The 576716-nt window shown below is 36.5% G+C and overlaps 1 protein-coding gene and 1 pseudogene across 9 annotated transcripts; both read right to left on the bottom strand.

Moving 5' to 3' along the window:
* Positions 1-111685: 111685 nt before the first annotated feature.
* C2H8orf34 (chromosome 2 C8orf34 homolog) lies at positions 111686-531801 on the bottom strand. 9 transcript variants are annotated; one of them, XR_012128242.1, is made up of 15 exons: positions 531196-531801; positions 448698-448845; positions 444548-444679; positions 421329-421457; positions 410527-410555; positions 374483-374655; positions 369017-369183; positions 264118-264253; positions 221727-221812; positions 214375-214451; positions 174382-174441; positions 164411-164504; positions 115282-115376; positions 114705-114756; positions 111686-112648 (listed from the first exon to the last, which is right to left on the bottom strand). XR_012128242.1 is itself a non-coding variant. In XM_073229640.1 (14 exons), the coding sequence occupies exons 1-13, from the start codon at positions 531262-531264 to the stop codon at positions 115294-115296; spliced, it is 1374 nt and encodes a 457-aa protein (XP_073085741.1). In that variant the 5' UTR covers positions 531265-531801; the 3' UTR covers positions 111686-112648; positions 115282-115293. The 9 variants fall into 9 exon arrangements, 8 of the variants coding, with proteins under 8 accessions (XP_073085741.1, XP_073085743.1, XP_073085740.1 ...); XM_073229640.1 differs by lacking the exon at positions 114705-114756 and having other exon boundaries at positions 264127-264253; XM_073229642.1 differs by lacking the exon at positions 114705-114756 and having other exon boundaries at positions 174394-174441; positions 264127-264253.
* Positions 531802-548242: 16441 nt separating this feature from the next.
* LOC108385106 (tRNA (guanine(6)-N(2))-methyltransferase THUMP3 pseudogene) lies at positions 548243-549599 on the bottom strand (annotated as a pseudogene).
* Positions 549600-576716: the final 27117 nt, after the last annotated feature.

The raw sequence follows: 576716 nt of genomic DNA, 5'->3' as shown, positions 1-576716 counted from the left end.
TGCACAGCAGTCATTTTCCTTTTCAGACCACTTTAATGACTTCTTGCTACATTTATAATAAAAAAGCAAATCCATTGGTATGGCTCATTGGCCCTACATAAATTGCCCTATCTCTCTGATTTCACCTCTCCCCACTCTCTCCGTATCTTATACTTGTCACACTGATCTGTGTTTTCAAGCAAATGCCATCCTTGTATGCTTGCCCTGACTCATCTAACAGCTGGTTTGTTCTGTGGATCTTGAATATTCCTATCTCCTTCATAAAATTCATTATAATTTATACAGATCTTATGGTTTGATTTTTCATTTGCTCCCTATATCACTTGCTTCCAAGAATGAGGGTTCTCTAAAGTCAGTAAGTAACCTTGTTAATATGTCCAACTCTTGCACCCTACCAAGAATTCCCTGGAATATAGTATGATATAAATATCTAGTTGACCATTACAATCTAAATTTATTCATCAGCTAAGAAGAAGGAATGCCTACCTCCTATAGTGTCCTTGGATATGTTAAGTAAGATAATGTAGGTATTATCACATGATCTGAAATATGGCAAATACTCCAGGAATATTATAAACAAATAAACAAAAACCCAAAGCTAGTAGCCAATATCAATGCCAATGCTAGTAGCCAATATCTCTGGTATCCATAGATCCTAACATTGTTGCACTATGTTATGGGTCGCAGCTTGGAAAACTGAGGTTAAAAAAGTTTGACTGAAACTTTTAAATGAAAGTTTTAAATGACTGAAAAGGAAAGGAAAATAGTATTTCATGACACATGAAAATTACATGAAATACAAATTTTAATGCTCATAAGGTTTTCGTGGAATGTAGGTATTGAGATAAATTTGTTTTATTTATATAGTCTGTGCTGCTTTCTTGCTATAATAACAGGGCTAAATAGTTGTGACAGATACTTCATGGTCAAGACCAGGTTGTGAAATGAGAATGGATTATATCAACTCATACTTATTTATCTATAATATGTGTTCCTTACCTTCATTTTGTTGATATGGAAACTGAACTTAGCAAATGAAATCTGAGCTTTACTGTGATTCTGCTGCCCAATCTCTCTCTCCATGCCATTTAATTTTAATTTTGCAGCAGCCATATGATATAAAAGGTCACAAAGCTCATAAAACACAGAGACAGAATTCAAGTTCTGATCTCTTTGAGAAAAAAGGCCTCTTTTTTTTTCATTATGTTATTACTGACTCTTTCATGATTGCCTGTTAAGTATGTGCTATCCAGTATTTTTTTCCCCATTCCTACAAGATGGTTATTAACACTTCTAACATTCTTGACAACTTAACTCAATATACTAAGAAAATTATTAAAGATCTTGAGGTGGTATAGAGGAGCCAATAATTGCAGGTTATGCTTCTGATAAATATAGGGAAAGCCCTAAAAAGCATCCTTAGGGTGCAATTTAATGATCCCATGACTCAGACTGCCAGCCTGGATTCTGAAGCCTGATCATCTCTACATTTCACTGGTTTAAAAGATAAAAACTGCCACTTGTGTTTGCTTCTGGGCAGCATGACTTCCAGAGGTTTGTGTAATAAAGGAATACCACATAATTTTAAGGAATATTAAAATTAAGGGAATATTACATACATTAAAAAATATCAGTGTATCTTCTGGAAGCTAAGGAACTTGAATACCCATCCTTTGCTCTTTCTCCTTCTAACCCAGTTTCAATCATTTTGGTGAAGCTTTTCTGGTCTCCCCTCTGGGGTCCATAGGCCCTACATTATGTGCTCCTAAGGCCCCATACACTGGCATGTAGCTACCAAAACATACCACGTGCATGTGTTTGCTTGTACATCCATTTCCCCATGTCAGCTCCTAGAAGGTTAATCCATCTTTATGCATCTCTATAATTTGTACATACACGACAATGTCTAACATTTAATGCTTTATCAGTGTATTTTAGTTTCTTCAGTGAGACCACCTCAGTAGTGACCTAAAGTGATGGTGACTTTTCAGCATTAAAATACATCTTATAACTACTTAACGTTTTATCAGGTTATGATAAACAATCAGAACAAACTGAAACAGACTGAATACAAGCAGAGATGAGCTGAGCAGTGATGTAAAAGCAGATTGAAAGACAACTTCAAATGATGCTAAATAGGTGATGTGGGTTGAATTATGCCCCCTCAAAAAAGATCTGTCTAATTCCTAACCCCCACTATCTCAAAATGTAATCCTATTTAGAAATAGGGTCAATACAGATTATAATTGTTAAAATGAGGCCATAATGGAGAAGGGTGGGAGACAGAGACACACTTGGAGAATGCCACGTGATGATGGCAAAGATGGGAGTTACATAGCTGAAAGCAAGGAAATGCCAAAATTTGCCTGCAAAACCACCAAAACTGAAGAAGAGGAAAGTTTCCTCTACAAGCTTCAGAAGGAGCATGCTGACACTGCCTACACCTTTGACTTCCAACTTCTAGCTTCCGTAACTATGAAACAATAAATTTATGTCATTTTTAAACTCCCAGTTTGTGATACTTTGTTTTGGTAGCCATGGGAAACTAATGCAGGGAGAATGAGTAACCAGGTAAACAAAAAAAAACTAGGAAAACAAAAGTCAGTAATGTAGCTAATGTTGAATAGTAATGTTAATACTAATAAAATGACTCATTGTTGGAGATCTGCCTGTGCTTAGACACTGCTTTAGATACATTATCTTATTCAATTCTCACAGCAGTCCCACAGGATTGATATTACCAGTGGTCTACAGGTAAACTTTAACAACTCACTCTATTAGGGGAAGGAGGGAAGCCCTGAACTGAGCATCACCAGTTTCTATGATATAACTCTTCCCATCATGGCCCATTGAGAGCTGCCAGAGTGACATCAACCAGCTCACAAAATTCCTGAAAATTTTACACTCACTTTCACGAGTGAGCATGAATTGGCTTCATCCATCAGGATATTGTTAATTCTGTTTAATCTGATGAGTAAACTACATTTGGCATGATCAAATAACTTGCCTAAGAGCATCAGAATGTTCAAGGAAGGTGAGAGCCAATGTTAAACTAGACATAACTGACTGTAGAGGTAGGTTCTGCTAAATCACAGATTGAGCCATGGACTGCGACAGTCGTAACATTTTATGCTAGGGACTTACAGGTGTTATTCTCAACAGCATCATTTTCATCACAAACACAGTTGTATGCTCATGATATACTTGGTAAAGTACATCTGCTTTACTAAATACAGGAAACTCAGGATAACTCATCTAAAAAAGAAAATAAAGATCTGTGGCTGAACAATAGCAATATAGTCAGGGTCTGGCAAAGTCAAGGAAAATCAGCTTCAATGATTCTGGCAAGACTTCAGCTCTGTCCCAGTTTCCTTACTCTATAGCTTCACAAGCATCCTTGAGTTGGCAGCATTTTTTTCACATAACCCTGATGCTACTAAAGCAGATGTCACCCCAGACTCTCAGCATCAGAGAGAGGGATGCGACTACATCCTTTGCAACCTCTCATTTATGGTTTCTCCCACACATTGGACCTTTGAGAATTTATAGAATCAGAAACTGATTTGGGCTGGACAGTGACTTCAGTCATCATAATCTCCATTATCCCATCTACCCTGACAAACATTTACTTAAAACTGGTGTGATTATTAACACAGCTTCAAAGAAAGTCCCAAGATCCCCTGCCATCCAATTGCAGGCTCTAAGCAACCCCTTTCAACTGTTACAGAATTTCTGGAACAACCATTGATGATTGGTTTGGCTTTGAGCCTGTATCTTAGGGAGTATACTATTCTGGTACATAATAAAATTGGATCTTCTACTGGATACTGATAATTCAAAATTTATTACTACAGCATCAGATCAACTTGTTTCAACTCAATGAGGGATATTTGGAAATAAAACAAAGTTACAAACAACTAACTGCAGTAATTTTTCAGAAGCCACTATTTTCCTTTCAGTAGTAAGTCTGGTGCAGGAATTTGACATGTTATTTGCTACATTTATTAGAACCTGTGAATCATCTGTTACTACATTTCATTTCTAAGTTAAATGAGAAACATAATATAAGTGCCTAGAAGATCAGTGTATATGTTCATAGTTGTGGTTAATATTTCAGTCCAGGCAAGATTCATCTGAAGACCTAAAAGAAACCCTCCACAAATCATCAGGAGAACAAATGGATTCAAAACTTCTAAATTTTAATGGAAAACCAAATAAACCTTTGTCTTCAAAATGCAAATTTCCAACTTCCGTTAGAGAGGAAGGTCTTTGAGCTGTCAGTGACAGTTGGGGAGGGCACGGGAGGGAGGAAGAACCTAAACTGTATGAATGTCAGAAGAATGTTAAGCAGGATTCACAGGTTTATTCGAGTTTGTACAGAAAGATCAAATGACAAGGTCCCTAACCACATTAAGTCACATGGAAAATATAATAACACGCTGTCCTTTGTTGTAATCACTCTTTCATGCAGCATGCACATGCAGGGAGCCCCATGAATATAACGGGAGCTGTACAGGGTGTCTCATGCTCCAAGGAAGAGGGCACTGCATCTCTCCCAGGAGCACTGGAAGGTTGACCTCAGCCGATTCTTGTCTTCCCTAGCACTTTGCAATTTGTGATTAAATACACACTTTTATTTCTTCTCCTTTCTCTGTCCTCCTCCTTAAAGTATGTCTATTCCATTCATCTCTGCACAGCTAATACTCTCTATGCAGCCATGCATCTTTGAATAAGTGAAGAATCAAAGCTTTCCAATAACTATAATCTAGGCGAGAATGTCACTCTTACTCTTTGTGAGGAAGTGCTTATTTCTTCTAAAATGCTGATAGCTACTCTTTACTAAGCCAGGAACAGTACTTTATCTTATTTTATTCTCACAATGAACTTATGTATCAGATATACTCTTCTCTCCGATTTTAAGAATAAGCTAAAGCTTGTACTTATAGAACACCCTAAATGAGTTGCTTTATCACAACCAGATTGGGCATGATTTTTAAGAACTTGGATTCTATAATCAAATCATGGCTCTGTATCTCCTTAACATATCACATAGGGCAAGTTAACTCTCTTAGACCTCATGTTTTCACCTGTAAAATATGGCAAATAAGTATCTATCTCATTGATATTTTAGTCACTAAAATAAATAAAGCATATAAAACACTTAAGATAATGTGCCCACCACTGGCACAAAGTATGTGCCAATATATGGAATTATTCTCTATTTAATATCTACATTTTCCCAACCAAAAACAATTTTCCATTTTTCTTTATAGTAGTTTTCCTCTGCTTATTTAGCAGGGAGGTGATTTCTGACTCATCAACACTTCGTATTGTTGGAAGAACTTAACACTGTAATTGTGAAAAGCCATGAAATATTAGACTCAACAACACAACAGTCTGAAAAGGAGAATCAGGAAGACATATTCACCTTGAGACCTTTACAGAGGACTTCACCCAATTCTTCCTCAGTCTTGGAGCTGGAGTGGGCATCTGAGACAATGCAACTCTCCTCATTTTTGGAAATAAGCTTTTCCAGGGTATAGAGAAAGAAAACAGATAGCTGTCAAATAATATCACCAGAGCAAATAGCAAGATGAACAATGATCCCAAAGGAAGAACAATTAGCCTTTTCTGAGAGGTACTAGGCTTTGCCACGGCCAACTGAGCTGGCTCCAGCTGTTCATGGTTTCAGAAGGATTAGTTCATTGTTTAGGTCCTTGTTCTGTAAAAGCACCTGGTAATGTATGCCTTTTCCTTTAAATGTTATGAAATACTTGAGGGTTGGCTTCTTTGTATATTAGGGAGTAGTCTGGCCTGTCCAGGAAAAGCATCTTTTCAAGCTGAGTAAGTGCACCATGGATCAGGTTTGGCGTGACTTTCCACTTAAATCCAACCACCTCTGAAAAAAAAAATCCCAAGTTTTATTCTTGCACAAAAGCAGATGTCTGTGGCAAAGAAAAGGTTGTCATGAGAAGACAGAAAAGGAAGGAATGTTTGGGAAAAAGACGGCTATCAGTTTCACATATGACCACGGTGCCATAGTCTGCTTTCTTTTTAGATCTCCTGCCCAGACATCCCGTGACCTATGTTCATTCTTTTATGTTGATGTCATCATAACCAAAAGTCAGATCTTGATTTGCTCTATAAAATGTATCCACCTGAGTCATCCCTGCCAGGAACCAGAGTTTCCATTTTGTTTTTGAACTCAGTGGATTTCTTACTGTATTTTCTTTTCTAGAAATATCCTAATTTGACAAATCGTGAATTCTCATTTGAAGTTTTGACCAAAGAGAGAGTGTTTGAACAGCTCAGTTCAGCTGTCTACAAAGTTATCATCAATCCACTTTAAAGCCTGCCAGCAATTTATATGCTTTTAAAAATCATGTATAGCCTAGAACCATATGGAAAAAGCAATATGTGTATATGGGAATATTTTTTCTTCTGCCTTTGTTTAAGGTACTTAAAATGCTCACTGCAAACCCACATTTGAGAAAATAAACAGTATTGATGCCGTCTCTGACATAGCACTCTCACACTAAAAATATAGTTTAAAGGACACAAGGTTTATGTTCACTTGGCATTTCCAGAACGGTGATCATAGCTTGTGAGATTCTCTTGGCATTCCGAGTCAATTAATCTTAATTAACTTTGCCATTTAAGGAGGTCATCCATAAGAATACCTGGTTTAAATGAGTCATGGTTCATCCAATGTTCCTTTTTCATTAGGCAGAAGATGTAGATACTGCTTCTTGATCAAACACATTGTTTCTGTGACTTACAGTTAAGCTGATAGTTTCTCTTTGGCTTCCTTGCTTAGCAGAAAGCAGAATGGATGCAGTTTCATCACTCCGTAACTGAGAGAAGAGCGAAGGTAGTCCTTTAGCACCCAGTCATAAGCTGTCTAGTTTGGAGTGCTCTCGGGGCTCAGAATTTTTAAAAACTTTATCAACAGTGGTTGGAACATTGACAGTTGGAAGAGGGGCTAAATGTTGCAAGCAATTGGCTCTCCCTAAAAGTGACTGTTTATTTGTTTTAAGGAAGCTACCCAAACCAGCATATTAAATATTAAAAAAACTTCTTTAAGATCACCTTGGTAATGGAGGGGAAGGAGCACTGTCACTAACCTGAGTGTAGAGGTTTTAGAAGGAGTTCAGTGTTCTATTTGGTAATGAAAATGATTGTATGTAGTTGAGAGGGAACCATTACATAGAGGTGAGAGTTTGCTTTCTAGGTGTAGGAGGGGTACGGTATCAAGGGTGGAGGTAAGCAAGTGTGACTACAGATTAGAATCTCCTGGGAGCTTATAAAACCCCTCAAAGCCCAGGCCCCATCCCTGGAGGCTGTGAGCCCTTGGATCTAAGTGAGTAAGAACATCCAGAAGCCTAGATGCCAAAAGACTGGAGAAATGGCCAGCCTGAGAGGCAGTGCTGGGACAAAGGAACTGTAGTCTTGAGTTTGCCACATGAATTGCAGTGCACCCATGAGAATGGGAGAACGGCCATGAGGTAAGAGCCAGCACCCTTCCCTTCAGCTAAGCCCTCACACACACACCCAACTCCAAACCATTACAGCCGCTGGCAGCAGAGGGCAAGGCCAGGAGGACAGCGGATGCCAGCTGCTGATCACCTCCTCAGGGGTGGGGTGCTGTCATCCCTCACTCACCTCAGGCTTTCACCTCAAGCTGGGAAGCGACAAGCTTTCCATTAGCTCAAAACTGAACTGCTAATATCACGATGAGACTTGATCACTGAAATGAGACTGTTCTTGGTGGTAAAGAACCTGAAAATCCCAGGACCTATCTGAAATTTTATCTATGGAAAAGTCTGATCACTAGGATAGTAGTGACATTAAACCAGAGTTATTTATTCACTTCTTTTCCATTAAACACAGAGAAAAAAAGTGTCTTTCCTCATTTCAGGATTCAACAGGACTTCTTTAAGAACCAACTAGACATCTGCTGAATCTGTGAAATGGTGCTATTGTCTCACCAAAGCAGGCAAAACCTGACAGTATTATCACCTGATGTCTGGCTGCTTCAAAATAAGCAGATTATAAGAAACAGTTAACAAGGATCAAAAAAATGAAGAAACAAATAACCAACTAACTGAATAAATGTGATCTCTGGTCAAAGAAAATGCCCAGGTTCTGCTTCTCCTTTTCTTGTCAGGGGATTCTGACTTGGGGTGGGGGTGGAGGTAGAAGGGGAGTGGGGTCAGGGTTATTTCCCCACAGATGCATGTTTACTTCAATGGAATTATCATTTTGCTTTAAAATTATTCAACTATTGCATTCTACAATTTTGAAATAAACAGAAGTTCACTTCCAGTTTTTCTTTTTAAAACAAACATTTTGCATTTGATTTGAAACATTAGAAACATTTGAACTTAGGGTAGTTTATTTTGATTTTCATTTTAGCCCTCATGTGGCTACTTAGAAGGTCTTTGAAATGTTTAGAATGGGAAAAAAGTAACCTTTGCAGAATGGGATCAAATCAGTAGTAATGTTATAGACAATTTCAAATGCTGGGTTAATTTTTTTTAAGGTTGATTTATAATCAAAGGCTGAAATCTGGAGAAGCCCAGGAGATAGGGTCATCACATCACTCAAAAATTTTCCATTTCCTTGAGGGTGGAGGAAGGTGACACAGGTCTATAAATGACAGACGTAAGAGTTCCAGAAAAAAGATGAGTGTTTTTCCTGTGCCACTCTGCAAGCCTCTCCCAGTTCTTTATAATGACACAGTGAATTATAATTTCAGGGGAGCAGTAAGTGGTAGTAAGTAAAATACTGGAAAGATGTAGTGATAGCTTTAGAACAAGAAAATTGAACTGCAGAGGACAGTTTGGTTAAATAACACCCCCTCCATGCCCCTCACTCTAGAGAGAAATGTATGTTTCAAAACCTTTTTAGTTTAGTGGAATTTCAAATATTTCCTCCTAATCTCCAGGGTATCCACATTATTATTACAGTATTAACATTATTTACATTTAGGGTTACATTTAAGTTTCTTGGGGGTTTCTTTTTTTTTTTTTTTTTGCCCTCCTTGAAGCTCAAGGTGATTTAGTAACTTTAAATGAGCCAAAGTGAATAATCCAAAATGCCAACATGAAGACACGGTAACTCTGCTGTTCCTAGTTCCCAAGGGAATATGTATGCACAGGTCATTTAAATTTTCTTTACTCTTGAAGTCTGAAGGTGCTACGGAAAATTGCAAGGATCTTTCAGTCCTTTGTGGCTCTGGTTCTAGCAATATCTGTAAGACCCCATCCTGCAGCTCTTATCAGCATTGAGACTTTGTATAGAAACCTACCTTCACTTGTAGAATCTAGGTGAATTGTCAAAGTAGTGGAGCCAATAATTCTCTGATTTCTGGTGAAACAGGGTAGTGTCCTTACTTCTTCCAGCCAGATAGCTGGTAGGAAAGGTTGAGGTGGCAGGAAGGGTGGCATCTGGGTGTGAGTCCCTAAGTGGGGACAGTCACACTGCAGGTATACAGCTCCAATTTTATCATTGTTATTTTTATGATGGGTGAAAGTGACCCAATTGGATAAATATATATTCAATTTTCCAGTGATTCTGATCATTGCTCAAAACAACTGAAATATTCCTAGGATGTGCTATCTCCCCTTGTTCTCACCCCAGCCTCATGCTTAGCCTTGTCTCATAAAATTTTTCGAGTTAGAAAATTCTTATTATATCGGGTATGCCTACTCAGGGCTGTAAAGTATAAAATCCTACCAACATTTTAATCTACTCAGGGAAGTGCTAGGGAAAGTCTTTTGTCAAGGAAAGTAGTAGCAAGCTCGATTCAGTCTTGGGAATAAACCATGCTCTCCAATTCCAAACTATTCAGAGCTGGTAGGGAATAAGCACTCCCCAAAACCAAAAATGATAAGAGTTTATACTGGCCTCTTTCCTTTAGGTCTGCTCCACTCCCTTGTCAAGGATGGGATTCAAATCCCTGAATAGTCATTTTACAAATATATAACATGAATCCAAAAGGGACCTGGATTGAATTGTCATTGACTCAATAGAGCAAATTTACTATCTTCCTAGAATTGCATTAAAAGATGTGTATCTCCTCACTGGTGATTCAGCACTACTGTCTCCATATATAAAGGAAAAGCTTGCTATACATTCATAGAAGCCTAAGAAATGTTCAGAGAATTAGAGACTCTATTGGGTTCTGATAATATCTAATAAGATCTCCAATCTTGATTTTTTAAAATTAAATGAAGAGATTCAGTTGACTAATACACAAGGTTAATGTAATATATGTTACTTGCATGCCCTAAAATTTCTCTGAAACACAGAGCCAAAAATAATTTTGAAAATCTAGTTTGCATTACTAATTGGTAGTTCATATATGTGTGTGTGTGTGTGTGTGCATACACACACACACACACACACACACATACAATTTTCCTTATGTACACTTTTTGCAAACACTACCAGCAATGAAAATGTTTCACAGATTATCTAAAAGAGCATTCAAGAAAAGTTCAGACTCCTAGAAAGAAATGGGTTCACCGTATAAATCAAATGTATGCATAAGATCTTTTTGTAAAGGCATTTATTAGTTTTTTAAAATGTTAACAGTACATATTATTCCCAGACACCTTTCATGATTTTCAACTAATGGCTACATCTTCGTTTCTTCTGTTTCCTATCTGTGAAAAATGTGGAAAGAACAGATAAAACCAAGAGGAAGAAATGTCAAATGCAACAGAGAAACGGTATAGGAGATCTTTTGGGTATAATTTCGTTTTTAACTGTTAATAAGTACCGTGCCACCCAGATCAAACAATCTTTCACAGTAACAGCATCTGTTACTTGGAAATTTTTGTGCTTGGAAACTTCAAGGAAAAAAAAGCTTTTTATTCTTGGAGTTGAGCATTTCAACAGGAAATGAGAGGTCAGCCACTAGAAAAGCACTTTTTTTGGGACACAAAATTTGCCATTGTGCTTTGATTGACAGCCATCCCACCGTCTATAAACAATCTACCCATTGCCTCAAATCACCATTCGGTTTTCCTAACCAACATTTAAACATTGAGTGGTTTTTCGCTCAATAAAATTCCTTTTCATTTCACCCTAGGTTGCCATGTCTCTTCAAACAGAGACAGAAAAGCCATGGTCTGTGTCAGACAGATTTTAATTTTCAGTCTTCATCCATTCGGGGGAACTAGACACAGCAAACAGGCTCTACCCCAAAACCTAGCAACGTGGAGTTTAAACAGCCAATGCATCTGAATCTCCGGATGGGGGCCTGGACCTGTTCACACATGAATAAAGAAGATTAAGATTTCCTTTCAAAGACGTGAGGTCTTTTTGACAGCCAGTGTCAACAGCGCTGTCTGCCTTCAGTGTGAACCAGTCTCCTAGCACAGATTCCCACAGGGAGGTCCTGCTATTAGCATGCTCCACACTGCCGCTCCATGTCAGTATTTAATTGAAGAATAAGGGTGTAAAGTTTTGCAAACTCTTACTTATTCACAAAGAAAGGATAACTTACAGGAATTGTTGAAAGCAAATACCAGTGAACATGAACACCCACAGGGAGCATTTAAATAGTGAAGAACAGAGCAAGGAAATGAGGAACTGCAATGATTTCTATCATTTATCTAATTACAGAGGCCTTAACAAAAACTGTCATCAAAATAAAGGGGTGGAAGTCAGAAAAATCAGCTCTATTCTTATTGGGAAAAAAGGGCATAAGTTTTCTTTCCAAATAGGGTTGTAAAATTGTATTAGACAATAAACATTCATTCGGAAGACATTTGACAAATTCTGTTGTCTTTAATAAATAGTTCAGGGAAAAAGTCCTACAACCGATATTACTAAAATTTTAAATATGACTTCTTTGCACATAGCACTTGGTAATGTTAAATGTAGTAAGTTAAGGCTTTATTAAATAGTGGGTTTCATATCACATTGCATATTCTTAATAAGAGCAAAAAAGGAAAAAAAATAGGTAATGTCTATAAATGCCAGTTTCACCAATTTAATTATCCCTTTTCAAGGATAAGTTCAAACACTTTAACAATGTTAAAATATAGACAATTTCTGCTTTGAATATATATACTCCTATTAATGTACATGTACTAAATTATTCTGAGATAAGTTAGAAGAGTTCAGTTATACCTACTTACAAGAACATAGCTGTTTTTGCTTATGGGACTAAGTTTATGTAATTTGCTACCAGCTGTTTATATCTTAAGGCTGCATAAGAATGTTGAACCAGAGATGTGCTACCCACATATGTAGATGCCATATTTCCTCAACAATGGCACATGCATACCACTGACTTTTCCAGTGGTGGTGAAAGGGTCACACTGATCTGTCCATTTTCACTTGCTTATTAAATATTTATTTATTGAGCATCTACTGTTAACTGGGGATCCTGGTAGGAACAGGGAATAGAGGCTGTGGTGTCCTGGAGTCAGCTCCTACAGATGTGTGAGATCCAGCTGTGCTCATCTCTTCCCAGCTCTATGTTTAGTAAGTCAAAATTGGCTATGGTGGGATATTTATACCACAGTAGTCAGCAGCACTACAATCAGGGTTCGTCTTTTTCAGAGTCAGCTATTATAAAGATTTACTAGCAAAGCACTGGATAGAGAGGTGGACACAACTGATAAGCTTCCTGCCTTCCTAGATTCCCCCAGCCAGATGTGGCTTAATTACCCTTACAAGCTGTGTGTTCCAAGATAATGGAACTTTTGCAGTGACAGACCAGGGAGAAACTGCAAAGAAATGGAATCTAAAGTTTTGCTTACTGGGATTTCAGCAGAGCTGGTACAAGGCAAGACTCTTTAAGCCAGGATCAGAGATAGACAAAATGGCAGGAACTGGGGGCTAAATCAAGGCTTGGATTTTCAAGGTGAAGATGATGCTTAAGCTACGGTAAATTCTCAACCCACCAAGCAACCATGAAGAGAATGAATGAACAGAAGGTCTGAGCCATAAGAAGTGAGTTGAGTTTCAAGCTGAAGTCTAAACCTGCATTAGGTCAATGCTGTCCAATCACCTTCACTCCTAACACATACTTTGGCTGCCAATTAACTGCCTCATACTCTTTTCCTGATGGAAAGGGGAGCTCTAGGGCAGTAGTTTTCAAACTTTGACAGATACTAGCATCATCAGGAAGCCTGTCAGGACCCAGGTGGCAGGGTCTCAACCCCAGAGATTTGATTTAGTAGGTCTGGGGTGGGGCCTAGGGAATTTCTAACAAGATGCTCCATCATGATAGTACTACTGGTTTGGAGAATGACACTTTGAGAACCACTGCCCCACTGCTCTAAAATTGAATCAGACATCCCCTGCCTCAGAAGAGCAACTATCTATGTACCACATGGGGGGCATGAACAGCTTCTCATTCATGCAGGGGACTCATTAATGGCTGAAAAGTCATCCCAGCTACTTGAGAATATAAGAAATAGATAATTGTTGTTCTTTCTTTGGCACTGCTTGCTGTTCATGGGGAGATATTCTTTCGGTGATATCTGCAGAGCCTCTAAGACTTGACATCTCATGATTATTTAGAACAAATAAATACCTACTGTATAAAATATAGCAATTCACACAAAAACACTTCATGACAAGAGGAGGGACCACAGCATATATTCTTGTGCACATGCATCCAGATCACTGTCTGGAGCAAGGGACCACATATGAATTCAACCAACCATATCTCAGCACTGCTCTTTCTCCTGTCAGTCTCCCAGAGCTGTACTTTAATACCAGCCATCAGAACAAAATGACTCTGATCTTAGTCATTGCAACAAAAATCATTTTAAACATGTGCTGATGACCAATAAAAAAATAATTTAGAAAGACTCATTTCATGACCTTTCAGAAAAGAGCCATTTCCCAAGATTCTACAAAAGGACAAAGAGTCCAACCTCTGTTAATATGCTCTTGCATCTTTCCCCTACATCACCCCTCACTGTGTTCTAGCCAGTTCAGTTCAGTGGTCACAGAATTGGGTTCAGGCAAGGGTGATCTTATTTGTGGAAGTAGGTGACTATCAATGTTATTTTGCTTGAGCGATTATCACCAAGGCCCAGCTACTAAAATAGAAGCCTCACTGCCTATCGCTCTACCATTATAGCTGGCTCTTTTGGACCTTCAAGACCCATTCACCTTTAGGAGTAGTGCCCACTTTCAAATGGGAATGCCCATAGCTTTAAATGGTATACTAGCTCAGATGCGAATATAAGCTGCCTCACTACACTAGCACTTTCTGCACAGAAACAGTCTTTGTATGCTTTTTGATTTGTGTCAAAGAATCACTTGTTATTAACCAAATTTTTTTCAAAAGTAAACACACCTTTGCTGAAATTAATTGCAAAAAATATCGCAAATGATATCTGAAAAACTGACTTTTATTTTGTGATATTAAAACAAATCTCTGAATATATCTTGCATGGAAAAGTCAGCATGTAAACTGAAGGAAAATGAGGAGAGAGAAGAACCCAACTCTGCTAACTAGAAATAAACAAAAGCAGAAAGGTGTAACTGGGATTACAAGAATCAACAATAAGAGCATCAAAGAACTTCCTCTTCAGTTATACTGTACACAGTATTGATGCAGAACTTCTATAAATATCTGTGCAACAGATGCTGTCTGAGAAATATTTAGACTCAAAATTCTACTTTTATTTGAGGGCATCCACTACTAACATAAAATATAGGGCAAAATATTTTACAAACTTCAGTTTTACTGGGATTCATTTGAATTCAGGTAAACTTGAACAAATTATAACAAGCACTTATTTATGTCATGAACATGTATAGAATTTCATGAATGAAATTTTAATGGATAACACATTTTTTGTCCAGTTCACATCATTTCATTATGTTTCACCAATAGAAGTCAACTTATATTTTAATTTACTGAAATAAATATGTCTAGACACTGAAAGATTATAGGGAAATGCACCAAGTTAAGTAGAGCAGATACACAAACACTCTGAAATTGATTTTATTCTCTCATATTTCAGTTATTTATAGGAGTTCATTTTCAGACTGAAGAGCAGGCAGGATCTGGTAGCTGTCAGGGACTTGTCATTTTAAAACATAATTTCTACCACACACACAAAAATGCTTTTTATTCGTTTTGATAATTTGTTCAACTGAACTGAAACCAATTTGGAGAACCATATGTATTTTTCCCACAATTCACAGAACTCTGTAAAACATTACTTCTTCAGTGGGGTTCATATGAATGGCCTCCTGCATATGGTTCTAGAAGTCCTAACATCAGAAACAATGAAGGTAAGTTGGTTCCCCCTCAAAACTGAGGCTCACAAGGCTGAACATCCCAGTTCCCACTTTGGCAGTTTTCTTTTCCTCCAGACAGGCACTAGGTTCTTTCCACACCTTCTCAGAGCTTGACCTGTCAGACTCCACTGCCTCAGCATTGTGCTGGAGCTGGTGCTGAGTGGCTTCCCTGTGCTGCTGGCTCAACCTTCAGGAATTTTGCAAGCTATTCTTCAACACAGCCATTGCAAAAATGAAACTATGAAAAGAATTTAAAATTTTTTAAAAGGGTAGCTCTTATGTTAGGTGTTCTTACCACAGAATAATAATAATAATAATTATTATTATTATAAAATAAGGAGGGAGGACAATTTGGAGGTGATGGATAAGTTTATGGCATAAATTGTGGTGATGGTTTCATGGACATACACTTATCTCCAAATGCATCAAATTTTTTGTTGTATATTATGTGCAGCTTTTTTGCATATCAAAGAAAACTAATGAGTAAATTATACACCAAAAACAAAAGTAATAAACACAAAATTCATCACTTTCTGCATTTTACTATTGCCTATTCATTAGGCTTTAGGGCACCATTCCAGCTTCTTTAGAATAAGACTATTTTCCCTAAGTTCAGTGATCATCAATGATTTCTATGCAGCATTTATTCTTTCTCCATCTGATTTTTTAAGGGTGCCATCCCTTATTGTCCATCACATAATATGTATTTAATAAAATTTTTCTTAGCTTTAAATGAGTTGGCTAGAGGAACTGCAAAAAAGCCAAGGATTTCATTTTCAGGAACAAAAATGGTTCTTTTCCTTCTGTTCCAAGTCCCAGCAATAGAGTCTGCATTTGAATTCTTCAGAAGAGATGAAATGGGTCAAGTGTGGGCAGTCAGGACACTCAGCCCACCTCGTCTCACACTCCTAAAGTGCTAATCTCATTGTGATAGGGAGGTGAAAAACTCAAGAGCTGAAGTCTCCAGGAATTCTCAAGACTTAAATGTACTTTTGTTTGACATCCATCTATTAAAGTATATAGCTTCATCTCCATCAGTACACACATACACAAGCCTGCAGGTTGTGTTTATCTTCATATGCAATTAGATTCATGCATTTTGCACTCTAAATTCGTACAAGATAATGGTATTAATATCTCTCAAAACAAATTCATTGCAAACATTTAATTCATTCTATAAAAATTGATAATTCTTCAAACACCTTTAGATGTAATTCTAAAATCATATCCAATAGGAAAAAGTTTAGATTTCAACTTTAGATTGCAGTTCTTCCTAACCAACGGTATCAACCTTGAAAACTTAAGTAGATTCCTCATACATTTGTACGTTTGTTATCATCACCATGTCAACCTTCACTTATGCTTCCTGAGCCCCAACAAGACCCCTCAGAGAAGCATTGTATATTTGTCAATATCCTAGAGTTTTGAAACTCCCAAGTGCTTCTACCATTTGACCTGATACTTCCTCTCTTCTCAGATTCCTTTCTCTAAACACATACAAAAAAAAAAAAGCAACCTTTGATTAAATCAGTCCATGTGTGAATTTTTAGGGTCATTTGTTCAGATCCACAAAGATCTCAAGCCTCTGTTAAAGTCTGATCTGTCTTTATCCAAATTCCAGTAGCCTGAAATCCTAACTTTAGCAGTCCCTGGGCTCAGTATCAAATGTCCCATAGGTTCAGTATTTGGACATTTGTGTTCCATTCATTTCTCCTTTCAGAACAGAGCAGAAATACAGAAATACAACTTTAGTTGGTATAGCCTCTAAAACAGATGTTAATTTGTGGCACTTACAAGAATCTGAAACTATTCATCATTCAAACAACATTTTTTGGAGTTGATTGTACTATTCACATTTGTCTGATATTACTCCTTGGTGTTCAGATTTCATTTTGATGGATAAACTTTGGTATCATTTATTAAATAATAAACAATAAAAAAATAATTAAAATTATTCTTATTGGGCATGTTGAATTAAAAAAAGACAGTACGGTATGTTAGATGTGGTAATTCCTCAGTATCTCTGTATTGCCTTTGGAGAAAAGCAACACTTAGATAATAGAATATTATTAAATTTCTCTCATTTTCTTTAGTGTTGAGGCAGTCATTGTCATTCTCACAACTGTTTAATGACTTGTCAGAAACAATGAAGCCCAAAATATATTCTTTAAAATTCCAATTGAGTACATAGAGCATTAAATTAATCACACTTAAAAAATAAAGTTCTAAGTTTTACCTCCTATCACACTTAAATAACAATAATTTCATTATTGAAGTAAGTATTAACATTTCATTCATTCAACAAACATAACTAGAGCCAACATGTGACAGATATTGAGAAATACACCAAGTAAGTTCTGAACCTATACAAGGAATTTATGTTCATTGTCACCTATTTAAATATTTCAAATAGACCTCTCTCTTCTAATATGATGTCATTAGAAAGCTATGTAAATGAAATTCTGAAACTTTGGTGAACTTGAAGTTTAAATTACTAAGATCTTCATAATGTTGATAACTATTTTTCTTAGGAAAATGACAGGTGAAATGAATTAAAGAATGGTCTAAAAGTAGAAATCTGGTGGAGAAAGGGAGGCAGTTGAGAGATTCAAAATAAGAGGAACTGTACTTCAGTTGGGAGAGTAGAGCCAACTTCTGAGTCTGAGTGTTTCACTATCCAGCAGTCAATATGGCCTCAGAGCACTTTTAGAGGGGCCTGAAATGCTCCAGCCTGCTGGCTTGGTTATAGGGGACTCCACAAGAATTCAGAAAATCATATTGGCTGCTTAGAAAGTAGAAGCTTTATCCTACCTACCTGAGCTTTATGGAGATGCTGTTAAAAAAAACTTCAATAGCCAGAGTAATTCATTTCCAGAGCTGGCCGAGTTTCTAGGAATTTTCTAAGAATCCTCATGCTCAGTTCTTCCCTAAACTAACACAAGAGAAAAGTCCAGGGCATCCAGAGTGGACATTCCAGAGTGTAACTGAAAATTAGTGTCATCAGGAGGTAAAACTTAGCAATTTTAAGAGTATATATCAAACCCATATTTTATAAAGGCCATAGTGAAACACTCAGACTCAGATGTAGATACAGTAATTACAAATGAATGATATTTATGGTACAGGGCCAGGATAAACTAAGAATCTCCAATCTAAAATATACAAATATTTAAACACAAATACCCATTAATAATAATAATAATAAATAATCCTTTATAGATAAGTGCACAAACATCAAGTAGAGAAAATGAGAGTACTATAGCAATCTTTTAAAAAATTAATGGCACACTTCTGAAGTTACTCAATATTATCCAGTTCAAAATAGCCTATTTTTAAAAAGCTAATGTATGGAAGCAATTTAAGTGTCCACTGACAGACAAATGGGTAAAGAAGATACATATCTATCTATATCATTTATCATCTCTATCCATTTATCATCTATCTTTTATCTATCTAACTTGGAATATTATTCAGCCATGAGAAAGAAGGAAATCCTGCCATTTGTTACAACATTGGTGAAACTGGAGGGCATTGTGCTAAGCAAAATAATCCAGACAGAGAAACACAAACACTCTATGATCTCACTTATAGGTGAAATCTAACAATAACAAAAAAATTGAAGTCTAACTCATAGAAACAGAGTAGAGTGGTGGTTACTAGGAGTTGGGGGAGTTGAGGAAATGGGGAGATGCTGGTCAAAAGGTACTGCCTTCAGTTATAAGATGAAATAAGTTCTGAGAATCTGATGTACAGCATGGTGACTGTAGTTGATAATATGTATTTTATAATTGAAATTTGCTCAACGAGTAGCATTCTCACCAAAAAAAAAAAAAAAATTATATGAGGCAATAGATGTGTTGGTTAACTTGATTGTGGTAATCATTTCACAATGTACACATATATCAAATCATCATGTATACTTCAAACATACGTATTTTATTTGTCAATTATACTTCAGTAAGTCTGGCAGGGAAAAAATTGTCACCTTGTGTAGTTTTTACAAAAGATGATTTAGAATGTATATTCAAAAATAGTCTGTTCTGCTTGAATAAGACAATTGGGATGATTTTCAATTCCTATGTTCTAAAACACTAAAATTACAAGCATTATATTTCAGTTATAAAAAGTTACTGTGTTATTATTACTTTATTAGTAACACAGATCCACTATTAAACTTGAAACTTCTTCTGCAATTGGCAAAGACATCATTAATACATGGACTGAACATTCAGTGTTTCACGATTTAAACCATAGCATTCTTATGTTTTTGGTAAAATAAAATACCTAAAGTCACTCTCTGTTAGTTGATGTATATCACACTAACTGACTGCTTCACACCTCATTTGACAGAAATATTATGAGGTCTGAGTTGGTATTTGTGGACAACTCTGTATATTTTTCTCATGGCAAAGAGCCAACAATAATTTTACTTGTCTACCACTTTTTATATAGAGCTGTCTTTGAAAAACACTCGCCCAAATTACCTCAATGGAGGTCTAATCTTAGATGATGGCCAATGAACAGATATTATAGATAAATGTGAAGGAGCTGGAGAGATTGAAAAAACCAGGAGAACAAAAGTAATTGAATTTTAGCAAAATTCAGGACCAAAATCAGTAAATGGTATATTAATAAAATACAAAGTACAAGGCGAAGCCAGCAGGAAAATAGATGGAGAAACTTTGATAAGAAAGGATTTTATAAGTGAGACATTTCATGTGTTCACTGGGGAACTTTCATGGTATTCCTAAAAGACAGAATCCAAATATCAATCTCAATAGGAATAAATTCTTACTAGGTCCTCAAGAAGAGTTTTGCCTTCAGTTCCCTATATAGGCAGACCTTAATAAGGCATTTTTCTGAAACACCTTAGATCCTTTGATCTAGTCTCTGAGCTTGACTAATTTACTGGACACATTTCTGCTACCTCTTCATTGCGTCCATTTTTACTTGCTTAAATCCTATCTTTAGTGAGCTGATCCTCTCAAAATCAACCTATTCTGACTATCAAGCTAAGAAGTCCTGGTTTTTATGTTTTGCCATTTAAGAATCTCACAATAAATGCTAGGATAGAATTTCATAAACACATTGAAAGACAGTAACTCATTGAAGCAGGCACATGAAGTGATTACTTCACTGTCAATTTGACTCAGGAGAATTCAAATTTTCTTAAGTGAGAATTCAGTCATGTGGATTCTGTTGTTTTATTAAATGGGCTTCCTTTATAGTTAACTCAACATAACCAGATCATGTTCTCCCAAGATCTAAGACAAGTACATTTTTCTCTTTCTCTTCCAAATCAAGCTAAAACAAGCCACAAAAATTTTTCCAGATTTCTCATTGGAATTGAAAGATTACTTATTTAGATTTACTCTGCTTTATATAAAGTCTACATTCCTGTAAAAGAATCAGTTCCCCATCAGTCCTGGTTATTTTTTCTCCTAGTTCCATGCTTTTCCAGTTCCTTATTCTCAGGTTCTTTTTCTGCCTGTCTTTTTGATGTTGTCATTTTAAAGGAATGCATTGTCTGCTGATGTTCTTCTCAGTTGACCTCTCTGTAGGCAAATATTAATCTTGGCCGTGGCTTTACTTAACACCTAATCACTTGTGACTCTAATGTTTGCACTGAACCAAGATCTCTTGCCAGAGCCCCAGAACCATGTATGGTTCTTACTATCTGGTAAGAGATGTCTCTGTGTAGCTATCTTACTGGTATCTCAAACTTGAAATGTACTAAAATAAATTCATTATCTCCTCCAAACCTGCTTCTATATTCCTTTCTGGAAGGATGTTTTTGTTTAGGCCATCATTATCTCACACAAATATACTATCTCTGAACTCAGGCTTTGGCTTTTTTGTCTGTAACTCTGGGGAGGAGAAATCCCAGGGCAAAGTACCTTTGAAACCAAAATCAGTCAAAGGGAGAAATAAAGTTTAAGACCGTTTATTGCTTACAAGCGGTCATCCCATGTCTCTCCTTCTGCAGCAGAAGTGAGCAAATACTACCCCCAACTTGTCTGGTCCAGATAAGCCCTTGCTTGCCCATGTATTTGCCCATTGACATAGAGATGAACTACTTCTCTCCACCTCCTGGAAACACCTGTTGATATGGAGATGCCCTAGAGCCAGGCGAGAGATTCCACAGTGTATTTTCTTTCCTTTTGTTAAAAAAATATACTTCCTAAAGTAACAGTGGTAAATTGGGGTGTTCTTCTATCCCAATGTTCTACAACTACTGTGAGGATATATGGATAATTGACCTCAGATTTCCTTCCAATATTGACCTATCAGCCAGAAAATGAGTTCTTTACATTTTTCTTCACTAGCAATGATAACAGATTGATGTTGCAACAGGTATTAGTCATGTACTTTCTGAGATAATCATAAACTTTCAAGTACTGCATTGTCCCAGAAAAGAAAATATTTCAGAGAATCAGTATTACATCCATTTTCAGTCTATTGAAGACATAGTGTGTTCTTAGCATCCAAGTTATATCTTGTAGACTACCTCTTATGCATATAGACATGACACAAAAATCATCCTTTATACCAAACACTCTAACAACCAGGGTGAAAAATATAGTAACTGTAGTTAGTATTAAAATAATCCATACTGTCAACACCTTGACCTGTTGTGACCATATTTTGGCACTCAGAGTAGGCGTGTGGCTGTGGAGCAATAACTTCCTATTGGCAGTGTTCAATGGCCCATAATAGGAATATGATGTGATATTTAATAGACAGATACAACCAAGATAGGATAATTATTTTGTTTGTTGTAATTTGGTTTGGTTTTAAGGATAAAAACCTGGACACAAGTCACCATCTCTAACATAATTACAATAATTTATAATCTACAAGAGTTATCTGTGCAAAGCAAGATGTTCAAGAGCCTTCTCATGCCATCAGACCTATTTCAGAAAATTTAATGAAATTATTAAGGCAAACCAATCTCTTTGAGAATTGCTTTCTTCTCTTCAATTAGAAATCAAAATAACTCCTGATGACATAACCAACTGCAAATCGTACATACCACAGGGGACTTTTCAATTCATGACAATGTTTCTTTTTCCAATAAACAGAACTAGTTGATGAAATTGAAGATGTAGAAAGTAAAATTGATTGTCTCTAAGATGTGATTGATTAGGTTTCCCACAAGTCATTCCTTGAATATCATTGATCATACTGTTCAAGTCCTTAGTGCTACTCATCACTTCTGGCTGTCTTTTGGGGGGCCAAAGGGTAAAACTGTGCTTCCCTAACTTCCTTGGAGTTGGACTTGGACAAGTAATCTGCCTTGTCCAGTGAATCCAAGCAGACACTTTTAAGAACCACGCTGAGGTTTGTCACATCCTTCTTCCCACTGTCGCAGTGTAGTTATGCCAGGTGAAGCTTTTGTCATTCTAGATACTTGAGTGATCGAGATGGTGGAACTTACTTCCTCCCTGTGGTCCAACATTAGATGGGAAATGCACATGAGAAGCAAACTTCCGTGTGCTAATTTTTTTTTATTACTGAAGCATAATCTAGTCCAGCCTGACTGATACAACATCTAAATAAAACAAACACCCTCCTTTCATTTCTAACACTTACCTCTCCCATCCCTTCATTTTACATCAAATTCCTTTTTAGTAACAACATCTGCCTATGTTACAACTGAGTAGACAGTTTCCTTCATGAATTTATGAGTTGGAAACATCACCTGGACATAGACAACTAATTTTATTTTCTAGGAGAATGATGATGATAGATTGCATATCATATTAACATGTATTGCAAAACATATTAACAATTGTTCACTAGATGAAGCATTGTACCCTGAAGAAAACACCCCTACATACTTTCATTTTATTCTCTCCTAAAATATAAACACTGTTCTATCATCCCATCTCTTTCAATTTATGCTCACAAATACATTCCTGGAAAAATTACAACTCTAATAATTCTTAAAAAGTCTACTATGGGTAAAATACATAATCAGAAAGAATAAAACCTAGACTTTAAAAATGTCATCTCTAGCTTTAACATTTGCAAAGCAATTACCAACTTCTCTTAGACTTAAGACCATTAGAGTTTAATGTTGTATAAACTGCCAAAATGTCTTTCTGTTGGCTTAAAGAAAGTAATAAACCATTGAAGAACATCCAGTGTGGACAGTTAGCTCTATATAGGTTAATATTTTAGAAAGCAAAGAGAAAGCTTAGATGGGGCCAGAAAACTGTGTGATATTCTATATTACCTTGTCATTTTCCTCTCACCAATTAACTTTCCAACTGCTGAGGAGTAAAGTTCAGTTTTGAAATTTTCAGAGTTCTTTCTGTGTTTCAGGTGAGAAAATGCTTATTGTTCACAAGCCAGCTTTAAAAATGTGATTAATTCTACTATAGAATATGTAGTTTGATCCTAATTATTGCATCTTCACTGAATAAATCAAAAAATCTTCTATCATGCACAATAGTTGTTTTTGAAAATAAAGAACAGTATTTTCCTAGAAATAAATTTCAGGAAACTCTGTTCCTACTTCCTTGAGTCTTCCCTTCTCTTATTCTGATATCATGAACCCTGATCACTGACAGATTCTGATTTCTAAGACTGGAAAACACATTTCAATCTAATAACAAATGTTTGGGAGCAGTTTTGGCAGGAATTAAATGTTTTTTATTAACACTACTTAAAATTGCTTCTGCACAACACGGACTAACCTACTTCTAATTCTGAACTTTTTAATGTGCCAGCAAATAAGCAGTATGTTCTTTTGCAGGAAGATTTCTAAGAACCAAGTGATAGGAGAAGAAAACTCAAAACACATGGATTAATTTAATTTATGAATACCAGGTAGAATTTTTCTCAGCTTTTATGCTACATGTAATTCCTCATATGTTACGATGGTAAAAGTCAATTCATGTGATTTAGCAGAAAATGTAGAAGGGAGGCATCGATTAGCTTTCAAAATTTGGGAACTCTTAGGTTCATGCTCTGTGCTTTTTAGCTACATGAGAAATTAGGATGTAGAAAACTCGCTTTAGAAAGGTCTGGAAGAAATGTAGAATTTAAATGGCCAAATGATTATTAACTGTTAATAGATTTAACTACTCAATAAGTTTATCTGAGACACACATTTTTTATGGCATGATAATGATATAATTGCAATGGCAACTTCAACAACAAGCTCTATCCCAATACAAGGTTGAATCAGAATCCAAGGACCTGAACCTCAGTGAAAGTCCTTATTTTCCACAGTCTCCAAATATCACTTCTATTTAGAATAAAGCTTTGAAATGTACACATTCCCTACCTTGAATCTTAACCATAGACTTTGGAACCAATGTTTCCTTACTTTGTTCCTCCGATCTCTGTAATTTCCATCAGCTTGTATCTCAAACCTGAACATTTTCATAGGAAAGTTATTTTATTTTTTTCTTATGGATTCTATACTGGCTAAATCTTTCCTGATATTAGATCCCTTTTTATTAGCCAGAGCAACATCTGTGTTAAACATAGAGTAACACACACTGCTTTCTCCTGTCAAACACTGAATCTCCACCAACACTGAGTTGAACTGCATTTCAACAGACCTTGGCTAGTTAAAACCAAATAAAAAATAGTTAAAGGTTCATTTGATTATGGGTATGACAAAACCATTGTCTAATATTAGAAAATGGATATAGTTTGTTTTACTGAATTAAGACAACTAAATAAAACAACAAAGGAATTAGTAATGAAAGATACTAAAATAAGTTGCATTACTTATTGTTGAAGGTTATCCAAAATGTACCCCACCCCATGCCCCTCCTTTTCTCCTTCCCTTCTTCACATCTGCTTTCATAGTTCTTCCACTGGATTGAGACACAAAGAGAATGTGAATCTGAGGAGGAAAAAAAATGATTTCTCTCTGTGCTTAATCATTATTAAGATTTTTTCTTATTTATTTTATTTTATTTCTAAATCAGGGATTTCTGATGCTTAGTCCTTTCTAGTCTTTATTCAGGATTATTCAGTGATTGATGTGCAGGTAATCTGTATGTAACACTTCAATAACTGTTTTTCACAAATACAAATAATCCTTGGTACATGATACTAAGAACAAACTCATTAATCTTTTAAATTGTTGGATTTACTATGTATTTACAGAGAAACCAAGGTAAAGACAATGCTCCTTGAATTTAATTTATGTGACACTGAAGCTCATTTGCCATCTGTTAGGAAACAATGACAACCTTAGACTTTGAAGTAATTTTTACAGGCACAAGTAAATCACTTTCCTTTTCTGTAAATATACTCAGAATAGGCTTAATGTTTGCTTGCTTTTATAAGTATAAAACAATAGTTATGCTACTAGAGATTTGCCTTCTACATAATTTAAAACATTTTTAATACTTTTATTAAGGTATAACTTATGCACCGTAAATTTCACTAATTGTAGCTATCACAGTGATTTTTATTGAATTTATACAAATAGGCAGCCACCACCATGATATAATATGGAACATTTCCACCACCCCAAAGGGTTGCAAAGTGATTTGCAGTCACTAGTGCTCCCACTACCGTTTCCAGGCAACTACCTCCCTTCTGTCTACAAATTTACCTTTTCTAGAAAATACACAGAAACTAAAGTATATAATATGTTTTCTTCTGTGTCTGGCTTCTTTCACTTAGCATAATGTGTTTGATGTTCATCCATGTTGCTGTATGAATAAGTAGTCCATTCCTTTTTATTGGTAATAATATTCCATTATATGATATGCCATGTTTTGTATATTCATTCAAGTGTTGATAGACATATCAAAATTGGTTTCAGGTTTGGGTTATTATAAATATTATTGCTAGGAACACCCATGTACATGCCTTTGTGTGGACCTATGTTCTCATTTCTCTCAGGTAGATAATAGGTGAGGAATGGTTGAGTTGTATGGTAAGAACCTGTTAAGCTTTTAAGAAACTGCAAAAGTGCTTTCAAAAATGGTTATACCATTTTGCATTCCAACCAGAGGGAATGTATAAGGTTTCTAGTTTCTCTACATTCTCATGAACACTTGGCATTTTCGGTGTTATGGATGACAGTCATTCTAGTGGCTATAAAGTTGTATCTTATTCTAGTTTAAATTTTCATCTTCCCTGGTGACTAATGATATTAAGCATTTCCTCAGGTAATTATCTTTCCTGTCTTCTTTGGTGAAATGTCCATTAAAATATTTTGATTATTTTTAAATTATCTTTATTATTGAGTTGTAAGAATTCTTTTACATTAATGGATACAAGTCTTTTAGCAATTACGTGACTTACAAATATCTTATCCAAGCACGCCTTGTATTTTCATTTTCCTAATTATATTTTTTTGAAGAACAAAATATCTAATTTAGATAAAGTCTAGTTTATCCATTTTTTTCCTTTTATGGAATTTGCTTTGGTTTCATAACTGAAATCTTTGCCAAATGTAAAGTCACCATATTTCACATGTTTTTTTCCAGAAATGTTACAGTTTTAGCTTTTACATTTAGGTTTATAATCCATTTTGGATTAATATTTATGTATGTTGTAAGGTAAGAATCTATGTGAATTTTTGTTTTTGTGTATGGATATTCAATTGTCTCAGTAGCATTTGTTGAAAAGATTATAATTTTTTATTGGATCATCTTAGCACCCTTGTCAAAAAAAATCAATAAATGTAAGGGCTTAATTTTGACTCACTTCTCTATTCCCATACTTTTAATTAGAAAAATTAGATTTTTTTTCAAAGTGTTAGGAATAGATTGGACACAGAAACATGGTGAATTGATCATGGGTGCCTAGTTATAAGTTGTTTTGAAATTGTCATTTTATGACTGTTCTTTTTTTTCTGCTTAAGATGCCATTTTTTTCCTTTCTCATCTACCTACTTTGTTTAATCCCAATTCTCCATCACTGGAAAACATACAAGTTAAGAAAGAGTGAACTGGAAAACTGTGAGTTTTGGAAGTAGGGAAGGGTGTGAGCCAGAAAAGCTAAGACTCTTTGGCTATCAAGAGCCCCAGGTCATCTGGCCCGTGTGGTAGAAGACATTGCCCCAGAGTCCTTGCCCTTGTCAGCAACAGCTCACCAACAAGGAACACTTTTATGTGATCTATTTATATTATTAAGGTAGTATGCATGCACACTCTTATGAAGGTTTCACATAAAACAATGCATGTACTACATTTACCAATATTATCAAGTGCCCCCCATAACCCATTGCAGTCACTGTCCTTCAGTGTAGTAAGCTGCCACAGATTCACTATTTGCCTTCTCTGTGCTACACTGTCATCCCCATGAACCCCCACACCATGTGTACTAGACATAATAACCCTCAATCCCCTTCACCCTCCCTCCCACCCACCCTCCAACACCCCTCCCCTTTGATAACCTCTAGTCCCTTCTTGGAGTCTGTGAATTTGCTGCTATTTTGTTCCTACAGTTTTGCCTTGATGTTTTACTCCACAAATGAGGGAAATCATTTGGTGCTTGCCTTTCTCCGCCTGGCTTATTTCACTGAGCATAATATCCTACAACTCCATCCACGTTGTTGCAAATGGTAGGATCTGTTTCTTTCTTATGGCTGAATAGTATTCCATTGTGTATATGTACCACCTCTTTATCCATTCATCGACTGATGGACACTTAGGTTGCTTCCATTTTCTGGCTATTGTAAATAGTGCTGCAATAAACATAGGGGTGAATATGTTTTTTGAATCTGAGAACTTGTATTCTTTCTGTAAATTCCAAACAGTGGGATTCCCAGGTCAAATGGTATTTCTATTTTTAGTTTTTTGAGGAACCTCCATACTGCTTTCCACAATGATTGAACTAGCTTACCTTCCCACCAGCAGTGTAGGAGGGTTCCCCTTTCTCCACATCCTCACCAGCATTTATGGTTCTTTGTCTTTTCAATGCTGGCCATCCTTACTGGTGTGAGATGATATCTCTTTGTGGTTTTTATTTGCATTTCCCTAATAATTAGTGCCTGTTGACCATCTGAATTTCTTCTTTGGAGAATTGTCTCTTCATATCCTTCACCCATTTTTTAATTGGGTTATTTGCTTTTCCTGTGTTGAGGATGTTAACCCCTTGTCAGATATGTTATTTACAAATATATTCTCCCATACTGCAGGATGCCTTTTTGTTCTGTTGATGGTGTCCTTTGTCATACAGAAGCTTTTTAGTTTGATGTAGTCCCATGTGCTCATTTTTGCCTTTGTTTCCCTTGGTCAAGGAGATGCGTTTAGGAAGAAGTTGCTCATGTTTATGTTCAGGAGATTTTTGCCTATGTTGTCTTCTAAGAGTTTTATGGTTTCATGACTTACATACAGGTCTTTGATCCATTTCTAGTTTACTTTTGTGTATGGGGTTAAAAAATAATCCAGTTTCATTCTCTTGCATGTAGCTGTACAGTTTCGCCAACACAAGTTGTTGAAGAGGCTGTCATTTCCCCACTGTATGTCCATGGCTCCTTTATCATATACTAATTGACCATATATGGTTGGGTTTATATCATGGCTAGCTAGTCTGTTCCCTCAGTCTATGGTTCTATTCTTGTGCCAGTACCAAATTGTCTTGATTACTGTGGCTTTGTATTAGAGCTTGAAGTTGGGGAGCATAATCCCCCTAGCTTCATTCTTCCTTCTCAGGATAGTTTGGCTATTCAGGGACTTTTGTGGTTCCATATGGATTTTAGAATGATTTGCTCTAGTTCATTGAAGGAATCTGCTGCTGGTATTTTGATAGGAATTGCACTGAGTCTGTAGATTGCTTTACACAGGATGGCCATTTTGACAAATTAAGTCTTCATATCCATGAGCACAGGATGTGTTTCCATTTATTGGTATCTTCTTTAATTTCTCTCATGAACATCTTGTAGTTTTCAGAGTATAGGTGTTTCACTTCCTTGGTTAGGTTTTTCTGTGTATTAATTTTGTTTCCTACAACTTTGCTGAATGCAGATCTTAGATATAGTAGTTTGGGAGTGGATTCTTTAGGGATTTTTATGTACAATATCGTGTCATCCACAAACAGTGACAGTTTAACTTCTTCCTTGCCAATCTGGATGCCTTTTATTTCTTTGTGTTGTCTGGTTGCCATGGCTAAGACCTCCAGAACTCTGCTGAATAAAAGTGGAGAGAGTGGGCATCCTTGTTCGCAATTTTAAAGGAAAAGCTTTCAGCTTCTTGCTGTTAAGTATGATGTTGGCTGTGGGTTTGTCATATACAGCCTTTATTATGTTGAGGTGCTTACCCTCTATACCCATTTTGTTGAGAGTTTTTATCATGAATGGATGTTGAATTTTTTCAAATGCTTTTGCAGCATCTATGGAGGTGATCATGTGGTTTTTGTCCTTCATTTTGTTGATGTGGTGGATGATGTTGATGGATTTTCAAATATTGTACCATCCTTGTATCCCTGCAATAAATCCTACTTGATCATAGTGGATTATTTTTTTTATATATTTTTGAATTTGGTTTGCTAATATGTTGTTGAGTAGTTTTACATTTTTGTTCATTAGGTATATTAGGCTGTAGTTTTCTTTTTCTGTGCTGTCTTTGCCTGGTTTTGGTATTAGAGTGATGCTGGCCTCATAGAATGAGTTTGAAAGTATTCCCTCTTCTACTTTTTGTAAAAGTTTAAGGAGGATGGGTATTAGATCTTCACTAAATGTTTGATGAAATTCATTGGTGAAGCCATCTGATCCAGAGATTTTGTTCTTAGGTCATTTTTTGATTACCAATTCAATTTCATTGCTGTTAATTGGTCTTTTTAGATTTTCTGTTTCTTCCTTGGTCAGCCTTGGAAGATTGTATTTTTCCAGAAAGTTGTCTATTTCTTCTAGGTTATCCAGTGTGTTAGCATATAATTTTTCATAGTATTCTCTAATAATTCTTTCTATTTCTGTGGTGTCTGTAGTGATTTTTCCTTTCTCATTTCTGATTGTGTTTATGTGTGTCAACTCTCTTTTTTTCTTGAAAAGTCTGGCTAGGGATTTATCTATTTTGTTTATTTTCTCGAAAAACCAGCTCCTGCTTTCATTGATTCTTTCTATTGTTTTATTCTTCTCAATTTTATTTATTTCTGCTGTAATCTAAACTATGTCCCTCCTTCTCCTGACTTTGGGCCTCATTTGTACTTCTTTTTCTAGTTTCATTAATTGTGAGTTTAGGCTGGTCATAAAGGATTGTTCTTCTTTCCTGAGCTGGGTCTGTATTGTAATATACTTCTCTCTTAGCACGGCCTTCACTGCATCCCACAGACTGTGTGGCATTGAATTATTGTTGTCATTTGTCTCCATATATTGCTTGAGCTCTGTTTTTATTTGGTCATTGACCCATTGGTTATATAGGAGCATGTTGGGAAGCCTCCATGTGTTTGTGGGATTTTTCATTTTCTTTGTGTAGTTTATTTCTAGTTTCATACATTTGTGGTCTGAGAAACTGGTTGGTCCAATTTCAATCTTTTTGAATTTACTGAGGCTCTTTTTGTGGCCTAATATATTATCTATCCTGGAAAATGCTCCATGTGCACTTGAGAAGAATGTGTGTTCTGTTGCTTTTGGGTTTAGAGTTCTGTAGATGTCTCTTACGAAGATCTGTTCTAATGCGTTGTTCAGTGCCTCTGTCTCTTTACTCATTTTCTGTCTGGTTAATCTGTCCTTTGGAGTGAGTGAAGTGTTGAAGTTTCCTAGAATGAATGCACTGCATTCTATTTCCCCTTTAATTCTGTTAGTATTTGTTTCATATATGTAAGTGATCCTGTATTGGGTGCATAGATATTTATAATGGTTATATCTTCTTGTTGCATTGACCCCTTTATCATTATGTAATGTCCTTCTTTGTCTCTTGTTACTTTCTTTGTTTTGAAGTCTATTTTGTCTGATACTAGTACTGCAACCCCTGCTCTCTTCTCTCTGTTGTTTGCATGAAATATCTTTTTCCATCCCTTCACTTTTAGTCTGTGTATGTCTTCGGGTTTGAAGTGAGTCTCTTGTAGGCAGCATATAGATGGGTCTAGCTTTTTTATCCATTCAGTGATTCTATGTCTTTTGATTGGTGCATTCAAAGCATTTACATTTAGGGTGATTATCGATAGGTATGTACTTATTGCCATTGCAGGCTTTAGATTCATAGTTACCAAAGGTTCAAGGGTAATTCTCTTACTATCTAACAGTCTAATTTATCTGAGTATGACTTTACAAACACAACCTGAAGGTTCTTTTTCTCCCCTCCTTTTTCTTCCTCCTCCACTCTTTATATGTTAGGTATCATACTCTGTACTCTTTGTCTATCCTTTCATTGATTTTGGGGGTAGTTGATTTGATTTTGCATCTGCTTAGTAATTAATTATACTACTTTGCTCTGCTTTTATTTCCCCTGGTGACAGCTATTTAGCCTTAGGAATACTTCCATCTATAGCAGTCCCTCCAAAATGCACTGTAGAGGTGGTTTGTAGGAAGTGAATTCTCTCAGCTTTTGCCTATCTGAAAATTGTTTAATCCCTCCTTCAAATTTAAATGATAACCTTGGCACATAGGGTATTCTTGGTTTGAGGCCCTTCTTTTTTATTGCATTAAATATATCATGCCACTCCCTTCTGGCCTGTAAGGTTTCTGTTGAGAAATCTGATGATACCTGATGGTTTTCCTTTGTATGTGATTTTTTTCACTCTCTAGCTGCTTTTAAAGTCACCATCCTTGATCTTTGCCATTTTAATTATTATATGCCTTGATGTTGACTTCCTTGGGTCCCTTGTTTTGGAAGATCTGTGGCTCTCCATGTCCTAAGAGACTATCTCCTTCCCCAGATTGGGGAATTTTTCAGTAATTACCTCCTCAAAGACACTTTCTATCCCTTTTTCTCTCTCTTCTTCTTCTGGTACCCCTATAATACAAATATTGTTCCATTTGGATCGGTCACACAGTTCTCTCAATATTCTTTCATTCTCAGAGATCTCTTTTTCTCTGTGCCTCAGCTTCTTTGTATTTCTCTTTTTTGTCTCCTCCATCATATATAATCTGCTTTTAAAACCCTCCATTGTATTCCTTAATGATTGGATCTCTGACCAGAATTCATTCCTGAGTTCTCGAATATTTTTCTGTACCTCCATGAGCATGTATATGACTTTTATTTTAAAATCTCTTTCCAGAAGATTAATGAGATCAGTTTCATTTGACTCTTTTTCTGGTGTTTGTATGATTTTGGTTTGAACCAGGTTCCTTTGACATTTCACATTTGTATGTGGTGCTCTCTATTGCCCAGAAGCTCTACTCTCTGGAGGTGCTCAGCCCCTAGAGTGTTGTTGGGGGTCACTGGTGGAAAGAGCTGTTTCCTGCTTCCTGGCTGCTATGCCTGTCTCCATGGCTAGAACCAGTGGGCTGAACACAGAGGTGTAAGCTTCTATGCTTTGCAACTGTATTTGCTGTAGGTGGGGCTTCCCTCTTGCAGGCCAGATGCCAGGGCAGGGGCTGCCAGTTTGTGAGGCAGGGGCAGGCAGGCCAGGAGGAAGGTGCAGCAGGCTGCGTGTCATGTCAGGGGTCCTTGGAGTTATGTATCCAGCCTGGGGGTTGGAGCGCCTGAAGCACCTGAAAGTTCCCAACCTGCTGGGCAGAGTGTGCCCAGACAATTTTGTCTACCTGTCCTTTCTCCTGAGCAGTAAGCTCTGTGATATCCTTGCCCCTTTATCAGCCCTCTTGCTTTTATGAAGTCTCCCAGACTGCCTGCCTTTCTTTTGTTCCAGAGCAGCTGTATATGGATCCCTGTTTTCCACAAGCAGCTGGAATCTCAGTCTCTCCAGGTATTCCACCTGTCTTGGCTTTCCAACCCCACTAATCACCATGCAATGTAGGTTTGTGCTCCCACAGCAGATCTCCAGAGCTGGTGTTCAACAGTCCCAGGCCTCCACTCCCTCTCTGCTCCATTTCTCTTCCTCCCATCAGTGAGCTGAGGTGGAGGAAGGGCTTGGGTCCCGCCTTGTCACAGCTTTGGTACGTTACTCTGTTCTGTGAGGTCTGCTCTTTTCTCCAGGTGTATGCAGTCTGGTGCAGCCTTCTTTCCTGTTGCTCTTTCAGGATTAGTTGTATTAATTATATTTTCGTATTATATGTTGTTTTAGGAGGAGGCCTCTTTCTCACCTCTCATGTTGCCATCTTTAATCCTCTGTCTATTTATGTATTCTTAAGTGACTAATAATGTTGATAGGAGACATGTGGCTTTTCTGTCAGCAGGAACAGGAATAAGATTTTATTACTTTCATCCTCATGTTTTTCATTGTTTTCTTATAGTATTGTTTCAAAGATGGATTATCTTCATGGTATTTCACCTGCAGCAATCACAAAACACAAAATCCCAGGAGGCTGTTCAGACTTTTTTAACCAAGCACTGGAATAAATAGCAATGGCTTTTCTTGCTAAAGAACCAAGGATGCCTAATACACTAAGTCTGTTTACTGTTGTAACCTATGAATTACTGTGCCTTATACATATGTTTTGTTAACTGATTAATGAAATCTTAAAATTGCAAATTATAATTTAGATTGAGGCAAATGGATAAACTAATGTATTTCAAATGTACTTCCTATTGTATTAAACCATGCCTTATTTTTGGTTTGGGTAATAATACATTTTGAAGTAATTTGGGGATGATTTTCTGCCCTGAGCACTGGTCACGCTCTCAGTCAGCTTTCATGATTGAAATGTGCATTGTTCTCCACCCTTACCCTCAACAGATTAACTCAAAATTGACTTTTTAACATACTTTCTTTCCAGAGTGGTGCACTCAGCAAGTGATCACTTCAGGAAGAAAAACAATGTCTTCATTCCAGTTCTTTTTAATTTTTCCCAGGCTCCTAAGAATGATGTCTTGTGGTCATATATGGCCCATGAACACTGTGGATGGTGGCTGGAATTCATCACTGCTATTCCCTTTGCACCTATTTTCTTTCTCTGCCACTCTTTTTTTTGTGTGTGTGTGTGTGTGATTCATATTTTTAGAACAATTTTTTTTCTTAAGATCCTTAGTACCTATAAATCTTTATTATTTAATTCTTAATTTTAAGATCCATTTTGTTTTTCCTTCCAGCAATTTAAAATTTCTACATGAAAATATTTACTTTAGACCATATTGTTATTACTCTTTTTATATTTCTATAACCGTTCTGAAGGATTTTAAAATGTGACACTGGAATTTATTTACTTTTATGGTTTTGTGTGTTTTCTGTAGGCTAAGTTGAACTTTTAACCAGCACAGCATTCACTTATGTTAAAAGTGTCAGGAAATTGGCAATGTCTGGTCAGATTTTGCATGCTTTCAGTAAAGCAGCAGTTAGAGAAAGCAAATGAAAGCTGGAGAGTAGGAAGGTGAAACTGCATCAGTTTAACTCACTTTACCATATCACGACACTTTTCTAACTGATAAAATGCCAACAGCGTTTACAGCATCCAGTTGCAAAAAAAAAAAAAACCAACCAAAGAAAACCCGAAAACCTAATGAGTTCCTGATGGCCTTTTTTATTCTTAGTACACAAACCAGATGGAACAATTGAATTGGTGGTCATAAATAATTTTCCAGAGAATGGAGATACACGAAGTTGGATTTCAGGATATTTTAAAGTCAATAGGTCAGAACCAAATAATAAGTATAAAGGAGACATTGGCCAGAGCTGGAATGCTGAAACATTGGCAATGAACCCTTGCTTGGAAACATGCAAAAGTGGTCATGCCTTGACCTTGGTGTTGGAGTGAGGATGATGCAACATCTAAACAGCATCCTATGCAGGTCTTATTTTGACACAATAGCTTCTAGAGCATTTTCTAATAAAGCACTTATGTTCCTGGGATCTCTGGTAATATTTGTTTCCCCTTCAAAGTTTAAAACTCCAAACCACCTCTAGATTATACTTCAGTTTGAGCAATGAGCAGAGGGGAATCCATAGCCATACTCAGGGTAAGGATGACTGTTTCTGGCTGGCCTTGGAAGTCAAAGGGGTCTCTTGATTTTGAACGGCATTCTTCACGGTCTTATTGGTAAAGCAATTTAGTGTCAGGCACTGTAGGCAACACGAGGGACATTACCATGTTTGTTTCATTCACCATATGTCCTGTGCCTGGTATAGAGCCTGTCCTATATAGTAAGTGCACAAGAAATGTTTTCAAATGAAAGATTGAGCATACTGCTGGATTCCTCCTCCATTCAAATTAACTTTCACCATTTATACAACATATAGCTTCCTGAGTGCATAAAAATTGAAAACTTTGTGATACTTTGGTGACAATGATATGAAGACAGAGTTCCTGCCATGATACAGTTCCCAGTATAGGTGGAGGTAAGAGTTATGTTATCATTCAAATGATATCCCCATTTTCAAAATGTTCCTCAAAACAATATCATACACTGGACAGGATTTTGAGGCAGGAATCAATCCCAAATATAGCCATATGGACATACAGGATAATTGGGCCTCTCCTTCTTATTAGGAACACACTCTGGCTGGAAGTTAAGGACTGATCAGGCAAAAAAAAAATGTTATGATACAGACTTAGTCTCACATACATCCTGAGATTTACCCTAGCTGGGAACCAGACAAACATTCTCAATTTTCCTATGATTACTACACTTTTTTATTTGGCAAATCTTAGGATAATGTCACAATTGAGCAAAAGCAGCCCAGTGAGAATGCTGGTTTATGTTTCCAACACTTCAGTCCTAATACTCACAAAGAGCAAAGTCTGTATTCCACAAGGAAAGAGTGACTGCTCTATTAAACTACATTGATATATAATATAGACTAAGTAGAAACAGAAACATTTAATGGGATTTTTATATTCCAAATCTATTTGAGACTGCAGATAATCCTCTTCAAGTGAACTGTCAAATTAACTTTTTATATTTTTTTATAAGAGAGGCCATTCAGAGATCATTGGGATCTTGCCTAGAGTCCATTGCTGACAAAAGCAGACTTGGACATTATTTCTAGAGATAATGGAAAATATTTATAAATGCCAAGACTAAAAAGGTGACTGCATAATCATTTATTTTATTATAATATGTGAGCAATATAGCCTAATGGAAAGAAGTATTAATAACCATTAACAAAGTTCTGTGTTAAATATCAAACCTTTAGTTTCTAATATATTAGGTCAAGTGTCATTTGTAGTTAGACCACATCCCATAACAAAAGAGAATAAAAACTAATGTCCGACATTTTAACACAGCTCAATAAAGATTGTGGGGTTTTATTTCCTTGCTGAGTTGACTACGGGTAGAGTTTTGATCCCCTGTGTGTGTGAAGACTAAAGGGCGTGGACAGCTAAGGAGCCTGTGAGTCACCCTCTGTGACTTCAAATGCAACAACGGATGCAAACACTGTGATGTTATGCTGACTTAAGTGCCCCATAGTCCATGTGGCTGAACTTTAGGAAACTCATATAAAACTAAGATATCTAAGTATTAAAAAAGATAAACAGCAGTGTGCATTACTTGACCAGAAAGTAGATATCAAAGAAAAAGAATTAAGCAAGTCCTCCCTGGATGTCAGCATTCCATCTGGCCCAAAGGTAGTTAGAGAAAGTTTTCTAAGGAGAGATGTCACACATCAATGTCATCACAAGAGTTCCTGGTCCAGTTCTTGGGGGGATGCTTTTAGCCCACTTCGGACAAGGACTGGCTGGAAAGAACCTATTATTTAGGATGTTATCTATGTTCTCCCTCAGTCTCCCATCCAATCCAATGGGTTGGGAGTGACAGTTTAAGGCAAAACAAAATTTTCAGCAGAAACTAAAGTGTCTTGGAAGTTTCCACTTCAGAAAGTTTAAAAAACTCATATTTCAAGGGTGACACCTGCTCTCTTCATCTGGTAGGTACATTGTACACCAACCACCATTAGTTTCTTTTCATAACAAAATCATAAAGAGTTGAGGAAGTCTGCATTAGGCAGTCAGCTTAGAGATTCATATCAAAGGCATTAACAGGTAGGAAGAACGTGTTAATACCAACAAAACTTTCAGTTTTCAGGTCAGATAGTCAAGAGTGAAAGTACTGTTGCATTATTTCCCATCCACTACACAAAAGAATAGTGTGAGATAGCAAAACATGAAGGGACGGATGTGAGTCTTAGGGGCAAAAAACAGCCTGGGATTTAAATTCTAGTTTCACTAGTTACGTGACCTTGAATAAGTTACCTAACCATTCTGAGCCTCAGCATTTCTCACTTATTTAGAAAAAAATTTTAAATAAATTCAAGATAAAAGTAAAAAATAAAAAATAGTAATACTGAGTAATATGTGTCTGAAGATTAAATTAACAAATATATACATGGATATCATAGGCACTTCTTAAAGGGCAACTATTATTACATTTACTTTGATTTTTATTGAAATTGTCATTTCTTCCAAGCTTATAATTAGCACTACATCATATTTTTGAAGTATGCAATATTTTAAATGATAACAAAGCTATTCTGATATCCATATGTCTACATTATTTTTATATTTTATATGTAAAATTGTATAAAATATATAATTTATATATAAATATTACATAAACTATTTAAAAATATATAAGCACGAATTATTTTTTATAGAAATCTTTGAAATGACATCAGAGACAAGTGAAATATTCAAGTGACATACAAAAACTTTTCCAAGTATGTTGTATTCAACATGGCCAGTCAACTAAATTATCTGTAACCTCTCAAATCACTATAGCTTCTGTGAAAGGTTTTCAGTGGCAGATTGCAAGTACATTCTTGCAGGTAGACTATGTGGAATAAATGTAATATATATAGTATGTGAAAGTAGATGACCCATCCAAGAGAGGTGTGTGCTCCTCAGAGTGATATCCTCAGGAACAGCTTTATGGAATGAGGCTATTAAACCATTTTGAAAAAAAATAAATTAAGGAATTCTATGTCATGCACGGGCATATTTTCATACACATTAAGATTTTCTGCCTACAATTTCTTCAAACTGTTCATGAGTTCAAGGTGCCATTTAAAGAAACATTAATTAAATTTATTCTTACTTTTGTTATACCATGAAATCTTTGCAACATTGTGAGTTTCACATTTTGTCTTAGCTTGCAAGAAGTTTACAAATAAGTTTTATATATAATTGCAATAGGTTTCTTAACTTTTTTCTATTAAGGGAAAGAAAGAAAAATTAAGTTTGTTCTTTTAAAGCTTTTTTTTTACAGATTAGAGTTTATTATTTCTGTAAGTTTAGTAGTATAAACTGCTTAAAGTAATGTTTGAATAGCAAATGTGTATATCAATAGCAAATGTGCAAGCTGTATCAGCCTATTTGTGAGCAGAAGTTATTCACTGACCTGTCAATGGATGCATGCACCAATTATTTTTTCTACTAGTGATAACACTACCCATCTGCCAAATAATTTGCCTGAGTTAAGGGACAGTTTGAGACCACAGAACACAATGAAGGTATCATAAAGGTGTATGAGTGATCATACTTTAAACACAATGCCTGCTGTCCAGTGTTCTGACTGATCTGAACAGATCAATGCAATAGGGCTCTGGGAGGGTTTGATGGGCAATAAGGACTGTGGCTGTATTTCATGTCAGAGAGTTTAAGCTTTGGATGCTTCATTTCCTCCCAATAAAACTAAAATGGCATGGATAACATAGTTCATAGACATTTACAAAGTTCTTATAAAATGTTTCAACCTTGACTTCAAGAAACTGGAAGAATTTGACATTTCTTTTTTAGTTATAGAGCAGTTGAAACTTCATACTTCCAGGTTCTTAAGAGTTCATATAAAAGATGATTTATGAGAAAAATCATTCAGTAGGTCCTCTTACCTGTTCATGATTTGTATTTATTTTAGAACTGGAAGCATGATTATCTATTAAAAAAATCAGTAGAGAGTGCCACTGTCCTCCAACAAAAATTGCAGCCTGAGTTAGTCCATTTATCCTTCATGCAAAGAAAGCCATTATTCATATGGTGATCCAAAAAAAGAAAGTTAGTGGAGTTGAATGTCTTCATGAAAAATACTAATTGGTATAGTTATATACAAAATTAAATGAGAAGAAATTGTTGTCAATAACTCCAAATGAGGATATATATCTATTAAACAAACAAAAAAATACCCCTTCTTGTCAGCAGCCAAGTTTCATCGACAGCAGCCGTTAGCTAACTCCATCTGTGCCTAGACATTCATGTAACAGAAACCCATATCCGAGTGCTCAAACCTACTCAGATATTGGAAGGTAAAAGAAAATGAGCAAATTGCTGAATGTGCCAAGTTTCCACAAAAATAAAGCTTACTCCATGCCAGCTTACTTGTTGAAAAAGAAGAAACACACCAAATTATGTCACTAGGGATTTAATTTACATATTGCAGCATTCACCACCACAAGCTATTTTTCTAGTTTCATTTCTGTTTTTCCACTCTGCAAAACCCAGCCCAGATACTTTTGCATGTACCATGTTTTCAAAGAAAAACAAATACCATAAGTAAAATAGACAGGCATTTCTGCCACTAACAGTTAAGATTTATAGAATTCGTAGATGACTATAAATTAAAATTGCATGATGTTTCCTCTCTTTGTATTCTAGAAAACATTTTTAATGCCCTTTACAATAATTACATTAATTGAAAACATACTACATTTGATTTCCATTTGTACCCAGTACATACATATCTTTTTCTTTGTAATGTTTCATCCACTTTCAGAAAGAAACAAACCACTCAATAATGGCATATCTGTTCTAATGCTCAAAGTTGTATTGCAGAACTGAGAGATACTGAATGCAGAACATTCAACAAAGCCAAATCTATTTTAATGCTCTAAATTGTATTGCATAGCATAGGAAGTTCTAGAGGCTGGAACTGAGAGGCTATGTGTTATGCTGCTCTGAATCCATCCAAAATAATCTACAAGAAATGCCTCTAACACTGAAGCCAAAACCAACAAGACTTTCATGCATTGTCTATAGCTTTCATTACCCTCTAACTGGAAGGCTTTCTAAAGAAGACACATTAACCTGTGACAGGAAAATAAGCAGTTTGATTTTCTAAGTTGTGAACTGCCATCAGGCTATTAAGCTTAGATGATGCCTTCCCTTGCAGAAGGGTATTATTAAGGCACAGAGCTCTTACTAAATTATAAAACCTGTTTTGATAAAAAAATGATGACTTAACCTACATCTACAAATTTGTTCTTTTTTTCCTATTGTTGAACCTGTCATTTAACCAGTAACTAATATAGAACAAGTTCTATAAACAAAAAATTACTTGTTGCTCTATCTCTTATTTACATCACATTCTTCTTGATCAGGTCTGTGCTGGCAATAGCAAAGTTTGTCTACTTGTCTCGGTAGTGGAGGGAATAGGCAAGAGAAATGGCTGTAACTATGAGTATTATTCTATTAGGGTTGGTAAGAAAGGTTATTTAATAATGGAGTAGAAGCAGATAGGACAAGGTAAGGGGCTGGCAACTTTTTTTTTCTTTTACTAAAGGCAAGTATTGCACAGGAAAGAGTTTGGATTTGAAGACCCAGGAATGCTGTTTGGTGTCCTGTGATCAAAAGAGAGCGACTGTTGATAATTCATCCCATGAAAGCAATATCTGTTATGTAGAAATTAAATGTTTATGCACTCTGTCTTTGAAGCGCTTACAAACGACTTCAGCATTACATGGTATCTCCTTTCAGAAGATAAAACGTCGGAAGCATTTTCATATGGCAGAACATCTTGGAATCAAGCAATTGTACGTAACCATCAGATTTCAATGAAAATAAATATCCAGACTTTGAAATATTCCTTTTTTCCCCCTTGAGGGAGAAGTACTTTACCTGTTTGCCAATGAGCTGAATAATTTCTTAGCTTGGGTTTACTTCAAAAATCTTTTTATGAGCTAAAAGATTAGCTAAAAGGTTCTCTGGATAGTCTCCAGTTATTTGAAATACCATAACCATGTTTTAACACAATTTTGAAATAGTCTTTTATGAGAAATATACATGCAAGCACATACTTTACTTTTTTAGTTCATTTCTTGGGTATTGAAAATATAACTGTCATTTGAGAACCAGTTTACAAATCCTTGTGATTATAATGGTAGGGGCTTTTGTAGTCCAGTGTTCATCCACACTCTTTTAATTTATATTATTTTCAAGCTCTTGATTAATGATATGTCTAGATTGAATCAAATGAAATTGAATTTTATTCTGTATCTCATAAGGCTATTTGCTTACTAGTTTTCTTCTTATTAATAAGTTTCATTATTAGGTTTCTGACATTTAACAAACATTTGTCAAGCTGTTACTAAGTTCCAGGGGTGTGGTCATTGTCCAAAACACAGAGCATATTAATTCCAAATGACAATTTTATAAGCATAAGATATATCTGGGCTACCCACAAGTCTTCCAGTGCTGATTTCTGAATTCCTTACAGAGTATGTCAGCAGGATCTGTACCCCTTTCGCCACTCACTTACCATATGTTTTCTATTCGGAAAAAAATGTAGATTAAGTTCTCAACACAGATACAGTAAACCATGTGACCATTAGTTAGCTGATTTTGCAGACCTGCTCTCCTTATCCCTTAATTTCTGAGCTTTGGGCATTATGATCTGACACAGATTTGAAGGGCCAAACTTACATAACTTACTGGGTACAGCTGTGGCCCTTAACCTAAGCCCAAGACGTTTGTAAGTTGGGGGAGCCAAAAGTCTATGGAGAAGATTAAAAGCTTTCACGAATTTAAATGTAGGCAACAAACCACCACACTACTACCAATGGCTTGTTGTTGTGTCAATACAGTGTTGCAGATGTTTTGAAATATCTTAGGAATTACCTGACCTATCATTACCTCTCATTATTTAATGTGTTAATAAGAAGCCTATAGATGGCCATATCAGAAATGTGTTTTTTGATGTTTTGATAACTATATTTCAGTACTTTTTTTCTTTTGTAGCCTTAGATATTTTATTTTGAGCCATTAAGAACTTTTTCTGAGAAAAGGCTTGTATTTCCCACCAGCCTATCAAAGCAACCCATGGCAGGAAAGTGTATGATTTCCTGTTAGAGGGTCACTTAAAAGCAAATAAGAAGGACAGACCCATGAGGATATCTCTCTGCTGATGATGGCCATTCCATTCAATAAACGTATAATGAGCAAAGCACTATGGGAATATTAAAATATTCTCAAACAGTACCACTACTGCTATCCAGGATAGGACATGAAAAAATCACTGAGTCATTGTGCTACTCACACTGGGATACATCCAGGTTGTGCATCAAAATCTAAGATCATGTATCAGTTTAGAGAAACTTAAGCACAGCTAAAAATTTTAATAGAAAACAGATGCCCCAAGTTGTTATTATATTGATGGCAAATTGGTCTTCCTGCATGATCATCTCAGGAATTTCCGACCTTTCAATGGTTCCTCAAAGCCATAGTCTGCCACAACTTCTCTTTTGCCCTGTATGCTTCGGTGCCCCATTCCCTGAAAACACTCTATTCCTCCCAAAACAACAGCAAACAAAGCAAAAACCCCACAGTAGCATGTAAAGTGCCACAAGGGATTCTTGGTCTGTAACTCCATTTCTGAAGGTAGGTGAACCATGACCTTAAATTATACAATTTCAGAGTCTTTAAACAGGTATTAAGTGACATCCTTTACATCAAAGTACTTACTGAAAAAATGTCCTAGTGACAACTAACAAAGGCTAAGATTTTATACTTACATTACAGATACATTGTAGACCTACTGAGTATAAACATACAATACATACTTATAAATATATTTCTGTCAAATGAAAAAATGGGCTTCATCTGCTTATACTGCATTTCTGGACATGAACAAACTTGTTGCTTCATAATAAAATTGAATGCTTACCAGGTCAACTACTATACTATAAGCAGAGAAAAATTATCTGAGTCTGCACACAACCTTATGAGAATGGCTCAAAGTCTTCCTCTCAATGCCTAGTCATGCATTAAATTAACTGCTTTAGAGATGGTAGATTTTAGACCTTCAGAGTTTGTATGCTGCCCCTTAGTCATTTTTCACTTAATGGATTCAGACACCATCTCTTTTAAGGTTGTATGCAAGCAGAACGCAAAGATGGAAGTAGGCAGTGATAATTAGTGTTATCACCCATCAACATCCCTAATGCTCACAGCCAGGGGAAGGAAAAAGCTGGGAAAGGTATGTAGTCACAGCTCAGTGGTAACAAGGATGAGGAAGCCTTCCCTGAGACTGGCTGAACTGGCCAGGAAACAGAGAGCAGAGTCCTAGACTTCCTTTGGGAACCACACCTGTGATGACTGTCACAGGCCTGTTCTGGATACACATTCCACTTTCGGGCCATTATTTTAAGCTTTTAGAGTTGAGCTGAGCTAATGAGATCCTCACAGCCAACAATTAGCCCCAGGCTCCAAGCACTTGCCTCAGAGTTAAAGTTTTATCAGCTCATGCAGTGACAATGGGATAATCTTAGGTTCTGACACACAGATTGTCAGTGCTTGTACAGAAAGCTCTTGCCAATTTAAGAGGATTTTCTATGCATTAATTAAATATTAATAACTTCTAAATTTTATTTTCAATGCACCCACAATTTTTTCATGTAATACTCCTCAGACATAAATAATATTTCCATAACTCCAGTAAATCAAAAATGGAAATATTGTATGATTTCATCAGTCTAATATTGGAAGCACATGACAAGTAGCAATTTCCCTCAACAGCTCCTGCCCTGTGCAGGTGTCCCTCATCCTTCACATCTAAGCTCAAATGTCATTTTCCCATAGAACCCTCTCTGATAAGAGTTGTCTGCATGTTTTATACCCTCCTAGCAATGTTGACTTTTCTTTCATATTATATAAATTTATTTTGGGGATTACTTGATAAACATTCATCTTTCCCATTAGATTGCAAGCTTCATAGAAGCAGGCAGGCAGGATAAGTGTCTGGTTTTATTCATTATTCAATTGTCACCATTCAACAAAGTACTTATGACATAGTATACTCTAAATAAATATTCGTTGAACAAATAAATGAATGGGGCATCCATTTGCATGTTTAAGCTCAGTGGTACCTTTCAGTAATGATCTATATAGTTCAGCAACTGTAGTCTACCAAGAGGGTAACTGAAACAGTATAATACCTGTTTTTTGCATCAATAAGTAGAATAGTGTCAAAAAATTTATACTGAAGTTTTATCAACCAGTGATTTCCCTCATGCACAGCAGACAGAAATTAAAAAGTTATACTCACAAAAATCCAAATTTAAACTAAACTTGAGTGACCACTAGCCTAAAGCCCAAGGAAATCAGAATATTGAAAACAGTTTGCTGAAATGATGGACAATGGGTTCTTTTCTGGAAAAGGAAGTGGAGAAATGAGAGGGATAATGGATTTGAGGAAATGAGGGCTTTTTAGATGAAAGGTAAATATCCTCATAGAAAGTTAGTCAAGGAGGCAGATAAACAAAGATACTATAAGGAAGGTTTTGCTATGCAGCAGATACAGGCCCAGGAGTGACTGTGGGGATGTTCAGCTAAGGTGATGAGGTGGAGTGGACTAAGACTGGGGGGTCCTGCAAGGTCACCCCTGTGGAGACAGTCACACAGGCTGACCAAAGCATTTGACTGGAGAGAAAAGCATGGCAAGTGCCTTTGGAAATGGGAGGATGAGGGAGAAGATAACAGTCAAATGACATGGGCTTCAGAGGGGAAGTGTTTTTAGAAGACAAAAGGGTAATAAAAGTTTTATTGTTTGAGGAAATATATCTGGATATGAAAATTCATTGCACATAGGGGATGAGGATGAAAGCAGCCAATAGAAGCATTGTGGGTGGTGTTGGGAAGCCCTTAAAAGACCAGCTGAGGAGGTTTTTCTTTCATAAGAATGGCCACATGGGCTCAGGAGTGGGTGGTGGGGAGAACCGGTATGAGCTCTACCTGCAGCGCGGCACTCGGACAGTCCCGACCTACAAGGACTACAAGGTGTACTGGGGCTTCTGAGGAAGAAATGCTCCTCACATTTCCAAAAATCTAGATTTTCTTGTATAACCAAGGGAAACATGATGGCAAGAATATTGAGGAAAATATTAGCATATAAGTCCTGAAATTTCCAAATTCCATGTGTATCGTGAGTCAAAAATATTTACAAATGACATGAACACTTCTAACAAATCCACCAACTTCCCATTGTTTTCCTTCCTGAAAGATCAGCTTGATACTATGTCTACACATGCAAAGTATTCTATACTGTACTTTCTTAGTTGAAGGAACAACCAGTTCTGAGAACATTTTCATAACTCACCAGGGAGCATTTATGGCTTGAAGATAAACATGCTGTATAGGTCTGGAGAGACCTTTTTGTCTAAAGGAGACACAATGAAATAAATACCTCCTAGTGGTTCCCTAAACCTCTGGTAGAGTCAGATCAATTGTATTCCTATCTTAGGAAGAATATCTAAATATTTGCAACCCTCATTCAGCTTTTAAAACACTTTAACAAACTCTTAACACTCACTGGGAATTTATAAAGGCTCTTGTAGTTATGGTTTAAATATGTTTGTATTTTTCTCATATTATTCCATTCACATAAGTTCATTAATAGCAATAACCATACCATAAATTCCTTTGTAATCTATATCAGCATCTAACTCAATGTTTCAAACATACTCAGAATTCATTAAACTGATGACTGATTAAAAGTTATAAAGTGCCAGGTTAGAAAAGCAATGGTCACACCTGCTTTGTATGGCCAGGATTTTCAGGCTCTCTTAGCTGACATTGGATCTCCTGTTCTCTTGCAAGGGGCACCTATCAAAGCTATCCAAATGCACACAGGAACCCCATTATATCCAGCCAGGGTTTCCATTGCCTAATTAATTCAAACCTACTCTTTCAAGATCACCCAGTGAGTAGAACTATTGAGTCCAAATGACTTAAAAGGTTGGCTCCCACACCAAGTGGTTTTATGACCTGAGTGTGAACTAGAAGCAATAATAAAATATTACCTGTTCCTATTGCTCTATTTGTACTAATGCTATCATTTTGAAATTGGCTATTCCTGTCTAAATATCATTCCCATAGAACTATGTTTTAAACCAGGCAGATTTTCAAAGAAGCCAAACACGTTAGGTGGGAGAAGGGCAGTGAAATGATGAAGCAGAAACTGATGCTAAAGTATGCACAGTGCTTTCCCTTCGTATGTACACACACACACACACACACACACACTCTCAGGTTTAAAAACTGATTCTGTTCAAAATGCTCAATTCTTGTGGTGTTTGGTATGAGTTGAATGCTTGAGAGGCAAACCAATGTTTTCTCATGTAATAAAGAAACAAGACTTCTTTTTGCTCATGGTCTATGTCTGGATCATTTCCAAATTCCAGCTTCCAATGCTCTGCTTGGCCAAAATGAGTACTGTATACTTAACTGATCCAGTTCTCTGGGGAAGTGTCAAAAAACTTCCTCTCTAAGATAATACTAATATCTTGTTTCTCTTACTCTCTCCTTTATAATATGTTGGCTATTTATCTTCCTTGTCTCAAACACAAAGATCATAGGTACCTGGAAAATCACTTGCCTTTCCTGGTGGCTTTATTATTCTCTCACTGTTAATATTGCAAATAGTAAGTCCAAGACTACAAACAGTTGCAGATCTGGAACAGTCTGATCTCTTTCAGCAGTAGGCTCTTATGTAGAAAGTAAATCAGTGAACAAAGTAGAATAACTATCCTCAATTTGCCTTGTTTAGGTGTGGGAACAGGGCCTGTGGAATACAATTACATAGAAAGACATTTGAGAGGTAAAGAAAACCTCTGTCTTACATCTGGAAGTTGAATAGCATTTTCCAAATCTCAAAACCAAATCCATTTCAGTATTACTGCCTGTTAAACAAGATCTTTCATTTGAAATCCCACTCAACCACTACATTTTCTGCTTATGTTTTGCCCCTTGTGTCCTGACTCTAGGTTATTTTTTAGTGAACTTTATTGACATATAATTTACATGCAATATATGATTGCCATTTAAAATGTATAATTCAACAAGCTTTGTCAGATACTCATGCTACAATTAGATTACAAAATATAAGCATCACCCAAAAAGTTTTCTCATATTTCTTTGCCGTCCATCCCTTTTGCTGTCTCTGGCCATAGGCAACCATTGACTTGCTGTTTATCACTTTACATTAGTTTGCATTTTCAGTATTCCATATTAATGGAATCATGTAATTTGTTCATTTTTCTTTCTGACTTGTTTCACTCAAAGATTTTAGATTCATCTAATTGTTTGTATGTCCAAACTTTTTACTTCTTTTCTTATGGCAGAGTGGTATTCTATTCTGTGGATATATCACTTCTGTGTATCCATTCACTGGTTGATGGGCTTTTGAATTGTTTATAGCTTTGGAAATACAGATTCATATAGGCATGATTTTATTTTCCTGGCTAAATATCTAGAAACAGGACTGCTGGGCCATCAGATGAATGGATGTTTTTCTTTTTGAAAATTTGCCAAAGAGATTCCCAAAGTGGCTATATATAGTTTTACATTCCCGTCATCAGTGTGTGAGTTTCAGATGCTTTAAATATTCATCATCACTTGGTATATTTTTAGTCTTTTTAGATCTAGACACTCTAATGAGTGTGAAATGGCATTTCATATGGCTGTAATGTGTTTCCCCAATGATTACATGTTATTAAGCATCTTTCCATTTGCTTATTTGCCATTAGTGTATTTTCTTGTGAGACGTGTTCAAATCTTTTATTAATCTTGTCATTGGGTTTAGTCTTTTTATGAATGATTTTTAAGAGCTCTCCATATATTCTGGCTATCAGTCCTTTATCAGAAATATGTATTGTGAATATTATGTCCCATTCTATAGCTTACTTTTTCTCTTCTGAGTAGTCTTTCAAAGACCAAATATTTTTGTATTTTAGTAGCCCATTTTATCAGTTTTTTGTTTGTCTTATGATTTGTGCTTCTTATGTACTACTTTTTAAGTATTCATGCTGTCTAAGCATTCTTGTCTCTTTCTTGCTAGAAGTAACCCCCTTTCTAGAGTGATCTGGTTTTGGTCATCTAATATCTCATGTATACAACTTAGGGATGTGGATACTTGTATCTGGTAATTCCAGGAAGGCCTCAGAATTCCCAAGGATAATAAGTGGCCCATAGGGAAATGCTGTTTTTCCTTTCTTTTGGTGATTCTGAAAGCAGCTAAAATTCAACAACAGAATTTAAACCTGTAAGAAGACTTGGCAATCTTCTAGTCTGATTGCCTCATTTTGTTATGTAAGAAAACTGAACTTTCTAAAAGGTTCAGCAATTTTTCCATTATCACTATTAGTTTTTGTTTCTCTACAAATTTTATCTTCCTTTATGAGCAATAATCCAAACTCTCACATTTACTTCTAAAGCAACAGTCTTATTTCAAATAATCTTGATAAGGTCGCTGAAAATATGCCTTAGTTTAGATACTGTAAGTGTACAAACCAGCCAGCTGCAGGGTATGCCTTAGTTTAAATGCCAGTTTCAAATATGCCTCAGAAGAGCTATCTGAAATTTCCTAATCTGAATCAAGAACTTAGCTACCCCACCAAGTAGCATCTTTCTAAATGACAGGATGTCAGAAAAGCTCCACTGATCTAAGTATTTTCTATATGCCCACTGTATTAGTTATCTATTGTTGTATGACAAATTGCCCTGAAACTAAGCAGCGACATGCATTTACTACGTCACAATTTCTTAGGTCAGGAATCCAGGCATGGCTTATCTGAGTCCTCTGCTTGGGGGCCCCTCAAGAGGCTGCAATCAAGGCAATGGACATATCTGTAGTTGATCTCAAGGCTTGATAGGGAAAGGATTCAGTTTCCAAGTTCCTCATGAAGTGTTGGTTGGGTTCAGTTTCTTGTAGGATGTTGGACTGTGGATTTCAGTGCCTCCTGACTGTTGGCCAGAGGCAGCCCTCAGCTTCTTGCCAGGTGGTCCTTTCCTTCAGGAGAAATACACAAGCGAGCAGAGAGAAATGCCAGAGTCTTTTATATGCTAACTCAGAAGTGAAAGCCCATCACTTTATCTATTAGAAGCAAAGCACTTACAGGGAGATAACACAGTGGTGAAAGTACGAGAATAGGGATCACTGGGAGTTATTTTAGATGGGTCCTTAACTACATCCACATGCAATGCCTTTATTTCCAGCATCAGAGATTTGTTTTCTGAGGTTAAGTCCTAACTTTTAGGAATTGGCACTTGAAAATTGGCACTATCCAAAAGGATTCAATCATGGGAACGTAAACATCTTACTTGATTATTATCTGCCAGATCTTCAACATGGATTTATTTGTTAGATGATTAGTAATTTAGGACAGCATCCTCATACATAAGGCAAATAGACTTTGACTTACCAGGAAGGGAGTGAAAAGTCCATATTAAGTACTCTTAACCAGCTGGAAAACTCAAATAGCTGTCAGGCTGGATAAGAAAAGACAGGGCACTATGGAGCGATGGGATAGCCTTTGTCCGGGAACCTTTGTCTAGAAGCAGCTTCAGCTTGAAGAGATACTAGAAAATACCTGTACTTAAGAAACAAATGCATTGACTTTGTTCCATTGAGTTCAATTAGTGGAATGATTACAACATTGACTGAAATTGACAGATGCTATGTTTCATCTTTACCCTCTACCCTCTACCCACCCTCAAAGTTCTCATTTGGGTGGGACTACTTTATAGAGTTCTAACTAGGGTTTATTCTAGCCTATGCTGCCCCTTTAATGAGAAAAAAAATACACCACCTTTGGAAAAAGAAGGCGCATTTTGAGAAGAAATAGTCACCCTTTTCTTGGGTAGGTAGTCTTCTGTGCCAGTCTAAGGCACAAGGTTTAGATAGCAGAGCATGGAGTACGATTCCAAATGGACTCATCTCCTCAATGAGGGTCTGTGGGTAAAACTGCAGTATTTCCAGAATCTCTCACCTGGCCTAGGTTCATCTCCATATCAATAGGTGTTTCCAAGGGGTGGAGAGAAGTAGTCCATCTCCATATCAGTAGGTGATTGCATGGCATATGTGCACCAGAGAGATTGGGTGGGGTCCCTTTTTGCAGCCACGTCATGAGAGACACAGGTGAGCGGAAGTGGATGACTGCTTGTAAGCAATAAATGGGTTTCTCCCTTTGACTGATTTCTGCTTTAAAGGTGATTTGCCCTGGGCTGGGAACATATTTCCGTCTCTCAGAAAAACTCAAGTTTTTGAAGAACTAGTAGAAAAACAGAAAGATTGCAAATGTAAGTTAGAAGCTTTTGAAAATCATAGACATTTGAACTGTATCTAAGAAATCTATAACCCCCAAAACCAGCAACTATAACAATAAAATTGCTCTATTTATTTCTTAAATCCCCCCAGAGGGTAGAAGGTTTTTGAGTGTATTAAATGACAGGACTCTTTCCAGTCTCAGTTTTCTCATATGAAAATCCACCCCCTCAGTTATCTTAGTTATTTCCTTTTAAATAGAAATAGAGCATCCCCCAATCTTATATATCTTTATGGCTTAAAAAAGGGAGGGTGGGAGGCAAGCTATTGCAATAATGGCAACAACATGGAAAGGAAACCACACACAGAAAGAAAGACTATAAAGAAAAAATTTTAGTTCAGATACAAGATTAGATTACATACTTAAGAATCAACAAATTTGGCCTTGTCTGTGGGTCTCGAGAAATGTATTTGCTGGCTCTTAGTGAGAAAGGGTGAGGAGACCAAGGATTGAACTTCCTGCAGGGCAAGAAATCAGCTGCTTGCTGACAGGGGAGGCAGGAAAGGCTCTGGGGTGCCTCCTGGGTTCCCCACACCCCTGGAGTGGGATGGCTCCCCCAGCACAGGACCTTCCTGAGCATTTCTGTAAACTAGCCGGCTGGTCATTGGGGACACTGATCTCCCTTCCAAACCAGAAAGAGATGTGAGAAAATCCATTTCAACCTATGGCAACACTGACAATATTGGAATTCAAAAAAGAAAAATTATCTGGAAAAACAAAACAAAGAGCCCATAAAAGTTTGTCAAGCTGACCTCATCTTGGAACAAGTATGAGAGGCAGTGGGGTCTCTAAAATTTGAATGAAGCACAGAAGCATTTTAAGGGAAAATTTCTCTCCAATCCCTGAGAGCATCTGAAGACATTGTCTCTTATAGTCAGGGCTTCTCCGATCCCAGTTACAGAAACACTGACTTAAGAAAAGATGTATTCTGTGCAAATGGCTTTCAATTTTTATTGTAGTTGGTATTTATAATATATACACTGTTAGATTCTCAGACTATGTCTGCTAACTCCCAGACTTGCGAATAAACATTAAAATGAAAAAAGTGAACTTTAATTATACCTAGTGTTGAATCTCAGTACAGATACTTATGGGCCATGATATTTATCAAGTTATTTAAATATTCTCAGCCTAGTGGGATTAAAACAGGGCCTAGCACACAGTAGGTGCTAAATAAATTTTCCCAGCTTACATTCACAAATGATTTCATATTTTACTTTGCACTATAATCAAGGCAAGAAGTCATTGGCTGTTTCAGTTCTACTCTCTTTATTTTTTTTTAATGGTTATGTGATTAAAAATTACATTTCAGGAAAACAAATGGAAGTTTCTGCCTTAGGAAAGATTGGATGATATCACTTTCAGATCTTGAAAGAACTTTGTCTCTTTGTTTCCAAGCACTGTGGAAGGTAGAAATAATACTATTGGTACCCCTTCCAAACACACAAAAGCACCACATAAAGTATAATAAGAAAATAATTTTAAATACAGAGTCAAGTTCAAAAGAAGAAAAAGAAATCTCTTCAATACAGAAATGAAGAGTGAATGCAAACCAAAGGCTGTAACTTCAGAGGAGCCAGTTCTGGATAAAGGTCTTTGAGGAGCGGAATTTTAGGACCCAAGTTGGGATAGGAGAAGAGGTCTCAGGGTGTTGGAGGGGATAGAATAAATCACAGAGTGCAGGTTTAAGAGGACATACCTTCCACAAAGCTGGGGCTAGAAAGTTCTGCCTGCCTACTGTCTAAGGAATTTGATATTTTCAGGAACTTCTAAGAGGCATAGAAAGAAATTGAAACTCATAGTCAATGATACATGCAGTAGCGAGGTGTGAACTTATGATACTATGACTTTGGAGACTAAAACAGTATTAGTAACTGGACTGGGTCTTAAGGCCAGGAAGAATGCAAAAATGTGTAGAAATATTTCAACAACTCAGAGTTCATCAGTTTCACAAAAAGCAAGCTCTACCAAAGATGAGCTCATACACACACACATACACACACATGCCTTAGAAAGAAATGCACCATCATCAGAGGGGAAAAAACAGCAACAAACTGGAAAATTTGAACTCAAAGTTGGGGAAAATAATGGAACAATTGGTATGCTCTAACTGTTAAAAAAGTACTTTTGACAAAATATCAGCAAATTGAGGCCCTAAAAAATCATAAACAAAGAACTACTACCTGGAGAGAGAGAGAGAGAGTGTGTGTGTGTGTGTGTGTGTGTGGTGTGTGTGTGTGTGTGTGTGTGTGTGTGTGTGTGTGTGTGTGTGTGTATGCCCGGGAGATTCTGATACAATCTAGAGCAGTATTGGAAGGAAATATATTTTGTGGCCTGGGATTAGATTTTTATCACAGCTGACAGACCAATCTCAGAAGAGGAATTGATGCAGAGAACCCTGCGTATGGCTGGGGCCTCAAATGATTTTCTTGGTTTTGTTTCAAAAGGAACCAGAAAAAAATCCATACATCACTTCAGTACAGCTACAAATGAATCTTGCCATGCATGTGGGGCCATGAGTGACAAAGGAAAAATATACCAGCAAGAAACTGAAACCCAGCCAGTTCTATGTTCGATAAAGTGGTACAAATGACCTCGGCCTGTGCGGTGCTAGGTCAACTTTGTCAACATAGAATCTGTCTCCGTCAAGTGAAATCAAGAAAAACCAGCAGAATCCAAAGCCAAACTGCCTTATGAGAGCGCCGTCACAGCCCAGGGCGCAAGGCAGATCCTGCAGAAGATTAGTTCACGATCTAGATTCACAGCCACAGGAGAAAACATGAGGTTGAATCAGCATATTCAACAAAGGATAATTAGTGCCTCGTGAAATGGCAGTGGCAGCGATCTGATTTATATCATAGTATGTTTAAAATTGCAACAGCCCAAAAGGAAGAAGGGGAACTCATAATAACTGCTGTTGTGTACTCTCAAATACTTGTATTTTGGGGCAGGGTAGAGGTCATCTTAGACAGATTGCTATTTTAAGAAAAAAAAAGGATGGAAGAGAAAATAGGTAACTTTCAAAGTTATGGTGTAGGGGAAGTAATAAAGAAAATCAGATTAACCTAATAGAGAAAAGGAAAACAAAAAAGGAGCAAGGGAAAGGTGTGTAAAACAGATGGGTACACACACAAAAAAACACTTATAGAAATAACTCCTAAAATATCAGTGATTGTAACTTCTTAAAACCAAAAAAATATTCCATAGTATGTATTATTTAACCAGTCTCATACTTAAGGATTTTTGAATGACTCCAAAATGTTTTTATCATGTTAACAAGTTAATATTCTTGTGTATGTAAGTGAGCAGGTATATAATTACATATGCACATGTACATATGCTTTCAGACATTTTCTGCTAAACGTATAGATAAACTCATAGAAACAGAAATGCAGAATCAAAATATTGGTGCATAGTTTAATTTTGATAGTTGCTGTCAAACCAATTTAACATGAGCCAGGAAAAAGAATGCCTTTCTCTACAACTTGACCATTGCCATTTATTATTAAAAAAATAAAGGTCTTTACCAATCTGATGAATAACAACAGTTGATTGCTATGTTTAAATTTATGTCTCTTAATTTGACTTTCAGAGTCATTTGTATTTTCTGCACTTGTTCTTTAGCATTTTTCTTGATTCAATTGTTAATTTCTAAAATATTATTTTACAGAGCATTTTCATATAATGAAAAGTGGTCATTTTACTGGGTTTTTTTTAGCTATCATTAATGTACAATTGCATGAGCAGCATTATGGTTACTAGACTCCCCCTATTATCAAGTCCCCACCACATACCCCATTACAGTCACTGTCCATCAGCGTAGTAAGATGCTATAGAATCACTACTTGTCTTTTCTGTGTTATACTGCATTCCCTGTATCCCTCCACACACACATTATATGTGCTAACTGTGATGCCCGTTTTTCCCCTTATCCCTCCCTTCCCACTCATCCTCCCCAGTCCCTTTCCCTTTGGTAACCGTTAGTCCATTCTTGGCTTCTGTGAGTCTGCTGCTGTTTTGTTCCTTCAGTTAGTTTATTCTTTGTTCTTATACTCCATAGTTGAGTGAAATCATTTGATACTTGTCTTTCTCCACCTGGTCTATTTCACTGAGCATAATACCCTCTAACTCCATCCATGTTGTTGCGAATGGTAGGATTTGTTTTCTTCTTATGGCTGAATAGTATTCCATTGTGTATATGTACCACCTCTTCTTTATCCATTCATCTACTGATGGACACTTAGGTTGCTTCCATTTCTTGGCTATTGTAAATAATGCTGTGATAAACATAGGGGTGCATATGTGTTTTTCAAACTGGGCTGCTACATTCTTAGGGTAAATTTCTAGGAGTGGAATTCCTGGGTCAAATGGTATTTCTATTTTGAGTTTTTTGAGGAACCTCCATACTGCTTTCCACAATGGTTGAACTAGTTTACATTCCCACCAGCAGTGTAGGAGGGTTCCCCTTTCTCCACAACCCTGCCAACATTTGTTGTTGTTTGTCTTTTAGATGGTGGCGATCCTTACTGGTGAGAGGTGATATTTCATTGTGGTTTTAATTTGCATTTCTCTGATGATTAGGGACATGGAGCATCTTTTCATGTACCTATTGGCCATCTGAATTTCTTCTTTGTGGAAGTGTCATTTCAGCTCCACTACTCATTTTTTAATTGGCTTATTTGCTTTTTGTTTGTTGAGGTGTATGAGCTCTTTATATAATTTCGATGTCAACCCCTTATCGGATATGTCATTTATGAAGATATTCTCCCATAATGTTGGATGTCTTTTTGTTCTACTGATGGTGTCCTTTGCTGTACAGAAGCTTTTTAGTTTGATATAGTTCCACTTGTTAATTTTTGCTTTTGTTTCCCTTACCGGGGGAGATATGTTCATGAAGAAGGTGCTCATGTTTATATCCAAGAAATTTTTGCCTATGTTTTTTTCTAAGAGTTTTATGGTTTCATGACTTACATTCAGGTCTTTGATCCATTTTGAGTTTACTTTTGTGTATGGGGTTAGACAATGATCCAGTTTCATTCTCTTACATGTAGCTGTCCAGTTTTGCCAACACCCACTGTTGAAGAGGCTGTCATTTCACTATTGTATATCCATGGCTCCTTTATCATATATTAATTGACCATATATGCTTGGGTTTATAAATGGGCTCTCTATTCTGTTCCACTGGTCTATGGGTCTGTTCTTGTTCCAGTACCAAATTGTCTTGATTACTGCCACTTTGTAGTAGAGCTTGAAGTCAGGGAGCGTAACTCCCCCTGCTTTGTTCTTCCTTCTCAGGATTGCTTTGGCTATTCGGGGTCTTTTGTGGTTCCATATGAATTTAGAACTATTTGCTCTAGTTCTTTGAAGAATGCTGTGGTATTTTGACAGGAATTGCATTGAATCTGTATATTGCTTTAGGCAGAATGGCTATTTTGACAATATTAATTTTTCATACCCATGAGCACAGGATGCCTTTCCATTTATTAGTATCTTCTTTAATTTCTCTCATGAGTGTCTTGTAGTTTCCGGAGTATAGATCTTTCACTTCTTTGGTTAGGTTTATTCCTAGGTATTTTAGTGTTTTTGATGCAATTGTGAATAGAATTGTTTTCCTGATTTCTTTGTTTGCCTGTTCATCATTAGTGCATTGGAATGCAACAGATTTCTGTGTATTAATTTTATATCCCACAAGTTTGCTGAATTCAGATATTAGATCTAGTAGTTTGGGAGTAGATTCATTAGGTTTTTTTATATACAATATCATGTCATCTACAAACAGGGACAGTTTGACTTCTTCCTTACTAATCTGGATGCCTCTTATTTCTTTGTGTTGTCTAGCTAGGACCTCCAGAACTAGGTTGAATATAAGTCAGAGAGTGGGCATCCTTGTCTTGTCCCCAATCTTAAAGGAAAAGCTTTCGGCTTCTGCTGTTAAGTATAATGTTGGCTGTGGGTTTGTCATAGATGGCCTTTGTTATGTTGAGGTACTTGCACTCTCTGCCCATTTTGTTGAGAGTTCTTATCATGAATAGATGTTGAATTTTGTCAAATGCTTTTTCAACATTTATGGAGATAATCATGGGGTTTTTGTCCTTGTCTTTGTTGTTGTGCTGGATGTTGATGTATTTTTTAATGTTGTACCATCCTTGCATCCCAACCCACTTGATCATGATGGATGATCTTTTTGATGTTTTTTTGAATTCAATTTGCTAATATGTTGTTGAGTATTTTTGCATCTATGTTCATCAGGGATATTGGTCTGTAATTTTCTTTGTGGTGTTTTTGCCTGGTTTGGGTATTAGAGTGATGTTGACCTCATAGAATGAGTTTGGGAGTATTCCCTACTCTTTTATTTTTGGAAAACTTTAAGGAGGATGTGTGTTAGGTCTTCACTAGATGTTTGATAAAATTCAGCAGTGAAACCATCTGGTACACTTGTTTGTTCTTAGGTAATTTCTTGATTACCAAGTAAATTTCCTTGCTGGTAATTGGTCTATTCAGATTTTCTGTTTCTTCCTGGCTCAAACTTAGAAGGTTGTATTTTTCTAGAAAGTTGTCCATTTCTTCTAGGTTATCTAGTTTGTTACCATAGAATTTTTCATAGTATTCTCTCATAATTCTTTGTATTTCTGTGGTGTCCATAGTGATTTTTCCTTTCTCATTTCTGATTCTATTTATGTGCGTAGAACATCTTTTTTTCTTGATAAGTCTGGCTAGGGATTTATCTATTTTGTTTATTTTCTCAAAGAACCAGCTTCTGCTTCCATTGATTCTTTCTATTGTTTTATTCTTCTCAATTTTATTTATTTCTGCTCTAATCTTTTTTATGTCCCTCCTTCTACTCACTTTGAGCCTCATGTGTTTTTCTTTTTCTAGTTTCATTAATTGTGAGTTTAGCCTGCTTATATGGGATTGTTCTTTCTTGGGGTAGACCTGTATTGCAATCTCCTTTCCTCTTAGCATGGCCTTGGCTGCATCCCACAGATTTTGCGGTGTTGAATTATTGTTGTCATTTGTCTCCATATATTGCCTGATCTCTGTTTTTATTTGGTCATTGATCCATTGATTATTTAGGAGCATGTTATTAAGCCTCCATGTGTTTGTGGGCTTTTTCATTTTCTTTGTGTAATTTATTTCTAGTTTCATACCTTTGTGATCTGGAGGCTGGTTGGTACAATTTCAATTTTTTTTTAATTTAGTGAGGCCCATTTTGTGGCCTAGTATATGATGTATTCTTGAAAATGTTCCATGTGCACTTAAGAAGAATGTATATTCTGTTGCTTTTGGATGAAGTGTTCTGTAGATGTCTCTTATGAAGATCTGTTCTAATGCATTGTGCAGTGCCTCTGTCTCTTTACTCATTTTCTGTCTGGTTGTTCTGTCCTTTGGAGTGAGTGGTGTGTTCAAGTCTCCTAAAATGAATGCATTGCATTCTATTTCCCCCTTTAATTCTGTTAGTATTTGTTTCACTTATGTAGGTGCTCCTGTATTGGGTGCATAGATATTTATAATGGTTATATCTTCTTGTTGGACTGACCCCTTTATCATTATGCAATGCCCTTCTTTGTCTCTTGTTACCTTCTCTGTTTTGAGGTCTATTTTGTCTGATACAAGTACTACAATTCCTGCTTTTTTCTCTCTATGAATTGCATGAAATATCTTTTTTCATTCCTTTACTTTCAGATTGTATATGTCCTTGAGTTTGAAGTGAGTCTCTTTTAGGCAGCATATAGATGGGTCTTGCTTTTTTATCCATTCAGTGACTCTATGTCTTTTGATTGGTGCATTCATACTGTTTACACTTAGGGTGATTATCAATAAGTATGTACTTATTGCCATTGCAGGCTTTAGATGAGTGGTTACCAAAGGTTCAAAGGTAATTCCCTTACTGTCTAACAGTATAATTTAACTTACTTCATATGCTATTACAAACACAACCTAAAGGTTTCTTTTTTTCCTCCTTTTTCTTCATCCTCCATTCTTTATATGTTAGGAATCTTATTCTGTACTCTGTCTATCCCTTGGGCAACATCTATTTAGCCTTAGGAATACTTCCATCTGTAGAAGTCCCTCCAAAAAGGCACTGTAGAGGTGGTTTGTGGGAGGCAAATTCTCTCAGCTTTTGCTTATCTGGAAATTGTTTAATCCCTCCTTCAAATTTAAATGATAATCTTGCTATGTAGGGTTATTCTTGGTTCAAGGCCCTTCTGCTTCATTGCATTAAATATATTATGCCACTCCCTTCGGGCTTATAAGGTTTCTGCTGAGAAGTCTCATGATAGCCTGATGGTCTTCCCTTTTTACGTGATCTTATTTCTCTCTCTGGCTGCTTTTAATAGTCTGTCCTTATCCTTGATCTTTGCCATTTTAATTATTATATGCCTTGATGTTGTCTTCCTTGCATTCCTTTTGTTGGGAGATTTGTGCACCTTCATGGCTTGAGAGACGATCTTCCCCTGATTGGGGAAATTTTCAGCAATTACCCTCTCAATAACACTTTCTATCCCTTTTCTCTCTCTTCTTCTTCTGGTACCCCTATAATGTGGATATTCTGTTTGGATTGGTCATGCATTTCTCTCAGTATTCTTTCATTCTTAGAGATTCTTTTTTCTCTCTGTGCCTCAGCTTCTTTGTATTCCTCTTCTCTAATTTCTATTCCATTTACCATCTCTTCTACTACATCTAATCTGCTTTTAAATCTCTCCATTGTATGTTTCATTTCAGATATGGAATTTCTTAATGATTGAATCTCCATCTTAAATTCATCCCTGAGTTCCTGAATATTTTTCTGTACCTCCATAAGCATGTTTATAATTTTTATTTTAAACTCTCTTTCAGGAAGATTGGTGAGTTCAGTTTCATTTGGTCCTTTTCCTGGGTTTGTGAGATTTTGGTCTGAACCAGGTTCTTTTGAGATTTCATAATTCTATGTGGTGCTCTCTAGTGCCCAGAAGCTCTAGTCTCTGGAGCTGCTCATCCCCTAGAGTGAGGTTGGGGATGGTAGGGGAATGGCGCTGGTGCCTGGGTGGAGGAAAGAGCTGTTTCCCGATTGCTGGCTGTAGTGCCTGTGTCCAGTATCAGAGACAGTGGGCTGAGCACACAGGTGTAAGCCTCTGTGCTTGGCATCTCTGGCTGTTGTATGCGGGGCCTCCTTCTGTCTGGCCTGATGCTAGAGTAGAGACTGCCGGTTTGCAAGCAGGTCCCAGCAGGCCAGGAGGAAGGTGCAGCAGGCTATGTGCCACAGTGGGGGTCCTCGGAGCTGAATAGGCAGCCAGGGGGATGGAGCACCTCAAGCTCCTCAAAGTTCCCAACCTGCTGGGCAAAGTGCACCTAGACAACCTTATCCATCCATCACTTCTTCCGTGCAGCAAGCTCCATGCAAACCCTGCCTCCTCAGCAGTCCTCTTGCTGCTAGGAAGCCTCTCAGACCACCCATCTTTCCTTTATCGCAGAGTGGCCAGAATGGACCCCTGTCCTCCACAGATAGCCAGAATCTCTATCTCTCAAGAACTCTGACTGTCCCAGCTCCCCAACCCCATCAACCTCCAGAGCACCACACAATGTAGCTTTGTGCTCCAAAGCAGACCTCCAGGGCTGGGTGTTCAGCAGTCCCAGGCTTCCACCCCTCCCCACTCCATTTTTCTTCCTCCAGCTGGTTAGCTGAGGTGGAGGAAGGGCTTGGGTCCCGTCAGATCAAGGCTTTCATACATTACCCTATTTCACGAGGTCTGCTGTGTTCATGAGGTCTGTATGCAGTCTGGTGCAGCCTTTTTTCCTGTTGCTATTTTAGGGCTAGTGTATTAACTATATTTTCACACTGTATGTGGTTTTGGGAGGAATTCTCTGTCTCACCTCTCACGCTGCCATCTTGAATCTCCATTTTACTGTTTTATGGGTAGCAGATTTTTTTTCTGAGCTAGTCGTTTGTGTTCTGGTGTTGCATTTTAGGACAAAAATCTATTGATTTAATGCCTTCTGCTTTTTAAGTCATAGGGGGTCTTTTCACTCTATAAAAAATATATATACATAAACTCATATACACATACATACTGAACGTTAGCATCACCTTGTAGGGTTTAAAACATACACAACAAACCCCTTTATTTTCATTAATATTTTACAGATTACATTTAAAATTTACAGATTGATTTTGAAAGAGTTTACTACTCTGAATTTTTGTTCTTCTTGTCTGAAAACTTCTTTCATATACTTTTTTACATATTTAATATTCTTTTGTATAAATTGGATGCATTTAAAAGGTTTGGGCAGTTGGAGGTGTTTCTTATTTCTTCTTAAGCTTATTTCCAGGCATTTTATTCATTGGATTGCTATTAAAAATAAGTTTTTCTTGCATTATCTTTTCTACTTTGTACTATTCACACATACAACTATTGATTTATATGTCAATTTTGTACCCAGAAACTTTATGGATTTCTTTGATTTTAATAATGTTTCAGATTTATTATTTTTCAGGTATCACCAGCATTATTTGCAAACAATGGTAGTTCTTATCTTCTCCTTTCCAGTTTTTCCTCTCTTTTCTCCTCTTGTCCATTATATCAAATACTACATTTAAAACAATGTTCAATAATAGTGGTGATAGTGAAATCCTTGTCTTATTCAATTTCCTTGGGTTCAGATAAAGTATATAGTAATTATACCATTATATTAAAAATAGTTTGTCCTATTCTTGTTTTATTTGAAGACTTTTTGTCAAGTATAAATATGAAAATGGAGAAAATGTTTTTGCTAATATTTCAGATTATTAAATTAATATCCATAAATCTTTTCCATGTGCTACTTTCCTGAATGTGAAAATCAACATTATGCTGGTTTCATGAAAAGGATTGGAAGCTGTCCTTGTCTGTCTTCTGAAAGTTTAAATAGCTATTTCTCTTCTGTTCTTTAAAGGTTTTATATAATCTTCTTAAACAAATTCTGTCATTCTGATGCATTTTAGGGGAGATGAGTGAGTGCCTTGTTGCTAACATTTTTTCTTCTGTGGAAAATTGACCTATTTGTCAGTTTCAATCCATTACACTTTCCTAGAAAATCATCTATTTTATCAAGATTTTCAAATTTGTTTTTTTAGAGTTGAGGAAAGTTTTCATTCATAATTCCTTCAATTCTGCATCCATGGCTATCTTCCCATTCTTACATTTTATTTTTATACTTGTCCTCTTTTTCCTTAATTAGATTAGCTACGAATTTTTGTCACTATATGGATAATTATTTTCAAAGAAATTATTTGGTTTTATTAGTCTTACCATTTTCTACTTACCTGTTTTCTTATTCATAAATGTCTTTTACTTTTCTAATGTCTTCTTTATGCTCCCTTGTTTCTATTTTTCATCATGTTTCAAACCACTTTAATTGAATGTTTGATCTATTAATTTTTAATCCTTCTTATTAATTGCTGCAAATAGTTAAGGCTTTTCCTTACAGTTCTGATTTGTTTTCATTATGGTTATTTTCTCTATATTTTTTATTTCAACTTTTATCTTTGATATGAGTTGTTTAATAGACAGGTTTTTTTGTTTCTATTTTTTATTAGTATAAGTCCTCCAGTCAATTTAAATATACTCAGAGAATATGCCTGTGCCATAAGTCTGGAATTTGCTGAGATCTCCTTCATGGTCTAATATTTGGTCAATGTGTGTTACTCCTTAAAAACTTGAAAAGAAGTTACATTCTCTGTTTTTAGTTTATAAAATTATATATACATGTATATATATACATGTATATATATGTAATTTTTATTATATTACTTACATTTTCTCTCTTTTCTTCACTTGACTTGTCATAAAATAAGAAACAAACATGTTCTGCTTTTAATAACTTAATATGTTCTCTCTGTTGCTCTGTATGTGTATGTGTGTATATATGCTTCATGAATTTAGACTTTAAGTAACCAGTGCTTAGATACTAATGAAAGTCAGATAGTCTTTGTAGACTGTGCTCATTATCATTATAAAAGTGTTCCTTACTTGTTCATTATTTTCACTCTGAATTCTGTTTGTCTGATTTGAAATTATGGTCACCATTTTTTTCTCCCTCTTAATTTCTTGAAATGCTTTTTCCATCTTTTCAATTTTCCACTCTTCTTAGTCACTTTGTTGTAGGTGTGCCCCTTATTTACGCTTTATAAGTTTATTAGATGACTTTGTTAAAATTTGGGAGGTTTGCTTTCTGTTTTTAGAACATTTTAAGTTACTTCTGAAACTATAACCAAATATAATATATTTAATCTTCTATTTCTTTGGATAGTACCAACCAAATTTCTACTCTGAGATCACAAGAAATTAACATCTTACTTCTTTAAATCTCCTACTTTCCTTTCTTCTTACTGCTGCCAACATAACAGTTGATACTATTCTCTTGGTTTTTGTAGTATTTAACTTTATGCTGTTAAAAAAACACACTTTAATTATCTGATTAATCAGATTTTAAATTAATGGACTGATTCTTGGCTATAAAGTAAGGAATCAATTTTATTTATATTACCTCTCTAATCTCTACAAACTTCTTTACCTTTGTCTATGTTGTGTGTATGTGTGTTTCTCATTCTCTTGCTTTTAGGAGTAATCTTGTAAGAGATATTCACTTGGTAGAACTGTCTGTATATTAGATTCTCAAAATTAAAAATCCAACAAGAATTTCATGTTTCTTTGAAAACAAATATATTTCAAAAGGTGAGGAGATTTTCTCATACTCAGTAAAGAGTTAACCAAGGATTTTAAGAAGAAATTTAGACAGAATAAAGGCCTATACAACACAGAAAATAAATTAACTAGTACAAAAGTAACATAACTCAGTTCTTATAGAATATGTTCAATACATAAATTTAAATTATATCATTAGTGTTATATATATATAAAACAATGTTGCAAGAAAGTATTGTAAGACAAAGATATTTGTGAAGTGAAATAAAAATGGTTTGTTTTAGCTTCACCTGCCTAGTGCTATATATACACATTTGTTTGCTCACTAGAAATAATTAATTAAATACACATTCTCGGGACAGCTTGACATACAGTCGAGAGGTACAATCTATACTACTTGTCTAACTGCAAACTTTTCATTTTGAGTTACATAGAACGGCAGTTTCTAATGGGTTTGTCTTTTCCTCGAGGACCTCTTCACATCTCCTGTAACCCTGGGAAAAAATGCCTTTGGGTTAACTTGGATTGGAATTCGGACCACCAAAATTGGATGTGAGTTTTACTTTCTGCGTCAAGGAAACCTAAATGTCTGCTGGGTGACTGTGGCTGTCTCAGAAGGAGTTGAGTCTCAGTTGCTTGAAAAGTCACATGTGGTCAGTCCTAGCTTGGACTTTGAGAGGCAAAGGTTATCTTCTGCTGTCTGAGTGTGCCGATCACAAGTGTGTCTTCACTTCACTACTCTATTACATTCATACACGTATAACCATTAACAGGACTGCCAAGTGAGTTGATTATGAAGTAGACATGCCATATCCCACTGGTTCTCTAACACTGCTCAAAAAGAATTTTAGATAATTCATTAGACTGACCCAACATGCTCCTAACCAGAGAGATAGAAATAGTTGGAATAACTTGCCCAGCAATTCATAAGCTTCAGCTACCTTGCTTGAAATATTTACCTTGCTTGAATATTGCTAATAATATTTACCACATCAGCATGCTAAGAAAACCAGTCTCCTTCCTACGAGCTCTAACGGAACTCAGTGCTTCTAAAGCAGAGATAGTTTTCAATCAATATATTCATTGTGTTAGAGTTCCAGAGACTTGGCCTTTAGCCAAGGCTATGCCCAAGACATTAGTCCTGTGTTCCCTAAATGAATTCAGCCTTTCTTATAGGATGCAGGTATTTAATGACTTCATGTCTACACAATATCACTGTGAGCCCTGGGAAGCATTACTGCATTTCTGTTTTTATTTTGTCACTCACTCTCCTGACGGGTTTGTTTTTAGAGGTTTAACTGAGCCTTTAGCCTAAAGGCTGTTTCCTTTACATGTGCTATACAGAAGTATGTAGGAATTTTGCCAAGAGGCAATATAATGAATGTTGGAAATGGGACAGGTTTTAGGGTCAGACGGACCTGAATTTGAAAGCTGGCTCTGCTTTCACTTATTGAGCAACCTAGGAAAATTTACTCAACTTCCCCAAATCTTATTTTTGCATTTATAATTGCACATGCCATACTCTAAATTAAATAACTATTTTGAAAATTAGAAATAAACTCATGTATCTAGCCTATTTTTAAAAGTAACTAGCTCTTTTGTTTATGGGTATATATGCATTTAAAGCAAGAGATTCTCAGAAAAATTTCTGACTTATTACCAGCGTGGTAAGCATCTGCTGGTTGGCTGTGGCTACCCCAGAAGGAGTTCAGTCTCAGTTGCTTAAGGGCAATCACATATGGGCAGTCCAAGGGCAGAAAAAAAAAGAATGAAAGAAAAGGAGGAACTATTAAGGAAAAAAAGGAAAAATACTTGTTACTGGAAGAGAATAAGATATTCCTGGATTTTTTTATTCTAACACTTAAATTAATATAATTTCATATGAAAAGACTTTCAGAAATTTTGCTTTACAGATGACTTAATCCAACAATGACCAAGTGTGAGGATGGTGCCAAATACCATGAGAAACTCAATACACGTTGGAAGGGACTTGACCTCAATGGCCGTATGACCCAATGATGTGAGAGAAAAGGGTAAGGACATCATAATATGAAGACTTACAAACAAAACATCATAACAGCTACCTGAGAGGAACTGAGTGTGCTTTGGAATTTGAAAGAAAAAAGTTCACATCTGGCTGTAGGGGAAATCAGGAGACTTCAGAAAGGAGGAGATCTTTAAATTGGATCTAGAAAGATATAGGGAGAGAGAAAAGGAAATTCCATGTGGGGATGGAGAAAAAGCCTTCTAGGAGAAAAAAATTTGTATAAAAATAGCTGCCAGTTGTTGACATTTTACTATATGCCAGACATTCCAATAAATATTTTATATCATTTAATACTAACACAGTCCTGTGCAGTAAGCATTTTACCCATTTGTAAAGTAGAGAAACAAGGCATGGGCAGGGAACATTAGTTAAGTAAGGTGAAACAGCTAGTAAATAAATTCAATCTTTCCTATTGAATCAAGATATGTTTGATTCTAGTCACTCGAATAAACACTATACTGTGTTACCCTATGAGTCTCTTCATTTTGGCTGGTCCTGATTTGTATCACTTAAAATAAAATCATGATTGTAAGTACAGTACTTTCATGAGTTCTCTGAGACATTCTAGCAAATACTGAACAGGAGGGTGCCTGAGTTTGTATCCAGTTGGATAGAAGTGTGAGTCACCTGGGACCCCTAGAGTGTGGCTGATGTTTGAAGTAAGGGTAGTTTTACTGGAGGCAGTACTTTAATGGGTGGAGTCTGAAACATGTTAAACCAGGTGGTTAGTGCCAGAACTATATTGCAGGATACCAACTGGTGTCAGAATAGTTGCTTAGGAATTTCAGTCCTATTTAAGAAGATAATGATAAAGACAAAACCAAAAATATAGAAATAATCTGGAATTGCACTCAAAGGTATTGAAAATACTCAGAAGATTCCTTTAGTAGAAAGTTACAGCTTATTACTTATATTAATTTTCTAGAGTTGTTAAAACAAAATACCACAGATGGGGTGGCTTACAAACAACAGGAATTTATTTCTTACAGTCCTGGAGGCTGGAAGTCTAACATTAGGGTGCCAGCATAGCTGCGTGCTGAGGACTGCTGACTTCTTGCTGGGTCCTGACAGAGGACAGGTGGCTGAAGAGGTAGGCAAGTTGTCTGGGGTCTGTTTTTGGGGGAGCCAGTCCCTTTCATAAGGGTTCTGCTTTCACAACCTAACTACCCACTACCAACTTAACACACCCAAAAGCCCCACCTCATCATCACCTCAGGGATTAGGATTTCCACATATGAGTTTTGGGGGGACGCATTCAGATCATAGCAGAGCATTGATTTCCTCTCACGCCTCCTTCCTCAGCTTGCAGAGAGGGGCCTTCTTGCTATGTCTGCCTACGGACCTTTTACTGTGTACCACACACCTGATGTTTCTTCCTCTTCTAATAAGAATCAGTCTCATTGGGTGAGCGCCCCAACCTAACAGTGTCATTTTAATTTATTTGTCTCTTTAAACACCTTACCTCAGGTTATATTCTCAGGTTCTGGGAATTTGTTCTTCAGCACAGAAGTGTGGGAGGGACACAATTCAGTCCATAACACTGTAGTTTTGAGAACCAACTCAACATAAGGTATCAGTTGAAAATATGAAGTAGGAGGAAAATGCTAAGGGAATAAGTATAAAAGGAAACATAGATAAGAGGTAATAATAAAATACATGGAACCCCACATAACAAAATTATATGAAACCAGAAATTAGAAATCTAAGAAGACTAGAATTCCATACCACAGTAAATGCAGCTAGTGGATTGGTCACTCAACTAACAACATACCACTGTGGCTACTGCAACAATTACCTGAGCGCTGAGGGAAGTGGCTCACCTGGCGGGCAGTTTCTGAACAAGTGGATGAGGGCGGGAAAAAGGAATGATGGGTAAAGGCAGACCAAGGAATGAATGACCATGAGCATTTCTGTTTTAGGAGCACTTTTATTAAAAACTGACCTCTGAACCACACTTGAAGGACCAGCAGTTGCTTATCTGATTATCTCTGGTATCCCAGGCATCTAACAAACAAACAAACATAGAACACCCAACTCCCTCCTCACCCTTCTCCAAGGCTGAGAAAAATCTTTCACTTATTTTGCCTGAACTCAGCACTTGGGAGAGAGGGGGAATAAGAATGAAACTTCAAATAAACTGGCCAATTATGTATATGAATAGATGTACTACTAACATTTTTACATTTCAGTAGTAAACATTTAGCAAAAGATCCAGGAAGGAAGGATCCTTTCATTGACTCTCTAGGTATTAGAAGGCACTGAGAAATGAATAGTCTCTAATTATATATTCTGTCATTGAATATAGTCAATGAAATGACCATAGCAAATTAAATCATAATTCAATAAGTGATCTGATGGATTCAAACTCGATTAAGAAAAATGCATCAAAATCTGAAAGTAGGCTTTACTAACCTACATGATTTAATAAGCCCTGTAGTTACAGATTTTGCTAAAGAGACCTATAATTGAGTCATAACAGTGAGGACATGAAGTTAGTTTCAATGGACTATATTAATTCTAAAAAGATGTTTTTTTCCTGGGCATAATTTTCCCCATTCAGAGCTGTTGCATTTTTCTACCCTTGAATTGTTTCTCGTCAGCTCTACAGCTCAAGGTTATTTAAGAATAGAAAATGATGCCATAGTGCCATGCTCAGGATGAAGTTCAATATATATTTATACATTTTATTTTAATCAAAGGAAATAAAAGGTAACATGATAGATGAAATTTATGGAGTTAACAGTATAGGAACTGTTTGTTTCCAACAAAAAGGAACGGGTGTTGTCTGTTCCACTAAACCAAAAGACCTAGCATCCTCTGGAAATGAGGAGCTTGAGTCAGGCTGCAGTTACTGTTCAGTTGTATTGGTTAAGACTCCCCCTAGGATGTTGCATATTCATCTTTATTATAAACAAGAATAGCATGTTGAGGTAATGATAGTGAGCAGAGCCTGTATTGTAAGTTATAGACTACTCTTTTATTTTCTTAATAGAGAATATAATTTCCCACAACAGCATACATAAAATCCCTGACATGGTTCTTACAAAAATAAGACATCTTGAAGAGGCAAATGTCCCCCAGTCCCTTCTAACTGGGGCAGATTGCTTTCCAAAATATAGCTATTTGTATCCTTTTATGACATCCATATTGTGCCTGTATCATGTTTACCCATGTACTTGAATGATATTTACTCACTTGGCTTTAGCAATTGTGAAGCAAGTGGCCACGAACAGGAATATTTTAAGGTTTTACTGCTAGAAACTAAAGAAAAATGTTTGTTGTCATGACTATTTTGATACAATGATTTTTTAATGGGATTTTTTAATGCTCTTGTTTTTGCTGAAAGGTTTGTAAGAGATAAAACTGAGAATGAGGGGTTAAAAATGTACCTTACTTTTCAGAGCTATCAAAACTCACAGCACATAAAGCAGTTTTTAACAAGAGATTGGAGGTGGGACCTGAACGGACATGGAAGTACCATTACACCACTGAAACGGCATGCATTGTCCTGTGTTTATCTACACATATGTGCACTTTTCTGGTAAGAGGTTTCACACTTTCAACAGATTCTCAAGAGAAGTCTGTACTTGAAAAAACGTGGCCAACTGAATTACTGATTTTCTTTATTTCAGGTCATTTCCAAAAGCATGAAGACAGGACATTTATTCTTTGTATTTATTTAACATTTATTGAGTACTTATGTCATCCTTCCCTCAGGAAATTGTGATTTAATGGAAGACATGGTAATTATAATACTTAGGTTATATGCGTGAAAGAAGGATAATGCTTTTTAAAAAATGAAATCATAGTTCTCAAAAAATACAAAATGAATACATGTAAAAGAGTTTATTACATTCATTAATTAATGAGGGAATCAGTAAGATGTTACGACCAGTTCAGAGCAGAACTTTTTAAAAACTACACAAACATGGACAGTAAGGAATGATAAAACAAATTTATAAATCAATGCAAAATGGGGCTGTCCACAGGGCAGTAGTTAATTGCATTCCACAAGGACCCAGTTTTTTTGCATTTCCTGAAAAGAATTGTTAGCATTATTGCAAGTCTTAAATAGCTCAAAGACAGTAGAAAGCACAGATAACCCAGGAAGTGTGCTCTATGCAAGACACGGCTGATCCCCCACCTCAATTTGCCCCATTCCAGGTCTGTCACAGTTTTTCCTGACATGAATTTGCAGAATAGTTGTGATAAAGTTTCTCCTGTGAGGCAAAAACAAGCAACTAATTTGATTGAAATAATTAAAATGAGCTCCCATGGAAATGATATATAAGTGAATGTTGAAGAATGAAAGTGGCTTAGATAGGAAAAGGAAGGTCAAGGACATTTAAAGCAGATATCACAGATATCACGTCTATAGGGATTCATGTTGTGAAGGGATCTCTTTGACATCTGTGAAACAGTGTAAAGTTGTTATATGACAATGCACGTGTCATTACAAGTCTCATTTTGAAGAACTCTATGGTCCCAGTGAAGGAATTCGAGTTTTTATAATTTTCTGAAGTGCTCCTAATACTCCATAAGTAGAGGACGTGTAATTCAATGCTTGTGGGAATCTGAGAGAGTAGCCTACCTTTTCTCAATGAAGAAGTCAGATTTATCTGAGATCATCTGTTTTATCTTAAAATTTTATGTTATGGTTTTTAATTTGATAACATGAAGTTACCATGCATTGAGTAAAGCTGATGCACAAGAGGCAGGCAATATATTGGATCTGAGTTTTGGTGTAACTGACATTCCAGGACAGTGTCCCAGGCTCTGGGTTGCAGACCCTCTGGGCACATCTGCTCTGTCTCTGGATACACCCATGCTGCCTCTGATTGAGATGCACAATAGGCATTGACAACACGTTGCTAAGAGTGTTTCTCACAGAAGTAACATGGTGAGTTGTGTTTGTTTGTTTGAGGGAAGTTACTGACAACTCCATGAAAGAAGATGTGGATTAGCACTGATAGGGAGGAGGCTGTGAAAAAGACCTAGAAGAGAAATGGTAAGGTGTGAACTAAGGTGGTGGCAGTTTGGTTGGAAAGGGAAAAGATACATTAAAGAGTTAACTAGAGGAGATCATGGGAAGATGGTGGCATGAGTAGTTCAGAGGAAATCTCCTCCCCAAAACATAAGTATTTATGAAAATACAATAAATAGAACTATTCCTAAAAGTGACACCAGTGGATGCAGTACAACAGCCAGGATACATCTACATCTGTGAGAACTCAGCATCACACAAAGGGGGTAAGATACAAGCCGTGGCCAGGCAGGACCCGAACACTCCCCCACCCCAAAACCCGGCAGGGAGAAAGGAGTCAGAACGGGGAGGGAGTGAAAGCCCAGGACTGCTAAACAACCAGCTCTAGAAATCCGCACCCAGAATGCAGACACAAGGTGCATGGGGTGCTGGATATTAGAGAAACAGAAAAGCAAAACCTATGGGCAGGTCCCCGCAACCGGCACCCCTGAGACAAAAGAAAAGCAAGTACTTTCTGCAAGTCTTAAAGAGACAGGGACCCCATAGCTGGACGAAGTTGTCGCCGCACACATAGCCAGCAGCTGGGAATCTCAGGGAAACTTAGGCGCCCTAAACCCCGGGGAGGCAGTGCAGCTCTGAAGACACTCATGGCACTAAGCAGCCTGCCAGTTGTTCCTCCAACTGGCATGGACCCCGACACACCAGCCCGGTAGGAGGAAACTGGCAGTGTGTGCCAGGGACAGCGGTGCTGGAAGGGACCGAGAGCAGATCTGTGCACCAACGGTACCAGAGGAGACCAGAAGAGGCTTGTGCAAGCCCGCAGCAGTGCAACTGAACAGCGCCGGTGTGGCTCGCGCGCACAGGTGGCAGGGAAGCCAGAGGAGCCCGGTAGAAGCCTGTGCGCACCTGCAGTGGATCCAGAGGGAGCAGGGGCGCACCCAGCAGCTGATTGGAATCCCAGCCCAAGGCACAGCTGCCCGGGCCAGACCCAAAGGCCGCTGCTGGCACAGAGCTGCTCGGCAGGGTCCCTGCTAGCAAGGAGGAGGGCATTTGGCATGCCTGCCACTCCCTGTAGGGCTCCACGCTGCTTTGACATACACCTCGCCCACAGCAGCTTAGGGGACTAACCTGATGGCTGCTCCAGGAGTGCAGGTAACCGTCACAGCAGCGGAGAAGGGCAAGGCATCCAGCAAGCAGGAAAGGACTTTCTTCTCCCAGCTGACACACCTGCAACCTGCCTACAGCCACTGCTATCACCATGAAAAGGCAAAAAATTTGGTCCAGTCCAAGATACTTCAAACAACACCTGAGAAAGGATCTGCAGAGGGAGACCTAAGTAGTCTCCCTGAAAAAGATTTCAAAATAAAAATCATAAACATGGTGACAGAGCTGCAGAGAAATATGCAAGAGCTAAGGGATAAAGTCCAGAGAGAGATTACAGACATCTGGAGGGAGATTACAGGCATCTGAAGGGAGATAACACAAGTGAAACAAACTCTGGAAGGACTTAGAAGCAGAATGGATAAGATGCAAGAGGCCATTGATGGAATACAAACCAGAAAACAGGAATGCATAGAAGCTGATGCAGAGAGAGATAAAAGGATCTTCAGGAATGAAACAATATTAAGAGAACTGTGTGACCAATCCAAAAGGAACAATATCCACATTATAAGGGTACCAGAGGAAGAAGAGAGAGAAAAAGGGATAGAAATTGTCTTTGAAGGAATAATTGCTGAGAACTTCCCCAAACTGAGGGAGGAAATAGTTGCTCAGACTACGAAGACACACAGAGCTCCCGAGAGATGGGATCCAAAGAGGACAACACCAAGACACAAAATAATTAAAATTTCAAAGATCAAGGACAGGGACAGAGTATTAAAGGCAGCCAGAGAGAGAAAAACCCATCCTACAAAGGAAAACCCATCAGGCTATCATCAGACTTCTCAACAGAAACCTTACAGGCCAGAAGAGAATGGCATGATATATTTAATGCAATGAAACAGAAGGGCCTTGAACCAAGCATACTGTATTCAGCATGATTATCATTTAAACATGAAGCAGGGATTAAACAATTCCTAGACAAGCAAAACTTGAGGGAATTTGCCTCCCACAAACCACCTCTACAGGGTATGTTAGAGGGACTGCTCTAGATGGGAGCACTCCTAAAAAGAGCACAGAACAAAACACCCAACATATGAAGAATGGAGGAGGAGGAAAAAGAAGGGAAAGAAATAATCATCAGACTGTGTTTATAACAGCTCAATAAGTGAGTGAGGTCAGACAGTAAGGTAGTAAACAAGCTAAACTTGAAGCTTTGGTAACCATGAATCTAAAGCCTGCAATGGCAATAAGTACATATCTTTCAATAATCACCCTAAATGTAAATGGACTGAATGCACCAATCAAAAGACACAGAGTAATAGAATGGATAAAAAAGCAAGACCCATCCATATGCTGCTTACAAGAGACTCATCTCAAACCCAAAGACATGCACAGATTAAAAGTCAAGGGATAGAGAAAGATATTTCATGTAAACAACAGAGATAAAAAAGCAGGTGTTGCAATACTAGTATCACACAAAATAGACTTCAAAATAAAGAAAGTAACAAGAGATAAAGAAGGACATTACATAATGATAAAGGGCTCAGTCCAACAAGAGGATATAACCATTATAAACATACATGCACCCAATACAGGAGCACCAATATATGTGAAACAAATACTAACAGAATTAAAGGAGGAAATAGAATAGAATACATTCATTTTGGGAGACTTTAACACAGCACCCACTCCAAAGGACAGATCCACCAGACAGAAAATAAGTAAGAACACAGAGGCACCGAACAACACACTAGAACAGATGGACCTAATAGACATCTATTGAACTCTACATCCAAAAGCAACAGGATACACAGTCTTCTCAAGTGCACATGGAACATTCTCCAGAATAGACCACATACTAGGCCACAAAAAGAACCTCAGTAAATTCCAAAAGATTGAAATCCTACCAACCAACTTTTCAGACCACAAAGGTATAAAACTAGAAAAAAATTGTACCAAGAGAGCAAAAAGGCTCACAAACACATGGAGGCTTAACAACATGCTCCTAAATAATCAATGGATCAATGACCAAATTAAAATGGAGATCCAGCAATATATGGAAACAAATGACAACAACAACACAAAGCCTCAATTTCTGTGGATGCAGCAAAAGCAGTCTTAAGAGGAAAGTATATAGCAATCCAGGCATATTTAAAGAAGGAAGAACAATCCCAAATGAATAGTCTAATGTCACAATTATCGAAATTGGAAAAAGAAGAACAAATGAGGCCTAAGGTCAGCAGAAGGAGGGACATAATAAAGATCAGAGAAGAAATAAATAAAATTGAGAAGAATAAAACAATAGAAAAAAACAATGAAACCAAGAGCTGGTTCTTTGAGAAAATAAACAAAATAGATAAGCCTCTAGCCAGACTTATTAAAAGAAAAAGAGAGTCAACACACATCAACAGAATCAGAAATGATAAAGGATAAATCATGACAGACCCCACAGAAATACAAAGAATTATTGGAGAATACTATGAAAACCTATACGCTAAGAAGCTGGAAAACCTAGGAGAAATGGACAACTTCCTAGAAAAATACAACCTTCCAAGACTGACCCAGAAAGAAACAGAAAAATCTAAACAGACCAATTACCAGCAAAGAAATTGAAGCGGTAATCAAAAAACTACCCAAGAACAAAACCCCTGGGCCAGAAGGATTTCCCTCGGAATTTTATAGACATACAGAGAAGACATAACACCCATTCTCCTTAAAGTTCTCCAAAAAATAGAAGAGGAGGGACTACTCCCAAACTCATTTTATGAAGCCAACATCACCCTAATACCAAAACCAGGCAGACTCCACCAAAAAAGAAAACTACAGACCAATATCCCTGATGAACGTAGATGCAAAAATACTCAACAAAATATTAGCAAACCGAATTCAAAAATTCATCAAGAGGATCATATACCATGACCAAGTGGGATTCATCCCAGGGTGGTACAACATTCAAAAACCCATCAACATCATCCACCACATCAACAAAAAGAAAGACAAAAACTACATGATCATCTCCATAGATGCTGAAAAAGCATTCAACAAAATTCAACATCCATTCATGATAAAAACTCTCAACAAAATGGGCATAGAGGGCAAGAGGGCAAGTACCTCAACTTAATAAAGGCCATATATGATAAACCCACAGCTAACATTATACTGAACAGCGAGAGGCTGAAACCTTTTCCTCTGAGATTGGGAACAAGACAGGTGTGCCCACTCTCCCCACTGTTATTCAACGTGGTACTGGAGGTCCTAGCCATAGCAATCAGACAAAACAAAGAAATACAAGGAATCCAGATTGGTAAAGAAGAAGTCAAACTGTCAGTATTTGCAGATGACATGACATTGTACATAAAAAACCCTAAAGACCCCATTGCAAAACTACTAGAACTAATATCAGAATTCAGCAAAGTTGCAGGATACAAAATTAACACAAAGAAATCTGAAGCTTTCCTATACATTAACAATGAACTAATAGAATGATAAATTAGGAAAAGAATTCCATTCACAATAGCATCAAAAAGAATAAAATACCTAGGAATAAACCTTACCAAGGAAGTGAAAGACCTATACCCTGAAAACTACAAGACACTCTTAAGTGAAATTAAAGAGGACACTAACAAATGGAAACTCATCCCATGCTCCTGGCTAGGAAGAACTAATATCGTCAAAATGGCAATCCGGCCCAAAGCAATATACAGATTCGATGCAATCCCTATCAAATTACCAACAGCATTCTTCAATGAACTGGAACAAATAGTTCAAAAATTCATATGGAACCATCAAAGACCCCGAATAGCCAAAGCAATCTTTAGAAGGAAGAATAAAGTGGGGGGATCTCGCTCCCCAACTTCAAGCTCTACTACAAAGCCACAGTAATCAAGACAATTTGGTACTGGCACAAGAACAGAGCCACAGACCAGTGGAACAGAACAGAGACTCCAGACATTAACCCAAACATATATGGTCAATTAATATATGATAAAGGAGCCATGGACATACAATGGGGAAATGACAGTCTCTTCAACAGATGGTGCTGGCAAAACTGGACAGCTACATGTAAGAGAATGAAACTGGATCACTGTCTATCCCCGTACACAAAAGTAAATTCAAAATGGATCAAAGACATGAATCTAAGTCATGAAACCATAAAACTCAGAGAAAAACATAGGCAAAAATCTCATGGACATAAACATGAGTGACTTCTTCATGAACATATCTTCCTGGGCAAGTGAAACAAAGGCAAAAATGAACAAGTGGGATTGTTTCAAGCTAAAAATCTTCTGTACAGCAAAGGACACAATCAATAGAACAAAAAGGTACCCTACAGTATGGGAGAACATATTCATAAATGACAGACCTGATAAAGGATTGATATCCAAAATATATATAGAGCTCACACACCTCAACAAACAAAATGCAAATAATCCAATTAAAAAATGGGCAGAGGATCTGAATAGACAGTTCTCTAAAGAAGAAATCCAGATGGCCAACAGGCACATGAAAAGATGCTCCACATCGCTAATCATCAGAGAAATGCAAATTAAAAGCACAATGAGATATCACTTCATACCAGTAAGGATCGCCATCATCCAAAAGACAGATAACAGCAAATGTTGGCAAGGTTATGGAGAAAGGGGAACCCTCCTACATTGCTGGTGGGAATGTAAATTAGTTCAACCATTGTGGAAGCAGTATGGAGGTTCCTTGGAATGCTCAAAATAGAAATACCATTTGACCCAGGAATTCCACTTCTAGGAATTTACCCTAAGAATGCAGCACTGCAGTTTGAAAAAGACAGATGCACCCCTATGTTTATCGCTGCACTATTTACATTAGCCAAGATATGGAAGCAACCTAAATGTCCATCAGTAGATGAATGGGTAAAGAAGATGTGGTACATATATACAATGGAATATTACTCAGCCATAAGAAAAAAACAGATCCTACCATTTGCAACAACATGGATGGAGCTAGAGGGTATTATGCTCAGTGAAATAAGCCAGGCAGAGAAAGACAAGTACTCATATGTGGAGTATAAGAACAAAGGAAAACTGAAGGAACAAAACAGCAGCAGGATCACAGAACTCAAGAATGGACTATTAGTTACCAAAGGGAAAGGGTCTGGGGAGGATGGGAGGGAAGGGAGGGATAAGGGTGTGGAAAAAGAAAGGGGGCATTACGATTAGCATGTGTAGTGTGTGGTGGGTACAGGGAGGGCTGTGCAACACAGAGAAGACAAATTGTGATTTTACAGCATCTTACTACACAGATGGACAGTGACTGTGAAGGGGTATGTGGGGGGTACTTGGTGAAGGGGGAGCCTAGTAAACATAATGTTCTTCATGTAATTGTGGATTAATGATACCAAAATAAAAAAAATATTAAAAAACTTAACTAGAATTTTCTGACCAATTGACTGCAAAGGATAAGGGAGATGGGTCATGTATACAGTTGTTTTGTTAGTGGAATCAGAGCTGGCTGTTAAGCCACAAGAGGTGGTGAAAAGTTCATAGAATTTCAGAAACACAACAAAGGCTCTTTTAGGGATAAGCTATATAATTACAAACAAAAGTTTATATATATACATATATATACATATATATATGTGTATATATGTATATATATATGTGTATATATATATATACACACATATATGTATGGTATGTATGTATGTAAAGTTTCACTGGATGACAGTAGGTAGAAACTAAGAAGAGAGGTTCTGTGCTGGTAATTTTACTTCTGAAGTACCTTAAACACACACATATGCCTTGTGTTTCTGGAATTAGAATTATAGACCCAACTATGAGAGGGTTAGGACACAAATATAATTCCTCTTGTATTCTAGAAGACTGGCCTTATTTAAAGGGCATCTGAGGAAAACTATCATAATTTTTTAGTTTCATCTGGTCTTGAACTTTCCCACAAGTCTGGTCATAAGAGATTTCCCAAGGAGCTCTGCTTTGAGTATTTATATCCATCTGACTTCTAGGAAAAAGCTAGGAAATTGACAAAGAAACAAAGAATACTCTAAAGACACTTAGAGATGTACCAGATTGTAATGCTGCACATTTCTTATGACAACATAATATATGAGAACAGACTGGGTTTGCTTGGATAAGAATCAGAAATTTGGGGAAACAATGGCTTCGTTAGCATGTGCAGCCTTCATCTTACCAGAGAGCCTTGTTTTTCTTAGCACACTGTGGATTTAAAGTAATGGCCTGAGTGGATATTCCCAGCTTGGTTGATTTCTCATGAGCACATATATTCACATGCCCCAGACAAGATCATTTCCAGTTTTCAGCACTTGTAGTTCTGGGAAGGGAGAGCTAAATTATGTGAGAGCACTCCCAGTGGGCAAACACGTAGAGATAGTTGTTCTAGAAGCAATAAAGCTGAAGCAATAAAGGGAATTGAAGGTTAGGCAAGTCTGAAGCCTCAGACATTGTGTTCAATTAATTATAACAGGAGGAACTTATCATGGATTCCAGCTGAAATCATAAATACACAGTGGTGGATTAGGCTCATCAGAGAAAACAATAGTAGTCTACTCTTGAACAACACAAGTTTGAACTATGTTGGTCCACTTACATGCAGATTTTTTTTCAATAAATACTCTACAGTACTGTAAATGTATTTTCTCTTCCTTATGATTCTCTAAATAACATTTCTTTCTTCTAGAATACTTTATTGCAAGAATACAGGATATAATACATAAGATATACAAAATATGGGTTAATCAACTTTTTATTGGTAAGGCTTCCAGTCAGCAGTAGTCTATAAGTAGTTAAGTTTGTGGTGAGTCAAAAGTTATATGCATATTTTTGACTATGCAGGGGTCAGGTCCCTAACTTGCATGTTGTTTGAGGGTCAGCTATATTTCTGGGGCTACCTATGAAGATAAACTCCATAAGAAGCTCTTATTTTCTTAGAAAGTATGTACACTTCAAAAAAGCATTAGTAAGTATGTTCTGGACACTGGGAACACCAAAGTAAGGACAGAGACCCTTCTCTCACAGGGCCCCCAGTCTTTTCATAAATTACTCAAAGGTTTAACAACAGGAACAACACTAGAGAATATTTACACTGTAACTAATCAGTCAAATCCTTTTATGGAGAAGAAAAGTAAAAGAATATCTAAAAGCAGTAAGATATTCTCAATAAAATAAAAGCTTATGCTACTATGATTCAAAACACTAATATGATTCAAAAAATTTGAATCAGATTTTAAATAGAAAACTTTTATCAACTAGGAAGGATGGCCAACATAGAAAAGACTAGGAACAACAAAAGCTGGTGAGGATGTGGAGAAAGGGGAACCCTCCTACACTGCTGGTTGGAAGGTAAACTAGTTTAAGCATTGTGGAAAGCAGTATGGAGGTTCCTCAAAAAACTAAAAATAGAAATATCAATTGACCCAGGAATTCCACTCTTATGAATTTACCCAAAGAATGCAGGATCTCAGTTTCAGAAAGACATATGCACCCCCTATGTTTATGTTTATTGCAGCACTATTTACAATAGCCAAGAAATGGAAGCAACCTAAGTGTCCATCAGTAGATGAATGGATAAAGAAGATGTGGTACATATACACAGTGGAATATTATTCAGCCATAAGAAGAAAACAAATCCTTCCATGTGCAACAACATAGATGGAGCTAGAGGGTATTATGCTCAGTGAAATAAGCCAGGTGGAGAAAGACATATGCCAAATGATTTCACTCATCTGTGGAGCATAAGAACAAAGCAAAAACTGAAGGAACAAAACAGTAGCAGACTCACAGAACCCAAGAATGGACTAACAGTTACCAAAGGGAAAGGGACTGGGGAGGATGGGTGGGAAGGGAGGGAGAAGGGGAATAAGGGGCATTATGATTAGCACACATAACATAGGGGGCAGGCATGGGGAAGGCAGTATAGCACCTAGAAGACAAGTAGTGACTCTATAACATCTTACTAGGCTGATGGACAGTGACTGTAATGGGGTTTGTGGTGGGGACTTGATAATGGGGGGAATCTAGTAACCACAATGTTGCTAATGTGATTTGTATTAATGATACCAAAAAGAAAAGTAGGACACACACACCAAAAAACTTTAATCAGATTTCTCAAAATACTATTTGCCCTTAATAATAAACTCTTATTTTGTTCATTTGGTTACCATGATTTATGTGAGTGAACATTCAATTTGCTGTAAAAGCAGAATCCACTGTATTCTCTTCCATAGCTGCACTTCCAAACCCAGGCAGAAGCTATTTGTAACTTCCTAGCACCAGTCTCTCCTTTTACAAAATGGACTTAACCATACATTCACCTATGGGTTTATAAAAATAGTATCAAAAAGGTAAATATATATAAACCACAAAGAAAAGTAGCTTACCCAGAATAAGCTATCTGTAAATGTCACTAATTATTTTATTGCTTTCCAGGCTATATTAGTTTCCACAAGGTGGATGTTCCCTAAACACTCTGGGATCTTTGCCCCACTGTTCAGGCCTGTTCCTGGTGTGAATACTGTTTTTCTAGGAAGTGAGCAATAGTCACTGTTTACATTTCTCACATGAAAGCAGCTGGTCTAGCAATAATCCCCAGCAGGGGCATTGGGTCTCTTTTCTCCTTCCTCATCTGAACGAGGGGGAGGCAAAGAGCTGAGTGAGTGGACCTGTTCTGTGTATGGGAACTTCCGCTTGGATGGGCAGATCCCAGGTCTGCTTGTGAGGGGAAGGTATGAACAAGCACTTATGTGCTTACACTAGGAAAGACCTCTGAAAGTTGATTTTGGTTTCCATCTGCTCATGTTTCCTTGCATATTATCAAATCACACAGAACCTGGCAGCAGGAAGCAGGAAGCAGTCAGAGGAAGAAGGGTGATTTTTTTTTAGTCAGTCCCTTCAAAATCCCAGTATTGTTAATGGCATGTGCAGCATATGAAGAGTGTAGGTGAGAGAGGAATAAAAGCTCTCATTTGTGTTTAGTCATTATATGTGAGCCAGACCAGCTTTTAGTCCCATTATGAAGTCTTTTCTAGCTATCCTTTCTTTTGGTTTGAGCAGGACATCTTCCGGCTGGCAGTCAAGTGGGTATCACTCAAGGTTCAGCAGAAGCCATTCCATATCTGTGTGTGTGTGTGTGTGTGTGTGTGTGTGTGTGTGCGCACATATCCATGCATCTCTGTGTGTTAGGAAGAATAGGAAGAGATCTGGAGGAATATATTAGAAATTAATTCCCCAGAAGAATGGACTCCAATTTTAGCTTAGATCAGAGTAACTGGAGGACTTGTTGGAATACAAGATCACTGGGCTCCAACCTCAGAATCCCTTACTGCATAGGTCTAGGGTGGGGCCTGAAATGTGAATATCTACCAAGTCCTCAGTGACTATCTCTGTCGGCCTGGTATCACATTTGGAAAACCACCATGTCAGATTATTTACAGTACTGTGTGTGAGTGTGCAATGAGAATATGTGTAACCTCTCAATACTTTCAGAATCAAACAAATGGAAATTTTGGAATTGGAAAATACAATAACCAAAATAAAAAGTTCAGTGAATGGGCTCAAAAGCAGGATGGAGAGAGCAAAGAAAAGAATCAGTGAACTGAAAAATGGAATTGAAATTAGCCAATCTGAACAAGGAGAGAAAAAAGAAATAAAAATGATTGAACAGTGCCTCCAGGACCTATGATACTGTTACAAAAGATCTAACCTTCATTCCAGAAGTTCCAGAGGGAGAGGAAAAAGTGGGCAGGGCTGAAAAAGTAGTAAAAGAAATATTGGATGAAAACTTCTCACTTTTTTTCTTTATGTATTTTGAAGCTCTGTTATTAAGTCCATAAACATTTAAAATTGTTAGTCCTCTTGATGAATTGATCCCTTTGTCATTAGGCAATATTCCTCATTATGACTGGTAACTTTCTTGCCCCTAGAAATGACTTTGTCTGATATTAATGCAACCACTCTACCATTATTAAAACTGCTGTCAACATATATCTTTTTCTAACTTTTAGCCTATTATCTTTATATTTTAAATACAACCTTATAAGACCGTATATTTGGAGCTTGCTTTTTGTCTAATCTGTAATCTAATACTTTTAAATCAGTTTTGACATTTACATCTAATGTGATTTGGGTATGATGTATTTCAAATCTACTAGTTTGCTATTTGTGGCTTTATTGTGTCCATGTATTATTTGTTCCATTTTCCTTTCTTTCTTCTTCTGTATTGACTTTAAAAAAAAGATTCCATTTTATCTCTTTTGTTGGCTTATTAGTTGTAAGTCTTTATGTTATTTTAGTGAATCCTTTTGGGTTTAACGAATTCATCTTTAGCTTACTACAGCATATGTTTAACTGATTTTACATCACACGCAGTATAAGAACCTTACAACTGTGTACATTCTTCTTCTCATGGGCTTTGTGTCATTGATTGTTTTTACTTTTAAATAGACTTTATTGTTTAGAACAGTTTTGGATTTACAGAAAAATTAAGAGAGTACAGAGAGTTCTCATATACCCTATACAATTTCCCCTACTAATGATGATACATTTTTTATTAAGGTATTATTGATATAGACTCTTAGGAAGATTTAACATGAAAAAATAATGTGGTTACTACTTTTACCAGTATTATGAAGTCCCCACCCATACCCCAATACAGTCACTGTCCATCAGTATAATAAGATGCCTCAGATTCACTGTTTGCCTTCTCTATGCTACACTGTTTTCCCCGTAACCCCCAACACCATATGTACAAGACATAATGCCTCTTAATCCCCTTCTTCCTCCCTCCTGACCTGCCCTCCCAAACCCCTCCCCTTTGGTAACCACTAGTCCCTTCTCGGAGTCAGTGAGTCTGCTGCTATTTTGTTCCTTCAGTTTTGCTTCGTTGTTATACTCTACAAATGAGGGAAATGATTTGGCACTTGTCTTTCTCCGCCTGGCTTATTTCAATGCGCATAATATCCTCCAACTCCATCTATGTTGTTGCAAATGGTAGAATTTGTTTGTTTCTTATGGCTGAATACTATTCCATTGTGTATATGTACCACATCTTCTTTATCCATTCATCTACAGATGGACACTTAGGTTGTTTCCATATCTTGGCTTTTGTAAATAGTGCTGCAATAAACATTGGGGTGCATGTGTCTTTTTGACTCTGAGAAGTTGTATTCTTTGAGTAAATTCCAAGGAGTGGAATTCCCGGGTCAAATGGTATTTCTATTTTTAGTTTTTTGAGGAACCTCCATATTACTTTCCACAATGGTTGAAACTAGCTTACATTCTCACCAGCAGTGTAGGAGTGTTCCCCTTTCTCCACATCCTCACCAGCACTTGTTCTTCTTAGTCTTTTCAATGCTGGCCATCCTTACTGGTGTGAGGTGATGTCTCATTATGGTTTTATTTTGCATTGCCCTGATGATTAGTGAAGTGGAGTATCTTTTCATGTGTTTGTTGGGTATCTGAATTTCTTCTTTGGAGAATTGTCTCTTCATATACTCTGCCCATTTTTTAATCAGGTTATTTGCTTTTTGGGTATTGAGGTGTATGAGTTCTTTATATATTTTGGATGTTAGCCCCTTGTCAGATATGTCATTTATGAATATATTGTCCCATACTGCAAGGTGCCTTTTTGTTCTATTGATGGTGACTTTGCTGTACAGAAACTTTTTAGTTTGATGTAGCCCCATGTGTTCATTTTGCTTTTGTTTCCCTTGCTTGAGGAGATGCGTTCAGGAAGAAGTTGCTCATGCTTATATTCAGGAGATTTTTGCTATGTTGTTTTTGTATGTTTATGCTTTCATGACTTACATTCAGGTCTTTGATCCATTTCAAGTTAACTTTTGTGTATGGGGTTAAACAGTAATCCAGTTTCATTTTCTTATATGTAGCTGTCCAGTTTTGCCAACACCAGTTGTTGAAGAGGCTGTCATTTCCCAATTGTATGTCCATGGCTTCCTTATTGTAGATTAATTGACCATATATGGTTGGGTTTATATCAGTGCTCCCTAGTCTGTTCCATTGGTCTGTGGCTCTGTTCTTGTACCAGTACCAAATTGTCTTGATTACTGTGGCTTTGTAGTAGAGCTTGAAGTTGGGGAGCATTATCCCCACAGCTTTATTCTTCCTTCTCAGGATTGCTTTGGCTATTCGGGGTCTTTTGTGGTTCCATATGAATTTTAGAATGATTTGCTCTAGTTCATTGAAGATTGCTGTTGGTATTTTGATAGGAATTGTATTGAATCTGTAGATTGCTTTAGGCAGGATGGCCATTTTGACAATATTAAATCTTCCTATTCATGAGAGAGTGGTCATCCTTGTCTTGTTCCCAATCTTAAAGGAAAAGCTTTCAGCTTCTTGCTGTTAAATATAATGTTGGCTGTGGGTTTCTCATATATAGCCTTTATTATGTTGAGGTACTTCCCCTCTATAACCATTTTGTTGACAGTTTTTATCATGAATGGATGTTGAATTTTGTCAAATGCTTTTTCAGCATCTATGGAGATGATCATGTGGTTTTTGTACTTCTTTTTATTGATGTGGTGGATGATGTTGATGGATTTTTGAATTTTGTACCATCCTTGCATCCCTTGAATAAATCCTACTTGATCATGATGGGTGATCTTTTAGATGTTTTTTTGAATTTAGTTTGCTATTATTTTGTTGAATATTTTTGAGTCTATGTTTATGAGGAATATTGGTCTGTAATCTTCTTTTTCTGTGGTGTCTTTGCCTTGGTTTGGTATTAGAGTGATGCTGGCCTCATAGAATGAGTTTGGAAGTATTCCCTCTTCTATTACTCTTTGGAAAACTTTAAGGAGGATGGTTATTAGGTCTTCACTAAATGTTTGATAAAATTCAGCAGTGAAACCATCTGGTCCAGGTGTTTTGTTCTTAGGTAGTTGTTTGATTACTAATTCAATTTCTTTGCTGGTAATTGGTTATTCAGTTTTTCTGTTTCTTCCAGTGTCAGCCTTGGAAGGTTGTACTTTTCTAGAAAGTTGTCAATTTCTTGTAAGTTATCTAGTTTGTTACCATATAATTTTTCATAGTAATATCTTACAATTCTTTATATTTCTGTCATATCCATAGTGATTTTTCCTTTCTCATTTCTGATTCTGTTTATGTGAGTAGACTCTCTTTATTTCTTGAGAAGTCTGGCTAGAGGTTTATCTATTTTGTTTATTTTCTCGAAGAACCAGCTCCTGCTTTCATTGATTCTTCCATTGTTTTATTCTTCTCAATTATATTTATTTCTACTTTAATGTTTATTATGTCCCTCCCACTGACTCTGGGCCTCATTTGTTCTTCCTCTTCTAGTTTCATTAATTGTGAGTTTACACTGTTCATATAGGATTGTTCTTCTTTCCTAAGGTAGGCCTGTATTGCAGTATATTTCCCTCTTAGCACAGCCTTCTCTACATCCCACAGATTTTGTGGTGTTGAGTTATTGTTGTCATTTGTCTCCATATATTGCTTGATCTCTGTTTTTATTTGGTCATTGATTCATTGATTATTTTGGGGCATGTTATTGAGCCTACATGTGTTTGTGGGCTTTTTCATTTGCTTTGTGAAGTTTATTTCTAGTTTCATACCTTTGTGATCTGAAAGCTAGTTGGTACAATTTCAATCATTTTAAATTTACTGAGGTTCTTTTTGTGATCTAGTATATGATCTATTATTGAAAATGTTCCATGTGCACTTGAGAAGAATGTGTATCCTGTTGCTTCTGGATGAAGTGTTCTGTAGAGGTCTGTTAGGTCCATCTGTTCTAATATGTTGTTCAGTGCCTCTGTCTGTTTACTTGTTTTCTGTCTGGTTGATCTGTACTTCAGTGTGAGTGGTGTGTTGAAGTCTCCTAAAGTGAATGCATTGCATTCTATTTCCCCCTTTAATTCTGTTAGTATTTGTTTCACATATGTAGGTGATCTGGTATTGGGTGTATAGATATTTATAATAGTTATATTTTCTTGTTGGACTGACCCTTTTATTATTATATAATGTCCTTCTTTGTATTTTGTTAGTTATTTGTTTTGAAGTCTATTTTGTCTGATACAAGTACTGCAACTGCTGCCTCTTTCTCCCTATTAGTTGCATGAAATATCTTTTCCATCCCTTTACTTTCAGTTTGTGTATGTCTTTGGTTTTGAAGTTAGTCTCTTGTAGGCAGCATATAGATGGGTCTTGTTTTTTTATCCATTCAGTGACTCTTTGTGATTGGTGCATTCAGGCCATTTACATTTAGGGTGATTATCAACAGGTATGTACTTTTTGCCATTGCAAGCTTTAGATTCATGGTTACCAAAGGCTATTATCTAATAGCCTAATTTAACTCACTTTGTATGCTATTCCAAACACAACCTAAGATTCTTTTCTTTTTTTCCTGCTTTTTCTTCCTCCTCCATTCTTTGTATGTTATGAATCATATTTTGTACTCTTTGTCTATCCCTTGAGTGACATCTATTTAGCCTTAGGAATACTTCCATCTATAACAGTCCCTCCAAAATGCACTGTAGAAGTAGTTTGTGGGTGGTAATTCTCTCAGCTGTTGCTTATCTGAAAATTGTTTAATCCCTCCTTCAAATTTAAATGTTAACCTTGCCACGTGGGGTATTCTTGGCTTAACGCCCTTCTGCTTCATTGCATTAAATATATCATGCCACTCCCTTCTGGCCTATAAGGTTTCTGTTGAGAAATCTGATGATAGCCTGATGGATTTTCCTTTGTATGTGATCTTTTTTCTCTCTCTAGCTGCTTTTAAAAGTCTGTCTTTATCCTTGATCTTTGCCATTTTAATTATTATATGTCCTGATGTTGTCTTCCTTGCATCCCTTGTGTTGGAAGATCTGTGCACCTCCATGGCCTGAGAGACTATCTCTTTCTCCAGATTGGGAAAGTTTTCAGCAATTACCTCTTAAAAGACACTTTCTATCCCTTTTTCACTCTCTTCTTCTTCTGGCACCCCTATAATACGAATATTGTTCCTTTTGGATTGGTCACACAATTCTCTCAATATTCTTTCTTGCTTAGAGATTCTTTTTTCTCTCTATGCCTCAACTTCTTTGTATTCCTGTTCTCTAATTTGTTTCATTTACTATCTCTTCTTCTACATCTAATCTGCTTTTAAATCCCTACATTGTATGTTTCATTTCAGATTTGGAATTTCTCAATGATTGAATCTCCATCTTAAATTCATTCCTGAGTTCTTGAATATTTTTCTGAACCTCCATAAGCATGTTTATGATTTTTATTTTGAACTCTCTTTTGGGAACATTGTTGAGTTCAGTTTCATTTGGCTCTTTTTCTGGGGTTTGTGAGATTTTGGTGTGAACCAGGTTCTTTTGACATTTCATAATTCTATGTGGTGCCCTCTAGTGCCCAGAAGCTCTAGTCTCTGGAGCTGCTCATCCCCTAGAGTGAGGTTGGGCATCACTGGGGAGCAGAACTGGTGCCTGGGTGGAGGAAACATCTGTTTCCTGATTCCCAGCTGAGGTGCCTGTGTACAGTATCAGAGACAGTGGGCTGAGCCCACAGTTGTTTGCCTCTGTGCTTGGGGTCTCTAGCTGTTGTAGGCAGGACCTCCCTCTTGTTGTCCTGATGAGCACAGTGACTGCTGGTTTGCGAGCTGGTGCTGTCAGGCCAGGAGGAAGTCTCGGCAGACTGCGTATCACAGTGGGGGGCCTCAGAGCTGAGCAGCCAGCCAGGGGGATGGAGTGCCTGATGCTCCTCAAAGTTCCCAAACCACTGGGCAGAGCATCTTCAGGCAACCTTGTCCAGCTCTTCCTTCTCCTGTGCAGTAAGCTCAATGCAAAACCTGCCCCTTCAGCAACCCTCTTGCTGCTAGGAAGCCTCTCAGACTGCCTACCTGTCCTCTGTCACAAAGCGGCCGGATGTGGATTCTGTCCTCCACAAGTGGCTGGAATCTCAGTCTCTCAGGCAGTCTGCCTGTCCCAGCTCCCCAACCTCCAGAGCACCACACCGTGTAGGTTTCTTCTTGCAAAGCAGATCTCCAGGGCAAGGTGTTCAGTATTCCCAGGCTTCCACCCCCTCCCCACTCTGTTTCTCTTTCTGCTGCCAGTGAGCTGGGTTGGAGGAATGGCTTGAGTCCATGGGATCAAGGCTTTGGTACATTACCCTGTTTCATGAGGTCTGCTCTATTCGTGATGTCTGTATGCAGTCTGGTTCAGCCTTCTTTCCTGTTGCTGTTTTAGGTTTAGTTGTATTAATTAACTATATTTTCATACTATTTGTGATTTGGGGAGGAGTTCTCTCTCTCACCTCTCATGCTGTCATCTTGAATCTGTTCTACTTTCTTAACTATGGTTTTATTACCACTGGCGACAGCTATTAAACCTTAGGAACACTTGCATCTATAACAGTCCTTTCAAGTAGAGATGGTTTGTGGGAGGTAAATTCTCTCAGATTTTGCTTATCTGGAAATTGCTTAATCCCTCCTTCAAATTTAAATGATAATCTTGCTGGATAAAGTATTCTTGGTTCAAGGCCCTTCTGCTTCATTGCATGAAATATATCATGCCACTCCCTTCTGGCCTGTAAGGTTTCTGCTGAGAAGTCTGATGTTAGCCTGATGGGCTTTCCTTTGTATGTGATCTTATTTTTCTCTCTGGCTGCTTTTAGTAGTCTGTCCTTATCCTTGATCTTTGCCATTTTAATTATTATATGTTTTGGTTTTGTCTTCCTTGAGTCCCTTGTGTTGGGAGATCTGTGCACCTCCATGGCCTAAGAGACTATCTCCTACCCCAGATTGGGGAAGTTTTCAGCAATATCCTCCTCAAAGACACTTTCTATCCATTTCTTTCTCTCTCTTCTTCTTGTACCCATATAATGTGAATATTGTTCTGTTTGGATTGGTCACACAGCTCTCTCAATATTCTTTCATTCCTAGAGAATCTTTTTTCTCTCTGTGGCTCAGCTTCTTTGTATTCCTCTTCTCTAACTTCTATTTCATTTATCGTCACCTCCACCATATCTAATCTGCTTTTAATACCTTCCACTGTGCTCTTGAATGATTGGATCTATGACCAGAATTCAGTCCTGAGTTCTTGAATATTTTTCTGTACCTCCATGACCATATTAATGATTTTTATTTTGAAATCCCTTTCAGAAAGATTCCTGAGGTTGATTTCATTTGAATCTTTCTCAGGTGTTGTATTCATAATTTTACTTTGAACCAGGTTTCTTTGGTATTTCATATTTGTATATGGCACCCTCCAGTGCCCAGGAGCTCTACTATCTGGAGCTGCTCAGTCTCTGAAGTAATGTTGGGGATTGCAGGGGAGTGGTATTGATGCCTTGGGGGAGGAAAGAGCTGTTTCCTGCTTCCTGGCTTCTATGCCTGCCTCCACTGCCAGAATCAATGGGCCAAGCACACAGGTATAAGCCTCTCTGTTTGGCATTTGTAGTTGCTGTAGATGGGGTTTCCCTCTGGCTGGCCAACACTAGGGTAGGGTTTGCCCATTTGACAGCCAGGTGGGACTGGCTGGGAGAAAGGTGCAGTAGTCTGCATATCATGGAGGGGGTCCTTCAAGCTGTGTAGCCAGCCAGGGAGCTAGAGCACCTGAAGATCGAGAAAGTTCCAAACGTGCTGGGCAGATTGCACCCAGACAACTTTGTCTACCTGTCCTTTCTCCTGAGCAGTAAGCTCTGTGCAATCCTTGCCCCCTTTAGCAGCCCTCTTGCTGTTAGGAAGTCTCTCAGACTGCCTGCCTTTCTTTTGTCTCAGAGCTGCCAGAAATGGATCCCTGCTTTCCACAAGTGGCTGGAATCTCAGTCTGTCCAGGTATTCTGCCTGTCTTAGCTTTCCAATCCCCTAATCACAAGAATACCATGAAAGCACCATGAAATGTAGGTTTGTGCTCCCAGAGCAGATCTCCAGAGTTAAGTATTCAGCAGTCCCAGGCCTCTACTCACTCCCCACTTCGTTTCTCTTCCTCCCGCCTGTGAACTGAGGTGGGGGAAGGGCTTGGGTCCCACCTGGCCATGGCGTGGTATGTTACCCTGTTCTGTGAGGTTTATTCTTTTCTCCAGGTGTATGCAGTTTGGTACAGCCCTGTTTCCTGTTGCTCTTTCAGGATTGGTCATCTTAATTATATTTTCATATTATATGTGGTTTTAGGAGGAAGTCTCCATCTCACCTCTCATGCTGCCAACTTTCTGGTACATTTTTATAATTAATGTATTAATGTTGAAGCATTATTATTAAATAAATCCATAGTTTATTTATGTTTCCTTAGTTTTTAACTAATGAACTTTTTCTGTTCTGGGATCCTGTCCAGGATTTTATCTTACATGCAGTAGTTATGTCTTTTCATGGTTCTTTTGGCTGTGACAGTTTCACAGATTTTCCCTGATTTGGATGACCTTGACAGTTTTGAGCTGTATTGGTGAGATGTTTTGTAGAATGTTCCACCTCTGTGATTTGTCTAATGATTTTCTCACGATGAGACTGGAGTTATGAGTTATTGGGAGGAAGACCACAGAAGTAAAGTACCATTTTCATTGTATCATATCAAGTGTACATACCATCAACATGATGACTATATTGCATCGGCCTTTGTGATCTGGGAGAGAGATGGTTGTCAGGTTTATTTTTGTAGTCACTTCAATTTTCCCCCTTCCCATACTGCAAACTTTGGATGGAAGTCACTATGTACATATGCTCCACCTCCTTTAGGACAATTCCAAATAATAAACTATTTGGAATTTTTATGTATGGGAGATTTGTCTCTTCTCCCCCATTTGCCATTTTATGCAATTATTTACATGTATTAGTATATGTATATTTATTTTATACTTTAGGCTATACTCCAACACTGCTTTATTTTGTTGCTCAACTTGTTCCAGTTTTGCCATTGAGGGCTCTTTCAAATGTCTCCTTGGATCTTTTGAAATAACCTATCAGTTGTGTGGGTTTTTCAGTATTTCTTTACTCCCTGGCACTGCAAGATGTTCTATGTTCATCATGAATATATGCTGCCCAGTCCTAGAATCAGTCATTTCATCATGAAGTATTGGTTCCTTTTATTAGAAGTTAGTATTAGAAACCAATATCTTAGTGTTAGATGTCCTTGTTGCTATTAGGGTGTCATTTCTTTCAGGCCCTCCCAGGTGACAGCAAAAAATGTGTGTTTATATTAATCTGTGTATATGCACATATCTATAAATATTTCTGTATGTAACTATATATATCTGTAGTAAGCTAAACATGAGTTTATATTTATGTCTCCAAATCTAATCCATTGCTATGTGGCTCATTCAGACTTTTTCTTTGCTAATCTGTAATGTCCCCCTCCAACTGTGAGAAATATGGACCCCACCATCTGTCATCCACTTATTGTCTCATTTCAGAATACATGTATGACAGTATCAGATGGTTAACCCATAATCCTATGGGAAATAACTTTATTAACTATAATACAGTAATTATTTGTAATTCCTTTTGCCTTTAGTTTCATAGACTATACTTATTTCCAGAGATATTTAGATCAGCACATTTCCCCCTCATCCATGTCAGTGAGGGTTTTTTATATACTTGCAAAACAGATACAATTTGCACAGTCTGCATTTCTTCTTGGAATCCTCCAAACTCCTACAAGATACTTTTAAATTTGCAGACATTAAGTCCTACTACAGATCTATGAAAAATACATAAAGGTTTGTATGCACAATTACAGTATCATATAAAATAATTTTACTGACTAAAAATATCTTGAGCATTACCTATTTTTCCCTCCATCTTCTCCCCAAACTCCTAGCAGCCAATGATGATTTTATTGTTTTCATAGTTTCTATTTTCCTTTTTTCTTTTGGTATCATTAATATAATCACATGAGCAACATTGTGGTTACTAGATTCCCCTCATTATCAAGTCCCCACCACATACCCCATTACAGTCACTCTCCATCAGTGTAGTAAGATGCTATAGAGTCTCTACTTGTCTTCTATGTGCTATACTGTCTTCTCCATGACCCCCTGCCCCACATTATGTGTGCTAATCATAATGCCTTTTATTTCCCTTCTCCCTCCCTTCCCACCTGCCCTCCCTAATCCCTTTCCCTTTGGCAACTGTTAGTCCATTCTTGGGTTCTGTAAGTCTGCTACTGTTTTGTTTGTTCAGTTTTTGCTTTGTTCTTATGCTCCACAGATGAGTGAAATCATTTGGTACTTGTCTTTCTCCACCTGGCTTATTTCACTGAGCATAATACCCTCTAGCTCCATCCATGTTGTTGCACATGGTAGGATTTGTTTTCTTCTTATGACTGAATCATATTCCATTGTGTATATGTACCACATCTTCTTTATCTATTCATCTCTTCATGGACACCTAGGTTCTTCCATTTCTTGGCTATTGTAAATAGTGCTGTGATAAACATAAGGGTACATATGTCTTTTTGAAACTGGGATCCTGCATTCTTTGGGTAAATTCCTAGGAGTGGAATTCCTGGATCAATTGGTATTTCTCTTTTGAGTTTTTTGAGGTACCTCCATACTGCTTTCCACAAGGTTGAACTATTTTGCATTCCTACTAGCAGTGAAGGAGGGTTCCCCTTTCTCCACATCCTCACCAGCATTTGTTGTTCCTTTCATTATTTCTGTTTTCAAAAAAATAAACATGTAATGGGAATTGTATGATCTGTAGCCTTTTCATACTGTCTTCTTTCACTTAGCAATATGCATTTAATTTTCCTTCATATCTTTTTGTGACTTGATAGCTCATTTCTTTTTGTCACTGAATAATATTTCACTATATAGAAGTACCACAGTTTGTTTATCCATTCACCAATTGAAGAAAAACTTGATTGCTTCTGATTTTTGGTGATTAGGAGTAAAGCTACTATGAACATTAATGTTCATATTTTTATGTGGAAATAGGTTTTCAAGTTAATTAAAAATATCTGGGACCCCAGTTGCTAGATGGTATGGTAAGACTATGTTTAGCTTTTTAATGTACTGCCAAACTGTCTTTCCAAGTGGTGGTACCAGTTTGCATTCCCTCCAGCAATGAGTTGAGTTCCTGTTGCTCTGCATCCTCATCACTCTTTGTTATTGTCAATTTTTTATATTGTATTTTAGCTATTTTAATAGGTTTGTAGTGGCATCTTGTGTTTTAATTTGGAATTTGTGTTTTTATTTTCATAAATTTACTTCTACATATATGTTGGGACCTTTTGCCTCTTTTAGGCCTGTGATGGCCGCAGACTGGAGGTTTCCATCCTCCCTTGTTACTTCTGTGTTCGTGGCCTAACTAGCTTCCCGCAGCGTGCACTCTTAGCCCTAACTCCGCCTCTCCACCTGAGCAGAAACCTGCCTAAGACCCTAGTGACAGATGAGATAATCAAATCCCATTGGCTTTTGCTACTTCCTTATCTTCCCCTATATAGCTGGGCTTCTGATGAAATAAAGCTGAGTTTTGCTGTGCTTCCAAGGCTGACACATCTCCTGGCTTGGTGTGGTTCGTGTTCCCCCTGCCTCAGAAGGAGGGGGAGGATCAAGTCGTCGACACTTGCCCTCTTGCTCAGCCCCAGGGAGCAACAGGCTAGTCCTGTTCATCTTTTTCACGCCATTGTTGCAAAGAGCAACAACTGGTGCCCTGTGTGAAGATCTCTCGCTTCACTGATGAGCTAATCGGGCCACGGGTAAGTGTAATCCCATAAACTATGGGACATTCCTCTTCCAAGTCTGGTCCCTCCCTTGAATCCCTTAGGGTCCTCCTCCGAAGTAGGGTCCTAGAGCTCTCCTACAGCCAAGCTATCAAGACCTGGGAGACCTTAATTAAGGTCGCCCCATGGCTGCCCACGAGTAATTTGTTTGACTGGGATACCTGGGACAGGGTGGAGCAACTTGTATGCAAAACCCAGGTTAATCAAGGGGATATCCCCCCTCTGGGGACCTTCCCCACTTTAGCAGCCCTTAAGAGTTGCTTTCCTCCTTGACCATTGAAGCCGACTGCCAAGAACCTAGTAGATGGGGAGGCCACCGGGTCGGGAGCCCCTTCCCGGGGAAATTCTGATCCCCTTCCTCAGTCTGAGTCCACACCAGTAGGACAGGAAAGACATAAAGAGCCAGAGGAGAATCGTGGCAGTGGTGTCCTCGACCCTTTCGATGCTGCCCCCTGGCCTCCCAAATCCACAGCCCCCTTGTACCCACCACTTCCTAGTGCTAGTTCCCCTTCTAACCCTTTCAAATCACCATCAGCTCCTCCTCCCCCATACCAACGGGCAGGGGTTTCAGCTCCTCTCCCATATAAGGACTTGTGCTCTCCTATTGGTTGTCCACCTCAAGAGAATTCAGGGCTCCACCCTCATCCCGTCCCAGGGCCATGTCAGCTACTTCCTGTCAATGTTAATCCTGGAGGTAAGGGCCCTGCCCCCTGGTACCCTTGGGAGCCAGGTGACCTTAAGGAGTTAAAGAAGGTCGTTCTTGAGGATGGCCCCAACACTCCTTGGACTGAGACCATCCTCCAGGGACTTGCTCACCATCCATGCACCGCCGCAGATTGGAGGGCTCTTGCCCGGGAAGTTCTCCCTGGCCCCCTCTATATTAAGTGATGTGCTTTGTATAAAGAGGAATGCTAGCAACAAGCTGAGAGGAATCAAGGCACCAACCCTGTAATCCCTATCACCATGGGAATGCTTGCGGGAACCTCCGAACAATTTTTCTTGGGACTCCAACAGGCCGCCATCCCCCCTCCCTATCACATATATTATAAATCCCCAAGTACATTGTTTTTATTTTGGCCTTAACAACTGATTATCTTTTAAAGAGATATAAATAAGAAAAAGTATGGTTACCTAAGCAATTACTCTTTCTGGTGTACTTTTTCATTTGTGTAAACCTAGATTTCTACCTGGAATCATTTTCCTTCTGCCTAAAAAACTTCCATTGATATTTATTTTGTGCAATTTTTCCTGAAATTAGTTGTTTCAGCTTTTATATGTCTGAAAATGTCTTTGCTAAGTCTTTATTTTATAGAGAGATTTTTGTTGGTTATATAATTATTGGTTGACAGGTTTTGTTTTGTTTTGAATTCAGTAAATTATGTTATTCCACAGTCTTATAACTTACATTGTTCGTGACTAGAACTATGCTATCATCCTATTGTTATTCCTCTATGCAATGTATCTTTTTACCCTTATGGCTTCTTTTAAGATTTTTCCTTTGTCATTGGTTTTCAGCAAGTTGATCCTGATGTGTCTGCATGTTAACTTCATGTTTCTGGGCTTTGGGTTCACTGAGCTTCTTGGATCTGTGGGTTTATCAAACTTAGAAAATGTTCAAATATTTTTAACTGTTGTTTTTTTTTATCTAGGTTTTCCTCTCTCTCCCCCTTCAGGGACTCTGACTGCACATATATTAAACTGTTGAAGTTATCCCACAGCTTAGCAACTCATTGTTTTTTCCTTTCTTCCTGTTCTTCCTCTTTCTCCTCCTCTTTTTCTCCCATTTCAACATTTTTACTAATCTTTTAGTAAACTTTTCCTCTGCAATGTTGAAACTGCTGTTAAACTGCTCAGCGTATTTTTTACCATTCATTGTCAATTTTTGTCATCTATTATATCTTCCAAGTCTCTCTTTAACATTTTCAACCTCTCTCTAGATCCTAGGATATATGAAATAGTTATAATAGCTGTTTAAATGTCCTTCCTACTAATTCTATAATTGGGTTACTTCTTAGTTCTCTTGATTGATTTTACTCTTCTTTGTGGGTCACATTTTCCTGCTTCTCTGAAAATCTGATAATATTTAATTGGATGATAGACTGAATTTTACCTTACTAGGACTGAATATTTATGTTCTTCAACTTTGTTCTGGGACATAATTAAGTTACTGGAAAATAATTTGATCCTTTCAAGTCCTGCTTTTAAACTTTAATAACAAAACCACAGCAGTGGTCAGTTTTCTTCAATTTTGCCCACTATAGAGGAAAAATCCTTCTGAGTGCTCTACCTAATGCAGTTTGGGATTCTGTTCATAATAGGAAATGTTCTAATCCATGTGGGAGCTCCAAGAATGGTTCCCTCTAATCCTTTGGGACTATTCTTTTCCTGGTCTGGGGTAGTTTCTTCACGTGCTTGTGTTGATTGGTACTCAGCTGATGACCTGAAGGAAATGCTCTGGAAATCTCTGGAGTTTTCACTCTTGCCGGTTCTCTCCTCTCTCCTCTTTCCTGTGAACTCAAACTTCATCATCTTCCCTAGACTCCTGGTTCTGACTCCTCAGTTCAGAGAAACGAGCAGCCTCTGCCTGGGTTCTTCCCCGATGTGCCACTGTCTAGAAACTGGAAACGTTCTCCAGGCAGTAAACTGGGACAATCGTAGGGTTTCTCTTGCTTGTTTCCTGGCTCAAAGTGATCTTTACCTTTCATTGCCTGACGTCTAACAGCTCGAAACCCCTTATATCACATATTTTGCCCTGTTTTATTTTTTCAGGTGGGAGGTTAAATCTGGTCCTTGTTAACCTACATGGGCCAGAAATGGCAGTCTTATTACTCATTTTGGAATGACTATTATTCTATTTTCATTATTTGTTCAAGAATAGTTTACAGAATAGTAGGAGAAATAATCTGGGGCTGCCAGCAATTTCAAATGAGATGTGTTTATTTCAACCACATCACCACCATCATATCATTTTTATCCTATGCCTGTGGGTACATTTGTCCTGAAGTGAGCAGATCCTCCAGACAGGTTAGCATAGCTCAAAATTAAGCATCCTATTTATCTTCTGCCAGATTGTTGAATTTAACTTATGTTCCATTAACTCTGATTAGAAGCTAGTATTATCTATTTCTTCTTAACTTTACTACACATCCAGATGATCTCTCCCATTTAGGAGCTCATATTTCAAAGAAACCTATATTCACAGGATATGTACTACTTTACTCCCTATTACACACTCCTGTAGGATTCTCATCTACTTTTAAATAATTCTATACCTCATTCAAGATAGGAAGGCATTCATATATTTTGGCTTTCAGCAACCTTCCTCAATTCATCTGCATTTCAGAATGTTTGGCAGGTATACTTCATAGACTGTGGTTTAGGGAAGTAGCTGTTTTCCATCTTCACTGCAAATAGAATTTACACACACACACACACACACACACACACACACATATATATATTTCTTACATAAACAAAAGTACAGTTTGTTCTTTTGAATTGATTTCAGCAAAGATCATAGATTTAACAAGTACATTACTATCATTCACTGAAAATCCTACATCTATAAATGAAGTTGTAAGTCTCAGTTATCCAAGTCTGAAACCTCAGCCACCTTCCCAAATGTGGAGAGTGTGAGTTAGTAATTTGGCAGCCAATTATTTTTAACAATTTCCCTTACATCGATCTTTTTCAGTATCACTAAACACTAATCTAGGCCTTTATCGCTGCATGCATGACTGCTGAAATTTTTTTTGTCTGTATTATTTTAAAACCTCCTTCTTTGAAAAAACATTCATCTTGACTTGCAATATGAAACATAGGTACAAATCTTTGCTTAGATGTCACCTTCTCAGTAAGGCTGACCCTGACCACCCTTTTTAAAATTGCCATTCACAGGCACACCTGGTTTACTGCCCTTCACTTTATTGTGCTTCATAGATACTGCATTTATTTTTACACTGAAAGTTTGTGGCAACCCTGCATCGAGCAAGTCTATGAGTACCATTTTTCCAACAGCATTTACTCAGTTTGTGCCTCTGTGTTACATACTGGTGATTCCTACAGTATTTCACACTTGTTCATTCCTGTTAAATGTGTTCTGGTGAATCTGTGATCAGTGATTTCGACCTGCTGATGGCTCAGATGATGGTCAGCATGTTTTAGCCACACTGTGTTTTTAAATTAAGGTCATATAATGTTTTTATAAACATAATGTTATTGCACACTTAATTAACTATAGTAGAGTATAAACAAAATTTATATATGTACTGAGGAAGCCAAAAAATTCATTTGACTTGCTTTTTTGTGTTATCTGCTCTATTGTGGTGGTCTGGGACTGAACCGGTGATATCTATGAGGTACACGTGCACTCTCCCCTGACACTACCTGATCTTCTTTATCTTGCTCTAATTTTTCTTTTTTTCTATATAAGATATGGAAAAGCTGTCTAGTATATATTAGAGGGATAAAATAGCAGTATATGCTATATATTACATATACTCTGTACTGTAAATCGCTAATATGTGACAAAACATTTTTTTATTATGTTTATCAATGTCTGTCTCTCTTAGAATGTAAACTCACAGGAGCGGGGAATCTTTGTTTTCTATTGCTGTTTTGTTCACTGAATACAGAGTTTGACATTTAGCAGGCTTTAATACATGCTTGTTGAATAATAAATAAAACTATTAAAAAACAGATAAGCCATGTAATGGAGTGAAAGAAACATATAAATGAGAAAATGGAACTAATTGCTGCATTTTCTTGGCAGAAATGCAGGAATGTGATGTGTCACAAAGCTCACTTTTGATAGAGATTGAAAAATGATCTTTTATCTAGTATTGAACTCTAAAAGAATTGCTCCAGTAACCTTCTACCTTGTCTCTCTGCTCTTTAAAATTCATCCTTTCACTCCTACAGGATCATTCTTGCTAAAATGCTGCTTTATTATTGAACATTGTCTCTTATTCAAAAACTTAAGATGCATTCACATTTGTTACAGGATAAAGAAGACTGCTCAGTGGCATCAAAGTCATTTCCAGGGCTGACTCTGATTTGTCCTCTGTCCCTTTCACTCTCTAGTTTTCTAAATATTTCTCCAAGATTATTTACTTACTGGTCAAAATGTGAATCAAAAAAATCTTTTGAGGAGTATGCACATCCCTTCCTCCTCTCATTTATTTACGTGGCTCCTGGTGCCTTGGCTCAGGCTGCCATACCACAGCATCACAGACTGCCTGACTTAGACAACAGACATTTATTCATTTATTTTCTCACAGTTCTGGAAGCTGAAAAGCCCAAGACTAAGGTTCTGGTGGGGTTCAGTATCTGATAAGAGCTCTGTTCCAGACTTGCTTACGCAGCTTTTTCACTGTGTCCTCTATGACAGAGAAATCTTTGGTACATCTTTCTTTTAACACCAGTCCTGTTGGATGAAACCCTCACCTTTATGATCTCACTCAACTTTAATCACCTTTAAGACTCCATCTCTAATTCAGTCACATGAGGAATGAAGGCTTCATGGATGAGTTTTGGGGAATGCAGTTCAGTCTCACAGTACCTGTGGATCTATTCTGGGTTGCCTTTGACTTATCAATGTCTTTCTCTCTCTTTCTCTCACCTGTCAAATTATATATTGTTCCTCCAAAGCAGCTCACATATCACTCATTAATTTTTTTTTTGCCTTTCTCTGGGCTCCTAGGATGATGTCAGAGGCATTTCATCTGGAAATTAAACATAAAGTGTTGCACTGACTTTCTAGTGTTTGGATGTTATTTGTCACTTTTGCTGTTTAACCTTTTAAGTATTTGTACCATTTCTTTGTAACTAAATTGTAAGGCCCTTGCTGTCAGGGACTATGACATATCTCTCCATATTCTATAAGCACCTAGCATGTAGTCAATACATATATGTTAATCTTCATTGTATCGTAGCTATCAATAATTTTTAAAGCATTTTCATGTACAATAACTAATTTGAGTCTCATTAGTTTACCTTGATAGGTAACATTAATCTTATTTTAAAGTTGAAATGAGACCTTGGAGAAGTTTATGTCCAAAATAATACTAGTTAGTGAAAGCACTAAGCTTAAGCTCTAAGGTTGACTCCTCAAATCTCTTTTCAACTACATTTACTATATTATGTTCAGTAGAACAAGCATTTTCTAGCTACCCTTCAAATGATGCAACCACAAAAATAAGCCTGTGCTGCCACCCCAGACAGAAAGATTTCTAATAAAGGTAACTGAACACTGATGTGGCAAAAAACATACTCACCTGGCTTTATATGATGCCATTGAGTCATCATCAAAGCAACGTTAGTATTTGAAGAGTTTGTGTAAGTCAGAGCCACTCCAAGAGTTAAGTGCTGCCCCTGAAGCTAAGGACTCATGGTCTCCTCTCCCCTCAGTGTAAATGATCATTGTCTCTGAGGCCTGCATTACTGTACTTTTCAGACACAGACCTGACCCTGGATCCATTGTGCAGTATCCTTCTCATATCCTGAACTGTAACAGTAAGTCTCAGGCCAGGGAGAATGTCAGAAGCAGGAGCTGCCCCCCAGGCTCCCCAGAGGAGAGGCTCTGGGTGCTCAGAGCATCAGTGGGCCTGAACCCTTTAACAGGCAGCCTCTGCTGACTCTGAATTCCTTTTAATTCTTCTCCCTTGGACTTGATTATTTGCAAAAGGCTGCCAGATACACTCCGTATTTATTTCTGGCCTAGAATTTGGCTTAAAGGAGCACTTTATACACATAAATACACACAAGAGACAACAGGTTCTTAGAAAGAGACTGAAAGACTTTGACTTCAGAGAGAACTGGCTCTGAATCCCAGCCATGGTTTAATTAGCAATATAAATGTTGGCAACTTAATTTCTCTGGGTTCAGTTTCATGTATAGAACTCAGATGATCTTTGCCTTACATGGATGAAAGAGACTTAGAGATAATGGACACTAAGAGATTGGGACATTACCTGGCATAGGAAGTCAGTAAAGCAGAACTATTACCGGGAGATGGGTTATGAAATGCAATTTCCCACATTGAGTAGCCTCAGATGTTAAGGGGAAAGACTGTAGGTTCGTGACTAAAAGGACTCAAATATCAGGTCAAAGTTTATTAAGTTTATCTTGTTTACTACAGACAAATGCCTCTGAGTGCCTGTATCACACACATGTGACCATGTAAGAGCTGCCATCTGCCCTGCCCTCAGGACTGGGGAGCACTTCAGAAGTCAGTCCCACTTTACCTTCAAATGGTCAACTTCTCCTGCCCCAAATTGGAAACCTTTCCTTAGCTTTTTAATAATTCTGCAAAGAGAGAAGTAGAGATACATCTTGATTCTGCTTTCATTTTTCATAAGCTACATGTTAACCACAGTGTTTGTATATGGTGTCATAGACAATTCATACATAGGTTGCATAGAGTCATCAAGCCTCCCTTCCATCCCTAGTTCTCTCAATTTGACTGGCAAGAGAGCCACAGAACTCAGTGTCTCCTGGCATCAGCTATAGAGACAATGCCAGGTGCGATGTGTGAGTGGTATGCTTGAGCCAGCTATGGCGCCTGGCGGGGGCCTACTATGCACATCTCTTCCCTACTGTGTGGCCAGTGATGACTCTCTGGTAGCCTGGAATCAGCCATCATGGAAGTGCACTACATGGAGGGCATACCCTACAAATTGGGGCCTTTTATTAGGAGAGATCAGGTTACTACATGTTTACCTGCACACCACCGAATATGACCTTACCATATCCTTATCCCCTGGACTTACACCAGCCTAAGAATCTGTAACAAATGCAGACTGGTTACGACTGGCCTTTGATATCTGCTTGAGGGAAAAGAATTAGTATGATATTTCACACCCTGTAAAGTTATATCTTTTGGATTATTGGAAATGTGTTTACTTACTGACTCTGAAAAAAAGAAAAGCTCACCCAAAAAATTGCTGACAGATGAGTGAAATAACCACAAACTTACAAAGGTTTAAATCAAGGAGGCCCACAAATCACTCCAAACTTGTTTGGTCTGGCTATCAGGCTGGAAATCTTGCAAATTCGGGCTGGCAATGGGTATTTCCAACGTTTCTTGGGCTTGGCTCAGTCAGGGACACAAAAAGCTCAGCCCGCTTTCGTCGGCAGCACTGCTTTGCTTCCAATTTCATGAGAGCCATGAAGTCAAAGGATTAGGCAAACAAAACACAGAGCGTGAGAAAGAAAACAGGAAGGGAATTTAATGAATGACTTCAACCCTCAGCAAGGGTCTGGTTTGATTTTCACGTCAAATGTCCTCGTGTACTTTAGACGGACTCAAGCTCCCCATTCCTTTTCATCTCCTCACATTCCACTCCTCAGGATCACAGTGCAGAGATACAGAGTGGATGCCATAGATCTGTTGCTTTGGCTTCTGTCAGCTCATACGAGGAACCCTGGCAGGCAACAGTGAACCTGCTTTGGGAACCAGCCAGCTTGGCAGATGAAGACCTCCAGCTTGTGGTGAAAGCTGAGCTGGTGCATTTCCCATGTATCTGTGATCTGAACACACAAGGCTTTTTTTTTCTTTCTTTCTTTTCTTCTTAAAGTTTATCTGCTCTGTTGAAATGCAACTTAAAAACAATCAAGGAATAACCTTACGAGCCCATTGTACCTCTGGCAAAGATGCTCCCCCCAGAGCAGGGCATACACAACAGAGGAGAATGGCAGAAGTGGACTCAGAAACTCATTGCTCCACCTTCCCAATTAAAGGTCCTTTCTAATGCTGCATTAACTTCTACATGGAAACAAAAAAAAGCCTAAGTAATTTACCACAATTGTCAAGAAAAAAAAAAGGGGGTTTAACTGGAGAGAGGCAGGCAGCCCAGAATGTCAGGGAATGAGGTACCAAGTTGGGAGATTTTTCAGGATTAGCCATAATGTCTTTCTTCAGACTGATCAAAGTTCAAAGAAGCCTGGCTGAGGTTCCACATGGGAAATCCTTTGCTTTTACTGCACAGCAAAGAGTTTGGCCTGCTTGCCCGCAGGGAGGCATTTACCACACCTTTCCTCCATGGCCTGCCTTTGAATACTTGTACAATTTTGACTTGCCTCGAATTGTACATTCATCCAAAGTCTGTCAAAAAGTCTGAATTAAAGAAATGGAGAGAATCTAGAATTCTCTCTCTAGAGACCAGAGAAGTGATTGGAAACATTTACTTTGAATTCCATGCTACACAGCCTCCTCAAAGGGAAAAGTAGGACAGTAGGCTCTTACAGGAAGAGAGAGGAAAACTGGGGCCGTATCTTGGATTGTTGTACATCTGATCCCCCACTCTTTGCAGCCAAGCCAAGGTACTTACATGCACTAATGAAGGGGGGCAGAGAACAGTGCTCACCCTTGGCTTCACACATCAGACACCTAGGGATCAAATCCCGGCTCCACCTTTCTTGGCATGAGCGAATACTAAAAGAGTCAACTCTCAGTTTCCTCATTCATCAAATGAGGAATAACTGATTTATTTGCTGTGAGGAAATAACTGAGTTATGCCTGTAAAACACTCAGCGCAAGGTTTGTCTCATAGTAAGTGCTAAATATGGGGAGTTATTCTTATTGCTAAATGTATCAAATTAAGCCTTTCCCAAGATGATTTTATGAAATAAAATTCCTGCAGGTTGCAAGGCTTACTCACTGGGGGCCCAGGTTTCAGGGTGCCTGACTTGACTCATTTGCTTCTGGACATGGAGTGTCATTCTTAACATCACAACCTGCTTCTTTTCCTGGGTCTGTGCTAGGGGGCAAACCCCACTGACAATAGGAGTATCCCTCACAACTCCAGCTCTTTGGTTTACTGTTATTTGTTTTTAATTACTATTCAGACTATTAATATTGTTAGTAGTATCCTTTTGCTTGTTCTTGTCCTTAGCCCTTTCAACATAAGAAGTTAGCATATTGCCTGGAGTCTAGTTGCTGTATTTTTAAAGGAGAAGATGAGGTAACCCTCACTTCCCTTCCAGGGACAAGAAACTCTGGATTGCTTTCCAAAGAAAGAGCCAAGCGTAGGAAAATCCTCAAGGCAATTGGTTCTTTTTATTGTACATTTTTTTTTGAGTTCCTACTATGAGCCAACCCAAGGCTACCTCTAGGGATATAAACATGAGTGAGACACCATCACCAGAGAAGTTTCTCAGAGCCAAGTGGCTGAGACTGTCTGCTTATCACTGTATGGAAGTCAAGGCAAGGGTCAGTGTGTTGGAAACACAACCTGCACAAATGGCAGCATGACACAGCCTCAGGTTGTTTGTTAGAATTGTCAAGCCATCAACCTTTCCATAACTAAACTTCATGAAGTTATAATAAAGTCTGGGAAGTTTACACCCCCAACCTTGTGCAGTACAATGGACCTGGCCTCTGGAGTCTCGAGGTTTACAGGCCTGTCCAAAAACCTACCAAAAACCTAGTTAACTACGTTTCCTTTTGTCTCCGTCTCCTCTATAAAATAGGAATCATCACAGTGCTACCTCTTAGGCTGCTGTGAAGACTGGACGAGCTAATGCATGTAGAGGGCTTAGGGACGTAGCTGATATGCAAGAAACCCTCGATACTTACTACTAACAAAAAGTAGTGATCATATGTATTTTTCAAACTGGGCTGCTGCATTCTTAGGGTAAATTCCTAGGAGTGGGGGGGACTTGGTGATGGGGGGAGTCTAGTAAATATAATGTTCCTCATGTAATTATAGATGAATGATACCAAAAAAGAAAAGTAGTGATCATAAAAAGATGTTAAATGTGTAACTACAAATCTTTCATGAAGAAAATTGTAGGTATGCTTATGTTTTGCTTAAAGAGCACATGAAAGCTTCATATCTCTTTAATAGGCTGCTGCCCTGTTCACAGTACTTTTGGCTATGGTGTATCTCTGCCTTGGCTACATATAGGAATTATCTGAGGAGATTCACAGTCATGCCTCGGCTCCTTCACCTACTATTACAATTAATTGTCCTTGGATTGGATCCCAGCTCTGAATATTAAAAAAAGAAAAATCTCTCCAAGCAATTAATTGGTCCAATTAGTTTGAGAACAACTTGGGTTAGAAGAATGACAAGATGATCCTTATCGAGTTCATCTGGACCTACATGTTCCAATCTTTTGTTGTTTTCTGTAGTTTAGCTGCTATGGATGACCATGGAAAGTCATAGTCAAGAGGTTATTTTGAAAAACATGGCTCTGAAACTGGATTCCAATTTTCTGATGTAAGAAATGTTAAAATGGTCATGTCTAATTTCTAAATCCTCAGAGACTGTTGAACATCCAGGTTTCTATTTCTGACACCTATATTTCTACAGTCATTTCTTAAGAAAATGAGAAACAGTAATACTATTTCTCCCCCAAGAGGTAATAACTACCATTTATTCATCACTTACTTTATCTGCTACCGACTGAATGTTTGTGTCCACCCCCCAAAGTCCAATGTTGAAGCCTTACCCTCCAATGTGATAGTATTTGAAGGTGGGCCTTATAAGAGTGGTTAGGTTGATGATGTCACTAGGAAAGGACCCTAATGATTGGCTTAATGTTCTTATCAGAAGAGGAGGAGCAACCAGAGCCCTTTCCTTCTTCCTTCCATAGGGCTTAGTGAAAAATTGGTCATCTGCAAACCAGGAAAAAAGCCTTCACCAGAACCGGATCATGCTGGCACCCTGACCTTGAATTTTCAGCCTCATCTAAGTGTGGCTATTACTATTATACAGGTAAATATGCCCTCTGGTGAAGTGATTGGTAGCCCTGGACTAAGACGCACTAGGGCTGAGCCCTGTTCCACACTGAGTGCAATGGCAGGGGTGTGGCCTTCAGCTCCCCTAAGTCTCCTGAACTGTGCCGAAGACTACATGAGAAAATGCATTCACAGTACAGCACGAGGCTCTGTGAAGCATCTTAACTACAGTGGTAGCAACATTATTATTGTACTGATCCTCAGACAGATTAGTTACAGTACCTAAGTTTACACATATTTTGAGGAATACAGCAGGTGTTCAAACATATATTTCTGAACAACTAACCGAATGGTCTCATCACTATAATACACTATCCTTCACTTTCCCCTTCAACAGATATCTGTTTGGCACAGTAATATTTCTTTTAGTAGCAAGGCTATGTTTAAAACTGGCTGCCATTGGCAAAGATCCACTATGTGAACTTAATTTTTCAATGATTTTTATAACTTCATGGACCAAAAGTGTTTTCCAAAGCATACAACTCTGTTTTTGGAACATAATAAATCAAAAATAGAAAGTAAGGTATTAAAGACATATCAGTAATGCATATGAAATTATATAATCAGTTCCATTAAACATGGTGTTCTATGGCTTTGATCTATGTATGCAAATGTAATATCTCATTTATTCTACTTGATAACATTTCATAGCCTTGGGAGGCCAACTCCCTTATTTTCCATCTGAAACTTGATTCTATCTTGATGTTCTAGAGTCATTTAATTCCAAAATCACAGAAAGATATATGAATATAATCCTAAATGAAATAACAAGAGTGTCTTGCATATATGTCTAAATATGTGTTAAATTCTGTAATATCTTAAGCAAACAAAATGTAGACTAAGTCAAGGTAGGATGTATTACAGATAGACATTTTAATCTAGTTTATGAATGCATCTACTTGCTATCTACTTTTCTCGAAGTACAGCTGGTAGTTTCTTGAGAAGAATCATGATCAGTCATACCTACTCAAAGCTCAGGATTATCTCCAAAATCTAGGGTAACGTGGCCTAGCACTGCATAGTGTGGAGCCATATCTTCAGCAAGGAGAGAATTTGATCTAATGTTATTCAAAATAAGTCATACTTTGCTACAATAAAAAATACACCTCTTAACTCAGTGGCTGAATAAAGATTTATTTTTCATTTATATTACCTTTCAAATATAGGTCAGCAGGAACTCTACTCCACAGAGTAAGAACCCCAAAATCTTTAGACACTGCTGTCTCAATTTATAATATCCAGGATCACTGCAAAAGGAAAGAAAGTATAGAAAACTCTCACACCTCCCAAATGCCCTGGACTGGAAGTCCTACATATCACTTCTACCACTGGCCCATTGGTCAGATTTAGTCACGTAACCCTGCCCAACTGCTCAGGGCTAGGAAATCTTTCCAGAGGCCCAGAAAAAAGAGAACTAGACAAGGTGACCAATACTAACCTCTATCATAGACCCGAAGAAAGATATTTCACAGTGAATTCAAACAAGTATATAAAAGATGCTAAAACCTTAGTTTGTAATCTACTTAGCTATTACACATTTGTTTTCCACAATGAAACACAAATTTCCATAGCTCAAATTAAGCCACTGTTACTATGATCTTGACTATAAAGAATTTTCCATGTATTCTCATTATCTTTACCTAAAATGTTTTGTAAAATATAGTAATAAAAATGACCACAAGCACAGTGGTTCCCTTTTCTCTCAGAATCCAGGTGGTAAACCTTGGACTGTCATTCAGACGAACGCCTGTGGTTTACAAGGGGCCCCTCAGATACAGCTGCAAGGTGCTACATTGGAAACTGCAAGTATACTACGTTAGTTGCAAGCTCTTTCCAACCCTTCATTTTTAAACCATGCATTGGCCATTTCCCCCAGAAGCCATGTCCACTGTATAACCACAAAGCCATTCACTTCCTTTGCAATTAGCTAGACAATTTCTAAGAGAAACTTGCTGTGTGACTGCTGTACTTTTTAGACACTGGGTCGTATTACTATTGTCTTTATGCACAGAGCACTCAGGGAACTTCAGGCACATCTGAAAAGATTACAATAGTGAGAAGAGTTGCCAAATCACGGCTTCTGCTCATATCCAAATCCACTTTCACCGGCTTTGCAGAGATGGGTTCTGTAAACATCAGACCAGAGATAAGGCACCAGACAAAAGATACAAAAAGGCACCATAAATATTTAAAAAAACAAACAGAATAGTAGTAAGACAGCCAAATGTAAGCTGAAAACCAGCAAATATTTATAGTGCAGACAAGCCATGATGGGCAGCAGGGGAACGGCGCTGTCCTCTAACCAAGGAGAATGATTGACGCTCTCTTCTCTCATTCAAAGCAGTGCCTTATAAGACTGAATTCGGCAGCTGGCAAAAGTTACTTTCCTTATAACCACCCAAAACTTGTTTCGTTAGTTTGAAGGGGGAAAAATAAAAGAAGACAAAATATCACAGCAGGACTAATTCTTAAGCTTTCTCCTAAAGATTTTGTCTCTTCATTGCTATTAACCAAAGAAAAAGGAATTTTCAAGGTAGATGTCTCTGCACACTGACTAAAGGGATTCCAAATGGGTAATGCTTTAGTTTTTCTTCCTAAATAAGAGTAAGTCTGTGTTCCTTATATTCCACCTCCCACTCCCAGAGAGCTGCCTTTTAGCCTGTCCATCCACAGGAAGTTTTTCCAGTCTCATTAAACTAGACTATGAAAGGTCGTTCAACAAATAAGCCCATGGTTGGCCCTCCCCTGAAATCCAGCTGTGCTTACAGGAACCGGGGACCTTTAAGTGCATTGGTTTTGACCTTCTGCTTCCTAGAAACAGTCTGTGGGCCACCCACTCTGCCCAGTGTACATACAATCTTTACTCTTGGAACTATTTTTCCAGCCTTTTAAGTACTGTGTGTTTCTGAGGCTCTGTCCTCTTTTTGCTGCAAACACTGTCATTGGGTAACGCCATCTACTGCCTTGGTTTCCATTATGCTCTGACCATTTTTATGCCGATGATCTCATATCTTGGCTATGTCACCAGTCTCTTTAAATTCAACATTTCCCCAAGTAAACTAAACATCTCATTCCAAACATATTCTACCAGGTGTCTTGGCCAGATATCTGACCTTTATCTGTAACACTTCCCATCTATTTCCAATCATCAGTTGTCTAGATTCCTCTTCTCTCCATGCATGTCCCTGTCCCTAATGTTGACTGCTGCAACAGTGTCCTAACCATTCTCCTGGCCCCATTTTGTCCTTTTATGATCCATCTTCCACACTGAAGCCAAATGCTGTTTCTCTAAAATGCACATCTTACTATTCACCTGCTCAAAACTTTCCTTTGTGTCTCACCTTCCCTCTGAAGGTATTATATCTTATAATACCCTCTACAGTTTAGCAGCTCCTAACCTCTCATCTGCCTCACTTGTCAATACTGCACACACCTTATGGTCCAGCCAAACTCAACTGTTTATTTCACCTGGTAGGCCATGTTCTTCCTTGTCTGTGGATCTTTACACATGCTGTTCTCTCCAAGTATTCTTTAGCTCCTTCATTACTATCCTTAATTCCCCTAAGCCTTTCCAAGTTCACCTGAACACACCACCTCATCCTCTATATTGCAGGTTAACTAAACCTAGTCTGCAGTGTAGATCAGATGTTCCTCAGCTATGATCCCTTAGCATCTTGTACTTCTCTCTTAGAGCTCTGTTGCAAATGATTATTAGTGTTACACCCATGCTAGTCACCTAGTTTTATGAATGCAAAGACCATGTCTGTCTTGCTGTTGCTGAGTCCCCAGAGCCTAATACGTTCTTAGATACCTAGTGGGTGTTTGACAAATACTTGTTGAATAAGTATTGGATGAAGCAGACTGGGTGCTTGACATTCTCAGAGGCCTGTGGAGGAGATACCCCCTTTTTCTAAAGAAAGAAGGCAGAGCCATAGTCGGCCCATGCTTCTGAGTGTACCCTGTGGTGACATTACATGAGGAGAGTCATAGTCCCTGACTGTCTCATCCCTGGAGGCTCCACCTGAGGTGAACATTTTCCTGGCCTTTCAGTGAAGGGAAGAATAACTCATTGCTTAAGCACATCTTAGGAAGTGTATGTGTCTAGTCTCTGATGAAAGATTTAAACCTAATGGGGGAAAAACTACCATGAAAACAGCATAAAAATCATGGTTGCCTCTTCTCTTGGTAGCTGTTCCCCTCTCTGTTTTATCTCTTATCTTTCTCAACAGTGTTTTTTGTCTCTTTCCTTCCATCTCTTTGGCCTGACCCTTATGCTTAGGTATTCCCTAGAGAGACATATGTAGGTCCCCCTCAGGCAATGATCCATATTTATAATTTCATAAACTATGCCCATGAATGACAAATTTGTATCTTTAGTTGTGCACTTTGGCCCCAGTACCTGCTGGACATTTTAGATCAAATGTCCTATAAGCAGCTCCACATAGCTACACTGCAGTTATCTCTAGCAGCTGATTTGCCCTGTTGTCCCTTTTATTGTTCTACAGTCACCCGTAGTCCCAAGCCATAAACCTGTGAGGCACTCTTGACAGTACCTACAGTCCCCAACTATATGCAATAATTCCATAAAAGCTGAAAATTCTAGCCCTTAAATAGGTTTTGATTTTATCTACTTCCCTGCCTCCAAAATATCCTAACCACAGTTACATTCTTAATATCTTATGCCTTAATAAATCTAAATAAGCCTTCGTTTTGTTTTAGCTCCCGCAATTGTATCTTGTCTTCCCATTTCCAGGTTTGCCAGTTCCCTGGGTTCCCACTTCTGCCATTATTCTCACAGCTGCCAGAGTAGCTATCCTCACTATCTATTTGATGGTGTCTCTTTTCTTTCCACTGCTGAAACTCCCTAGTAGCTCTCTTTAGCAATGGTTCTCATCCTTGCCTATTCATTAGAATCAAGTAAAATCTCTTTAATAAATATTGATGACTGGGGTCCACTTCAAATCAACTGAATCTTCATCCCAGAGAGTAAGGTTTAAGCATTTGTGATTCTGATGAGCAGCCACAGTTGAAGACCATTGGATGGCATATGGGATCTTTCCCAGCCCCATGACCACTTCTCTGCCCTATCAACTGCCATGGCAAATCACACTGTACATGTTCTATTAATAAATACCACTCATCCATTGTTCTCATACTCACACACACTCCTGTCCACCTGGGCTTCTCTGTTGCTCCAAGACCTACTTACTGGCTTTTGTTGCTCAATTGACTTCACTTCATCTTTTATGAACCAGTCAAGACATTAGCACTCCATGGAAACTTCTTTTACTTCCTACCCACCCCACAATTCCTCCTTTTTCAAGTCCACATCCAAGATAGGTTCACAACTACTCTTCTGTGCTCCCATAGTAGCCTAGCTTGTAAATATTTTCTTCATTGCACATTATCCCATTTTATCTAAATTATGTGTTCATATGCATGTTTCTCCCACTAGACTGTGATGCCTTTGAAAGCAAGTGTCTGGGCTCTTTGTCCAGAAGGTCAGAGGCTACCAGCCAGGGATACCTGGGGATTGTGGCATGACTTAAGGCACCCAACTATCTGCCTATAGGGTTGATGTTGGAATGGCGAATCTAAGGAGCACTTCTAAAAGCCCTTTTGCATGGGGTTTTCAGCCTAATACTGTAATAATTTTGGAGCTGTGTTAAGAAACACAAATGAGGCAGAATGTGTAATGGGGGCCAGAGGTTCAGAGTTCATGGGTGAAATTTGACAGAGGAGATAAGGGAGAAGCCTGGAGAAATTTCCTGATTTTGGCTGTAGCTGTTTACTCGCCTTGGTCTCTATCTGTGGCCTCAAAGTGGCTATAGGAGCTGTCAAAGAGAAGGAGAGATTGTGTGTGTGATCCCTGCTGAGTTGGCATGGATGAAGATTCTCTCCTTGACCAAATCTAGCCTGGCCCCTGTGAGGTCTCTTCTTGATCTGGCCTCAACCATGGCCTATAAAGAATGCAGAATCTGAGTATAAATGACTTCATCTACCCCACTTCCACATTAACAGACTTGAACCAACACAAACATAGTTCGTATCAGTCAGGGCAGCATCCCCAGGATGATGATTCCAGCCCATCAAGTTCTTGTATGGGAAAACTCAAGGCTGCCGGAAGAATCTACTGTTTGTTTCAGCCAACACCTGAAGATGGATCCCCTGTCTCCCAGTCTCTGTGGATGACAGAAATCAAACTCCCATCAGTGTAAGCCAGCAAACTCAGCTGAGTTTCATACCGAGCAACCCCCTTCCTGCCCTCATAAATTTCCACTTCCTTGACTGCTCAAGCCCTGGCGATTTCCCATCCTGCCTCCTTCTCTCTCCCTATAGAACATTTAGTCACCTCTGCACAAATCAAAGTTGAGTTCAGTTCTGCTGGACATGTTCTATTGCCAATAGTTTTAACAGTGATTAAAATCTATCCTTACCACTTTAATTAGTTTCTGGCTTTGTGTGTCTTGGATGGCATTTTCAGCAATAGATGCTCTGATATCCTGGTGGTTTGGATTCCTGAAGTTGATGCAGTGCTCAGTAGGGTGAGTATCTCCAGGACAAACAAACCCTGACAAAGTGATGACTGGAGGAAAACATGGCTCAGATGAGGGCATTAGATGTGACGTATTTTAAAGACTATTCTGAATAGGGAAAACATTTGGATCTTTAGTTGAATATTTTCAAAGATATTTTCCATGGTAAGCATTTTTAAATAGAGGTGTGTTCTGGTCCCATAAACTTACTCTCTTGCCTTCTCTTTTCTTCTCAAAAACATACTTGTTTTCTAAGCCTTTAATTTGTTTCTACCTGTAAAAAGCAGTGAGTTTTGTGAAAATTAGTCTCAGAGTTTCCATGCACATGAAAATGTTAATGTAAGAAAATTTATTATATTATTTGATTTAGGAATACGACTTTATTCATATAATCAGAATTTTTTTGTTTATTCTTTAGCCATGTTCTGGTCTGTAACATTTGTTTCTTTGACAGTTATCCAGGCAGTTTTATAATTTAGCTGCATGCCTTAAAGGTCCAGAAAGCAAACTTAGATTAAGACAAAGATAAAAAAGACAGTAGAGCTAGTCAATAGATTTACTTAGATCCATTCACTTAGTATCAATGCATAACACATTTCAAAAGCGAGCATATATAAAATTTTAAATGGATAATCTTAATTGGGCTCAATAACTGGATAAATGGTCAAACAATTTTCATGGCATAGGCTTTGGGCATGCATTTCATTCCTTACGGATCTGCTTTACTGAATTAACATACCAATTATTTGTTTTGATAGGAACTGGGAAGGTCATCATAAGAAGGAGCAGTGGTGGAGAATATGTCTCTTGCTGCTGCACAAAACACATATACAGGTGATGATACCAAAGAGCTATAATTCCCAGAGAGACCTAAATGGCACATCTTGGCACATGTTGGTAAATATAATGTTGATTAATCTAAAAAAATGAGAAAATATTATAAAAATATAAGAAGTAGAAAACCCTACACAAGTTAAAATACAGAAAAATTTTAAGCAAAATTATTTGAATTCAAGCAATCTTTAAATATCAAAGAGTAATCTTAATAGTTAGGTATAAAGTAGTCTAAACCCAGGACACTAACCAGGCCAAAAGGCAGCAAGCATCCTGATCAGCCCAGAATCTTTTGCCAGGGTTAGTATTTTCTGATTACACACTGATTAGGCACCCCCTGGTTGCAACAGTACTTGTTTGTTATTGATATTATAAAAATAATCATTCTCTAAATGATTACATGTAGTAAATAAAATTAGAACTATACATAATGATTTGAATAATTGCAATTTCTTTAAGGACCACTTGCAATTTCTTCTGCCTGCTTCACAGACCTGTAGGGGAGAAACAGAACAAAAGAAAATTGTGCTTAATGATATATCTATAGAGCAGTATTTTAAAAAGAAAGAGGGATTATAGTGCTTTCCCTTACTCTGTATGAACTTTTACAGTGGCCTTCACCTTAGACTACTACTTCTATTATCCATTCTTTGCAGCCAACATGTCAATTTCTGGTTATCTCTATAAAATGTTTTCTTGTATATGTAAGTAGAAGTATATATTCTAAAAACATCTTGGACTATTAAAATAGATCGGCTTCTCTCCAAATATGGACAGTGAGAAATCATTAGGACACTTCCAAGATGTGTACACAATTACTATCCTGAAAGGAATTATGAAACTGAATTTAGAAAACTAGAGTGGCATAAGGTAGGTCAGGCTTCACAATTCCTACTTTAGCTTACAAACTATTTGTCCACACTGCTAGATTGGAAATAATTCTTTAATTATTTTCTTAGAAGAATATGATTAGGATGGCAAGGGGACATATCCATGCTTCTAGGATATTTTGTATTATATTTATGTGTTTTTCCTGCTTGATATGTTCTATTTAATATTTCTGATTCACCTATAAACACTTTGAAAGCAGAATGTCAATCTCCCAATTACTCACAGGACCTGAAAGAATACTTCGCACATGGTGTTTGCTCAAGAAATATTTGTTTGATGGAAGAGAGGGAGAGGAGGGAAGAAGGGAGTCACGTCATTTCTGCACGTACCTTTCCCCCATTTGGAATGCTTTACACATCTCAACCAACCCCAGCCAGCCCCTAATCTGACTCCTATACTCCTTTAAGTTGCAGCTTTAAATACCACTTTGTTTGGGCCTTCTGACTACTAGGTCATACAAAGAACATTTGAAGGACTAAAGAAGAGAACGCGATCTTTGTACTCCTACACTGATAGTTATTATGTGGAAGAGAAGTACAATTTTTGTCTGTGACAATAGAAAGACAAAACCAGAAAAAAACAATATCAAATCTGAGGATTCAGATTTTGAAGCAAAATAAGAGAATAATTTCTTTTAAATTAGATTTTGAATATTTCTCACAACTTAAGAAATACACGGGTTTGGTTTGGTTTTGTTAGTTTCTTTCTTTCTTTTTTTGTCACCATGCTGTACATTATATCCCCATGACTTATTTATTTTATAACTGGAAGTTTGTACCTTTTGATTCCCTTCACCTATTTTGTCTATCCCTTGCCTCTGGCAACCACCAATCTCTTCTCTGTGTCTACAAGCTTAATTTTTTTTAGATTCCACAAATAAGTGAGATTGTACAGTATTTGTCACTCTGTCTAGTTTATTTTCCCTAGCATAATTACCTCAAGGTCCATCCATGTTGTTGTAAATAGCAAAATTTCACTCTTTTTTATGGCTGATAATATTCCACTGTATACATATATCATATTTTCTTTATCTATTCACCCATCAATGGATACTTGTTTCTATATCTAGGTTATTGTAAATGGTGCTGCAGTGAACATGGGGTCGCATCTACCTTTTCAAGACATTTTTGTTTGTAATCATCCAGACAGCATTCTACACATGTATATATATGATTGTATATATGTCTATGCATTATATATAACAAAAAAATGAATCATACTTAATGTAATGTCTTGTGACTCATTCTTTACTATTTGCAATAACAATATTGCAAAAATGTTTCCACATCAGAATAGATATAGATATGTGGATCCAGTTAATATCAGTAATAATAAATACATGTATATATCCAGTTAATATATATCTCATCCTTCATAATAAGATACACAGTCTTCCATTATATAGATTATAGTTTTTAAATCAATCCTCCTTTTTTGGTCATTAGGTCATTTTCATATTTTATATGTTTTCTGTTTTAATATAAAATAGTTTCCATGTCATTATAAAACATGTTCAATGGGCATAATAATACTCTGATAACTACACAGTGGTGCAATGCAGTTATTATTTTTAAGGTGGTTTCTTAATATGGAACTATTAGGTCAACAAGAAGTTAGGGCAGAACAAAACTGAATGAGCAGCCACAGGAAGTAGCATACCTCCCACACTCAAGGTGTCTGTGTAGAGGCTGTTGGCCCTTTGGCAGAGGCACTGCAGAGAACAGAACAGTATTAGATTGGAAGACAAGCAGATGGTCCTAAAATTCTAATTTTGATATTCTGTGATTCTATGAATGTTAAGAAGAAACTCAAATTTTTGCTTCTGTCTGTGACATACTTAGAGAAGATACTGTGAATTTTTCATCTTTATATGTCCAGTTCATGTAGTAGCCTCATGTCTATGGATGTGAAGTTGTTCTGAGATATCATATCTCCCAGGTGTATGTAGTGCTATTATAGAGTCCATGGTCTGCACATGGGGAAATATGTTTTCTTCTCACATATATCCAACACTAATTTTCCTGCCAAGGAGAAGGGGCTTTAAATTCCCACCCCACTTCCCCAGGATAGGAGAATATAGAATCTGTAAGGAGCCTGAGATCCACAGAACACCATGAAAAGAAAATGGAAACATTCGCAGGGTACTTGGACTAAAATCTCTATCATTATAGGTCATGAGGCCTATGTATAGTAAAAGTCTAAATTCTGAGCAAGTTGCAGATAATCCCCACATTACCTGACGCTGCTGTTAGGTGCCCTGAGCAAGCATACCAGAGTAGATCAGAGTAGGACAAGAAGAGCATGGGACACAGAGAAGAAGATCAGCAGAACCTGCACAAGGGAAAAAAAAGAGATATTATGCTGGCAGGAAAAAAAATGTTAAACACAATCCCCTAGAGGTGTAACCAACTTCTAGTGCAGATTAATACATTTTTAGTACAGATTGAGCTGCAATTACCAGTAAGTTAACTGTTTAATAGTGTGCATATTCTCATTCTAAAATTCAGTCAATTTCAGTTTAGACTTTTGCTGATTTTTCAATAAAACTGGGGCAAAACATCCCCCAGATAGCATCACAAATATATATGTGGACTGCAGGAAGATCCCACATAAATCACATTCATAATTCTTCCGTCCCACACGGCTGAGGCAGGAAAGTGATGTTCTACAGATGGTACCCTAACACAGCTTTTTCATCATTGGCTCTACACACTTCACAGTATTGTGATGCAGTAACACTTGTAGTTTAATGTCATCATCACAAAGTCATTATGAGATCTACACAAAGTAGTGCATATACATATACATATACATATATACTATATTTATAATGGCTGGCACATAACATTATGTGCTACCTAATCCCTCTGAATGCATCCCTGGGGCAGAAGAGCAGTGTCTAAAGGAAAAGGACAGGGGACATGAGTATTTTAATTTAAAAGAGTGGGGAAGTAAAACAAAGGATTAGAGCAGATGAAATAAAGGAATCAAATGAGGTAAGCAATTTATTGGAGAAGAAATAGATTAAGTCCGAGTTTCTTAAAGCAGATCTTGGAATGGAAGTCCTACAGGGTGTTAATATAGACGAGCCACAACAACTGGTCCTTTGGTCAAAGAACTTTTGACAATGATGTACTATTCTGCTTTTCAGAGGATCAAAACACACACCAGCATATTAAACATTTTTAGAAGCTCTACACTAAAGGTAAGTATTCAACCTGATATGTATCAAAGTTATTGATAATAGATTTTCATGTATGACTCATTTTTTTATTCTAATTTTAAAAATTAAAAGAGCCATTGGTAAGTACTGCTTCAACTAGAGTGACAGAAGCATATCAATGCAATTGCTGCTGCCTGTATAATTCAGCAGCAAAATAGAAAAAGCCTGGGTTTTGTATTCAGATAGACCTCAGTTCAAATTCTAACTCCACTCCTTCCTATAGATATACCTTGAGCAAGTTAGCATTTGCTCAGCACCCTCCAGAGAGGGTGGTTATAAGGGAAACACCATCAGAAGTGTCATTAAGCAGTGAGCATTTGACAGTTTTACAGTACTCAAATTTAAGTGAATGAACTACAGAAAGCCTTTGAACTGAAGGCAGTGATTGCATATGGAAAGTAGAAGCTGAATAAAGCTGGAGAACTTGGGAAATGTTTAAAATCTTACACATGGAAGGGTTTTGAATAAAATATGACATGATATATGAGTATTCTTTACCACCTAAAGATATTAAAGGAGAGGAAAGCTACATTAATGCTTTATATGAATGGTTCTCAATTTCTCAACTCAGGATGCCAGGCTCCACTATTAGAGTATCTGACTTACTAGATGTGGGGTGGGACCCATGGAAATTGCATTTCTTACAAATTCCCAAGAGATGGTGCTGCTCTGGTTTGTGGACAGGTGGAGAATCACTGCTGTATATAGTATGGACTTCAGAGTAAGGGATGAAGTCAGCTGTGGTCTGACATACTTGGAGAAAAAGAGTATTGAAGTGTGTAGGTACCAAAACAAGACTGAAGCATAGATTTATCAGGAAATAGAGACCCTTAAGGGTAGGAGGCTTGGGACAGAGCATAGCTTATAGTAATCTAAGACTTTAGAGTTGGATGCTATTTCACATTTGACAAAAATAATCATACATTTCCTTAGAATATCACTAGATTTGAGAGGCCAAGGAATTAGGATGAAAGAACATTAGATAAGTCACAAGTAGGAATTAAAATTTCCTAATGATAAGAGCTGTGGTGGACAGGAAAACAATGACCCAAATATAAGCACCCACATGAAGTAACAGAAGTGATTGTTAAGATTATAGTGACAAGGAAAGAAACAGGACAGCAGGATAAATGGCATGGACGTAAACAGAAGAATTTCATATAGAATGTTAATGCTATGTCAGGGTGTTGAATACACAGCGACTGAAGAAAGGAGCAGCTACCCTGGTGAAGGCGAAAAGAGAAGCAATTTCTCCTAGGACCCACTTCAAATTAAGGCAAAAAAGGCATGGACAGTGTTCTCAGACTGAAAGGCAGTCAGTGTGCAAACGAAATTCCATTTCCATCAGGTACAGCAGAAAGATCCTGGAAATACATCAACAGTGGTGAAGAACACAAATATATGAGAATAATTTATTTCGATAGAAGCTGGGTAGCCAAGGATAACAGGAATAAAAGATAGAATCAACTGATCTCAAGCTTCTGAACAGAACTTTTGCATAATGTTGTTCTTGCATGGCAATTGACTTAGGTGTCCAGCCTTACTCTGCTTCCCTCTGCCAAGTAGGACTACATACACAGGGGACAGACCATTATTTCCCATACTTGTAGGAATATCAGAAATAAAGCAGCTTTAGAAGAGTTAAAAACAAGCAAGTGAGAGAGTAGCTGTGAGGTTTAGAAATGAAGATAATGTTTTTGCTTACAGGTTAAAATCCTCTTCTTTTATTCTAGAGTGCTATAGGTTCAGGTTGATTAAGTGAAAAAAAAAAAAAAGACACAAACTACTTGAGTCAATGCATCCTAAATGCATCTGTAGGGACTAATGTCAATACCCTGTTAATAATGTACCACAGATTGAGGCTCTGACTGAACAATCATTACTACAAAGGAACACCGCATTGAACATAGGAAATGTCACTGAACATATCATGGTTTCTTCTGTATACAGTAAACCATTTATAACATATACTTGTCTGCTTATCTATTATGACTGCCCTGAATAATAAGAAAATGAGGCTTCCAGCATGATCACTTCTTGAATGATCTTTAAAAGTCACTTAACCAATTTGAACTAAGTTTATTCATTCATTTATTCAATTCATTCAGTAGTTACTTATTAAGTAAATAGTAAATGTAAAAAATTACATTAAATAGATATGTGTTGAACACTTATGATGTGAAGTAGGAATATTAAGGCAATTTTTCTTAATAGCTTACTTTTTGGAATTAAGTATGTGGAAGCAATTTATAAATTATAAAACTATGTATAGCTAGTAGAAACTATCTGAAAATTATTTTAAATGTTAACAAATGGATAATCCTTTGTGTCCTAATATGAAAGAAAAAGTCATGTATGATTTATGTTTAAGAGTATTTAAAAAAGCTATGTTTTTGGTCTGAAGAATGTTTTATTATACTAAAATTGATATACAGTTTTGGGATATTTACCCAACATTTCAAAACAAGCCATTTTGAAGAAATTTGACAGCATGCTTTGAACAGTTCAGTTCTATTTTTAATACTTTACTATGGGATTGAAACATGCTTAATGTAATTACTAAATGTTATTTGTTTTATACTGTCAAAGATTTAATTTTTATGTTTATCATATATGCCTCCCTTAATTTTCTGGATGACTTTGCCTGTAGACAATAATTTGGAACACAGTGTAAATATAACTAAATCAAGTTGAAGTTTATATTAAAAGCAGATTTCCTACCCCAAATTACTCTTGTTTCCTTATATGTCACTTTTCCTTATTTTCATGTTTTATAGTGTTTTCTTTAAGATACAAACTCTTTCAGTGCTCAGTGAAATAATTCCTCTCTTGATATTATCTATACACACAATCTTTCCCCCTCATTCCTTTTTTTAGCTAGTAGAGATGGAATGACATTTCAGAATAGAACATATGGCTTTGGATTAAGTTACTAAATTGCACTTATTAATTGTATATATCCTTGGTAAAGGATATTTAACAAATCTGATTTATAAAATCAGAGTAAGATCACCTACATGTTAAGTTGTCACAGGGATAAATGGAGATACCACATAACACATAACAATAAAAATTTAATAAATGTCATCCCTCTTCCATTTCCTGCTCTTTTAGAGATGCATCATTTCTATAAGCCTTAAAAGGACAATTACTCATAACAGGCATTAAGGAGAAATGGAATGCTATAATTCTAAATATACCCCCAAATAGACTTTGTAGTCTTATTTTAAATTTGGCCATGTAAAAATTGTCCCAAGTCATTATTAAATTATAAATATATTAGAACACAGGCTAACACTCTCAGCGTAAAAGATTTAGTATGCCATATTTTTTAAGTTCTCTACTTAGAACTCCTTTTCTGTCTTCATATACCCTCTGTTTCATGCCTACACCAGTAGCTTTTTCAGCCACAATGTCTATTACCAGGCTAGGATTTCTTGCCAGAGCTTCACAATAAATAATCTACTACCTTCTAAGAGTCTATGCCAGTCACCTTTTACAGACAATGGAAACATAGTGTCTTCTGAATGGAATAAATTGTTCTTTGATTGTTTTTTTTCTTTATTTGAGAAAAATCAATGCTTGAGCCTGAAGAAGGAGAAATGAAATAATCTGGCAGGTTGATATCAATGATGGTATGGCTTTAGGTACCCCAAATAATAGATTATGGTATGAACTCTTACAGCCTAGAAGAATACACACAAGAACTGCACCAGATGACGGTACCACCCACATAAGCCCACCCAATGGAGAGGGCACTCTTTTGCCCCCAATTAGAACTATAAAATCCTTCTCTCCTCTGCAGTGCCACGGCATAGCAAACTAAATGCACAACCCATAGAATAAATGAGAAAAACAGGAAAATGATCTGTAACCTCACAAATGAAAATATAAATCATTCCTGGTTAGTAGGTAAAAGATAGAAAATATTTGATAGAGAATCTTAGAGGAGAGTACTTTACTTCCATGTAGTTAATGTGTCTCTGATAGCTAAACTCTGAGAATTGAGCAACTGTAAATGAACTTGAGTGTGAGCCTCTTCTCTACAATTTACTAGCCTGGGGACCACAGAGAAGAAGCAGGACCTTAGACTGAGTCTCCTGACTCCTAGTATTTTCTTACTCCATCACAGCTTTTAAAAGAAGGAAATTAGCCTCCCATTGAGATAATAAAATGACACATATGGACGCTCACAATAAAAAAGTGAGCTCATTAGTAAACTGCAGTGAGAACCTAGCAAGTGTCTGGGAACAAATTTCATGCAGGACTAAGAATACAATCTCATTAATAATAACATCAGTAATGGTAAATAGAAATCTAATAATAAGTAAGAGACAGAAGTCCTTGTGGAATAGAAGATAAATTAATACTGACTTAGAATTGACTAACACCAAGCACATACTCTGTATCTGGCACTATGTTTGAAAAAATTAAAGTAGTGAAAAAGTATATCTTTTCTTACTCTATGCAAACAAAATGCAATAATCTGAAAATGTGCAAGTTTTACCCAAACTTATTGAAATATATGAGTGATAAATCTACCATCTATTAATGGTTGGGCGAATTATTCAGATAAAGCATCCCACTAAAAACATGTACAAAAGCTGGATAAATATTTTTAAAAGCTTGTGTTAGGGCATCAGAGACCTAGCAAAACAATAAGGCATTAAATGGCCAATATCCAGGAGAATAGGGAAATAAAAATAGAACTGAGCATGGAATTTGGGGGCATACTTTTTTCAAAGGTATCTAACCATTATAGAAGAAACCCCTGAGAAGCTGACAATGTAAAAAAGGATTACAAACGTTTCGTAAGCTGGCAGGACAAAAATTGGAACTCCAGTCACTGAGGAAAGTGACCTGAATAAATCCCCTAAGTTTTGGGTTGCTAATGTGAAGGGCCACACTATAGGAATAAAGACAAATGGAATTAAGCGAGCCTTCTCATTGAATAAAGCCCAACTTAAAACATTCTCATTTTTGTTGTTGTTGAATTCAAATAATCTAGGATTTCTAATGCCTTAGTACTTCTTCTAGAAGCAAACTAAAATCCTTCATGGAAGAAGATATCATCATCCTAAAGCTCAAATTATCTTTGAAATTTTTCACATACAATTTCAACACTCAATCAAAAATAAGCAGACTTAGTGCTACTTCTATAGCTTTTCTTCTTCCTTCATAATTACAACCCCTAAGTAGAATTCGTGCCTCATATCGAAATTACCGAGTATCATAATTCTTCCAAGTGGTAAAGATACCTCAAGACAAGTGCTGGGCATAGAAGCCACAGGGCATAAATCTGCAATAAAGTAAAAAGCTAACCTTTTCAAACAATATTGCTTCTCTCTCACTTACCAACTTTTCATTTCCCTGTATGGCCCCGGAAGATGACTGGTTAGCCAGAGACGGGTAAGATTCCTCAAGGGAGGAACAACCTAAGACAGGCACAGTCGCAGGGGGGCCATCAGGTGAGAAATTGGGGATCAACAGAGGTGAGACTTAGAACCTCACCCTCCCCTGTTTTGAGAGAAATATTCTGCATCCGTGGATGTTTTGTTGCCCTTGTCTAGCTTGGATTAATACTTAGTCTATAGGCACACACCTGATCATCTATTTTTGCCCTCTTACAGCACTAAACTATGTTTTCTACCTTTATCTTGCATCTCCCTACCACTTCAGCATTTTATTAAAAATAATAATAATAATAATAATAATAATAATAAGGGAGAAATGTGGGATTCACATATAAATCAAGAATAAAAATCAAACGAATAATCATAATTGACCTGATTGTTTATAGTTCATGATGCGTGATCAAAACTGAAAGTTTCTGTGATGACTGCCCTTGCACTGTTCACCATGTAAGAACTTATTCACTGTGTAAGAACTTGTTCACCATGTAAAAACTTGTTCATATGCTTCAGAAGATTGGAGACTGTGGAGAATTAGACTTGGGGTGGATTAATGATTGTGCATTGAGTCCCCTATACAGAATTTTATTGTTGTTAACAACCATAGGATCAATAAATATGAGAGATGCCCTCTCAAAAAAAATAAATAAATAAAATAAACAACTATGGTAAAATAAAAATTAAAAAAGTATACTTTTTGCAATATCCCTGAAGTCATATCTGGTGAAACTGTTAATAATTCTGATTACAACAATTTCAAATCTAAAAAAAAATAATAAGCAGAGTTACATGATGACAAGACTGTGTGATTAAAGTAAGAGAAAATAACTAACAATAGAAACAGACCCACAAGGATTTATTAAACATGGACTTTAAAATAACTATGTTTTATAATGAAATGAAAGACACTAGCTAGAATTTTTGGAAAGAACTGGAAATTAAAAATAAACCAGTGAAAATGCTAAAATAAAAGAAGTAACAACTGAAATTTGGGAATCAATGTGTGTGTTAAATAGCATATTTGATAGCATTAAAAGAATAATAAGCTTGAACATAAATTAGGATAAAATATCCAGAGTAATGCACAGAAACAAATAGAAAATAGGGGTATGCGTACATTTTGCATAGTTAGAATATCTAACATATATTGTCTGGTGGCTATGGAAATTTCAAAACACAACTCCTGAGTTCTTTTATATTTTCCCATCACTGGGTAAAACCATGTCCAATGATTGGGTCTATAACCTGTGGCTGCTTAGCCTCAAAAATGATAGAACTGATCTTGTGAGTTGCTAGGCTCAGAGAACTACTTTCTGTGTTTTGAGATACACTTAAAAGCCAGCTACAATAATATGAGAATGCCTAATTATTCTATAGAAGATGCATGAGGAAACGTGGAGAGAAATTGAGGTCCTTGACCTTGAGCCCTGAATGAACTCTTAGGCAATAGCCACCACCAACAGGCTAGTCATGTGAGTTACCATCTTGTAAGTACACCCTCCAACCCCAATTAAACCACTCCAGCTGATGCTTCACAGAAAAGATATAAGCATTCCTTGGTGAGCTGGGTCCAAATTGCAGATATGTGAATTAAACAAGTGATTATTGTTTCAAGCCACTAAAGTTTTCACTGATATGTCATGCAGCAGTAGGTGACTAGAAAAGAAGGCATAAAAGGCTGGAGAAAGGGAGAGAAAATGGCACAATCCAAAGCTGCCAGAATATAAAACCTATAGATTTAGAAGCATTCTTATCACCCAAGTTTATTACAAAGAACCCATGGTTAAGCTGAGAACAGCAACATCTAGGTATATCATGCTAAAGCTGCAAAAATAAAAGACAAAGTGGAAATCTTAAAAACATTTGGAGAAGTAACAATAAACTGAAAGGTGGCTTCTGAATGTGATGGAATGACACCTTCAAAGTGCTGAAAGAAAAAAAAAATGTCTTGATTTTTATAACGAGTTGAAATATCCTTCAAGAATAAAGGAGAAATTAAGAAATTTCACACAAAGATAATTCATCACCAACAATCACAAACTAAAATAAAAATTAATTAGTGTTCTTTAGGCTGAAAAAAGGTTATTCAAGATGCAATCCCAGATAGGTAGGAGGAAAAGAATACCAACAAATAGAGTAAAGCTGTGGGAAAATGTAAATGGGTAATGGCTATATATGACAACAATAAAAACACCTTTTTGTGTTTAAAATATATAGGGAATTTAAATACATGGCAACAGTAGTGAACAACTTAGGATGGAATTCTAAATAAAAAGTATGAGAAGATCAATTGACGTTAGGCTTTGATAAGTAAATAATACATGCTGCAATCTCAAGAAAAACCACTGAAAGAATATTAAAAGAGTATGTAATCTTCAAGATAATAGAGAATAAAAGAACAATAAAAAATCCAAATGAAGACAAGAATGGGAGAAATGAGAATATAGCATAGTGGAGAAACCGAAATATAAAGTAAGATGGTATATTTAAACCTAACTATAGCAATAATTATATTACAACTAAATTAACTAAATGAGTTAAATAAAAAAGAGTGTTGAAATTATTTTTTAAAAACCATAATATCATTATCTATTTTTTAAGAAAATTATATGTATGAATCCAGAAATCTTGAAAAATTAGAGAATAGAAAACATATACCACCCAAACACCAACCAAAAGAAAACCACCATAGCATTATTAATATCACATAATGTGACTTTAAAGCAAAATGAATTCATAAGGATAAGGAGGAATATTTCCTGATTATAGAAGGTTAAATTCTCCAGGAAGACACATTTCTACATTTACATATATCTAAACTTGTATACACCTAATAGCATCAAAATTTATAAAGCAAGAATTAACATGGATAAGTGGCCAAATCATAATCACAATAGGAAGTTTTAACATACCTCTTGGTAACTCATAGAATAACACCAATAATAATAATTCAGGAAGGATATAGAAAATTTGAACAACACAATTAACCAATTCTATCTAATGGACACATAAAGAAAATTCCACTTAACCACAAGCATCCATCTCTGTCATATATCTTCTATTCTCCTGCCAGAAATACTCTTTGTATTCAGTATTTACCTTATTGTTCCAGGAAGCTGAGGTACATGGTATGTACCAACAGAGCTCCCAAGTCCACTGCTCATGTTTTGATTGCCAACATGGAGCCCCAGCTAGGACTGGACGAATGGAAGAGAGTAAATTTAGGATATTTATTCTGCTTGGTTCCTTCCCTCATCTTAATCTGGTTTTGTCCCTCAATTAAAAGTTAGTGTTCTTCATGAGGCAGCGTACTCTGTATGACTTCATTTCCCTCTACTTTGGTTTTGATAACTGCTTTCTCATTTTGTCTATTTAGGTGTGTCTCTTCAGCTGATATTGGATTCAAATTATTTCATTATTCCTTGTGATTCCCCTTCACTTACATGTTTGTTATTAGTCCCTTTGAAAACCCTTCTTGAATTACTCTGAGTATGCTTTTTGTTTATTGTTGCATTACTGATGAATACATATCTATAATGTAAGAAGAAAAAGAATGGAAAATAAAGCCCAGAGAAAGAAGGGAAAAATATATAATCAATAAAATAGAAAACAAACATACAATGGAGAGGATTAACAAGCTAAATTTTGGCTTGTTTTGGCTATTTGACATATTAACATAATAAAACTGATAAACCTCTGACTGAAAGAGAAAAGGAAAGAAGGCATTAATAAGCAATATCAAGAACAAAAAGGTGACATCCCTACAGAATTTGAATGCATTTTTCTAAAAGCTGTAAGTGAATATTATAAACAACTTGTGACAATGCATTAGAAAATTTAAATGAAATGAGCAAATATTGAATAATACAACTTACCAAAACTGACATATGAAGAAATAGAAAATCTGAGTAGTCAAGTAACTATTAAGAAATTAAGTACACAATTAAAAATTCTTCACATGAAGATATTTTTAGACCCATACGGTGTCACCACTGAATTCTTCCAAACATTTAAGAAATCATTCAATATTACACAAACACTTCCAGAGAATCCATAAGGAAATATTCCCCACCATATTTTATGAAGCTAACTAATTTTGATTCCAATACATAACAGAAGAATAACAATAAAAGAAAACATTTTTGCCCAAATAAGCCACTTGAGTTAGGAATATAGATATAGGAATCCTAAACAAACTTTTACCAATATCCCTACCAGGTTGGGTTTATTGCAGAATGCAATACCAGATTAACTTTTGAAAATCAATCCATGGAATTAACCACATTAACATAAATGAGGGAAATAATATCAAAAAATGCATTAAAATGTTTGGTAGATTTGACATCTATTTATGATTTAAAAAAACTCAGTGGATTCAGAATGTAATAAGATTTTCTTAATCTAAAAAAGTGTACAGTTGACCCTTGAGCAGCATAGTTTTGAATTGTATGAGCCCACTTATACATGGGTATTTTTCAATAAAAATACTGGAAAATACTTTGGAAATTTGCAAAAATTTGAAAAGCCATTTTCTTTTCTCTAGTTTACTTTATTGTAAGAATACAGTATATAATACATATACTATACAAAATATGTGCTAATGAAAATTTATGTCATTGGTAAGAACTCCAGTATATAATAAGCTATTAGAGTTAGGTTTTCAGAGAGTCAAAAGTTATACATGGATTTCTGATTGGGTGGGGGTGGCTTCTCTAACCCTCTGCATTGTTTGAGGGTAAACTGTACAAACAAAAAAATAAAAAGCAAACTACAGCAAATATCAGACATGCTGTAAAATTGAAACCTTTCCTTCTAATGTCAGGAATGAGATCAGAATTTCCATCATAACTAAGAAAACCTAAAATATTTTGTTTAAAATGTATTAACATGCTGTTAAAATATGTAAAAAATCAAGGGAATGATTACCTATAAGATAATGGCTATCTTTTCACAGATTGTGATAAACGAATGACAGTTTCTAGGGCTAGCAGTAGTCTATCTCTTAAACTGAATGGTTATTAATAGGTGTTTACTTTGTCATTTTTTTACTTAATTATAGAGTATTCTTACAATTTTCTGCACATGTATTATATTTCATAATTGAAATATAGGCAGAGTTGAAAATGTTCTTGATATTCTAATAGTTCACAGTGTTTTTTGTGTTACTTATAAAAATTTATTAAAAACATTTCTCTATAGAGAATTTCATTTTTGCAGTTCATGAATGGTTCATTCTATCAAGTGGCAATTGTTTTCTTGAAAATCATCAATAACATCTTCAATGTATCTGCAGTGGTACTGAATCTAGTTTCAGAAATAACTGCAATTTAATCACCCCTGCCAAAAAATCCTCTTTGACTGTACTGCAACTCAATTTCCTCAGCTTTGTTAAATCATTTTATCATTTAATACCCCATGTACTGAGACTTCACAATTAAGAACTGAATTTTCATCTTCAAACTTTTGCAGTTTTATCATACATGTTCATATTTCCCCTAGTTAAAATAAAGTGTCTTTGAGGACAGTGACCAGATCTTTCTCAATCTGTTTTTACATATTATCCTGGTTAGAGATGTAATAGCTAAATACTAAATGATATAATTTATGAATCAAGTCAGATGCAAAAATTTTAGAAATAACTTTTGAAAAGTATACTATTTTCACCAATTAATATATTAAAGTTAAAAATTACCCATCATTAATTGAACATAGAACTTAAGAAAACATTAGGTTGAAATTTAGCAGTTTACCTAGTAAACTTTAAAATGTGTCATGAATGTCCAAAGATATTCTTTACAGTATACTTCAGCATGATAAAAAAATTGGATATTACTGTAAGTCCAACTGTACAAGAGTGATTAAATAAATTATGGTACATCCCAATAAAAAATACTATGCATTTATTTTTAAAATATTATAAAGGAGTATTTAACAATGCAGAAAATATTGAAAATATAATGTTAAAGTCACATTATGAAACTATATATAGGATGTATATCATCATATATAACTGTATAGATGATCTCAGGTGTGTATGTGTGTGCATACATGCCTGTATGTGAGAGAAAGTGCACATGAGAAATATTTTTTATTTTTTGAATAAAAATTACCAAAATATTTAACAACATTTTTAAGTGGTGAGATTATGGATCATTTTTCTTTTGTACTTTATTATTTTTTCACTTTTAAAGACATTCCTTTTCTAAATCAAAGCATCACAACTTCTCATTCCATTAGATAGATTCAAGTCTAGTATCAAGTAAATGCCATCAGATAACCCTAATTTACATAAAATTCTGAATGTGAACTTTGTGGACTTAATTCTACCAACACTGTAAGACATTATGTGAATATTCTAACCAATATAGCCTGCCAGCTAGCAGAAAGGATTCAGGAACTGGTAACTTTGGGCGGTATGACAATGTAAACAGAAAAAAACCTTGGGCAGCTAGAAGGGTATAATTTTGGCTAACAGAGAAATCCCATGACCCTATCAGAGAGCAGAACTGGCAACCTAAAATTCTGACCAGAGCAAAAATGGAATGTAAACAAGTGAAGCAAGCTGAGCCAGGGGACATTAGGAAGTGGTAAAGGGTGTGGCAACCGAAGGGGATGTTCCCAGTCTAATGGTGCTATCCAGCTCAAGCTGATTGTTGCTATGGGAGAATGCAAGCCTAATATTGCTGTCATTTGCTTTTCCAGAAGAACATCTAGATTTTTTTTACTTGAGATCTCCTAATTTTTAAATGTTAGCTTAAATTATTTTTATGTTAAAATGCTCTCTTAGCTAAACAAATCATGGCTGCAGGTAGATCCAGCCAGTAGGCTCTAGTTCATAGTCTCTTGCCCTTAAATATTACTATGTAGGGATAAACAATCCCTTAGTGTCCTTTGAAAACACGGCCTTAGATACAAAGTTGAGCTCAGATACAGGCTCTTAACAAAGGCAGTAAACCATTAAAAAATAGCACAGTTTTTTTGAGAGTGTTACAAGAACTCCCTGGGAGACATAAAAGGAACACCATCCCCCAAAATGTGAGGGAACCCAACAGGCCAAAGAATGACTCAGACACGCCCAGCTTGGCGAGTCAATGAGTTCTATCACGGGGTTACTTACTGCGCGGTGCACAGCACTCAGCGCAGATGCTCAACTGAAGTCGCCACTCCCTTGTGGCTGGGCTTGCTTTTAACAGAGAACTGGGAGAAGGGAGCTACCTGCAGAAAAGCAAATCATTGTGTGTAGACAAGCAGGCAAGTCCTGGAGTTCCTCCTTATCTTGGAGTTTCTCCTCAGACACAAAGCACTTCTGCATTCACTGCGTTACAGGAACAGGGAGGAGTTCCTGAAACTGTAGTGTGAGGATGCAGCCTGGCAACTGGCTCTAAAATGGTGTCTTTGAACAAAATGACTTTGCTCAGGCCAAGTATAGGAGGCTTATCTGTACTATGCTCCACCTTGTCCTCCAACTCTTATAATCTTTCTGCCTTCTCTTCTTCAATGGTCCCTGAGTCCTTGGAGGGAGCTTATACTCTTACTCTTTCATGCAGAGCACTGGGCTGCTATTCCACAACAGCAATACATTCCCCATCAGTGTCTGTTTATTCCCAGAAGGACACACACACTGATTGTAGTACATGGATCCTGTACTTTGGAGCAAAGACCCCAACCAATGTGCAAAAGAGTCACATATATTTGACTGATCAATTTTTTTCACTATCTTGGGACAAATGATTTGTAGTTATATTGGCTTCATTATCAGGAATGTATACACAATAGGTAGTACCAATAAGAGGCACAAGTACCCCTTTGAGCAGAAAGCAAATATCTGGTGCCATCCTCTATAAAACTACCTTACTCATTTGAGTTATTTCTTGATTCAAGAGAAAAATACTTCTAAGCAATCAGGTAAGGTGGACTCCCGAAGTTAGGTCTATACTGTGTAAGCAATCAAGTAATTAATAAGAGGTATTTCTACAGAGACAAAAGAAAGACAAAGTTAATGTTGGAGAAATCAGAAACCCATTATCTGAGTCTTGAGTGCTGACAGTGAGATGATTTCAAGATGTCAGGTTCCAAGTATCTTTAGACAGAGCAAGTGTAAGCAGTGGCAATCTGACAGATTTTCCTGGCTAGCCATCTGAATGTCTTTGGTGATATTTGTGAGTGGCCCACACAGCGACAGGCATAAAATTTCCTAAACATGGGCTGTTGTGGTGATTCCTTTTAAGTCTGTATCAGGTCACCTAGTTTAAGCTTTTTTGCTTGTGGGGCTTCAGGGAATAGAGCAGCTTTATCCTTCCACAACAGAAATGTTACTTTGGAGAGCTGTAGTCAGATATTTGAGGAAACCAGAATTCAGGATCCAGTCCAGTTTACAGGCAAACAGTAAACCCTCAGAGACAATCAGAGTTTGAATCTAATATCCAAAAAGGTGTGTTAATGAAACATGATTTTTCTAAGATCATCCTAATTTTCATCAAGAGATAACCATCTGTTTGCAAATTAAATCCAACAAACTTGGCCAAATTATTTACATATGTGCAGCAAGAATAGTGATCAACCATACAGATGCTTTTACAACCTGCTTTGCTGGAAATTTTTCATAAGGAACCTCAGATTGAACTTTTAAAAGGCCTCTTAAAACTAGAAAAACCAAACCAAGAAATTTGCCATCAGTGTTTGCCTGCAATACCTATTTGGTTTGGGTGACTTCTTCCTTTCTTGAGGTCTCCAAAATAGCCTGAGGTTCTTGCACCTGCCAGGAAGTGACCTTCCTTACTCACCTGGTGAGGCTGCTAAGAATGCTATATGCAAGGTACCAGGCTAAATACTTCCAAGGGCTCCATAAAGTCACCCTTAGTTCCTTAGAGCTGTCTGGTCATATCTGAGTTTATCTCTCTCTCAAATATGACATTCCAGTCAAAGCCTTGCTAATATAACCAATATTTCTGATTGTGTCCTGTAATAAGAACAGAGTCTCATTGAACTTACACAAATAAATACATATATATATAGTACCATAAAAGTTTTCAAATTCTGGAGGGATCAGTATGTAAAAAATGGTAAATGTCTCAGTTCTTATAATCTTAAGGTTACCAGAAAGCTGTGTTTGTCAGACATCCCTTCCATAAATATTCTTGAAGATGAGGCTCTTTAGCAGGGACACTTTTATAGGATCTGACAATACCTATCGATAAATGACAAAAGACTTAAAAATGGCCATGATTAAAGATCTGATGAGAGTTCATCATAATGAATTGTCAAGGAAATTTGGCTATTTCTGTAACAGAACATTTCAATAACTACAATTACAAGTGATGTCATACCAGGACATACCAGATTTCTAGGACTTTCATATGACTTCTAGAACACTTATGTTAATAACACATTTCTAGACAAATAGAATCTAAGGATTACCATCACTTATTTGACAATGCCTCCCAGGTAATTTAACATATCAAATAAATAAGTCTAATTTGTTCAATATCTCCCTTTTATGAGAAAATCTGACATGTTCCAGGGGAACTTTGTCAAAAATATCAAATGGTGTGAACATTTTACAATCTCAGTATTAAGAATAGACCAATAGGTCAAGAGAACTTTGTCCTTTTAACAAAGAGAAAACAACATTCTAATCTTGTGGTTAGAATGTTATTAAACCTTATTTACTTCAATCTCGTCAGCATGACCACACGTTAAATACCTTTTCCACAAGCCTTCTAAATCAAAGCATCACAACTTCTCATTCCATTACATAGATTCAAGTTTAGTATCAAGTAAATGCCATCAGATAACCCTAATTTACATAAAATTCTGAATGTGAACTTTGTGGACTTAATTCTACCAACACTGTAAGACATTATGTGCTAAGGCAGAGGATACTATTCACATGTCTTTTTCTAACTGTAATTCCTCCTACAAGTGGGTGATTTCCCTCCTGGGAGATTGCTTAGCTTCTGTGACATATCTTAGTGCCCACAGCAGGGGCCACCCAACGTTTGCCATAGTTCTTTTGCAATCCTGTCCTATATTCCCTACTTTCATGCAGTGCAAAAGATTTTCTATTCCCACTGGCATTTTTGGGGGCAACCCCTTGCTCACTCAGCAATCTAGCAGGTGAGCCACCCCATACCACATGGCAGGGAATGGCCACCAGTGATTTTCCCCACAATGCTGATGAATCTTTGGTTCTGTTGGTTCCCTGTTCCAGCAGAAATTGTTACCAGAATTTCCCAGAGTGACATAAAAGAAACGCCATCCAATTTGGGGGTGTCCTTTCTTTTACATAACTCTGGGAAATTCTTGTACCAGAGTTATGAGAGGGCCTCATTTTCCTCACTTATATAATTAAGAGCTTGGATGGATGATATTCAAGATGTTTCCCATCTTTGAAATTTTATGTATCTTTGAGTCTACTGATACAGTGAGAAGACAGTTACCCATGTAACATCTATAATTTCTTTATAGAAAATGATCATGAATGCTTTATTTTATCTTATTTTATTTTTAACATAAAATGTATATATTTAAAGTATAGAACATTATTATACAATACATTGTATACACAGTGAAATGATTACTACAAACTAATTAACATCTTTTTACAGTTACTGTGTGTGTGTGTGTGTGTGTGTGTGTGTGTGTGTGTGTGTGTGTGTGCATCCTATATAACTAGATACCCTTTGACAAACACCTCCCCATTCCTCCCACCTCCTGCCCCGGTAACTGCCATTCTACCCTTCGTCTCTATGTATTTGACTTTCTTAGATTCCACATATAAGTGAGATCATGCAAGTTTTTTCTTTTGGTGTCTGGCTCTTTTCACTTAGTATAATATCTTCCCAGGTCTACCCATGTTGTTCAAAGCAGGATCTCCTTTTCTAAGGCTTGTTAATATTCCATTGTGTACATATGCCACAGTTTTTTAAATGCATTCATCTACTGACAGTTGCTTAGGTTTTTTCCATATCCTGGCTATTGCAAATACTGCTGCAAAGAACATAGGAACATAGATACCTCTTTAAGATACTAATTTCATTTCCGTTGGGTATATACCCAGAAAAGGGATTGCAGGATCATAAGGAAATTCCATTTTTAGTTTTCTGAGGATTATCCATACTGTTTTCCTTAGTAGCTATAGCAATTTACACTCCTATCAATGAGATACCAGATTTTCTTTTTTCCATACCCTTATAACCACTTGTTATCTTTTATCTTTTTGATAATAGGTGTCTTAAAAGGTGTGATATATCTCATTGTGGTTTTGATTGCATTTCCCTGCTTATTAATGATACTAAGCACCTTTTATGTTGGCCATCTGTGTTTCTTCTTTGGAAAAGTGTCTATTAATGTCATTTGCCCATTTTTAATTCTCTTATTTGAGGTCATCTATTATTGAGTTGTATGACTTCCTTATATATCTCAGATACTAATCTCTTATCAGATATGTCTTAATTAAAGTTCTCAATAAAATAGGTATAAAAGGAAATTTCTTCATTATAACTATGGCCATTTATGAAAAATCCCATAGATAACATCATAATCAATGGGAAAAAAATGAAAGCTTTGACTTTAATATATAGTACAAGGCAAGAATGCCCACTATCACCACTTCTATTCAACACAGTATGAGAAGTACTAGGAAGAACAATCAGAAAACAAAGAGAAATAAAAGACATCTAAATCAGAAAGAAAGTAAAATCATCACCATTTGTAGATGACATAATCCTAAACATAGAAAAATCCTAACACACATACACACACACAAACACACACATAAACACACACACACATACACAAGACCTCTTAGGACTAATCAAGTCAATAAAGCGGCAGGATACAAAAGCAATATAGAAAACTCATTTGCATTTCTTTATATCAACAATGATGCATGTGAACAGAAAATCAGAAAACAATTAGATTTACAATAGCACCAAGAATAAAAGACTTAGGAATAAATTTAACCAAGGAGGTGAAACATTTGTACACTGAAAGCTATAAAGCATTGGTGAAGAAATTGAAGAAGATACAGATAAATCGAAAAATAACCCATACTCATAGAATAGAGGAACTAATATTGCTAAAATGTTATACAAAGTGATATACAGATTCAACACAATCCTTATCAAAATTCTAATGGCATTTTTACAGAAAAAGAAAACAATTCTAAAATTCTTAAGGAACCACAGAAGACTGAATAGCCAAAGCCACCTTGAGGAAGAACAAAGTTAGAGGTAAAAACACATACATTGATAACTAAGGATGCCAAGAACAAACAATGGGAAAGGATCCCCTCTTCAAAAATCTGTGTTTTAAAAACTATATCCAAATGCAAAATAATGAAATTGGACCTTATCTTCCAACACATAAAAATCAACTCAAAATGTTTTAAAGACTTAAGTGTAAGGCCTAACATTGTAAAACTCTTAAAATAAAGTGTAGGGAAAAGCTTTTTGACATTAGCTTGGCAATGGTTTTTTGGATATGAAATCAAAAGCTCAGGCTTCTTGAAAACAAAAGCAAAAATAAACAAGTGGGACTACATCAAACTAAAAAGATGCTGCACAGTAAAGGAAAAAAATCCACAAAATGAAAAGGCAACCTATGATTGGAGACAATATTTACAAACCACATTTCTGATAAAACAGTTAATGTCCAAAATACATAAATTATGTGCGCTTGGGACTTCAGGTAAGAAATTACTCTAAAATTATGTTTTATGGAAAGCAGAACTACATATATTTACTAACATTTGATAGATTAATAACTACCCAATAACAACAAATTTATAAGAAGCAATTACACTAGATAGCAACACAATCATATTAGGGGATTTTAACACCTTACATCAATGGACAGATCATTCAGACAGAAAATAAACAAGGAGACAGAGGCACTAAAAACACATTAGAGAAGATGGACTTAACAGAACATTCAACCCAAAAGCATAAGATACACATTTTTCTCAAGTGTACATAGAATGTTCCCCAGAATAGATCACATATTAGGACGCAAAAAGAGCCTCAGTGAATTAAAAAAGATTGAAATTGTATCAAGCAACTTCTCAGACCATAATCATATGAAATGAGATATATTATATGAAAAAAAAATTTTTTAAAGAGGCTGAACAATGATTATATGCTTCCAAATAATCAATGGGTCAATGAACAAATCAAAGAGGAAACAAACAATAAGTCGAGACAAATGAAAACAGAAACACAATGGTACAAAATATGTAGGAGGCAGAAAAAGTGGTTCTAGGAGACAAGTACTTAACAATACAGGCCTACCACAAGAAATAAGAGCAATCCCAAATAAATAATGTAAACTAATAACTAAAGCAACTCAAAAAAGTAAAAACAAAGCCCAGAGTTAGTATGAGGGCCATAACAAAGATCAAAGCAGACATAAATAAAATAGAGAATTTTTAAAAAATAGAAAAAAATCAATGAAACAAAGAGCTGGTTTTTTGAAATGATAAACAAAATAGACAAATTCCTAGTCAGACTTTACAAGAAAAGAGGATACAAACAAAATCAGAAAACAAAGAAGTTACAATTGACACCACAGAAATTCAAAGACTTAGAATTCTATGAAAACTTATATGACAATAAGTTGGACTACCTATAAGAAATGAAAACATTCCTAGAAAAGTACATTCCTAAAAAAAATCTTTCAAGACTGACCCAGAAAGAAACAGAAAGTCTGAACAGACTAACTGCCAGTAGCAAAATTGACCTGCTAATCAAAAAACTCCCAACAAACAAAATTCCAAGATGAGATGCTTCACAGCTGAATTCTACCAAACATTTAAAGAAAAGCTAGTACCCATATTTCTTTAGGTATTCAAAAAATAGAAGAGGAGGGAGTACATCCAAACTCATTCTATGTGGCCAACATCCCTCTAATATTAAAACCAGACAAAGATACTATAAAAAGAAAATTATAGACCAATATCCCTCATGAACATAGATGCAAAAATCCTCAACAAAATATTAGCAAACCAAATTAAAAAATACATCAAAAGGCTCATCCATTATGACCAAGTGGGATTTATTCCTGGGATGCAAGGATGGTACAATATTTATAAATTTATAAATAAACCAACATGACACACATTAACAAAAAGAAGGATAAAAACCACATGATTGTCTCAATAGATGCAGAAAAACATTTGACAAAATTCAACATCCATTCATGATAAAAACTCTCAGCAAAATAGGTATAGAGGGCAAGTACCTCAACATAATAAAGGCCATGTATGACAAACCCACAGCTAACATTATACTCAATGGAGAAAAGCTGAAACCTTTTCTTCTAAGATCAGGAACAAGACAAGGATGTCCACTCTCACCAATTTTATTAAACATAGTGCTGGAAGTCCTAGCTATGGCAATCAGACAAAACAAAGAGATAAAAGACATCCAAAATTTGTAAGGAAGAAATAAAACTCACTATTTGCAGATGACATGATATTATACATAGAAAAACCCTAAAGACTCCACCAAAAAACTATTAGGACTAATAAGTGGATTCAAGAAAGTCACAGAATACAAAAGCAATATATAGAAGTCAGTTGCATTCCTATATACTAACAATGAACCAGCAGAAAGAAAGATCATGAAAACAACTCCATTTACAATTTCATCAAAAAGAATAAATACCTAGGAATAAATCTAACCAAGGAGGTGAAAGAACTGTACTCTGAAAAACAATAACACTGATGAAAGAGATTAAAGAAGACACAAATAAATGGAAATCTATCCCATGCTCATGGATAGGAAGAACTAATATTGTCAAAATTGTCATCATGCCCAAAGCAATTTACAGATTCAATTCAATCCCTATCAAAATTCCAGCAGCATTCTTCAATGAACTAGAACAAATTCTAAAATTCATATGTTCCCTGACTTCAAGCTATATTACAAAGCTATGGTAATCAAAACAGTATGGAATTGGCACAAGAACTGACCCATAGATCAATGGAACAGAATAGGGAGCCCAGATATAAACCTATGCATATACAGTCAATTAATATATGATAAAGGAGCCATGAATATACAAGGGGGGAAAGATAGCCTCTTCAACAACTGGTGTTGGGAAAACTGGACAGCTACATGTAACAGAATAAAACTTGATTATTGTCTAACTCCATACACAAAAGTTAACTCTAAATGGATCAAAGACATAAATGTAAGTCATGAAACCATAAAACTCTTAGGACAAAACATAGGCAAAAATCTGTTGAATATAAGCATGAGCAATTTTTTCCTGGACACAGCTCATTGGGCAAGGGAAATAAAATAAAAAATGAACAAGTGGAACTACATCAAAATAAAAAGCTTCTGTACAGCAAGGGACAAAAGGCAACCTACAGCATAGGAAAATATATTCATAAATGATTCATACAATAGGGTTAACATAAAAAAATATATAAAGAACTCATACACCTTAACATCAAAAATCAAGTAACTCAATTAAAAAATGGGTGGAGGACCTGAACAGACATTTCTCCAAAAAAACATAGATGGCCAACAGATGAAAAGATGCTCCACACTACTAATCATCAGAGAAATGAAAATCAAAACTACAATGAGATATAACCTCACACCAGTTAGAATGGCCACTATCTGAAAGAGAAGTGAGGATGTTGAGAAATGGGAACCCTCCTACACTGCTGGTAGGAATGTCAACTAGTACAACCACTGTGGAAAGTAGTATGGAGGTTCCTCAGAGGACTAAAAATAGAAACACCATACAACCCTGTAATTCCATTTCTAGGAATTTACCTGATGAAAGCAAAATTCCTGATTCAAAATGATACATGCACCCCTATGTTTATCACTGCATTATTTACAGTAGCCAAAATATGTAAGCAACCAAAGTGTCTGTCAACAGATGAATAAAGAAGATGGGTCCATATACACAATGGAATAGTATTAAACCATAAAAATATAATTCTGCCACTGTGACAACATGAATAGACTTAGAGGGTATTATGCTAAGTGAAATAAGCCAGTTGGAGACAAATAACTTATGATTTCATTTATATGTGGATTGTAGAAACAAAACAAAACAAAATAAATAAAACAACAATAAACTCATAAACACTGAGAAATGACTGGTGGTTACCACAGGGGAGGGTTTGGAGTGGTTGGGTGAAATAGGTGAAGGGGATAAAAAGGCACAAAATCTCAGTCATAATATAAATTAGTCACAGGCATGAAAGTACAGCACAGAGAATTTAGTCAATAGCTTTGTAACAGCTTTCTATGTTGACAGATGGTAACTACATTAGTTGGGGTGAGCATTTAATAATGTGTGTAACTGACAAATCACTCTGTTGTATACTTGAAACCAATATAACACTGTATATCAACTATATGTCAATAAAAATATACAAAAATAATAATAAAAAGGAATTTCACAATGATTTATTTTTCCTCCTATAATTTATTAGTCTGCACTATTGCTCCATCTTTACCTTTTTGCCTAGTCATTTTTTAAAAATCATTTATTTTATCAGTATTTTATAAATGGCATATCTGAGGTAGATTAAGATCTGTTTGATATTGCACTAGTGAACAGTTAGTTTTCTTCTCATCAAGTTAAGAAATATGTAAAGGGACAAACTCTGAGGCTTCCTCATCACTTGAATTAATGTTATCCAAAGCTATGGATATGAATGTTTTCAGCAGAGTGCTTCCCTATGTAAAGATTTCGCCACTGTCAATACTCTATCAATTCACATTTCTTATCCTTACAATCTGGACCCTATCTTTTATTTCCATGACTTACTTTTCCAGACTTACTTCTCTTTAATCCCTTGTAAGTGTTCAGTATCTTCTCCAAACAGTATTAATTGCTATGTTCTCTAGGGCACCAAACATAACTAATGTTCTTCTTGTCCTTCTGTCTTTGTCCATGGGGTTGTTCCTGCTTGTATGACATTCTCACCCTGCTCTTCCAAATCCTCATCTCTCATTCCAAACACCACTTCCTTCATGAAGATCTCTCTGATCCCATGTACCAACTCAATGTGCTATTTCCCTCCTTCAGCTTCCTTAACATTGTATTTCTTAAGAAATAGTATGCTTCATGCTACAGATGCTCATGCACCTCTCTGTAACTTACTAGAGAAAATATATTTGAAATTTGTTTTATGTCTCCCTTACCATGAAATCTATAGAGAACAAACAAATAGGCCTTATTTGTGGCCAGCCAATACATCCTTCTGATTTGTGAAAGATGTCCCATCTCACATAAGGCTGCTCTCTAAGCTAAATCCAACAAAGTTAAAGATTGAACTAGATTTTCCTTTTGTTTTCATTATTTTATTTTGTAGTTTTAGGTCACACTTAGAGCAAATATCAGACTATTCCAAGACAAACAAAAAGTGTTTGGTAAAAGGATTAAAAACATGTGCTACTCACATAAAACTTTGATTTTTTACAATTACAGAAAATTGGACTGTGTATCTCCTATTTTTAATTTTAAAGCACTGAACTCCTTACAACTCTAATCCAAAGAGTTTGCATTGCAAAAGAACAGTTCAGCTGTCTTGTTGAAATAAGCCTTCTCTGATACTTGTTAGGCAATTTTCTGACTATTATTGCACTTGACAAGGAAGTTTTAATAAACAAAGCAGGTAGTCTGAAGCATGTAATCTTATATATTGCTGAGCAACTGAACACATTTTTCCATTACACTTAGTAACAGTTTATTTGGTGGATTAAACTTTATGTTATTAAATGTTATCCTTTAAATTTTTTCCTAGGAGCTTAGAAATCAATTGAACCATTCATAATATGAGAGTTTTACCACAGACATGGGAAACATTTCCAAATAAGAATACATGAGTAATTCAGAGGCACTTGGCTTTTAGATATTGCAAAAATTTATTTGTAACCAAAATAATTCTCTATAATCAGTGTTATAATAAAAATTGCGGAGAGAACCAAGATGGCGGCATGAGTAGAGCAGCAGAAATCTCCTCCCAAAACCATATATATTTTTGAAAATACAACAAATACAACTAATTCTAAAAGAGAGACCAGAAGACACAGGACAACAGCCAGGCTACATCCACACCTGCGAGAACCCAGTGCCTTGCGAAGGGGGTAAGATACAAGCCACAGCCCGGCGGGATCCGAGCACCCCTCACCCCAGCTCCTGGCGGGAGGAGAGGAGTCAGAGAGGGGAGGAAGAGGGAGGCCAGGACTGCTAAACACCCAGCCATCCACACCAGAGCGCAGACACACAGTGTGTGGTGTGCTGGATACTAAGGAAAAGGAACAGTAAGACCTGTGAGCAGGTCCCTGCAAACTGGTGCACCTGGGACAAAGAAAATGAGTGCTTTTTGAAAGTCTTAAATGGACAGGGACCCCACAGCTGGATGGAAGCACCCTGGGGCACTTAACCCAGCAGCTGAGAATCGGGGAACCTCTGGGCACTGAACCCCCGCAGTACAGCTTGGAGGCCTCTCACTGCACTAAACAGCCTCCCACCTGTTCCACCTCCAATGCAGCTCTGCCATATTGGAGCAGCAGCCTGAGGTAGGCCATGCCCACAGCAGCTGCAGAGGTAAATAAACTCCACAGTGGCCGGGCAAGATCAGAAACCCCATCTGCATGCAGCTTCCCAGCACAAGCTGCTAGAGGCTGCTGTTCTCCCAGGAGAGGAAGGCCATAAACTGGCAAGAAGGGACTTTCTCTTACCCAACACATGCACCAGCTCCCCACAAATATATCTATCATCATGAAAAGGCAGAAGAAATTGATACAGACCAAGATCACAGAGGCAAACCCTGAGAAGGAGATAGACCTAACCAGTCTTCCTGAAAAAGAATTAAAAATAAAGCTTATAACCATGCTGATGGAGCTGCAGAGAAATAATCAAGAGCTAAGGGATGAAGTCCGGAGGGAGATTACAGACATCCGGAGGGAGATTACAGAAATGCAACAAACTCTGGAAGGATTTATAAACAGAATGGATAAGATGCAAGAGGCCATTGATGGAATAGAAACCAGAGAACAGGAACACATAGAAGCTGACGCAGAGAGAGATGAAAGGATCTGCAGAATTAAAACAATATTAAGAGAACTGTGACTAATCCAAAAGGAATAATATCCACATTATAGGGGTACCAGAAGATGAAAACAGAGAAAAAGGAATAGAAAGAGTATTTGAAGAAATAATTGCTGAAAACTTCCCCAAACTGGGGAGGAAATAATCAAACAGACCATGGAAGTGTACAGAACTCCCAACAGAAGGGACCCAGGGAGGACAACACCAAGACACATAATAATTAAAATGGCAAAGATCAAGGACAAGGACAGAGTTTTAAAGGCAGCCAAAGAGAGGAAAAAGGTCACCTACAAAGGAAAACCCATCAGGCTATCATCAGACTTCTCAACAGAAACCTTACATGCCAGAAGAGAATGGCATGATATATTTAATACAATGAAACAGAAGGGCCTTGAACCAATAATACTGTATCCAGCATGACTATCATTTAAATATGAAGGAGGGATTAAATAATTCCCAGACAAGCAGAAGTTGAGGGAATTTGCTTCCCACAAACCACCTCCACAGGGTATTTTAGAGGGACTGCTCTAGAAGGAGCACTTCTAAGACTAAACAGATTGTCACCAGAGAAAATAAAATCACAGCAAAGAAAGCAGACCAACCAAATACTAAAGGCAAAAAATAAAATCAACTACCCACAAAAGCAGTTAAAGGAAGCACAAAAGAGCACAGAATAAAACAACCAACATATAAAGAATGGAGGAGGAGGAATAAGAAGGGAGAAAAATAAAGAATGACCAGACAGTGTTTAAAATGGCTCAATAAGTGAGTTAAGCTAGACAGTAAGATACTAAAGAAGTTAACCTTGAACCTTTGGCAACCACAAATCTAAAATCTCCAATGGCAATAAGTACATATCTTTCAATAATCACCGTAAATGTAAATGGACTGAATGCACCAATCAAAAGAAACAGAATAATAGAATGGATAAAAAAGCAAGGCCCATCTCTATGCTGCTTACAAGAGATTCACCTCAAACCCAAAGACTATAGGAACAAAGAAAGACTGAAGGAACAAAACAGCAGCAGAATCATAGAACCTAAGAATGGACTAACAGTTACCAAAGGGAAAGGGACTGGGGAGAAAGGAAGGGAGAAAGGGAGGGAAATAATTAATTTTTAAAAAATTGCAATTTGACATTAGAATGTTTTGCTTCTAACAGAGAATTAATAGTAATTATTAAGTTTTATATTTATTGGTCAAAATTAATCCTTAATTATTTATAATAGCAGATGCCAAATATTGCCTAATATGAGTTCAGATAGCCTGAATTTTTTAGGAGAAGCTTTAGAATTTTCTGAGCACTTACAGAAGATTGCACAAGGAAAATGAGATAAAAAATTATCAAGATTTCCTTTGGTCCTCAAAAATAACCTAATACAAGGTGGAGCCAGGATGGTGGCATGAGTAGAGCAGTGGAAATCTCCTCCCAAAACCACATATATCTATGAAAATATAACAAAGACAACTCTTCCTAGAATAAAGACCAGAGGACACAGGACAACATCCAGACCACATCAACACCTGCGAGAACCCAGCGCCTTGCAAAGGGGGTAAGATACAAACCCAGCCCAGCGGATCCCAAGCACCCCTCCCCCCAGCTCCTGGCGGGAGGAGAGAGGTCTGAGCGGGAGGGAGAAGGAGCCCAGGACTGCTGAACACCCAGCCCCAGCCATCCGGACCAGAGTGCAGACACAGTGCATGCATGGGGCCCTGGATACTAGGGAAACAGGGCAGCAAGAATGTGAGCGGGTACCGGAGGCCAGCGCTGGAGGACAAAAGAAAAGTGAGCGGCCATCTTTTTGTTGTTGTTGTTGTTTTGTTTTGTTGTGGTGAGTGCTTTTTGGAAGTCTTAAAGGGGCAGGGACTCCAATACTACGGAAACAGGGCAGCAAGACCGGCAAGCGGGTATCAGAGACTGACACCAGAGAAAAGAAATGCGAGCGGCCACCTTTTTTTCTTTTCTTTTCTTTTTTTTTTTTTGTTTTGGCAAGTGCTTTTTGGAAGTCTTAAAGGGATAGGGACCCCAATACTAGGGAAACAGGGCAGCAAGTCCGGTGAGCGGGTGCCCAAGGCTGGTGCTGGAGAATAAAGAAAAACAAGTGGCCATTTTTTTTTTTTGTGGTCATTGTTTTGTTTTGGCAGGTGCTTTTTGGAAGTTTTAAAGGGGTAGGGTGGGACACTTAGTCCAGAGGTATGGAATCACAGGATCTCTGGGCACTCTAATCCCCTGGGCTGCAGGGAGCATGGAGGCCCCTTATGGAGATAAATAGCCTCCCAGCTGCTCCCCCTCCAATGCAACTCCACCACTTTGGAGCAGCAGCCCAAGCCAGGTCACACCCACAGCAACAGCAGAGATAAATTCCATAGCAGCAGGGCAGGAAGCAGAAGCCCTCTCTGCGCACAGCTGACAACCATAAGCCACTAAAGGTCGCTATTCTCCCAGGAGAGGAAGGCCACAAACCAACAAGAAGGGAAGTTCTTCCAGCCGTCACTAGTCCCAGCTCTGCAAACTATTCCTATCACCATGAAAAGACAAAATTACAGGCAAACCAAGATCACAGAGACACCAGAGAAGGAGACAGACCTAACCAGTCTTCCTGACAAAGAATTCAAAATAAAAATCATAAACATGCTGACAGAGATGGAGATAAATATGCAAGAGAAATTGGATGAAGTCCGGAGGGAGATCACAGATGACAGAAAGAAGATCACAGAAATGAAACAAACTCTGGAAGGATTTATAAGCAGAATGGATAAGATGCAAGAGGCCATTGATGGAATTGAAACCAGAGAACAGGAACACATAGAAGCTGACATAGAGAAAGATAAAAGGATCTCCAGGAATGAAACAATATTAAGAGAACTGTGTGACCAATCCAAAAGGAACAATATCCGTACTATAGGGGTACCAGAAGAAGAAGAGAGAGGAAAAGGGATGGAAAGTATCTTGGAAGAAATAATTGCTGAAAACTTCCCCAATCTGGGGGAGGAAATAATCAAACAGCCCATGGAAATACACAGAACCCCCAACAGAAAGGATCCAAGGAGGACAACACCAAGACACATAATAATTAAAATGGCAAAGATCAAGGACAAGGAAAGAGTTTAAAGGCAGCTAGAGAGAAAAAGGTCACCTATAAAGGAAAACCCATCAGGCTAACATCAGACTTCTCGAAAGACACCCTACAGGCCAGAAGAGAATGGCATGATATATTTAATGCAATGAAACAGAAGGGCCTTGAACCAAGGATACTGTATCCAGCACAATTATCATTTAAATATGATGGCGGATTAAACAATTCCCAGACAAGCAAAAGCTGAGGGAATTTGCTTCCCACAAACCACCTCTACTGGGCATCTTACAGGGACTGCTCTAGATGGGAGCACTCCTAGAAAGAGCACAGAACAAAACACCCAACATATGAAGAATGGAGGAAGAGGAATAAGAAGGGAGAGAAGAAAAGAATCTCCAGTATATACAAGAGCTCAATAAGCGAGCTAAGTTAGGTGGTAAGATACAAAAGAGGCTAACCTTGAACCTTTGGTAATCACGAATTTAAAGCCTGCAATGGCAATAAGTACATATCTTTCAATACTCACCCTAAATGTAAATGGACTGAATGCACCAATCAAAAGACACAGAGTAATAGAATGGATAAAAAGGCAAGATCCATCTATATGCTGCTTACAAGAAACTCACCTCAAACCCAAAGACATGTACAAACTAAAAGTCAAGGGATGGAAAACATATTTCAGGCAAACAACAGCAAGAAGAAAGCAGGGGTTGCAGTACTATTATCAGACAAAATAGACTTCAAAATAAAGAAAGTAACAAGAGATAAAGAAGGACACAACATAATAATAAAGGGCACAGTCCAACAAGAGGATATAACCATTATAAATATATATGCACCCAACACAGGAGCACCAGCATATGTGAAACAAATACTAACAGAACTGAAGGGGGAAATAGACTGCAATGCATTCATTTTAGGAGACTTCAACACACCATTCACTCCAAAGGACAGATCCATCAGACAGAAAATAAGTAAGGACACAGAGGCACTGAACAACACACTAGAACAGATGGACCTAATAGACATCTATAAGAACTCTACATCTAAAAGCAACAGAATATACATTCTTCTCAAGTGCACATGGAACATTCTCCAGAATAGACTGCATACTAGCCCACAAAAAGAGCCTCAGCAAAATCCAAAATATTGAAATTCTACCAACCAATTTTTCAGACCACAAAGGTATAAAAGTAGAAATAAATTCTACAAAGAAAACAAAAAGGCTCACAAACACATGGAGGCTTAACAACATGCTCCTAAATAATCAATGGATCAACAAACAAATTAAAGTAGAGTTCAGGGAATATATAGAAACAAATGACAACAACAACACAAAGCCCCAACTTGTGTGGGATGCAGCGAAAGCATGCCTAAGAGGAAACTATATAGCGATCCAGGCACACTTGAAGAAGGAAGAACAATCCCAAAAGAATAGTCTGACATCACAAATATCTAAATTGGGAAAAGAAGAACAGATGAGGCCTCAAGTCAGCAGAAGGAAGGACATAATAAAGATCAGAGAAGAAATAAACAAAATTGAGAAAAATAAAACAATAGAAAAAACAAGGAAACCAAGAGCTGGTTCTTTGAGAAAATAAACAAAAGAGATAAGCCTCTAGCCAGACTTATTAAGAGAAAAAGAGAATCAACACAAATCAACAGAATCAGAAATGAGAATGGAAAAATCACGACAGACTCCACAGAAATACAAACAATTATTAAAGACTACTATGAAAACCTATATGCCAACAAGCTGGAAAACCTAGAAGAAATGGACAACTTCCTAGAAAAATACAACGTTGCAGGACTGACCAAGGAAGAAACACAAAAGTTAAACAAACCAATTACAAGCAAAGAAATTGAAATGGTAATCAAAAAACTAACCAAGAACAAAGCACTCGGGCTGGATGGATTTACCTCGGAATTTTATCAGACACACAGAGAAGACATAATACCCATTCTCCTTAAAGTTTTCCAAAAAATAGAAGAGGAAGGAATACTCCCAAACTCATTCTATGAAGCCAACATCACCCTAATACCAAAACCAGACAAAGACCCCACCAAAAAAGAAAACTACAGACCAATATCCCTGATGAACGTAGATGCAAAAATACTCAATAAAATGTTAGCAAACTGAATTCAAAAATACATCAAAAGGATCGTACACCATGACCAAGTAGGATTCATCCCAGGGATGCAAGGATGTTACAACATTCAAAATTCCATCAACATCATCCACCACATCAACAAAAAGAAAGACAAAAACCACATGATCATCTCCATAGATGCTGAAAAGCATTTGACAAAATTCATCATCCATTCATGATTAAAAACTCTCAGCAAAATGGGTATAGAGGGCAAGTACCTCAACATAATAAAGTCCATATATCATAAACCCACAGCCAACATTATATTGAACAGCGAGAAGCTGAAAGCTTTTCCTCTGAGATCAGGAACTAGACAGGAATGCCGACTCTCCCCACACTATTTAACAGAGTACTGGAGGTCCTAGCCACGGCAATCAGACAAAACAAAGAAATACAAGGAATCCACATTGGTAAACAAGAAGTTAAACTGTCACTATATGCAGATGACATGATATTGTACATAAAAAACCCTAAAGACTCCACCCTAAAACTACTAGAACTGATATCAGAATACAGCAAAGTTGCAGGATACAAAATTAACACACAGAAATCTGTAGCTTTCCTATACACTAACAATGAACCAATAGAAAGAGAAATCAGGAAAACAATTCCATTCACAATTGCATCAAAAAGAATAAAATACCTAGGAATAAATCTAACCAAACAAGTGAATGACCTATACTCTGAAAACTACAAGTCACTCTTAAGAGAAATTAAAGGGGACACTAACAAATGGAAACTCATCCCATGCTCGTGGCTAGGAAGAATCAATATCATCAAATGGCCATCCTGCCCAAAGCAATATACAGATCTGATGCAATCCCTATCAAATTACCAACAACATTCTTCAATGAACTGGAACAAATAATGCAAAAATTCAAATGGAAACACCAAAGACCCTGAATAGCCAAAGCAATCCTGAGAAAGAAGAATAAAGTGGCAGGGATCTCACTCCCCAACTTCAAGCTCTACTACAAAGCCACAGTAATCAAGACAATTTGGTACTGGCACAAGAACAGAGCCACAGACCAGTGGAACAGACTAGCGTCTCCAGACATTAACCCAAACATATATGGTCAATTAATATTTGATAAAGGAGCCATGGACATACAATGAGGAAATAACAGTCTCTTCAACAGATGGTGCTGGCAAAACTGGACAGCTATATGTAGGATAATGAAACTAGACCATTGTCTAACCCCATATACAAAGGTAAACTCAAAATGGATCAAAGACCTGAATGTAAGTCATGAAACCATTAAACTCTTGGAAAAAAACATAGGCAAAAACTTCTTAGACATAAACATGAGTGACCTCTTCTTGAACATATCTCCCGGGGCAAGGAAAACAACAGCAAAAATGAGCAAGTGGAACTACATTACGCTGAAAAGCTTCTGTACAGCAAAAGACACCATCAATAGAACAAAAAGGAACCCTACAGTATGGGAGAATATATTTGTAAATGACAGATCCAATAAAGGCTTGACGCCCAAAATATATAAAGAGCTCACACGCCTCAACAAACAAAAATCAAATAATCCAATTAAAAAATGGGCAGAGGAACTGAACAGACAGTTCTCCAAAGAAGAAATTCAGATGGCCAACAGACACATGAAAAGATGCTCCACATCACTAATTATCAGAGAAATGCAAATTAAAACTACAATGAGGTATCACCTCACACCAGTAAGGATGGCTGCCATCCAAAAGTCAAACAACAACAAATGTTAGCGAGGCTGTGGAGAAAGGGGAACCCTCCTACACTGCTGGTGGGAATGTAAATTAGTTCAACCATTGTGGAAAGCAGTATGGAGGTTCATCAAAATACTCAAAACAGACTTACCATTTGACCCAGGAATTCCACTCCTAGGAATTTACCCTAAGAATGCAGCAATCAAGTTTGAGAAAGACAGATGCACCCCTATGTTTATCACAGCACTATTTACAGTAGCCAAGAATTGGAAGCAACCTAAACGTCCATCGGTAGATGAATGGATAAAGAAGATGTGGTACATATACACAATGGAATACTACTCAGCCATAAGAAGAGGGCAAATCCTACCATTTGCAACAACATGGATGGACCTGGAGGGTATTATGCTCAGTGAAATAAGCCAAGTGGAGAAAGAGAAATACCAAATGATTTCACTCATCTGTGGAGTATAAGAACAAAGGAAAAACTGAAGGAACAAAACAGCAGTGGTATCACAGAACCCAAGAATGGACTAATAGGTACCAAAGGGAAAGGGACTGGGGAGGATGGGTGGGTAGGGAGGGATAAGGGGGGAGGGAAGAAGAAGAGGGGTATTAAGATTAGCATACATGCGGGGTGTGGGAGAAAGAGGAGGGCTGTACAAGACAGAGAAGACAAGTAGTGATTCTACAACATTTTGCTATGCTGATGGACAGTGATTGTAAAGGGGTTTATAGGGGGGACCTGGTATAGGGGAGAGCCTAGTAAACATATTATTCTTCATGTAAGTGTAGATTAAAGATAACAAAAAAAAGAAAGAAAGAGAAGGGGGATTACTCCCTGATAGGATAAAACTAACTGTAAATCATCCATTAATGCATGCTTTAAATATCCTTAATTTTGATCACTTAAAGGGTGTCAGATGATCGGCTATGGATGTACACTTTTCTGATAATATTCCTTTCTCTTAAAAAAAAGCAGTTCCTGTGTGGTGACCTCCAATGAGTTCTACACAATGGGATAAAGGGCATATCAAAGTGTGGGCAAAGGGTCTGTTTGTGTTTATACAGAGGATCAAAGCCTAATTTGGCTACCCAGAAAATGAACTAAGATATGATATGAAAAAGAACTTCCAACATCAGCACTCTCTGGAAGAGACATACCAGAAGATGATCATCAGAAAACCTCAACAAAGATCCAGGCGATGCTGCAGTTGTAGCTGCATTCATCCCACTGGTTCCTGGACTTGCCATTGGAATGAAGAAGGAGGTATCTAAGCTGGCCTGTGCATACAGTAAAACAAATTTGACTGGATCTATACTGTTGGAACTCAACCAAGAATTAGGAGAAGTGCAAGTTGTAGCGCTCCAAAATCTTACATCTACAGACTATCTACTGTTAAAAGAACATATGGGATGTGAACTGTTCCCAGGAATGGGTTGTTTTAATTTGTCTGATTTCTCTAGGACTGTTCAAGTACAGTTGGACAATATCCATTATATCATAGGCAAATTTTCACAAATGCCTAGGGTGCATAACTGGTTTTCTTGGCTTCACTGGAGATGGCTGGTAATTATAGATCTGCTTTGGTTATGTAACTGTACTCCTATTATGTTAAGGTGTGTGTGCAATTTAATTAGTAGTTTAAAACCTATACATGCTTAAGTTACTCTACAAGAAGATATGTCAAAGAAATAATCAACCTTCCAATATTTTCTTCCATCTGCTACCTCTATAGCTTTTCTTCTTCCTTCCTAATTACAACCCTTAAATAGAATTCGTGCCTCATATCGAATTCACCGACTATCATAACTCCTCCAAGTGGTAAAAATACCTCAAGACAAATGCTGGGCATAGAAGCCACAGGGCATAAATCTGCAAAGAAGTAAAAAGCTAACCTTTTCAAACAATATGGCTTCTCTCTCACTTACCAACTTTACATTTCCCTGTATGGCCCCAGAAGATGACTGGTTAGCCAGAGATGGGTAAGATTCCTCAAGGGAGGAACAACCTAAGACAGGCACAGTCGTAGGGGAGCCATCAGGTGGGAAATTGGGGATCAATGGAGGTGAGGCTGAGAACCTCACCCCCCCCCTGTTTTGAGAGAAACCTTCTGCATCCATGGATGTATTATTGCCCTTGTCTAGCCTGGATTAATACTTAGTCCATAGGCACACACCTGATCATCTACATTTGCTCTCTTACAACACTAAACTATGTTCTCTACCTTTATCTTGCATCTACCTACCACTTCAGTATTTTATTTAAAATAATAATAATAATAATAATAATAATAATAATAAAGGGAGAAATGTGGGATTCACATATAAATCAAGTATAAAAATAAAACAAATATTCATATTTGACCTGATTGTTTATAGCTCATAATGAGTGATCAAAACCAAAAGTTTCTGTGATGACTGCCCTTGTACTGTTCACCATGTAAGAACTTACTCACTATGTAAGAATTTGTTCACCATGTAAGAACTTGTTCATTATGCTTCAGAAGATTGGAGACTGACGAGAATTAGGCTGGGGGTGGATTAATGATTGTGCATTGAGCATTGACTCCTCTATACAGAATTTTATTGTTGTTAACAACCATTTGATCAATAAATGAGAGATGCCCTCTCAAAAAAAAAAATAACCTAATACAATTTTGCCAGAAGTTTTATTTATTTTTTTTAATTTTAAGATTTCATCTTTCTAATTATCCTCAGGTTATTTTTATTGTACTACTATTATTGTTTTATTCTTTATTGTTTCCAGTATTTGTATGTCTTTTCTACAAATATGTGTGCTATGTTGATAATCTAGTTGATCTTTAAATAAAAACAAAATATCTAAATCCTTTCTCACTTATCTCCTGAGATATGTATAGACTCATTCCGAATCCCTATTTCTGATGCCACAACCCTAAGGGTCAAGAAGCCCTGACACCTTTCTGATCTATTTGGCTATTAATTTTTTTAATCTTTATATTATCTATACTCCACTGACCCCACACACACCCATTTTTGATAGTGTTAGTATCTTATCTTGGGCCTGGTATGATAATCAGCAGTGGTATCCTAACATAACTGCCTTCAAGCATTACTCAAATATAAATCTTGGGAGACTAACCTGGAAAGAAATCACCCAAGGTTAGGCTAAGGAGACCTAAAACTACAAAATAAAATTTATTTTTCTTCAAGGTGAAAAACCTGGCCTCCTCCCAGGTGGACAATAGAATCCCATAGCCCCACTTACTGCCTTAAGGCACTTTGGCTCTCAAAAGTCACAGCATAAACTGTGTCATTTTCTGGTAAAGAGACTGAAGAGAAGTCATGAGTGAAGGATGAACAGTGGATAAATGTTACTGGGGCGAAACAATAGCCCTTGGTTCCTGCTATTGACTCTGCTACTAACTGTGTGACATGAACAATCCTATTATTTCTTTAAGCATCAATTTCCTCTTCACTGAATTGAGAAGATAGATTAGATTAGCACTTCCTAAAATCCCAGAACACTTGTTCTTCCAGCAGTTAATAGGAATTTGCAATTTGGGACATTCTGAAATAAGGAGTTAATAGGCATTCTGTAAAATGAACTCAATATGCAAAAGACCTAGGTTAAACACAGGTGAGCAGATCTTGTGCAGCAGGACTACCTAGTGGCTTTAATATGTAAATATTTTAGAAGAAACACTATAGCATTTCTTCAGGTCAACAGGTAAAAATATATTCCCCTATTTTAAGACAGGGTCTCTGTTAAACTGACATGCTTATTTAAAATTGTACACCTCCTTTGCTCCTCTTAAAAAGTCATTATGTCAATGGTATGTCTTACAATTGTTATATGTAGAATTCCCAAAAACGTAATTTGCCACAGAATTATTTTTTTTTATTTTCTTTTTGTTATCATTAATCTACAATCACATGAAGAACATTATGTTTACTAGGCTCTCCCCTACCCCAAGTCTCCCCCACAAACCCCATTACAGTGACTGTCCATCAGCATAGTAAGATGTTGTAGAGTCACTACTTGTCTTCTCTGTGTTGCAAAGCCCTCCCCTTTTCCCCACCCCCCACATTATACATGCTAATCATAATACCCCCTTTCTTCTTCCCCACCCTTATTCTTCCCTACCCTCCCATTCTCCCCAGTCTCTTTCCCTTTGGTAACTGTTAGTCCATTCTTGGGTTCTGTGATTCTGCTGTTGTTTTGTTCCTTCAGTTTTCCTTTGTTCTTATACTCCACAGATGAGTGAAATCATTTGGTATTTGTCCTTTTCTGCTTGACTTATTTCACTGAGCATAATACCCTCTAGCTCCATCCATGTTGTTGCAAATGGCAGGATTTGTTTTCTTCTTATGGCTGAATAATAGTCCATTGTGTATATGTACCACATCTTCTTCATCCATTCATCTACTGATGGACACTTAGGTTGCTTCCATTTCTTGGCTATTGTAAATAGTGCTGCAATAAACATAGAGGTGCATCTGTCTTTTTCAAACTGGAGTGCTTCATCCTTAGGGTAAATTCCTAGAAGTGGAATTCCTGGGTCAAATGGTAAGTCTATTTTGAGCATTTTGAGGAACCTCCATATTGTTTTCCACAATGGTTGAACTAATTTACATTCCCACCAGCAGTGTAGGAGGGTTCCCCTTTCTCCACAACCTCACCAACATTTGTTGTTGTTTGTCTTCTGGATGGTAGCCATCCTTACTGGTGTGAGGTGATATCTCATTGTGGTTTTAATTTGCATTTCTCTGATAACTAGCGATGTGGAGCATCTTTTCATGTGTCTGTTGGCCATCTGAATTTCTTCTTTGGAGAACTGTCTGTTCAGCTCCTCTGCCCATTTTTTAATTGGATTATTTGCTTTTTGTTTGTTGAGGTGCATGAGCTCTTTATATATATTGGATATCAAACCTTTATCGAATCTATCATTTATGAATATATTCTCCCATACTGTAGGGTAACCTTTTGTTCTATTGATGGTGTACTTTGCTGTACAGAAGCTTTTCAGCTTGATATAGTCCCACTTGTTCATTTTTGCTTTTGTTTTCCTTGACCACGGAGATATATTCATGAAGAAGTCTCTCATGTTTATGTCCAAGAGATTTTTGCCTATGTTTTTTTCTAAGAGTTTTATGGTTTCATGACTTACATTCATGTCTTTGAATTTACTTTTGTGTATGGGGTTAGACAGTGATCCAGTTTCATTCTCTTACATGTAGCTGTCCAGTTTTGCCAGCACCATCTGTTGAAGAGACAGACTGTCATTTCCCCATTGTATGTCCATGGCTCCTTTATCAAATATTAATTGACCATATATGTTTGGGTTAATGTCTGGAGTTTCTAATCTGTTCCACTGGTCTATGGCTCTGTTCTTGGGACAGTATCAAATTGTCTTGATTACTGTGGCTTTGTAGTAGAGCTTGAAGTTGGGGAGTGAGATCCCTGCCACTTTATTCTTCTTTCTCAGGATTGCTTTGGCTATTCGGGGTCTTTGGTGTTTCCATATGAATTTTTAAACTATTTTTTCTGGTTCATTGAAGAATGTTGTTGGTAATTTGATAGGGATTGCATCAAATCTGTATATTACTTTGGGCAGGATGGCCATTTTGACTATATTAATTCTTCCTAGCCACGAGCATGGGATGAGTTTCCATTTGTTAGTGTCCCCTTTAATTTCTCTTAAGAGTGTCTTATAGTTTTCAGGGTATAGGTCTTCCAATTCTTTGGTTAGGTTTATTCCTAGGTATTTTATTCTTTTTGATGCAATTGTGAATGGAATTGTTTTCCTGATTTCTCTTTCTATTGGCTCATTGTTAGTGTATAGAAAGCAACAGATTTCTGTGTGTTAATTTTGTATCCTGCAACTTTACTGTATTCCCATATCAGTTCTAGTAGTTTTGGAGTGGTGTCTTTAGGGTTTTTTATGTACAATATCATGTCATCTGCAAATAGTGACAGTTTAACTTCTTTACCAATCTGGATTCCTTGTATTTCTTTGTTTTGTCTGATTGCCATGGCTAGGACCTCCAGTACTATGTTAAATAACATTGGGGAGAGTGGGCATCCCTGTCTTGTCCCTGAACTCAGAGGGAAAAGCTTTCAGCTTCTCGCTGTTCAGTATGATATTGGCTGTGGGTTTATCATATATGGCCTTTATTATGTTGAGGTACTTGCCCTCTATACCCATTTTGCTGAGAGTTTTTATCATGAATGGATGTTGAATGTTGTCGAATGTTTTTTCACCATCTATGGAGATGATCATGTGGTTTTTGTCTTTCTTTTTGTTTATGTTGTGGATGACATTGATGGATTTTTCAATGTTGTAACATCCTTGCCTCCCTGGGGTGAATCCCACTTGGTCGTGGTGTATGATCCTTTTGATATATTTTTGAATTTGGTTTGCTAATATTTTATTGAGTATTTTTGCATCTACATTCATCAGAGATATTGGTCTGTAATTTTCTTTTTTGGTGGGGTCTTTGCCTGGTTTTGGTATTAGGGTGATGTTGGCTTCATAGAATTTGGGAGTATTCCCTCCTCTTCTATTTTTTGGAAAACTTTAAGGAGAATGGGTATTATGTCTTCTCTGTGTGTCTGATAAAATTCCAAGGTAAATCCATCTGGCCCGAGTCTTTTTTTCTTGTGTAGTTTTTTGATTACCACTTCAATTTCTTTGCTGGTAATTGGTTTGTTTAGATTTTGTGTTTCTTCCTTGGTCAGTTTTGGAAGGTTGTGTTTTTCTAGGAAGTTGTCCATTTCTTCTAGGTTTTCCAGCTTGTTGGCATATAGGTTTTCGTAGTAGTCTTCAGTAATTCCTTGTATTTCTGTTGGGTCCGTCGTGATGTTTCCTTTGTTTCCTTTCTCATTTCTGATTCTGTTGATATGTGTTGATTCTCTTTTTCTCTTAATAAGTCTGGCTAGAGGCTTATCTCTTTTGTTTATTTTCTCAAAGAACCAGCTCTTGGTTTCATTGATTTTTTCTATTGTTTTATTCTTCTCAATTTTGTTTATTTCTTCTCTGATCTTTATTATGTCCCTCCTTCTGCTGAGTTTAGGCCTCACTTGTTCTTCTTTTTCCAATTTTGATAATTGTGACATTAGACTATTCATTTGGATTTGTTCTTCCTTCTTTAAATATGCCTGGATTGCTATATACCTTCCTCTTAAGACTGCTTTCGCTGCGTCCCACAGAAGTTGGGGTTTTGTGTTGTTGTTGTCATTTATTTCCATGTATTGGTCGTTGATCCATTGACTATTTAGAAGCGTGTTGTTAAGCCTCCATGTGTTTGTGAGCCTTTTTGATTTTCTGGTACAATTTATTTCTAGTTTTATGCCTTTGTGGTCTGAAAAGTTGGTTGGTAGGATTTCAATCTTTTGGAATTTACTGAGGCTCTTTTTGTGGCCTAGTATGTGGTCTATTCTGGAGAATGTTCCATGTGCACTTGAGAAGAATGTGTATCCTGTTGCTTTTGGGTGTAGAGTTCTATAGATGTCTATTAGGTCCATCTGTTCTAGTGTGTTGTTCAGTGCCTCTGTGTCCTTACTTATTTTCTGTCTGGTGGATCTGTCCTTTGGAGTGAATGGTGTGTTGAAGTCTCCTAAAATGAATGCATTGCAGTCTATTTCCCCCTTCAGTTCTGTTAGTATTTGTTTCACATATGCTGGTGCTCCTGTGTTGGGTGCATATATATTTATAATGGTTATATCCTCTTGTTGAACTGAGCCCTTTATCATTATGTAATGTCCTTCTTTATCTCTTATTACTTTCTTTGTTTTGAAGTCTAGTTTGTCTGGTACTAGTACTGCAACGCCCGCTTCTGTCTCCCTATTGTTTGCATGAAATATCTGTTTCCATCCCTTGACTTGTAGTCTGTGCATGTCTTTAGGTTTCAGGTGAGTCTCTTGTAAGCAGCATATAGATGGGTCTTGTTTTTTTTCCATTCAGTGACTCTATGTCTTTTGATTGGTGCATTTACTCCATTTACATTTAGGGTGATTATCGATAGGTGTGTACTTATTGCCATTTCAGGCTTTAGATTCATGGTTACCAAAGGTTCCACATTACTTTCCTTACTATCTAAGAGTCTAACTTAACTCACTTAGTATGCTGTTACAAAGACAATCTAATGGTTCTTTTCTATTTCTCCTCCTTTTTCTTCCTCCTTCATTCTTTATATATTAGATATCAAATTCTGTACTTTTTCTCTATCCCTTGATTGGCTTTGGGGATAGTCAATTTAATTTTGCATTTGCCTCACAATCAGCTGCTCCACCCTCCCTACCATGGTTTTACTACCTCTGCTGACAGCTATCCAACCCTAGAAACACTTCCATCTATAGCAGTCCCTCCAAAATAGACTTCAGAGATGGTTTGTGGGAGGTAAACTCTCTCAGCTTTTGCTTATCTGGAAATTGTTTAATCCCTCCTTCAAATTTAAATGATAATCTTGCTGGATAAAGTAATCATGGTTCCAGGCCCTTCTGCTTCATGGCATTAAGTACATCATGCCACTCCCTTCTGGCCTATAAGGTTTCTGCTGAGAAGTCTGATGTTTGTCTGATGGGTTTTCCTTTGTATGTGATCTTATTTCTGCCTCTGGCTGCTTTTAACAGTCTGTCCTTATCCTTGATCTTTCCCATTTTAATTACTATGTGTTTTGGTGTTTTGTCTTCCTTGGGTCCCTTGTGTTGGGAGAATCTGTGGATCTCCATGGCCTGAGAGACTATGTCCTTCCCCAGATTGGAGAAGTTTTCAGCAACTACCTCCTCAAAGACATTTTCTATCCCTTTCTCTCTCTCTTCTTCTTCTGGTATCCCTATAATGCGAATATTGTTCCTCTTGGATTGGTCTCACAGTTCTCTCAATAGTCTTTCATTTTTAGAGATCCTTTTTTCTCTCTGTGCCTCAGCTTCTTTGTATTCCTCTTCTCTAGTTTCTATTTCATTTATTGTCTCCTCCACCATATACAACCTGCTTTTAACACCCTCCGTCATGTTCTTTAACGATTGGATCTCTGACCTGAATTCATTCCTGAGTTCTTGGATGTCTTTCCATACTTCCATTAGGATGTTGATGATTTTATTTTGAACTACCTTTCAGGAAGAGTCATGAGGTCCATATCATTCAATCTTTCTCAGGAGTTGTATTAACAATTTTACTCTGGACAAGGTTCCTTGGCGTTTCATGTTTGTATATGGTGCCCTCTAGTGTCCAGAAGCTCTATTCTGGAGCTGCTGAGACCCTGAAGCAATGTTGGGGGTTGCAGGGGAGCAGTACTGGTGCCTGGGGGTAGGAAAGAGCTGTTCTCTGCCTCCTGGCTGCTGTGCCTGTCTCCACTGCCTGAGCCAGTGGGCCAGTCACACAGGTATAAGTTTTTGTACCAGAGGAGCCAGATATGGATCTCTGCTTTCCACAAGCAGCCGGAATCCCAGTCTCCCAGGAACTCTGCCTGTATTAACTTTCCAACCCAGTAGTCATGCGAGTCTCATGAAAGCACCATGAAATGTAGGTTTGTGCTCCCAGCGCAGATCTCCGGAGCTAGGTATTCAGCAGTCCCAAGCCTTCCACTCCCTCCCAGCTCCATTTGTCTTCCTCCCACCGGTGAGCTGGGGTGGGGGAGGGGCACAGGTCCCATGAAGCCACAGCTCTGGTACGTTACCCCATTCAGTGAGGTCTGCTCTTTTCTCCAGGTGTGTGCAGTCTGATGCCGCCCTCTTTCCTGTTGCTCTCTCAGGATTAGTTGTGCCAATTAAATTTTCTAATTGTATCCAGTTTTAGGAGGAAGCCTCTGTCTCTCCTCTCATGCTGCTATCTTTCCACAGTATTATTTTTAATAGCTTCTCATGATACCAGGATTTAAAGCAGCATATATCATGTTACTTTATAACCCATTATAAAGATATCATATTCCCACTTCTCAAACAAAGAGAAAACTAGGCTGATGAAATCAAGAAAAATAGGAGAGGAGAAGCACTTCTGGAATGGGGGTGTAGGAATCACCAAAAATCTGCTCCTCAATAAATGCAGTGAGAACATTAGCAAAAATCACCAAAGTCAAATTTTTCAGAACTCCAGAAATTAAAGGCTTGGAAAAACAGAATATTTATTTAAGAAAAACAGAATCTTTTCTTAAGATCTAAAGAATATATAAATAACAACAGTGAGCTGTGTGGGGTTTTAGCTTATCCAATATCAATATCCTTCTTTCCAGTTCTGCAGTAGCTTTGAGAATCAGCAGCCTCACAATGATAGTAACTATAAAAAAAAACAGCCTGTGATCCCCTAGAGGGGGCAGACAGGTTTGGAGTCTTCTCAAATGTCCCAAGTCTAGAGAATTGTCACTATTTGACCTAAATGGAAGCTGCCTGGAAAATCCCCACTTGAATGTTTTTTTCTTTATTTGACCTGAATTAGAGCTCATTCAGTGAGAAACCTGTCCCTATGATGTTTGTCAAAATTAATCAAGGGCAATATATTTACATATCAGCAGCCTGCCTGAGGCACTGATATCAGTTGGGGCAAAAAGGGGGCTTACCAAAACAATTAAAAGGAAAATCTGGTGAATGAGATGTCCACAGCAGGCTTTAAAAAGGTCTCACATGTTCCCAGAAATCTAGAAGGCCACACAGGTTTGTGGTGCTGTGTACCTACCTAAGAAAGACCTGATTAGGTGCCATCTCTCACTGCTGGTTGACCTAGAGGTGCTGCTTATGCAGGGCTGTAAACTGTAGGCATGTTCATGGCATAGCTTAATACCTTGCCCCATAATTTGCTGACTACTAAGCTATTGAGCAGAGACTTCTATAGTAGCTGAATACAACAAATACTACAAATTTTACAGAATTAATTCAACAAAGTAACTAAACAAAAAGCAACAACAGCAATACAAGAAAAACATCAGAAACAACAAACCCGTATATGTGGGGGGGTGGGAGGTGGTGTCATCTGATTTCCAGAGTGACCACATTATATAAATGTCCAGTTTTTGGCAAATGACAACAAAATAAGTGAAATGCTTTATAAATGATGGTATCACACATGTCAATAAGCATGAAAGTGTGGTCCATAAACAAGAAAAAAAGCAATCAATAGATACCTTCTTTGAGGAAGGCCAGATGAAGGACTTACTAGACAAAGACTTTTCATCAACTACTAATATATTCAACAACTAAAGGAAATCATGCCCAATAAATTAAAGCATAGAATGAACTCTCAACAAATGCAGACTATCAATAGAGATACAAGTTAAAAGGGGAACAAATAAAGAATTCTGTAATTAAAATGAAAAAAAAAACTTTCTTTGCCTTTTCCCCTTTGCTATTTTCTATTAGAAATTAATCTTTTTAAAATTTTAATAAGTAATTCTTAAGGACTTCCAACATGTTTGAAAAATTTTTGTTCATCTTTGTTTCTTGACCATTTGCTCATACTTGACCATTCTCCTGGACTCACTCATGAATGGCAGTTTATCTGGGCACAGGATATTCTCTTAGCCTGTGGAAGATATATAATCTTAATTACTGAAAATTCTCTTTTAATTCTACCTTTATTATTTTATATGACCTGTATATTTTTCTAGTGTATAGTCTATTTTTAAGGTTTTCTCTCTTTGTGATATTCTCTGTTTATATAATGTGGATGTTATATAGGGTTTGATATGTTTCCTAATTTGAGGGTTAAAAATTCCCATCAATTTGGGAAACTTTTAGGTTGTTATATCTTTCACCATTGCCCATTTTTGTCTTTTTTTTTCCTCCTTCTGGAGCTTATTTTATATATATATATATTATATTCATATATAAGCCTTTTATATACCTTTTACACATATTTCACATTTCTTAATTTGTAAGTTCAAATTGTCCATATTTCTATTACTTTCTGTCTTTCTCAGACCTGTCTTTCATTTCTCTAATTTTCTCTTCAGATTTTTTAAATGTAGTATTTAACACACTAATTGAAATTTTAGCTTATTACTATCTTTTTCCTTGTAGAATTCTTTGATAATCTGTTAATATATGTTCATCTTTTTTCTTACTTTCCTGTTTTATCAGTATGGTTTCTTTTCATTCTTTTATATTACTAAACATTTGAATATATTTTTATTGTAATCTCTTTCTGATTATCCTATTGCTTTCAATATTGATCATGTTAAGTCTCCTGTTTATGGCATCTCCTGACTCTCTCTTGCGTCGCTGTATTTTTTTCATGTAGTCTATAACTTTTCTTTGGGAGTTCATCTTCAGCAGGAGTTAATTTTTAAATCTTTGGCAGTGTAAGTGCCCCAGTTCTTGCATTTACCTATGAGAAGATCCTGTGAATTCTGATGATGCTGCCCAAGTTTTATTATAATTTTGGATTCCTAATAATGTATGTGTTTAAGTTTGGACCCAACCACCAAAGTACAGACCTGACAGTATGGTTTCTGATGAATAAATGTCTATTTTTCATCCAAACCCTACAACAGCTCGTAAATGTCTTTGCTATTTTCCACAGCTGGAAAATATAGGTATTTTGTTTCCCTTTTCATACCTGAGGCAACTCCTCCAGGGGCCAGGCTTTATACAGTACCACCATACTAGCTCCTCTGCCTTATGCAGATGCAGAGCCAAATCACCAATTATTATACATATTAAGACCTTAGACCCCAGGGTGTCTAAGACCTAAATCCAAATCTGAAATCTCAATGAGTCACCATAGCATATGACCTCCCACTTGCTCTGGGTCTTATATCTTTATTTGGGGCATTTCTATTGTTTCATTTGTTTGGTTTGGTTTTTGTTTGCTTGTTTCTTTCTAGCTTGGTTATTCATGTTTTAAAATCCAAAATACAGTTAGAGAGTGCTGGCTTGACTACAGCTGTTTTATGTTTGTAGATACTGAACCTACTGACTGGAGGGCCTGTCCCTCAATTTTATTACATATTTATTCCTTCAAATTTTGGCCTTTTTTCTTCTCCACTCTCACATTTTATATACAAAATCAATTTACAGATGAGAAAAGCAGCCTAGAGAAACAAGGTCCGAAGTTAACACTATGAAGATAGTTCTGAAATACAACCTTCTGAGAGACTGGACTTTTCATTCTGAGGAGTTTATTAGAAATGCAGAATTCAGAGTTCTATGCCCAAAAATTCTGATTCAATAGGTCTGAAGTGAAGTGCAGGAATATAAGTATTAAACAAGTACCCCAGTAGATTCAAATATCTGTGATTTGAGTTATTTAGGGACTTTGGACCATAATCTGAGGTATTAAAAACAAACCCACACCTGAGTTTTTTAAGCCTGTGATTTATATTTTTATACAAAAAAACAGAGTAAAGAAAAGAACTTAAAGATTTCTGCTTATCTTATTTATAATAAAATATTTTAAAGGTTCCCATTTAATTATCCAAAGACATCTTTTCCTCTAAAGCACTCTTTTTTTTGCTTCTTTCTTTTTTTATTAAAGTATCATTGATACACAATCTTTTTTTTATTGTATATATATATATGTATATATATTGTTGTTGTTGTTATTATTACCTACTATTACCTGCAGAACATTATGTTTACTAGGCTCTCCTCTTCACCAAGTCCCCCCCACAATCCCCATTACAGTCACTGTCCATCAGCGCAGTAAGATGCTGTAGAATCACTACTTGTCTTCTCTTTACTGTACAGCCCTCCCCATGCTCCCCACCCACATTATACATGCTAATCATAATGCCACTCTTATAAAACCTATTTGAGCAAAGTCTTACTTTTAAATGATGAAATAAGATATATGCACCACTACAAAGATCTTGATGTTATTTTGAAACTTTCTGCCACAATAATTTTATCTCAGGAGAAATCAGAAAATTCCATAAAAATACCTAGGTAAAATTTATAGAAAGCTGAGTCAAGAAACAGGTGTTACTGTTGGAATGATGAATCTTATCCTTTTCCTCACTCATAAATTTCTAACATATGAACCTACAGACTCTAAATCAGATGCTGGATTCACATAGATTTATGTCATTTACTTCCTTTCACTGAGAAAATAAAGAGGTAGATGATGTATCCAAACCTTACCAGCTGTTCCACAAACCACATGCAATGAGTAAGGTATCAGTGGAGATACTGCTGCCTCAGTGGCTCCATCTTACACTTGTTCTAGCACTTGAATATTGGATGCTGGTCTTGAAAAGTATTGCATCTCTGTAGGTATGAGCTTGGCTACAATGTTAGGTAGCATTCCATTTCCAGATGGCTCCTATTACTACCTAATTATTTTAAACCCTGATTTTTTTTTCAAACAATTTACTATTGTCAAGGGTCACCTCCAAGCACAACATTGCTGAAATCAAGTATTTTGGGTTCTAGGTCTCTGGCTAGGAAAATTTAAGAATGGCTTCTTTGGGGTAATTGATAGACCATCTGGTGAAATCCATGATTAAACTATAAATGCAATTTTAAATTTTAATAAAACTATAAATAATTTTTATGACAATTGTTCAATCATAATTATTATTTGTTTAAATGTCCAACTGTTCTGTTAAACAAATTAGCAAGTACCAATGAAATGTATTCATTTATTCATTCATTTATTAATTCTTCTGTTATTTACTTATTATATACCTCAACAAGATGAGAAAAACAGATTCCTTTTTTCAATCACCTTGGATCCTAGTCAAGAGAAGATGATTGCAACTTATCAAAATCTTGCAAAAGTATATGCAGATAGGGATTACAGTTAGATGACAATGGCTGAAGAAACTTCTGGGGATTTTTATCTCCTTTGCATTATTAAGCTATTTTTCAGACTTAATACTGATTGAAGACATGTGGATGTGACAGAAATGTCTGAATTTGGACCTGGATTAAATACACTGTTTTGATGGATTCTTTTCTTGCTTTTAAGTTTTAGTTCATTTTAGGTTAAAGTATTCTCATAGAATTAACCTACTGTGCATCCTATAAGGATATTGTTTATTTCAACTTGTGTTGATTCAACAACATTGGGTTGAAACTAACCGTCAGAGCAAAACTAGCACAATTACATATACTGTCCTTTACAAAACACATACATATCAGCTTGGAGGCTGTTTTGTTAATACAAATTTTATGAAGGCCTCAGAACATTTGGTGAAAATCATTAAATCATAACTCTAGAATGAGAGCTTATGTATATTTAAAAGTATAGGGAGTGGGGGAGTATAAGTGTGTTTGCATTTGTTTTCATAAAAGTCCTGGGCCACTACTAATTCTTTCAGATTTGTGGGATTCTTTCATTTGTATCCCACGCTACTCTTTCCCTAGACCAAATGGATCCCTTGCATTAAAGATCTTCAAAAATACCCTTTCTGTACTTGCTTAAGGTACAGCTTGCATTGTGAGTCTTCATCGATTGTTTTCTATAGGTGTTGCTTCCCTCCACTAAAATCTGTAAAATACCACCATGTGCTTCGGAATGAGACGTAGGCTCCATGCCTCGACCTTTCACCTGGGCACTCTGACTCTTACGTCCCCTTCCTGGTAGGCTCCCTCTGGCCGTATAAGCCTGCAGCTATAGAAGCGGGATAAGAATATTTTTAAATGCTTTTTAACCTGGAAGTGTAATTTACTGGATTCTGCTGGGTACAGAATCATAGTGCTACCTGTATAATATATTAAGTATCTCCAGTGGTTATGGCTCAGGGGAAAGTTTAATTAATCACTCCACATCAATTACTTACAGCTTTTATTTCTCTCTGTCAGCTACGATTTAAAATACCATAAACTTTGATATGTTATTATTTTTTTTAAATGACCTTATTTCTATATAATCTAGACTTTTTCTCATCCAAATTGTTGAACCCATATGTCAATAAAGCCGGAAAGAAGGCCCTGAATTATGACTGTGGGTAAAACTGCAATATTTTCAGAATCTATCGCCTGGCCTCAGTGCATATCAGTAGGTGTTTCCAAGGGGTGGAGAGAAGTAGTCCATCTCCGACCTTTATCAATAGGTAAGTACAAGGGCAAGCATTTCTGCACCAGAGAGGTTGGGTGGGGAGGTCTCTTCTTCTGCAGCTGGGTCGCAAGAGACAGGGGAGAGCAGAAGTGGGTGACTGCTTGTAAGAAATAAATGGATTTCTCCCACTTTATTTCTTCCTTTGACTGATGTTGGTTTCAAAGGTATTTTGCCTCGGAATTTCCCTCTCCCCCACTCCCACCCCGTGGAGTTACAATGATTAAGTATAGTAATCCATTCTTGTTATGATCATAATGGAGCAACTTAAATCAAGAGTGATATAGTCTATTTATCTTGAGTACCATTATAATATTTTGTGAACCTAGAGCAGCTACTACATACATAAATGTATTCACTTACCAATAATGAAGATTTCATATATAAAAATGAGCTGATTCTAACAATTTGAAATTTTTTAATAATCACAAGTTATCATTGATAAAATTCCATGAAATTTATAGAAGATTCTACATTCTGAAGAAACATTCCATGTTTGTCTTCAGAAAGAATAATTCCTTCTTTTAAGGTGCTGCATACACTTCTTTTCATAAAGTTCTTTTATAGACCTCTGCACAATTAAGACATCACTGTATCAGGATTTATAGGCCTAAAGTATAGTTTATCTTTACATATTCTCCTTAAACCCTGCATTTTTGGAGACATTGTTTAATGTTATGAACAGGAAATACCTTGATTATGGATTTCCTTTGCTAAAAGCAACCTGTCAATGAACAGCTGTGCCTACTCACATTTCTCTTGTTCAGCTTCCACTCCTTCACTTTCTGTGTCACTTGGCAAGATCCAGGGCTGATGAACTACCTGTAATTGCTTTAAAGATTCATCCTGCCAAAGAAAAGAAAAAAAATCATTTTGGATTAAGCTCTGGATTAATAGCAGGAATACCAATACTGTGAGCACTTTAGTCTCCATGAATTACAAGTCCAAAGAAAGACAGTAAGAATTTCCTTACAACACAGAGAAGTTATAAATTTAGATTCATTTTCATGTCATAGACACACCACAGACTCTAAACTCATTTTTTACATTCTCCTTTTACTAAAATTTAATGTCTTAATAAGAAGAACTATCTAGACTATGTTCCTTACTGAATTAATATTTTTATGGAAGTCCTGACACTTATTTCTGGAAATACAGTAATGAAATATTCAATATAAAATGGCACAAGATGTGCCTCTTTGCCGTCAAGGTTTCAAATTTCATATAATGAGAATAAAGATTAATAGGATTTCAAGAACATTCTCAATTTTACCATTCAGTACTACTTCACTGTCTCTTTCATCTTCTTACTTATTTTATTTCTCATGCCTTCTTTGGTGTTCTCTGCCTTCTGTCACTGACCTAAAGCAGACTTCATCATCTCCCATTCTGACTTTGTAGTAGTAGCCATCTATGAAGTTGTCTCATATCAAGTTTACACCCTCATTAATTCTGCCCACCAGGTCCTTGCCAGAGTGTGCTTTTTAAGATGCCATATGACATATTAATTACATTGCTCAGAATTCTTCAGTGGCATCTTAATTCACAGGATAAAATCTAAAGTCAAAGTCCTTCATAATCCATGCTTGTCAGCCTGAACTACCACTGTTTTTATCTCCTTCCTGCCTCGACTGACACTTCCACAGCAGCTTCTGTTAGCTCCTCAATTTTGTCATTCTGTCTGATCTGCCAAGACATTTTCATTTGTTATACTTCCTGACTAAAGTACACTACATTTATTTGTATCATATATTAACTTCCTCCCAAGGCTCAGATATCATTCCTACTGGAAGCCTTCCCTGATCCTCCAAGACAGAATTAATCTTCTATTCCTTTATGTGCCTATTGCACCAGTATAACAATTACTGTTTAGTGACAATTACTGTATAATAATTGTCATATCATACCTTCCTGACTGAAAAGTAATGAATAGAAAGCCCTTGAGGACATGGATAACTTTTTTTCACCTTTAAATTTCAAATTTATTGAGCCATGATTCAAGAAAACTTTTTCAAATATATTTTGAAAATTAAAAACAAATCAGTATGACACACTAGTTTACTTTTTGACCTATAAGATTAATTCATCATCTTCCCCCTCTTTTAATCATCTTTTCCTCTAACTTGAGATATTTTACTTTGTTCAGACAAATACTAACAAGATAAAAATAAAGATCTGCAATCTCTGATCTCTAAGTTATATGACATCACTAAATATTAAATGTCCACTTTGTTTAAAGCAATTCCTGTACTAGAAAAACATTCTACTTGCCATCGCTTGATTGTAATTGTTATCACTGGAGATGTTTGCTCCCATACTAGAATTTAAAAAGGCACATTTTTCCAAGAGTTTGGATGGGGATTAAAGGGTGAATAGGTGAAGCACAGGGGATATTTGATACTATTTTGTGTGGTTTTATAGTGGGAAATACAAGACAGCAGCATTTGTCAAAACCCATAGAACTTTGCCCCGCAGAATAAACCTTAAAATATGCAAATAAAAGTATCAATTAGGAGGTTGAGGAAATCCCAGGATGGAAGACAAATACTTAAAAAGAATCTAAGTACATTACAGATGGACGAAACATCCTCACTGAAGGAGTTGAGGGAATAATGTGATAAGCTAAGTAACTTTGAAAATGAGTGGAGTTTGTAAGACCAAAAGCACAAGGAACTGTACATAAATACTGTACACCAGTTGATACAGTTGTTTCTCGTGGACATACAGGTGAACAACTCAGAAAGCACTATACATATAGTTTAGAATTGAACAATGAAATAAATGGATGGCAGATGGTGGGAGTCAAGTTTCTCACTATAAAGTGGGAGTTTACAGATAAGCAAGGATAGAATGATCCTTGTGTAATGTATTGGAGTTGGAGATATCAGTATGAACTCATGTTTAGCTTATTATATATACAGATAGCTTTATGTAGAAATATTTATAGATATTCATTCATCCTTGAGTTACCATATACATATACATGTCCCAGCTCTGGCAGCTGAGAGGATTTAGAATCAATGACATCCCAGTAGTAGTGAACACAACTACCAGCCTGATCTTGGTTTCTACTACAATTCTCCAGTGAAAACACCAAGACTCATGGAGAAATTACTTATTATAGGACTGACACGGAAATATATCAGACGAGCCTGGTGCATCTTGTAGTGACAAAAAGCAAGAAAGTGCTACGTCTCCCCCACACATTATGATGGGGATACATACACTAAAGGGATAAAGAAACCAACCAAAATATCTCTCAGTGGAAAAAGCTAGAACAATTTAAGCAACAAAATAAATAAGGTAACATTGGGTTATCGGGCAATATAAAATAAATAACTACAATTCCATTCTGATAAAAATACATTATTGAGTAAACAAACAAATGGATAAAAAGAGACAGACACATCATGCAGAAGGATTTCAAATAATTTATGTAGATATTCCACCCTTAAGGAGGTTGAGAATAACTTCCCACTCTTTAAGTGTGCGCTGTGTAGTGACTTTTAGCAAAGACTGCAGTATGGAAAGGGAGAGCAGAAAGTCTCACTTCACAGTGAGAAAGCTGACAAACACTACTGAAAGCTAGATGATCAAGGTCAACAACAACATCAACAATCCATATTGACAGGATGAACCCATGACAGGAAATGGAATTTTACTTTTATGGTTTTCTCTGAAAAACACGTTATCCCAGTCTAATCAGGAGAAAAATATCACATGAATCTCAGTTGAGGGACATACTGCAACTGAGTGAATATACAACCAATACTTTTCAAAACTGCTATAGCCATTAAACACAAAGAGAGTCTAAGACATGGTCACAACCAAAAGGAGCCTAACGAGATATAACTGCTCAATGTAATGTGATATCCTGGATGGGATCTTGGGACACGAAAAGGACATTAGCAAAAAACTGAGAACATTTGAATAAAGTATGGATTTAGTTATAAATAATGTACCAATATTAGTTCATTGTGACAAGTGTATCATATTAATATAAGGTATTAATGATAATTGAAACTGGGTGAGAGGAATATAATCTCTGTATTAATTAACAATAGTTCTGTAAATCTAGAACTATTTAAAATAAAAAGTTTTCTTAAAAAATTCAAATAAGCAAAGTTTTTTATTTTCAATTTTATATTTAAAATTATCTTTTTTTAGCACTGACTCTTCAAAATAATCTGTGAATTGGATTAAAACTTAAAGTCCAGTGAGTAGATCCTGAGGTATCATCACAAGATTTTTTTTTCTTTGCATTGTACCTATCCAAGATGATAAATGCTAACTACAACTACAGTGATAATCATTTCACAATATATGTAAATCAAACCATCATGCTGTACACCTTAAACTTAAACAATGATGTATGTCAGTTATTTCTCAATAAAACTACAAAACAAAAAGCAAGAATTTGAATTCCTATCATATGAGAGGTGGGCTTCACAGTAAACAGTCTTTACCCCAAGGGTCAAGGGTCACAGCTTTTTATCCTGGTCAATCTAAGGCATGTCACTTCCTCTCAGAACATGCAATGAAGTTGGTGAAAGTACTGATGATCTCTCATATGGCACAGGTGTCAAATTTATAGGTGTACATTACTTTAGGAATGTGAGAGGCACTAAATGGACTATTGCAGAGAAAGTTAACAAAATAATCAAGATAGTCAATCTTGGAATGTATGAGTTAGGTATAAATCAATGTTTATTCTTAGGGTTTAACTTTTTTTTTCAAATGTATCAATTATTGGATTTGGCTTTATAGGGCTATACTAAAGAAGCAGAATAAATGTGAAATATCTTAGATTTAAAATTCCCTGACAGCATAGAGGACAGCAGAAGTGAAATTTCAAAAGTGTTCATGTAACAAAAAGGGAAATCATATTCTTGCAGCTTATCAAAAATAAAACACAGGTCTCTGATTATTTAAAGAAGAAATACTACATGGTCTTTTTGGTTTCATAAGGTAAAGTCAAATAGCTAAAGCTCTTCATTTAAAACAGAATAATTTAAAGTATATATGAAAAAAAGTTTAATTAAGTAAGTATTTTGGTTATTTAGCTTTTTGGTCCAGATACTAAAATCTGTTCTCATAAGAAAAGATATGAGTAATAAATCAGTTGTGTTACTTTTTACCACAATAGTACAGAATTTTAAGCAATCATACTGATTGATTTCATGTTTTGATGGCTTTATTCTTGAACAGATAAGTAGCATTCAACTAATTGCAAATTATATAAAGTATGAATGGAACATTAGCTCTGTAAAATATGTAGTTTGGGAATAACAAAATGTTGAGACAATACAGAAATGACTATTAATAGATCGCTTAAACATTTTACTTTGATTTTTCCTTGAACACAGCTAGTAATAACTTAATGCACCTGTTTTGCTTTATCAATGCCAACAGTCAGTACTATGTATGTTCAAACCTCAGCCCATCAGAACACTTATAATTCTTTTTTGATAGGGTCAAGGAGGTAAAATCTTGAACATTTTTAAAAAGCAAGAACAAACATATTCCTCTTTGCCAACTTATTCAAAAAATTTTCTATAGGAATATTAAGCTGTGTCTGAGCATAGTACAAACTCGTTCATATTCCCAAGAGAAAGTTCTTAAAGTTGCTTTTAGAAGAAATGTCATTCATTCTTTTTCCAAAACACTTTCACCATAAGTATTTAAATATCCAGGGACTAGGAGTGGTGAGAAATAGTGACATGTATCATAAGGAAAACAGTTGCTAGGTCTGTATCAACATATCATTTCATCTGCTAACAGAGTAAGTGCTTTATAAACTTCAGCAGTATTGTTATTCCACATGGATAGCTTATTTTTGGATTCTCTAAATGTAATCAATCAGTGATTTATGTCATGTGTGGCCATGGAAGTTCAGTGCACTTAGAGAAAAAAAAACATCCTCCTTTGCTCAAACTTTCACCATTGGATACTTTAATTCTAAGACAATTAAATATGTCTCTCCTTTTGGTAAAGTATGAAAATAACACACAAAATATCAACTTCCATCTTTCAAAAAGGATTAATTACTTTCACTTTACTTCTATACCATAGGATCCCTATAAAATAAAGATCCCTGAGGCATTTTGCTCATAAAGAGGAACCCAATTACATTCCACAACAGCTACAATTATTAGAGTGCTTCTGCTGACAAAGAATTAACCCTATATTTCCATTAAAATGAATTTCTCTATATATAATTTACATACTCAAATTAGTGAACTTTGGAAATACCTTTTTTTTTTTTGCTTGTATTTGTTAATGCAATGCTTGTATTATTAGGCTGAAATCCGTAATTAGCTATATGGTAACAGAAGTTAGTATACTTCAATGTACTTCAATATACTTCTTTTAGTATACTGTATTTCCGTAGACAGTTCTTTTGGGACTTGTTAAAGCATAGTTAAAACATAGAGGAGGGAATAAGCAATAAGTTTGGGAAGGTACAGTTTGAACTAATAGGATTTTGGAAAAGAAGAGGGAGCAATAATGAAGTTAGAAAAATATAGTAGATTGTGAAAAAACATTACAAAATAAATGCAAGTTGCTACGTAAATTTATATGACAAATTTGTTACACTGCACTATGCATTGAGACTGCATTCTATTTTATCTCCTAATTCATTCCTTTTGGTGGCTAAACTCCAATGATATTTTAGGATAAAATTATAAAAGACTGAAATGGATGAAATATTGGATACAGTCAATGAAAAACAAGTCATTTCACTAGCATGCCCTCTCGCTGTCTGATTCTGTGGAGGCTCTGGGTCTTCCATTGACTTTGAGCTTTTAACAACTGTGTAATTTATAGAAACTGATAGTCGTACAAATGATTCTTGCCCATAAATTTAAATCCACCTGAATGCAATTGATTATTATCATATGGCATTGATCGGTTCTGCCAATTTTTGCATCTACTTATAAGCTCATTTCTGCATTCTTTATGTGACTATATATGTGAGGGTCTGAATTCTCCTTTGAATTGTCTGTAATATCTTACTGAGTTCCCTGTTAATGAATGAATTAAATAAATCTTTGATGTGTTCATTTTATATCTGTACAGGAGCCACAATTACAACTTTTTAAAAAATTGTTATCTGTTAACAACATTTATCAATTCCTAATGAATCAGTCAAAATGGGGTTTTCTTGAAAAAAATCCCTAATTCCTAGTTTCTTAAGTAGAATAAGACTGTAAGACTATATAATATTTACCTCAATTTTTAAAAAGTATATCCTGGTGCATGATAAAAAGTAAATTATATCTTATTTGTTATTTGGAAATACTGTCAGGCACTTTCCACCAGGGGTATAGGTGAAACTTCATTATACCAGCGATCACAGAATACAACACAGGAGAAACAAGATAGGTCAAAATTGCTATGAGAAGTGAGTCAGGTATTTTGGTGCATAAAACTGATCCCGTCTCTAGTTCAGATGGTAGAGTTGGCAAAACCAACCTCAACAGATTTGAAAAAGGCCTGCCTGCTAACATGCTTCTTTTCTTGTCTGACACTCTTAGAGATTGTGAAGCCTCAACTTGACACCCTGAGTTAGTTCACACTCCTATGAATTGTTGCCTCCAGCCTTCAACAACCAATTTCCTGGAGTTGTGAGGAACTGCTCTAAACTGCTCTTTAAAAAGTTTTAAAAATAGTTAACTTCAGTGTTTAGTTCTTTATAGTTTTTCAGCCATTTAAGCTGAGAATACTTATCTGATGAATGTACATTTAAATTAATTAATACATTTCTCTAATGATTCAGGAATTTTTAACCAGCACAGTATACTGCTTCCCAATTATTCACCTTTGAAACATGATATTTTAAATGGATTGACATCTCTATAAAAGATGTAAAAATCAAGCTTTGGAAGTACTTGATTTTCATAAGTTGTTTTAAATTACATATACATTTTGAATGAATGTTAATAGTGTGATCCTAAAAGCTGAAATTGCTGCAATTTGAAATTAATCTTTCTGCCTAAATTATCTAGTGCCTTATATATAAAGAACACATAATTTTTAAAATTTAACTAACAGAGACACTTTGAGGATTAGGAAACATAGACATAAAATTTCTCATTTTTTTATTTGATGACAAATACAAATCCTATTCTGGAAAAATAATAGATTAAAAAATAGAAAATGTGGAATAGAAGTTCCATTTTAGCTTTACTTTTAGAGGTGACTGTATTATTTCTTTAGTTGGTACAGTTCTAAACAGAATTGTCTAATGTCATGTGGTTATGATTCCATCTAATTAAAAGTCTAAATAAAAAATAAAACCAGAGACTTTGATCTGCAGAGTTATTCAAACTTTAGCAAGAAATGTTAAATATATTAAAAATGTGAACACTATGGTTTATTTGAATTTTAGTGTATACTAAATAGAAGCAAATGTTTGTGAGCTCAGTTTTAACTTCAGTGCTTCTCCATTTATAAATACTGTTTCTTATTGTTTGCTGATTCTACTAACATGAAGAAAGAGGGCAAAAGTGAAATAAGAGCAGTGAAAAAAAAAACAATCATTTTATAGTTCACATTCTTGATATGCTCTCAATGGAGAGAAGTTTGAATATATATATATTTCCTAAAGACCAAATGAATTAATGTCTGCAAACAAACTATTAATAAGTTAATAATTTACTCATTAAGATTATACTTACAGTTTTACTGTGAAGGATGATCACTTGTTGATTTAAAAGAGAGCTAAAATCTAAATATCAACCAGCATTAGATAGAAACACTATGTGATACCAAACTCCTAGAAAAGGCAAGGCTTTTGGGCAGTTCGCACATACTTGAAAATTCAGACTGAAAGTCAGTTAATGAATCTCATAAGCTAGAGAGATTTTGCATCCTCAATCGATGAAAACTATTATCCTTGTAAGTAAATGAATAAACAAAACTCATAAATGTATTAGTAAAGGTTTCCTCTTCTATTATACAAAACTGGGAATTTTTCCATGATGTATGCGGTTTCTAGATATAACACTGGGCAGTGCTTTGCAAATGTTAGGTGTTTATGAACCATAGGGGAACCTGTTAGAATGAAGATTTGACTCTTTACATCTGGTGCAATTTTGTATTCTCAGAAACCCCCCATGATGCCAATGTTACTAGTCAGAGGACTACACTGAGAAGCAAAGCCCTGCCAGCACCTTTAGAGAAAAGGTACAAATTCTCAACCTTCATACTACATTAGGCATTTACAATTGTGTAAAATACGTACATTTAGACTACACATTTGTAATGATGGAGAAAATAAGGATCTTTTACTTGGATAAGAACCACAAAATTAGAATAAAACTTATCTTAAAAGTTCTTTCATCTATGTGCAGCCCGTATCCTATACCAGCATCTCATTGCTCTCATTCCTCCACAATGCTAGACCTCCACAGGACACCTTACAAGCAGCATCAGGTACCCTTCTTGTGGAGGTGGCCCATTACCCACATTCTCACCATCAAGTAGGGAACGCTGAGCCAAGACTTGAGCAACCACAGAATCCCAAAGGGAACTTCTATTGGTGTACATGTTGAAAACAGTGTCTGTCTCTCCTTGGCAACATTGGTTGCTTTAATGTATTCTACTCAATTTCTGCATCAAATTCATTAAATTGAAATTTAAAGTTGGTACTTTAACTCTCCAATTTTTTGTCCCATGTGTTTTGATTTTTCTAACCTGAGCTCAGAAAATCTACCTGGTTATTTCTTTTCTTTTGTTTCCTCTTCTCCACATGCCTTTGGCAAAATTTCAACCAAGCCCAAACAAGTGTGCAAGCCAGAAATGTTAGAAACTTAAAGGGCACTATGCACTCTGATTTTCCTCTTCAAATAATATTTGGAAGCAAGTGTAAGTGTGCATAATAAATAAATGTATGGACCCATAGCACATTCAGTAGACCACTTAAAATGGTTTTTGAATGAATTCATGCATGCAAGAATAAAATATTTACAGAAACAGATTCTGTCTTGATAAGAAGCAACATTCAAACCAAATATTTGGTACTTTGTGACATCACTTTGAAGAAAACTGTTTCCCTGTTTTCTTCACCTTCAGCAGAGTCACATGGCTAATTTAGTGACAACTGTGGTTTTGCTTCAGATCAGGTTTTATGGATTCTATCCACTGGTTTATTGGAAGTCCCCACATATCATTTGCACACAGCCTAAAGGCACATCCTGTGACACAGAGCACCCTTGGATACCTCCAGAATAAATCCAGAAGTCCAAAGGGATTTTCAACAAAGATCTAATGTACATTCTAATTGCGAAGACACCACTTTGCTTAACAGCTTGCAGCACTGACAGCCTTGATGAACATTTGTCTCATGAATGAACGCCCATTTGGTTTTGATTGTCCTTTGCATAAGAGCAACGATCATGTCTTATTATTTTGTTCAATGGCCCATACAAAACATGCACTTCTCATTTATTAGGATATCAACAAATTATGTGAGTGAAAATATAAGATAGCACTAGGCTTATGCAGTTTGATCTCCATTCTCAGGATAACTGAATTGGTACAGAGTATTTATCTATGAGGAACAAAAACAATTTTGATAACATATCATTTATTATCTTGCTTTGGTGGGCATGACTAGTGAACAGGTACAGCCTGAAAACCCTCTGGGAAGACAGATGGAAGAAGCCCAAGTGTTTCAACCTGTATGACAGACTGATTTCAGACTGTGTTATGAGGCTACCTTAAAACTCACTTCTTCTATGTAGTTTTTCAATGACTGTCCTCCACTGGAGGCTTCTCCCTGGAGGTAAAGAGGAAGAGAGGTTGAAAAAGTCAGGAGAAAGGGAGAGAAAGAATTATAGAAGCGGGAGCAACACCAGTCTTCACTATCCCTTCCCCACCATCTCAGTTAACCCTTGTGAGGTTATCAGTTTGTCAGCTTCTTACTCTGAAGAGGATAATCATTATTCAAGGCAACTATATACCTTTTAAATGGATTTTTTTGATATGCCTTTTAAGTAGATTTTAGGTCACATAAATGATAACCACCTAGACTAGCTAACTAAATCTTAGGATGGAATGCTAAATGAATATTATAAAATTTTGTTACTAATTTCACAAATGTGTTCTTAAAATTAGATTCAGAAAAAAGGTACTAAGTCTATATTCTATAAGTGTATGTGCAGATTTAAAATATTTAATGGAAAGAGTTGAGATCATTAACTTGTCCTTTTCCAAATGTTGCTATCCAGTCTTTCTTACCTCATATGTTATTAGTCACCTCCCATTATTTGTGCCTTTTAGTACTAGCACTTCATTGGGCACTAGTAATCCCTGAGATTGAAGTTACTGGAATTTAAAACATTAAATGAAACATATATCCCAAACCCGCCTAAACATTGGAGGTTGAAATTGTCAAACAGCTTGTTAGTTTGGATAAGCTGTATTTTTATATTCCATGGCCAGAGACATTTGGAAATAAATTGTGAGATACCATGAAATGATAAATCCTAGGAGAACATATGTGTTTAAAAGATAACCAAATAAGTATGAATAAAGCTTACATTTGTTTTTAACTTTTCAAGGACCCTCTTTTTTAACTTTTCAAAGACCCTCACATATATTACCTCATTTGATTGGTTTTTCACTACAGTTTGAGGCCAATCTGACACATAAAGAAACTGGAGCCAGGAGGGGCTCAGTGAAATGGTCAAGGTCAAGGAGCTAGGCAAAGTATTGCTGGGACTGGATTCAACTCTGACACTCTTCTACCTTGCTGAAATAAACATTTTAAAACATAATAATTTTTACTTTACTTTTTAAAAATGCTTATTTCAAAGCAAACATTAAGCTAGGAATTAAGTGCTGGTATTCCCAAAACTTAGAAATCACAGATGTGGTAATATTTTTTTACCAAATGATTTCCACTAGCAAAAAATTAATGTGCTATAGTTTAAATGTGTCCAAATGCTTCCAAGTTTTCAATGGATAAGATAGTGAAAGAGATAGGGTAGTTACATTTACTTAAGCTAAAACATTAACTATTAGGAAAACGTGACTTCACATAAAATCCTCGAAACTGTGAGGGATTTAACTCAGAGCATACAGAGAAGGCTGGAAATGTTCTTTAGATAAACTCCTTTTTAATAGTTGAACTTGATATACTATCTCCCCTCATTTGGACAAGTCTAGAAGAAATGCTGAGGACTCTTTAAATGTGGTTCTTCGGAGGGACAGAGCTAGTCCTTATGTGCTAATAATCCCTTCCCCTTTGCCTGGGTTGCTAAGGGTAAGAGGATAAGGTGGCAAACTGATTGTTGTTACAGATCTGCTTTCAAGAGAGGCCAACATATGCAGTTTGCCTGACTGGCCTCTGGACCTCTGAGGATAGCCCTGAGACACTGTGGAGCAGTCCCTGGGTGTTCACTGGAGGGTTTTCTGTTTCCTTGGTGCTAGAGTACGGTAGTTTGCCTAGTCCGTCTGGACACTTGCAGCTTATGCTAAGACCTGATGATGACTGAAGGTTTTCTGGATGCTCAGATATAACTGAAGCATTGTGTGCACTAGAGGGCTTCCTGACAGTCCTGCTTCTTCCCACAAAGCTAAGTCATTTTCAGTATCTACACCACAGAAAAAGGAGAAACCCACACACCACCATGTATTTCAAAGGCCACACAGACTGGAGTTTGGCTGTAACTGCCATTCATAAATCACTTGAGTGGTTGTCACTAACGAATGAGGAGCATGAAGTAAAAGACTCTAGGAGGAACAAACAGAGGAAACACTTTGCAGAGAGGATTACAAAGGTGACACAAGGCCAGGTGGTCAAGGCAAAGCATAACACTTGAGGACCTCTGCTTCTTAGAGTCAGCAGAAATGGCCCCAGTGAAGAGGTTTGATTCAATATGGCTGTCTCAGGTTCCCCATTTCCAACCTGGGACTGCTGCAATGATGGCCTTCCCTCCTTCCCCCACTGGGGGCACCAATGAAATAAAATCCCTTGCAAAGCACAAAGCTTAGTCATCTTTCTCTGAGTTTTAAAGAATTGGTATTTTAAATAAAAAGTCATTCTAACAACATAATATTTTGGTAATCACATGGAAATGAATCAAGAATACCCATATGCAATTTCCCTTGAAAAATAAAAAAAGAAAGATTATTCAAGGGACACAGAGAGGAGCATGTGAAGGAGGGAAAGGGCAGAAAGTTTAGAAACTGTGCCTTAAAAGAAAAGGAAGACAAGGTATTTCCTGAAATGTGGTTTCACTTATGAATCTTAGTATAACTACACTTGAGATAAAACTGTTTTAAATGTGAATTGGCAAATATAAACTCAGAGAGAGAAAAAAAGGAGCTGATATGATTACTGCTTAACATATAACATGGGATCATGGCTGTTTAGAGATGAAGGCTCTTGTCACTACCCTAGTTATTTTCCAGTTAAGAAAACAGTCTCAGTGAGATGGAACAGTCTGTAAACTAGACGCACACTCTCCTGAATCTATCGCCATTTCTCACTATACTGCCCTCATGTTTCAATCAGCAAGTATTTTCTGTTCATCTCTTACTAATCCTTAGACAAACTGCATACAAACTTGCACTTGTATGCCCATTTATGCACAAATATTTTATGTCTAAGATCTCTGGTGTTAATTTCCTCCAAAGAAAGTTCCATGAAAACCCTACTTCTACCAGAATGCTCATTCTTCCTGTCTTTCTTCAAATGGGAACTTAATCTGAAGCCAAGGGACCCATAAAACATCATCCATTATTTATTACACAAGAATTTATTAAGTACCTATTTGTCCCACATACTGAGCTAGGTATGGGAACAAAGAGCTGAACAAGAACTAATCCCTACCATAAAAAGTTCATCTTGAGAAAACAGACATACAAGTGAATAGAATTTAGAGCATGATTGACATAGGTAAGGCCAAGGTGCTATGGGAAAAAAACAGGAGGAAAAGGCATCTAGCCTTTCATTTAATTAACAAGCTTGTGTTGAGAGAACTCCCATGGGCCAGAAACTGTTGTAGTCACAGCATATATGTGGTAAATAAGACAAAAGGGGAGTATCAAAACTTGAGGAAACTATTTTTAGGCTTAATCCTAAAGACTTAGTCAATTAGCCAGAAGAAGGAACTGAATTAGGAGGATTCATATCAGGCAGAAGGAAAATTCTGTACAAGGGTCCAGACACAATAGAGCAAATATATGAAACCACAAGCATCAATGAAGAGTCCTGAAATGTGCATATTTTTAGATATAGAAATACTAAAATTCTGTTATTTCCGAAGTTTATACTATAATTTCCTATAATATGGCTGCTGATATCATGGTTATATGTTGTGTTTTCTAACTGCATTATTACACAGGATTACTGAATTTGTGACAGATGATACAGAGACTAAAGTTCAGCTTTCCAAACTCTAGCAAACTCTATATGCAGCAACTATTACTGATGTCTGAGAGAATAGGCAGCAGTCTACTTCCATTTAGCAAAAAACTGGGTGCAATAGTTTAGAAACTCAGAAAATTTTGGAAAGCCCAAAAGTGTTTCAAATCCTTTATTGATGTACTCAATAAATTAATAGTCATGCTTGTTTGGGGACTTATATACATAAACAGATGCTGTTTCTAATTGGCCCCAATGTCTATACAAACTAAGTTAAATACTTTTTCTGAAAACTTTGCCCACGATCTTATGAACAAACATAGCACCACTACAGACCAGCTTTCTCTGAAAATGACACCTTTATATCCAGTAGAGAAGACACTTGATTGCTTTAGTATTGTTAAGGGCTAAAAACAGTGGCATCTGAAGATAAGATGTTATGATTCATTCTGCCTTTAAGTTCAGCTGATGCTGCAGGTTACGTCTATACCAGGAATAAGCAACCTGAGGCATGGTCAGAAGCCAAATTTGTCCCCTCAGAGAGACAAACAATACTCAATCCTTGAGCACATAACCAACTTTTATATTAAAATGGAAACAATTTACATTTTTCTTCTTCTAATTTTTTATGTTAAACTAAATAGTTCCTGGAGTGGAATGCCCTTGCCTTAGAGACTTACTTTAAAAAAATGGAAAAAGGCAGGAGCAGTTACAGAATTAATGATTATTACCAATAATGTTAAATTTAAATCATTTAAGGCATTTAATGTTCTTTGTTACCTTCTGAAAAGTGACTCTTCAGAAAAAAAAAATTATTCTTTCCTTTCCTTCAATCCAATGTAAAAAAAAGAAAATCAGAGTACACAGCCAGTAATGAGAAGCTCAGTTTTGTCCGCAAAGTTCTGTTTCTTGACCCAGGTAATGTACTCATTATAATACAGTTAGACCATATGTTTGATTTGGGTGATTTTCTACAGTTGTGTTTTATTTTGTAATAAAACATATTTAAAGATAAATAGCCATTTCTAATATTAAACTATATTGTTACAGACATAATTGTAAGATCCAAAGGAAACTTTTAAAAAATAAGACTGAAATGTAATTATGCTCTATTTATTGTTGGCTACACCCCCATGGTCACATATCTACTCCCTCATTGATTCAAGTCTGGTTTACGTAAAGAGGTAATTATTGGTTATATATCTTGAAAAGTAGTTAAAGGACGCTCATACCGTTCTGATTTAATCTTAAGCTAATCTAATTATAACACTGACCTCATAAAAATCAGCCGGCAATTTTGAATTTTACCATTTGAAATAATTAAGCCTTTAAACTCTCTTCCATTAGGCTCTTAAAAAAATCAATAGATGTCACTTTGGAATCTGTAAAGTACTTGTATAAATTCTCCAAGGTCAGTGAGATATGAATGTCAGCCTCATAATTTAAACCAAACATACAATGTGTTCTTTTAAAATTAAATTAACCAGTGTCTTTGCAAAATGGCTAAATGGATAAGGTGACCAAGTTCCTGAACTGTGCCTCAGATGGCAGCGTGCAGGAAAAGTGATACCCAGTGCTCATGAAATACCAAGACTTTTACGTCTCTTTTGCTCTCAGTTCATGTTGCCTCAATTAAAAAAATAAAAAATGATTGATTTTTTTAGATAAGTAAAAATACTAGGCATTTCTCTCTATATAGGAAAATATATTTGACAGATGCATGGAACACAAATAATTTTTTGTTTCTTTTAACATACATCTCCGAATTTTTTATTCAACAACAAAAAGACCAGTTTCGCATTTCAGACACCTTTGCATTATTTAATACACATTAGAGGACTATAGTGTATGAACTTTGTAAGAAAAACTTGTTTTCACTCGTTTATAAATAAATGCAGTCAGTATAATGCAGAAGTACATTTACATTCAAAGTGTATTTTTAATCCTTAACACATTTACTTGAAAGGGGCTAATTTTTTTATTTTCTAATTGATTCCTCAAGTGGTCCAGGAAGAAAGGTGTCTGAAGAATTAAGGTTCAAACCAGATAAACAAAATACATGAATTAGCATTATCTGGCCTGTTACAAACTTGGCATCTGAGGCCATAAACAGTGTCAGGGGGAAAGTTGTGACTTGCTTGGTGGAAATATGTAGAAGCATAATCAAAAGAAAGTGACCTCCAGATAAATAAGAGAAGTAACTTGGAGGGGAAGATACAGCAGGTGTTTATCTTATTTAAGAGATCAGAATTACTAACTGTGAAGTTTTATCTATAATCTTTGGGATAATTTAGACAGGCAATTCCTACTAGTGGATCCAAACTTACCACCTGTGTTTATGCACACTTTTTCTTCTGCTTAATATGGGCTGGTCACTGGACTAACACTTGGCCTTTATTCCATGTACTATCAGGAGGCAGCAAAAGGTGGTGATGTCTTCGAGAGGCAACAGTACAGGCCTTAGAGTCGAGCATATATGGGTTCATACCCCAGACCTGACCCTAACGCTCATGTGCACTGAGGCAAGTTACATAACTTCCCTGGGTGTCAATCTCTTCATTTGTGAATGGTGATAACACATATGTGCCTTGCAGGTTATTGTGATGATTAGTTGAAATCATCTCTGTAAAGCATAGAAGACAAGAATGAAACACTGGCTGTCAACATTATTATCAGGATACTGAGTATTAGTACTAGTATTAGGAGGTTTCTAGAGAGTGAAAGACAGAGAAAACCAACCTTATGCTATGTAATGTAGCAAAATGAGAGATATGCTTAATTATTCAAGAATACAGCTGGAAAGGGGACTAGACTGCAAGGAAATCAGATGCTACTTTCTAATTTATCTATTCCTATTTTTGTCACTTTAATTAAAAGAATCTTGCATTTTAAATGATAGGTAATTATTGAATGTCTGGTTGCACACATAAATGTTTTCAGCAGTAAAGTTAAGGGTAAATGGAAGTGGACTGATGGTGAGGTAAAAGGGATTTTTAAAAGCCTGGGAAATCAGAAAGAGAAAGAAGCAAATAACACCAGTCAAGGAAAATTAATTGCTGAAAAAAGAGAACAAGGCCTTTAAGTTTTGCACTGTAACTTGGCAGAAAAGGGAGAGCAGGAAGACAGTGCTGCCTTCAATACCATATCCTTGCCACCCTCTTTCCCCTCCCCACACTGTATGACAAGGGGCTTTGTGAGCACACAGGTGGCCATCCCTGCCTGCATCTCATTTACACATTCCCCCCATTGCCTTTTGCCCACTCCTCAGACCTAGACTTGGAGCTCTTGGGAAGGACAAAGGAAAGAGCCCCATGCAGGTCCAGGAAGCAGGCTTGGGATCATTTGGGCAGGAGATTCCAGTATCCTGGTACCTAGCACATGGTCAAGCTCCAGGTGAATATCCCCTTGACCCCAGGGACTCCTCATCCCGTCCAGAAGGCACAACCTTGGGCTGGTCTAAGGATCTCACTGAAGCTCTCCAACAGTAGACAGATCTATTCCTCTTTCCTGTCTATAGCACTTAGCATAGGGTTTGGTATCTGAGAGTCAGTCCAAAATATTTATCAAATGAATGAGGATTATTATGAGGGTACAAATTTCTAATTTAAGGTGCTGAATAATCAAAAGATATTAGAAGGTGTGGTTAGAAACACAGAAAACAAAGAATGGAAAGTTTTGACTATTTCAGAAGTGACAGAATCAGGGACACTCTTGCAGAAAGAAATAGGGAAAAGGGTCCTATTTTAGATCCACTTAGAATCCACAGCAAATATAGTCCAAATATGAACTGAAGAAAGACACTTAACAAATTGATTATGTTTGCTTTGAGCTGGATATTGGCCACCAAACACAGATGAACAAAAATAAACAAGGTAGAATATAGAATCACAATAAAGGAGTAAGATCCAGTGAAACTATCAAAAAGAGGCCTTCAGTCGCACACCAGCTGAATTGGTCTGAGGAGAGATCAAAGGCAAAGCTTCTCGCTAGGACAGGCAGAGTAACTTGCAGTGTAATTATCAGGGAAGCTAGATAAAACTTAGAAAGGAAACAAAGTAGGAAAGGATGTGAAGGGACCTGTTTACTGAGGTTATCTTTGCAATCATGCACTGTTAACTACAGAGTATATACTATAGGGTATCCCTTTAGCCTCGTCTCACATTTTTGTAAACTATCAAGTGATACCAGGGTTGACATGGATCACCCCACACCCAATGACCTTACGAACCACAATTCAAATGCTTTATTAAATCTAAAGCAGAGCACACAGTGTGCGGAACTCATGATAATGTTCCACGGCTCTTTGATGGAGTACAGATTTTCCTTTGTGGTCAAAAGCCTTTGCCACCTTGGGGACTAGAGGCCCAAGATGTTCTATAGGAAGGAATTTCTATGCTAATTCTGAGCCCAGAAAGTGAATTTACTGTGTCTTACAGAATAAAACTTACTTTGGGGTCCCAAAAAGGGCCAAACCACATCATAGAGAGTCAGAAGATATCTTCCATTCTCATGAAGGTATGCCCATCTTTAGAACCAAGTTCAAAGCAAACATCTTTTGAAGTCTTACTGAACATGACTGAATGCTGAGGTTTATTACAATGTTTTTGCATGTGTTTGCATTTTGTGAAAACAGCTCAATCAGAAGCAGAGGAGTCAAAAAGATTTCCTGCCAGGTCTGGGAATCTAAAAGTCAGAAATTTCAAGAGTAAAAAAACCTTTTAACAACATGTGTAGCCTAATTCTACATAATCTCAATGGTAAATGAGATAAACACTTGAAATCCTGGATACTTTTAGACAAAGAACTTCCTAGTCAAACTATTTAGCCCTATCTCAAACCCACAGCACTACTGCAGGTTGGTTAATATAATTCATACTATGGTCACTTTCAGTTATTTAAACACATCAATTTAATAAAACTGAGTCATGAGGAAGCAGCCTAAATATTTTTAAAGAACCCAAGTCTCTTGAGAAAGTGTTCACTTTACTCTTACAGAATGCCCTTTGCAGCCTAGAGACAAAACAAATTAAAATAATCAAGACACCTGCCACACAGGATTTTTATTGGGAGACTCTTTGATCACTCATTTGGCTGACCACCATATACAGTTATGCAGAGTGTGTCCCAGCGAAGGAGGTGAGTAGAGGCAAATGTTGGCCATTATTTGTAGAAGAGAACAACCTTCAGCAGCAAGTGAGATTTAAAAAAATGCACAAAAGTAAGTTCTCAAAATTTTTAAGAAGCAGAAATTAATCCAATGAAATTAACTATAAAAAACCCAACTATGCTTTAAAAAAGTCACATAAATATAGAATTACAGAAACATAGTCCAAAAACAGTTCATATAACGAAGAGGGGAACTCTAGGTACACAACTTTAGTGTATGCCAGTAAAGTAGAAGCTACTAAAAAAGCTATTTCAATAGTTGGCTTCATTAATCATAGCACAATAAATTCCTCTAGGGTTAATAGTTGAATTGTACATTGCTCATTGGGTTAGAGTATTGCGCTTAGGTTGGTATGTTGGAAGAAGTGATTATAATGGAGAGAGGACTAGAAAGGCCTAGAAAGTTTACCTTAAGGGATGATTGAAGTTCTTTTTTGATCAGAAGCACAGAAGACTTAAGGGAGAATGAGATGTTTAACAGAAGATTTAAAAGATGGAGAGGAAATTCGAGTTCTTTCTTGATTCGGAGAGCAAAATTAGGACATATGATGAACATTTCATGAAGACTGATATTCTCTCAAAACAAGGAGGCATTGTTCTAGAGCAGTAACAAAATATAGGTGGGAGCTGGAATCTTGGAAATCTTGGGGGCAAGACTGGGCAGTAGCTATCAAAGTTCCTCACTGAGGAAGAAATTGCCTGGTACTCTTCTTACACTAAACATCTGCTAAATTCCTTCTCTTAGGAAACTTGATCTCTTCCTAAATTTCTAAAGTTGGGCATCTAAACTGAAGCAGATTGGAACTGAGGGGATAGAATTAGACTGACTTTTGCTTCTCACAGTTATAGCCTTGTTGCATTTAATTCAGGACAATGTGGTGGGAAAGTCTTCAGTAGTTAGCCTTACTTTCGACTGTGTTGTCTGAATAAAGGAAAGGAAAATAGCCTTTATCTAGTAGCTGCTATTGACCAAGCACATGTAACTTGTACTCAGTCCTCACACTTTTCTTGTGAAGCAATCATCTCTATTTTACAGATGAAGAAACTGAGACTAAGAAAATTCCAAAGTAGAGCTGGGTCTTGAATCCTATAATCTTTCTAGAAGATGGAGAATAAAATGAACTGTTGCATTAGTCAAACTGAATGCTTACACTGTGACAGAGGTTGACTTAAGCCCCAATCTGGAATCTTAATCCAGTTATCTGTCAATAATGTCGCTCTATTTTCTACTTCTTGGATTTGCTAGTCCAGGGCCAGCCCCACAAATTATTTACACTAAACCTAAATGTAAAATTATTATTGTGGACAATTAACCCATTCAAGTATAAGTATACTAACTTAAAAAAAAAACACTGTGATTCATCAAAGCTTGTGTTAGGTTCTTAGAAGAAGTCAATAAATAATATTGCAAAACACCCAGATAAATTAGTTCCTTTCTGTCAGGAGGAAATGAGGGCAAGGATTGGAATCATTTCATGTCTCCTCAAAGCTTTTAGGATATAAACATATTCAACAGCTCTGAGAAACTAAGCCCCCAAATCAATAGAAAGAGTACTGCCTTTGGAAACAAGATTGGTTCTGAATCTTTTTTTGTGTGTCATTCATTAGGCACATGGCCTCCAGGTCAAGTCACTCAGATTCCCCAAGTCTCTCTTCTTCAGTTGTGAAGAGAGAACAAAAAGAGTAAGAATACTCTCAATGGAAAGATTAGGGGCAATATCATAAAGTACAGTTCTTGACACTCAATACATTGTTCTCATTTTTACTATAACCCAGCACCCTGACATCATAGCCTTCCCTCTGCACACCCCCTTCTCCAGCTGTGCCAAACTGCATATGGGCTCCCAAGCAGGCTGTTCTCTCCCTTTGTGGTAGGGAACCTTCACAGTGACTCATTTAGCCATCAACCCAGAGGCCACCTTCTCCTGGAAGCTGTCTATGATCACTCTTCACCCTGTAGGCTACATTTGATGCCTCCCCTCATATGTGCATGCTGTGTAGACACCTGTCAAAGCATTTCTGTGATCCTTCATGTTTGTCCATTCAACTGCCCTTCCTATCATACTGTAAGCTCTCTAATGCGTAAAGCATATATTTCACTTCCAGATTACTAGTATCTCACAGAAGGTGCTAGTAGAAGGTAACAGAAGATGCTCCATAAAGGTTTGTTGCATGAATGAGGGTATTAAGCCTAGAAAATCAGTATAGCATATTGTTTCAATGCTATATTAAATCATTTTCTAAGAATAGTTTTATCTATCAGTCCTCTCCAAATCTTATTTAAGAGTTCAACAGATTTAAAACAAGCATGCATTTATTAGTATCTTATCTCATTCAGGCTGCTATAACAAAATGCCACAGACTGAGCAGCTTATAAACAGATATTGATTTCTTACAGTTTTGGAGGCTGGAAGTTCAAGATCAGGTGCTGACATGGTCAATTGAGAGCCCTTTTCAGGGTCACAGACCTCTTGTTGTATCCTTTCATGATGACAGTGGCAAGGGAGCTCTCTTGGTTGCCTTTCACAAGGGAACTAATCCCACCATGAGGGCTTTACCCTCATAACCTAATTACATCCCAAGGCCCCACCTCCTAGTACTGTCACATTGGGTATAGGATTCAACATGAACTTTGGAGGAACACATTCAGACCACAGCAACAAGACAACCTGAAAGGCATTCAGAAAAATCAAAATTTCTCTGCATTTTCCAGTAATAATGAAATGAAGATACCACTTATTCACTTCCATATACATATGCATATTTAATAGACACAACACATAGGCACAAGGTACTTGTCCACACTGTAATTATTTCACAGCCAGGGAGTCTTTTAAGAGTTTCAAGTTAAGTTGGGAAGGCTCTCATTTCTAACAGACTGGTTATTGAAGTCCTACACTGGGGCAAACTAAATAAATAGGGGTAATAGGGCATGTCTGGAGGAACAAGGAAATTCAGAATGACATTTTTCTTATTGTCACTGCTTCTACACAAAGGAAGGCTGATCGTCCCTAGCTGTTTTCATCTGAAAGAAGGTGAACTATTGTCTTGTAACCTTAGTAGATGTTAACTTTAAGTTGCGCTGATAAATTAATGTTTTTCCTCCCTTAAGCAAAATGGATGTGTATATAATGAGTAAAAAAAAAAAAGAATTTGGTTGGACATATGCAAATATTTAGTTAAAATGGCTTAGAGGAGTACAGGCTGTTATATACGTATGTGCATAAGTGCATGCACGTCTAATTGGATTTTTTAAACAGTGCTTTCTTCTAAAGCTCTGATGTTCCCCTTGGAAATATAAAGCTAAAATAATTAGTTTTATGTTTACCATTATTGTTCATGGAATGACAACAAGATCACAGCTTTGCCAATGTTGCTAACAGTCACAGGAAAAATAAATCCAATAGACTCTACATTTGAAGAAAGTCATGACCATTTGGGAAGGAAGTCTACCTATTAAATATAATTTACTATTTAAATGGGTGACTCTATAAGAACAGTACAAGAAAATAAGTCTAAGAATAATTTGCATGCCCTATATTATCTTTGTTTGGGGTGAAAAGAAGTGCAGTTCTGAACAGCCCCCCATCCCTGGCAGACAGCAAACCACCACAATCCCTAATAGCTCCTTCTATCTGAATTCAGAATAAAGTTAGCAGACTTGAAAAGCTTAATTAAAGATAGATAGCTATAAATAATCATACTATACTCCCTGATTTCTGTGAACTAAAGTAAATATGCTCATATATCACTTGTTTCGGGAGAGGCTATCCTGGCCAGACAGTCCCAGCCATGTCAACTGCTGATGAAGGAGTATGGCTTGAATTCAACTTCATAAAAGAGCCATCCTGTGTTTCTGATTCTAGTTTAGCTTGAGAATTTGCTGTTATAATACAAAGAGGGTGTTCCAAAAATCACTGAGCCAGGAAACAAAACAAACCAAGTCTATATGGGCAGGGGAGCAAGTCAGTTTTATTGTTCGTATGAAAAAGAGAGAATTTAAAGACAAAAACAAAAATAACTGAGCAGCCTTGCCTTGTGACTCTCCCGGCTGCTGGCCCAGCATGCACCCTACACCGGCCAAAGTGTGCACCAGTTCACAGTCTCTGCAGACAGACAGGAAGCCACCGCAGGATGAAGGCTGAGCGTCATCACAATTGTGTTTCCAGTGCTATCAGAATGCTTGGCACCCAGCAGCCATGCTATATGTACTTAGTGACTGACTGATGCTCTGTGGGACTATTTCTATCCAAGAATGAAGGACAATCTGGAACAACTGTGAACAAGTTCAATAGGTACAGTTTGTAGCACTTTACATATCCTTCCTGCAACTGTATAAAGTTGGTTCTGTGAGTGAAAATACTGAGTTGACAGACATCACATTTCTTGCCTAATATTTTAGATCTAAAACCAGTAAAACCAAATTTGACCTTGGGTATGTACAACTCCAGAGTCCATGTTCTATCTATTGTGCATTGTCTTTACTTCTCAAAACAAACATAAGATTTGGCTTGGCCTTAAATTTTGAAAAAACTGCTCAGACTAAGTATAATATTCAATGAAAACAACATTTTTATTTTTAACATTGCAAACAAACCTGCTGAAGTAACAGCAGATGGTAGATAACAGTAGATCACATGGAGGGACACAGAACTTTCCTACTGACACTAAAGGGTTTAACTTTAAGCTCGCTTGAAGGATCCTGATTGAAAAAAAATTCAAAAATTCAAAAATAAATAAATAATGACCAACTTTTGTCTTTTGAATGGCATAGCAAGACTTTAAAATGCAATCAAGTTTGCTTCCACTCTAACAATCTCATTTGGACTATGAAATGCAAGTATGCTGATAATATGCTTCTTTTATGTTACAGAGGAGGAACTATTTCAATCTGTGTAAAGGATATTTGGTATGCATCTGATCACCCTATGTGTAAATCTTCTATTAAGCCTTCTGTCAACTGTGTTTAAATAAGAGTTCTCTTTCATCTATAGAAAGAAATATCCATCTCTGAAGACTCCAGATTTTCAGAGAGAAACAAAGTAGTTCTGTTCAAAATCATATCAATCAACACCATTTAAGTTATTCAAGATTTTGATCAGGATATTTATTTACAGACAGGATTTTTGGAGTGTTGTGGTGTGCAGATTCACTCCCATACTCATCTGTTTAAGTTAGCTTTTCTTAACATCCTTCCAATTAAGACATTGGTGAACATAAAAAATAAATATAAAACAAAAAAATACAGGGTACTTACTAAGATGTTATTTAACTTTTTTTAAAACGATTATTTTTCCTTAAGCATAGAGAACTCCTCTCCTTCCTTAAAGATTCAACTTAGAATCAGAATTGTCCACCTACCCATAGCCCTCACCTCTCCCATGCATACCCCACTTAGGACAATGCCCAGCATAGGTGCTTAGCATATACTTAGGATGTGAATATGTCAGTGACATAAATGATAATAAATGAATGACTTAGTGTCAATGATAATTTTTCAAAAAACTAACAGCACATTTTCTACATTTATTATGAATATGAAGCCAGTAATTAGGAAGAATTATGCTTTTCAAAATAGAATAAATTAGATCCTAATTGAAATAATTCTGTGTAAGTGGTCTATAGCATAGAAGTACTTCTGTCTCTTTCAGGCCACAAAGGTATGAAAAATAAAGTCCCCCAGCTAGCCTCATTACTCCAACCAAGAACACACTCGGTGTCAGGGAATGTATGTGATGCTGGGGTTATCTAATGGTTTAATGGTCAATGCGGGGCTGCTGGCAGTTCTCACGTGCATTCTGTCTACACTGGGGACAGTCACTATTCATTTTAAGTCACAAATGTACTTGTGTGTGCAGGGACTTTTTACAAGGCCAAAGGTGTATTTCCGCTAGGGTACCCGGGTGGCTTGGGCAATCGTGGTAGCTGGCCACCTAGAGAGAAGCAGCAGTTTTCTAGAATCAGGAGTGCAGGCTGTGTAGCCCAGTGGTCCTGTGTCGAAGCTGACTGCTACCTCCTAGCTTTGTAATGATTACAGCCTCCCGGCAGCAGTTTCTACAGCTGTGAAAATGGCATGATAATACCTATGGCATATGAAGATTTTTCAAAGCTACTATCTGTGAAAAACACAGCACAGTCACTAGCAAATAATATATTTTCAGTATGTAAAGGCAACTCTCATTATGATGCTGTCTTTTTATTCTATTACTGTTATTTCTGACACTGCCATTTTGCTAGTTTCTCCTGTCAGAGTCCACAGGGAGTTATAGAAGATACACTATTTTTCACATCTGGCAGACTTTCAATAGGAGACCTCAATAACCTGGATACAATTGTCCTTTGAGAATAAAACTGTTAACAGTTCTTCCAGGGTAGAACTTGGGCTCTCTTTTGAAGTCACTGACCCTGAGTATTACTGTTATCTTCTAGAAATAATTTTATACAAGCCCAGTAAGAAATATTTGCTGCAAGTTGGAAGACATTCAAAATGATGTGACTATTTATAATGACATAGCACACATTATTACATCAGAAGCAACTCAAAAGCACATTTTAACTGTTCTATAGAATTTTCAGTTTTATAGATTCAGGAATTTCCTATGAGGTTAAATATTTCCAAGAAGATTCTTAATACAGAAAAATATACCAACATACTATCTATTAACTAAAGGTCAAGTAACCAATAAAACACTGTTTTAATGTGTTTATGCTGTGGCTAGCTGAATTACATAGATAAATACAGTGTAGTTGTCCTGAAAAATCTGTTCTACCTTGTCTTTCGTGTAAAAGTAAACAAATGTAAACATTTGTAAGTTTACTTTTTCTATTGCTGGTAGATAGACTATGATGTTCGTATCCCCTTAAAAGTTCCAAAAGTAGACTCTTAGAGGTAAAGCCTATTAGGGTTGTCTTTGCATTTCTGTTTTCTTAAAAATCCCAGAAGTTCTCCATGTAAATAGCACAGCTTCAATGAACTCAGACATATAATTCCCTGTGACCAGGAGAGGCTTCTGTATTCTTTACCAGGACCTAGATTATTCAAGTTCCAGGTAATTTTCATGGGTTAAGTTTACTTAAAGTCTTCATTGGCCTCAAGGTTCCAACTTCACCTGCTATTTAACATTCCTTTCCAGATTCTTAAAAGCCCTGTTTACATCAAAAAGGAATTTTATGCTTTAACACAAAGTAATCATGAAAAAACATACTTGTCAACTTGACTCCCAGAAGCAGGTTTTGGCTTCTTTGCCCCACTTTGAACTAAGGTAGCAATTTAATATAGCTTTAGAAAAAAATGTAAAAGTAACACTTTCAGGATATACTTTTCCATTTCTAAGGCCAATGGTGTATGTTATTAGTTTACAGTATGATTTATTAGTTTGGTTTTTCCCATAGCATAATATGGCCCTTGTAGCTCTGTATTTTTTAATCAGCTTGTTTAACCAAATTACCCCTGGCATTTTTTTAAGTGATTTTTTTCTTAGTTAATACTTGCACAGAATTGCTGGAAAGAACATGGTAACCAAATGCTAGACAGCAACCAGAGATAGGAACTTCCACAGAATGTGGGAGGTGCATTCACAGTTTCCAGCTCCTGATTTGACCCATCCCTCAGCCACAGAAAGGTCTTGGCATCACTGACCATGATCGTTCCTTGCCAGGAACAGAACACACACCAAGAAATTTGTGTAGGGACCATGCATGACAGATCAAACTTATTAGTCAATTTCAACAATATGGAGCATGTTGTTCACACATCAGAATACTCATTATCATGTTAGAAACCACATTCCCCCACCCCCCAAAAAAAAGAAAGAAAAAGGTTTTGAAAGTATGATTTGTAGGACAGGGTCTATCTGAATCATAAGTAAACTATATCCTCACATTTCTAACTTGAGGCAGTTTCCTGTCTTCTTTATGCTTTCACTTTGCACAGACAGAAAGAGATAAAATGTCAAGTAGTGAAACAAATATTCAAAAATCATTTCTGTGGCAGAAAGATAAACCTTAGTTTTCCCTTGAAATCTTATTTAACTCTTCCAACCTATAGAAAGCTCTCCTGTTTCTAAACTGACATTATGTATACAGTCTGTATCATATAATTGACTTAATGGTTTTCATCTTAGTGCATTTAGATAATCTTCCTGAGAGAGCCAGAATGTCTTTAGGGCTAAAACCACTTCATTTTCCACTTTTCTTCCATGAGATTTTATGCAATCAGTGTGGTGGAAAGGGCTATATAATTAACTTAATAAGTACCTCTCAGTTGATTAACAAAGCAGGGTATATGATCTAATAATGCATTAAATTTTATATTCAGTATTCACAAGCACATCTACGTGATCCAATGGAGCTCACTTTTTACAAAATAAAGATCATTTGCTCTAAGAGAACATGTTTTCAATATTCCAGTGCTATGCTCATAAAATGTTAGTTGCCATTTTGTTTTAAAAATCCCTTCAAAAACAAAATAATATACAGCAGTATAGAGCTTCACAAGATACTGTCTATTATTTTCAAATATCAACATTCTCTGGTGGATTGATGGGAAATTGGATCCATAGTATTCTCAAAAAGAACTACATACAAATATACGGAGAGTTTCCTGATATTAAAAACTACAATTTTTTAAGAACTAACTAAAGAGAAATGGTCTAAACATAACCATTTAGTGTTAAAATTAAGAAATGTTTTCCAACTCAACCAGTCTGTCTCTGATCCATAAAGTAGGGCATCTCACTGATATTTTATGTAAGAATGGGAGAAAATTTCCCCACTTTAATTAAATTTGGAAAATCCTAATCACACATTATAAACACAAGTCTGTGGAAGTTTCTATAAAGATACAAGTTTTTAAGAGGCAGGCTCTAGAGCTGTGCATCCACAATAAAGTTTGCCAGCAATACCCAAAATAAGTGATCTCTCAATTTTTACAGCATCATGCTCTCTATTTCTCACCTGAATCCTTTTATCAGTGATGTGCTGGCAAAAGTTTAACAACCAGTTCTGTAGGGGAAAAATTACAGGTCTTATTATGCAGCATTTGCTGACTTCTATGGTGTAAATATTCCCACAAGGCTGATTTCAAGCTACCAATGTGATGTCATTGAACACAGAGTTGGAAAAAAAGGCACTGTCAGCTCCAGGAGCCATTGTGAGCCAGCTCCAGCACCCCGCTCAAAATGCTACTTCTAACAGTCTGCTCAAAGGTACAGAATGTCCTAGGTGATAAGGAGTGAACTTAGAATTATAAATCTTGCCAGGCAAATAATTAAAAAGGTTTCAAGGAGTTGCTCATTCATAGAATTCAAAGGGAGGGAAACTGAATTTAATAAGACATCAACACCATCTGTGGATGGTAAAAGGGACCAAACTGTGATCACTCTAAGGAAGAACTCTAACAAGTTTAAAAGAGGTATGTTCTTTATCTTGAGGTCTTAGTTTCCTTTAACCTGGAAAAGTTGAGGAAAGGTTGAAAGCAGTCAGAGATGTTTGAGAACTGCTGTTAAGGTTTGAGCCTATGAAGCTGGCACTGCATTTAAACTAAAACATAAAGAGCCTTAACCTTAACCTTGTGATTTGAAGGAAGTTCATGGCATTGTGGGTATGTACATACTTGTTTTATAAAAGAAATTTTGAGAAGTTACTTGTAATAAAATTTTCAAAAGTCCCATATATATTTATATTTAAAATTTGTCAATCCAATATGTTTTACTAATACTTTCAGGAAACAATGTCAAAATAAAAATTCATGTCTATCTTCTAACTGTTATATTCAGTCTATTCAAGCTTGGAGATTTTGTTTGTTTTAGTATAGCCAAATAATTTCTGAAGTAATTTCATGTTTTTCTGGCAACTATTGGTAAATTTTTATGTCAAATAAATCCTAACTCACAGTTACAGAGGCTGATTGTAACCCAAGCTTCTAACCCCTAATACAATGTGGAGGGCGAGAATTTGAACTTTCTATTAAGACCTTTATACAAACACTTCACACAACCTATATTTTTCTATTAAGGCTCACCAAGTATTAAGTACTTTAGTTTTTGCAATGTTTTCAAGCACAGGGGTAAGCTGGTCCACATGGTACTTAAAGTAATCTAAAAATCATAATCCTTTTTCTGAACCTTACTGTTGTCCTGGCAGTCAACTCTAATCCCTCTGTCCAATATTAGGACATGGTTCTACTTGAAATGCCATGTAATTGAAATTACAAGCTCTGTGTTCGTCCTGGAAGGAAGCCAGAATATTTGAAATCAGCTTATAGTAAGCACATATTGAGCTATGGACTGTCATGTTACAATGTGGGATAAATTATGGTCATTGTTCCAGTTTATGCAGGGGTTGACTAGCCCTAAACATAACGTGAATTTCCTAAAACACTGGGGTTTCCAATAATAGAGTCCCTTTCCAGGTTCCTCTGCCTTCTCCAATAATGCTTTGGTTTACTATTCTCTTGTGCATCGTGCCTTCCAGCTAGTACTTGCTCAAATAATTTCAGTAGAACAAAACACCATATAAAATACATAGGCTTTACAGTAAAACAGAATGTCTCATGACTTTCAGTTCCAGCATTTACTAACTCTGTAACTATGGATATATTAAGCTTCTAGAGCTTCTATTTCCTAATCTGGAAAATCAGTGATAATAATATGCCTAGTTGGAATACTATGAATATTACATATAATGTCTGTAAAGCTCTTAGACCAAGGTAGGGGACACAATGGATAATGAATTAGTGAGTTATGGAGATGAGAATGATTAATTGAGTGTAAGAAAAAAACTTCCTTAGCCATTCTGACTCTGCAAAAGCAGTGTACCAAAGTAATTTATCTATTCTATTCATGGGTGTTTTAGAATTTTTAGTTTGTGGATCATACAAAGCTTTATTTTTTTTATTGTGGTAAAGTACATATAACATTTACTATTTTAACCATTTTAAAGTATACAACTCCATATTAAATACATGACATTCAAAATGTCATATAACCATTACTACTGTACAATGACAGAAATATTTCATCTTCCCAAGAGAAAACCCATTAAGAAATGACTCCCCTTTCTCCCCTCCCCTCAGCCCCCTGCAACTCCTAATCTGATTTCTGTCTCTATGAATTTGCTTATTCTGGATATTTCATATAAATACAATCATTCAATATGATTTTTGTGTGTGTGTTTGGCTCTTTAACTTAGCATAATATTGTCAGTGGTCTTCCAAGTTGTAGCATGTATCAGGACTTTGCTTTTCTATGGCTGAACAATACTCCACTTATCAGTGTAATACATTTTGTTTATCCATTCATTAGGTTAATGGACATTATGTTTCCATCTGTTGGCTACTGTGAATAGTGCGGCTATGAACAGTCATAAAGTTTTTCTTTGAACATCTGTTTTCAATTATTTTGGGTACATACCTAGTAGTGGAATTGCTGGGACATATGGTAATTCTTCACAGCTTTAATTTTGTCACTTAAAAATTGCAAAGGAGAAATTTTTAAAAAATAAGTATAAACTGCCCATATGACTCAGAAATTAAATTCTACTCCTAGGAATCTCCCATGAGAGATGAAAACATATATCCAGAGAATGATTTGCATGTGAATCTTCATAGCAACATTATTCATGATAGTCCAATATTGGAAACAACCCAGATGTCCATCAATTCATGAACTGATAAACAAAATGTGGTGTATCCAGCAATGGAATACTATGATTTATCAATAAAAAAGAATAAACTACCAATCATATTATGACATGGATGAACCTCAAAAATATTATCTTAAGCGAAAGGCCAGACACAAAAGACCATATACTTCATGATTCCATTTATATGTAATGTCCACAATAGGCAGATCTATACAGACAGAAAGTAGATTAGTGGTTTTCTGGGACTGGGCATGAAATGGCGATTAACTATAAACGGGGCATGAGGAATCCTACTGGGGTGATGATAATGTCCCAAAACTGGATTATGATGATGTCTGCACAACTCATGATAGTTACCAAAAATCATTAAATTATATACTTGAAATGGGCAAATTTTACAATATATAAATTACCTCAGTAAAGTGAAAAACAGTAGAAATGTAGAAAAACATGCTATTACTCCTTGCTATCCATTTCTATTCTGTGTTCAGAAATTCAACATCATAGTCAAGGATTACAAACTGGTGTCCTTGTCATGTCATAATTGTTCTCCATCCAAATTTAACCACATCAAGTAGCCAGCCAGGTTATGCCTTCTAGTATTCCAAAATTAATATAACATGCTCAGAGGTGACCAGAGATCTCTACTACCTTCAACTTAGCATTCAGAATCCATAATCTACCAGTATTTCTACAACTCAATAACAAATCATCTGCTCCAACATTGAAGGCTTCTATGGCCCTTGCAGTAAAACCACTTATTATAAACTCTAAAACTTCATCAAATGTCACTTTCTCATCTAAGGTATTTTATCCCTTCTCATTGTATATAGAAAACCATTTCAACATTTAAGATTTCCTCAAGTTCTGTGTCCTTAGTAATATTTGTCTTAACCTTCATTTTTACCCTTAGACATATATAGTATTTGGCTATGAAGAGCTTGGGAACCAGATTCTTGGATTATCACTAGACCATTAGTATATTGTGTCACTGAGAAAGTCTAATTAACCTTTAATTAATTTACTCATTAATAAAATGAGATAACATCACTGATTTGTTGTGAAAATTATATATCGTGCATGAGAACACTTAACACAACAGGCACATTGAAAGAAATCAGCAAATATCAATACCTATTACAAATTTTATTATTTTTCCTAGATTAAGTTTTAGTCTGATTTCTAGTGAATGCAGAATTCCTAACTAGATGATAGATTTTGAAAATAGAAATTATACCCAATATATCTTTGTGTTCTCTACTACACTAGACATAATATTGAATTCTTAATTATTTACCAAATCATTTAAAAAAAACCCTGAAGGACCAACAGAGTTTCTGCACCTATGCTGGGTGTTACAGAATTATTTTTTTTCCAGTTCTGCCTGAATGTCTATTTTCTTGAGATTGTTTGTGCATGGACACAACAGTCAGAGAGCAACTGCAACATGAAGCAACACAGTGTTCTCCATCAGAAAACAGAAAAATAATACATTTTTATTTTCAGAGACCCATTTAGTCCTTACTATGCTGTGGGGTAAAATTAAATAAAACCAGTTTCTAATCTCAGGGGTTAGGCTCTTATAGACTGAGATAGACAGATTCATAACCTTCCTTAAAGAAGCACAGCACGTGAGACTAAGATGGGCATTAGAATGCAGCAGCTTTTGGAGCACAAAGAGACACAAGGGGAGTCAGGAAAGGATCTGGAAAGTATAACAGTAGTAAAAGATAGAGGTTTTTCCAGTGATTAAGAAGTGAAAAGGAGGCTAAGACATTTTTCCATGAAGCATAAATATAGACTGTTGAACTATGAAAGCTTGAAACTAGTATCTGTGGTTCCAAGGGTGGCAAGTCATTCACAGTGGCTGGAGGGGCAGGATACAAGGTGGAGAGATGATTATTGAGGCTCATAAATGCCAAACTAACAATTGTTTGAATGTTATCCTACTAGAAACAGTAATATCATCAGATTTTTATTTTAGAAAAATTTCTTTAGGTTTTGAGTAGATGGATTAATGGAGTATAAGACTGAAGGATAGCTTTCAAAATAGATGATGTTGAAAATTTTGAATTGAGGTAAAAAGGAAGGTAAGTTTAAGGATTTCAGCCTTAGCTTTTTAAGACTGAAACACAATAGGGCATCCAGTGGATAGGTTCTCTGCTGGTGTTTTTATTCTTCTTCTTCTTCCTGGTAGTGGTGGCATTTTGGTTCCAAAAGGCAGAACTGGACTTCAAGCCAGCAGAAGTCATGGGTGTTAATTACATCTGAGAGAATATTCAAGAAAAGAAGAGAAAACAGAGAGATACAACTTAGGGATAGCAGGGGAGGACTGAGAGAGATGGTCAGAAGCAAGATAATCAGAAAGAATAGTGTCTCAGAAAACAAAAGAAGCAGGAGCTTCAACAATAAAGAAGTGGAAGTCAACTACATCAATTTCCATTAAAAGATTAAATTTCAAATAGACTGAGAGTAGTTCATTGGATTTGGATATGAAGAAATAAATATTCACTTTATAGTGGATTAAAGAACTCATGATTGGGAAGGAAGCTGGGTCTCTCCAGGGTTTTGAGGTAAAGGGCATGAGAGGGACAGGGGCTAACTGAACCAAGAAATAATTAAAATATTTGTTTGCTAATGGGAGCTGTTTGAGAATGTCCACAGACTGCAGGAAAGCAGGAGAGGATAGTTCAAGGAACCAAAGAACGAGAAGGGATGTTTTTAGGAAAGAAAGAAAAGATTTTCTCAAGAGCAACCCTGAATAGGAAACTCAAGCCTTTTCCCCTCTGAGACTGGATGAAAATATAGGAAACCTATACATGAGTAAAGGTTTACGTGATGTTAAGAGGCTTTACATTTCGCGGAACTAAGGTTTGTTTGTTTGGTTTTGCTGCTGGTTTTGCTGTCTTGAGAAGGAGGGAGTTAGGAAGGTACTCTGTGATTGTCAACATTAAGATATTTTTACCAATAATTTAATAAAGTAGAAAATAGAATTTCTGTCATGAGTCATATTCATCTCAGGATATTCACAGTACCCAGCACAGCGCCAGGAGAAGGAGATGCTCAATTAATGCTTGTTGGATTGAACTGAAGGAGGAGAAATCACTCCAAGAATATTTGGGTGTTTTTTATTCATTAGCCACCTTTTCCAAAGGCCTATCATCCTAAATAGAACATAAGGGTACACTTCAAACATAGTCACTATTTTAACTTCACTTAAAGCCACAGCTTTTCTCCTGGAGGACCTCTTAGATTGTTGGAGCCTGTTGCTCAGGCTGAAATGAAGATTATAAAGGAAGGTTTGGGAAAAACAGAATGGAAGCTGATTAAGGACAGATGAATGGACTGCCACAGTGAATGGAGGAATAAAATTGGAGGGCATTACTCTTGCATTGCAACAATCTCCATAATTAGGCGATTTCTTTTTGTAGTGCCCGTCAACCTGTGGATAGAAATGTAGCATAAACAGGTTGTAAGGATCCAAGGCTGGACATTAGGGCAAAAAAAGGCTAAATGGGCAAGGCATTTGTGTGGTGCACCCCTGAGGTCTCAGCTAGATAGGGAAGCAATAAGGAGGTGATGTTAAGTTCTTAGGGAAGTCAAAGAAAGGGACTAAAGCTATGAGAAAATGGAAAGGAGGGTATTTTTAGTAGACACTGGAGTTTGAGTCCAGAGATAAAGCAGAACAAGGTCTGAAAAGGTCCAGGGTGTGGCCATAGGTGTCAGACATTGGTTGGAAGCTATTGAAGAATAGGATGTAAAGAAATTTTGAGGCTAGCATGTTGAATAGGTGGGCTATGCCAAGTGTCCTGAGGAATGTGAGAGTTAAATTAACATTGTGCTAGATGATAGGAACCACAGAGGAAGAAGAATTTTATTTCAGAGTTGAAAATGAATAGTCACTAACTTGCAATGGGGAACTAGGATAAACACAATATTGCCTCTTATAACTGGTATGAGAAAACAATAAGTATTTGCATAAAAGGGCAAGCGAAGAAATTTCTGAGTAAAGATCTTTCTCAACTTACAATGGAGTTATGTCTTGACAAACCCATCATAAATTGAAAATATCATTAAGTCAAAAATACATTTAATACACCTAATCTACCAAACATCATAGTTTTAACCTGGCCTAATTTAAAAGTTCTCAAAACACTTACATTAGCCTTCAATTGGGCCACATTATTTGACACAGAGCCTATTTCACAAAAAAGTCTCAAATATCTCAAGTGATTTATTGAATGGGTACAGGACAGGTCTATCAGTGGTTCAGCCTCCTGACTGCATGGTTGACTGGGAGCTGGCTTCCCCTGTCCAGCACCACAAGACAGCATCATACCATGTATCACTAGCCCAGGAGAAGATCACAGTTTGAAATTCAAAGTATGGTTTCTACTGAATGCATATCACTTTTGCACCATAGTAAAGTCGATAAATCTTAAATTGAACCATCCTAAGCAGGGAACCATCTGTATTAGCTCTCCACTAAGGACAGAAAATGCAGGCAACAAAGAGGTTGAAAACATGAGGTATTTTATTTTTCATAGGATAAGAGTTCAAAAGAAGACTTTTAAGGGGACTCTAATTTAAGAACTTTGCAAGCCTCTTTTAACAGGAAGGATATGTCTTAGAGGTCCTAAGACAACTGGTTCTAGTGTCAATCTGAACACAACTCCATTACCTGTAATTATACTGACATAATAACCACCATGATAATATCACATCATAATCAAACATCTGATTAGGAGGTACTGTTATTTAGATAAGAGGAGAAATGTCAAAGAAATTAAAGGCCACAAAATGGAAATTATTCAGTACATCATTTTACAACCTTCATTTCAGCCTGAGCAACAGGCTCCAACAATCTGAGAGGTCCTCCAGACAGAAAAGCTGTGGCTTTAAGTGAAGTTAAAATAGTTACTATGTTTGAAGTGTACCCTTATATTCTATTTAGGATGATAGGCCTTTGGAAAAGGTGGCTAATGAATAAAAAACACCCAAATATTCTTGGAGTGATTTCTCCTCTTTCTTTATTCAATCCAACAAGCATTAATTGAGCATCTCCTTCTCCTGGCGCTGTGCTGGGTACTGTGAATATCCTGAGATGAATATGACTCATGATAGAAATTTTATTTTCTACTTTATTATATTATTGGTAAAAATATCTTAATGTTGACAAACAAAGAGTACATATCATGGACAACTCCGGACTCCTATCAAACTCCAGTAAAATAATTTGGTTGATTATTTTGCAAGCTACACTGCCATCTATTTGCTAAAATTTTAAAGGACATTCAGAACAAGCCTAAAGCAATTCTAGTTCTTTGCGGTTTGGGGCAACTTATTCTCTTAGTTTCCTTAAACATCTTTAAAATGAGGATAACAGCAGTACCTATTTCCAGGATAGTTAGAAAAATGTAAGAACATTTTTAAACTGAAATGTACATATAAATGTTATTGATTTCTGAAACTCAGCTACAACCATGTGCAAAAAGTTTGCCTTGCTGGTTTCTTTTACTGTGTGAAAACACATCAAAAGTTGACTATTTGACATTTGCGCAACATGACTGAGAAAAGACTGAAAACGACAGATAAAATGAGTATTATGCTTGAATTTGTAATATACAAAAGATTATTTAGTAAGTTTCTTTGCTTTCCTTTTATGTCAATAGCTTTATGAAAAAGTCACTAGTTTAAGAAATGGAGACCATTTGTCTTCTGATGTCTGACAGAAAAGCAGTCGAGAGTGGAATAAGGTTTTCCCAAATGTTACAGAGGTGCTGTTGAGTTGATGGTCATGAGCTAACTCCATTCTCCAGAATCAGCCTCCCAGGACAGATTTAAATAATTAAGTAGTCTCACAAAAAGAGAAGTGGAAATTTGGTATTTGGCAAATTTGGATGAGGAGTAATATAGTTAAAATTTAATGTCCATTACAAGTGAAAGTGATATGCTTGGCTAGGGTCAGTCCCAGATTATAAAATATTTCCTTAGAAATTTCTAACAATTTTCATTTATTCATGACTTACTGCATTTATGGGATTTTATTTCTTTTCTCGCCCTCAAGTTGAGGAGTGATTAAAAAATGCAGTCAAATACTTATTAAATCTATAAGGTCTGAATTATATTGGACATACTTGCAAACAATTTTAAGAATAAGAAATTTTAACTGTAGCCTCCTGTATCTAATTGTATCAGTCTGAAAAAAGTTTAATATTCTTTTGTTTAATGTAATTATTTTTATTTGTTACTTGACCAAACCAAATATGATTTCTAGGACCTTAAAGGCATGCAAGATCTCTAACGTAAATTTTCTTGTGAAGATATAGTTTTTGTAATTCTCTCAATCCTGGGCCCTAAATGTGTTCAGTGAAAAAGACAAAACATTTACATGATGCAAAAGGAACAGAGTGCTATATGTTAATGTAAGTGGTCTTTAAGAAAATAGAAGACATACTCAAATTTATGAATAATCTGAACAGTAATTCTCAATCTTTGTCTATAGCAGGACAATTTTTATTTTCGAACCAATCTTACACCTGAAGACAGGTAACACAGAACTGCTCCAGTTGAAGGGGAGCAGGACCTAAAGTGGCGCCCCCCCTGAGGTGGAAGTGCACGTTCCGCGCCCTCCAATCTCAGGAGGAAAAGCGATGACTTGAATCCCCAGCAGCGCCACAGAGTGAGCAACTGCGGCTCTGACGTATGACAAACCTGGGTTCTCTCTTATTTTGTTCAGGCTTCTTAAATAAAATATCATAGATTGGGTGACTTAAGAACACAGAAATTTCTCACAGTTCTAGAGGCTGTGGCAAGTCAATGATCCTGGCGCCTGCACATTCTGTGTGTTGTCCCGTTTGGCCCCCTTCCTGGTTCGCTGCGGGCTGTCTTCTTGTGTCCTCGGTTGGCAAAAGGGGCAAGGGAACTCTGGACTCTCTTTTATAAGGTCCTTAATCGCTTTATGAAGGCTCTACCTTTGTGACCTAATCACCTCCCAAAGGCTCTGCCTCCAAACACCAACATATGAGGAATTAGAGGAATAGGTCTCAACCTATGAATTCTGAGGGGACACAAACATTCAATCTTTATCAGTTCCAACTGCACCTCCAGTTGTGTACTTAACTTCCTTAGACTTAGTTTCTTAATCTAAAAGTAAAGATAAACAAATTACTTTACAGTGTGCTCATACAATTTTGAATAAGTTCACTCTTGTAGGTAAACTTAAAGCATTTCACAGGGTTACAGGCAGGGTCCCTGCTCTCCAGGGGAATCTAGTCTGAGAGTTGCCAGTCATTCTCAGCACATTTCCCCTTGCACACATCTATCAATAGCAACAGCAGTGAATCTCAAGCAGGAAGGCCTGGCACCCTAAATGGCTTGTCCTCCACTTTTGTGACAAGCCGACTCTCTTGCTATTGAAATGCAAATACTTTCCCGATAAAAAGCATCAGTGAAACCTAAAAAGGAAACGACAAAGTTCCAGAAATTCAAATTTAAGCAAAATAAACACCGGCATCTGATTCATGGTTCTTAAGAAATACGAATAATTTTTATAGTTGTGACATCCCAGAGAGATATTACTTAAATATTATTCAGCTTCTCTTTTTCTCAAGAAGCTTGTATTTATTTCTTAACCAAGATGTCACAATACACTTAACAAAATAACTAAAAGTTAAGATAACAATTCTGTTTCTAATTTATAAGATTCTTGTGAATATTGAAGCTTTGTTCAGAAACTCTGTAAAAATCACTAGGTGAAATGCTTTTTATATAAGCAAACTAAATCACTTGTGAAACTGATGAGTAGGTTCCTATATTCTGGCAAATGATGATATACCAAGCTTCTTTCAAAAGATCAAAATGTTAAACTTATATTTAAACAAAATCATACCAGAAGTCAGTTTTCAGGGTGTGATAAAGAGCAGCTAGTTATTGTATGAAAGTTAAATTCTTTGATTTTGTAAATGAAGAATAAAAGGGAGGATTTTACTTGTATTAAAACATTTAAAGCTACAATAACTAAAACAAAAATAATACACAAATCAATGGAGGTGAACTCTCCAGTGCCCAAATAGTAGGTTGGTTTTGTGAGCTGACCCTGGATTTGAGCCACTTGGGGTAAGTGCATTCCTGGCTCCTTGGCTTAGAATTTGAGGGACCCAATGCAAGTTATCCTATCTCCCTAAATCTCAGTGCCCTCATCTATAAGTTAGGTAATGATTGAGAACTGTTGGCAAAGAATAAGAGATAATGTCTGTAAAGTACCTGACAAAAATTAATATTAAATAAACATTAGTTTTGACATTATTATACCTAATAAATTAAGATGGAAAGAAAAATTCACACTAAAAGAATGTTCTCAAAATTCTCAAAACAATGGGTTCTCAAAAACAAATGACAGTGACAAAATTTATTTGAGAATATATTAAGTTAATTCCTTGACTCAAATAACCACAAAATAAACTCAAAATTAGTGAATAATTTAAAGGGAAAATGTAAAGAACTTTAAGGTAAATACTTATCTAAATATTGGGAAGGTAAAGCTCTACCTAAAAGGAATGAAAGAGTTTAGAAAAAGAAATGTATAGTTTCAAAAAAATTTTTAAAAATCATAAGCCACATTAAAAGGTCAAAGAAAATTACTAAAAGTATTTACCACAAATAGAAAATGGAACAAGTAATTGTTTTTGATGCATAATGAATACTAACAAGTCAATAGAAAAAAAATACCCCAAAAGAAATATGGCTGATGACAAAGAAAGAACTCATAAAAAAACAGAAATACATGAGTCTAATAAATACACATAAAAATTGTTCATTAATTTAATTAATTCTTTGTTCACAATCAAAGAAATTTACTTGTAAATAAAGGAACTCAACTTGAAGGAGAAAAGTATTCCATTTTACATTTATCAGTATGATCCATTAATTTTGTGAATTTTTTGTTCATTTATGCATTTTGAGAATACTTAATGCTGGAAAGGATTTGGGAAATTCCTGGTCAAAGTGGCACCTGGACTTTTTTGAGCATGTATCAAGAACTTTAAAATGGTTTGTACTCTTTGACCCTTAGGAATCCAGCCTGAGGAAAACACTGAGACACTAATGATGATTTTGTGCATGGTTTGTCTCCAAAGTAGTACTTCTAAGGCCAAAATCTCAGAAGCAACCTACACCAGGTTTCCCAGGCCTTTTCATATCAAAACAAACATAGAAAAAAATATTTGTACAACATGCAGCAGGGCCTGGAATAGACTGTTTACACCAGAACAGGACCCCAGTTTCCGGGAGGCTTGGAATGCCTGATCCCAACACATCTGTAATCAATTTATGACCATCATTAGTCTGGGACAAGCTAGTTGTGAACACACAACTTAAAATCTAACTAATTCAAATATAACAACTCTGTATTATGGTTTGACACTACAAGTTTTTAAAAACTTTAAAAAGTTAGGAGGATATTTGGTTTAACAGATACTAAAACAGGTAAGGCTATAATAATATGCAAGCATTAAAATTAGGTTTACAGATGATTTTATGTGAGGCTACAGTTATTATGTTATGTAAAGTGAAGCAGAATATAAAGTTGCTTATGGACTATAGTCCACAATTTGATTTAGGATATGACATATTTACAGAAACACATGCATAAAAACACTGGAAAAATAAAACAAAATGTGGAAATTCATCTTTCTGTGTTATGATTTTTGGTTTTTAAGTTATATTTTTCACTGAATTTTCCAAAAATTTTACAATAAATACTATTATATTTATAACAAAAATATTTTTAATTGAAATTTTAAAAACTGTAACAGAAATAATAGGAAGTTATACCAAACTAGATTTTTAAATGTCTTACAAGTCTAACATTGATAATGAAATATATATTTTATTAACATTTGGAAATCTCTTTTAAAATCTATGATGCATGGAAAAGAGGAAAAGAGAATTCAGTATCTTAAAAAGGGATGGTTATTCAATATAGCAACTTTGCTAACATAGTTCCTACAAAAAATTTTTTCCCAATGTTCTTTTAATATACAACATGTTAGTCGACATAATAGCAGAAACATAATATTTTTCCAGTTGGAGTCAGTACATATCTGAGACTCAAACTTTATATGTGACCACTTCTTATAATAGGCAAAAAAAGCTATCATGGTTAAATGAATATGGTTGAGGGAGAAAGGAAGCCCAAAGTGATTAAGTTTCAGTAGGAAAGCACATTGTGTCCAATCATTTTTATGTAATCTATAGTTTTCATAGCTGAAGAAGTTGAACATGTAAAGGAAAACCTTTTCTTTGTAGGGATCTTAATGATTTTCCTGCCCACTAAGTGACTGAATATGGGCATATTTCAAAGAGAAGCTGGTTTGCTTCCAGACTATTGCAATAAAGAGCATATGATTTTTTTTGGTGTCCCAGTCAATGAAAAAGTTAGGTTTACACATACTGTAGTCTATTAAGAATGTGATAGCATTACGTCTAAAAAAGTGATGTCCATACCTTAACTAAAAAATATAAAAAGTGCTAACCATCATCTAAGCTTTCAGTAAATTCTAATAATTTTGCTGGTTGAGGGTCTTGCCTCAGTCTTGTGGCTGCTGACTGATCAGGGTGGTGGCTGCTGAAGGATGGAATGGCTGTGGCAGTTCCTTACAGTAAGACAGCATGAAGTTTGCCACGTTGATTGACGCTTCCTTTCACAAATTTCTCTGTACCATGCAATGCTATTTAATAGCATTTTACCTACAGCAGAACTTCTTTCAAAATTGGAGTCAGTTCTCTCAAACCCTGCCACTGCTTTAACAACTAAGTTTATGTTATATTCTAAATCCTTTGTTGTATGTCAACAGTCTTAACAGCCACTTCACCAGGTGTAGATTCCATTTCAAGAAAGCATTTTCTTTGCTCATCCATAAAAAGCAATGCCTCATCTGTCCAAGTTGTACCATGAGATGCAGCAACTCAGTCACACCTTCAGGCTCCACTTCAAATTCCAGTTTTCTATTTTCATCACATCTACAGTTACTTCCTCCATGAAATACTGAACCCCTCAAAGTCATCCATGAGGGTTGGAATCAACTTCTTCTAAATTTCTGTTAATGTTGATATTTTGATCTCTTCCCATGAATTGTAAATGTTCTCAATGGCATCTAGAATGAGAAATCCTTTGCAGAAGGTTTTGAATAGATTTTTCTCAGATCCATCAGAAGAGTAACTATCTATCGCAACTAGTGCCTTACAAAATGTATTTCTTCAAAAATAAGACGAAAGTTGAAATGACTCTAGTCCATGGGCTCCAGGATGGATGTGTGAGCAGGCATGAGCAACAGCATTACTCTCACTGTACACCTTCATCAGGGCACTTGAGTGGCCAAGTGTACTGGCAATGAGCAGTAGCATTTTTAAAGGAATCCTTTTTTTCCAAGCAGTAGGTCCCAACAGTGGCTTAAAATATTCAGTAAACCATATTATAAATAGATGTTCTGTCATTCAGGCTTTGTTTTCCATTTAGAGAGCACAGAGTAGATTTAGCATAGTTCTTAAGAGCACTAGGATTTTCCTAATGGTAAATGAGCATTGGCTTAACTTGAAGTCACTGACTGCATCAGCCCCTAACCAGAAAAGCAGCCTGCTTTTGAAGATTTGAAACCAGGAATTGTTTCCTCCTCTTTAGCTTTCGAAGTCACAGATGTCCTTATCCTCCAATAGAAGGCTTTTTTTTTTTTAATCTATATTGAAAATCTGTTGTTCAGTGTAGCCAACTTTATTAATGATCTTAGTTAAATCTTCTGGATAACTTGCGGCAGCTTCTCCAACCCCACTTGTTGCTTCCCTTTGCACTTTGATCTTTTGAACAATGGCTTCTTTCCTCAAACCTCCTGGTTCCTCTTTTAGCTTCAAATGTTTCTTCTTCAGCTTCTTCAGCTCTCTTAGCCTTCACAGAATTGAAGAGATTTAGAGTTTTGCTCCAGATTAGGTTTTGGTTTAAGGGAATATTGTGATTGCTTTGATCTTCTATCCAGACCACTGAGACTTCCTCCATCTAATCAGTAAGACTGTTTCCCTTTCTTATTATCAGTGTGTTCACTGGGGTAGCACTTTTAATCCCCTTCAAGAACTTTTCCTTTACATTTACAACTTGGTTAACTTTGGCACAAGAGGTCTAGCTTTCAGCCTTCCACAGCTTCCAACATGCCATCCTCACTAAGGTTAATATTTCTATCTTCTAATTTACAGTGAGAGACATGTGACTCTTCCTTTATCCTGAACCCTTATAGGCCATTGTAGGATTATTAATTGGCCTAATTTTAATATTGATGTGTCTCAGGGACACATATAACATTTATTCATTAAGTTCACCATCTTGTATGGGTGTGGTTCATAGCACCACAATTACAATAGTAATGCCAATGGTCATTATAATAAATACGATAATAATAAGAAAGCTCAAAATATTGTGAAAAGTACCAAATTGTGACATGAAGTGATCAAATGACACCGAATAGCCACACACCTTTACTTTGTAAGAAGTGCAATATCTGCAAAGTGCAATAAAGCTAAGTTCAATAAATCAAGGTATGCCTGTATTAACTTAATGTGTTTCACATACAAAAAGGCCATTCCAGCACATACCTTGCATAGCTCATATTCAGAGTACATACAGGGTTTTTACCTCACTACATAAACATAACTCATCTTGTTTTTCTTCCTCTTCAGTCTATTTATATGCCAATCAAATGAAATTTGTTCTAGCAATCATCTTAATAAAGATTTAGCAATAATGTCAAAATACTAAAAACATCAAAATACATTTCTCTTTTGCCCATTATATAAATAAGAACTAATAGACTCATCATTAGTTGGAATCTCAGGACACTAACAGCATGCTGTCATATATCCTCTTGGATATTATTTGCTTAGAAATCAATTGTTCTTGTTCTACATCAATGCATATTAGGCCACTCTTTCTCCTAATTATCTTAGCAATAAAATGCAGAATTTAACTAATCCCAAGAAATAATTTCATTATTTTTACTAATGGGGAATCAGTGAAATTATGTAAGGAGACTGATTAATTACAAAAGCTACAATCAATGGTTTAACATTTATTATGTCATACTTTATCATCTTAGGCCATTTTTTTTCTGATGCAGTATTACATTTAGAAGTTATATTTTAAAAATTCATAAAAGTTTGAAAAAATTATATTTGCATCCTCAATGTATTAGAAATCAACAAATCTAAAATGTCAAAAGGAAAAAAAAATACCAACAGATTCCAAAATCAGTTAGATAACTTGCACACTATAGTACTTAGCTTTTAGTAGTTTTATTGTAATCCCAGATCTATGAGTGATAAAAGCTAAGCAAAATTTCACAAGTGAAAGGAAAAAGAAATAGTAAAAACCTTCAGGGTTGAGCAAAATTTGTACCAATTGCTCTTCTTTAGCAGACAATTCATTGCTACATAGCTGCCAGCACTTGGTCAATACTATCTTTTAAGAGACAAATCCACCATAATTTATTACTTCTGTTTGGCAAGATGATAATGAACATTAATTTATTTTTCATTTTGCAAGAGTACAATTGGGAAATGTTTAGTCTTAATTTCATAAATGCTAGTTGTGTACCTATTTTTCCACACTAGATACATACTGCAAGGAAAAACTGCACCTTGTTCATTAATCTATTCATTCAACATTGCTTCCATTATTAAGTTATTTAAATCAATTTACATAAAATTGTAAATGCTCTAAAATAGGTCCAACAATTTACTTATCATAAAATTATACTTGGGTATGAAAAAGAATTTGGATGTTTTATTGGATACATCTAAAATGTCAAGTTGTAAGGATGATGAATCAGACAAAATTTTTATGAGGGGAGGGTTGTATGTAGGATGGAACAATATTGTTAGAAAAGAAGTAGAACGCAGGGGAATCACAATTCATAGTTAATGAAATAGTCTAAAGGTCCACTAAAAGTTCATAGCCATATTTTATACTGGAAACCTATAGGTACAATTCTTTCTGTGCTATTGTCAAGATAAGCGATACTTTCATAATTTTGTATCTTTTAAGTGCATAGGTCTTTTTTGACATGCCTTAGAGAAAAGAGGTAAAGATCTGGGAAAGAAGAAATGGAATGAAAGGAGTGAATCTCCAACAGAAACACACACTATTTGGCTTGAAAGTAGTATGCGGGTTTCAGAGTAGAGGAATAAAGGGCATTTGTGCAATCTGCATATTGTAAAAAGTCATATGATTTCATCAGATTGCAAAATTTCCCTTAAGTTTCAGCAATCAGTGCTCATTGTGTGTAATGGAATTTCTCTTTTAACATAATTTTCAAAAGCACCCGGATACCCTGTTATAAGAGAATTCACTGTACTAATTAACAGTGAACTGGGGATAGAAACACAGGTAGACTTCACTGGCTACAGAAAATTTTTAAAGAATTAACAAAAAAATTCACTTCTTTCCAATAAAAAGGAACTCATGTGGGAACAACTGTCAAAACTCTTTTCTCAATTTGAAGTTCAGTCATATGTGCTACTGAAAATATGCACATAAATGTTTATCTTTATGTTTTCATATTATAGTTGGTATCAAAAGCATGTTATATTTGCATCTAACCCAAATGTATTGTTTTAACGTTCATGTTCATGGAATCTTGGGAAAATGTGGTATGTGTGGGAAATTCCAACTTCAGACAATCAGATCCACTCCTTAATACATGTAAGAGGAAGTAGAAAGCATGGGTGAAGAGTGCAAAAAGAAAACCATCCGCTTGTGGGACCACCAATAAACAAAATGATTTGTTAATTTACTAATCAACAAAGCACATATTTTTAGTCAAGCTTAAAAATAATCAAAATTTACCTCTAATACAGCTAAGTAGACTCCATATTAAGATGATTCTGGAATCACCTGAGCTTCACTTTTGGATCAAGTTTATTTGAGGAATTATTTCTGAGACATGTATTATCTTCCATTTCACTTTCCTTCTAATTTTAAGATCCCCTTCCTGTCATGTTGCCCTGGTTTCTCCAACTCCTCCAGTTGCTAAGGACCCAAACAAGAGTAGTCTTTAATGCCCCAAACCTACTGATTCCTCCCTCTCATAAAATTCTACCTGTTCTATGATCCAGTCCCTCAAACTTCTACTTTTTCACTATCTAGCCGATCTAATGAATAATTCTATCTTTGATATTGACTACTGATAATGGCCAATTTTTATCCTTTCTATATGTATGTGCTATTTGACAGTGGTCTTCGTGCCTTAATAATTATATGGGCCCTACAAGTTCTGGGAAAAAGAGTTTGGGCACTGGGAAATATGACTGAGTTCTGCCCTACCTATGTGACCCGGGACAAATTCCCAGACCTTTTGGAAGCTCCGTATGCTCATCTACAATTTAGAGTACAGTTTTTTTACAGGATGGCTGTCAAGCATAAGTGATAAGTCATGGGACTTGCAAAATTCAGAGACTGTTGATGTTATGTGAAAATGCTTAACTATTAAAAAGTTCTATACAAATACGTGATAGCATTATTATAACTACTATCATCCTAGTAAGTTTTACATATCTCCTCAAATAGGTAAAACTCTTCATAAGGAAAATGTACTAAAAATACAACTTATATTTTAGTAACTCCTAGAAATTTTAGAAAATCTTTCACTTTCTTTTAATTTTTCTTCTACTTTAAGAAATGATGACCAGTTACATAAGTCTTATTGGAGTCAGCTTGATAAGGAAAATGAGATTTTCAACACGGCCGATAGGGCTAACAGGAGAATCTCAGCCCCCCTACTTAGGACCCTTCCGGGTTCTTCTTCCACCCTGCTTGCTGCGCGCTCCAAAATGCCACATGTACAGAAGGAGAAAAGTATAAACTGTTCCCCCTGCCTGTGCTCGGAACTCAGACCTTTGGAGATCACTCTCCTCTGAGCCCGCCGGTGTGAAGTAAAACTCCCCCCCTCCAAGATCTCCGAGTGCCGCTTGGTTCTTCCGTGGGTGATCAGTCCAGGTTCCGTAACAAGCTTATGATGTGGTGGTCAGTATTGGCCAATCAATAAAATGAATAAAAGATTTACAAAGGAGAACAAAAAATGTCAGTAAGATACTGAATGTTAAATGTCTTTCTTAATTATCTTTTTATCTTCCCATTATGCTCATGTATTTTAAAAACAAAATATAATTTTGGGGACTAAGACAGCTATAGGAATTGTGAAATTAAAAAATGATCAATATTAAGTCTTCACGGATTACTGATCTAAAAAAATTTATGTACTGTATTATTAACTAAAAAGTCATAATCCACATCTGCTGATTAGTCTTTTCTTCCTAAGATTTCCTTCCTGTTGGTGCATTTTGATAAATGGATTTATCTGACAAACCCAGTTTTTATCTTCACAAATGCAGATGTGCTAACAGACATTTCAAAACACAGGAGGTGGCGGGAAAGAAAATCCCGAAAGAACGACTTGCTTATTTGGGGAAGTATAAAAATGTAAATCTAACTGTTAAACACAGATTAAACCACTGGGGAAAAAAGTTTCCAAGAGTCTGTTACCCACTTATTAATATCCAATACCCAACATGGAAAGTTAGCAAATAGAGACAGCATGTGTTGAAACTACTATAAATGGTTTTCAACATTTGTGGCATGTTTATATTTTTGCAGGATGTGACTCAAAATGTACTTTGAAGTATTTTGCATTTCTTACAGTAATAAAGAAAAAAGTTCTGTTTTGTTCCAATTCCCTGTTAATATGTAGATGAAGCCACAATTTCCTTTTTAATTTTCCAAAAATACATCCTAAGAAATATTTAGGGAAATTGCATCTAAAACATCATTAATCTGACAATTTTTTTAAAAATCCATGTTTTCTTTATAATAAAAATAGCCACCACTTAGAAATTATAATAAGGGTTCTGAAATTAATTTATCCATGTATTGCTTATATTCCACATATTTCCAAAATGAACTAAATGGATAATTTGACATAAAACAGAACTGTAGAATGTTTAAGAATTCAAAAATCTAATGAATGATAAATGAAAACAAGTAAAATTAGCTTAGAGAACATTTTTATATTAGGAAAGCACTGTGTGAATGCTGTGAAAAAAAAAGCAAAAAATCTCTAAAGGTCAGTTTGAAATCACTCAAAAGAAGTTAGTCGAGAAAAGTAAATTTCTTTTTTTCTGCCTTTGGGTGATTAGGTATTATTATGTAAGCCAAATACTATGGAGAGGATATATCTTGACTTTAGAAAGTGACTAGAAAAAGAATCTAATGGCATCCTTTTAGATATGAGGGAAATACATTGCCTTTTTTTAATCATTCACAGATGATTAAAAAAATGTGCAGGAAGTGATAAATGATCACAACCTGAATGGTTTTTTTCATCATGAGGTTATGAAAGCATACAGAAGTAAATGTCAGAAAGTTCCTTTAAAAAAAGTTATTATAATCCAAAAATGACATTTATATCAAGTACATACCGCATTATATCCTCTGATGTGGGAACATTATTTTGAACCCTGGGTTTGGTTGTGGCATAACCCACACTTCACAGGGAACTTGGCAAATGAGACCACCATCAGAGAAAGCATCAGAGGTATGGAAGTGTTTGAAAACTACACAGTGTAGGAATTGGTTGAAAAAAGTCTCAGATGAGACAGGCCAATATCTGGAAATCAATTAAGAGGAAGGACTGGACTCAGACCATTACCCCAGGAGTTGAAGTAAGACCAACAGGTAGTTACAAGTGGTTATAAGGAATATAAGAAAATGTCTAACAAAGAGGAAGAAACTTTATAAAAGAAATAGGAGAGCACTAGAAATACAAAGAGTGTGTATGAGAAGGGCATTGACTTGGTGCTCAACTCCTGATCTCAACCCTCTTTTAGCCTTGGGAACTTGGTCTAGTTACCACACTTCTCTGGCCTTCTGTTTCCTTATCTATAAAATGGATATCCATATATTGGAGAAAGAGGGATAGCAGCTCAGAATCCTGAGGTATGGGAGGGGAAAGTCAGAACCAGACGGCTACCATGCTCGTTCTAAGGTTCTAACATTTTATAACAAGAACATGATATTTTTCTTCTCATGGTAAGAAATAATTGCTAGATGATGTCATTCATTTGACATATATGTACTGTTGCCTATTAAGTACAGGCACTCTTCTAGGGAAATAGATATGAAAAAAAACAAAGCACAAAAATTCTAGCCCTCATAGACCTTATACGATGTGGAAGGAGAGAGACAATAATCAAAACAAATACATTATTTGGTGTAGTAGAAGATAATAAGTACCTATATTTAAAAAAATGAGGAGAAATTCAAAATTTTAAATAGGGTCAAGAAAGTTTTAATGAAAAAGTGACAGATAACAGATAAAGTAAATTCATCAGTAATTTTTAAGTTAATCTTATTATGACATCCATTAGAAAATACAGTGCCCTCAAATAAATCCGGTGATCCAAATAATGTTCCAAATAATGTAATCTCATCAGAGAGTGTTATGGGCTGAATTGTGTCCCCCCAAAACTCACATGTTGAAGTCTTAACCTCCAGTACCTCAGAAAGTGACTATATTTGGAGATAAATTTAAAGAACTAATTAAGTTAATGAGATCATTTAGGATGGATCCTAACCCAACATGACTGGTGTTCATATTAAAAGAGGAGATTAGAATACAGCCATGTATAGATGATGATGTGAAGACATGGGGAAAAGATGGCCATCTACAGACCAAGGAGAGAGGCTTCAGATGAAACTAAACAACTAACCAGATGAAACGAACCATGAGACAAATTTCTGCTGTTTAAGCCACCTAAGCAGCCCCAGTAAGCTAATACAGAGAAGCTTGTAGTACATAAAGCCAGGCTAAGTATTAAGTTTGGGATAGTTCAAGATGGCACAGTCATTTTTATGCCAAGTAAGATTCTTTGACAAACTTTATATCAGAATTTACATGTATATTTCAGTTTCTCTGTGTTTATTCTTTTAACATTATATTGCACTGATAATCTTAAATCTAATATTTTTCTGCCAATATACTCTAATGAAGAAACACAGTTTAACAAAAATATTACAAGGACTTCATAACAAATAATATCATGCTTAAATTATATGTAAATTTTCAGGATAACATTTGTTTTTTTATCATGATATGTATAAACTTACTGAAGTTTTAACATGGTGGCTCATAATCTTTCAGAATGTTCATGTGCATAAGCAAGCAGTTACTAGCACCAGAACTTAAAAACTGCTCCATTCAAATCTTCTACACAGATAGCTGAAAAGTGTTTAGTGAAACTTTGCTGCATACCTGTAATCCTGATGGCCACATACTAACACAAGCACTCTGCAGGACTATTTGGAATGCACTGGATGCACACAGTAAAACATTCTTCAAAGAATATTGTTTCATATTCCTTTCAGTTCCCTCCAGATTTTCCTATTAGTGATTTACATCAGTTTTAGAGATTAAAAAGCAAATGAATTATACTTACAGGTCCTGTTAATTTAGATGCTTTCTCAAATTCTTCACCCTCTTCCATTAATGCTTCTTCAGTTCCAGGTAAAGAATCTATTTTTACCAGAAGAATGAATAAATTATAATGACATACAGCTTACTAATTCTCTAGTATATAAACCTATTATGAGAAGGATATTAAAATGACTAAACTGGTAGTTGAGAAATCATAGTGTCTGTAAGTGATAATGGAGTGTACAATGTTATTTATTTAGGTTAAAGACAATGTATGAAAATGTTAAAATTATTCTAATATAGAAGGGCACTTTGAAGTCAAGAATGTTCTGGAGCTCCAGTTATTTTAGTCAGAGCAATCCTTTTGGCATATTATTGGAATTTTAGAATTTATATTCAAAGTCCTTTTTTCTGTCTTGTAATTTTATGTTTGTTTTATCCAACAACTCTCTCTTTTTTTAACCAGTTTGTGTTCTCCCTTTTAAGTGGGATAGAAAATTCTGAAAAGTCTAGAGAAAGGTGCATATTATTAAATGGTGATAGGTTTTCCATTTTAATGTATCAAGCAAGAAGTTGTAATTATTTAGCTGAATGGATTGAGGAGTGGGTAAGGACTTTCAAATATGTGAATAAAATGATGGCAACCCTTTCCATATGTCTACAGAGTTAAATTGATAATAACAATAAGGGTTTCTATGGGTTAGAAAGAATTCTGCAATAAGGACAGATAGATGGAGCATCTAGAAGTAGTCTGTTTAAACACCTTTTCAAATTAAAAAAATCAGTTAAGAGAAAGTTATTTTAAGCAACTGGAAACTTTTTGAATTGATTTCTTCTATTTATTAATATTTGAAGAAGCCATATGGATCCTTAACAAAGACTTTCCTTCAGGTTCACATACATACAGAGACAGACTTCTGTTACTTAAAATGTGTACTCTGGGAAGAAAATGAAAGCATTACCTCCTTCAAACCCTTAATGGCACCCAAGACCAGGGAGACAATAGAAAGCTTAGTGCAAATCTATAATCATAGCTCTTGAATCATGGGACTCTTATCTCTGATAATTCAGAATTTTACTTTCAAGAAGAAAAATTACTAAATCTCAGAGCACATAGTTTATCTAGATGTAGACTTCATTTTATAACACAGAAGTCTTTCCATGATAAAACTAACTTTGAGAGAATCACACATACTCTCAAGTTGTAGATAAATTTAAAAATTTTACCTACGATCCTTCCAAACAGAACACAGACATTAAAAAGCAAATTTTTGTTGATAAAAGCAGGAGAGATGATAATTATACCAAATTGAAAAATATTAATTCTTTTGTGAATACTTGAACCCCTATCTACTAAAACCCAGTTTTAAGAATGACAACAGATATATTCTTAAAATTAGGATGTAAAAGTTAGCATAATTTAAATCCTCCAAGAATAAGTTATATTCTACAGAACAGTGAGCAAATACTAATGTGATTTTAGCATTCATTTAGTATTTTTTCTGTTTTATTTATGTGCTGAAATTCTTATTTGTGTAGAATATTGACAAATAATATGAGAATGTTTTATTCTATATTATTTTGCAAGTTATTTCACATATAGAAGATGAGCGCACACCCACTTGTGTGTTTGCTGATATTTTTGAAGTTAGGAATGCTTACTATAAGGACTTAATCAATCTCCTCTCAGGGAGTAGTTAGTAGTTTTAAAGAGGTATTGTCATTCTGCTTGACTTTTTTATGCATGTATTTTTGTTTATTTTTTTTTGTGGATGTCATTCTGCTTGATATTTTTTATGCATTATGAATGAATAATTCATTCATCCATTTATTTGTGTATTTATTTATTCAACAAATACTATATGCCAGGCCCTCAACTAGGTGTTTTCAAAATAAGTTGAGATAATTTTCTATGACTCTCTCTTGGAATTTGCTTGAATACCTTTACAGTATTATTTTTTCAGGGAACATTTATAAAAGGAAGATACATGTAACTTTATTGTTTTACATTCTGTTCTGTTCTGGTTCTGGTTGAATCATCTGGACCAACCATACCCAGTGAGATCTACAATATAGTAAGGTCCACTCAGCTCAGTATAGAGGGGCAACTGTGAAGTACTACTTGCAAATTTACATACTTGACCCCATTAGAAATTAAGTTGAAAGGGCCCTTCTAATTAATCCAAATCCAATCATAGAATATCAATCTAACAAACTAGTAGGGACAACAGACATCATGAAAATAAAACCTTGGTATTTAATGTTCAGAGGGGCATATTCCATTATTTTAAGTGTTCTCAGTACACTGCTTATTAACTACAATCGGTCAGTACATATGTGTCAGCTATTTTGTTCTGTCTACTCCAGAGCAATTTATTTTATAAATATAAATGATTTTCACATTACAAGCAATGAGCTTATTTTAATCACAGGGTGGGAGAATGAGTCTCTTAATTTGTTAAATGTTAGAGAACTTATCTTGTCTCCTCATTTTAGAGAAGAAAGTGAAGCATAGAAAGATAAAGTCAGCCCCGGAAGATGACTGGTTAGCCAGAGACGGGTAAAATTCCTCAAGGGAGGAACAACCTAAGACAGGCACAGTCGCAGGGGGGCCATCAGGTGAGAAACTGGGGATCAACAGAGGTGAGGCTTAGAACCTCTCCCCCCCTGTTCTGAGAGAAATCTGCTGCATCCGTGGATGTTTTATTGCCCTTGTCTAGCTTGGATTAACATAGTCTACAGGCACACACCTGATCATCTACATTTGCTCTCTTACAACACTAAACTATGTTTTCTACCTTATCTTGCATCTACCTACCACTTCAGCATTTTATTAAAAATAATAATAATAAAGAGAGAAATGTGGTATCCACATATAAATCAAGTATAAAAATCAAACAAATATTCATATTTGAACTGATTGTTTATAGTTCATAATGCATGATCAAAACCAAAAGTTTCTGTGATGACTGCCCTTGTACTGTTCACCATGTAACTTATTCACTATGTAAGAATTTGTTCTCCATGTAAGAACTTGTTCGTTATGCTTCAGAAGATTGGAGACTGATGAAAATTAGGCTTGTGCATTGAGTATTGACTCCCCTATACAGAATTTTATTGTTGTTAACAACCATTTGATCAATAAATAGGAGAGATGCCCTCACAAAAAAAAAAAAAGTACACACTTTCAATTATAAAATAAATAAGTAACCGGGATGTAATAGCATAAGGAATATAGTCAAAATATTGTAACAACTTGGTATGGTGATAGCTGATACCTAGAATTATCATGTATATAAGTGTTGAATCACTGTGTTGTACACCTGAAACTAATGTAATACTGTATGTCAACTACCCTTCAATAAAAAATAATTATCTAAAAAAAAAAAAAGAAAGATAAAGTCATTTTGTCAAAATCCAAAGGTATCTGGGAGCTCTTGAACTAGAAACTTAGCCTCTGTGGTTGATTGGACATGCTGGTAGGGACTCAGAAATCTGTAGTTTATCACATGTTTACTTTCATTCAACTTTTTTCATATCAAAGAAATATTTACGTTCCAAGCCAAACTCAATGTAGATGCACGCTTGACATAAAAACCACATTAGAACTTTTGAATAATGCCAATAATGTTCAATTACTGGATATAGTGATTTGACTAGCTTAACTGGAAAGGAAGGTACTGAATCAGAAACTCATATTTTGGAATTTGCTGATTAGGTCGTCTATTGACAGACCCTGATTTAAAATATTTTGACTTATTTTTCAGTTTTAGATGGTGTGAAGTGATATGCCTTCAGTGGAAACTCTACTTCAAATTTTGCATTTTGATCCTCCCCTGGGCTGGTGACAGGCAGTATGATACTCTCATGATGTTGGGCAGCAGCAGTGAGCTGTAGCTCCGGCAGCCATGTAATCATGAGACTAAACAACCAATACTAGAACTGTCCTATACCCATTCAACCACTCTGTTCTTCATTTTCAGAATGTCATTTAATAAATTACATGAGATATTCAATACTTTATTATAAAATAGGCTTTTTTAAAAATGATTTTGCCCAATTTTAGGCTATTGTAAGTGTTCTGAACACATTTAAGGTAGACTAGGCTGAGCTATGATATATGTTGGGTATATTAAATGTACTTTTGACTTGCAATATTTTCAATGTATGATGGATTTACTGTGACATAACTCCATCATAAGTTAAGGAAGATCTGTACTAATATCTGAATGTGAAGAATGCAGGACATAACAGTTTAAGAAAGGAGCTTAAACTTCATGAATACATCTTTCCCCAGTGGATGGAAGTAAGTCAACAACATAATCACTGAAGCATTGTTTAATTTCCCCCAAAATTGAAATCCTTACGATACTCAATTATTATATAATTGTAATTACTAAAGGATATATATCTGTAGATTAGTGGATAGGAGTGGTTTTGATAGAATTTTTTTAAATAATGGGCTAGAGGGACTCTCTTGTCCCTTCCTATTGTGAGCCAGGAGCTCTTTCCTCTTACTTTATCTCACTTACTTTCCTTTTACTTTATCTTGCATCTACCTACCACTTCAGCATTTTATTAAAAATAATAATAATAAAGAGAGAAATGTGGTATCCACATATAAATCAAGTATAAAAATCAAACAAATATTCATATTTGAACTGATTGTTTGAACTGAGGCTTGAACTGAGAGTAAAAGCCTCTCACTTGCTCTCCTAAAAAAATAATAATAATAATAATAATAATAACAGGCTAGTAGTTAAATAATACATGTTTTGTGTCTAGTTTTACATTGGGCATGATGAGGAACATGAGAAGACCTCCAGAAGCATGTAATTCAATTGATGTGAGAACAACAAACACACAGGAAATAATTCAAGAACAATTAGGGGCTGAAGAAAAAGAACCACGGTGCGGGCTGGACATCAAGGACACTTGATATTGGCCACAGGATGTGAAGAGGCGAAGGGAGGAGGAAGAACTCACTGGGAGTCAGGGAAGAACGGCCAAGTAAAGGTGGACAGGCAAGAACACCAGTGAGGAGAAGCAGGCCTGACTGCTAAGTGAGTATCAACAAATGGCCAGCTGGGGCCTCCGTGTTGTTAGGGACAGACACATCGTTCAAGTTTATTGTCAGTGTTAAAGATCCATCATGAGAGTGTGTCATCTCATTCGTACCACAAGAGATTTGGGTTATGTAGAAACTATTATCATTTATTCATATTGTGCTATACTGGCATTGGTTTCTGTTCCCAAAACACTTTATTTTTTAATGCTTTTTTATAATGTTTTCAGTATTTGACATATAAAAAGTACATGTATAATAAAACATACATAGTATACTTATAATAATATGCATGTTATTATGTATAATAAAATATAGATATTATATTTAAGCTACAATGATAAACACCCCAAACCACCACCTAAGAATTAGAACTTGCACAAACCCGTGAGCTCCTTCCTTACCCATCTCTTTTCTTCTACTACCCCCATAAGACAACCACCATTTTGAGTCTTTCATTCCCTTCTATAAATATAGTTTTATCACTTATGTATGTTTTCCTAAAGAATATATTACTTAGATTTGCTAGTTTTGAGCTTCACCAAAAAATGGCATTCTATGACTTGCTTTTGTTAGATCGATTATGCTTTTAAGATTTATTCATTTGTGAGCTACAACCTGTTCATACCAGACTGGGAGACCCAAATGCTGTTTCAGATTGACTGCTTGAAATCAGCCATGGGGGTAGTACTTACAACATAGAAACCATCAACCTCTACAAATCAGGGCTTTCCTTTTTAAAGAAACAATTGTTAACATTTACCAGCACACCACTAATTTCATTCATTTTTTGAGTGTAGTTGAAATGCACTTAGTTTCCTATAATGTAACAATTCCACAATGTATCTATTTTCCTATCCACCAGCATACTAACAAGTTGTTCATATTTCATGGTATATGAGACTTGTTATTGTAAGATGTTTTCTTAGAAGGGGAATTTCAGGGCTTTAAATTATATAAATATTTAAGATTTTAAGATTATGAAAAACTGTTTCAAAACTGTTTATACCACCCCTATAGTGTATGAATTTCTTTTCATCTCTGTCTTCACCAGCACTTGGTTTTGCCAGATTTCTTAATTAATGCCAAATAAAGGGTTGTGAAAAATCATCTCTCTGTGATCTTAATTTGATTTCCTTGATTGCTATAATAGTTAAGCATTTTTCATGTACTCACTGGCCATTTGTGTTTTCTCTTCTGTGAAAATCTATTCACATATGCTGCTTATTTTTCTACTGGTTTGGTGAGCTTTTCTTTATTAAATTGTAAATTCTCTTTATGTATTCTGAATATTAAACTTTTATCAATGATAAATATATTACAGATTATTTTCCTATTTTGTGGCTTATCAATTCACTTTTTTCTGGCATCTTTTGATGAGCAGAAATTTTTAACACTCTATAATTGAATTTTTTGCTTTTATTTTATGTTTAGTAATTTTGGCATCTAATTTAAGATGTCCTTCTCTCTTCAAATGTAAGGAAAATGTTTTCCTATAGTTTCTCTTCTAATTATCCTAATTGGATTACTGTCTACTTCCTGCTAGAACACCAAATGATAAAGTAGTGATATACCTTTGATGACATTACAGTGGTATTACATGTGTTTATTTATTCAGCAAATATTTTGAAGGCCCTGACATGAACTAATATGCTAAACTAGAGTCTGAAATTTGCCCTATTAGAAATGGGGATGTAATAGGCAGCTTTGTTTTTAGAAGGAGAATGAACTAGAAAGGGGTGAGATAATACAAGGAGAACTATTTACAAAGCTCTTACACTAGACAGAGAAAGAGAACAAAAGCATAGATGAGTCAGTATCAGGGAAAATGAAGAGAAGGCTGGCTCAGGGAGGAAATTCTGAAGTGACAGTGACATGATTTGAGACCAATTCAATATTAGACTGAAAGAGAGGGAGGAAAATCAAGAATGAAATTGACATTTCTGCCTAGGAAGACTGAAAGTGAGAATGGAAGTAGGCAATGTAAGTTCCAAAAATAAGTTGGAATCAGTGACTTAATTGGGGGTATTAAATTGAGGCTCGGGTAAATTGGGAGTAGCCAACATTTAGTTGACTACTAAGTGTACCTTAACGAGGCACAGGCATTAAGAGTCTGCTCCTCAGAATCAATGCTTGCTTCTTTTTCTCCTTTGCCCTTAATGTCCTGACATACAGCCTAAAGGAATGGTAGACTTATAAGAGTAGCACCAACAGTGATTTGGTGCAGGGGATGATGTTTGGTTCAGTTTCTTTTTTGTTAATCTTCAAGTGCCACTACAAATACAATAAATGTTGGATTAAAAACTTACCCAGAGAATCTGGAATTATTTCATCTGGAGAATGCAAGATTTGTGATGTTTCTTCTGTTCTTTCTGCCAGGTTGTCTCCTTGAAGCCTAAATAATTAAAGATGGCCATTAAAAACTCTAACAATGTTGAATTGTAAATGTGTACTATATACTACTGGGGATATGAGTATGAACTTCTAAACTCTAGCGTCAGACATGCCTCTTCAGAGTAGAAATAAAGGTTTACTAAACCCTTTGTAATAGAGGATTTTTATTTTTCTAACCTTTAAAAAAAAAGTCATTCATCTTTTCTCCTGTACACATGAGAAGGTTAGTCTGGGTAGAATCTGCTTTTCATCTTAGCCTAATTGAAGGAAGGTTTATAAGCAAATGTTTTCACTGAAACTATGACAGGGAAGTGAATGGAAAAAGAGCAAGGGTCTAACACAGTGTTCTCGCCTGACTTCTGGGCCCAGCGGCATGAGAAGGTTTCCATGACTACATAGAGGTTTATCAAACATAATTCTCCAAATGTACCAAACTTGAGCTTAAAGGCCTGCAGGTCAAGTTAAGTCTCAAAAGCAGAAGGAAAGAATCCTAACATGTGTCTGCCAAGGGTTCTCAGAGACACTGGGTCTCCATCAGGGGAGGAAGATTTCGTAGGTACTTTCATGACGATGTATTTCTGAGCTTCTGTGTACTCATCTCTATAATGTCCTAGCAATGATTAAGTAAAACAATGTGGCTTTATTTCATACCGTGAAATCACTCTATCAAAGGAGTAGAGGTCATCAATGCTGGAACTCTCTCCTAATAACAGCAGAATAAGTCTGCTAATGGTGGAGGACAGAATATTAAACAACCCAGAGATTGGAAGTTCTACCAGCACCCCTACTTTTTTCTTGCATTTAGCTGATGGCTAGTGCCCTCAAAGCTGAGAATTAATAAACGCAGAACATATAGCATTAGTATTTTTAAAAATACAAACTCAAGTACAGTTCAAAAGTGTACCAAGCTAAAAGTCAAAATTTTCAGCTATTTTATATCTTCAATTTTAAATAGCACAGTGGAATCACAGAATAATTTGCTTTTGACTTTTGCATATTCAAGCATATATAGATCACTTTCTCTTCACCTTTTGATAATTAAACATATTGAGGGTTATATCTTCATTTTTTTCCTATAGCACATTTCTGTATATGTTATACATTTATACTTAGAAATTACTTTCTATACATGAAACCATATTTACTGTCTTACATAAGCTAATTAGAATTCTCAAGGATAATTTCCTGAAAGTCATAACAATCTTTGCTCAAATACACATGATTTTATACTTTCAATTTTCCAAAGTTTATTTTGAAAAAAACACCACTTTAAAATGAATGATTTAGCTACATCTCAAATCTGCCCATTTTTTATTGTTTCATTTACTTTTAAGAATCAGGATAAATACTTCACTAATCAGTAATACCAAACACTATTTTTTGGATTTTCTTTGTCTAAGACCATTTCATCAAAATTATCAAAGAGAGAAAGTATGTAGTACATAAGAATTTGAAAGGTGTAAGTGGAAATTATTGTTAAAAATTAACAGTGAGCTCCAACACATTTAGGTATTTAACAGAGGGTTAAAAACCTATGTGGAATATAAACCTCTAGTAAAGGCAGAAAGAAGCAAGAAATAAAAACTAAGTTGTAAAATTTTTCACTCATTATAAGCTGTAATAAAAAGAAATATTATCCTAGCATTTATTAATATGCTTAATAATAAGCCAAATGTTGTAGAGAAGTAAAGAAATTACAACTGTCCTTGACTTCAGAGTTATCAGTTTAGCTGAGATGCAAAGATAAATGGCCATGAAAATAAGCCAACAAATTGGGTGGCCTTGAAGCTGGCTCATCTTTGTCCACAGACCACCCTCCAGATACCTTATGAGCTGAATTTACCATGGGTTGGCACCAACTCCATGTCAGAATGTTTCTCGGCCCTGTTATTCTCAGATGCTCTGCCAGTGTTTCCCAAGCTGTAATCACACAGCACCACTCCTGTAAGAGGTTAGTAGGTGCTACACAAACAAGGGTTGTGTAGGCAAGTCCAGGAAATACAGTCTTAATAAAAGTTAAGTCACTTATTTTTTGCAATATAAGAGTTTTACTCCTATTCCCAAACCTTTTCTCTTTGCTTTCTAAAACTGCTCTTCCACGTTAAACACTTTTCTACGTCTCAGCCCCTAAACATTTCCTGCCCCTCCTTGTCACAACTGAAACCCTTTTCTCTTACATTACCCCTCTTTTATCCTCTAAGAATATCACAGTGCAGTCAGTACCTCAGCTCCAAAGGAGGCTACCCAACAACAGGATTATTAAATGCAAATCTTTCTTCTTTCTGCCTTTGAAGACTTTGCTCAGGCTCAAAGTTTTCTTCTTCAACTCAAGTGTCATTAGTATCTTGAATGATTTTTGTATTCATGTGTGCCCACCCACTAATTTCAAAGCGGCTCAATCTCAAATCTGGAGATTCCCCTCCACTTCACCTTCCCTAAACCACAGCCAGATGACTCAGAATTGCTCTAGGTCAGAGATCTTTAAATTCAATGTTCTCTTCTCTGAAAACAAATTTGCTTATTTTACGCCATTTCACAAATTCAGTGATCTTAACACTTTCTTTTTAATGAAATATAAATTTCCATTTTCCATTTTCTCCTGTGTATCCAGCCTCTCCTTATTCCCTTTCTACCCTACTCAGCTGTGACTTACTGTCATCTCATTCCCCATGCACCCATGCCATTCTGTCATTACTGTCCAGCCAGACCATAACCAACCAGAATCCATCATTTTCCTGCACTTGTGCACCTGAACAATACTGGAGAAAGTCATGACACTCCAGGACTGGTGAATACAAAGCAGTGGTCTCCAACTTTAAACTTGGGTTTCTTGGTTGTATTTCTTTCTTTCATTCCTTTCAAAGTATTTTTAAAAATATCACCTCTCTTCTATGTCACCCAAATGTTATGTCATCAGCAAGAAAGACCTTCTACTCCCCTTCACACAGCACCTACAGAATTATCTTCACCCCAACCTGTATTCTCCACCTTTCCAATTCACAGAAGGTGAGAGCCCTCTCTCCTGTGTAAGGCTTAGACCCTCCATTAGGCTGGTGATTTGCATCCCATCATCTTATCTCCTTCTTGGACTTTATCTGCCACCATACATTCAGTTCATCTTCACTGCTCATTTTCCAATGCACACTTCTCTTTCAGTCTTAAAAAAAAACACACACACAAAACAAACTCCCTTCCATAATTATCTAAACCATCTAACTGTTGCTTTTTTTGCTCATTCTTTTTGGAACCCAACTCCATAAATATTCTTCATTTGATGTCTTTGCTTCCACACTTTTTATTCACTGATCAAACTATTCTAATTTGGTTTTTTACCTCTGCCATTCTAAGATGACTGCTTACACTGAAACTGCCTGCCCTTCTAGTTGCTGCATACAACAGAAATTTTTTAGACCTTGTTTTCATTTATCTTTCAGATGCATTTTGTATGAACACTCTTTTCCTAATCTACTCTGTCTCCCTGAATCAGCCCCTCCATGCTTATGATTTTAACCATATATAGATTGAGGTTTTTCAGATCTTTATCTGGGGTCCTCAGCTCAAGATTTGTGTTCCCAAATTCTTCCAGGTCATTTTTGATGCACCATAGCATCGCAAAGGAAGCATGTCCAAAAGCAAACTCATCTTCTTCACCACCCTGTTTTCCATTACATCTGACTAATCAACCCCAGTCTTGCTAATTATACTCTTAAGGAGATTTCCGGAATCCATCACTTCTTCTTTCTACTACTACAATAACTTTGCCCTTCATCTTGGTTTGCCTAGATTATTATTGAGTTTCCTCACTGATATTCGTACTTGGAAACTTGTCCTCCAGAACCTATTTTCCATATGGCTACTTGTATATTCAAAACAAATCCAACCATTTTACTCTCATACTTTAAATACTTTAGTGCAAGAGATCTTAACATGAGTAGTCTTAGAGAGTCCATGGACAGGTTTAAGGAAATCACAGTAATTCACAATGAATGGAATGAAAAGGTTTTGGCTGGTGTGCTTTTTCTTGGACAGGGAGACAATAACTTCAACCAGATTCTCAAATAATCCTTGTTTGAAAAGAGTTTAAAAACTACCATTTTTATTGGTTTTATCACCTGCAAAGTGCCCTCAAAGCTGAGTAATAATAATTGCAGAACATATAGCATTAGTATTTTGAAAAATACAAACTCAAGTACAGTTCAAAACTGTACCAGGCTAAAAGTTAAAATTTTCAGCTATTTTATATCTTCAATTTTATATAGCAAAGTAGTTTTACTCCTACTCCCAAACCTTTCTCTTTGCTTTCTAAAACTGTTCTTCCACATTAAACACTTTTCTATGTCTCAATCCCTAAACATTTGCTGCCCCTCTTTGTCACAACTGAAACCCTTTTCTCTTACATTACACCTCTTTTATCCTCTAAGAATATCACAATAGTATTTTTCAAAATACAAATTTCATCTACCTTCCTAGATATTCCACCATGGATTTTATACTCCATAAACTCTACTGCTTTCACTGCAGATATTTTGTAATTAAGCCTCTGTGTCATTCTATAATTACATCTGGCAAGAATATCTTTCTCCTTCTTAGTATTTGGCTTCTCTAGTTTTCATTCTAGATTCTCCTCTTTTCAGAGGCTTTCCTTCTAGAAGCCTTAGCACCTATGCAATCTTTGCCACAGCTCTTACTTTACTATGTTTGTCAATATACACCAAGTGTCTTAAAGGCAAAAAATTTACTTTTCATATTTGTATGTCCCTAAATTCTAGCTTAGATTGAGCTTGGTACACTATACGCTCTAACAGTGATTTCTTACAGCATTTTTTAGTGATTAAGCTCACTTTGGAGATAAGGAAAGGAAAATAGGATCCAACCTATGTATGAGGAATTTTCTACACTGTAGTATAGTTTTAATTCTCTTTAAAATCATCCTGCATATATTTAGGGTTTTACAAAATTGCCTAAGGAAGATTGACCAGTTGAGAAAAGAGAGACTGAAGCTCATTCAGGAGATGGTAGCTGTAGCAGTTTATACATTGTTTGGTTGGTTTGTTTGTTTTGAGATTCAGTCGATCCCCAAGTCTAACTCTGTAAGAAGAAATAGGAATCCCAAACCACAGCCAAGTGGCAGCCTGGTCTTAGTCTAAGCCAGCCAGCAGAAACACACTACCACTAGCCATACCCATTCTGAGAAAGAAGTTTTGAATAATGTAAACAGTGGGAGAATATGGAAGGTGACTAGGGCCAGTTCCTAAAATACTTTTTTAAACAATTTAAAAAATCAGGAGATACATTTTCCTTTTAGAAAAATCTCTGTATTGAGTGTCAATCCAATTGAACCACATGATGTGATGAAAGAAGATTCAAATAAGTGAACTCTTTTAATTTTTCAGATTGGCCTAGAAAACACTCAAATTCATGAGTGTTTTCTGCTTTTCTGTTATCATGCTATGTCTTACATATTTTAATCTTCCCTGAATACTTTCTTGGAGAAAATAGTATCTAACTAAAGAGTAGATACTGATCAAATGTTTCTTTGAACTGAATACATGATAGTTTGTCTAAAATTGAATACCAAGCTAACATTTTCAATTTATATAGTTCAGAGGACATTATAAACAAAATCTGGAACAATTGGAGAAATGTTAGTACTGTAGGTGGTATATGAACTGAGATTTTAAAATGTTAAGATTTAATTAGGTGAAGAAAAGAGAAAGGGTATTCCAGAGAAAGAGCAGTGAGTAAAAGACTACACATACTTTGGAAAAAGAAGCCTTGCTGGGGGGAAAAAGTAATGAAAGAAAAAAATAAAAGAGAAGAGAGAGAGAGAACACAAAGTATAAGAAAAACTGACTGATCGTTTCAGTGAAAGAAGTATACTGAGAGCAGCAAACAAAACATCTGGATTATAAAATGGATTCAGATGGGATCTTGCCAACTAAACACGAGGAATTAGACCTAATGTTGCAGGAAGCTTTGAAAGTTTTTCATGATATACCTAATATGATACAAGCTGCACCAAGAAAATAATATCCCTCTTTGGATTGGTAAAATCTCAGAGGCCATTTGGGAAGCTTTTGCAATAATCCAGAAAGAGAAAAATCAAAAGCATGGAATAAGGAGAGTGTAATGCAAGTGTCTACAGAGGCCCAGGCACTTAGCAGGTGCTGGAGGTGAAGCAGTGGACAAAGCCCACCAAATTCCCATCCTCAGGGAGCTTGCATTCTACTGACTGAAGATGGTGAGCCAACAAACAAGTAGTATACACAGAGCTGGGTGTCAATAAGATAACTGGTTACAAACCAAGGATGGAAAAGTACAGCTGAGAAAGCATTTAGGGAGGGTCTGAAAAGGGGTAGCATGACATTTTATATAGTATGTCTAGAAAAGGCCTCACTTGTGGGTAATATGTGAGCCAAAACTTGAAGAAGTGAGGATGCAATCCAATAGATCCCTGAGCAAGAGCATTACAGGGAGAGGGAGCAGCAAACATTAATGTCTGAGGCCACTGACTGGAGTGGAGCGAAGAGGGGTGAACGGGAAGTCGCGTTGTCGGAGAGGTAGCTGAAGCTAGATCAAGTAGGACGCTGTGCAGTGTCACCTGGAAATTTGATGCTGAAATATCTACGCGTCTTCTCTGATGAAAATGGAAAGCCAGTGGATGGTTTTGCAGCAGGGGAGTGACATGATCAGACTTCAGCTTTAAGGATCACTCCGTCCTATGTGCTGAGACTGCAGGGGGCGCAAAGCGTGAAAGCCGGGAGATTCTCTAGAGGGTTATACCCACCAATCGTGGGAGAGACGAGCAAGACTTGCCAAAGGGTGGCAGTGGTGGAGGTGGTAAGAAGTGGACTGATTCTGGATGAATTACGTAGCTGCAGCCAACAGGATATATGATAATTTAGACTTGGGGGTGTGAGAGCAAGAAAAGAAAAAGCAGTGTCATCATTTTTCTGGCCTAAGCAACTGAAATGTTCATTTTGCCATTTGCTAAAATAAGAACGACTGAGGGGAAAGCAGATTTGGTGGGGATTAAATGGAATTTAGTTGGGACATGGTAAATTTAAAATGCATTTTGGACATGTAGGTAGTGTAGAAAGGCAATTGGATAAACATGTGGAAAGCTGAATACTCACAGGGTGAAGTTTTCCCTTTCTGGACTAAAATCTCTAGAAAGAACTTGAGAATATGCTACACTACTACTTAATTCAACTATGTTGAAGAATATGATATTCTGTTTCACTGGAAAATAAGTAGTATTATCATAATATATGTCAGTCAGAGTAGGGAAACACAATAAACAGTTTTGGTTCTAAGAAATTTTTAACCATTTTCTTCAAAGGGTTAGAAAAGTAACTTATCTTTCCCCTCCAAAATCTACTTTTAATTCACAAAGCTTCTTTCATAATATCAGTCATTGAGTTATTTCTAAGTCATTCTCTAGATGTTGATTTTCCATTTTAGGATTCTAGTATATTTCTGCACAATTATTTTTTGATGGAAATTCTAACAATTAATTGTCACTTACCTAATCTTGAAGACTTAACAATCCCAAACTGTCATCAACATAAAACATTTATTGGGCATCTCCAAAGGCAAAGTCTTCCATGGAGCACCAGGCCCAAAATTTGGTGTGAGACCTGCATGTGTTTGCATGACCTTTCCAATTACAGGGCAAGCTTTGCCCAAGTCCGACGTCAGAGCTAATAAACCAGGGCCTAGAATATTAAACTGTATTTATGCCCCCAGAATAACTATCTAAGGTAAAAGGCATCTATCTGAATGCACTAAACACATTTCACAATTCCTTTCCTAGGTCACTGCTGCCCTATTGAACTTGGCCTCCCTCATCCTCATGCTCCGGTTCTTCAGGGAATTTCCTGGGCATTCTTCCTCCCACTCTCCTTTCCAAAATCCCTGACATCCCTGTGCATTCCCCTTAGCTCCGGCCATTCCAGTGTGACCCTCTGGTGGGGGGTCAGCTTACTTTGACTCTGGCTATTTGACGTCATCTCTCAGGCCCCCTAGTAGCGTTCTCTGCTCCCAGACACAGCCCGACAGCTCAGAACCTCCAAAAACACCACTCACAATAGTACCCAGATTTCCCTTATTTTAGTATATTCATTTAAAAGTCTTCCTTCTGGCATTCATTGGTAGATGCTCTTGTTTCTTGACTCTTGCTGTTTATATCATCTGAGAATAAGTAACAATACATCAAGATGAAGTACTTTTTCCTGAGAGCAGAATGGAATTGAAAGGGCTTTCCTTAAATTCTGCTTTTTAAATTCTCTCCCTCATTCATAAGAATCTCTGAACATTAACCTCTAAAATATAATGATTGATGGTGACATGGAGATAAAAACCATGCTCCTTCCTGTTAAATTTTCCTTTTAACTTCCTATCTCCTCAAAGTGAGATATGGGCCTGAACACTATCTGTACCTCTCTAATCAAATTTATAGTTCTCTCATACAGGCCTGACTGCAGACATGCCGCTGCCATAGGTGGCCTCTTATCTGGGCTGCTAATTACTCTCCTGGCAGAGGCTTAAGTATTTTAAAACCAAATCCAAGGAAAGTACACATGGAGAATAGATGTTTTGTTTTCAGTCTCTTCTGCTTTACCTCAACTCAAATGCAAAAATGTCAACACAAAATAAGAGAGAAGATCAGGCGTGAAGCAGGATTGAATCTTACCATACCTTGAGACTACGAAGGCAGCTTTTCCAGGACGATGTAACCAGAATGTGGGCCAGGGACGCCCCCACTGTGGCCACATTATTACACACACAAAGGATGACTCTGGAGGCATTCAAATCTTCCTGAATCTGAGGCAGCCATGAGAAAGGATTAAATTCAAACTGCCAGTTTGCTGGGAGCTGAAGAAGTGCCAAGAAAGCAACCAAACATGGAATGTATGAGCTGGAGGCAGCCCTGAGTATTAGAATCCTCAAGCTTCCTTCAACACAAACATTCATGAAACAAAAATTCATACACATTTTTAAACTGATTTCATGCTATAACATTACCTGGCAAAGTGTGGGTATTTTTTCAGCTGGCCATCATCTCTAGGAAGGATGGTTTTTAAAATCTGTCTATCTAAATAGAAGTAGGCAGTTGGGATTCTTCTTTGACCAGGAGACCAGTGGTTCTCAATTTTTAGTATGCATTGGAATCTCCTAGAGGCTTCATAAGACACAGACTGCTGGACTCCACCCCTAGAGTTTGATTCAGTAGGTCTGGATACAGCCCAAGAATTTGGGTTTCTGCCAGGTTCCTGAGTGAGGCTGATACTGACGGCCCGGGGACAGCCTCTGTATGGCCTCCTCTTTATGGCTAAAGAGGGAGATGGACCTCCCCATCCGTCCTCACAATGGTCATAGTATCGCACCAGGCCTGGAATGCCAAAAATAGAGAACACTCTACCAGGGGGTGTTAGTATTCTCCTTTCTCTAACTTGATGATTACTGACTTTCAGCTGAACACTAAATTTATCCCCAAATATGTAGAACTCTATCTTAATGAGGTGAAAAATCTCAGAGTTGGGCCCCACTTGGGCTCAGGATCCTGCAACGTTAACCTGATTCAGAGAATTGCTTGGTCAGCAGGCATCTAGCGCAGGAGCAGCAGCTGTGAAGAGTCTTTTTAAAGTGCTGATTTCTAACAGGGTAAAGAATGCGATTCTGTGGGGATCCAAAACACTCTTTTGGAAACCGGCCAAAATGTTTGTTCCTTCCTTACCCACTCCTCCCTTTAATCAGAGACCCCTTACACACGGTACTGAAATGGAAGGCTGCCTCACATGTGTACCTGATGGAAGACCACCCTCTCTTTTGTACATCCTGTATTTATTTCGTAGAACAGATGGAAGCATCTGTTAGATGTCTGAGTTCTTTGGTATGTAGCCAATCTCTCTCCCTCCTCTGATGGTTCAAAGCAAGCTCAACACCGTGAGATTTCTCTGCTAGAACACTGGAAGTGACAAAAACGTCATGCTGCCTTAGATGGCTCGTGTTCCTTTCTTTGTTTTTTCCATTTTACAAAATGTGGGATAATTGAAATTAAGTCATGATAATTAAGTTGTAGAATTATGAGGTATACTAAAATTCCCAAATTATAAGTAATATTACTTTGTGCTAGAGAGAGGTGAGATTTTAGTAGGGTTCTATCTGCCCACAGATCACAATTGAGAGAATGTTGCCAGTAATATGCAGTCTCACAAACTCTGAGAAACTGATGCGGAACCAACATGAAGGAGTGAAACCATGCGCAGCCTCAAAGCGATTCTTCTTGAGAAGTTGTGCATTTTTGTGAGGAGGAAACAAAGTAAGTCCCAGCAAACCCCGCCAAGTTCCATCTACTTAGGAGGGATAGAGGATGGAAGACAGTGAAAATCTGAGAAGATTCCCTTAGAAATTTGAAACCACTGTTTCCAGCCTAAGGATGGCAAACAGAAAGGCTGCCCCAAGTGGGGATTTTGTGACAGGACTTCTCCGTAAAGATAATACTCCACTGATGACCCATAAGAGGCAATAAACAGCTGCCAACTGAATAAGCCTTACTTTAGTACCACCCAGAAAAGCTTGATAACTTTTCTAGGTTTTAAGTTTGTTGTGACAGGGAAGCTTGGCTTAAGTTTGTTTTTAACATAACCCTATGTAATAAATACAAATAGATAATAAATGGTTTTTGAATGACTCAATATTAAAGTCCCTTGTTTATTAGCATTTTGACAACATATTAAAATTTGCTGATAAGCAAGTTGATGATCTGGAAAACAAGACTGATTTAGAAAATGTTAAATATGTGGAATCCTTGAAGAGATTATAGTAGAAAAGATAAAGGCCATCTTTTAACAAGGCTTTTAAAGTTCTTAAGAAGGACAATACTGAATACAAAGGTCTGCATAATTAGAAAAATTAATAAGGTATAAAAAGGTTAGGATGATTCACCTTTTGGTTTAATATTCTAGAAGAAGAACTACATACACTCAATAACTTACTAGGGAATATAAATACTGCTTTGTGAAATTTTAACAACCTTAGTCTAGAATTTATTTTTTCTGATGTGTACATTTGATTTTTTGAAATGATCATAGAATTTGGAGTGGCACTTTTTTCTCTCTGCCTTGTGTTTCGAGAAACTAAAAATGGTTTGCATCAGTAACCAGACCTAGCTTTTAAATAAGATTTTTCCAAGCAAACTTAACTATTTCCTAATTTAATTCATTGCTATATAATTGACATATTTCAAGTTATAAGTTATTCTTTCACAAATTTCATTTATTTTTCTGGCTTTTATATGGCATGATTTAGATATTATAAAACTTCTGTTTAAGTGAGAAAATAGATTATTATATTTAAAATTCTGAAGAAATTATTAACCAAAAATTCAAATGACCATTCCTAATAATACAGTTTTATTGAAATGTAATACATGAAGGCATTGATATCAAAGTTATTTGCTTTTCTTTTCAGGTATTTCATACTGTTTTGAGCACTAATGTACATAACTGAAAATAAATGCATACTCTGAGAATTTTGGTTTAGTTTGAAACATTATAAGAAAATTCAAAATTTAATGATACTTCATATGCTTTGTTTTAATAGTAATAATACCTTCAGTCTGGTTTGATTCTAAAATATTTATTTTATAGTGGTGAGGTTCATTAACTGTTCAGTGACTATGGAGATCATTAATAGAAGACATTCATAGAGATAAAATAAATATAATTATATCTTTGATATGGCTTATGCAGGTCATTTAGGAACTGTGATCCAATTATAAGGGTAATTACCATAACAAGTAATTGAAAGGAACTGCAATTTCAATTTTACTACAAAGTGTACTAGGGAGGTCCAGAATGTCAAGCAAGTGCATAAATAAGTTTCCAGATGTGGATAAAATAATATCAAATTTAATTTTTTCACTCTTTATTCCTATTTCTCATTTTACAGTAGGGAAAAGAAAATGGAAAAAAATAGTAAAAGTCATTTAAATCAGTCTTCACATATTAAGGCAATAAAATAAAGTCCAACAGTGCTATCACTATTACATTATTAGTAGCAGTATTTAAGCAGGTATATTAGAATACTTTCAATAATTATTATTTGATATTCTTGATTTTATATATATATACCCACACACACACACACAAAAGAAAACTGAAGGATTCATGATTTTCTGTCAGCAATTTCTATGATTATTGTATCCATAGAAGTAGCATATAAAGCAAAAACCCTTTCTCAACCAAACTGCCATAATTTCCCAAATCATTTGAACAACTTGTTTTTATTGTGTGTCATTCTGTCAACTACCTTGCTTTTATATTCCCAAAAAGGAAAAAAAAAATTGCCAAATGCACTTAAGGCCTATTGTTCTTATTTCCCTAAGATTTCTGATGGCAGCCTGTTTTCCTAGTAAATTTGCTGATGGAACAACTGCCCTCCTATCTCCAAAAGTATAACTCTTAGAAAACAGTCAATAAAAAAGTCGAATTAGAGTTACATAAAAAAAAAAAGGATTATAAAAATTGGAAGTTCAGGGGCATCTAAGTAAGTAATCAGTGGATGTTTGGAGATACTGCTTATATTTAGGAAGATTATTCATTTGAATAGAAAATAGCAGCTTATCCATTTCAACACTGTCTTTTCCCCCCTCACACCACCTTAAGAAGGTGCAAGTCATTCACAATGTCATCAGAGTGGCAACACTAGGTCCTGCTTATGTAGTCACTTCTCTGCTAGTCACTGGGGAATGTAATAACTTGCCCAAGGATGCTCAGCCAGTAAGTGGCAAAACTGGGACACTGCTAGATGCTGAAGTTCAAGATTTTAACCATCATGCTGTACTCACGTTCATGGCCTCAACTGGTGAAATGGAAACACCATTTTACTGGGTTATCCAAACATAGCAATTCAATCTGAAAAATAAAGTCTTCATCCTCATGATCTTCCCAAAGATCTCACTTCCTAATATCATCACCCTGGGGGTTAGGATTCTACATAGTAATTTGAGGCAGACATGAACATTCAACCATAGCACCTAAATATTCTTTAGACAAGATAATGTTTATGAGAAGAAACATAGAATTTGAACTTTAGATGAACCTTGTAAGAACGAGAACCAAGGTTTTTTCCCCTTACATGAAGCACAGTAACATCTAGAATCAACACCTATATAATGTTTGCACTTTCATTCCACCATAGCAACTAAATACATAGCTACAAAAAGGGTATTTAAATAATCAACTCAGTTTGAAATTATTACTGCAATGATCCCAAATTTCTAGTGTAGTATCTAAATCACAAAACTTATAACCTATAAAAATAGGCTAATTATTTCATCCAAATAATATAAGAAAAAAAATGTGCTTCATATTGCCAACAAATAGGTTTTAATATCTTACAAATAACATACCTGACTCTACCCCACTAGCTTTTTATCCCAAAAATGGATTAGGCAGTACAATAAATTTTTTGAAAAATGTGTCTAAATTCCAAAACAGGACCAACAATTTGACTGCCTTAAAACTAGGAGGCAGCACTGTATAATAGCAAGAATTGGGGCTTTCAAATGAGACTAAGCAGGGTTCAAATTCACTTGTGCCACTTACTAGCCTTTTGACCTTAAGCAGCTTACTTAGTATCTTTAAACTTCATTTCTCATCTGCAAAATAAGGCTAAAAATCAGCCTCTTGGAAGAGTTGTTTGTGAGGGTTAGAAATAATGTTGTATTTGGTATGCAGCTGTTGCTTCTTTGTGACAACCAGAGCTTCAAGATGCTGTGAAGCAAGAGATATTTTCACCAGGCTTTTTGAGCCAATTTCCCAAGCCAAACATCAATGTACCTATTTGTTCAGTACTACCTATAAAGTCCCTGAATTGACTGATTTGGCTGAATTCATTCTTTAGGAATTTTTACTGAATGGAACATCAGTTTTAGCACTCTGCAGACATATGATTTTTGAGTCTTAATTGTTCAGTAAATGTCAGTTCTAGCTCTGAATTGCCACATCCTTTATCTCCCCCTTCCCATCTTTTTTCTGACTGTTTCACTTTGAGAATTTAACAGGCTGTTGAATTTAAACTGAACTTTCTATGCTTCTGCAGTTTTTACATTAACTCTGATGAAAGTAATAATGCAGAGGAGTTCTGGTTGTCAAAAAGGAATAAAGGATAGTGAAAGAGGAAAGTTTGGGATAACAGTAAATTCAGACATTAAACATGCATTGTATTTTTTCATGGACTCTCTCACCACTTCCACTATCATAGATCATTTCATTATAAAAAAAGTGTTTACTCTGTTGCTTATACAGAATCTTAGTTTCAAAGTATTACAATGATAAAACAATTGGTAAAAATCTCTCATTTTTTTGAGATTTACTGAAATAGGGTATTTGAAATTTCCATAATTATTTATGTACATCATCACATTCTTATTTTATCTATTGTATATTGGTAAGAACAATCAATATAATAATAAATGTTATATAATAGACAATAATTATTAAGTCATCAATATTTTACTAAATGATCTTATTCTCATTTTATCTATTATATATTAGTAATAGTAAAAATTATATTATACTAAATAATACTATATAAAAAACAGTAATTATTCTAAATATTTATCCCTATTTTACTAAATTCCACATTAACAGTTTTCCTCTTATCTTACAAAGTTTTTAAAAATTTTTTAAACAGGTTATGAAGTTTCATTTTTCCTAAAATATTCTACAAAGCTACACATTAGATGAGCATTTTAAAGAAATAAGTTCAATTTACATGTTTATTAGCATGATTTCTTATTGCTATTAGTTATAGAACATTAAAGGTTACATATGGTGGTAAGTTTTAAGTCATTCTCAGGAATCATATATAATGTCAGAGACTAAAGTTAGCCAATCAGGATTAGTTACACCTGTTCATGTCTAAACTTAGGCAAGTTTAGAAAAGTGTAATGACAATTTATAACTTTGGAGAAAGGAGAATGTCTAGGTATCTAAATGAATTGTCTCTTATTCAGAGCAATATGCTCCTCTACAGAATTTAATCATATTTCTTATAATTTGAATTTTTTTGCAATCCCAAATCTACCCAAACCAGCTTCTAAATCCTAATACTTTATGTATTAAAGATTTTCTTTCTGTGATTTGGAGCCATCTTATTTAGGAAGTACTTAGGTCCTCTCCAATTTTTTTTCTCTTCTTGACTGGCAATCTTATGTTTTATTTTTGCAATAAAGCAGACACATCTCAGGCCAATAGTGACACACACTGAGTCTCAGAAGAAAACCCCATGGAAATAGAATGGTTTGCTTCTTAATTTGGAAAAAATAAATAAGATTTGAAAAAGAATTTCATGAAGCCATTATAAAATTCCTTTAGTCAGCAAATATTGTGAATATGCCTATGCTCTGAAACTTAATTTTTTAATTTACAAACTAATACTTTGATACAAACTGATTTAATTCAACAACTGCTTGTTGACTGAAAAAAGAAGGCTTTTTTATTAGCATATTGAATAGTTTTAAATAAACAAGGGTTCACTTGGTCACATGGGACTTCATTCAGATGGTGAAACAAAAGGGAGGCAGAAATAGGTAGTTAAAGAGAAACTGATCAATACTGCCTAATAGGTCATGATGGGGTCTTTGTTCCACTTCACAGGAATCTATTTTAAGCTCCTTACCATCTAATGGAGCCTGACCACTGGTTCCATATCTAAAACTTTAACAGTGAGCAGGACTGATACTCACAAATCAATTATAAGCCATAATTTTTTCTAAATCTTGTATTTTAAGAAAATCTGAGTTCTCCAAATAATATTCCACATGACTTAAAAAAATCACTTGACAGCAGTCAACTAAACGATTAATGAGCCTTAGTACATAGGCCTGAGAGTTCAGAATTCTCACTATTGTCAAATTCAACTGTAAGTTATTTCATTTCTTTCTGTTCAATATAAAAAGTTTTGTTGGGTCCAAAATCAATGTTACATCTCCATGGGCACACCTGGCATTCAGTCTGCTTTGCTGGCATTACTAGAGTGAGTCTATAAGATATGTGATCTCCAGGACTGTCTTTCCAACTAAAGTTGCACAATTTTTTTTTTCCTCTTGAAAACTCCATAGAAATATAATGGTTTGCTTCTTAATTTGGAAAAAGTTAAACAAGATTTGAAAAATATTTTCATGAAGCTATTATAAAATTCTTTTAGGTTAGAAAATATTGTGAATACATCTATGCTCTGAAACTTAATTTTTTAATTTACAAATTAATATTTTGGTACAAATTGATTGCAACAACTGCTTGCTAATGACTTAAACTGCCTCCAGCACAGTGATTTTTGTATCCTGAATGCACTAGTCCAATGGTTGAATCTCAAACTTCAGCGAACTATGTACAGCAAAAGAATTCTCCAGAAGTCCAGTATTGATTTAAATTAATTTAAAATGTTAATATAATGAGAAATAAACCAGACTGTTACATTTCAACCCCTTAGACAATTCTTAATTACAAAAGTTTTAAATTACAAGTTAAATAAAATAAAAATTATATAATAATAGAAATTTAAATATTCAGCAATAATTTAATACAATTATAGGTGTGGGTTTGGCTGAAACTAAACTACTAATGTAAATGTGGTGCTGACAATTACAATGTGAGCACTTCTGGATGCCTGTGTTATGTGTGTCCTCCAATGTCCCTCTACTCTACTCCATTTGCGTTATTAAGGAATTTCGTTCTTAGAGTGAACCTAGACTTCTGTTGGCCTTTACTCAGCTCTAACATGTCATTATTAGGAACAGCTGTTCCTCTTCTCAGTAACTTGGAACTAAGTGGCACCAGGACAATCAAAATACTTGTGGGCACAGAAATCACATGATAGTCCTCTGTGATCAGATGGCCATCCATATGATCCAGAATATGTTCATAATTTTTTATTCATCTTTAAAATAAAATTACAGACATTTTTTAGCTCTTAAGGAAAATGTGTGGATTCAAAAATTAAAGTTTAATTTGAAAAACGCTGGATGAGTCCATGAAATCTCAATGGCTGTCATACTTTTTTCCCTTTAACTCAGGACCACTCAGGATTTTAGAGGTGGTGTCAGCTGCGACCATGGCACAACAATTTAGCTTTTGGAAAGGGTTGGTGTAATTATCTATTTAGCTATTCAAAACATTATTGAGCACATACTATGTGTATTAGGTTGCTCTAGATGTGGAGGACAAAAGAAAGTACAAGAGCGCCTAATTTTTACATGGAGCCCACTTTCTAAAAAGAGAAGAAAAGACAGATAATTAAATGGCAAATTGATCTGTCACAATTTTTTTAAGTGCTATGAGAAGAAGTCTTAGTGCTGAGTCACCTAATATAACTGGTTGTCCTAACCTAGCCAGGAAATTATGAAAAAAAAGACAGAAGCAGAGCTGCCCACCAAGGAGGACAACAACACACTCTCTGCACAGAAGCTCCACTGTGTCAGAGCCACAGCAGTAAGCTCAAGCCTCTGCCTGAGAGGCATGCCGGCTGAGGGGACAGAGGTAGGCAGCTTATTTATTTATTTATTTTTATTTTTTTTTATTAAGGTATGATTGATATACACTCTTATGAAGGTTTCACATGAAAAAATGATGTGGTTACTACATTTACCCATATTATCAAGTCTCCACCATACCCCAATGTAGTCACTGTCCATCAGTGCAGCAAGATGCCACAGATCCACTATGTGCCTTCTCTGTGCTACACTCTTCTCCCCGTGATCCCTCACACCATGTGTACTAAACATAATACCCCTCAGTCCCCTTCTCCCTCCGTCCCCACCCACCCTCCCACACCCCTCCCCTTTGGTAACCACTAGTTCATTCTTGGAGTCTCTGAGTCTGCTACTATTTTTTTCCTTCAGTTTTGCCTTATTGTTAGAGATAAGCAGCTTATTAAGCTCACATTACTTGTTCTCAACAATGAAAAGCATATTTCTCAATTCTTTGGAAAACCAAACACCCATCCCAGAGTTGAGAAGAGGGGCCCTGATGTGACAGAACCGAGATGATAACTCAACTTGACATAACACTCCATCATTCCCATTACTGTTTGCATCCCTTCCTCAGAGCTCTTCCACTGATATGACAAGGAGCCCAGCTGGCTGGACAGGAGGAGCTGACTCAGCACCTAATAGATACATGGATTCAAACTCAGCTCTCAGAGCTTTATTTATAGTTCAAAAAGATGGATAGAATATTGTCTGAGTCCATTCAGGCTGCTATAACAAAATATCACTGACTGGGTGGCTGGCTAACAAACAACAGAAATTTATTTCTCACAGTGTGGAGGCTTTGCCTGCCAGGTCATTTTCCCCACTGTCTTACTCCACACAAACTCTCCACCAGGTAGTTATTTAGCATCTGCTTGGTTGTTTCAAGCACTAGAGACCCATGCCTGCTGGGTGTTGGACCTCTCCATGTTCCTTCTACTCTAGTTGTCTTTTTGGAAGTTGAAGTCAAGCCTGTGTGTCCTTTAGTTCAGTGCCAGGACTGCTTTTTGGAGCAACAAAAATAAGTATATTTTTTCTTCCATGGGATTGCCCTTTAAATATGCATAGCTCTATTTATTCTTTTCCAGTATAAACTCCCTAAATCCTATTTTCTTAAACTTTTGAGCTGAGGAAAATTTTATATTTCTCCCATGCTGGACAACTTGGTATTTAGACCTAAAGGCAATTTTTTAATGGAGGTTAAAAATTTTTTTTAATCATTTTTTTAATCAGCTTTTTTTAAGACTAAAAATAGTAGCTATGTACTGACATGAAGAAAAAAATTGATGCCTTTTATGTTAAAATCAAAGTAAAAAAGCATTTTCCCTTGTTATCTATTTAATATTTATATTACTATTTTCTAGAATTTCTGAGGTCTGAATTATTTCCAAATTACTAGATAACTCCCCACCTAAAATTTCTGCTTTGTGCTGCTAAATGTTTCAGAAAGGCATTTCATTTTTCTCTTTTGGTTTTATTTTACTCAATTAAGCTCACAAAGTGATTCGATCTCTCATCTTTACAAAGTCTCTTTCAAAGTGTGCTGATCAGCTGAGATAGAGAATTCAGCTTCCTTTAGACTAAGCAGAAACATTTACGCTGGATAGTTCTCCCCCCAGTCACCTAAGAATCCTCTAGTCACCAGAAAATTGGCTCAAATAGAAGCACCTATTCACTTATTAGTATAATTGACTAAAATATTGGTATAAAATTAGCTAAAATGGACCCAAAACACTGGATTAAGTCATTTTTTTTGAATCACAGTCATTGAAGTATTTCTCACATCCAGCCTGTTAGACTGCAACCCAGATGAGCTCTCCCTTTTTATGTAGCTAGTACCACCATTTCTTGTAAAAGGTAGGCAATTCAATAAATATAGATCGAATTTAACCGAGTTGCAGTAACCACATCTGCTGCTGGACTTCACTTAGCAGTAAAATCTGGTACAGAAGAGAAAAAAGTCCATAGCCACTGAGATAACAACTGAACTGTTGAAGACATTTTCTAAAACTGAAATTAAGAGTTTGGAAATCAGGGAAGAAAATCAGGTCCATTTTGATGGACCAAAGAGCAAAAACTTCTATGTTTATTTTATTATATGTATACTACTTAAATAAGCCAATAAACAGAGGTATTCTTTGATTTATTTGCAAAGAAAATCAATCAAATTTTGGCTCCAAAAGGCTTTTTATATACTGTGGGGAGAGAGCTATCATAGTATTCCTTTATTATCTTTTTAATAACCATATATCTCTAATGATGTCCCTTCTTTCATTTCTGATACTAGTAATTTGTGTCCTCTCTCCTCTTTTCCTAGACTGGCTTAGAGGCTTACTTTGTTTTTATCATGGCAAGATGAAAAGAATACTGGGGATGAAAAATAGCAATTTCTTGACCCAAATTTAAGTCACTTTGAAAAGAGGACAATCATATTAAAGCCAAGAGAAACACTTATAATTTACTTTTTCTTTATTTGTTTCTATTTTTATGTAAGCCAAAATATAATGCGGGATACACCTACACAAGAAAAGGTCATGCAAGCAAATTTTATTTCAAATCCATCTGAGTCAAATGTAACTGGGGTCTGTTTGTTCTGATTTTCTGGTCATCTTATGATAAGAAGACGCAATACCTTATGAATCTCTACTACCAACACAATGTCTAGCAAAGTGATTTTGAAGATACAATTCTTTTTTTCATACACACTTACCTCTCTAAAGAATTACAGTGAATTTACTTGGTTGGAAGCATTTCAGGCTTTTTCGTAACTCTACGTATCCCTTCATTCTACTTGAAGTAGCAATATCTGTTTAGATTAAAAATAGGGGCTAGCTAGGACCAGAGGATATAAAGCAACATCAGCAAATTCATTCTTATTGATAGTTCATCATGCTAATGAGGAAGTGATGGAATAACTTACTATGGAAAAGCCAATTCATTATGATAACCACATGCCACACAGCCACATCATTCCCTCCCCTTCCTGGCCTGCTCCCACACCCACCTTTCCCCTTTATTATTGTTGACAGCAGAGGAGGAAAGAATATCCACTCTGGAGCAAGACCTCTTAGCTAATTTCTCTGCTCTGCTACTTATGGGCTGTGTAACACTGGGTAAGCACCCAACCTCTTTGATGTTGTCAGGATTAAATGAGTTACTACATATTAAGTACTTAAAACATGTATGTGGCATGGACCACAATAAAAGATTAGCTTTTATTCCTAATTTTAATAAGTAATGTTTCTCATGGACTTGTCATTAACTTATCAATCATTCATTAATTTTCTATGTTCAAGCAATGTTCTTGGTGGTGGAATTACAGCAGTAAACAAAACAACAAGATCCCTAATCTTATGCAACTGGTGTTCTGGGGGAGACAGAGGGAGCACATAGTGAAATAAACAGTCAATGATGAAAGTTTGAGAAAAAAATTGAGTAAGGAGAGGCAGTGTAATGGAGTCAGAATCAGGGAAGAACTCTCTGATGAGGTAACATCTGAAATGGAGGAGGAAACCATGCAAAGGTCTGAGCCCATATCCGGCAGGAGAAATGGCAAGTGCCAAAGAAAAGCAAAACTGGAATGAACTTCACCTGTTAGAGGAAGAGCCAAAAGGCCAGCGTGACTGCTGGTCATGAGCGAGAGGGGAACAGCACAAACAAGCCAAGAGAAGACGGTGCGAAGTACCTGCACCCTGCGGCCAGTTAGGCAGGATTCGGGACTTCTGGCAAATGTAGGAAGGAGGCCTTGGCTGCACCCCATATCTCTCAGCTGCCCTTATGCGACAGCAAAGGAAGGCTGCAGAGGAAGGAAACTTCACCCTTTTCCACGTGCTTCTGTGAAAGCCAGTTCTGAGTAGAGATCAAGTAATTACCTCAGGAAGTCCCTTCAGGGAAGGTAATAAGATGGGGGTGACTGGCTCTAATGGACCATCCTCCCTCTCCGCCATGATAGGTTCTTTCCTAAAACACCCAGATACTCGGGCATCCTCACTGCTGCACAAAAGTTGACTTTGTTATTTCCAACTGCATTGTAAACCAAAATTGGTCTACAAAAACAAACCATGAATATATCCATATAAACTCACTTGGAGGAGTGGACTAGTCATGACACAAATGTGAATTTTGTCTTGGTAATGATTTTTTTCCCGACCTTATAACATCACTAAATTGAACTCACATTTTCCTGGCTGAATCTATGGCTGTAGAGAATTAACTTTTACGACACAACCTATTCCTTGAGTGTTATTTTATTGAATGATTTTTCATAAATCTAAGTTCTAGGTATTCTCTCCATTGTAAAAACATGTGGGATATTCTAAGATCTATATGGGAAGTTCTCCAATTCTAACTTGGCATGATTTAAAATATAATTTTACTGCATCGTATAATATTTTTATAGCTAATGGGCATTGTGAATTCATATAGAAGTATGACTCTCCCAGGGTAGCAGCTACTCTGCCACCAGCATAAACTTTCATTGATGCAGAGGACATGCCATGCTATGGACTCCCTGGTGCTTTCTCTGAGGATGGACTAGTGTACACTAATGCATTCAAGCTGCAGGAATCAGGAAGGGGCATCGGGTTAGTCTTGTTACAAATGAACATCAGATTACTAACAAATAGTAATGCAATTACTCATTCTGTTCAACAAAACAAGTCTAAGAGGTCTAGACTACTAAATGTAAAACTCTAAGTATTTGCTCTGGGAAAGGTTCTCATAAGGCTACTGAAACCTAAGTATCCTCATTTTGTTCAAAGTGGCCCTGCTCCGTGGTTTCAGAAGATGATACCATGGATTCTCAAAGTTGAGGCACTGATGCCAAGATGGTTTAGAACAAGAACTTTGTCTCTCAGGTTCATACATGATACTGAGTGGTAATTACTGGACTCAATCAGATTCCCTCTCTGGGAATTTGTAGACAAGATTTAGTGAAAGATGTGATCATAAAGATAGACATTTTATCTCAGGCTGCTAGAACAAAGTACTGTAGACTGGGTGGCTTGAACAAGAGACATTTCTTTCTCACAGTTCTGAAGGCTGAGATGTCCAAGACTAAGGTGTTAGCAGATTTGGCTCCTGGTGAGGGTTCCATTTCTAGCTTGGTGAGGGCCACCAACTCACTGTGTGCTTATAGATTTTTCTGTCTGCACACAGAGCTAAACCTCTCCCAACTCTTGCTTTCCTTATAAAGATGCTAATCTCATCATGAAGGCATCTATACTAGCATTATCCTAGACACCCCTAAGAGGTGTGGATGAAGGAAATCAAAAAGCCAGAAAACAGACAGGAGTAGGGAAGGGGGGAAGAAGGAAAGAGTTACTTTCTAGATGAGTTTACAAGAACTTTAAAGTATATGAAGAACATATATGCCAGGAAAGACTGTCAACTAACTAAGAATAAAATATTAAGAATATATCCAGCCTAAAAAAACAAAATTAAAAAACCCAAGACTTCAAATAAGTATATTTAAGAATCTCAAAGAAGGAAAGAAAAAGCTGGAAGATATTTTAAAACATATGTTGCCAGAAGAAAAGGAGTTTACATAATTTAAGAACATGAAGATATTTAATCTAAATCGGACATAAAGAGACCATTTGGTTACTTGAAAGCAATAAAGCAACTAAAAAAGAACTGACCTAAGAAAAATGAGATTTTAAAATATCAAAGATATATAAGAAGATGTGGTAAATAGATTGAGAAGCTCTAACATTCATCCAAGAGGGGTGCCTGAAGGAGAGAAAAGAAGGAATAGAAGAGAATAAATATTTAGAGAGTGGCTGAGCACATTACTAAAGTAGAAGAGCTATGATCTCAGGTGGACAACACTCATTTCTGCTGGCCTTACATTAAATAGGAGTTTAAAAGTTGAATATTAAGCAAAAAGAGAAGAATTTAAGAGTGTCCAGAGAAAAGAAGAAAGATTACCTATGAAGGAATACCAATTATATGACACTGGAGTTCTCATCAGCCACAATGATGGGAAAAACATTGGAGTAACATCTACAAGTGGAATGGAACACTAATCACTATGTATACCATTATTCAAGGGGGAGGGAGAATTCAAGACATTTTCAGATGCAAAAACTAAAAGTTTACTACCTGCAGACACACTGAAGAAATTCTTAAATTATCTATTACAGCAAGAAGAAAAGTAAATTGTAAGAAAAAAATGTAAATTTCAAGAAGTGATTTTTTTTAATGGTAAAATCTCCTAATATTCTGAGATCCAAAGAAAAGTGTTTTAATATTGTTGTTATGGAAAAAAATGTATGTGGGGGTGGTGAGGGAAGGGAGGTGGTCAGTTAGAGAACATGGACTTAACCTATGCATGCTCATAATGAAGTAAACTGCTGGAAGCAGGTAAATAAAGTCAACATAATAAAAATTTCAAACCGTGACATAGTTTCAGATCATCAGTTAGAAATGTGTACTCACCAGGCCACCCATAATGGAAAACTTCCCAACTTTCAGACTTCCTCACAAAATTTTTATTTTTTTTTCCTAGCCCTACATTTTGGCACCAAACCACCCTGTTTTATTAGCCATGTAGGCAATGTGGCTACAGTGACACCTGCTCCAGTCCGATTTCAAACATCTCCCCTATAAACTGTTGGAGCTCTGAGTAACATACAAAATGAATTAATGCATATGTTGCTGCCTTTTCTGCTAGACAAGGAGAGAATATAAGTATGTAATAATTAGTGAGAAAGTAAACAATGGCAGAAGAGAAGCAAGAATAAAAAATGAGCCAGGACAAAACAAGTAATTGCTTTCAATTAAAAATACCGAAAGAACTTTGGTAGGGAGAAAGCAAATATGAGCTGTGCTTGAAGGAAAATATTTGTATATGTTGGGGAATGTGAGGAAGACAGAAGTCCTTCCATGCCAAGTGAGGTGAGCTCATTTGGGAAAGGAGAATATGGGGTATATGGGAGATACAGTACCTTCATGGAGAAAAGAGAGAGTCCCAGTTTATCTGGGACTTAAAGCATAAGATGAAATATAAAAAGATATACAGACAAAAATGATTTTCTCAAGCAGTTTTCCCATACTCGTCTTTTACTCTCACTACCCAATCTAAAAAGATGCCACTTTTTGACTTAACTGCTAGCCCATCTGTTATGCTGATTTGGTACTGAAAGAATCTAGTCATGCTAAGAATGTAAGAATTTTTACATCTGAAGAAGGGGAAAACTACTTTGAAAAGAGATTGGATCCAGCAAGGCAGAGGGTTCCAGGATCTCCAGAGCCTGGGATGGAGGAAAGAGGTTAGGCAATGAGAGAGGAGGAAGGAAAAGTATCATCAAGGTAGCTGTTGGGTGACAACAACTCAAGTGTGTGCTGGATGTAAGACTGGAAACTGTGAAGAAGGTCCTAAGGGATACAAACTTACTGGAAAGAAAATCATAAAGGGCTATTAATTACAAGGTGGAAATGGAAGATTAGGAATGATACTAGTTTTAGAGTGACTTACAGAGGCTAGGTAGACTGTAGCTGAAAGAATATCCAGGTTTGATTCAGAAGCCCTGCGTTCATGCCCACCAAAGACATGTATTAACTGTGTGTATAAGTCATTTAAATTCTCTGGGTTAAGTCTCATCATTTGTGCAGTTAATGTAAAAATTATGAAGATTGGTTTTAAATTAATTAATGTCTGCAGAAGTACTTTCTACAATTTAAAGCTCTCAAAATAAAATAGAAAATTTTATTAATTTTATTTTACTGTGATGGTTATGCTATTATTTTGTCTGTGCTGAATTTCTTTTGGTAAATGTGTCTCCCCAAATTCTCATGATACTGGTGAAACTGTCAACCAAATGGTATCTTCTCCCTTAGCATTGGGGTGAGCCTATAACCAAAGGTTAATTAGAGATCTCATCACCCCTATGCAACGCCTGATCTCTGGTAGGCACATTACTTGGGGAGAGTGTTTTTTTAAAGATTACCATATGAACTCTGAGAGAGAAAGCATCTAAGCTCTAAGATATTTTCTTTATTAAGGTATCATTGATATACAATCTTACAAAGGTTTCACATGAGCAACATTATGGTCACACATTCACCCATATTATCAAGTCTCCCCCACAGACTTCACTGCAGTCACTGTCCATCAGAGTAGTAAGATGCTATAGAGTCATTACCTGTCTTCTCCATGCTATCCTGCCTTCCCCATGACTTACCTTTATTATGTGTCTAAGCTCTAAGATGTTATAAACACCATATTTCCTACCACATGGAGCAGCCCAATAGAAAATAGAGTCTGAGGTAAAATTAAAGATGAAATAAGAAAGAAAGATGAGTCTGGATAGAGATTGAGATACAAATGGAAAGAAAGAGACACAGAGACTGGAAGATAGAGACATTCTAGCTGTTATTTTTCCAATCTTTCATTCATCCAAGTATTTAATAACTACCTCTCGTAGGTCAAGATTTAAGGTACTGAGGATATATCAGTGATCCAAGACATTCTTGGTCCTACTCTCATTAGAACATTAACATAACATTCTAATTAGGTAATATTCAAATAAGTTAATATTCTAGTGAGAGTGAGAGAATGATAAACACTTTAAAAAAAAGAAAATTCAAATCAAGCAGATTACTGTAGATCTTGAACTATGCATACTGGGAGAGGTGAAGAGTTATGAGACATGAGGTGATTTCTGATAAATATAGCTAATTAACCCCAAAACCAGTTATAGTCAATCACAAAGGTTATTCTGGGAACATATGGCAAACTCATTTTTTTCGTATTGTTGGAAGAGAATACAGTCTTTCATACTATATTAACTGTCAGTTTTGTTGCTGAGAGATTTTGACCATATATATCCAATGGGCATCTCAAATTTAACATATGAAAAAACTCATGACTCTTCATCATCCTTAACAAACTGTTCTCCCATCTTCTCTATCTCACCAAATGGTATACCATATTCCAGTTACTCTGGCAAATACTTTGGAATCACCTGTGATTCTTTTTATCTTGTATGCAACACTGTAATAGATTGGCAAATCCTGTCAGTGCTATCTTCAAAAGGTTTTTAAATCTGACAATATCTCACCAACTCTACCTGCTATTGCCCTGGTCTAAGACTAAGAAATTTAAATATATGTCTTTTGTTTTCTCAAGGGGAGTACATCACTTCAGTTCTTCCTGCCTGGAATCTTGATGAAATGACATAAACCATATTTCAAGACAATGAGTCCATGGTCTTTTTTCTACAACAAATGTGACATAACCTGGGTTGGATCTGAGTGATGCATACTCTAAAAATATAAATGCTCCTAGAAAATCCAGGTAATCTAGAACTTGAATATTTAGAAAATATTTTATGAAAATATTTGAGGTGTGGTCCACAGGTATTACAGCTGACATATTTTTCAGTTATCTTTTAAAAAATCTAATTGTATTCTGGTTATGTAACATATAACATTCTTAATTAGCATTAAGATGTTTGAATTTATATTTACTTTACAAAGTAAACTGTGACCTATGAGGAAAATATTAGCCAAAAAGTAAACTTTCTGACCGAAGATCAAAATAATATTAGGCAAAACTTTAAGTACTTCATACATTTACCTGTATGGTTTTTTGCCACTGACATAAAAATACAGAAATCATATAGAAATCAAGGTATTTGATCATATTCCTGTGGAAAACCAAGAGACTGATGTTCACTGGGAAAAGAAAATTGGAAGAATCATTTATATTATACGTATAAATTGATATATTTGATTATAATGGAAGATGTACTTGTAGATCAAAAAAAGAAGTTGGTGGTAATATAAATTAGTACAGCCACTATGGAAAACAGTATGGAGTTTTGTCAAAAACCAAAATAGAAATACCACAACAACCCAGTAATTCCAATTCTGGGAATTTACCTAAAGAAAATAAAATCACTAATTCAAAAAGATATATGAACTGCTTTGTGTACTGCAGCATTACTTACAATAGCCAAGATATGAAAGCAACTGAAGTGTCCATTAATAGATGAATGGAAAAAAGAAGATGTGTTACATATATGCAATGGAATATTAATCAGCCATAAAAAAAATGAAATCTTGCCATTTGCTAGAACATGGATGAACCCTAGAGGATATTATGCAAAGTAGAGTAAGTCAGACACAGAAAGATAAGTACCATATGATTTCAGTTATATGTGGAATCTAAAAAACAAATCAAAAGAGCAAACAAAACAGAAATGACTCATAAACAGAGAACAGACTGGTGGTTGTCATGGGGAGGGATGGGAGGATGGGTGAAATAGGTGAAGGGGATAAAGAGGTATAAATTTGTAATTATAAAATAAATGAGTCACAGCAATGAAAGTACAGCATAGGAATATAGTCAATAATATTATAATATCTTTGTATGATGACTAAAGGTAACTAAACTTACTGTGATAAGCATTTAGTACTGTATATAATCGACAAATCACTAAGTTGAGCACCTGGAACTGATGTAATATTGTATATATACTGTATTTCAATTAGAAAAAGAAGAAAAATTATAAATTTGTAGAACACATCAGTATTTAGTAAAGTTAAAAACAGTACCGAGTGAATGAAGGTAGAGTAATTCTAAATTGCTAGAAAGTAAATACTATAGTAATATGAAACAGAATTGTTTTATTCAACCAAAAATTATATATGACTCTTGTATGTATAGATATGTATTAAAACATTGTGGATAAACAAGATGGTAGTGAAATAAAACCATGTTACATAATTTTAAAGTGTTTTTCCATATCTCTATTTAAAGTTGGACTCATTTCTTGTAGTACTTGTAGTGATTTCTTGTAGACAATCCCAACCAAGAGAAGATTAGTAACTAAAAAGGAGAAGCCTTTTAGGATATTAGAATGTTTGGTAACGGTCTCAAATTAAAGGTGAACTGAAACAGTGGAATCAGTTATTCACCAATCATTCATTATTACCTTGCCAACAGAGAGTAAGGCATAATGAGTGATTCTATAGACTCTAAAATCAATATTCTCACTACAATCTTTGGTGAAATCAATAAAAACTAAAAACAAGAGGAAATCTACATAGAATTTCTGAAATTAATTCACTAGTATAATTGTTGGCATAACTTTGTATAAAGTATTCCAAAGATGTTAGTTTTAAGTTTTAATAATTTAACTACACTAAAAATTTAGGGACACCTCATATTTTACCTATGATCTATTCTCTTAAGTTGTTAATACAGCAAACAAATAATTATGCATTTCATAAGATTTTTTTGTATTAAAATAAGCTTCAATTATGGAACCAAGAGTTTAAGTAGGAACACTATACTGTTATAATTGGATTAGAAATATTACTATGAATTCATGCCTTAACATATTTATTTAATGAAGTACTTTTCTGTTCTAATCTTTTTCAGTAAAATGGCTAAAAGGCAATGCCATTCCCACAATGTACCCTAGTGAGCAGATTCTATTGTCCACTATAAATTTTCTGCTGAAAGGAAACAGGAATCCCTGGAGAAATGGCTGATTCCAACTCTGGTGCTAGAAGGGATAAGACAGATCTGAAAATATTACATCAGAAAGCAAGGGTTCTTTTAGAATTAATGATGTTTTGAAAAAGGTGTCAGGACAATTCAATGGAATAATCTTTTCACAAATGTTGCTGGTGCAACTGGAAATTTACATGCAAAAGATTAAACTTGGATCCCTGCCTCACACTGTATATAAAAATTAACTAAAAATGCATGATAGATCTTTCTATAAGTGCTAGCACTACAAAAATCTTAGAAGACATAGGCATAAATCTTCATGACCTTAAATTAGGCAGTTGCTTTTTAGCTATGACACTAAAATGTCTACATTACAACAGAAAAAATAGAAAAATTTGACTTGATCAAAATTAAAAACATTCATGCTTCAAAGTATACTATTAAAAATGTGAAAATACATCCCTTGGAAGGGGAGAAAATATTTGTGAATGATATATCTGATAAGGCTCTAGTATCCAGAATACATAAATAATACTTAGAACTCAATGATAAAAAAGACAAATGGTCCAATTAAAAAAATGAGTAAGGAATTGAAATAAACATTTCTACAAAAAAGAGATACGCATAGTCAATAAGCATGTGAAAAGTTTCTCAACATTATTAGTTACTAGGCAAATCAAAATCACAATGAAATAATACTTTACTCCTACTAGGAGGGCTAAAATTTTAAAAAAATAGGGAATAACAAAAAAGACAACAAAAATGATAGAAAACTGGAGTTCCCATACATTACTGGTAGGATTGTTGAATGGTGTAACCACTTTATAAACCAGTTTGGCAGTTCCTAGAAATTAAACATAGAATTACCCTGTGACCCACTCCTACATATGTACTCAAAAAAAATGAAAGCATATGTTCTTACTAAAACTTGTACTGAAACCTTCCTAGCAGCATAATTCATAATAGTGCAAAAGTGGAAACAACCCAAATATCCATCAACTGATAAAGGAATAAGAACAAAGTACTAACCTGCTTCCTTCAACTGGTTCAGGTATCCTTTCAGAGAACTATAGGATAAAGGAGACATTGTGGGACAACCACAAATATTTTGTTTGTTCCTGGATTTCCTAATAAGTTTACTTCTCATTGCGTGTCCTGCCCTGTTGTGCCTATTATGATGCGGGGAAGTAGTCCATAGGTACTATTTAGCACTCCAGTGGAAAGTTAGGACTCTTTAGCCACCTGCAAATTGACAGCATTGACTTTCTCTAGGCCATATGCTATTTGCACTCCCTGATGATAGGATGCTTATTTTCTGGGTAGTTTTAGGCTTTCCTCAAAATAACTCTTCCACAAATCACAGATTCTTTGTAAGGCCCAGAAAGCCTAGAAAGGAAAAGGTGGTTACCACGAATGAAGACCACTTCGAAGCTTGATAAACTAAATGGAATGGAGATGAAAACAAAAAAAAAAAATCCTCAGGTCTATTGGTATGAACTGGAAAACCAGTGTACTAATGCTGATTATAGCATTGATAAATAGTCTTCTGTTGTCATCAAGGTTACTGTTTTTTAACAAAAATGATTAGGAAAAGAATCCTTCTCTGCCTCTTATTCTACCCATTTCCTTTATGTGTCTGTTACATCACAATCTTGGGAAAGGGGTTAATGGGATAGATAGATAGGACAATTACATAATATTTTGTACATCAACAAAGAGGAATGATAAGGAAAGCTCTCTATCAAAATGCTTATATGTATCTAGTTAAAAATCAACTCAAATTACCCTTAATATTTTTATTCCCTAAACCTTCTTGACCTTTTCATAAACCTTCAATTTAATACTTCTTTTGTTTATCTGAGAACATAACATGACTTCCTTGTGTTTCAAATGTATATTTAAACTTCCTGTGAAATTTAATATGTCTTTTGTTTATCTAAGAACATAACATGACTTCCTTGTGTTTCAAATGTATATTTAAACTTCCTTTGAAATGCATATTATTAGATCAAATGGACTTTACAGATATCTACAGAACACTCCATCCAAAAGCACAGGATATACATTTTTCTCAAGTGTACATGGAACATTCTCCAGAATAGATCACACACTAGGCCACAAGAAAAGTCTCAATAAATTAAAAAAGATTAAAATTTTATCAAGGAGCTCTTCAGACCACAATAGTATGAAACTAGAAGTAAATTACACAAAGAACAAAAATATATAACGCATATGGAAGCTGAATAATACGATTCTAAATAATCGATAGATCAATGAACAAATTAAAATAGAAATCAAGCAATACATACAAATGAAAACAACACACAACAGTCCAAAATCAGTGGGAGGCAGCAAAGTCAGTTCTAAGAGGAGAGTACATAGCAATACAGGCTTACCTCAAGAAAGAGGAAAAATCCCAAGTAAACAGTCTAAAATCACAATTAAAATAAAGCAAGAAAAAGAAGAACAAATGAAATGCAAAGTTAGTAGAAGGGACATATTAAAGATCACAACAGAAATAAATAAAATAGAGAAGAATGAAACAACAGGAAAAATAATGAAATCAGGAGCTGGTTGATATACCTCTAGTCAGACATATGAAGATAAAAAGAGAGTGTACACAGATAAACAGAATCAGAAATGAAGAAAGAATAATCACAATGGATACCACATAAATACAAATAATTATTAGGGAATAATATAAAAAACTATATGCCAATAAATTGGACAACCTAGAAGAAATGGACAACTTCCTAGAAAAATACAACCTTCCAAAACTGACCTGGAAAGAATATGAACAGACCAATTACCAACAATGAAATAGAATTTTTAATAAACAAAAACTCTCCAAAAACAAATTGCCAGGTCCTGATAGCTTCACAGCCATATACTACCAAACATTTAAAGAAAAGCTAATACCCACTGTTCTTAAAATTTTCTAAAAAGTAGAAGAGAAGGGAATACTTCCAAATTAATTCTATGAGGCCAGCATCACCCTAATACCAAAAACAGGCAAAGACACCACAAAAAAAGAAAATTACAAACCAATATCTCTGATGAACATAGATGCAAAAATACACAACAAAATATTAGCAAACCAAGTTCAAAAATACATTGAAAAGATCATCCATCATGATCAAGTAGGATCCATCCCAGGATACAAGGATGATATAACATTCAATAATCCATAAACATCATCCACCACATCAACAAAAAGAAGGACAAAAACCACATGAGCATCTCCATAAATGCTGAAAAAGCATTTGACAAAATTCAACATCCATTCATGATAAAAACTCTCAACAAAATGGGTGTAAAGGACAAGTACCTTAACAAAATAAAGGTCATATATGACAAAACCACAGCCAACATCATACTTAACAATGAAAAGCTGGAATCTTTTCCTTTAAGGTTGGGAGCAAGACAAGTATGCACATTCTCGCCACTTTTATTCAACATAGTACTGGAAGTCCTGACACAGCAATCAGACAACACAAAAAAATAAAAGGCATCCAGATTTGTAAGGAAGAAGTTAAACTGCCACTGTTTGAAAGTGACATGATATTGTACATAAAAAAACCCTAAAGAATCCACAGTAAAAATATTAGAACTAATATCTGAATTCAGCAAAGTTGCAGGATAGAAAATTAATACACAAAATCTGTCACATTCCTATATACTAATGATGAACTAGCAAAAAGAGAAATCAGGAAAACAACTTCATTTACAATTGCATCAAAAAGACAAAATATCTACAAATAAACCTAACCAAGGAGGTGAAAGGCCTGTGCTCTGAAAACTACAAAATACTCATGAGAGAAATTAAAGAAGACACTAATAAATGGAAATCTGTCACGTATTCATGGATAGGAAGGATTAATATTGTCAAAATGGCCATCCTGCCTAAAGCAATTTACAGATTCAATGCAATCCCTATCAAAATTCCAACAGCATTCTTCAGTGAATTAGAGCAAATAGTTCTAAAATTCATATGGAACCACAAAGGACCCCAAATAGCCAAAGCAATCCTGAGAGAGAGAAGGACAAAGCCAACTGTATTATGCTCCCTGTCTTCAAGCTCCAATACAAAGCTACAGTAATCAAAACAGTATTGTACTGGCACAAGAACAAAGCCATAAATCAATGGAACAGAATAGAGAGCCCAGATATAAAACCACACATATATGGCCAATTAATATACGATAAAAGAGCCATGATTATACAATGGGGAAAAGACAGCGTCTTCAACAACTGGTGTTGGGAAAACTAAACAACTACATGTAAGAGAATGAAACTGGATTATTATCTAACTCCATACACAAAAGTTAAACAAATGGATCAGAGACCTGAATGTAAGTCATGAAACCATAAAACTCTTAGAAGAAAACATAGGCAAAAATCTCTTGGACATAAACATGAGCAACTTTTTCCTGGACACATCTCCTGGGGCAAGGGAAACAAAATAAAAAATGAACAAATGGGACTACATCAAACTAAAAAGCTTCTGTACAGCAAAAGACACCATCAGTAGAACAATAAGACATCCAACAGCATGGGAGAATATATCTGTAAATAAGTCATCTGATAAGGGGTTAACACACAGAATATATAAAGAACTCATATGCCTCAACACCCAAAAAAAGAAATAACCCAATCAAAAAATAGGCAGAGGACCTGAACAGACACTTCTCCAAAGAAATACAAGTGATCAACAAGCACATGTAAAGGTGCTCCATATCACTAATCATCAGGGAAATGCAAACTGAAACAACAATGAGATACCAGCTCACACAAGTTAGAATGGCCACTATCCAAAAGACAAGAAACAACAAATGCTGGTGAGGATGCAGAGAAATAGGAACTTTCCTATACTGTTGGTGGGACTTCAGTTGATGCAACCACTGTGGAAAGCAGTATGGAGGTACCTAAAAAACTACAAATAGAAATACCATTTGACCCAGGAATTCCATTCCTAGGAATTGACCTGAAGAAAATTCTTTTATTCAAAAAGAACTATGTGCCCCAATATTTATCACCACACTGTTTATAATAACCAAGAAATGATAGCAACATAAGTGTCCATCAGTAGATGAATGGATAAAGAAGATGTGGTACATATACACAATGGAATATTATTCAGCCATAAAAAGAAAAGAAATACTGCCACTTGCAACAACATGGATGGACTACAGGTTATTATGCTCAGTGAAATAAGCCAGGTGGAGAAAGACAAATACCTTATGATTTCACTTATTTGTGGAATATAAAAACAAAGCAAAACAGAAGGAACAAAACAACAGTATACTCACAGACACTGAGAAGTGATTAGTGGCTACTAGGGGGAGGGGTTGGGCAATTGCAGGGGTGGGGGAAAGGGAGGGAGATAAAAGGACACAATAATTTGCAATCACAATATAAGTTGATCGCAGGGACTGCTGAAGCACTGTGATGTACATTTGAAACCAACATAAGATTGTATATTAATACTTTAATTTTTAAAAGTCAATAGTAAAAAAATAAATGCATATTATTATTTTTATCTAAAATTTTTTTTCAAAATAGGCTGTATGCACAAAACTGAGCTAGCCACTCTATAATAATCCCATGGGAAAAATTATTACCACCATGTTACAAATGGGAAATTGATCTTTAGAAAGGTTAAATGGTTTCCCAAAATTGTTCAGGGCCCAAACTGAGATTCCAACCTAGGTCTCTTTTGCTTTAAAGCCCGTCTTTTGTCAATAACAAGAAAATAGCTTTTCAGATTGTGTGTGTGTGTGTGTGTGTGTGTGTGTGTGTGTGTGTGTGTGTGTGTCTACACACACACATACATCCAAAGCCCTCCCTCCCCTATGAATCATAAAGCAATTGTTGAAAGAAGTGGGAAAGGGGAGGATCTTTCATTAAGAAGTAAAAGCAAAACTACGAAATTAATGGGCTAAGAACTGAGATAAAGTGGTCCCTAGATTCTGACTGATGTTGCTCTCCTTTCTTCCTTGAATCAGATCTTGAATGAACAATGAAAGCCATATATCAGTATTTCCAAGGGTGTGAACTTTTCTCACAGTAATATCCCTGGTAAAATAACAACCAATTACGTCTGGCATAAACTAGCCATATTACCATGATATATTTTCTCTCTAGCACTATCACCATTTTTTGGTTGTACTATTTGTTCACATTCTATTTCCAGCTAGAATATAAGTTCCTAGTGGCCAGGGGTGTTAAGTAACAGTACTTAACACAGAGCATGTCCTCCATAAATTCATTTGGTTCAAATTAAATATGTCAGTTATTTAAAATATGGTGCATTGTATTCACGACTCAAATGTAACCTTTTAAACCTGCAGACATAGGAAATCAGTTTTATGAAAATCTTTTAACTAACTTTAAACAAATGATAGCATCCTTCTTGTCACTTTTGCTTATTTTTCCTTCCAATAGGAACTTGCTGAATTTAAATGTTACAAAGTAACAACAGGTCCAAAACGGAGCCACTATGTTAAGCCGAAAGAACACTTAATACTAAACCTAACTGTAGTTTCAACCTTTCCCAGGAATGAAATTTTAAACCATTCAGTGTGGAATTTCCTAATGAGCACTAGTGTTGTAATCTGCATAAGACTCCTTGCCCCCCACCCCAAGGGAATGTGCCCTTGCCTGAACAGTCCTTCCTTTTCTTTTGCTACTAACTTCCTTGTACAGCTTGTTTCTGATTATAAAAGCCTTCCATTTTTGTAACTACTCAGAGTACCCTGCTATTTGTCAGTTCGATGCTGCCCGAGATTCAAAAATCATCAAATCTTTACATTTACTCTATTGACTTTTTGTTCTAAAAACACTTGGGGGAAAAAAGAAAAAAATGCATAGGAAAATGATACAGAATATAATGTATGATTAATTATGTAGGTTTTCTCGAATCAAATCAAATTTTCATAAATCCTACATATGAAATTATAAGGATTTAGTAAATCCTAATACAGTTTGAAATTAGTTCACATTTACAAGGTTTGACATTCATTTTATTTTCAGCATGCCATCACTAATGACGATCTGCTCTTTGTTTATCAAGTCAACATATAATTAAACTCAATATTTTAATGGCATAATGTTTAGGAGAAATGATGAACAGTTTTTGGTACAATGACATGAGTCAAATCAGTTAAAAGTCAGCAGGGTTTTTGGAAACAAATGTCTCCCAGCATTCTCATGCTACAACGTCTAAGCGGGTATCAATGTATGTTCTCTATAATCCAATTTCTTTTAAAATGGCTTTCCGTTCCTTTTTTGTGCACTATTGATGTTCAGCATGAATGAATGCAAACACTTGCACCATCAAAAACAAATAGCATCTTACCACCCGGCATGCCCTGGCAGGAGTCCAAATAAACAAGATTTAACTCCACAGAATGGCAGTGGATAGACAGAATTAATGGGTGGTCTTCCCAGAAAAATAGCTTATAAACTTCAGTGAAATAGTAATTTGGTGTCTTAGTATCAGCTTTTGTCTGCTTGTTATTGGTATTCTGTTACCTTAAATGAAAATTCAGAGTATTTAATAGAGAAATTTAATTGAAACTTGAAATTTTGAAAACCACTGTTTTTGAAAACCACAAATGTTTTGCTGCTATTTACTGATAATTTGCATTACTGACCTACCAACTTTATTTTTTAGTCAGTATGATTTAGTGTAACTCCTGGCAACAAATGAAATATGTTTTGCCTTTATCATGCAAGGATTTGTAGCTGTATTGTTGGACTCTTGCTAAAAGTCAAGCCAAAATGCTTAATGAATATATTAAAAATCTACCTTGTAATGAATTAAATCACCAATTATATGGACACTGCTATTGCCTAAACAGAAAATTCTTATTTACTTAAAATTGTTATTTTATAATGGCTTCCTTCTCTTATGAGCAGAAAAAGAGATATTATGGGTTAGAATCCTAATACATCTTGGTGTTCAGATATCTACTAGCCACACATTTTTCCATTTGCCAGATGATGCCATCTCTTTGTTTAAATCACAGAAATTGCTGCACCAACACATCAGACTAAGGCCATCAAGAGCCATAGGAGTAACACTACCCTGTGGTTACTTTCCAGCTTGAAACACAAGCTATCTTCCATCTATACTTTTCTAGCATGTGTGAAATATTTATGAAAAAAAACCCAAGTTTTATAATCTGTTTATTTCTTGTAACTACGCTGATCAATATACTTTTTGACATTCTTTATTATTTCACTTTGTTGCACAGGAAACCCTACAGAGCAATATAATGTGAGCCAAATTCCTCTTCTCCTGCAGTCCCTCTAGTGGTCATGTGTATCTTACATACCTCAATCATTCCCAGTAGAATGTAGTCTCATTACAAGTCATGTCTTCCACACAGGTTCTGAATGAGAGGGGCACTGAGGGCTTTGTCTGTAAACCCTCAGCTTGGTAAGAGCAGTAATGTTCTGGACATATATGCAAACACACTTGTGGATGCTCTGACCCCATAAGTAGCTCAGGTGGTACAGTATTTGAAAAAGACACTGAGGGAAATGACAATCTAAAGACCAGACTCCATCTCTTTACATTAACTTGATCATTGATGGGTTCTTTGTAGAAACTGAACATCACTTGAGTGTCGACTCTATATTGAGGTTGTTGATAGTATCTTGGGACCACAGTATTATTTCAAGATGACAGCACACTCTTTAAGCTCACTTCATATATTTCCCGTCCAGTTTTATGGGAAAAATGGTTTCCTGACCTCGAAACTCTAAGAAACAATAAACAAACAAGCAAACAAAAATGCTGCTGTCTTCACTGTTTTATTGTACAGAGAAATCCTGGAAAATGGACCATAGCTTTCTCCCTAATCAGGCAGGAAAAAATTCCTCGATGTTAGGAAAATTAGGGCTTTTTTTCTTCAATATCTGAGCACCTTACTGTGGGCTTCTCAAAAAGTTGAGGCAGGGGGAACCCTCAAAGCATTTGAAACTGCTCAAGTATTTACATTGTAATTATCCCATGAGGGAGAGAAAAAGAGGAAAGCCCCTGTTCCTTCAGCACCTTCACTGTGAACACTTTGCCAGCTGCCTTTCCAAACATCCTTCCAGACTGCTCAATTGTCTAAGAGGTTACTTCCATGATTACAGGAACCCCATTTCAAAGAGGAAGGTCCAGATTTTCTGAATATTTGTGTTAATTTTTTCCAAGATAACACAGGAGGTCATTTAGAGTGTGCACATTAGGTCCCTAGTCAGACTTCAAAGGAGGTTGTTTGTATTCTTCCCTTGCTGTAAAGCCTTGAAAGGTATGATATACCCTAACATTGATTATGCTAAACTTTCTTATCTATCAGTACCTTGCCATCTGCAGTCCAGTGAGATTTGGAATTAAATCCTGATCCCAGGCCCAAACTCCAAAGTCTGGGCTTCCTGTACAAAGCCTATATTATCTTTCATTATCTTCCAGGCTGGGTACTAGTGCCCACAAAGAGCAATGAGAACGGGCACAGTTCTCTAAATGAAGCAATCACTTTCACTATGCTGGTCCAGTCTGCAGCTTTGGATTTCTCACTGACTCAATCTGAGTCGCAAGGGATTATCAGGTCACTCTACGACTAAGCCTGCCTACCATACTCCTGCCCATAACCTGGTACCCTGAGACAGTAGGCTCTCCCTTTTCTGGGCACCACAGCCTTCTCTCAAAGGCCTATTGTGGGTAAAATTGTAGTATTTCCAGAATCTCTTGCCTGGCTTTAGGGTATTTGCATATCAATAGTTATTTCAAGGGGTGGAGTGAAGTGGTCATCTACATATCAATAGGTAATTACAAGGGCATGCAGGGCTTATCTGGATGGGAAAGGTTGGGTGGAGCTCTCTTCTGCTGCATCCTGGTCCAGAGAGAGACTAGACAACCTCTTGTAAGAAATAAATGGGTTTCTTAAACTTTATTTCTCCCTTTGAATGATTTCGGTTTCAAAAGTATTTTGCCTGGGAAGTTCCCCTCTCTGGAGTTACACCTAGTGAGGTTCCTTAGTGTGCATTCCTCAGTCCTGATTCACTGCTTATCTTTGGCGTTCCAGCCTTTCTACAGATCAGAAGTCATAAACAGAGGTCTTCAGACTTCAGGCAGGTTGTGTGAATGTGTAAGGCTGGGCAGACCACCTGAAGTGAACTAGAGCACAACTGCTGGGTCTAAGGGTCTAGAAGGGGAAGACGCTACTGTGCAACCATTTGAGAATGTGGGCCTAGGGTTACCACTTGTATGGATTTTTAAGAGAAAGTAGAAATCCCAGTTTTTATGTAAATTGGTAACTGAGCAGCATTTTAAAATATTACGTGGACACAGAAAACAACTGGATACCACCCACAGTCCTCCAGTTTTTGACTTCTGCCTCAGATGATTGTTCAGCCCTGGCTTAAAAAGGAGAATTCTCAGTCTTGAAACCTTTACTTGTACCTAGCCAACAATATAGCCACCACTCGAGCCAACAATATTTTTGAGAATTACGGAAAACTTATAACCACATTAATGCATTACAAAAGTAGCCCACTCTAAGTAGTACTTGGAGACAATTCTCCATGAATCCTTCACATTTCTACATATCTCATGAGCACTGACAGCCTTTGTTTCAGAAAATCTGTTTGGGGATGTTTCTATAGCCAACAGCCTTGAAAGATAAATATGGAGTCTCTCTCTCTCTCTCTACAGCAATGCTAACTTCCCATTACAAACAGATTTCTCAAACTCAGGGTTCCTCTCATGTACTATAATCTACTGCCCTATCTGTATCATTTTGTGAGATGTGTGGATCAAGGAACCAGTGAAAATGCTACTACTCTGCCCCTTGCTATTGTTGTGGGTAGTAAGTCCTTGCGCTCTGACCCAGGAGTTCTGTTTTCTTCCAGCACCTGTGAAACAGTGGTAGATGAACATGTCAGGTTGCAAATAAGGTAAAATCTCAGATTCCTCAGTCTTTGACAAAATATTGCTTTTTCTTTCACTGAGCAGCTACTCTAAACTCAACAGCCTAGGGTCTTCTTCCATATGGTTTACCACATTTCCCTCAATCAGCATGTCTATCTTGCTTTTGAAAGTACAACGTTGCCTTATTCTCCACCAAAAAATCATGAACTCCCATCACATCAAATACCCAAACCTGCTTCTCATTGTTTCTATTTTAGGCTTTCAACTTTGCCTTCAGAAAATAGCTTTGTGCTTAGCAATAAAACAGTCACTAAGCAGGCAGACTGTCAGACTGTACCGCCTGGGTTAGAAACTGTTTTGCCACCTACTAGCTGGATTACTTTGGACAAGTTATTTAACCAACTCATGCCTGTTAAAAAGGAAAGCCACAGGTCCAAGAGTGAGGGTTGAGCCAGGTCACCAAACCCAGGCTTAACGCCAGCCTAACTGCAGTTTCATCCTCCCCAGACATGCGGTCTTAGTCCATCAGGAATCTTCCGGCTGGCACCAATGAGGTAATATGTCACGTGAGCCCTCTCCATTCCCCAGAAAGAAGTTGAGGTAATCTGTGTGATAATGTTCCTCTGCTCTTCCTCTTCAGGGAAGAATATCTTCCCTGAAGCATTCTCTTCTTTTCTTTCATTAATAACTTCTTCCCCACCCTCCTGTCTACAAAAACCTTCCATTTTTTATAACTCCTTCAGAGCATCTCTCTACTTGCTAGACGAGATGCTACCCAACTCATGAATCACTTAATAAAGCCAATCAAATCTTCAAATTTTCTTGGTTGAATTTTGTTTTATATGCCTTGGTTGAATTTTGTTTTATTTGTTTTATGCCTCAGTTTCCTTATCTATAAAATAAGAATAATAGTAATGAACTCCCAGCATTATTTGATATTAAATGAGTTTATATATTTAGTGTGCTTAGAATAGTATGTGGTACATACTGAGAATGCAATAAATGTAACCAATTATTATTCAGTTGGATATTTCTTCAATAAGTTAGTTAACAGCTCACCTTATATGCAGGTTTTTTGTAATTTACAATCTAACTCTATCATTGGAAAGCTGAATGAATGGCAGATATTTAAGGTTACATGTATGCTTGGTCCCAATTTCAAATCCTTGAAATTGTTTAGAAACATATCATTTTTATAGGCTTTCCCTTTTGAAAAAAACGATCTTCTACAAATTATATGAAGCACCATGTATCAATGCCCCTCCATTCACATTCTATGTGAACAAATATACTATAAATGTTTTTTAAAAAACGCCAAACAACTCTTCCATGTACAATCAAAATGGCTAAATATTATCACGTATTAGAAGTTTTCTTCACAGCCCTAATCAAAAAGCCAATTCACCAAAACATTACTTATCTAAAGCATGTTTCCCATTGGTGTTTTCACTATGCTATGGCATTTCTCCTAATGGTCTCAAATTTCATCCCCTGGTCTTCTAAGAAGTGTCCTTTCTATTTTTTTAAGCCTGGAAAATTAAAATTAAAATTCCAAAGGGGTAAAAGAGGAAATCTTCAAAAATCTGATTTGATTTTCCTACACTGAACCCCTCTCCCAATACCCAAGCAGCTAATCCCCTCTCAAACACTACAATGGAACAGCTAGACAAAATGGAAAGGAGATAAAACTGGCCAGCCAGTGCACTGTTCTTGCTAATCTGCAGCATTTACATAAGGGTTAGAAGGCTTGTTTTATCATTTAAACAGGCTTAAAAGCCTCTTTGCAAATGAGATTTAGTTCCTACAAAAGAATGAATTCTAGCTATTTGGCACGTTTCTGCTATACCAGCACTGGGAGCTGACTTGGCAGTAACTTAAGCTACTTCTTTGGCCACATACAGTATATACAAAGATTGCTTCCAGCTGCCAAAACTAAAAAGTGTCAAGCTGATTAAATTCTTTCCAGGAGGTGAACAGGATGAGGAACAGGTTAAGAGGCCAATAATAGTAGATCTTGAACTATACCTGGGCAAAGTCGTCCTTTATGAAGGTGCTTTAAAAGTAGCTTTGAACTTTTAGAGGCCCTTGAATCTTCTTTGAAAGGGAACAGAAGAGCAAATAGCAAATGAAATTCAGAGACAGATTTAGAATAGTCTCAAACTTGGAAGTGAAAACAATTTAAATTCTGATTCATTCTCGGTCCGCATGGCATTGGGTACAAGGATAAACTGCACGGCTAGCTCCCTTGACAATGTCAGCACAAAAGAGAACTTGAAGAAATACTTTCTTAACACAGAGGAGTACACCCTTTGGATCAAAGTCTTAGATTTTAAAAATCAACATTATGTTTATACAAACTATACCAATTATTTGTTTTACCTGGCACACCTTGAACAGATGTTCAGTGTGACCTTGGCCTGAAGTTCAGCAGGGTGAGTAGCACGACCTTGGTTAAATTTGCTCCCAGAAGGTAGCAGGGTAGTTACTCCCTCCATTCTTAAATCATCAAGATCCTCTGTAACAACATAAACAATTGCAAAAATAAATATTAACTCTAATAAAGGATGAAAGTCCATGTTTTCAGGTTTCTGCCAGTAGTTTGTTAAAAAATACATTATAATTCCACTTTTCAAAAATCCAACCTCATGAATCAATTATTTTTCAAATCATTTCTAGATGTAGTAGGAGACAAATTATATGAGATGATTTACAAAAGCAAAATGGCAAAAGACTGAATCTGTTTGGATAATAAGCAGACCATCTTCAATCATGGAACATGGATCCACAGCCTTTGCTGATACCATCCAGGGAAGAAAAACCACATCTCTGCAGCAATTGCCCTAAATAGTCAGGACTGGGTCAATGACCACCAGCTTTTCTATATTTGTGTTTGTTTACAGCATAGGACCAATAAGAGATAGACAAATAGGTTCCCAAACTAGTTACATAATATCATTCACTTCTAACTAGCTCTCCTTCATTTTCTCCACTCAACAAGCTCCAATTGTATCTGAAGCCCTCTCTTTTTTTCCACTCTAAACCTTTCTTTATTGTCTTCACTTGGTATGGACAACTGTAGTCATGCCACCTTCTATTTTTCCCAGATACTAAATCAAGAGTTAAAAGATCTAAGTTTCCCTGGTCATTCAGTCCTGATTCAATATGTACATGATATGCTTCCTGCTTTATGCAGAGAACAAGGAATCGGAATCATGTATAAAAGAAAAAAAAAGGATTTCATTTATTTGCACTCAGCCTTACCAAAAGAGTGATATTAAGTTTCAAAAAGATAAATTATAATTTTGCTAAAACATAATCCAATATTGAGCTTATAGCCTGAGAAAAGAGGGAAATCCCTCTCTCCTGATTAGCTATAGATTATCTAAACATTTTAGGTTCCTCGCAAAACAACAGAGATGATTTCTAGTTTTAAATGTATATTGCAAACAAGTATCAAATTTTCCTGAGATTGTGACAACTTTTAGCCTAAGTCATAAATAGGCCTTCCATTATTTGAAGAAACCCAGTGTCTTGCCAATGGTTTTCAGCCCTGGGCAAGTTCACTATAGATTCAATGAGACCGAGGAATAACAATGGAATGTTCTGGGGGTGAAAGGGTTTATACCCAACTTTTTTCCCATGGTGGCAGGTCAATCACTAGAATCCCGTCCACTCAGAGTGAGTCTGCATGTAGCAAGCCAATCTTCTGCCTCTGGGCCTCTCTACCCTCACAGCCATCTCAGTCTCTGTCCTCGGTGCTGCCACCACTCCAGTCTCATCTCTGATCTCCTGCATCCTTGTAGCCGTGCCACTGTGCTGCCCAAGGCACTGGGCGGAGCTCTTTATATAGAGTCAATAATAATGTATTGCCCACAGATGTGTAGTGAGCTAGCCGACCAGGGCCAGGTGAGAATCCTGGCCATAGGAAACTTCACTTTATCCACAGATGCAACCTCAACTAAAATCTTTTATGTCTACTTACACCTGAGCAATCTGGGCAAGCCCTTAGTTTTAAATCAACTCCGTGAGAGTCATAAAAATTCATTATCTTGGCCTTATTGCAAAGTTTCATTCCCCTTGTTTTAGGGCAATAGCCACTACTTCAAACCTGGGTGCTTCTGCTGAGCTAGTTAGAGGCTCCTCTCTTGATCTTATGATTCTTCATGCAACACAGGCATTACTACTACCTCAGAATATACACTTTTCAGCTAGCTAAGTAGGCTGTCATGAGATTCTGTTAGTCTCTCCCTTTCACATTACTATTACCACTGCAACACCCTAATCTGCCACTAGCCTAACCCTACTAAAAGAAGGGAACCTGGTGATTTGCTTAGCTTAGTTAGGGAACTTGTTATACTTCACTCAGCTTAAAGGATTCCTACTGAAGACTCTGACTTATATTATTGGTTGATGGCTTATACCACAAAACTTGAAACTAGAGCAGAATATGCTATCACCAATTTAAGCTTGCCTTTAGAATATAGTCGTCTACCTGAGATAAAATCAGCCCAGATAACAGAATTACTGCACTTATCCAAGCTTGTCAAGCAGTCAAAGACCAGAGAGTAAACATATATACAGGTATGCTTTTTAAAAAATATAACTGAGATGTTTTGAAAACAAAGGAGTCAACTCTGTTGGAACTCTCATTAAAAATGGACAAAAAGTTTAAGACACTGTTAAATGCACTCCTACTTTATAAAAAGGTAGGTTTTATAAAATTTAGGCCTTATGAAAAATGAAATAATGTGGAAGCTAAAAGAAATACTTCAGCAGATCATTTTGTCAAACAACATCCTTAACCAAGGTTTTAATCCTATCTAAACTCTTAAAGGATAAATCCTTAAAAGAATTCAAAGAGGCCACTATAAAATATCATTTGGTCACCCATTTTGAAAAGCAAAAAACTAAAAATATATATGGTTCTAGCTTCACTTAGATAAACTCTGGTGCTCTCAAGACAGCTGCTTGGTGGCAGTGGAGGGTTTCAAATGCAAGTTAGCTAAATTTCTCCATGAAACTATTCATCTTGGTACAACAGATAAATTGGTTACTATCTTAAATCAACATGGCTGGGAAAATTTTTAAATGACAGCTTAAGTCATTTTTAAGTCATGTGGGCTTGTCACCAGCGTAATTCTTTAAAAATTTTAAATGTGGGACATGGCCAGAAACTGAAGCTTTAAGGGCCCTTTAAACAACTTCTGATGGATTCTATACAGCTTATTTCCATGAGATTTGAATATGCTTTAGTTATTATATGTCTATCTAATTTCAGGATGGACTGAAACATCTCTTTCTGCTCTTACTACCTACAAACTTCTGGAAAGGTAGAAATGTCAGTGACATCCTTGCAATAAAATAATAAAACTTTCAGAAACTCTTGGGCTCCCTTGGTCAAAGGTACTTCCACCCATTCTTATGTCAGTTATATTCCACACTCTTTATTTCCCTAAAGACTCGTGTTTCAGGATTTTGCCTGTGATACTATTCTCTGCTGTGAGGCACATAGACATAGCAAAATACTGCAGGAGATTCATGTGCTATACCCAGTCCTATTGTGGCAGAAGGTAGCCAGTGGGGTAGGTAGAACAGGACATGTTGCCCAGTAAAGGTCGGCCAAGCAGGACGCTGACGCTAGGCATTGTGGTTGGCCAGTCAAGTGGAAGAGTAAAAAACCATCCTAAAGGACTCAGTACAGGGAGCCAATATATCATGCTCAACCCTAGCAACAAGGCCTGGTCAAACCTAGCAACAAGTCCTAGGTAACCATGTGGACTTCCTTCTTGTTGTGCTTATAAACCCCAGCCACTGTAGCCCTAACAGCATCCTTCCTTGGATCACTGCCCGGTTAGTGGATCAATTTTCTTTTTGCTCATTAAAAGCTTTGCTGGTTTCTCTGTACTCTTGTCCTTTCACTTCATTCTTCATTACCTCCAAGACACGATCCTGGGAAGAATAGCAACTTTTCCACCAGTAATACTATCACCAACAGGTTAAGGTTGCTAGAATATCTTAAACAGCTTTTTCATGATATTCAACTATGAGATTTCATCTATTGAAAGACTATTTCAGAGAAAAAAACTACTCTTGAACCTCACTGAACTGTTAACAACAAATACAGAAGTACAACTCCCTGGAGTAAATTCTTGGGTTCATATTTCACAACTAAAGAAGCAAACCAGAATCATCAAAATTGGAAGACTGCTCTTCCAAAATGGGCCTCAAACTGAAGACTCTCAGATGAGATTCTATAGAAGCAGATCATCTTCACAGTGGACAGATGACCCAAGACATTCAGAACTATCTGACGACCTTAGATTCTACACAAGATGTTGGATCAAAACTGCTGCCCAATTACTATTTAATTGTTTATCTGCTTAAAATCATTCTCCTTTTCATTTTCTATAGACCCCTGGTTGTCAAACCCTAAAATGGCTTTTCTTTTATACTCTTCTTACTAAAATTGTTAGATCTGAGCATAAACATTCTAACACCAGTCTCAGATTATCCCAAACAGGAGCCTTCAAGCTTGCTGACTGATGAATATCCCATTCCTCACTAAATTCTAATCTCAACAAATGAGACCAAAGGAGAATTACAGCCAATGGCCTTTTACCCACCTACATGGACAAATGGCCTTAAATAAACTGACTTGTTACTTTGCTAGTGTCCCTCTCTCACAGAAGGAATTATTACAGTCTGTCAATTAGACACAAGATAATTCTAAATTTGAATTCAATGACCTTCTTAAAACAATGGGCCGATTACTTGCCATCGGGACTAATAGAGACAAATGTGTAAACCAGCTAATATAAGGTCTTGATTCCAACCTCATGTCATGAACAATTCCTTTTTCTTGGATGTCCATGTGTTCCTACCAGATACTGCTTCCATCACAGCTGTGACGGCCAGTCTTGCTTGTCTCATACTAATATCTCACAGACATTGGGAACAGTATTATAAAACTTACCCAAACACAGACACCCTAATTCTATAAGTCACAAAGGCTGTAAATTACAATTCAGATGTGAACTACAAAATAAGCCTACCCTTGATTATTTAAGCACTTTACCTGGGGCAGTTACTGATTGTTTATGCAAACAATCAAAGCAGTGTGGCCAAAAATAGGAATCATACAAACAAAATACTGTAAGACATGTATCATTTTAACTCTGGCAGAAGTTATGAATTATACCACCTCTACCCTAAATGGGATATAGATTGTTCTCAACTTCTTGGCAATAGTGTGGTGGACCATCTAGGTTTCTCTTTCATTAGTCATGATAGTATCTGTGTCATTGTTAATACTTCTTGCTGTACTTGGCTCAATGAAACAGGTAGGGGAGAAAAGGGGCTATGCATTGTCTTAAGGAAAAAGTTATTTGGCTAAGGATGATCTTTATGACCTGTGGAATTCTTCTCTAGGCCTTGATTATACAATTTAGGTTCTTAGTTCTGAAGCAACGTGAATGGACTTTAACTGTTCTTGTTTTTGTTACAGTGGTTATGATGCTTATCCATTGAATTCTATCATCTTAATCTTAATGCTTAATGTGGGTTTTAAATGATTCTAGACAGCCACTTTGTCATCAAATGATCACCATGATGATACATCAAAAAGATTAAGAAGCTCTTGTGATACAACTGATCATGGAGACAAGTGAATAATCAGCAAGCAGTGAAAATCTGTATCTCTAGTCTTACCTTTTGACCAACTTGCTGCCAGGGGAGAAAGAATGACCAAAAGAAGGGACTGAGAGGTTGAATATACATACAGACAATAGAAAAAATTATTTGATATTAGAATACTGACCCACTACCTCTGCTGGAACCAACCAGTGAAGCCAAACCACAACCTCTGCAGCGAATGTCTCAAAACATTCAAGAATGCATAATAAAGGCCAGCTTCCCTCCTTTTGTCCCTATTTCCAACTCAGAATCAACCAGAGAAAGCCAAATATGCTTCCCAAAATAATTGCATACAGTAGTCTGCTTCTAGTTAGCTTGACTTCAGTTTCCCCATGTGAATTACTTCCAATCAGAACACACCTCAAGCCTTCCTTTTTTCCCCATTATAAAGCTTTCCTGCTTACCTTACTTGCCTTTGTGTCCCTGGCAAGTGATGCAAGCAATGGTAGCTGATTCCATTGCTATAAGAAGCTCTGAATAAATAACCTCTGTTTGTTCTCATTTGTATGGTCTTCATTTGTTTCCATAATGGAAACCTCCAAATATCTAAATGTTTGTCATATAGAAGAGATATCAGAGTTCCTTCTGTGGCTCCAGAGAAGGAATGGGTCTAAGGACAGGGAAGCACATTTCTGAGTCAACATAACAATGTTTTAACATTTCCATCTGTTCAAAGGCAAATTGTACAGTGCTGTGTGGGAGAGGTGAGTATCCTATTCCTGGAAGTGTTTAAAGCAGAGGCTGAATATTTACGGTGGATGATTTTGAATTTTGCAGAGGCATTGTACTAAGTGATCTCTCAATTTTTTTCCAAATCTAACCTCCTCTCAAGAATTCTCATTAGAATTCTATAAGGATTTATGTTATATCTGGTACTTTTAAAAAGAAGAAATTGAATTATTAAAAGATTTTTTAAATGAGGAAACAACCTTTTGGGGCCAACCTGTTATGAATTAAACCTAAAGTTGCAAAGCACATTACACTGAATTATTAATGGGTGAGAACTGAATTATTCTTCATGATTGTGTGGTTCATTCTGGGCTAAGAAAGCCAGACAAGATGGCCAACCCCTTACCTTTGAAGATAGGTTCAAAGTCCAAACCCTCAACTATCTATTTGCCTCTGTACCATTTCTCTACTAATAAGATACAGGGTAGGGGCATGGAGTTTCATGATATTACATAAGCATTTGTAGATGGCTTGACATATGTAGACAAAGTAACAAGACATAAATTTTATGACTACATTTTGATGAACAGTAAAAACTCCATGCCAGAATTCTTTTTTTACTCGCAAATTCAAGAAGTACATTTCATAAGACTTTTTGAAAGTTACTTAGCCACCCTGTTCAGACTTGAGTATCAGGTCTTGTTTTACCAGCTTAGAGTAACTATCACTGACTTGCTGACAGCAGGAGGGGTGCTAAAGGGGCAATGATTACACAGAACATGCTGTTCAGGAGTAAGGACAGGTGGACAAAATCATCCCAGCACAATAAGCCCAGCAGGTTAGGAGCTTTCAGGATCTCCAGATGCTACATCCAACTGTTGGCAAAGCAGTGCCAAGGCCTCCCAACCACTGTCTCATGATACAGTCTGCCACTCTATCCTCTAGGCAGGCACCGGTCCACACACCTGCTGACCCTGCCATTTTGCCAGGCAAGCCAGAGAGCAGCCTCACATATGGCAGCTACAGGGACGTAATGCAGAGGCTCCTCCCTGTGTGCTCGGCCCACTGGCCCTGGCAGTAGAAGCAGGCACTGCAGCTGGGAAGCAGGAAAGAGCTCTTTCCTCCCAGCAGGTGCTGGCATCTTGAGCCTGTGACCCCTGCCATCACTCCAGGTGCTGAGAAGCTCCAGAGAGTAGAGCTTATGGGCACTAGAGGGTGCCACCTACACAAAGTTACTATTCCATAGTAATCATTACAATTACGAAACAGCAAAAGAATTTTCTACAAACCAGAATCCCTACAAACCAGAAACACCAGAAAGAGTGCTAAGCGAAACTGAAATCACCACTCTTCTTGATAAAGATTTCAAAGTAAAAATCATAAACATGTTCATGGAGGTACAGAAAAATATTCAAGAACTCAGGGAGGATTTCAAGAAAAGAAACTTTGAAAAATACAGTTATCTGAAATGAAACATACAATGGCAGGATTTAAAAGCAGATTAGATGAAGTAGAGGAGAAGGTAAATGATACAGAAATTAGAGAACAGGAAAACGAAGAAGTTGAGGCACAGAGAGAGAAAAGAGGATTTCTAGGAATGAAAGAATAGTAGGGGGACTATGCAGCCAATCCAACAGAACAATATTCACATTATAGGGGTACAAGAGGAAGAAGAGAGAGAAAAAGGGATAGAAAGTCTCTTTGAAAATGATTGCTGAAAATTTCCCAATCTGAGGAAAGAATAGTCTCTCAGGTCATGGAACTGCAGAGATATCCCAACACAAGGGACCCTAGGAAGACAACACCAAGACATATAATAATTCAAACAGCAAAGATCAAGGACAAGGAGAGTGTATTAAAAGTAGCCAGAGAAAGAGAAGATCACGTACAAAGGAAAGTCCATCAAGCTATCATCACACTTCTCAGCAGAAACCTTACAGGCCAGAAGGGAGTGTCATGATGTATTTAATGCAATGAAACAGAATACTGTACCTGGCAAGATTATTATTTAAATTTGAAGCAGGGATTAAACAATGTCCTGAGAAGCAAAAGTTGAGGGAATTTTACTCCCACAATCAATCTCAATAGTGTGTTTTAAAGGGACTGCTCTACATGAAAGTGCTGCTAAGGCTAAATAGATGTCACCAGAGAAAATAAAACCACAGAAAAGGAAGTAGAACAATTAATTACTATACAAATGCAAATTTAAATCAACTAACCACAAAGTCAGTCAAGGGATACACAGAGAGTACAGAATATGACACCTAAAATATAAAGAGTGGAGGAGGAAGAAAAAGAAGAGAGGGGGGAAAAAAAGTACCTTGAGGTTGTATTTGAAATAGTATAATAAGTGAGTTAAGTTAGACTGTTAGATAGTAAAGCTTCCCTTGGCCCTTTGGTAACTGTGAATCTAAAGCCTGCAATTGCAATAAGTACATATCTATTGATAATCACCCTCAATGTAAATGGACCAAATACACCAATCAAAAGACACATAGTTACAGAATGGATAAAAAAACAAGGCCCATCTATATGCTGCCTACAAGAGACTCACTTTAAACCCAAAGTCTGTGTATGCACAGACTAAAAGTGAACAGATGGAAAAAGGTATTTCATGCAAATAATAGGGAGAAAAAAGCAGGAATTGCAGTACTTGTATCAGACAAAATAGACTTCAAAACAAACAAAGTCACAAGAGACAAAGAATGACATTACATAACGATAAAGCGGTCAGTACAACAAGAGAATATAACTATTATAAATATCTATGCACCGAACATAGGAGCACCTAAATATGTGAAACAAATACTAGCAGAATTAAAGGGGGATATAGAATGCAATGCATTCATTTTAGGAGACTTCAACACACCATTCATTCCAAAGGACAGATCAACCAGACAGAAAATAAGTAAGGAGACAAAGGCACTGAACAACACAGAACAAATGGACCTAACAGACATCTACAGAATACTCCACCGAAAAGCAGCAGGATACACATTCTTCTCAAGTGCATATGGAACATTTTCCAGAGTAGATCATATACTAGGTCACAAGAAGAGCCTAACTAAATTCAGAAGGATTGAAATTGTAGTAATCAGCTTCTTTGGCCACAAAGGTATGAGACTAGAAACAAATTATGCAAAGAAAACAAAAAAGCCCACAAATACATGGAGGCTTAACAACATGCTCCTAAATAATCAATGGATCAATGACCAAATAAAAACAGAGATCAAGCAATATATGGAGACAAATGAAAACAATTCAACACCCCAAAAGCAATCAAGACAAGTTGGTACTGGCACAAGAACAGACCCATAGATCAATGGAACAGAACAGAGACCTCAGATATAACCCCACACATATATGGCCAATTAATATATGATAAAGGAGCCATGGATATACAATGGGGAAATGACAGCCTCTTCAACAATTGGTGTTGGCAAAACTGTACAGCTACATGCAAGAGAATGAAACTGGATTATTGTCTAACGCCATACACAGAAGTTAATTCAAAATATATCAAAGACCTGAATGCAAGTCATGAAACCATATTAGAAGAAAACACAGGCCAAAATCTCTTGACTATAAAGTGAACGACTTTTTTTCTGAACACATCTCCTCGGGCAAGGGAAACAAAAACAAAATGAAAAATGGGATTACATCAAACTAAAAAGCTTCTGTACAGCAAAGGACACCATCAGCAGAAAAGAAAGGCAATCTACAGTATGGGAGAATATATTCATAAATGACATATCCAAAAAGGGTTTAATATCCAAAATATATAAAGAGTTCACATGCCTCAACACACTAAAGCAAATAACCTGATTAAAAAATGGGCAGAGGATCTGAATAGACACTTACCCAAAGAAATTCAGATGGCCAACAGGCACGTGAAAAGATGCTTCACATTGCTAATTATCAGGGAAATGCAAATTAAAAACACAATGAGATATCACCTCACACCAGTTAGGATGGTCAACATCCAAAAGATGAGGAACAACAAATGCTGGCAAGGATGAGGAAAAAGGGGAACCCTTCTACACTATTGGTGGGAATGTAAATTTGTTTAACCACTGTGTAAAGCAATATGGAGGTTCCTCAAAAAACTAAAAATAGAAATACCATTTGACCCAGGAATTCCACTCCTAGGAATTTACCCAGAGAAAACAAGATCCCAAATTCAAAAAGACATATGCACCCCTATTTTTATCACAGAACTATTCCCAATAGCCAAGATCTGGAAGCAATCCATGTCTCCATCAGTAGATGAATGGATAAAGAAGATGTGGTACATATACACAATGGAGTATTATTCAGCCATAAGAAGAAAACAAATCCTACCATTTGCAACAACATGGATGGAGCTGGAGGATTTTATGCTCAGCGAAATAAGCCAGGTGGAGAAAGACAAGTACCAAATGATTTCCCTCATTTGTGGAGTGTAACAACAATGCAAAACTGAAGGAACAAAACGGCATCATATTCACAGACTCCCAGAAGGGAATAGCGGTTACCAAAGGGTAGGGGTTGGGGAGGGAGGGAGAAGGGGATTAAGAGGCATTATGATTAGCACACATAATGTAGGGTGGTCACGGGTGTCTTACCAATGGGTTTCAGCCCTGGGCAAGTTCACTATGGATTCAATGAGACCAAAGAAATGACACTGGAACGTTCTTGGGGTGAAAGGGTTTATACCAGGCTTTATTCCCACAGTGCCAGGTCAGTCACTAGAATCCTATCCACTCAGAATGAGTCTGCATGCAGCAAGCCAGTCTCTGCCTCTGGGGTTCTCTGCCCCTGCAGCCATCTTAGTCTCTGTCTTTGGTGCTACCACCACTCCAGTCTCTTTGCTCTCATGCAGCCTTGCAGATATGCAACGGCTCTGAGCACTGGGTGGAGCTCTTTATATAGAATCAATAACAATGTATTGCCCACACGTGTGTAGTGACATAACCAAGCAGGGCCAGGTGAGAATTCTGGCCATAGGAACCTTCACTTTCTCCACTACAGGCAAGGCAGAGAAGTCAAGTAGTGACTCCATAGCATCTTACTATGCTGATAGACAGTGACTACAATGGTGTACGTGTGTGGGGGGGGACTTGATAATATGGGTGAATGTTGTAAAAATCCTCTTAAGATTGTATATCAATGATACCTTAATTAAAAATATACATATACACATAATAAAAAATAAAATTTAGAATCTTAGAACATCAATGTTATTCATCTTTGCTTCTCCCTCCCGTTCTTCTTTCTTTCCTTTCTCCCTTCCTTCCCTTTTTTGGGCATTTTTTCCTAAATAAAATATTCTCCAAGTTATTCCCCCACAAGGCTCTGCTCAATGCTATAAATAAAGTAGATACAACAACAACGGTGATAAGGAAATACAAATTCAGTATCTGTCTTGCCTCGGGGGGATTGGCCCTGGGCAATTTCACTCTGGGTTAGCAACAACAGAACTAAAAGGTGAAAGGGTTTATACCAACCTTTATTCCCACTGTGGCAGGTCAGTGTTGGAATCACGTCTGCCTCTGGCAAGTTCACCATCCATCTCAGTGTCTGCCTCTGGGCAGAGCACTGGGAGGAGCTCTTTATATACTAACACTAACAATAATGACTCATTGCCAACACGTGTGGAAACAGCAGCCTAGCAGCAGGCCAATTACATCAAGTAGTTTAGTGTCAGGGGAGGATCCTGGCCATAAGAACTTTCATTTTCCCTGTTACATCTTAAGGGGAGACTCCAGCCATCTAGAAATTTCTTTTCAGCAATTGGGAATTCTTTTTCACCAGAGGCTCATGATTCTCAAGATAATAATGGTGGAGAAAGATTATGTAAAAATAACCTGATGGGAATTTAAAAAAATATACTTGCTGTATTTTTGTACTTTGAAATTAAACTAGCTAGTGAATGTTAATGTCTGGTTAAAAGAGCAGTAACCATGGATCAGCCCTATTCCAGAAAAAAAGCAGAAGCAAATGTTTTAAATGTTATGTAAAACAACTGAGAAAGCAACTGATGTTAAAAAAAAAAGCAAAAAAAAATGAATACTGTCAGAGCTTATCTATTAGCCCTTGGCACTCTTCTATTTTAATTATGTAGAATAATTTTGGTTTCCTAACTGAAACCTGAATGATAAAGAAATTATTAGAAAATTGAATTAATTAATTAACAGGCATGTAAAAGTATATAAGCCAGACTAGGTGGCAAAGGACTTTTCAGAAGGATGGAAGAACATGAAAAAGCACAGAAATATGAAACTGCCTAGCATTTTTGGGTATCTATGTAGCTATATGACTATAACTTGCATCTATAGGGAAAGCAATGTAATACTGACAAAAAGTTTACTCTCAGAGGATTAAGGGGAATGAAGTGATCAAATCCATTTTTAAAAGAGGTGTATTTATTGAAATAATTTTCTAAATTAGCTTAAGGAATATTCTCTTTTAACAATCAATTTATGAATAATATAATCTCTAAAATATTCTTCATTGAAATGAACATATTCAACTAATCCATGAATGAGTTCATAAATATATTACTAATAATTATAAATGCATTTATCATTAATATGTTCTTATACAAGAGTATACAGTTATATATGGTACCAAATATCAGGAATATATTTAATATAGTCAACAGAATCAATATGCTCTAGAAATGTACTGCCCAACTAGTCACTAGCCACATATTGCTGTGAAGCACTTGAAATATGGCTAGTCTGAATTGAGATATGCTGTTAGAGTAAAATATACACAGGATTTAGAAGACTTAGTATGAAGAAAATAATACAGAACATCTATTTTGTAACTTTTATATTGACTACATGTTGAAATAACATTTTGGATATACTGGGTTAAATAATCTTTATTTTTAAAATTAATTTTACCTTTCCATTTTCCTTCTTTTTAATGTGACTACCAGGAACTTTAAAATAATGTATCTTGCTCCAATTTGTGGCTCACATTATATTTCTATTGAAGAGTGCCACTCTAGAACATATATTTCATGAATATAATAATAAAAATTATATTTTTAATCAACTATAGTATGTCTTAGAGCTTTAGACTAACCATTCCTTAAACTGATGAAAATAAAAACACGTACACTGAATATATCCAAGAATAATATTCATGGGAATAATATAATGATAATAATTTATTGATTCTATTCAAGAGAATATTTGTTTTCATTATTTAATTTTTTCCCATAGCCCCTTTCAGTACCTGAACATATATATAATATACACATAAATTATATACATATAATCCCAGTGATTTAAAAGTGTATCTAGCACAGAGGAGGCATTTGTTGATATTTGGTGATTATGACTTTATTTTTTCTTTAAATGATGGCCCTGAGCTCTTGTGAGAATTTACATAAAGCATTTATCCAACACCAGTCTCAAGGTAAGATTTTTGTATAATTTGATAAACTTGGTTAATTTATTATTTGACAAATTAAATTTTTAAGTGGATTGGCTTTTGGAAAATTAGCTTTTGGTGGAATATATTTGTTGTACTTGTTAATAACCATTTGGAAAAGTAAAGGCTGCAAGTCTTTATCAGTAGCCCACGTATAAACTTCTAAGTGCCTGAAGTAAGGAAGGAGAGAGAAATGTATTGGAAGGTTATTTCAGAGGAGGATTGCATAGATTTGGGTGACTGAATATGAAATCCTAGCAGGTTTGTCCATATTACCATTTTAGGGGAATACAGGAAAAGAGAATATCTTTGGTTCGGTGAATGCTGAGATGACACTATCTTCAAGATATCCATGTGGATGTTTAGTGGACAGTTACAGGGACAAATGTGGAGCTGGGAAGAGAGTGTGGAATGGAGCTACAGACATGTGGTTGAGAAACGCTGATAAAATTATCAGCCTAGCAGTTAAAGTCAAGCAGTGACACTTCTCATGTGTAACTTTCTTTTCAAGTGCAATAGTATGTTATATGAATATTTTAATTAAAAGAAGAAAGTACCGCACTTACCCTTTTTCACAATAGAAAGCCCAAAACAGTTACCTATTTTTAAAGTTAGCCTATAAAATTATGAAATATTTTTTGAATCACAGAGACTCTACTGAGAAAAATGGACTAAGTTATGACTAATGGCATCTGAGCACTTTTACAGTCTAAATAACTGAGAAGTAATCAAGCAAAGAATTGCTTTGATTGAATTTAAGAAACTAGCAGCTACCTAGATGAAATAATCCCAGGGCTTTCATTTCATTCATGTGTAATCCATAAAATAATTTACAGCTGCCTGAACTAGACAATGTGGATATTAGTGAATTTTCACATCTGTTTCTAGGAACTTTATAACAAAAATTAAAAGCTTTTCAAACATAAGTCCCTTCACAGGGACTCAGTGATGGGCTGCACAAAAATTATATGGCAGTTTTTCCCTGCATTGCAATTACTTTGTTGATTTATGTTCATAGAACTGATTTGGTCAAATATTTTAAGCAGATGTTACATATTCTAAGTGAATTATTAAAAATAAAACAAGTGTTAAGAAAGCATATATGAAATTAGAGAAGTTTAAGTAAAATATTTATGAAAACTTTTTGGTTCTGTGATACAGCTTTAAAAGGGGGAAAGAATGGAGAGCAAAATATAATTCACTTTGTTGGGACAAATTCTGCTTGAAAGATGAAAGAAGGATATTAAGGCTATGCTTGTATTGCCTCTGTATTTCTACAATCATGCCTTAAGTATGAGTTCAGTATTCTTTCTCAGTACATCAGAGTAGTACAACTTCACCAAATTCATGAAGCCTAAGAAAAAAGTGGTAGATAGCAGATATTATAGGCTGTAATTTTTTAGAATAACTTTAGTCTTAACATTTTAAGTTAGAATTGCATTTGAAAAAAAAAGTCTTATAGAATTTAAGTTCTGTGTCTAAATTTTTCTTTTTAATAACATAAGAGAAAGTAGATTACAGAGCATTTCCTTGACCACATGAGATTAATAAACAAAGAAAGTGATTAGACCAGTTAGGAAAAATACTTATGGGACCTTAAATTTACATATATTCTTTGTCTTCTAATGTTAACTCAAAGGAACAAAAAACTTCCTGTAATATTTTGTTAGCTACTTAGTTCCTATTTAATTTCTTTGTCAATAGCCAATCACATGACGATCACAGACACTTGTAAAAATTTATAGGCTGAAATTTGTTTGCTTAGATTGCAAATGAATCACAAGACTTGTGCTAATTGAACCCATCATTATATAAATTGTGAAGTTTTTTCTGTTAGAAAAATTAAGACATCTGGGAATGGTTTTCTTTTTTCAGTCTGCAAGAAAATACTAGTGCTTCTAGCAAATTCAAATCCAAACACTACCCAAAGTCTGGTTTCTTCATCAGAGTGCATCTTTATTTTTAATTTTGACCCACCACAAATTCAACAGATTATACTGTATAAACAAACCAAAAAAATTGACTTTTTCCTAAAACTTATTGTCAACCTCTGAAAAGTTTCATAAAAGTATCTGATATTCCATGCATGTGGACTCATGTCAGGTAGCTACATAAGCATGCTGGCCTGGTATATCTGAAGGCTCAGTAATAGCCCTAATTGAAGTGATGATGCATTGTGAACAACAAAGAAGAGCATATCAAGAACCAGATCTGAGGGAGAGTGGGGGCAGCGGGGCACAGACAAGAGTTCAGCATAGAGCTTAGAAGTAGAGGTGTTGAGGAATACAACTGGAAAACAGGAAGTGAGGCAAACCAAGCAAAATGTTCAGTGTGTAGACATGAGTGAGGCAAGGGTGGTAGGGAAAAATTGGTTAATCTAGAAGACTGGGATTAGGCAAATTATTAATTTTCATAGGCTGATGAGTAAAAGTATATAATTTTTTAAAATCAGAAAACCACTGTAAAATCTTGAAAAAGCTTATCATTTTATCTACTGTTTAAAAGTGTATTTATTCCATTTAAATTCCCCTGGGATATGCCTCTGGCTAAAGCACTCATGTAGTTAATCTCTCTCAATAGTGAGAAAACATTTCTCATCCAAGTAGTTTAGTTGTGGAATACTTGCTGGTTCTACTGTACCATTATGTTGCAGCAATTATTGCAGCCGCTACAGGTAATATACATTTATTCTTTTTGTGTCATAACTAATTGTTAGCTCTATTTAATATAATTTTCATGTTCTGTCAGGCTCTGTGTTAAATAAATAAGGTCCTATGTTGAAAAGTCCTGATGTGGGCACTGTATTAATTTGATTGTTAATGACCTTTGACTCTGGTCCATATTTGATGATACTTTGCTTCTTGACCCAGATCCCAAGTATTTAACTGAACTCATTTTTATGAATATTTCTGAACTGATTACATAATTGCCAACTCAGAATAGGCCCTTTGGAGAGAGTATGATACTTATATGCTAATTGCTACAACCCCAAAGCTAGTTTTCAGTATCTATGCTCTAAACTTACCTTTAGTAAAGTTGATTTTGCCTCAAGTCACTTTACTTTATCTACACGGCACAAATACACAAAACTAAACTGATGTCATATTAGTGATTAAACTCAGGATTTATTGTTAGTTTACTTTTTTCTTGGATTTCAAGTGTAACAAGTATTGGATAGTTGACATCTCCCACCAACACTCTCCTTTTCTCTTTCCTTTTTTTGTGTTTTATCTTTATTTTTGCTTAAGTTTTAAGTTTTGACAGCATTCTTCCTTCACTAGCTCCTTGATATTGTAGTCTTTAATTATTTCAACTGTTTCATTTTCTGTCCTTTGCTACCCTGACTCTCAGAACTTTGTGCTTTGATACTGAGATTTTCAAATCATCATGAAGTATTCTCAAAGAAGCAAATTTTAACCAACTAAGTGCACCTAGAAAATTAAAAATAAAAAAATTAGGAAAACATTATTTCATTATGCTCATCACGTTTGTTGGGATTCCAAATCTAGTATGATTAGTCTAAAAATGGCATTAATCAGAGCTATCCCCTTTTCCTGTCCCCTCCAAACTCCCTTTATTTTTGTCTTTTGCTCAGCACTTCGGAGGAAATAAAAAAAAGAATCAAATTTTAGGAAAATCAAAAAGAAGATCAGGGCTGGCCATTTGCTAAAACTGCTGCTGATGTGTTTTGGCTGTGGTTGCTGACTCAGTCTCCCTTGTGGTACGCCACAGGCTAGAAGCAGTCCCAGGACATACCTTTCCCATCGCGGAGATGCAAGCCGCATGCCACAAAATGTTGCCACCCTGTCTGACGCATTGTAAATCCACTTTCCATTCTGTGCTGTTTTCTTGAAATCCACATGCTGTTCTCTTCCTTTACACTTCAAACCACAAAATGAAATTTTACAAGACCATTTTCAACTTTGTTCCATTTTCTTGGATAGTTGCCTTTATTGGAACTGTTCTTTAATAACATCATGCAGCATGATATCACCTAAGAACCTCATCTCACTTTCTACATTATATAAACTTCCTGAGTTTCCTAAAAAACAGTATTTGGTGATAAGAAAAAAATATAATAATAGATGAATTGGCTTTATAGTATAGTCCCTAGAGCAAATGTAGCTTCTTTCTGTGCCTGGAGCAATCCAAGAATATTAATGTTTTCGGGTATCTGCACTTGTGTTTTCTACCTGGGTCCCCTTCTTCCACATAGGACTATAATGTGCTTCTCTCCCTCCATTCAAGTCTCTGCTCAAATATCACCTTCTGAGAAGAGTTTTCCTTGACTCTTCTATCTAAGAGAGCTTTTTCTATCATTCTTTATCCTTTTTATCTTTCTTTATCTCCATTTGTTACATTACAGAATTACATATTACATTTATTTGTTCATCATGTGACTCTTTCCTAATGAATTTTCATGGCAGAGACTGTCTCACAGTCAATACATAGTCCCTGGAACATAATAGATGCTCAGGTATATACTGAATGAGAGAGTGAATGAATCATGCCAACACCATGAGATATACATCATTATCACTTCATTTCATAGATAAAGTATATTAAAGATAAGATCCCTCAGAAAGTGTGAAGGTCTTCTCCACGGCACACAGTATTTATTTTAAGAGACAGCAAAATTGAAGCTTGACTGGTCAGACTTTAGAGTTGAGGGTCAGCTTTTATAATATATACACCAATATCTACAACAAATGATTTCTCAAATTAGTGTTTATATGTTATTATTATTAATACAGTATTATTTGTCTTCTGTGTTTCAGTACTTATATCAAAATAACTCCCTGTATAAGATACTACTCTCCTATGTTAAATTTTTAGAAGAAAACTCTTGTCTGTTGAGTGTCTATTATGCTTTAATCACTCTTTTCGGTGCATTCAAATGTTACACCTTATATTGCACCCTAATGTGGTTCTCAACCATGGGTGATTTACTCCCTGTGCTCCCCCCATAACACACACACACACACACACACACACACACGCACACACACACACAAAGAGACATTGGACAATGTCTGAAGACATTTTATGTTGTCATAACTGAGGGGACAGGGAGGTGGATACTATTGGAATCTTGTGGGTAGAGTCCAGCCCCCAAAACAAATAATTATCCAGCCCAAAAAATCTCAGTGGTACAAAGGTTGAGAATCCCTGCTCTAAGACATTTTAAATACCTTATTTATCTGTATTACAGGCAGGTATCAAATGGGTAGGTCTAAGAAAATAGAGTATTAGCTGGAGATTGGACAGTTTTTGAAGGAACTTAAAGTGTAGGTAAACAACAGCATAGATCATGTTCAGCCCATGGGATATGACATTTGAGTTAGAATTTGATCAAGTCACACAATTGTAAGTGGTGCAGCTTGGATTTGAACACTAAGGAGATGTTTTTCCAACCATAGCACAATACCCTGTTCATGCTACATTACTAATTAATTCTATGTCATAGACAAAGACAACTTAGTTGGTGATGGCTGCTCTGTTTTTATGTTAACAGCGATCTCAGTATCTCCTCATATACCCTAACTAATGCAGATTTGTACTGGAAATGTCATAAAACTATGGAAGACATAGTTAAATGCACTTTGCACAGCAAAACTTCTTCCAAATCACCTTTAAACATGTTGGATCTTTCACCAGTTTGTGCTCCCTATGACTGATCTGTATTTTGCAGCCCATTTTCTTTTTTAATTCTCTCACCTTTCCTAACTACAGCCTCATGTACTGTGCTTTTAAAGTGTAAGTGAATTAACTTTCACCACTCAACACCATGATTAATGATGAATGAAACAAAGATTCTCCCTTGAGATTCATCTTCCTTATGAAATATTTTCTGGCATGGCCATTCATTACTCCTTTTAGTATTATGAAAGCCTCAGGCTTATAGCCGTATCATCAACCTACCACTCTGCTATATAAATAATACAAAAAAGCACATTCTGGTCCCTTTTCTACTGACAACACTGTGATTTCTTTGCCCTTCAACAACATGCACCTGAGAAAGAAAACAAGAGAAAGAGATAAGTAAAGATTAATATGCTGAAGGCAGCTCCGGCAAGATGCCTCTGAGATGATCCATGATCCCTGCTTTCTGGTATTCATGCCCTTGGATAATGCTCTCCCATTAAAAATTGGCTGAACATGCTGATTTGACATCTAACTCTTAGAATGAAGCTAATTGATTAGATATCACTTCCATGATTAGGTTACAAAAATTGTGACTTCCATCCTGCCAGCATGTTTTCTATATTGCTTTTCTGGCTTGCACATGTTGGTGAAACAAATTGCCATGGTTTGGAGGCCCACATGACAAGGAATTCAGGGTAGCTTCTGCCCAATGACCAGCTAGGAACTGAGGCTTTCAGTTCAACAACCCTTGCGGAACATAATTCTGCCAACAACTGAGTGAGCTTGGAGGGAGATCCCACCCAAGTTGAGCTTCAGCAGAGACCCCAGGAGCCCTGACTGACACCTTGAGTACAGCCTCGTAAGAAAACCTGAAGTAAAGGACACTGCTGAGATGTGCCTAGATTTCTGACCCAAAGAAATTGTAAGATAATAAACATGTGCTGTTTTAAGACATTAAGTGTAAGCAATCTGTTATAGATAACAATATGCAACATTCAAGCAGCTTTTTTTTCTTCAAATTATTTAGAAGAAAATTCTTAGTGAAGTCTTAAAGAATCACTTTAGTGGATAATTTTACATTAAGTAACTGGAGTTGAAGATGAGTTGAGACATCAAAATATATAAAAGACAAACCATATTATTTTAAGAGGGTTAGCCATTCTTCTTTCTTCAAGTGTTTTCCCAATTTCAAAATGGCAAGAAAAATTGTGAATTAAACATTAATAGTTACCATAATTTAACATTTGGCCAAGTTTGTGATATAGCTCAGTTATCTATAGGGTATTTTATAATAGCTTACATTACATTTCAGAGCCATTTATAATCATTTTACAGAATATTTTATCCACAGTTCTTAACATAATTTTGCTATCTTAAATTGTTATAAAGGTTTGTAATAACTGAATTTTTCCTTTTGCAGCTATAGTCTTGATTAAGCTATGATTAATTCAATGTTGTGTCTTAAATTCAAACCAAAATTGTAACATCATTTGGTTAGGAAAACTATGATCAACTTTGTGAATCTCAGATCCAATATGCGGTTTTCATGAATACATTCTGACAAAAGAATGGAATCAGCCTATAGCAGCTTTTCATTGAAGACGCGTATATACATGCAGACAGACACACACATACACACATGCACATACCCGTATTCGTACATACATACAAATGGACACACACACACACACACTGCTGGAGTACAAAAGACTCATTATGTTCCACACTGTCCTAGCTCAGCATGTCCACAGGGACTAAGGCCAAGGCTCAGATAAAACCAGAGTCAGAGGAAAACTCGTCTAATATTTCTTCTGGGGTTCATCTTCCAGAACTTTTGAAATTAGAGCATGTTTTTCATATAAATCATATTGATTATATTTCCAGATCCAACTTCAATATATTGGTGCTCCCACATCCAGACAATTATTTATATATTCCTAACCCTATGGATCACTATATCCTAACACAAACATTTCACTGTCGGCGTCTTGGTTTATTCATAGCCTCCAAAACACATGTAGACTGCTCCAGAGCTAATTACAGTTAAGATGAAGAGCATTCTTTATTTTCTGTAAAGTGATCTGAACCTCCACCCTTTTAAGTAATATGGAAAACAAAACAAAACAATAATGATGATGATAATAAACCCTTAAATTTGCCTTTTAAAGGTATTTTAATTGCCTCTGGCTTAAAGTTTCAATAAACTTGATCTTCTTTTTAATACAGATACAATCAATATTAGGTTCAAGTTCCCCAAAGACTTTTTTCTTCTTTTCACATTTCCTTTCCTCCCCTGACACCTAAGGAGACACCTGGACACAAGAGGAAGAATATGCGTCCTTAGGAAAATGGCTAGCAGGCAGCTACTCTTTGTGGGGACCCTGGTGCTCTCCTTTGTGTTCCCATTGGGCTCAGAAGTTTGTTCTGATCCAGCGTGGTGTCTGGACACAGCTTGTTCTCGGCATGTTTGGGAACCTGTGGTCAGCTCCCCACCACTGATCCAGCCCCACCTTTATTCTGGGATCCTGGACTTGGCCTAACCTGGCAAATCACATTGTCTGCTGTGGGGTCTCTTTGCCCCTCACTAAGACAGCCCCACTACTCTCGGTTCTCAGCTGTCCTGCATGTCCCTCAATTCTCAGCTGCTAGGTCCTCCCTTGGTAGCATGGAGCCCCGGAGAATAGGAAGTGCTGTCAGAGGCCCATCTTGCTTGTCCCCTCCTCTCCACTCCTTTCTATTCTACACTTCCATGCTGCATGGATGAAGAATGGACATTGACAGCCCAAGACCTCCCAGATTTTGTCAACCAGTCTAAGGTTTTTGAGTAAAGATTCTGTCACTTTTTTCTCTACCCCTAATCCACCTGGATCACACAACCAGAATTTCTGCCCTAAAGGGTTAGCCTGAATACTTGACCTCCTAACTGGGTCTTTCTATGTCTTTTTCTACTATCCAGGATTGCACAGACTTATCTTTTCCACTTTTTGTCAGCTGTGTACTATTTCTAAATCCCATTTTCTACTATGAATGTGACTCATGTGTAAACCTCTGAAGAGCTTTGCTTTGGAGATGCAAAAGGAAGCTTTTGGAATTTAAAAAGCACAGTTCTCTCTCCACAGATGTTGCTTTAAGATGACTAAGCCTTGCAGAAAGAGAAATCAGGAAAACAATTCCATTCACAATTGCATCAAAAAGAATAAAATACCTGGGAATAAACCTAACTAGGGAGGTGAAAGACCTATACCCTAAAAATTACAAGATATTGATGAGAGAAATTAAAGAACACACAAATAAATGGAAATATATCCCATGCTCATGAATAGGAAGAATTAATATTGTCAAAATGGCCATCCTGCATAAAGAAATCTACAGATTCAATGCAATCCTTATCAAAATACCAACAGCATTCTTCAACGAACTGGAACAAATAGTCCCAAAATTCATATGGAACTGCATAAGACCCCGAATAGCCAAAGCAATCCTGAGAAGGAAGAATAAAGCAGAGGGGGATCTTGCTTCCCAACTTCAAGCTCTACTACAAAGCCACAGTAATCAAGACAATTTGGTACTGGCACAAGAACAGACCCACAGACCAGTGGAACAGAATAGATGGTCCAGATATTAACCCAAGCATATATGGTTAATTAATATATGATAAAGGAGCCATGGATATACAATGGAAAAATGACAGCCTCTTCAACAGCTGGTGTTGGCAAAACTGGACAGCCGCATGTAAGAGAATGAAACTGGATTACTGTCTAACTCCATACATGAAAGCAAACTCAAAATGGATCAAAGACCTGAATGTAAGTCATGAAACCATAAAACTCTTAGAAGAAAACATAGGCAAAACTCTCTTGAATGTAAACATGAGCAACTTCTTCATGAACGTATCTCCCCAGGCAAGGGAAACAAAAGCAATATTGAATAAGTGGGACTACATCAAACTAAAAAGCTTCTGTACAGCAAAGGTCACCATCAGTAGAACAAAAAGACATCCTACAGTATGGGAGAATATATTCATAAATGACATATCTGATAAGGGGTTGACATTTGAAATATATAAAGAGCTCATGAACCTCAACAAACAAAAAGCAAATAATTCAATTAAAAAATGGGCAGAGGAGCTGAACAGACACTTCTCCAAAGTAGAAATTCAGATGGCCAACAGGCACATGAAAAGATGCTCCACATCATTAATCATCAGAGAAATGCAAATTAAAATCACAATGAGATATCACCTCACACAAATTAGGATGGCCACCATCCAGAAGACGAACTACAACAAATGTTGGTGAGGATGCAGAGAAAGGGGAACCCTCCTACACTGCTGATGGGAATGTAAATTAGTTCAACCATTGTGGAAAGCAGTATGGAGGTTCCTCAAAAAACTAAAAATAGAAATACCATTTGACCCGGGAATTCCACTCCTAGGAATTTACCCTAAGAATGCAGGAGCTCAGTTTGAAAAAGACATATGTTTATCGCAGCACTATTTACAATAGCCAAGAAATGGAAGCAACCTAAGTGTCCATCAGATGAATGGATAAAGAAGATGTGGTACATATACACATGGAATATTATTCAGCCATAAAAAGAAAACAAATCCTACCATTTGTAACAACATGGATGGAGCTAGAGGGTATTATGCTCAGTGAAATAAGCCAGGTGGAGAAAGACAAGTACCAAATTATTTCACTCATCTGTGGAGTATAAGAACAAAGCAAAAACTGCAGGAACAAAACAGCAGCAGACTCACAGAACCCAAGAATGGACTAATAGTTACCAAAAGGAAAGGGACTAGGGAGGGTGTATGGGGGGGATAAGGGGATTAAGTGGCATTATGATTAGCACACATATCATGGGGGGGTGGATCATGGGGAAGGCAGTATAGCACAGAGAAGATAGGTAGTGACTCTATGGCATCTTACTACACTAATGGACAGTGACTGTAATGGGGTATATGGTGGGTACTTGATAATGGGAGGAATCTAGTAACCACTATGTTGCTCATGTGATTGTATATTAATGATACTAAAATTTAAAAAAAAGATGACTAAGCCTTTACCCTCAAACAAGTTACCTTTGAAATACAAAGCTTATCAATAAATGACCTCTTTCTTTTAAGTGGTATCTCTTTTCCCTGAGGTGATTGCTTCACTGTGGTGGAAGAATAAATGGAACATAATTTAAAATTAAAACAATTAAAAAATTTTAAAAAGCACATTGGTCCAACTGCAAAATATTATCCCTATTGTTCATGATAACTTTATTCCCTACATGCCATGTTTATTGTAGCCTATGTGTCCTCACTCAAATTTTCCTATCTGCAAAGCCCTCTCATGATTTCTCTACCAATAAAAATTCAACCACTTCTTTTATGTTCAGCTCAAATGTTATTTCCTCAGTGAAGACTTTCTCATTACCCTAGCTCACAGTAATTACTTATTTCCACTGCACTTCAACAACACATTTTCCATGGTATTTGAGACTTAACAATACATTGCTTTGCATCATTATCTAATTTTCATTATTTGCTCATTCATTGACTGATACATCTGTGATTGAAAACTGACACATAGATGTCCATCCATCTTTTGCCTCTTTCTCACCATGTCCATTCAACTCCTACCCGCTCAATAGAAAGCTTCCAAGCTACAGATTGATTTTTCCAAGCTACAGGCTGATAGTTCTTAATTTTGTCCACTTGATTTTGACCTCTTAAATGAAGAAATAGATGTTGAATCTTTGGAAAAAGCAAAGAACTGTATCTAGGTAAAGAAATGGAAAAAAGAAAAAAAATCTAATGAATTCATGAACTGCATCCTCACAGTAGAATTAAGGGCATTAGATATTTATTTCAGGGGCTTACTTTTGATGATCATCACACCTGTCATTTTATTAAAAAATAAAGAGACCATGAGTTTAAACATCCCTCATAATTATTTTTTAAAAATCAACATCTGTTTGAAATATTCAAGATCACAACTTATAGTAAGCTTTGAAGACTGATTTTTAGATTGGCAAATAGAGAAGGGTAAGTAGTCCAAGTAAGAAAACCATGTAGCAAAAAAAGCTGTAAAAATGTAAATAATCATAAAAAAATGTTCATCACCAGAAAAATTAAAGCCATATGACAAGAATTCCATTCTCCCCATTGTACCTCTTGAGTTTAATCCCAATAACATCCATGACACCTCCCTTTAATCTCACTGAAATTCAATTATCCTACCAAAGATTTTGATCCCATTTATAATGTACAGGCTCTGTACTTGCATATACACCTTTCTGGAAGATAAAAAATTAACATTTTAATGTTTCCATATAAGAAAATAATAATACTTTGCATACTGCAAAGCCACTAATACATACCTGAATGAAGCACGAAATGGGGCTAGAACCAAAGTGAGCCAATTGCCAGGTATGGGCTAGACAACACCTTATGAGGTAGCCAGGAACTTGAACTTTTTTAAACATGGGCATTTTATTCTGGATACTGTCTGATTAATCTATAAGACTCACAGTTAGGTCTATAAGACTATCATGTTAGTAAAAGATCCAGAAGCACAAAAAGCAGAGCAACAACTTAGCAGAAGTAATGAGGAAAGGAAGGGAAAAATAGAATTATCAATTTATTTGTCAGTGTTCATCAATTTTTAAGTTCCTGAGAATCAAAAAATATATCATATTCACCTTTGTATCTTCAGTACCATGCATACTTGTTGCAATATTTAATAAGTGTTTGTTGAATGTATAAATAAAAGGTCCTTATCAGAGTTACAGTTGGATGAGTAAAGTGATATTTAACTGTGAAAGGTCTTGAATAGCAATGTCAGTTGAAATGCTCATCAGATAAGCAAAGGTTTGTCGAGCCAGGACATGACATGATTCTTACAGTATTTGGAGCACTGGAGGGATGAAATGGCTTAGTCGTTGACAGTGTTCTCTCTGGAGCCAGACTACGAAGACTCAAATTCTGATTATGCTTCCTACTAGCTGTGTAATTTGAGACAAATGGTTTAATGTCTCAGAATCTGTTTTCCCGTAAGTAAGACAAGGAAAGCAGTGGCTAACTCAGGATTGTTATGTTGATAAAATGAGTCAGCCCATGAGAAGAACAAAACAGTGTCTGGCACATAGATAACAATCAATAAATGGTAGTTACATTATCAATAGTTTGAAAAGTTATAAAGTTTGATCAGAATGGAGGCCCTGCAGATAACTGTCCCATTTCCCTTAAGCTGTGGGGAAAACACTCCCTCACCTTTCATATTCACTTCACTGGTACAAACCAACCAGCATATTTCACTTCCAAAGTGGCCATTCGCAAGTTTGATTTTCTGAACGCTCCAAGGAAAGGCAACACACATCAAACTTACCATAGGCCATCTGGTAACAAAACCACATTAATCTGAAAATAATGTGAAAAACAAAGCCTTTCTCTTCTGACTCATAGAAAAGAAAGAGTTTCTTGTTGGTGTTTTAACTCTTGGGCCTCTGCTTACTCTGCTGATTCTAAGTACGTGACAACTGAAGTCAGAGACTAAACTACCATTGATTCTTGTTCATCCTTTAATCAAAATTGTTAGCAGTCTCAAAATCTATAAACAGTGGGTGCCAAGTAATATACGACCATCTCTCTGAAGTGAAGATTTTGAAGTGTTAGTCGATAATAACTGTTCGTGTCACTATAAAATGAAAACGTACAGAACTTGAAGAAAAACAGTGCAATCTTTCAGTTTAATTTTAAAAACTAAAAAAATTTAAGTAACAGGTTTTCTTCCAATCTGACTTATATAATGCTATATATTAACCTCTACGATATGAGTACCCTATGTTTAAACCTCAATTGACTCTGACAGTTTAAAGATACTTACTTAAAAATGCATCCATTTCAGCAGTCTGAGCTAACAACCTAAGAAAGGACAACTGAGATCTCCAGGTATTTCACCTTAGAGCTTAGAATCTTAGACTTTCTTTTTACCAAAAGAAATGCAACTGGACTGAATTAATGATTAAGAATAGGAATAAATACAGTGAGTGGTTGGTTCTATCCTTCTTGTAAAAAGCTCATCAGTTCCCTTATCTCTACCTGAATATTGCTTGTTTTCATTCCCACTCCTTTGCTCGCTATTTCCCTGCTATCTGTGTATCAGCCCCTCCTATGAAGACATGTCTGAAGATGCAATTTAACCAGAAAACTTTGATCCATATTCCTCAAATAAACCCCCATTTATTCATCATTGGAATAAATAAATTAAATGTATCACACTAATATGTCCCCATTAGTTACCTTTAACTTAATACTTAATTTTTTTTCTTAAGTTTTCAGGTGTCTTCACATAAGTTTAAAATTAAGGAAGGTATAATAATATCTTCTACCTCTTCCTAGAACGTTGCCTTAGTAACTACTTACCTCCCAAAGCTTAGTAGATACCGAAGAGGCTTTGCTGAGTATATGAATGAAGGCCAGGATATATGAAACCTTGACTAGCTATTTTAACTATTTAAATCCAAATATGGTTACATTAGACCTTAATATCATACATATTTATGTGGTCTTAATATAGATTTATAACACCAACATGCATTTGATTATCCCCTAGGAATCAATCACAGAACTCATAGGCACTACCTCATTAGAAAGAATCACTACATAAATAATATGACCACTGTTTATATACAAGTGTCATCACCAACTCTTGGTACATCAAGTGCCACAAATAGTACATTCTTCAAGATACTGTTCCATGTAATTAGTTTCAAGGATGACTGTCTCCCTGCCTACCTCCCTCTCTCATGTATTCACTCTTTCAAAACTCTTAGAATTATCTGAACTGCATATCAATAACTCTAGCAAAAATTAAGAGGCTTATTTCTGTTAATTAAAAACTATATTGCTTGTATATCAAACATTAAGTATACTCTATGCAATAATTGGGAATTCATGCTTGAAGCTGATCTTCAATTCTATACTCTTGTTCTTTTACCTGAGTGAATATTGAGATCATAGCACACTTGTTTCCATGTTCAGTCTCTCAGCCCTTTATCCCAAATTGCAATTGAAGAATATTGGAAATGGCATAAATTCCCAGTAAATTAGTTGATTCTGTTGATTAGTTGATTTCTGTTCCACCTTCTTTATGATAGAGCCCAGACAGGAGTACTGCCATTTTGAATAAGCCCATCTACCATCTCAGGGAGACGTAGGTTTCATTTTACTTAGACCATAAGCATTTTCTGGAGGACACAACAGCAAGCCACAAGCCCACCCTTTCGCTGACCCATCCCCTCAAAATCCTGCCAAAAAATCCTACCATAAAAAGCCTCTTAGCCTGTAAGACAAGCCTTCTTTGTTCTGCCTGCCAGAACAGAGAGGACCTTCTCAGGTTTAGCAATAAACCTGCTTGAATTATTGAGTTTGTATTCCTTCTTTTCCTTTTCCTTTACATCACCATTCTTTATATATCCATCTGGCTCCACATCCTTATCTTTGCTGAGTTTCATCGTGTTACTTCCCCTCTTCCAGGAGGCCAGTAGTTGGACCATAACTGATACTTACCTGGCCTGCTTCCCCTTGAGGTCCATAGGCCTCCAAAGCTTGGGAACTAATGGTACAAGAAGAGCTTAATCACTCTCCCTGGAAGAGTAATCCAGGCTATCCAAGAGAGTTGTCTCCATTTTCTTACCCACCATTAATTTTTCTATTCAGTGTAATATGTATGCTTGAATCACTATACCACTGTTCTCAATAGAGCCAGTGATTTCCCAAATGTCCAACCCAATAAGACTACTCAGTCCCCATTTTCGTTTGATACCAATGATCACCAACTTTTCTTAAAATTCTTCACACACTTGGCTTCTGTGACCAGCCAATTTTTGGTTTCCCTTGCAGCTCTCTGTTAATTATTTCTTTCAGGGCCTTCATTTTGAAGTTCCTCTAGCTTACATTCCTACTTTTCTCTTCTTACTCTCTGTTCTCTTCTAGAAGATCAATTTAAATCCTATGGGTTTCACTCCAAAGTACATCTTCAGTTTGCTGAGCCCCATGTAGTCAACAGGCACCTGAATTTATAACACAGAAATCAGGAATCTGTCTTCACTCCTGTTCCACTCTCAACTCCCTTCTCCTCTACTTCCAACCTATCATCAAGGTCTGCTAGTTTTATCTCCCAAATATTTCTTGTATTCACTTGTTTCACTCCATTTTACTATTGATGCCTTGGGTTTAAGGACTTAAATTGTGGCAAAAACCTCAACTCTGTTCCCTATTTCTTGTCCTGTCCCCTACTCCTTGTCCTGTCCCCTCACATCTATCGTCCACACAGCTGCCATATAAGCTAGAGAAAATGTGCATCTGATCATGTCATACCCAGACCTTCCCTGACTGCAGAATACATCATGACTTCCTTCAATGTCCTGCATGATGCAATAGCCTGCCTTCTTCCTTCTTCTCAGTTTCTTTTCTTGTTTCTTACTATGATCTAGCTTCACTGGATAGCTAGCTGCTTCCAATTTTCTTTCATACATCATGCTGCTTCTTAGCACCTATTTGTTAATAATATTTGTCTTTGCTCATATTGTTCCCTGGGCTTTACAATCCTTTCTCAGTTTCTCATCATCTCTGTCCTCTTTACCAGAGGAATTCTACCCATAAGGTAAGGCTCTTCAATGTTGTTCTTCAACCCTGGTGTGGTTTGGATCACCAGTTCCTATTATATTTCTCTCCTTTACCATATGGTATAATTTTTGTTTGATAAATATTTCTCTCCCACAAAAACAGTGAAAAACTTGAGGGATGAGGCCATGTTTTATTGCTCTTTCTGTGCTCAGTGTCTGTGCTCACTGTCCAGCACATTAAATAGAGCATCAATAGACTTTTTGCATGAGTAAGAGAATGAATAACGTAATAAAAGGTACTACATTGCTTCCTATCATCTATTTCCTTGACCAGAAAGTTCTGTTCACCTCACCATTAGGAACTTTACTGGTCTCCCTGACCACACAGACTTCCAAAGTTGCCCTACAATTCATATTCACTAGAATATTGTTAAACATTTCAACGATATTCTTTTGAACATATTTTAGGCATGAAACTTTGCCAAATCATGACAAAAACTAAACACATTTACTACCTTCTAAATGACATTACTCATTGGCTCTCCTTAAAGCCAAAATTTTTAAATGAGCACTCATAGAATAGAGATTCTCCAGATTTTTGTATTCAACAGATGTGGAAGTTCATTTATACTGCTCTAGGAATGATTCCTAACTTTCCAATAATTTTGGGTTTTCAGGCCTATAGATGAATAAGGAGGTGTTCTGAGTGAAATTGTGTTCCCTGAAAATTCTTATGTTGAAGTCCTAATGCCCGGTAGTTCAGAATGTGACTGTTTTTGGAGACTGGTTTTTTAAAGAGGTAATTAAGTGAAAAATGAGATCTTAAAGGTAGGCTTAACTCATTATGACTTGTGTCCTTGTAAGAAGATGAGATGTGGACATAGATATGAAGTGGGAAGATGACATGAAGACACAGGGAGAAGATGGTCATCTACGAACCAGACTGAGAGGCCATAAGAAACCAGCCTACAGACGCCTGGCCTTGGACTTGCAGCTTCAGAACTGTTGTTCAAGACACTCAGTCTACACTTAGTTATTATTTCCTAGTAAACTAATATAGTAGTAACAATATTAGTCTTGAATATTTTATTATAATAAATAAAGAATATTCATTGCAGGGAAACATAAATCTTGCTGCCAGTGAAGCAGGAAAGGAAAAAATTAATCTTTTTTGTTTGGCCTTATTTGACCAAGAAAACTTTAGGAATACCTTCAGCACAGTTGGGGATACTCTCTGATTGTAAAAGACGCAGATGGTAGTTTTCATTTTTTCAAACACTTACAAATGGTAAACATCTGGAGATGTGTAGTCTGTGGGTGAATGTTTCCTGAGATGCTACTGTGCTAAATTTTAATCTTCTGGCCAGAAGTGCTTTGAGGGTAGAAACGTGGAAATCTTAAGTTAGTTCCTCTAATTTATTTTCATTTCAAAATATCCAAGAAACAAGTAAACTCCAACCAAAAATCTATATTAATACAGGTAATTAATTAAATATGGTACTGAAACATTTTTAGCTTAATAGATGTTATGCATGATCCTCAACTATGCCCTCCTTCACTCACTTCCTGCATCCACCCACCAACCAATCCTACAAAAAATCCATGACCACTGCCTTTCCATTACAACATTTTCAAACAAATTGTAAAGATTAGGAGGCAGGATATCAGGTTGCCTGTGTTGACCTAGCTACAGATTTATTGCATCATATTAATTTCACTAGATTTAAACTAAATACCAACAAATGAAATTTAGCTTCATTCAAATGTTTGCAATCTGAGGTAATAAATGATATCAAAGCTCTTAAAATACAGCCAACTTCTGATTATTAAAGAGTTTATTAGTAGATCATAAAATCCTTTACTCTATTCCCTCTCTCAATAATTTTATGACTCAACTTTTATTGATAAATATTTTGTTTATTTATGATTTTGCTAATAGCTGATCAGTGTATATTAGAGATGATCTTCTCCACCAACAAATATGTGTTGGATTCATTATTCTAGGTACTAGGATATAAATACAATAAAATCCAATTCCTGAACTCATTTACTAAAGACATTTTTCTTCATAATATTAACACAAGCCAATCTACCAAATATATGTCACTCTATCAAATTCTTTTTAATTATGGTAGTTTGTTTCCTAGATTTTTCATGATAACAAAATTAATTTCAAATAACCATGGTTGTGTTTTTCTCTGTCAGTTATGCTTCATATGGTATTAGTTGAAAGTTATAGAAGAAAAATAGACTATGTCTTATTCCTGACTTTGAAGAATTCTATATTTTTAAACACATAAAAATTGTTGTCATTAAAAAGTTTTCCTATTGTCAAACTTACATTTGTCATAATTGTATTATGTGTTAATCTAGAACCTGTTTGTATTTTATTTTTACTTATATTTTCTAACAGAATGATTTGTTGTCATTTGCCAAAAAGTGGGCATTCTTTCTTTCTCTACTAAAATCCTTTATTCCTGAAACTTAAAAAGTGTTCTTAAATTCGTCTATATGCTGGCTTTTTAAAAACTCTGTATTGCACGGTACATATAAAGCCCATTACGTCTGCTGATTATTTTAGTTCACTTGCATCTTTTATTCTTACTTTTCTCCCCTTTGTTTCTGTCTCTTTCTTTATGTTACATATCCTTTATCTTTACTTCACATATTAAATGATCTCTTTATCATGTCCAGTCCTCCTTTCCTATCCTCTGCATTTTATGAAAAGCTTATGAACAGTGCCTTCCATATAATGATTTGAATTTCCATGGTGTCCTTCCTTTATTTCCAATGCTAACTTTAATTCTGTAGGTCTACTTTTTATTTTTCTTAATATCTTTTCTGACTTATAATTTATTTGTCAGGAGAATGCAGAGATCTTTTTCCCCCAAAATTTCAGAACATGTGTATTACTATTTTGTTACTTCTTTTATTGAGGTAAAATTTACATGCACTGAAATGTACAGATTTTTAGTAATTTTAAAAGTAGGCGATTTAGTCTGTAGCCAACATTCCAATCAAAATATAGAAATGTCTCTATCACCCAAGGAAGTTCCTTCCTTTTTGCCCATCCAGCCAGCAACCATTATCCCCATCACCATTTTGATTTTGTATTCCCATAAGCTAAAATCTCCTCTTCTTGAAATTCACATCAATAGAATCATATAATAAGGTTTCTTTTTCATCAGGCCTATTTCAGTTAACATTTTAGATTCATCCATATTATTGAATGTACCAGTAATGGAGCTTTTTAAATTTGCTATGCAATTTAAATTTAAAAAACATACCATTGCATAAATACACCACAATTTGTTTTTCCATTCTTTCTTTTACCGGACATCTGGGTTTCCAATTGGAATATTATAAATAAAATGTTATGAATATAATTAGTAACATATAATTTATTTCCTTTGAGTATATACCTAGAAGAGGATTGTTATGGTAAGTGTATGCCTAATTGCTAGGGCCATAGGCTAAGTGTGTGTTTTTAACTTTAAGGGAAACTATTAAGCCTTTTTCCAAAGGGATTGTACCATTCTACACTCTCAACAGTAATGATAAGACTTCTGGTTGTGGCTAAGATGGAAGCAGCTACGTTCCTCCTGGGTCCTTCCTCTTATAGATAAAAAACCCTGGAAATATAATTTTTATTAGCATAGAAAACTTTGAGAGGCAGAAAGAAGAGGGTAGGCTAAGTAGGAACTGAGGAATGGCAGGGCAATAATTTCCCTGGGTTTCCATCCTGCCTTCTATGTATTCTGGACAGGGTATATTACAGAAGGCTTAAATCCAGAACTGCCAACAGGTAGACGTTTAAAAAGCCCCAACAGAAGTTTGTTTTCTGTAGCCAAAAACTTCCCTGCCCTCGTAGTTTCAGTGCGTGCATGTGTGTGGTGGGGATGGGGGTTGTCGGACACTGACCTTTGATTCCCCATTCAGCACGAGAGCACTGTCAATGGGCCCGTGGTGAGCTGAGCCTCCACCCCCACCGAAACCCTAAGCCACAATGACACTTACCAAGGAGGTGTGAGATTGGATTTGTTTCACTTTGCTTCATTCACTCCCAGTGGTGTCAGCCTGGCCGAGCGAGAAGCTGAACCTCCACCCAAGCCCACCCACAGCAGTGAGCTAAAAGAAAGCAGTGGGATTGGGACTAGTCAATGGTGCACATCCCCCTTTCTTCCCCGGGCCTGCAGCACACAGCAGTGGATTAAAGTTCTGCTCCCACCAAATGGCAACAGGCTTTTTAAGTCAGTCCTCTGCCTCCCCTCCACGGTGCCAGCGGGCCTGGTAGGAGTGTAAGCTTATACCCCGTTTGGAATCAGTGAGGCAGTGTGACTCAGCCTCCCACTCTCTCACCACTCAGCAGGGCCAAGGGGATGGCCGAGCTTCTGTTCTACCTATTGGCCACGAGGTAGTGTGAGCCAGTGCTCCTCTTTGCTGGGATGGCATTGCCAGGCGTTGTGGGAAGCTGAACATATATGCCTGTGCTACGTTTTCACAGGGAGACTGCCTTCTAGATAAACAAGATACAACTGGATTCACAGTCTCATTGTATCACACACAAAATGTATAAGATACAATAAAAAAGCCATTCTTCATACCAAGAACCACTAAAATCACAACAGGAATGAGAAAAGAGAACAAATGCCAACACCAAGATAAACTGGATATTGAAATGATCTGACCAAGATTTTAAAGCAGCCATCATAAAAATGATTCAACATAAATTCCTGTGAATGAAATGAAAAAAAAAAAAAATCTCAGCAAAGAAATACTAGTTAAAAGAGAAATCAAAAAATGATAGAAGGGAAAAATATAATAACAAACAAAAATACCTGCTGGATGGACTTAATAGTAGAGTAGATGGATTTAAGGATAGAATCTGTTATTGTAAACTTGAGGACAGATCAATAGAATTCATCTAATCTGAACAACACTGAGAGAAAAAATAGACTGGGGGAGAAAAAAGCAGATTCTCAGGGATCTGTGGACCACTAACAAAATGTTAAAATGTATACCACTGGAGTCCCAGAGGGAGAAGAAAGAGAGACTGGGACTAAAAGAGTATTTGAAGAAATATGGTTGAAAACATTCCGAATTTGGTAAAAAAAACATAAACTTACAGATTCAAGAATAGAGCAAATCCTAAACACTATAAATTCAAAGAAATTCAAATCAAGATTTATCACAATTAAACTTTTGAAAATTAAAGAGAAAGAAAAAATCTTGAAAGCAGTTAGAAATGCCATATTACTTATGAAAAACACCAACTTACATGATGGTAGATTTCTTACCTGTAACCATGAATGTGAGAAGAAAGTGACACAACATTTATCAAGTGATGAAAGAAAAGAAATGTTAACTGTAAACTAAATCAGTCAAAAATATACTTTAGGACTAAGGGAGAAATAATGACATTCTAAGATGAAGGAAAATTAAGAAAAGGTATTTCTTGTTAGCAAACCTATCCTTAAATAACGGCTAAAGGAAATTCTCTAAACAGAAATGCCATGTTGTCTTTTTACATTCTCTTTTATCTTTTTCATAAACACCATATTTTCTCAATGTTGAGAGTACAAAGCAAATGTCTGAGTTTTACCCATCTCTTATATCATAAATCTTGTCAGTTCATCAACAGAAAATCCTCCTCCTTGTATATCAGGTTCTCCTGTTTATTTTATTATCTAAAGCATTTTCACTTGTCTTTAAATTAATGTTTTGGAGTTCTACTTAGATCTGATATTTTCCCTGCAAGAGAACTGGTAAGTTCTTGTATTCATTCATTCTGCACTTAATTTACAGTTAGAATCCTCTTTGCACATCTGAAAAGAAAGGTCTTAACAGAAGAAAATTTCTGTAATATATTTGGTGAATCAACAATCTTAAAATTGGGAGGGGGCTGGAGCCACAGGTAGTCACAGGAAAGGAATCTCTTCATCTGGTTTCTAGTTACTTCCTTTTGTTTGTTGAGACCTTAAAGCCATGATCCAGGTTTCTTTATCCATGTCAGCAAAGTTGGCTGTGCCATGGATTCTTCCCACTGGTGCTTTTGCTGTTTGAATAATTAATTCCTATAAACCTTGAGCTCCCAAGAACCACTGGTACCTATCCCTTTTGATCTGTAGTAGCAAATGTAATCCCAAATGGTATATTGCTAGAATTTTGTATGTCTTATGTTCCCTTTAGACATTTTGGGGACACTAATGGGATAGTGCACTTCCGCCTAGGAAGGGGAGTTGAAGCTGATCTGTGGAGCCTTTACTTTTGATTATTATTGTTGATCTGCCCTGTATTATTTCTAGCAGAAACACCCCATGGATTATGGAAATTGGTGGTCCTCTTCCTTGGTTGTCACTAGTAATGTATTGTTTATTTTAATTGGTATGGGAGGGAATGAGCAAAGAGAAAGTTGCTTAAATACTTTCAAATAGTCACCTTAGCTTAACATTACTTTTTAATTTTTACAAGCAATGATTAACTTTGTGTTGAATTTGTGAATTTTTTATCACAGTTGTGCAAAGATTAATTTTCTTGAAGGTAAATAAAGAAAAAAGGGAGGATATATCTAAAGTGTGTAACTAGTTGTGGGAACTAAAAAACCTTTCTGGTTTTAAAATGAAGTATTCACCACCTTCATTTTTTTTATCAGTATGAACAAGGTTAGAACTAAGACATATGTGCTACTGGCTGTCAGACTGTGACAAGAAACAGGAATAAAGTTACTCCTTTCTAGTAGTTATACTACTTTAAGGCTTAAAGGAGGTTTAAAGATATTATCTGAAACATGAGAAAAATTGCTCTTACAGTATCAATTTTCTAGCAAAGAGAGTCCCTTTGGGGTTCTTCCTTGGATGCCAAAATAATGAGGGGAAAAAACTCCATTTAAATTTCCTTAATCAGTGTGCACACTTCCACATACATACTGATGTGGCATGGCATATGTACTATCTGAACTGTGGGATGAATTTATTTAAGTTCTGATTTCCGAGGATTTGTCCTTAGAAAAATAGACAGACGAGTTTTCAATATAAAGTTCATGCCTTTATAATTCAACCATTCCTCCAAAGCACATGGATGAGGTCCCTCGTTTAAAGGGTAAAAATATTTCCAATAAAATCATTTCAAACAAACATCTTGTTATTTCATATGTATAAGAAAGGAATTTCAGTCATTAGAATATAGTCAGAAAGCCAATCTGTAGGCCAAAGGAGAGTGTGAGTGTGACCCATTCTCACATGGGAGACACCAGATGGCTGCCCCTCGGCTGACACAATGCTTCTTTGTGTCAACCTCACTCCTGGTTCCATGGGGGCTGTTCTGACCTCAGGAGTATACTCAGGAGGGAAGGTTCACCAAAAATCCTGTCGGAGATATCTTCTGACATCTTTGATGTTTCTGAGATCAGAATCCTCATTTGAGAGCTTCCCTCTGAGTTTCATTTGTGTTTCTGCACTTTTTGAAAAGCAAAATTCTCTTTGAAATGCTTCAGATTTCATTCATCTTTGACTTTTTAAGCAATGACCAAGTTTTTAGAGTTTTACTCTGTAGGCATAATGGTATGTTTGTGAAGAGGATGGTGCTCTAATTAATATTCCTAGCAAAACCATAAACTTTTCGTTTCCACTTGAAATGTAGTTTTGAAAGTAGGCATGTCTCCAAGGAGAAAGAGGACTGCTAAACATTAATATTTTAATTAAAAATAAAGAAACTGAATTCCAACTTGCAGCTATATACATAAAGACCATTTGAAGATACTATATATGAAAACAAAGCATGAGGCATTTGGAATAAACAACAAATTTGTTAAATATAAGCACAGATACAAGCAAAGAATCAGAGTTTTGAAAATAATTTTAAGGCTCTCTGCCTGAATGCTTCAGGTAAGGATAAAGATGTGAAAAGAATAAGACAAAAAAAAAGAGATTGAAGATTATAAATGTAAGTATCAATTTCTGTAAAATGGAAGTCTTAGTTGAAGAGAAAACAATATGGATAGGAGTCAATATTGAAGAAATAATCCCTGAAATTTCCCTTGAGCATACAAGTCCTCAGATTCAAATTATTTATAAGGGAACTATCTAAAGAATACATAAAAAGAAAAAAAATCCCCTCACATAGAAACATCAGAGAGAAATATAAAAACCCCATGGACAAAGAAAATTCTAAAAGCTTTGAGAGACAAAGGTCAATTATCTACAAGAAACATTCAAAATAGCATCAAACTTAACAGCAATAATATTACATATTTTTGAAGAAAAACAATTCAAACTAAAATTTTATATCCATCACTGCTTTAATTTAAGGGAAAACTTTTTTTAAATTATCTTTTTAGACAATACAAGCTCTTACAATGTATCAACCGAAGATCTTCTTGGAAAGAACTGTTAGAGAAAATACTCTGTAAAGAGATAAATGAATCAAAAAGATGCTAAATGTGTTTAGGAGATGAGTGCAAGTTAATCACTTAGAAAAATTTATTATTGTAAACAAACAAAAAATGTAACTAAAAATCGAAAAATAAAAAGAATTAAAAACTATAGATGAAATTAGCCAGTGAGTAAAGCTGGAAAGTCTGAGGGAAGTGAAAGCAAGAAACATATACCTGTTCTATCTCAAACAATTGGTAGGGAAAGTTAAAAATAGGCATTAATCTTAATAAAGTAGAGGAAAGTACCAGAAGGTAACAACAGAATCATAAATTTTAAGCCAGCAGGAGTAAAACTGATCTATCTTACTGAATGTATGAAAGAAGAAAAAATAATGATGAACAAAAAATTTAAAACAAGATAGCAGAAATACTCCTTACAATTACAAGAGTAATTACTATGAAGGTGCATGGTACTGCTCAAAAGTCCAACACTCCCAGCTTGAATTTTTAAAGATATAGAATTATAATAGCTAAAATATTTAAATATAAAAAAAGTTCAGGAAAATGGAACATAAAGATGTAACATAATGCACCATGAAGACAGATTCTAGAGCATCCATTTTAATGTTTTTAGATAAAAGAGAATTTAATGTGGAAAAACATGTTAACAAGAAAAGAGGAACCATATTTAAATAAAGGGAGCAATAAGGCAAGAAGACTTAATCATTATTCCCATATACGGGTCCAACATCATCTTTAAAGATATAAAGTGACATCTTAGAGAACTGTAGGAAGAGATAGATAAATGCAGACTCTGATTGATCAAGAGGACAAGAAAAGCAGCAGAATCTATGAGAACATATTTACTACACACAAATATGGATATAGAGAACTTTATATTTCCAAGCAGAGAATAGTCATGTTTTAAACAGTTTAAAACATCTTTCATGGCCACAAGACATTCAATAAATACCAATGAATGAACATTGAAACTATGCCCTTAAAAAGGGATACCAGATTAATTATATCCAAAAAAAAGGGATACCTTAAAGAAAAAAATACATAACTTCTTGTATCTATAATAAATACAAACCACTATTAAATAATGCTTAGCTGGAAGAATATTTTGGGAAAATTAACAGTAGTTAAAATCAAATTAAAATGAAGGCATTGTATGTCAAAATTTGTGGGACACAACTAAATCAGCATTTAAAGAAGAGTAGAGAGTTGAACATGCTTATTAGAAAACAAGAAAGAACTGAAAGTTGAGATAATAAACAATAGGATACTGGAAGAAGTAAAATGACAAAGATTAGGTCAGAAATCAGCAGCATCAAGAACAATAAACAACATCAAAAGAGATGATTAAAAAAAATAAATGATAGTTCTTTGAAAAGACTAATGAGATAGATAACAATTTGGCAACATGGAAGATGAAAAAAGCAACAAGTTTGAAATGAACAAAATATAAAATGTAAATAGAGAAATGTAGCATGCCAAAGGTTTTATTAATTACTTGCCACCAGAGAAAACACTTTCAAAATAAAATTGTTAAAAGAAAAAAATTACTAAACTAAAAAGTACTAAAGAGATTGGAAAAAGAAATCCAAGAACTTCTCCACCCAAGTGAAAACAAGAAAACCCCAGAGTATTAGTTTCACACGTGCTTCCACCAAATTTTAATGGAACCAATAGAGAATCTCTACCTGTATTAAAGAATTGCCTCAGAAAAAGGAGAAGAAAAAAAAGGTTAATACATTTCATTTTTTAAGACTAACACATAAGGCAGTAACAAAATTCACAAACTTAATTTCACATATAAATATGGTATATGAAATTGCTAAACATGAGTCATTTGATTATAACACTGTTCTAAGACAATCATAAAAACATAAAGTTTTAATTTAAAAACTTCAGCACTACAAAGATCAGGAAAAGCATTTGATAACATTGAATAAGTATTCCTGATCTTTAAAATCTCAGGAAAAAATCACAATAGAAGGACTTCATAACTTGATAAACGATTAATGCCAAAACCTTATAGCCAACATTACATTAAAGAGATAACTGTAAATGCATTTTCTCTATGCCTGGGAACAGACCACGACACCCAGCACAATAGCTGCTGTTCAAATATTAAAGAGAACAAGAAGTATAAGGATTAAAAAAGAAGAGATAAAAATGCAATTATGCATTTGACAAACTAGAGAAAAAGTCTAACAGATTTAATACAGAATTAGAATAAATAATTCAGCAGGTTTATAAAATAAAATATTAACCAGTAAAACTTAAAACCATCCCTCTATGCTAGCAATAACCAATAAGATTTCATAAAGTAAGATACAATCACAATGAAAACCCAAGCAACACTTTATCCAAAGTTTTGGGTAAGGTTTTTGGGAGGTTTTGGGGAATTTTTTTTTCAATCTCTTTAGTACTTTTTAGTCTAGTAATTTTTTTTTAACTTTATTTTTGAAAATGTTTTCTCTGGCGGCATGTAGTTGCTAATAAAACCTTTAGCATTCTATAATTTTCTACTTAACGTTTCTTACTTATATTTATCCAATACTTTACCCAAACAAGATGTTATGGAGAAACATAAAAACTTATAAATAAATTATAGATGAGTTGGTAAACAACAACACTATAGATTAAAAACAATTCCAATCAACCACCAAAAGGAAATTTTTATGAACCTGAAAAATTAATCATAATTTTAAAAAAATAAGTACATTACTGTGAATGCCTACACAGAGAATGTGAATTAAAAAAACATAGAGGTCAAAAGGAAAAAAAGTTACAAAGTAAATGAAGAGGGATATTGCAGGGACCCATGTGAGAATGTGTTGTGCTATGAACTGAGGTAAATGATCCATTCCAAAATTTATATACTTAAAAGTTAAAAGAAAAAAAGTTAAATCAGGGAGGGATTACTAACCTTTGAAGATTAGTTTATTTGCAGGATTCTTTTTTAGCAGTAATCTCACCCCCATGCATAGCTATACATATTTCAATTTAAGAACAAACAATCTTACTCATGTAAAGGGAGCTCAGACATGAAATTACAAAGTTCCTGGTGTCAGTGTGTAGTAACTACCCAATTATGGTCAATTTATTGACATTCTAAAATTCTCTAAGTCATAATTTATTCATCTGAAAAATGCAAATAGTAGCAGATACTTTATTAATGAGAATCACATAAGCACATACATGTAAAAGAAGCTAATGTGGCTGGCACAGGGGCTTGGGAAATAGTATTTCCTCACATATGATAGGTATTATCTACAGTATCTTAGTAGGATATATTTTTAGTCAACTCTGGGTTAACTGTGAGAATACATTATAACATGTGGGGAAGTATGTTAAGTTAGCCTATAGTTTATCTCATGCCCACAAAACTTTGGAGGACCTATAACTATAAAATATTAGGCATGTTAGGTATGTCTTTTTCCCCATCCATCCTGCTTTAAGACAGAGGTAAAACTAATACAATTCATATAATCAGTGAGGTGGGGTGACGAGTTACCTTCAAAGCAGCAATGTAAGATTTTTTTCAGACTTTAAATCTTGTTGAATGTTAGAATTTTACTTGACATTGTCCAAATGTGCAAAGAAAATGTAGCTGCTTTCTTTTTCTCTTTCATTTAATCTTCTTTTCAAAGTTTCTACTGTGTGATGCAAAAAGCAAACAACCATGGATAACATATTTCATCAAATAAAGGACTTGGAGGATTTTCTCTTGAATGACTTATACTCTTTCATGCACTGTCTCAACTTAGCAGATTTTCTCCCCTCCTCTTGATCCAAGATGGTAATAGTACATGGGGGGCTCATACAAACTCACAATCTTATGGCAGCAATAGGAGGAGGAGCCTCAAATTTACATGGTTCTTTCTCATAGGTTTCTCTTGTAGTTGGCTGGTCTGACCCTGGCCTTGTGTCCAGGGTATCCTTGGTGATGGGATAGGTCTCATCTGGGTTTTTACGAATGTCATGCTGATGCCCACTGACCCCAGTGACAGTCTCTATGCATTATGGCATCTTTATCCTAACTCCAGGCTCTGCCAGGGCATCAGCTATCTCAGCTGGTGCTAAGGTCCATCCCTGGGCTCATGGAAATACTGCTGGCTATGGGAAGACAGAGCTGCCTCGGGTCTACCACTAGATACTTCCTTCTGCCAATGCAGCCCCATTATTATCACAGATATCGGATAAAGCTCTGAGCAAAGGGCTGAGCATCTCCCAGAGGCCTGGGTTCTTACCCTAATTATAGATACTCAGGCTCAAATCCTTGGGGCTTATATATGTAGTTGGATGTTTTAGTCATTTCATCAACTCCAATTTTACTGACTGAATGATTTCAATCCCTTGAAGTTGGCTTCAAGAGGGGATAAAAATTAGGAATCTTTCATCCACCTGTTCACTTACGCCTTCCATCATTCTCTGCCAACTGTGTTTGGGTGTTCCTCCTGTTCCTATGCACAGAAACTTCTTTTAATTAATATCCTGAGCTATCACTACTTAGGCTTTTTAGTAAAACTCTGTGATCTGCTTCAAAGGCCAGGCTCCTTAGATTAATGAAAATGAATGGGAATAAGACAATCTTTCTTAATAAAATTGTTTCTGAGAAATTGAAATCATACTCGGTACCTTAAAGGTTTTGGTTTCTTCCCTCCCTCCTGCTACTTCCTCCTCCAATCCTTTCTCTCTTCCTTTCCCTCTCCCTCCCTCTCTTCTTCCCTTCCTTCCCTCCTTTTCCTGTATTTCTGCTATATTAATCGTAACTTCTCTAATATGAATAGACATCTCTAGCCAAACAAGAGAGAGGTAACATACAACGAAATGGGAAAAAGAGGAATGCATTTATAGATAGGGAAGGGTAGCTGCTGTTACACCATCCTTCATTTTGAAGGAAACTTAGGTAATGTTTTTTAGTTCATCTTCAAAATCTGTGGTCAGTGGGACTGACAGATAGCCTACTTTTTGGTTTGGCCACTTGCAGAGCACAGTCAGGTGAATTAGCTTAGTCCAGAGCTTCCAAAATGGTTTGCAGCCCACATTTAACCTGTTGCCTGGATTGCAAATAAAGTATTTTTGGAACACAGCCACAGTCATTCATTTACATATTGTCTATGGCTGCTCTGCACTACAACAGCTGGGCTGAGGGGTTTGTGACAGATAACATATGGCCTACCAAGTCTAAAACATTTATTACCTGGTCCTTAACAGAAGATGTTTCTGGCCTAGGATTGTTAGAGAGCACAAACTTTTAGAAGTTTTTCTTAGTACATAACTGAAATCAGTCATTAGCAACTTTGTCTTTAGTCCTAATTCTCCCATTGCACAATGTAAATGGGACTGTCCATTTTCCCAGATGACAGTCCTTCTATTCACAAAGACCTTGTTTATAAGCACCCATAAGGCTTCTGTGGCACGGACTAATATCTACAGCTCATTTGATCTTCTTCATTAACTGGATTTCTAGATCACCTTCTTGTTCTCAACATTTTCCAATACATTCCTAGGGAAACTTGTTTTTCCCAGTATTCACAGAATACATGTTTACTACTGTATCTCTACAGCCTTGAACAGTATCTAAGTGAATAAATGAATATAAGAAATTAATATAAGAATATTAGGGGAAAATTGCTAATATTTTAGTGTATCTCACTGTATTATTTTATTCTGCATTAGATTTTTTTGTATATCACAATTATGCTGCATGCTTTTTAACCTAATTTTTTGCTGCAATATTGTATCATGGTCTTTACATTATAATCTATCCACATGAAATTGATGTCTTCATATGTAAAAAAAAATAATGCCTATCTCTGATATATACATAGGTGCAAAGCTAGAAGCTGGCTAGACTTCTATAAAAAACACCACAGTTTTTTGAGAGAGAAGGGCAGAGAGTCAATGTATGTAAAGGCTCTAGTACAATTCCTAACATATATAGATATAACCATACTTACAAAAACAATCTATGTAAATGTAATTTAACTTTTCCTATTGTGAAATAAATATTCCTTTTAAAATATGGCATCTAAAACTGAACATAAATGCTTAAAATATGACTGGCCTGACTTGCATTCTTTGGTCTGTACCTTGCATTCTTTTAATGGATCCTGAGATGACACAGTGTCCCTATCTTTCCCTCATGATCCTTCTCACACTCCTCTTTCTCCTCTGACAAATAGCCCTACTATTCGGCCAGTTTTCCTTTTTCCATGTAGCCATGCTGCTCAGTTCATTCTTGTCACATGAACAGCAGTTAAGCTGAGCAGCTCAATTCTGTATTTCTATAGTTGTGACTAAATCTAAATTGGATTTTTTTATTTATGTCACTGAAATTTCATTTCCTTAGTTTTATTCTAAGCCTTTTTGAGTCTATATGTTTTATATAATGCTTATCGATCTTTCTGGTCTTTGAATCACTCACATTTATGATAAGCATGTTATCTGGCATCATTCAAGTTTTGGCAAAATGTTCAAAAAGGACTCAGACAATCCCTCAGAAGTCTGCTTGAGGTTTAGATGAAGTCAATTAACCAACACAGATTCTACAAAATAATAATTTAATGTAATGAAAATAGCTAGTTAAATACTTATGCTCAGAGATATTTACATTGAATTTCTCATTCCATTTATTTCTATACCTGATGGGTCATCTGTTTAATAATCTATCTTAAAATTTTACCATTGTTCAACACCAACATATTGTGCTATATTAGGCACTTTATACACATTTCATCCTCAAAAAAAAAATCCTATGATAGATTATAGGAAATGTTGGGACTCCAAGAAATTAAGCCCAAGTTCCTAAGATCAGAGAGGGCAAGGGCTAGTTTAGACAGAGATGTGATTACTAAAGTCTGTGTCTTCAAACACTAGGTTGCACTGTCTTCAAATTTCCATGACACTTATTTATCCTGGCCACTTATTTAAAGTACTTAGAACAGCAGTTAGTAAACTTTCTTGTAAGGGGCTACATGATAAGTATTTTCAGCTCTGCAGGCCATAGAGTCTCTGTCACAGCTGCTCAGTTCTGCCACTGTGGTATGAAAGTAGCCATGGAAAAAAATGTAAACAAATGTCTATGGCTGAGTTATTGCCACACTTCACTTACAAGAACAGGCAAAGTCAGATTTAGACCTTGGGCTGTAGTTCGCAGATCTAGATGGCATGTGCTTATTTCTTTACTCATCCTCCTAAAGAGATTTGAGAAACTCTTTGGCCATGAAATAAGTTCAGTGAATACAGAAAGAAATAGTAAACATGCTATATTGTATTGTTCTGTTTTTCATACAGGAAAGACATTAATCTTTATTTTATTTGAAGTCAGAGCTGATGGCCTCACTTGTCTCTCTGACAAGGAAAGAACCTGAGGCGCCTAGAGGGCCAGTGGGATTCTCACCCAGCAGAGCAGTCCACATGTGTCTTTCATCAGCTGCTCTTGGTAGGCTGAAAGGTATTACAGTTTATCTGGCCTGATTAAGTAGATTAGTAGATTTATTATCCGGTTTTAACTAAGCAGTTCTCACAAAATCGAGAAATAGTTTAAAAGGATGCTGAATAAAAGCCACAGATTAAAGATAACACTAATAATGAAAATGGAGCGAAATAACAAGAAAATGGCCATTTCTCCTTCATATTGTACAATACTTTTGTTAGCCACATTAAGTAGTAGAAAAAAAATCTTCTAATCACATCTTAAAATAAGAATTTTTACATAAATGAGTATCTTTCATTGAGATATTATTGATAGAAGAGATGTAGACAATTTGTAAAGAATTATATATATACATGCATTGATCTTCCTTTTTTCCCCCCTCTAACATAGAGAGGGAAATAACCAAAAAGAGCTGGAAATGACTGTCCTACTAGGATTTAATGGTCCTTCCTGTCAGGGACCATAGTTACATACCCAGTGTCTTTCACTGTGCCTGGAACAGAACACACACTTCAAAATATATTTCGAATGTTGAAATTAATGCAAAAATACAACCTTAGTTCACTTATTTCTATACTCCAACCCTTAAATTAAAGGCTCATGGCAAGAAGGCAAGCAATACAGCATTACTTACATAATCAGAAACTAATCCTGGGAATATTAAGTTGACCATGAAAAATTATCAAGGTGGAAAGAGGCATCTTATGTTCGTTGTTCATATAGAAACAAACTACATTGTATTTAAGCCCTGTAAATCATCATTACAACTTTGCAAATAAGAAAATGCAAGATCCTTAGGGTAACAGATGTGTTACAAAAGCATAGATTCTATGATAGCAAATATTAATGTAATATCATTGAAAGAAAGAAACTTGAAGGCTTCCTGACTCACAAGACTTCTGCTGTGTTTCAGAAATACTTTATATCTTTCAGGGTTTAAAGCACTTAATTTTCACACCTATGCTGAACTGGTCAAATATATACCATATCTGAATGCATAGCCCATTCATGACATTCCATTTGTTTAAGATTTATTCTTCAACTGTCAATTAACTACTTAGTAACATTTTGCATTCTTCTCAGCAAATAATAAAAGGCACAATGAAGGATATATTAAATATCTTCCTCTGTAAAATCTTTCCTCTCCTTTTTATATATGTACTTAAAATCAAAATCTCACCCATCTTGAGTTCTTAGTATGGTATATTGTTTTAGTATTTGTGGTAGCCAGCCTCCAAGATGCTCCACAATGATTATGTCTCCTGGTATTCACACTCTATCCCTTTCCACATTGTATCACTTTGACCTGGGTGATGGGTGACTAAGAATATGGCAGGAGTGATGTTGCGTTACTTCTGAGGCTGCTCATACGAGACATTGTGGCTTCTGTTTTAGTCTGCTTCTCTCTCCCCCTTTTTCTCCCTTCCTGGATTGCCCAATCTGAGGGCAGTTAGCAAACATGTCAGGAGGACACTTCAGCAGCTTATGGCATGGTTTATATTATGAGAAACTGAGGCCTCCTGCCAACAACCATGTGAGTGAGCCTCCTTGGAAGCAAAAATCCCAGCCCCTCCGTCAAAGCTGTGTGACATTCTGAATATAATTTCGTAAGAGACCCTGAGCCAAAACCACCCAGCTAATCTGATCCCAAATTCCTGACCCATCAAAACTGTAAGATAATAAATGCTTGTTGTTTTCAGCCATTAGGTTTTAGGATAATTTGTTATGTCATGATAGATAACTAATACAGTATGGTTACTCATAACAAAATACAAACTACTGCATAACTGTCTCTTCAATGTTACCTAATATACAGCTTTTATCCAATATGAGAATCCAGTTTTGTGTTTATTCATATATTGAAAATGTCTTTTATCCCATTCTTGATCAAACTATATCCAGATATTATCCCATAAAATCCCTCCCTACCTCTTAAAGCTTTTTTCACAGTTTCATCACTTCCAAGAAGCTACACTGAACATTTCTTTCTCTCTCTCCTCGGCAGATATACTTACAGCACTATTATTTTCTGCACATTTTGCTCAATAGATTAAATTGTGAGCATCCTCAGGGCAATCTAAGTCCACATCTCAGGTTTTCAAGTTGCTGCCTGCAGTCTGACACTGAACATCAAGCTTAAAGACAGAATTTTATAATTAATAAGGATCTTAATCAGAAGTCTTAATATTTAAGGTCTAGAGAGAACAGCAACTTCCCCAAACCTACATAGTGACAGGTCTGCATTAGATTCCAAGAATTCTACATCATCATCTAGTCCTATTTCCACATCAACATTTTAAAACAAAAAGTGATGTTGGTATGAAAGTTAATAAACTGCAGAGGCAGAGGGAAGTGAAGTTCTATCTAACTCTATGCTCTTTATGGAATCCTTTAAGTCCCGTCACAACTCAATTCATGTTTATTATTTTTATTATGCCAAATATTCCATTTTAAAGCAATAAGAACCAGATTTTTTCAAGAAAAAAAAAAGGCCAAAGGAAGTTACAGCCATGATTTATTTTAAGACCTATGTTTTAAACAATTTCTCTTTCCAGATTTTGGGCTACTTTGTCAGAAGGCTCCACGTGTCAGCTTTTTTACCTTGATCCTTGCTATGCTACGTATGACTAGTGACTCCCAGCTGTTCTCTTTGTGTTGCATTTGCTCCTTCTGGGAATTTGGTGCCTAAGAGATTGGACATGGAAAATATGGACATGTATATTTATATGCATGTAAGTAGGATTTCCACAGAAAGATATATACATCTCAGTTGGTGGGACAAAATAGCTCCCTTACCGAGGAAAACGTATGCCTATATGAATGCTCTGTTTTGCTCATCTCTCCTTCTTTGCATTTATTCTTTGATCAGATTCCATTGAACTTCATTTTCTCCTAGAGAATTCTATCAAGGATAGAGGGCTTTTGGCAACAATCTCGAATGACATTGGGGGGCAATCATGTCAGGACATTCTAATTTTACCCATGCAACACATTACAAACAGTACACATAAAATAAATATTTGTTGAATAATTAAAATAATATACCAAGTGATTTCTTATGAGTGCACAGCTAGAAGTCATCTTCAGTATTCTGCATCAGCAATTTTCAGCCATTTTTTCTTCCATGATAAAAAATGTTATCTTCACATGACAGATCAGATTCAGATTGCATACTCCTTATATGTATATCCAAAATTTTTTGAAAATTTTTGTACTTAATTTTTAACTTAATTATAGGAAGCACACTTGAAAATTATACCATTAGTTAAAAAGCCACTCACAATGAGAGGAGGATTGGTTAGATAATAGTATAGCTTTCCTAGGATGTCCATTTCATCTCTACCTCTCAAGAATGAAAATTAAAATGGAAGTGGGATACTGATTCTTCAGAAAATCTTCAAATTTGAAAAAAGGCATCACTTATCTTATATTCTTGAAGTATTATTAGCTATAAATTACAAAATTCTTCAGAGCTCTCAATAGCACAGATTTGTTCTTTGGTTGGGAACCATGTATATTATGTGACCTACTGATTTTTAAAGAAATGAAATTGGATTAATATATTGATAATATTCACTGAGGGAATTTGGAATTGGATAATAATTTAAATATATCAAGCTATTGCTTATCTGAAGAATGAGTTGAGATTAGCGCCATATACTGAATAGGGAATTCAATTTCAGATTCAAAGAAAACTTGCTCAAATATTAATTATTTGCTCTATCACTACTAGTTATATGAACTTGGACAAGTTACCAAAATTCTCTAAGCTTCAGTATAAATTGGGATAATATTTTAAAAGTTCTTGGAAATCTTAAATTAAATAATTTAAGTAAAGCCTTTTAGAGTTTCTTATGCTAGGCAACTAATGTATGTACTATTTTTCTTCCTGCAAATTATTCCTTTTCTCCCATCTTTTTGCTATTGTCTATTTCTGCTCAGCACCCCTTCATACCCTTTTATATGCTTCCTTAAGTTTCATAGGAGTTGGTGGGCTGAGAACTACTTTACTAAGATTCTCTTGCAGCTAGGATCTTGGATACAATTTGATTCTGCCAATGAGATGCACTGGCAAGAAAGGGGAAGACAGGGGTGACATAGCACATTTTTCTCTCAGACAGCAGTAATGCCTGAAAAGCATGCTTCAGGGATGTAAATTTTTGCTCTGCTGAGCCTCCACTCCCGATCTCACTGCTAGTTACCAGCTTTTGCAGGTGAATGCTAACCTTTCAGGAGTTTCATGACATTCCCTGATCTCCGGGTGGTAATAGCTGCTGCAGGAACTTTGGACCATAGCAATAGGAGCAGGAAGTCTGAAAATCCGAAATCCTGATTTTTACTCCTCCATCCTTTCCAGGAATTTTGTTAGTACCTAAACCCTATATTAAATTACTCTGCACTCAAAATAGCTACATAGTTTTCTGCACTGAATCTTGACTAGGTACCGAACGTGTTCTAGACACTGAGAATTTAGAATAGAAAATTATTTTACGACTGAGTTCAACAATGTGAAAGCCTAGAGCGTAGGCAACTCCATCATCAGAAAACCAGTATCAGTTTCATTACAAGGAAAGCTATTCTTGGAGAATACTATATTTTATACTAAATTAATAGCTTGTTACAAATTCTCATTTTCTCAGAAGTAATTAAGCCTATCTTCTTATGATATACTAGCATTAGGTATGAATTATACTGGTAGAAATAAGCTAGTAACTCATATTTTTTACCACTTAACATCCTCATGACCTCCACCCTTTTTTGCAACCTAACTGTTAAAGCAGAACATACCTCACACCTTGAACCTGAATCAACCTGAGGCCATATGTTACAATTGTATTGATAGCATTTACTATAAATCATCTGTCTTTTAACTTCCAATTAAATAAATAAAATCCTAAGTCTAATGATTATGCATTAATATAATAAAAATAAATAAAATACTGTCAAGTCAAATAAGCATTTTAGATCTCTGTCCTTCCTCCCTTCCTTCCTTTCTTCTTCCTCTTCCTCATGTTCTTCTTATAAATTTAAAAAGCAGGGCTTTAGATGATTTCTCATATCCTTTAATATTCTATTTCTCTATTAAGAGAAAAATAAGCTGTTGGTCTGCAGAGATTGTCTAGATATTCCTTATAGCTCTGGGAATGAATAACCCTCTCTCTCACTATACTCTTCTCATACACTATTTGTTCTAGTTTCTATACTTACTATGAATTTATATTGTAATACAGTAAAGTAGTAGCATGTATGCTATACATTTGCCATCCTTTATCTAAAATTCATTTATTCAGTCATCCCTGCCTTTAGGATAAGCTTCCAGTTAGGTATACTGTTCAGATCACAGATGGTAACGGGAGGCAGGTGTGTGTTCTAATAAGCTCACCAGTGATGCTGCTGTGTATCTACAGAAAATGGGACAGCAAGGCAGCGAGCCTTCGTTTAATAAAAAGAAAGTGTTTACTTTGCAACTCTTCTTTATAGGGATGAGATAATCATCAAACTAGTTCTTGAAGGCAATAAAAGACAAGATCGTAGCCAATGTTTACCTAGTTCAGAGGTATAGTCCGAGAAGGAACAAAACCAAGCAGAATGAATTTTAAAAACTACTAGGTCCTTTGAAATTAATGTGCCTTTATATTATGATAAAAATTAAGTTAGGTCTAAGAACACCTGTTCAGTCTATTTGCATCTTTAAGAAGAGAGAGGAGATGGTTTGGAAAAGTGAATTATTTAAAAATTCTGCTTTCGTAAATTATTTCCATTTTGTGTTCCCATAGAATTCAATAAAATCATTTAGGAATTCTCTCTTATGTCAAGATGAATGAAGGCAAAGCAGTTTCTGCATCTGCGAGCAGCAGATCAATGTACACAGTCATGGTCCTAAGACATCATGTTGCAGAGTCTTCACAGAACAAGAGCTCAGAGGGACTGAGTCTGGAACATCTGCCCCCTAAATAGGTGTTACTCCTTAACTCTCATTTGGACATTTTAAAATTTTTATTCTCTGCATTATCTGAAGACTTGTGCTATGTTCTTTTAATAAGGCTTATGCTTTATGAGCATCTTAAGAGCTCTACCCCTTAACCAAGAACAGGTTTGATTATTTTGCATGTTAGCTAACTGAGGACTGACACTGGCAAATACTCCAAATAGGAAAGTAAATGTAGCAGTGTTTAGGAATTATAGTCAGTTGTTTGCTTTTAATTTTTAAACAATATAGTATTTTTTTCCTGAGCAAGATCTTGTGCAAAAATTAGAAGAGCAATCAATTAAATTTTGATTAGAAAGGTAACTGCATAAAATTCAAATATATTAGTTATATTCAAGTATGTTTCATAAACTAGTGGTGAAATGATGGCAAACCAAGGCAAAACCTGCTAATTAAATTTTCCTTCAGACGGTAGATCAGTATTGGAGAACAGATACAAATTCACATATCATATTTTATCTCAATGAATCACAGATATCTTTCACTAAATATTTTGCCATAGCTTTTTTATTCCCTCTCTTGAAGCTAAATTACTTATTGGCACATTAATGAAGCCTCTTAAAAATCTACCTCAATTGGCCACCAAGTTTGTTCTAGATTTAAGTATGGCAAACACATGAAGTGTAGCTTCCTGATTTAAAAGCATTAACATATGCTGCCCAAGGAATACATTTGTACTAGTTTAGGTTTAGTCTCAGTAAGAAGTTTCTATTAAAAGAATGTCTAATGTTGCATTGATTAAAGCAGAAACCCCAAATGAAGTCATCTTACTCTCCTTGTATCCTCAGAAGGCCTCACGAAGACAGGAAAGTTCAGGGGGCATGCTGGCATCACAAATATATTTAATCCTATTCACAAGACTTCAGATGCTTTGCTTCTTGTGTATTAAATATGCTTAGATCATTTGTAAGTCTCAAGCAAAATTTGAGTATTACAGCTTGGCAAATGAGTGCTGAATCTTTACTCCCTCCTCCCCTCCTTCCTTCCTAATATTTTTCTAGTTATAAATGTAATCTCCCATAAGCATGGGAGAAAATGAAATGGAAAATACTCAAAAACATAGAAGAGGATAACAATTTCCTATAATGCTACCTCATAAGATAGCCACTGTTCATATTTCAGCATACTTTCTTCAGTGTTTTTATGCTAAATATTTTCTTTAAAGTCTGCAGGAAGTTCAAAAAAGAATACATATATGAAGTTTTTTTAATTATTATTTTTACATAAAAATTGTACCACAAATTTAATTTACAATCCAGGTTTCCATTTTAGTAATCTACACCATTTTATCCTGTATGAGGTTTATATATATATTACATATATTCATTCTTTTTGAAAATTCAATTTCATCTAGATTTTCAAAATTTCAGTTTCAAATCAAAAGCTTTAGCACCCCCTTGTGGCATTACAAAAAATTTAAGCACAAAGGAGTGTTTTCCTTAAACTTGCCTCAATTCTTTTCATTCATTCCATTTTTAATAATGCATAAAGTAATTTAAATCTCTTATGTAACATATAATTTTAAATATATAATAACCATTTCAAAGTGAAAATGCACAACAGTCAAAAAATATTAAATCAGTGATAATTTTACTGATTTAACAGTAATATGATTTTACATTAATATTACTGATTTAAATAAAAACTTAATGTTACATATTTATATTAACACTATATTTTTCTATGACCTATGCCTATAACATATTTCTAAAAAGAAAAGAATTATTTTTTAGAGGAAAGACAGAACTTGTCAAATATGTGTATGAATCAGCTGAGGTTTTGTTGAAATGCAAATCATGATTCCATTGCCTTGGGTGGAGCCTGACATTCTGTGTTTCTATTAAGCTCCCTGAAAGTACTAATGTTGCTGGTTCTAACAGCACACTTTGAGTGGTAAGTAGGTAGAGAAAAGTACTTAGATATTTTATCTAAAGTGTTTAAAAATATTTATAAATATTCTACAAGAACAGAAGGATACACTCCTTTGGGAGATGACTGCACTTTAAAAAGAAAAACACTTTATATTGAAGGAACTGTGACCAAGAAAAAGTAACTGCATAGTGGTGCATCCTTCTGCTAGGTGATATTCTGTTTCTCACCTATGACAGTCAACAGCTATTTTAAAGACTCTTGGTTTCAATAACTTTCCATCCCTAATTTAGCACATTTAGAAGAAGGAAAAAACTACTTGAATGTTAGCTGAGTACATTCTACTGTTCATGTTGTATCCTTTACCAAAAAGTATTTAAAGTTTTAAATTCTCAAGGAAAGATAACTCTTTCTTTTAAAATATTTCCATAGACTTATAATATTATTCTAATAATATGTATTTCTAGAAAAGCAGATAGATAACATATAGAGTGATGTGTGTGTATATAAAAGAACATTAAAACTGATGATAACTGTAGGACCCCAACCTCCCTGAGAAATAAGTTAGCCTAAGAGTGGCCATCTTGAAACCCAAAAAGCCATTCTGATATATGACTCAGAGGGAACAACTGAAACCAGGTAACTCCTCTGGAAAAACAAGTTAATCAATCATGACTGCTGGCAGCGCTAACCTCTCGGTTAGTTAATCATAAATGCCGACCCTACCTTGCTACACCCCCAGGACGTGGCACTAACCCAGAAATCGTAGGTTTGAAAAATTACTGCCTTTGTAGTATTGTTATCTTGCTATGTAGTATTGTTATCTTGTTATTACAAAATAATCTGTAACCATGGTAATCCTCTAGGGCTGAATGCCTCAGAAAATCCTATATAACCACTTAGTTGTAAGTGCTCAGGGTCCTCGTTGAGACCCGCTGCGACGGGCTGACTTGGACCCCAACTAGTTGGCTTCTGAATAAATTCCTCTTGCTTGTTGCATCAAGAAACGTCTTTGGTGAGTGATTTGGGGCGGCGCCTTCCTCAGGGGAATCCAACAATAACTAAATAAACTAACACTTTGAATTCTGGGATAAAGATAAAAGCAAGATTACTGTACAGGTCCTAGGAAACATTGCGAATAACAGTCATTTTTGATATCCAAATAACACAATTTTATTAAAAAATAGAAAAAGGGGAAAAACCTCCTATCATATATAAGTACATCATATAAAAAAAGTAAGCATGTATATCACCTCTCTTGTCTAAATTAGGAAATCAAAGTTCAAAGAGGTAAATAACTTACCTTTTCACTTGGAGCCAATGATAGCACTTGATTAAGTCTCAATAAAAACAACACGCTCCTGAAGATCAGAACTACAGCTCTTTAATATATGTAACCCTTTAGGACATACGGCATACGGAAGACACATCGTATTTCCTCTCTTCACTCTTAACACAGAACCCCATTACAAGGCCACCATTGCTGGGCAGTCAGTAACCACAGTACGGGCTGAGCACATCAGACTGAAGACAGGTTTAGGATGTTATCATTATGTGTGAGCTTTAATAGACTGCACATCTCTATTCTGGCAAACTATCTTTTTTTTCCTCCACATCAATTATTTCATAAGACAAAAAAAAAAGAGTATCCATCTCCAATAGCAATTTTAAACTCCTGTCCAACGTACCACTGCAGTCTGTTACACATATGGGATTGAAAATATGAGTAGGCAATAATATAATACAAGCACTTCAGAAGTGACAGTATGAGGAATTAGAAAGCTACAGTGTTTATAGTGCCAAAAGTAGCAATATAAACTGAAGAGTAACAGTTTGACAAAAAGAGTGATTAAGAAGCAGCTATTACAAATTACTTTTAGCTTTAAATATTTAGTTTATACCGACTTAAGTGTATAACCATTTTATTGACATTTTTAATATAATTCACAAAGAATGAATGTATCACATTAGCTAAGTACAAGTCATATTTACAAGTGAAAAATTATAAACTTATGACACTCTTCTGCTTTTCTCCTAATGACATTTCCAGCTTTTAAGGGTTTGTGTTTGTATTTCTTTCTTTGCAGACATAGTATAATTGATATTGAAATGTCATTAAGAGTTAGTATAATTGATATTGAAATGTCATTAAGAGTTTAGATTTTGCATCTTATTTTACCTAGAATAGCTTTCAGCTATATGGAGTTAATATTTATTCAAAGTTCTTTTACATTTGAAAGTAAGAATTCAGATCTTGTTTCCTTTCTTTTTCTTTTTTAAGAGGAAATATTTCACTGAAGAAGCCCTAGCAAGCACAGATCTTCCAATATGGATTCACATGGACTAGTTTAAATCATCACTGCTGTCAGATTTTTGACAAATAGAACTATAAAATCTAGTAGAGTTTCAAATAAGATCTTCCACCAGGTAGAACAGTAGCTCCTTAGGCAGGTGTTTTAGTTCATGTGAAATGGTAGAAAAATGCATGTCTATATTATTACATGTAAGACAAAAATATAATTCATGTTCTGCTACTCTGATCTCCACTATGGGTTGGAGACTACCTAACTTTTTCTGTAAAAGTGTTATCTACTCTTCAGTGCCAAAATTTTAAAGCACAATGAACTACACCAAAGATGACCTTTGCTCTACACTAGATTTTTAAAAATTGGGGAAAAAAGTCCTGATTTTAAGACACTGGATAATATTCTTATTCTAGTTTTGTGAACAAGATGAAGAAGTGTAGGATGCACCATATGTCAGGTAGGTGAATAATTTTGATTAAAAAATCATATTCAGAAAGTATCACATAATCATGGGATGGATAGTAAGTTGAGGTAAAATCTCTAGTAGCTTGTCATTGCACTCGCTTTTCACCATTTTTTTATCAGTATCTGTAATGAAGAAAAACACATCACTCCTATTAAATACTTACATTTTTATATAGATGTTGAAAACAGCAGCTAATATTATTGGAAAGTCAAATCAAAATTAAACAAATCCAACAGACTAAGTGAGCAATTCAAAAACTGTATTAAGCAGAACACCAGCTTACTGGTGTCACTAGTATTACTCAAAAACAATTCAGTAGATAAATAAATTTAGGAAATTTTGCATAAACAAAATTTAAATTTCTTTCTTAACTGTAGAACTCAGAGGTTTTGATTATCTAATGATCATTGAAAATCTGCACACAGGAGGGTAGTATAAATATTTTTACAAATTGATTTGACCATAGAATTTTTTTCATAAGAAACATATAGAACTAATAACTCATGAGAGGTGCTTCTGACAGTCCAAAACAAGGGGTCAAATGATTAAACTAAAATTTAATATGGATCAATGCAAAATTACATAAGTTTATATTCAACAAGGTCAACCAAATGAGTAAAAAACAAGATCTACCATAGCCATTCTATATGAGCCAAGAATATGTTTGTTACGTGAACACACAATAAATCAAATGCAACCCTAAACAACATATAAGATGTGCATTCATTAATTTAATTACAGTAGACCATGAAGAGAGGCCAGGGATAGAAGAAGCCCTAAAAACAAGATATTTTGCATAGTTGTAGAAAACGAGGATGGATAGCAGAAGGAAAGAAGACTTGACACAACCATAATAACTATACTCAACTAAGGGCTGAGTATGAAAGAGAGCCCAGAATCACTCAGGGTTGCCCAAGAAACTGAAATAACAGAAAGGCAAATTCCAGCCCTATGTAAAAAACAGGCGCATTATCATTATCCATGTTGTTTTGAAACACATAAAACCTGTCAAATTCAAAGCAATTATCACCACAGTGCAATTCTGCAAAGCTTAGCACTTTCAGGATCCAGAGAGCAGCTATAAAACCCGAACATATTGTTTATGGTGCCTTAAAGTGTAGTAATCAAATCTGGATAAAGAGTAAAATACATTTAAGAGCACCCCAATGTACAGTTTCAAGTAGCGCAATATTTCTATAACCTGTTAAGAAACAAAAACACAATTCATACCAATCAAAAATGCATATAAATGAAATGGAATTTTTTCTGTATCTTCACTGTTATATGTATGTATATTCTGGAAATAATGATTATAAGTACACCACAACACTGTTCCAAAAATCTTTATGCATTTATAGTGTCAAAGTGTGTGTGTGCATGTGTGTGTAAACACACACACATGCATACACACACACATATATATATAATTTTATATTTATCGTTGTATTAGAAATCCACACATTCATTTTTCAAAGCAGACAGAGCTCTCAGTCAATAAGTTCATACAAGAAATCCATGTAAGCAATATAAGTGAACTAGCTATCCTTGGCATTATAGTATAAAAAGGCCAGGTCATAATTTCTCTGTGCTACTTCCTACTGTGATGTAAGTTCTAGTTATTAATCAGTCATAATAATTAAGCTTGCATGCAGAAAATATTTTTCTTTATCTCTTTCTATACTATTCACAGGCACATGGGTGTCTGCCTACAGTGAGCTCAACCACAGCACAGCAGGCACAGCAGGATTAAGAGGGACTTATAGCATTTGACAAAGGGTCCTACATAACTATTTTGAGATGAGAAAAATGATGGATAGTTCCTGATGGATTTGATATTGTATCCATCCATGGTCATAGTTGTCTTCAACTTCCAGGCTGGAAGACTGACTATGGTCTACCTCAACGACCAGGGTCCCAAAGGGTAATTTCCTTCTGGGGATTCACATATGAACAAATTAAGGCACAACTGAAAAAAAAAAGCCTTCTTAAATGGGAAGGGCACCTACAAACATAAATGTAGGCCTGTTAGTAAATGCCTCTAGGTCTAACCAAAGGCACAGGGCACTACCTCTACAGGAGGAGGGGGGCCTGTTGGAATGGCTTTCTGGAGATGGCCGAGGTGGACCCACATATGCTCTCAGTGTCTAATTCCCAAAGGTGGATGAGTTTCTGCAGGGCCCTGCTCTTCTCTGAGGGACAGTGCCATTTTCCCAGTGATTCTCTTAAATAGTCAAATCTTCCATCAGCCTTTATGATCAGTCAGAGAGCAATGACAGTGCTCATTCCATTCAAACTCCTTTCCTCTACTAGAAACACCAGGCTTCTGTCCCAGACACTCAGTATATCCATTTCATTTAAAACTTTCAGGCATTTGTGTAAGTATTGTGATTTCCAGTTGAATGAGAAGACTCTGAGTTATGCCACACTTCTCACACCTTAACATAAACATATATGATAAGGGAACTTAGTAAAATGTTGATTATGGTTCAGCAGCTCTGGATTTGGAACCCAAATTCCACATTGCTTGTATGCTCCCAAGTGATGCCCAGGCTGCTGGTTCAGGAGGACCATTTGAGTAGCAAGGATTTAGTGACATTTCACAGGATTTGTACTTAGTAGGAGAAAAGTTATGCCACTGATAGTAGTTGAAGGTATATTTCAAGCTGTGTATGCATTATGTAAGGGAATTGCACTAGAATTAGATGCTTCAATTACAATGAAGTTGGTTTGTATTTTTTTTATTAGCAGGAGGATTGCCCTCTTTACCCCACGAGGGTTCTAAGGCTGTGCTGCTGAATACCTGATATCTCTGTCTTGCTTTAATCTAGGTGGGACACCTGTCTCCCATTATTTTTCCTATGGTTGAGTGTGTTTGGATATTAACTAGTTTCATGATATAGTTAGGAAACAGGTTGATGAGAGACTTTACAAGGATAAGCAGGAGACAGTAAATACAGAAAAAATATATATATATATACACATAAGGAAACAAGATAAACCATGAAGATCATCCCAAAATTTCTTACAATGTTCTTAATCAGATTCAGCTTCAGAATTATACCCACTAGTCAGTGACTCAATGTTCAAGTAATGTTCAGGTTTGCCCTCTGGTTATGGTTCTGATACTTTAAAGAGAAAATCATCTTCAATATAGAGATACATGGGCTTCCAGCCAATTATTTTGAAAGTGATATAAAATATGAGGGGATTGGACAGGAGGGAATGAGTAATGAGAAGAGACTCAGTGTAGGGAAGACATAAAGCAAAGAGCACCCTGAACAGAAGCTTCAGTGCTGGTGGCTTGATTGATGACCTCACCTCATCTTTTCTTGATGTTTATTCATTATTCAAATAGACAGGCTATAAGTACAGAGGGAAAGTAGGTTCTCTATGGAGGTAGCTTCTAAAATACAAATGCCAGCAATATTTATCTTCAAGGCTATTTTAAAAGCCAAGGTAAGGGTAACATGCTGAAGCTTTAACAACACTGACTGCCCTTGTCCTCTGCATTCCTTGGCAGAAGAGACGGAATTCAGTGAGAGGGCTTCTAGTATAGTTGAGGTTTAAGAACGCTGCAGGAGATTTGGAAAGAGAAAGTGAGGAAGCGGCCACCCTGAGGTTAGGAAGCTGGAGGCAGGCTGAAGCGTGCTTGTCTTGGGAGCAGTAGAGGGACCTGCAGCCACTCCATCTCCTGCCAGATGTCTGCCTTGGGGGTCTGCGACCCCATCAGTCAAGAGCATATGCAGCTACATCACTGATGCTGGAGGCTGAGACGTGGGGAGGGGCTGGCGTGGGTTTCAGTTGGTCCTCATGGGTTGCATTTGTCTTTGTTCTCTCCTACTTCATGTCCATCTTTCCTCCACTTGCCGCTCAGCTGACTTTAGCCCAACACCAGAGATAGAAGAACAACCTCACAGAGACTGTTTAACAAGCTCCTTCCACATTTGTGGTTGAGTCCTATGATAAAGCCCTTATTTTTTAAATCACTTTTAGACCTTTTGTTTCTCTGAGCAAACTTGAAGTGATGCCAGGTTAATTCCAAATGATCTTTTCTTAGTGAGGGTTAGTATGTACACATTGAAGATCTTGACATAGAAACCTGAACCTTGTTTCTGAAAGCAAATAAACCATGTGGTTGATTTTTGTTTTTAAGGGAGGAGAAGATAAGCAGATGAAGGGAAGAGAAAAGCAGACAGTCTGCAACATGGACTGACAAATAAAAACCCACAGACCAAATCTGACCTACTGCTTGTTTTTATAAAAAAATTTTATTGGGACACAGCCATGTCCATTTTTTTGCTTATTGCTTATGACTGATTTTGTGATATAATGGCAGATTTGTGTTGTGTAAGAGAGAATGCATGGCCTACAAAGCCTAAAATATTTATTACCTGGCCTTTTACAGAAAATGTTTTCTGATCTATCTTTAAGGTTGACCTTAAAGATAAACAAGGTTGTTTTATAAAAACAAGGTTGACCTTAAAGATAGAATCCTTTTTATCAGTTTCAATATTAAATTATCATTTTCTATTTTTAAAAACTATATTGTTAGAATTTCTTATGTAAAAATATTTCAACAAAGGAAAATTGGGGCCTTTATGAAATCCACAGATCTAGTTATAATGTACATAACCATATACTAATCATCTACTTTGTACTGGACCCTGTTAAATATAAAATACATTATTACAATTGCTCTATGCAGTAGTACATTTACAGATTAATAATCAAATTTAAAGTGCCTACTAAATTTCCTAGAATCACACTAGAGTGACAGAATCATATTAAAACAAAAATTCTAACTTTCAAACTTAATGCCTCTCCTAGCAATATTTGTTAACTTTTTATTAGTCTTACTACTGACTAAAGTTCAATAAATATTTCATGAAAACAGAAATAAGCAATATTTGATATACTTACATGAAAAATAAAAGCACAACTTTACACATAATGAACTACAGATAGGAAGTTATGTCTCTGAAATCTTTAACAGTTAAAAATATAATGAAAATCCAGAATAACAAAAAACAATGCTATGTTTATTAATAGCATCTTGAGTAAGATTCTTCTTGCCAACTTCTCCTCACCTGTTCATGCGTATTTACCTTCTTCTAAGTATTCCTGTTTCTTACATGACTATCCGCTTTGGCTACACTAACCTCATTGTTAAAAAGTATCCTTAATAGCAATATAGCTATATTGCATTTTTTCAAAAATTCATCTCTTAACCAACTAAGTCCTATTTCAAACATTCTGTTTAAAGGTAAGACTAAAATCTGAGTAAATTGTAGTCCATGCTGCCAGACAACATAAGAGTTGAAGCAATGTTATAGTAAATTTTATACAGTATTATCACTGCTCTTTATTGAGGTTAGAATACACTCGGCTTTGGGATAGAAAACATGGGCCCATTCTGCCGTTATGATTATTTTACTTTCTGAAATGCACCTTGTGCTTCTATTTTTTCTTTTAAGTGCTCATCCTCTCTTTCTTTCTTTCCTTCACCACTCTCTTCTTTTTCCCTTTCTTCTCTCGGTTGGAAACAGGGCTGAAGAAACTGCTTTGCAGGGTATGTTGAGAGGTTATTTGGGGAATGAGGGCACTGATTCATTTTGGCTTCATCCTGACCTTTAATCTTTGGGCTAGCAGCTTTACCTTTGGGGGAATTGACTTTCTTCCTAAAAGGTAGGGAATGTAAGTTAACTAAGTTGGATCTAAGAGGCACCTACAAAACTTACAAAATCCCAGAGTAAATATCTGCTCCTAAAAATATCACAACTATTTTACTAGAGATAACCAAAAGCACAGAAAGAATGAGGCTGATATGGACAGACAAGGACAGAATAGAAAGGGGTAAGACATAATATAAAGCAGAGAAAAAAAGATATATGGAAATGAAAGGAAAAGAAATTAAGGAAAGTAAAATGAAGAACCTTCCACCATAGTTCCTACCTATTACACTGGACCAAATACAAGAAAAAGATACTTAAGATGTTGTTGTGAGATGAGTGGTTCTGTGACTGGAATGCCAGGCACCCTGCCCCTCACCCAGCGCCAAGAGCATGTGCACAGCAGTCAGCTTCTCCTCCAGAGGTGGGCAGAGACATAACACACTCTACGAGCCTTTGAACATTTGTTTTTTAATGTACCTACTAAAATCTAGAGGTGTCAGTCTCTTTGTCTCTCAATCTAAGTCTCCCTCCTCTCCTCTTGACCCATTTTCTTCTTCCTCCTCTTCCTCCTTTCTCTCTCTCTCTCTCATTCCAGAATAATTTAACCCTGAAGAGTACATTAAATTCAAATACGTAGCTCATAACAACTTCCATGGAACTTAGTTTCTCTGGCAAATCTGTTATCTTCTGCTTTGCCTCCACCTTACATTGACTCTCTCTCACCCTCTCTGCCCTTTGTCCTGGTGGCCTCAGATCACAGACCAGGAGAGTGGACCAATGAGGAAAACAGGTCTAGAGCAAGCACAAGTGAGGTGCTTGGAAGCAACTGCCTCCCTGGACCCACACCTTGTTTCTTGATGAAAAATATTCCAAAGAGTAGCATCCCAGTCCAGGATAAGACTCCTGCCCCTAGCCACACAAGGACCAGGGTCAAACAAGATCCATAAGAAGGCTGCACTATCCCAGCCTTCATTATATCAGCCCACACATTTCAGCATTGAAAAGGGAAAAATACGTGTGTGTGTGGGGGGGGTGTATGTGTGTATGTGTGTATGTATGCATATAAGTAACTCAAAAATATTTGGCAATGAAGTAGCTACACATACAAATCAACCCCCACTTGATAATCCCTCTCAGCCTTATTCTCCTGTTTCTTTAACTAAAGCCAGTCTTGCCGGAATCTGGCAATGCAGCATAAAATTACAAATTTCAAGATGAAAATCTTGAAAAGGAGAAAGGATAACATGAGGTGTTATAAGCAGACTAGGTAGACTTGGAGTCCTCTGTTTAGCCATTGAGAAAGTGAGGCTGGGGGTGAGCTGAACCACTTAACACCTGAAAAAGAAAACACAGACAGAAATGATGGGGCTTCAGAAGAGGAGTACTAGACTATCAAGGGACTGAGAGAGTAGCTTGGAAAAATCATTGAAGCCTTCACATAATTTTGTAAAACTGTGGTCATTTCTATCAAAGTATCAAAAAATCAATGTCAATGAAGGCTGTCGTATTAGGTTGCAGTGACCATTTTTATCCTAAAGTGACTATGCCAAAAAAGTCTACACAACTTATCCATTATTTTGAGAATGAATACATAGTGGGATAGCAACCTAAATTTTACACACAAAATATAATTTTAAAGATAATTATTAGTTTAATTTTTTAGGAAACATTCTAGTCCAACTTTTTTCCAATATTAACTATTAAGTTGTGCACATCATTTAAAATTAATTCATTTTAAGTGATCCTTTTCTGGTACCAATTATTCTCAGATAACAGTATACTCCTCTATTAGGAAAAAACCTTAGGGATCCCTCCTGCCATTCCCTCACTTTACAGAGGAAGAAACCAGAGCCCACAGGATGAGATGACTTGCCTAAGGTCAAGGGGACCCAAGCCAAGGGCACAACTGTCAGTCAGCCCACTGGCTGCAAGCTTAGAACTCCCTACTTCACACATTTCTAGTCTATTTCTTCACTGTATTTCTAGTCTAGACCCACTTCTGCATTTGGGACCAACATGCAAAATATGTAATAACAGAAAGTTTCTTACTTTATAAACATTTTACATTTCCCAGGGTGAATCCTGAGTCAGCAGGTTCTACATCCACTTTTGGAATCTAATTTCAAAGGTAGCATCCCAGAGAGAAAAGACGAGAAAATATTTAATCAAAATATCTTTCAACAGACTGAAGTTGTAACTAGGTCAACTGTATTTTGTTTAATTTTTGTTTTATAAAATAATATAGTAGTTGCTTTTTTAAGAGAAAGATACTGCATGCAAATGACATTTTTCAAAGTTCATGAAAACTGGAGGTTTTGTTCATTTCTAAAACAAAAAAGCTTCAGAAAAAATATATATACATGGCATTTTTATCACAGTGACAAAATGTAGGGCATAAAGATGTTTTCTTAGGAAGAAAGTGTTAGCAGCAAACTTAAGTAGTGGAGGATATACAGACTCTGTAGTTACATAAGATAGAAATTTTATTTTGAAATGTAAATAAATTACAGGTATTTCTTTTTCAGATAGCCGTTTATCTTATCTAGCAACAGTAAATATGGTATGGAAAGCTCCTAGCAGATCTTCGGAAGCTAAACTGTGCTTAGCAATTCCCCTTTTCAATATACATCCATTTGATTTTGTTTTAGACAATGTTACTTCTTCCTCTATTCCCCTTAGAAGTTTGCACATGATTTTGTTATATCACTCATCAGGTAATGTAATTATTCAATTGCATATCAATTTCCTCACTAATCTGCAAAAGTTTAAAGATAGAAACTATTTTATTTGTTTAAGGATCAATGTGGCATAATATAACATCAGACACATACTGAGTGTTGATGGAGCTAATATGTCTTTTTTTTTTTTTTCAGCTCTGTCTCAACCAGATAATTCCAAATCTGAAACAGGAGCCTTCCAAAATCTCCTAGCTGGCTTTCATTTGTGGCACTTGGAACTGCAGACCACCCCATTAAAGAAAAAGATTTTTTAAAAAGCACTTTAAAAGTTGTGGTTTTATTTTAAACTTCCATAGGCTTTTAAGGTCACTGACATAACCATTTCATATTATTGCTCCAATAAACATAGCATTTCTTCAATGCTTTTATTTTCCTGACTCAATGTCAATCTCTCCTCTCTAATAGATCTGGGAATATTCAGGGATGCCACAACCATAGAATCTGAAAGAACAGCTTTTCAACATATAGAGAGCTATGGCCCTAGGACTTGCTTCATACATGATTATATACCTCTTTACTTTGAATTAGAAGTCAGTACTTTAATTAAATTCCTTGTTTTATAAGTATTTCCCTGGCTGTCTAATGAGGTTAGATTATTTCCCTGAAACTTTGTTAATTAATGGACGTATCAAGGATGTGGCAGTGTTAGTGGTATTAGGGCCTTAATGGTATTAGAAAGGGTCAAACAGATCCAGTAGACAGAGATTGATACTGGACATTCTGTAGGCTAATAGTCCTCCCAAAACAAGTTTTACACTGCTTTGAAAGGCATCACTTCATTAATACAGTAACTGAAACCAAAATGGACTGTGCCATTTGGGAAATACATCTTTTAAAAAAGTCACAATGATATGCCACAGAATGTAGTTTTAGATACAGGTCCACCAATTATGCACAACTAGCAAGACTAGGGTGTGAACAGAAATTTAAGTTCTTTACAGGAAAGATTAACATGTCAACATTTCACAAGTATTAGGAATACCAACAATGTTTCTGATGCCATGCTAGATTACTGGATATAAAAAATAGCAAAGATCAATTCTTCAAGCTGAAGGAGCTCCCCATCTGATTGGAGACATACTTACAATACACAAATAAGTTACACAATATAGTTATGCACCAAGCCATTTTGCCCCAAACATGTTCCCTCCCCTTCTTTCATCTCTATGCAATATAGCCGTTTACAAGGAGCTACTCACAATGTTTCCCTAGTAGCGTTCGGATGCATCATGTTACTTTTTCCCATAGCCTCTCCGGCCTCCCCACTACTGTTCCAAATAACGATGTTTGTTGGAACTGAATACATTGTCCATCCAACTTCCAAATAATCACAGGCTCAAAGGTTGATGAATAGTGTCCTATCACACTGTCACAGAGTGAGACTGAAGCAGTGACTTACTGAATGTTAGACGAAAATAAATCCCTTTATTGGCTTAAAAGAGCAGCTAAAACATGATGGAAAGCCACAAAAGTGAATGGGTTTCCCAAGTAACAGATGCATTTTAGTATCAGGCTCTCACCCTACCAAATAGTTAAATGAAGGCAAATCTATTGTTGCTACTTCAGGTCCCGGTTTCAGGGCAAACAGGAAACAGCACAGGATAGTGGAAGGCAAATAGTTACAATTACAAATTGAATTTTTTTTTAATAGAAAACTAAGTGAACACAGTGAAAGGTCAGAAAAGAAAGTTCCTGATTCTTTCCCCTACTGTGTATTTGTGAAGTGTTTTTCTACATACATGTGTATCTGTGTGTTTCTCCCTACTTCTGGTCATAGTGCTTTCCAATACAAGTATCAGACTGCCACTAGAGTAATGTTTCATAAAAAAACATGTAATCATGAGAGTCCCTTGCTTATATTCTTCCATAATATTCCTCTGACTGCCGAAGAAAATCCAAGCCACTCAGCGTGAAACACAAAGCCCTCCATTATTGGACCTCAGCCAATCTGTCTGCTTCAGCACTTTCAGTGATCCACCTCCTGCTTCCCAACCATTGAGCATGAATTCTTCCATGTTCTGTTGTCCTCATCTAAAACAGTTTTCCTCTCTGTACTTAACTGATTTTCACTCTGTTCCATCATCAGCAATATGAATACTTTTCTTCGTCCTCCACCCTCTTTCGCTCATGTGGAGCCCATCCACATGTTCCCACAGCATCAGCTTCTTGCTGTATCATACGCATTATCACTTGGTATGTTTTAACTGTTCACCTAACCTACTAATTTAACTCTTTGACGTTCCTGGCTATGTGTTTAATTTCCTACCTATATCATGTTTTATTTTTTTAAGCTGAGATGTTTGTAGACATGTATGAATAGAAACAAATACAGAAGATCTTTTCATTTATATGATTATTTTGTTCTAACACAGGTCACATGACAACTAAAGGAAAACAATTATTTGCCTTATAATTAATGCTACCATTTCTCAAGCCTCCACTAGTAACCTTCTATTTTTACTTTATAGCTCTAAGCAGTTTTAATTTGTAAAACTAAATTTCCTCTCCTATCTTCTTCATTAACCCCACCTCTAACTTAAGGACTTAGCTTCATACATTATAATTTACAGGTTATGTCAAAAAACACTTTAAAACTTGCTTTAATATGAAATTATTTCTCATCTCAAGACTGAAAATTTTTTCTTACATTCCTCTTCTAGACTGGGGACACCAACATTCACCCAGGCCAGACATATGGAAGTCATTTCAGATCTCCATGTCCCTCACGTGCCTAATGTAATTGTCATCTCTCATCTGGATTCTTGCAATGAATTACCTGGTCTCCAAATCCAGAGATAACTCCCATTAATCAAATAATCCCCACATCATCAGGATGACTTCAAAACTGCAAATCTGGTCTTTTCTTATTTTACACACTACTACTTTTAAAGCAGCACTTAGTGTTCACTCTTAGTGGCATACCCGCTCCCACTCTGTCTTCTTGCAAGAAAGCTCATTTTTATCAGTCAATACCCTATTTATCTACCACTTTTCCAACAGGCAGAATCAATCATCCCCTCCCTGAATCACATCTTATCTTGAACTTATTTTTGATATTATATATGTCACATGGGTCTATATCTGTTGCTTTTTGGTTTTTTGTTTTTATCTTTTTCTCTGTTGCTGTATTTGGGTAGGACTGTACTTCATTTGGTTCCATATTTCAGTACCTAACACAGATCATGGCATAATCAGTGACCTAAACAGCTCATTGGAAATATAACCATAAACTTCTATTGGCATTATTATCAAGCTATAATCACAAAGAAAAGTAGCCTGTTTTCATGTTTAACAATTTATATTTTACTAGAACACCGAAAATTTCTTCCTGTACTTATGATCTCTCTCCCTCAACCTCTCTTCTCCCCATCTACCCCCTCATTCTTCCTCTACCATCATATCCCTAACAATTATGAAAATTTTTCAAATAATTATATTCTACACATTGTTACATGCTATGAGGAGGAAAAAAGAGAATCTACAAGGTAAGGAATTTTCTGTTTGGTAAAAACAATTTAATTTATTGTAAGAGAGGTACATTTTATTATTTAAAAAAACTAATGGAAATATATACATATATATATATGCATTCCAACATTTTAAAAAATGACAATAGTTTAATTTTAATATTTCAAGTTAGTTGTCAAAATTACACTCAAAGTGAAGTAAAGAAAGATTAATTTCTAACTTTATCTTAAATTAGGTGTCTATAACAACCATGTTTGCTGAATATTGGACAACTCCATTTTGTTCTATGTTGACTCAGAAAAAAAATGCTGAGTGTTAATGTGTAATTTTCATCTGCTCTCCTCTAATTTGTATCTATTAAAATTTCACAACTCAGAAATGAAAACCAGTAGACGAGAACCAGATTCATAAAGAAGCACCTTCTGAACCACAGGCTTTTTAGCATCTGTTAGATTTTCAGTGGAAAATTCCACTTTTTCTTTTCCCAGTTATAAGGGCATTTTATTCAAATGGCCAAAAATCCAGGCAAAGAACACTCTGAAACATCCCATTACTAACTCACATCTGTTGTTAATTCTTAGCCTCTCATCTCTGACTGCCAACAGCGTCCATTATTATTCTGATGTTTAGGCTGTGAGCACCTGGTCTGGCAAGGCATCATCATTCATATCTATTAGAATAAAACAACACATAGGAAAATATCCCTGTCATTACAGACTGAATATTAAGTAGAAACCATAATGAAAGACAACAATATTCCCTGAATAACGATACCTCTCAAGACTCTTTGGAGGTATGTTTATTCCTTATTGCTGTGGAAAGCTGCTTTGATAAAAGTCCCATTTTTTGTGACAGGCTGATGCAAGGCAGTTTGTAAGGAAACCAAAGCACAAATCGGACAGCCCACATGCAAAGTGGGGTGTTTCTACTTACATGCAAGATCTGGGTGGGTACACAGCAAATAAATACCAACTAAATATAATAACAGTTTTGTCTTGATGAGTCACTTAATTCCTGAGAGAAGCAGCTTCATTGTTGGTCTAATTTGAATCTGGTATCTTGATGAAGTTATCTGTATGTAGCTTATTTTAAAAGTATAAATATTTTGGGTAAGCTTTTGGGGATCAAGCTCAGAATCAGTTTCCAAAGGATCAATTAATTAGGCATTTTAATTTAGAAAAAAATGATTTCCACCACCGAGAAGATTAATGGATTTTTTCAGTGTAAAATTATTTGCCTAAAACTAAGTGCTAGATTAAGATGCCAAGTATAAATGGGTAGCAAGTTAATTACAAAACACAGCAGCTAACAAACTTCATTCTACCCTGTAGAGAAATGATGTAGTTCTGAAGTAATCTTCAATTAGTATGTTGAGAGAGCAAGAATTTTTTTCCTTGGTTCCACTGATGCATTTAAATCTAATAAAACACATTGTTTCTGTTGATGTGTTGTATGTATGGTAGAAATGACCTATTAGTAAAGTCAAAAATAAGAAAACTTAGGTTTAGGAAAACTTACTGGGCATTCTTATTTCTTATTTTATGTTGACTTAAACATGGCTTGTGGAAGATTGAATAAGAACAAAAAATTTAAAAAAGGAATATATGGCTATCAGAATTGAAACTGGTGTTCGCTGTGAGAGGGAAATTCAGTTGACTCTTAAATGCCATTTGTGGATGGTATCTATCATGTCTATAACCTACATTATAGGTAAAAGTTGTAAAATCCACAAAAACTTTGTAGGCCTCTATAAAAAACTCAAAATACCATAAGGCTGACAGAACAGGGAGGACCCAGGCTTACACTGACTTCCCCAGCAGGTGGTTGCGGTCATGGTCTGATTTGCTCAGCCCACATCTCGAGCAGGTGTCCCAGATGAGATCTGATCTAGGTCACTTCCTCCACCTGTTCCTGAGCCCAGATTCTGGCATTTGCGCCAAGACTGGCTACACATCCTGAGTTACCCATTAAACCTAGTCTGCGAAACAGGTTCACAATCTGTCTTTTGGGCTCACAAGGTTTTCATTGTTACTATCAAAATCCTAAGCAAGGAAATTACAAGACACTTCATCTTAATATTATTATTAGTTCTAGCATCTTTTCCTTGATTAGAATGCCTATGTACCAAATCAACCACTAAGGAAATACATGAAGTAGCAAAATGAAACATCTTTCCCACCTAAATTCTGCTCGCCTAAGTTAACCACAGATAGTTTCATTAAAGACAGGTGTGTGTGTGTGTATATATATATATATCATGCAAATATGGCATATAAATTTATATCTTATAAACTGGTATTTATGGTTGTATACATATAAATATATGTGTATACAATTTTTGATGAATCTTTTTCAAAAATTAAATGACATACATAATGTTTGCTACTTGTTTTTAAAAGTTAGCAAGTTTTTATGTATTTCCTTAGGCTCAGTGTGGACAAGTCTGAGTGTTAAAAACTCCAGAGGGAACTAGTCACTGGGGGCATCGACATTTTTGTGAGTTTTATTTCCAGGAGCTCTAGCAGATTCTTACAGTCAATATCAGAAATGGGAAGGGGAAAGGTAACCCTCTTGAAATATGCCAGAGTATTTTGTTCTTCCTAACAACGCCTGTCTTCAAGACAACTGTTTTACTAAAATCTAAACTATTAAGGCTTTTTCAGAGTCTAATTGACTTAGGGGAAGAGAAATACCCAACCCCAGCCCACTCTAGCCTTCCAAGTGGGGAAAGGGAAATACTAAACGTCAGCCCCCAGTAGCCACTCTGTTCCAACTGGTGGGGGCAGGGACAGGGGAATGAGAAGCACTTATAAAATTCACAGTCCAGAATCACAGGCTCATTTAAAGAGTGAGACCTAATTAAAGGACTATAGAACATTTTCTCTCTCCCCAAAAGTTACCACTGGATTATTAAAGGCTTATTTACCACAGTTCTTTTTACCAAATATATCATGGATAGCTACTGAGAAAAAAACTGCAAGGCATACTAAAAAGCAGAAAACAGTTTTAAGTGACAGAGCAAGCATCAGATCTAGACTCAAACAGGGCAAGGATTTTGGAATTATCAGACCAAGAATTTAAAGCCATGATCATTATGCTAAGGGTTCTAATGGATAAAGAAGACAGCATGCAAGAAGAGAGAAGCAATTTAAGCAGAGACACAAATCTAAGTAAGAATCACAAAGAAAATTAAAAAGAGAGTCAAAAAAAAATAAAATGTAAGTGAAACTTAATTTTCTTTTTCTTAATTGATCTGTCAAATAACAGCTTGTTTGAATAATAGCAATAATGTACTCACTAATGTGTGTGTATACATATATATTATGGTGTGTGTGTATACATATATATATATATATATAGTATATATAATGTATATACTCTTATGTTTGCCTATGTAAAAAGTGAAACTATACAAGGGATGAGATGAAGGAATCAGAATTATTTTTTTATGTACTTACACTGCCTGTAAAATGGCATGCAGTTACTTGAAAGTAGACTTGGATAAATCATAAATATATATTGCAAATTCTAGGGCAACCACCAAAAAAGGGTAAAAAAAATGACATCTGAAAAATGAGAGAATATGGAAAAATACAAAATGCCCAATTAAAAGCACAAAGGACAAAAAAAGAGTGGAAGACAAAAACAGGAACAAAGAACAAGGCAACAAACAAAAAACAGTAATAAATAGAGCAGATATTAATCTAACCATATTAATAACACTTAAATATCCATGATCTAAATGTACCAATTAGAAGACAGATATTGTCAGACTGGATCAAAAAACAAGACCTAATTATATGTTGTCTATAAGAAACATACCTTAAACATAAAGACACATATAGATTAAAAGTAAACAGAGATATACACCAGGACAACAATAATCAAAAGAATATGAGAGGGAGCCAGGATGGCGGCGTGAGTAGAGCAGTGGAAATCTCCTCCCAAAAACACATAGAGCTATGAAAATATAACAAAGAAAACTCTTCCTAAAATAGAGACCAGAGGACACAGGACAACATCGAGACCACATCCACACCTGCAAGAACCCAGCGCCTTGCGAAGGGGGTAAGATACAAGCCCCAGCCCAGCAGGACCCGAGCGCCCCTCCCCCAGCTCCGGGCGGGTGGAAAGAAACCAGAGCGGTTTTTTTTTCTTTGGCGAGTGCTTTTTGGAAGCCTTAAAGGGACAGGGACCCCGTTGCTAGGGAGGCAGGGCGGCGGGACCGGTGAGCGGGTGCCTGGGACCTGTGCCTGAGGACAAAGATTATCGCGCATTTTTCCCTATGGGACCCGGTGGGGGGGTGCCTGAGACTGGCGCCTGAGGACAGAGGAAATTGCGCATTTTTCCCTTTTTTTTCTTTCTCTTTTTGGCAAGTGCTTTTTGGAAGCCTTAAAGGGACAGGGAACCCAGTTCTAGGGAGGCAGGGCGGCAGGACCAGTGAGGGGGTGCCTGGGACTGGCACCCGAGGACAAAGAATATCCTGTGTTTTTCCCTGCAAGACCGGAGGGCGGGTGCCTGAGACCGGCGCCTGAGGACGAAGGAAATCGCGTGTTTTTCCCCTTTTTTTCCCCTTTTTGGCGAGTGCTTTTTGGAAGCCTTAAAGGGACAGGGACCCTGGTGCTAGGGAGGCAGAGCAGCAGGACCGGTGAGCAGGTGCCTGGGACCGGCGCCTGAGGGCAAAGAATATCACGCATTTTTCCCTGAGGGACCAGTGGGCGGGTGCCTGAGACTGGCGCCTGAGGATGGAGGAAATCGCGCGACTTTCTCCTTTTTTTTTTTTTTTCTCTTTTTGGCGAGTGCTTTTTGGAAGCCTTAAAGGGACAGAGACCCCGGTGCTAGGGAAGCAGAGCAGCAGGACCGGGGAGCGGGTGCCTGGGACCGGCGCCTGAAGACAAAGAATATCGCGCATATTTCCCTGCAGGACCGGTGGGCGGGAGCATTTTGGAAGCCTTGAAGGCACCGGGACACCGGTGCTAGGGAGGCAGGGCAGCAGGACCAGTGAGCGGGTGCCTAGGACCAGCGCTTGAGGAAAAAAAAAAAATTGCATGTTTTTTCCTTTTTCTTGTTTTTTTTTTCTGTTCCCTCTCTCATTGTTGCTGTTGTTGTTTTGGTTTGGAGAGTGCTTTTTGGAAGTCTTAAAGGGGCAGGACAGGACATTTAGACAAGAGGCAGGGAATCTGGGGATCTCTGGGCACTCTAACCCCCTGGGCAACAGGGAGCACAGAGGCCCCTTACGGAGATAAATAGCCTCCAGGCCGCTCCCCCTCCAACGGAGTTCCACCACTTTGGAGGAGCAGCCCCAGCCAGGCCACGCCCATAGCAACAGTGGAGATAAACTCCATTGCAAACAGGCAGGTAGCAGAAGCCCTCTCTGCACACAGCTGACAACCATAAGCCACTAGAGGTCGTTATTCTCCCAGGAGAGGAAGGCCACAAACCAACAAGAAGGGAAGTTCTTCCAGCAGACACTCATACTAGGTCTGCAAACTATCTCTATCACCATGAAAAGGCAAAACTACAGGCAGACAAAGATCACAGAGACAACACCTGAGAAGGAGACAGACCTAATCAGTACTCCTGAAAAAGAATTTAAAATAAAAATCATGAACATGCTGACAGAGATGCAGAGAAAAATGCAAGAGCAATGGAATGAGATGCAGAGAAAAATGCAAGAGCAATGGGATGAAGTCCGGAAGGAGATCACAGATGTCAGGAAGGAGATCACAGAAGTGAAACAATCCCTGGAAGGATTTATAAGCAGAATGGATAAGATGCAAGAGGCCATTGAAGGAATAGAAGCCAGAGAACAGGAACTTATAGAAGCTAACATAGAGAGAGATAAAAGGATCTCCAGGAATGAAACAACACTAAGAGAACTATGTGAGCAATCCAAAAGGAATAATATTCGTATTATAGGGGTACCAGAAGAAGAAGAAAGAGGAAAAGGGATAGAAAGTCTCTTTGAAGAAATAATTGCTGAAAACTTCCCCAAACTGGAGAAGGAAATAATCGAACACACCATGGAATTACACAGAACCCCCAACAGAAAGGATCCAAGGAGGACAACACCAAGACACATAGTAATTAAAATGGCAAGGATCAAGGACAAGGAAAGAGTTTTAAAGGCAGCTAGAGAGAAAAAGGTCACCTATAAAGGAAAACCCATCAGGCTAACATCAGACTTCTCAACAGAAACCCTACAGGCCAGAAGAGAATGGCATGATATACTTAATGCAATGAAACAGAAGGGCCTTGAACCAAGGATACTGTATCCAGCACGACTATCATTTAAATATGATGGCGGGATTAAACAATTCCCAGACAAGCAAAAGCTGAGGGATTTTGCTTCCCACAAACCACCTCTACAGGGCATCCTACAGGGACTGCTCTAGATGGGAGCACTCCTAAAAAGAGCACAGAACAAAACACACACACAACATATGAAGAAGGGAGGAGGAGGAATAAGAAGGGAGAGAAGAAAAGAATCTCCAGACAGTGTATATAACAGCTCAATAAGCGAGCTAAGTTAGGCAGTAAGATACTAAAGAAGCTAACCTTGAACCTTTGGTAACCACGAATCTAAAGCCTGCAATGGAAATAAGTACATATCTCTCAATAGTCACCCTAAATGTAAATGGACTTAATGCACCAATCAAAAGACACAGAGTAATAGAATGGATAAAAAAGCAAGACCCATCTATATGCTGCTTACAAGAAACTCACCTTAAACCCAAAGACAAGCAGAGACTAAAAGCCAAGGGATGGAAAAACATATTTCAGGCAAACAACAGTGAGAAGAAAGCAGGGGTTGCAGTACTAATATCAGACAAAACAGACTTCAAAACAAAGAAAGTAACAAGAGATAAAGAAGGATACTACATAATGATAAAGGGCTCAGTCCAACAAGAGGATATAACCATTCTAAATATATATGCACCCAATACAGGAGCACCAGCATATGTGAAGCAAATACTAACAGAACTAAAGAGGGAAATAGACTGCAATGCATTCATTTTAGGAGACTTCAACACACCACTCACCCCAAAGGATAGATAAACTAGGCAGAAAATAAGTAAGGACACACAGGCACTGAACAACACGCTAGAACAGATGGACCTAATAGACATCTATTGAACTCTACATCCAAAAGCAACAGGATATACATTCTTTTCAAGTGCACATGGAACATTCTCCAGAATAGACCACATACTAGCTCACAAAAAGAGACTCAGTAAATTCCAAAATATTGAAATTCTACCAACCAATTTTTCAGACCACAAAGGTATAAAACGAGAAATAAATTCTACAAAGAAAACAAAAAGGCTCACAAACACATGGAGGCTTAACAACATGCTACTAAATAATCAATGGATCAATGAACAAATCAAAATAGAGATCAAGGAATATATAGAAACAAATGACAACAACAACACTAAGCCCCAAGTTTTGTGGGATGCAGCGAAAGCAGTCTTAAGAGGAAAGTATATAGCAATCCAGGCACACTTGAAGAAGGAAGAACAATCGCAAATGAATAGTCTAACATCACAATTATCGAAACTGGAAAAAGAAGAACAAATGAGGCCTAAACTCAGCAGGAGGAGGGACATAATAAAGATCAGAGAAGAAATAAACAAAATTGAGAATAATAAAACAATAGAAAAAAATCAATGAAACCAAGAGCTGGTTCTTTGAGAAAATAAACAAAATAGATAAGCCTCTAGCCAAACTTATTAAGAGAAAAAGAGAATCAACACAAATCAACATAATCAGAAATGAGAATGGAAAAATCACGACAGACTCCACAGAAATACAAAGATTTATTAAAGACTACTATGAAAACCTATATGCCAACAAGCTGGAAAACCTAGAAGAAATGGACAACTTCCTAGAAAAATACAACCTCCCAAGACTGACCAAGGAAGAAACACAAAAGTTAAACAAACCAATTATGAGCAAAGAAATTGAAACAGTAATCAAAAAACTACCCAAGAACAAAACCCCGGGGCCAGACGGATTTACCTCGGAATTTTATCAGACACACAGAGAAGACATAATACCCATTCTCCTTAAAGTGTTCCAAAAAATAGAAGAAGAGGGAATACTCCCAAACTCATTCTATGAAGCCAACATCACCCTAATACCAAAACCAGGCAAGTAACCACCAAAAAAGAAAATTACAGACCAATATCCTTGATGAATGTAGATGCAAAAATACTCAATAAAATATTAGCAAACAGAATTCAACAGTATATCAAAAGGATCATAAACCATGACCAAGCGTGATTCATCCCAGGGATGCAAGAATGGTACAACATTCGAAAATCCATCAACATCATCCACCACATCAACAAAAAGAAAGACAAAAACCACATGATCATCTCCATAGATGCTGAAAAAGCATTTGACAAAATTCAACATCCATTCATGATAAAAACTCTCAGCAAAATGGGAATAGAGGGCAAGTACCTCAACATAATAAAGGCCATATATGATAAACCCACAGCCAGCATTATACTGAACAGCGAGAAGCTGAAAGCATTTCCTCTGAGATCGGGAACCAGACAGGGATGCCCACTCTCCCCACTGTTATTTAACATAGTACTGGAGGTCCTAGCCACGGCAATCAGACAAAACAAAGAAATATAAGGAATCCAGATTGGTAAAGAAGAAGTTAAACTGTCACTATTTGCAGATGATATGATACTGTACATAAAAAACCCTAAAGACTCCACTCCAAAACTACTAGAACTGATATCGGAATACAGCAAAGTTGCAGGATACAAAATTAACACACAGAAATCTGTAGCTTTCCTATACACTAACAATGAATCAATAGAAAGAGAAATCAGGAAAACAATTCCATTCACCATTGCATCAAAAAGAATAAAATACCTAGGAATAAACCTAACCAAAGAAGTGAAAGACTTATACTCTGAAAACTATAAGTCACTCTTAAGAGACATTAAAGGGGAAACTAATAAATGGAAGCTCATCCCATGCTCATGGCTAGGAAGAATTAATATTGTCAAAATGGCCATCCTGCCCAAAGCAATATACAGATTTGATGCAATCCCTCTCAAATTACCAGCAACATTCTTCAATGAATTGGAACAAATAATTCAAAAATTCAAATGGAAACACCAAAGCAATCCTGAAAAAGAAGAATAAAGTAGGGGGGATCTCACTCCCCAATTTCAAGCTCTACTACAAAGCCATAATAATCAAGACAATTTGGTACTGGCACAAGAACAGAGCCACAGACCAGTGGAACAGATTAGAGACTCCATACATTAACCCAAACAAATATGGTCAATTAATATTTGATAAAGGAGCCATGGACATACAATGGCAAAATGACAGTCTCTTCAACAGATGGTGTTGGCAAAACTGGACAGCTACATGTAGGAGAATGAAACTGGACCATTGTCTAACCCCATATACAAAGGTAAACTCAAAATGGATCAAAGACCTAAATGTAAGTCATGAAACCATTAAACTCTTGGAAAAAAACATAGGCAAAAACCTCTTAGACATAAACATGAGTGACCTCTTCTTGAACATATCTCCCCGGACAAGGAAAACAACAGCAAAAATGAGCCAGTGGGACTACATTAAGCTGAAAAGCTTCTGTACAGCAAAAGACACCATCAATAGAACAAAAAGGAGCCCTACAGTATGGGAGAATATATTTGAAAATGACAGATCCGATAAAGGCTTGACGTCCAGAATATATAAAGAGCTCACACACCTCAACAAACAAAAAACAAATAACCCCATTAAAAAATGGGCAGAGGAACTGAACAGACAGTTCTCTAAAAAAGAAATACAGATGGCCAACAGACACATGAAAAGATGCTCCACATCGCTAATTATCAGAGAAATGCAAATTAAAACTACAATGAGGTATCACCTCACACCAGTAAGGATAGCTGCCATCCAAAAGACAAATAACAACAAATGTTGGCAAGGCTGTGGAGAAAGGGGAACCCTCCTACACTGCTGGTGGGAATGTAAATTAGTTCAACCATTGTGGAAAGCAGTTTGGAGGTTCATCAAAATGCTCAAAACAGACCTACCATTCGACCCAGGAATTCTACTCCTAGGAATTTACCCTAAGAACGCAGCAATCAAGTTTGAGAAAGACAGATGCACCCCTATGTTTATCGCACCACTATTTACAATAGCCAAGAATTGGAAGCAACCTAAATGTCCATTGGTAGATGAATGGATAAGGAAGATGTGGTACATATACACAATGGAATACTACTCAGCCATAAGAAGAGGGCAAATCCTACCATTTGCAACAACATGGATGGACCTGGAGGGTATTATGCTCAGTGAAATAAGCCAAGTGGAGAAAGAGAAATACCAAATGATTTCACTCATCTGAGGAGTATAAGAACAAAGGAAAAACTGAAGGAACAAAACAGCAGTGGAATTACAGAATCCAAAAATGGACTAACAGGTACCAAAGGGAAAGGAACTGGGGAGGATGGGTGGGCAGGGAGGGATAAGGGGGGGGAAGAAAAAGGGGGGTATTAAGATTAGCATGAATGAGGGGAGGGAGAAAGGAGAGGGTGGGCTGCACAACACAGAGAGGACAAGTAGGGATTCTACAACATTTTGCTAAGCTGATGGACAGTAACCGTAATGTGGTTGTTAGGGGGGACCTGATATAGGGGAGAGCATAGTAAACATAGTATTCTTCATGTAAGTGTAGATTAAAAATAAAAAAAAAAAGAAAGAAAAAAAAAAAAAAAGAAAAAAAAAAGAAAAAAAGAAAAAAAGAAAAAAAAAAAGAAAGAAAGAAAGAAAGAAAGAAAGAAAGGGGGATTACTCCTTGATAGGATAAAACTATTGGTAAATCAAAGATCAACGCATGCTTTAAATATCCTTAATGTTGATCACTTAAAGGGTGTCAGATGATCAGCTATGGAGGTACTCTTTTCTGATAATATTCCTTTCTCTTAATAAAAAAAAAAAAAGCAGTTCCTGTGTGCTGACCTCCAAAGAGTTCTGCACAGTGGTATAGAGGGCATGTCAAAGTGTGGGCAAAGGGTCTGTTTGTTTCTATGCAGAAGATCAAGGCCTAGCTTGGATACCCAGAAAATGAACTAAGATACGATATGAGGAGGAGCTTCCGGCATCAGCACTCTCTGGAGGACTTGTGCCGGGGGATGATCATCAAAAAGCCTCCACAGGGATCCGGACGATGCTGCGGTTGTGGCTGCATCCAGACCACCGTCTCCTGGACTTGCCATAGGAATGAGGAGGGAGATGTCTAGGCTGGCATGTGCATACAGTGAGACAACGAATTTGACCGGATCTGTACTGTTGGAACTCAACCAGGAGTTGGGAGGGGTGCAAGGTGTAGCACTCCAAAATCTCATGACTATAGACTATCTACAGTTAAAAGAACATATGGGATGTGAACAGATCCCAGAAATGGGCTGCTTTCATTTGTCTGATCAAGTACAGTTGGACAATATCCATCATATCATAGATAAATTTTCACAAATGCCTAGGGTGCCTAAATGGTTTTCTTGGCTTCACTGGAGATGGATGGTAATTATAGATTTGCTTTGTTTATGTCACCATATTCCTATTATGTTAATATGTGTGTGCAAATTAGTTAGTAGTTTAAAACCTATACATACTTAAGGTACTCTACAAGAAGATATGTCAAAGAAATAATCAATCCTCCCATGTTTCTTTCCATATGCTACATCTATAGCTTTTCTTCTTCCTTCCTAATTACAACCCTTAAATAGAATTCGTGCCTCATATCGAATTTACCGAGTATCATAATTCCTCCAGGTGGTAAAGATACCTCGAGACAAGTGCTGGGCATAGAAGCCACAGGGCATAAATCTGCAAAGAAGTAAAAAGCTAACCTTTTCAAACAATATGGCTTCTCTCTCACTTACCAACTTTACATTTCCCTGTATGGCCCCGGAAGATGACTGGTTAGCCAGAGACGGGTAAGATTCCTCAAGGGAGGAACAATCTAAGACAGGCACAGTCGCAGGGGGGCCATCAGGTGAGAAATTGGGGATCAACAGAGGTGAGGCTCAGAACCTCATCCCCCCTGCTTTGACAGAAATCTTCTGCATGTGTGGATGGTTTATTGCCCTTGTCTAGCTTGGATTAACACATAGTCTACAGGCACACACCTGATCATCTACAATTGCTCTCTTACAACACTAAACTATGTTTTCTACCTTTATCTTGCATCTACCTACCACTTCAGCATTTTATTAAAAATAATAATAATAATAATAATAAAGGGATAAATGTGGGATCAACATATAAATCAAGTATAAAAATCAAACGAATATTTATATTTGACCTGATTGTTTATACTTCATAATGCGTGATCAAAACCGAAAGTTTCTGTGATGAATGCCCTTGTACTGTTCACCATGTAAGAATTTATTCACTATGTAAGAATTCATTCACCATGTAAGAACTTGTTCGTTATGCTTCAGAAGATTGGAGACTGATGAGAGTTAGGCTTGAGATGGATTAATGATTGTACATTGAGCATTGACCCCCCTATACTGAATTTTATTGTTGTTAACAACCATTTGATCAATAAATATGAGAGATGCCCTCTCAAAAAAAAAAAAAAAAGAATATGAGAGAAACTATATTAATTTCTGACAGACCAAACTTCAGAGCAAGGAAAATTATCAGGAATGAAGAGGGACACTACATCATAATAAAGGGTCAATTATCCTAGAAGACATAATAATCCCTAGTGTGTATATGCCTAACAAAGGAGTATCAAAATAGATAAGGCAAAATCAGAAATAACTGCAAGTAGAAATAGATGGATTGATTGTTAAAAGTGAAAACTTCACCACCCTTCTATCAGAAATGGACAGATTCAGCAGGCAGAAAATCAGTAAGGACATAACTGAACTCAACAACCCCATCAATCAGCTGTATATAATTGACATCTATTACTACTTCATCTAATAACAGCAAAACACACATTCTTCTCAATCTCACATGGAATATTCTCCAAGATCAACCACATTCATGGTCATAAAACAAAACTTCTTTTTTAAGTTTTAAAAAATAAAATTAAAAAAAATAAAGATCATGCAATGTCTACTTTCAGATAAAGCAGGGTTAAACTAGAAATCAGTAACAGGAAAATGATGGAAAATTACAAAATAATTGGAGATTGAACAACACATATCTAAATAACATATGGATGAAAGAAGAAAAAGCAAGAACACTTAAAAATGTTGAACTAGTTGAAAATGAAAATAAACTTTTCAAAATTTGTGGATGCAGCAAAAGCAATGCTTAGAGAGAAATTTACAGCATTGAATTTATATATGTAAGAAAAGAAGATCTAAAACCAATAATCTAAGCTTCTACCTTTAGAAACTAGAAAAAAAAGATCAAATTAAATCCAAAGTAAGGAGAAGAGAAGAAATAACAAAAATTAGAGCAGAACCAGTGACGCTGATACAAGAAATCAGTAGAGAAGATAAACAAAACCAAAATCTGGAAGTCTGAAAAGCTGAATTAAATTAATAAGCCTCTAACCTATCTAAGAAAAAACTATGAAGACACAAATTACTAAAATCAGAAATGAAAGAAGGAACATCACTACAGATAATATGGACATTAAAAGGATAATAAAGCAATAAAAAGATAAAAAGCAACAGTATGAACAAACCTATGCACAAAAATTTGATAATCTAGATAAAACACAAATTCTTTGAAATACACAAATTGCCAAAACTGAGAAGAAGAAAGAAATACACAACTGGAATAGGCCTATATCCATTAATGAAATGAATCAATAATTAATAATCATCTAAAACAGGAAGACCAGGCCTCACCTGTGAATTACACCAAACCCTTAAGGAATAAACTATACCAATTCTCTACAATCTCTTCCAGAACATAAAAGCAAAAAAAAATACTTCCTAACTTCCTACTATTCGTAACTATTCTTTGAGGCCAGCATTTTTTTTACAATAATCCCAAAAGCAGATAAAGACAATACAGGAAAAGAAAGCAATTGATCAGTATGTTTCATGAATAGACACATAAAAATCCTAAATAAAAGGATGAATCCAAAAATGTATAAAACGAATTATAAACCATGACTAGATGAGATTTGTCCAAGGTATGCAAGACTGGCTCCACATACAAAAATCAATGTAGTTTATAACTTCAACAGACTGAAAAGTAAAATTACATGATGACATCAATAGATGAAGAAAAGGATTTGCCAAAATCCATCACTCATTAATGATAAAAACCCTCAGTAGACTAGGAATAAAGGGGAACATCCTCAACTTAAGAAAGAATATCTTTAAAAAATCCTACAGCTAAAATCATACTTAATGGCAAGAAATTTAAAACTTTCCTACTAAGATCTGGTACAAGTAAAAGATGTTATCTATCATCAATTCTTTTCAACACTGTACTTCAAGTTGCAGGTACTTCATTAAGATATGGAAATAGAAGGTATATAGATGGGAAGGAAGAAATAAAATTGCCTTTGTTTGCAGATGATATGATTGTCTATGTAAAATATGTGAAAAACTGAAAAAGGATTCCTGGAACTAATTAGTAATTAGAGCAAGTTTGCAGGATATAGGTTAGTATACAAATGTCAACTGCTTTCTTAAATACCATCAATGAACAAGTGGAATTTGAAAAAAAATTTAAAACATTTAAAAATTTAAACAATTTAAAAAATTTAAAAAAATTTAAAAAATTTACATTAGCAGCCTAAACAATGAAATACTTAGGTATAAATCTATCAATATATATATAAGATCTAGATGAGGAAAACTACAAATCTCTGATGAAGAAAAAGAAAAATAAATGAAGAGGTATTTCATTTTCATAGATAGGAAGACTCATTATTATCAAGATGTCAGTTCTTACCAACTTGATAGAGAGATTCAGTACAATGCCAATCAAGTTATTTAGTGGATATCAACAAACTGATTTTAAAGTTCATATGGACAGGCAAAAGGTCCAGAGTAGTTAACTCAATATTGAAACAGACAAGCAAAGTTGAAGGACTGACAGTACCTAATTTCAAGATTTACCATAAATCTAAAGTAATCAAGACAGTATAGCATTGGTGCAAGAGTAGACAAACAGGTCAATGAAACAGAATATAGAGATTAGAAATAGACTCACCTATATATAACTTACTGATCTTTGACAAAGTAGCAAAGGCAGTAAAATGGAAAAAAGATGCTCCTTACAACAAAGGGTACTGAAACAATTGGACATCCATATGCAGAAAATGAATCTAGATACAGACCATACATCTTTCACAAAAAATAACTCAGAATGGATCACAGACCTAATTGTAAAATACAACACTATAAAACTTTTATAAGAAAGCATTAAAAAAGATGGCGGCATGAGTAGTTCAGTGGAAATCTCCTCCTAAAAACATATATATTTATGAAAATACAATAAATACAACTACTACTAAAAGAGACACCAGTGGATACAGCACAACAGCCAGGATACATCTACATCTGCAAGAACTCAACATCACATGAAGGGGGTAAGATAGAAGCCGCGGTCAGGCGGGACCCAAACACTCCCCCAACCCAGAACCCGGTGGGAATAAAGGAGTTGGAACGGGGAGGGAGTAAAAGCCCAGGACTGCTAAACAACCAGCTCTAGAAATCCACACCTGGAGCACACATACAAGGTACACGGGGTGCTGGATATTAGAGAAACAGAAAAGCAAAACCTGCGGGCAGGTCCCTGCAACTGGCACCCCTGAGACAAAAGAAAAGTGAGTGTTTTTTGCAAGTCTTAAAGAGACAGGGACCCCACAGCTGGACGAAGTCGTCCCAGCACACTTAGCCAGCACCTGGGAATCCTAGGGAACTTTAGGCGCCCTAACTGCCTGGATGGCAGCACAGTTGAAGCTCCTCACAACACAAAGCAGCCTGCCAGTTGTTCCCCCAACTGGCACGGAACCCGACACACCGGCACAGTAATTAGAGAGTGGCAGCGCATGCCAGGAGTGGTGGCACCAGAGGGGACCGGGAGCAGCCCGCGTGCGCCGGCGGTGCCAGGGGGGAACGGGAGCGGCTCGTGCAAGCCTGCCACAGTGGCAACCGAACAACCTGGGAGCAGCCCACGTGTGCCGACAGCAGCGGCGCCAGAGGAGCCTGGGAGAGGTCTGTGCAAGCCTGCAGCAGTGTGACCAAGTGGCCTGAGTGCAGCCCGCATGTGCCAGGGGCAACAGCACCAGAGGGGCAAGGGAGAGGCCCACGCGCAACTGCAGTGGTACCAGAGGGAGCAGCCATGCTCCCAGCAGCCGACCAGAATCCCAGCCCGACACACAGCCGCACGGGCCAAACCCAAAGGCCGCTGCTGGCACACAGCTGCCCGACAGGGGCACCGCTATTGAGGAGGAGTGTACCTGGCATGCCTGCCACTCCCTGCAGGGCTCTGTGCTGCTCAGATGGAGACCCCCCTCTACAGCAGCTTAGGGGATTAACCCAGTGACTGCTCCAGGAGTGTGGTTAACTGACACAGGCAGCGGAGAAGGGCAAGGCATCCACCACGCAGGAAAGGACTTTCTTCTTATCATAAACATGCTGGCAGAGCTGCAGAGAAATATACAAGAGCTAAGGGATGACATCCGGAGGGAGATTACAGAAATGAAACAATCTCTGGAAGGATTTATAAGCAGAATGGATAAGATGCAAGAGGCCATTGATGGAATAGAAACCAGAGAACAGGAATGCATAGAAGCTGACACAGAGAAAGATAAAAGGATCTCCAGGAATGAAACAATATTAAGAGAACTGTGTGACCAATCCAAAAGGAACAATATCCACATTATAGGGGTACCAGAAGAAGAAGACAGAGAAAAAGGGATAGAAAGTGTCTTTGAAGAAATAATTGCTGAGAACTTCCCCAAACTGGGGGAGGAAATAGTTGCTCAGACTACGGAAGCACACAGAACTCCTGAGAGAAAGGACCCAAAGAGGACAACACCAAGACAAATAATAACTAAAATGGCAAAGGTCAAGGACAAGGACAGAGTTTTAAAGGCAGCCAGAGAGAGTAACAAGGTCACCTACAAAGGAAAACCCATCAGGCTATTATCAGACTTCTCAACAGAAACCTTACAGACCAGAAGAGAATGGCATGATATATTTAATGCAATGAAACAGAAGGGCCTTGAACCAAGCATACTGTATTCAGCATGATTATCATTTAAACATGAAGGAGGGATTAAACAATTCCAAGACAAGCAAAACTTGAGGGAATTAGCCTCCCACAAACCACCTCTACAGGGTATGTTAGAGGGACTGCTATAGATGGGAGCACTCCTAAAAAGAGCATAAAACAAAACACCCAACATATGAAGAATGGAGGAGGAGGAATAAGAAGGGAGAGAAATAATCATCAGACTGTGTTTATAATAGCTCAATGAGCAAGATAAGTTAGACAGTAAGGTAGTAAAGAAGCTAAACTTGAAGCTTTGGTAACCATGAATCTAAAGCCTGCAATGGCAATAAGTACATATCTTTCAATAATCACCCTAAATGTAAATGGACTGAATGCACCAAACAAAAGACACAGAGTAATAGAATGGATAAAAAAGCAAGACCCATCTATATGCTGCTTACAAGAAACTCACCTCAAACCCAAAGACATGCACAGACTAAAAGTCAAGGGATGGAAAAAGATATTTCATGCAACAACAGGGAGAAAAAAGCAGGTGTTGCAATACTAGTATCAGACAAAATAGACTTCAAAACAAAGAAAGTAACAAGAGATAAAGAAGGACATTACATAATGATAAAGGGCTCAGTCCAACAAGAGAATATAACCATTATAAACATATATGCATACAATACAGGAGCACCAACATATGTGAAACAAATACTAACAGAATTAAAGGAGGAAATAGAATGCAATGAATTCATTCTGGGAGACTTCAACACACCACTCACTCCAAAGGACAGATCCACCAGACAGAATATAAGTAAGGACACAGAGGCACTGAACAACACACTAGAACAGATGGACCAAATAGACATCTATAGAACTCTACATCCAAAAGCAACAGGATACACATTCTTCTCAAGTGCACATGGGACATTCTCCAGAATAGACTATATACTAGGCCACAAAAAGAGCCTCAGTAAATTCCAAAAGATTGAAATCCTACCAACCAACTTTTCAGACCACAAAGTTATAAAAGTAGAAAGAAATTGTAAAAAGAACACAAAAAGGCACACAAACACATGGAAGCTTAACAATATGCTCCTAAATAATCAATGGATGAATGACCAAATTAAAATGGAGATCCAGCAATATATGGCAACAAATGAGAACAACAACACAAAGCCCCAACTTCTGTGGAATGCAGCAAAAGCAGTCTTAAGAGTAAGGTATATAGCAATCCAGGCATATTTAAAGAAGGAAGGACAATCCCAAATGAATAGTCCAATGTCACAATTATCAAAATTGGAAAAAGAAGAACAAATGAGGCCTAAGGTCAGCAGAAGGAGGGACATAATAAAGATCAGAGAAGAAATAAATAAAATTGAGAAGAATAAAACAATAGAAAAAATCAATGAAACCAAGAGCTGGTTCTTCGAGAAAATAAACAAAATAGATAAGCCTCTAACCAGACTTATTAAGAGAAAAAGAGAGTCAACACACATCAACAGAATTAGAAATGAGAAAAGAAAAATCACGACGGTCCCCACAGAAATACAAAGAATTATTAGAGAATACTATGAAAATCTACATGCTAACAAAATGGAAAACCTAGGAGAAAAGGACAACGTTCTAGAAAAATACAACCTTCCAAGGCTGACCCAGAAAGAAACTGAAAATCTAAACAGACCAATTACCAGCAACGAAATTAAAGTGGTAATCAAAAAACTACCAAAAACAAAACCCCTGAGCCAGATGGATTTACCTCGGAATTTTATCAGACATATAGAGAAGACATAATACCCATTCTCCTTAAAGTTTTCCAAAAAATAGAAGAGGAGGAAATACTCCCAAACTCATTCTATGAAACCAACATCACCCTAATACCAAAACCAGGCAAAGACCCCACCAAAAAAGAAAACTACAGACCAATATCACTGATGAACATAGATGTAAAAGTACTCAACAAAATATTAGCAAACTGAATTCAAAAATACATCAAAAGGATCATAAACAATGACCAAGTGGGATTCATCCCAGGGATACAAGGATGGTACAACATTGTAAAATCCATCAACATCATCTACCACATCAACAAAAAGGACAAAAACCACATGATCATCTCCATAGATGCTGAAAAAGCATTTGACAAAATTCAACATCCATTCATGATAAAAACTCTCAACAAAATGGGCATAGAGGGCAAGTATCTCAACATAATAAGGGCCATATATGATAAACCCACAGCTAACATCATACTAAACAGCGAGAGGCTGAAAGCTTTTCCTCTGAGATTGGGAACAAGACAGGGATGCCCAATCTCCCCACTGTTATTCAACATAGTACTGGAGGTCCTAGCCATGGCAATTAGACAAAACAAAGAAATACAAGGAATCCAGATTGGTAAAGAAGAAGTTCAACTGTCACTATTTGCAGATATTGTACATGACATTGTACATAAAAAACCCTAAAGCCTCCACTGCAAAACTATTAGAACTAATGTAGGAATTCAGCAAAGTTGCAGTATACAAAATTAACACAGAAATCTGTGGCTTTCCTATACACTAACAATGAACTAATAGAAATAGAAATCAGGAAAACAATTCCATTCACAATGGCATCAAAAAGAATAAAACACCTAGGAGTAAACCTAACCAAGGAAGTGAAAGACCTATACCCTGAAAACTACAAGACACTTTTAAGAGAAATTAAAGACGACACTAACAAATGGAAATTCATCCCATGCTCCTGGGATGAATTGCTTTTGTTTCCCTTGCCCAGGGAGTTATGTTCATGAAGTAGTCACTCATTTTTATGTCCATGAGATTTTTGCCTATGTTTTTTTCTAAGAGTTTTATGGTTTCATGACTTACATTCAGGTCTTTGATCCATTGAGCCAGATGGATTTACCTCGGAATTTTATCAGACATATAGAGAAGACATAATACCCATTCTCCTTAAAGTTTTCCAAAAAATAGAAGAGGAGGAAATACTAGGAAGGCTAGGAAGAATTAATATCAGATTCAATGCACTATCTATCAAATTACCAACAGCATTCTTCAATGAACTGGAACAAATAGTTCTAAAATTCATACACAACCACCAAAGACACAGAATAACCAAAGCAATCCCGAGAAGAAAGAATAAAGTGCGGGGGGGATCTCACTCCCCAACTTCAAGCTCTACTACAAAGCCACAGTAATCAAGACAATTTGGTACTGGCACAAGAACAGAGCCACAGACCAGTGGAACAGAATAGAGACTCCAAACATTAACCCAAACATATATGGCCAATTAATATACAATAAAGGAGCTATGGACATACAATTGGGAAATGACAGTCTCTTCACCAGATGGTGCTGGCAAGACTGGACAGCTACATGTAAGAGAATGAAACTGGACCATTGTCTAACCCCATACACAAAAGCAAATTCAAAATGGATCAAAGACCTGAATGTAAGTCATGAAACCATAAAACTCTTAGAAAAAAACATAGGCAAAAATCTCATGGACATAAAAATGAGTGACTACTTCATGAACATAACTCCCCGGGCAAGGGTAACAAAAGCAAAAATGAACAGGTGGGACTATATCAAGCTGAAAAGCTTCTGTACAGCAAAGGACACCATCAATAGAACAAAACGGTATCCTACAGTATGGGAGAATATAGATCCAATAAAGGGTTGACATCCAAAATATATAAAGAACTCACACCTCAACAAACAAAAAACAAATAATCCAATTAAAAAATGGGCAGAGGAGCTGAAAAGACAGTTCTCTAAAGAAGAAATTCAGATGGCCAACAGACACATGAAAAGATGTTCCACATCGTTTGTCATCAGAGAAATGCAAATTAAAAATACAATGAGGTATCACCTCACACCAGTAAGGATGGCCACCATCCAAAAGACAAACAACAACAAATGTTGGAGAGGTTGTGGAGAAAGGGGAACCCTCCTACACTGTTGGTGGAAATGTAAATTAGTTCAACCATTGTGGAAAGCAGTATGGAGGTTCTTCAGAATGCTCAAAATAGAAATGCCATTTGACCCAGGAATTACAGTTCTAGGAATTTACCCTAAGAATGTAGCAGCCCAGTTTGAAAAAGACAGGTGTACCCCTATGTTTATCACAGCACTATTTACAATAGTCAAGGAATGTAAGCAACCTAAATGTCCATCAGTAGATGAATGCATAAAGAAGATGTGGTACATATACACAATGGAATATTATTCAACCATAAGAAGAAAACAAATCCTACCATTGGCAGCAACATGGATGGAGCTAGAGGGTATTATGCTCAGTGAAATCTGCCAGGTGGAGAAAGACAAGTAACAAATGATTTCACTCATATGTGGAGTATAAGAACAAAGAAAAACTGAAGGAACAAAACAGCAGCAGAATCACAGAACCCACGAATGGACTAACAGTTACCAAAGGGAAAGGGACTGGGGAGGATGGGTGGGAAGGGAGGGATAAGGGTGGGAATAAGAAAGGGGGCATTACAATTAGCATGTATTATGTGGAGGGTGTACGGGGCAGGCTCTACAACAGAGAGAAGACAAGTAGTGATTTTACAGCATCTTACTACGCTGATGGACAGTGACTGTGAAGGGGTGTGTGGGGGGGACTTGGTGAAAGGGGGAGCCTAGAAAACATAATGTTCTTCATGTAATTGTAGATTAATGATACCAAAATAATAAATAAATAAATTAATTAATTAATTAATTAAGCATAAAAGAAAACCAAGATGACTTTGAGTGATACCTTTTTAGATACAACAAAGCCACAATCCAAGAAGAAATAATTAATAAGCTGGATTTCATTAAAATTAAAAACTTCTACTCTGTGAAATATAATGTTAAGAGAATGAGAAGACAGCCACAGACTGGGAGAAAGTATTTGTAAAGATATATCTGATAAAGGACTGTTATCCAAAATATACAAAGAGTTCTTAAAACTCAACAATAAGAAAACAGGCCAATTGAAGAAATGGGCCAAAGATCTTAACAGACATCACACCTAAGAAGATATATAGATAGCAAATAAGCAAATTAAAATGTGCTCAACATCATTATATTATTAGGGAATTGCAGATAAAACAAGGTATCATTGAAAACCCATTATAATGGCTAAAATTTTTTTAAAAAGTCATAACAACAAATACTGATGAGGGTGTGTAACAAAAAGAAATGGAAACCAGTTTGGCAGTTTCTCGTAAATCTAACATACTTTTACTATACAATCCAGCAATCATTTTCCTTTATACTTACTCATATGAGTTGAAAACTATGTCCACACAAAAAACTGCAAACAGATGTTTTTAGCAGTAGTATTTTTTATAACCGACAAGGGGTTGGAACCAAGTAAGATGTCCTTCAGTAGCTGAACTGATAAATAAATTGTGGTACATGCAGGCAATGGAATGTTATTCAGTGTAAAAAGAAATGAGCTATCAAGCCATAAAAGAACATGGAGGAACCCTAACTGCATATTACTGAGTGAAAGAAACCAATCTTAAAAGCCTACATACTGTATGAATAAACCTGTATGATATTCTGGTAGAGACAAAACTATGGAGACAGCAAAAGGATCGGTGGTGTGCAGGGGTTACAGGAAGGTATAAATAGATGGAACACAGAGGATTTGGAAAATAGTGAAAACCCTGTATGATATTGTAATGGCAAATATATGTCATTATACATTTTTCATAATCAACTGCATGCACAACACCAAAAATGAACGCTGGTGTAAAGTATGGACTTTGGGTGATAACAAATGTATCACTCTGGTGCTGGATGTTAATCGTAAGAAAAGCTGTGTATATATGGAAACTCAATTTTGCTGTGAATCTAAAAATGCTCTAAAACCCAGTGTCAATTATTTTTAAAAAAGAATAAAATACTAATACATGCTACACAGTGATCTTATGTTAAGTAAAAGAAGCTCTTCACAAAAGACCACATAGTTTATGACTCCACATATACGTAACACTCAGAATAGGCAAATCCTTAAGAATGAAAATAAATTAATGATCACCTAGAAGTAAGGGAGTGAGGGAGTGAGTGCTGTCAGGAGCAAGGAGTGACTGATAATCGGGTTTCTTTGGGGTTAATGAAAATGTTCTAAACTTAGATTGTGGGATGGTTACACAATTGTAAATACAGTAAAAACCACTGAATTGTACACTTTAAATGGGTGAACTTTATGACACATGCATATCTCAAAGATGTTTAAAGAAAGAATATAAGCAGATTCATGTTACAGTACTACACCTTTTCAGTTGACAGTAAGGACAGTTTCTGGTCAAATCCCCACATCTTTGGCTCTATATCACAAATTGAGGAGAAAGAAAATTTCAGTATATCAAATGAAAGATAGTGTGACCACATTGGGAGAGTATATATATTCAAAATTAGAAAATTTATCATCAAAGATCAAATTCTGTTTTTTGAAGTGCTACTGTGAAATTAAAATAACAATTTCTGTTTCTGCTCAGGATTATTCAAAAACCAGGCTTACAAGAGGTACACACTTTTGGAAAACTTATCAGAGGTCATGGTTATGAAATATTTCTGTAGCAAGTGCCCATAATTGCTTTTCATACCTCATATGCCTTTACAAAATTTAATCATTTTAAGAGTAACAAATATCAAGTTTAATTTTGACTCCTTGAATATTCTCATGATGTAACATTATGTAGCCATGCTTTATGTGAAAATCACTATTTTTTAAAAATTCAAATTTACAGTGAAAGGTACAGATATTAAGTGTACAATGTAATGACTTTTGATAAATGCATATACCCATGTAATAAACACCCCGTCAAGATACAACATATTTCTATCACCCTAGAACGTTTCTTCATGCTCACCACACCATGTGCTGATTTCTAACACTATGGATTAGTTTTGCTTGTTCTTGAATTTCTTATGATTAAATTAGTAGCATTTTATCATTTGTGCCTGGTTTCCTTTGTTCAACATGTTAATGACTTTGTCTACTTAAGCTGCGATAACAAAATATCTTAGACTGGTTGGCTTAAACAACAGAACTTTATTTTCTCACAGTCATGGAAGCTGTAAAGCTCAAGTTCAAGGTACCAAAGGGTTGATGTCTGGTGAGAGCTCTCTCCTTACACTGCAGATGGCCACCTCTTCACTGTGTCTCCACAGGGCCTTGTTTTAGTGCACACATGTGAGAGAGAAAAAGAGCTCTCTCTTCCTCTTCTTAGAAGGCCACCAGTCCTCTGGATTTGGAACCCACACTTATGACCTTGATTACCTCTTAAAAGTCCTGTCTCCAAAGCCCTTTCATTCTGTTTTGTCTTTTTAATCTCTGACCTTAAGTTTGCATAATTTGTTGGCCTATCTTGAGGTTCACTGAGCCTTCCTTCTGTACTGTTCAATCAGCTGTCAATACTATTCAGTGATTTTTTTTTAAATTTCAGATATTCTAGACCTGCCTTTATATGATAAACTCCTTTGGTTATTTTTCTAGTTTCAGATTTTCTAAGGAGATTTCTTGTCTGATTACTCCTTGTTTTTCATTCCATTAATTCCATAAAATATGTATAATAATTGCTTTTAAAAAGTCTTGTCAGCTAATTCCAGCATTTGAGTAAAATGGGGTCCTTTCCTACTAATTGCTTTATGTCTTGATTTTGGTTCATGTTTTCCTGCTTTATCTCATGATTAATAATTTTTTAATTACAGTTGATTCTTTGTAGAGTGGCTGGCTTATGTTGTCTTCTCAAGGGATGCTGAGTTTTCTGTCAGGAATTAAAGTACTGGCAGATCCACTTCACCTCTGTAGTCATTATTTTAAGCTGGGTCTCTTTCCATTTTTCTCTCATTCTTAGGAGTGGTTCCTAATTCAGTATGTGGTCATCACTCCTAATGTTTGACTTTTATAAGGTCTTCTCTGAATGCTAAAGGAACTCAGGAAGGCTTACTTTCTCCAGCAGGGCTGGAACTCTGATGTGTCCCAGATCTGTCTGAACCCTCTCTATCAGTTCACAAACAACAACCATTTTCAGGTCTTGGGTAGTCTTGCCCTGTGCAAGAGCAGCCCAGTTCTCAGCTCAGGATCCAAGGAATCAAACCTTTTGACTTCTGTCTACTCCCTATGCTGAGCTTCCTTCTCTTGTCATACTGTCACACAAATTCCAGCCTCCTTAACAGCCTCACACTCTAATCTCTTCCTCCTCAGATCACTGAGATCACCACTCCCCACTCTTAATACTTGAGCTTCCCCTTAATACAAGTTGGGTGGGGAGGTGTCACCGTCAAGAAAGCCAGGGTGAAACACAGGGCTCACCTCACTTGTTTCCCTTAAAAATCAAAGTCCTGTGCCACATTTTGTCCAGTGCTTGAAAAGCTGACCTTATATACTTTGTCCAGTTTTATAATTGTTTAATGTGGAGGAATAAGACCAATACCAGTTATTCCATCATGACTGTAAGCATAAGTTCCTGGTGTTAAATTTTGAACTTTATTGTATGAAAAAATATTATACACATGCACACACACACACATATATATACAAGTAAATATACATATATTAATATAAATGGGCATTTTAATGTGTATGTATTACATAGTGCTTAATTCTGAGGCTTAGGAATGTGACTCGAGTGCCAACTAGGTAAATTTTGTTTTGCAAGGATCTGTGTCCCTTTCTGTCTGACTGCCTACTTCATAGTATTTTTTAAATCATTAAGTAATGTATAGAAAGCAGTTAGCATGTGCATTGTATTTTTTAAATGCACATTGTGTTATTCTATTCTTTGTAGATTATATGTAAAAATATTGAAAGGACACCACTAAAACATTTTAACTATTTCTGAGTAATTATGTATTCATTTATTCTTCTGTAATTCCATGTTCTTTGCACTGAGTATCTATTTTTGAATAATCAAAAATAAGTATTATTTTAGAGGAAATTCGACTCCTAGATTTCATTGAAAGCTCCTAAAATTAGCTTACATTAACTTGTGTTAGTGCTTTTCCGAAAAAGAATTATTTTGTTTAAATTTCTAATTTTTTTTGCTTATCAAGAAGATAAAAAACAATGAAATTATGTTGATAGCATGCCAATTAAAACATTCAATGGCAGAGAGAACTAAAAATGCTAAGATCCTGAAGCCACTATAATACCAGTAATGAGCACATGACTTTTTTACCTTTTCTCTGAACTGAGAATTATAAGCCTATGACTACTAGAGAGAGCATTGATACAATTTAGAAAATAAGTTTATAATGTGCATATTATGATGGCATTATACTTTGTGGTTAGAAACTATGTTTCAAGCAAACAAAGATAACCTTTCTTAAGGAACAACCAAGTTTTTTTCTTGGTAGAAAAAGGAATAGCTCCATGAGCAAATAATCAGAACTCTTTTGTAAAAGGAATGTTATTTTTGTTATTATTTAAAATGTGTGTTCTTAGGATTTGCTTTCTCTCAGTTAAAAGCATTTACATTGTAGAATAACTTATCTTCTTAATTTTATCAAAATAGAATTGCTAGAAGCTTGTTCGGCTTTTTTGTGTTTAGACGACTATAGGTGCCAAGATACGTTTCTTATCTTAAACTACTTTGGTAAAAAATGTCTTAAACTCAGGCACCAAGATATTAGGAATCAGATGGTACCAAAATATTAACAATGTTATTTGAGAAAGTTTCAGATCATAAATGTCAAAAGTCCATTTAAAAAGATAGGAACATCAGATTATGGCCTGAAAAAAAAGAATGAATCTTCCCCCTTTTCTCTCTTGATATTTTTGCTTACATTATTTGGTATGGATTCTCTTGAATTGTGAGAGATAAAAGAAGGCATTATAATATGATAATGCATTTAGCCTGTACAAGCTTTGAGAAATGATTACTTTTTTTTTTTTTTTTTTTTTTTTTTTATCCATACAGCCTTTTATCGCAGATCCCTGCCTCGGCATCCCAATGATTACTTTTTTGAGCTCTTCTTTGAATGCTGCATATCTTATGCCCATGATAAGCTGGAATGCATGGGCCAATAAAGTGTCTGTCTCTGTTAATCTCTGGATCACCATCTCCATGCCATATAGAAGGACCTAAGAATGTCGAAGACTATAAATCATGGAGGCAGTAACCTCAGAACAAAAATAAATGCACACGAGAAAATCATATATAGGTTTTTAGTTATTAATACTTTTTTAAAGAAGTTTTAATATTTCAAATCACTGAAAATAACTCTCAAATTATTAGAAAAATTAAACATTATAATGGTCTCCAATAACCAGGGCACTATCTTTAAATGAAGAAAAGAACAGGATTCTTTTTTTAACACATTGGGGAAAATTTAGGTTCATGTGACATGACCTCTTGAGAAAGTTCTTTCTGATTTTCAGAAGGAAAAACATAGGAGCAGGACTTAAATATCAAGTAGAAGATACTGAAATAATTTCTAAATATGTGGAGCATATCTAGATGAGACATTTATGATAAAAGACTAAACACTTAAACTCCTAAAGCCAAATTCCTATGGTCTTAATTTCTTTTTCACATCTACTAAATCTCATGTACCAGATGGAAACAGGAAAGGAACTGGTATAAAAATGATATGAATTATAGTTCAAGATCTTTTGAAACAAAACTACAAAATCCTTTTTCTAGCTCTAACCCTTTATTAGATACATTGGGCACTTCACATGAATTGCATACTATATTAATCTTCACAAAACCCTATGATACACATATTGTTAAAATTCCTATTTTTCTGTTGATGAATCTGATATTTGGAAGAAGAAAGTTACTATTTTCAAATCATAGAATCAGCAAGAGGCAATGGTAAACTCTGCAGCTAGGGCTACCTGAATACAAAGCTAACATAAGCTGTTGTTATTTCTAATACTATGCTATAATATTTTTGTAAAATTAATTTCATAAGGTTAGCTTAGATTTTGTTTTACCATATTAATAATACCTACATTGAATTCTTGAAATACAATGACCACAAATGTCAGTAATTAAAAAGTAAATATGGCAGCACCTAAAAGATGAAAAATGGCTGGCCCTAATGAAGCCCAGCTGACAATTCATGGAAAAGAAAGTTTTAAAGAAATTAAAGTTGGATATGAAGTTTTAAGTTAATATTCTGATATAAGCAAATTCATCTTACATTAATAGTAGGCATTCAATCAGCTTTTGCCTAAAGAAACTAAAACACTTAAAAGTAAAATAAAATCAATAGATTCAATTTGCTTCCATTAGAACAATTATGTTATTTTACAATTGTGTTCTTTAGTGCCTCTTCTATTTAAAAGATTTAGAGCAACTTAAAAAAAAACACTATTGTTAAGAATATTTCTCTTTGAAGTTACTGAACATAAGACTATTGAAAATCATAGCATTTTCATTCCAAAAGAAATTCATATATAGGAAAAGTTTAAACATTTCAGCTTTTGAAAAATGTTTTTATAAAATACCTTTTAAAACTTTGAATAAAGCTTTACTTCACAATAACTATTGTTTTCTGATACTGAAAGTAAGTGGAAAGTTTTATACCATTCCTCAGTTAATGTGTATTCAGCATTCACATTCAATAATTTTAAGGTTTCTATTCAGACATGATTAAATAACATATTGTAACATATGGAAATCTAAACAGATTACTACAATTCAGAAGAGTTTTAATACCTCTTTAATATCTATTGTTTCTCTGTTAAAATGCAAATAACTGCTGAATTAATTACACTTGTTTGCACATTTCCAGCTGAAAAACCTCCCAATCAAGTCAAGATATTGTACCGCTTTCAGATGGCTCTTCCATAGAGTACAAACTTAATTCATATTCAGTCAAATCATACGAAAATCATTGTTGCCACAGCTAAAAAAATCATCTTGAAGTATAACATCACCATTTTATTAAGTATTTGAAATGGGCAAGTTTATTTCAGAAGCAACAAAACCCTAATAATAATTAACACTGATTTTCAATTTGGTTGTCATTTATTTATACAATGAATTAATGTAAAACCATCAAAACTGTGCTGTTTCAAATATTTTCATGCTTATCAATATAACTGAAACAGTTTTTAAAGCTTGTGGATTATTCAACACTTTCATGGCTTTATTTACACAGAAGCATGTAAACATACAGTATAAATTTCTGGTTCTTTTTATCTCCTCACCTCTCCTTCCAGTTCTTGCACCAAGCCCAACTTTTGCTGGTTTTCTCATTTGTTAGTTTTGCTAGTTTTTTATTCTATAATTGGACATTCATATGTATGCACAAAACATTTTTTCTTCCTTCTAGAAAGTATATATTTATACTGAAGAAAATTAAAGACAGTGGAGTACTTTGCTCTATATCCTTAACTGAGTCATATCAATGTTTGCCCTTGCCTAAATATACATGTTAAAAATGAAAGATGTAATGCTTTGTATTGATATGTCAAATATTTTGGCTTGAAAATACATTTGTAGCTTTACCTTCTTTTCTTCAAGCCTTTTTTTTATTATCTTGTGAAAAACATCAATTTTTACTGTCAGTAGGCAATTTCTTAAAGTTCATGGGAGTTTTTTTTTCTTTGCTCTATTACTGGATAAAATGTATGTGGGCTGGAGGACATACATTTATTTAGAAGGGAAGTTTTGTATATAAATTCTAGAGTCTTTTTTCAAATACTCCTGTTATGCATGATAAAAAGAAAAAAAATTAAAAGCACTTTCAGAGAATATTCCATTTTATCTCCATAACATCCCTATGTGATAGGAAGTCAAATGTTATTATCAGCATTTTACAATTAATTATTTGTAGCTCAGGTGACAAAACTAGCAAGAGACAGTAGGATGGCTAAAGTCAGTCTTGTGACCCAGTACTTTGGCCACAGACCACATACGCCATTGTCATAATGTGTTTTGCCTTTTCAAAAATACTCAGTGAAAAGCTATGGCCTAAATATGAAAAATTACATTAACTTAAGTTATTATTACATGTCAAATAACTTGTAACTTAGCAAAGTGAGAAATATGCATTAAACAACTTACCCACAAATATACTGAAAACAGTTCTCAAATAAAGGAATTTTCACATAGGTATATAGTTGAATGAAGGATAATTGCCAATAATTTGTTTATGGGTCTACATTTTATTTTCAAATGACTGACTATTTTGCCATGTTGATCTACTTTCACTGTTAGAAAAATGTTGAAGGGAAAAAAAGCAACATTTCTTATTAAATACCATAAAATTAAGTTATATAGAATGATGTGTATTTTTGGTGGCATACAAGTTTATATTTATTTAAAAGGCAGTACCTATATACAAACCTTGGTCATCATTTGCAAATGTTCAGATATTTTGTGGAAAAGAAAAACAAATGAAGAATGAAACACAAATACAATTCCAAACACAAAAAAAGTACTTCTAGAAGACAGTCAAGGGGGCTATGAGTCACATCAAATGAAAGCAAAATTAAGAATCCTAAATAAAGGTTTAATATGGTAATATGATAACACAGAATCTGAATTAAGCCAAATCCTCAGGTCTATGCTAGAACTATTTCATCATATATGTAATCTTTCTACTCTAACATTTTTCAAGTTCTCCTGTAAAATATTATCTTTGGGAAAGAAGATAGAATAATAAGGCAATACAAACTGCATTAACCAAGCTTCGTAGCAAGACTTTTCCTTGTTTCCAAGAGACACTTCAAAAGAGTTTCATTTCCTCAGAAATCTCTGTTCTATGCTCCTTTTGTTGTAAAAATTAGACTCTCTATAGTGTTTTTTTTCCTCTTGCTTTAGGACATATTACAACAATCAACAAAAAATCTCATTGACCATGCCTACTATGGTTCTCACTGTATTTTCTACAGATAACTCCAACAGAAGCTTTTGAAGGATGAGAGGAAGGGCATTCCTGTTGAAAAATATTGATTCATGGGCTCTATCAAAATCTAAGAAAAAAATAATTGGGGGTAGAGGAACTGGAATCTGCATTTAAATAAGCTCCTCAGATATTTTATGCAAACCGTATTTTTATAATCATCCCTGAATAATTAGTATTTCATGAAACGTGCCTGGATTTGTACAAATTTGAACTTTCAGGGAGCAGAGTCACTTTGTAAATGGAAAAAGTAATAAATCTATGAATGAATTAATGGACTAATTGGGAACTGAAGCAAAGACCTACAAATTGTTTGATTCTATGTAGATGCCAATGTTCAGCAGATTCACTGTTCTCTCAGATCCAAATAATCAGGAAAAAAAAAAGATGCCAATATTCCTAGTGCTGCATATTAGTCTTATTAGTATGAACTGCTGTTCACATAGCAGGTACATATTTGCTGAATGATCTTAGATTTTAATTATACTAATTTATTTAGTGAACATTCACAAATATATGTGCAGATTTTCTATGATATGTGGTTAACTGTGGTCATCAGTTGCCAGTATAATTACTGGAATTTTTTAGAATATCTTATATTTAAAAATGAAAGCTACTTAGATCGAAGTGGTTTAGAAGATACTTTATTAAGTATGTTCTAGAGTTTGAGCACCACTTGGTAGTGCTCAAAATCATCTTATCTTAATACCCTACAAATTTGGATTTTTTTCATCTATAATATGTACTAATTTCATATTAAGTTATTATGGTACTATGCTGAATGAATTTCTAAGCAGTATTTAAAGCAATCTTACAGACAATAATAAAGGATCCATAAATTTAGTTTTTGAAAGTCCTTAGACTTTTAAAAAGAATCTTTCATACAAAGAATCTTCATTTTAATGTGACAACTTCCCTGTTATCCTGATATTCCCAATCATCAATACTCAAAGAAATCAAAATTTGCATGTATGTTCCCCTATGTTTTAGATAATTTCATATACTTTAGATCATTAAAAGGCAGATATAGATATGCATAGATAGATCATTTTTTAAAAGCATTTCAGGCCCTCTCTCTCCCCCTTTTTTTTAAACATCATTGATTGAGAGCATCCATTTCTCATTAGATGAAATACATGTTCTTACTTTCCAAATATTGGTGCTTTCTGCTTTAAGAAGCCCCCAACTTTCATAGAAAACAGAACAGAAAGTGAATTGTTTACTGTATAAAGGTTGGTAATAATGCAAAAGAATCTGCCAAGGGATCACCTTAATGTACTGAATCCCTCTAGGAAATCAAGTTATATTTTACATTATTTGGTAAGATACTGGGATTTTAGAAATTCAATTACTGTATTCTGCAAAGTATACAAATATAATTGTACTTGTTATTATTACACTTAAATAAAATATATCTGCAATTACTTTTTTTGGTAATATAATTTTACTTTTAATTTTTATATGACTATGAGATAGACCAGAAAGTATAAAGCATGACGGATGCAGTTTTTCTCTTCTAGCATATCTGGAATGTGATTTTTAGAGATCTGCCTCATCATCAATTCTGAGAAAGTCTAAAAAGACTTGTAAAACGAGTATGTCATACCAAACTGTATAAGAAAAGTAGTTGTATCTTTCAAATAATTCTATTTTAAAGAGAGTATAAGTTAGAGAATAATCAAACACATAATTGCAATTTCATTAAGAATAAGATGAAAAATGCAAATAATATGATGAAAATGGGCTTACATTTACAAGCTATTTTTTAAATTAGTAGAGTTCTTCAAATTTTCCATCAAAGTTAATGGAGTAAAATATTAAAAGTATTTATAAATCTCTTGTTGCACCATTGCAAACTGTCTTTCCATTTTTGAAAATTACTGATTTTCATAACTTTAAAAAATATGTGAAGATCCTATGTAATGTCTCATTCATTGTGATCACTAATTTCTAGCCTAATTACTAAAATATTTAAGAATATCTTATTCTTATATTTGAAGTTGAGAACTATTTAGTTTGAGGTAACTTAGCAGATATTGTATTAATATCTCTCAGAGCACCAATTTCAGAGGTGCTTAAAATTGTTGTATCATAAAATTCCATAAATTTGGATATTTTATTCTCTGGAATATATTAATTCCTTATTAAACTATTAAACTATTTTTGTACTATGAATTTATAAGTAGTATTTAAAACAATCTTATAGGAAATATTTAATCTACTTAAAAAATTATAGGTTCTATAGTATTTTCACATGCCCAATTCACTTAGAAAAGAAATCCACAAATATACAATTAAACTCTGAAGAATTTAATATTAATCAATATTAATTAAATACTAATCTATATTATTAACAATGTTATATTTTTTACCAAACAAAACAAGGGTCAACAGTTTTGCTAACTTCTACTAATTTAACTATAAGGCTTTTTTTCCCTCTTCAAATCAACCAATTTTACTGTGGAATAATTCTTTGTTATATTAACATTAAATAAAAATTATACTTTTTAATTATTATCACTTCACAAAGTATACAGACTGCTTCCTATGCATAAGAAAGAAATGTTTCAGCTAGTTATACCTTGTATAAACAACAATAACAAATTAAACCCTTAAAACACATAACCTTTAACAAACTCATTTTACACAATGTTGTAGATTAAAAAATATATTTTAAATACCAAATATCTGGTATTGTATTTTACAAAGATTCTTTGCTCTAAATTTTTATTTCTAATAAAATTTCAAGAACTTAGTGTCTGTATTTTCCTCAAATATGTACAATCACATATGTTTCTCTGGAATCAGAGTTTCAAAAGTATTGTCTTAAAATTATTTAATACTAAACAAAATGATGGACCTCTAATATTAAAAGGATTAGGAAAGTAGGTATTGTATAGTTTCTAAGCTGATTTAAGAATATTTCATCAGTTAATTAGTGTAGGACTTGAAATCCAATGGACATTAATAGAGATATACATAGCTATTAAAGATGGCAGGTCTTAAAATCAAATAACTTAATAACAATTTTATTTTATACCCATACTTCACATATTTATCCATTACTATACCATGACTGAAAAAACTCTTAACTGTTGTATTAACTGATATTAGTCATGTACATTTGTTTGATTTCATGTAAGAGATGAGCCATTACTGTATTTAAAGGCATAAGTAACATTATAAGTCATGAATTTTTATATACATTTCTTCTGAATACACTAGTCTATATTTTAAAAACATTTTAAAAATATTGGAGTCATGTTAATAGAACTATTTGGGCCTTAAAAATAAAAATATTTCATATCCAAATAACACTGAACTTAACTGATGAACTTTCTGGGCAAAACAATCTTTTGTACACAATCTTCTGCTATATGACCTTTGTTCACTGAAACAATGAGGCAATAGGGTTGCATATGGCAGTATTTTAGGGGAGAGCCCAGTAAGTTAGAATATCCCATGTTATTGCAGGGAAATCTCACAACTAGAGACAAGTCTCAGTACATCACCAGTAACCCATGCTGAGATAAGAGATTCGTGGAACTACATGGAGAAAGTCCAAACTTTCGACAATCATTCTGAAATTTGTTTAGAACACATATTAAAATGTCAAAATGAAAAAAAGGTAATGAGGACCAGCTAATAATTGCTCATATTAGATAGTCTCAAAAACCCAGTCCTCTGGTCTTCAGCTTGGGATACTAGAGACTACAGAATAGAGGAGCTAAAATCTAGGGAGTACCAATACTGCATGGACACAATAGCTTCCTTAAAAAAATCCCTTGATATCACTGGTTATATGATTTCCTCTACTCTGATTAGATATTCCTTAGGCTATCAGGAATCCCCAAGTGATTCTGATCATGTATGGCTTTCTTCAAAAGATTCTCTTTGCAAGATAGAGTATAAAATTGCCTGCCTGTGGGTATCAGCTGACCATGAGCTGTCTATTATTTCAAGGAAAGGAGAGAAATGTATGAGTACAACCCAATGTCCATATACCAAAATGCCAACGCTGATATGACATGGGCAATATCCTGGCCCTTCCATTGACAGTCACTGTTCAAGACATGCTCCCTTCACTGACTGAAGCAGAGGAACAATTTACAGGCATAGTCATAGAACACAACTGCGTTAGAGTCCATTCTTATGAGAACAAACCTATAGGGATAAGTACCACAGACTGCTGAAACTTATCTTGTCCCTCCAATACTCAACTGGCCTGCAGAATCAGTTTCTCTAGGAAACATCCCCTGATCACTGTCCCCTGCTTCTGCTTTAGGTGTTATCCCTATAAACAACTGTGTACTTAATCAAATTAGCACTTACAGCAAAAGCTATTAGAGTTACATATTTACATTTTTATCTTCAACACTCAAATATAAAGTTCCTGCAAACAGAAACCATGATTACTTTATTTTTATGTCCCTTGGACTGAGCCTAGTGCTTAGCACATAGTAAGTGCTCAGAAAAATGTTTGCTGAATGAAAGTTGAATGAAGGTGCTACCACTAACTACATCTGGCACATCTGCCACATTAATGACTTGAGGTGGGGAGAAAAGATTCCTTAAGAATACCCAGACCTAATTATTCTTAAAAAATAAAAGATGAACAGCATGAAGTGAAAATACCATGACATAATCTCTTCAATGCTGAAATGAATGAAGTTACTACAAAATCAGAAAACACAATGTGGCAAAGGTACCTGACATTACTCTGTTTTATGCCATTTCTGAACACAGCTTGGTATTAGTTTTATCAAACTCTATGCGTTATCTTTGGGAGAAAACAGATGATTGCTATCTTGGTCTATTTCCATTGCTGATAAAATAACACATTTGTAAGTCTATGTATGGAGACCTATATCATCTATTACAATAAAATTTTACTGACATAATCCACTTAAAATACAGAAAGCTGATTTAGAAAAAAAGAATTTTAAAAAAGTCTTTATATTTCTGGGACTCTTCATTCTACAGTATGTTAAACTTATTTGAAACTTTCAAATAATTACATTATTTACCTGCTTTCTAGTATAATGTCATGAATTAATTGAAAATTGTTCTAATTACTTAGGATAGAATAACTGGTATCATGGAATTAAAAGCATTGTTTCATATGTGTATGACTCTGAAATAAAATTTAATTTCCTTCTTTTAGAAAAATGGTTTTCCAGAGGGAAGTTCAATGTTTAAAAAACTGCAGAGTGCAGAGATTTCTAATGATAAAAAGCATTCATGTACTTCATTAAAAGGTATAAAAAGATCTCCTACATATACAACATTAATAAGGTTTTCATGAAAGCAATGGGCCTAAAAAACACTGAAACCTCTGCAAAATTATGTCATTTTATAGAAGATATAAAGCATCAATTTACTTATGCCCCTGTAAGTTTTACTCTATTTTTCCTAAATCATTCTTGAAACAACAGGAGACATCTTGAAATGAGGGCTTAAATATGTACTTTGGACATATTTTATAGACAAAAGATATGATCAAGGCAACCATAATGAGAGACTTGTAAAGCAGATAGACTTGAATGTTTTTCAACAATTGCACACAGAATAAAGCTTGATTAAATAGTCAGAACGTAAAGTGCTGCATATACAAAGCACAAAGTACAAGCTAATAAATATTTCACATTCATAGGTGGTTTCAACTCAGTTCTTACACACAACTTCATGAAAGTCTAACGCAAAGAAAGCATGTGTTCAGTGGTTTCTTTCCCCTAAGAACTATTCAATACCTTTAAAATCTCTTAGTCACTACACATTTTTACAATGTCAGAGAAAAATAAAAAGAGGAATTATTAATTTTTAAAATTACCCAGCAATTCCATTGCATCATCTTCATTATCAATTTCTTCTTCTGTTACAGGCAGGGCAGGGCCATGGACAGACTCGTTAGAGTCCTGAGAGAGCATCGCCGCCAGGAGCTTCTTGTGTTGCTGCTGCTGCTGCTTTAATCCTTTCGTTTTGGGCTCCACCTTTAAGCTGAAGAAATATTTGTGTCAATTTTCAGTGATGATGACGTTATCAATGTTATAGCAACTTAAGAAAACCTACAAATTTCCATTCAAATATTTTGTTATGCAATTTATGGACATGAGTAAAATTTTTCCCAAGGATAATGTAAATACAGCCTGTTTTCTTTCATAGACATTCTTTGGTGCTTCACTAACAACTCCCCAGGTAGGCACAGGTGAAGAATGTGGCAAAGGTACCTGACCTTACTCTGTTTTATGCTGTTTCTGAACACATATTGTTATTAGTTTTATCAAACTCTTATGTGCTCTCTTTGGGAGAAAACAGATGATTGCTCTCTTGATCTATTTCCTAGTCTTGTTTAGTTCACCACTGCAGCCCAAAAGGCAGAATCTGTGCTCTTTCTCTTGATTCTAGTCAGAAATTATAGGGTTCTCTTGACATCAAGTTCCAGGTTGTCCAAGAGATCCTAAGAAGTTTCATACTTAACTGTTGCCTTTTGATTTATGTGTGAGTTCTGTCTTTTTTTTTTACACACCTAAAATGTGACATTTTATAATTAATTTAACAGACATTTATTAAGTGCTTATTATATACCAGGCATTTTGGGCACTGAGCTACAGAAAAAAAGATTATTTCCTTGTGATTCCCCTCTCTTTAAAGCAAGTACTTTAAATCTAGAATTGATTTGTTTTTTCATGCTGATCTCACCCAGTATATAGCACCTTACCTTGCATTAATGTTCAATGAATACTTAACAAAATCACTTTTTTAGTCTCATTTTTTTTAACACAATAAAAAAGAACTAATTTAAGTAGATGTATGTAAGTCTTTCAACTTGAGAGAAATGAAAGTCTAGGCATATAGAAAGATTGGTCATGAAACAGAAAAAGGAAAAACATGTAGATCAGAATTTGGAAGATGAGTGACAAACAGCAGATTACAAAGGTAAAATTCCTACTCATCAGCCAAGAACGACCAAGATGATTCATGAAGGTTGAAGCAAGTGTCTTAACTCCTAGTCTTAATCCTAGACATTGATTAATTCAAAATGTTGCCTGTCTTGAGTCCATCTATGAGTCTATGAGTCCAAAGATGACTAGCCATGTGTTTTATAAAATAATTATTTGAACTAGGATATGCATTTCCTAAGTAAATGAATACATTTCTAAATAGAGAAGGAACAAATTTTAAACATATCAAAATAACCTCATCAAAATTCTAAAATAAATATATAATTTAGTGATATACTTTTTTTGGTTTTAAAGAGAAATTTGTGAGTCATAGAGTAAAATTTCTGCATATTTAAATAATTTTAAGGTTTTTGTTTTTTGATTACTTTAGCAGATTGATTTTGATTAATCAACTTTCTTTATGCTTAAAATCTGCATGTCAGAATATCCCTAAATTACTAAATTTGATTTAGTCTCTTGCCATACATGTTATCTGTATTTTCTACCTTGTCTACAATAGCCAAAATCTGAAATACTTGGGTTATTTCTTTGTTCTTGGGCTTCTTATGTAAAAGAGTGTCCTCCAAACATTTTTTTCCTTCTTATTCTGGTTTATTTCCCATCATACCATTCATCACTACTTGAATTTATGGCATATATTTGTATATTCACTTATTCATTGTTTGTCTCTTGCTGTCAATAGAGAGAGCTCTAAGAGGAGAGAGGGAAACATTTCCAGGCATTAACAGATATATCAGAAGCAATTATGAGCTTTAATGAAAAGGAACACTTTTTAATGGGAAGTGAATTTAGCTTTCATTTTAACATTTAATGCATATTTCTAAGTTTTAAGTTTTCTATTCATTTTATGGAATATTTACCATCTAATAACAATGCTCACTTAACAAAGCCAATTTACCAGATCTATAATAATTATTGTTGTTATTCTTGTTTTAATAAAGTGATTCAGCTTAGAGGAGCTTCATTAGGCTTTCAAGGCTCAATAAGCCTATTTACAAATTCACATTATGATTTAGCAAGTAATTTTAGGAAATCCATTACCCAGCTATTGCAAAGTCTAATTAAGATGGCTTAATATGTAATTATATAGGTTTATTAAACTCATTTTTTGTTTACTTTTATATTATCAATGTGTGATTATTTTTAACAACTCTGTGCAATGAACATATATATATATATATATATATATATATATATATATATATATATATATATATGTTTTCGCACTTAATAGCTAGACAAGCCCTAGCAGCTGATGCCAATTGGTAGTGTCTGGCAGTTGCAGAAAGCCTTCAATCATTCCCAAACAAATTCACCTCTATCTTTTATGAATCCCTCTTCTTTTCTTACTTACTTTATTTCTTAAATTCTTTTAATCTAGAACCTCTTGGAAAATCTAATAAAGATATGGCAGGAATAGGTCCACATGTACATACACAGAACATTATACACATAATTGCAATAGATTCACAGAGCTCAGGTCCATCCAGAGACAATGAAGGATTCAAAGACTTGATGTTAGTAACTCTCGTCTCATTCTATTAGTTTCTCCATATTACCCTCGTAACTGCCTTCATTTTAACCAGTACTCAGCCCTTTAGGTAACAGCTATATGTACTAAAATTGTTGACCCTCTTCACACAGTATGGTATTTACAGGACCTAAGGAAGAAAATTCAGGGAAGGTATACTATTTGAAAGGTTCCAGGAAAAAAAAAATAGGTTTCTACTCATAAGACTCCCAAGGTTTATTATGCCATTTATTTAATCCTCTCTAAACTAATGGTAAAGTCCATCCTATCATGTATGTATTATTCTGGATGAAAGGGAAAGTTGGTTATGTACCAAAGATGGATCGTTGTAATAACAGCCATTTGAAAAAGACTTGAACAATTAACAATAGAAAAATCTATGATAGGAAAAGGGGCAAAAAGACTATAAACAATCCCTCTTTTAAATAATCTTAGCTTCTCAGATGCCTATCACAGTCTTCTATATGCCTCCCTCACTCACACAGCAGATGTCTACTGACAATGAGAATATGCCAGGCCCAACTGGGGAGTGAAAACTGGAAGACATCTTTGAAAATTAAGTCTACTCTTTCAGGAGTCTGCAATATCATTTAGTCTGTTAAAGTTTAAGGCTGTTAAGTTATTGTCTTGCCAATGGGTTTCAGCCCCAGGCAAGTTCGCTATCGATTCAGTGTGACCAAAGAAATTGACAGCAAAACGTTCTTTGGGGTGAAAGGGTTTATTACCCGGCTTGTTCTCCCAGCACTAGGTCGGCAGTAGGTTGAGCACTAGCAGCTCTGCCTAGGCCCTGGGCTGAGCTCTCTTATATAGCACAATAATAGCTTATTGCCTAAAGGTGTGGAAGTGGTAGCCCAGCAACAGGCCAGTTACATCATCAGGTGGTTTAAGTTCAGTGAGGATCCTGGCCATAGGAACCCCAACTTCCCTACAGTTATAATACAAGGTCATTGCTACTTTAAGTCTAAAGCTAATACTCCGTAGTTACAGACTCTATAGTTATTAGAAAACTTCTCCCAATCCATTCTTATTCATCCAAATCAAATTTAATGCTATGTGAGTTCATGGTATAAATTTGGAAATCCTCTTCTGTATTAGAAGATGGGAAATAGTTCCTAACCAATAGTTAACAGCTATTATTTAAATTAGTTCAGATAGGCATGCATTCTTTCTGCAATAATGGGGCATCAAGACAGAATTTCAACACTTTCTTCATTTCATAGGTAATATTTCAACTCATAATTTAAAGATAGAGAAAAATAAAACTGAAAACAGCTTTTCAAAACAAATATATGAGAGAGATCTTCATGGATTGAGATTTCTGTGTAAGGATTACAGGAAAGACTCCCCTTTAATGGGTATTCAAGAGTGAATAAGAACACACTGAAGTTGGGAAGAAAATAGAAGCACTAACATTTGCAATATAGTTCTGATCATTGACTAAATGAAAGCAAAATGAAAGTTGACATTTCTCTATTTTACATTAAAGACCTAGCAATGAATAAAGATAAAGGTCTAGTGGGTTTCATAAGTCAGGTATTAAAAATCAAATTACCTTCACTGACAGGTGAAATTGATCTGGCACTTCACAAAAGAAGGTAAATGGGTTTTTAAAAGTGGTTTTCTTCTCCTTATACAGGACACTTCAACAATTTAAATAATTTAAAAGTTATTTCTCACGAAATAGAATCAATTTTCTATATGCCTGAAGCACATTAATGAGTATTCTGAATTGCCTTCCCTCAACCAAGTGATAAGTCAAAAAACCCTGAAATCTATTACATCGTAGAAAACACAATTTTCTCCTTGAGAAAGACTAGTCATTGGTTGCAGCTAAATTTAATGTAGGAAATACAAAGTTACTGCAGCTATGCTATGCATAGGAAAAACTGTTCTATGGTGGTTACCCTCAAAGAAAGTTTAAGACCTGATATCTTCTAATTGAAAGATGTCGTATTTCAATTCATGAGTATTTAAAACCATTTTCTCAATCTCATATAAGCCATGCCTCCAAAAATGCTTTTCACTCTCAACTTTCTTGCAGAAATTTTCATTTTTGAGTTTTATTCATTGTAGTTGCCATTACAAAAAAAAGGTCATTTTGAATATACTTTTCCTATAAATATGATTGATATTTCCAAATTCCCCACTTTGATCAGCATATGAAAACTTAAGGAAAATCTCCCACCACCATTCTGAGCATCACAAGGCTGAGTAAAAGAAATATGGACTTCCAAATTCACAAATAATAATTGTTTCAAAAGTTAAACCTAGAAAATGTAAATAACTTAATCATAGTTACCAACTCTAAACTTGAAATGGTTCTAAACCCAGGCTTTTCTCTCTTTATATTCCACATTAATTCTGTCTTGTGTATTGAATTACACACTTAATAATTTTCCTCTTGTTGAGTAACTGCATTCCTCTGGCAGATCAGGTGTCCACCCTCTCCAATTCTTAGCAGTCAGCCAGCCACTCCTGCTCAGTATTATAGTAGGTTTCAAATGATAGCTTATGTGCTTGAAAGAAAATAATAACGTCGTTATTTTTCTATTTGCTTCTAGTAGCAAAAAAGAGGGTCATCTTCTTAGACATAAAGAAAAACCAGACCCAAAATCTAAAAGCAAATTTAATCAAACTAATTTTAAAAGAGAAATTAATTTTTATCTTATGTAGAATCCAATGTAATTTTCTATATAAAATTACTGAGTGAGTTCATCAAAATCATGCCCTTGAGTTTATTCTCCCTTTACCTTTTAAGGATTAACAATATTCAGAATCTCAGAAGACATTCATTTCATCTCACCTTCCTGCAGGGCTGGAGCTACTATCTTCACTTTCCCATTGCTCAATTTTACTTCTTGGAACTGGGGGCTGTAGCATTTCAGAGGCTAGTGGATCAGCATCATTTTCTTCTCGACCAATCCATTCTCCAATCACTCGGGGTCTCAGAAGAGAAGAATTAAATGCTGCAGATTCCTGAAGGGAAAATAATGTTCAGTCTTACATTAGTTATTCCTATTAATAGGGCAACAAGGAAATAATCCTGTCTACAGTTTCAACTGCTGCCTCAAATCAAAATCTTTTTTTTCTTTCTGAATTGACTTAAAAATTCAGTTCTCTCGATCTCTACTAGATGATTTAGTCTGTGATTTGTGCTGAGTTCTGAAGGTCACTGTGATGAAGGATCCAGGAATGAAATATTCTATTTGGATTTGAAAGGCTGCATGCATGTTCTCAGCAAGGAGACGCAGTATTTACGATAGAAAGATGTGTGGTTAAGGCCCACATAGTGAAAGAGTTATGGTGATGCTGGGAATCAGCAAATAATTTCTCAGGAGGAAACTGGGGTGGGGTCAGGGATCAAAGTCAAGAAATAGGGCTGGAAGCAGACTCACAGACTCTAAGAAGGGACAAGCGGTTACCAAAGGTGAGGGGTGGGGTAGGGTGGGTGGGGAGGGAGGAAGAAGGGGATTGTAGGGTATCATAATTGGTGCACAAGATGTGGGTGGGGTCACAGAGAAGACAGTGTAGCTCAGAGAAGACAAATAGGGACTCTGGCATCTTACTACACTGATGGACAGTAACTGCAATGGGGTATAGGGGGGACTCGATAATAAGGGTGAATGTAATAACCTCATTGTTTTTCTTGTGAAACCTTCATAAGAGTGTGTATCAATGATACCTTAATAAAAAAATATATTAAAAAAAAAGAAAGAGGGCTAGAAGAATGCATAGCCTCTAATTGTGAAGCATTTGGAACTTCAGGGATCTAATAGATGTTGGAATCAGGGAATATTGATAACAGGTATGCTATGCTAGTTCAAAAAATGTTAAAGTGGTCTCTTTTCATAGACTTGGATATGATGTGGCTCTTAAGGTGATACTTTACATATTTAAATCATTTATTATTTTAAGTGGATATGAGAATTCTAAATACATGTAATTGCCTAGGATATCACAGTGAGTAGGGAAAAAAAGCAGCTTAAAAAGCAACACCTATTGTATGATCTCATTTTTGTTTTAAAAATTCCTATGAGTGTATATCATATTTTGTGCTGGTCTCAGCCTATCAATATCTCATTGTTTAAGTTGGACCAACCCTTGTGGTTCTTAATTATGATTACAAGATACCCTCAGCAATGACCATGAGGAAACTGAAAAAGTAAAGGTTTACTATTTATAGGAACTAGAAACTACCCAGCACACCTGGGGCCACACAGTGAGGTTGTGGGTAGAGAGAAAAAGTGGCTCACAGTCAAGGGTTTTATTTTTTATTAGGTCGAGGGAGGGGACCTAGGTTTTTACAGGCTCATTCTTTAATGGTGAATTTAAAACATTAAGAGCAGGAATTTAAAGTAGAGAGAGGAAAAAAACAAGGGCCCACAGTAATGTCATTGAAATCAACCAAGATCTCTAAAACAAAAGAGCCTCAGTCAGGAGAGGTGGCCTGGTGCTATACCTAGGCAAGGGGCTGGCAGCTGTTTATTCAAGACAGCCACAGCTGAAGCGGATGCCTTGGCAATCAGAGCTCAAGTCAGACACTTGCATTACAGCAAGGAAAAAAAAACTCGTTGGGGTTTATACTATATCATATCATTCATACACCAATCCATTCATTTACTCATTTTCTTACATTTATTTAGACTACCATGTGCTAGCTACTGCCTGATTTGTTGGGAAAAATGATGAGTAGGACCAGAATTTGGTGTTTTTATCTGAATGGAGGGACTAACAGTAATTTTAATGTCTTCACTTGGCATTTCCCTGTCTCTTTAAAATTATATGATAAATATGTACTTATAATGAGAAAAAATGCATCTTAATATCTTGATCTGAGAAACACAGACTTTACTTAAATTATGTTTAACCGTAGTTTTTAGTTTTACAAGAGTCTTAAATAATTCCTTAAAAATTCAGGCCTGGTCTTCTGATCCTTTACAATATTCCCAAATATTATACAAATATAATACAATACAATATTACAATATCTACATTATAATGTTAATTAATATAAATACCACGCCAAAAACAGCATGTGAAATATTAGATGTATCTGACGAACATTTATCCAAGGGATAACAAGGAACAGAAAGTAGTATGGTATCTTAATATTGATTCCCTAGCCCACATGAAAATACAGCAGATCAATTTTAGTAATAGTGATTGCATAATTTAGCAACTAATCTGAATTCCTGTGTATTTTCCCAGAGTTTGGAAATCAAAACACTATAATGGCTTTCAGCTGTGAAATCACACAATCAAATTAATGTTTTGAAATTAGTAGGAAAGCACAGTTTACTTCTGCCACAATTTACTATCATTCGAAGTATAAAACTTAAAATTAACAGCAATATTGGTAAACTTTAAACTTACAGTTGGTTTTAAAAGCAAATTGAGGCAAAGACATGTTTTAGAATTAAAATTAAAAATCCATAAACATATTTACAGCCTCACAAACAGTTCTCATTGTGTCTTTGAAATGTTACTTATTTCTGACTTTCATTTTCTCCAACAGTAAAATGGTGATAGAAATAAAAAAACTACTGTATATCAAATGAGTTAGTAGGTAGAGTTTAAAAGTTAAATCAAAGAATTCAGATGTGTGCTAGATACAATCATCTAAGATTGTGGACAATATTCAAGCCACCTCTATATATATGATAAAAATATCTGGGAAAAGGATTTAGCCAAGATGGCGGCGTGAGTAGAGCAGCAGAAATCTCCTCCCAAAACCAGATTTATCTATGCATATAAAATATAACAAAGACAGCTCTTCCTAAAATAGAGACCAGAGGACACAGGACAACATCCAGACCACATCCACACCTGCAAGAACCCAGCGCCTCGCAAAGGGGGAATTTACCCTAAGAATGCAGCAATCAAGTTTGAGAAAGACAGATGCACCCCTATGTTTATCACAGCACTATTTACAATAGCCAAGAATTGGAAGCAACCTAAATGTCCATCAATAGATGAATGGATAAAGAAGATGTGGTACATATACACAATGGAATACTACTCAGCCATAAAAAAGGGCAAATCCTACCATTTGCAGCAACATGGATGGAGCTGGAGGGTATTATGCTCAGTGAAATAAGCCAAGTGGAGAAAGAGAAATACCAAATGATTTCACTCATCTGTGGAGTATAAGAACAAAGGAAAAACTGAAGGAACAAAACAGCAGCAGAATCACAGAACTCAAGAATGGACTAACAGGTACCAAAGGGAAAGGGACTGGGGAGGATGGGTGGGTAGGGAGGGATAAGGGGGGGGTGAAGAAGAAGTGGGGTATTAAGATTAGCATGCATGGGGGGTGGGAGAAAGGGGAGGGCTGTACAACACAGAGAAGACAAGTAGTGACTCTACAACACTTTGCTATGCTGATGGACAGTGACTGTAAAGGGGTTTATAGGGGGGACCTGGTATAGGGGAGAGCCTAGTAAACATAATATTCATCATGTAAGTGTAGATTAATGATAACAAAAAAAAAAAAAGCAGTTCCTGTGTGGTGACCTCCAATGAGATCTACACAATGGTATAAAGGACATATAAAAGCGTAGGCAAAGGGTTTGTTTGTGCTTTTACAGAGGATGAAAGCCTAATTTGGCTACCCCGAAAATGAACTAAGATACGATATGAAAAAGAACTTCCAACATCAGCACTCTCGGGAAGACTCATGCCAGAAGATGACCATCAAAAAACCCCAACAAAGATCCACGCGCTGCTACAGGTGTAGATGCACTCATCCCACCGGTTCCTGGACTTGCCATGGGAATGAAGAAGGAGATATCTAAGCTGGCCTGTGCATACAGGAAAACAACAAATTTGACTGAATCTACACTGTTGAAACTCAACCAAGAACTAGGAAGTGCAAATTGTAGCGCTCCAAAATCTTACAACTACAGACTATTTACTATCAAAAGAACATATGGGATGTGAACAGTCCACAGGAATGGGTTGTTTTAATTTGTCTGATTTCTCTCAGACTGTTCAAGTTCAGTTGGACAATATCCACCATATCATAGATAAGTTTTCACAAATGCCTAAGGTGCCTAACTGGTTTTCTTGGTTTCACTGGAGATGGCTGGTAATTACAGGTATGCTTTGGTTACGTAACTGTACTCCTATTATGTTAATGTGTGTGTGCAATTTAATTAGTAGTTTAAAACCTATGCATGCTGAAGTTACTCTACAAGAAGGTATGTCAAAGAAATAATCAATCTTCCCAGGTTTTCTTCCACCTGCTACTTCTATAGCTTTTCTTCTTCCTTCCTAATTATAACCCTTAAGTAGAATTTGTGCCTCATATCGAATTTACCGAGTATCATAATTCTTCCAAGTGGTAAAGACACCTCAAGACAAATGCTGGGCATAGAAGCCACAGGGCATAAAATATGCAAAGAAGTAAAAAGCTAACCTTTTCAAACAATAAGGCTTCTCTCTCACTTACCAACTTAACATTTCCCTGTATGGTCCCAGAAGATGACTGGTTAGCCAGAGATGGGTAAGATTCCTCAAGGGAGGAACAACCTAAGACAGGCACAGTCGCAGGGGGGCCATCAGGTGAGGAATTGGGGATCAACAGAAGTGAGGCTTAGAACCTCCCTCCCCCCTGTTCTGAGAGAAATCTGCTGCATCCGTGGATGTTTTATTGCCCTTGTCTAGCTTGGATTAACACATAGTCTACAGGCACACACCTGATCATCTACATTTGCTCTCTTACAACACTAAACTATGTTTTCTACCTTTATCTTGCATCTACCTACCACTTCAGCATTTTATTAAAAATAATAATAATAAAGAGAGAAATGTGGTATCCACATATAAATCAAGTATAAAAATCAAATGAATATTCATATTTGAACTGACTGTTTATAATTCATAATGCATGATCAAAACTGAAAGTTTCTGTGATGACTGCCCTTGTACTATTCACCATGTAACTTATTCACTATGTAAGAATTTGTTCTCCATGTAAGAACTTGTTCGTTATGTTTCAGAAGATTGGAGACTGATGAAAATTAGGCTTGGGGTGGATTAATGATTATACATTGAGCATTGAGTTCCCTATACAGAATTTTATTGTTGTTAACAACCATTTGATCAAAAAAAAATAGGAGAGATGCCCTCCCAAAAAAAAAAAAAGAGGAAAAAAATAATAAATAAATAAATAAATAAATAAATAAATAAATAAATAAATAAATAAATAAAGTACACACTTCCAATTGTAAAATAAGTAAGTAACCAGGATGTAATGTATAGCATAAGGAATATAGTCAAAATATTGTGACAACTTGGTATGGTGATAGCTGGTACCTAGAATTTTCATGTATATAAATGTTCAATCACTGTGTTGTACATCTGAAACTAATGTAATACTGTATGTCAACTACCCTTCAATAAAAAATAATTATCTATAAAAAAAAATCTGGGAAAAAAATGGTAAATGGAACTGCAAGAATGGGTGAGTTGGGTAAGAACAGATGCCTGGTTATAATATGGGCAGAGTAACAGAAGAGAGAATTGGTGGGAAAGGTCTTCATCCTACAGTGTTTTATTTTACAGATAGTATGTTAAAAAGGTTGGATAATTAATTCAATTTTATCAATCTCATTTATGTAATGGGGCAGAATTAGGTTTGGAGATTTGTCTTGCTATATAAGCTTTACATACAGGAATGCAAAGAAATTTACCAGTGTAAGAACAGAAATGAGTAGGTTCAGACATTGTAAATAAAAAAGTGAAGTAAGATTTACAGTTGAGTGTGATCAAAATCTGAGAACTGCAGAAATAACACCTTGATTGCTGACTGCGAAATTAAATAAAATGATAGAAGCCACTGCTGTTGGAAAGTATAGAACAGCGAGCAAAACAAATGGTTTGATATGCAGCCTGTTTAACTCCAGCCGGCAGCAGAAATCTAGTGAGAAATAGCAGATAAGCAAAGCAATACATAGAGCTGCAAACAGGGTCAGAGGAGTCAGGAAGTGAATATTTTCCAGGTAAAAAAGGGACTCAACTATTTTTATTTTTCAGAATGCACAAAGCTCTTTTTATGTCTACCCCTCTTTAAAAATGTTTTATTTCTAAAAATTCTTGAATATAGTCTACTTACTTGTAGTAGGTTAAAATGCCAGATTTTTCTTTGGATATATTACTTATATGTGATTAAGTTAGATAAACATCTTTTTATAAATCTTTATGAATTTCAGTAAAGAAACAGTTATTAATACTACATATAACACACTACAAACATCATGTACATGGCAAAAGTTTTTTAATGTACATTGAATACAAATATTTTGAAATATTTTAAATACATGGGTAAACAAATCATTCAAAATTTCAGTGCTAAACAGCGTAAATCCTAATTAATCCTTAGAAATGTATAAATACATATTCCTTTGCGCTCCTAAGGGTAGAGGTCTCTAGATGTTGAGGTTCTTAAGTATGCTTAAATTTAATAAGAAAAGCACATCCAGTCAAAATGTCTCCAAAATGTTCCAAATTGGTTTAGTACTTCCCATAGCTATTGAGGTTCTTAAGTATGCTTAAATTTAATAAGAAAAGCACATCCAGTCAAAATGTCTCCAAAATGTTCCAAATTGGTTTAGTACTTCCCATAGCTATCCAAGAAGTAGTTACCTTAGACCACACCTACACTCTCCCAGTAGCCTGGACCCAGTGGCTAACACATAATGAATTTAACTGCTCTCACCACTGGTTATCAGCACATTTGATTATACTCTCTGTTATTTGAATGTTTTCTCTACAAGATATTCATGGAAGGCTGGGCACGTGTCTTAAATTCCTTTATTTCCTCCACAATAATGAACACAATTATGATTTCATAAAATAAGCAAACAAATTTGTGTTGATTGGATTAAAATAATTGAAAGAATGAAAGGCAATGCAGATGTGCTGAGTTATGAAGTATCTTTATGTCCGACTAAAAACCATGTAAATGATTCATGGACAACACTGATGAATAAATTTTTATGTCATATCAGAACAAAGTCTACAAGATGATCAATTTGAAATAATGAAATATTTCTTACAGACTCTTGAACTTTTGAGTCAATTACTTTAAGCCTGTCAGTTCACAAAAGGTTAATTTTGGAACACATAATCACACATTAAATGTGTTATTTAACACAAAACTACATTGAATATTTGGACTTGAAGATAACCATCCTTAAACTAATCCACACATTGAACTTGAATTAGAGATTAAAGAAAGTAATATAGAGTTAAAAGCTCTTTTCCTACTGATCCTTCTTGTTTTTGTTTCCCTTGATATATTGAGATATACTGACATATAACATTCTGTAAGTTTACACTGTACGACATGATGATTTGATATAGGCATATAATGTGAAATGATTACCACAGTAAGATTACCTCTTTCTTAATCTTGAGAACTTTTAAGCTCTATTCTTCTAGCAACTTTCAAATATACAGTAATATTGTTAACTATGGTCACTCTACTGTGCATTAGATCCCCAGAACTTACTCATCTTCCAACTGGAAGTTTGTATCCTTGAAAACTTGTACCCAGTTCTCCCATGCCTTCACCTCTGACAACCACCATTCTATTCTACTCTGTTTCTTTGAGTTAGGTTATTTGAGATTCCACAAATAAGTGAGATCATACAGTGTTTGTCATTCCTTGTCTGACATATTTTACTTAGCATAATTCACTCAAGGTCCATCCATATAATTGCAATGGCAGGATTTCCTTTCTTTTATGGCTGAATAGTATTTCACTTTAGATAAGATAGCTAGCTCCCTCCCTTTCTCTCCCTCTCTCTCTCTTCTCTCTTCTCCCTCTCTCTCTCTCTCTCTCTCTCTCTCTCTCTCTCTCTCTCTCTCTCTCTCTCTCTCTCTCTCTCTCTCTCTCACCTTTTCTTTATCCATTCATCTATCAACAGGCACTCTTGGCTATTGTAAGTAATGCTGCTATGAATGTGGAGGTACAGATAGATACCTCTCTGAGATAGTAATTTCATTTCCTTTGGATAAATATCTAGAAGTGAGATTGCTGGATCATACGATAGTCTTATTTTTAGTTCTTTGAAGAACCTCCATACTGTTCTCCACAGTGGCTGCACCAATTTACATTCCCATGAACAAAATGCATAGGAGTTCCCTTTTCTCCACATACTTGCCAGTACATGTTATCTCCTCTTTTGGATAACAGGTATCTTAACATCTCATTGTGAGATGAGAAGTAACATCTCATTGTGGTTTTGATTTTCATTTCCCTGAGGATTAGAGTGTTGAGCACCTTGTCATGTAATTGTTAGAGATTTGTCTATCTTCTCTGTGAAAAATGTCTATTCAGGTTCTCTGCCCTAGTTTTTTTAAATGAGATTGTTTTTATGCTATTGAGTTGTATGAATTTCTTATGTATTTTGGATATTAAGCCCTTATTATATATACAATTTGCAAATATTTTCTTGCATTTCATAAGTTGTCTTTGTTTTGTTGATTTTTTATTCTCCTTTTTCTGTCCAGAAGTTTTTTACTTCCACTTGTTCTTTGTGATTTTGGTGTTAAAAAAAAAAGTCATTGTCAAGGCCAATGTCAAGGTTTTTCTTCTAGGAGTTTTATGGTTTTCGATCTTATATTTAAGTCAATCCATTTTGAGTTGAAGTTTTTATTTGGTGTGATATAAGGGTCCAATTTCATTATTTCACATGTGAATATCCAGTGTTCCCAACATACTTACTGAAAAGACTAACCTTTCCCCCATGAGTATTTTTCGTTTCCTTGTCAAATATTAGTTATCCAGAAACACATAGTTTATTTCTGGGTTCCTAATTCTGTTCCACTGGTTTATATGAAAATTTTTATCTCATTATTGTATTTTAATTACTCTAGCTTTGTAACATATTTTGAAATCAAGAACTTTAGTGACTCTAGTTTTGTTCTACTTTCTCAAGATTGCTGAATTTTAGGATTCATATGAATTTTAGTATTTTTTTTCCAGTTGCTGTGAAAAAGCTTTTGGAATTTTCTTAACTGCATTTTACTTTATTTTATTTACTGAAGTATAGTTGATATACATTATTATATTGATTTCAAGTGTACAAAGTTGTGATTCAACTGTTATATAGATTATTAAATCCTCACACCAACTAATTTATATTGTGATTGATATTTTGAGCCTCATTATCCCCTTCAACTATTTAACCAACCCATAACAAACCTTCCCCCATGGTAACTACAAGTCACTTCTCAGTGTTTACGTCTACTGCTGTTTTGTTCATTTTGTTTTGTTTTGTTTTTAGATTTCATATATAATTGAAATCACATTGTATTTGTTTTTCTTCATTTGGCTTATTTCACTTAACATAATACCCCCTAGGTCCATCCATGTTGTTACAAATAGCAGGATTTCTTTCTTTTTTATACCTCAACAATATATTCCATGGTGTATATGTACCACCTCTTTTTTATCCATTCCCCTATAGATGAACACTTTGGTTGCTTCCACAACTTGGCTACTGTGAACAATGCAGCAATAAACAAAGGGGTCTATATACCTTTTTTGAATCAGAGATTTTGTTTTCTTCAGGGAAGTACCTGGAAGTAGAGTTACTGGGTTGTACAGTAATTACTTTTAGTTTTTTGAGGAACCCCCATACAGCTTTCCAAAGTGGCTACACCAATTTACATTGCCAAAAGCAGAACAGGAGGGTACCCTTTTTCTTCATGTCCTTGCCAATACTTGTTACGTCTTGTGTTTTGGATAGCAGCCACTCTGACTAATGTGACCTGATATCTCACTGTGGTTTTGACTTGCATTTCCCTGATGAGTAGCAATGTGGAGCATCTTTTCACGTGCCTCTTGGCCATCTGTATTTCTTCTTTGGAAAAATGTCTACTCAGGTACTCTGCCCATTTTTTAGTTGTGTGGTTTGTTTTTTGGGTGTTTAATCATGTGAGTTCCTTACATATTTTGCAAGTTAACCCCTTATTGGATAAATCATTTATGAATAGATTCTTCCATACTGTGGTTTGCCTTTTTCTTCTGTTGATGGTGTCCTTTGCTGTACAGAAACTTTTTAGTTTGATGTAATCTCACTTGTTTATTGTTACCTAGTTGTTTTTGTAATTCCTCTCTGTGCCTTTCTTCCTCTCTTTTGCCTCTTCTCTTGTTCCTTGGTGGTTTTCTTTGGTGTTGTGTTTATATTTCTTTTTTATTTTTATTTTGTATCTATCATAGGCTTCAGGTTTGTGGTTACCATAAGGTTTGTACATAGTTTCCTAAATATGTAATAGTCTATATTAAGTTGATGGTTGCTCTATTTCAAAAGCAAATTCTTCCTCCTCCACTTTATGTATATCAGTATCTACATTTTTGGTGTATACCTTGACTGACTTTTTGTAAGTTGATTTTACTACTTTTCTTAACTTCATACTTGCTTAGTAATTAGTCTACTAACTTTACTGTAGGTTTATCATCACTGATGAAAAATATTTAGACTAAAAACTTTTCCATTTGCATAAGTCCATTTAATACATCCTGTAAGGCTAGTTTAGTAGTGGTGAATTCTTTTCATTTTTGTTTATCTGGGAAACTTTTAATCTCTCCTTCATTTCTGAATGATAACCTCACTGGGTAGAGGATTCTTGGTAGTAGGTTTTTTTTTTTCCCTTTCAGTACATTAAATATTTCATGCCACTCCCTTCTGGCCTGTAAAGTTTCCACTGAGAAATTTTCTGGCAGCCTCACGGAGTTTCCCTTAGAGGGAACTGTCTGCATCTCTCTTGCTGCTTGCTTTTAAGATTCTCTCTTTACCTTTAATCTTTGCAGTTTTAATTACTATATGCCTTGGTGTTGTCTTCCTGCAGTTCCCTTTGTTAGGAGCTCTCTGTGCTTCCAGGACCCAGGTGTTTATTTCCTTCCCCAAACTGGGGAATTTTTCAGCTATTCTTTTCCTCAAAGAGACTTTCTACTTCTTTGTCCCTCTTCTCTTTCTGGGACCCTTATTATGCAAATATTGTTTATCTGGAGCTGTCACATCTTCTTAGCTTATCTCTTCTTAGCTCTTTTAGCATCTGCTCAGTTTTAGAAAATCGTTTTTCTCTCTGTTCCTCAGCTTGGTTACTTAGTTCTCCATCACACCGATTCTTTCCTCTACTTCCTGCAGTCTATTATTCCTTCCCTCCATTGTATGTTTCATTTATTTTATTTTTCAGCTCTGAGTGGCTCTTTTTCAAATTTGTTACCTCTTTGTTGAAGTTGACACTGAGATCATCAACTATTTTCTCCATATCAGTGAGCATCTTTATGATTATTACTTTGAAAATTTTATCAAGATTGCTAATTTGTATTTCATTTAGCTCATTTTCTGGTATCTTATCTTGTTCTTCTGTTTGAAACATATTCCTCTGCCTCTTCACTTTGTCTGGGTTTCTGGGTTTTTTCCTTTTTATAAGTCATCTACGCCTCCTGGTCTAGAAAGTAATGGCTTTATGAAGATGGCATCCTGTGTTGCCCAGAATCTCAAGACTCTTTGCCCACCAGTGCCTGGTTCCCCTTTGTGGTGGAGCTGCAGTTGCTGTTGGTAGGCTGTGGGCAGGGCTTGCCTTTCTGCCTTCTGCTGGCAGTGGCTGGTCCCCTTGCATCAGCTGGCCCTTTGTGCAGCATGAGGTGCCTCTATTAGGATTTGTTGTTGGCAGGGTTACCCTTTGCCTACCAGTCAGCAATGGTGGCCTCTGCCGGGAGAGGAAGGCTGGGCAGGGTGGGTGTGCAAGGGAGCTCAGCCATGGGGCTAAACCACGAGTGAGGCAGATGGACAGTTTAGAGCTGGCTTCTGCAAGTACCCCACTAGTCAAGCTGAAGGAGGGTTGGGAAAACTGATCAAGCTTTCCCTCTTTAACCCAGTAGGTGAAAGAACTACATACTTTCTTTGATGAAATAGATGGAAGAAGACAGAATGGATGGAAAGATACCCTATGTTCATAAATTGGAAGAATATTGTTTAAATGTCTGTACTATCCAAAGCCATCTATAGGTTCAAAGCAATCCCTTTCAAAATTCCAAAAGCAGACTCCAAAAAAAAAAAAAAAGTAGTAGGACAGCAAGGTGGAAACTTTCTCCCATGTACACACCAAGGAGGTAACTATAGCAATGCACCTAACCTGAAAATGTTTAACCTGGATTAAAGAGGCAGGTCCTCCCTCCACCTGCCAGGCAGCAAAGCTGGACCACTGCTGGGCCAAGCAGGCTGGGCAGGGTAGATGCGGAGGGAAGCACCTCAGGGTTGAGCCACCAGCAAGGGAGAGGGAGCATGTGGAGCTGGCTCCTGTGAGCTCTCAGCTGGTTTACCTGATGGAGGGCTGTGGAAGTGTAATCCACCTACACCTTCTCCTCTGGAGAGAGCTCCATCCAATCCCCACTCCTCTGGCACACCTCCCACTGCTGGTGCCATCTTTCAAACTGCGGCTTCTGTGTTGGATCTCACAGGAGACCAACGGAGCATGCCTGTTTCCTACAAACGACGGGAGTCTCAGCCTCCTAGAATGCTCCAACTCTCCCTGGTGTCCAGCCCCATTAATCACCAAAGCCTGATGCAATGTGGATTCATGTTCCCAGAACAGATCTCCAGAGCCAGATGTGCTAGATTCTGGAGTGCTTATCCTCTCCCTACTCCATTCCTTTCCCTCTCACTTGTTGGCTGGGATGGGGGAAGGGCTTGGGTCTTGATCAGTCCTGGCTCTGCCACTTTACCCTTCTCAATCTGGTCTTCTCTTCTTCACCAGATAAAGATAATGGTCTGCTCTGCAGTCTTCAGGTCATTTTCAGGTTAGGTGCATTTGCTGTAGTTACCTCCTTGCTGTATACATGGGAGAAGGTTTCCACCTTGCAGTCTTCTTTTTTTTTTTTTTTGGAGTCTGCTTTTGGAATTTTGAAAGGGATTGCTTTGAACCTATAGGTGGCTTTGGATAGTACAGACATTTAAACAATATTCTTCCAATTTATGAACATAGGGTATCTTTCCATTTATTTCTGTCTTCTTCCATCTATTTCATCAAAGAAAGTACATAGTTATTTCACCTAGTGGATTAAACTTATTTCTAATATTTTATTGTATTTTAATGCTATTGTGAATGGAATTCTTTCTTTTACAGATTGTTCATTGTTACTATATAGAAACTGATTTTTGTATGTTTTGTACTCTGAAACTTTACTAAATTTAATAGTTCTAACAGTTTATTGATTGCATCTTTATGGTTTTCTTTATACAAGTCCATATAATCTGCACACAGAAAATTTTACTTCTATCTAATTTGGATGCCTTTTCTTTCTTATTATTGCCTAATTTCTCTGGCCAGTACTTTCAGACTTTGATGAATAGAAGCAGTAGGAGTGGGTACCATAGTCTTAATCCTGATCTTAGAGGAAAATCTTTTAACCTTTCACTGGTGACTATAGTATTAGCTGAAGGCTTGTCACATATGGCCTTTTTGTGTTGTGGTATGTTCCAATTTGTTGAGTTTTTATCATAAAAGGATGTTAAACTTAGTCAAATGCCTTTTCTATATTTACTGAGAAGATCATGATTTTTATCTTTTATCTCTTAATGTGATACATCACATTTATTGATTTGCATATATGGAACTATCCTTGCATTCCAGGGATAAATCCCACTGATTGTGATCACAGTGTTTAATCCTCTTAATGTACCATTGAATTCAGTGTTAGTATTTTGTTGAGAAATTTTGCATGTAGATTCATCCGAGATATTGGCCTGTAGTTTTCTTTTCTTGCAATGTCTTTATCTGGCTTTGGTACCAGGGTAATGCTAGCATCGTAAAATGAGGATTCTCTGCAGTGAGCCCTCCTATTCAAATTTTTGGAAGAGTTTGAGAAAGATTGGTGTTAATTCTTTAAGTTTTTGGTAGAATTCATCAGTGAAACCACCTGATCTGGGATTTCCTTTGTTGGGAGATTTTTGATTACTGCTTCCATTTAAACATTACTGGTCTGTTTAAATTTCCTATTTCTTCAAGATTCCATCTTGGTAAGTTGTATGTTTCTAGAAACTTTTCTACTTTTCCCTATTTATCCAATTTGTTGGCATGTATTTGTTCATAATAATCTTTTATGACCTTTTGTGTGTATCAATCTTAATATCTCTTCTTTCACATGCAATTTTACTTTGAATCCTCTCCCTCTTATTCTTGGCTAGTCAAGCCAAAGGTTTCTCAGTTTTGTTTTATCTTTTCAAAGAACTCTAAGTTTCATTAATCTTTCTATATTTTTGTCCTATTCTTTATTTCATTTATTGCCTTCCTTCTGCTAACACTGTAGCCCTTATTCTTCCAAAGTCACTAGGGTGAAGTGCTGAAAGCTGATACATCAGCAATTGTAAGGAAAACAAGAACATTTTTTTGTTTTAATCCTTAAAATGTTTATCACCACATTTTCTCAAAAGCTTTATATTACATTCTGTGAAAAAAACTAAGACAATCCATTTGTTATTAGTCATTTGAAACCTGTAATATGAATAATATAAAAGAAGAATATAACATTTTTTCAGAACTTATTGATAAGGTGCTTGTGGCTCTCAAGTTTCATTCTAAGTTTCAATGTAGTCTGCACATAGGTTTTCATATAAATTATAAATGTAGTGTAAGAATATAAAGATAGTTTCATTTTATATTGGTTTAGGTGATAACTTTGGAAAGTTAGTTTTTTAAAAATAGGCCAATCTCCCTGATTTGTATCTACCCACATGTATGTGGTGAAGATGAGATACTATTCTCTATATATCTTAGCAAAGTAATTTACACAGAGTATCTGGAAAAAGAAGGAGAGGTTTGTATCCATTAGCGGGGAAAAAAACAACATTAAAATTAATTGATGAGGTCAGGTAAAAGAGAACTAAGATCTTATTCCCTATGTACCTTGTTTGGAAAGGCTTCCCGAAGAACTGAACTATTTTTATTATGTACACTTAGCACCTTGTACATGTGTATGCCATTAGTGTTTCAATGCTAATTATAACTCATATCCATTCCATTCTCCTTTGTTCCATTCTGTTTGTTGGTTCCCACACTCTCTTCCTTAAAATTATCTCATATTACGAACATTCATTCCTCTGATAAAACTTCTTTCTTTTACTCCTCTTATAATAGGTTCTGCCTAGTCCACAACTACCCCTCCTCTAACAATTTAGAGAATTTTTATAATTTGAATGAAAACTAAGGAAACCTATGGATTACAGAAGCCCAGTTAGGATATCCTGTGGACTAGATATACAAATTCTATAGTCTTTTAAAATAATTTCTGTAAAATGTACACTCATATTATTGGCTAGTTATACTGAAAATTCTCCATCTTCTAAGTGTCTGATAATGCTATATAAAATGGAATAAAACATATTTTAAATGCAAATCTGAGAGAAAGGAGCTTGTGAAAAAGAACAGGAAGTTATAGGAAGGGAAAGTCTAGGGCCAGACTAGAAAGTGGGACTAGCTGGTGTAAGCAGCTGCCCTGTGTATTTCAACAGAGCCAGAGTAGCCTACAGCCTTTGGCTTTAATAATTATGTCTTGGCATGATGGCATTAGTGATCCTAACTGTTCAACCTTCCTGTGTCCATGTGTCCTTCCTGTGTCCATACCCCTTATCATGTGACTTTATAGTTTCTCTTAAAAGGTGGTATATATTGTTCTTCATGTGACTTGGCCAAAGAGTAGGAAGAAGCTACTGCATGACTTTTATAAGCCTAGGTCTTAAGAGGACTTAAATGTTTCCACTTGTTCTCTTCTGTTTCTACCATCCTCATGAGAAAGACGTGCATATACTAGTCCATTAGTCACAACAGGAAGATGAGAAATATTTGTAATAGATTTGAGTGACCCCAGACAAGCCCAGTTTATATTAATACACAGGAACCAACCTCCAGACACATGAGAAAATCCAACTGAGATCTGCTGAGCTGATCTAGCCAAGAACCAGCCTACATCATCTGACCTCCCCCAAGAACAGGTAATATATTTACTACTTCAAGCCTCTGACTTTTGGAGTAAACTGTTACATAGCCATAGGTAACTGAGACAAATTTATTGTAGAAGTAGTGTTGCTTAATAAAAACCTAAAATATATGTCACTGGCTTGGGAACATGCTGGCAGGTATTTGATGTAAAAGTCATGAGGAAATTATTGTAGGATGCTGGAAAAATGGCAACCAGTTTTATGTGGTGTTAAACATTTGGCAAAACTATCATCTATGGTAACTTGGTGACACACAATATTATCTAACAAACTTTCAAAATTGGGCAAGAAGATCTCCAGGAAAAATTTTATAAGTTGCTTTTAGCTACATATAACAAATTTCTTCAAGAAACAGAGAAGTGTAGATAATAACCAAATAATTCGCAAGCATCAATTTAGAAGAAATATTGAGTCTGGCTGGGTTTCTCATCTGCAGCCTTTCCAGACAGCTCAAAATTTCTTAATTAAGGTAAATCCTTGTACAAATATTAACTCCATGGCCATGTCAGAAAGACAAAGCCTCAAGGTAAAGAAGAAATCAAGAATATGGCTATGAGACCTGTGAAAAACTTAAGATGGTGTCTATTAAGGATGCTGTTTTATAACACCTAAGATACAAGTAACTAAATCAAGAGAGAGAGAGAGGCATATCTTGAAAAGAATTATGGATATAGTTTTTAGCATAAGAGGAAGAGAGGAATCATATATACAGGAAACCCACAGATTATTTGAGATCGTTGAATTGGTAAAAGTACCAGCCTTAAGTAAAAGAGACTGAGACTACTGAAGGTGTAACTGGGGTCCCATTTTTCTATAGGAAGGAAAAAAGTGGAAGCAGTTGCTCAAAGGCTTCTTTTCCAATGGCCTCTTCAGAAGTGGCCAAAGAGGTTAATAAAAAAGAAAGAAACTTACAAAGGATGGAGCCCATAAGCTATATAAAACACATGAGGACTCTGAGGAAACCCAATTCCCACTCCCAGGGAACAGAACTGGATTCAATTAAAGAATGCCTCCTGACCCTTTGGATAGGAATATCTGATGACAACTGCCAATGTGATTTCAGAATTGCTAGAAATCAGTACTTTCTAAAAACCTCTCATTATTTCCCTTTTCTAGTGGGAGTGTTTAATGTGGTTATCCCACTTCAGTCTCATCACTTAATGGAGAGGAAGAAACAAAACTATCACCATTCACCATATTTTTCTATATAGAAAAATGAAGAGAATTCAAAAACATTACAAATTAATCTGAATTCAGCAAATTTATTAAATTTAAGATAAAATTAAAAAGTTTTCATTCCTATATGGCAGCAAGTTTTAAAGTGTAACTTCTAAAACAGACACCATTTACAGTAATTACCAAATTACAAGGTACTTAGAACTCAATTTAAATAAAAATTTTCATGGTATTTTTTATATAACTATATGTAAAGTATTATAATATTTAATTAAATGGAAATATACCATGTTCTTATATAAAAAGATTCAGAAATGTAAAGATGCCAATTCTCTCATACCAATCTAAAATGTAATGCAACTCCTAACCCAATGGAATAATAGAAATAAATAGGCCAATAGGAGAAAATAGAGGGCCCAGATTAGTGACAGAAGCATGCATATTGATGGACAAATGATGAACTTTTCAATAAATAGTTATACAAAATTTATTAGGAAGGAAAAAAGCGGAAGCAGTTGCTCAAAGGCTTCTTTTCCAATGGCCTCTTCAGAAGTGGCCAAAGAGGTTAATTAAAAAGAAAGAAACTTACAAAGGATGGAGCCCATAAGCTATGTAAAACACATGAGGACTCTGAGGGAACCCAATTCCCACTCCCAAGGAACAGAAATGAGATTCTGAGAATATGTGTTCCAATTTCTTATCATATTAAAAAAAATTAAGATGGGTTAAAGACCTAAATGTGAAAAACAGAAATTTTAGGAGAAAATAAAACAATATTTCCAAGGCAAAAAGTAGGAAAGGATTTCTTAAAACAATACTACGAGTTAATATTAAAATTTTGTTACTAGAAAGATTTTTAAAGTGATGACAAGCCTCAAAATTATAGAATATATCTGAGACACATATAACCAACAGAGTTGACATCCAGAAATATATAATAAACTCAAACAAGCCTATAGAAAAAAAAACTGGACAAGTAAAAATTGGCAAAAGAGACAAGGAGGTATTCAATCTTATTAAAAATTGTAAAATCACTAATTGAATTTGTGAGAGACTATTTTTCATTAAACTGTTTGATAACAGTGTTAATAAGGATCAGGAGCAAAAAATATTATTACAAACTATTGGTGGGAGTATAAATTGATACAACTTCTTTTAAGAGAAATTTTGTATTATCTAGTAAAGTTAAAAATATGGATGCCATATTGCTAGGATAATAAAGTTCAACCAGGTTTTTCTATTTCAGTTCAGCCATATTTTCATTCCTCAGTTAATTTCAGTATCTCCTGTCTGTCTCCTGAGTCTCAGCTGATAGTGTTGCTTACTTCAGTGAGAAAATGAAAGCAATCAGAAGAAAACCGTGTTCATCTTCTCACCACCAAACCCACCAGCTACTAGCATTCTTGCTTTCATTTAGAAAAGGTAAACCATCATTTCTTCTTTTCTAAGGTCTGACATATAGAAGGTACTTCATAAACAGTTGCAGAGTGAATAGAAGAATGACACAATTTATATACTGTATGAGTCAATGTTCAGTAATCTATTTTTAACACTTAGTCACTGTATTATGTAAATATAAATTAAAACTACAATAAAATTGTATTTCATAATCATGAGGATGTCTATCATTTGAGAAGAGACAGAGAACAAGCATTATTAGTAAGAACATGGAGAAATTGGAGTCCTCACACTTGTTGATTGGAATGTAAAATGGTGCTGCCACTGTAGAAAAGTTTGGCAGTTCCTCAAAAAGTTAAACATAAAATACCATATGATCCAGCATTTCCATTCTGTACACATATGCCCAAGAAATGAAAACGTATATCCACACAAAAACTTACATATGAATGTTTATGGAAACTTCATTTAGCTGAAAGGTGGAAACAACTAAATATCCATAAACTGATGAATAAATAAACAAAATCCATACAATAGACTGTTACTCAGCAGTAACAAAGAAAAAAGTTCTAATAAACACTCCAACAATGATGCACCTTGCAAAGATTAAGCTAAGTGAAAGGAGACAGTCACAAAGACCACATGTTGTATGACTGCATTTATATACAATTCCCAGAATAGGCAAACCTATAGAGACTATAAATTAGTGGTTTTCTAGAGCTAAAGGGTTATTGGGAATGGGGGGTGGGCATGGGGTTTCTTTTTGGGAGGGTAAAAATATTCTAAACTTAGGTTGTGGTAATGGTTACACAACTCTGTGAATATACTAAAAATCACTACACTGTAAACTTTAAAAAGGTATATTTTTTAAAAGATCCATTTATTTGTGAATTATATCTCAATAAAGTTGTTAAGATGCAGTGTTAAGCCCATTTTCAGATTCTCCCCTTAGGGAAAAGCATGGATCTGGAGTCAGATAAAGAATCAGAAGCCATCAGAGGAGTATTTATTCTAGGTCTACTATGTACTAATTCAAGACTTTCAACAAATCACTTAATCAATCTAGCCTCAGTTTCTTTATTTATAAAACAGGAAAAGCATAAGCACTTTATTGGACTGTGCAATAACCAAATTCAATAACATATCAAAAAGCACCTAACATACCTTCTAGCCCTAAGAGGTGCCCAATATTATCCCTCTTCCTTTCCTCTGATTTCTTCCTCATTCTACCCATGATCTAAAAATTTTGCTCATTATGGAAACTTTCATGTTAACACAAAAGTAGAAAGAAGAATACAGTTAAGTCTTTTGTACACATTTTCATCAATTATCAACTAATGGATAAACTCCCTTCATTCTTATCTCTGCCTACATCCCTCCTTCCCTGTCCAGATCATTTCAAAGAAAATCCATTCACTATATCATATCATTTATAAATAGTCTCATATGTGTCTTCAAAAATAAGACCACTTTTATCATAAAGAAATACAATGACATTACCACATCTAACACTAGTAACAATATTCTTTAAAATCAACAAATATCTCCTTAGTTTTCAAATTTCCCTGAATATCTCAGGGAAATTATCTGTTTGTTCATACAAGTCAGACTCTAAGTAAAACTCTATATGATGTAACTAATTGACATTCTTTTACATGTCTCTACACAGTCTTTTCTTAGTTCACTTTTTCTCTTGGAATTTTGTCATTGCTCTCCAAAAAATCCCGAGTTGTTTGTCCTGTGAGTGTTCCCATCTGGATATTCCCCTTTGTATTCTTCTGATATGGTCTGAAATGTTCCTCTTCCCCTTGTAATTTACATAAATTAGTAGTTAGTTCTGGATAGAGTATTTTTGCTGTTATTTTTTGTTTTCACCAGTACTGCTTCAGAGAGAATGGTTAGACAGTAGTCCCCACTCATCTGACTTCACTTTCCCGTGGTCAACTGCAGTCCAGAAGGAGATGATGCTCCTTCTGACCTACCTTCAGAAGGTCAGCTGTAGCTTGATGCTACATCCCTATGTCTACATCATTCATCTCACTCCATCTCATCATGTAGCATTTTATCTCACATCACCGCAAGGAGGATGAGTACAATATGATATTTTGAGAGAGACCACATTCACATAACTTTTATTGCAGCTTATTGTTATAACTTCTATTTTATTAATAGTTATTGTTGTTAATCTCTTACTGTGGTTAAATTATATCATATATAATTTAACTTTATTTATCATATATATATAAGGGAAAGGAACATAGCATATATATGTACATATATGTATGGGGTTTGGTATTGTCTGTGGTCTTAGACATCCACTGGGATTCTTGGAACATACCCCCTGAGGATAAAGAGGGGGAGGCTACTGTAGTTTCATCTGGAGGCACATAATATACCATTGACTCTTGTTTAGTGGTGTTGGAAGCATTGATAATTATTGCTCAGATCCACTAATTCACTAGGAATTACCAAATGGTGATTATTTAATTTTATAATTGCATATCCATTTACTTGCTGGAATACTTCTGAAAAGAGTATCTTCCTGTCATCAAATATTGGTTACAATGAAGTATCATTTGTACAGGAAAGGAAGATTAAATGTTTGATTCTTTCCCTTTACTTTACCAGTTTATAAAAATAATGACGTTGGTCCCCTACTATCACCTAAAGCTTACTGATTTTGTATTTAAAAATATTAAATATAATTCTTTGCACTGCAGCTGTTATTCTTGACTCATGTTCAAATTTTCTCAACTCTTTCTGGTAGGAGACTATTTAAGCTGTTTTCTGAGCTTTTTGACACAAACCTATTGGTCTTTTATAGTGTTCTTGCCTTCTGACTCATTTTGTACATTGCTCGCAACCTGGAATAAGCCATTATTCCAAAGGACTCCAATCCCTTCTAGAGGGAAATACATTTTAAGACTAGAATCTGGACACTGGGGTTACTCACTGTTTTGGTGGTGGTAGTAGTTGACAGAGCTAAGAAAAATACATATGGTTTAAATATTTTGGCTTGACATAATTCGGGCTTACAGAAAAGTCAAGAAAATAAAAAAAGGAGGAATTCCTGTATACTCTTCACCTAGATTGTCCAAATTTTGTTAATGTGATAATGTCAACATTATTGACTGACACTTTGCTGTATCATTTTTCTCTCTCTTTCATATATATTCATTTCCCCAGAACTCTTTGAAGAAAAGTTGCAGATATAAGATTCTTTTGCCCCTAAACAAGTCAGGGTATATGTCCCATAAAGAAAGACATTATTTTATATGGTCACTAATTATCAAAACTAGTAATTGGCATTAATACAATAATATTCCAAGCTTGTTTAAATTTTCCCATTTGAATAATGTTGCTTAAGGCAAAAGAAAATCCCAGACCATATATAGCATTCAATTGTCTTTTTCTAGTCCCCTTAATGTGGAACAGTTTTCAGTCTTTCTTTAACATTTATAAGCTTCATGTATTTAAAAATATATGTCAGTTATTTTTGAGGAGGTCCCTCAGTTTGTATCTTTCCAATGTTTCCTCATGATTACATTCATGTCATGCATTTTTGGCAAGAATAACACAGAAGCACTGTATTCCTTCCATGTCAAAAGGCACGTGATGTTGACTTGCCCTATCACTAATGATGCTAGCTTGATCACTTGGGCAAGGTGGTGTCTTCCATGTTTCTCCACTGTAAAGTTGCTACTTTTCTCTCGTTAGTCATTAAATATCTTCAGAGGAGTAACTGAGACTATGCAGATATCCTGTAATTCATCAAAATTTCACCCACTAATTTTAACATTTTTTGCTGGCTCTTACCTGCATTAATTACTATGATGGCTGCCAATTTGAGATTTTCTAATTTCACCATTCCCTCTAGATTAATTTGTTGATATTCTACTGTGACAAAAAGTTTCTACTTCACTTCCATTTATGTATGTATGTATTTTAGTATATCAGTATGAATTTATGGAGTAGTAATTTATTCAGTGGATTACAACACATTACTATCATTATTTATGTTTAGTCTTTACTGTTCCCAGGAGCCCTTACAAGTAGATTCATGTGTCCTTTGGACATGTTCCATCATTCTTTGATTGCATCTTTACTTTCTGACACTGAAAGATATTCCAGACTCAATTTGTACTTTCTCAGCTGCAGCCCTAGATTTGGCCACTTCTCTCAAGAGCCCCCTGGTTCCTTTTAATAGAGAATAATATTTAGAAAAAAGTATCTGGCCTTTGGTTGTGCTCAATGCCAGTAGAGAGGGTAGAGCTCTTAGAGACACTTCCAATTCAAAACAGGATTATAAGATTTTTACTTTTATTTATTGACCTTACATCTGCATTTTCCTTTCTCTTATGCCAAAAATACTGGTTCTTAAGGATAACAACATAGTTACTTCTTTGTTATGTCACACAGAGCATACACAACACACTCTCTTTGTGATATCAACACTATCATTAATAACAGGGTTACTAAAAACAGTTTAAGAGGATACTGCTGTTCCCTCTGGCCTTAGGATATACCCCACTAGAGAACAATCAATCACTATGTTTATAAACACTTGGAGTAATTCTTTTCAGTGTGTTAACAACATAAACCTGAAAAAGTTGTGCTTACCTGCTTAATTTCACTTTTGATTATTAGAAATAACTGTTTTAAGATTTAACTTTGTTTTAAAATCATATGAAATATTTAAATATTTTCAAAAATCATATATTTGAAGTTCTAAGAAATCAAGGTTTTATCCCTAACCTTTACCTTCTACAACTTTCCTTACTCCTAATTTCTATACCTTCCCTTCTTCAACAGGCAACTTTTAAAATACAAGTGTGTGCGTGTGTGTCTGTGTCTCTGTGTTTTAGAGTATGACAGGTTTTGCTATTGTTGTTTTGGCTTTAACATAAACAAATGTGCATCTGTATTTTCAATACACTTACTTAGATAAATGCTAGCACACTATAACCACATTTCTCCTCCTTGCCTTTTTCACTTAACAATGTATGTTGGGGATCATTACATAGCCTCCATATTCTTTAGTTTCCATAGCTGTATAGTACTTTATTGTGTTGATGTACTATAATTTATCCCCTATGTTCCTTTTAATACACATTTAGTTGTTTCTACTTTTGCTACTAAAATAGCACAATGTACAGTCATATACATATGTCTTTCATATTTTTGCTAGGGTGTCCCTAGAAGAGACTGAGACATAGGATCATTTGATCAAAGAATAACAACATATGATTTTTTACCTAGTGAGGGTCTTCCTCCATACCGTTTGAATGATTTTGCCTTCCCATCAGCAATGTGTGAAACTGCTGTTTCTCCACAGCCTTGCCAACAGAGTATTTTAAGGAATCTGGAGATTTTGTTAAAATAAATCTTGATAGGTAAGCAGTAGTAATTAATTTGCATTTATCTTATTTTTGAATGAAGTTAAGCATCTTTTCATATAATTAAGCATTTTTCATTCTTTTCTGTGAACAATCTATTCATGACTAATTTTTAGTGAAATTTAGGTCTTTTATTGTCTTTTTTTAGAAGTGCCCTGTAATTAGGGTTAGTAAGCTTTGTCTGCAATGTAAACTGCAAATATTTTCCTTGTGACTTTCCACATTTCATATTTGAGAGGCAAGTTTTTAAGGCAAAAATGGACAATCATAATAGCTGACTCCCTTTATATTAGGGCTGTTATCTTTCATAAACAAACATTTGACAAACATAGCACATAAAGAAGTTTCATGGATATCGAGTAGGATTTATTCTAGGGATGCAAGGATGGTACAATATTAGAAAATCCATCAACATCATCTGCCACATCAACAAAAAGGAGGACAAAAACCACATGATTATCTCCATAAATGCTGAAAAAGCATTCGACAAAACTGAACATCCATTCATGATAAAAACTCTAAACAAAATGGGTATAGAGGGCAAGTACCTCAACATAAAAAAGGCCATATATGACAAATGCACAGCCAACAACATACTTTACAGCAAGAAGCTGAAAGCTTTTCCTTTAAGATCGGGAACAAGACAAGGATGCCCAGTCTCTCCACTTTTATTCAACATAGTCCTGGAGGTGCTACCCATGGCAATCAGACAACACAAAGAAATAAAAGGCATGCAGATTGGTAAAGAAGAAGTTACACTGTCACTGTTTGCAGATGACATGATATCATACATAGAAAACTCTAAATAATCCACTCCAAAACTACTAGATCTAATATCTGAATGCAGCAAAGTTGCAGATACAAAATCAATACACAGAAATCTGTTGCATTCCTATACACTAATGATGAACTAGCAGAAAGAGAAATTAGGAAAACAATTCCATTCACAATTGGATCAAAAAGAATAAAATACTTAGGAATAAACCTAACAAAGGAAGTGAAAGACCTATACTCTGAAAACTACAAGACATTCATGAGAGAAATTAAGGAAGATACCAATAAATGGAAACATGTCCCATGCTCATGGATAGGAAGAATTAATATTGTCAAAATGGCCATCCTGCCTAAAGCAATCTGCAGATTCAATGCAATACCTATCAAAATACCAATAACACTCTTCAAGAAGCTAGAAAAAATACTTCTAAAATTCATATGGAACCACAAAAGACCCTGAATGGCCAAAATAATCCTTAGAAGGAAGAATAAAGCTCGGGGATTACACTCCCCAACTTCAAGCTCTACTACAAAGCCACAGTATTCAAGACAATTTGGTACTGGCACAAGAACAGAGCCATAGACCAATGGAACAGACTAGGGCCAGATATAAACCCAAGCATATATGGTCAATTAATATACAATAAAGGAGCCATTGACATACAATGGGGAAATGGCAGCCTCTTCGACAGCTGTTGTTGGTAAAACTGGACAGCTACTGGCCTACCTAGATTTAAGTGTGCACTTCCTTTTGGGACGGTACAATGGCAAACTGGCTTGTTGTATAAGTCTGAGGGCCCAGGTGAAGGTAGGAGTTTGTTTCTTGTATTCCAAGTCCCAGAAAATTGTATTTGCTGAAGTCATTATTTCTCCTACAGTCAGGTATCTATTTCATGGGTATGGTACCATGTAGGGAAAAAGATGGTTTTGGAAATGCAATTTCATTTTAAGATTTTCCTAATATTTGTAATCATGAATCATCATTATAATGTTTGGGATAGTGCCTTTGTGTAATCTAACAATATGTCAATAGTTTAAATTGGTAAATACTAAGATTTCTAAAATGCTTTTGAAATGCATTTCCCCAGATGATATCATTAATGAAAGAAAACATGAAAAAAAAACTGGACAACTACATGCAAGAGAATGAAACTGGATTATTGTTTAACCTCATACACAAAAGTATAGTTGAAATGGATCAAAGACCTGAATGTGAGTCATGAAACCATAAAACTCTTAGAAGATAACATAGGCAAAAATCTCCTGAATATAAACATGTGCAACTTTTTTCTGAATGTATCTCCTCAAGCAAGGGAAACAAAAGCAAAAATGAATACACAGGACTACATCAAACTAAAAAGCTTCTGTAAAGCAAAGGACACCATCAACAGAACAAAAAGGCATCCTACCGTATGGGAGAATATATTTGTAAGCGACATAACAGACAAGGGGTTAACATCCAAAATACATAAAGAATTCACATGCGTCAACACCCAAAAAGCAAATAACCCAATTAAAAAATGGGCGGAGGATATGAACAGACATGCCTCCAAACAATAAATTCAGATGGCCAAAACACACATGAAAACTAATCAGGGAAATGCAAATTAAAACCACAATGAGATATCACCTCACACCAGTAAGGATGGCCAGCACCGAAAAGACTAAGAAGAGCAAATGCTGTTGAGCATGTGGAGAAAGGGGAACCCTCCTACACTGCTGGTGGGAATGTAAGCTAGTTCAACCATTGTGGAAAGCAGTATGGAGGTTCCTCAAAAAACTCAAAATAGAAATACCATTTGACCCAGGAATTCCACTCCTATGAATTTATCCAAAGAATAAAATTTCTCAGATTCAAAAAGACATATGCACCCCTATGTGTATTGCAGCACTATTTACAATAGCCAAGATATGGAAGCAACCTAAGTGTCCATAAGTAGATGAATGGATAAAGAAGATGTGGTACATATACACAATGGCATACTATTCAGCCATAAGAAAGAAACAAATCCTACCATTTGCAACAACATGGATGGAGCTGGAGGACATTATGCTCAATGAAATAAGCCAGGTGGAGAAAGACAAGTACCAAATGATTTCCCTCATTTGTGGAGTATAACAACGAAGCAAAACTGAAGGAACAAAACAGCAACGGGCTCACAGACTCCAAGAAGGGATTAGCGGTTGCCAAGAGGGAGGGATGGTTAGTGCAGGTGGGGAGGGAGAGAGAGGGGATTGAGGGGCATTATGATTGGCACATATGGTATGGGGGGGATCATGGGGAAGACAGTGTAGCACAGAGAGGGTAAATAGTGACTCTGGAATCTTACTACACTGATTTGTAGTGACTGCAGTGGGGTGTGGGGGGAACACGATAACATGGGGGAATGTAGTAACCACGTTGTTTTTTCATGTGAAACCTTCATAAGAGTGTATATCAATAATACCTTAATAAAAAAAAGTTTCATGGATTTTCATCTGCTGCCAAAAATATCACGTGATACATTTGTGGGCAAGCAAGACAGTCTGAAACACAGAAGCAAGACAAAAGGATCACAGCAGCGTAAGTAAGTCTCACTAAAACCAAGATATTTCAAAACCATTCTCCAAACAGTTACAAAAAGAGGAAAAGAATTCAGATTGGTTTGCCTGAACAGGCAAGTATCAAAATGGAAAGTGAATAGCAAAACAAAGCAATCTGATGAAAAATATTTTACTTTAAAGGAGTTAAGATTCCATCCCTTCTAGTGATATACTTGTGCGACAACCATCAAGTGGCTGGGAAACCCATGGCACATTATGTATGCACCAGATTTCAATGCTACACATATAGCCAATCTGTAATAATATAAAATAGGCTCTCTTTGAGCTTCTTTGCTTGTTAGTGAGGCAAGATAACATGGTGATTAAGAAAATGTGTTTTGGAGTTAAATTTGTACTTAAATCTGAGCTCTGCAGTATACCAGTAAATTTGTGCGCATTACCAAACTGTGGGTTGCAACTGTCCTATGTATAAAATGGAGATAGTAAGAGCTTTCTCATAGGGCTGGTGAGAAGCACTTGGCCCAGTAGCTGTCACACCATGTGCTGGATAAATACAATCTATCATTACCTGCCTGGTCAGTCTTTTACCTGGTCTATTTCACTTCCACGTTGAAACATTATTTGGGAGCATGAACACTACACTGTCTCTTTTCCAGATTACTAGAAATTAGAGCTCTTAATGTAACAAAATAACCCAAAGATGTCTTTAGTGAGAAAAAAGTAGAAGTCTACAGAAAGTACAAAAATAGGATTAGACAAATAAAATGTTTTTAGTTCTGGTTACTTATTTATTCAATAATTATTTACCAAAGGCTTAGTGCAGGCTTAATAGGCACTGTGAACAAAGAGTTTCTACTACAAATAGCAATTGTAAATTCAGTGATTATTCTGGACTAGGCACTAGAATAGGAACTATACTGGCATAAAATGCTGGAGAGTTTGAGAGCATAGACTTTGGAGAATAAACTATCTAGGTTTGAGTTCCAGTTCTCCATTTACTATGAGACCAAGGAGAACTTAAGAAATTCTTAAGAGCTCCTATATTTTCATCTCTTAGACTTGAATGACAGTACTTGTAAGTATGATGTAGTTGTTAAGAGCACAAGTTTTGGAGTTAATGTGCCTAGGTGTGTATTCTACCTCTACTTTCTATATATATATATATATATATAAAATACTTTCTATATATATTCCATCTCTGCTTTCTACATATATATAAAACCTCCGGCAAATTTATTAACTAATCTCTCTGCATCCCAATTTTGTCACCTGCAAAATGGATATAATAGAACTTTCTCGGCATATATTAGTAAATATTAAATGAGATAATGCAAGGAAATAATTTAGAACACTGAATATTAAATTCTCAATAAATTAGCTATTTTTTCATTAGTATAAAATGGCATAATCTACAAAAATTTCTTAGCCCAAGATCTAGAATGCAGTATTCACAAAATAGTTCATTATTATTATGTATCTATTTAAAGATTTAAGGACTAGAAATTTGAACTCATTATCATTCAATAGGTATTGAGAGCTAGTTAAAGAGAACAATCTGATGAACGTCTAAAATATATTCAGACTGTCCATAAGTCTAAGGACCCTAAAATTCCCCAGAATATCAGGGAGCTCTGTCCTGTATCTCACTATAAGACTTCCTATGGAATTATTCTACCTGAACTTTGTTTTTACATCATGATACCTACCTAAGTCAGTAGATAATATTCAAAAAATTCCTATAAAAATAATTATCTTATTTACTGTAAATATATTTGTAAACTGTGGTTAGGAAAGTAACATATAATTTACCATCTGAACAATTTTTACATATAAAATTCAGTAATGTTAACATTAATATTGCTATGCAAACAATCTCTGTGCAAGCCAATGTGGAGTAGACCTCTTTCATTTTGCAACACTGAAACCATATGCCCATTGAACAACTCCCATCCCCAGCCACCCAGCCGCTAGCAACCATCATTTATTTCACTTTCTGTTTGCGTGAATTTGAATATTTTAGATACCTCATATAAGTGGAATTAGTATGTCTTTTTATGACTGGCTTATTTCACTTAGTTCAACTATCTCCTCAGGTTCGTCCATCTTGTAGTACCTGACAGGATTTCCTTCTGTTTAAAGGCTGAATAATACTCCACTGTATGTATATATCTATTATCTATTAATTTTTAGATTAATATACATTTTAGATAAAATGTATATATACATTTTATCTATTAATTCATCAATGGACACTTGGGTTGATTATGCCTCTTGGCTATTATGAACAGAGCTACAATGAACATAGGTGTGCAAAATATCTTCAAGTTCCTGCTTTCAATTCTTTTCGAATTTACCTAGGAATAGGATTGCTGGATCATCTGGTAATTTTACTTTTAATGTTTTTTAAGAACTGCCACACTCTTTCCAATGTTTCTGTACCATCTCATGTTCTATCAACAGTGCACAAGGGTTCCAATTTCTCCATATCCTCACCAACATTTATTATTTTCTGGGGGTTTTTTGATAGTAGTCATTCTAATGGGTATGAGATGGTAGGTCTTTGTGGTTTTGATTTACATTTCTCTAACAATTATTGATACTAAGCATCTTTTCATATGCTTGCTGGCCATTAGTACATCACCTTTGGGGAAGTGCCCATTTAAATCCTTTACCCATTTTTTAATCAGGTTATTTGTTTTACTGTTGTTGAGTTGTAGGAGTTCTTTATATAGTCTGGATATTAACCTCTTATCAAATATATGATATGCAAATGTTTTTCATATTCCAAAAGTTGCCCTTTGTCTGATTATGTCCTTTGGTGTATAGTATAAAAATATATTTGAGTATATCATTGCACATTATATAGTATCTACTTCTTGAGGATAAATGATAGACATTTTTGTTAGGATTCAGTAGAGAAATAGTTTTCATGTGAACAGCTGATTTGCTAAGATCCTGTGGGTGGTGATGATACCAAGTAACAAAAGCTCAACTATGGTTCAAACTGAAGTGTGTTAACAAACTTTAAGATGGAATTTTGTGCAGAGGATTCATATTTTCCCTACGGTCTGTTCCCTTTGAAATGATTTTCCCAAATATTTCTTTAAAATACTCCTATTTTGGATATTTTAGCAATGTACCTAAAATGACTTTTTAGTGATGTTCTTTTTAACAGTTACTGAAACCATTATATTTCATGAAGAAGGTAAATGAAGCTCAGCATTTATTACTTTCTGAAGTCCAAATAATTACTAATTGGCAGGAGCCAAGATTCAACCCAAAGCCTATCTTGGATTTTTCCAGAACACCAGAATACTTTTTCAGCACTGAACAAATGTTTACATGATTTGAGACAAGTGTCATTGTGATGTGGCTGCTGCTCTCTAAGAGCACACAGGACATGAGGTTACTTTCTGCAAGAGTGACCAGGGAAAGCTGAAGCTTGAAGGATGGAAAACAATCAGGAGAGGAGAGGGAATGACAATGAGCAAAATTGTGAAAATGAAAAGTATGACCTGGAAGTACTGCAGTCTACCTTATACTATTCCTTGTTAAGCACAGTACAGACTGAGTAAAGAAAAAGAAGGAAATAAAGCATATGATACAGATTCAAGTGACAAAATAGAGACTGATAATTCTGGTCTTAAAAATTTGAACTATGGTAAGTAGCAGAGAGTAATGGAAAAATTTCACAGGTAGGGTTCCCCAGAACCAGAGGCTAAAAAAATGATATATGGGAGTGGGGAGGGTGTCTCTCAAATGAGACCTGTAAGAGAGTGAAGGAAACAGTAGAAAATAGGGGAAGAAGCTAAGCAGAGATGTGTGTTCAGCTAAAGTGTACTCTCAGCCTTACCCTGTAGGGAGCTCGGAAATGTGAATGACAACTTAGAGCCTTATTTCAATCATTAGCAGAGAGCCAACCAGGCATCTCTGGGCAGGACGGTTCCCATTGGATTGAAGCAATCCAATCCTCCGGAGAAGGGTGAGCCCGTAAGCACCCAACACTCACCATAGTTGAAGGATGGCTGCACTGCCCTTGTGTAGGGTAACTGTGCAGGCACCAGCCATGTCTGCTCTATGGCATTTTGAAGGACAAACTGGAATGGTAGGAGCCTGAAGAACTACATACACATACAAATGGTAATGCCATCCAAACTTGAAAAGTAGCTGTGTAGGCAAAATAATGGTTTCTGAAAGATGTCCACGTCCTAATCCCCAAACCTGTGGATATGTTATATTACATGGCAAATGGGACACTGCACGATTAATGTTAAAGATGTTAAAATGAGATTATCTGGACTAGCCTGGTGGCCCCAACCTAATCATATGATTCCATAACAGTAGAGGGACATTTTTGGCTGCAGTTTACTTAGAGAAGAGCTCTGTCACTGGTTTTGAAGATGCAGAACAAGGAAAGCAGCAGCTTCTAGAAGCTGGGAAAGGCAAGGGAACAGATTTCCTTTAGAACTTCAGGAAGAAGTGAAGCCCTGTGACACCTAGATTTCAGCCCAGGAAGACTCATGTTGAACTTCTAAACTATAGTATTGTAAGACAATAAATTTGTGTTGTTTTAATTTATTACAGCAGCAATAGAAAAACCAATACAGTGGCTAAAGAAAGGGAAAGGACAAGACTAATGAATAAGAAATTGATGAATTCTCATAATTTTTTTAAAAGCCTTAAAAATAACACTAGTCTGTGTTTTATTTTCTTTCAATTTTAAGTAGAATAATTCTTATTCCTTTTATCATAATTCACAAACTAAAGTCACAGAAAAGATCATTTCAATGAAATTATTATTGAATTAGAATGATTGTAAAAGATAAATGGTTTATAAAGGTTAAGAAAATAGATCTTTAGTGGACCCCAAAATTCCTAATGGAAGATTAAAAGGAAGAAGCTGTATTGATTTTTATTACTAAAGTAAAGACATAAGTGTCAGGTCAACACAAACTGTGAATCATTCTGTTTGGTTTTTTTAGTACCTGCCTGGGATTCACATTTTCTTAGAGGAAAATGCAGAACTGTGAGCTTCATGGTCAGCAGAGGGCGCCATGGAGCAGGCTCTCCCTCACACTAAAGGCTTTTTCCAGGCAGGCAAAGGATAGTGCCTATGGCTCTCCAAGCCTGTATTTCCTTTTTATTATCCAGTACTCTTCAAAATTAGGTGTGAGAGTGGGAACAATATTTTTGCACTGACATAAATACTTTTTCAATAATTTTATGACAATTGTTGGCATCTTCCTCAAAAATTTTTTAAAAATATTAAATGTGTGATAAATTTCAGCCATTTCATGAAGTCTTCAATAATAGGACTGTTAAGTAAGCAAATGAAAATCAGCAGTGTGTGCATTTCACTTAGTTAAATGGAAACTCCCCTGATCTCATACTTGGAAGACAGGGGCGGAGGGGATGTGTCCTGAGAATGACACCAACCAAGTGTCAGAGCATCCACTGAGGGTGAGGGTGAAATCCACTTTTATTTTTAAGAACAATTAGTACGTTCTTTACACCTGACCAAAAAAAGGTATAGACACTACCCCACTGTAAGTAAGAATCCAGAGAAAAAGGAAGAACACGGGCCAATCAGAGTCACCTAAACCAATTTATGGCTCAGACAGACAGGGCTTTGCAGAATGTACTGGCAGAAGTAAATAAGCCTAGATAGAAATAGTGATGATTATGTCTTTGTACTTAAAATGAACATAGAATATAAATGCAAGTTTAGCTTTCTGAAAGTTCTGCAAATTGTAAAGAAGGTCATAGCCTAAGAAAGAAACCAGCTGGTGCAAAGACAACAGTGGCCACACCTCAGAGAAGGATTAGAAGAGCAGGACAAAGTCAGGAACCACACCTGCCACTTATTCTGCTTGCTATTGGATATAGTCAAAATCTAGTTTTGCACACACTTAGTACAGACAGAAATTAAAATAATGTAAAAATATATTATGGTTAATTAAACAGATCATATTTGAGTATATTCATAGATTATATTTACTTGTTCAGTGAATCAGAAATGTGTTTTTATGGTACAAAATTCAAAAGGTCTATTCCTATTTGGAATAGAACACTAATTTTAATGTTTCTGTAAAAATAATACAATTATTACATTATAGTTTATTATTTTAAAATGTCATGGTTTAAATCATCCCATTTTTTGTATAATACTTTCTATCATTTTCTTTCTACCTACATATCTAGCCATCATACCAAATTTCAATGTGTTTTCTCTTTAGAGAGATATCTGAATGAATGTTCATCAAATATTGATGGCTATTCTAGGTGCTTCTTCCTTTTCCAACAACATATCTGATGTCAGATATTTTTCAGCCAAAACAACATATCATAACAGATTGAATACAAAAGCAGATATGAAAATCCAGAAGTTTTCAATTAGGTCAGACATTAAAGAGATTTTCAAAAATGTAAATGATATAACTTTCTCACAAACATCTTGTCTTGGAAAATAAAATATTTTTCATAGAAATGTTTTTTGTTAATGTAATGGCTTTACCACTGCTCTTTTTTAAATGAATAAGCATGTAAAATTCTTATCAGCTTTAACTTCTAATATAATAAGTATTGATAGATATAATCTATATAAACCAAAACTTTCAGGGGTCCTCTATAATTTTTAGAAGTGCGACGGTGTCCCAAGATGGGAAAAAAAATGAGACTTCTATTCTAATGTCTCTGGAATTAACTCTAAATCAAATCTCTCTCATGAGCAAACATACATTTAACTATGTTTAACAGACAATTCAAAAGAAAGAATAAAAAAAAAGTTTTGATGCTATTCCAACCTGCCAAATTTGCTATTTGCCTCATTTTCCCAATTTTGGTGAATGATGCCACAGTTCATCTAGCTGCTTATCTCCCAAACCTAGGAATCATCACCAATTTCTTCCTACAACTCCCCACATCTGATCCATTAACAAGTTCCATTGACACTGCCATTAAAATATATTCCTAATTCCATCAGTTCGCACCACCTTGATAACCATCACTCCAGCACAAGGCAATATCATATTCTCTTGGCATTTTTTTTTGAGGGCATCTCTCCTATTTATTGATCAAATGGTTGTTAACAACAATAAATTCTGTATAGGGGACTCAATGCACAATCATTCATCAACCCCAAGCCTAATTCTCAACAGTCTCCAATCTTCTGAAGCATAACAAACAAGTTCTTACAATGGTGAACAAGTTCTTACATAGTGAATAAGTTCTTACATGGTGAATAGTGCAAGGGCAGTCGTATCACAGAAAATTTCGGTTTTGATCACACATCATGAACTATAAACAATCAAGTCAGATATGATTACTCATTTGATTTTTATACTTGATTTATATGTGAACCCCACATTTCTCCCTTATTATTATTATTATTTTTAATAAAATGCTGAAGTGGTAGGTAGATACAAGATAAAGGTTGATAAGTTTTCACAAATGCCTAGGGTACCTAACTGGTTTTCTTGGTTTCACTGGATATGGCTGGTAATTGTAGGTCTGCTTTTGTTATGTATCTGTATTCCTATTCTGTTAATGTGTGTATGTAATTTAATTAGTAGTTTGTTAAAACCTATACATGCTTATGTTACTCTACAAGAAGATATGTCAAAGAAATAATCAATCTTCCCATGTTTTCTTCCATCTGCTACTTCTATACCTTTTCTTCTTCCTTCCTAATTACAACCCTTTAGTAGAATTCGTGCCTCATATCGAAAATTACCGAGTATCATAATTCTTCCAAGTGGCAAAGATACCTCAAGACAAATGCTGGGCATAGAAGCCACAGGGCAGAAATCTGCAAAGAAGTAAAAAGCTAACCTTTTCAAACAATATTGCTTCTCTCTCACTTACCAACTTTACATTTCCCTGTATGGCCTCGGAAGATGACTGGATAGCCAGAGACGGGTAAGATTCCTCAAGGGAGAAACAACTTAAGACAGGCACAGTTGCAGGGGGGCCATCAGGTGAGAAATTGAGGATCAACAGAGGTGAGGCTTAGAACCTCAGCCCCCCTGTTTTGAGAGAAATCTTCTGCATCCGTGGATGTTTTGTTGCCCTTGTCTAGCTTGGATTAATACTTAGTCTATAGGCACAGACCCGATCATCTACATTGCCCTCTTACAGCACTAAATTCTCTTGGCATTTTAAAATTAAAAAAATAAAGTAAGACTCACTGAGTAAGGTGAGTGGCTACAGAAAATTACTGTGTCTCCAATATATCATCATCACCATCACCATCATCATATAGATACAGGCAGAACCTGAATAGTTTACATAATACTATTAGTTTTAATTTTTTAATATAGTGATTACAGTGATTCAGTTTTCTCTAACCAAACTCTAACCCCTGATTCAGAAGAGTATGTGATATGCAATAACTGTCATTAAAGAATCAAACCATATAACTTCGAAAGTTTTAAAATGTTAGGACCAAAGAAATTACATTTGAACATTATGTTTCAGAAACTCAATTACACAGTGGATTAAAATGAAATTTCTGTATTTTTTTTCATTAGATGAAGAGTCCAACTTACCTTATCGAGTTCATCTGAAATTGCAATACCTAGGATTCAAAAGAGATTTATAAAAAGGCTTTAGGAACAATCTTTAATAACCCAACATTAGAGACAAAAACAAAAGTTCTATTTGTAAAACTGGTGCATTTTCCATTCCACTTTTTTCTTTTTTCTAGTGCTTCAAAATAATGTGGTACATCCTTTTTACTAATGAAAACACATTAGGAATTGAGGTCAATTATAACAGCATGAACTGCTGAAACAATGCAAATGATTAAACAAAAACAAAGTAAGTACCATACTGCTTGTAGGTTGTTAAATGTGGAGCACACTTGCAAAACAATCCCAGAGATGTTATGTCGTCTTTATGTTATAATGACAATCAAGTACAATTTAGCCTGCTACAATATTGTTTCTTCTTAAGAAATCAGACTCCTAAAGCAATAAAATATTAACACAGAATGGGACTGGAGATCATTTATTTTAATTCCCTTATGTTATAGATGAGGACACCGACTAGAGAGTTTAAGGAATTTGTCCCACTTTCATTCAGATAGACAACTTCTTAAGCCAATGGATAATCGATTCCTCTCCTCACCATCACACAATCCTCACTGTACATCAGTCTGATTTCTCTTTACCATCCCTCCAAAACTTTTCTAAACCAGCAACAAAAAAAGTTTTAGTCCTTATTTTATTTCTCTGATAGACTGTTAACCCCACTTGCTCTCTTGAAATGCTCCCCTCTCTTTTCTATTCTCTTTTGACTCCTTCAATAGGAATCTTCTTTAGGAGAAGGGAATCTTTCCTGACGTACCATGGGCTCTTTTTGGAGCTGTTTTTTCTTTTGGATTCATGCACTTTCCTTGATAACCACACCCATACCCAGACATTTTTATTTCTCTATACAGGGATGGCCAGAAAACCTTTATTGCCAGCACAAACTTTCTTCCTGAGCTAATTGTTGAATCCTTGTGGGCATTTCAATCTGAACATGTCAGAATGATGACACCATCCTCCTGTCACTATTTTTGAATAGTGTGTACCTATGGCTGAACAATGGGGCAGGTGCAATCACCCATCAGGTTTGGAGCGTAAGGCAAATGAAAGCTGATGTCAAACCCCAGCATGGGATAGGCCAAGAGACAAGGGAAGTTTTAAAATTTGAAATCCAAGGAACACAAAGATAATCAGAATTGAAGCTGAAGCTCAGCAGTCTATAAAGCACAAGAAAGAATGAGCTGGGTTGGAAAAGAAACCTGAAAATAGTCTCAAGAAAATAAGCCTGGTAAACTCTTGAACATCATAATTAGTAATTTTTTTCTAGATGTATCATCCTAAGGAACCTACAGAATGGGAGAAGATACCTGCAAACTGTATTTCTGATAAGGGGTTACTATCCAAAACACATAAAAAACTCACACAACTCAACACCATAAAGACAAATAATCCAATTAAAAATGAGCAGAGAAAATGAATACATATTTTTCCAAAGAAGACATACAGATGGCCAACAAGAACATACTCCACCCAAGATACTCCACCCAAACTGCTAGTCATGAGGGAAATAGAGATCAAAACCACAATGTGCTATTACCTCACAGCAGTTAGAATGGCTATTATACAGAAGACAAGAAATAACAAGAATTGGCAAGGATGTGGAGAAAAGGGAACCCTCCTACACTGTTGGTGGAGATGTAAATTGGTGCAGCCACTGTGGAAAGCAGTATGGAGGTTCCTCAAGAAACTAAAACTATCATACAACCCAGTAATTCTACTTCTGGAAATTTACCTGAAGAAAACAAATCACTGATATGAAAAGATATATGCACCCCTATGTTTACTGAAGCATTATTTACAATAGCCAAGATATGGAAGTAACCTGAGCATCCCTCAAAGGATAAACTGATAAAGAAGATGTGATATATATGTGCATACATAGACACACACTCTAATATTACTCAGCCATTAAAAAAAGAATGAAATCTCGCCATTTGCAACAACATGGATAGGCCTATAGGATATGCTAAATGAAATAAGTCACACAGAAAAGACAAATACCATAAAAATATCACTTATATGTGGAATCTAAACAAAACAAGACAGAGTACAGACACAAAAACACTGAGAATAGACTGGTGGTTGCAACAGAGAGGTGGCGGAATGGCATAATATGTGAAGGGAATAAAGAGGTACAAACTTCCAATTGTAAAATAAATTAATCCCAGGGATGAAAGTAAAACATACGGAATATATTCAATAATACTGTAATATCTTTGCATGTGGACAGTGGTAATTCACTTATAATGAGCATTCAGTAATGTATACTATATAATTAGTAAATCCCTATTTTCTATACCTGAAACCAATACTATACTGTATATAAACTGTTTTTCAATTTAAAAATATATATAAGCATAAATAAAGATCCCCTCACCTGGTCAGGTACTGAATGTCTATAGAGGGTATTTTACTGTTTTCTATATCATCTTCTACTCCACTAACCTAAAGAATCAGTTATACACAAAGCAGAAAAAATATGCCTTATTTCATCTCAATAAATTATACCATTCTTCTCCTTACAGATAAACTAGAAACACCAGTGTATTTGAGACATATTCTTCATAGTGATATTCTATGAAAACTCTTTTTTGGTAAAAGTTATTGGTAATTAAGAATTTTTAAGTGTTACTACACTAAGAGTCTAGCCACCCCTACAGGGAGTTTAAGTCCTATACAATCCCCAACTCCACTAACCTAATGAACCAGCTATACATAAAGAGTTATAAATTACACAAATATCAATTGTACATATACAATTTTACATATTATGAAGATATCTCCTTCAAATAATTCAAGGAGAGAAGGCTTTATGAAGGAGTATCATTAGAGCTGGGCAATATCACTAACTGAGAGTGTGTGGCGTAGAACTCTGAGCAGAATGCTATTGCAGAAAAAGAGTATATGTGAGACAATTCAGAGATCCCAAAGCTTTCAGGCAATTATAAACATTTCTAAAGGCCTAACACAAGTCACTCATTGATGAATGTTTCATTTTAAAAAATAAATAAAATTATATAAATGGTCACTTAGAATAACTCAGATTTCAAGATAATACAGGAGTTTCATAGAGTACCAAATGGTTTACATCACAGTTTATAGATTCAAAATATATTATTCCATTTTATAAAAGCCAAATGCATTTTAAATACTTTTATTTACATTTAATACAATACTATAAAATATTCCTCTCTGACATAAATTCAAGATAAAGAAATGAAAATATTATTTTAAAAATTAATATTTAAAAGACTATTGTAAAAGAGAAAGTAGATATATAAAACAAGATTCTCTTTCTCAGCTGAAGCCATAAAACTTAGATATCTGGAATTAAATAACCCATGATTCAACTGTCTGGAATTTTTGAAACTCACTTGATTTTTGTTCAACTTTCTGCATTAATCCCTTGGCCCTGAAAAGAGTTTTTTTCATTCAATTTTTAGAAAACTATCAGTTAACCTTTAAATTTCTTCTGCACCTCAGATTTATGAGTCCATTATTATATTCATAAAGATAGCAATAATATTTTAACTATTTAGAATGTAGCCAAGAACTACCAGGTAAGTTAAAAGGCTTTTGAATAGTCAAAATGTGTGTCAGACACTAGATCATAAGTGATGTGCAAGTAGTTCCTTGTATCCTCTGTCCACTGTCCATTACTCTCAATTTTAGAAGCTTCAGGAGCCATTTTACAGGGCCAAGAAAGTTTACCAGTGGAAAATGGAAATGAAGAAGAAGGTTACAATGAAGACATATTAAAGTAACACGAAGAGATGGGCTCCAAAATAAAACTCAATCTAGCTAAATGAGAAACTTGGATTGTGAAAGTAACAAGTGTTAATGAGGATGTGTAGAAAAGGGAACCTGCCTACACTATTGGTGGGAATGTAAACTGGTGCAGCCACTATGGAGAGCAGTATGGAGTTTCCTCAAAAAAATAAAAATAGAAATACCATATAACCTAGTAATTCCACTCCTAGTAACTTACCTAAAAAAATCAAAATCTTTGATTTGAAAAGATATACTCACCCCTATGTGTATTGCCTCATTATTTACAAAAGCCAAGATACAGAAGCAGAGTGTCCATCAATAGATGAAGGGATAAAGAAGATGGGTACATATATACAATAGAATATTATTCAGCCATACAAATGAAACCTTGCCATTTATGACAACATGGATGGACCTAGAAGGTATTATGCTAAGTGAAATAAGCCAGACAGGGTAAGACAAATACACTGTTATTTCACTTATATGTGAAATTTAAAAACAAAACAAAACAAAATAAACAAAGCAGCATTAAATTCATAGACCCTGAGAGTGACTGATAGTTACCATGGGGGAGGGTTTGTGGTAGGTGGGTGAAATAGGTGAAGGAGATAAAGAGGCACAAAATCTTTTTTTTAATTGAAATATCATTGATATACAATCTTATGTTGGTTTCAAATACATAACACAGTGATTCAACAATTACCCATATTATTAAATCCTCACCCCCTCTAGTGCAGTTACTATCTATCAATGTAGAAAGACATTACAGAATCATTGGCTATATTCTCCATGCTCTACTATGTCCCCATAACTAACTTATATTGTGATTGTGAATTATTGTGCCCCTTTATCCCCCTCACCCTCCCTGCCACCTACCCGAACCCCTCCCCCTTGGTAACCACTAGTCACTTACCAGTGTCTATAAATTTAACACTGTTTTGGTCCTTCTGTTTTGCTCTGTTTTTATATTCCACAAATACTTGAGATCATATGGTATTTGTCTTTCTCTGCCTGGCTTATTTCACTGAGCATAATACTCTCTAGACCCATCATGTTGTTGCAAATCACAAGAGGCACAAAATCTTAATCATAATATAGATTAGTCATGGGAATGAAAGAACAGCATAGAGAATATGGTCAATACTTCTTTATATGTGGACAGATAGTAGCTACAGTAATTGGGGTGAATATTTAATAATATAGATAACTGTCAAATCACTGTTTTATACTTGAAAACAATATAATATTATATTCAACTATACTTCTATAAAAAGATATATCAAAAGTAAATTAAAATGTACAATATTTAAAATTATTTAAAATCCATCTTTTATATACATAATTATTTGTGAGTGAAATGGCTAAAATAAATTAAAAATCCAGACTTTAAAAAAAAATGAATGTTAAAGAAACACTTCTTTCCAGAAGTATGAATCTCTAAATAGAACCATTTATAGCCAGGATATTTCTCCTCATGCCTAGCAGAGCATTCATAGCTTTTTCCTGAGAGGACATTAAAAAATCTTAAGCATTTCATTAAATCTTAAAAGCTACCATATCTTAAGTTATATTTTCAGGAACTGGTAAGCAGTGGAGAACAAACAATATACAAGAGAAAATATATTCTATAATATGTTGTAAAGAAAGAAGGTCCAGGATTTGACTATGGGACTCTTGATGCATACTGGAACACACGATCTTCCTAAAAGCCAAACAGAGACCTTAAAGGAAACACTCATCTATTAGAGTAGCCAGAGATGCGGCTTAGGAGAGCAATGGTGCCCAGCTGTAGGCATGGAAGAGGCAAGGGCTCCCACAGGCATTTTAGAGATTGTTTCCTGATTTTGCTGCACTGCAATCGATCTGGATGTTTTCCATTTGTGTCCTTCAATTTATGCAAGTTTCCATTTATTCCAGTCTCCAAAGAGGTCTCACTTGTGTCAAGAATTTATTCCAAAGCACAGTTCTTACATTCACAAATTTGAACTGTGCTCTATCAAGCATATAAAAAGTTATCTGCTCCATCAGGATTCCAATCTTCCCAGGCATCAGCTTAGCCCTATAGTTAGAATCAGGTTGTACCCACAAGAAATGGAAGGAGCAACTTGTCACAATTCTTTACAGCTTAGTTAGTGTAATTCATTCCATGAGAGTAGGGAATTGATAAAATTGGCCCATAGTTTAGTATGGGCAGGGAAAAAGGGAGATCAGAAGTTAGAAAGAAAGATTAAAAAAGAAGAATAAAGTGTCAATATACTGAAGATACTCCCATATATGGAAGGTTACAATGCAGGAAGAAGAGTGAGGCTAAGAAAAAGCCAGAAAAAATGCAAGCAGGTTGAACCACAATCTGTAAGCCATGAGTGCAATTTAACATTGCAACATGAATTACAGATCATTAACGACTTGAGAAATTGGAGATATTCTTTATGGTAATCTATTATACATTACTTCATTTCAGAGAAGATAAAACTGAAGAATGAGGCCAAATGGTATTCTCAAAACTGGAAGCAACCGATTAGTAGGGCAGGACCCAAATCACTTTCAGGCAAGACAGAGCTTGTATCTATTTTACATACTATATATTATGGCCTGGAAAAAGGATGTAACTGAAAGGTATAACAAAGATTAAGAAAAGAGAGGGGTATAACTAAGAACACAAAGTGTATATAATATTCAAGAACTGACACTTTAAAAAATATGTACTTAACACTGGTTGAATTTACACTTTGATTGCAAGCTCAGACATATACGTTGTGTGTGTGTGTGTGTGTGTGTGTGTGTGTGTGTGTGTGTGTGTGTGTGTGACTGAAATACAGTTAAAATGAGAGGTCATCCAACAGTGAGGAATTCTGAATGAAATAATAAATATCTAGTAGAAGTACACCATTTTCTTCAATTCTCTGAAAAAATTTCCTAAAATAACTGATTGCTTATTTACATATACACATGTACTTATTCCAAAAAGCACTGTAGGGAGTAGGGAGCAAAATTATTTATTTTGATGGACACTAGACCATTCCAAAACAGTAATTACAATAATGATACCTCATATTTCTATTGAAGCACAAATCCCTAGGAACTTCTGTTAGAGTTTAGAATTGTCTTTGACCTAGGTAGAGAGTGGGGCCATGAAAATGTAGATGGAAAAGACAATATCAAGGTCTCTTAATAAATTTGTCCCTTCCAGATATTGTTTCTTAAAGAAGGTATTACATAAATTTAATCTGGAGAATACAGCATTTTCAAAACCAAGAAAAATCAGTGTGAATTAGCTTTGGGATATATATTTTATTCTATTTACATCAATATCTATAGAAAAATGTTTATATCTATAATCACATCATTTCCATATCCACACACACACACACACATATATATATATCCACACATATTCATACCCATATGCAAATATTAGATAAACAGAAATATAACCAGACACAAGCAAATGTGAGTAGGCCTTGTTATTATGGGGGTGGTTACAAGTCCATCTTCCCTTCTCTTTGTTAAAGGCTTACAATGAATAAAGGAATGAGAGAAACAGAAAATACCCTTGAGAACATCACAGTGGTAATTGTTTCATGCAAGATTCACTAATGGATGTTGCAATTATTGGGTGCAAATGTGAAAATGAAGCGTGATATTTCCAAGCCTTGAAGTATCTCTCCCAAGATATGCATTAACTACAAAGGGAACAGAATTAACCCTACAGTGGAGAATCCTGATAGACACTGCTTCAACCAACTGATTCAGGGTAATAGCACCAGTAATAGGATGATGCACAGAGAATACTCCCCTAAGGCGCTTCAATCACAACCACTAGGAGAGTCGCATTATTTAGGGATGTGATAATCTTTGCAACTTCCCTATTCTAAAACAATCTTTTCTCACTACTTGAGAGTCAGATGGAAACAAACATTTGAAGGAATAGACATGAGTCCAGGTGAGAAGTCGTGTTTTAAAGAAAGGTCAGAAAGGCTGCAAATGGACGGATCTCAGCACCAGAAACTTACTTTGCCTACCACATCATGACTATATAGCATAACAGGCTACTGCAAGTTATTCTCACATGTCTACATTTATGAGAAAACCAGCATGAAGAGTGTCACAAGTTGTGACTGACTTCAAAATAAAGCATTACATTGAAAAACTTGTAAAAAGCATAGCACAGCTGTTACTGAAACAAAAATCTTGTTGGCAAACTGGAGAGAATATCTACTTTGTCCTGTTATATTTGACCCAAAGAAGAGGGGAGAGGGAATTTAAGTCTGGATAAGGTGATAGCTGTAGAGCTGAGATAATTCTATTATTTTGAGGGATACAAGTGACTTTTTGCTGTCAATTTGAGATAAATAACAAACACTTCTAAAAACTGTTGTATCTTTTGAGAAGTACAACTAAGATGGAGCAAAGATCAACCTTTTCAGAGACTGTATGAAAATTAGGAGCACACTAAAACTTTCAACCTTTCCTTTCAGTAACTGTGGCACTGGAGAGAAAGGTCCACCATAACAAGACAATGAATGTCCCTTCTGGCTTTACCTGGAGAAGAAAGTCCGTTCACTATGTCTTTCTAGAACATAAAACAATGGGTAATAAAGTTACCATAAAATTAGAGAGTTACCAACCTGGAATTATTATGAGAGCAAAACAAGATGAAACAGAATTAATGACATTCTGCTTCAGGATGATGGAAGAACTAAGTTTGTGCTTATACAGTTCAAATTTAGGTAGCTAGATCAACTAAATAAACATCAGTAAATGGTACATTTCTACGAAATTATGTTATCCTAGGAGAAGTGGGCATATGACAAGAAGTTAATATTTAAATCTCAGCAAAAATCACAGAAACTCAAGCCATTCCAAAAAAGTAGCATTTTGTTCCAAGAGACTCAAAAAACCTTAAAGGGAGAAAAGAGCAACCCCTCCCTATGTGTCCAACTGCTCTCTTAACCCACATAAGCCCCACCACTACTGTCAAAATAGAGCCCCCATAAAACCATTAAGTAGAGTAAAAAGCAACTCTCCATCATATAAACAGAAGCTAAATTTACACCTCATCCTGGCCAAGCTGCTGACCAATCTGGTAGCTTCTTTGACCCTGACTTTGTCGTAAGAGTAATGTGCCATATCTGCATCTTCTGCTCTCCTGACCAAGGACTGCCCCCTGGCCATTTGTTTCTCCAGATTTTCCTGCAAGATTAAATAAGTCATACCCTCCTACTAGATTCTGATCACGGGACTCAGGTTAGAGGCCCCAACTATAAGGCCACACTCAGGTTTCTGGGACAGACCATAACTTGAACCTTGACACGTCTGCTACAGATCTGGTCAAGTACATCATTGAAATGCAATCAAATTCTTTTATTAAAAAGTCTTAGGGACAAATGCTTTCTTACAAATAAACAATCATATAACAAATGTTTGCAAGGCAGTTGTTATTTTTAAAGGGCAAAAATTGACTATTACTATACTTGAAGATCTGTGTAATAATTGGGCATATTTTTTGGTCATGTTTCTTCCAATTCATGGTTTTTGATAAATTGAGAGTCTATAAAGAGCTACAGGCTCTGCTCAAAAGGCAAAATTTATACATATTAATAAAATCCTTTAACATATTAATAGGAGAAGGCTCTTTTCATGAACATAATAAAGTAATAAGCTGAAAACTCCTCATCATTGTTTTCTCCAAAAAATGAATCTAGCCAAAAGCAGGGCTTTCTTGAATCTCAACCAGGGAGTTTCTACTAATAGCAAAATTATAAGATACTGTCATAAAGCAAGTTAATTTTTAGATGGGTTCACTGCATGAAAGTCTAAAAAAGGCTCTAGTGAGTTATAAATTAAGATACCTGAAAAAAATCTCCCTGTGTGTGTATACATATATATATATATATATATAGCTACAATGCAGTAAGATACAATATATAAATTATACATAGTTACTGTACAGCATACACATACATATATATCATATATATACATGTATTTATATATCACTTCTCCCAAAACACACCAAGGAGCAACTTTAACTTTGATATAAATTATGAAACTAGTGAAACTATGTCACCTAAAAAAATAGAGATCCTAAGATAAAAACCACTAGAACTTGCTACTGTTCTATTTTTCATTTAAGAATTTTTAATATTCCATGGTACCAAAAAAAATTTTAGTGAACTCATGACAGTAATATGCTTCTAAAAGTACTTAATTTTTTAAATTGAGATATTTAAGAACCAGAAAGAGAAGAATGCTTTGAACTAAAACCATAAAGTGTAATTTATATCTATATAGAGAGAAAATTTATCAAATATTTGTTTTATATGTTATTGTCATGAGAGAAGGCAATCAGACTTTTTACTTGACATATCACTTTAAACCATCACACCTACCAGAAGGAGAAAGAATCATATCCTCCTGCTTTGAAGATGAGAAGACCAAAACTCATGTAGATCTGATGATTTACCCGAGATTATTCACCTGATAGGTGGCAGAGCAAAACCTCTAACACAGGCCCTTCGGTTAGAGAATCAATGCTTTCAGAAAAACATACGTTGCTAGGCTCTGAAAGGTTCTAAGAAGAATCTCGCCCGGCTGCCATTTTTAAGAAGTTTAGAGACATGAAAAACTCATTGAAGTATGTATATTAATTAGGATGACAGAAAACAAAGGGGTTCAAAAGAGAAGAATGAGTAAGATTCCATGAGACACACAGTTGAATGAGATAACAGAGACTCTGTAGAGAGACTAGATGAAACAACTGTGGCAGGAGCGGACCTAATACTCCTACTTTATATAACCCATCTTCCCACGAATCTGTGTAATATGCAAGATCAAACCTCTTTTCTAATCTCACACCATTAGAACGCCTCAATCTCACACAATTATTATAATCAGGATGCTGGAAGTGGGTTACTGGCAACAGTAATGACTATTTCTACCTTAATATTGGCTAGGAATTTCAATTATAATCAATTAAATGAACTTACTTCGAGACAGATTCTCAAGGGCTTTTCCCAGATTCTTGCTCTCTTGAAGGATGTGGTTCAATTCATCAAAATCACGGCTTTCTGGTTTAATCCGCCAGTTCCACTTAGGATGATCTACTGACCATGGCACTATGTTTAAAAAAAATGATTACTTCATAAGCATGGTACATAATGATAAAAACTTACTTTTCATCATTATGTGAAATTTGTATGAAAATCAATGTATAGAATAAAGATATTTGTCTTGGAAATGGTCTTCTTGTGAGCAAAGGGGAAGTTATGAAGCTGAGTTCCAAAAAATGTTTTAACTGAACAACTAACAGTGTTTATAGAAAAAAGAAGTGTAACAGTGTTTATAGAAAAAAGAAAATTCAGATACTGATTTAAAACTAGTAATTTCTATGTCTTAGGGAAAATCACAGAAGCCAACTATATTGTTGTATTATCTCTTAGAAGATTAAAAATAATTACTAACATCTTCCTCAGCAAATAGTAAACATTTTGAAGACATTCTTGCTGTCTTCTGATAAAACACAGAACACAGAGTATATGTATTTACCTTCACTTTCCCCAAAATCCCTACTAAGATTATATCATAGTAAAGATATGTTTTTCTCAAAGAATTAGCTGAGCAAGAAGATAAGCTGATCAGGAAAATATTAGGTAAGAAATAGAAACATATACTTTTGGAAGATGCAAAATGAATTTGACAAGTGGTAACTGGATTTAGCAAGATAGAGGATACTGAGACCTAGTTCCTGAAGAGAGAGATGCCCCCCAAAAAATGGACATTTCATACCATATTTAAAAATTAAAGCATCAGAAAGAACCAGTGCCAAAGTAGTAAAGATACAAAAACATAATTTTTTCAGATTGAAAGGATTCATTAAATGTCCAATACAATTAAGGCACATTATCACAAAATTTTACAACAATGGAAATAAAGAAAAGATCTTCATCAGGGACAAAAATGAAAAATCAAATTGCCATCAGGCTTCTAAACAGAAACACTTGGTCCCAGAAGATATGGGAGAAATTCCTTCAAAATTCTAACTGAAGATTACGTCTAACTTAGAATTTTGTACCCAACTTAGGAACCAATCAAGATACTTGTAAGGACTCAAAAATTTATCTTGCTAACATTCTTTTTCAGGAAGGTCCTAGTATGGGTGCTCCACCAAAATGAGTAAGTAACCCCAGAAGTGGAAATACTTGGGATTCAGGAAACAGGTGATCCTCCCTAAGAAAAAGGAAAAGGGGCTCCTCAGGAGAATAGTAAAGGACAGTCTCAGAAGACAGCGGAGAAAAAGGCTAGAAACCAAGGACCCAAGATCAGAGCAAGAGGACAGAGGACTACAGGAGAGACATCTCTAAAAACTTTTAAATGAAGCAAAGTAGCAAATATAAAAATAAGACAGAAGTTAGGATTACTTAGTGTGTTTAATACTTTAAGGCAGGGTTTGATGAAGCATTAATGATGGACACATAGAAAATAAAGCAAACAGAAAAAGAATACAATTATTAATTCTAGAAAGATATTACAGTTGTGCATCTTATGGCTCTACTGCAACAAAGGCAGAATATTGTCATAATGATATCAACGCAAAGTATGTAGTCAACCAGTATTTCAAATCCTTGCATGACTGTGCTGCAAGGATGAAATGGGCCTGGGGTATGATGCAGTCTTATGTCAAGAGATGATCCCTCAAATTTAAAAAGTAAAAGGGAACTGTGTAAGTACCTTGTGTGTTTAGATACATAGACTTGTGGACAGAAACATCTATAAGTTCAAAGTGGTTCCACATTAGAAAAGGAGATCATTTTATAAAAATTGATTGCCTTAGTATAGCACGGAGAAGACACGTAATGACTCTAGCATCTTACTACACTATTAATGACTGCAATGGGAGGTGGAGGTGAAGACTTGAAATATGGATGAACTTTGAAACGATAATTTTGTTCATGTGAAATCTTTGTAAGATTGTATGTCAATGATACTTTAATAAAAAAAATGTTGATTGCCTTGTAGTGCCACTTGACTTTTTAAACCCTGTATATCTTTCTTTTGATAAAAATAGAATTTAAAAAATATTTATATGATAAGGCTGGGAAAAATAGTCTCAGACCACTGAAATATTTTTCCTGCCGCCCCTTAAAAATCAGAAATATTTATTATAATTAAAAAAATATGCTTACCCTCTGACCCAGCAATCCTATATCTAGTAAATTACCACAAAGAAATGAAAACACCTATATTTGTATATACATGTACATGGTTTCTTTAACAGAAAGTGCAAGATAATTATTTATTTCAGCAATTTGTAATGGCAAAACTCTGGAAATAATCTAAATGTCCTTCAACAGTGGATTAAATATATTCACACTGACATAGTATGCATTTATTAAAAAGTATAACTTAGATTTAAGCTTGCCAGCATGGAGATATGTCCATAATATATTTTAAAATAGTAAAAGCAAGTTGCTTAAAAATGGATACAGTTTAAAGCCAGTTTTAAAAGCAAATCAACTCTCATACATTTTATATGTTAGTTTGTAAAAAGGATGTAAAAAGATGAAAACTATGTTTCAAAGGAGGTGAAAAGATACAAACTATGTCTGAAGGAGTAGAATTTGAAAGGGCTAAACAGAGAGACACACTATCTTTCTGCATGTTTCTATTGTCAAAATGAGCAAATATTAATTCTAATTTTTTTTTAAGTCAAATACAGCTGCTTCCTCTGTGTGTCTTCATATAAAGGGTTCTTGTAATGGAGTGCAGAGAGCATCAAGAGTCAAGAAAAAGAACTAATGACACTTAACCTGACTGCCTAGAGCAAGAGCCACCCAGTTTTTTTCTTGTGTAAATTACCCGAGGCTTCTGAGAAATGCACCTACCCTAAGTTAGATAACTAGGAGTGGGCAACAGCCTGGGAACGCCTGGGGATGTAACCCGTGATAAGTCACGTAGACATGCTTGGGTAAGCAAGAGATAACAATTGAAGCAGGCAGGCAACTGGCAGGTTCCCTAAAAAGGTTACAATGTTTCCCATTAGTTACAATATAGAGTGTGTTTTAAACCTATTGGTTGTAGAACTGCGTGGGCTTTGGTGTAAAGGCTGTGAAGATCCTATATAATTAGTACCTAAAGTTGCTTTGGGGTCGGCAGCTCGGACTCGGCCTGCGTGTCAGCGGAGGTGCTGTGATCCCAGCTTGCTGGCTGAATAAAGACTTTGCATGGATTTTCATCTCCGTGTCCATGTGTCTTGTTCTCTGGGAAACCCCGGAGTCCTGGACCCTAACATTTGGGGGCTCGTCCGGGATCCGTGCGACTTCCCTGAGAACAAAGGACGGCTGGAGGCAAGGTCTAATTGTCCAGACGGAGCAGTATAATTCGAGGGTCGCCCCCTCGTGTCTGCATAAATCCATTATAAAGCGGGAGTCGCCATCCCGTGCATGGTCTCGGGTTAGTGACCCCGAGTGAGAGAGTCCGGGTTGGTAGTTCCAGCCCCCGGGTTAGTGACCCTGGGTGAAGTCCAGGTGACTAATCCTGGCCCTAGGGTCTGAGTAACTCAGCCTTAGGAAAGCAAGTCCGATCAGCAGGAACCTGGCGCCCGAGGAGGAAAGGATCGAGCTCGTCACCCTGTGGCAATCCGAGTGGACACCTTTCGGGAGAATCACGAGAGTTTTTGAGGATCCTGAAAGTGGTGAGGGTGGTGCGCACCAGAGTGAAAGAAGGACTGGTCCAAACGAGTGCAATCAGATGTGGTGTGTGTGCTTGGTGTTATCATTGATTGTTTTATTGTGTTTTGGTTTCGGTTTATATATTTTTTTGCGCTTCTCATTTTAAGTTTCCTTGTTCTAAGGTTCTCCTGCTCTCTCTGATCCTCCTTTCTGCCACTACATTATTCCCTGCGGGCACGGGTTGGGCAATTAAGAGCCATTAGGGCGCCTGCCGCTAGAAGACTCCCGTGACAGGATAAGGGGGTCACAGCCGCAAATCCCAGATAAATTCACATCCTCCGCAGAAGAAAAACTGTGCAACGACAGGCACCCGTTCAAAAGCACATACAACAGTCATCTTGTTTGAAGTGGCATCTTCATCCTTTGCCTTTGTCTCCCTCATATTCTTTTTCTTCTTCTTTCTCACTATGGGTCAGACTCAAGCTACTCCTAAGAGTCTGATACTTTCCCATTTCCCGAAGGTCAAGGAACAGGCCTTAAATATGAGCCTTGGCATTAAGAAGGGTAAGCTCGACACCTTTTGCTAGGTCGAGTGGCCTTCCTTTGGAGTAGGCTGGCCGACCCAGGGGTCTCTTTCCCTGGACCTTATCGGCAAAGTCAAAACCATTATCTCCCGACCAGACCCTGAGGGCCACCCTGACCAACTCCCCTATATCTTGGTCTGGGAAAATCTAGCCGAGAATCCTCCATCCTGGCTGAGGCCCTTTTTGGTGGGGAAACCTCATACCAATCCACTAAAGACCTCCGTCCTAGTTGCTCAGGAAGAATTAAAGCCCCCTGATCGCAGGGCCAGAAATCCTGTGCGCCCGAGTGCGCTGCCTGTCCTCCCTGACAGTTCTCCTCTCTACCCCCTTCTGCCAATTGAGCAGCCACCCCCATATGCGGAGGAGAGGGGTGAAGCTGCCAGGAGGATAGAAAATGAGGCTGGGGAACCCAGCGGGAACCAGGCAGCTGCAGCTTCCCCAGATTCTTCAGCAGAGGGAGGCGGGAGGCCGGAAAGAGCTTCCTCACACTCCCCCGCCCTGGCCCCACGCTGGGCGCCAGGTAGAACTGGAGGAATGCAGTTAAGGCCTCGGGGGGCCAGGGAACAAGAAGGGAGGCTCCCTCCTCCACCTCAGAAGGAGCAGTGCCAGTTCTGCCTGTGCGCGCCATCGGTACAGGCATCGCTCAATAATATCAATACTGGCCCTTTTCATCTAGTGACTTCTATAATTGGAGGACTCAGAACCCTCCCTTCTCAGAGGACCCCAAGTGTCTTATAGGTCTAGTAGAGTCCATTATGTTTACCCATCGTCCCACATGGGATGACTGCCAGCAATTGCTCTGCACTCTCTTCACGACAGAAGAGCGAGAGTGTATCCTCAATAAGGCCAGGAAAAATGTCCTTGGAGAGAATGGAAGACCCACTACCCTCCAGCCCATCATCGACGAGGCATTTCCACTTACGCGCCCGGATTGGGACTTCGGGACTGCAGAAGGTAGGGAACGTCTCCGGGTTTACCACCAGACTCTGATGACCGGTCTCCGGGTGGCTGCCAGATGGCCCACTAACCTGGCTAAGGTAAAAACTATTGTTCAGGGGAAAATGGAAAGCCCAGCTGCGTATCTGGAAAGGCTGTTTGATGCTTACAGGCAGTATACCCCCATAAACCCAGAAGCAGAGGAACATAGATCAGCTGTAGTCCTCTCATTCATCAACCAGGCAGCCCCCGATATCCGGAGGAAACTCCACAAGCGGGAGGACCTGGGGGAGATTTCTATTAGGGAACTGCTGCAGCAGGCGGAGAAGGTCTTCAATGCTAGGGAAACTCCGGAGGATAGAGAGGAAAGGCTGAGGGGAAAAAAATGGGTAATGCAGGAGAAAAATAGGAAGGAAGACAGAGAATTTCAGAAGAGGGAGAACAAGAAGCAGAGGGAGGAGATGGCCAGGATATTCCTGGCTGGGGTGAAGGAGGGCCCTAGGCCACCTCGAGGAACAGGACCCTGCCAATCCCGACTAGGACGAGATCAATGCACCCTGTGTAAGAGATATGGACATTGGAAGAGGGAGTGCCCCCAAAGGAGGAAACAAGGAGGAGGGAACCCTGTTAAGACCCTGCACCTAGGAGAGGAGGATTGATGGGGATGGGGCTCGGCACCCCTCCCCGAGTCCTGGGTAACTCTGTGCGTGGAGGGGACTCCCATTGGGTTCATGGTAGATACTGGGGCACAATATTCAGTTCTCAACCAGGGCCACGGTCCCCTGAACCCAGGATGCACAAGTATAGTCCAGGGAGCAACAGGGTCCAAGAAATGTGCCTGGACCACTAGCAGAAAAGTGGACCTAGGAAGGCATCAGGTCTCTCACTCATTTCTGGTCGTACCTGAGAGCCCCGCACCATTGTTAGGTAGAGACTTACTAACCAAGGTTGGGGCGTGCATTCGTTTTGAACCCGAAGGGATAAAAATCATGGACAAAGAAGGGCAGCCCCTACAACTGGCGCATGTGTTAACTCTGTCCCTGGCTGACGAACATCGTCTGTTTCAGGCAGATCAAGAAAAGGGGGGCTGGGGAGAAATGGACTCTTTGTTGCAGAGGTTCCCTTCCACATGGGCCATGACCAGAGGAATTGGTCTCGCTAGACACCTATCCCCGGTCGTTGTTCAACTCAAAGCCGTGGCTCTACCCATCTGGGTCCAGCAATATCCAATGCCGGAAGAGGCTAGGAAAGGGATAGCACCCCATATCCATAGACTGTTGGAGACAGGAATCCTTAAAACCTGGCAATCTGCATGGAATACGCCCCTGCTTCCAGTGAAGAAGCCTGGCAGTAGAGATTACAGACCAGTGCAGGACTTGCGAAAAGTCAATGAGAGGGTAGAAGACATCCATCCTACAGTGCCCAACCCTTACACCCTACTCAGCCACCTGCCACCCACGCATGTGTGGTATACTACTCTGGACCTGAAAGACGCCTTCTTTAGTATCCCACTCTCTGAAGTTAGTCAGCCTTTGTTTGCCTTTGAGTGGCAAGAGCCTGGGGGGGGGAAGAAAAGGGCAGCTTACCTGGACTAGACTACCACAGGGCTTCAAGAACTCTCCCACCTTATTCAATGAAGCCCTAAGCCAGGACCTGGAGCCCTTTCGCAGGAGCCACCACCATGTGACACTGCTGCAGTATGTGGATGACCTGTTGCTGGCCACAGAAACCCATGAAGAGTGCGAAGAAGCCACGGGGAACTTGCTGGCTGAACTGGGCGAACTGGGATATCGAGCCAGCGTCAAGAAAGCCCACATCTGTCAGAGGTCAGTAGTCTACTTGGGGTACAAAATATCTAATGGGGCCAGGTGGCTAACGCAGGCCATGAAACAAACTGTCCTGACTATCCCCGTCCCTTCCTCACCCCAGGGAGTAAGAGAATTTCTTGGCTCAGCCCGGTTTTGCAGGCTCTGGACTCCAGGGTACACAGAAATAGCCCGACCGCTATATGAAGTGACCAAAGAAGGGCCGGGCTGGCAATGGACTCAGGAACAACAAGAGGCTTTTGACAGACTAAAAGAAGCTCTCCTCCGGGCCCCCACCCTATCTCTGCTAGACCCAGAAAAACCCTTTATTCTGTTTATAGATGAAAAGAAGGGAGTGGCTAAAGGAGTCCTGGCTCAGCAGCTGGGCCCGTGGAAAAGACCTGTGGCCTATTTGTCCAAGCGGCTAGACCCAGTGGCCTCCGGGTGGCCACCTTGTCTGCGTATCCTAGCAGCTATCACTCTACTGGTAAAGGAGGCAGACAAGCTGACTTTTGGCCAGAACCTGAGAGTAACAGCCCCACATACCGTAGAGGGGATCCTCAAGCATCCTCCAGGAAAATGGATGACGAACGCAAGACTCACCCACTACCAAGGGCTCCTACTAGATTCTCCACGAATCACCTTCTCTGACCCGGTAACCCTAAATCCTGCCACCCTTCTGCCGGACCCAGATCTGACGACCCCCATCCATGACTGTAGAGACATCCTTTCCGAAATTATCCAGGTGCAAGCAGACCTGAAAGACACACCGTTACCAAACTGTGAGCTAAATTGGTATACGGATGGGAGCAGCTTTGTGCAGGAGGGGGTCAGGAGAGCAGGGGCAGCAGTAGTAACCCACGAAGGGGAAGTTGTCTGGAGTGCAGCTCTGCCCCCTGGCACCTCAGCACAGAAGGCAGAACTTATTGCTCTCCCTGAGGCCCTGGAAAGAGCAGAAGGCAAGCGGGCCAACATTTACACAGATAGCAGATATGCCTTTGGCACTGTCCATGTCCATGGTGCCATCTACCGAGAAAGAGGATTCTGTTCCGCGGAAGGGAAGGGACTGAGGAATCTGCAAGAAGTCCAAAGACTACTAGCTGCTGTCGAAAAACCCAAAGCAGTGGCAGTTATACATGTACTGGGCCACCAATCAAGGAAGACACCTGAGGCCATCGGCAACAGCCATGCTGATGCGGAAGCTAAGAGGGCAGCCCTCTCGGAATCCCTTGTACTTGCAGCCCTCGAAATACCCATACCTGAACTGCCCGCCTTGCCACCCAAACCTGAGTATTCCCCCCAGGATCTTGAGTGGATTAAGAAACAAGTCTCAGGGAAATTGTTTGGGGAGGGAAATTGGAGTAGGGACCAAGAAGGTAGGTTGATCCTGCCAGAAGCATTGGGGCAGTACATGCTTGCTGATCTGCATAAGTCCACCCATCTAGGCTGGAAAAAGCTGCTCAGCCTTTTCCAGTCCGCGCAGTTGGTGTTTCCCCACCAGAATGAGGCAGCTCCTCAAATCACAAAAGGATGCAGTAGCTGTGCAATGCTAAGACCAGCCCCAAGAGGGCTGCACCTGGCAGGTACCGGGAAAGGGGGAGGGCTCCAGGGAGTAAGTGGGAAATAGACTTCACCGAAATAAAACCAGGGAAGTATGGATAGAAGTATTTGCTGGTTATGGTAGATACTTTCTCTGGGTGGGTGGAGGCCTTTCCAACCAAGCATGAGACTAGCCAGGTAGTAGCAAAAAGATTAATTGAGGAAATCATCCCCAGATATGGGGTCCCTGAAGCAATAGGTTCCGATAATGGCCCGGTTTTCGTTAGCAAAATCCTGCAAGGACTAGCCCTAGCTTTGGGAGTAGATTGGAAGTTACATTGTGCTTATAACCCACAAAGCTCTGGGCAGGTAGAAAGAATGAATCGGACCCTGAAGGAGACCCTTTCTAAATTGTATTAGAGACTGGCGGGGACTGGGTGACCCTCCTTCCCTTAGCCATCTTCCACGCTCGGAACTCCCCCTATGTACATAGTTTAACTCCATTTGAGATAATGTACGGAGCCCCTCCACCCATAACCCAGCGAGTGCAGCTTCCCGGTGCAAAGGACCCATCCCCTGACTATCTGAATGTGTTGCAAGCTCTTGCTAAAGTGCAGCAGGAAATCTGGCCCCTGATCAGAGCATATTACGAGGGCGGGAAAATTCCGAGCCCGGAACATGGCATAGTCCCAAGGGATATGGTATGGGTCAAAAGACACCAAGTGAGGACTCTCGAGCCCAGGTGGAAAGGACCTTACGTTGTATTGTTTACCACCCCCACTGCTCTCAAGGTTGATGGTATCGGTCCATGGGTGCACCACACCCACATTCGGATCCTACCTCGTAATGATCCAAGGAACCGAAAAGAAGAGTGGAAGGTGCAGCAGCATCCTGCCAATCCCCTAAAACTACACTTAAGCCGAAGATGAAAGAGATCCTGCTAATAAGCTCCTTAGTATGGATCTTCAAGGGAGCCACATCTGTGGGGATCAGAGACACAACCCCCATCAACCAAGGAACCTGACCTGGATGCTGATTGATAGCGACAATGGGGAAGTCATCAACTCCACACAACACAGTGCGCCAATCGGAACCTGGTGGCCTGACCTGTATTGCTGCTTTCGGCAGATCAACCCCGTTTACCGATCCATCCCTCCAAATTTGGCTCGCTCCCATGGGTTTTATGCTTGCCCAGGAACAAGTAAAGGAAGGCACTGGGGGGGGGGGGAATGACTTCTTTTGTGCCAGCTGGGACTGTGTAACTTCAAACGATGGGGATTGGAGATGGACAGTTACAAAAATCGATTCTGTCAAATTTACTTATGTCAACAAGGGCAGCCCTCATCACCAGCCTATGACCCTTTACAAAACCAAGGCTTGTGACAAAATGGACCAGGATTGGGTAAGAGTTCAATTCACCGAGATGGGCAAAAAAACTGAAGTATCGCGCTGGATAAACGGACTAGCGTGGGGAATGGTGTATTATAAATATGGGGGGCATGCCGGCTCGACCCTCATCATTAAATTAACCGTGTCAACTCCCACCACCGCCGTAGGTCCCAACCCGGTTATAAATCCCCAGAAACCTTCAATCCAGGACAAGGGCCTGAGAAAAAAGGATGAGAAAATGCCGACCAGAATGCTTGCTCCAGAGCCCATGAGAGGACCGGGTCCATCAACCTCTGGGTTATGGGCCCAGCACACTCCCTCCGGGTTAGATAATCCCATGTGGGAAATGGTGCAAGCAGTAGTAGAGACTCTTAACCACACCACTTCCTCCCTCACCAATCCCTGTTGGCTATGCTACCCAGGTTCACCCCCCTTCTATGAGGCAATCGGGATAAATGGCTCCTACACTATCAACAACTCCCATCCCACTTACTGGGACTGGAGACCGTGGGGACTTACGATCGCTCAAGTCTCAGTCGTTGGTACGTGTGTAGGCACAGTCCCGACGACCCAGAGCCAGTTATGCTCCTCCTATAATAACACTACATGGGAGCAGGGAAAGTAGATTATACCCTCCTCGGGCTGGTGGCTCTGCTCAAAGACAGGCCTCTCTCCGGCCCTATCCACCTCTGTGTTCAATGCTAACAGTGAGTTTTGTGTGCTGGTGGCCATTCTACCTCGCCTAATGTATCATTCTCATGAATTTCTCCTTTCTTATTGGGAAGAAAGGCCAAGCCCCCACTGGAGCAAGAGGGAGGTTGTTACCGCCCTGACCATTGGGACCCTCTTCTCCCTAGGGATAGCAGGGGCAGGCACTGGGGTCGCAGCCCTTGTGACACGGGAAAAAGGGCTCACAGCCCTGAGGCTGGCAGTCGACAGGGACCTAGAACAACTCTCACAGTCAATATCAGGCCTGGAGCAATCCCTCACCTCCTTGTCGGAGGTGGTCCTACAGAACCGAAGAGGCCTGGACCTCTTGTTCTTAAACGAAGGTGGGCTATGCACAGCCCTAAAAGAAGAATGCTGTTTCTATGTAGATAAGACAGGTGCAGTCAGAGATTCCTTAGCCAAACTAAAAAAAGATATTGACAGGTGGCGTAAAGAATATGAAAGCAGCAGCAGCGAAGGCTGGTTTGAGTCTTGGTTCAAGCACAAGCCATGGTTTGCTACCCTCCTCTCGGCCATTGCAGGGCCATTGGTCATCCTGCTGTTTTTGTTTACCATCGGCCTGTGTATAATAAACAGGCTGCTTAAGTTTGTGCAAGAGAGGTTTGACACCATCCAACTCCTGGTCCTTCACCAAAAATATCAGGCCCTAGACACCGCTGTGGAAGATTCCTTAGTCTGATCAAGAAAAGGGGGAAATGTAACGGAGTGCAGAGAGCATCAAGAGTCAGGAAAAAGAACTAATGACACTTAACCTGACTGCCTAGAGCAAGAGCCACCCAGTTTTTTTCTTGTGTAAATTACCCGAGGCTTCTGAGAAATGCGCCTACTCTAAGTTAGATAACTAGGAGTGGGCAACAGCCTGGGAACACCTGGGGATGTAACCCGTGATAAGTCACGTAGACATGCTTGGGTAAGCAAGAGATAACAATTGAAGCAGGCAGGCAACTGGCGCATTCCCTAAAAAGGTTACAATGTTTCCCATTAGTTACAATATAGAGTGTGTTTTAAACCTATTGGCTGTAGAACTGCGTGGGCTTTGGTGTAACGGCTGTGAAGATCCTATATAATCAGTACCTAAAGTTGCTTCCTTCGGGGGTCGGCAGCTTGGACTCGGCCTGCGTGTCAGCGGAGGTGCTGTCGACCCCAGCTTGCTGGCTGAATAAATACTTTGCTTGGATTTTCATCTCCGTGTCCGAGTGTCTTGTTCTCTGGGAAACCCCGGAGTCCTGGACCCTAACACTCTGAAATGGAGATGTAGCTAATATCAGTGTTCAAGCAGTGGAGAGCAGAAGCAGTGCCTGTGATCAGTGGCTCTAGAAAAGCCTTCCAGGCATACCACTATTATCCCGCAGGTCATTCTTCAGGGATCCCTGGGGACAAGTCCAGGCACAAGGAAGAGAAACTCAGAAGAGGAAACAGATAAACTATATTGGTACTATATGCATCAAAACACTGATTAGCTCCTTTGTTAATCTTCTTTGAATAATTTTTCTAATCTACATCATTGCATTATCTAATTTTCCTGGAAATTTCTGTATGCTATCAACATTTTGCTTTTTATTTTATTTACAAAATAAAAGAGTATAGATTTTAAAAAAACAATCAATCATCTCCAGATAACCACCAGACATATCCAGCTGCCCATCATCCCAGCCCTTGCAGACCTACCACCTGAGTGCTTCAACAAGGGCAAGCCCAGGTGATACCAGCAGAACAACCTATCAACCCACTGAGTCATGAGAAATTATAATTATGGTTGTTTCAAGCCACTGAGTGATGCAGAGGCTACATGCAACGACTTTTCCTCAGCATTGTAAGAGAGGGACTAAGGCAGATTTCTTTCTATATTTTTGTTGCTCGTGACAACTTCATACATTATATGAAACACAACTTATCATGAGAACCAAATCTAGGACAATTGGAGCCACAGAAGGACCACTGTTTAATGAACTACACTGGTTGATTTCAATGGATGTTTTGATAAATAATGGAAGGAAATCTGGGATGTCATCAGCCCAGCATACAATCTTCAGATGAGAAAAATCTCTTGAAGATTCCAAAAAACCTTACTTAGGTGGTACTTAATCTTAAAACTTAGTGCTACAATTTAAATACATTTTTAAAAATGTCTTCAGGATAAATGGAAAATAGCAGAACAGTACCAGCAACATAATATGACCCACACGAGGTGATAAAATCTGAGATTAGGGATAATCAGTGACACCACTGAAGCAAAGATCACCCCCAATGCAGGAGCACCTCTACAGTATTATGGAGTTTGGCATCCTCCATTTATCCATAAGGAGGTTACTACTGCACAAATAGTCTACTGTATATTAAGCAGAGCTCATTTTGATCAATTCTTTATTACATTAAACAAATTCTGACACACTGCCAATGGGTTTAGTTTCCTCCAAACGATGTTTGAAATACTGTTTATCCATTTCTTTTGAGCCAAAATAATGTCAATTATTTAGATTTTTCAACTGTTTTCTAAAATTCAATAAATACTAACGGTTTTTCCTGAAAGTACCTCCTACTTACTATATTTGAACTTAAAATATGCCATGAAATATCCCAGTACTACTGTTATATCTAAAATTGGTAGTAAATTCATTCGTTTGTATCTCCTGCTTTCTGCATTCCTATATAATATTTTAGATATTGTGCTGCCATCTTCATTCTTTCATATTTAATTTGCATTCTTTAATTAATACATATACAAATTGTGTTTTCTATACATACTCACTGTCCTTTCTTTTTTCCAAAAATTCTAGTAAAATATACAGCTATTCCTCTTTGTGTACAGTGTGCTAAAAACAACACTAAACACAAAAACAAAAAACCTCATCTGGATCATGAATTTGAAATGGCATAAAAGAATCAATATGCACTGTCATGCACAGGGGATTGATACACAAGTGCTCTTCCGGTCCTTCCTACCAATTCTCCACTTAACATCCTCAATCATGCAGTGGAACCACCATTCCAATAGATAACTAGTGGAAATACTTAATACCATATAGCAAAACCTTCATCTAACCCTATGTGTTGTATCTTTCCTCTATGACAAATAACATTTGAATGTTGATAATATTATTTTGCAGATCTCTGTACCTATACCAGCTTGCATTGTATAAGTGCCATTTTTTGTTATTCAAAAGTGCACAGCTTTTAAATTCTTGTCTCAGAGAGTAGGTCACATTTTAGCATTAACCCATTCTTAAATTCTCCTTGTTTATTCATTTATTTATTTACTTATTCAATCATTCACATGGTACAAACTGTATCAGGCACTGTTCTAGCTTCTGGGGATAAATCATTGGAAATAGAAGCAACAAAATTCCTTGCACTCATGGAGTTACATTCTACTGAAGCTCATAATCTACTTGATAGGCTAAAAGGTTATGGATATCACCAAGGGACATCATCCAGACTCACCCTACCTGGAAAAAAAAAAGGGGCAGTTTAAAGGGCAGCTAGACTAAAAGTGAAGGAAATCCATTTACTAACCCTAGAGCATCTACCAGTCAGGGAACTGCTGGAATTCTCTCCAGAGTCAGAGGCATAGGTGAGTAACACTTTATATGTTCTCCCTCTCTCTTGACAGCACAGGCTAAAGCAGGGTATAGGCACACTAGTCAGCCTACATGGGCTGTCCCAGCATGCCCCAAACCCCCAGATCACATCAGCTCCAGCTGTTCCCCAAGGGAGCCCCAGCATGCCATGCCCTGGGCCCCCTGCCCATATCTGTCCCAGTTCTAGTCATCCTGCCAAGGCAACCCCAACACTGTGCACCCAGGGAACTCCCCAGCCTGTGTCCATTCCAGCTCCAACCATCCTGTCAAGGAAGCCTCAGGGCAGTGTACCCCAGAATACCCTGGCCCACAACCACTCTAGCTTCAGCCATGCCACCACAGTAGCCCCAAGGCAGGGCCTATACCCACTCAAGCTCCAGCCAGCCTGCCAAAGCTGCCAGGCATACACAGTCTACACAGGGATGATGGTACATGAGGAAACTCCTTCCAGATCAGAAGAGATCTGTTCTGCCTAATTCACTGAAACAAATATAAAAGTCAAACTAATGAGGACCTAGAACTATGTTCCAAATGAAAGAGCAAGATAAAAACCCAAGAAAAAAATCCTAGTAAAATGGAGGTAAGTAATTTACCCAATAAAAAATTCAAGGTAATAGTCATAAAGATGATCAATGAACTTAGGAAGAGAATGGAGGAACATACCTTCAACAAAGGGTTAGAAAACATAAGAAAGAACCAATCAGAGCTGAAGAATACAATAACTGAAATCAAAAAAAGATATATACTAGAGGGAATCAATAGTAGATTAGATGACACAGAAGAAGAGATGAGAGATCTGGAAGACAAAATACTGGAAATCATCCAATCAAAACAGCAAAAAGAAAAAAATTGTTTTAAAAAATGAGGATAACTTAATGGAACTCTAGGACAACATCAAGCCTACTAATATTTGTGTTATAGGAATTCCAGAAGCAGAAGAGAGAGAGAAAAGGAGAATACTATTTGAAGAAATAATGGCTGAAAACATCTCTAACCTGAGGAAGGAAATAGACACCCAGATACAGGAAGCATAGAGTACCATACAAGGTGAACCAAAAGAGACCTACACCAAAACATATTACAATTAAAATAGCAAAAATTAAGGATAAAGAGAGAATCTTAAAGGTAGCAAGAGAAAAAAATAAAATAGTCAAGTAAAGGTAAACATGGTAAGACTATCAGCTGATTTTTAGCAGAAAGTTTGTAGGCTAGAAAGAAATAATAACAGGATATATTTAAAGTGCTGGAAGAAAAAAACTTATAATCAAGAATACATACATGGCAAGGCTGTGAGTCAGAATTCAAAGAGAGACAAAGAGTTTTCCAGATAAGCAAAAACTAAAGGAATTCATCACTACTTAAGTGGCCTTACAAGAAATGTTAAATAATCTTTTTTAGCAGAAAAGAAAAGGCCCTAACTAGAAAAAGAAAACATGAAAAAATAATACCGCATAAAGGCAAATATATACTAAAGGCAGAGGATCAGCCATTTAAAAAGTTAAAACACAAAAACAGTAAAATCAACTATATCTATAGTAATTAAAGGATACATAAGATAAAAATATGTAAAATGTGATGCCAAAAACATAAAACATGGTGGTGGGAGGGTAAAAATGTAGTACTGTAAGAATGTGTTCAAACATAAGCAACTATCAGGTTAAAACAGACTGCTAAATACATAGGTTGATAAATGTGAACTTCATGTTAAGCACAAAATCCTACAACAGATACATAAAAAATAAAAAGAAAGGAACATAATATTAAAGAAAACCATCAAAAACCACAAGGGTCAAGAGACCAAGAGAAGAAAGTAACGAAAAATAACTACAAAAGCAAGAAAACAATGAACAAAATTGCAATAAGTACATGCCTGTTAATAATTACATTAAATGTAAATGGACCAAAATATAAACAGACTCCAATCAAAAGATAGGGGTGGGTGGGTGGATGGATTAAAAAAAAGAAAAATGACCCATGCACATGCTGCTTACAAGAGATTCATTTCAGATCTAAAGGCACACATAGACCAAAAGTGAAGGGATAAAAAAGGATACCCAGTGCAAATGGAAACAAAAAGAAAGCTGTGGTAGCAACAATCATATCAGACCAAAACAAACAAGCAAAACTTCAAGATAAGACTGCAACAAAAGACAAAAAAGGGCATTACATAATGATAAAGGGATCAATCCAAGAAGAGGATATAACATTAGTAAATATTTATGCACCCAACATAAAAGGCCAATATTAACAGACATAAAGAGGAAAATTGACAGTAATACAATAACAGTAGGGGACTTTAATATCCCACTTAGATCAATGAATAGATCATCTAGACAAAAAATCAACTACATTCTTTTTAAGTACACATGAAACATTTTCCTGTATAGATCACATTAGGCCACAAAACAAGTCTCAATATATTCAGGAAGACTGAAATCATATCAACCATCTTTTCCAGCATGGAAAAGTCACAAACATGAAGACTAAATAACATGCTACTAAACAATCAGTGGGTTAATGAAGAAATTAAAGAGGAAATCACAAAATACCTTGAGACAAATGTTAAGTGGAAACACAATATTCCAAACTCTATGAGACACAGGAAAAGCAGTTCTAAGAGCAAAGTTCATAGCAGTACATCTACATCAAGAAATAAGAAAAATGCCAAATAAACAATCTAACTTTATACCTATAGAAACCAGAAAAATAAGAAAAAAAAGCCCCAATTTAGTAGAAGGAAGGATATAAAGATCAAAGTAGAAATAAATTAAACAAAAAGTTAAGAAAACATAGAAAAGATCAGTAAAACTAAAAGCTGGTTAGGTGAAAGATAAATAAAATAGATAAACCTCCAGCCAGACTCATCATGATAAAGAAAGGGCCCAAATAAATAAAAACATAAATGAAGGAAGAGAAGCTACAATTGACAGTACAGAAATACAGAGGACTACAAGAGACTCCTGCAAACTATTACATGCTAACACATTGCAAAAACCCGGAAAAATGTATAAATATCTAGAAACACACAATCTTTCAAGATTAAATCAAGAAGAAATAGAAAATCTGAATAGATGAATTACAAGTGATGAAATACAATCACTAGTTTTAAACTCCCCCCAAAACAGTGTTCCAGGAAAAGATGGCTTCAATGGCGAATCCCACCAAACATTTAAAGAAGAGTTAGTATATATCCCCTCCTCAAACTATTCCAAAAAAATCAAAGAGACAGGAATGCATCCAAACTCATTTCATGGGGCCAAAATTACCCTGATATAAAAACCATACAAAGACACTGAAAAAAAAGGGACGAAAAGAAAATTATAAATCAATATCCATGATGAATGTAGAAGAAAAAATCCTCAACAAAATATTAACAAAGCAAACTCATCTCAACAGATGCAGAAAAAGCATTTGACAAAATTCAACATTCATATATAATAAAAATCCTTAACAAAGTGGGCATAGAAGGCATATATCTACATAAAAGGGCATATATAACAAACCCAGCTAACATCATATTCAATGGTAAAAAGCTGAAAGATTTTTCTCTAAGATTAGGAATAACACAAGGATGCCCACTCTTGCCATTTTTATTTAACATAGGATAAGAAGTCCTAGCCATTGTAATTAGGCATGAAAAAGAAATAGAAGGCATTTAATCAGAGAGGAAGAAGTAAAACTGTTAATACTTACAGATGACATGATACTATATATAGAAAACCTTAAAGACCCCACCAAAAAACTATAGTAACTAATAAATGAATTCAGTAAAGGCAGAGAATACAATATTTACAGAAACTGATTACATTTCTATACATTATCAGCAAACTATCAGAAAGATAAGTTTAAAAAGCAACCCCATTTCAACTGCATCAAAAAGAATAAAGTATCTAGGAATAAATTTCACCAAGGAGGTAATCTCCATAGCCATTTTTTTGCACAAATTGAACAGCTGATCCTAAAATTCATAAGGAATTTCAAGGGACCCCAAGTAGCCTAAACAATCTTAAAAAAGAAAAGTAATGTTTAAGGAATCATACTTCCCAATTTTAAAACTGCAAAGCCAAAATAATGAAAACAGTGCACTACTTACATAAAGAGACATATAGTGAAATAAAATTGAGAGTTGGGAAATAAATCCTTACATTTATTGACAGCAGATTTTTAACAAGGGTATCAAGGCCATTTAATACGTTAAAAAATAGTATTTTCAACAATGGTGCTGTCCAACAAATGGACAACTGTATATCCACATGTAAAAAAAATATTTATTTACACCCCACCCTCCTGCCATATACAAAGATTAACTCAAAATGAATCAAAGAGCTTAATTTAAGAGCTAAAACTATAAAGCTCTCAGAAGAAAACATAGAGTAAATCTTACAGCCTTGGATTAGGTAAGGGTTTATAGGATGTGATACCAAAAGCATAAACAAAATCTGCCTACCTACCTACCTATTTATATAAATTGAGTTTCATTAAACTTAATTACTTGTACATCAAACAATACTATCAAGAATTGCAAAGACAATCTACAAAATGAGAGAAAATATTTGTAAGTCATATATCTGATAAAGGTGTAGTATTCAGAATATACAAAGAACTAGAATTACAACCCTTTTAAACTATAAGAAAAGGACTTGAGTAGACATTTCTCCAAAGAAAATACACAAACAGCCAAGGAGACCATGAATAGATGTTCAATATCCTTAGTCATTAGGAAATGCAAATCAAAACAACAATGACATAACACTTTACATCCACTTGGGTGGCTATAATAACTTTTTTTCTAAGGAGAAAATAAAAAGTATTGGTGAGAATGTGGAGTAACTGGAACCATCATACATTGCTAGCAGTGATGTAAAATAGTGCAGACTCTGTGGAAAACAACTGGCAGTTCTTCAAAAAGTTAAACATAGAATTATGATATAACCCAGGAATTCCTTTCCAAAGTATATATTCAAATAATAGATAACAAATGTTCAAACAACTACTTGTACATTAATGTTTATAGCAGTACTATTTATAATAGCCAAAAGATAGAAATAATCAAAACATCCTACAAAAGATGAACAGACAAGCAAATTGTGGTATATAATAGAATATTATTATATCCATACAATAGAATATTATTCAACCATAAAGAATGGAAGTACTGATACTTGCTTTACTGGGAATGAATCCTGAAAAACATGCTAAGTGAAATAAGCTGAACACAATAAGGTCACACATTATATGATTCCATTAATATGAAATACCCAAAATAGGTAAATCAATAGAGACAGAAAGCAAGTTCCCAGGGGCTGCTGGCAGGAGGTAGGAATGTTGAATTGATTGCTTAGTTACAGGGTTACCTTTTATAATGAAAATGTTCTGGAGGTAGACAGAAGTTATGGCAGCACACTATTTTGAATGTACTAAATGCCACTGAATTGTACATCTTAAAAATGGTTAATTTTATACATTAATTTAAGTTAAAAATGTTTTGGAGTGACTACTTATGAAGCCATAGTAATTGGAACATCTCCAAAACTTTTTGTCTTTCCTAGTCACATACTGGCATGTTTTATTTCAGAAGTCTTAGTGTTTTTTTTTTCACCTTCAGGTCTCAGGTTGATTTCCAGTATGATTTAATATAAGGATTAAGATTTTTTTTCCCAAATGAATGTCCAATGTTGAAGGGACTTTTCTTTTCCTATTTTTTCTGTACATGAGAAAAATTATGACTGCATTTGTAGATATATTTTTGGACTCTACTGTGTTCAATTGATCTGTTATTCAACCTTTTACCAAAATAACTCTGTCTTTACAACCGAAGTTCTATAAGAAGATTTGAAGTCAGGAAGACTAAATTCTCCAACTAGTTCATGTTTTTCAAGATTTTTTTTAGAAAATCATGGTCCTTTCACTTTCCAAATGAAATTATAAATAATATTGCTAATTTATTTTCTGAAAGAGTTGCACATGGTATTACGTTCTCTTCAAATGTCTGAATTCCCCAGGGAAACCATCTTGGTGTAGAGCTCTCTTTGTGGAAAATTATGTAAGGATTAATTTATTTTTTTTAACTAACATAGGACATTTAAATATTTCTATTTCTTCTTGAATCCATTTTGGTAATTTCTATCAAGGAATTCATACTTTTCATCTAAATTGTCGATTTTGTTGGCAAAGAGTTGTTCAAATTATCCCCTATCTTTTTAATGGTTTCATAATCTGTAGTCTTCTTCCCTCTTTCATCCTAACATTTGTACCTGGGTTTTCTCTCTTCTTTTTTTAATCAGTCTTTCTAGGTGCTTATTTGATTAATCTTTTCAAGTAACCAACTTCTGGATTTATTGACTTCTCTCTACTGTTTTTGTTTTCTATTTAAACTTCTACTATAATTCTTATCATTTCTTTTTCTCAACATATCCCTGTCTTAATGACATGTTTCTCAACATATCATTGTTTTCTATATTCTGAAAATGAAGGCTAAGATCATTGATTGTATACCATTCCTTGTACTTCCATAGGCTTTTGAAGCTATAGATTTCCTCTTAAGCACAGACTTAGCAACATCCTACAAATTTTAATGTTTTGTTTTTCAAATGTTGTCTAATTTCTTTTGTAATTTTTGTTATGCATTATTTGGAAATATATTGTTTAATTTGAAATATTTAGGAGGCAGTTACTAGGTTTGTTATTGTAATTTAATTCAAATTTAATACCATTCTGTCAGAAAACACACTTCATATAATTTTACTCACTTTTTATGTTACAGTATATGGTCTATCTTGATGAATATTCCATCTGGAATTGAGAATTACATGTATTTTAACTTTTTTGGGTAGTGGTAAAAAATAAAAATGTCAAGGTAGTTGACAGTATTCAAATCTTCTATACCCTCCCTCATTTTTTGGTCTATTCTATCTGTCTATCTCTCTCTATAGTGCTGTAATCTTTCCCCTAAATATAGTTGGGAACTTTACTACTGAGTTTTTTTCATTTTTAGTAATACCCTTCATCTTGAATTATACTTGTTATGATATTAACATAGCCATTAAGGTTTCTTTATGCTTAGTATTTCAAACTGTGTTTTTGTTTAGATGTGTTTTCTGTAAACAGTCTATACATTTTTTAATCTAACCTGAAAATCTTTGCCTTTTAATTGAGATGTTTAGTACATTTACATTTATTACTGAAATGGTTGTGCTTAAGTCTACACTCTTGGTGCTTGACTTCTACTTTTCCAACCCATTTTTTATTTCTCAATTCCTCTTTTCCTGACTTTGTTTTGGGAGAATGAATCCTATTTTTGTTTTGGCATCCAATTTTAACTTATATACTGACTTTCTTATTTGTCTTTTTGTGCTTTTTTGTGATTCTTTACATATTACAATAAGCATCTTTAACCTGTCACAATATATGTTCAAAAGATAGTCTATTACTTCAGGAACAATTTAATATATTTGGACAGTATATTTCCAATTAATAACTCTTAATCCTGTGTTCTTGTCATATATATATATATATATTATCTCTACATATACTATAAAAATTCATGCTCTTTGTTATTAATCTTGCTTTAAAAAGCTAATAGTCAGGTGAAACCAGAGGTTAGGAGTAGGCCACCTGAAAAGGATGAAATATCATCAGATGCAAACACACCAACAACATTTTGTGGCTTGACAGCGTCCCATAAAGAGCACTGGCTCTGTAGGCTGAAGGGCCTTTAGCATTCCACTTCTGAGATGATGGGATCTAGAACTGTAACCCCCTAGAGTTATGGATTTATCTGGGAAAGAGAGAGAAAAATAGAGAAACAAAAGACAGATCTGACAAACTCAGGATAGAAAGGGAAATGTGAGATTGAGCCTTGATTCATTCCATTTTCCATTTACTACTTTATTCATCTATTACTAAAATTTATCACTTATTAATTGAAGCAGATACTGCATTGGACATTACTGAGGATATGGGTATGAGCAACACATGAAAATTTTAAACCTGTATATATAGTTTTTAAGGTCGGGACCTAATTCTATAAACTAACTGGGTAAAGCTCATAATTTAACTGGTAAATTAAGCAAAAATCACAATTTTAAAATAACATTTGAAGTTTTTAATACTTCACATAATTCTCATAAGAACTTTGTGGTTGATACAATACTTTTAAAGTACAACTATATAGATCAATAAACTTAAAGAGTTAGTTTTAGTCACTTTCACAAATGATCCAAATTCATATTCTAGTTAGCACCTAATGGTTTTTCAAAATTTACAATCAAAAGTAATTATTTTCTACTTACTCCTTTCTTTGTTGAAATTAAAATTAAATATCTCACTCCAACAAGCACAGAAACTGATGTGTAATAACTGCTTTCAAACTCTTCTGTCCTCCGAGAATAACTGACTTAATAAAGACTTGGAAGCTATTTGGTATTTTTGTACACATAGTGATAGCAAAGCATTGGGGAAACCCAATGGCTACTAACACAGCTGAAAAACTGGAGGGGTATTGATAGGGAAAGGGTAGTTATCATAAAGGGAGAGGGAAAACATACAGGGGCTTTCTAATTAATAATGAGAAGGACTTAAGGGAAATGAAGGATTTTTCAATTTTGTTAAATGTTTTGGATAGAAATCTCCTGTGCTTTCCCTAAATGTACTTTATTACATGTAGAGTTGTTCTTTCTTAGATGTGATGAAATGCTGCACCTGGACGAGAGGCAAGGGACACTCCAGCAAGGTAATATTCTTAAAAGAACACTACACTCAAAAAGGTCTAAATTAAAAATGCCTAAGATTATGAGCAAGTAGACATATATAAATAAACCTCAGTGTTAATGCTGAAATGAACATGAAAATGATTCATTAAGATTAATAGCCAAAAATATCAGATAAAAAGTTTGGCTTCAAATTCTAACTTTTTCCACACTTTGTTAACACACAGACTTACAAACATTAAGTAACATTTAAATGACAAGCTTCCTTACATGATTTGGATTCTGGTGATGGTGGAGAAATATTAGACACAGCAAGGTCACTTTTTGATTTTTTAGGCTTCTTTGCATTTAACTGCCAGGGCTTATCATAACTTCTGAAATCCCTTCTTGTTACTTTATGTTCTGTTAAAACAAAAAAATACATATATAAGCTCAATAATAAGTGATTTCAAGATTGATCAAAAACTAAATCCATGAAGTCATTAGATACACCTGGCAAAAGCTATAGGTCACCTTATATCAAAAATAATGCAAATATCCAAAGGTACTTCTGGCTTACTTTTCCCAGTAAATTTTAGTTTTGAATTTGATGTGATTCAATTTGTATATTAATATGATTAAACTGTGAAATTATTTGAAAGGCCTTTTAAGGAATGGATCACCATTGCTTAAAATAACTTCCTTTAAATTGGTGTCACAGAATAAAGCACTATATTTTCTTGTGAATAAAAATGACCAAACATTTAAGTGAAGTTTGTTCATCTGATTTTAACTTATCCATGATTCATTATGACACAGAACACCTTTGACATTCACCTACATTTCTTGCATAGCATCATTTTTTCCACTTCTTTATTTAAGAAAGAGTAATTGAACCAACTTTGTTTAAAGTTATAATTATCCTTCAAAGGTGGTCCAGGTCATACTAATTCCCAAATTAAATTATCTTTCCAAGAGTTCATCCCTCTTGACTTCTTTGCAAGCATTTCATATTTTTGGACAAACCCATCTTTGTGGATTTTTTATTTTATTCTCAGGGTACTACATTCTACTCATACCTCTCAGACTACTTCTTCTCTGTCTTATACAGTGTTTACTCATTTTACTCTTTCATCTGTGTAATATTCCTTAGAGTTTCATTTTGTCTTCCTGTTTAAATTTACGACTTGTCAAGTAATCCTTGATTTATGGGTAGCTCATGAATCTTTCTCTGGCTATCCACTTACAAATACCAAATAGACATTATGAAACAATATTTGGTTTCCTCAAATTTTCATGTAAGAGTTGTACTTAATTAGCTAAATCCAATTTTTCCACATCTAACATGCCATTAAATACCAAAAGAGGCATAAATATTCTAAAACACTAGGAACAGAAATACTGGTCTGTGGTCTACCCCAACCCATGATGTATTTCCATAAATAAGAGTAAAACAAAAGATAGGCAAAACAGAACAAGACTGGAAGATTTCTAGGCATCTACACTTGCCTCTACGTCAGTCATCTATTTCTGTTGTTTTGCAATCTATCAGAATTTGTCTTCCTATATCCATCCTAGTATCATAGTATCTTCTGATGCAACATGGCTAAAAGAAGAAAGAACCCTGGTCCTAAAATACAGCATCTTTTGATACAAAAAAAAAGTAAAAGGAGCCAGAGAGGAATGGTACATTGGAGTTTACAGCTTTTTTACTTCACCACTACTGGTAAGGAGAAAAATTCACATTAACTTAAATAATCAATCAATGATATTGTTCTTATTTAGTTGGTTGAAAAAGAAATGAGAGAAAAAGTCATTCATCAGTGTAGCAGAGACTCACAGGATTCAACTGATACTGAAAATTTTAGTAGCAGCCATGATTTTATCTGATTTTATCTGTCTCTTTAAAATTTTTACAAAGGACCCAAATAGTTCTGAGCTCTTTGGTGAGGACAAAGAGTCTACCTACACTGTTTACTGACAAATCTACAACTAGATAGAACACCCCTTATTTAAATTTGAATAAACAGAAAACATCATTTTAAGAAAGAAATAATAAATACAAAATACAAGAATACAGCATTCAAGATACAGAGGAAATGCATAGTTTTAGGAAAGAGTTACTATGAAAAACTAAATTTTAGAATGTGGCTAATTTGTCTTCTCAATAAAACTAAAAGAAAATGTTTTTTATGATACAAAAAGAAATGAGAGAGGAGAAAGGCTAACTAACCTATGATAAAAATATAACCGCAGACAGAAATGAAAAAAGATGAGTTAAGGAAAGACTTTCAGGAAACTAAAATGCAATGGCAACATTTAAAACTGTGTTCAAAGCCCAAAAGAAAACTGACACTGTAGAAAATTAACCAATCACACAGAGAACACACTTGACAAATCTCCCTAGAAGTTATTCAATAAAGAAAGGCAAATATAACATGAATGAAATGAGCGGAATGGAGTACAGTAAAGGAAACTCAATTTACACATAATAGATTTTCCTGAAGAAGTCAAAATAAATATAACAGAAGCAATAACTAAGTACACAAGAGGAAACCTGTTCTAGACTGCAGACCTGGATTTGCAGATTGAAAGGTTTCACTAACTATAAGGTAACATTTAAAAAAAAGAGACAATCATATCAATGCATTCCCAGTAAAACTTCTGAAATTCAGAAATAGAGAAGAAACAAATCCCACAGTATTTAAGAATATTTAGAATATCTAAAAAGGAATAAAAATAAATATAAACACAATAAAAATATTGTCAGGTTTCTCCTTGACAATATTAAGTGACAGACTTTTGAGGATATGTTGTGTCCCAAGTTGCTGGATACATTTAAAGGCAGTAAGATGATTTCTGCAGATATTTTCAAAAAGTATTACACTTATATACTCTGAATACTGAGACAATTTCTAGCTAACTAGAACATGCACCAAAAGAAACAATCCAAAATTTCACTCAAGGTTTAAATTGGCTTACTGCTACCCAAATTATAACCTCTTCAATTATATTCATATCCAAGAATTTTTCTATGCTTTCCTTTTCTCTCATGCTATACTCTTCCTTCTAATTTTTTCCTCCTCCTTCTGGGACATACTTTTCATGGTAAACAAAAATTCATCTACCCTGAAAATCCCCCCCTTTTATATCTGAAGAGACACCCCTTTCTTTCCACAGGAGCACTCCTTCCTCTGCAGCATCCTGGAATGGAGCGTGTTCATTCCCTTATGTGGTACCCAGCACAGGCTGGGTTTTTCAGGTCCATCATTTTTAGGCTTGGAAGCAGGTTTTCTTATTCCAGTCTCCACATGAGAACACAGCCCAGCCAATACCTTGATTTCTAGCCTTGTGAGATTACACAGAGGACCTAGTTAAGCTGTGTGCAGACATGTGACCCATAGAAACTGAGATACTAAACATGTGTTGAAGAATACACTACTATCTCTCCAGGTACTACAATTTATAAACATAGGTTCACAGGAGCTTCATTGGGCTCTGAGATGTTTATCTGGTCTGCCTTCACACAGTGTCAAACGAGAGCTCATGCCTATTTACCCATGTTACTTAGAATTTAAACTCATTTAAATAAGGCCAGCAATAACCACGTCTCAAAAGGTACCAATATGAAAACACAGCCAAAGACCAAAATCCTTCCATAGATCCCATATAGCATGAAGAGGATGAGAGAAGTGAAGGTGTCACTCCAGGAAAGCACTTACAGCCCTGTCAGATTCCCATGGACATCAGGCAAGGAGTTGGCTACTGAAGCAAAAGGCATGGGAGGATTTGGTTTTGAAAGTAAATGCCAAACCAACAGACCATTGTGTATAAGAAAAAAGCTGTCAGACCCATACCATATTTTATAAGTAAAGATTGAAGTTAAGTCTACCCACTTATCTCACCAGTGCTTAATGGGGAGACGAGGCTACTGCAGATTTGCTAAGGTAAATGTCCCCAATGCCCAGAGTAAATGAATCTTCTTAAGGTTGAACTTACTGTATCGGTTAAAACTGGGGCTGGAGGAAACAGAGAGTGACCATCAGTTTGGGCACCAAAGAAACTTTGTAGAAATCTATTGTTTACCTTTCTATACATGAGCTATACATTTAATTCAAATTCTTCACAAAAAGAATTTTAGAATAATTAGCTTGAATTTATATAGAGTGGAATCCTCTCATGCAAATCTGAATCTCATTTCTATTAAAATTGAATACACAGATTCTCATATTTTGAAACATAATACATAACATATTAATATATTCAAATATACTCAAATTCAAGAATATTTTACGACAAATTTTAGTACATGGGTGAATTCACAGATGAATGCATGAAACCCCTGGTAACCCTCTAAATTTATCTAATTATAATCAGACTTTCATACTTTTTTATATTAAATGTAAAACAATTAACCGTAAAATATATTCTTTTCATTTACCTGATGTTTCACTTTCTGCCCAAAGAGCTGCAGATCCAGATAAAGTTCTTTGAAGTTGTCCACGGTTTCTTTGTTTAGACTGAAGATGGTCAATGAGAAATGGGATTGGCTGGTCAGGTGTCTCAGTTATTAATTTGGTCATTAATTCCTGGAGGCAGAATAGAGAATATATTTTTATCTAATAATAATGTGAACACTTACAAAGCAGTTAAAATTGCCAGGCACTGCCCTAAGTGCTTTATATTAATTTAATCTTAATAACAATTTTTTCAAGCAGGTACAACTTGCTGTACTCATTTTGGGAAACTGAAGTACAGAAAAGCAAATTGTGTATGTTACACAGATACTACATGGCAAAGACAATATATATTTATTTTTTTTAATTTTTATTATTCTACTTGGCCAAGATATACTAGAAATTTAATCTACATTATTTTAATACTTACAAATGCCCTGATAGGTTTGCATTCTATCTTTTTTTTTTTAATGAGTAAAGTATGGAGATTTCTCTACCTACCCAAGGAGGCTATCCCATCTCTAATGATGCCCTAAATTGGGCAGAAATCTGCCTTGGGGTACTATCTACACACTGATTTCTCCAGGTAGGAACAGCAAAGAGCAAGCTCCAATTTGTGGTCAATTAGAATCCCCAGACTGTTCTCATATGAACAGCTGCCAAGCCACGTGGATATCATTTTATGCTGTGTAACTGGGTCTGTGAACTTGCATAAACCATTTTAGATTTGTATCAGTCACATCTCATCTTGTTGGTTTTAGCTCAGAATTCTTGTCTGTAAATTATCATTTTTAGTTCAGATTCTCTGAGAGGCAATAGTTCCTATGAGTAAACCAGAAAATCAGATATTAGGAGTATTAATGGGAGGATACAATAAATTCCCTATCCCATTATCTTTTTTTATTGGTGGCCTATTTCTTTGTCCTTGAAGCTCTTCTCTCAGATGTTCAGATGGCTGGCTTATCATCATCTGTCTCTAATGGTAACTTCTAAAAAGAGGCTTACCCTAACCATCTTCATGAGTCTTTATCACTTCATTATTGTACTTTCTTCACAAAATTTAGTGTTCTCCAGAATTATCTCATTTAATATTTGCTCATCTATTTATTCCTGTCTCTGCTCCTCCCCCACTAGAGCACAAACAAAGACTGGCCTGGTTTGATCTCAACTCTTACTTGAGAGCCTGGAACTCTCCCTAGCTCATACATGGTGTTGGATGAATAAATGAATGAATGAATGCTTGGTTTACTGATCACAGGTAAATATTAGTAATGAATTGTTGTCCTGATAATTAACAATTAACCTTATTGTCCTAATAAACAACAAAGCCTTCACAGATTTCTTAACCAGCAAAATATACTCTCTGAACTGCTCTTGAATACTCTCAAGAAACTGCTGTCATGGTATCTCAGGGATATTTCTTGGCATTTGTAATAGTTTAGAAACACAGATTTATCTGAGTAGAGGCTAAATGGATTTTGTAGATGACAAGATTCCAAGGTGATCTCAGAGACATAGATAAAATAATTTAAGGCATCTCAAAAATGTGCAGATTGAATACACAGTAACTAAAGAGAGCAAAGGATTTCTACCGTAAATATACTCTGAAGGGAAATATTCATCAGAGAAGTGTGATATTTTTTCTACTTTTCTGAAAAACAGGTAAGTAAGTAACCAGTTGGCAAACAACTAGTTAGCACAGGTCTTTATTTGTTATTTAAATTTTCAATTATTATAGTTGTAACTAAAGAGATCATTCCTCTGTTGTGGTAAACCAATGCAGAGTCCAATTAAAACCCCAATTACACCTCCATGAAATGCCATTTAAAACGTTTTTTGGATTTTGCTTTTGTGGAAGAGATGTATTATGATCTCTTTAAATTCACTGTACATTGAAAAAGCTATGGAAAAATAAAAAGATAAACAGAAGGGCCAACTAGATTACTCTTGTCACAGAAGGCCTGGCACTCATAAAGCAAATTACACCAAATAACGGGGATTTAAAGCTATAGCAATTTATATCCCAAAGCCTCTGAAGAGTACATGAACTGTTTTCTTTTTAATGTTTCAAATTAAATGCAAAGTTTCAGTGGGTAATTTTTGTCTTTTAAAGTAAGCTGAAGTGTTCCTATGTGTATTATCTTTAGAAGATGGATCATACTAAAGTCACAATAAACCAAGTAATCACTGTTATATTTTCTAAAATGTAAGTCTAATGAACTAAGATACGATATGAAAAAGAACTTCCAACATCAGCACTCTCGGGAAGACTCATGCCAGAAGATGACCATCAAAAAACCCCAACAAAGATCCATGCACTGCTACAGGTGTAGATGCACTCATCCCACCAGTTCCTGGACTTGCCATGGGAATGAAGAAGGAGATATCTAAGCTGGCCTGTGCATACTGCAAAACAACAAATTTGACTGGATCTAAACTGTTGGAACTCAACCAAGAATTAGGAGAAGTGCAAATTGTAGCGCTCCAAAATCTTACGACTACAGACTATTTACTGTTAAAAGAACATATGGGATGTGAACAGTCCCCAGGAATGGGTTGTTTTAATTTGTCTGATTTCTCTCAGACTGTTCAAGTTCAGTTGGACAATATTCACCATATTATAGATAAGTTTTCACAAATGCCTAAGGTGCCTAACTGGTTTTCTTGGTTTCACTGGAGATGGCTGGTAATTACAGGTATGCTTTGGTTACGTAACTGTACTCCTATTATGTTAATGTGTGTGTGCAATTTAATTAGTAGTTTAAAACCTATGCATGCTGAAGTTACTCTACAAGAAGGTATGTCAAAGAAATAATCAATCTTCCCAGGTTTTCTTCCACCTGCTACTTCTATAGCTTTTCTTCTTCCTTCCTAATTATAACCCTTAAGTAGAATTTGTGCCTCATATCAAATTTACTGAGTATCATAATTCTTCCAAGTGGTAAAGACACCTCAAGACAAATGCTGGGCATAGAAGCCACAGGGCATAAAATATGCAAAGAAGTAAAAAGCTAACCTTTTCAAACAATAAGGCTTCTCTCTCACTTACCAACTTAACATTTCCCTGTATGGCCCCAGAAGATGACTGGTTAGCCAGAGACAGGTAAGATTCCTCAAGGGAGAACAACCTAAGAGAGGCACAGTCGCAGAAGGGCCATCAGGTGAGAAAATGGGGATCAACAGAGGTGAGGCTTAGAACCCCCCCCCCCACGCCCCGTTCTGAGAGAAATCTTCTGCATACGTGGATGTTTTCTTGCCCTTGTCTAGCTTGGATTAACACATAGTCTACAGGCACACACCTGATCATCTACATTTGCTCTCTTACAACACTAAACTATGTTTTCTACCTTTATCTGGTATCTACCTACCACTTCAGCATTTTATTAAAAATAATAATAAAGAGAGAAATGTGGTATCCACATATAAATCAAGTATAAAAATCAAATGAATATTCATATTTGAACTGACTGTTTATAGTCCATAATGCATGATCAAAACCAAAAGCCTCTGTGATGACTGCCCCTGTAATGTTCACCATGTAACTTATTCACTATGTAAGAATTTGTTCTCCATGTAAGAACTTGTTCGATATGCTTCAGAAGATTGGAGACTGACGAAAATTAGGCTTGGGGTGGATTAATGATTGTGCATTGAGCATTGACCCCATATACAGAATTTTATTGTTGTTAACCATTTGATCAATAAATATGAGAGATGCCCTCACAAAAAAAAAAGCACACACTTCCAATTGTAAAATAAATAAGTAACTGGGATGTAATGTATAGCATAAGGAATATAGTCAAAATATTGTAACAACTGGGTATGGTGATAGCTGGTACCTAGAATTATCATGTATATAAATGTTAAATATCACTGTGTTGTACACCTGAAACTAATGTAATACTGTTTGTCAACTACCCTTCAATAAAAAAAAAATGTAAGTCTAGTAACTAATTTTGAGTACCCTTATATTCAATTAGTGAATATATTATATAAAAGCACAGGACAAATTCAGTCATAAGCAAAATGAAAATAGTTAAAGTTTGCAATAGGGTATGTTGGGTATCTTGGTTGGCCAAGAGTTTAGTTTTGGATTTGTGATTATAAGAGAAATTGTCCTTCCTCACTCAATCCACATATCCACAGGCATTTCGACTTGATTAAGGACTAACTTGACAGAAACCTCTTTTCCAGACATAAAAATTTAAATTTTTAGATTTGCAAAGATGCTCCTGGCAATAAATGACTGATTTTTTCCCCCACACAGAACCTAGGAGCTGATAGAGATGGGACAGGAGTTGAGGAGCTGGACTGCAAGATAGAGACCAAAACCTGACTACACTCTTTCACAGGGATTGTTCACTGGGAAAGGATTCTAGAGCAACAAACCGGTGTCGGTATGGAGGCCGAGCACCACTAGGGAATGTTCTGTGCTTCCATGAAAGATGGGGCTTGTCCATGATTCTTACCCTCAGTGCAAGAGCTGCGACATGAAATTCCCTGGGTTTTAAAACGTGACCAAGATAGAGCGTCGTGCCGGGCCATCCACTACACCAGACACTGTCAGCTGTGCCGCGAGTGCGGACGCTGGCAGCACAGCCACACCGCGCTCCCTCGCGCCTTCTGGATCAGCCCCGATGGCAGCCTGCGCAGGTGCAGACCCAGATGCAGGCACAAGTGCAGGCGTGCCCACCCAGATCTGGGCGCTGCCGTCTGCGCCCCGTGGTCTAGGTGGTACCTGCCCACCTGCGCCTAGGCCGTAGTTGACGCCAGAACACCTAGGAAATGATCCCTGACATAGGTCCCTCGTTGACATCTCCATATTTCCCCAGAACGCAACTGCTTTAGCAACTGTCCCGAGGAAGAGCCACCAATACCGCTCTCAGACGCCTCCCCAAGCTTCTCCTGGGATGCAGAACCCCCAACCCCAGTGCCTGGGAACCAGGCCACGCCCTGGAAGGCAGCCCCGTAGCTGGCCGCAGTAGACCATCTCTGTGTTCCGGAGTCCTGTCTCTTGCCAAAAAACCCCACTGCTCCTGCCCAGTCCAGCATACCAGAAACTCCAGCCTCAGAACCAAAGGGATGCCAGAGCCATGGTGCACAGGTGCTCCCAGAGCTCGGGGCTGCGGCTCAGTGGCTGCCTTGAACTTTGGCAAGATTTGGAGAGGACCTGCCTGGGCATCTTCTACCAATGGCCTTGCCTGCCCCTCTTTCAGCCAGAAATCAGGCTATAGTGCGGGATAGCCTCTTCATTTGCTGCTTCAGTGGTTTTCAAACTTTTCTTTACACAAAGATCCCTGGGAGATGTTGGCTGTGGGCACAGATGAACTGAGACAAAATGGAAGTGCTAATAGCATTCTTGCCTAGAACAAAACATTTGTGGAAATTTTAGGCTAAGGACTTGAGGACTGATAAAATAAATTATTAATTTTAATGTGATCTTATTTGCACTCAGAGGCTAAACTTGGGCATTCAAGTTGCAAACAAAATATAACAACTGTCACCAACAGAGGATTTAACTCATACTGATAGCAATAATGTAATTTTACTTACATAGTGAAAATCAATAGAAGATACAGGATAAAGCAGTGATTAAACACAGAGGCTTTGCAATCAGATTGACACTTTTTAAATCTCATATTCTACTTAGCTGTATGACTTTGGGCAAGGCACTTAATCACTTTAACATACAATACTTTTTCTACTAAATGTCAATAATAGTACCTACATCATAGGGTTGCCAGGAAGATTAAAGAAGACATTAAATTAAACATTTATAAAGTCCTTGGGATATACAAAGCCTATGATGACGAGTTGTCTAACATTTCCTTCTAAGACTGGGAACTGCTTCCCAGAATCTCCTTTATATGATCTGGGTTAGAGTTACCCCAATATGAGGAATTCACGGGAGATTTGAAAAGTAGTATTACAGAGAGGCAGAAGAAATTCTCTGAAATTGACTGCCAGCAGACGTGAGGGCAGATGAGAGACTGATGGCAGCCTCCCAGCAAATTTGTGGGAGCCTCCACTGCAGACTTGGATAGCTGTGGGAGCTCTACAGAGCTATCAGAGAACCACAGCAGCTTCCAGGAAAGTGCTGGATGGTCACCTGCTTGTATGCCTCAGGATGAGCTTTTCAGGGTCAGCTCCGCCCGCCCTCGGAGAAGGCCACACAAACCCTCAGTAACCGTTCCCTGGCTTCTATACCACAGCCTCCTAACTTTACATCATGTCAAGTCATTTGTATAAATCGTACATGTCCCAGGCACAACACAGTAGCTTCTGTTTTTCTGACTGAACTTTATGATCTACCCAAAAGACATGTTATCTAATATTTCCATGTTTACTATTACTTTTATATGTTTATATGAAAATACTTTATATAATAATGCATTTATTATTACTACTATTATCATTACCATTTTCATCACATTTTATAGCTTACATTCTTGATGCCATATATGCATATTTTATCTTTTTATTGACTTTATTTTTTCTGATTATAAAACTAATAAATGTTCTCTTAGTGTAGTTTATTGTCAACTAGTCTTTAACTTCATAAATATACTGTGTATTGAGAGAGTGCCTCGCATTGAGAGTACCTGCTTCCGTTTTTCTTGATTTTGTTACTGCTACGAATTCAAATCTTTTTAAAAATATACAAATATATATGAAAAAACGTTTGTTAAAAATTTTTGAAAAATAATTTAGAGAACGTAAGTCATTAAGTAATTACTGAGTGCAAATTTGTATTATACAACATGTAAGGACTGTAATTCAGGCTATTACAACCAACAACAGACAACCTTGTACTATATAGAACATTGATTGGCATGATTAATGAGCTGGAGAGTGATACTAACTAAACGATGACTGTCTCAAAATACATTTTAATTTTCATGTCCATTAGATAAAAGCAAAACCATGAGTAAGTAGGTAGCTCATCATAGAGTCATTATTAAAACTAATCAGTAACCAGGCAACAGTAGAAATTATCTTAATAAAAGATCCATTTTATTTGATGAAAGCTATCGGACTCAGTCAAAAAACAAGCAAAAAAGCACATGTGTACAAAAGACATAAAATTGTACATAATATTCCTGGGTGATTGCCCATCCATGGATTGACCTTCTAAGATTTCTTGACTCCAGGTTAAGAACCCTGATTGTGGGTCTCCCAGCATACAGACAGCATAGCATTATGCCTAAGAATTATTTACTTAATTGGAAGTAAGTTTACTTTTTACTTCATTACTGAAAGATAAGTACTACTCATATCCCTCTTAACCTTAGGAGCAAGTTATCAGGAAACAAAATTGAAACCATTTCCAAAATCTCAGGACTACCATAATATAGTCTTTTCTGTTAAATCAATAAATATTCAGGACATTACACTCTATTAGTAATGGAGGTGGCATTAATCAAATATATTTTTTACTCACACCTATAATTACCTTAAATTTTAATTGCATATGGCACATTATCATCTGTAGAATGTTATTTTCAAAACTGGCATTAAGATCTGATGATTGATTTAATTCATTCTAAATCTGCATGTTTCATTTTCTGTTTTTAATGAAGTCTTATTAAAAATTTGCATCTGAAATCCCAATCTTTCAAACACCTACCCCATACCCTAACTGTATGTCAGAAATAGGCAGCTAACGGGTTGTCAACAAATGAGAGAAAGTCCATTTAAAATTCAGTTGTATCCCAAATACCCTTTATTTGAAATAGCATAATTTTATATTGATGTCACCATTCCCAACTGATAGAATCCTATTTGCTTTCCACCCAACCAAAATCCATGCCTTCCTTTTCTCTCATTCCTTTTCTCTGAATCAAAGTAGAATGAGGAGGATTTTTTTGCTTGTTTGTTTGTCTGCCTCATTACATCTCTCTACTCTGTTTGGAGATTTGGCTTTGGTTCCAATGCAGCATGCAGATTTCCATGAGAAACAAATGAGAAGAGAATGGACATCGAATGTTTTCCTGTCAGATCCTTCCGTTCAGAAAACTCAGATTGTCTGCTGGTTGTTTAATCTTCCTCCACCTCAGGACAATGCCCACACCTGCCTAAACCCAGTTTTCTCATTCCCAACCAAGATTTCACTGGAAGACTGAACTCAACAGGAAAGGAAGCAATGCAAATGGCAATAGTTAAAAATATGATTCCTTTATTGAATCTGATATGCATATGTGTCAAGTACTTTACATAGATTTAAACATTTGCTATAAATTAAACGGTTGTATACAGCATGCACAACCCAACTAACATATATTCACTTTGAGAAAGGTGTTTGTTAAATCCTTGCTTATTCCAGGTTGGTGCTGCTGGCTGGAACTCCTGCTAAGTCCCTTGTATAGCCATCAGTGGAATCTGAAGTTTTTCCCAGAGATTAGTATCAACGGGTGACCGCGGGCAGTGGGGAGGCAAGAAGTCTCAGGCCCTTGATCTTCTTATGCCATCTGATAGAAGGCAAGTGAATGGGACTGGCTGGTGATGCCCCAACTTTGGAGCCAGGGCTCGGTCAGCCTACAGCTTTGCTGTTACCATGTGGGAATATCAAACCATCCACAAGTTCCCTAATTGTATAGCAGGGACTGCAATGGCCTAGGGCTTTGGTGATACCATTCTGACAGACCAAACTACTCACAGGTGTCTTGGTTTTGCAGTGGTTTCTATTGGGGTTTCTGAGTACTTTGGCCAGCGAGAGCAGTCTTTTGCAGTAGTAGTTGTTTTGTTTTATCTGTGCCTGTTGGTGGCTCCAAGCTTCAAGATGGTTTGGCTGCTCGCTCAGTGGATATGGGATATAAAAAGAAAATCCAGGGAACTCATCATATTTTTATTCTTCCAAGCCAGTCTTCCTTCCAAATTTTAAAGACTTTTATCATTGTCTGTTAAATAATGGTCAAGATATTTAGTTCTATTTAGAAGGGAGAAGCAGGTAAAGTGATTCTACACCAACTTGTTCTAAAACTTGAAGTATAAGTTTTATTTTGTTTTTAATTTGAAGTTTTACTATGTTACATTTTCTTATGGGTTTTTCTTTTAGTTTCTTTGCTTGTTGCTCATTAAGCCTTTTAAATCTATGGATCACTGTATTTCACAATCTTGGAAAACTCTCAGCTATGACATCCTCAAATAATAATTCTGCTCCATTCTGTCTTCTGGGATCCCAGTTAAATATGCATTAAAATTTTTCACTGCTTTCTCACTGCATCAACTCTGAGTCAGTTTTTATTCTGTTTTTCTTTTTCTTTTTTTTCCCCATGAGCTTCATTCTGGATATTTTCTTCTAGCTTATCATTGAGTTTCCTTATTTTCCCTTCAGGTATATTAATCTTGCTAGCAATTTCTTAACTTGTCAATGTATTTTTTAACATAGAAGTTCTCTGGTGAAATCTTCATATTGCCTTTTATCTCCCTAAACATAGTAATCATTACAACCATATAATAATAAATTAACAATAATTTATTTTCTGTCTGACAACACCTCTAGACTCTGCTTGTTTGTCTATTATTTCTGCTGGTTCCTCTTGATGTTGTGCCTGGTTATTTTTTTTATTGTATGTCAGATATTGCGCTTCATAATTTGTTTTCAGTAGTTATTTGAAGCCTAGGATGGTGTGACCTTCCTCCTAAAAGTAGGAGGAGGTGTGAGCTATCTGTGGATAATAATGATCCACAAACACTTTGACTCTATTTCAAGAATTTAGACTTTTCTGGAACTCCAGATAACTCAAAGTTGGGTTGCAGTCTTTGTAAGAATTAGTTTGCTGGACCTTTATTACTAGGGCAACATTCTTCTGGGCCTCAACCTAAAGTGAAGTGGATTTGCTGGTATCTTGACTCCAGGAAAACCCTGGTTTCTAACTGTTGCCTCCTCTCCCTGTGAGGCTATCAAAAGTACTACTCAAAACCTCTCAATAGTCTCTTTGAAAGGACCGATGCTCCCAGGGCAAAAATAGCCCCAAAGTCATGAATCAATACGCTGAATTTTCATCTCCTTGATCTTGGCCCAGTCATCCTTCACTAACTTGTTAGTTATTTGAAGCTGTCAAATAGACGTTTTCTATATTTGGACCAATTATTCAGGTTTCCTTAGTTGAGTGCTTGATCCAAATTCTCTAGACTGCTATTAATAAATTCTTTCAATATTATTTATAAAAATGTATTCAAGAATACTGCATGTTCTTATTCCCTTCTGTCACATAAAAGTAACATTTTCTATGCCTCTCTTTTGTCAGTTAACAACATATCCTTTAGATATTTCATATCACTACATAGAATGAAAATAATATGTATAATATTCCACTGGATGTACAAAATTTGTTTGATCAGTCTCTTATCAAGAGACACAAGGTTAATTTCAATGTTCTGCTAATACAAATTGCAATCAAACTGCAATCACATGTGATCAATTTTGTACATGTGCTAATATATCCGAGGAATAAGTTACCAAGGGACTTAGAAGTAAATTTAAACTTTAATTGGAAAAGTATATGGGTACTCTGAACTTACTGTTAAATTTTTCTAACAACCTGCAAGTGTTCTGAGAAATAAAGTACATTCTTAGTCTATTCATAAAGTCTGTTATTTTAAAATAATAAAGCCTATTAATTTTTAAAACTTCGGTTAGAAATATCTTAATTCAAAAAATGGCAGGAGGGACCTCCAAAAGAATCTCAGGAATTACTATGTATACAAAAAATTGAAACAGTAGCTTTAATAGCAGTTGCTGAAAACTATGAGCCATTTTTATCAAGACTGAAGCTGATTCCATATGGTACCTAAATCTCTCCTCCCTCCTTCCATTTTCCCATGTCTTAAGATGTTCTAGAATGTCTGCTCTGGGGAAAGTAATAGTGTAATACTTAAGGAATACAAAATAAAAAATTCTATAAATAATTATTTTATAAATTGATGTTAAGAAATACAACACAGATAAGACATATTTTAAAATATTAATTCATTAACTTATTCAATAAATATTTACTTATCATCTATTGTATGCTGGTCTTTGCAATACTTCAAATAAAGAAGTGAACAAAACAGACAATAATCCCTGTTCTCAGAGAGGTTACATTCTAGTGATAGAAAAGAATGAATAAAATAAACATGCAAATTACATAACACATTGATAGGTACTGTGGTGAGAAATAAAGCAGGGAAATGGGTCAGGTGCTGCCAGGAGTGGGGATGGTTTAACAATTTACACAGAAAATGATATAAATTAATTAGTTTTAACCAGCTAGGGGAGTTGGTTAAAGATTATTTGCCACCTTAACATTATTCTTGCTACTAAGAACCCAAAGCCTATATGAGATACAACTTCCTAATCATACAGCCTACTTAAGGGAATGAGGAAAGAAAAACTTCATCTATAAGCACAGTCCTAGGTATTTTAGATATGATTTCTTTTCATGCTCACAACAATAATCCTTGAAACAGGTATTCTTTTGCTCATGTTAAAATAAGGAAATTGAGATAGAGAAATTTTAAGTGACTTTCCCAAGACATACTATGTAATTGCTAAGTTCATCCTGTAAGATTAAAAAAAAGAAGTCTTCTTGGGTATCACCCAGGTTCCACATGTACGTAACAGCACAAATAGAGAAGTCATTTCGAGCAGCGCTGGCAGCTGTACATACTATTTGCTGCAGCATATGCTGAGTTGAAGAACAACTCTCCTTAATATCACTGCAAAGAGGATAGATGAAGCCATGTATATGATGATCACTCTGTGTAAACTACACAGTTGACAGATGGCGAATTTTCTGTAGTTAATATTTTTAAACATATGGCTCTGGTAACCACAAATCTCTTTTTCCATGAGTTTGTTTTTTCTTGATTCCATGCATAAGTGAGATCATACAGTATCTGTCTTTCTCTGTCTGACTTATTTCACTTAGGATGGTTACCAGAGGCAGGGATGGGCAACTGGGGTGAAGGTGGTCAAAAGTTACAAATTTCCAGTAGTAAGATAAATAAGTAAGTACTGGTGATAAAATACACAACATACTGGCTATAGTTAACCTTGCAGTACAGTGTATTTGAAAGGTGCTGAAAGAGTAGATCCTAAAAGTTCTTATCATAAGGAAAAAGACATTTTTGTAACTGTATGAGGTGATGGATATAAACTAAATTTATTGTAATCATTCTACAATACTTGTATGTCAAGTCATTATACTGTATACCTTAAACTCATACAATGTTGTATGGCTATTATATTGCAATAAAACTGGGGGAAAAAAAGGTATGGTTCAGTCAAATCTCTAGCTTGAGGAAAAAATGTGGACTCATTGGCTTATGGATTCCAGAATGGGCTGAATAACAAATCTACAGGGAGTGGAGTAATGATACTGGGCCTCAGGAAAAACTAGAGGCAGGTGCTTGAATTCATTACATATCTCTCTCCATCTTTCATCTCTACATATACTTTGTCATTCTTTGCAGCTTGCTTCCTTCACATGCTAGAAAACACAATTCCTGGCAGCTACTCAATCAGTGTTCCCCAGGGCTGTGGTGTTATGTGGCCATATATATATAGCCAATCTGTTTAGCTCCTACTCAGTTCCATAGATAGAAATGAACTTTGACTCTCTGGGTCTCACATATAAAAATTCCCAAAGAGAAGATAGAGTGGACATATTGATCCGATTCCCATCTTGAGTTATCAACTATGGCTAGAGTGGTGAGCCATAAAGAACACCATAACCTTTTAATTAGCCATATGAATGGAGAAAATGGCAGTTATTAAGAGAAAAGGAAATGGTGGGCAAATGATATCGCAGATGCACACTAACTATAGCTTCAAAGAAGTGACCACCACAATAGGAACCATGTGGAATTAAAATAAAAGAAAAAAGTCTAATCAGCCCCAAGCAGAGTTAGTTAGGCATAGTAAGTGTTTGAATAACATTATGAATACAGTTCTAAACAACACTTATCCCACCATGTTAAATCCTGTGTTTAACAGTGCAGCTCTCTGCAGAGTTCTTGAGGCCAGGAAACATGTCTTAGACATCCTTGTTTCCCAAGATCAAAGAACAGTTCTTGGCACATTTGCTAAAAGCAGGAAAAAATGAATAATCTATGTCAAAAGCTTTATCAAAACCTTCTGTACCTGCATAATACCTGCTAAAACAAAACAAAACAAAAATATACATCCCTCCTGTCACGGCATTCAAAACGGTCTAAAAACTTGCTCCCAAACCTGCACTTTCATCTCTTATCATAATAATGCTCTCAACTTCATAGATAGCAAAGGTTCCCTTATACCCTTTGCAATTTCATATCACATATTTATAATAGCTTCTTATGTCAGGACAAACAAAACTGATATGGTCCAGAATCCAGAGAGCTTACATGCTTTGGAACAGTAAGAAAATTAACAAAATCAAATCACATATAACATAAAGAGAGAATCTGGAAAGCCCTGTGGAAAAATGGCAGAGTAATGTACTAGAGAAAAATGAGGGCAGGATATATTACACAGGGTGATCGAGAAAGTCTCTCTGAGGAGGTGATACTTGATCTGATTTCTAAGGGTAAAGCTAGAACCAGACATTCAAAAAGCTAACATTTCATGCAGAAAGAACAATAAATGCAAAAGCCCATGGACATTAAAGAGTTTGGTACATTTAAAGAGCAGCCAAGATGCCAGTAGGGTTGGAATAGCATGGGAGATGGAAAGGTAGGCAGATGCCATACCTTGCAGATTCTTATCAACTAAGGCATAGAGTCTGAGTATTACTCAAAATAGAGTGAGAAGCCAATGAGTGCTGTTAAGAAAGGAAGCATCAATGATTTACCCTACTAAAAGCTGTTTTTTGGCCATTATCAAAAGGTCAAGAGAGAAAGCCAGAAGAACTGTCCAGAGACTACTGAACTACAGTGGTCTAAGTGAAGGTACAAAGCCATGACCCCAACTTTATACAGATTTCAGAAACAGACCTGAGCTGGGGAGGGAGTGGGTAAGCAGCCTGAAGAATGAATCACCTACACGCTAGGCTTGAATGAGTGAGTTGGTGTCAGCGCCATTCATTATGATAGGGAACAATAAGCAAGTGATGATTTAGGGGTGGAAGACCAAGAGTTCCAATTTGGGCATGATAAAAGCAGCTGTGAGTAGTCAGGTAGATGAAAGAGACAGTCTCACAGCAATTTTTAAATTAGTCCTTTTAATGCTTTCTCTAGACTATAAATGACTCTATTTATTTGTGCCACAGATATTTATTGAGCGCTCACTGGAAACCAGGCACTGTGTGTTGCAGATAATGAACAAAACAGAAAGGTACTCCTGCTATGCAGTTGGTGGTGACAGTCTGCAGATTTCCTCTTGAGATTGCTTTGATTATCCCAGAAGAGCAGGAAACAAGGTCAACAGCAGAAACAGGATGGGAGATGAGGACTGGGAGCTTTGAGAAAAGGCAAACAGCTGTAAAACCGTGACCCAGGAATGTAAGACAGTGGTTAGACTGGGAATGTGATGATTGTTTGGTCACTTGAGATTTGTGGTCACAAAAGTAAAGAAAGACAAGTTAATGTGGTAGTGTTTTCCTCCCAGCGGTGTTCAGCTGCACAGCTGTAGGCATGAAAGAGGTAAAAATGTGCATTTGGGTAGGTTACGGTTGAGCTGACTGCATAGGAAGAATTGAAAGAGGGGCAAGGCCCTTGGAAGTACAAGCCAGGGAGCAATTATAATGACTGGTCACTGGTCCCAGGATGGAAAGCAGGGTGAGGACATCCACAGGGTAGGGAGAAAAGAAAACATGGTAGATCAATGGATGGAGGTCCAGGTAGGGTCAAATAAAAGCTGGGTTTGGGATACTAGAGGCAGTAATGGAGAAGGGCAGGAGGAGATGGTTGGGAAGAAGGAAGGTTCAAAGTAAGACTCTGGAGGAAGTCTGTAGTCCCTGGTAACAGCAATGGGAGTAGCTGAGACAGGAAATCAGGAGAAAATCATTGGTTGAGTGGAGTTTAACAAAGATGCCAGGATGATGAAAAGGCCATCTGCATGTATATGAGAACAGTCAAGAAGGAATATAGGCATAGTATGAGAGAGAGTAGTAATAATTAGGAGTTAAAACTACTGAGAAAGACAAGGGAACAACCCAGGGGTCTATAGATAAAAGTAACAATGAGGGGTGGTGGGCAGTATGATCTGATAACAGAGTTGAAAGATATGACTATTTTAAAAATATCTCTTAAATCCAGCAGGACTAAAACAGTTAAGTAGTAATCTTTCCTCTTTATTAGAAATACTTTCTCAGCTACAAAAAACTATACTATTGCTATTATAATTCAAAATTATAAAACATTACATTAATATTCAAGTTTATATATTCATTTCAAAGAAAAATTACACCTAATATGCAGAACACAAAGTCAAGTTACAAAAAAGTCAACTTTTTTGTTGACTTTTGATAAGGCTTTTAGTACTAAATCCACAACAGTAAAGTAAAAGTCATGGCATTATGCATAGACAAAAATTCTTACATAAATTAATTTAGTAGTGTACTGACATCACATATTCCCTATGGTTTATGAAAAGCAAAAGAGTGTATTGATGCCATCAGTAATTGCTTATAATTCATTTCTAGCTTACAGACAGCTAATAACCTCCATTCACAGAAGGTATGTGTTGAGCTCTGTTTATATATGCTTTATAAAAGGTTTTGTTGAGTTACATGTTTTGATAAAAACAAACACCATGTGTTTAAGACTAAAATTCTTAACAAACAATAAACAGCAATCAGTTTCAGCAAACCCTTACTGAGTCACACTGAGCTCACTGCAGCTGGTAAACCACAAGGTGACTTAGAAAGATTCACAATCTTTCAGTAAAATTCATTTTCTGCTGAGGCAAAGAATAATCTTGCCAGCTGTTTTCAAGACTGTTAACATATGAAATATGCTGTGTATGCTTATATATTTTGATTTGACCAAAAACATTTTCTCCAACACTAAATCCAGACCACAGATACTATTTGGCAGCCATGTAGTTCTGTAACATTTGTGCAACAACTTAAATACATGTTGGTTTCTTGTGTAATATAACTACACACTGACTAGCCCTTTCCTCATGCCACAAAATACTTTTAAAAATAACAGAAGAGATGTTTAAAGAATGAAAACACAAGAGAAGGGGAAAACAAGAAAGGCTGTCATAAATGGACTAGAAATTTTGAGAAACACTGGAAACATAAAGAATAAAGCATGAGGGGTAAGACTAATGGTTACATGAGAGCAGGGGAGACAGACACTGTAGCACAAGACACCAGAAGTAAGGTCTATTCTTTCCAAGAGAGCCAGAGAGAACATTCAAGTTAAATGCAAAACCATAGGCCAAGGGGAAGTCATCAGTGTTAACTCATTGAAGAACTGCATTCCCCCCAAGTTGGGCTAGTTGGGATTACATCTCCCTCTTCTAAAGGACTCTGTTGGCAGCTGGGGATTTTGCCCACAGAGTAATAAAGCATCTCATTAAGGGGTTTCCAATGCCTATTGCTTCTCCATGACCAGGGAGAAGAGAAAATCAAAGTGTGGGGCCTTTTGTTTTAAAATGATTAAAAATTTCAATACAGTGATAGAACATTAAACCAAGAGTAGGGACTTCTGGGCATGGGGGTCTACATGACTGCACAGGTTGTCAGCCCATGAAGCCAACTCTGGCTAAAGGAATGTTAAGAGTTGCTGAGTCACAGCAAATTCAAAAAGATTGAAATTGTACCAACCAACTTCTCAGATCACAAAGGTATGAAACTAGAAATAAATTGTACAAAGAAAACAAAAAAGCTCACAAACACATGGAGGCTTAACAAACTCCTAAATAAATAATGATCAATGATCAAATTAAAACAGAGATCAAGCAATATATGGAGACAAATGAAAACAACAGCTCAAAGCCCCAACTCCTATGGGATGAGGCAAAGACAGTTCTAAGAGGAAAGTATATAGCAATTCAGGCCTATTTAAAGAAGGAAGAAAAATAACAAATGAACAGTCTAAATTCACAATTATTGAAATAGCAAAAATAACAAATGAGGCCCAAAGTCAGTAGAAGGAGGAACATAACAAAGATCAGAGAAGAAATAAATAAAATTGAGAAGAAAACAATAGAAAGAATTAATGAAACCAAGAGCTCATTCTTTGAGAAAATAAACAAAATAGATAAACCCATAGCCAGACTTAACAGAAAAAAAGAGATTCCAGACACATAAACAGAATCAGAAATGAGAAGGAAAAATCACTATGGACACCACTGAAATACAAAGAATTTTTACATAATATTGAAAAATTATATGCTAACAAATTGGATAACCTAGAAGAAATGGACAACTTTCTAGAAAAATACAACCTTCCAAGACTGACCAAGGAAGAAACAGAAAATCTAAACAGACCAATTACCAGCAATGAAATTGAACCAGTAATCACAAAACTACCCAAGAACAAAAGCCCCATACCAGATGGCTTCACCAATGAATTTTATCAGACATTTAGAGAAGACCTAATAGCCATCCTCCTTAAAGTTTTCCAAAAGATAGAAGAGGAGGAATACTTCCAAACTCATTCTATGAAGCCAGCATCACTCTAATACAAAAACTAGGCAAAGACCCGACCAAAAAAGAAAATTACAGACCAATATCCCTGATGAACATACATGCAAAAATAATAAACAAAATATTAGCAAACCAAATTCAAAAATACATCAAAAAGATCATCTATCATGATAAAGTAGGATTCATTCCAGGGATGCAAGGATAGTACAACATTCGAAAATCTATCAACATCATCCACCACATCAATAAAAAGAAGAACAGAAATCAGATGATCATCTCCATAGATGCTGAAAAGGCATTTGACAAAATTCAACAACCATTCATGATAAAAACTCTCAACAAAATGGGTATACAGGGCAAGTACCTCAACATAATAAAGGCCATATACAACAAACACAGAGCCAACATCATACTTCACAGTGAAAAGCTGAAAGCTTTTCCTCTAAGATCAGGGACAAGACAAGGATGCCCACTCTCCCCACTTTTATTCAACATAGTTCTGGAGGTCCAAGTCATGGCAATCAGACAAAACAAAAAAATAAAAAGCATCCAGACAGGCAAGGAAGACATTAAACTGTCCATGTTTGCAGATGACATGATATGGTACATAAAAAACCCTAAAAAGTCCACTCCAAAACTACGAGGTCTAATATCTGAATTCAGCAAAATTGCAGGATACAAAATTAATGCACAGAAATCTGTTGTATTCCTATATACTAATGATGAACTAGCAGAAAGAGAAATCAGGAAAACAACTCCATTCACAATAGCATCAAAAATAACAAAATACCTAGGAATAAACCTACTGAAGGAACTGAAAGACAAGACTTATACCCTCAAAACCACAAGACACTCTTATGAGAAATTAAAGAGGACACTAATAAATGGCATTTCATCCCATCCTCTTGTGAATCTTTCTAAGTCACCTTGTGGTTTACCAGCTGCAGTGAGCTCAGTGTGACTCAGTAAGGGTTTGCTGAAACTGATTGCTATTTATTGTTTGTTAAGAATTTTAGTCTTAAACACATGGTGTTTGTTTTTATCAAAACATGTAACTCAACAAAACCTTTTATAAAGCATATATAAACAGAGCTCAACGCATACCTTCTGTGAATGGGGGTTATTAGCTGTCTGTAAGCTAGAAATGAATTAATATTGTCAAAATGGCCATCCTGCCTAAAGCAATCTACAGATTCAATGCAATCCCTATCAAAATACTGACAGCATTCTTCAACAAACCAGAACAAATACTTCTAAAATTCACATGGAACCACAAAAGACCCCGAATAGCAAAAGCAATCCTGAAAAGGAAGAATAAAGGAAGATACTCCCCAACTTCAAGCTCTACTACAAAGCCACAGTAATCAATACAATTTGGTACTGGCACAAGAACAGACCTGTAGATCAGTGGAATAGACCAGAGAGCCCAGATATAAACCCACACATATGTGGCCAATCAATATATGATAAAAGAGCCATGGTCATACAATGGGGAAATGACAGCCTCTTCAACAACTGGTATTAGCAAAACTGGACAGCTACATGTAAGAGAATGAAACTGGATTACTGTCTAACTCCATACACAAAAGTAAACTTGAAATGAATAAAAGACCTGAATGTAAGTCATGAAACCATAAAACTCTTAAAAGAAAACATAGGCAAAACTCTCTTGAATATAAAAATGAGCAACTTTTTCATGAACATATCTCCTCAGGCAAGGGAAACAGAAGCAAAAATAAACAAGTGAGACTACATCAAACTAAAAAGCTTCTTTACAGTAAAGGATACCATCAGTAGAACAAAAAAGCATCCTACAGTATGGGAGAATATATTCATAAATGACAGATCCAATAAAGGGTTGACATCCAAAGTATATAAAGAGCTCGCTCACATGCCTCAACACCCAAAAAGCAAATAACACAATTAAAAAATGGGCAGAGGATCTGAACAGACACTTTTCCGAAGAAGAAATTCAAATGGCCAACAGGCACATGAGAAGATGCTCAGCATCGCTAATCATCAGAGAAATGCAAATTAAAACCACAATGAGATATCACCTCACACCAGTTAGGATGGCCAATACCCAAAGGAAAAGCAACAACAAATGCTGGTGATGATGCGGAGAAAGGGGGACCCTCCTACACTGCTGGTGGGAATGTAAATTAGTTCAACTATTGTAGAAAACAGTATGGAGGTTCCTCAAAAAACTAAAAATAGAAATACCATTTGACCCAGGAATCCCACTGCTAGGAATTTACCCTAAGAAAACAGGATCGCAGATTCAAGAAGACATATGCACCCCTATGTTTATTGCAGCACTATTTACAATAGCCCAGACATGGAAGCAACCTGAGTGTCCACCAGCAGACGAATGGATAAAGAAGATGTAATACATATACACAATGGAATATGATTCAGCCATAAGAAGAAAACAAATCCTACCATTTGCAACAACATGGATGGAGCTAAAGGGTATTATGTTCAGTGAAATAAGTCAGGTTGAGAAGGACAAGCACCAAATGATTTCACTCACCTGTGGAGCATAAGAATAAAGCAAAAACTGAAGAAACAAAATAGCAGCAGACTCACAGAACCCAAGAATGGTCTAGTGGTTATCAAAGGAAAAGTGGTTGGGGACGATGGGTGGGAAAGGAGGGTCAAGGGGATTAAGGGGTATTATGATTAGCTCACATAATGTAGGGGGGATACGGGGAAGGAAGTATAGCACAGAAAAGACAAGTAGTGACTCTATAGCATCTTACTATGTTAATAGACAGTGGCTGTAACGGGGTATGTGGTGGGGACTCGATAATAGGGGAGAATGTAGTAACCACAATGTTGCTCATTTGAAACCTGAGCATAAGATTGTATATCAGTGATACCTTATGGAAAGAAAAAAAATTTAATGCCAGGAAAAAAAAAGTTGCTGAGTCAGATTCTGCTCTGCTATAAACTGCTTTCTCAGTAAATTTTCCCAAAGCTAAAACTGCATATTTAGCAAAACAATTCAAATACAACATGAATATCTCAAGAGAACTTGAAACTTTCTCAAACTGCTATGAAGTCATTTCTTTGGGACGTTAGATTATGTAAGTGAATTCTTCTGTTCTAACAAAGTAACTCTATTTTGTGATAGAACTACTGGATTTTCTAAATATTTCAGTATCCCAGGTTTTCCTCCCTATAAATGTTTGATTACATTATTCCTTTCAAGCTGTTAATCACCTGTGATTATATATTTACTATAAATGGACTAGTCTTCACAGAAATTAATCATTAGTTCAATCACAAGGGAATTTTAATTAGCTTTGTTTTAAGCATACCTATTAGGTTTTAAGTTAATTAAGGGGCCCTGTGGATGTCTAATAGTTAAAAGTGGTTACAGAAAAATCATAGGCTATATTTTAGTCTCTTTGTATTTCTATAACCTATGTTTCCCGGTATAAATTGTTTTATTTGTGGCACATATATTTTGCTTGTCCTTAGGAGATATGTCACAAATAAAGAAAAAATTAAACTAAAAAAAAGCAAAAAATATATATTTATATATATATATTTGTGTGTATGTATAACATACAAAAAAAATTTTTAATATATATATACAGGGATAGTTCACAGGACAAAAGGAATGACTCTTAAACAGTGAAATACAAATAAGAAGCATTTCAGAAGTCAAAATGTGCATCCTGATCTAGCAATCCAAAAATGACAAATAGATAAGGATATTGATTGAGCACCACTTAAAATAACAAAGATTATAAACAACATAAAAATCCATTGATACGATTTTGGATAAATAAATTATTACACACCCACTTTGGAATGGTTTGCAATTTTTAAACAGAATAAAGCAGTTTATAAACACTGATAGGGTTCTTTCCCCAAGTTAGATTGCTAAAAGAAAACAAAGAGTTCATGATTTTTAAAATAATCCAGTAAACTGGAAGCTGGGAGCCTAATTAGGATAGCATCTAAGAAAAATGGAGACTGAAATGAGAATTGGGAAATACTGGGAGGAGCTGGGAGAAAGGAGACTGCAGAATGGAAAAACAATGAAAGGGTAGAGGCAGGAGCAACAAGAGTGACGCCTAAATCGCAGGGACTGTTAGAACTTACACACTTCACAGAGGGAACTGAAGACCATGGAGACGACCTAACTTGTCTAAGTTTACAAAGCCCCTAAGTGCTGTATTCTGTACAGGATGCAATTCATCGTTAATTTACAATGATGGCTAATGATTAACAATTAATTAACTCATCGTTAAAATTGTAGGAAATGTAAATTTAGAAACATGCTGATAAATTCAAACATTTTTTTAAATCACATGCCAAACTCTGTGCTAGGGTCTGGAAGATATAAGAACGAATAGGACATGTCTCCCAACGTTTGGTGTCCAGAGCACAGAGTTAAGACAGATATATGTCCCCAAAGTTGCCACTTAGTATAAAAGTTGCTAAACTTCTATACACATTGCCTCCTTAGAAACAGATACAGAAGCAAGAGTATGGTTTTATTACATGTAAAGTTCCATTCGAAGTACCTGGCACACTTCCTATTTCCCGACTTTCAGGGTCTGTAGCTTTCCTTATCACAGAACACTTTGGACTAAATACGGATGTCAGTCTCCTACCCCACACTGAATGCCAGCATAGACACCTGAAGCTGACTGGTTTCAGTGACTACTTGGCCCTCCCAATACCCTTCTCCCATGTCCCTTGCCTGCTATTATGTAGTTGTTTCAATATAGTTCTAATATAGTAGTCCACGTCTCCCCTTTACTAAATTCCTAAACCACAAGGATCTGAGCTCATATATATTTCTAAATTTGTCATAGTACAATCAATAATTTGTCCTGACTGGATGATACTGTTATTTTTAATATTTTTGGTTTGACATGGTGAGGCAAATTAAGTATAAAACAGGCCATGTTTCTTTTTTTTTTTTTTTGGTATAATTTAATTATCATCATCCAGTTGCTACAGAAGGAGGCCATGGAGGCCATGTTTCTTGACATCAGGAGTTCACAATTAGTAGGTGACCAGTGATTATCAAAAGGAACATGAGGCCTCATTCCAACAATGTTCAGAATCCTGAATTATTGGTTAGAGCATGTGTGTGTGCAATTGGATTCAGAGAGAAGTGGAAACAAGCAGTATATTTTGCTTCCTTCCTCCAGTAAAGTTGTATTTCCAGGGAAAACTCCATGGCCTATACTTTATTTGTGTCCCTCAGAGTGTGATGACATTAATCCTGGGACATGGAAAAGTTGCTTACTAGGTATTTACACACTGATAACTATACAAATCCCTTTTTACGTTTTCCACGTATTTGCTATGAAGGGACATTCACTTAGTTGACCTTGTGTGGAGAAATTCAAATTATTGCTGAATTTTTTTTTAATTCTCCCTAAAGCTGCTAAAATAAGTTGTTTCAAGTTGTACTTTAGAAAAACTATAAAATTTAAGCTACAAAATTTAACAGTATCTTCACATCACTAACACTCAATAGACTGATTCATTCAATTATAATATTTATAGTATAGTATTCATTCAATTATAATTTCAAAGAGGCTGACTCTCTGATAATTAATATTTACTATACTGCGGCCTCAGAGCAATATAATTGGAGAAATATAATCACAAAATCAAATGAAAGGTATCATAACTAATAGTGACCACTAGATGGCAACAATAGAAATGTCATTACTTCTGGTACTAAATTATTGAGGTAACTGCATTCCTTTAAAATGAGAAATTATGCACTTTCTGTAAAGCACATGAGTCCAAATCAAGATGGAATCCATCACTAAAGTTCTAGTGAATATTATAAATTCAGAAACAAAATTACTTTGAATACTTGACACTTAAAAATCAGGTAATAATTGCCAAGGGATGTGTGTTGTTTCCTCACTCAAAAATAGCATGCCTACCCACTCAATTAAACTATCTATGGCATTATTCTTGAATATCCCCCACCCTCATCCCTACAGGTAGTCGGGCCTGATGGATGACGCTTCATAACAGGATCTCAAATCTAGTCAGTCCTCTCCAATTCAGATGCCACTCCCTCGTCCCAGGCACCGTCATCTCTCCCCTGGATTAACAAAGGCTCTCCTGACAGGTATCACTACCTTCAGCCTTGTTCCTCTCCAATTCCTTTCTCAAACTGAAGCAGAAATACATCTTTACTTCTCATCCAATTATATTACTCACCTGTTCAAAGCCCTTCAGTGGCTTGCTGTCACCTTCAGAATCTAATTCTCTAATTTCATTTCTTGCCACTGCTCTCTTCTCAAATTTTACACAGAAATATTTTGTTTCCTCTGGTAAAATATTTGGAAGGCTGCCCTTTCTCTAACTTTTGCCATAATCTCCATTTTCTTTCTCCATGCCAATCCTGGAAGCCAAGTACAGAAAAAGTCACCCTTAAACCTCTTAAAGCTGTGATATAGCTTCCAATTGTGACTGCAGCCTAGTACCACTGCATTATGGTGGGAAAGAAGGTTCAATGTGAAATTCCCCACTTTTCACTTATTTGCTAACATGCCCGTGCCTTATTCTACCAAAAATGTGAGTTACTGGTGAATTTTGTTTTGCTTCAGGGTATCCTCCATTTATTTTCTGCAACAATGAACAACTCCGATGAGAAGAATGTCTCAATTCTGTATGGTTTTATATTTCATCAGGTCATATTAATATAGTCAACATTCCTTATAGTACATGGGTTGAGACTGAGACTATCCCTCAGTTTCAGATGCACTAGACTTGACAAACCACCACTAATATCTGAATTCAATTCACGTTACTTATAAAAGGCTATTCACTGCAGACATACACATACATCCACTCAGTCCTCATCATTTCCTTCTTTTGTCAGCCCAAAATAATTAGTTTAAAGCATGAGTAAGATCTACAGCATTGTTTTACAAATGAAAGGAAAGTTTAGTTAATGGATTAGACAGAATTAAGAAAGTAATGTACTTCTCTAATATATTCCCTGAGGAAATACTTCCAAGGTCAACATTCAATCCTTGGGTTTTTTCCAAAGCTTAGCCTGTAATCCCTGAAGCCAAGAATATAACGTTATCACTTTTCAAAATCATTATAACATGTGAAAGAGAATATCACTGCAGTCCCTAACACAGACATATTCTTCAAACCAAGAATAAATTGAGGATGAACTAGGGTCAGTCTCCTTTAGTGGGTTCTCAGAAGCTATCCACTTTTTATAAATTTAATTGGAATACTTGTATTAATAATTTTTGTAAAGTAGAGCATAACTGGGGATAAAAAGTTTTTTTTAATAAGGCATAATTGGAGATAAAAAGCATTTGGTGAGCAAGTTATTTTGTAATGTAGTTTTACCTACAATGCCTTTAAAAACTTTACAAGGAAAAATAATAATTTTGGTAGAACATTACTTTTCTTCATATTTTGGGAAATACATATACCAAGAGTTACAAAGACTAATCCAGCAAACATTCTTGTGCTCAAAATTCAAAAGTAACATACATTACTTTAGTTTCGAGGTTTTGTTTTGTTTTGTTTTTAAAAGAACTTTGTGAAGAAAAATCGCCCAAGAAAATACGAGAACTTAAAATATTTTAGGGGTATTTCTATTATACATCGGAGCAGAGAAATGGACTACTTCATTAAGGGTACTGGGACAATTTGCTTTCTTTATATAAATAAAATAAACTAGAGTCCTAATTCAAACCCTACCCAAAAATAAACTTTATATTTATTAAAGCCTAGATGGAAAAAAAAAAACTCTGAGAAGAAAATATGAGAAAATATGACATCAGGGAAGAAAAATATTTTGTAGATAAGAAACAAAACTCTTGCAAAAAGTGGAAATAGTGATAATTTTGGAATCAGAACTTATATTCCCTTCAAATCAGTAATTCTTTACCAACAAAATCATCGAATGTGTTCTATATGAGTAAAAGGTGTATAAACTATTCAGTATTTATTAGTGACGTTCATCGATTTTCCTGGTTTTGCATGTGGTAGGATTGCATGTTCCCAGTTCCTTAGATTTTGGGCTGGCCATGTGATTTGCTCTGCAAAGTTTTAAGCTATAGCCATTTGGTGGTTGATTGTAACTGATCATTTTGATAATAACATGACAGTATCACTCAGGACTCTGATAGGTGACAAAACTCAAAGTTGCCTAAGGAAAGAGAAGCAACAATCAGTTAACAAAGTCAAATTGTAGAAGAGGAAATACCTCTTGGATATTCATGGTTACCTTTCTCTGACTCTCAGCATTGCTTCTCTGAGCAGGTTGGCATCATGCTTTTAAACCAGCCCTTATCATGGCATGGGGGATATGGACACCAGCATGTCAGTACAGCCTGGGCTTTGAGATGTTGAAGAAAAACATTCTGTTTTCCAATTGGAATTTGAAAACTTGTGACAAGACTCTAGTTGACACAGGCTAGACCTGGTTCCCATGCATGTGCAAACAACAGTGGGACAGCAGCAAGTTTTATCCTTTCTAAGGTAGTATTTCCTACTATGGTTTTTATCAGTACTTAATGAAATATTCCATGTGAACACTTATCTCACAGAGTAAGTATATACTAGCTATTATTAATATGACAACTCTGTGATGGTTAGTTTTATGTGTCAACTTGGCTAGGACTAGTACTTGGTTATTTAGTTTAACACCAATCTAGGTAGTGCTGCAAGGGTACTTTGCAGATGTGGTTAACATCTACAATCAGTTGATTTTAAAGTAAAGGATATTACCCTTGATAATATAGGTGAGCTTCATCCAGTCAGTTGAAGGCCATAAGAACAAAAACAGAGGTTTCCTAAAAGAAAAATTCTGTGTCCAGAATACAACCCCAAGTCCTGCCTGAGTTTCCAGCCTGTTGGTTTGCCCAGGAGATTTTAGGCCTGCAGCCTCTACAATTGCGTTAGTCAATTCCTTAGTGGATCCATTTCTCCAGAGTATCTTTACTTACATAGACTGCAACTATACTCAGAGGTAACCTTCATCTCCATTTTATAGATTAAAATCTGAGCAGAGAAGTGGTACAGTTTAATTCAAACTCAGATCCCCTGGGTCCAAAGCCCATGATGGCCTTGGGGAAGATATACAAGCTGACCTTCAAAACTTGGTAAAATTCTCATAGTCAAAAAGGAAAAAAGATATAGGGATGGAAAGAGTCTGCCCTACTTTCAGAGAACTCTACGTGATATGGCCTCCATTCACAATCCCTTATAATTGTTTTAGCTTCCACTACCAGAGCATTTGTCTTTGTATATATTATCTCATACAAGCTATTTTTTCTTGACCTGTTTAGACTTTATACAGAGAACAAATAGCCACTACATTTTAGTTCGAAAACTTCTATAGATTTAAATAATTAAATTCAGCTACCTCTCAGACTTTTGTTTTCCAAGGAAAAGAAACTCAGTTCCTGGTCCTCAACTCACAGACATGATGTCCACAGTGCTAAAACTTCCAGAGACTAGTCCAGGGGACAGACAGGTGGACTCGGAAGCAGAACTCACATCTCGTATCCCCAGTCAAGTGTATGCTTTCTGCATCCTGCTTCTTTCTCATTCCTTCCATGGTAAAAGATCCCACGTTAAAAGGAAATAAACAACAGTGAGGAAGAAGGCAAAGCAGACTCAAATTTGAAATAGGATACATGAATCTGGGGCAATGGAAGAATCACCTTTTCACTAATAGTAATGGTGGTGGTGATCACTTCAAGAGTAAAGGTAGCTCACCAAAATGCTTACTCACATACCTTAATATAATATATAAGCACCTTAGAAAAGAGGTCAAAAGAAGAGTGGTCATCATCAGGCTTATGTAAACCTAACAGCAATTGTCATCTATAGAAACTGTCCTTGAACCAGATTTTGCTTCTTATGTGAAAAGTAAATATATTTCTCTCCACAGAAGTTCACCAGGCCTTTTAGAAAATGAATAGAAAGTAAATTGTCAAATCTTCTCTTCTATATATCAAAGGATCGCTTCATTTCTTTCATTCAGTCTCACCTTCAGATTTTTAATATATAACTCCTTGGATGAATAAGTCTCCAAGTGCCTGATAAACTCTGAGTTCTGAAACAATTGAAAAAGATACTGTCTCTTGGGCCCTTTACAATTCAATAATTGCAAAATACACATATAACTTTAAAGAGGGAAACTCATGCTGTGTACAACAATGTGGCTAACAAGTATATGCAGGTGTTGGATGTGTTCAAAATGTGCCTTTAAGTCATCATTACAATGCCTTACAGTCATCATTTTTGTTCCTGGTCTTTCTTATATGTACAAGGAACTTTTTTTTTTTAGTTTGCCCCTCATATCTAAGTAGCACTTTATAGTATACAAGGCACTTGTGATAACCCATTAATTCATGGCAACTATGCAAGTAATACCATTATCACCTCATCACAGATGTGGGAACTGGGGAGCACAATCAAGATCATAGATCATGCTGGATCACTGAGATAGATGCAAACTATGTCTTTGAATTTTATAATTGCCTAGTTACTATTGTTTTTCCTCAATACATTATAAGCTCCATGAAGACAACATTGTGCTCACTAATATATCTCCATTTTCTAGCAAAAATGACAGGATTTAATAAGTGTATAATAAATGCATACTAAAGTCTGGATGCCAGATCTTATCAGCAATGATAAAGCTTCAACTCACTGAACATCTGCTGGATAGCTACGCTTTGTAACTGCATTCTTTATCAGTGGAAATTCAAAAGAGTTGATAAATATAAAACTGTTCCTAGCCAGAAAACACTAATATGAAATTTACAAGACTCTTCCAAAGCTGAGTTTAGAGCAACAGTCCTCAAAGTGGGATCCTTGGGCCACCAGAATCCACATGCTAGGGAAATAGAAGTGCATATTCTTGGGTCACACTTCATATCCAATGAAAAAGCTCTGAGAACGGGACCCAGCCATTTGTGCTTTAACAAATCCCTGCACATGATTTTGATGTACGCTAAAGTTTTGAGAACTCCTAGATTAGTGAGACAGCATCCACAGAAGACGGTTTGAAAGATACAAAGTTCTTCCACTTTTCTAAATAGTGTAAATCACAGGCCACATTATTTTGGCTCTCCATAGCATACTTGGCCTACACTGTGTTTTGGCCTCAAGCTACTGACCTATGTCAAGAAAAGTTAAAAAACAGCTTTACAAATACTCATTTATTCATTTCTCAATACATTCAGTATCAAGATAACATATTGCCTCAGCCTGCTAAACTGTGTGTGTGTGTGTGTGTGTGTGTGTGTGTGTGTGTGTGTGTGTGTGTGTGTGTATGTGTGTGTGTGTGTGTGTGTGTGTGTGTGTGTGTGTGTGTGTGTATGTGTGTAGGGGGTAGGGGGAGGGATGAGTGGTGAGGCAGGAGGGAGAGAAGAGTCAGTCCTTACTCCCAAGGAGCTTAATATTTGATAGAAGAGAAAAAACATTTACATCAAAATGCACATCACACTGACTTGGGTAGTAAATGGTTATAAATAGTATATAATTCAGAGGAAGGGTGATCCCCAGCTAGCTGAGATGATCGGATAAGACATTTTATACACTCTAGAGAGAAGACAAGCTATGTTACACTCCACAGAGGCTCTGGACTGAAATACAATGAGGCTGACAAGCTTAAAGGATGAAGTTGCTAAATACAAAATATAACCAATTGTATTTCATCCTGAAGACCTTTATACAAAATCTGTGAAGACTTTTCCCTATGAAATAACAAGTAAAGAAGAGGAAAAAAACAGTAAATTGAGTATCTGCTTTATGTGGAAAAAAAAATTGGTCTTGGGGACAGAAATTAGAAGCACTCTTCATAGAATTCGTTATTGGAAATGATCAGTGGAAAATAACCATCAACACTAGTAAGCAATCAAGTATGCACTGAGAAGCGCTACCAGGAAATGCACAATCGATGCTATCAGAAAGCAGCTCTCTAAACAGCAAAGACATCATACGACAATTGTAGAAAGCTTAAATTTGTGGATGATTAAGTGTCTTTTAGTAATTCAATCTATATGCCCAAACATTGGATGAAAGGAAATAACATTTTTTAAAGGAAATAACATACATAGTAAAGCTAAAAAAGAAAAAGAGACACTAACTAGAGATGTCACATTCATGCTCCACTGCCTATTTGGGGTTTATTTTAGATTTCAGTAAACAACAAGGTATATATCTCAAAGAATGAGCTGGGGTTTTTTTTTTTTATTTAAGTATAGTTGATAGACAATATTATATTGGTTTCGGGTGTATAACAGTGATTTAACAGTTATACACATTACAAAATGCTCTCCACAATCAGTGTAGCTACCCATACAAAGATATTACAATATTATTGATTATAGTCCCAGTGCTATACTTTCACACTTGTTACTTATTTATTTTATAACTAGCAGTTTGTATCTCTTAATCGCCTTTACCTCTTTCATCCATCCTCCCACCCCCTCCCCAAGGCAATCACATTTATTTATGAGTCTATTTCTGTTTTGTTTATTTGTTCATTTGCTTTATTTTTTAGAGTCCACAGAAGTGAAATCATATGTCATTTATCTTTGACTTATTTCACTTAGTATAAGATGTAGTGTATATGTTTGTATAAATACATACACATAATGGAATATTACTCAGCTGTAAAAGAGAATGAAATCTTGCCATTTGCAACAACATGGATGGACCTAGAGGCTATTATGCTAAGAATGAGCTATTTTGATCAGTTTTGATCCTGCATAAACATTTTTATTTAAAAAATCATAGAATATAGACACAGTACAGTGAAGCAAATTCTATTTACCTCTGTCAAATCTCCATCTATTTCTCTGTCTTCTTCCACAGAAATTCAACTTACCTTCAAGACCTTTTTCATCATTCTCTCCACCACCATGGCTGCCTCTCCTTTATGTATTTTAATGGAACTAACATTACATTTTTAATCCTCGCTTGAAACTTTAGAATCATCCCTGACCAACCCTCACATACTCCAGAACCATTCAATTACACATGCTGTTTAAAAGCTCCACCCACTACCTCCTTTCCAATTCCACCTACCATCCTCCCATTGTACATATAACCATCTCTCCCTTAGTAATTAACACTAACTAGTGCCTTCTACACCCAGCTCATCCCAAACACCACTGCGAGATGTATCTTGCTAAAGGAGCATTTGGTACACTATTTTGCCCAATATTATTCGCTATTCCCATTTGCCTACCAAAGTACATACCCACTTTCTGCCTGACATGGGAGTTGCTCCATGTCTAGAACCAGTCTACTGTCCTATCACCATCTTCCACCATCCTTCCACATATGTACATGAGCCTCCTCCAAGAAAACATTCCATTTCAGTGTCTGGCATGCCAATATTTGTATTATGTCATTTTTCAACTTGGAATGCCTGAACCACCTCCCAGATCTCTTACAATCCTGTAAAAAAAATCTTCTTATAATTCAAGGTGCAGCTCAACCACAACTTCATTCATTTATTCATTCACTTTTTCATTCAAGAACTATTTTCTCAAGCATCTTCTGGGCAAGATAATGTGGGAGCTGCTAATGTGGAGCAGGAAGTGGAGGGCAGTGTGATTATATGAACAACTTCTGTTCTCAATAAAGTTGTAATTCAATTAAGGGCTAGGAGAAAACATAATTAGCAGTAATACAAAGAAAAAATTGCAAAGACCTATTGAAAGAACAAAGCAAAAGATTTCAGGCTAGAGAAGGAGATAGCTCATTCTGTTAAGATCAAAAGGAAAAATCATGTCTTCTTCATCTTGTATTTTTTACATGTAGATGCACAATATGTGATACATGCCAAGTAGGAAAATGAAGCATTTTGCCCCCTGACTTCATAAGGACACCTGATGGATCATCCAACTTGGGCTTATGTTCCCCTAAGACACCCCATGTACTTATATTTGGGTGATTCTTGTCCAAAGATCAAAATGAACTTTACCTTTTCCTTCTGGCTATTACTGAAAGTGCTAAATGACAAACTAGCCCATGCTAACAAAGGAGTGACTGGTAACTGGGTTATATACCTACTACTAACATTCACATTTTAAGAAGAATCTTAATGCCTTTTCCTAAAGCAGTGATTATCAATCTGTGATGATTTTTGCCCTCAGGGCACACTTGACAATGTCTGGAGACATTTTTGATTGTCAAGGTTCGGGGATGGGGAGGACTTGGGTTATGATACCAGTATCTAATGGGTAGAAACACCAAACATCCTACAACACATTCCCCAACAACAAAGAATTATCTGGCCCAAAATGATAGCTGAGAACCCCTTGCCCTAGTGCCATTGATAACATGGAAGTTTAAAGGACCTATGGTCTTTGGCAAGATCTGTGGTAAAAGGCATTTTAGAAATAGGTGAAGAGAACCCCTTAACATTTCTCAAATCATAATACAAATCTAAGCAGAACTGGCAGTTACCTAAGGTCAGCCTGTGTATCATAGACATTCAGGAGCTTGTAAGAAGAAAGGACAATCCATTCAATTTTTAAACAGTTAATATCATTAGGAAGTTGCCATGTTGTTTTAACCTATCGATTCCAGTTTTGTCTCTTGAACATATACAGAATAAATATATGTTCCATACAATCTTTCATGTGCTTGAAGACGTGATGTTCTCCTTAAGTTTTTTAATTTAATATTGCTAAATATTTCAAACATTCTCATTATGCCAGTCATTGTGGAAATGACAATTACATTTAGAATACTTCTAATCAAATGTTGAACTTCATATTTATCCCAATGAAGTTTCATGTTGTTGATTTTAAGGTCTGGCTCTGTTTTTCAAAATTTGGATTACATCACCTATATACTTCAAAAACATGGCTTACCTTTAATCATCTAAGTCATTGGTAAAAATACTGACCATGACATGTTCAGGCACCAGAGAATCACTGAGTACTGCCCTTCAGGATCATACCAACCACCAATCCATCCTCATGAGTAGGTGGTTCAGTGAGCTTCAGATGACTGCATTATTACTCAGTCCCATTTCCCCATCTTACATATAACTATCTTATGCATATCAAAGACTCTTCCAGTCAACTGGAAAAAAATCTCATATAAGTTATGTCTCCTACATGGATCCTGTGAGCCTAGTTATCCTATCAGAAAGTAAGATTAAGCTTGTGTAGAATTGTTTTCAATATTCTCAAACTGGTTTCAGTGGAGCATGTTTCTTACTCTAAGCATACACTGTTTTTTATTATTCAACATTTAGTCTAAATTCTATAGTTTAGCTATATATCAATTCATATTGTCTTCTGTTGATTCCAGAATGTGCCTAGTCTACTATCTTAAAAATTAAAAAGATTTTTCCTGCCTCCAGTAGTTTGGTACTTCTGTGTTAGCCAGCTTGGCAATTGATGGCACGGGGATTACAAGCATGGTTACTAGTATCAAAGTACCTGGGTTTGAATCCTATTCCCTCCACTTGATTGACATGTGACCTTAAGTGAGTCAACTTCTCTAGGCCTCAATATCCTTATCACTAAAATGGAGCCAACAAAATTACCACATAGGGTTGTAGAGAGAGCCAAATAACATATTAGTGCTTGGAACAGTGACTGGCCCATAGTAATTATGGTTAGATGTCAGCTTACTTAAAGATGGTACACCACGGTTCAATGACCTCAATCATCATTTAAGTTCACAAAGATATAACCCCTCTAGGCCAAGAGACCTTTAACTCATTAAAAGCATAGTATATTATTTTTCTCATTTCTTGGTCTTTAGCTTCCTTAATTAAGAACATCCTATTTTGTGGTATTTAAAGATACAAAATATATTACCAAAATAAAGGTTTTCTTATTCTACTTTCTCCATGTCATCTGTTAAAATTTCACCATCTGCTCCCACCATGAGCTTTGTTCTAATCATATTTTAGATTCTACATTTCCAATCTTTCAAAATACATGCAGAGAGAGAACACCTTTGGATGAATGGAAGTAAAAATTACATCTACACAGAATGACTGACTCAATTTCCCTGTCAAAGTATTTTTATGTATTTAAACAACCAATTTTAGTCTATTAATCTTATCACTATTAACAGCAGAAGTTTAACAACAGCAGAGGGTAAACTGTGTCTTTATACATAAACTCATCTGGCTTCTACTGAGCATCTTTTTTCTTCCTAAGTACTTAATGCTTTTTATTATACACTATTTAACCATAAATCTTGTAATTTTAATATTAACTGACTAATCTTGTCTTCTTTCATTGAACAAGTAAAGTGATATACTGGCAATGAGAGCATGGAGCCAGAAGCAGAGGCAGGTTCCATTTATTACACAGACTGCCCTTCATTTCAAAAATAATGTTGGGACCATCCAGCAAGCCACCTAGAATTAATGCAAATAGCACGTATGTGCATTCTGAATACTAAATTAGCAAAAAAGTCCTTGAAAGCATGTTCTTTTGATCCATTTGTTTTGCTGTTGATATCTTCTCCCTCTATAATTAAAGATGTATTAAAACTTCAAAATAGAGCATTGAGAACTCTAAATTTTTTTTAGATACTTGCATAGATACTTATGCAAGATGCAAACAAAATTTTTAAATAATAGTTTCAGGAAATGTATGTAATTGGAACAAGTCAAATTCCCATCTATAAAGCATTTCACTTTAGTTCAAGTTATAAAAAAGAGTAAAATTTCCCTCCCTACTATTATATCTTCTAAGAAAGATGTGGTTAAGTATCTACTTATAAATAGGACATACATCTGAATAGCAGACTACCTGAAATACATCCATATCTACCCTAAAGCCTTGCAAAAAAAATGGAATAGAAAAATACTCCTCCCACCCTACCTGGAAAGTCGTAGTTTTTATTTAAACTGCTTAATGATTCAAACCTCGATTCTTTCATTCAACAAATATTCTTTCAGTACCTAGTAACTGCCAGGATAATCTGCTGGGCACAGTTTTGCAAAATATTTATGGAGATGCCAATGACCAATGCGAGGATATGAACAATTCTTACCACAAGTTATAGAATCAGGATGGGCTGAAGTTTTGGGTGGAGAGTTCTTTCTTTGTTTTTTTCCAGAAAGGTGCACTGTTGCACACTCTACAGCTAGAGGCATAAATATAAATCTGAATGTGACTTAGAAGCTTATTCATACATTGCCAGTATAGATGTATATATTGGATCTGAAACCTTAAATGAACATTCCAGAACCAAATATATTTCCTCTTAGTTGGCAGCCTGAAGGAAATGTAAGATTTTAGTTATATAAAAACTATAAACTTCAATGTCAACACTGGAAGGGAAATTTCATTTCATGAGGGGGAAAGGTCTGAACCATGCAAACGAGGCACAGATCTTTGCAGCAGCTCATGAATAATCATAGTCATCATTTAAAGGGTCTGAGCTAGGGAATGAAGGGCTAGAGGGATGAAGGACACAATTTCATGGTTAACACACTTGCCCAGATTTAGGCAAAAGGTTCTTTCCTTAATGTTTTCTATATAATACAGTTGAAATAAGTTCAGAATTTTCAATAAAATTTTACTAAAGACTAAGAAGTAAGAAAAGAATATGAACACAGTCATGATAATCACCTTGGATAACTTTACTTTTAAGACCATATTAGACCTAGGATGACGGTTACATCTTGACTGTGGTTTGATTTCTGAATTCTTGGCCTGATTCTAACCTCTGCCACACTGAATAGCCTCATAGGTATCCTGTGTCTTGTCCACTCTTCTTCCAATCACTACAGTCATCCTCTCATTTTCTGGTTCTTGTCTAAGGAGTCCTCTCTTTCCCAGAAGATAGAGCTGGCAATAAATCCAAGCAGCAAGAATGTAAAGTAGACATACCAGAAAACATGATATGGAGAGTATAAAATTCAGAATTGTGAGTGAATAGAAAGCATTCAAATTCACAGAAGTGGGTGGGCTCTAGGACTGAGCTCTGAGAATATTCAACTTTTAAAGAGTAGGTGGAGGTAAGAGACTGAGAAGAAATGGCCTGAAAAAGGAGGAAAACTAGGAGATGGTGGTGCCACAGGAGCACAGGGAAGACAGCATCTCCTTGTAGGGAACTGGGAGGCCAGGGAGAGTAGGAAATATAAATGCCTCCAAATCTAAGGCAACACTGTCCAAAAAAATTTTCTGCTATGATGGCAATATTTTGTCTGTTATGCTCAGTACAGTAGCCACATGTTACTTGAACTCTTAAAGTGTAGCTGTTGAAACTGAGGACTGAATTTTTAATTTAATGTAATGTAATTTAATTTAAGTATCCACATGTGGCTGGTGGCTGCTGTACTGGACAGTGTAGAGAGACTAAGGAGACAGAGGGCAAACTAGCCTATTAGTTAAAAATATGAGCTCTGGTCAGCAAAAAGACAAGATATAGCATGTGCTGGTGAAGATGTGGAGAAAAGGGAACCCTTGTGCACTGTTGGTGGGAATGTAAATTCGTACAACCACATTATGGAAAACAGTATGGAGGTTCCTTAAAAATTTATGGAAGTTCCTCAAAAATTTAGATTAAAATTAGAAATAGAACTATCATATCACCCAGCAATCCCATTTCTGGGTACATATCCAAAAGAAATGAATACAGAATCATGAAGAAATATCTGTACTCATATGTTCACTGCAACATTATTCACAACAGCCAAGATACAGGAACAACCTAATGTGTATAAATAGATGAATGGGTAAAGCTGTAGTATACACATACACAAAGGAAGATATTTTTCAGCCATGAGAAAAGGAAATCCTACCATTTGTGATGACTTGAAGGCATTATGGATGGAAAAAACTTGAAGGCCTTATGGCTAAATGAAAGAAATCAAATAGAAAAATGTAAGTATGTATCTAAATATCTAATTGCAAAAACTAAACCTTTCTTTTATGAGACTAATGTATCAGGCCATCTTAGCCTGATGCCAGTCTGTCGAGCTCCTACTGTTCCAACGATGTCCCTAAGAAATCTTTTGAGAGTCACATAGCTCTAGCTTTATGTAGAAAAAATGCTGTTTGCCTGTTTTCAGTCCCAGCAATAAGGCTTTCTCATAGAAAGAAATAGATAAAATGTTTTTGAATAATAATTTTCTTCTGATAAAGCCTGACTCCAACAGAAAATCCTTTTGATAAGGCCTGCCAGTATTGCTGGTCCAGGAGACAGCTATCAGTCTCTTTCTGTAAGGTAAACTTGGCATTCTGCTGTCCTCCCATAACTGGCATACATTTTGGTAGGAGTAAATTGTTTTTTTTCAGAGTCTGGTCATCCATGGAGGAATCAAGAACTGTTCTCTGGATTTTCCAAACCAAGGCTTTTCCTAAAATGATATTCTCTGATGGTTACTACTTAGCTACAAGTGCTAATGGCAGGCTTTTCCTGCCAGAGATTATACCTACATATTTTCTTAATAAGAAAAGTTTTAAGCTACTTCAGAAATTATGTGAAATTAGGAGCCCTCAAGGAATTATGGAGGATAACCCCCACTTAGATGGGTAGATGGGAAGACCCTGTGGAATCACGTATGGAGTCTTTTGCAGAAGGTAAATCACACGTAGGCAAAGAGAATGGCCTCTTCAAGAAGAAAAAGCTCACAGTCTATAAATCAAGCCCTTTGTATTTACAGTATGTAAAGAGATGAAATGATGCTTCCCCTTCCTTCATATTGCATAAGCCTTTGGGTTTTTCTTGGACCTTAGACAAAGCAGGCTGCAAAATTTGGGAGGGAGATAGGTTACTTCCAACTATGAGGGCGCGCAGGGCTTTAAGGATTAAGTAGATGAAAAAGATAACAATCGCATAAGCTGTTTTGTTGAGTAGGTCACAACATCACTTTTTCAGACTATCTTACTTCTATTGAATGCAAAGCAATTGGCTCCATGTCTAGCACATAGTAAAGCAATGAGAGAGAGAGACGAGAGATCAAGAGAGACAGAGACAGAGAGAATGGTAACCAGCAACAGAGAGGCTGAAGGAAGCCACGGTCAGAAGGTTAATGGAGGCTACTGGAGAACACTCCATCAGGAGCTTGGAACTTCAGCTTCCAATTCTTTACATAAACCATTTTTACATGTCTTATCCATCTATTTTCCCAATAAGCCTAGATTATGGGAAAGAATGATGTTATCATTATTCCTGTTTTAAAGATGAGGAAATGAAGTAAAAAATATGAAGAAAAGGATGACCTACAACACTGCTGGGATTATAACCTGTAAAAATGTCTCTGCAAAGTACTTTAGTAATATATATAAAATCCTTAAACAGAGCACATCTTTTTACATAGCAAATATATCAACCAGAAATTACCCTACGAAGTACTCATAGCTATGTACATCCACAAAATATAGAAACTGGTTAAATATGTTATGATGTATTTATACAATGAAATGCCATTAAATGATATCAGTGGAATTTTTATGTGAGATGTGCTTCTAATGGAAATAGTCAAGTTGCCAAACAGATTGTATAGTATGATTCAATTTTGTTAAATAATAAGCATACATACACAAAAAAGACTGAAAAATGTGTATTAAAATTTTAAGAAAAGTTATTTGTGATAATAGGGTTATGGAGAACTTTTATAACTATTTTGATTGTTTTTATTTTTTTATTTTTAATCAATGGCTATTTCTTTTTCAATGGAACACACACATACATGTATAAGACATGTAATTTGTAACCCATTTAACTGCCTGTTTTAAGTTTTTCTGGTGTTGTAAACGTAGGATAGAAATGGTGGAGATCTTCCAATGACGACAGAATATTCAAACAGCAACATTTGCAAATGTGAAAGTATAATATTGATTGCATATGAAATGCATGGATTTAGTGGACTAATTAGAGGCTGGTTAGTTAAACTGTGTTTTCTTTGGAAGATTTAAACTTAGAGTAGAGCTTTTGAATATGGATTCATAAAATTTATTATTTTCCCTTCTTATTCAAGAAAAAGAAGTCAATGCTATCCCAAAAGAATCTTCTGAATCAAGTACGTGTGTTGTAAATGTTTATTGCCTTGAATTGAGTTAAATATATATATACACATATACATATAAATACATACATACATACACATTTTTACATAAATATATAAGTATAAAGAATTTATATGTAAATTCTTACAATCCCTAGTTGCAACCCTAATTTTCATTCTAAATGGTCTGCAAATAAAATATTTGCTGAGCTCTTCAAAGTCTTATGTATGTCTATTTACCAAGTTGTTTACTGAATTCAGTTAGTGTGGCATACAGTTTTTTTTTTGCATCTTACAAATTTTGATAAGTTGTATTTTCATTATTTTTTTTAGCCTCTCCCCTACCCCAAGTCCCCCCAACAAACCCCATTACAGTCACTGTCCATAAGCATAGTAAGATGTTGTAGAATCACTACTTGTCTTCTCTGTATTGCAAAGCCCTGCCCTTTCCCCCAACCCCCACAATATACATGCTAATCATAATTCCCCCTTTCTTCTTCCCTGCCCTTATCCCTCCGTACCCTCCCATTCTCCACAGTCTCTTTCCCTTTGGTAACTGTTAGTCCATTCTTGGGTTCTGTGATTCTGCTGCTGTTCTGTTCCTTCAGTTTTTCTTTTGTTCTTATACTCCACATATGAGTGAAATCATTTAGTATTTGTCTTTCTCCACTTGGCTTATTTCACTGAGCATAATACCCTCTAGCTCCATCCATGTTGTTGCAAATGGTAGGATTTGTTTTCTTCTTATGGCTGAATAATATTCCATTGTGTATATATACCACATCTTCTTTATCCATTCATCTACTGATGGACACTTAGGTTGCTTCCATTTCCTGGCTATTATAAATAGTGCTGCAATAAACATAGGGGTGCATCTGTCTTTTTCAAACTGGAGTGCTGCATCCTTAGGGTAAATTCCTAGAAGTGGAATTCCTGGGTCAAATGGTAAGTCTATTTTGAGCATTTTGAGGAACCTCCATACTGCTTTCCACAATAGTTGAACTGATTTACATTCCCACCAGCAGTGTAGGAGGGTTCCCCTTTCTCTGCAACCTCGCCAACATTTGTTGTTGTTTGTCTTTTGGATGGTGGCCATCCTTACTGGTGTGAGGTGATATCTCATTGTGGTTTTAATTTGCATTTCTCTGATAACTAGCGATGTGGAGCATCTTTTCATGTGTCTGTTGGCCATCTGAATTTCCTCGTTGGAGAACTGTCTGTTCAGCTCCTCTGCCCATTTTTTAATTGGATTATTTGCTTTTGCTTTGTTGAGGAGCGTGAGCTCTTTATATATTTTGGATGTCAAGCCTTTATCGGATATGTCATTTATGAAAATATTCTCCCATACTGTAGGATACCTTTTTGTTCTATTGATGGTGTCCTTTGCTGTACAGAAGCTTTTCAGCTTGCTATAGTCCCACTTGTTCATTTTTGCTTTTGTTTTCCTAGCCCAGGGAGATATGTTCAAGAAGAGGTCACTCATGTTTATGTCTAAGAGATTTTTGCCTATGTTTTTTTCTGAGAGATTTATGGTTTCATGACTTACATTCAGGTCTTTGATCCATTTCGAATTTACTTTTGTGTATGGGGTTAGAGAGTGGTCTAGTTTCATTCTCTTACATGTAGCTGTCCAGTTTTGCCAGCACCATCTGTAGAAGAGACTGTCATTTCCCCATTGTATGTCCATGGCTCCTTTATCGAATATCAATTGACCATATATGTTTGGTTTAATGTCTGGAGTCTCTAATCTGTTCCACTGGTCTGTGGCTCTGTTTTTGTGCCAGTACCAAATTGTTTTTATTCCTATGGCTTTGTAGTAGAGCTTGAAGTTGGGGAGTGAGATCCCCGCCACTTTATTCTTCTTTCTCAGGATTGCTTTGGCTATTCAGGGTCTTTGGTGTTTCCATATGAATTTTTGAACTATTTGTTCCAGTTCATTGAAGAATGTTGTTGGTAATTTGACAGGGATTGCATCAAATCTGCATATTGCTTTGGGCAGGATGGCCATTTTGACAATATTAATTCTTCCTAGCCAAGAGCATGGGATGAGTTTCCATTTGTTAGTGTCCTCTTTAACTTCTCTTAAGAGTGTCTTATAGTTTTCAGGGTATAGGTCTTTCACTTTGGTTAGGTTTATTCCTAGGTATTTTATTCTTTTTGATGCAATTGTGAATGGAATTGTTTTCCTGATTTCTCTTACTATTGGCTCATTGTTAGTGTACAGGAAAGCCACAGATTTCTGTGTGTTAATTTTGTATCCTGCAACTTTGCTGTATTCCAATATCAGTTCTAGTAGTTTTGGAGTGGAGTCCTTAGGGTTTTTTATGTACAATATCATGTCATCTGCAAATAGTGACATTTAACTTCTTCTTTACAAATCTGGATTCCTTGTATTTCTTTGTTTTGTCTAATTGCCATGGCTAGGACCTCCAGTACTATGTTAAATAACAGTGGGGAGAGTGGGCATCCCTGTCTTGTTCCCAATCTCAGAGGAAAAGCTTTCAGCTTCTCGCTGTTGAGTATGATGTTGGCTGTGGGTTTTTCGTATATGGCCTTTATTATGTTGAGGTACTTGCCCTCTATACCCATTTTCTGAGAGTTTTTATCATGAATGGATGTTGAATTTTGTTGAATGCTTTTTCAGCATCTATGGAGATGGTCATGTAGTTTTTGTCTTTCTTTTACTTTATGTGGTGAATGATGTTGATGGATTTTCTAATGTTGTACCATCCTTGCATCCCTGGGATGAATCCCACTTGGTCATGGTGTATGATCCTTTTGATATATTTTTGAATTCGGTTTGCTAATATTTTATTGACTATTTTTGCATCTATGTTCATCAGGGATATTGGTCTGTAATTTTCTTTTTTGGTGGGGTCTTTGCCTGGTTTTGGTATTAGGGTGATGTTGGCTTCATAGATTGAGTTTGGGAATATTCCCTCCTCTTCTAATTTTTGGAAAACTTTAAGGAGAATGGGTATTATATCTTCTCTGTATGTCTGATAAAATTCCGAGGTAAATCCATCTGGCCCAGGGGATTTTTCTTGGGTAGTTTTTTGATTACCGCTTCAATTTCTTTGCTAGTAATTTGTTTCTTTACATTTTACGTTTCTTCCTTGGTCAGTCTTGGAAGGTTGTATTTTTCTAGGAAGTAGTCCATTTCTTCTAGGTTTTCCAACTTCTTAGCATATAGGTTTTCATAGTAGTCTCTAATAATTCTTTGTTTTTCTGTTGGGTCCGTCGTGATGTTTCCTTTCTGGTTTCTGATTCTGTTGATGTGTGTTGATTCTCTTTTTCTCTTAATAGGTCTGGCTAGAGGCTTATCTGTTTTGTATATTCTCAAAAAACCAGCTCTTGGTTTCATTGATTTTGATTTTTTCTATTGTTTTATTCTTCTCAATTTTGTTTATTTCTTCTCTGATCTTTATTATGTCCCTCCTTCTGCTGACTTTAGGCCTCATTTGTTATTCTTTTTCCAATTTTGATAATTGTGACGTTAGACTATTCATTTGGGTTTGTTCTTCCTTCTTTAAATATGCCTGGATTGCTATACAATTTCCTCTTAAGACTGCTTTTGCTACGTCCCACAGAAGTTGGGCTTTGTGTTGTTGTTGTCATTTATTTCCATATATTGCTGGATCTCCATTTTAATTTGGTGGTTGATCCATTGACTATTTAGAAGCGTGTTGTTAAGCCTCCATGTGTTTGTGAGCCTTTTTGCTTTCTTGGTACAATTTATTTCTAGTTTTATACCTTTGTGGTCTGAAAAGTTGGTTGGGAAGATTTTGAGCTTTTGGCATTTACTGAGGCTCTTTTTGTGGCCTAGTATGTGGTCTATTCTGGAGAATGTTCCATGTGCACTTGAGAAGAATGTGTATCCTGTTGTTTTTGGTTGTAGAGTTCTATAGATGTCTATTAGGTCCATCTGTTCTAGTGTGTTGTTCAGTGCCTCTGTGTCCTTACTTATATTCTGTCTGGTGGATCTGTCCTTTGGAGTGAATGGTGTGTTGAAGTCTCCTAAAATGAATGCATTGCAGTCGATTTCCTCCTTTAGTTCTGTTAGTATTTGTTTAACATATGCTGGTGCTCCTGTGTTGGGTGCATATATATTTATAATGGTTATATCCTCTTGTTGGACTGAGCCCTTTATTATTATGTAATGTCCTTCTTTATCTCTTGTTACATTCTTTGTTTTGAAGTCTATTTTGTCTGATACTAGTACTGCAACACCTGCTTTTTTCTCCCTATTGTTTGCATGAAATATCTTTTTCCATCCCTTGACTTTTAGTCTGTGCGTGTCTTTGGGTTTGAGGTGAGTCTCTTATAAGCAGCATATATGTGGGTCTTGTTTTTTTATCCATTCAGTGACTCTATGTCTTTTGATTATTGCATTCAGTACATTTACATTTCTGGTGATTATTGATAGGTATCTACTTATTGCCATTGCAGGCTTTAGATTCGTGGTAACCAAAGGTTCCAGGTTAATTTCCTTACTATGTAAGAGTCCAACTTAACTCATTTTGCATGCTGTTACAAACACAATCTAAAGGTTCTTTTCTATTTCTCCTCCTTTTTCTTCCTCCTTCATTCTTTATATATTGGGTATCAGATTCTATACTTTTTCTCTATCCCTTGTGTGAGGGCCGGGCCCCTGGCCAGGGCTCGGTCCCGGGGCTGATCCACTGCAGCTCCCTTGCCCAGTGGTAGTTCTAAGACCTGGTATTTTAGCCTCGTCACCAGCTGGAGAAGATGCTGCCCATTTCCTGCTCACCACCCTTTCCCCTCTTCCCTGTTGGGGATTGGCCCAGCAGACTTCCATACCCGTGCACAGCTCGTGCTGCCCGCTTAGAGTGGCGCGTGACACCTATCCGCTTAAAGGTCACGCATGATACTGTCCCAGATTGGTTGGGTGACTGAATATAAGGGAGCCCACCGGGAGGGAGAGGAGCTTCCTGACAACTGCTGTAACTGCCGCGAGAGATTAGACAATAAAGCCTAGAGAAGAATCAAGACCTTGGGCGTGTTGCTTCGGTCCCTAAAGGGTCGTGACAAGTGGTGACAAAACCCAGGAATCGCTAAACCTCGTCGCGACCTGATCCGCTGACCCTGGCGCCTGCCGATGAAGTAGAGCTTGTAACTCTTCAGGAACGTCACTGGACGCCGTTCGGTCGGCTGGCCAGACCAGGAAAGGGAACCGAGGAGGGTGAGTGGATCGGCGAGCAAACTGAAAGTATACGTGGCAGGGCAGATGGCAAGCAGTTGCGGTGGGTGTTTATGTGTAGTGTGTGTGTCCTGTTAGTGTTTGTGACATTGTTTATTATAATCATATATGGAATGAGGAGGCACCAGTGAAGGTTTGCAGAGCGGCGACAAAATAAAAAGGTTCGCAGAGTGGCGACGAAATCAAAAGGTTCGCGGAATTAGCGACGTAGTCCATCTAAATCATAACTAGGATTCTTGCCCCTTTAGAGAGAGGATGGGGACGGAGGCCTCTAGGCTTAGGGCCGAGGAACCTCTGAAAGTGCTCCTTAGAGCTAATGGAACCCCTTTGAAAATGAAGACTGCCAGGGCATTCCTGAACACTATAGAGAATCATGCCCCATGGTTCTTAGATGAAGGAAAGATCACCAGCCATTTATGGGACAGGCTGGGGGATGACCTATGCCAGGCAGACAAGAGGGAGCCCCTTCCGCCAGGGACAATCCCTATTTGGGGTCTAGTAAAAAATTGCCTGAAGGGACAGAAGCCAAGCTGCCGAGAGGCCATCCAAGAGGGGGAGGAAATATTAGAGGAAGTACGAGAAGAGCGTGCCTTCGCAAAGGCATCGGAAGGGGGATCTGAACAGGGACTGCCATCTGATGAGGATGAAGATGGGGAACTTTCGGGGGACGAGCTAGAGAACAGATTTAATAGCAGAGCATCACGCCCGTCATTATATCCCTCCCTTGAACCGTTGAGACTCCAGCCAAGGGAGGAGGGGGAGGCTCACCCCCTCCCCTAAAGGCAGATAATGCCAAAGCGGGGCTAGTAACTCCCTCAGCCCCCATCGAACCCTCGCGATTAAAACCAGGACCATTCACTTCATGGCCCGAGCCACCACCTTATCAGCACTGTCACTGTACCGGCTGGCTCCCTGAGGAAGCGAGAAAAGATGGCTGGGCGAGGTGGGTATGCAGAGAAGGGCAGGCAGCATTCCCTGTAATAGAAGACCCGAACACTCAGCAAAGATATCATCAACCTGTAGACTTCAAAATAATCAAAAGCCTGAAGGAGGCCGCCACCACCTATTGGCCTCAGGCCGCCTTTACAGTGTCTATGGTGGAATCAGTGGCCTCCTTGAACCTAACCCCAGATGACTGGGCCAATGTCGCCAGGGCGTCTCTCTCCGGAGGCCAGTATCTGACTTTTAAAACCACGTGGCAGGAGTTTTCCCAGGATACTGCATGGCGTAATATTGCAGCAGGGAACCATCAATGGAATCTAGACATGTTAATGGGCTCTGGACCCTACTTAGGGCAGCACAATCAGGTCAACTACCCTCCCGCGGTTTACTTACAGATTTCCACAGCTGCGGTCAGAGCTTGGAAGACCTTACAAGGCACAGGGGATCTACAAGGTCAGCTTTCTAAGGTGTTGCAGGGGCCTAATGAGCCCTATGCAGATTTTCTCGCGAGGTTGATGCAAACTGCCGGTAGTATCTTTGGAGATGCAGAAACAGCCATGCCCTTAGTCAAACAGTTAGCATATGAGCAAGCAAACAAATGGTGTAAGGAAGCCATTCAGCCATGGAAAAATAAAGACTTAAACACCTATATTAAGGTATGTAGAGACATAAACAATAGTGTAGTTCAAGGGCAAGTGATGGCCGCTGCAATAACTCAAGGACTGCGCAATGCACGTGGTGGAGCCACCCCTCCAGGGGCATGCTTCTAGTGTAAGCAGCCAGGTCACTTGAAGAGGGACTGCCCCAAGCTAGGGGGACCAGGAGGTAATGCCACACCCATCAGGCAACCTCGACTGTGCCCTAGGTGCAGAAAAGGGAACCATTGGGCAAATGAGTGTAGATCAGTGGCCGATGTAGAAGGATGCCCACTGCCTCCACAGCAGCCAAAAAATGGGAGGCAGGGCCCCACACCTCAGGGCCCGCAAATGTATGGGGTGATTCAGAAAATCCCCCAAACACATTATCACATGACCGATCAGAGCACTCACAAGGAGGTGGAGAACCAAGGAGAGCCACAACAGGGAGTGCCAGACTGGACATCCGTGCCACCACCCGCCTCGTACTGACCCCAGAAATGGGAGTTCAGGTAGTGGAGTCTGATTACAGGGGGCCCTTAAAGAGGGGGGTGGTGGGACTCCTTTTAGGCCGCAGTTCCACCACTAGAGCAGGCTTGATAGTCCATCCTGGAGTGATAGATCCAGATTTTGAGGGAATAGTAAAGGTGATGGTCTCCTTCCCGTGAGGCATTACCGCCATAAATCCAGGAGACCGCATTGCTCAAATTCTCATGCTTCCCAGTAACCATGACAATTTTGACAATAAGAAGGTCATAAGGGGGACCTCCGGCTTTGGGTCGTCCGGGGCTCCACTAGCTTGTGTCACGCTAGAATTAGAGGACTAGCCTATGTATGTAATCCAAATTAGAGGCAGGGAGTTTGTGGGGGCTGTTAGATACCGGGGCAGATCGCAGCATCATCAGGGAAGAAGAGTGGCCTAAAGACTGGCCTCTAAATCGAGCTGCACAAACACTGAGAGGTCTGGGGATAGCCCAGGCACCAATGTACAGTGCAGCCACACTACCATGGAAGGACTTAGAGGGGCATCACGGTGTTATTCAACCATACATCCTAAAAATGCCTATGTCCCTATGGGGACGAGATGTGTTAACACAAATGAATTTTAAACTAACCACAGAGACTTTTTACAGTGAGCAGTCTAATGCCATAATGAAAAAACAGGGGTATGCAGGCACTGGAGGACTAGGGAAGGATCTCCAAGGGAAAGAACAACCAATCCTTTTAGCAGGGAGACCACCCAAAGGGCCCGGAGGACCAGGATTGGGTTTTTCTTCAGGGCCACTGAGGGAAAGCAGCCTCTAGAAATAACATGGCAGTCAAAAAGTCCTGTGTGGGTACCTCAGTGGCCCCTCACCAAAGAAAAGAAGGAAGCAAACCACACTTTAGTACAAGAACAGATAGCAGCTGGTCACCTCCAGCCCTCTACCTCGCCATGGAACACACCTATTTTTGTAATTAGGAAAAAGTCTGGCAAGTGGAGATTACTCCATGATCTCAGGGCAATGAACAGACAGATGGAGCTTACGGGACCTGTACAATTAGGCCTTCCTCTCCCTGTGGCCCTGCCCAGAGGATGGAATTCAATAGTGATAGATATCAAAGACTGTTTCTTCTCCATCCCACTTCACCCCAGAGACTGTCAAAGGTTTGCCTTTACCGTGCCAGCAGTGAATCATAGTTGTCCCGATGAGCAATATGAGTGGATAGTATTGCCACAGGGCATGGCTAATAGCCCCACCATGTGTCAGATGTATGTAAAGAAGGCCTTACAAACTTTCAGGAAACAGTTTCCCCTGATAATCATCTATCACTATATGGATGACATTTTGCTGTGCAGTGAAGAGGAGAGACAACTGGAGTTGGCTCTCTGTTTCCTGCAGGAACATTTTGAGGAGTGAAACCTTAAAATAGCCCCTGAAAAGATCCAAACACCCAAAGTAAAGGAATATTTAGGAATGAGATTGGGAAACACAATGGCCAGGCCATTAAAGGTAACCATAAGGACGGATCACCTGAAAACTCTAAATGATTTTCAAAAACTACTGGGAGACATTAATTGGGTTCGTCCATATTTGAAAATCACCAATGAAGAGCTAAGTCCCTTATATGACCTCCTGAGGGGAGAACCTGATCTGGCCTCCCCTCGATCGCTCACTGAAGAGGCGAGAAAAGCTATAACATTGGTTCAGTCACGCTTGCAGTTAGCACAAGTCGAGTGGATTGATTACTCCAAACCAATTGCCTTCATAGTGCTCCCTAGCAATCATAGCCCCACAGGCGTACAGTGGCAAGAGGGCCCTATGCTATGGGTCTACTTGGCACATTCGCCCGGGAAGATCCTGGATTGGTATCCCCAGAGTGTGGCCGAGCTGATCTTGAAAGGTGTCAGGGTATCCACAGAGACGTTCGGTGCCCCTCCAAATACCATCATTACCCCATATACTGCAAAACAAATTGAATGTCTTACCACCTGCTGTAATGCATGGGCTATAGCCTGCACCATATCTAGTGCCACCTTCGATAATCATTATCCAAAATCCCCCTGGCTCCAGTTTTGCCTAGCTAACCTGATCATTTTCCCTAAAACTACCAGGAGGGAACCCATTCCTAGGACTAAGGTAATCTTTACCGACGGCTCTAAGGATGGCACCGCCGCAATAGTTACCAATGAACAATCATGGACCCTCACATTCCCGGCGACATCCGCCCAGCAGGTAGAGCTGCTGGCAGTGGTGCAGGCCTTTAAATTATTTCCCCACGAGCCATTTAACCTCCTGTCAGACAGTCAATATGTAGTTAACTCAGTTACCATTATAGAAAATGCAGGGCACGTTAGACAGACATCGCCGGTCGCCGGAACACTTAGAAGCTTGCAGCACCTTATCTGGGATCCGGTCCATCCTTTCTTTATTGGACATATCAGGGCTCATACTCCACTCCCAGGCCCGCTTGCCAAAGGAAATAGGAGAGCGGACAAACTAACCCGCAGCCCGTACATCCTAGCTTTAGCCGACCCGGTAGAACAGGCCACTAATTACCACAAGCTCTTTCATGTTAATTCCACCACCCTATGGATGAAATATCCTTTTACAAGGGAGCAAGCGAGAGCCATAGTCCTCGGCTGTAAATGGTGCATTGCTCTCCTACCCCTACCATCTCAAGGCATAAACCCAAAAGGACTACTACCAAACCACCTGTGGCAAATGGACGTCACACACATCCCCGAATTTGGGAACATGAAGTATGTTCATGTGTCCGTTGACACATGCTCAGGAGTAATCTTCGCCTCCTGCCACACGGGCGAAAAAGTCCGAGATGTTATTTTCCACTGCCTACAGGCATTCTCTGCCTGGAGCATGCCTAAACACCTGAAGACTGACAATGGACCAGCATATACATCCCGACCGTTTCTGACATTTACTCAGACTCTAAACATTGCTCATACAACGGGTATTCCATATAACCCTCAAGGACAGGGTGTAGTAGAGCGCACACACAGAACACTCAAGGCCACTCTAATAAAACAAAAAGGGGGAATAGGGGCAGACTACAAATCCCCTAAAGATAAACTTAATATCATCCTATTTATATTAAATTTTTTGACATTGGACATAAACGGCCAGAGTGCGGCTGAAAGACACAGTCAGTCTGCCGACCCTGACAGGAAACCCAAAGTACTGTGGAAAGACGTGCTGGAAGGTAACTGGAAAGGCCCGGACCCAGTACTTATCTGGACCCGAGGCTCTGTTTGTGTTTTCCCGCAGGGCCAACACCAACCTATCTGGGTACCGGAGCAATACGTGAGGCGAGTGGAAAACTCGAGGACGGAAGAACAGAATGCTGATGCTGATAGCGCTCACAATCCTAGGGTGGACCCTGCCGCCAGCGAGACCCGAGCAGAGACAGCTATGGGGAGTAGTAAAGCCATGGCCACTGCCACTGCCCCTGAGTAACCTATCAGCAGAGATTTTGAACAGCCTGTAGCAAGATACCTCTTCTGCGCTGACACAGCAAAACCTTATTAATACACACTTGAAGAACAGTATAGTCTTGGTGAACCAGCGCGTGGACCTTCTCCAGGAACAACTGGATTTGCTTGGTCAGACATGGCATTTGGGCTGTGTCAGTTCCTACACTGGACTGTGTGTTTCCAGCATTCCGTTCGACAACTTCTCTCGGGCTGCAAACCTATCCTGACAGCTGGGACACTTGCTGAACACAAACTGGTCTAGCGAACTCGAGGAGCTTACCGCACAGCTAAGATTAGAAATCATGAATGTTAGCTCTAACACTGTTAATGTTATCTCCATGTCTCAATTAGCTATGACAGTGTTTGATGCTGTAAAGGCTTGGTCCGGGGTGGGAGTTGAAAGTATACGTGGCAGGGCAGATGGCAGGCAGTTGCGGTGGGTGTTTATGTGTAGTGTGTGTGTCCTGTTAGTGTTTGTGACATTGTTTATTATAATCATATATGGAATGAGGAGACACCAGTAAAGGTTTGCAGAGTGGCGACGAAATAAAAAGGTTCGCAGAGTGGCGACGAAATCAAAAGGTTCGCGGAATTAGCAACGTAGTCCATCTAAATCATAACTAGAGAAGAATCAAGACCTTGGGTGTGTTGCTTCGGTCCCTGAAGGGTTGCGACACCTTGATTGGCTTTGGGGATAGTCAATTTAATTTTGCATTTGCCTTGCAATCAGCTGCTCCACCCTTCCTACCATGATTTTACTACCTCTGGTGACAGCTATCCACCCCTTGGAACACTTCCATCTATAGCAGTCCCTCCAAAATAGACTGCAGAGATGGTTTGTGGGAGGTAAACTCTCTCAGGTTTTGCTTATCTGGAAATTGTTTAATCCCTCCTTCAAATTTAAATGATAATCTCGCCAGATAAAGTAATCCTGGTTCCAGGCCCTTCTGCTTCATGGCATTAAATACATCATGACACTCCCTTCTGGCCTTTAAGGTTTCTGCTGAGAAGTCTGTTGTTAGTCTGATGGGCTTTCCTTTATATGTGATCTTATTTCTGCCTCTGGCTGCTTTTAACAGTCTGTCCTTATCCTTGATCTTTCCCATTTTAATTACTATGTGTCTTGGTGTTGTCTTCCTTGGGTCCCTTGTGTATGGGGATCTGTGGATCTCCATGGCCTGAGAGACTATCTCCTTCCCCAGATTGGGGAAGTTTTCAGCAACTACCTCCTCAAAGAGACTTTCTATCCCTTTTTCTCTCTCTTCTTCTTCTGGTATCCCTGTAGTGCGAATATTGTTCTGCTTGGATTAGTCACACAGTTCTCTCAATATTCTTTCATTTTTAGAGATCCTTTTTTCTCTCTGTGCCTCAGCTTCTTTGTATTCCTCTTCTCTAGTTTCTATTTCATTTATTGTCTCCTCCACCATACCCAACCTGCTTTTAATACCCTCCATAGTGTTCTTTAACGATTGGATCTCTGACCTGAATTCATTCCTGAGTTCTTGGATGTCTTTCCGTACCTCCATTAGGATGTCGATTACTTTTATTTTGAACTCCCTTTCAGGAAGAGTCACGAGGTCCATATCATTTAAATCTTTCTCGGGAGTTGTATTAACGATTTTAGTCTGGACAAGGTTCCTTTGGCGTTTCATGTTTGGATATGGCACCCTCTAGTGTCCAGAAGCTCTACTGTGGAGCTGCTGAGCCCCTGAAGCAATGTCAGGGGTCGCAGGGGAGTGGTACTGGGGGTAAGAAAGAGCAGTTCTTTGCCTCCTGGCTCCTGTGCCTGTCTCCACTGCCTGAGCCAGTGGGCCAGGTACACAGGTATAAGTTTTCGTTCCAGAGCAGCCAGATATGGATCCCTGCTTTCCACAAGCAGCTGGAATCCCAGTCTCACCAGGAACTCTGCCTGCATTAGCTTTCCAACCCGGTAGTCATGCGAGTCTCATGAAAACACCATGATATGTAGGTTTGTGCTCCCAGCGCAGATCTCAGGAGCTAGGTATTCAGCAGTCCCAAGCCTTCCACTCCTTCCCTGCTCCGTTTGTCTTCCTCCCACCAGTGAGCTGGGGTGGGGGAAGGGCTTGGGTCCCACGGAGCCACAGCTCTGGTATGTTACCCAGTTCGGTGAGGTCTGCTCTTTTCTCCAGGTGTGTGCAGTCTGATGCCATCCTCTTTCCTGTTGCTCTCTCAGGATTAGTTGCGCCAATTAAATTTTCTAATTGTATCCAGTTTTAGGAGGAAGCCTCTGTCTCTCCTCTCACACCACCATCTTTAATCCCAGTGTTCCATACAGGAGTTTTTTATGTTAATGAAATACTGATGCATTCAGTAAGCCCCAGTAAGAATCAAGACATTTGGGCCTTGCATTTATCCAATCTAAAAAACCTGTCAACAGTTTTGCCAGCTTCACAGTCAAGGAGCCAAATAATAAGAACATACTATGTTGAAAGCAGGAAATTATCTTAAATCAAAATGTCATTTCTGAAAATATCTTTTTAAAAATGACAAAACTGTAAACAGACATTTCCACAGAGACAATTAAACATAATTAAATGCTAGCTTTCTCTTCAAGCTCCTTTCATTCTCTACAACTTCCTTTTCTGGATTGAACTCAATTCCTCTTTCAAGTACATCTTGTTCTTGTCAGGGCAAAATGAAACTACCTTTTTTTTTAAATTTATCAAGTGAATTTAAAGGCATATTGAGCCATATTATAAATCTCAATGACCCTGAAGGTACTTTCTCTAACTACAGGCAGAGCCTCAGATTAACATGCAATAAGACAGAGGGAGATGTGTATGTGTGTGCCTGGGAGGAACAGAAGGGGATCTTAGCACATGTGTGTCCAAAACAATAACACGAATTTTATTTCCTAGAAAGTGACCTACAGTGGTCTGGTTTTTTTATATTTGGATTTTTGCATGTTTCCTTGTTTGGACAGGAATCAATGACATGTGGAAGCTATCAGATTATGTTGTGCAGAGAAAGGAAGGGAAGGTCCAGGCCATGGAAGCAATGGAAGGAGAGGGAACAGATGAACTTGCAGCAACAGCAAGAGTGGGAACAAAGTAAGAAAAAAAAGCAAGAGTAGCAATAATGGTTAAAACGATATTCCAATAAATTTAATCTGAGTCATGGTGCTAAAAAGGGGGGCAGGCTGAGGTAGAGGGAAATAAACATGCTTGGTTAATTTACTGGTAGAAATCTGAAAACAGTATTAGACATTTTTCCTTTGTGATAATAGAGATGCTTCCTGCAGTTTTGTTCAGAAAAGAGCTTGATTCTTGCTGGCAGGGACTGACAGCTGAAGTAACATAGGAATTTACTAGAGATGAAAAGGTTTGATTCTTAAAGATCTGTGAAGAGCTAAAGCATTCTATCATCTTGTTCTCTCTCCAATTATTACTATTATTATTATTATTATTATTATTATTATTATATAGGCTACTGTTTAATTTACAAATTAGTCCAACATTCAAAACTATATGTGATTTATTAATATAAATAATGTTCACATAGCAAGTTTTCTTTCTTTGAAAACCCTAAGGACCAACTTTAAAAAGGCAATTAATATTGAACCACTGTGTTGTGTATTTGAAACAAATATAAGGTTGCATATTAACCTTATAGTCTGATGTTAGCCCATCAGACTAACAACAGACTTCTCAGCAGAAACCTTACAGGCCAGAAGGGAGTGTCATGATGTATTTAATGCCATTAATAAAAAAATGGGAAAAAAAGGATATCCCCTCAAAAAAAATACATTTAATAATATACAGGAATTCATATAAATGTTTGATGCCTCATTTTCCCTTTTCATTTCAAAAACAATCCTTTACATTTTGAAATTTATAGTTTAGGTTTCTATTTTTAGTTGGATGGCCTTAATGTCAGTCTTTATGTATTTATCCAGACTTCAAGCTTTAAAGATGGATGTTCCTCACAACACAGACATCCTAATCCTTTATATTAGTTATCCCCCAGGTATTTATCATACATGGTGTGCTGCTTAAGATGTTAACGGTTGTAACAGAATGCCCAATTTTAACTAGATTAAATAACAGAGGGATTTATTGGCTTACTGAGCTAGCAAGTCATTAGCTTGACAGACTTCAAGTTAGTTTATTGAAGGCCTCCCTAACATCATGAAGGACCTGGCAGGAACCTGGTCATTTCTGCTTCTCTGCTTTGCTATCCACACTGTGGGCTAGATCCTAAAACAGGCTCCCTACATTGTTGTAGGAGAAATTTAAACCTAACCCTGCCCACCAAACCGGGACATGGGAAAATGCATAGGGTGTGGAATTTATTCTGAAGAGTATCCGAATAAAAAACATAGAACATGGAATATAGGGTTTTCCTTTAAATGTTTGTTAAACAAACAAGTAATTGAATTAATCAGGAAATAAATTAGTGTGATTCCAAATCAATTTTATAAGGTTTCTGCCTCAGCACACTAACAGATAGGGCCTTACAAAACAAAAACAAAGCCAAGCCTTAAAAAAAAACCACTAATCACTGTCACTTTACAAAAAAAGGGTGGGGGAGGGCAGTCATGTGAATTGTTTTCTATGGACTCACATTTAATGTAGGGCACTGTTCAATGAGACTTATGCCATTTGATATAATTGTGAATAGGAGAATCTTAGAAAATCCTTACAGAGATTGTAATTAAACCACTTCTGCCATCTGCCTTCATTCCTAACAGCAAGCTTGCTAAAGCACCCCACTTGCTTCTTTCTTCTACCATTTTCCATTAGATTCCTTTTCTTATGTTTAATGCTGACATTTCAAACAAACAAGGCAGAACAAAACAGTAATTTGCAGGTCTAGTCAGTATGGACGATATAAAATACCACAGAGTAGGTACCTTATAAGCAACATTTATTTCTCATATTCTGGAGTCTGGGAAGTCCAAAATCATGGCATGAGCAGATCTGGTGTCTGATGAAGGCCCACTTCCTGGTTCAAAGACAGCTTATCTTTCCACTGTGTCCTCAAGTAGTGGAAGGGGCAGGGGACCTCTGTGAGGTTTCTTTTATAAGAACACTAATCTCATTCAGTTTTCACCCTTCTGACATAAGTACCTCCCAGGGGCACCATTTCTTAACACCATGATATTGGGCATCAGGATTTCACCATATGAATTTTATGGGGATACATACATTCAGACCTTAGCAATTCCTTTGGACAATCTGGAACTCTGAGACCCAAATCCTAAGATTGTAGACCACTTTTCTACCGGGCCTCTGTCTCTAAGAGCATGGTCCTTCTACTGGTATCTCCTCACTAGAAATTTGGAAATAGACCTGTCCTGTGTAAAATGCCATGGCTAACGCAAATCAGAATCTAAGGATTAGCTTACATCCACTGAGTGCTGTGGACACCATGTTAACTACGCTTACAAAGTAAGAAGTAACACACAAGGAACTCAGGATGGCTTTCCTTTAAAAAATGTACAACATACTGAGCAAGATTGTTGGGTTTTGTTTGTTTTTTTCTGTTAACTTAAAATATAGTTGAATACATAGGCCTAGACAGAGTGAAGAAAAATGATTAAGTGAAAAAAGACACAAGAAAGGAAAGGCAGGAAAGCCAAAAGGAACGGCTCAATGACCCTCTAGGTTTTGGATGATCGGGCCCCTGACCACTCCCCAGCCACATCCTACACCATTCCTCCCTCCTTTCTCTGCCTCTGAGGCAAGCGAGCCTCAGTCCAGCAACAGTCGGGCCAAGCATCTCACTACCTCACGGCATTCTTCCACCTTGTTAGGTTATTCCTCTGCCCAAATCCTATTCCCACTTTTTCTTTCAACTTAAATCCATTAAACCTACTAAATCTATGTTCTGCCTCATTGCCACTACCTGAAGAAAACTTTCCATAGCCTATGTAGGCTTCAGACATCTCCATTCATAAGCTCTCACAATAGCTGTACTTTTTCCTTCTCTGCTCAATACAATCAAAATTAAATATTTATTTAAGTTTTTTTTAATATAATGTCTGCCCTTTCTGATAGAACATATGATCTTTCCTACCTTCCTTCTTTTGCACAATAAATATATACATTGTTCTAGGCCCTGGGGATACAAATGTGAACAGAATAGAAAAAGACCACTGACCTTGACACACTGCCTCATGCAGCATTGTGTGTCCTCAGCACCTAGCACAGTCAGTGGTTTGCTGTAGACACTCCATGAAGTTTGAAAGGTAGATGATGTTGGATTGATGGAGGGAGATTAGGGGTATAAGTATGTTTCAGGACTTGATTCAAACCTAAATGTGCCTGATTCTAAAGCCCATTTTCTTAACTACTTGGCTTTCCAGCCAAATGCATCTATTTATTATTTATAACATGTAGCATCTTCAAGGCCAGTCATACTTTTGGTACAAATTAACACCTAGCCCAGTGCTGGGCATATAATAAGAATTCCCTAAATAGAAGTTGACTAATTCCTACAATAGGTCAAGACATGTAAGTATTTTAAGTAGTTTGTGCTTAGCTTTTCCAAACAAAATAATACTTTTGGGGACCCACTCTCTTAGCAAATGCTTCATGAATCAATCTTTCATGCTAAAAGATCACCTTGTCTTGGGTCATGTTTCTTTACTGGGATTTGACAGGCTCCAAAATACCAACAGAAGCAAAAAGGAACATATGAATATCTTATAATGAGTTTTTATCCCAGCAACTCTTACGTGTGTCCACTTATTTGGCTGGAGCAGTTTCCTCAAGGGGTGCACATGACCACCTGCTAGAGAAGAGGAAGAAAATATAACAACTTCTACTTAGATTTATTTTTATTTCACCTTTTGAAAATGTCCTTGTCTACATGTGTTTTATTATGTATAAAATTTATTAAGACAGTTGTACATGCCTATAGTTTATATATGCACATAAACATTGTAGGTGCATAATGAAACATTTTTTATGGATAGAGTTATACAATCAAATTATCTGGAATCTACTGAGTGAGAACATGATGTAGGCAAAGCCCATGTCAAAATTGAATTTCCTATGTTACTTTATTGGACATAAATAAAATCTCTCTCCTATAGGACATAAAATTAAGTCCAATTAAGAGGATGTGGATGAGTCATCATAAAACCATCTCCATTAGAGTTAGAAAAACATCTCACTGAATCTTACTGATGTTAACTCTATAATACCTTTTCCTACATGGAGAAAGTCTACTACTATTTATCGTGTCTTGGTTTACACTGGTCCCCAGGCCAAAACATACATCTTTATTTAACCTTCACAACAACCCACTAAGGCAGGAAATATTTACCCTACTTCATGGCTGATTACATGGAAGTTAAGATGGTTAAATAACTTCCCAATGTCATGCTTCTAGTAAAAGGAGAAACTGGTATTTGAACAATTTTCAACTGCAAAGACCAAGCATGTTTTCCCTAAGGCAGAATCCCAGTTTTAGCACTTGGAGGGGATATTGGGCAAATTACGTAAACTCTTTAAACCTAGATCATTTATTTTTTAAAAGGGAAAGATGAAGATAACTACTTTTAGTTGATTACTAGTTTTACGTATGGACTCTTCACAGCACTGGGAGAAATACATTAATGTTTTAGAAGCTATGTGTGGTCCTGATGGCTTCACTCTTTGAGTCTCAAAGCTCATGTTGAATAATTACAAAGAAGTTCAAGTAATATTTTATCTCTGTTTTGGGGATAGGTGGGTCTCCAAACCATATCCATGTGTGGTCAGCTTTTGAAATAAGCTCACATCTGCTATGCCATAGTCAGAAATGGGGGAAAACTTTTATTTTAAATTGGATTTCATGAAAAGAAAAATGGAGTATCAAGGATTAAGAGTTCCCCTCCTGTGTTTGCTGTAGATTTACCTAAAACACACCAGAGGAGATACAAATATATTTATAATACAATCTTCAAATAAAAAATTCTAAAGTATAGCCACCATTTAAGTAAGGAAGACTTGTAATACATCATTTTGGTTTTTGCTACTAATATCATGTGGCTATCTATATTTATCTTAACTATGTGATATACCAAGACTACTAACTGTACAATAAACTCCAAGATATGGAGTTCATTCAAAATGTTATTTCAGAATGAATGTAGAGAAAATATATTTTCGTTTTTGACCATACGCTACTATAAATAAAATGTACTATGACTTAAAGGAAATAAATTCTGTTATAAATTAACCAGTGTAATAGGATGTGGACCAAGACAAGTTCCAGCTGTCTCAGAATTCTTGGCTAAAGCATTAGAGCTGAGAACAGTGATAAGAAATAAACCACACTGCATACAGTCATAACTATTCTGTGTGTTAACGTGACAGGGCTACAGGATGCCCAGACAGCCGGTAAAGCAGTATCTCTGAATGTGTCAGTGAGGTGCCTCCTGAAGAGATTAGCATCTGAACCAGTAGACTGAGTAAAGGAGATTGTCCTCATCTCAGCATGGATGGTAATCATCCAATCGCAGAGAGCCTGAATAGGACAGAGGGACAGAAGAAGGGAGAATTTGCTCTCCCTTTTGGAGCTGTGGCATCCACCTTCTCCTGACCTTGGACACCGGTACTCCCCTGGTTCTCAGGCCTTTAGACTAAGAATGAATTACATCATCGACTTTCCTGATTCTCCAGCTTGCAGAGCAGATCATGGGATTTCTTGGCTTCCATAATCACGAGCCAATTCTTAAAATAAATCTTCTCTTGTGTGTATGTGTGTGTGGGTATGTATATGTATGTATGTAAGATAGATATGGATGACATAAGTAGATGATTATATGGATAGATGATATCAATATAGATACAGATATAATAGATACAGATCCTATTGGTTCTGCTTCTTTGAAGAACCCTCACGTAAATACAAAGCACTACACACATTTTCTCCAGGCTTAAGAGGCACCAAACTAGCTCAATCACCATTACTCCAATAGCCAATGTAGGGTAAAGCTAGAGAGGAAAATTCTTTGAAGGGAATTCCTGTAAGTAGAGAGAGCCAGGTTGTTTCATCTCTCTTTCCTTCGTTTTGTGATACTCCTCCAACCCAAGCCAAGAGGGAATTTACAATCTTTGTACAAATTATGAAACTTTCATTTCTAAACAAATCCATATTTCTATACTTTGCTTCATAACACAGGGGGTGGAACTGTGAAAACTTTATTTCCTTTGTCAGCTGGCTTCCTGTTAAGTTCACCAATAGAGGGAACCTAGGGAAAATCAAAAGAGGGGAGAAGGCACTCCATCCTGATTGCTTGCTATTTGTGTCTATATAACCCCTTGGCCCAGTGGGTTCTTCTCTCCAGCTTTTGTTGGTACTGGGGAGCCACTCTTATTACGACTCTGCAGAGGTACCAGCATCATCTAGACTAAGCTTTCTGGGCAGGAGGAGGGGCCTCTCTGCTGAGATTCTGATTTCTGATAATCCCAGTTTCCTCTCTTGATTCTCAAAGTGCTCAGTGTAGCTGTTCCTATTGTTACTGTATTACCCAGTTTTTCCCTATTTGATTTTTCAGTCCTCCAACTCCTAGTCCACCAATTCCCCATAATAAATGATCTCTATTGAAATACCAAATGTAATTTCTGTTTTCCAACTGCCTCCTAATTAATAAAGTCCTCAGGATCCAGACCCTCAGAGATGGAACTTTATGATTATCTTAGTCAGTGTTTGGCCTTGAACTTCAAAGCTTACCTCTTTGCCAATGAGAATTATGATACTAACAATATATGACATGTAGGCACATCACAACTTACCACCTACATTTGACTGTGATAAATTACTTATAGAAGCCAGCACCTTGGGGAACTGAGTGGCTGCAGCTCTTGACCATTATCATAGTAATGGTGAGCCTCAGGAGTGCACATAAAGATGATCAGAAGGCAGATTCTTCCTAAACTGACAGTTTACAGAAATAAAGGCAAGCTCTATGCTTTAAACTATCAGCTCAAACCACAGAGAACCACAAAGCTTCAACACCAGCCATAAAACAATCTTTTATTTCTGTACCTATATTATTATTTCATGGAAAATCCAAACCAAATTTTAATTTGTGAATTCACATTATTTTGAAATTCTAGAACTTGAGAAGCTTACAGCTTCTCAATTCCAAGTTGTAGAATTACAGTGCAATACGAATTCAGATTCCCAATATATGATAGTAATAGCATTGATGTAGAAGGAATCAGAATATAAGGCTAGAACGTGTAATGGACACAAAAGATGCCAAAAACCTCGGACCCCCAAGCTTTCTTGGGCTTCTCTTGCCAGCAGATGCAGCTTGCCCTTCTTGTTAAGGAGACAGTCTTACTTTGCTTGGGGCCCTTAAATAAGCTCACCTGGGCAGTCACCTTGCAGTGGGATACCTTTTCTCCTTAAGACTCACCCCAACCACCTCTTTTCTTCTTTAGACTGATAACTAGAGTCAGATACCAGCTTTTCCTGAGAAACAGGTAAAAGGTGTGATCCTGTAGGGGATAACTTATACTCCATAATTTCCCTAATTCATTTTGGCAGAAATATGTGTAGAAATGAAATCTCAGGATGTTAGACCAATGGAATACAACACTGGATTGGGCTGGATTAATTGATATGGGAGAATGTAGACATTTCTATGTACAATGTGAACTCTCATGTTATAACAATTGGCTGGGTTAGTTAACTGACACTTGGTCTCAAAAGAGTCCTGCATTCAGGTGAGGCTGAGATGCCACAGTATACCATGGTACAAAGGAAAGAATCCAAAGACTTAGAATGACAAGAATAGGGGAGTGAATTTATTATGCACAAACTGCTCATTCACTCACCCCAATTCTAGACAGGGCCGAAGGGACATTCTGTTTACTAAATATTAGGAAACACATTGGTGAGGAGACCAAGACAGTATCTTTGAAAAGCTCTGTGGTGGCCATCTTCTGAAGGCCAGGGAAGACAGAATTCTTGCCACTGTAATAGGCTCCACTTTCAACTAAGGTGATGGCTTCCAGTGAAGCAGTGGTCAGGCAGTAGTGCTTAACTTCCACGGACCAGACAGACACATTTACTATAATGCGCAACAGGCACAAAATGATAAGCAAAATGTGTGGGCCAGCAGTAATCTTTTATATTGCCTGGTAATTAATCATGGAAGTAGAATAGATGGGCAGCCTATGGAAATATAATTTCATCTGTATAGCAGGGGAAAAAAAAAACTAAATCTGGTAGATGAAACCTGACTTGAGTTACCACAATGGAGAGTCTGACCTCATGAAAATTTAGGGATGGCTCAAGTTGCTGAAATCTCTTAGGGCCCATTACACCTAGAATATACCCTCTCCAAAGCTGCTGCACACAGCTATACTACACTACACTGCACTACTAAGGGGCATGCCCTTTTTGGACTTTGGAGGCTTCATATACCACAATATCCTGAACAGTCCATTAGGCTGCCATCTTTGTGAGGGGCCCGGAGCAAGACAAGACTCTGCAGTAGGTCCCGCTGCGGTACAGGCCGTTCGAGTACTTGATCCTTATGCCCTTATATTTGAGGTGCTATTCCAAATGAGAGGCTGGCAAGCCTGCATAGGAGAATCATCACAGACCCGAGGGATTTTTAGTAAAGTCCTATCTGTTTCCCTAGATAACCAGTTTTTGTTTTTTGCTTTTGTTTTTCAGATATTTGCTTCTTGGCCTGCTTCTTGGTTTGCTTCTTGGCCTGGAAGAACACTTCACTTTGGGACATGAATTGGCCATCCACCCTGAGCTGTCCATCATGAATGGATATTCTCTGACTCACCAAACCATAAGACTAGATGTGTATGGTAGTAATCCAGAACACACAATGCACGTATGTCAGACTCCTTAAATACATACTTCTGCTACATTGCCTCCTTTCCCTCAATCCACATGCATATCCTTATGGGGAGTTCATTATGACCCATAACTAAGGAGAAAGAAGGAAAAAAACCTTGAAACTGGTTTAGACCCAGTCTTGCATTACATGCTGGCATAAAATCAAAGTAGACTATTTCAGCATAATAGGTCTACTCAGACATCTTCTAGAAAGACGGGTAGAAAAGTTTCCAAGCTTTAGGAATATTTACTTGTCAACTTATCTGATCTATTATCAAATATAGAGACCCCCTGATCTATGGACAGTGGATAATATATGGCTCAGAGATTTGAGAAGAACAGAACTGGAAGACTGGCTTCAAGGATGTTTATGGAGAAGTATGTAAAAGAACTCTTAAAACGTGCATAAAGGATTAAGGTATTTGTTACCTACCTGTTTTGTGGGTCTGAAAAACAACAACAAAAAGATAGAATTGAAATAAGGAATAATAGCATCTAAACTGGCTGGAAGCAAAGCACTCTCAAGTCCTTGCATTATTCAGGAAGAAGGTGAAGATATTGCTCAACTTCAGATTTTAAGTTAAACATGCATCTTACTATTTCTGAGATAGCCACACAAAAAAAAATAAGTTTAAGACTTCCCACAGGAGAGGGGAAAAGTCTTAAATAACAGATTAACAATCTAAATCCAGCAACATAAAAAACAATGATTGTACATTTGATCGGAATTAATGTCTTTAAGAAATGCAAAGTAGGCTTAACATTTAAAAAATCCCCTAATGTAATTCTTCCCACTAACAGAATAAAGGAGCAAAATTATATAACCTCAATATAAAAAGAGACCTTTATTACTGAACTCAACTTTCAATTTAAAAATCCTAGCAAACTGTTAAGAGAATGAAACTTTCCTAGCTTTACAACAACAACAGAAACTTCTAATGTTGCCATGATTGTTCCTCTAAAAATCAGGAACCACACAAAGAAATACAAAGTATAACCACTTCCAATCAAAATTGTATTAAAGGTCTTAGCCAGGAAAATAACACCAGAAAGAAGCCATAAAAGCTATCAGGACTGAAATGAGGCAAAACTGTCATTTTTCCTATTTTTCACTAATAACAGCCATCATATCATGAAATGGAGACCAAAAAAGAGGGAATAATATAAAGAAGCAACTGTCATTTTCACAATCAAAAGGCTCTCTCTACATAGAAAAATTCAAAATAATTTCAGGATAAGTAAGAATACATAAGATAATTTAGCATATTTCCAGATGCACATTTTTAGAATCAAAATGAAAATTTTCCTTTTATCATAATTAAATTCTCTTGCTAGTCCAATCTCAGAGAATAATCTGTGGCAAAACCTTCTGTGTTGCTCTCACAGAGTAGGTTAGCATTCTGAAACCCTTTTGCGTCAGGACTTCATTGAGCTAAATGTTCCTCCAAAATCACAGTTTCAAGAATACTAAAATAAAGAAGAAAGTAATCTAACTGATAAAATAGATTGTATAACACCTTCACTGGTCCAGAGTACAGTAAAAAATGATCAGTTGATCTCTTTAGCTCAGTGATGCATTTGCTGTCCACTGATGAAAAGCAAATGTGGATTCTGCTACCTATTAAATAATAAAATCCTGGTATTAATGAAGAAAACATCAAATTCAGAATTAATTTGTACAAACTCTGTGATTTTAATGAATAATCTTCATTATTTAGTCAATATGAGCCAGTATGAAAAAAGCCCTCCATTTAAGAACTCCAGATGTACACCCTATGTGAGAGAGAAGGCAATCATTAAACAAACACAAAGATGCTGTTTAAGCTGCATCTTACCTATGCTTGCATAAATTGAAAGTAGTTACATAAATAGTTGTGTTTTTACTTTACCCAAATCACAGTATTTGCAACTACATGAATAACTTAGGACTTTTATGTTAAAATAACAGAAAATCCAAATCAGTCTGTCTTACACAAAGTAGGGAGTCCACGGACTCAAATAACTGACTATAGAGAGCTTAATTCCTTTTACTTTTGAGGATCATCTTTTAACCTTCTTTGAGGCCTTTGCATATTTTTCATTTGTGAAACGTGGAAACTGTGGAAAGGTTTAGCATGCTTCGTATAAAAAAGAAAGATCATCTTGTGTTTCTGTAGACCATGCTATTTTTAAGCATTTATTCATTCAGCAACTATTGAATTATAGTCTTATGCAGCATACACTAAAAATCAGATACTAAGAAGGAACATTAGATAAAAAAGTCAACAATATAGTTAGAAAGACAAGCCATAACCCAGAAAATAGTTAAGTAACATTGTGGCTAACCACAAAAATGAGTGGCACAGCAACAGATGTTCACGGAAATAGAAAATCTAGGGAAGCTAGAGCAGTTAAAAAATATTTAATTGAAGAGGCAAGACATGAACTATTCCCTACTGAGTGGTTGACAGTTGGATAGAGAAATGTAAATACTGGCCCAGATCCTTCCTTCACCAACTGCCAGGAGGGTTAGCTGTTGGAAGCTCTCACCTGAGGCCTTGTCAAGCATTGTCCTTCCTCAGAAGGCAGCTACTTCACCTAAGGTCCCATTCTCTCTGGAGGAAGCCTGCTCCTAATGACTTGGAGTGCAAAGGCCTGACCTCCATGCTTCTACTGGAACAACCCCTTATGGGCCTGTCAGTCCCAGGGCTCTCAAGGTGATCCCCCCCCATCTGACTGAGGACTCCTATTAACTGCCTTGTAGTTCAACTTCTTTCTCTACCCAAACCAGCTTTCCTCATTCCATTTAGGGCACTGCTCCCATGAACACTCCACAATTAACCCTCTGCATGCAAATCTCCATCTCCGAATTTGTTTCTCAAGGAACCTAGTCTAAGACATATAGAAAAAAGGGAAAAATATTCTATGTTGGGAGAATATCAAGCAAAGACTGTCAAGTATATATACTGGGGAAATGGGACAAACTAACCTGGCTGACACTGAAGGCAGCATGTGGGGAAAGTGAAAACTGTGGTTAAATTAGGTTTGGGGGATCTTGAATGCCACTCTAGTTTGGACTTCATCCCATAACTCAGTATTTCAAAACCTTTGCATTTTCTGTGGCCCAGGACTGTTCATTCATCCTCCTGGATGTCTGGACACAGAGCTAAAAGTGACAAAACAAGCATGAAAATTCTCTGAAGTTTGATTATCTTTAAAATTTAAATGAACCTTGAGTTTTGTCAAAAGTTACTGGCATTTGTCATAATGAATGCATATTCTTATTTAAGAAGCAAGGACCCAGTGAGTGGAGAAACAGTATGTGTTTACTTTTTAGTGGAGATATGGCATGATAGATATCAGTTTGTCATGGTCAGTGTGTCAGCCACATGCAGAATGGACTGGGGCAGGACAAACTGATGGAGTTGCGTGGGTGCCAAGATTAAGTTGCTGATGATTACAAGAGCAGAAGAGTGACACAAAAAGCATTTCAAAGAACTAACTGAAAGGATTTGATAATTTACCAGCTGTATTTGTTTAAGCACAGAGAAGAGAGAGCTAGTGAACTACATCGTGGGAAGAATTTTTAAACCATGGCTGAAACAAAGAGGAAAGGAAAGTGGAACATCTTGTATTGTTTTGTATTTTCTTTTGTAATTTAATTTTCATTTATCTTACATATAAGACGGTTTACAAGGGAAGTCTTTCAAATAGTATGCACTCATTTTGTAGCATAGGAAATGCCCTGTACATACTGTCACTATGTGGGTGTTCTAGAAGATTCCAGCATGGTTGTAGACATAGCGAAATGAGATTCAACATATTTCCTTTACAATGCTTTCAGTCACCTTCTTCGGACACCTTAGTTTTTGTGTCTTTTTATGCTTAGGGTACCTGACTCCTGAGTATTCCTACAAAGATCCAGGCATGAGATGAAATAATGCAAAGCTGTGTGAAGCCAGACACAATGCTCAGTGTGTTTTCCAGCTCTTTAAAAGGGGTTTATAAAAGAGGCAGGTGGGTATGGCATAGTCTTACCTGAGGAGTTTCAGCCCTAGACAAGTTCACTACGGATTCAGTGAAACTGAAAAATGACAGTGGAATGTTCTTGGGGTAATAGGGTTTATGCCCAGCTTTATTTTCAGGGCAGTAGGTTGAGCACTAGAATCATATCTGCATCCAGCCTCCATCTCTGCTTCCACCCAGAGCACTGGAAAGAGCTCTTTATATAGTGACTCAATCAATAATAGCTCATTGCCAATGGGTATAGGAGCAGTAGCCTAGCAGCAGGCCAATTACATCATCAAGTAGTTTAGGGTCAGGTGAGGATCTTGGCCATAGGAACTTCCATTTTCCCTACAGCATGATAGTCAGATTGTATTTGAAAATTTTGACTCATTTCTTCCACCTCCCAACCTGGCACCATTTTTACTCATGTGATGCTCATTTCTCTACCTGCTCCTGTTCTCTCATTACCAATGCTCCTGATCTGGTTTACTCAATTATGGGTTTTCCTAATCAGCCTCTGCCAAAAATCTCATTAAAGTTTTAATTGACAAGATATTCAGTACTAATATGCAAACATACTACTCACAGGGGAGTATATAGGGGCCTCTAGGAAACAAAATCATCTAAAAAGTCTTAACAATTGTGGAGAAAATGGAAGTTCCCTGGAGGGCATAAATATATTGGAGAAATGCTCCAGAAACTGGAGAAGGTGGGTATTATAAAGCCTACCCACAGTCCTTTCAATTCCCCAGTGTGGCCAGTAAAAATGCCAGATGGTTCCTGGCATATGACCATGGATAAAAGAGTATTGAATAAAATACTCCATTTGCATGCTGCTGTCTCCAATATTGCAGGCCTGACAGATACCCTCAGTCACAAACTACGAAAATATCATTACATTGTAGATCTTGCTAATGCCTTCTTTTCCATGGACATAGAGCAGGAAAGTCAGAAACAGTTTACATTCAAGTGGGAAGGATGGCAATGAACTTTCACTACCCTTCCACAGGGTTACCTCCACAGCCCCACCATCTGTCATGGACTTATAGCCCAGGACTTGGCTACAGAGGAGAAACTGTCAACAGTGCAGCTGTACTATTATATTGATGATGTCATGCTCACGTCCGATTCTCTTTCAGATCTAGAAGGTGCAGCACCTAGACTGCTGCAACATCTACAAGAGAAAGGATGGGCTGTGAACAGTACGAAGGTTCAGGGGCCTGATTTGTCAGCCAAATTCTTTGGGGTCGTCTGGTTGGGTAAGACTAAAGTTATACCAGAATCAGTCATAGATAAAGCCCAGGACTTTCCTATCCCTACAACTGTGGCATTGTTACAGGAGTTTTGTGGTCTTCTAGGCTACTGGAGAGTTTATCCCACACTTGGCACAAATTCTGAAGCCCTTATACCATTTGGTACAAGAGGGCATCAGGTGGGACTGGTGTCTTGCTAATGGGTTTCAGCCCTGGGCAAGTTCACTATGGTTGAAGTGAGACTGAGAAATGACAATGGAACATTCTTGGGGTAAAAAGGTTTATTACCTGGCTTGTTCTCCCAGCGATAGGTCGAGCACTAGAATTACGTCTGTATCCAACAGTCTGCATGTAGGTAATCCTCCTTCCTCTCTGCTTCCTCTCAGAGCACTGGACAGAGATCTTTATATAGTGACTCACTAAGTAATAGCTTATTGCCTATGGATGTGGAAGCAGTAGCCTAGCAGTAGGCCAATTAAATCATCAAGTAATTTAGGGTCAGGTGAGAATCCTAGCCATAGGAACTTCAATTTTCCCCACAACTGGGATAAGACAGCAAAATGGGCAGTCAAGGCCATGCAGGTCTTGAGTGTGATAGACCCATCAAGGCCCTGTGAGCTGGATGGTCTTGTAACCATAGATGGTTGTGGCTGGGGTTTTCGCTGAGGCTTGAACGAACTCATCAACCTATGGATTCTGGTCACAATTCTGGAAAGGAGCAGAGGTACCATACACCTTAATAGAGAAACAATTGGCTGTCATGTATCACACCTTGCTGGCTACAGAACTCTTCACTGGAATAGCCTCAATAAAGGTAATAACCAGTTATCCCATTGTGGGGGGGTTTGAGACTGGACCAAAAAGCTACAGATGGGTGTGGCACAGATGCCTACACTGGCCAAGTGCGGTGTGTGCCTACAACAGTGTAGCACCCTGTCTACTAGCCCCTTGAGTGAATAACTCCAGTGTTTATTGGGGCCAATGACATGTGGATAAAATGAGATTTCCTGTGGCCAGGATTCTCACCTGGCCATGATTGACTAGCTCACTGCACACCTGTGGGCAATACATGGCTGTTGACTCTATAAAAAGAGCTCCCCGCAGTGCTCTGGGTACAACATGGTGACAGGGCTGCAAGGCTGCAGGAGAGCAGAGCAGAGGCTAGAGTGGTGGCAGCGCCAAGGACAAAGGCCCAGAGGATGGCTGTGTGGGACAGCTGTGCAGAGAAGCCCAGAGGACAGCTGTGTGGAGAGAGGGACCCAGAGGCAGAGACTGGCTTGCTGCATACAGACTATCTCTGAGTGAATGGGATTCTAGTGACTGACCTGCCACCTGGAAATAAAGTTGGGTATAACCCTTTCACCCCAAAGAGTGTTCTGCTGTCAATTTTCTTTGGTCACATTGAATCCATAGTGAACTTGCCCAGGGCTGAAACCCATTGGCAAGACAAACATATACTAGTGAAAGGCAGGAAGAATTTACTTTAGATCCATTAGTAGCAGAGAGCCCTTTTCGGGAAGGAAGAGCCCCTATACCTGAAGATGCATGTACACAGATGGCTCCAGCCATGGGCAGCCCCTGAAATGGAGGGCCATAGCTTTCCATCCTAAGACTGAGACAATATGGATGGAAGATGGTGAGGGGAAGAGCGGCCAGTGGGCACAGTTCCGGGCAGTGTGGCTTGTGATCATCTAGGAGCCCTCCCCAATATTGTTTGCATTGACAACTGGGCCGTCTATTAAGGCTTGACTCTGTGGCTACCAACATGGTATGATGCCACCTGATTGGTTGGTCAGTGACTCCTTTGAGGGCAAGAGTTGTGGCAAGACTTATGGGCCTATGGTCAGACTAGAACAATTCTAGACAGGTCACTTGCCACTGGCATCCCCACCAAATGATGAAGCAGATGAAATGGCCCAGGTGCACTGGCTAGAAGGAAAGCATGCCTCTTATGTGGCCCAGTGCTTACAGCAACATGTGTTGCATGCAGGGCAAAAGAGAATGTGGGCTGTAGCCCATCAGTAGGATCTGACTTTGACCTTTGAAGGAGTCAGCAGAGCCCAGCAGTAGTGCATTTTATGCTCTAAAAGGGACTTACACGGAGTCCCACAGCAATAAGGGACAATAATTAAGGGGAAAATATCCCTGATCAAGTGGTAGATAGACTATATTATGTCTCTGCCCATGTCAGAAGGGTACCAATATGCCATGACTTGTGTGGACACAGCTACGAGACTTCTGGTTGGCTTTTCCTATGCATTGTGCAGACCAGCAGGCAACCCAAAGAGGCCTGGAGCATCTCTTTGCAGCCCGTGGCCAATCACAGATAATTGAGAATGATTGAGGCACCCACTTTACTGTACATGCACTACAAGAATGCGTACAACAATTAGGAATCAAATGGAAGCTTCATGTACCTTATAATCCTACCATGGCAGGTATGATAGGGAAATACAATGTTTGTTAAAATCTGGCCTGAAGTTCAGACACCAATAATCTATGAGGATGGTCAGTCCACTTATGGACGGTCTACAGCATTTAAATGAGAATCCCAAGAAGGGAGCACTGAGCCATGCAGACATGCGAACACATATTGCTGCCTCCCCTATACAACTGAAAGTACAAACTAAGGAGGAATCATTGAATTGAAGGGTTGGCCACCAGAATAATATTTTGCTGCCAGCACCAACTGCACTAAACCCTGGAGACTCCACTGAGTGGATGTGGCCTTGGACATTTTGACACATGGACCAGTGATAGCTGGACCTCCTGGCACCTTGGAAACAAGACCTAGAAGCTGGCCTCCTGTGTATACCTGGAGTAACAGCAGAGTGGCCCCCAAGATCAAAGTCATATATTCCGAACAGCCAGAAGGTAGGAGCATCTCACCAGGGAGTTTTGTTTTATCATTAAGGCCAGTGCAGGCACCTCCAATAGCACTATATATAGACCCTTCAGTAACCCCCACAGGAAGAGGAGTAAAGGTATGGTATACTAGACCAGGACAGGACCCCCTTCCTGCAACAGCCCTATCACAGGACCACTCTCTCACATGCATCCTGCCTGATGGACAAGTTTTGCCTATTTTGGTTTCATTAAAACATATGTCTTATCACCCTTAAGGTTAATCTCCTCTAACATCTTTATGGATTGGGCACACACCCCAGCAAAAAAATGCTACTTGCTAGGGTGCATGGAGCTCCCTATCAGGACCACTACTGGCCTCCCGTGGAAAGTGCAAGTCATGAAGTCATCTGAGTAGAATTGGTATGAATACAGATGGAATAATGTCCCCAGGCTTGAGGATTTTTATAATTTTGGGGTCATAATTTTTGCTATATCATAATTTTTTGTTGTTATCTGTATGTTGTCATTATCCTCTGCTGCTGTTGTGGAATCTGGTTGCAATACTCCAGCATTCTCACACAGGGACTATCACAGAAGATTGAGGGCATGTTGACTGTGAGGCAAAAATCCTGGAGGAGTGGAGTAAGGGAAAAATGGAAGTTCCTATGGTCAGGATCCTCACCTGACCCTAAACTACTTGATGATGTAATAGACCTACTGCTAGGCTACTGCTTCCACACCTACAGGCAATAAGCTATTATTGACTGAGTCACTATATAAAAAGCTCTTCCCAGTGCTCTGGGAGGAAGCAAAGAGGAAGGAGGATAACAGACCTGTAGACTGCTGGATCCAAATGTGATTCTAGTGCTTGACCTACCACCAGGAGATAAAGCTGAGTATAAACCCTTTTACCCCAAGAATGTTCCATTGTCATTTCTTGGTCTCAGTGAATCCATAGTGAACTTGCCTAGGGCTGAAACCCTCAGGCAAGACACAATACTAAAAACAATGGTGCAATACTACAGAGAGTTTGGAAAATTGAAAGAGTGGTAGGAGCAAAAATAGCCTATTAACTCAGTAGTTCATATAAAAGCTATAAACTTCCTATTTTCCATTCTTTTTGCATTATCTAATGCAATTGTAATAATATTTCACATACAGTCTTGAATTTATCTCCTCTACATTTTAGTGCTTCCCTAAGATCCCATCTGGGGAAAGTTTATATAACCTTTTAAAAAATATATTTGATAAAAAGAATAAGAACAAATAGCTAATTGCAGGAAGTGGGCTATGGCACATCATGGAGATATGTTGGAGAACAAGCTTGGCAAAGTACCTGTAGGGAAAATGGAAGTTCCATGGCCAGGATCCTCACCTGACCCTAGTCTACTTGATGATGCAATTGGCCTACTGAGTAAGCTATGCTTACACACCCGTTGGCAATGAGCCATTATTGTCAGTGTTACTATATAAAGAGATCTGCCTAGTGCTCTGCCCATAGGCAGAGATGGAGATGGTTACAGTCTTGCCGGAGACAGACATAACTCCAGCACCTGACCTGCCAACATGAGAATGAAATTTGGTATAAACCCTTTTACACCTAACTTTCCATTGCTGTTATTCGGTCTCACCAAATTCAGACTGAACTTGCCCAGGGGCAATTACGCTCAGGTGAGACAGTCCCTTTCCTCACGAGGTTGTATTTAAGAGGGGAAGCCAACTACTAAAGAAACAAATAAGAAAATGCCAGTGCTTGATGAGGGCAGTTGTGGAAATACAACTAGCATTATGGAGGTTGGCAAGGAAGCTGGTGAGATTGAATTGCCTATGAGGGCCTCTCTGACAACATATTCAAACCTGTGATCTGAATGGAAGAGGAAACAGACACTTGAAGCAGGAAAGGAGGGACTTTCAAGCAGAGAAATCAGATCTTGGAAAAGCCCTGAATCTCAAAGCTTGCCTTTCAGCAAGCTTCTTCTCTGCTACTCATTAAGACAAATGGAAGGCATCATCCTGCAAATATTTTCTCAACAATCTAGAATGAGCCTAAATATTTTTTTAAGAAAAAAAGCTGGCTATAGTGTGTATCAACAGGAGACATGATTTATATATATATATATATATATATATCCTATTATATGCCTAAATTATTTGGACCAAGAGTAGGTCACTTTATGATTTACATAACAAAATTTTTTAGAAATAAATTTCTAAATAATTATTTCAGAAAGAATTTAAGGTGTCTTCCAAAGAAGTATAAATTATGATCAAATAGCATAAAGAAAAAAGTGGAGGGGAAGAGAGAAAATAAAACAAGTTAAGACAATGTGAGAAAAAGAGTGAGGCTATAAATGCTCATGATGATGGCCTATATTCTGGCTATCCTAGGCTATGAGTTTTCCAGAAGCCAATGCAAAAAAACAAACAAGAGAGAGAGAGAAAAGGAATGCTATTAGTTACACAATTCATAGTATTCAAATATTACTTTTGACATAAAATTGAGTAGTAGTTCCCATAAAAGATGCTGCTTAATGTAATGAACATGCCCCTTCACAACAACCTTTAAATAGATGACAAAACTGTGTCTGCATGGTCTGGTTCTTATACTGATTCTCAATAGAGGCTTCTTAAATCACTCCACTGTACTACTTAGGGAAAGTAATTCTTCAATGGGCCAACCTAATACAGAATGGGTAAGTCACTGTTCAACTAACCTTATCCAAAATTACATTTTTTAATAACCTGAGAACTTAACACTGATGGCCTTCATGAATACTATTTCTCAAAACTAAACTGTTGACAAACCTAGTAATTCTGATCTCTTGGATTCCCTACCAATCTAGAGACTGTAGCTATTGGATGTTACCTCAGTGTTTTAACTGAATGTCAGTGAGGGTTAGATTTCAAAGAATTCTATGAAAGCTTGGAGTTTTTATGAACTTCCAGAAGGCAGAGTATTTGTCATCTGTCTATTTTAACTGTTTTTCATATCATTGTTATCCCAGTAAGAGGAAGGATATAAGGGAATGTTTTAATAAATATTTTCAGTCAGAATAGAATAATATTCTGTGTTTAATAAATTGTAGCTGGTATTAGTTACCATTTTATTTAATGTTAAGATAATTATATTATAAATTTAAAATGTAACAGGAAAAAATGAAACCAAAAAAATACCAGGTCCTCTAGAGAGAATTCACAGAAGTAAAGAGCATTAAATTAAATATATCTCAAAAACCTACAGCTACAATACATCTTTTGCAAGCAAGTTAGCTTTATACGAATAGATACTTCAATGTACGGACAAATAAAATGAATTCTTAATTCAATATAGCTTGTCACTATGAATTTAGATTAATATGTTTCAGCAGTGAAGGAAAAGCAGAAGTTATATACTCATCTACGCTCCAGGCTATACTTCAAAAAGAAAATTATCCTTTTTATGTTAAAGGAACAACTTACAACTTAAAACTATTAGTATGTTTCATGTAGAACACTACCCAACAAGCAGATTATTTCAATATTTTTAATAATTCATGGTTAGATGTCTTGCTGTTGCTAAGAACTTCCAAGGACAAAACAACAGAAACTACTCTATTTAACAAATCTGCCTCTGACCTTATGCAGTTCACATACTTGATTTTATGGCGACTTTCTCAAAAACTGATCTCTAAATCTGAATTCCAAATTGAATGTCTTACTTCTACTAGAATAATGATGGAAGGTATTGATGAATATGAAAATGACATATAAATAGAAAACCAAGGTAGGCTTTTGAAATATTATCAGAATATAATGGTTGAGAGTGCTCCAAGTATATCAGTCTTTTCAAAATACATACGAGTTTTTGAAAACAGGAAATGTTTTGTTTGAATTTATATTTTTGATAAATAATGTAGCAACAATAAATATGTGCCGAATGAATGCAAATGATAAAATACCTGGAGCTTATATTCTAGTAGAATAAACAATATAGTCTGAAGTCAGGTTTATCATAAGGCATATGAAGAAAAAGAATATCATACTACAAGAGTGACAGGCGAGTTGGAGCTGTGTGTGCTATTTTAGTTAAGGGTGATCCAGGTTGCCTCTCTAAGACAATGAGATTTCTTGATTGTCTTCTAATTATATATAATTTTTTCCAAATTTAGCCAAAGTGTATTGTCAGTTTTGTGATACAGAACAAACAAGGCCTCCCCTGACCCCAGTGATGAGCAAACATGAACACACATACACGTACATACCATATACACACTTTGTTCAATAAAGTGCTACTTCCCTTTTCACCTGTGCCACAATACTTTTTCACAGATACCAGAGCTACAACCTAAAGAGGCAAATGCACACTTTGAGGTCTTTCTAATCTTAAGACACTAGGAGGCCAACCTTCAAAAACATCTCCCCACATGGTCTGTCACTAGGTTATCAATATTAACAGAAAAGATAAATAGCATCTACTGTAATGACAGCCAGAATTTACTAGGTATCCACCAAGTGCCAGGCACTGGACTGAGTTCTTCAGTCTTTGTTTCACCTCAGATATTCCTCATAAAATCCTCTTAGCTATGATGAGGACACTGATGTTAACAGATCAAGTACCTTGCTCAGCGTCATCTCCAAAGATCACCTGCCTCATTCCACAGAAATGTGTTATGCACTTCTTCCCTATTCAATGCAAACATGCTTGGTGGGGAGTTACACATTACACTTTGCACAGTGGTGTGAATTAATTTATCAGGCCCTTTCCTGAAAGCGGATATTAAAATGGGAAAAATATGACTGAAAGGAAATTAGATAATTAAGTACTTAATTTAAAGTTATTCCCTCTTCATAGAAGTTAATTAATGTGATGGAGGATGTTTCGCTCTACATCTTAAAGGAATAAATATTAAGGTGCCATTTTCTAGTTCTATCTTCAATTTTTTTTTCATAGAAAGATAAAATACAAAAGTCAATGTTTTAATTCAACAGATACCTACTGAGCTTCTATTTTATAGTCTGTGCTCCACTAGATAATATAGTGGATGCATAATAGAGCATGAGGCAAGACACTTGTTTCCCACCTTTGAGATCTTAAGATCCACTTTTAGATACAAAATATGATATAATAAATGAACAAATACCTACTGTCAGCAGATTACCAATACTCAGACATCCTTTACTGTAGAAACTCCTCTGTCTAGCTGGATCGATTGTCTTTTCCTACAGGGAGGGCAGAGAGGAATGGCATAAAAAGCAGGAGTCCTATTTGGAACAGTCACATCAATCCACTTTTTTAACGTATGCATTTTAATACCACAAAATTCCCTCTTGTTATGACTTACAGTGTGTCTTACAAATTTTATTATCTTATGCCTTCTTTTTCATTGTATGATGTATTTTTATTTCCTTGAGATTTCTTCTTTGACCATAGTTTATTTAGAACTCTGTTGTGTATTTTCCCAGTGTCTTGGAAATTTTCTTGTTTTCTTTCTATAATCAATTTCTAGTTTATTCCATTGTGATAGAAAAAACACCTTGTATGATTTCAACTGAGGTTTATTTTATGATTTACAGAATAGTCCATCGTTATATACATTTTATACCACTTGAAAAGAATGTGTGTTCTGCTGGTGTTGGGTAGAATGGTTTACGAATGTCACCTAGATCCTGTTGGCTGATATGTTCCAATATAGCATTTCTGATTTTCTAAATAGTTGTTCTTTCAATTGTCAGAAGGGGGGTTTTGAAGTCTCTAGCTATAGTTGTAGATCTGTGTATTTCTCTTTTTAGTTCTATCAGTTTCTGCTTCACACACTTTGCAGCTCTGCTGTTCAGGGCATACACACTTTGGATTGCTATTTTTCTTGGCAGGCCAACCCTTGTATTATTATACAGTTTCTGTCTCTGGTCATTTTCATCCTCTGAAGTCTACTTTATCTCACATTAACATAACCACTCCTGTTTTCTTTTGATGTCTGCATAATATATTTCTTCCATTCTTCTACTTCTAGCCTACTTATATCTTTGTATTTGAAGTGAGTTTCTTAAAGACAGCATATAATTGGGTCATGTTTTTTAATCCATTCTAACAATCTCTGTTCTCTAATTGGTGAATTTGGACCATTTGTAATTAATTTAATTATTGACATAGTAGAGCTAACATCTATCATGTTATTGATATTTGTTCTGTTTTGTGTTGTTCTTCTTTTTCCTATTCCTGTGGTTACTGAACATTTTTTAGAATTCTACTTTTATTTATCTATAGTTTTTGAGGGCTTCTGTATAGCTCTTTTTAGTGGCTGTTCTAGGTATTACATTATACACACACACAATTTATCAGTAGATGTTGTCATTTACCAGATCAAGTGAAGTATAGAAATCTTATCACCTTTGTGCCCCATTACCTATCCCTGCTTATAATACAATTGTCAAATACTTCCTCTACATATATTAGAACCACATCTAACATTGTTATAATTTTTACTTCAACCATCAAACAATTTAGAAAACTCAAGAGAAGAAAAATGTATCATATTTATTCATATTTTTGTTCTTTCCATCCTCTTTCTTTTTTCCTGATGTCCTAATGTTTTATCTTGCACCATTTCCTTTCTGTTTGGAGAACTTCCTTTAGCCTACATTTAGGAAAGTCCTGCTGGCAACACATTCTCTTGATCTCCCCTCCATTACTGAGGAAAATTTTCTCTGAGTATAGAATTATAGATTCTTTTTTTTCAGCACTGGGAAATTTTGTTCCACTTCCTTCTAACTTCCATGGGTTTGATGAGAATATGCTGTCATTCAAATCATTTTTCTGTATAGGTATGGTGTTTCTGGCTGCTTTCAAGATATTTCTTGTCTTTTTTTTTTCAGAACTTTAATTATGATGTATCTTGGCATGGATCTCATGGCAGCGGGGCTGCCTTGCCACTGTATGATGATGAAAATCCTGACTCTTCTCTAGGCCTCCTGTGACATTATCTCAGTGATGCCTCATTATCACAGGGGTGAGAGAAGTCTTCCACTGACCCTGGCCTCAGATGGTGGAGTAAGGATGGGGCCACAATATAAATGTGAATTAAAACCACAAAATGAGATTGTGTGATATATGAGAAGACAGAGTTCCCTAGTTTTATATCCCATGTATGACTGCTCTGCATTCCATCAGAAAGTCACTCTTATTTTAGTCTCTGAGACACTTTAAATGTGTGACAGAAGTGAACAAATAAAGTGAGAAATAAGTATTATTTTAAAACCACACAAACCTACTAGAATGCCTATTTTTATAAAGACAGACAATACCAAGTTTTTGTAAAAATATGGAACTGGAACTCCTGTACACTGTTGTAGGAATGTAAAATTGTACATACACATTTCCAAACTAGTGCCTCAAGTCTTAAAAAGTTAAACATACATCTACCACATGATGCAGCCAATCCATTCCAGGTATTTACCCAAGAGAACTGAAAGCTTGTCCATATAAAATAACTACTCAGCAATAAAAAGAAATAAATGTTTGACACATAATATGACATGGAATGAACTGCAAATTTAATTATGTTGAATGAAATAAGATATGCCCAAAAAAAGTGCATAGTGTATGATTCACTTTATACAAAACTCTAGAAAGGAAAATTATTCCATAGTCACAAAGAGGAGATCAGTGGTTATCAGAGGATGTGGAGGGAGTAAATAAGGGTGGAATTACAAAGGGGCATTCTAACTAGCAGGAAGAAGCAGCAGCACGTGAGAAGCCTGCCCCAGTGGAGTCCATTTATTTTAAAGCACCTTTGAGGGCCTTGCAAATACTCTTACTACATATCACTGACTCTATTTCACCTGATGGCATATTGGTACAAAAGAGATGCCAGCACTTATAATAAAGAACTTCTGTTGTAAAGAAGGAAAAACAGTGTCTTTGCCCTAGCACCTTCTCTTGTATTCCAGCACTCCTATGTGTTTATTTTTTTACATATTCTTGCTGATATTTCAATAAAACTTTGACAGGAAGAAGAGGAAACTACATATGCTTAATTAACCAGAATGTAAATAGTCTTTACACAGAATTTCAGCTTGTTATTTATTGGTCTCCATGCATAAACCATTGCTACAATTCTTAATTGCAATCACATAATTTAATGTTTAAAGAAACCCAGTGGATAAACTATTTTGTAAATACTCATTTCCTACATGCTCTTTTTATTTTTATTATCTTTAAGTTTTGAAATAATTTTAAACTTACAGAAAAAAGAATATGAACAGCCCACAGAACTCAATATACCCTTCACCTTGAGACCCCACTCAAGGGTTGCCAACTTTCTCAATAATGTCCTACATACCAAAAGTTTCTATTCTAGGACCATATTTTGTACTTAGCTGTTATGTCCCTTCAGTCTGAGACCTCCCTTGACCTTCACGACCTTAACATTTTTGAAGACTCCAGGAAAGCAGGTTTATGAGCTATTTTCTCACTATTCAACTATTGACAGGAATATTACAGAAGTGATGTCATGTTATTTTAACTGCATCCTATCAAGGTATACACAATATTGGTTTGTTCCATCACTTGAGTAAAGTAGTATCAAATTTCTTCACTATAAAGTTACTTTTTCCCCTTTGTAATTAACTCTTTTGCAGAAAGATATTAAAGAATATGTAATATCTCATTCCTCATCCAACTTTTACCCATTGGTTTTAGCATCAGTTAATGTTAATTGCCTGAATTATTATTAAATGGTTGTCAACAAGTGATTCCCTAATTCCATCATATCTTCTACCTTTATTAATTGGCATTTTATTATAAGGTAAAGCTTTCTCTTCTCCCATGAAGTGAATAAATTCATGTATCCTGTTATATCCCCGTGAAATAAAATATTGCTGTTTTATACAGTAAGATAATCTGTTACAATTAATTAGTTGCCTCTTAAAGCTGAATTCTATGTCCTCTTGACATGTTCCCGTCATTCTTTAACCACTTCCTTACTTTCCTGCATAAATTAATAAATTAATAAAATTGATTAATTTTAGCCTCTTAAAGCTGAACTCTATGTCCTCTTGTCATGTTTCTGTCATTCTTTAACCACTTCCTTACTTTCCTGCATAAAAAGATGTTCCAGTTTCATCTTCTACTTTCCCAGCCTCAAGCCTAAAAATCAGCAATTTCTCTAAGGACACCTGGTTTCATTTCATGGAAAATATCATTTCATGGTATTTAGAACCCAAAATCTAGTCATTACATGTGCACATTGCTACTGGGGTGTTACTATTCTCAGGCCCTCACAGTACACAGAGTAAGGACATAAATGTAAGCATATAGATTTACACATATGTTAATACACACATATCTATACTTATTTCTATTATATCTACATCTATTTCTATTCTTGAAATCATGAGATCATACCAATGCCTCCAATTTCAATCCACCACAAGGTTCATTCTACATTTTTCCTTTTCTATCTGTGGCTCACATCTTCATCAGTGAGAGAGCTGGGTTGCATTATTTTCAATATATTTGTTTTCTCAACATCCCCCCATCTCATATGTAACAAATCTCCTGACCTTTCCAGGCCAACTGGAGTTCAGGACTGTGGATGTGGCTGGGAAATGTGAGGCAGGATACCAGAGAAAAATGAGCTGTGCAGTAGTTAAGTGGCTAAATGATGCAGGCTTATGGTTCACCACACATTTGATATAAGCCCACCTCATAACAGATATGCTAAATCAGTTCACATAAATTTAGACCACGTGATAAGTATTTTGAACCAAGCAAAGAAGGTGATAAAGTGGTTCCATTCTACTTGGAGTAGGTCAGACCACATTTAGAGAAATGTAGTAAATTTGGTTTGCCATAACTTCAGTACACAGAGACTTAAAAATTTGATGGCGACTTTATGAAAACCCATTATTCTGCTTTTCAATTGTTTGGTATTTCATCCTCTTATGAGTGTGATCAGGCCTAAAAGCCAAGGTATATGAATACACTGAACACTGTTCCAAGGAAAAAATTTCAAATAATCATTCTATTTATTTAATGGGAACAAAAGAAACTGAAAATTGCATACTTCTTTATGCTGAAATTAAGGAATTTGTTGTGATGTTCCACATCATATACCCTCTTGGGAACTAAGTAAAACTTTTACAATAGTTGTTCTTATTGTTTGAGATAAGTTTTGTGTTTGCACCATGCCATGCATCTTGCCTCTTCATGTTTCAAAAGTGTTCTACTTTGATGGAAGCCAAACCATTTCACATCTTCCCAGTCAATTAAGGAATTATGTGTGGAAATCTATATTAAATAGAATCATAGTTATAATTTACTGGAATGATACCAAGCATTCCTTATAGACTGGTGTTCACTACTTGCCTGCCCTGAATAAGCCAATAAGAATACTAAAAGTATCACATAAAAATTTCAAAGATTTTGTGGAATGTTAAGTTAATATTACCATTTTCACCTTATGTACTCATATTATTTAATTAAAATATCAATGTCTATAGTGGAAGTCTGTAGTGCAATGATTTCTAGGCATGGTTTTGTAACGCCTCAACATCTTAAGTCATATCTAAAGGTAGTACAAATTTATACCCCTAAATGACCCAGAAATGAGATTAATTTTAATCTAAAGTAGTTTTTAAAACACCATATTGTGTGTAGCACTTGGTAAGCTTCTCAAATAATAAAATGTTAGTAATAAACTAAGTATGCTTACAGGTTAAAAACAAAAACAGGATATAAGGATTCTCAATACCAGAATATGTTGCCTTTGCTATTGTTTTAAATAATATTCACATTCTTTCTTTAAAGTGTCTCATTGCAATAAGTTTTCTTAAAACATTCCTAACTTACAAAATCCATAAAGGGGACATATTGTCAGGTCTCATATGTTTTCAAAGTAAAGTTAGCCTATGTCAACAACTCCAGTGTCTCTACACAGAAAAGTCACAACAAAGCACAGATAATAAAACTTGGAGTCACCTATTTCACTCTGTGACTGGTAAAAGGAGAATTTAGCTTATGTCACTGTTTCTTATAATGTGTTCCAGTAATTAAATATGTAACAATCATTGTGCCACTTCATACTAAGTTCAGATTCTTGGCCTCCTCTTTTGAGCTCCTGAAAAATTCCTATGAGAACCACTGCCCAACATCCTGCATGCTTGGAGAATATTAGATCCACAATATCCATTTTACACTAGTTTCACTGGTTTTCCAGCATGAGGCGAGACAGTCTACAAACTAGCGAGATTTTTCCGGTTTTGCAAAGAATGTGTACTCTCAGAACCAAGTTCTGTCATGATCATAATTGTTGCATATGGACCTGTTTTTAGTAGAAGAGAACTTATCTATTTTCTCTAATCAATTATTTAAAGTGCACAACAACTCTTAAAAATTAACTGTTCATCACTGCAAAGCAAGCTAATGGGAATGTATGTAATACATCACCAGAAAAATAAAATATGTACAAAGTGTATGTCCTTGTTTGCTCATGAAAAGGTCACGATTTTATGAGAAAATTTGGCCATCACTTAAATTCAATGCAGAACTAACTGGTGAGCATTTTTAAAAATGAGCACTTGATAAAAACTAAGTTTGGTTTCTTTTCTAATTATTGTAGAAAGTTTACATATATTCCAAACTCTATTATTATCACTTGGGAAGAATCTGGGGAATTTTTTAAAAAGTTAACAAATGCGAATAGTCTCTTAAAAACAATGCACTTATTCTCCCTTGTAAATTGTACTTTATGTTCTAGGAGAGTAGAAACACTCAAGTATTTATGTTTCTTTTGATGCAATTACTACACTGAACCACAAAGCGTTATTACGTTTCTGTTTTAAAAAAATATGTGTGTGTGTGTGTGTGTGTGTGTGTGTGTAGGCACACACATGTATATATCATCTGAATGATTATTTAGTCTCTAGTCACTAGACTGAAAGCAAAAATAGAAGTAGAATGTATATAGACTCCTTTTGCTAACACTGGCAGAAACAAGAATCAATACGAGCACCGCGGGACTTTATGACTCTATACAACGAGTTTCGGTTGAAACAATGTTCTTATTTTTCAAGACAAGTACAACGTTAACTTAAGTTGGGGGGGGGGGGTGACTAAGAGATCTTGCAAATCCTGGTTATCTGAAACCCTTCCTCCCGAGGGAAAAGACCTGATCACACCTTTGCCTTCCTCCCTCTTTCTCCAGCTAGGGCATTAATCTCATTATTTTGCTTCTCTGCAGTTCCATGCTCTTTTGTTCAGTCCTATAGAAGCAGCACCATTTCCTCGCTACCTCTACCCCTGCCGCCTTTCAACCTTAGACGCCAAGCACATGTAAATCCCCAAGAGTGGCCACAGCAGCTTTGGGGCGGGGTGGAGGGGGGCGCATCTCGACCCTCCCACGTCCTCTCGCTGCCTGTCCTTGGCCCGCTGGACTGTTGGGCGGGGAGGGGAAGGGACGGTGGGTGTCCCTCCCCGCCGGCCTCCGCTTCTGCCCAGCGCCCCGGCAACCGGCGGGACGCTTTGCCGGGGCTGGGTTTCGGTCTCCAGGTCTCATTTTCTCGTGTCCTCCCGCTCTTCCTTTCTCCTACTGAATTTGATCATCAATTCTTTGATGGCGAGAGAAAATAACTCAGAGCTACGTGTCTCCTTCCTATAAATACGTGTGTGCTTCTCCCGAACCCTTCTCCGCCCCTTTCTCCTCCTAGCACATGTAGGGGCTGCAATGCAAAGGACGCTCCTGCCGTCCAGAGACCAATGTCAGCATCTCAGTTTGACAATTCCACTCAACACACTCCCGCACTTATTGAAGCCTAATCCTTACCAGTTCAGTTTTCTCCCAGTTAAGCTTCCCACTGCCAAACACCTCCACCACCTTTTCGGGTTCTACTACTGTCCACGTTAAAGAAAGAAAAAAAAAATCCAACACGCCAGATAGTGTGTGAATTCTGGGAAGGGTGCGTACGTAAGGTAGTCTAAGTGTGTGCATCCGTCCGTCCCAGCCTGCACGGGTCCTGTGCATGCGGCAGCGAGGTGCCGGACAGTGTGACGGCCCAAACTTCCCCTGCCAGGCTGAGGCTGGGCCCTCCCGAGCGCACCTGTCCGCGCTCAGGTAAGCCGCGAAGTGCCCTCCCGGCCGAGTTCCAGGACACTTGGCCCTCACAGAGCCGCTCCCTCCCGCGCGTTTGCTCTCCATCTCTCCTTCCCTGCGGGGTGTTCCGCACCCCCTCCCCAAAAGACAAACGGGACCGCCCTCTGCCACAGCGCCTTACCTCAAACAGGGGACCGATCTTGTTCTTCTCCAGGTAAGCCTGGATCCGGGACTGCTGATGAGACGCCATGGAGAGGCAGCTGCGGCCGCAGAGTGCGGGAAGAGCGCGCGGCCGTGCGCCACGGCCGGGGACAACCTCCTTCCCCCGGGCCGGGCCGGGACGGGAGCGCGAGAGCTCGGCTTCCCGGGCGCGGCGGGCCGGGCCCCGGACGCGGGCGTGGGCTGCAGCCCCGGGAGGCGCGAGCGCGTGGGGCGCCGAGAGCTGGAAGCCCGGGCACCGCGCCCCCAATCAGACAACTCCTCGGCGAGGGCGAACTCTTCCCCGCGTTCTCCCCTGGGCGCCCACCCCGCAGCTCTCCGCCGCGCCCGGCGCCGGAGGGGGATTCGAGGTGGAGGTTCCAGGCTCCTTTTTCCTCTGGGCGGCAGCAGCAGGAATCAGGGGTGGGCGCTGCTTCGCCTAGAGAGGCACGGGGGGCGCCCTCGGGCGGACAGCGGCCGCGGGGCTCGAACTCGCCGCGAGCGTGCGTGTGCGTGCGTGTGTGTACCTGCCCGCCGGACTGTGGGGGCCCCTCTCCCGGCTTACAGGAACAAACAGCCCGGGCTTCTCCCGGAGGCTGTGCTCGCCTGCCTGCCGCTCCCTAGCGACAGCGCCGCTCAAAAAGCCAATGGTGGAGATGCTTCTTTCAAAGTGCACATAAATCTGGTGCTTGTTGGCTACTCCTGGCAGCTACAAAATGCAGTGCCAAGGGGGGTCGTTGCCACCGCCCCTCTGAACCTCTCCTCGGCACCTCTTGCTCTGGCTAAACTAGCTCAGGGTGCGAGAAGGGCAGAGTTGTGAGACGGTGTGTTTGCCGCTAAAATGAAGTTGTCTTTAGGTTGAAAATCGGGCTTGGCGTTGGCCTCGATCAATTCGACGGGCGACTGTAGGCTGAGAACTCAGCTGAAAACTCCCAACGTGCAGACACCCAAAGGTTGGGAGAGAAACACGCAGCTTTTGACAGGAAAAAGAGATAAATGCGAGCCAACTCTTCTTTCCAAATCTGCCTTCCTAATCCACATACAATAATCCACAACCAGATGCCACCCTGTTCCACTTCACGATGTTTCCTCTAGATTCTACATGAGCTCCTGAAAGTTAGCCAAACTTTTCTTATTATGCAGGGATTTCTGAGCTGAAGATCTGCAGACAACGAGGTTTCTTCACAGAGCTCTTAGACTTCTTTAAACAAACAAATGAAAAACACTGAGGACCCTAATGATGATTTCCCTGGCTCCTAACCATGATATACCTACCAGGACAAAATATTTATGTTAGTTAAATAGGAAGGTTTAAAATGAAGGGAATACTTGTATTTAAAACAGACTGCAACAGTATAGATTTTTCTTTCTCCACTGTGTTCTAGATTTCTGCAATTCATAATTTCTTTATTGATGTCAGTGTTTTTTCATCTGCATGGCTTCTTAAATTAACTACTTATGTGGAAACATGCAATAGCCAAGAAGGGAATAGCCCAGAAAGTATTGTTATTCCATTTAATTATTCAGATAAGAAATCTGTCAGAATACCCAAGAGTTTAACCATCACTGATAACCTGAAATAGACACCATTTGGAGTAGAAAGATGCCCAGCTATTACTTTTCCAATCAGACTCAAGTGATCTGCCCAGGGAGAGTTAAGCTGAACAGCAGTGAGGTACCCAGGGTTTTCAGACCTTTTCCATTGTGGATCAAAGGAATACTTACTCATTCTTTTATCCTTACATATTTTTAAATATGTTCAGAAGAAATTAAATATACAAAGTATCAATATTTTTATTTGCTTTAAGGTATGGTGTAGAGCTATCAATGACCCAGCTAAAAAGTCTGGGTCTATTTTTGATACCATATAGTACTGGAAAATCAGTGTGGAACCTTCTTCTAGGAGACATGAGGAAGATGCTTCTTCAAATTGGATAATTAACATATTTATTAAGTCTTCAGCATGCTCTGAGCACTGCACCTAGGGCCTTGAATAGAAAAGACAAAGCTACACAGGAAAATTCTTATGTACTAACAGGAGAGGGATGAAGACGTAAACATTTGTATATGTTAGAATACTGATCATCCTAATATTTTTTAAATTCAGGAAATATTTCAGAAGTTTTTCAAGACCTACTTCAAATACCACCTGCTCCACAAAGCATTTCTGGGTTCTTTCCATTGATCTGCAAACCTGACTTCATTACTACCATAAATATTTATTGCACAGCCTCTCCATGGCAGACATTACATTAGGACTCAGGATTCAAAGGTGAAAAGCTGTCTTTATTCTCAGGTGTTCAGTTTTCTAAAAGCAATTGGCATAATACAAAAATAATGACATTTGAATGCATTGTGCTAATATACATGTATAAAACATGCTGTACACATACTGATAATGTAAAAATTACCTATTTTGGGATCCTCAAGGAATGCTCCTTAAAGGAGATGGTATTTGAGCAAAGCATTGAAGGAGGAGTAAAATTTTAGTTTTTCAGATGGTATTGGTAGAGTGAGGATGGGGATAATGTCTCAGGCTTGGCATTAAAAAATAGCATGTGGTAAGTCACAAAGGCACAAAACAGGTTAGGAGAAATACTGGGTATGTATGGAGGGAGATTGGCATAGGAGATTAAAAATCTAAGCAGGGTTCAGCTCATTAAAGGTTTTATATACCTTATTAAGAAGTAGAGTCTTACATCTTCAGGGATATGAGAAGTGACTAAAGGGTTTTGAGCAGAGATGTGTTTCAGTGAGGTAAAGTTTTACAAACATGCATGATAGATTGAAAATGAATATGGGGGTAGCAAAACCAACTGGTTTACAGAATCCATAAACAAATCATGAAATCCAGCCTTAGGATGGGGGATGTGAGGACAGACACAAGGGATATATTCAAGAAATATTTAAAGACAAATTTGCTGATTAACTGTATGTAGGATGAGATTGGAAAAGAGAATCAAAGATGACCCCCTTCTTTCTATAATGAGACTAGGAGATTATAAATTACTTCCCAAAGTCACCCAGTGAATAATAGGACTAGGTTTTGATTCAGGTTTTGCTAACTCCAAAGCTGAAGCTATTTCCATTCTCTAACTTTTATCTTGAAAATTAGTCAAGAATTTAGTTTGCAGATATCAGTGTTCCTTAGTGAAAAGGGCTATGTCTCATGACCCACCACATAGTAGTCACTCAATAAATAGCAATTGAAAGAATGAATTAGATTTTACTACATTGATTCAATCAATGTTCTTTGGGCTTAACTTTGTCTCTGACACATGGCATTTAGGTTCTGTTTTGTTCCATTTAATTAATTGTGTGCATAACTTGGTGCCTCATATCTCTGCGTGTGTGAGAAGTCATTTAGGTGTCCAATGAATTTGACTCTCTTCAGTAGCTCCCCAGGAACATTTAGGAAGTGCTTTCTTGTTTACTCCTAAGTAGTGGTTTAAGCCCAGCTGAAAGGGAGGGACACATTTGGGAATTTACCCAGCATAATCACTGAGAATACCAACCTTGGAGTTCCAGCCTGAACTAGAAGCCAGGCTTTGCCACTTACTAGCTATGTGATCTTCACAAGTTACTTAACCTCTCTATTCTCAGTATTCTTATATGTAAATTAAAGGAAAATAGTTCTTAATTCATCCGTTTATCACAAGCATTTCATGAGATAACAGCAAGCATTCTGCACAGTCAAGCATACAGAAAAGATTCAAGAAGGGTAGTGCTCAGTTGTTACCATTGTCATCATAGCATTATCATTCTCAATTCCCTGAGACTGAGACTTGCAAAGTTCACATAAACTCTACTAAACCAATTACATGAAGAAGGCCTAGGTGGAAAGAAAATCTTGCTAATCAAAGTAGTAAGTCAGGGTATCATTTTCCCCTAATTAAAGGAAGGTATAGTACTGGATGCAAAAAGAGAGCTGTAAGGTAAATATAGATTAGAATATAAAATGACCTACTCAAGTATATTACTCCATATTAAAAAATTATAATAGTAAAAAAGTTTTCTACATGAAGCCTGGAAAATGGAAAAGCAACAGAAACTCTTGGTGATTATCCATACCTGCCTACCAGGACAAAAAGCTAAAGGACCCAGCACAGAATGGGAGAATATATTCTCAAGTGATAGATCCAATAAGGGGTTGATATCAAAATATACAAAGAACTCATAAACTTCAACACACACACACACACACACACACACAAATAATCCAATTAAAAACTGGGCAGAGGATCTGAATAGACATTTTTCCAAAGATATACAGGTGGCCAATAGACAAAGAAAAGATGTTCAACATCACTAATCATCACAGAAATGCAAATCACAACCACAATGAAATATCACCTCACACCAGCCAGAACAGCTAATATCAACAAATTAAGAAATAATAAGTGTTGGTGAGGATGTGGAGAAAAGGGCACATTCATATAATACAAATTATGTTATAAATAGTATATAATTTATATTATTGGTGGGAGTATAAACTGGTACAGCCACTGTGGAAAACAGTATGGAGATTCCTCAAAAATTAAAAATAGAAATACCATATGATCCAGAAACTCTACTTCTGGGTATTTACTCAAGAAAAACAGAAACACTAATTCTAAAAGATATATGCACCCTTTTGTTTATTGCAGCATTATTTACAATAGCCAAGATAGGGAAGCAACCTAAATGTCCCTTTATAGATGAATGGGTAAAGAAGATGTGGTATATATGCCATGGAATATTATTTAGCCATAAAAAAGAATGAGATCTTGACATTTCTGACAACACAGTTGGATCAATAGGGTATTAAGCTAAGTAAAATAAGTCAGACAGAGAAAGACCTATACCATAAGATTTCACTTATGTGTGAATCTAAGAACAAAACAAATAAACAAACAACTAAGCAACCTAAAATCAGACTCAAAAATACAGAGAACAAACTGGTGACTGCCAGAGGGGAGGGGAATGAGGGAATGGGCAAAATAGGTGAAGAAGATAAAGAGGTTTAAACTTCCAGTTATAAAACAAGTAAGTCATGGGAATGAAAAGTACAGCCTGGGAAATGTAGTCAATAATATTGTAATAATTTGGTATAGTGACAGATGTTAACTACAATTGTAGTGGTGAACATTTTGTAATGTATATAAATGTTGAATCACTATGTCCTACACTTGAAACAATTATAATACTGTATCAACTATACTTCAGTTTTTTAAAAAAGGCTACAGGACCCAGCACACAGGAGTAATCTCATCTTGGGGGTCTTGGGGGTGTCACAGAGCATTTGTCTTTTTCATCTCTGCTTAAATGCCTCTCAAGACTAATGCAAATTATGAGCAATATACAGCATTTCCTGGGTACCAGATACTGTTACAAGCACTTTATCCACTGCCTTAACTCATTTAATTCTCAAAACAATATCATGAAGTAGGTATTGCTCTTACCTCCATGTCTTCAGATGAGGAAACTCAGGCACACAGAGGGTAAGTAACTTGCCCAAGGTCACAGCTAGTAAGGAGCAAGAGTCCATATTTGAACCAGGGTAGCATCCTAAATACTACTATCCTGCTTCCCACAGCTTTGCAGTGTTCCAAGAGTACCACTCCCCTTTGCTTTGAATTCATCTTGGCCAAGAGGTATTTTGATGAATAATTTGACTTCCCTAGTGTGATTATATGAGAATGGAGGTAGCCTGGGTGGCACCTACCGGGGTAATTTTCTGGCTCCATACTAAATGAATATATTAGCAAACTGGCTTATATGTGTCTCTTGTGAGTTGAATAATGATAATTAATCACATTAGTACTGTTTCTAACTGCGCTGATAACATCAACTTACGAGGCCCACTAAATTGAGAACTCAAATGATGCTGCCAGCTTATGAAATCCTGCCATCCAGCTTTCTCAAATGACATTTCTATTTCTTTCATTTCCACATTTAAACCTTGGGTTTTAATATTTAAATTTTAATATGTGGCATGTTTATAAGCAATCATCTAAAATACTTTACATCAATAACTATTTATAACATGTTTGAGTTACATCATGAATCATTCAAAGTACATCTACAGACACCAACTCTGGCATGGTTTTTACTTATAATTTCCAGAATGACACTATCTTGATTTTTCATCCCAATAAGTGAAAGTCTTTGTTAGGAAGAGAAAAAAAATGTAAAATATGAAAAATGTTACAGAATACTGTAACATGACACTGAATTTATTGAAAGGAAGGAGAAAAGAGCAACAGACTTAGTAAGGAAAAACAATTCTACTTGGTGCATGCTCTGGGAACACAGGCAGTCTGCCCAGGACAGTATGTGCTATGCTCCAGACTAGCTGTCAAGGAATAAGTAACATTGGACCTATTTCTCAAACATGCATCTCTGTAAATGCTAGCTAATGCTTAGACATAATGCGGCACAGCACATCTCAACAACCTCATCACTAAAGGTTAAAGGCACATTTTAGCAGAATTAGTGGAACCACATTACCTAGAGGAAATTTGTTAAAAAAAAAGGAGGACAGCTCTTTGCAAAACACTCTAGATACTATAGTACCTAAAGTAGTCAGCAAATTCCCTCCTTCTGAAACAAATGCTGCCCCATTTCCTATGGATAATACCCATTCCTCCACTACTCAGCTGGTTTTGGTCCTGAGAGACAGAGAATTTTATGTCTAAGTATATGCCAAGCTTCCACAAATGTCAGAAGACGACACTGACTTATTATATATCTACCAAAAAAGATTTATGATGAGATCATGAGGAGCAGCAGCTAAACTTTCTAACTTCACCTGGGAGAAATAGACAACCAAAAATTAAATGAATGCATGAATAAGTGGGCAGATGGAAGAATAAATGAATTCAAGAAAGAATAAAGAAAATGCTGATACTTCATTAGGTAATCATTAGGCATTTCCAATAAGCAGGTTGTCAAGTCATTTATGTTTAAATCCCCTTTTAACATGCATAAAAAAATCTAATTAATTTTGTTCAATAGAATGTTCTTCCATGTACGTATAAAGTATTTAAGTACAGTGTTTCAGTAACAGCATTGATTCACTTTATGTATTTCTTGAGCTTCCCATCTTCAATTTGCCAATTTTCTTTCCCTCTTACTTTTCTTCTCTTTTTTTTAAAGGAGTGCTGTTTATCTTGCAGTTTGGTCCTGAAAGAGGAGTGCACAGTTGTCAGTGGTCAGTGAAGACCAATGGACTAGAACTGATGACACATGTTTTCTGCAGCGCCTATATTTATGATGCCTTTGTTTGTAAATGCTTGCCACTGACAGTCATATCCCTAGGCATATTTAGTATCAAATCATTGCCACTGAACCCAAGATTTCATATATCTTAGGATGGTTATTCCTTACTCTCAGCATATATTGATTCATATGATCTATTTTGCCAAATTATTGTCAAAAGAAAAACATTTTTTTCTCCTTTTGATTTCATTATCTTGAATAAGATGGCATTCTATAAAAAATGTGTCTTAATAAAACAATGACAGTAAGAATTTCAGAATATAAGCAGGGAACAAGGAAATATGTTCAGCCTTCTACATTTTACTGATATTTGATTTCAAGAAAATCTTCAGTGAAAAATTAAAATTGAGCAGTAACAGATTGGCACCTTATAAAATAAAATGTGCAAGACTGACTATTTCTAATATGTGTCCCATTTTCTCTCCATAATAAATGGTCTTCGTCTTTGTTCAGTGTTTGAACTGCTCTCTACACCTTCAAGGGTCCTTTGACATTTGTATCTCCCTTAGAATACACCTTTCTTAAAGGTAGTTGAACTGGCTGTGGTGTCAAACCTGAAATTGAAGTATGGGTCAGCTACTTACCAACAACTGTGTGATCATGAATGCCCATCATTACCACTCTGCATTTCGCAGATAGGAAACCTAAGCCAGTAACTGTTTAATAACATACCACATTAGTGGAAAAGTCAAAATTCAAATCCAAGTCTGTCTTATCCTGAAGCATGTGTTCTTTCATTTTATTTCATAGGACCAATTTTAATTGTCATTGTTTTGAATATACATTAACATTTAAAGTACTTCTATTATTTTTGTAATGCTTTTACTTTCATAGCTATTTTTATCTGGAAGAATAATAGTGTCATTTAATGTGCTTGATATGAAATTGATCAACTCATGTTTCAACAATAGGGAGAGGTATGTAACTGAAAATTAAATATTTTTTTGGTGATTTCTCACTGTTTTTAGAACACGAGGCAATAATGGAGAATGTTTAAAAGTGGCTCTGGAATTAGACTTTGTACTGTTCGTGTTTTTTATTTCTCTATATATAATGTTTTAACATCCTAAAAACCTTTCTGCCCCTTCCTGGGCTAGCCCGTTCTTAAAGACACTAAAGAACTCAGCCAGCAGCACAGTTTTGATATGCAAACTAAACAGTTCGGAGCCAGACTCCTTTATCTGACCCATACACTCCAGGAGGCAATATTTCTCTGCCTTAATCATCTGAGGACCAGGTGCTAGGCAACTAAGGACTGCCCCTATAGCCCAGCCCAAAGACATTATTTCAACTAGCCAATCAGAAAATGTTTACCCTGCCTTGCCTTGACTTTTGCTTGAAACCCTGAAGGGTTCTGCTCTCACCTTGCTCCCCTTTCTACGTCCTCACCGCTGGGAGGAGTTCCCATGCGGCCCTGTGAGGTGTGCCTCCTGTCTCTACAACCTGTAAGTATAATAATTTTGTCTTCCTGAGCCTCTCCTGTGTCTGTCCTTGTGGCTGCATCTGACTGGCCATCTCACAAAAGAACACAGAACAGACTTCCATAGATTTGAAACTTGGGTCTAGTACATAGCAACTTTGTGGATTTTAAGTCTCATCTTCCTTGGTCATACAATCAGACAATACTAACCAACCTGTATTGTAGGGTCGTTCTGAGGTTTGTATGAGAATACGTCAAGTATTTAGCACAGTGCTTGCCAAGGGATAAGTACTAAACGTTAACTGTGTTATTGATTATACTGGAGGATATTTCACAGATAATCCATATTTCCTCCTCTTCTTTTTCCACATTTTAAAGGTAAGTAATGCCTGGCCAAAACAGCTAGACTCATTTCCTCATTTGTGTTACTTCTTAGTCTAAAATAGCTCCCATTTCACCATTCTACCACTTATGAAAAATTAAAGATTTAAATGATGTATTTTTACTGGTTAGTGTTCAATATTTTAATGGACTTCAAATGCAATATTAATCACAAGAAGAACAGAATACAGAGAAAAACAAACAAAAAACCCCTAACTTTAAAGTTATTGTTGACAGACTAATATATTCAAAATTTTATTAGATGATACATATCCATTTCCAAACTCAAGATAAAGAAAAATTAACACTTAATCTGCCTAGGCCTAGATTAAACAATATATTCTCTCCTCATAAATAAGAAGTAACAAATAAGTAAGTAAATCATTTAATACCTGATACTGATTAATTTGATTTTTGATGCACATGAATTATACAAAACAACTGACAGATATTTGTTTTTTTAAATGAAGCTTTTCTCGGTCCAAAACTTTGAGACCTAATTGCATTAAAGCCCTCTTGATTGTGTAGTAATCCTGCATAAATTGATACATATTCTAAAAATAATAAACTTTCTATTTTGTCAAGAAACCACAAGCTTTCACATTGTTGATTCCCAAGACCAAGCCCAGACCAGTCTTCTGCACCCCTTTTTTTGTTCCAATTTGCTTTCTTTTCTTTCATAGTGCTAACGGTCACCATTTGGTCTTTTTCCCTTTTAATTGTTCTCAGACAATAGCCCTGAGGCAGTGTTTGGTTTCCTCCAAATCACTCTTTCCTTACTTTTAAGGAAAAAAGACATAGGCTCTTTTGCTTTACTATCTTACCATAATTCGTAAGAAAGAAAAAAAGAGTGAAACACAGTCTAAAAAAAAAGGAATATCTTGCCACTTCTATTCAACACTGATCAGAGGTCCTAGCCAGCACAGTTAGGCAAGAAAATGAAATAAAAATTATCCTAATGAGAAAGGAAGAGTAAAACTACCTCTATTTGCAGATAACAGATCTTGTATATATAGAATCCTAAGGAATCCACTTAAAAAAAAAGACTATTGGAGCTTATAAATAAGTTTATTAGCAGGGTTGCAGGATTGAAGATCAATATACAAAAATCAATTTCATTTCCATACATTTAAATGAACTCAAAAAGGAAATGAATACCATTAAATTTATATCATCAAAAAGAATGAAACACTTAGAAACATATTTAACAAAAGAGGTGTAACACTTATATTCTGTAAACTATGAAGTATTGTTGAAAGAAATTAAAGAAGACCTAAATAAAATAAAAGATATCCTGTCTTCATAGACTGGAGGACTGAATGCTGTTAAGTTGGTACTATCACCCCATCAAGCTGCAGATTCAACTCAAGTCCCATCAGAATTCTCACTTGCTTCTTCTAGTCCTCTTGACTGTGTATAGTCAAGAGAAATGAAAGCACGTGACCACACAAAAACTTATACATGAAAATTCATAGCATCAATATTCATAATAGCTGAAAAGTAGGAATAATCCAAATAGCCTAACTGTCCATTATCTGATGAAAAACTGAACAAAATGTGGTTTGTCCAAACAATATAATATGATTTGGTAATAAAAATGAATGTAGTACTAATAATGCTTGAAAACATTAAGCTAAGTGAAAGAAACCAGTCACAAACACTATATATTATATGCTTCCATTAATAATAAATATCCAGAATAGACAAATCTATAGAGACAGAAAGGATTATTGGTTTGCTAAGGCAGATGGGAAAGCAGGAGGTAGGGAGTAGAGGGAGACGGGTTGAGGAAGTGGAGGTGGGGGGCAGAAACAAGGTGAGGAAAACGGGGGATGACTGCTATTGAGTATGGGGCTTTTCTAAAGGGTGATGAAAATGCTCTAAAAATGACTCTGCTGATGGTTGCACAGTTCTGGGAATATACTAAAAACCATTGAATTGTATACTTTAAATTGGTAAATTGGTAAGTGAATTATATCTCAATGAAGATGTTGTTTTAAGAAATAACAATAACTGTTAAATTTTATTGGTCCAAAGTCCTCCTGGACTCCAGTTTAGTTTTTATTTTTTTAATTGTTTGTGAGAGAGAAAAATATTGCTATAAAATACAAACACAATTATAAACAGATCCTAAAAAGGAACGCTTATTTGATGACTGGCATGATGGGTTACAAATGCAAGGTAAAAAGCAAAGGGAGTTAAGCGGCTTTGCACAAGTTTGAGACTATGTGCATCTGTGTGGATTCAGGAAATCTGAGACACTTGGCAAGACCAAAAAGAGGCAAAGATGCAGTGCAGAGAAAAAGAAGAGTTATGACTATATTGAATTGATCTGAATTTTTGGTGAAATAATTGACAATATGAAAATATTTCCTTCCTAGGAAATATTCAGTAAAACAACCATTCCTTCTTCTTTGCTATCCTGTGGGATCTGTTGTGAGGGTCTGTCTGCAAGATAGGTGCTGAGCCAAAGGGAGGTCAGCTACATCTGTAATACTGGCATCATTTTCATTTTTGAGAGAAGTCCTTTTGGTTTCTTTCTTTCATGGGGTAAAAATTTAAAAATTTTTACATTTTTAAAAATTCTTTCTGATTCTTTATATTTTTCACTTAGGCTTAATGCTGCAAATAGTCTGCAACTTACCTCAGTTTTTCACAAAAGTGAAGCTTTTGAGAATTTTCCCTAATAATGCACGTGCACAGTACATTGATTTTCACTGCCCTGTGTGTCTGTCCCATTATGCAAATACAACACAATTCATTTATCCACTCTCTTGTTCCAAATTTTTACTAATGCAAGTAGCGTTGCAATAAAATTCTTGTTCACATCTGATTTTCCCATGGCCTGGAGTTTCTCCACTATATAAAGCTAGCAAAGGAATTGCTTGGTCACAGGGTACATATATTCAAATTAGTGAGACATTGTCACATTGCTCTCCAAAGTGGTTGTACAAATTTATAATCCTTCCCACAATTTTTGAGAATTCCCCTTGCCTGAACACTCAGTCATATTGAAGGACTAATACTATAAAATGTGTGGGTATCAGAGCCAACTCTGTGCTGGTACTAAATGCAAGCCCCTATATTGTTAAACAGGATAAATACCCCTAGAGTAGAGTGTCAGCTCCACAGTTCACTGTGCTGATTTTCAGTTCCTTCTTCATTTATGGCCCAAGGTAATTTCCCTGCCTCTCTTAGCAGTTCAGCCATGCATTTATAAGGATGTTAGTTATAATTTATTGAGCAATTCTTGGTGTTTGTAGCTGGATGATTTTCAAGTTATCTGTGCTGCCAGACCCTTACATGCCTGACAACATTTTCAGCACCTGAGCCATCTTTAAACTTTGAACTCCCCAGATGTTGGACACCATAAAGAAAACACATGAAATCAAATTAGCGAATACGATGAGTTGCTGAACCCTTCCCATGTGTAGTCATAGTCAGCATACTACAGCATTGCATAACAATTAACAGTAGGGTCTCTACATGTACATTATCTGGGTTTGAATCCCAAGTCTGTTGCTTGCTAGTTGTGTGGCCCCTAGGCACTTTGTCTTTCTGGACCTCCATTTTTTATCTGCAGGATGAGGATGTAGATAATAGAACCCACCTCGTAGGGTTGGTATAAGGATCCAATGAGTTACTATTCATAAAAATGCTTAAAACTATATCTCACACACATGTACTATGTAATCATGTGATAGGTAAAGTGAAATAATAAATATTAGAAATTTGGTTTTGTATTACCTGTGAATATTTGAATAATGATCCTTCAGTCCCCAGCAGCACGATCTAACATTGACAACATCAAGGCACAATTTTTCACGATTAATGATTCTGATGATAAATGGATTTTACCAAAAAGCATGTCTGTGTCCCCAGATACAAGCAAGATTGTTGTCGATTGTGGTCCAGTCACAGAGAAAGAATTGCCTACCCAAGTGGTTACACAGATTGGGAGTTAAGGATGTGAAGAGGCGGTAAAGGGGAGAAGTAAATAAACAAGGGGAAGAAGGAAAGAAACGCAGGCACATTCTTCCTCTCAGCATGGGACACGGCCACAGTGCTGGGGGTGCTTCTCAGCCTGCTGCCTTCCTCCCTGCCTGCTCCCCGCACTCGCTTCTCCACACCTTCCTGCTCACCACATAAGCCTGAACATTAGCTTTTCCAGGTTGAAAGAGGCAACCAGAGCAAAATACTGCAAAAAGCTTTCCCTTCATCTGGAGTAAACAATTTGCATGTCTGAGGATGTCCAAGCCGTGAGAAACTGTCTCAGTGACATGACCCTGCCCAAGAATGAAACCATAGGAAAAAATCCCAAGATCGTCTAAAATAGTGATCCCTGTATGTCTAGAATAGGAGTGTGACAGGTATTTATTTCTAAGTCATGAATATTATGTGGTAGGAAAACACAGAATTAAAGGTTGATATACCCAATCAACCCAAAGGTTAATATAGATCAAACCTGGTTTGGTAAGAGTTTTCTTTTTTCTCCCCCAGAATGAAACTTTGGAAAAACCCATTTGACACTATCTATGTCATGGGTTGTCCTGATCCGCTGAGAGTTTCATGCTGTCCACACATCAGAGTGTGTTGAACTTACATTCTGAGCCATCTTTAAACTGTCAAATACAAACATTATTTGAAAAGAAATAAACTGACTGAGGTTTACCACACAGGCCATAAGATAAACCTGGCAATAATCCCCACAATAATATGGATTTGGATATAACATGATAAGCAATTAACTCCCATTCTCTGCTGTCACCCATTCTCAAGCAAGGCAGGCCAAAGTTAAGTTCCTTTCTGTGGGGGAGTGAGGGGGACTGATCACGTAATGACCATTCTGAACTTTCTCATGCGCAGAAAGGGGTGTATTCTGCTAATAACACACAGTCAATTTCTTACACAGCTAATAAAGGTCATTTTTTCCCTTTACTTCACACCATACCTGGAAGACTAGAAAAGTTTGTTTGCAATATGGTTTGCAACCCTACATTTTACTTGACTAAACTTTTGGACCCATTTATAGTTATACAGGGAAGTAGGGGAGTGTTACCCTATTTCACAGATGAGGACAAAAAAGGAAAGCTCTTACCAAAGCAGGTTTGATCTATACAGGGGGTATATCAACCATTAATTCTATACTTCTCTACCACATAGCACTCATGACTCAGATATACCTGTTACACTCCTATTCTAGACATAGAGGAATTACAGGTTTCCTGAAGTATTGTCAAAATATTTTAAGCTATTTAGTGTACATCATGAAGATTTGATATATGTATATATTGTGAAAGGATTCCTCCTACCTAGTTAACTAACACCTCAGCTCACCTCATATTTATCTGGATTTTTTGTGGGGGGGTGGTGAGAACATTTAAGTTCTATCCTTTTAGCAAATTTCTGTTATACAATGCAGTGTTATCAATTATAGTCACCGTGTTTTATATTAGATCCTCAGACCTTACTCATCTTATAGATGAAAGTTTTTACTCTTTTAGCAACCTCTCCCTATTTCCCCCATGCCCCTGTCTCTGGAAAATACTTCTCTATTCTGTTTCTATGAGTGAGTTTGAATTTTTTTTAGATTCTACATATAAGTAATTCCATGCAGTATTTGTCTTTCTCTGTCTGACTTATTTCATTTAGCATAGGCAGCAAGGAAGGAAGGGAGGGAGGGAGGGAGGGAGAGAAGGAAGGAAAGATGCCCTTAAGATCCATCCATATGGAAGGAAGGGAAGGGAAGGAGGGAGGCAGGGAGGGGCCTGAAAGCTAGCGCTTTACAGAATAAGCTTGGGGACTGCTAGCCTAAAAAATCTCCATTTTCTTTCTCTGACTTCTTGTATCTCTATTAGATATCTAGAGTTATCTCTGTAACTTTCTAGAGCTCCACTGCCACTGCTCTCACTAAGGTAGCCAAAGACCAAAGGAAACCTAATAAACGTCTTTCAGTCCTTTCAAGAAGCTTATGTGTAAAAGAATCTATCTCGATCAGATAATGACTGGACACAGAAATAAGGTTAACAGACAGTTGATTTTTAAGGTAAAGGAATTTTAATTCTTTAAGAATTTTTAGGATAAAATAATATAAGTTTAAGTATAAGTATATTATAAATTTAAGTATGAATATATTTACATTTAATTTAACAATATAGAATTTAATCTAAAAATGCTTTTAAAATAAAATTATAGTTTTTGAGATAAAATAATTTTAGAGATGAGGGAAGAGCAATACCTAGCAGTCAATGGCAAACAAAAAACCAAAAAATAGTCATGGAGACAAGAAAAAAGATTGATTATGAGCAACTGCTGGGATCTCAGTTTAGCTCTACTGAAGGAGACACAAAAGAGAATGGTGATAAATCTCTTAGGAAATACATGTTAGGAATAGAGTACAGAAAGCATTAAATGTCAAGTTAAGAAAGGTCCTATTTTGTAGGTGATGGGACAAAAATGATATTTTTTGAGCTTCGGGTGATGTGTTCAGAGCTTTGTTTTATGGAAATCAATCCTGCAATGACTTATGTCTGTGCATTATTTTATTAGATGTATACAGAACACAAGAAAGCATGTTTTATAACCCTTCTAAATAAATTTGATATTACATAAAAATTTCTCTCATTCTTATTTGTGTATTTCTCAAATCTTCAGTACTCTTGTGTAAATTTTGGGGGGACAGAGACCTCTAGAAAACATTATTTAGTTTTCTTACATGCAAAAAAAGAATTTTTTGAAAAATGTGCATTGCTTCACTCAAATTATACTCAGTTTCTGGCTAATAGACTTAACTTTTCCATAGTAATTGCCATAGGGAAAAACATTAAGGTTATTATATTTAATGATATGAATTTCAGTTGGAAATTAATTTTCTCAAGTATTCATCTGAATATCATTCTTCACCCTCATTGCATATTAAATTTTAATTTCTTATTTATTTCTTAAAAAGTCTATTCATTTTACAAGGCTTATAATGAAAAAAAAACTGTCTTCTGGTCCCTTCCTCACCCCTGATTGTGTTTTCCAGAGGAAAGATGTTCAAGTTATTTTCTTCTGGTATTTACCATCATATTCCTGAATTATAGCATACATTATTGTTTCTTGATTCTTTCAACACTAACACCTATTGACTTCATACTATGGAAGATGAGAGTTCAGTTTTCTAATGGACCCATTTCTCCACTCACCTAATGTAGCTATATATTACTTTGGGTTTTAATTTGACATTATATATATATATATATATAAAGTTTGACATTAATATTGTCATGCAGTAATCACAGCTGAACCATGTAATTACCAGTGGGAAACATTTTCTTGTATAACTTGATTTACCTGGCTTCAATCAATGATTCATATTTGTTTAATTCATTTCTGATGTACCTTCCACTAATTCATGCCCAAAATCACTTCCATTAATAAATAAAACTAAATAAATAAAGAGAATAAGATATATTCCCCACAAATATAAACAGCAGGTAAATGTGCTATTTTGTTTCCTAGAACAGCCCTTCCAGAATCCCTGGACGCTCTTGCCCTCCTGGGGTACCTTGGCTTCCTTGCCCTGCTTCCCTGCCACCATCCTAGGCTTTTCCTTTACCATCACCTCATTAAATTCATAATCATAAAATTAACTTCACCTGACTCTAACTGGGTTTCCTGTTTCCCAGATTCTGTATCTTTCCTTTCTTGGTTTATAAATTCGTTTTGGTTCAGGATCATCCAGTAGATTTCTGAGAAACAGTGCATGAAGATCAGTATTTTGTATCCTTTAAAATGTTTTATTCTAATCTCACCACTTGAATGACCATAAAATCCTAGACTGGAAATGATTTTCTCAGAATTCAGTGGCAGTTGAGAAGTCAAACATCATTGTGATCCCTGGTCTGTATGGAGACTTCTGCTCCCCCTCTTTGTCAACCTCAAGCCCCACACCCTCCCCTAGTAAGTTTTTCCAAGTCATCTTTATCCCAAGTATTATGAAATTTCCTGGTAGTGTAATTTTTTTCCTGTAATCGCTGTTCTAGGCACTTAGTTCTTTCCTGTAACACGTGACTCTAAACTTTAGCACTTGGGGATTAGTGTCTTCTTTTGAGCTTTCATGAGTCTCATCTTTGCAGGATGACAAATCATCACCTGCTAATGTTGGTATTTCATCAATGGCTGGATTTTCATAATACTCTAACATATGTCAATCTAAAGCACTGTTAGGCAACTCTTTTTTTGAACATCTTTGTCATTTATTTTGTCTTCTTGTCCATTATAAATTTTTACTTTTACTTTACATACCACCCTTACTTGAATTTTGATTTATCTTTTTGTGTTTTTTTTCCCTTGACACTGGTATTAATTTTCCATACTTTTAAAGGGTCTGAGCATGGGAGTTTTCCAGCCAAATCTTCAAAATCCTTTATAACTTTTTCTCATTTCTTTGAACTTGTAATCTATAACCTATTGAATAACAACAAATAAGTTATCAACTGGTCTCAGACAATGAACCTAAGCCAGACTTTCACTGAAGTATCAAAAGAGATCCTATTTTGTCTTTGCTGATTTTGCGCAGTGTCCTCAGTTTTTCTCTCACTTTATCTGCAGATGTTTGCTCAAAGCCAGTAGGAACAGTGGCTCCAATAGTGACATGGTGATGCTCAGATTCACTTCTGAGGACACTTTCTGTCATTTTTATAGACCTCTGGTTCTCATGAAGGTTCACATCCAAGAACTGGTTAGTGACTTCATGCACATCAGACATGTTGGCAGTGCTTCCAAGATCCCTAATATGGTCTTGGCTACCAGCAGAGACCCTTCCAGCTCGGGCACCCTTCAGGCCCAGCATACCCTTATGCTGTTTTCTTTTCTCTGTAAAGATGGTGGGTATAAGACTTTTTCAAATATTTTATAAACAAAATTTGAAACATATAGCAAAATTGAAAGAATTTTAGAGTGAACACCAGTATGTCCATTACCTAGATTCTAGTGTTAACATTTTACTATACTTAACTTTTTCACATATGTATTTCTACATTGATGCATTGCATGTTTTTATGCATTTTAAAGGAAACTGCAAACAAGTGTATGCTTTTCTTAGCTACTTCAGCATTCCTGTCATTAACTAGAACTCTGTATTTGTTCTTTCTCTTTTGATATAAAATTTACATACAGTTTAATGCACAAATTTTGCTGAGTTCCAAAAAATTCAAAAGTTTGCACAACCTCAAACCCATCATTATAGAATATTACTATCACCCCAGAAAGAACCTTCATGCCCTTACCCAGTCACCAATCCTAATCCCCACCCCCACCCAGAAAACCATGGTTCAAATTTTTTTCCATCATTGATTGTTTCAGAACTTAATAAAAAAATAGTACAGCATGTGCATCTTTTTGTCTGACTTGTTTTGCTCAACATAATATTTATTAGTTTAGTCAGAATGTTCCATAATAATAGTGGATTCTTTTAACTGCTGAGTAGTATTCCATTTTATGAATATACCACAGTTTGTTTATCTCTTCTCCTACTTTAGGTTCTCTGGGATATTTTCCACTTTGGGCTAATATGAATAAAGCTGATTTGAATATTCTTGTGCAAGCCTTTTTTGTGTGCATACATCTTTTAATTTTTTTAATATCTAGAAATGGAATTGTTGAATCATAGGTTAATGTATGTTTAGCTTTATGAGGAAATGCTAGATCTTTTGCCAAAATAATTGTCACATTTTATATTCCCAACAGTATGAGATTTCCAGTTGCTGCACATCCTTAGTAAAATTTGGTATTAATATTATTTCTAATTTTAGTCATTTTGATGTGTATGTAGTGGTATGCCTATGTGTAGTCTTAATTTGCGGTACCCTGATAACTAATGATGTTGAGCATATTTTCATATATTTGTTTCATGTGTTTCAGGTGTGTCTATTCAATTCTTTGCTCATTTTTATTGAGCCATCTGTTTTATTATTGAGTCGTACGAGTTCCTTATATACCTTGCATCCCAGTCCTTTGTCAGACACATGTTTTGCAAGGTACATTTTCTTCAAATCTATGGCATGGCTGTTTACTTTATTAATGGTGCCTTTTGCTAAGCAGTTTCTAATTCTCATAAGTCTAACTTACCCATTTTTTCTATTATGGTTATTGTTTTACATTTCAAAATTTTGTTCTCCCACAAATCACAAAGATATTTTGCTATGTTTCCTTTTAAAAGTTTTATGGTTTTATGCTTCATTATTAATTAGGTAAAATATTTTCTAATTTCTTTCTTTCTTTCTTTCTTTAGAATTTGTGAGTACTGCTCATGATGGCTATTCATCTTCACCCCCATTTGCTAATTTCTTTGGCAATTTCTTCACTACAGAAATTAGAAGGTTTTTCTGTAATTTCAGTTACTTTTCCCAGATGTTATATTGTTCTAGATTCTAATTTAATTCTGATATGATGAGAAAACATATTTTGTATGCTTTCAATCCTTTCAAATTATTAAGACTTGTTGGATGGTCCAGCATATGATCTACCCCAGTGAATGTACCACATGCCCTTGAAGAGAATGTGCATTAAGCAGTTGTTGAGGATAGTGTTCTATAAATATCATTTGGGTCAAGGTGGTTGATGGTTTGTTCAGATCCATCTGTGTCTTTACTGATTTTTTCATTTAATTCTATCAACTGCTGAAAAAATAATAAAAAGTCTTCAACTATGATTGCAGAATTATTTATTTTTCCCTTTTAATCTGTCATTACTTCATGAATTTTGAAGCCATTATGAGAGAAAAAAATTATGAAAATTATGTCTTCCTGATGATCTGACCTCTTTAGCATTATGAAAAGTCCCTGAAGATTGAATTTCAATGTGGTGCCATTTCCCTACAGCCTGAAGAATTCCCATTAGCATTTCTCAAAGGGCATGTTTTCTGGTGACAAATTCTCTTTTCCTCATTTCTAATTGCCTTTATTAGCCTTCTTGATTTTGGCTGGATATGCAATTTTGTGTTGTCAGATATTTTTTGTCTGTTTTTCAGAACTCTGTGTATTTCTCTTCTTGTTCACCTATATAAAATGTATTGTTTTCTCTGGATGCTTTCAAGGTTTTCTTCTTATTTTTGGTATTCAGTAAATTCGTTATAATGAGCTGAAGTTTGGTTTTATTTTTATTTTTCTTAGTTGGAGTTCCTTGATTTATTTGAAGTACTCTGTTGAGGTATAATTGACATACAATAATCAGCACATTTTCAAGTGTACATTTGGCTACATTTAGATATAAATAAATACTCAGGGAACCATCACACGATCAAAATAATGAACATATCTATTTCCCTAGAAAGTTTTCTTCGCATTTTGTAATTTCTCTCATCTTTCTTCCCAACTACAGTCCAACTGATGTCCTTTCTAACACTATACATTACTTTGCATTTTCTAAAATTTTATATAAATGAATTCATACAATATGTATACACTTTTGTCTAGCTACTTGCAGTCAGCAAAATTTTTTTTATTCATATGTTATTGTGTGTATCAAAAGCTCAGTCCTTTTCATTGCTGAGTAGTATTCTGTTATAATGATACACCACATATATTTATCTGTTTACCTCTTGATGGACTTTCAGACTATTTCCATGTTGGAGCCATTACAAATAAAGTTGCTATGAACATTTATGTGCAATCTTTTCATATTTCTTGGGTAGATACCTAGGACTGGAATGGCTGGGTCATATGGTAGGAGTATAGTTAATTTTTTAAGAAACTAGTAAATTTGGGAAGAATTAACATATTAACAACATTGAGTCTTCTGATCATAAGTGCAGTGTATCTTCTCATGTATTTAGGTCTTTAATTTCTCTCAACAATGTTTTCAGAATATAAGTCTGAATGATGAAGTCAGACATTATTCCTAGTTCTCTGTGAGTGCCAGGTACTGTTCCCTCTAAATCCTTTCTGATCATTTTTTTCTCTGGCCTCATGTAAAGTCCAATATGTGAATCTCCCTGATAATCTCTCTCTGTAGCTATTTTCTCTTTATGTATTCTGTCCTACCAACTCTAGCTCTTTTGTTCCTCCGACTCTCAGCTCTGTCTCATCAACTTAAGGAGACCACTGGACCAGCTGGATTCCTTATTCCTTCAATGAAGTCTGTAAACTCTCCTAGGGCAATAAGTTAGAGCAATCAACCCATTTCTTTCCTGTCTCTAAGACGTCACAGTCCTTACTGTCTGATGCCCAATGTTTTGAAACATGTTATTTCATGTATTTTGTTTAAATTTTTTGGTTGCCTCAGACAGGAGGATAAATCAGGTCACTGTTACGCCATTTTAGCCAGAAGAGGAAGTCACAGCCATTATTATTCACATTTTGTTTTTCTCTCCTCTCTCTTTTCTCCTGGGACTCAATTAGACATTTTGGTATTGTCTCACAGATCCTGAGGTGCTCACTCTTTTTCCCCTTTTCTCTTACTTCTTCAGTTTAGATGAGTTCTACTGATTTACCTTCAAGGTCCCTTAAGTTTCTTCTGCCATTATCATTCTGTTAAATCTATTCAGTTTAATTTCAAATGTTGCATTTTAAACTGTACAATTATCATTTAATTTTATTTCTCTGCTGAGAATTTCTATCTTTTCATTCATTTTGAGTACATTTTCCTTTACTTTATTCAGCATAATTGTAAAATCCATTCTAAAATCCTATGTACTGTTTCCAACATCTGGATCATTTGTGGGTTCAGTCTCTTCTTTTTTCCTTTTCTTTTGAGACTGGGTGCTATTTCCCTGTTCTTTGTTGCTCATAATTCTTTGTTGTAGACTCACATCATGAAATTCTGTAATTTAGAAACTCTGAGTTCTGCTTTATGCCTTCAAATGGTGTCGAATTCTGTTTTGCAGGTGATTAATTTGGTCTGTCTCATACTGGACTCTGTGCTTCTCAGATTCTGTTCCACATATACATGGATAAGAGTCAACCAGAGATTTTTTGCAAAACTTAAACATAGAATTTGGAGATCCCTCTTGCTTACGCTCACTTTTTCAGGATTTCCTCCATCACTCTCCAGTGTCTCTGATGGCTCTGAACTCTATTCTTTGTTTCTTCAGGACAGAAAGACTACAGGTTTTTTTCTGATAATTTTAGCCACTCATTGTGGTGTCAACTTCAGACTGCTCTTAGGCTAAAAGCCATTTTAATAGGTCAGGGGTCCCTTCTACCAAATGTCATCTCCCTTCATAATCTGCTTACCTTAATTCACTCTTTAGTGTTTTCAGATTTTTTCTTATATTTTGTCCAAGGTTTAAAGGCCTAATCTATAGGAACTACAATCTAATAGGATATTTCTTGGATATTGTAAAGGAAGTGGTGTCCCCAATTATTTATTTTTAAAGTTTTCTACTATTCTCTGCATCCTCTCTGTTTCCTCTGAAGATTTTCTCCTATTTACTTGTTGGGTTCCCTTTCTTTCATTTTAAAACTTCTCTTAAATGTCTGCTGATCCTTGGTTACACTTTCATTTTTAACAGTGACTCACTAAAAGGCAGATTGGAGATCCACTCTGGGAGCTGTAGCTTACTGAGTGGTGGACTGTTCTTAAGGGTAATCTTGCTGAGATTTTCTGGTTATTTTGATGGGGGACCCTCAAATGTACACATCTACAGATTATTTCTTTGGGGCTGGTCAGTTATACAGTCAGATATCCCCAATAACATTTTCATTCTGAAAATATATTAATTAGGTGGTTGTTAATCATGTAGATACAGATCTTTTAAGAAGTTTCTTCTTCAAATATACTGCATATACTTTATTTGTACTCTCTTTTGCTTTTCTGAATGAACACTTGCCTATTGACTGAATTAAAATTTTTAGTTTAAATATCAAAAATGAAAACAAAGAAGCAGAAACTCTCCCAAATCTTCAAAGTCTGATATAAGTGCTAGATGACAACGTGATATTCCAATCACCTTTATTTTCATTGGGGCCTTATTTCATCCTCATTAAAGAGGTTTCTTCCTCACACATATTTTATGGTATGGCCATACCCAAGTTTTTACATTCTGTCAAACAGATCTTATTCTTCCACATTTTCATGTATTTGTTCTTGCTAAAATGTGCCTTTTCCTTCTCTTTTTGGCTACAGAACTTCTCATTTCCCTCACTATCCAGCATAGTGGTCTCTTCTCCTGTGAGTGCCACTTACTTTTCGAGATATACCCATGCTGACTTATCCCTTCTATGTTTAACTAAAACAGTGCCTTTGCCTCTATTGGTTTTTCTTATGATAACTTCATTTATATATCTTCTTTACTAGTTTGTGACTTTTATAAAGGCAGGGACTCACCTAATTTTATGAAGTAATCTTACCAACTGACATCATCCCTACTAACTACCATAGAGATCCATATCAATCACATTCCATACTGTCTTTGTGGTAAGAGTCAGGTTGCCCCCATTTGAGAGCTTATACTTTCATTATGGATTAGCATTTAATTTAAAAAGTACGTGTATATAGCATATACATATGGGTGCTATTATCAACATTTTAGGGAAGTATTAGTTAAAACTATTTTATATTTGAGTATTTAAAATTCTAAGTTTTGATAATTTAGACCCTTATTCTGTGAACTCAAATGCATGCATTATAGGTAGCACAGAATCTGTTACCCTTTAATTTATTATGATTTCCATCATGAAATTTAATGAAAGAGATGATTGTTTCTATAATGAATTTACAAATGTGTTTTCATTTCAAAATGTTATGTATTCATGTGTGCAGGTGTCAGCTGGATTAACATTTAACCGTTTTTATATATTATAGATGTACACAGATGGAATCACTACTTATAAAATAATCTGTAGAAGCTTATGTTTCACATACAAGTGACAAACTCGAGGCCTCATATCTACAGTAAGCGCTGAACAGTATTTTTTCCATATCTTTATGTTACTAAACTGTTTAAAGAAGAGTCCAGCAGCTATTGTGTGAATCTGCTGAAACATTAGGAAAACAATTTCTCCAAGTAAATTTAGTTTAAAATTCTATAGAATTTTGGGGGATGGCACGTAGAGGCAATGCCTCATAACTACAAGAAACTTGACATGCTAAGGAAACAAACATTCTACAAAAATAATAAGAGTGAATGAACTAACAACCTCAGAGATCCTGGAAATAAATGAAAGTGAAATTATAAGGAGTCTATCTTCATTTTAAGTGTACTTAGTATAAGTTTCATAACACTCACATGAGACATATCTCTGCAGATAAGTTTGCCACTAAGTTCCTGAGAATCTGTACAAATTTTCTCACCACATATGTGAAGAAAATGAAAATTTAAAAACACAAGGATGTTTACTTAACCAGATGGAGTCCTACAGAACCAAAGAAGCAGGAGGAAAGGATAAAATATGATCAAAGCAAATCTAACTTGCTGAAGTTTTACATGGGTGAACATAAGAGGTATGGTAAGTGCATGACCACCTGGGAGGTGGGGAGCCAGATGGGGGCTGAGTTCTTGACTGCAACCTGCTGCAGAAGGAATGTACTGGCTGTGCACCCACAGAGTCTGGTGTTGGTGAGCGCAGCTTTCCCCAGCGAGGTCTTTCAGGTAAGGACTTTGTAATTGCCTATGGTTTGACCTGAAAGATCAAATATAAAATTTTGGCCTGGAGCTGGACTCCCCTAAAACCAATCTAAATTACTGGTATTTTCCTTAAATTAAACTGTTCTTTTCTAAGGAATAGATCAGTCTGAACTCATCTATGAAAAGAAAAGTCAAGATGGAGATAAGTTATTCAATAAGTTATACAAATCAGTTTACAGCCTTATAGTTAATATTGATCTAAGTGCAGGTAGAGAAAGACAAGTATCAAATGATTTCACTCATCTGTGGAGTATAAGAACAAAGAAAAAACTGAAGGGACAAAACAGCAGCAGACTCACAGAACCCAAGAATGGACTAACAGTTACCTAAGGGAAAGGGATTGGAGAGGATGGGTGGGAAGGGGGGGATAAGGGGGAAAATGGGGCTTTATGATTAGCATACATAATGTAGAGGGAGGGTACGGGGAGGGCTGTACAACACAGAGAAGACAAGTAGCGATTCTATAGCATCTTACTATGCTGATGGACAGTGACTGTAGTGGGGTATGTGGTGGGGACTTGATAATGGGAAGTCTAGTAATTATAATGTTGCTCATGTAATTGTACACTAATGATACAAAAAAAAAGTTCAAATCGGGAAAAAAATTATTGAGCTAAATGGATCATTACCATATCTGCAGGAAATATTGAGTTTTAAATTTTAATTCTTACTAATTTAAATATTAAAAGAATAATGACCCCAAACAAAAACAGTCAATTGATCTTTGACAAAGGTCAAAAGCTATTCAGTGGAAAAAGGATAAACTTTCCAATAATTGGTACTGATTCCATTCCACATCCATATGCAAGAAAAAGAGCCTAGACACAACTCTTAAACCTGTCAAAAAATTTACTCAAAATGGACCACAGACCTAAATATCAAATTCAAAAATATAAAATTTCTAGGAGAAAAATCTATGTTATCTAGTATATATTAGTTTCCTAGGGCTGCCAAAGCTAAATACCACAGACTGGGTGGCTTAAATGACAGAAATTAATTTTCCCACAGTTCTGGAGGCTGGAAGTACAAAACAGATGTTGGAGGTTGGATTCTCCTGAAGCCTCTCTCCTTAGCTACCAGACCATTATCTTCAATGGGAACCTCATGTCATCTTTTCTCTGCATGCATGTATTGCTAATGTCTCCCACTTTTTTCCAGAAAACTGGCAATACTAGTTGCCATTGATGATGCAGGGCAAGAGGAATTCTCATTAACTTCTGCTGGGATGGCAAAATGATACATATTGTCATTTGGGAGTTTCTTTCAAAGCTAAACATAGTCATACTATACTATCCAGCAGTTGTGCTTCCAGGTATTAACCCAACTGATCTGAAAATTTATGTGCCCACTCAAAGCCTTCATCCAAATGTTTATAGAATCTTTACTCATAATTGCCAAAACCTAGAAGTGATCAAAAATGTTCTTTGACAAATGAATAGAAAAACAAAATATTGCACACCCATACAATGAAATACCATTTGATGATAAAAAGCAATGTGCTATCAGGCCACTAGAAGACTTGGGTGAATCTTACATACATATCACTAAGTAAAAAAAAAGCCAGTCTAAAAAGGTTATGTACTTTATGATCCCAGTTATATGATATTCTTGAAAAGTCAAAACTGTAGAGATGGTGAACATATCAGTGGTTTGATTTGGGGGTGGGGAGATTTCAACAGATGAAGCACAGAGGATTTATTTAAGGCAGTGAAACTACTCTTTATGATACAGTAAGGTGGGCTCATAAGATGCTATGTATTTATATATTTATCAAAACCCATAGAACTTTACAGCCCAAGAATGAACCTTAATGAATGCAAGTTTTTAGAAGGTAATTTAGAGGATTCAGACATCTCAGAGAGAAATGCAGATGACGACAAAATAATCTAACTGAACTGACAAATTAATTAAACAAGGAGGCCATTAGATCGAGGTACCCATGTAAGCAAATAAACAAACTTAATAGCCTACATGATGCCTACACAGTATTTCCGTATATGAACAAACCAAAACCTAAGCCTGCAATGCCTCAAGGTTAAGAAATCAAAACTTAAGCACAACCAATCACTAATGGCCAACTAAGCTTTCCCAAATAAGGCAACTGCTTAAGCTATAGCCAATCAAATAATTTCCTTGCTTTGCTTCCACCTCTTCTCTGAAAGTCTTTCTTCAGGCTCCTGTTGGAGCAGTTCTAACCACCTCGAGTTTGGCACTGCCTGATCCAAATGGATTTTTGCACAAGTAAACTCCTAAAATTTTTAGTAAGCCTTAGTTTATCCTTTAACAGTTACATAAATACATGAAACAGTCTCACTGGGGGAATGAAATGTATAAAATAACTGAGATGGGGGAAAGGTGCTGACCCAAGTAACTTTGTAAATTAATAGTCTCTAAGACTAAAGGCAAAGGACCCTGTACAAAGACCTGAGCTCTAGTTCATGGTTATTTCCCACAGAGTTCCAGGTCCTCAGTTCTGAAATGCGTGTAGATACTTGAACAGACACTTCACCAAAGAGAATATATGGGAGGCAATTCAACACACAAAATGATGTTCAACATCACTAGCTGTGAGGGAAATGCACCTCACCGCACACACATTAGATGGCTAAAATTACTTGCCACATTAAAGGCTGGCCAAAATACGAGCAACTGGAACACCGTACCTTGCTGGGGGAAATGCAAAATAATTCAACCATTCTAAAAAGTCACTTGACAGGTTTTCAAGACATGTAGTGGAGACTTACAATATGACTTAGCATTCCCACTCTTGGTTATTTACCCTAGAAGTGTGAATCATTATGTTCATACAAAAACCTATATGCAAATGTGTATAGGTGTAAATTACAATTGTCCCAAACTGGGAACAGCCTGAATGTCCTTCCTTGGATGAATGGGTAAACAAACTGTGGTCTATCCATACAATGAAATACTACTCAGCAAGAAAAAGAATGTTTTTTTATTTAATTTCAATTAGTGTAAATTTAAGTGCTATTTGGTTCAAGTTACTGGAAATTTTTAAGATATGTTTGGAACAACTTGGGCATGCGAATCTTCCTTTTCAACTCTAAATCTTATGAAATCTAAATACAGATCAAATACATCTGATAAAATTTAACTTTTAAATCAAGATGTGTGGTAAGGGTAAAATGATATACTGGGTTTTGAACACTCAGAAAAATCAAGAATATAAACTATATTCCTCATTTTTGAAGTACATTTTAAAATAACAATATTTTGGATTTATTGTTAAAAATTTTTTTAATGACTTGCAAAGAAGTGTAATTTACCATGTAGCACAGATAAGAATGCAAGAAAGAAAGAAATGATAGTAAAAGTCACAGAATGCTAAAGAGCTTTGGGAAGATACAGGAGCTAAGAAAATGATTTAAAAGGTAAGATGATTGTAATTAATCAAACACCACAATGATGTTGGTGCTGAACTGATTAATTTAGGCTCTGAGGTTCCCTCACCAAATATTAAACTAATTTTTCTTTTAACAAATTGGCCTGTGGAGATCACTGAGATTAGCATTCTTTAAAACTAATGAAGGGGAGGATTTCAAACGCTTCTGTGTGATCCTTCAATAAACTGCAATGTTCCTTCAGAGGGAGAATTTGGATTAATTAGGAAATGATCAATAAACATTTTAAAGGCTTAAAAACATTTCTTAATGTGAATGTTTTGGTCAAAGTGGTCAAATTTTGCCAATTTGAGGGAAAGGATAATATATAATATACACTACATAAGACTTACTATAAGACATAACCATAATATAACCCATAACACCATGTATGCACCATATTCACATGGAAGCATCCCTGTAACTTTTTTGAAAAAAGTATTTGTGTTATTGGGTGGGGAAAAAATATAATACTACACTCTTGAAACCTCTCTCTGTGTACTGCTAAAGAGAGAATGGCATTCTGGTACCTCATGCATTACAACCATTCTTTGCCAGTGTATACAGTGTAAATGATGAGATTCCAGGTCCAAATCAAATAATAACATGAGTGTTTTTATATTTCTATAATAATCAGAATATGAGAGGAGGAGCCAAGATGGTGGCATGAGTAGGGCAGCAGAAATCTCCTCCCAAAACCATATACATTTTTAAAAATACAACAAATACAACTATTCCTAAAAGAGAGACCAGAGGATATAGTACAACAGCCGGCTACATATACATCTGCAAGAACTCAGCATCTCATGAAGGAGGTAAGATACAAGCTGTGGCTCGGCAGAACCCGAGCGCTCCCCCCACCCCAGCTCACCAGTGGGAGAAGAGGAATCAGAGTGGGGAGGGAGTGGAATCCAAGACTGCTAAATACCCAGCCCTAGTCATCCATACCGAGACCGCAGACACAGTGCGTGGTGTGCTGGATATTAGGAAAATGGAAAAGTAAAATCTATGGGTCCCTGCAGCCAGCTCCCCTGGGAGAAAAGAAAAGCGAGTGTTTCTTGAAAGTCTGAAAGGGACAGGAGCCTCACAGCTGGACAGAATTATCCCAGCACACTCAGCCCAGCAGGCTGGGAATCCTGAGGAACTTAGGTGCCCCAGCCCCCCGAGTGGCAACACAGCTCTGGAGCCCCTCACAGCAATCTGCAGCCTGTCATTCATTCCCCCACTGCCAGGGGCAGCCCTGCCACAGTGGCAGAGCAGCTGGAGAGCAGCCACAGCAACTGCCCAGAGTCTCCTCCAGGTGCGCAGATGCCTGGGCCAGACCCAGGGTCTGCCGCAGGCACACAACTGCCCGGAGCAGGCAGAGGAAGCTGGGGCAAGATGCAAACGGGCACCATTCTTGCACAAGAGCACACCCAGCATGCCTTCCCCTCCCTGAAGGCCTCTGGGCTACCCTAACAGTGGCCCTGCCCGTGGCAGCTCAGGGGACTAAACTGGAGAATGCTCCCAGTGTGCAGGTAACAAGCAGAGGCAGTGAAGAAGGGCAAGGCAACCAGTAAGCAGGAAGGGACTTTGTTTTCCCAGCTGACACACGTACCACCTGCCTATGACTACCTCTATCACCATGAAAAGGCAGAAGAATTTGGTCCAGTCCAGAATTACCCAGACAAACCCCAAGAGAGGGCCTGGGGAGATAGATTTAACCAATCTTCCTGAAAAAGAATTCAAAAAAAGGTCATAACCATGCTGATCAACCTGCAGAAAAGTATGCAAGAGCTAAGGGATGAAGTCAGGAGGGAGAATACAGAAATAAAACAATCTCTGGAAGGATGTAAGAGCAGACTGGATGAGCTGCAAGAGACCATTAATGGAATAGAAATCAGAGAACAGGAATACAGAGAAGCTGAGGCAGAGAGACATAAAAGGATCTGCAGGAATGGAAGAATATTAAGAGAACTGTGTAACTAATCCAAATAGAAAAATATTTGCATTATAGGGGTACCAGAAGAAGAAGAGAGAGAAAAAGAGATAGAAAGTGTCTTTAAAGGAATAATTGCTGAAAACTTCCCCAAACTGGAGGTGGAAATAGTCTCTCAGACCATAGAAGCCCACAGATCTCCCAACACAAGGGACCCAAGGAGGACAACACCAAGACATATAATAATTAAAATGGCAAAGATCAAAGACAAGGACAGAGTATTAAAGGTAGCCAGAGAGAGAAAAAAGGTCACCTACAAAGGAAAACCCATCAGGCTATCATCAGACTTCTCAACAGAAACCCTACAGGCCAGAAGAGAATGACATGATATACTTAATGCAATGAAACAGAAGGGCCTTGAACCAAGAATACTTATCCAGCACGATTATCATTTAAATATGAAGGAGGGATTAAACAATTCCCAGACAAGCAAAAATGTTGATGGAATTTGACTTCAACAAACAACCTCTACAGGATATTTTAAAGGGACTACTCTAGATGGAATGACTTCTAAGGCTAAATAAATGTCACCAAAGAAAATAAAATCACAACAAAGAAAGCAGACCAACCAAATAGTAACTAAAGGCAAAAAATAAAATCAACTATTCACAAAAGCAGTCAAAGGAAACACAAAAGAGTACAGAATAAAATATTGTAACATATAAAGAATGGAGGAGGAGGAATAAGAAGGGAGAGAAATAAAGAATCATAAGACTGTGTTTATAACAGCTTAAAAACTGAGTTAAATTAGATGGTTAGATAGTAAAGAAGCTACCCTTGAACCTTTGGTAACCATGAATCTAAAGCCTGCAATGGCAATAAGTACATATCTTTCAATAATCACCCTAAATGTAAATGGACTGAATGCACCAATCAAAAGACACAGAGTAATAGAATGGATAAAAAAGCAAGACCCATCCATATGCTGCTTACAAGAGACTCACCTCAAACCAAAAGACATGCACAGACTTAAAGTCAAGGGATGGAAAAATATATTTCATGCAAACAACAGAGAGAAAAAAGCAGGTGTTGCAGTACTAGTATCAGACAAAAAAGACTTCAAAATAAAGAAAATAACAAAAGATAAATAAGGACATTACATAATGATAAAGAGGTCAGTCCAACAAGAGGATATAACCATTATAAATATATATGCACCCAATACAGGAGCACCAACATATGTGAAACAAGTACAAACAGAATTAAAGGAGGAAATAGAATGCAATGCATTCATTCTGGGAGACTTCAACACACCACTCACTCCAAAGGACAGATCCACCAAACAGAAAATAAGCAAGGACACAGAGGCACTGAACAACACACTAGAACAGATGGACCTAACAGACATCTACAGAACTCTACATCCAAAAGCAGCACGATACACATTCTTCTCAAGTGCACATGGAACATTTTCCAGAATAGACCACATACTAGGCCACCAAAAGAGCCTCAGTAAATTAAAAAAGATTGAAATTCTACCAATGAACTTTTCAGACCACAAAGGTATAAAACTAGAAATAAACTGTATAAAGAAAACAAAAAGCCTCACAAACACATGGAGGCTTAACAACATGCTCCTAAATAATCAATGGATCAGTGACCAAATAAAAACAGAGATCAATCACTATATGGAGACAAATGACAATAACAGCACAAAGCTGAAACTTTTGTGGGACACAGCAAAGGTAGTTCTAAGAGGAAAGTATATAGCAATCCATGCATATCTAAAGAAGGAAGAACAATCCCAAATGAATAGTCTGAAGTCACAATTATGGAAATTGGAAAAAGAAGAAATGAAGCCCAAAGTCAGCAGAGGGAGGGACATAATAAAGATCAGAGAAGAAATAAATAAAATTGAGAAGAATAAAACAATAGAAAAAATCAATGAAACCAAGAGCTGGTTCTTTGACAAAATAAACAAAATAGATAAGCCCCTAGCCAAACTTATTAAGAGAAAAAGAGAGTCTACACACACATCATCAACAGAATCAGAAATGGGAAAGGAAAAACCAATATGAAATTTATCAGACATATAGAGAAGACATAAAACCCATTCTCCTTAAAGTTTTCCAAAAAATAGAAGAGAAGAGAAAACTTCCAAACTCATTCTATGAAGCTAGCATCACTCTAATACCAAAACCAGGCAAAGACCCCACAAAAAAAGACAATTACAGACCAATATACCTGATGAACATAGATGCAAAAATACTCAACAAAATATTAGCAAAACGAATTCAAAAATACATCAAGAAGGTACCTAACCATCAGACACCCAAACTTGCAAGACCGTCATTAAAGCATCTAAAAAAAAATACATCAAGAAGATTATACACCATGATCAAGTAGGATTCATCTCAGAGATGCAAGGATGGTACAACATTCGAAAATCCATCAACATCAAAAAGGACAAAAACCACATGATCATCTCCATAGATACTGAAAAAGCATTCAACAAAATGCAACATCCATTCATGATAAAAACTCTAAACAAAATGGGTATAGAGGGCAAGTATCTCAACATAATAAAGGCCATATATGACAAACCCATAGCCAACATCATACTTAACAGTGTAAAGCTTTTCACCTAAGATTGAGAATAAGACAGGGATGCTCACTCTCCCCACAGTTATTCAACATAGTACTGGAGGTCCTAGCCATGGCAATCAGACAAAACAAAGAAATACAAGGCATCCAGACTGGTAAAGAAGAAGTCAAACTGTCACTATTTGCAGATGACATGATATTGTACATGAAAAACCCTAAAGACTCCACTCCCAAACTACTAGAACTAATATCAGAATTCAGCAAAGTTGCAGGATACAAAGTTAATACCCAGAAATCTGTGGCTTTCCTATACACTAATGATGAACTAGGAGAAAGAGAAATCAGGAAAACAATTCCATTCATAATTGCATCAAAAAGAATAAAATACCTATGAATAAACCTAACCAAGGAAGTGAAAGACCTATACCCTGAAAACTATAAGACACTCTTAAGAGAAATTAAAGAGGACACTAACAAATAGGAACTCATTCCATGCTCTTGGCTAGGAAGAATTAATATTGTCAAAATTGCCATACTGCCTAAAACAATCTACAGATTCAATGCAATCCCTATCAAAATACCAACAGCATTCTTCAATGAACTCAAACAAATAGTATTAAAATTCATATGGAACCACAGAAGACCTTGAAGAGCCAAAGCAATACTGAGAAGGAAAAATAAAGCAGGGGTGATCATGCTCCCCAACTTCAAGCTCTGCTACAAAGCCACAGTAATTAAGACACTTTGGTACTGGCACAAGAACAGACCCACAGACCAGTGGAACAGAGTAAAGAGTCCAGATATTAACCCAAACATATATGGTCAATTAATATATGATAAAGGAGCCATGGATATACAATGGGGGAAATGACAGCCTCTTCAACAGCTGGTGTTGGTAAAACTGGACAGCTACATGTAAGAGAATGAAACTGGATCGTCATATAACCCCATACACAAAAGTAAATTTGAAATGGATCAAAGACCTGAATGTAAGCCATGAAACCATAAAAGTCTTAGAAGAAAACATAGGCAGAGGGGGCAGGGCCAAGATGGTGGCATGAGTAGAACAGTGGGAATCTTCTCCCAAAAACATATATATTTTTGAAAATAAAACAAATACAACTAATCCAAAAAGAGAGGACAGAAGACACAGGACAACAGCCAGACTACATCCACACCTGCAAGAATCCAGCGCCTAGTGAAAGGGGTAAGATAGAAGTCGCAGCCCGGCAGGACCCAAGGCCCCTCACCCAGCTCCCTGCAGGAGGAGAGGAGTCAGAGCGGGGAGGCAGAGGGAGCCAAGGACTGCTAAACACCCAGCGCTAGCCATCCGCACCAGAGCGCAGACACAGTGCATGTGCAGGGTGCTGGATACTAGGGAAACAGGACAGTAAGACCTTCGAGTGGGTCCCAAAGTTGGTGCCCCTGGGACAAAGAAAAGTGAGTACTTTTTGAAAGTCTTAAAGGGACAGGGACCCCACAACTGGATGGAAGCATCCCGGGTCACAGTCCAGTACCTGGAAATTCCAGGGAACTCCAGGTGCACTAACCCCCAGGGCAACAGTTCTGAGACCCCTGATGGAGGTAAACAGGCAAACAGCCCCATGAGGCTGGCCACACCCACAGCAAGGGAGCTTCCTCCATACCGGCCAGGCAAGATACAAAGACCCAATCTACACGCAATTGCCCAACAAAAGCCACTAGGGGTCTGAGTTGTCCCAGTAAAGAAAGGCCAGGAGCCAAGTAGAAAGAGTCTTCACTCTCCCAGTTGACAGATGCGTCAATAGCACTCCACTGCACCTATCCACATGAAAAGGCAAAATTTTGATCCAGACAAGACTAACCCAGACAGCTTCTACATCTTCTACATCTTCCCCTGAGAAGGAACCTGGGGAGATAGATTTAACCAGTCTTCCTGAAAAAGAATTCAAAACAAAAGTCATAACCATGCTGATGGACTTGCAGAGAAATATGCAAGAACTAAGGAGGGAGAGTACAGAAATAAAACAATCTCTGGAAGGACTTCAAAACAGAATGGACGAGATGCAAGAGACCATTAATGGACTAGAAAACAGAGAACAGGAACGCAGAGAAGCTGATGCAGAGAGAGATAAAAGGATCTCCAGGAATGAAAGAATTTTAAGAGAACTGTGTGACCAATCGAAACAGAACAATATCTGCATTATAGGGGAAACAGAAGAAGAAGAGAGAGAAAAAGGGATAGAAAGTGTCTTTGAAGAAATAATTGCGTAAAACTTCCCCAAACTAGGGTTGGAAATGGCCTCTCAGACCACAGAGGTACACAGAAATTCCATGACAAGGGATCCAAGGAGGACAACACCAAGACACAAAATAATTAAAGTGGCAAAGATCAAAGACAAGGACAAAGTATTAAAGGCAGCCAGAGAGAAAAAAAAAGGTCACCTACAAAGGAAAACCCATCAGGCTATCATCAGACTTCTCAACAGAAACCCTACAGGCCAGAAGAGAATGACATGATATACTTAATGCAATGAAACAGAAGGGCCTTGAACCAAGAATACTGTATCCAGCACGATTATCATTTAAATATGAAGGAGGTCCTAGCCTCCTTCCCAGACAAGCAAAAGTTGAGGGAATTTGCCTCCCATAAACCACCTCTACATGGCATCTTACAGGGACTGCTATAGACGGGAGCACTCCTAAAAAGAGCACAGAACAAAACACCCAACATATGAAGAAGGGAGGAGATGGAATAAGAAGGGAGAGAAACAAAGAATCATCAGACCGTGTTTATAATAGCTCAATAAGTGAGTTAAGTTAGACAGTAAGATAGTAAAGAAGCTAACCTCGAACCTTTGGTAACCACAAACTTAAAGCCTGCAATGGCAATACATACATTTCAATAATCACCCTAAATGTAAATGGACTGAATGCACCAATCAAAAGACACAGAGTAATAGAATGGATAAAAAAGCAAGACCCATCCATATGCTGCTTACAAGAGACTCACCTCAAACCAAAAGACATGCACAGACTTAAAGTCAAGGGATGGAAAATATATTTCATGCAAACAACAGAGAGAAAAAAGCAGGTGTTGCAGTACTAGTATCAGGCAAAACAGACTTCAAAATAAAGAAAGTAACAAAAGATAAAGAAGGACATTACATAATGATAAAGGGCTCAGTCTAACAAGAGGATATAACCATTATAAATATATATGCACCCAATACAGGAGCACCAACATATGTGAAACAAATACTAACAGAATTAAAGGAGGAAATAGAATGCAATGCATTCATTCTGGGAGACTTCAACACACCACTCACTCCAAAGGACAGATCCACCAAACAGAAAATAAGTAAGGACACAGAGGCACTGAACGAGACACTAGAACAGATGGACCTAATAGACATCTACAGAACTCCACATCCAAAAGCAACAGGATACACATTCTTCTCAAGTGCACATGGAACATTCTCCAGAATAGACCACATACTAGGCCACAAAAAGAGCCTCAGTAAATTCCAAAAGATTGAAATCCTACCAACGAACTTTTCAGACCACAAAGGCATAAAACTAGAAATAAATTGTACCAAGAAAGCAAAAAGGCTCACAAACACATGGAGGCTTAACAACGCGCTCCTAAATAATCAATGGATCAATGACCAAATCAAAATTGAGATACAGCAACATATGGAAACAAATGACAACAACAACACAAAGCCCCAACTACTGTGGGATACAGCAAAAGCAGTCTTAAGAGGAAAGTATATAGCAATCCAGGCATATTTAAAGAAGGAAGAACAATTCCAAATGAATGGTCTAATGTCACAATTATCGAATTGGAATAAGAAGAACAAATGATGCCTAAGGTCAGCAGAAGGCGGAACATAATAAAGATCAGAGAAGAAATAAATAAAATCGAGAAGAATAAAACAATAGAAAAAGTCAATGAAACCAAGAGCTGGTTCTTCGAGAAAATAAACAAAATAGATAAGCCTCTAGCCAGACTTATTAAGAGGAAAAGAGAGTCAACACAAATCAACAGAATCAGAAACAAGAAAGGAAAAATCATGATGGACCCCACAGAAATACAAAGAATTAGTAGAGAGTACTATGAAAACCTATATGCTAACAAGCTGGGAAACCTAGGAGAAATGGACAACTTTCTAGAAAAATACAACCTTTCAAGACTGACCCAGAAAGAAACAGAAAATCTAAACAGACCAATTACCAGCAACGAAATTGAAGCGGTAGTCAAAAAACTACAAAAAACAAAACCCCCAGACAGGATGGATTTACCTCGGAATTTTATCAGACATACAGAGAAGACATAATACCCATTCTCCTTAAAATTTTCCAAAAAATAGAAGAAGAGGGAATACTCCCAAACTCATTCTATGAAGCCAACATCACCCTAATACCAAAACCAGGCAAAGACCCCACCAAAAAAGAAAACTACAGACCAATATCCCTGATGAACATAGATGCAAAAATACTCAACAAAATATTAGCAAAGCGAATTCAAAAATACATCAAAAGGATCATACACCATGACCAAGTGGGATTCATCCCAGGGATGCAAGGATGGTACAACATCCGAAAATCTATCAACATCATCCATCACATCAACAAAAAGAAAGACAAAAACCACAGGATCATCTCCATAGATGCTGAAAAATTATTCGATAAAATTCAACAGCCATTCATGATAAAAACTCTCAACAAAATGGGTATAGAGGACAAGTACCTCAACATAATAAAGTCCATATATGATAAACCCACAGCCAACATCATACTGAATAGCGAGAAGCTGGAAGCTTTTCCTCTGCAATCAGGAACAAGACAGAGATGCCCACTCTCCTAGCCACGGCAATTAGACAAAACAAAGAAATACAAGGAATCCAGATTTGTAAAGAAGAAGTTAAATGTCACTATCTGCAGATGACATGATATTGTACATAAAAAACCCTAAAGACTCCACTCTGAAACTACTAGAGCTAATATCGGAATTCAGCAAAGTTGCAGGATACAAAATTAACACACAGAAATCTATGGCTTTCCTATACACTAACAATAAACTAATAGAAAGAGAAATCAGGAAGACAATTCCATTCACAATAGCATCAAAAAGAATAAAATACCTAGGAATAAACCTAACCAAGGAAGTGAAAGACCTATACCCAGAAAACTCCAAGACAGTCCTAAGAGAAGTTAAAGAGGACACTAATAAATGGAAATTCATCCCATGCTCTTGGCTAGGAAGAATTAATATCGTCAAAATGGCCATCCTGCCCAAAGCAATATACAGATTCGATGCAATCCCTATCAAACTACCAACAGCATTCTTCAATGAACTGGAACAAATAGTTAAAAAATTCATATGGAAACAGCAGAGACCCCGAATAGCTAAAGCAATCCTGATAAGGAGGAATAAAGTGGGGGGGATCTCACTCCCCACTTCAAGCTCTACTACAAAGCCACAGGAATCAAGACAATTTGGTACTGGCACAAGAACAGAGCCGCAGACCAATGGAACAGAATAGAGACTCCAAACATTAACCCAAACAACATGGTTAACTAATATTCGATAAAGGGGCCATGGACATACAATCGGGAAATGACAGTCTCTTCAACAGATGGTGCTGGCAAAACTGGACAGCTACATGTAAGAGAATGAAACTGGGTCACTGTCTAACCCCATATACAAAAGTAAACTCCAAATGGATCAAAGACCTGAATGTAAGTCATGAAACCATAAAACTCTTAGAAATAAACAGGCAAAAATCTCTTAGACATAAACATGAGTGACCTCTTCTTGAACATATCTCCCTGGGCAAGGGAAACAAACACAAAAATGAACAAATGGGACTATATCAAGCTGAAAAGCTTCTGTACAGCAAAGGACACCATCAATAGAACAAAAAGGTATCCTACAGTATGGGAGAATATATTCATAAATGACAGATCCAATAAAGGGTTGAAATCCAAAATATATAAAGTGTTCACACACTTCAACAAACAAAAAGCAAATAATCCAATTAAAACATGGGCAGAGGATCTGAATAGACAGTTCTCTAAAGAAGAAATTCAGATGGCCAACAGACACATGAAAAGATGCTCCACATCGCTTGTCATCAGAGAAATGCAAATTAAAACCACAATGAGATATCATCTCACACCAGTAAGGATGGCTACCATCCAAAAGACAAACAACAACAAATGTTGGCGAGGTTGTGGAGAAAGGGGAACCCACCTACACTGCTGGTGGGAATGTAAATTAGTTCAGCCATTGTGGAAAGCAGTATGGAGGTTCCTCAAAATGCTCAAAATAGAAATACCATTTGACTCAGGAATTCCACTTCTAGGAATTTACCCCAAGAATGCAGCACTCGAGTTTGAAAAAGACAGATGCACCCCTATGTTTATCACTGCACTATTTACAATAGCCAAGATATGGAAGCAACCTAAATGTCCATCAGTAGATGAATGGATAAAGAAGATTTGGTACATATACACAATGGAATATTACTCAGCCATAAGAAAAAAACAAATCCTACCATTCGCAACAACATGGATGGAGCTAGAGGGTATTATGCTCAGTGAAATAAGCCAGGCGGAGAAAGACAAGTACCAAATGATTTCACTTATATGTGGAGTAGAAGAACAAAAGAAAACTGAAGGAACAAAACAGCAGCAGAAGCACAGAACCCAAGAATGGACTAATAGTTACCAAAGGGAAAGGGACTGGGGAGGACGGGTGGGAAGGGAGGGATAAGGGTGGGAAAAAAGGAAAGGGGGCATTACGATTAGCATGTATAGTGTGGGGGGTCACGGGGAGGGCTGTGCAACACAGAGAAGACAAGCAGTGATTTTACAGCATCTTACTATGTTGATGGACAGTGACTGTGAATGGGGATGTGGAGGGGACTTGGTGAAGTGGGGAGCCTAGTAAACATAATGTCCTTCATGTAATTGTAGATTAATGATACCAAAATAAAATATAAAAAAAAAACATAGTCAAAAATCTCTTGGACATAAACATGAGCAACTTCTTTATGAACATATCTCCCCGGGCAAGGGAAACAAAAGCAAAAATGAATACCTGGGAATATATCAAGCCGAAAAGCTTCTGTACAGCAAAGAACACCACCAATAGAGCAAAAAGGCATCCTACACTCTGGGAGAATATACTCATAAATGACATATCCAATAAAGGGTTGACATCCAAAATATATAAAGCAAACAAAAAGCAAATAATCCAATTAAAAAATGGGCAGAGTATCTGAACAGAAAGTTCTCCAAAGAAGTTCAGATGGCCAACAGGCACATGAAAAGATGCTCCACATCGCTAGTCATCAAAGAAATGCAAATTAAAAGCACAATTGGATATCACCTCTCATCAGTAAGGATTGCCACCATCCAAAAGACAAACAACAACAAATGTGGCCAGGTTGTGGAGAAAGGGGAACCCTCCTACACTGCTGGTGGGAATGTAAATTCAACCATTGTGGAATGCAGTATGGAGGTTTCTCAAGAAACTCAAAATAGAAATACCATTTAACCCAGGAATTTCACTCCTAGGAATTCACTCTAAGAATGCAGGAACCCAGTTTGAAAAAGACATATGCACCCCTATATTTATCACAGCACTATTTACAATAGCCTAGAAATGGAAGCAACCTAAGTGTCCATCAGTAGATGAATGGATAAAGAAGATGTGGTACATACACCCAACGGAATATTATTCAGCCATAAGAAGAAAACAAATCCTATCATTTGCAACAACAGGGATAGAGCTAGAGGGTATTATGCTCAGTGAAAGAAGCCAGGTGGAGAAAGACAAGTATCAAATGATTTTACTCATATGTGGAGTATAAGAACAAAGAAAAAACTGAAGGAGTAAAACAGCAGGAGATTCACAGAACCCAAGAATGTACTAACAGTTACCAAACGGAAAGGGACTAGGGGGTTGAGTGGGAAGAGAGGGATAAGGTGGGGGAGAGAAAAGGGGCATTATGATTAGCATGTATAATGTGTGTGGGGTGCATGGGGAGGGCTGTACAACACAGGGAAGACAAGTTGTGATTCTACAGTATCTTACTACGCTGATGGACAGTGACTGCAATGCGTATGTGGCGGGAACTTGGTGATGGGAGGAGTCTAGTAAACATAATGTTCCTCATGTAATTGTAGATTAATGATACCAAAAAATAATAATAATAATCAAAATATACCCTCTTATATACATATAAATATACATATATACAAATATACAGTGGTTAAGTTTCTGTCACTTTTCTAGATTCTAATAGAAGACAGTGTGTCCCAGTTGATAGTGCTGAGAAAATACAAGGAGAGAAGAGAGGCCGAGTAGTGGACTTAGTATTTATAGGCTGTTTCTTCTATATAACTAAATAATGGCTCTGACTTGCTATTATCTTCAATGCCTCCTAGATGAGAACAGGTTCGAGCACAGCTCTAAGACATATGACAGAATCTTAATGTGATTTATTTATGACCATGTAGGATGACCCTCTCACTCGCTTGGTTACTCATATTGCATAAAAAATTTAATAGATTTTTTATTTCTGCCATAAAAAAGATATGATCAAAGATACTGGCTCTAAGCATAACATGGTCAAGATATACCAATTTCTTTCTTTTAGTTTTTTAATATAAACAATAGGTTTCATTTGATTTTTTGAGAACTTTTAGGAATTGCTATAATAAATGAACTAATTTCTACATTTTATGCCTTTATTAAATTTTAAATGCTACTGATTATAGGTTAATGGTTCAATTGGTTTTTAAAATTCTAGAAATTAAATGGGTTAACTCAATAATAACAAAAAGGAAGAGGACAGAAAAATATATTCAAAAGTGTTGTTATCTTATTTTTTGAAGTAACAAAAAAGCCCTGTATATTTAGATGAGAATAAAAAAATTAAATATCAGACCCTTCAATATCTCAATATCTGGACTCTAAGCTATTGTTTTTTTATATTGAGGTTCATACAATAAAATGCATAAATATTAGTGTAGAGTTTGATGCATCTTGACATGTGTATACTGTTGACCAAATCAAGATAATCAGACACTCACTAATATCTTTTCCTCTCAAGCTACTTTTAAAAACTTATTCCATTTCACCAGTTAAACCAGATTGTTATTATTTTCTGGAGCAAATCACCTTGAAGCTTTTAATTAAATCATTTTTCCTAGTTAAATACCCTCATCCCCACTCCCCTTGAAATCTACACATCTTCAAAGCCCAACTTTGGTGGCCCCTCCTCTAGCCACCAACAGTCTCTCCCTCTATTATACCTGCACCCATGGCTCATACCCAATGGTGCACACTGGTACAGCACACCAGCCAGGATCCATTCCGATTCATTAGCTACATGTTTTTATTCACTGGAAACTGTGCCATATCAATTGCAAGTTCTAAAATTGTACTTCTGTTACCTATTATTAATTTAGTGAATGTTCACTGAGCATCTTCTCTAGGTACTGGGGATACATGGTGCATAAAAATCAACTCAGTCTTCCCCTTATGGAGCTTATATTCTACCAAGATTTCATTCACACATCTGACCACAACTTAATTCTAATAATATGGTTTGGATAACAATATACATCTATAAATCTTAAATCTGTAACTATATTTCATACACTTATAAGACAATGTGAATCTTTCTGTCTGACATAATGTCCAGAATAGAGCACCCAAAACACAGTCAAAGAAAACTGGAAGAATCTTTAGATATCCATTAAAAAGAAAAAAATCTGAATACAGAATGGGAAATCCATAAGGAGTGGTGTCATGCAACTACCTCCCGCATTTGTCGGTTTACATTTTTCATGTCATTGGAAGTCTATTTGATAATAGATTTCAGAGACATATTTTTGATGGATCTCCCTATTTTCACAGATGAGTAAATGAGCCAGGAAACAATTTGACGATTTGATTTGCTCAAGAATGTATCAGCTGAATACAGACAAGCAGCAACAGAAATACACATAAACTGCAGCTGGGATTTTGTAGGGCAGTGACCAGAGGCATAACTGGCACTAAGGAAAACCAGAGGCAGATTTGATTAGTCAGACATAGAGCCATGGAACATAGCAGAGTGCAAAAACAGACACACACGTGTATAGTCATCTGACTGGGAAGCAAAAAAATCTCTAAATTTCAAATCACGCCCTTAGTCAGTTTGGAACAGCCCAGACAAGAGGGCATAGACTTCGTTTTTCTCTGCTCCTCCTGGCTAAGTACAACTATAATTGTTCTAGTTAAAAAAATAATGCTAATATCAAGTGCTCGTGATGATGTGGAGGAACTGCATCACTCATATGTTGCCTGTTAGAATGTAAAATGGTACAGCCACTCTAGAAAACAGTTTGGCAATTACCATATGATGCAGTAATTGCATTCCTGAGCATTAGCCTCAGAGGAATGAAAACATGTTCACAAACAAACCTCTACATGAATGGTATACCAATGGATGGGCACCCCATCCATTCCACAGAAAAATACTCAGAAATAAAAAGGAATGAACATTGATACAAACAATAACTTGAGTGTATCTTTGGAGAAATATGCTTAAGTGAAAAAGCCAAACCTAAAATGTAAACTGTATGACTCCATTTACATAACAATTTTGAAATGACAAAACTTCAAAATGGAGAACAAGTTAGTGACAGGGGAGGGCAGAGGAAAATGGGTTTGGTAATAAAGGGCAACAGAGAACCTTGTGGTTATGGAATTGTTCTCTATCTTGACTACAGTGATCAAAACATTAACCTATACACGCGATGAAAGTGTGTATAACTAAATGCATATACACATAAAGGAGTGCAAGTAAAACTGTAAGTCTGAATAAATCCAAATCAGTATCTTAGTGATGATAATGTACCATTATTTATGTAATGGTAATGTTGGGGAAAACTGGGGAAAGTATACAAAGGATCTGTCTTTATTATTATTTTGTAGATACATGTGAAGCTACAATGACCTCAAAAAATATTTTAATTAAAATAAGTTAAAATGGTAGTTTTAATTAACCTACAGTGGATGTAACAGGACTGATTTCTTGGGTTACCAATTTCAAAATTTTGGAATATGAGAAATATTTCTCTCTAAAGCTACACACACACACATACACACACACACACACACACACATATATATATATATATATATTTTAATTGTAGAACATGTTTATTAGCCCAAAAAGAAACTTCATGACCTTAACCTGGTACCACTCAGTCACCCTAGCTAGTCATTAATCTGCTTTACAAACAACATATATTTACTTAGCTCTTCATATAATTTATGAAGCACAGTATATCCATTATACATTCTGATTCTTATGGCCCATTGGGTTAATGCTATTGTCTATTCAATTTTATAAATGAAGTGCAGAGAGATGGAAATATTTGACCATATCACTATGAGTGAGTGCATGGCCCCATCAATAGTCTAAAACAACTCTTCTGATTTCATGTTATATCCTCTGTGTCTCAATAATTTAACCATTTTCGGGTGATTAAGACTTTCAGATCTTACACTGTGCTAGGCTCATCAATCATTCAGCTTGTCATCAAAAATATTATTGTAGATGGAAAGACTGTAAAAAAAACTTGTTTTGGATTGTAGTGACGTGTTTTTGATGTCAATATTCCCTTTCTCAGCAAAGCAAGGAAATTTTTAAATGACTTGTTTTGAACTTCCTGCCACTTTGAATAAATAGGGATTTTATTAACTAGTAACATTTAAATACATGTGAACAATCTTCCAAAATAAAATATATTAATGTAAAAAAAGAACAATTTTCTAATGAAAAGAAAAACATTGTCCAGGTATATATGAAGGCATGTAGAGAGATCTATGTCATGGACTTTTTGGTATGATGAAGAGATGTTTTTTATTCTTGTTAATTCTTCTACTAGAACCTTTGGATCAAAGATGCCAATTTAATGAAAATGCACAATACTCAGTGAATTCTCCTTGGATGCTGTACATACTGATAAATGATAGTGAGCTTTTTACTACCTTAATAGCTATTAGGATGTCATTATGCATAACTTTCTGCCAAAACAGTTGCTAAGAAATATCATCTCAATTTAATCCTAAACCAGATTACTTAATTTGATTTCACCCCTGGTGTCTCCGGCAACCAGTGTCTCCTGTACCAGCAGAAGCTCCAGAACGCTCACCCACTTGTCTGCTTCTGCCACGTGTTTGCCCACTGAACAGTCATGAGAAAGCAGCTCCAGTCCAGAATGGCTCTGGCCTTTCCTTCCAGTTATAGCCACAGACTTGTGAGTTCAGCTTTTGCTGGCAGAGATTTCGTATTTGTAAAGAAACAAAACCTGAATTATAGCACTGAAAAGAAAATGGTTATTATCAGCAACAATCTGAATTATTTTCCATTTGAATAGAACTCATATACAAGTTTCTTCTGCTATCCAAAAGTACAGTGTTCTTAGGAAAACCTTCCTAAACTGAAATGATGTAAATTGAAGAAGTAATTACCATTAATTACATGGAAAAATTTGTGAGCATTCCCAAACCTCCAAAATAACTTCTTAGGCTTTTCTGACACCTTAGAACACATTCTGCTAACGGATGCACAAAATAAATCAAGATAAAACACAGATGCTCCCACAGCTGAAAGTTCTGGAGGCTGAAGCTGAGATGCTAAGTGTGGCTCCCGGGGAAGGGACTTGGTGGTGCCACTCTCACTGCTGGAGGTGCACGCTGCCTTTATTAGAGCTCGTTGCAATACAAACACTGAACCCTATTTTCTTTTTTTCCCTCCTTTTCTCCTAAAAGTGAAGATGTTCATATTTCTTTTGGTTAGCAAAAACAGGCCTTTTGTTAAAAGCCAAGCAGCATGATGCAAATTTTCAAAAAGTGGGG

The sequence above is a fragment of the Manis javanica genome, chromosome 2 (genome assembly GCF_040802235.1).
Source record: "Manis javanica isolate MJ-LG chromosome 2, MJ_LKY, whole genome shotgun sequence".
Lineage (NCBI taxonomy): Eukaryota > Metazoa > Chordata > Mammalia > Pholidota > Manidae > Manis > Manis javanica.
Note: the sequence above shows the minus strand (reverse complement) of the source record. Positions and strands in the feature narration are given on the sequence as shown.

Excerpts from the sequence above, each read along its gene's own strand:
- C2H8orf34 (XM_073229639.1), bottom strand. The coding sequence starts at position 531,264 with ATGGCGTCTCATCAGCAGTCCCGGATCCAGGCTTACCTGGAGAAGAAC. Across the intron at positions 448,846-531,195 it reads AGATCGGTCCCCTGTTTGAG|GAATTAATGACCAAATTAAT; the intron begins GTAAGGCGCTGT and ends TTCTGCCTCCAG. Across the intron at positions 374,656-410,526 it reads TTTCAGATGAACTCGATAAG|GAATCTGCAGCATTTAATTC; the intron begins GTAAGTTGGACT and ends TTTTCCCTTCAG.